Source organism: Equus przewalskii, chromosome 3 (assembly GCF_037783145.1).
Source record: "Equus przewalskii isolate Varuska chromosome 3, EquPr2, whole genome shotgun sequence".
Lineage (NCBI taxonomy): Eukaryota > Metazoa > Chordata > Mammalia > Perissodactyla > Equidae > Equus > Equus przewalskii.
The window spans coordinates 107,454,656-108,031,371 of record NC_091833.1 but is presented as its reverse complement, the minus strand read 5'-3'; the positions used below and the strand labels follow the sequence as shown (position 1 = coordinate 108,031,371).

The 576,716-nt window shown below is 41.3% G+C and overlaps 5 protein-coding genes, 5 long non-coding RNA genes, 1 other non-coding gene and 1 pseudogene across 50 annotated transcripts; 6 read left to right on the top strand and 6 right to left on the bottom strand.

The window, feature by feature from the left end:
• Positions 1–23,029: 23,029 nt before the first annotated feature.
• On the bottom strand, positions 23,030–41,867 carry LOC139082372 (uncharacterized). The gene is made up of 3 exons (XR_011538298.1): positions 41,731–41,867; positions 26,381–26,496; positions 23,030–26,273 (listed from the first exon to the last, which is right to left on the bottom strand). It is a non-coding gene; the product is annotated as an uncharacterized lncRNA (long non-coding RNA).
• Positions 41,868–44,106: 2,239 nt separating this feature from the next.
• Positions 44,107–144,885, top strand: C1QTNF7 (C1q and TNF related 7). Of its 4 annotated transcripts, none has more exons than XM_008522634.2 (3): positions 44,107–44,264; positions 137,895–138,140; positions 143,899–144,885. In XM_008522634.2, exons 2-3 carry the CDS (start codon positions 137,903–137,905, stop codon positions 144,528–144,530), a joined length of 870 nt encoding a protein of 289 aa, XP_008520856.1. In that variant the 5' UTR covers positions 44,107–44,264; positions 137,895–137,902; the 3' UTR covers positions 144,531–144,885. The 4 variants fall into 4 exon arrangements, with proteins under 4 accessions (XP_008520856.1, XP_008520837.1, XP_008520867.1 ...); XM_008522615.2 differs by having other exon boundaries at positions 44,117–44,588; XM_008522645.2 differs by lacking the exon at positions 44,107–44,264 and adding an exon at positions 76,729–76,979.
• Positions 144,886–168,801: 23,916 nt separating this feature from the next.
• Positions 168,802–284,840, top strand: CC2D2A (coiled-coil and C2 domain containing 2A). Of its 32 annotated transcripts, XM_070613183.1 has the most exons (41): positions 168,943–169,134; positions 169,797–169,896; positions 172,171–172,309; positions 174,528–174,587; positions 176,665–176,745; positions 178,706–178,835; positions 196,827–196,915; positions 197,246–197,347; positions 202,965–203,066; positions 204,089–204,265; positions 205,650–205,812; positions 209,658–209,794; positions 210,683–210,814; positions 218,667–218,876; positions 219,846–219,952; positions 223,372–223,512; positions 226,592–226,748; positions 227,573–227,811; positions 230,426–230,603; positions 242,495–242,651; positions 246,553–246,700; positions 248,606–248,744; positions 250,662–250,865; positions 252,403–252,495; positions 253,391–253,482; positions 254,432–254,446; positions 256,875–257,042; positions 260,200–260,305; positions 260,504–260,613; positions 261,874–261,970; positions 262,441–262,539; positions 265,757–265,933; positions 268,167–268,187; positions 268,688–268,891; positions 273,266–273,355; positions 275,097–275,210; positions 276,750–276,884; positions 279,582–279,704; positions 281,224–281,282; positions 283,086–283,263; positions 284,521–284,840. In XM_070613183.1, exons 4-41 carry the CDS (start codon positions 174,549–174,551, stop codon positions 284,707–284,709), a joined length of 4,902 nt encoding a protein of 1,633 aa, XP_070469284.1. In that variant the 5' UTR covers positions 168,943–169,134; positions 169,797–169,896; positions 172,171–172,309; positions 174,528–174,548; the 3' UTR covers positions 284,710–284,840. The 32 variants fall into 32 exon arrangements, with proteins under 32 accessions (XP_008520893.2, XP_070469294.1, XP_070469299.1 ...); XM_008522671.2 differs by lacking the exon at positions 172,171–172,309 and having other exon boundaries at positions 168,802–169,134; XM_070613199.1 differs by lacking the exon at positions 218,667–218,876.
• Positions 194,397–195,916, bottom strand: LOC103552568 (uncharacterized). Its single transcript, XR_545277.2, has 2 exons — positions 195,804–195,916; positions 194,397–194,599 (listed from the first exon to the last, which is right to left on the bottom strand). It is a non-coding gene; the product is annotated as an uncharacterized lncRNA (long non-coding RNA).
• A 3,211-nt stretch (positions 284,841–288,051) lies between the features above and the next one.
• On the bottom strand, positions 288,052–331,647 carry FBXL5 (F-box and leucine rich repeat protein 5). Of its 2 annotated transcripts, XM_070613217.1 has the most exons (12): positions 330,821–331,269; positions 324,666–324,756; positions 323,154–323,369; positions 320,939–321,034; positions 318,958–319,144; positions 316,681–316,863; positions 314,536–314,661; positions 311,685–311,833; positions 310,979–311,061; positions 309,352–310,071; positions 295,460–295,608; positions 288,052–288,840 (listed from the first exon to the last, which is right to left on the bottom strand). In XM_070613217.1, the coding sequence occupies exons 2-12, from the start codon at positions 324,666–324,668 to the stop codon at positions 288,764–288,766; spliced, it is 1,989 nt and encodes a 662-aa protein (XP_070469318.1). In that variant the 5' UTR covers positions 324,669–324,756; positions 330,821–331,269; the 3' UTR covers positions 288,052–288,763. The 2 variants fall into 2 exon arrangements, with proteins under 2 accessions (XP_070469318.1, XP_070469317.1); XM_070613216.1 differs by lacking the exons at positions 324,666–324,756; positions 330,821–331,269 and adding an exon at positions 331,428–331,647.
• Positions 331,648–333,826: 2,179 nt separating this feature from the next.
• On the bottom strand, positions 333,827–358,645 carry LOC103542443 (uncharacterized). The gene is made up of 4 exons (XR_011538297.1): positions 358,475–358,645; positions 347,738–347,874; positions 343,882–344,160; positions 333,827–335,641 (listed from the first exon to the last, which is right to left on the bottom strand). It is a non-coding gene; the product is annotated as an uncharacterized lncRNA (long non-coding RNA).
• Positions 358,646–360,968: 2,323 nt separating this feature from the next.
• On the bottom strand, positions 360,969–366,365 carry LOC139082371 (uncharacterized). Of its 3 annotated transcripts, XR_011538295.1 has the most exons (6): positions 366,100–366,365; positions 365,871–365,967; positions 364,218–364,333; positions 363,539–363,618; positions 363,036–363,258; positions 360,969–362,028 (listed from the first exon to the last, which is right to left on the bottom strand). It is a non-coding gene; the product is annotated as an uncharacterized lncRNA (long non-coding RNA). The 3 variants fall into 3 exon arrangements; XR_011538294.1 differs by lacking the exon at positions 365,871–365,967; XR_011538296.1 differs by lacking the exon at positions 365,871–365,967 and having other exon boundaries at positions 366,024–366,304.
• Positions 366,366–366,412: 47 nt separating this feature from the next.
• LOC103565757 (uncharacterized) lies at positions 366,413–376,094 on the top strand. The gene is made up of 2 exons (XR_011538293.1): positions 366,413–366,562; positions 373,289–376,094. It is a non-coding gene; the product is annotated as an uncharacterized protein (transcript).
• Positions 376,095–381,301: 5,207 nt separating this feature from the next.
• Positions 381,302–407,511, top strand: BST1 (bone marrow stromal cell antigen 1). Of its 3 annotated transcripts, XM_008541909.2 has the most exons (10): positions 381,501–381,853; positions 383,315–383,441; positions 385,402–385,537; positions 388,104–388,186; positions 391,113–391,189; positions 391,510–391,602; positions 394,250–394,336; positions 396,720–396,779; positions 397,592–397,650; positions 405,969–407,511. In XM_008541909.2, the coding sequence occupies exons 1-10, from the start codon at positions 381,501–381,503 to the stop codon at positions 406,043–406,045; spliced, it is 1,152 nt and encodes a 383-aa protein (XP_008540131.1). In that variant the 3' UTR covers positions 406,046–407,511. The 3 variants fall into 3 exon arrangements, with proteins under 3 accessions (XP_008540132.1, XP_008540131.1, XP_070469283.1); XM_008541910.2 differs by lacking the exon at positions 397,592–397,650 and having other exon boundaries at positions 381,302–381,853; XM_070613182.1 differs by lacking the exons at positions 381,501–381,853; positions 397,592–397,650 and adding an exon at positions 381,936–382,340.
• A 39,307-nt stretch (positions 407,512–446,818) lies between these two features.
• CD38 (CD38 molecule) lies at positions 446,819–497,469 on the top strand. The gene is made up of 8 exons (XM_008541911.2): positions 446,819–447,600; positions 481,448–481,577; positions 483,232–483,367; positions 485,111–485,196; positions 488,405–488,478; positions 489,997–490,089; positions 490,427–490,513; positions 493,516–497,469. The coding sequence occupies exons 1-8, from the start codon at positions 447,341–447,343 to the stop codon at positions 493,577–493,579; spliced, it is 930 nt and encodes a 309-aa protein (XP_008540133.2). The 5' UTR covers positions 446,819–447,340; the 3' UTR covers positions 493,580–497,469.
• Positions 497,470–506,484: 9,015 nt separating this feature from the next.
• Positions 506,485–507,805, bottom strand: LOC103565760 (hypoxanthine-guanine phosphoribosyltransferase pseudogene; annotated as a pseudogene).
• A 13,732-nt stretch (positions 507,806–521,537) lies between these two features.
• Positions 521,538–568,849, top strand: LOC139082368 (uncharacterized). The gene is made up of 3 exons (XR_011538290.1): positions 521,538–521,648; positions 567,602–567,659; positions 567,774–568,849. It is a non-coding gene; the product is annotated as an uncharacterized lncRNA (long non-coding RNA).
• The last annotated feature ends 7,867 nt before the right edge of the window (positions 568,850–576,716 follow it).

Below are 576,716 nucleotides of genomic sequence, written 5' to 3'. Positions count from 1 at the left end.
TGGGTAAAATGCCTAAAACTTCAAATAAGACTATTTTGCAGGTACTTTGTACACTTCCTTAGTTCTAGCCCCCAACTTGCTCTTCAGTGCTAGATGCATGTTCCTGTTTGCGCGTCACAAAGGCAACACAAGCTCAACAAATCCAAAGCTGAACTCATCTGCTTTCTTCCTCAAGCTTGTCTTTTCTCTGTTTACTCTTTTGCTATTAATATGGATCTCTCCTTTCTGGGAAGCCTCAGTGTCCACAATCGCAGAGGTCCTGGGTGCTCAGCTTTAAGGGAGCTTATCAAAGCATTTCCTTCAACAACGTAGCTCTCCTGCGTAAAAGGATTTGTTACTTCCTGCCAAGAGAATGAAATTTCTCTTTTATAATAGTTAATATTCCTTAAGAGCTTACTCAGAGGCAGGTACTCTTCTGAGCACTCTACATCTATTATTTCATGATCCTGACAAGAACCCCATGAGATAAGTACAAGTGTTATCTCCATTTTACAGGTGAAAAAGCTGGGGTATGGATTGTACAGGTACGCTGCCCAAGGTCTTCCAGCAAGTAAGCAGCAGAGCTGGGATTTGAACCCAGGTAGTCTGACTCCAAAGAACGAGCTATTAACTGTTATGCTGCCTCAATCTTGATAAATCTAAGTTATTTGGACAGTAATCTGCTTAAAAGTCTTGAATGACTCTGTATGTCCTGAAGAAAATAAGAAGAGAATCTCCTGGACAGAGGTTTAGGACTCTCTTGACCTTGTGCCAAATTTTCTTCCCCATTTAGCTTCCTTTACTCCCTCCATGAATGTCACACTTTCGATGACAAGGATTACTATTTATCATTCCTCCAATGTACTCTGATCTTTCTGCCTTCATGCTTTTATGCATACAGTCCCTTCCACCTAGAATGTTTGCTCCTGTAATATGGAGGTTCTAGTCCTATCCAACGATATGGACAACACATCATAACGTAACTAGAAGAAGAGCCCAACACGAGAGTCAGAGGTCGTAATGTTTATTTAGTGGCAAAGGACATAGAAAGTTTTCTGCAGGGGGAAAAATTCTTAAAGCGGGAGGCATCACAGCACATTCCCAGTTGGAGGGACAGCATCCCACTCCCCGACATGGATATTAATGAGCACAGGATTCAAGGTTCTGCCCTTCTCATTGGGTGCTGGTAGGAGGGACAAGAGTCAAAACCCTCCCGTCCCTCCTGACTGTTACGGGAACCCTGGAAGTATGCCTGCCTGGTAAGAAATGCAAAAGTGCAAAGTAACTCCTATGTATCTCTGACTGTCTGTAAAACTGGTTAGTTACAGGTCAAGTCCTCCCTATTTTTAGGTAGTTGAATAACAGTACGACCCAGGCATCCCTGAACCCTGCTTTCTCAGCCACCATCTTCACTGTCCTTCCATCTGAGTGGTGACCGCTCTGAATTTGTTTGGAGGCCCATGACCCCATATCCAGTTCCCCACAACATATTTTAAAGATAATCTTAACCGCACTTGATCTTCCAACAGGACTTTATTTCTCCAAAGACTCCAAGTTGTAAACTTGGAATCAGATGAGCGTTCTCCCTCATTTGAACTCCAAAATAATTCTGCTTGATAATATACCCATATTTCATATGTGGGGTGGGCAGCCATTTCCTGAGTGCTTAACAAAACACGGTACTGAGAAAAATTTCAAATGCACTATCTCACATAAACCTCATGTCAATCCTAAGAGTGTGAAATTATATCTTTGCTTCACAAATGAGCAAACAGAGACTTGAGGAAGGCAAAAGAACACACTTAAGTGCACACAGGCAGTAAATGGAAAAGCCAGGAATTCTATCCATTACATTAAACAACAATATTTACGTGACTATTAGGACCTAGGTACAGTTCTAGAATACTGAGAATACAATGAGGGCAAGATCAAGCAAGCTTTATGCTATGGTGGAGGAAAGAGATGTCAATCAAATAATCATAAAACCCAATGTGTAGTTGGAAACTGTGATGAGTGAAGAAAGGGGAGCAGGACTGTGGAAAGTACATTTGAACCTTGCCTAGTCTGGGAGGTGAGAAAAGGCTCTTTCTCTAAGGATGAGTTGCTTCTGCTGCAATTTGAACAATTATTTGGGGTGAACTGAGAAAAGAACAGAAAGGGTAGTAGTGACAACAGAAGTGTACAGTGTTGAGAGGTATTTAGGAGACAAAATCATTCTATTTGCTGAGTGGAAATAGGACTGTCAAGGATGACCCTAGATTTGTGACTGATCTGGAAAGACTGCTGTCATTCATTGAAAGCAAAACAGTGGAAGGGGCTTAGGTCAGAAAGCAGAAGGTGAAATCATGAGTTCGGCTTTGGACACAGTGAGTGTAAGATGCTTTTGAACCATCCTAGAGGAGAGGTTGAGTGGAGAGTTAGAAGGGAGACCTTGCCTGATAAACATGTGTGAGTCACCAACATGCAGATGATGAAATTGAAGCCATGTAGATAATAAAGTTGTTTAAGGAGAGACTAAGGAAATGATCTAAGGAATTGATCTATGATGGAGTTTAAAGAGCTCCAATTTGTAAGGGACAGGAAGAGGAGAATAAGCCTGCAAAGAATATCCAAAACAAGGAATATATTGTATCATTAAAAACAAAAGGAAGAGATTGGTTCAAGAATGTGGAATTCTTCTGATGTCAAGTAAGATCATAATTGAAAAATATCCTTTGGATTTAGCCGCTTAGAGGCCATTGGTGACTTTTAGCAAGAGTTCTTCTGGTGAGTAATGATGGCCCAAGCCATACTAAAGTGGCTGACCAGGAAATTGAAATGGTGATTATAGACAACTGGTTTGAGAAGTCTGCCTGAGAGGGAAGGTTATCAATAGGACTGTAGTTGGAGGGGATGGTCAACAACAGTGGCCATGAGCCTGATCACTTCACTGTTTCACCTCCCTGTCTTAGAGTAGTGACAGCATTCTATTTTGTGTTAGATGATTTTTTCTTCCGTTTTCAGCTACTCAATAATAAACTGAATCCTTCACTATTTTGATTAACCAACCAATTTGGTTTAGGCCATAGTCTGACACCTAGTAGAACCCCAATTATTATTTTTTAAAAGAGAGGCAGAAGAAAGGAAAGAAGGAAGAAAAGAAGAAAGAAGAAAAGGAAGACAGGAAGAACAGGAGGGAGGGAGAAGGAAAGATTTAAGAGCTATGCACACACGAATCTCTTTATTCTGGAGGGTGAGGAAATGGTGAGACAGTCAATTGTCAAAAAGAAGCATCTAGGGGCCGGTCCAGTGGTGTAGTGGTTGAGTTCACGCTCTCAGCTTCAGCAGCCTGGGGTTTGCCAGATCCCGGGCACAGACCTACACACCACTCATCAAGCCATGCTGTGGCAGCATCCCACATACAAAACAGAGGAGGATTGGAGTGAATGTCAGCTCAGCGACAATCTTCCTCAAGCAACAGGAGGAAGATTGGCAACAGATGTTAGCCCAGGGCCAGTCCTCCTGTCACTCCCCCTCAAAAAAAGAAAGAAAGAAAAAAGAAACTTCTAGACAACTAATGGCATAAAATGTCTAAATCACACTCTCTTCACCATGGGTTCCTCTCCCCAGTGAGAGAAAAAAAAATATTTTGGGAAAAAAATACCCCAAACTAATGTTTTTATGGCTATTTTTGTGATTATACTATATAAAGTAAATTTTGAAAAAACAATTTGGAGTGGACCAGCATTTTAAAAATTACTTAAGGCATTCAGAAAGAATTTTGCATTGAAGCCAAGTTCTTGAAAAGGTGCTAAGGCAATTTATGTCCATTACTGAGACACACCACTGTCATAAGGGTCCTGGAGGGCTTGGATTCTGCATGGAATGACACTCCTCTGCTCCCTCAGGCTTTCTGCTGAGCACTTGTTTCCAGATCCCTGTTGAGTAACAAATCAGCATCTGTGTGTGGGGGAAGCTGGCTCACCCTGAAAGATCTTACTCGAGTGTGCTCGCCTGCTTTTGAACACTCGCATCCTTTATTTTATCGTTTCAAGAAATATGAGTCTTTGCACACAAACAATAACACACGGCAGCCAAGTTTCATATTGTTGGCTCTGTCACTGAACCCAAACATCATACCTTTGTTTATGCAGAGCTTATAAAATCTCCACACATTACTGTGTTGACTTAGCTAAAAACATAAATTTTATTCCTTGTATTTCAACAATGTTTAAATCAGAAAAACATTGTCCAGAGGACAGAATTATATTCACTGTTTGGCCAGGTGATTTGGAGTCAATTAAAATCGTCTTAGAATGTTTGCCTAACTTCTGGAGAAGGAAAATTAGTCAGCTCTATTGTCCCAACAACTTTGTAAGAACTGGTGAGCTCAGGGAAAATTGAGGAAACTGATTTGCTAAGTTGTCAATATTTGGCTGGTCATTTATCCATTGTCTGAGAAAAATACAGTGCGAATTATCTATCCAATTGTTTTTGCTTTAAGCCATGTGGTATGCAATATAGAGACAGTCCATTTAGTGAGAGAATTAGGGAAGAACTAACCAGCTCACCTTAACAAGAGCCTGTGAATTTAACAATCCACCTCTAACTAATTATCCAACTTTTGATTCTCAAACTGCTCTTGATTTTATCGTTAGTTTACCCCTTGTCTTTTCTCTTATTCTCTTCTCTTTTCATATGTTTAAACCTCCTCAGATGTAACAATGGAAACCTCTTCTGTCCTGACCTTCATTTTGACCTTTAAAAATTCCTACTAAATCAACAACTTACAGTGGATTCTTGGCTCAACTTCCAGACATGCTAAGCAAATACCAGAGCCCACCAGCCCAGCCCAGGAACATCTACCTCCCCCTTCACATTGTAGGCCTGGGTCGCTTCAAACTGGAAAAGGGGGCCAAACAGAAACAATCTGAGGAAAAGAGCCAAAAGCTCCATGAAGATCAACAATAGGTGTGACCTCAGGCCCCATCTATCCAATCCACCTTCTGCAGATGAGCAAAAGGGGTCTGCCAAGACGGGAGGTGAAGCAACCTCACGCGGTGGCTGAGATGATACCCTGAGCATGCTCCTGGCTCCCCAACGAACCTCAGCATCTCCAGATTCACAGAGACAGCACCTCTGAGGGAGTGGTCAGTCACCCCATCATGGAACTGGTTTTCCTGAGCCATGGAGCTGCACTTGGCAGAGGGGCATGATCTGTCTCTTCTCCTTCATCTGTATGCCAGCATTGCTTGGAAAAGGAAAGGCCACATGAGAAGGGCTGCCTCCAGCACATACAAAAGCTGAGTATATGATTCTGCTCTGTACTCAGACAGGGAATTTCTCTGAGGTCCCTGAAGCTTCGAATTGATTGAATTCCCTCCCTAGGAGAAATGTACTGGAGGGAGCAAGCCCTCTACTGGAGTAAATGACCCTTCCCACCAGCATTTCTGAAAACCCTACCAATTCTGTGATTACCCTTTCCTTCTAGAGTGACTATTGTCAAATAAATGTATAAGTTCAAGTCAAATACCATTAACTATGATGCTCTTACATGAAATTTAAAAGCCAAAAATTCAACTTTTTAATGATAAGGAATGCTAACATACTCTGTGTGATATGGACACACTGCAAAAACAGAAGGGTCCCCCCAACCCAAAATTTGGTTCAGATATTGAGACTGATGATGTCACACACAAACCAAGATGGTTTGAAAAGGTTTGTTACTTACATAATGAGATTTTCCAAGGAAAGCAGAGCAAGTCTCCCAAGCCGGTCTGAGAATGGTTCGAGAGAGCAAGGAAAGGAGGCTGGCTTAAGGGTTTTATTGTGGTTAGGAGGTGGGGCTAGGTGAGGATTTCAGAGGTTTGTAGTTTGAATCTCCCACCAGCTCCACCAGAGGGACCACCCTGGCTTTCTTATAGGCTTGCCCAGATGTGGGGCAGAAGGGGAAAAAAGGAGGGATGAGGCTTAAAAGCAGTCAACAGTCAAATATCAACAATGCTTTCAGCCTATTGCACTGAAGCAGGTTCTGTGCTAAGGACTTTATGTGTTGTCTCATTGGACTCTCTCCTCACTGTGTGAAGCAGCAGGCTAGCTGCATTTCACAGATGAAGAAGTCAATGTCCAGAGAGGGGCGTGTGCTTCCCAAGGCTAAACAGGTAGATAGTGCAGAGATAGGACTCTGACCTCTATGTGTCTACTGACAAAGCCCATGCCTTGACTCTGAATTTGACCAGACAGCCAGGGCAGCCTAATCCAGCCCAACAACAGGCAGGGTGATGAAAGTCACAGTTGGACAGCCCCAATGCCATCAATTTATGCCTTTGTCAATATACACACTATGTGTGGAAATCATGTTTTCAGTAATGAACTTGGTGGGACAAGGTCCAGTGCTTGGGCAGAGAGATCACATGACAAAGCAGAAAGACCTCAGACATTAAAATCAGAGATGATCTTGGATTGAACCCTACCTTCCTCACTTCGGGGAGATGAGGAAACTTAATTACTCCTTCTGAACCTTAATGTCCTTATCCAAGAAATGAAGGCAATAATACTTACCTTGAAAGGTCTTTATAAGGATTTTTTTTTTTTTTAAGATTTTATTTTTTTTTCCTTTTTCTCTCCAAAGCCCCCTAGTACATAGTTGTATACTCTTTGTTGTGGGTCCTTCTAGTTGTGGTATGTGGGATGCTGCCTCAGCGTGGTTTGATGAGCAGTGCTATGTCCGCGCCCACGATTCAAACCAACGAAACACTGGGCCGCCTGCAGCGGAGCGCGCAAACTTAACCACTCGGCCACGGGGCCAGCCCCTCTTTATAAGGATTTTAAGAAATGTCAAGTACCTAGTAAATAATGCCTAATAGATACTCATTGAAGTAGCTATCATTATTCTTATTTCTAGATACCTAAAATGGATTACTTTTAATGTAGCTTGCTAATTAGCATATAGAGCAATTTCAGAATCTAGAAGTTTCCATCGTCTTTTTCCTGTGGCCTTTGTTGAAATGAAACTTGAAAGTAGACTGCATGCTGCGTATGCCTACACACCCATTTTAGCATTTTCTATTTCCAGATTAATGTTTACTGGCAAAATACTAGAAAAATGGCATCAGGTAGGCACAAAAGGATACAGATAAGCTCTCTAAGAGCTTTTAGCGAGTTGTGATTTATGCTCCTGTTGCTAAGAGGACCTTCAAAACTGTCTTTTCTAATGTAAAATAACCTTAATCTGTCCTAATTCAATTATGGAAGGAAATCAGGAATGGTTTTTTAGTTTCAAATGATTTCTTCTCCCTCTCATTTAAAAACAATTCCTCGAGACAGATTTTATGAGGCTGCCCCAATCTAATTTAAAAAGAGAATGTTGCATTTTTCATTAATTTCATGTAAAATGCAGTCAGATAGAAGTCTCATGGAGAAACTTAATGTCAGTGTACAAAAATGAAGTTGGCGCATGAGGTGTGGGTCCACTTTGGCAGCCTCATCTCCATTTCCTTACAGCTTGTGCCTGTTTACAACACGCATCAATTTAGTTGGATTTCCTGAGATGAAAACTGTAAAATAGTGAGGATAAAATGACTCAGAGAGCTACTCTGGCTGGGTTAGATAGCCTGGATGAGAAGCAGGATACACAACTCACTCATCCTGGGAACACGGGTGAGTTCTTACTCCTCTCTGAACCTCCGTAGCACTATCTGTAAAATGGGAATGATATTCTTTCATGCCTACGGATGCTGTGTGGATTAAGAGAAATACAGAGAGAAAGGTGTCTACCCAATTGCCTAGCACATAATAGGTGTTTTCAGATATATCTCTTTCAATTGCAATTGACAGAAATCTAATTCAAACCATGTTAATAAAAGGTGGAGTTGATTTTGTATGGCCCTCATAACCAAGCTTCTGTCCAAGGGTGGATTCTGTGGATGGCTTCAAGCCAGGCTTGGCTGATGAAGTCAGTGCTCAAGGGAGGAGGCCAAAGCTGTGCCTTCTCTCCATCTCTCAGCTCTACTTGCCTCTGCTTGACTTCATTCCCACGTAGGTTTTCTTCACATGATTGATAAGTTGGCCACACAGAGCCTTGGACCGCCAACTTACTAATGCTAGTGGAAGGAGGCCTTGTCTTTCATAGTGCCCATAGTGAAGCACAGTAAAGACCCTGATTGGCCCTGCTTGGCTCATATTTCCATCTCTGAACCAAACATTGTGGCCAGAGGAAGATGGTACTCTAATTGGTCTGCACGAAACAGAATAGCATCTCTGAGTAGACAGCCGGGTACCCAGATCACAGAGTGGGGAAAAGTGATTTTGAAAAGGAAGAGATACTTTACCTGAAAAGGAGAATGAATGTATAACAGGCTAAAACTATAGGACACAATCTCCTTCCCTAAATAGGTGAATGAAGCCACTAATTGAGAATGTTTCCCTTCACCCTCTCTACTCCCTAGGCACTTCAAACCCCATCTGGCAGAGTGAGTTAAAGCAAATGCAAGGGGAATGAGCCAATACCCACAGAGCAAACATAACATCCAGTACAAGATTTGCTGGTAGATTGTCTTGCAATTTTCTAAGCAGCTAAATACAATTTCTTCAGTGAATTGGGTAAATAGAAGAGCAGGTTGCATTTAGCCAGAGAAATAATAGGATGTTTTTTTTCCCCTCAATATTTGAAAAGTAGTGACATGTAATAGTCTTGGCCCACAAGCTTATGGAAATTCATGTAACAGTTTCCTTCCTCTCATAAGCAATTTCCTTCCTGACAGGCTTAAGTGGATGAGTGATTGCATCCCTGCTGTCTTCTTGAGGATCTGACTTAAAAGTGTCTTGGAACCAGTACAGCAATCTTAGAATGCTGTCTGCTCAGATCGATTGTAAAGATTTAAATTCAGTCATTGATGCAAACCCTTACAAAAAAAGTAAGTCTCCTTAACCTACAATTCAGACCATGGGTAAAAGTATAATTGTAGGTAAGTGGACAAATGGATTATCAAATTTATTACGACTAACATTCAAGAAGTTATGCAGCCAATTGGGAAAGCAAAGTGACTCTTTGAGCCCCAAGACAAGTAAGTGGCCGGGTCTTCCCTGGCGGATAATAGCTGACAATGCTAATGGAAAAAAACATCCATGGGAATGATGAGTAGTGTTCCAGAGAACTTGGTTAGCACTCAACTTTTTACAGCAGGTCTGGGATGAAAATGAAGATTGAACCACACCCTCTGGGGGCCACCGGAGCGTGTCACCCAGAAGCACATACATATGTGTGCTGTGTAAAAAGGGGACACTATGCCAACAGGAGTGATCACGCATCCCATGACCTGGGATGCATGTGCAGATGGAGCCTATGATCACTCCCTCAATATGAAAAGTCAGAACAGGAAGGAGGGAGCATGTCTTATGTTGTCCATAGCTTTGTCATTGATGACAAGTCATAGATTAATTTTTTCATGATGCTTTTGTGCCCCGGCAGCTCTTTGGCGTGAGTCTAACCTTACTGAAATGAAAAAACGGGTCTCAGGAAATCAGCCCAGGCTGTCAGCTATGACTGATGGCTTAGAAAAGATTTTGTATTATCCAGGTTACCATCGTAATTGAATAAAAAGCAAGAGACAGAGATGGCGTCATTTGGGGCCCTGAATTCCCTTCAGCGAGTAAGAGCCAAACAACAGATAGAGCCAAATATGTTTAAAGATCTCAAGATAATTTAAATACATAAAACAACATAACAGTAATGATTCAGTGCCTTGAAAAAGTTCTTGTACCTGGTAGGTAGTCTGTGAATTTTCGTTACATAAATGAGGGAGTATCGGTCTCTTTGCTTTGATATCATACAGTGTCCCAGAATCACAAACTGGTTTCAGATTTAAACTAATTGGCCTCTAACAACCTCCTTATGGAGTACCAAAAGGGTCTATGAAATCCTTTCCTCTTGAGACTTGAGGAATCTGAGATATGAAGAAGCTAAGTGATTTGAAGACAACATTCAATAAATCCTGGATGAGGTTGACAGAAAACATATCTCACACTTCCTCCTTCCCCTCCAGAGAACATTCCCGTTCTCTCACTGTTTCCATCAGCTTGTAGCATGAAGACAGTCCGTGGTACAACAATGCTAGTAATAACCTTGATTTTCAAAGTGACCTGGAGCAGACCCAACTCTTGGTTCATTTAGGGATGGTGCCGAGAGAAGTTTTCTTCCTCCTTTCTCATAAAGCTAAATTTCTCCCTATGCCATCTTTGGAGATTGTTCCAGCCCTGATAAAAGTTCCTACTAAATTGGCAACCTAAAGTAGATTCCTGGCTTAGCCAGATACTCTGGGCAAATGCCAGAGTCCACTACCTTAGCCCAGGAAACAGTCACTTTCTCCTCCATACCCTGGATCGGGAGTTGTCCCAACCTGGAGAATGGGACCAAACAAAGACAACCAAGGGAAAGAGCCAGGAGCTCCAAAAAGATCAGCAATAGGTATGACCTCAGCCACCATCTGCCCAACCTACCTTCTGCAGAGGAGCAAAAGTGGTCTGCAGAGAGAAGTGAAGCCACCTCCCCCTGAGTGTGCCGGCTCACCAAAGGCCTGAGGCGCATCCAGGTTCACAGAGAGCACTTCTGGGAAGGAGTGGTCACTCCATCATGGGGATGGCTTTCTTGTGCTGCATCCTTTTTGAAGTTAAACAAGTCACTGTCCCTCATCTGTATTTGAGACAGATTGGACATCCAGATTAAGTGAAAGATGCCAATCTATGATTTAAAAAGGAAGCACTAAGTGTGTTTAACTCTTGAAAGAAATAACTCGGTAAAGAAAAGAAGTCAGGAGGTGAGGGAGTCTTCTTTATTGTTATAGCAACACTGTACTAATTGCCTTTTGAGTAATTTTCTTTATTACGGCTAGCACAATGGTTGAGCATTTGGTTTCATGCTAATAATTATTCCATCTTAGAAATTTAAGAAACTCTAGACAAAATAGACGTTTTCAAAATCCCTTGGTTCAAATACATAATAGGTGCAAGAGCTTTGGCAAATGAATTCAGAATCTGGAATTCTTCACCTGAAATGTGGTCTTTCAGATTTCCTAGGTTTATTTGAGGATTTAATGAAATCAGGTTCGTATAGGGCCAAACACAGAGATGCACTCCTGATAACACTCCCAGCTGCTGTGTGACGAAACCAAGTCAGCCCCTCTCTGGACCCTATTTTCCTTCTTCGTAATGAGAGGAGGAAGTTGGGCGACCTCTGAGATTTCTGTGGGCTGTGCTATCCTTCGATTCTCCCCAGAGAAGCTGTATCCCTTGGCGAGGTCCTTGGCACTTTCTGTTCCTTCCCGGTTCTATTCTTGTCACTAAATATATGAAATATGGCAGTAGTTTTCTAATGCCTGTGGCCATGGTGTTACCTCTTTTGTCTAAAAGGCACAGGAAGGGACAACGCTGGCATCTCTTCTTCACCACATGCCCACACAGGAACTCCAGCTCAAACTGGGAGAAAGGCTCTTGGACTTCAGCCTCCACTTCAGCGAATCTTTAGTCCAAGAGCACTTGGGGATAAGGAAGAAACTATATTGCTATCAAACCAAGTGCAGAAAGCCACCCACTCAGTATTTCATTTATATTTCATGATAAGCATTTACTCTCCATAGACTGTCTGAGACCATAGACAAGAACTGTGCAACTTTGAGAAAATTACCTAAACTCTCTGTGCTTCAGTACCTGCATCTGTAAAATAGGCATTATGAGAGAACTTGCCTCATAGGGTTGTTGTCAAGATTAAAAACATTATAGATGGAAAATTCTTCCAACAGTACCTGACATACGGTAAACATGCTCACTGCTGTGTTTGCTATACCTTTTTGCTTTTGTTGTTCTGTGCCACAGTCTTTGTTTTTGACTAGCCATTGGCTATAAAATGGCCCACACTCTTAAAGAACTTGCAGCCTCACAAGACAGACAGACTTATGCGTGGCTTACGTCCATATGAGATCAGTCTGCTGGTCAGTTCTAGAGTTCTCACCGTGTACCCAGCACTCTGCTGGGTGCTCGGGACACAAAGATGGACATGCCATGGTCCGTGACTATGTGGAGTCCGGGGAGTCATGGAGAGGCCCATGTGGAGTTGGGCCACCTTGATTTGAATCTAAAGTACCAGTGGCTAACTAGATGTGTGACCTTGAGCAAGTTCCTTAATCTCTGCAACCTTCCACTGCCTCATCTACAGGATGAAGAGGTCAATGACACTGCCCTTGAGCTTTGAATGAGATACTGTGTGTGAAGCCCTGGCACAGGACACAGCCCAAGTACCCCCAAGCAGCTTCTGCTGAGTACTCACAGCAAAGGGTGGGAAATGCCATGAAGGCGGTAGACCCTAGGTGCCGTGGAAGCACAGAGGAGAGACACCCAACTCAGACAGAGATGGGAGGAGGTTCCAGTGAGGCTTTCTGGAGGAGGGGATTCTTGGGGTGACTGTTGAAGGACAAACAAGGGCTGACTAGATATGATGTTGGAGAAGTTTCCAAGTCGAGAGATAATGAGATCCAGAAAACATAATACAGACAAAGTCGTCTGTAGAGTTTTCTCACCATGTGGGTACCTGCAGGATAAAACAACTCTCCTGACTAGTTCAGGTCACAGAAGGTTGAATTTTGAAGTTTAAAAACTTGATCTTGAGGTAATTGTCCACGAGGGACCAGTCTAGCTCCAACTGTACAGCCAAATCCCCTAGATTTGTTTATGACCCTGAAACTTAGTTTGGAGGATGGAAGGTCCATCCCTGGAATGTCATCATCCCTTGCTGCCTGCATTCGATGTGAAATCTGACACGGAATAGACTAGCTTGGCAAAGCTAGTTTTGAGCAGTTCAAAGTTGAGCTAGACCATATCCCTCCGTGCTGTTCCTCAGAAAAACAAAATTAGCACAGCTAGGACACACAGCATGAAGAAGGTCAGCACATCCTCCACCTAAGAAATTAGCAGAGTTGAAACTTCTGGCAGCCTCTCCCCAGGCCCAGGAGAATCATACAGACAGACTACAATGCTGAAAGCAATTACATTTTGCAGACATTCACTGCAGGGGGAAAGGCTGCTGTTCAACGTGTCTAGGACACCTTTAAAAACAGAAAATAAGTTTTCTGCAATAACCGACCCTGGAAAACAAAGTTGTCCCCAAACTTCTGGCCCCTGCAGCTTTAAACCAGAAGTCATATATGGGAAAGGTATTTGGGGATGTCACTGGAGATACAAACCTGTGATCTTCAGGGGATTACTCAAGAAAACATGGAGAGGAAGAGGAAAAGAATGATCAATGTAGGGATGTTCTTCTGCTGCCCTTTCTCAGCTTTAAGGATGCCTCTGTTTAGATAAAAAGATATTGTGAGTTGCATCCAATAAGAGTTTTATTTTATTTATCTGTTTGTTTGTTTGAGCACTGATCTGTACATCCTCTCACTGGTTTCTTGGTAAATTCAGCTGCAGAGTATGAGGTGGCCCAGGAAAGCCCAAAGGTGGCAGCTGCTTTCCTTGGAAGTAATTCTATATGGATAAAAACCATTGGTCTCTATCACATTGGAATTTAGAGAGAAAACATAAGGATGTGCACAGTTTCTACCCAAAGGTGTTTCTCTACCATGATGGATTTTGCTGACTTCTCATCCTCCACCTAATTTTAAATGTTGCTGGTACCCCAGACTTGGTCCTGGACACTCTTTTCTACTTTCTTTCCCTTCTTTCCCCAGGTGAAATCATTCATCTCCATGGCTTTAACAAATCTATGCTTTTTACTTCCATATTAGTCAGCAAGGGTTGGGATATGCTGCAATAACACATAATCCCCCAAACCTCAGAGGCTTAAAACAAGAAAGGCTTATTCATTTTTCACACAAAGTGTACTGGGGGTCTGGATGACTCTCTGAGTTGGCTATCCTCCATGTAATGGTTCAACATTTTTCCTCTGTGTCAGATAAGCTTCCATGATTGCTAGGGCAGGAGAAAATTGAGTGGTTGACTCTCACCCAAGCAATTACTTGATTTACCTGAAAGTAACACTGCACTTCCACTCGCATTTGACCTTCCAAATCACAGCACATGGTCTTACATCATGCCTGCCTTTCCATTCTCACCTCGTGCCGCTCACCCTTCTATCACTTCTGTCCCAACAGACTCTGAAGGTCTCCAAAAAGGGCTGCATCCTCCCAAAGACTTCCCAAAGTGTGGTTGACTATTGCTGAAATTGTCCCCCAGTGATTCACACCTCCCTGTTCTCACTTCCTCAGTCTCCTGTCACACTGACTTTGAGCTTGGCCCCGTGATTTGCTTTGGCCACAAGACACTACAAAATGTGATATATGAAGATACTTGCTCATTAGGGTTTTCTCTCTTGCTGCTCTTTGGAACCCTGAGACTATCATGTGGAGAAGCCCTAACTAGCCTACTAGAAGAAGAGACACCACTGCAACAGAGATGAGGCATCCCATTTCAGGACCTTTAGACCAAACATCCTGCCAACGACTAGACATATGGATGGAGCCACTCTAGACCCTCCAGCCCCAGCCAAGATGCCAGCTGAGAATAGAGATCAGCTAAGCCAACCCCGATCAGAAAACTACCCAGCTGACCCAAAGAATTGTGAGAAATAACGCATTTGTTGTTTACACTGGTTTGTTAAAGATAACCAACACAGGAGCACTATTCTGTTAAGAAGGTTCTTTCTCTTAGGTTTTTACCACACTGGTTCACTTATTGTCCTTCAGGCCTCGGGTAAAATGGCAACATTTTTAGATTCTAATCATAGTTACAGATTGATTTATACAAAATCATCAGCAATTATACTTGATTTATAGGCTTCTGATTGGCTAGGATCATCACATGGTTTTTGTTAAACTCTTTCTGTTGGTCTAGGCAACAATATTATATCCACTGCATGGTTCGCCTACATTCTCTTTATGTAGTTAAGCCACTGTCATTCCTACATTTTTTCCTTAAAGCTTCTCATTTTGTCCCCCTATCTGCCATGTCAACAAATCTTCCTAAGACAGTTAATTTAATTTAATAAATGTTCCTAAGTATCTACTACATAATGGTCTAGGCACAGAGCATTTATAGATGAGTAAAGCACAGTTCCTACACTTGACATTTACAGTAATGGAGCAAACAAGAAGTGAATAAAGGGGCCAGCCCAGTGGCACAGCAGTTAAATTCACACGTTCCACTTCAGTGGCACAGTGATCATTGGGTCAGATCCCAGGTATGGACCTACACACTGTTTGTCAAGCCATGCTGTGGCAGGCATCCCACATATAAAGTAGAGGAAGATGGGCACGGATGTTAGCTCAGCGCCAGTTTTCCTCAGCAAAAGGAGGAGAATTGGCATCAGATGCTAGCTCAGGGCCAATCTTCCTCAAAAAAATAAAAAGAGAATAAAGAGAATGCAGAAAGCAGGATGCTTGTATCGGCAGAAATACGAGAAGGGGCAGAGCTAGCACAGAGATAGGAGAGGCTGTCTGGGGTGAGGAAATGGGAGGAGAAGCAGCATCCATTGAATGGAGGTTATTCTTGGAGCTGCATTTTAAAGGATGAAAGATAAAGCAGAGAGAGGGTATTCCAGGCTTGAAAAATGACCATGATTAAATTAAAGCAGGAAACAACCCAGAGTGGTGAGAACAAGAGTAGGGGTATCCTATAGGTAGCTGTGTGTTACTAGAAGGTAAAGTGCGTGGGCTAACTGAGCAGGCTGGGGCCAGATGACAGAAGACATTGCGTGCCATCTCAAGTAATATGGATGCTTCCAATGACCTCTTCCACCTCCCATTATCACATGAGTTATTGGCCAGGAAATGGTGAGTCATCTGTATCTCACACATCTCCACTCTGACATGAAGGTTTTCCATCTGGCTTTAGGACAACAATTTCCTCCTTCACGAATCTGTTTTTTCTCTTTCTCTTCCACCCCAACACCTCCTCCTTCCCATCGGCATATCCCCCATACACACTGTTTCTCCTGTCATTATTAGCTTCATGACTAATTCTCCCCTTCCTCTTCTGTCTTATATCATCCTATATCACAAATGGGATGACTCGCAGAGGAGAGAAGAAATTCCAGGCAGAGTCCAAGGTGTGACTGAAGGTGAGAACCAGCTGACTTAGGGGCAGGATGGAGATCAGAGGGAGAGGAGATCCCAATAGGGATTTATTTCTTGGGCTGGAGTCAAACATTCATGTTTGAGGGGCAGTGGGTGTTTGGGGAGCAGTTACTAGAAGAGGAAGGTTGTGGTCAAATGGTGGTAGACCTTGAATAACAGGCTGGGAAGTTTAGATTTCTCACCTGAAGGCAACAGGGAGCTTCTGAAGTCTCTCACTGGATGATCCTGTGTTATACCGGGTGGAGGGGAGAGGAGTCAGACACCGCACTGGCACAAATTGCATGACACCAGAATCACACTGGTTACCAGAACAAGCATGAGATGAAGGGACCAAGAAAAAAACGAAGAGTGACCATGCTAGGATTCCATGTCAACTATCATGTGTTGTATGTCAAATAATGCGATAAGCTCTTTACATATGTTCTCTTGTTTAATGACATTAACTCTCATAATAACCATGCAAGTTAGCTACTTTTACCACCATTTAATGGATTAGAGATTTAGAGATTTAATGAATTGGGCAAGGTTACACAATTGGTAAGGGATGGACCTGAGGTTCAAGTGCATACTTATCCTATGGAGCTTGGAATTCTCATAGGAGAAGCCCTTCAAGCCCCTTAACAGGAGGGCCTGGGCCTTAGGGGCTCCTCACAGCCCTAATTTAGATGGGCTCTTCCTCTTCTATCTGTTCAAATAGAAAAATATGCTTGTTTAGCCTCCCATCTGCAACGTCACGTCAAAATAAATTTTATTTTCCCCCTCCCCTTCTTTTGAATTCCAACCTCTATCTCTGTCATTAGTTTTCAATTTTAAATTGACTGCAGAGGCCTCCTTTGCCAAGCCTCCTCTCTCATTTTGCACTTCATTATTATGATTTACTGGCTGGGACCTCCCTGCTGATGGTGAGAGAAGAGGTGACCTGTCTTCTTGAAGGAGTCCGTTAAAATTCAGTTACTGAGCCAAATGCAGTTATGTCCCTCCCACGACACTCTCTCTCCTTCACACCTGCAACCACTTTCTCATCCTGTCTGATAGTGTTTGTCCTTCAGGTGTCCTCTGTCCTCCCTTCCATCCATCTCAATCTAGTCTAGGGATCTCTAGCATGACTTTCTCCACCTCACACTGGACAGCTCTCTTACTTTGCTCTACTGCCCTGAATCTTTCAATCACTTTCTGGCCATAAATGCCCAAACCTTCCACTTCTCTCAAGCCCAGCAGTAGCTATTTTCTCTCACACCTGGATCTTTACCATTTCTTACCAGTTTCCCCTTGTGACTATTAATACTTCTGTCACTCAGTGAGATTGACAGAATAATGGCTCCCAAAGATACCCACAACCTAATCCCCAATACCTGTGAATATGTTCCCTTACATGGTAAAAGGGACTTTGAAGCTGTGATTAAATTAAGGATCTTGAGATAGGAAGGTTATCCTGGATTTTCTGAGTGGGCCTAATGTAATCACAAGGGTCCCTACAAATGGAAGAGAGAGTGATGCAGTGTGAGAAGGACTCCAAATGTTGCTGCTGGCTTTGAAGATGGAGAAAATGAGCCATAGGCTGAAGAAGGCAGACATCCTCCAGAAGCTAGAAAAGGAAAGGAAATGGGTTCCCCCCTAGGGCTTCCAGAATGGAATGCAGGTCTGCTGACACCTCGATTTTAGCCCAGTGAGCCCTGTGTTGGACTCTTAGCCTATAGAACTGTAGAATAACAAATTTTTGTTGTTTAAGCCACTAAGTTTGTGGTAATTTGTCACAGCAGCTATAGAAAACTAACACATCACCTCAATAAATCTTTTCAGAAGTACAAACAGGGAGCCTAGATTAACCAAGATTACTTCAGAAAGGTCTTCTCTGATTAATGGAAGGTGATCAGAAAACCCTTTTTGCTGGAAGCCTTTCAAGAGATATTCCTGAAATACTGTTTCTCCACCTCCGTGAGCTGAGTGTACTTTATATTCTTGCTACTCAGTATGGTCCATGGGCCAGCAGACTTAGCCGTACCCGGGAGTGTACTAGGAAATGAAAAATGACAAGGGGCCTACTGACTCAGAATCTGCATTTTAATAAGATCTGCAGATGATTCGAATGCACATTAAAGTTTGAGATGTCCTGCTCTCCACAATTAAAAATTACACTAAAATAATTACATTGACTGCTTTCTTGCAGTCAGTCAGCATCTGTTTACACAGGTTGCAGAATTCCTTGAGTCGAAAGATGGACAGCCACTTAAACATCATCTCATCTGGTGGCTTTCAAACATGTTCACTGGAAAAACTTAATTTTAAAAGAAATTCTCTCAGAAGCCTATGCTATAAAAGGGATAACTGTAGAGCTCCTCACTTCAGGGAAGAGTATGAGGGCCCCAGAACCCTACCTGCCCCATCCCTCTACCCCCAGCCCCAGAGTTACCTCTGAGGAATCTCTTTGAAATCTTAAGGGGTTCACCTCACACACTTTGAAAAACACAGACTTTAAGCTAAATCGCTCTTGATATGTGTGGGAAAACTGAGACTTGGAGAGAAGAAGAGACTTACCCAGGGTCATAGGCACAATTACGAAGTTGCAAAGGTGGACCCAGAAGGCCTCGAAGCTTCTCAACATGATAGATTTGTTAATAATCACATCGGCTTTTGCACAATCACATGAATGTTGTCTCTTTAAAGAAAGTCTCTCTAGGTGGCTGAACATTCCTATTGAGGAATGATCCTGCTTTCCCTCCAAACTGACTTAGAATTCTTCTGTGGCTACCTTCTTTACAGTTCCACTGTTTCTGCCAGCTCTGCTCATTAACAGAAGAGCTTGAGACTCAGCAGGGGGAAAAACACTTTCATCTTTGGAAATAATTAAAATCAGTCACAGCTAAATCTTGTGAATCCGTAAGTGATTATTTGGGGCCACAGACTCCACTCTTTCACATATCAAGTATGACCAGGGTCTGGAAACCAATTGATGTGTGATGAATACACTCACAGGAAGGAGGCAGGCTTTATTGAGCATGTCTGTCATGGTTTCCTAGGATGTGTTTAGATACTTTGTCCCATTTGATCTTGACAGCAACCCAATGAGGGAGGGTCTATTTCCATCACAGTTATGATGATAAACTCCATTTCAGAGAGGAAGAAACTGAGGCCAAAGGTCACAGGTGAATAAAGGATGGGGATAGATTTTCCTGGCTCCAAAGACGGAATTCTTTCTATTAAACCTTACTTCTCTGGTAGGTTTGTTGGAAAACAAATAAGTCTATTGTCTCAAAGAAGTAGAAAGCCTTAGGTCTTCTGAAGACCCTTTATTAAGTGCAGATGCTTCTCCCTGTTGTGCTTACCTATTATCAATAAGTTTTTCCATGTCTGCCTCCCCAGCTCTGGGAGAATTTCTGCATCCTCAAGGCTTAGCACAGTAATCAGCAGTACTCAGTAAAGGTTGACTGAATACTACTACTACTACTAATAATAATAATAGCTAATTGTTATTGCAAGTTCACTATAGGCCAGGCACTGTTCTTAGTCTCCTGCTTTATAAAATAATGGATAGATGAATGGATGGATAGACAGTTGGGTAGATAAGATGGATGGACGGATGGATGGGCGGAGGGGCGGATGGAAGGATGGGTGGTTGGGTGAATGAGACGGATGAATGAATCATTAGGTGGATGGATGGATGGAATTGGAATGAATGGATGGATGGACAGATGAATTGTCAAAGTTATTTGGATGGATGGTGGGATGCTCAGATAGGGAAAAATATATCTTAACATCTAGATTTTTCACCAAAATATTGAATCTGGTTGCAATTTCCCTCCTTTATGTAACTGCAAACACAATCAGTAGAGTACAGAAGCTAGAAATGCTGTTTGAATGGTCTTGATTGAACTATTCTGGGAATTAAGGAGTTCTTGCCCAGAAAATGCTTTAACCATACAGTTAGGAAGAAATATCATGAAGAAACAACAGAATTGCTGGAATCTCTCACCGTATATGCATGTCTCTCTTTTAGGGCTTTTTAAAGTGTTTTGTGTTTTGTGTTTTTTGTGAAGAAGATTGGCTCTGAGCTAACATCTGTTACTAATCCTCCTCTTTTTGCTTGAGGAAGATTGTCGCTGAGCTAACACGTGTGTCAAGCTTCCTCTGTTTTACGTGGGATGCTGCCACAGTGTGGCCTGATGAGCAGTGCTAGGTCCATGCCCAGGATCCGAACCTGCAAACCCCAGGCTGCTGAAGCAGAGTGAACAAACCCAACCACTATGCCACTGGGCCAGCCCCTAGTTTTTTTAAGTTCAACTTTGCGGGGTTTTTTTTAAAGCTTATTATTTAGCTAATTCTTCCTCACAATAACTCTAAGAAAATAGATTATGATCATAGTATTTTATTCATCCCTTGATTTCTACTATGAAGTACAGAATATGAAATATATTGTTTCAATAAATACCAAATAAATGAATGAATGAATCACCTTGATTACTATCAGAACACAGCTGAACATTAAGAGTTTTGAAATTTGTCATTCTTTCAACAAATGATAATAAAAGTCTGCTATCCCCAAGGCCCTGTCTTGGTCACCTTGAGGGATGCAAGGTGAATGCAATACTTTCAAGGCAGACCTAATTTCACCATGGCTACGTATGGGGAAACTGAGAAATCAGTTCACTGAGTGAATAGGTACATTCATGCAACAAATATCTACCGACCACCAACAACATGCCAATGAGTTATGGCTACTTTATGACGAGCCTGGAACATCACGCTAAGGATTTTGAACATCATGCCAAGGACCATGTGTAGTCATTGAAGGGCTTTGCATAACCTGCTGAAATGAGAGCTGAGCTGCAAAAAGAAAAGGAAGAGAATGTGCTGCTATCAAATTGAAAAGTAGCTAAACATCTTCTCCCATAAATGCTTAGCTATGTTTGTCTCTGTTGAGTTCTGTTTTCTTTTTTAAACCTCAAAGACAAAAACTTTGTAGAGTATATGCATGGTAATTGAGAACATGAACTCCCAGGTCAGACAGACCTGATTTTGAATTCTGGCTGTGCCTCTTGTTAAGAGTGTGATCTTGCAAGTAAGACTCTCTATGGGCCCCACTAACCACATCTGCACAATGGGAGAAATAATTACCACTTGTACAAAATTACGGTGAGAATTAAATGAAGTAATAAATGTAAGCACTTAGCTCTATGCATGGCATAGAGTAATTGTTCAATGAATACCAGACAACCAGAGCCCAGTAGACATTGGGGTGGATGGGGCCGGCCAATTATTGGGCACTACTAGATGTTTAAGCATGTGTTTATTCAATGAGTTCATTAAGCTTCCACTGGGTACCAGGCACTATTCTAAGGGTTAGTGCCACAGCAGTGAAGGAAACGGAGCAGGAACAAAAGTCCTTACCTTCAGAGAGCTTCCATTCTAGTGACACTGCTTAACCCTCATAATGTGACTCGGTTTCCTCATTTGTAAGATAATAATAAGAGCTGAACTTCCCTCACGGGATTGTAAAGGAGATTCAATTATTAAATATGAAGTGCTTCAAACAGCAGCTGACACAGAGTGGGGGCTATGTAAGGACTTGCTGTTAAAATAATAGTTATTATTATTATTATTGTAGGGATTATTAACTGCCTTTTGCACCTTGGCAGCAGCTACAGAGCTAATTGTAGGGATTGTTATCCATCTCTTACAAAGAGGTTGAGTAGGTTTATTAAAATCACACAATTAGTAAAAGCAGAGCTAGAATTTAAACACAGTCTGTCTCCAAAATCGACACTCTTACTCGCTACAAGCACTCCCCAGCTCCCTCTCCAACCACTCTTGAGAAAAATTTATTTTATATACACTGACTAGTATAAACAATCATATTACATGCTTCCTTTCCCAGAGTCATTTAAGCTCTTAATAAATGGTTTTTCATGATTTTGCTGTGATGAATGAGAGAATTAGCCGTGCTTTTGGAATTTCTACTCCCAGGTTGACCTGAGGAGCCTTGTTTATAGACCAGGCAGGGCCGACAACGCTATATCCTGTAAAACAAGGGAAAAAGGCCTTATAAGATGGGGCAGCTTGCTTTGATTACCCATTTTGGACCGTGGAAGCCCATACAGCAGTGATTTTTATTAAGTGTCTTAATACAAACCAGTGAGACAACTTTGGAATTCTAAAGTGCAGGAAGGGATGGTTTTTACTGAAAAGTCATTTTTAAAAGTCTGTAAATTTGTTGTTCTTTCTTTCTTCCAGTAATGAATATTCTATACCTTTTCCCTAAGGACAATTTGAAATCCTCTTTAATCCACAGATTAACACCTAGGTTGGAAATTACATTCTCTCTCCGACAAAAGGGACAAATAAGACATAGATCAATATTGTGTGTGGCAGAGTTTCTCAAAGAACTAAGTTTGAAGTTAAAGCTGAAAACTTCAGGGGGAAAATATGCAAAGTATACAAGAGGAAAGTTGAAAGATAAAGAAGAAAAATATGGATTAATAAAATCTATGCCAGGGCAGGAAATCAACCTAGACATATTTTATTTAAGCCTTTGACTTTGTGTTTGGGTTGAATTCCAACAGCTTTGAACTTTTTCAAAAACATCCAAAAATATTTCTTCCAGAAGGAGGAAACTTTGTGTGAACACAGGAATTCAGTGAGATCTGTTAATTATTTTAGCTCCTGAAGTCCTTTAAAGTGTCTAGATTCTTCTGGTGAATGGAGACTCTTCTGCTGCTTAGAGTGTGCCTGAAAAGCTTAATAAACTGTAGGCTGCCTGACCATATCTGAATCCTTCTGAATTAGAAGTCCAGGTGCAGGGGAGGAGGTTGAGGAGGAGCTTGTCTTCTCAACAAGACCATGGGTGACTCTGAGGCAGGCCAGGATGCTCTATTTCAATCTTTCCTCACTGGTCTAGTGGCCTATTTTGTGGATGAGAAAACTGAGAACCAGAGAAGGGAAGTAACTCACCCTTGAATTTTTACTTTTTTTATTATGGTAAAATACACATGAAATTTACTATTTTAACCATTTCTAAGGTTGTAGTTCGGTGGCATTAAGTACATTCACGCTGTGCGACCTGCACCACCATCCATCTCCAGAACTTTTTCATCATCCCCAACTGAAACGTCATATCCATTCAACACTAACTCCCCATTCTGCCTCCCCCAGCCCCAGGGAACCATTATTCTACTATCTGTCTCTATGAATTTGACTATTCTGAGTACCTCGTATAAGTGGAATCATACAATATTTATCCTTTTGTGTCTAGCTTCTTTCACTTAGCATGATATCTTCAAGATTCATCCACGTTGTAGATTGTATCCAAATTTCACTCCTTTTTAAAGCTGAATAACATTCCACTGTATGTATATACAACATTTTGTTTATCCAGTCATCCATCGATGGACATTGAATTTTGATTTTTAACAATCTTGGATCAAGTACATGACATTTCACTTAGAAATCTTTATTCTCCCATCCCCATCATAGGGTTGCCAGATTTAACAAATAAAAATATAGAATGCCCCATTGAATTTCAGGTAAAAGTAAAAATACATTTTTAGTATAAGTAGGCCCTGTGCAATATTTGAGACATACTTAAACTAAAAGATTATTCATTTGTTATCTGAAATTCAAATTTAACTGTGTGTCTTGTATTTTATCTGGCAGCCCTATCATCTACATTCTGTAAAACCATAAGTAAAGAGACTCCTGTTTATGTGGAAACTTGAATTGCCAGAATTCTTGTTTTTGAAGCTTATCTTAATCAAGATTAATGTAAACTAACAAAAATCACAGTATAAGCAAGTAACATTAGTACATTCCTTGTCTGGTACAAAAGCTTTGTCTGACACACTGCACCTCCTCCTCGGTCCTGCAACTGCCATCTCCATTTTCTAGATAAGCAAACTGAGGCTTGCACAGGGGGGTTCCTAAATTGATACAGGTGGTAAAAACCAGAGGTTTGACTTAAATCCAAGGCTCCCAGATGTCAAATCCAGTCTTTTTTTTTATTTTTTCACTCCAAGGATGGAAATATGATAGACTGTAGGGGAACTGGTACCCTCATTCAATGATAGAGGGGATGCAGAATGATACATCTTCTAGAGAGGGGAACTTGGTAATATCTGAAAAAACAATCCTAGCATAAAGCATTTATCCATCAACCCAGCAATCCCAAATTTAGGAATTTACTCCAAACATATACTTCCAAGAGTATGAAATACATATGCATGTCATTACTTATTGCTTTATTTATAATTAAAAATATTAGAAACTACTTAAATGTCCAATATAGGATCTTGGTTGAATAAAATATAATATATACATATAATGGAGTACTATGCAGCTGAAAAAAAGAATGAGGAGGAGCTCTAAGAATTGATATGGAGAGAATTCCAGAAAATAGTGTTAAATGATGAAAGCAACACGTAAAAAGCCTGTCTTTTTGTATAAAAAAGAAGAGGAAGTAAGAAACAAACATATATCTGATTATCTTTAAAAAAAGAAATGCAGGAAGGATAAGCAGAAAATACTCAAGTCGGGGGAGGGTGAACAGGGTAGAAGGAATGCAGGAGTGAGAGACATTTCTCCAATGCATAGATTTGACTTTCAGAAGCAAGTTCACGTTCTACATATTTTTAAAATAATCTTAAATCAACAATAATGGGTCAGAAAAAAGAAAACCTAAAACAGAAAACAAACTAAAATAAGCAAACCCAAATGTGTTTAAAATGAATACGAAAACCATACTGATGGGGACTGATCCCAATAACCGTGACGCAGTATGTCACTGTGTACCTTTAGTCTTGAGTGGCGTTGAGGACTGGGGACAACTAAATTCCTCATGGCAGGTTTGCTTTTCCCAGTGGTGTGGGTGAAGCAATTTTAAAACTACTTTGGTTATCTAACAGGACTGAGCAAATGAGTAATGTGTCATTGATGTTGTTGGGATCCAGGGTTCAAACTGAGGAAGAAGGGAAATTTAAACATGGAACCGGGGAGGCAAGAACAAGCACCCAGGTTGGAGTCAGAGGTTTCCATCAGTGCACACTCACGATTCCCAAAATGTATGTCCATATGCATCTATATGTGCAAATGTATGCATATATATGTATGTCAGTGGCATGTTAACGACAGCCCACTGGCTCATGAGATCTCATTTTTAAATTCCTGTGAGCCCATTGTTAACACAACCATTATTAAAATTAAATTCTATCAACTTAAAATTAAATTATATTAAAAATAAAGGTAATAAACATGCAAAACTCATTACATCTTCGTCGTTTCGCTGCATTTTACTATTATCTATGCTCTTGGTGTTTAGTTATACTTATTGCACCTGTCCCCAACTCCACACTCCATGTTCGGTGACATCACACTGATAGCTTAGAATTGGCTGCAGGGGGAGTATTTACGCCATGAAAATCAGTAAATGCTACAAAGCAAGGTCTTGTTTGCTTGTTTGTGGATCTGGTTGTAAACATGTACCAGGATACATTGTGTGTACATATATATGTAAGTGTGCTACATTTTTTAGTTCTATTCTTATGATGGCAACTTTAAAAATACACATCTAAGAATTGGTGGAATATGGTCTTTGTTCACTTCCCCTTTAGGATATGCCTCTGACCTTTGGAACATCCATTCTGGGAGAGCAGAACCTTGTTTATTTTGTGCATCCTTGTGTCTAGTGTCTAGGACAGAGACTGCTACCAGGTGGGTAGTTGGTAAGTATTTGCCAAATGAGTAAAGAGACAAATACATGATTAATATTTCTTATTTAAAAGTTCAAAGGGGTCCCTAATTTATCATAGTTATGTCAGGATGAACCTACCAAAGAATCGCAAGTTTCTGGCCAAATTTGAGTTTAATAGACTGCTCTCTGCAATAGTGAAAATAGAATGCCACATGAATTCATGGACTTCCACATACACGCTGGTGTCTCCCAACCTCCCTCTCCGCCACTGCGGAGAAGACTAAGGTACAAGGGCTGTCATGGTCACTGCCAAGTCCCCAGCTCCTAGAACAGTACCTGCCATGTAGTTGTCCCTTGATTAATGAAAATGGGATTTCTTCTGGCAGTTCTTTTGAGAAAACGAACTTGAGCTTCTCCCCCTTTCGGATCAGCAGCCCACTCCTCTCATGTTACAGGCACAGCCATCGTCCTTGATCAACATCCACGTGACTTCAGATAAGTGGAGGGAAGTTATTCTTAGGGAAAAAAATTGAGAACACAAGTATTCAAATTCAGTGAATAATACTTTTGAAATCAAAGACATTATTGACTGAAAGCAAATATAGGCCAAAGGGCAAATCACCTTGGAGAGCCAGCCAGGTCAGGCAACACAGGAGGCCCACCCTGTGATGATATGGTCCACGGTCTGCACAGGAATTCAGACTTCAGCCTTCTCTGGACTTGGGCTCCAATGCAAACCTGTACAAATGTGAATAGTTAGCCATTCATGGGGGATCCCTCTCTGCTTGAGGATAGCTCTGACTTCTGGGTTTTTTTCTCGCTGTTTTCTTTACAAAACTTTCAAAATCTCATATCCTCCCCCAAGAGTCTGAGGACCTCGTCCACTGCCTGAACCCTGAACTGCCTCCCATTTGAGAGGCGCCCCGGAGGCCATGCTCCCTAACTCTGCCATCGCACTGGGAGAGGAGTTTAGGGCATAGAAAAGGGAAGAACATGGCGAAGGTCCCATGGTAGGCAGCCTCATGACCCTGTGGCAGGACCACAGGCACAGGAGAAGCAGTCCTAGAATTGCCTTTTTCGCTGTTCCTTAACACAACCAGCCAAGCCCCTGACTCTTCTGTCCCACAGGAGTGTGCTCCGGGAATGAAAAAGCTTATTTAACAAACACCCCTGAGCACTTACCCTGTGTCAGGCACTGTTCTAAGGGTGTTACCGGTATTGACTCATTTTATTCTCCCAACTGCCCTATGAATTAGCCACTAAGTATGCTCACCAATATTCTCAGCTGTCTACCTTCCAGGCATTTCCTGAACCCCTGTGGTCGCACAAGGTCATGGGACAGGTTCTGACTAACGAGTTGTAAGCAAAAGCGATGCATGCACCTTCCAGGCTGAACGCATTTGATGGCCAAACCCCCTCAGAGCCCTCTTTTCCCTCTTTTCACTGCCACGGTGCCAACTGCTCCATCAAGAAGCAGTTTCTCACACATTTTATTGTTGCCTCAACCCTACAATACAGTCTTGATTTCGGTGATAAAGATACTGAGGTTCAGAGAGATCAAGCATGTTTCTCAAGGTCACATAGATAACTAGAGGTCCAGTTTTTTCTTTTCTTAACTTTATAAAAACAAGTTAGGTAATTATAACAATGAGCTTTTCACAAGGCAGAGCAGAGCCCCCAGCCAAGCCACCGTGAAGATGGAGTGTCAGAGAGATATAAATCTCTGCTGTTGTAAACCACTGAGATCTGGGGGTTGTTTGTTACAGCGGCATACCCTGGCCTCTCCTGACCCATTCTATGAGGCAGTCTTCCTATTGTCCTCCTTTTGAGGATGAGGAAACTGAAGCCCAGTGGTATGAAGTGGCTTGCCCAAAGTCACACAGCTAGCAAGCAGTGGAGTTACTATTTGAACACAGACAGTTTGAGAGGGAATTCTTCTCACTGTTCTTTCAGTTGGTTTATCTCTCAGCAGGTGATGCCTCCTACTGCCCAGACATCCAGACAGAGCTCGGGGCTGCTGGCTGTGAGGACCACGAAGGGAGTGTGTTCTTTTTAGGGCTGCCATAACTGGGTGACTTAAAACAACAAACATTTATTCTCTCACAGTTCTGGAGACCAGAAGTCTGAGACCAAGGTGTCAGCAGGACCATGCTCCCTCTTAAGGTTCTAGGGGAGAATCTGTTCCTTGCCTCTTCAAACTTCTGGTGGCTCCAGGTAACCCTTGGCTCATAGCCACATCACTCCAATCTCTGCCTCCATCATCACATGGTCTCCTCTTGTTCTCTATATATCTCTTCTCTGTGTGTCTTTTATAAGAACACTTGTTATTGGAGTTAAGGCCCACGTGGATAATCCAGTTTGATCTCCTTATCTCAAGATCCTTGACTTAAGATCCTTACATTTGCAAAGTGCCTATTTCCAAAAAAAAAGTCACATTCTGAGGTTCTGGCTGGACATGAATTTTGGGGGGATGCTATTCAAGCCAGTACAGAAGGAGAATATCAGACACCTATTCAGGACACTGCCTCTACTACCTTCCCCAGGCCTGAGTGGACACTGACACCAATAAAGGCTTAAATCCAAAAGAGTTTAGAAAATTGTGTCAAAGCTGGAGAAAGTTGGAGATCAGAATCTGGGGCGCTGAATGGAGGGGTAGGAGAAAGAGTCAGGAGTTGAACTCTTGGCCTGGTTAAGCCACTCCACTCTTTGAAACCATAGAGGTAATGAGCTTTCACTGCTTAAGCCTCAGTCCCCTGGGATTCCTTCTCATCTTGGGCAAAATTCTGCAGCAATGGTCATCCACTCAATGTCATAGGTTTGTCTCCTTTTCCCACTTAAAGGAAAGAGCTGGGCTCCAGCTGGCTGTCTTCCAATATCCCCAGGAAGAGCAGACATGAGCTCTTACCTTATGACTGGGGAGCTTGTAACTATTTGGTGCTAGAGATTGGGATAGGAAACTAGTGTCCTCAAAAACTTGGCCTGCATATGTCTTGTTTGGCCAGACTCTCCAGTTCTCCAGAGTAGCCTTGACTCTCCACTGTCCTGTGAACAGCCAGCTCACTTACTTGTCTTCATTTTCCTAGCCCCCAAAAGCATTAGAGTTTGAGTTCTCCAGGTTATGTGAAACTAAATGTACCTCACCACCAAGAGAATTATTTTCTTTCTGAAAATCCTTGCCTGGTCCACATTAAGTATTTGTAATCCTCCTCCTAACATAACTGAACTCATTCTTAAGCACTAATAAACTTAGCTTTGTTATGCATTTTCCAGTTCCCATCCTCCGTTCCAACTCCACCCTCTCCTTCCCGCCCTGAGTCACCTTAAAATGACTCCAACACTGAAGGGCTCCATGCCCCAAGAGTTTCTCTCTAATTGTTATGTTTCTCCACTCACCACAGGAGGAAAGATCTAAGAAGAGTTTCTGTTACCCTAGATCCCAGTGATTTTTGCAACCTGTTGGTACGCACCTATAGCATAGCAAGATGGCTACTGTAGAGGAAAAGGGACTGTTCCTAAGAGCAGACAGATTGGGCTCTGCATTTGGCTTGTTGAGAAAGCTTGCATAGAGAAACAGGAAGTCTTAGCTCCTCCATGCCTTCATATCTAAACGGAGATAACAGTACTCTACTTGTAAAATTTAGATAAGATAATGGAAGTGAAATCACTTGTTACGCTGTAAAAACTAAACAATACACAAGATTACTGCTATTTTTCAATCTGGGCACTTCCGATTTCCTCTTACATGAAGTGATTCTTCTCTCCACATTCAGAAGTGCCAACCAACCCTTGGTTTCCTCAGTCTGCAAAAGCTGTTGATGAGCCCATTGGAAGGCAGATGTGGATAATCTGAGACATAACTTCAAAGGGGAGACACTAGCACCATGGTCATTGTGGTCCTGGTGTGATTCCAGGAGAAGTGCTTCCTTCCTGCCCATCGCCCCCAGCAACTGCTTTCAGGTTCCCTCCACAGAAGGATTATAACTTGATCCCCAATTTGGCTATTTCTGTCAATGATAATCATCTCCATCATCTGTAACTATTGAAACCTGCTGAATCTCCACCACCACCCACCCTTGGAATAGGAAAAAGCATTAGGCACATCACCAATAGATATGACCAAGTAAATAAGAAGGATGAAATATGGGAATCCATATGTATGAATCCTGTCACAAATTTTTTCCCTCTATTTTACAACACTATGGAGAGATACAGATTAAAAATAATAATAAAAATTTATTAATGCCTCCAGTGTGCCAAGATTCCCCTTAACCCCTGTGTATCAGTGTTCTCCAGAGAATCAGAGCCAAAGGAGATACATACATGTGTGTGTATTTATATATATGTAGATATATATGAAAGTATATATTTTTTCTCTATATATTTCTCTATACACATATATATGCATAATTTTTTTTTTAAGGAATTGGCTCACGTGATTAGGGAATGCCAAATCCAACATCTGTAGGGCAGGCTGGCAACATGGAAATTCTGTCGGAATTTCTACGTTACAATCTGGAGCAAAATTTCTTTTTCTCTAGAAAACCTTAGTTTTTCCTCTGAAGGCCTTCAACTGATTGGATGAGGGCCACCTATATTATCAAAGCTAGTCTCCCTTACTTAAAAGTCAACTGAGTAGATGTTAATCTTATCTACAAAATCCCTTTCCAGCAGCATCTAGACTGGTATTTGAACAAACAACTGGCACCATAGCCTCGCCAAGTTGAGACACAAGATTAACCATCATCCCCTGTGAGAAAGGCTGTAGAGGCCCATCAGTATGGGGAAACTGAAGTTCCCGGACATTAGATAATTTATCCATGGCCATACCACTAATGAAGAGGGAGGCAGAAGTTGACCCTACATGAAGGCCGCCCAAAGCCCTTGCTCTCTCCATTTCAGCACATTACACTCTGGAGAGACAACTGAATTTGTAAAATAGGCAAACTACAACAATGATCCTAGGAAAAAGACTGTCAGGAAAAAAAAAAACACATGGCTATCTAAATAGTAAGAATTCATTTATTTCGTAAATGGCATAATGTTGGCAGAAAAAAGATTTTGACCAACTTTACTGTAATGCGTATGTTCTTTAGGGTGTTGCTTCCCAATTTAATCTCCAGACCAGCAGCATTGACACCACCTTCAGAGCTTGCTGGAAATGCAGAATCTCAGGCTCCATGCAAGACTTACTTAATCTGAAGGGTCATTTTATCAAGAGCTTCAGGTATATTTGTTTTCTATTTCTACATAACAAATTACCACAAACTTAGTGACTGAAAACAACACTCATTTATTAGCTCACAGTTCTGTAGGTCAGAAGTTAGGGAGGGGTGAGCTGGAGGCAAATTTCATACTCAGATTACTATGAGCCCAAAATCAAGGTATTGGCCAGGCCACTCTTATCTGAGGGTCCTGAGGAAGAATTTGCTTCAAGCTCATTCAGATTTCGGCAGAATTCGTTTCCTTGTGGTTGTCTGACTGAGATCCTTGCTTCTTTGCTAGCTGTGAGCTGGGGTCCTCTCTATCTCTAGAGGCCACCAGCATTCACAGTGCTTCTCACATGGCCTCTTCCAAATTCAGAGCAGCAACAACATGTTGAATCCTTCACTTCCTTGGAACCTAACATTCAGTGTTGCCACCAAACAGCCAGAGGAAGCTCTGCTTTAAAGGGCCCATGTGATCAGACAAGGCCCATCAAGATCATCTCCCTCTCTTAAGGTCAACGGCGCCATACTATGAAACACAATCATCAAAGTGATCTCTCACCACGTTCACAGGTTCCAGGGATTAAGGTGTATGACATGTTTTTTTCCAACATCACCAAGCTCTTCTCCAATTCTCAGCAAACACTGACCAGGTGTCCCACAAATTTAACTCAATTCTGACACTGTCTACCTGGAGATCGCGTCAGATCCCACAGGTTAAAAGCTCAGCCTTACGAAACTGCACCTCCACCCTTTAGATCCCAATCATAAGTCCACTTTGTCACCTGTGCTTCTGACCAACTGGCTATAGATCGGAGATCCCTAAGACCTCCTCCTCCTCGGGTTCAATTAATTTGCTAGAGCAGCTCATAGAACTCAGAGAAATATTTTCTTCACTAGATTACTGGTTTATTAGGAAAGGTTATAACTCAAGAACAGCCAGATGAAAGAGATGCATAGGGTAAGTTATGCAGAACGGGGCACAGAGCTCCCATGCCCTTTCCAGGCATGCTACCCACTGTGTTCGTCAACCAGGAAGCTCTCCAAACCTCATTCTTTCGAGTTTTATGGAGGCTTCATTATACAGGAATGATTGATTAAGTCATTGGCCATTGGAGATTGATGCAACCTTCAGTCCCTCTCCTCTCCTGGGAGGTCAGGGGGTGGGACTGAGAGTTCCAACCCTCCAATCACATGATTGGTTCCCCTAACAACCAGGTCCCATCATTAGATGCTTTCCAAAAGTCACCTCATTAACATAAACTCAGATGTATTTGAAAGGGGTTTGTTACGAATATCAAGACACTTTTATCATTCCTGTCACTTAGGAAATTCCAAAGGTTTTAGAAGCTCTGTGCCAGTAACCGGGATGAAGACCAAATATTTATGTCTTATTGTAACTTACAATTATCACAGAGTGGGACATCTTTGGGAGGCTGGGAGGTCATCTTTGAATTCTGCCTACCACACCAGTTATTTCTATGCACAACATTACAGCTTGAGAAGCACTCTTTTAGACTGTTCAAAGTTGTGATTCACACTGTCAGTTCTTAAAATGTATGGCACAAGAGACCGTCACAATTTGGTTAACAAATACAGCTTATTCTAGATTGCACTTGCATTATTTCATTTAATTCTTCAAACAGCTTGTGTCTGGTAACAGATACTTCCCTTCTGAGGATCAAGAAGCTGAGACTCAGAGAGCCTCAGGGTTCTGCCAGGTTATACAACGAGAGCACAGACCCTCTGGTATTTGAACCTCAACTTCTGCTTAAAGGTCAAGCATGCTTCCTCCCTCTCTCCTTCCTCCAAATCATACTCCCATACATTTAGAGAGGCTAGGTTTTTTATTATTAGAAAAGCAACTCTGTTATTAACCTCATTTTTGCTGAAGCACAAACGACTGATAGAAGGACTAATCAGTTCAGTATTTAGTGAGTGACTTGCTAGTGTGTGACAGGCTTGTCCATTGGTGAACAAGACAGACTATAATCCCTGTCTTCACTGGAGTGGGATATTAACAATTAGCAGACAGGGCATTCCAGGAGCTAACAGCTCAGGGTGATAGTGAGGGGTTCTAACCTGGTCTAGGAGGCTCAGAAAATCCTTCCAGAGTGACTTGCAACTTGTGGGAGTCAATTCAAATAGAAAGCACTCAAATAGCATTTTTAAGGAGCTATTTTTGGATCAGGGGCCTTTCCTCTGAAATCATTCAAACCACACCCTGGGGTTATGTAGGCATACTGCTGAATCTGCGTGTAAGGTAAAGAACACTTACCTTGAAAGAAAGTTCAGGATCTAGAGAACACGGGTTCTCAACCTGGCATCAGCAGCTGTCATTGGGAATATCATGTACTAGCTCTGAGCCTCAGTTTTTGAGAAACCTTGGCTGGTAAAATAACTCTATGATCCTTCTGTTTGAGGATCGCTCTAGAGGCAGGAGTGAGGTGTAAAGAGGAGCTTACAAAAGAAGGTGTGAAATACCTGGAAACTAATTCTTGGAAATCATCCCAGCCCTGGTGGCCCCAGGCTCTGTTCTCAGTCCACGGGGCTGGGTGAAGAGCTGGATCTAAGTCAGTGAGCAAAAGCCAGGAAAGCTGGTAGCATCAGAGTGGGCCAAGAACAGGTGGCCTGGAGGAACTCTGTTGTTGACAACTTTCTACGAGGTCCCAACTCAGGCCTGGAGGGCAGCTGAGCTCAGTAATGGTGTGGATCTCTTCCAACTATAGGACTTGAGTCCTGCTGAAAACACTGAACCAGATCCCTCAGCACCCACCATCAGCCACTTTCTCCTTTGACATTTTAATAGCTCAAATGGAAAACTCTTGGGGACACAGTTTCTAAAGCATAGTGAGTCATGTCATCAAGTTAAATGATGCCACCTGCACACTTTGTTTCTTCTGCATGGCTTTTGAGGTCTGTTTTTTTACGAAGAGTCTGAACAGCTGGCCACTAGATGCCAGTCTCCATCTCTTGAGTTGTGTTGGCAGCTTATATTTGGGATAATTTAATGACCAATCCTCACTTAAGTTGGTATATAGTTACTTCCAAGCTGGACTTGTATTATTACATGGCATTTAAATCCAGGACTATGGAAAGCTTAATGAAAAGCAGGTAAAGGTGGGTCAGGAAAATAGTCCCAAGGATAGAGTGGCTGGAGCAGACAAAAGAAATATTACTTTAGAACCTTGTGCCTAGATAAGTAAATATATGAAAATAAATATATAAAAATGAGACCAGCTTATGTGTAACAATTCAAAACAAGTACCAAATCACAGTACAGTTCAAGACTTTCTAACATTTATCAGACATTTATCTATGGTGCAATGAACTGAAGACAACACAAGCCATGTTTGAACATTAATAGTCAAAATTTTTTTGCCTTACTACTGTAGCATTCAGTTTTCTGAAGAGGATACGCAAGCTGAAGGCAAGAGTCAGAATTCTCAAGATAATTTCAGAAATTAACTTCAATATTTTTTTCTTTTTTAAATCAAATTTAGGTAAAATTCACATGCAATAAAATGCAACCATGTTATGTGTATAATTCAATGAGTTGTGACAACAGTCTACCATTGTAACCACCACCACGGTCAAGATATAGAATGTTGCATTACTTCCCCAAATTTCCCTGGATCCCTTACCTGCAGCCCCTTTGCTTTCAGGCCCACTCCCACCCAGGTCCATGCAAACACTGATCTGCTTTGTCACTATAGATTGATTTTCCTGTTCTAGAATTTCTCATAAATGGAATCACTGAGTGTACTCTTTTTCATATCTGGTTTCTTTGGCTCAGCATAGTGTTTTTGCGATTTATCCATGTTGTTTCATACATCAGCCCTTCATTCTTTTTGGACTGTTTCCGGTTCTACTGCTAAATAGTGTTCTATGGTATGGATAGACTTCAAATTGTTTATCCACTCACTTACAGATGGATATTTTGTTTCTAGTTTTTGGCTATCATGAACTAGGGTACTATGAACGTTTTTGTATTAACTTCTTGTAGATATATTCTTTCATTTATCTTGAGTAAATAACCTAGAAATGGAATTGCTTGGTTTCATGCTAAGGGTATAGCTAACTTTATACGAAGATTCCACCCACTTCTCTGAAGTGTCTGTATGTTTTAATCTCCCACCAGCACTGTACAAGAGTTCTAGCTGCTCCACATACTTGTCAACTCCTGACACTGGCAGTCTTTGACATTTTAGCCATAATAGGGATGTGTAGTGTTACCTCATTATGTTTTTAATTTTCATTTCCCTGGTGACATGAGCATTTAAGACACTTTTTAAGGTCACAAAAGAGGATATCTGGACTCATGTACAGAGAGAGAAGACTAATGGGTAGTTACCATATATTTCAGTGTACCTAGGAGAGTCGTGGTTTACACCTAGTGTCCTAGTATAATTATCAATAGTGTCCCTGTACTAGTCAGTTGAGGCTGCCATAATGAAATACTATGGACTGTCTGTCTTTAACTACAGGAACTTATTTCTAACAGCTCTGGAAACTAAGAAGTCCAAGATCAAGATGATGGCCAACTCAGTTCCCCAAGGAAGCCTCTCTTCCCGGCTGGCACACGGCTGCCTTCTCTCTGTGTTCTCACATGGTGGAAAGAGAGGGAGAAGAAGCAAGCTCTCTGGTGTCTCTTCTTATAAGGGCACTAATCCCACCAACAGGGTCCTACCCTCCTGACCTCATCTAAACCTAATTACATCCTAAAGGCCCCGTCTCCAAATACCATCACAACTGGGTCAGAGTTTCAACACATGAATTCGAGAGAAGCAGATACTCCACAGCAGCCCTGTAATTTGGGTTAAGTTTTGCTGTTGAGCATGTCATGTAGCCTTTTCCACCATTTCCTCACAAAACCTTCAGTAAATCTACAATTCTCACCGATACATTTGAAGTTATACTTGTGATTGTAAGTTAGGTACCAAGAGAAGAAGTTACCCAATCAGACCCCATCACATTCATGCTAAAATTACTTTAAACTTTGATAATGTTAAAAAGTATAAGTACTATATTCTTCATATTATTGAACTATTTATTAGCTTTCTTCCAGTCTGGTATTTTGGTTTGAAAAATGAAGTTTATGCCATAAAGCACACTGCAAAATTTAAAGAACCACTATCATCAATGAAAATATATTTTTTCAAGTTCTAGCCAATTCTAAAATAAATTTGAAGATTTATCCTCTAACATTTTATTTTGACCTTTGGTGAATTTAAAGAATCACCCTCCACAATCAGGTGCAAGTTTACCCACAAAGGCAAACCAAAAGTTGAGCCCAGGATTCTGTCCATCCCGGAAACCAAATCCAAGCAAAAATGTTTTCCTGACTTTCTTGCCATTTTCCTCTTTCATTCTGGCAATAAACTACCATCATGTAATAATGTCAATTTCACATAGTCTATGTCTTTCCTGTTAGAATTCACAATATGACAACATCCTGTCCCAAGGATTATACCTGGTAGCACTTCATGACTGTTTAAAAATGTATGAAAGCATGCACGAATACCTTATATTTCCTTCATAATTCTGAACACATTTTCACAACATAAGCTTTCAAATGGTTTTACCCTTATGTGGTTTCATTTAACAATTTTTTAGTATGTACATAAACACAAGATATTATGTGAGACACCATGGATAATAGAAAGTCACAAAGAAGCTTAGGACATAATCTCAGTCTTTGAGAAACTTAATCTTTAGTATGAAAAAAAGGCACTCACATAAAGAACTATGACATAAAGCAGAAAGTGATAAGTACTCTGTGAGTGAGATAAATGACCACAGCTTGAAAGCATTGAGTGTCTTGTAGGCAGGGCTTTGCTGTGCCAAGAGAACTATGCACATAAGAATAAGAAGCCAAGTGGGGAATAAAGTAATGCTTAATAGCTTTGAAAGTGCCCATTCATACCACGCCCTGGCCAGGGAGAAGAAAAACTGATCTTTTCTGATGTTTAGTGCTGAGGCACAAGGTTTCTAGATTTGAATTCAAAGTGAGCTTTGCTACTCCCCATCTCCCACTCCCAAATCCAAAAGCCACTTACTTAATCAACTCTATGAACCAACAGTCTAAAATAGAGTGAAAGAGTGATGGATCCACCTGCCTCTTGAGGAGATGGCTTCCGTGTTGCTATACAGAAACAGGAAATTGAAAATCACACATCTCACCTGGCACAGGAAGTGAAAAGATAGACAAGAGAATTGTCCTTGCCAAGCCCTGATGAGACAAGTCATTCCATGGTCTACCACAGAATCAGAAAAGAGCTCAGCTGGAAAAGCCCCAGGCTTTCAACGCTATGTCTCCACCCAGTAGTGAACTGTGGCCAGTAAATTTGTCTTGAACCAAGTAAATTATAACTCCTTCTGCATTACAGAGGAACTAGACAAGAAAAGAAAGATTACAGAAAGAAAAAGCAGAAGTATTATCTCTTTCTCTTCAGTGAGCTGAAGATGAGATGTGAGCAGAGGGAAAGAAATGCTCTCCTTCTCCCCACAAGTGTCATTACCTTAGAACAGCCTCTTCCTGAATGTGCTTTGCACAATATTTGTACTATAATGTGTGCCTCAAAATAAGCATTCTTTAAATCAAGCATTTCTTTGGAAAACATTTAATATTTTAACCCCTCGTGGAAGATTGATTGTACCCATGGTACAGATTTTTTGCACCTTCTTGTATCCATGTCTTTTGGTAAACTCTCAACACTGACCCTGGGCTCAAGCATGCAGCTTACTTTAGCCAATGGGTCAATAGCAAATGATGCAAGCAAAAACTTGAAAAGTATTTGCATATTTCCCCTTCTTCTCTTGGACTCTTACAATTGCCTGAGGACGTATCCAGACTATCCTTCTGGAGAATGAGACACATGGAGCAGAGTCAGTTGTCACAGTCAAGGACATCCCAGATCAGTCAACAGCCAGCGGACTACAAGACATATGAGTAAGTATCTGCCAAGACCAGGAGAACTGCCTAGTCAAGTACAACCAAGATCAGTGGAACTGCCCAGTCAATCCACAGATTCATGAGGAATAATAAATGGTTGCTGTTTCAAGCCACTAAGCTTTGTGGGGGTTTTTAACATAGAAATAACCAAATGATATACCTTTCTTGGAGATTGCTATGGACTGAATTGTGTCACCCCAGAATTCATATGTTAAAGCCCTAACCCCTAATGTGATGTTATTTGGAGTTGGGGTCTTTGGGAGATAATTAGGTCATGCGAGTGAGAGCCTCAAGATGGATTAGTGCACTATAAGAAGAGGAAAAGAGACCACAACTTTTTCACTGCTTGCCATGTGAGGACACAGTGAGCAAGCAGCCATCTAAAAGTCAGGAAAAGAGCCCTTACCAGAACTTGATCACACTGGCACCCTGATCTCAGACTTCCAGCCTCCAGAACTGTGAGAAAATAAATGTCTACTGTTTCACCACCTAATGGCATTTTGTTATGGCAGCCCGAGCAGACTAAGACAGAGATTCCAATAAATAATTAGTATCATCCAAACTTACTTTACCATTATATCCTTTCCCACAGAACATTTCAGAATGTGATTCCATAGACAACAGTCCAGGGAGACACTGGGATACATAAATTGTAATAATATAAGTGCCCCAGGATGCTGTATTTTAGAGATATAACAAAGACAGGACAATCAGGATTTGACGATGGAATGTTCGGGGGAAGTAGAAGAGAGAGTAAAAGCAATGACATATGTTTAAAATCCTAAGAACCTGAGACGATTGTGGTATTAATGACAAAATTAGGCAACTTAGGAAGAGTGGATTTGAGAGAAAATAGTTTTTCTTGAGAGATATTTATTCTGAAGGGAATATACTATCTCCAGGAAGTAAGATCCAGCAGGCATTAGAAAAACAAGAATAATGCCATGGGAGACATGGAATTGGTTCTGTAGATTGTAAATGGTGAATGACCAACACACGAAAAAAGATCCTTCAGAAGGAAGGGAGTCAAGGGCTGAGTGACACATCTCTAAATGTTGTGATATAGATGGGCCATAAATACATACAGAGGCCAAGAGTGGGAAAAGGCTTTCTCAAGGCCAATAGCAGAGCTGAGACTGTAACTCAAATCATTGATTTCTTGGTAACCTTACGACAGTGCTCAGGAGTCATTTAGCCACTAACTGGATACAGGTATTGGTTCACTGGAAGGCAACTAACCAAGGTGGTAAACTAATTGAAATCGTGTTGCATGAAGAGCAGTGGAAAGAGCCACAATTGTTGAACTTTGAAAAAAGGAAGATGAAGTTGAGGGGAGGGGGAAGGCTCAGGGTTGTCCTTGGATATTGTAAAGGCTTTTACGTGCGGAAGAGGGAGCAGGAATATTCAGTTACTTAGAGAATTCTTCTCTGCCTTGTGAAGCTGTGGTTCCTGTCCCAGGGAGCCATCAAGCAGAAGGGCAGTAGCCTTCCACCAAGACTATGCAGATGGATCATGAATAGAATGAGAGAGTGAATTAGAACTCTCTTAAGGCTCTTTCCAAATCTATGATCCTGCAATCTACAGATAAATTGTTTTCTTTCTGGTTTTGACCATTTACAATAAGTTGATCTGCTACCCCGTATCACCAAGAAAATAAAAAGGGGCCTTCAGATTTGCACACTCTGACTAAAATCCATGGAAGGTGAGCCGGAGACTGCAAACTCAAAGAAATGGCTTCTGCCCCTTCTGTGTCTCTGATATCCAACTGTGATGAGCACACAGTAGGCATCTGTATTCCATCTGACAATTTGGAGGAGTCAGTGCCTTCGGAGCAGCTTCACCTTGAAGCTGGGCTTAAATTCTTTCCTGCCAGTCTCAATAAAGAACATTTACTTTGATTCCAATCTCCAAACCTTAATAATATCTTCCAAAAGGAAGATGAAGTTTCCCATCAGGTTCATTTCCACTTTGGCCTCTTCCTCGATGTCTCCACGTGTTTGATAGAACTCAGCAAAGGCTTCATTATAAAATCCAGATGAAGCCACCTCAGTTTCAGGATATAATTTGAAACTTGGCTGCTTCACGCACACAAAGGAGAAGAAATAAAGTCAACTATACGAACACAAAGCTTAATATGTGAAAAATGTTCAAACTGTATAATTACATTCAGATAAGAAAGTGCTTGTCTTCCAAGAATAACAACCTGCTGCCTCTAAGATTTTAGAGTGTCTTTCAGAAGTAATCTGTACTCTTCTCAAATGCAATGGATGCTAAGGAAAATATATGATGTAAGCATATTCTCTTCAGTTGTCATGGAGATTGAGTTTAACCAGCATTGAAGAGTACAGGTACTGGAACCAGACTAGCTTTGCTGTTTACTGGCTGTGTGATCTTAAGCTAGTCATTTAACCTCTCTGTGCTTTAGGTTCCCCATCTAGAAAATGAGGATAATGTTAGTATCTATTTCACAGGATTGTTGAAAAGACAAAATGAGTTAGTATATTTACAGAGCACATAAAACAGCGTCTCGTACATAGTTAATGCTCAACAAATGTTTGTAAGTTCTGGTGCTATTGCTTTAAAATGGAAGAACAAAAAAGGGTCTGATTCTTTTAAAAGTTTGTGGAATGAAGGAAGCCACAGTTCTAGTGGGAAGTACTCAAAATACCTGAGATAGAAACAAAATATATGAACTGTACCTCTGTTTTGAGCAGTTCAGAGCCAGTAAGAAAAACACATGGCCTGAGTGGAGAGGAACTTTCAGCCCTCGACTAGCATTTATGAGATATTTGCCCCATTTCTACTGAGGAACAGCCCAGAACAGTCAATGTCAGGACCATGGCCTTGTTCTGTACACAAAGTAACACAGATGTTTGGGTAATGGAGTTTATACTAGTTAAATGCTAAGGAGAGTACTTAACTTGCAACTTGGAGTTTATAACTTCTTTTATCCCCCACTTTGAAGATTGCTTGTGAAATCTGACAGTAACCCACTGGACAATTTTCTTAATAAATGCATGTATTTTTCAAGACAGGGAATAAATTTTGTTTTCAACATTTCTTTCTGTAACTAATCTTCCCCTGGTTTCCAATTTACTTAGCCCATTTGCACACAATTTATAAACTTTAAATTTATAGAAGTATTTACAACTGGCATTTAGCTGGCTAAGTTTTGCAAGAGGAAGAAAGTGGGAAATTATGATTAATATAAAAATAACTATCATTTGTCGACCACTTATTTTTCTGTCAGGCTCTGTTCTGTATTTTTTTTACATATATTATCTCATGCAATCTTGCAAGAATCTTTCAAGGTAGTTATCTGTATTAGAGTAATTAACTCTAGCTGACACTGATGAATAAACCCCAAAACTCAGTGGGGGAACACCCTATAGGTTCGTGTATTATTCAGCAATGTCTGATGCAGGTCATATGGCTCTCCTGGGCAGCAGTCCTCTAAGGGGTGCCTCCAGGTTTGGGGTTCCTTCTATTATGGGGCTCCAGCACCTCTGAGTCTTTTGCTTCCTGCTGCATGGATGAGGGAGAGAGAAAGAACATGGAGTAGGTACACCAGTTCCTAACTGCTTCAGACCAAAATTAACCCTATCTTATTCCTGCTCACATCCCCTTGGCCAGAAGTCAGTCACATGGTCAACTGAACTGCAAAAGAGGCTGGGAAATAGTGAGGAATATATAAACATCATATTCAGTACATATTTAGATGTTAGTAAACACAGAAAGTATCTGCCATAGTTTACTCTCCTGATCACCAAATACCTATTTCCTTCCTTCTTTCCAAATGCAGAGCACACTTACCCCTCCCCAAAGGAAACAACCTCCAATTCCATCTGGTCGCTGCAACCAGATCAAAGTCCAGGACTTCTGGGTTATGTGAAGTTCTTGTCTGGATATGCCATCTCTTGATCCAGCGACCTGTGAACTAAAAGGAAAACAATCTGTGAACCAAAAGGACAAGTTCTCTCTCTCTCTTTCTCTCTCTCTCTCTCTATCACACACACAACATAAATAATGTAACAGCAATAGGGTAACTATCATAAAAATTCCTGTCCAGAAAAGGAAAGAACGGGAGACACAGAGCAGCCATGGATACCACGTCTGGGCAGGCATCTGTAGTAAAGGCCCTCTGCCTTGTGGGTGGAGGAGGTCCTGGGAATGGCCCTGGCTCTCTCTCTGGGCAACTCCCTCGTCCATTTTTCTCTATGACCAACAATTCTTCTTTCTGACAGGCTCCCTTGTGCACTTCTGAGGTGTGTGCTGAAGAGCGAGCCCTCCACGTAGCCAACAGTTCACCTCCTGCTAGAGGAAGAAATTGTTTTCAGTCTTAAAAGACATTTTTAGTACAGACTTACAGTTATTTTAGCAGTCTGAGTCCCTCAAAAAATTGGTAGGCTCCTGCAAGCCATCAATTTTATGTACTGTCTCTCTATTCCCTTTTATTTGGTTGTAATTTAGCCATTTCTTTCCTGGGCTCATCTCATTCTCGAAACACCTTGCCAAACCCAGTCAACAGTGGCCAACACACACAACTAATGTTTTTCCCCATCTTCTTCTTTTAGAGCTAAAAGGTTACTTGGCACATATGACCTTCCAAGTTGTCATAGGTGTCAGTTCCACCTAAGGTTTTGCCACTGCAAAACCAGACTCTTCACCTTTCTAGCCTCTGGTCTCAGTTTCCCTGCCACTCACCTCCTGACTGTGTAGGCCAATGTCACCAAGGTTAGATTTTTGTCAGAGCAGCATCCCCATTACCAATTTTGATATTAGGAGAAGTAACACTAGCTGCCGTGATAAATCGTAGTGACTCATACATGGGTCTTGCTAAGTACCTGATATACAAAGTGACATGCTTAATTAATATTTGGTGAATAAATATAATTTATACATATATGCAAATAGGTTGTTTTAACATATTTGTATTTAATCTTTCATAATTAAGGAAATCAACACTTAAAAAAATTAAGTAACACATCCAAGGCACATGACTGGAATGTGGTGGATCCAGGTGTACGACACTATACGTGTTTGTGCCTCCAGATGTTTCCCCAGTAGAAGCAAGAGCAAAAATAGATTCCAGCTTTTTCTCTGCTTTCATAGCAAAGAAAATCTGAAACCTGACCATTTCCCTGTAGTTTTAGATCTCCTCTCTGTTTACACAATTTCAATCAGAGGTATTATCCTCTATCCATAGCATAATAGTCACTTTAGGTGACTCAAAAAACATAGTGGAAAACCATCTATAGTTTTTGAAATAAGTATGTTACAGTTTTTGAATGAGGTTTTGTCCTGAAACTTGTTTGCAGAAGTTTACACAGTGAGCATACTTAATAGATTGTGCCTGTGTCAACATTTCTGTTCTCCACCAAATGGTTTATTTATTTAACAAATGTTTTCTAGACTCATTTAGGGGATTTTATTATATCATAGCTATTCATTAAATCTGGCAAAGGCACGCGTTATTCTATGTTTGCTCTCTGTACAAGCTTTGACATATTAACCTTCCCTGATGGGAACAATTATGCAAACTAAAATTGTCAAAACTGTGGACGGCTCTGAACCTATGCCATACATTTTTCATTCAGGAAGTATTTCTTAAGCCCTTAGTATCTATCAGGTAGTGAGAAAGACCTGCTTTAAGATATACTACAAATATTGTTTAAATCACCATTTTCAGTTGACCACACTTTAAGTTGATTGTAATTTGAAGTCACAAATGCTTGTGTGCGGTGTGTGTGTGTGTGTGTGTGTGTATGAGATTAATGGAAGTTGGGGAAGGGTGGCAAAAATAGTAAAATGGGTATCTTGGACTCCCGACTAAATGTCAGAAGATTTATTCAGCTACATGGACAGACTGCAAAATGAGGATCCTTCCTAGAGATGAGATTACGATTCATGTACAGGATGAAGGCTAAAATAAGACCAATGCAAACAACATCATTTTAGATATTTCCCCTTTTTGAAAACGCAATGTACACTAATTTAAACTTTCAAACAGATGAGTTAGGGAAAGAATTGCACAGAAACAACCGTGTTGGCAAAACTGATGTTTAAACACAATTTCACTAGTTTCATTGTTCCATAAGTTGGGACATAAACTTTTCTATGTGCTTTTTTGCTCCCAGTGAAGTGATGCCATTTGGTCTCAAGGCATTGCTTGAGAAGGCAAAGCAACTTGAAGGAAACCAGAAAGAAGAGCAATGGATAAGAGAGAAATAGAACTGTTTAGATACCTGAAACCTTTGCTTCTCTTTCGCCTCTGTCTGGGGTTTGCAGAAAAACGTCGCCCACTCCTACGTGTTCCTAACGAGAGTATATATTAAGCTCTTTGAAATGTGAGTATTATGGGAAGGATCGCAGTTGCTTTAAATTATAGAAGTTGGCAAGTGCCTGGGAGGAGCGGGAGGCTGTTTAAACTGAGAAAGACAGTTGCAAAACTTCGTACGACAGCATGAGCTCCAAGCTTCAAACGCATTCTCAGGCTCAGACGAGCACTTCATTTTTCATCAAGCTATTTTTTGTATTGTTTTGAAGCAGCTTTGAATAATAAACATATTTCTGCTTTAAATTTTTTAATGGCTTCTAAATTTATGGGACAACCAAAGCAAGAAAGCCTCATTTGGGGAGGCAAAGTTTGATAACAGCAATGCCTAGAAAAGGTAAGCTACCATTTTCACTGCATTTTTCTATTTTTCCCTCCGGTTTGGCCTTCATCAAAAATATTTACTGGAAGAACTTAAGACAGCTACTTGTAAAGAAATGGGGAACTTGTAGAAAGTACGTCAACAAACGATAAATCAGAAGTTGGAAATGATAAATTCAGCGGTAGTGCTTTCTCCTACTTTCTATTCCGCCTGATGCACAAAGCTCTGTGAAATATCTTTGACTATATGAAAAATGCCATTTCTCTTAGGAAATGTGTGCGGGTCTTCAGCATCTCCAATCTGATGTGCCCAGCATTCACTAGTGAAGCAACGGGTTAATTTATTGCCAAGGACAGAGTATCTATGTTTTCTTATCCCGTTAAATGCAACTCAACTTCCTGAGCAATGATCTTTCTATTAACTGAGAAATCTTTCCCACAGAAGAGTTTAATATCATTCCAAAAATTCTCATAAATGTGGTTACTATGACTTCTTATAAGTTTGTTTTGCAGAATATGTTTTTAAAAGTTAAATAACCCATTTGACTTTCCTTTGTAACCACAGGAGAGGATGTTACGGTTATTATGTCCTGGGGAAAAAAGTTCAACTCCAAGTTTGTTAATTCAAGTTGCAGTTGACTGACCATGCTGTTATCTGAATAGGGTGGCTTTGCTTTCTTGACTGTGCCTCAGAGACAGGTAGGGAGCAGAGAGACTAAGATATTCCTTGTTTTTCTATGCCTTGGTCATACGAGAAGTATTTTGTGGTTTTAGGTGGAGGGACACGTAAATGGTGATGTGTTGTTCCTATTTCCCAGAGAAAGTCTCTGTTATCAGTGTTCCCATCTTTCTGAGGCAGAATTCCAGGTGCAAAAAGCTAGATATCTGCTGAGATCTGCAAATTCTTCCGGCTGACTGCGATTTTAGCAGAGTCCCACTTTCATTCCTCCGTGCACACATATGAACTCATAGGCAGAGGTTAAAAAGCCCTGTGGGTTTGACGGAGCTTGAGTGGTTTAGGATATCTAGGCGACCTCGGTCTGTAAACCCTAGATGGGTTTCTGTCTGGTACAGAAACACTAGCAAACATGCTCAATAGGCCTGGGTGAGAATGTGAGGCACTGCCCTAGGGACGCTGTGCTTGGGCTGCAAAGGGCTCTACCTGCCTTGCTATACCAGCTGTTACTCTGTTTCTGGGACATTTTTTCCTTCTGTGTCAAACTGTAATTACCTAAGGTGAATTATAGCGGTTTCCCTTGCCTTTTGCCATCTCAGTGAAAGGAAAGACGTTAAGATCAGAGGAAGGACAATTATGATAGAAAAGGGAGCTAGTAGCTCAATCAGCTCATTGCCAGGTGGTCAAAAGAAACTGTTCGCTCCTTCTCCATCCATCCTCATTAGTGGAGGAGGAAGTGAGGGACTCGTGCGTGTCTGCCAATTCATTGCCCTTCTTCCCATAGCTTCTCTGCGCGTTTCGTCTTGCCACTTCTATCCACACCCGCCATACAACATCCAGAGAGGGAGAGGTGGGTTGGATAGACAAGAGTATTACCATCTCCTCCTTCTCGTCCTCTCGGCCATTCCCAGACCAGTTGGGGAAACCCCCACCCTATTTGGAGGGGGTCTCCAGGACCCCACCCCATGACTTCATTGCAGGCAGCTGGAGAGCTGGGATGGCCGGTGGTTGCATGGCGCCTGAGTGCACTCTGGGGATGGGTGGAGCCGAGAAATGCGCAGTGTGGCATGACGTGACTGCTCGGGAGTGGAGCTTGGACTTCCCATCGCTAGCTCCCATGGAGGCTGGCGGCATTTCTGGAAGCCAGACCCGCCAGGCCCCACCTCTGGGCCCGAGAAGGCCCCAGAGAGGACAAAAACAAAAGGGCAATTAGGGTTGCTAATTAAGCCCCGAGCCAGCTGACTCATCCGCAGCGCGGCCACTGGGCCACTGGGGGACTTTGTAATGAAACCTGGACTGCGCCCTGGAAAGGACAGGTCAAGATTGTCCCAAAAAGGACACTGACGAGAAGCCCAATGTGACCTAATCGCACCTCCTCACCTCAGAGAGGCTGGGCTGGGAGAGAGGCAACATCTGCAGGGGGGGAGCGGGGGGCGGACAGAGGGAGGAGAGTGTTAACTAATGAACTGCCAGGAAGTGCGGCTTCGGGCTTGAACCAGGCTTAGCCCAGGGTGCCGGCTACAGTAGCACACCCCACGTCTGTGTACCAGGACCTGAAAAGGCCCAGGAGTAAACCCCCCAAGGGGCTAGGAAAGAGACACCACTGTAATTCACTGATCCTTAATGGAATGTCCACTCTGCCAGAAACCAAGGCTCTTTGAACAGGGCCTTTGACAAAGACACAAACATTAACAAAGTAGAAAGTACGTGCAGAATGCAAAGAGAGGTGTTGCAAATTGGCCTGCTGAAATCAAAGAAAGTGCCCCACGGGGTTACACTTGAACTAGACCTTGAAAGAGGAATGAGGTGTCATGAGTGAGGTAAGCGGGCAAGAGCATCCAGGCAGAGGCCAGCAAGCAAAGACACTAAGGGGAAAGATCACGGCTGCTCCCGTGAACAAAAGAGCATGGGATGGCGAGGCTCCATTCCCAAAGCGCATCCCAAGGAATATGAGTCTCATGGAGTATTAATAAGAGAATAACCAAAGATACTGCCTGGTTAGACAAATTTGGGCATGTGGAAAGCTGTGCACCACAGTGGACCAGGTGGACCAGACTCAGGTTCTGGGGTCACAAAGGTCTGACTTCACATCCCAGCTCTACCCCTTAACCGCTGTGCAAACTTGGACCCATTCAAGTATCAGTTTCTTCATTTAACTGAGAGTAATAATTATATCTATTCTTATAGGGACATTTTGAGGATTAAATTAGAGTTTTCATGTAAAGGGCCTACTATCAAAGTGTCGGCGTATAAGAGCTCAATGGATGTTAGCTATTTGTATTCTGTATTAAATCCTGGTTTCTCTACCACAGGACTTCTCACATGTTTTAGTTTCCTAACATGTCCTCTGTCTCTCCATGAGTGGGTCAGTAGAATTTAATGTTTTCCAAACTCATTAGAACATGGAACCGTTTTTTTCCAAGGAGGATCACACAGACATGGAATGCAGAATGCATGCTGGAAAATGGTGAGGTTGAGTTGGCCTGGTGATTTGAGGCCACGTGGGCTTTGAGTGCATGAAGTTTCCCAAAATTTAACTGAAATTTATCCATCTCCATCACCTGTGTCACCAATTGATTTCCGTACTCCTATGAAATGGAAGCCCAACAACTGGGATTCTCATACCTAAATAAATTGACTTTTTCTTTTTTTAACTATTGTCAACTTTTAGAAGGAAGAGAAAAGTGACAGTAAAGCAAATTCTTGTCCGTAATTTCACACCTGAAATGTCAGCGTTTGCCTGTGGTTTGAGAGCCTCCTGTATGGAGGGCAAAGCAAAGGACACAAGCTAGAATAAAACATGGTCTTACCCTACAAAGAGTTATCAATCCGATGAGGAAAATAAAATGTGTCTTCCAATACCTGAAATGCAAAATTAGATTTACAAGAAAGAATATAAGACAGGCTCTAAGAGAATGGGAGTTCAGAGAAAAGGAGACCACAGGTCCCCGGAATAATCAGAGTAATACGTAACATTCTTTGATGTTTACCACGTACAAGGAACTGTGCTAAGTACTTTACAATATGACTAACCCATAAGTACTTTTTAAGGCTACCAGGTGGGTGTTGACTTGCCCATTTCACAGATGAGAACGCTGAGCCCTAGAGAAATTCGGTAACCTGCCTGAAGTCTTCCAGGAAGTAAGGGGCAGAATACGGTCTCCCGCTCAGGTCATCCTGAACCGTGTCCCCCACCTGGGGAAGACTCTTTGGAGGAGGTGTGGAATTTGGCCTTGAAGGGTGGATAAAGATTGGTGGGAGGGACATTCCAGGCAGAGTAAAGAACATTAGCAAAAGCATGAAAAAGAACAGTGTGGGGCGTAACAGGAAAGCCGGACTGGCAGAACGAAATCCATGCATGGAGGGAAATGAACTCAAAAGGCTTGATTGAGGGAAAAAAAAAAGACTTGGTTGGAATCAGATCATAGAAAGCCTTGAATGCCAAACCACAAAGTTCGGATTTTTTTAATGAAGTAGTCATTAAAAGTTCGTAAACAAGAAAGTAACTCCCTGGCGGTTTATTAGAACAATGATTTAAGATAATTAATCAGTGTATAGGAGGGACAGAGGCTAAAACTCCAGTTGAGAACAGATATTTGTCCGGGCGAGACGTAGAGCAGCAGTTGTCCACACAGCGGTGAAGGGCTGGGGATGCACGTTGGACGTCATTTCCTAAACCTGTTACAGCGAGGCCTTGACCGTCATAGTGGTCTTTCAGAATAACAACCCCGAGACCTCAAGAAATCCAGATTCTACTTGGGCATCATATTTACCCCTGTAAAATGGAAGGAGGAGCTAGCTGACCTCTGAGAGCCCTCCCAGCTCTCAAACTCCATGAAGATAAAACTCTTAAGCACTTTTATGGAAATCATTAACTATACAGTTCTCTATTCGATCACTAGTTTCCAGATTTCTCATACCAAGCAGATTTCATACCAAGCAGGCCTATTTCCAAAAGAACTCTAGGGTCTACAAAAGTTTTATGAGTTTGTAGCTATGGCAATTACGTAATGGTGGTATGGGCATGCAATGATTGGCAGAGGGTATATTTTAATAGATCCCTTCAGGGGAAACTCTTATCCATCCTCCTGGCTGGCTGCCTTTTGCAAAATTCAGCTGTCTAGCTCTTGTGAATGATAACTTTGACTGCAGCTCACTCCACCGCAGGATCTTGCAGTGCTTTTGAACGATAGTTATTCATGTAGGTGTCCTATAAGCTCCTCCAGCTCCCACATAGGTGGTAAGCTTCTAGAGAGGAGGAATTAATTCATCTTTGGATTCTCCAATGCCTTCCAACTATAGTAAGACTGAACAATCTACAAACACAGGTCTGCAAGAGATGTCACATTTCTTTATTTTCTTTAATTCATCTTGAATCTAATTCCAAGAGTCCATGCCTATAAGAATGTTAGTTTCAGAAAGTATCAGGTTCCTACCCCCACCACCTCCAGTACCAGGGAGGTCGTCCTGCACACCAATTATGCCCACTCTTATAAATCATCTGTCCCTTTTGTGTCTGTGGATTCTGCTTTCAAACCATGCTTGGGAACTGGGAATCACTGTCAGGGCCAGGAACCTAGTGTCTGAGCAATCTTAGCCAGCCCTCCCCTCTGGACACACAGAGTGATCATTTCCATTTCTCACAGATGCGTGGATCCCTGACCCCCAGTCTCTCCAGGTTCGGGGAAACCTCCCGTCAGAGGTCCTTCTTTCCCTCCTCTCCCAGTGTATATTCTTGGGCTTGGACTTGCAGAAAAGAAAAGCAGGGTCATTTTCAAGAAACTTCTGCTTCCTGCTCTGCCTGCCCAACCTTTAAACAAGGAAATCCAATTCACTGGGCAACACTCTTAGAATAAGTTGAGGGTGGAGGACATGCAAATAAGTATTTCCCTAAGTTATTCTGTCACACACCCAATAGGTATTCAATAATTGTCAGTGAAATGTGTGCCCCAATAACCAGTAAAATGGCTGTCCCACAGCTGCTTGGTTGAAGGTATTATTATGATCAGCTTAATGGAGTCTTTTTATTAAGCACCGTGTGCCAGTACTTCATATGTGCCATCTCCGTGTCCCCATTTTTCAGATGCAGACAGGTGAGTTGTTTACGTAATATCCTACAAGCACTAAGAGATGGAGCAGATGTTTCATCACTGTATACACTACCCACTGTATACACTGCCCACCTGCTAGTCACTTAGTAGCCGCCTCAGTTACCAGATCAACTGTCATGATATCACAGTGCTTGTGTTCAGATACCTTTATTTTACTTAATAATGGCCCCAAAGCACAAGAGTAGTGATGCTGGAAATTCGAATATGCCAAAGAGAAGCCATAAAATGCTTCCTTTAAGTGAAGGGTGAAAGTTCTAGACTTAATAAGGAAAGAAAAAAAATTGTATGCTGGGGTTGACAAGATCTACAATAACTTTAGTTACAATATATTGTTATAATTGTTCTATTTTATTATTAGTTGTTATTGTTAATCTCCTACTGTGCCTAATTTATAAATTAACCTTCTTCATAGGTAGATATGTCTTGGATAAAAGATAGTACATTCAGTCATGCACTACATAATGATGATTTGGTCAATGATGGACCACATTCACAATGGTGCTCCCATAAGATTAGTACCATGTAGCCTGGGTGTGTAGTGGGCTATACCATCTAGGTTTGTGTAAGTGCACTGTATCATGTTCGCACAATGACAAAATCACCTAATGATGCATTTCTTAGAATGTAAGCCCATAGGTAAGCGACACATGACTGCATAGGGTTGGGTACCATCTGAGGTTTCAGGCATCCCCTGGTGGTCTCAGAATGTATCTCCTGTGGAGAAAGGGGGACTGCTATAGTGTGACTCTGCTTGATACAGCCATAATCCCACAGAACGGTTTATCATTCCATCTCATCATTCACCTGCCAGGCCGCAGGGAGGGAGACATAGTCCTTTTTGAAAGATGAGAGCAAGGTGAAGTGACTTGTCCAAGGCCACAGAGCTAGAAGAGAGCTCAAACTCCAACACACTTTGTCTGTCTGCCTCCAAGTCGAGGAGAGGGAGTTAATTCTATTTCGTAAAAGTCTAATTATAGAACAGTATTAAATATGTGAACTTTTAGGCCCTTCTTGTGCTACCAATAACAGAAAACAATGACCGATGTAGTTCCCTTAAAACGCGTCCCACCAGATGTACTCCAACAGCATCTGAGAGCTGTCATCAAAACATTAGTTAGTGGCCTTGCCAATTGCTAACATCCCCAAAGCAGCTTATTCTCTTGAATTGGTAACTAAATTTTTTCAGTTTCTTTCTTGCACCATTAATTTTTTTAGAAAAGACTTTTTATGAAGTAATTTTCATCCCATTCCACTCTAAAATCTAATTTGACATAAACAGAATCTTATTTAAGGAATACTTTGAATTTATCAGAATTACCAATCCATTTTATCACAGGTGCTCGCATCAGTTTCTCAGATCATTAGCATCTTCTCTTTTCTTTCACAGTAAAGACCACATTCCTTGGCATGATTTTAGGGGGACTGTGAAAATCTGTTTCTTGACCACCCTCCTTGTCCACCTTCATCCCTACTGTTCTCCATATAGGAGATACCCACGTATACGCATGGTATATCAAACACCACAGACACAGTGGCTTGAACAAGAGAAATTACCTTCCTCAGTTCTGAGGCTAGAAGTCCAAGACCAAGGTGTTAGGTTTGATTTCTTCCAAGGCCTCTCTCCTTGGCTTGCAATTGGTCACCTTCTCACTGTGTCCTCACGTCGTCTTTCCCCTGTGCAGGGCACCACTGGTATTTCTTTGTGTGTCCAAATTTCCTCTTCTTATCAAGACACCGGCCAGATTGGATTAGAGTCTACACTCAGGGCCTCATTTTAACTTCATCACCTCTTTAAAGTCCTTGTCTCCAAATACAGTCACCTTCTGAGGTGCTTCAAAATATAAATTTTGGGGGGACAGCATTCAGCCCAGAACAACCCAATACCCATGCACAGTGAACTCTTCACAATTTCTCGGGCATCCGTCTTCTCTACAAGATGTAAGTCTAAAGAATTGAGTCCATTCCCCTGCCTTTGTGGGAATTATGTTGAACCATATAAAACTGCTGACCTTCAACCATTTATTGCCAACAAAAAAAATGGCAATTTTATATGATTCGAAAATAATCTGGAGGCTTAACAAAAACTCTCATTTTTTGAAGACAATTTCTGTGCCAGGCCCTTAAAATATCACAGAAGTTGTTGCTCCTCCTCCTGTTTGTCCCTGTGACTGAGATGGAATGATATCCAAGCAGACTTTTAGAATTTATCTACATTACAAATTTCACCCTCAGCTTCAATGCCAGCAGCAGCACAAAGCTCATAGTTAATAAGGCAGCTCCTTCCATGAAAACACCACTGGTCACCAGAATGCTCTTCTTTATTATATCAGAATATGGTCGTTTTTAATGTCTCTCAATTGGTCCTTGTTCTGCTTTTAGAAGTAGCAAGGAGAAGGCCACCTCTTTCCTCTGGTGTTTTAAATACTTAAAGGCTGTCACTGTCTGCCTTTTCAATCCTCTCCTGGGTCTCCCTGCATTTACAGGGAGCAATTCCCATTGGACGCCATGTGGTTCACTGAGGGTATACATGCCCCACCTGAAGGGACATCCAGACTGAACACCAAGTTCCAGATGAGTTTCACGTTTAGTGTTAGCTCCATGTCAACTTCCCGGTATGGATAGTGACTACTTGGAGCCTTGTATTGAGAAAGAATCGGAACCCAATCTAGGGTCAGCAGGAAAGAACGTAGAGTTCAATGGGTTCTATCTAGATGAGAATCAGACACTTTCCAGAGATGTTCTAACTACCGCTCTGGATATTGTCTGACAGTCTAGAGTACAGGAGAACTGTCACTCTCTCTTGTTTAAGTACTCTAGTTTCCTTAATGCTGAGTTTGCATCAGCTTTGCTAGTAAGCCCGTTTCATAAAAAGACTAAGACATTCAGATTATTTTTTTAACTTAGTTGTAGCAAAGCCTATTTTCACCCATGTTATGATGCTGTTTTTTTTCATAGCTAACTAAAAAGAATGAAGAATCTGGAATTATGATCTCTTTGTGTGCCAGTTTCAGCCCTAACTTTTCCTGGTTGTGTGATTGTGGGCAAGTTATTTGAACTCTCTGAGCCTCTGTTTGTTCATCATTGAAAATGGGAATAATATGTACCTACTCCAGTGGACCTATTGGCAGTATTAAATGAGATATTATATAAGAAAAAGTCTGCAAGCTAGAAGGTGAAATACAAATGCTAATTACTGTGAGGAGCCTGATAGTTTTGGCTAGCTGGCTAATCTTGCCCTAGACTTGTTTGTTCCGGGGATTTCTTTTTACTGGACATTGACATCTACTAGGGGATTAAAAATAAAAGACCAAGCAAGAGAAATGAGCACACACTAGTTACTTAGTGAATGGACTTTCATGTAAATGTAAACACGTCAAGGGAAAGAATTTCAGTCAAGATGAAAGTATTTCCACGACGCTGTCAAAGCAGAGCGATGAGCAAAATCCAGACTGGCTCTCCCTGGCTTGTTTTGATCCTTCAAGGCCTCGGATGTTTGGTTTGGGATGATTTATGCTTGCCATTGGCTCACACAATTCTATCTTGCTGTCCTAATGCTTTTGTCTGCCAGGGAAATTATACCCATTTCTCAGGGACATTTTACCAGCAAATATCTAGGCAATTCTCTAAATCAGGGGCTACAACCCGAAATCTAGGGACCAAGCAGGAAATGTGCGTGAGGGGTAAACATGTGGCAGAGACCCTGGAGGCCTAGGACTGCATGCTCCACCAGAAGTGGGCGGTCACCATCCCAGGGGCAATGGGGCCCGACAGTGTCAGATCTTTAGATTTTTCAAGACAATCCATACATCCGGATTTTTATGTGAAATGTTCCTATTTTGAAAACACTTGCTGGAGCCAGCCCTGATGGCCTAGTCATTAAAGTTCTGCACATTCTTCTTCGGTGGCCCAAGTTTGGTTCCCTGGCACAGAACCACACCACTCATCTGTTAGTAGCCATGCTGTGGCAGTGGCTCACAAAGAAGAACTAGAAGGACCTACAACGAGAATATACAACTATGTACTGGGGCTCTGGGGAGGGGAAAAAAAAGGCAGGAAGATTGGCAACAGATGTTAGCTCAGGGCCAATCTTTCCCAGCAAAAAAAAAAAACAAAAACACTTGCTGTGTTTTTGACCTATAGAAATGGCAATTTCATATGGTTCAACTCAATATAATCTAGAGACATGAAAACAGTTCCCATTTTCTTGCTGTATAGGAAATCTCAAGAGCTCTTGCCCTTCAAAAAATTCCCAAGGGTCAGCCCCAGTGGCCTAGTGGTTAAGTTCGGAGCGCTTGGCTTTGGGACCCCAGGTTCAGTTCTGGATGTGGACCTACACCACTCTGTTAGTGGCCATGCTGTGCTCGTGGCCCACATACTAAAAAATAGAGGAAGATTGGCACAGATGTTAGCTCAGGGTGAATCTCCCTCAGCAAAAAAAAAAAAAAAAAAAAAAATCCTAAACAAATATGCACACACACACACTATAATAGCAACAGCTAACAGAGCACACTCTCTATGCAGAAGGTTCACCAGTAGACAGACCCTAATAACACCCCATCAGGTTGGTACTATGTTTATCCCTATTTTATAAATAAGACCTAAAGCCTCTCTATCAGTTAGTTGTGACACATATGCACATGACTATATAAGCCCTTTGCCAAGAGAGCGATTGTCCTTATGTCTCTTGGATTGGAGGAAGAAATTTAAAATGTATGTTACTGCCCACTCCCTCAGAGGTGGGCAAGTTGGAGTGAACAGCGGTTCTTCTGGATACTTATGGTAACTTTCTATCTCCATACGCCTCGTCTTAGTCCACTCGGGCTGCCATAACAGAATAACACTACGGACTGGGTGCCTTAAACAACGAAAATTTATTTTCTCATGTTTCTGAAGGCTGGAAGTCCAAGATCAGAGTGCCAGCAGTGTTGGTTTCTGGTGAAAACCCTCTTCCCAGCTTACAGATGGCCATCTCCTAGCTGTGTCCTCACGTGGCAGAGAGAGAGCGAGCTGGTGTCTCTTCCTCTTCTTATAAGGACACCAGTCCTATCAGATAGAGCCTCACTCTTATGACCTCAGTTAACCTTCATTACCTCCTTAAAGGTCCTCTCTCCAAATACAGTCACATTGGGGGCCGGGGCTTCAACATATGAATGGGGTTGGGGAATAGACGATTAAGTCCGCAAGAGGCCACCCTCCTGTGGAGAAGCAACCTCTCCTGCCTGTTTCCCTTTTCCAATCGTCACACTTAGTCCTCTTCCCACCTGGCCCGCTTCATTCAGCCATTTCTCTCTTTTTACCCAATTCTTTGTGCCACAAGGTTCTTTCATTCCACACAATTGCTCTTTTTTCACTTTCAGTCTCCCCATTCTTCTCTTCTACATTCCCCTGTTTCTCTCTTTCTCTGCTTTCTCTGCCCTTCTTTTCATTCCAATCTTCACCTTCTCCCAGGTCCTTTTCTCTCTTTATTTTCTTCTCACCCTCTTCTCCACACCTCCCCCTCAAGTCTAAATTCTTTGTTTATTTGTTTGTATTTACGTTTTATACCCTGCAGTATATATGCCCCCCCCCCCCCCGCCCATAACCAGAGTGCCTAGCACAGTGACTGGTGCATGATAGAAACCCCGTGAATGTCAGCGGGCCCCTTCTACACAGGATTCGAGGCAAGTTCAAAGAAACGTGCAAAATGAAGCAGTTTCAGTGGAAATAAAAAATCAAAGCCATGAGATGGAGGAGGAACAAAACAAGTAAACCACAAGGCCTAGTCTGGTTATTGTGATGAAGCGTGAAATCTCACTTCTTGGCAGCAAAGCCCAGAGTCTTTCCAGACTTATAGTGACCCGTGTTCTCTCTGGGTGCTCAGGGTGAAGGGTACAGGAGGGGAAATGAATCCCCAGGGCCTGCCTCCAACAACTGGATTTCCCCATATGTCAGCTTTCTTTTCAGTGTTCCATTGCTCTCTCACTGGCTATCCAGTGCTGCATTGTGTGAAAATCTCACTCACATCCTATTTAGAATATTGTTCTGTGTAGTAAAGAATTCAAATCTTATAATTAAGGCAATTTGTAGTTGAAGTTATTGCTGGGACGTCGCTAAAGGAAATCTGCCATCCTTGATTAATCGGGAAGCTGATTGAGTGCAGGTTCAAGTGACAGCTGGGCGCTTTATGGAAGAAAAGTATCAGATAAGGAAAGGAGGAGGAAAGGCTTTCTGAATCCTCTTCTCCTTTCCCCTAAAGATACTCACTCTCTTCATCTCTCCTTACACTGCTCTCTGTCCTCTTTCCTATCACCATCACCTTCCCTCTGAGGCCCACAAGGAGACTCGTATCTCCATCTCGGGCCACTACCTCTCAGTGAAAACCTAGTCCTTTATTTCCAATGCCTTCTCCTGAACACAGAAATCTAACCAACAGCACAAATTTTCGATTTTGTTGTGGACCCGGCCATTCTCCCAGAACACACTTGATAACTGGTCAGTGCCTAAGACAATTACCATTAGATTAGACTCTGGACGCCACATGTCAACAAGGCCATTGTCAAGCTGAACTGGGGGTAGCTTGGGTGACCAGAAGATGAGAACTATTAAAACTAAAGCACACAAAGAAAGATTGCAGGGTCCTACCCTGGAGAAGGGCAAGCTGATGGGAGATGCGAGACTGATTTCAGGTATTTGAATATCTCACTCAAGTAGGACTTCTGAAGCAATTCTTTAAGATTTGGCATCTAGTACTTAGAATTCTAATCCAGAGAGGATTTGCTTTGAGTTAAAATCACAGCTCTGTCATTTTCTAGGCTCGTGTCCTTGGACAATAACTCTCTCCATCTCCATTTCCTTGCTGTTAAAAAAAAAAAGCTAATATATCAAACTCATTAAGGTTATTGTGAGGATGTAATATGGTGCTCAATCAAGCATAGCTAGGATTACTATCCCTGGTACTCTACTGGAATGCGATAGAAAAGAAAATGTTAGCTATATAGGGTTGTTAAGTTGTTTGGATCATAAACCATAAGATCTTCTTCTTTTTCTTCCCTCCTTCCTTCATTTCTCTTTCCCCAAACCATCCAGCTGTAGTTTGAACCTGCATTTAGTAAGCTTTCTGATTAACCAAGAGTGGCAGATTTCCTCCAGTAACACCATAGCAACAACTCCAACTATAAATTGCCTTAATTACAATGCTTTCATCCTTTGCTATACAAAACCACATTCTAAACAGAATTTGAGTGAGATCCTGAAGAGATTCAGAAGTATTTGGCATGTGAGAGAAACACAGCTTTGCGATATTATATAAATAAAGGAGAAAGGGAGTTTTAGCTGTGGTTCTCAACGTTAGCTGTACCTTAATAGTCAATGAGGGAGCTTTGAAAAATCCCAAAGCCCGGGCTACACCCCAGACCATTACATCAGAATCTCTTGGGATGGAATCCAGGCGTAAATAATCTTTTAAAGCCTCCAGGTGATTCTAATGTGCAGCCAAGATTGAGAACCGCTGGTTTAAGGAAAGTGGTGGCCAATGGGGTGGAAAGCCACAGAGTTGACAAGGCTGTATTCTGTATGCGTGGTGTGAGTGCATCAATAACTTTCTAGACTCTAGAGAGACCTTCCAGGAGAGCTGGGAAACAGAAATCAGGTTGTGAAAGGAAGGAGTGAGTAGCTAGAAAGAGTCTACAGCAAGTATGGCTTAATCTTTCAACAAACCTAGTGGAACCTGGAAGGAAAGAGTGAGGAAGACACTTGAGGAGTTGACAAAAGCAAAATAATTCCTTTTCAGAACATCATTTATTTTTAGAAGATGGGAGACCTAAATATATTTGAACCAAAGATGAGCCTACCATATCTTGCATGCTTGCAATTTAAATTTTGGAAAATAGCAAAAAAAAAATGTTTGCATTGATCCAGTAGATTTCATCTTGATGATTTCAGATTTATCACAGGATCTTGACCAAATATGCCCTCTGCTTTAGGCCTCACTACTCATTTCATTTTGATTGCCATTTGCTAAATTTCCTGCAGTTTGTCAAATATGTCAGTTGATTAACTCTCTTAATCCTCACAAAATCCTGTAAAGTGGCTGTCTCCCATTTTACAGACAAGGAAATTGTTCAGACAAAATCAGGATTCAAACCTGGGTCTATATGACCCCAAAGCCTACAGTCTCTTCACCTGCCACTGTGCCTCCAGATAAAGCAAAAGTTCAATCCTCAGAGAGCCGTCTGCCTCCATCGAAACTTGCAAAATGACCAAAACTATGCCCTGAAAGGTAATGTCCCAGCTCCAAGGGCTCTGAAAGAAAAAGTGAAAATGTATCAGAGGTTACAGTTCCTACTTTGGGTTGCCGAGGGGCTTAAGCAAGGTACAAAGCATTTTAGAAAAGGGTGGGCATGAGGTCTTTGCCATCCTTGACACAGATGCCTAGGAAGGTAGTGGAGGAGCAGCCAGACCTGGGTGTGCCCACGACTGACACTAATCTGAAAATGCAGCATCCTGAGCTGCATGACAGGTGTGGTGGGGTTCGAACAGGAATGGCCACTCTCAACACTGTTCCCCTCCACCATCTGCCCACTCGTTCCTCCCTCCCTAGGCACGGAGTCCTTGCTGACTTCTGACTGCCAAATCAGCCAACATGTGCCAGCTCATTTGGCCATCATCTCTCACCAAATCTGAATCTCCAGTCTTTGATTACCCCTAAAAACTGATTAGTGTCTATTTGCGAGCAATATCTTCCTCCTAGTACATCCAGGTATATGTGGTCCAGAGGGCTGCTTTCATTTCTGGAATATTAGCTTAGAGGAGAATGAAATCCAATAAAAAAAAAAAAAGTATAGCATTAGTTCCAAATAGTTGCATAATGTGTGTCAAAGAGAGATTTTCATTTGGGCTGCCATCTGTAGATATTATCGTTAGCTATCCCTTGTACTCAGAGGGGGGAGTGAGCAAAACATTGCTTTCCCTTCCAATCAAAAGGCCTGGAGATTGCTGATGCAATGTCTACATGAAAGAGCCAGTGACATTTTGAGTTGCCTTTTAAAAAAAAATTTTAGTATTGTATTTTAAAAGACAGTGGCCAACAAGGTCATTCCAGGACAAGTTTTAGATTCTTTGAGAAACAAGTCGGATAAGACCATAACAGAGACTGTTTAGTTTGGACAGACAAATTGCCAACATACCCACAAAAGGGAGGATCGGCTGAGCATTTTTCTTTTGGCTCTGATTTTCAGATTTTCTTCAAAAGCTAGTCTAACAAAAATGTGAGAGAAACCATGTGATACACCCATAAAATACAAAGACCTCAAACAGAACTTGTCTCTCAGACCAAATCGGTGCATGGAGTTTGTGGTGATTTGGGCAAGATTCCTATCTATGATGTCCCTAGTTGATTATGAATGTCATTAGAAGAAAAGAAAGGTGGGGCATTTGCCGACTGCCTGCTGCGTGTCTGGCATGTGTCCTGCACCCTAATTAGGTGCTGGACTAACATGATCTCATCCAGATCTCCCAATTAGCCCTTGAGGTTGGTGTTATTCCCATTTACCAAGAAAGAAAAAGAAGCTGAAGAAGATGAAAGAACTGAACATGGCAAGTATATGGGCAAGATAGGAGTTGGAGAATGAGATTGAAACTATTTGTCCAAAATATGTTTGAATCAATGAATGAATTAATCTTAGAAGGTAATAAAAGAAATATATTATACAGTGAATCTATAGGTCCTGTATCCATTCCAAGCCTTGAAAATTGGAAGCTGATGTTTCGTGTGTCTAAAGCTTCAGTCAAGGTGCGTCCCAATATTCGTGGATCTCCATGAAGAAGCACCACCCACCTCCTTCTCCACCGCTGTTTTGTAGCAGCCTGGTCATGTGCATTTAATCCTCATCAAAACCCTCCTTCCAGCTAGAGACAATGAGGCTCAGAAGTCTCAAACTTCAAAGGAGAGAAGTTTGGACAGGGTCTTGAAGGGATGAGAGGACCCACATATCCAGTGGAGAACAGGGAAAAAGAGACTTTCATATGGAGTCCTTGGTGAAGACCAAGTAGCCCTGCTTGATCAGAGAAGAATGTTCTGGAAAGAAAGTAGTGACATAAAAGTTAGATAAAGGTTCAAACTGGTGAAGGACTTAGAATACAGCACAGGTAATTTTGACTTTATTCTAAAGGAACCAGGAACTCATCAAAGGCTTTTGAGAGAGGAAGACATGTGGGGAGCAGAGTTTTAGAAGGTTAAGCTGGCCATGGAGTGGGGGAGGGACTGGAAGTGGGGAGACCAGATGGGGACTTTCATCAGAAGAATTCTATGACACTCAAGGCTATGGCTGTTTGGAGGCTCTGCGTGCCATTTGGGCTCTGCTATATTCCTTTCAGTCGAAGCAGGCATCTTCAGGCTGTTTGTGCTCTGCCTAATGGGCTCACGTGGAATGATCTAAACCCAGTGTCCTTTGACATAGAAATGTCATCCTAACAATGAGTGAATTCTAGGAACTCTTCCAGCAAAGAATACCCACTAAAGAAGGAGGCCCCACACTACGTGAGTGTTGACCTTACAAAGCAGGACCTTAGGAAGAGTGTTCACCTGAGGAGAAAGCCACTGGGGCAAAAAATGTGCTTGCCTATTAAAGAATTCTTCCCAATGCTGTAGGACACCAATTTAAATTATAGGACCCAAAGCAGAAATGTCAGAATGTGAAGGGCTCCCTTGAACGTTGTTAATACTCAAAGAACGATTTTCCATAGAGGCATCACCTCACCTCACCCCTGCTCAGGTACACACACTGTATCACTGGACTCTTGCTTTTATCGAAGCAATCTCCAGAGATCAATGCATGAGGAATATCCTAGCCAGGATTTGCTTTTGTGGGGGTAACAGGTCCATGCTGTTACGGGTTGTAAAAATTCAAGAAGACTGGGAGAAGAGACTAAAGAACTAGGACTGAATCTCAGTTCACTTAGCCATTTGATATTGGGCAAATTCATTCACTGCAGAGTAGTAACAAAAACATGAAGACCAGATGAAGTAATTTAGATGACGGCATCATACTCAAAGTAAGGAACTGACACAGCAGTGAGCAGAGTCATAGATCAATGTCTACAGGGCCGGGAAGGAGACGCAAATAACACAGTGGGTTGGGTCAAGACCTGAGAAATTAGAGCCTGCATGCCCTACCCAAAGATGGTACCAGCTACACAGCCCCACTCAATTTATCTCCTAATTTTTAAATAATAGCGACTAACTCAGATCATTTGTTAAACTCCAAACAGAGCAGTGGACCAAATTTGGCTGCCAGTTTGCAAACATGGACTGGTAGCTTGAAGCTGTTATGCTCGAACCCCAGTTCTGCCACTTGCTAGTTGTGTTTAAACAAGGTCCACACCTTCTCTAAAGCTTACTTTCCTCATCAAAGAAATGTGGTCACAGGACAACTGCAGAGATCAGTGGTAGAGGTTCACTGAGATCCAGTGCCCAGGGCCTCACCAATCAGAAGGAGGCTTGAGCAGGAGAAGGAAGTCCCCCTGCTGTGACAACATTAACCCTTTGGTTGCTGGTCTGCATGGAGGTCTGGTGGGTGGGAGATTGGCCCAACAGCTTTGACCAAAGCTCTTCATCCCGTTCTCAGTTCTCCATAGGGTTCAATAAATGACAACAGCTGTTTTTTAGGGCTCAGTTAAGGTTTGTCTCTTGTATCTGCACCTCACCATCTAGAATGGTTTTCATGCCACTTGAAACTGTGCTCTGTGTTAAGGTGGATAAATATGATAAAGACACAGGCCCTGACTCTTAGAGGATATATGACGTTCAAGTGACTCATCACAGGACAGGGCAATGTGGTTGGACATGGGCTGGTCCCTGAAGCCTGCAGAATCTTCACTGCTTGGGTTTGGCCTCCTCCATCAGGCGTCTGGCAGGAGTAACAGCAATGGTCCAGTCGACAGAAAATGCCTTCAGGGATCTCCCCTTGGACAGTCAGCCATCCTCTGACTAGCCAGGACTTTGGGATTGGGGCGGGTGACAGGCACTTGGAAATAGGGTTTTATGGGCAAAAGTAATCCATTAGTGCTTTAAAAACACATACAGTCAATTCCTGCTATTCACATAGATATAGTCTTTATAAAGTCATTCCAAAGACTAAATTAGCAAACACTGAACCATTGCTCCTAGGAGAAATACAAGCTTAGGGTCCTGCAAGCCTCTGGTCACAGCATTTTCGGTAATTATCAACATATAACCTTGCTTTACATGTGTTTCTGTTTAAAGACACTTCACTTAGTGCATATTGGTGATTCATTAACACCGAACTCATGGCCAACAGCACTATAACTCATGCCTGAACGAAGCCTATCTAACACACATATTTTCTCCATCAGGCACATCACAGTCTTTTTGCTCTTGGAAACACTAGACAGCACTTCTATGCTTGGGGATCATTTTAAACAGCAAAATCACCAACAAAAACCAAAAAGCGCAAAAAACATGGCACTAAACAGACTGCGAAAAGGATCTTTGTTTACAGTATGAGAGCTGAAAGAAGAAAGCACAGTGTGACCTTGTTTGACCTCAGCTGGGAACGTACATGCACATCTGGCGACTCCAATTTTTCACTGCTCTGTGCATGTCTAGAAATGACCATGATAGCATCATGAGTATTGATTTTGGGGTTACAGATAAATTTCCACAACTAGGTGAGTTCACAAATACAGAATCTGTGAATAATGAATCTTGACTGTACCTAGAAGTCATTCACACACTTTTATATCAGACGTAACATTTGCACTTAAACTCAGCCTGGCAGGGCTCCGGTCAAGTGAGATCAGCTCGATTTATATTTAAGACCTATACGCCCAGAGGATACCATGGTTGTCAAAAGAAAATAAAATATTCCTTCCCAGTTTGGTTTTTTTCTTTGAAAAAACGTATGCCCCAAATGGAATTATTCCTGAAACATTTTTCCAAGAGATTACATCAGCCACTTGCATATTTTAGCATTAAATTGATAGAAAATCTTCTTCCTGTTAGGGTAGACTCTCTTTCTGGAACTTTTGCTAATTGATCCTAATTCTGTCCTTGGGAACTACACAGAATAAGGTCAGCCCTCCTTCCACGTGAGGTCTCTCAAATATTTGAAGACACTACCAGTTCCTTCTTCCAAGATGGCAATTTCCCACCTTTGACGTCCCCAGGTCCTCATAATTTCCCCAATTTCACCATCTTTGTCTCTTTCTTGGAACACATTCTAATCTGTCAGAAATTAACTACCATCTCCTGCTTAGGCTCTAGAATAAAACAGGTAGCCTTAAACCCTGCTGGTAAGACAATTAATTTGTACAACTTTACTGAGGAGTAATTTGGCAATATATATGAAACTCTTTAAAATAAGCATATCCTTCCATGTCTTAAAATTTATTCTAAGGAAAGAATCATGGGAATGTGCTTAAATTTAGTCATGAGGATGTTTATTACAGGATTTTTTATTATTCCAACATACGGAAACAATCTAGATATTCTAAACATCCAAAAATAGACTAACGTTAAAGAAATTACGGCACATTCGTACAACCATTAAATACTATGTAGCCATTAAAATGACAGTGTGAACAAATCTACAGTGATTTACATAAGGATTCATATAACTGCAATAGAAAAGAAAACTATATAAGAGTGGGTATAATCTGATTACATTTTTATTAAAACATCTGTTTATTTAAAAATAGAGAAAAACATTCCCAAGAGATAAACGGTAGCTGTCTAAGGTTGATTCAATTTAAAGTGTTTCTCTTCTTCTTTACTTTTTCTACAATAAGCTATTACATTCACAATAAGGGAAAACAATTCTGTTCAGTGTTTAAAAAAATCAAAATTAGGGGCCAGCCCCGTGGCATTGTGGTCAGGTTCAGCACACTCACTTTGGTGGCCCAGGTTTGTGGGTTCAGATCCCAAGTGCGAACCTGCACCACGTCAGCCATGCTGTGGTGGCAGTGACCCACATACAAAATAGAGGAAGTTTGCCACAGATATTAGCTCAGGCCTAGTCTTCCTCAGCAAAAAAAAAAAAAAAAAAAAAAAATTAGAATTAAAACAACTTCTTGGTAGTTTCCTATTGCTTGCAGAAAAGAGTCCAAACACCCTGGCTTGGGTCACAAGCCTTTTTATGATCTTACCTCTTAGGTCTCATCTCCTAACAGGTCTCCTGAGCTCTTTCCACATCGGTCATAATGAACTAAATAAAATTCCCCCAATTTGTATCACTGATTTCCGCCTCACATTTTCTGCTTGAGATATCCTCTAGGTTTAGAAACTGGTTTGGGGAGATTGTCCAAAATTACCCAACTAATAAAATGGCAAAACCAGTCCAAGCAGTCTGTCTCTAAAGTCCATGCTATCTCCCCAAGACCAGAATGAAAATCCGGGATGATCAATGTGATATTTTTCTACGTATCTTTGTACCATATTTAATCTAAGCATAGGCAAGTTAGTCCATTACACTGTTTACAACATTATCTGGGGGAGAAGAAAACCCTGAGATACAGTCTTTTCCACTGACATATATAAAGAGGGCCAAAATGATTCCAAAAATGTATTTTTCCCTTTTGAAGGAATGGTCCAGGGTTTTTGGAGTAATATTTTAAGCAGACATTAAAGCCCAGTTTGCAAACACATGCCCTGTGTAGTCAGCTGGTGCTGATATAGTCTACTCTGACTTCTTCATTTCTTTCCTTATAAGAATTTAATATTGAATTTCAAAACTCAAATGGCATAAATAAATTCCAGATGTCTTCCCAAATCCTTAAATCTCACATTAGGATAAAGAGAGACATTGCTATTTATGGGTAGATGGTTACATTTTAATTTGCTGAAAGGATCTCAGAGCAATTCTTCAGCCTTTCTTCCATGAAGAAAACACATGAACTCCTCAGAGTGTCATAAGGAGCTGAGTCCTCAAGATTCACTGCCCGGCTCTTTGACATGTGCTCTGCTTTATTTCTCCTCTCAAGGGATAAAATAGCATCTTCATGAATGCAGAGGCCAGAGGCCAGGCTGCCTCGATTACAATCCAACTGAATGACTTTGGGCAAGTCACTTAATCTCTCTGGTCCTCGGTCTTCTCATCTGTAAAACAAGGATAATTATAGTACCTACCTCATAGCACTGTTGTGTAGACTAATGAGTTCATAATGAGTTAAAGTGTTAGCACAGTGCAGGCCACACAGTGAAATGTTTGCACTCATTATTGCCTAAGAGGTATGTGTATCAAGAGCTGATTTAGGAGGTCCTCAATGGCTAGGAAATTCCTTTCCTTTCTTTCCGTCCAGATAAACAGGGCTAAGTCTCCTGAAACTTAGATCAAGACTCATCCTGTGAGTGACTAACAAGCCAACTTCAGATCCCAGACCCCTCCCCACAGACTGGACCAGCCAGGACGTCCCCTATCTGAGCAGCCATTGCTGATCCTTGTCCCTGAGCCATGCCATTCCACTAATTGTGTGTCCAGGATAACTCTGCTTATGAAAATATAAAAGCTCTGCCCTCAGAGGACGGTACATGCAGTTTCACGTCTCCAATTAACTAAAGGAGATCATATCTGTAAAACACCAAAGTGTCATAATGAGTCTCAAAAAATGAAAGTTTTCTTCCTTTTTCCCCCCCACCCCTATTAATGATCGGTACCTATGTTTGCAAGAAACACTCAATTATAACCATGAAAGATTGTCATTGCCAACCTTTGACAGAGAATTTACAGTCCGCATATCCTTCAGCATCTCAGTTTCACACCTCTAGACCATGCATCAGTGCCAGATGGCAACAGGACAAACTTGGCTATTTCACACGTGACATAGCTTGTCACCTCTCAATAGCAATGAAAGCTTGCAGAAGATTTTATTGTTTACAGATCCCTTTCACGTGCATCATCTTACTTACTGTCTATATCAACTCTATAAATAGACATCATCATCATCATCATCATCATCATCATCATGATTTAGCAGTGTGGAAAACTAAATCCTAAAACATGCAGCTATAACTGACTCAATGAGAATGTGAACCTGGGTTCTCTGCCTTGAAATTTTGTGCTTTTTGCTACCAAATTTCACTGCTGAAGTTATAGGATTAAAGAATGCAAACCTTATAAGAAGCCTCATTAATTCTTTGCCTGCAACGCTTCTGTTGGATTTTCTTTTTTATTTTAAGCTTTGATTTTTCTGTTTTCTCTGCTGTTGCCATGGCTGGCAAGATTGAGCTCAGCACAGTCATTGAGCAACATTGGAGCTGTTTCTGTAGGCTACAATGATTGTGTGTTTGATGGTTGGTTTAAAAAAAAAAAAAGACATGTTTAGTTGGTATTTTATTTCAAGCAGAATTTTGTTAGATTGTAGCCAAATAATGCCTCATCTAGAAAGAAAACTGGACTATTCCAGAAAGTTTGTTCAAAAAGAAGCCAAATATTTTGAAACAATGAATTATTATACACAAATCTGAAAGTATTCCATATTGAGAATAGAACGGAAATGTGGAGTAGAGCTGTGTCAGTTAGGGAATGTGTTTGACTTCATGGAACAGAAACTCAACTTTTGGCCTAGCCGAAAAGGGATTTATGTTTCTCATCTAAAAAGTTAATTTGGAGACATGCCGTCAAGTGTTGGTAGGATGGCTTCACAATATCGTGAGACCAGGGTGCCTTCTGTCTTTCTGCTCTTCCATCTTGGTATGTGGCTCTCTTTATCATTATCACAAGGTGTCTACTCCTCCTCAGTGTCATGGCCGCACTCTGGGTGAGTGGCAAAATACAAAGAACAAAATCTAGACAGGTGACACCAGCTATCTTTCCCCTTCAGGAAGTTTCCCAGCAACCCCTTCCATCAAACTCTTCTTACATATCATTGTCCCTACCGGATGGATCACATGGCCACAGGGAGTCTGGGAAGCTGGGTATTTGCCCAGTCCCATTGCCTCCCTAAACAATTGAGCCCTCTGTTAGTAAGAAAGAAGGGCCATGTGCATATTGCAAAGCAACTAACAGAGTCACTACGAGAACTACCATTCATTGAGGGCCTGCAATGTGTTAGGCACAATCTAAGACAATGCTAAGAAAGAGAGGACACTAGGCCTGCATTAGACATAAAGAAAGTGATATCCAGGGAGATGTAAAGTGTGAAATGACATCCACTTTTCTCAGAAGATCACTATGTCGCTTTTTCTCATGTAATAATGCCTGGCACAGAATAGACACTCAAAAATGGTTTCAAATGTTTCCCTTCTCTTTATCCTGTCTCTCAAATGAAATTAGAGATGCAACACCAGTCTTCACTTGGAATGTCTTTATATTTGCATTGCCTAATTAATCTTGTTATGATCCAACTATGGCTACTGTTCTGGGCAGCGTATCCATATCCCCCAATGCCTGGCAAGCATAGCACCATTGACTTTATTAGATCATGTCAAATCTTGCCTGCTTGCTATGTTCCTGGTTTGGTTTGGTTTTTATCAGCCTCTTCATAGTGCTTGGCACTTAGTAGGAACTCAATGATATGTGTTGAATGAATGAATCTGAACCTCACCATTTACTGGCTGTGTGATTGTGGGCAAGTTTCATAACCTTCCATGGCAAGAATAAAATAAATGTGTGTTGTTAAAAGCCACTGAAATTTGGGAGTTGTTTATTATGCTGTACATTACAGCTGCAAGAGCTGATCACTACAGTCTGTCACCACATAGTGGGAGAGGGAAATTAACGGAAAAGAAATACTCCCTGGATAATGCCAAAAATATTTACTATAGAATGGTATCCATGCTGTAACAAGACACATTGTTTCTCTAGCATTTGTTAAAATTAAAGACAATCCTGAATTTTAATAAGCTCACGTATAATGAATATAAAAAAGGGCACACAAACTTCTCCAAGCATACTCTAAGGGTTTTAGAGCATGTATAGAATGCCACCATGGAAAAGAAATGTTTTCTGGGCAACCATCATTCTGTTGAATCAGTGGGCAAGCACACTGAATGCCAACAATAAAAGAAAATACCCATAATGCTTATCTCACGGACACAGCTGCATTAAAAACATGTTGGATTTGAGTTATGGGAAACAATTAAACAACCTCTTTGTACAGAGAGTAGAATGGGCAAAGAGTCTCTCCTTTGTGAGGAAAAATTGCATCTCGATTGTCAGTGCAAACCAAAGCTGGAGTAAATTTGGAAATCTGATGTACGATCTCCTGGAGCTTTATCCTGACAAAAATGTAAATACACACCAGGGTAGAATGAAGTTTTCCATCTTGCTTTACACACTCATGTATCTGACTTCCCTCCATGAAACACCCAGTGAAACAGGAATATTGGAAGCAATAAGCAGATGTCTGGTACCTTATGTAAGTCCATACATAGGATGCAAGCCACGACTTAGTGTTTTTTTCAAGGCAGTTGTTAGACAGCAAATGGTAGCTCTCAAGAGGTTTCTTTTTTTCAGGCAGCACAAAAAATTGGAAATGTATTTGTGTACCTTAGAATCAAACGGACCTTGATTTGAATCCGAGGTCTGCTATCTAATAAATGTGCAACATTAGGCATACTACTTACCACCATTGAGTTTTTTCCTTATCTGTAAAGTGGAAATAATACTTAAGTTGAACCAAGTGAAATTGCCATATTTGTAGTCAAAATAAGTCAAATATTGGCAATTTCATATGGTTTAACCTACATCTGTTTCACAGAACTGAGTCCAGAATAGGAGAATAAATCCAGGTATGTCTGCTAGTCAGAACTCTCTTGCTACACATGACAGGCACTCAACTCAAGCTAGCTTAAGAAAAAAGGGAATGCATTAGCTCATGTAATCAGTCAGTCTAGGAATGGTGTTAGCATCATGCATGGCAGGATCTAGGGCCTCAAATGATGCTCTGGATCCTCTCTCTCACTTTCTCTTTCTCTGCTGCCTCACTTCCTTCTGTGTCTGTTGACTTTGTCATGCAATGGACAGGAGGGCCAATGATAGTCTTCATTAGAAGCAAAAGGGACTTCTCTTTCCCAAAGTCTGTCTTTTTGGGTTACATGCTCACCCCTCAAGTACCCACCATTTGCAGATATGTCATATGGCCTACTATGCTTGGCTCAGCCTGGTTGACTTTCTCGCCTCAGGGGAGGCAGCAGGAGTGAAGGGAACTAAACATGATAGACCAGTTAGAACCACATAAGATAGGGAAGGAGTTACCCAAAGAATGTCGGGGTGCTAGGCAGGCGGAAAAAAAGGTGTTCACTATAGCATGTACAACACTTAAACACAGATCCTGCCACACAAAAGATGGCTAAAATTAGCTGAAGAGTTTCCTACACAATACTCAAAGGACATGAGAAATAAGATTTACTGTTTCACCCAAGGATAAGGTGAAGAGTTTTTCTCAATCTGCCCAGGACCTTCCTGATGTTGGTACTGTAAGTCTCATGCCCTGCAAAACTCCTCAGTCCCAGGCAAATCATCTTGGTTTGTCTGGACTATCCTGATTTTGAAATGAAAAGCCCCACATCTGGGGAATCTCTTCAGACCCAGGCAAACCAGGACAGCTGTTCACCCTACCCAAAGATGGCACTTATAAGTGTACATCTTAGCTGCAGTTGAGGTCTTGTTAAGTCAGTTTATTAGTTACTGCATCAATAGAAAAGTGATGTGATATGGTATAGCCAAAACTCTATAGAGTCCCATAGAAAAAATGCATAGACCACGTCTGTTTCATGTTGAGTTACAGGATCTGTCCCTCGGCTTTGCCTTTCCCTCTACTTTCTTTGTTTTTGTTTCACTGTCTTTCTTTCTCTCTTTTTATCTTTCCCCCCCTTCTCTCCTCCTCTCCCTCCCTCCCTCCCTTCCTTCCTTGCTTCCTTCCTTCCTTCTGATCTTCCTTCCTTCTCTCTCTTATTTTCTTCTTTCTCTTTCACTTTTTGTTTGGCAACATATTTACCTTTCAAATAACATGTGACTTAGACTGTGTTTGCAATCTTCAAAGGAGCTGGTATGTGTTGTTCGACTAAAATAAGCCAGCCTCAGTAAATGCATGTATCCTGGATAATCCACCAAGTAAAAGAAAACTTAGCTGTTGATTAGAACAAGAAGTGTAGGTGCTATCGCTGTGGGTTTGCTGAGACAGCATGGTCATGATGCTAAGCATGAAGAATGAAAAAAGGGAGGGGAAGAAAAGCAAAAAATATGGTGATGATTGTGAAATGAGAACATTGGATATTGGAAGGGCTTGAGATTGAGTTCTTTGGAGGGACATTGTGGTTTAACTGTTTACATAAGGGTTGCATTTACTAATAAGGGAAATTCCTGAGATTTAGGATCTCTTTCTTCTTTTGAATCAATATTATCATTAATTAAGCAATGTAAACCAGGAAATCCTTCTTGGGTACAAGCTATGCTTTGAAGCCAGGCCTGCATTTGAATGTTTTCAATCAAATCTTAAAATAAAATTAGAAAGAAAGCAATTTCTAGTCTTCAAAGGAGAGCTATCATTGGGGAAAACAGAGTCTTCTGAATTATACTTTTAAGAGTGATGTGAATTTTGTTTTCCATTATTAAAGTGCTAAAGTTCTAAAGAATTAACTCCACCTTGGAGGTAAATCCAAATGCTGTCTCATGACAAAGTTTCCATCCACAAGTCAGGGTCATATACTTGGGACTTCCACTACATTTGAGTTTTCCAAAGATCAGCATTCACATCATTTCCACAATTTTTGTCATTACATAGTACCACCTGTGCCATTTATTTACCTAGTATATTCCTAGAAATTGACTTTTTAAATTAGATAAACTAAGCTGATGCAGCCAATGCAGCTTATTAATGCTCATGCATAGCAGTGTCTAGAGGACTCATGCTGACGCTCAGACCCTAATGTTTTTTAAACCTTTGTAGGAAGAAAAGTATTGTCACCCACAAGAAAAGCAGTATACTATGGTGGCATTGAGGAAAGGCTTGGTTCTTATCTTGATTCTACCTTTTGATGGCCTTGAGATTTTGAATAAGTGACTTCAATTTTCTACCCATATGGTTGTGAGGATTAATTAAAACAATGCTTAGAAAGAATCAATGAATGGTGCTAGCCCATAACAAATGTTAGCCAGGATTCTCTTCTTAGTCCATTAGTAGAGAGAGGGAAGATTTGCATAGTCCTGTAGGGCAGACAGTTCATTTATTCTGTGAAAGCTAAATAAATGGGGGATGTAATGCCACAATCACCTTCTGAACTATGTGATTTCAGGATATTACCTTACCTTAGGGGAAATAAAGTTAAAAAAAAAAAAGTTAAATTGAGACAGAGAGCATCTCTGCAGACTGCAGAACTTTCAGAACTATGTCTTACTGGGAAGGGACAAAGGAAAGGACATGTCCTAGTGTTTGTTTCTAAACTGGCTTCCCCCAGACCAAATTTTTATCACTGTGGCAAGTCAGAGGTAAAAATCAGAATGGAAAAAGGATATGTTTTACCAAGATTTTGTGAGTCCTTCTGCAGGCTAGGTTGATTAAGGGCCCAAGTGAGAAAACACCACCCAAAGTTAGGAAGAGACTAGTCTCCCCTTGCTCTGCAGAAAAGCCAACATAATTTTGCTATCACAAGGATTTTAATTGATTTTTAACATTCTATTCTCTGATTATTTTTGGTATATTATAAAGCTATTTTTAGTGTATTTTTTTTTATCTGGCAACCATATTGAACATACGTTATTTTTAATAGCCTTTTAAAATTTGCTTGCATTGTTTAGGTATACAATTGTGCTATCTGTCAATAACTCTAACTTTGCTTCCTCCAATCTAATTCCTATTCCTCTTATTTTTTGTTTCCTGTCTTATCACATGTAAATTATTTTACCATCATTTAGGATTAAATATTTTAAATGATTAAAATAGTATTACATTTTTGATCCACCAGGTTAAGGATGACTTTGAGAATGTAACAACTAAAAGCTCAACAAATACGTAAAAGTCTGTTGCAGTAATTTATATGCAATGTGACAAAGACAATAGATAAAAACAGGAAAAATATCAATGAGCAATATTTTAATTAAATGAATGAACATAATAGAATGTAAGTAACAAAACTTGACTGCAAGGTTTCAAATGGGAGATAACACCAGGAAATTATCAATCATATCAGTCAGAATTGAGTTAGGAAAATGAAAATCACTCTAGGAACGGATTTAAGATGAGGAATCAAAGCCTTAAATAACCGTTGAAAGAAATATGGAGAACCTATACGTGGGATCAAATTGCATTGAACTACACAACAGGCAAATGAAGCCACGCAAAAACTGGTGAATGTGTGCTGTAATCTACTTAATACTATTGTGCCGATGTCAGTTTTTAGTTTTGATATCATATTACAGTGATATAAGATGTCACCATTGAGGGAAGCTGGCTTTTTGTTTCATTTGGGGTGTTTTTTGCAACTTCCTGTGAGTATATAATTATTTCTAAGTAAAAAAGTTTTTTTTTAAAGGGGGCTATGGAACCAACAGTTGGAGAAAACTCACACTGTTTTGCTGGAAACTTAGAAGTGCAGGCTTGCTGGGAAGTCACACTAGAGTTTGTGATTCCAGGATCTCACCCTGAAGCTCCTGCAATTCTTGCATCACTTGACTGCCCTCATTCTGACTGCAATTGCCACTAAAGAATGTCCTGTCATTCTTTTCTGCCCTTCACATCCCTGTGAGTGCCATTGGTTGACTCTAACAGGGGACCCTGACTACGAGGGGCTCTGGGAAATGTAGTTCCAGGCTTCCAATCCCTGACCTATAAGAGAGAGAGTAGAAAGGTCAAGGGACAATGCTGAGCTATAAACATATATCCCAGCTCACTGATATTTGACAGATACTATCAATTTATAACCTAGCCTGTGAAAAAGGGATTGGAAGAAGGAAATTAATCAAAATTTTTAGTTTATACATAAGAAAAATTTACAAATAATTCAATTTCCCAGCATAGTTCTTTCATCTAATATTCTAGCTATCTTCGCCCAAAAGAATTTATAATAGGCAAATTTTCTTAGGATTTTTCCAGTTTATAAAACAATTCCACATGAACTCATTGGCCAGCCAAACAATGCTAAGAAATAGATAATAATGAAAACATTTAATACTTCTCTAGCATTTTCATGTATATTATCACATTTACTTGCAACCCACCAACAAGATTGTGTTCCTTATAGTTCTCCAAACACAACACGTTGTCTTTCCATGTCTTTGCATGTGTGGTTCCTTTAGCTGAGAATGTCTTTCCCTGGTAAGAATTCCTCCTGGCAGGCCCTCAACCTCCATACATCTTGTTCCATCAGAGTCTTGCTTCATCTCTTTCCTGAAAGAGACTGAGGCTGATGGGATGTGAACAGACAGCCCCATGGCCAAGCTGTGCTGCCCTTGCAGGAGTCCAGGGGTTGACCAGCAGGCCAGCAGATGTGACCCAAGATCTGTTCCTCAGCTGCCTCTACTTATTCCAGGAACTTCATCCTTGATTAGCCAAATCTAGTACTCTTATGGAAAATAGAAAGAAGAATAAATTCAGTGGTAAACAGGGGACTTAATAAAGAGACCCCTGAGACTGAGCTCGTGGGCATATGTTTGCCAGTCACACTACCGCAAATGAGTCTTGGGGCTCCTTTCTGCTACTATTTATTTTCCCTGATTCACCTTTTTCCTCTCCCCACTTCCTTCCCTGTAGGTTCTCATGTTAGTGGTCTAATGGCTGGAGGTACGTCAGTGGTCAAAACATCCCTGCCCTCAAGGAGCTTAAAAACCAATGAGGAAGGCAAACATCATGCCAATGATCTTAGAAATATGTAAATACTGTAACAGCTACTACAGCTATGAAACAGCATTTATGAAGTTTTACAGAAGAAAAATATGTATGAAGGGCTGGTAGAGTATAGGATAAGAGAGAGCAATGGAGAGCGAGGGCACGTGGGGCAAAGAAGCTTCACTGAGGAAGGAACATGAGTTAAATTTGAACTGGTGAGGGGGGCTTAACGTTAAGAGTCTAGGAGGAAAGCAGGGAGAGGACGTGGTGAGCTGACTCTCCACAGCTGTCAGCCTAAACTCAGTGGGGACCCAGAGGGAAACCACAGAGCTTCCCTCTAATCCTTTTCCCTTCTCATAATGCTCTGGGTAACAACGTCCTGATGCAAGGCAACCGAGCTGAGAATTAGCAGGAAGGAAACGTCGAGGTTCATGGCTCAGAATCTAGGACAGAGGGAGAGGAAGAGGCAGACTGTGTCATGGAAAGAGCATGGTTCTGGTTATCACAGTTTATATTTAGACACTGCCACTTATTAGCTTTGGGAACTTGGAAAAGTCAATAGCAACCTCTCAAAGTTGTTATGAAGATTTAATGAGAAAAGGAACAAGTAGGGCTTTATACCCAGTAAGTACTCAGTAAACATTAGCTCTCTTTTCTCATTTTTCCGGGTTTGCCATGGACTGAATCGTGTCCCCCCAAAATCCATATGTTGAATCCCTAACATATAGGGGCCCCGTGACTGTATCTGGATATGTTGTCTTTAGCAGGTAATTAAGGTTAAATGAGGTCATAAGGGTGGTGCCCTGATCCAATAGGACCGTGGTCTTGTCAGGAGAGGAAGAGAGAAAGGGAGAGCTCTCTCCCTCTCTTCACCATGTGGAGACACAGCCAGGGGCGTCCGTCTACAAGTCAAGGAAAGGGCTGTCACTAGGATTCTAGTGACCATGCTGGCCCTCTGATCTCAGACTTTTACTCTCAAGAACTGTGAAAAAATATTTCTGTTGTTTAAGCTACTAATCTTTGATATTTTGTTATGGCAGCCCTAGCAGCCTAAGACAAGGCTCAACTAGAAAGTTGCTCTTACAGATGAGAGAGTACAAATCTTAACTGCAAGGACATTTAAACAATGACTTTATGAAAGGACAAAGGAAGTGAGTGGAATAATCAAACACAAGCTGGATTTGGGGCTTAAGTGTTTTCAAAAGTGAGGCTGATCTCAATTCCCTCGGTAGTGGGTTGTGACTACTTCCAGGATAAAGACAGCCTCATCTGTGTCAGAATGCTACAGATGCTTTTCTATGTGGTTGAGCAAAATGTTTTCTCCTTTTTTTCTTTCTGACTGTTTCATGAGAAACGGAAGGAGACTTAAACTCTAAGAAAGAAAACTAGTAGTGGTCAGCATGGGGAGATGAGCGCCAGGAGATGAGATAACAAGGGAAGAAAGGGGAAATGGGGAAAAAAGGCCAAGATCCCTGGCACTAAGGGGTCTGAGCTGATGCCACAGATGAAAAAAAGAAGTGGTAGTGGTATCATCCATCAACAATGTTTCCTGTGGAAATGCTGTGCTGGATGCTGGAAGATACTACTTTACAATGTCAAAGCCTGCAAATGTGGGTAAGCCCTCTCTCAATGAAGACTTCATTTGGTCCTCACCACAGCAAAAGGAGCATGACACAGCATGACATGGATTATATCCCCAGGAGGAAACTGTGGTTTGGAATGTTTAAATGGGATTCCCTTAGCTGGTAGATATTAGAGGCAGAGGCCAAGCTCTCTGGTTCCAGACCTGGTGTCCTTTCTATGGCAAATGTCAAAACATTCTCTACCTTTTCATCTGATCTTGACCTGGTCTTCCAAGGTCAAAAGTTTTCTCCAGGTCCCATCCCTTCCCTGACCAATATTCTCCTTCTCCCTCAAAAGTCACTGGATGGCTTCTTCCAGCACAGAAAACAATATCAAATGGAATATGAGAATGGAAAGGAGAAGAGAAGCATGTAAATTGGGCTGTGTTGACAAAATTACATCATATGGTTTACTTGCTTTGATCCTTGATGAAGCTCATTCACAGAGATCACCATACTGTATGACCAAGCAAGGATGGCAATTATGATTCTCCTTTTGCAGCTGTGAGACTTAGAAATATTAAGAATCTCATCCAGTGACATGTAGCCTAAACACCAAGAACCAGATCTCAAATCTTTGTGTCAATCTTCACCTCCCTGTAGGGAACAGACAGCCAGGAGGATATTTGGTTCCAATTCTTGCACTAACCAGCTATGTGATTCTGGTCAAGGCTTGTAAGCTCTGGGCTTCATTTCCTTCCATTGTAAACTGGAGAGGCTGAACTGCATGGCCTCTAAGAACATTCTCTAAAGTGGCTGGTAAGAAAGCAATCACAACATGCTTTGAAAACCAGTCAAAGGTGCCCTGATTTCCCCCGGCAAGAAAAATGAGAAGACATTCAACTTGAATTTCACGCTTCTAAAACAAATATTGTGCAGACTCTTTGCGCTGTTTCCTGAATACAATTCAGAGAGCGCGCCAACAGATAGAGGAGGATATTTATTTTTGTTCGTGTGGTCAACAAATACTTTTTTCAGGCTTAATCAAACCATTAGGAAGTCTGTGTAGGCCAGGGCGTCATTGCACGTCATGGGTCTTGCGTGCTCCCTCTCTCCCAGCCACTGCTCAAGGCCTGGGAGAATGTTTTTGAAACGAATCAGGAAATTACTTATCAATCTGAAGCCCCAAAGAGTTATGAGCACTCCTTGCTGCCAAAGGGAGGGGGATTTCAAGTGAAAGCTTCACATCTGTGCGCAGTAGGGTTCTAAGACTCCAGCTGTTGGAAAGTCTTGCGAGCAATGTAAGTAAACAGTCCTCTCTCCCTATCGAAGTAAACTTCTTCAGGCTTTTTTTCTCCCAGAGATGAGTCTTTTGGCTCAGGTTGGTGTTACTCTTTCCCTGTTCTTCTATGAGGTGTGGGGGTGTTTACTGACTGGGGCTTACTCAATGAAACATCTCCTCTGGGGGATGAACACAAGAGAGAAAGCGAAAGTCAGTGGTCAGAATCGGCTTTGCCTGGGAAGGGTTAGTTTTGAAAACAGTCCTGGACTTGGCGATTACGCTCTTTAATAGCTATAGATCCATATTCAAGAGGAGCCTGAGGCCAACATGGACATTGTGGGGGTAAACAGAAGGGGCTCCGTAGCCTCACTCTGAAAAACAGAATTGTCATGTAGTCTGCACCTATGTGATTCAAGTTTAAGGTGTTTCTTTCATTTTGATATAATGTAGGATTTTAGTAGAGGAAAAAGAAAACATTAAAGCTAATACTGTTCTGTGGAGATTTCCTTGCAGTAGTATAAATCTTGTGCTTATTTTATTTTTGGTTAAGAGTGCTGATTCATTTACTGTTTATTTTATTAAGCAAACGTGTTTGTCACTCCACGTGGCTGTGCGGGGATAAAGCATTCATTGCGATATAAGAATGTAAACCTCTAGACTGTGTTGGCAAAACTATGGGTTTGTATTAACAGTAACTATAGGAATGGATTGCATAATTTCATAAATAATGCATTGTACTGGAGTATGTTTCTTTTACAGGTATTTTAAATCAGATTGTGGTTAAGGACTAGGAAGTAATTGCAGAGATATAGATAGGAATACAGGAAATAGTTTTGTTTCAATCACCCTTTGTTCTGCGAGACACTGCAGCTTCCCCAGGAACTCGAGTGTCCTTTTCCAGGGTCCCTCATCAAGAGCCCTACGGCTGCAGGGAACTTGTGTCCCGAGATCTCACACTCTGCCCCATCTTCAAACTACGCATCTCCCAATATGTCCTGATTCCTGACTCGAATAAGGAGCCTTGCGTCCCCAGCCTGCGTTGAGTTCTCCAGACTCCCTGGAAAGCTCCCAAATCACAATAATAATTGCCCTTAACTCTAGTTGATATCTAGTTGATATCTAGTTGATATCTAGTTCCTTTCTTCTCTTTGAATAATTTTGCTTCACACTTTGATGTCCTGTGACGATAAAACTGGTCTTGTTCCTAATATTTTAGTAATTGTCAGCACGTGTGTAAGGTGGCTTAGAGGGTCAGGAGGCTCCAGGTAGAAAGAGATTTCAGTTACTGGGAATTTATAACAGGCTGTTTCCTATGTAGCCCTCCATTAAGTAACTCATCTCTACCTTTTGTATGGGGTGATCTCTAACCTTTCACGTTTACTTAATAAATATACTGGCATACCTCCTTTTATTGCGCTTTGTTCTAGTGCAGATATTTTACAAGACCCTCCACCAACAAAAAGATCATGACCTGCTGAAGGCTCAAATGATGGTTAGCATTTTTTAGCAATAAATATTCTTTAACTAAAGTATGTAGATTTTTTTAGACATAATGCTCTTGCACACTTAATAGACTGCAATATAGTATACAGTATTACAGTATAGTATAAACATAACTTTTACATGCACTGGGAAACCAAACAATTCGTTTGACTCGCTTTATTGTGCCATTCGCTTTATTGCGGTGGTCTGGAACCAAATCTGCAATATCTCCAAGGTATGCCTGTATATTGTATTCCTAATGTGCTGAAAGCAATAAAAACAAAATGTAAGACAATGCTCCCCTTCTAGTATAAATATGTTTGTAGTTTATGCACCCAAGAGAGTTTTCATTTTCGTGGACAATAACAGCGTCTGGGCGGTGGCAGTTGGACATGTGTGGTGCAATGGATCATAAAACAGAGGGATACACGTTTGGAATGTGAAAGGAAATTATTCAAATATTGGAAGACATTTACTGAGCATTTGCCATGTGCTTGGCCCTCTGCTTGCCATGCCTCATGTGGTCTTCGGAGCAGGCGGCTCACTGGTTAGGAGAAGTGGCTCTGCAACCAGAGCACCTGGATCCACAACCCAGTTGGCCTCCGTGAGATCCACAGTTGGTTACTTAACTCCTCTGGGCCTCAGTTTGCTTACTATGAAATAAAGGAAAAAACAGCAGGGTTCATGTAAAGATTGAGAGTTAATGTAGGTAAAGTGTTGTTTTTGTCTCTCATATAGGAGAAATTGAGGCTAGAGATAACTAAGGAACTTGCCTACAGCCACACAGGCGATGGGATTTGCAAGCAAATGATCTGGCTTTATCATAGTGGAGAAAGGCCACATTTTCAACCGCCGCCTCCTTCCCTTGTTGTTCCGTCTTTCACATGCATTCCTTTATCCAGCTCTCACAATGGCCTTCTAGGTAAAAGTTATTGACCATTGACCATGCAGATTTCAGACAAGGAATCTGAAGCTCAATGATGTGAAGTAACTCCCCCAAAGTCACACACGCAGAAATCAGCAGGGCTGGGAGCTAATCAGAGGTTATCTAGTTCCAAGGTCTGCGCTTTGTTCAGAACCCCACACTCTTGAACGGTTGGGCCTATACTGCCCCCTGCAGAAAAGAGGGAGGTAGCAAAGGACGCTAAGCTCATCATCAATTAGGTCCTCACTCTGTCTGGCCCAGGGCCTCATTAATTAAAGCAGGTACCTGGAACCCTTTGTTAGTAATTCTCCAGAGGGTTTGAATGTGCATCAAAGTTTGATAGTCACTCTTTTCAGCATGTCCTGTTATCTTGGAAAAAGTGTAGGTTGCTGTGTCCCACCTGAAGTAGGTAAAAAGTTCGGTTAAGGACAAAAGATCGGAAATTTTCTCCCATTCAAATTTTTGGATTACCCTGTGGTCAGAATCAACACTATTTCAGAGTTATTTACTGTCTTGTTTATATCCCAGCGCTTTCTTCATCTTTTGGCACATGTCACTTTCTAAGCCTGTGACCATCTGAACTTTTTGTCATCAACCCCTTTGATTGCATCAGGCTTCGATGATCAGCAGATGAGTAGATTTCTTTCCCTTTGTAGACTTTTTGTTATAAATCAGTACAACTCAGTGGAATTCATCACCACAGTAGAATAAAGTGAGCTATCATATCTGTAATATGAGACATTCCCTCAGTAAACTTTACACAGAAAAACCAGCAACATAAAGCATGGACTGTGTTGAATAAAACATAGTCAGATTGATTTCTCTGAAGACTACTGCAACATAGATAGATATAAGCCAACAGGGGCATGCCAAAACATGTACTGGGAACTCGAGATGCCTCAGAAAGAGGTCACGGAGGGTGTGGTGGAACAGGAACCACTAAACTTTGGAAATAATTTCTTGTGGTGGCAAGTGTCAGGATTTGAGGTGAAATATTTCTGGCTTTGAATTCTGGCTTCACCACTTTCTCTCTGTAAGATTTAAAGCATGTCACTTACCTCTCAAGCGTATGCAACAGACATAAATAACTCTGCGTAGCACCTAGAGTAATAAGTGCCCAACACACGGGAGTTCGTTTCCTCCTTAACTGTGGTCCATCCAATCCACAAATATTTATTGAGCACCTACTATGAGCCAAGCATTATTCCAGATATGGCAGCAAACAAGAGCCGTAGTCTTGCTTTCATACCTTAGAGAGGAAACAATAGAATCATGACCAGAATGTATCTTTGGAGACTGATAAGTGCTACAAAGAAAATAAAATGTGGTAATGAGATAGAGTGCACAGCAGGCACAGGAAGAGGATACTTCTTTAGCTAAGGTGGTCAGGGATCGCCTCATCGAGGAATTGTCATTTAGCACAGACTTGAATCAAAAGAAAAACACAAAAGCCGTGGTTAAGCCACTGACTAACCACGTAACACCAGATGAGTCATAGAAACTTTAGGCCTCGTTTTCATCACCCGTAAACTGCAGAGCTGGAGGAAGTCTATGGGGCTTCTTTTAGCCCAAAAAGTCTTTTCTGTCATTTTCTTTCCTTGTCTTAGTATCATATGCCATCAGTAATTGTATGAAAAGAAGAAAAAAAAAATCTCTGAGTCAAACTATACTACATTCATTCCATTTTCTGGGATTTTTTTTTTTTTCAAAATATTCTTCCTCATCAAAGATAAGTTAGTTGGTCCTAAGTGAATGAAGATTAATTAAAGATTCGTTTTAAAAAGTTCAAATCATCACAATTCCTAGGGATTACATTGTTGGAGAAGACAAGAACCACTGCATGGCAGATTTTTAGGGATGAATTGTGCAGCTTCACAATGACTTCATGTGTGGCTTCGAGTCTGAAATCCTACATATATTAGTGGAGCCAACGTGCAAAGCTGCCAGAAATCAGTCGAGCCAACACTCTATCAGCCAAGAGTCCTGTGTACAGCTTTAAAAAAAACAATCCAAGGTCTGAAATGTTTCCTTTCTTAAAATGGTGCGGCAGATCTCACTTGGGTCTGAGACCGCGCCTATTCAATGTGAAGGTCGCAACGCAGATAGCTTATACCAGAGGAGTCTTTGTCTTTCAATCAGCCAAATACTTGTGGCCAGAATATTCTTGGCTGTAACAATCCAGATGATTGTCTCATTACTCCATTTTGCCTTTATCACCATAGTGTAAACCTCAGTTATGGATCTATAATCTAGGAGGAGAATTTTGCATGCACAGCAACATAAAATGCACGCGTCAATGTTTTTGATTTTCAAATGCTGAGATTTTTTTGCTTAATTTATAAAAATGCTGTATCTCCAAATTGCAAACATGTTTTTAAAAATTGTTTTGGAAGCAAGGTCCAAAGACACAATCCAAGAAGTAAAAGATAAGAGCAAAGAGGATGAGATAAGGACCTTGGAGTTAATTAGCTGGTAGTAGAGAGAGTTGGGGGGCAATTCAGTAATGTTCCCTGGGGCTCTAAAGCTGTTTCACCCAGAGAATGGTGGTGAGCTGCTGTCCAGTGGGGAGAGTAGGGGAGGACAAGGGAACTGCTACTGTGAGCTTACTTTTATGCAAATTATATTCCCAGCATTTTACATACATGAGCTACTCACCATGACCCTAGTGTAGTGTGGCTACTACTCTGCTTATTTTTACAGATGAGGAACTGAGGCTCAGTGCAGTTAAGTAACAAGGAAGTTCGCCAGCTAGGAAGTGGCAGAACTAGAACTTGAACCCAGGACTGCCCTATTCCACAACCCACTAACGTTCCGCTCTACCACTCTGCCTTAGAAGGATAATGAGGTTTTTTTCCCACATGCAACACACATCCTATTTAAGTAAAAAGAGAATTTACTGCGAGTTTTTAAATGTCAAAATGACCTCCTGAGGGAAGAGGCTGAGGAATTGTCTTCTTTGGAGGTCTATTAAAACCAGATCGGTTATCATATACATGTGGTGTGTCATGAGTAGGGTCCTTCCCCAAGGTGAAAAGATAGACAAAATGATTCCTCAAAGTCTTCTCTAGTTTTTCCAACCAAAGGCCAAGTCTACATCTAAGCAAGGCAAAATGGTGGTGACGTGTCGAATCCAGCCGTCCTACTGTCCCTCCCTGACTCCATGCCGGTCACTTTGGCTGAACTGATCTCCAGACTTTCTGGAAGAAACATAGTCACTCAGATCACAGGCTCTGCTGGCCATTTTCCCACAACCAGGGAGGGGACACAAATCTGTTCCAGTTTGTGCCCAACCAGATGAACATTGTACCAATGAATCTATTGCCTAATTTGATGGCTGTACTTCCAATGTTTCAGAACTATAAATCTGGACCAAAATGGCTTAAAAATGGAACACTGTTAGAAAATAAGAATGTCTTTAAAAATTCTAGCTATCTTGTGTATAAGTTAGGATTGTATTTGCCTGTGAGTATCGGAAAGCCCAGTTCCTTTCACACGTAAGGGGTTTATTTTTCTCGTATAACAAGAAACCCAGAGGTAAGTGACCCGAAGGTAGTGCAGCAATTCAAAGATGTCACCAGGAAACCAGGCTGCCTCTATCTTCCTGCTTCACCAGCGTTAGCAAGTGGCTTTCATTCCTGCCATGGAAAAACAACTGCTGTACCTCCAGGTGTTGAGTTCATATTCCAGGCAGGAAGGTAAAAGCCTTCTCCTTGTCAAACTTTGCCTTTTTATTTGAGAAGAGAAATTCTTCTGGGACTTTCCTTGTGCATCTTATTGGCCAAACTAGCTGCAAGGGAATTTGGAAGTTTGTGTATTCTGCTTTCCAATCTTTAATACAGAAAAAGGCAAGGGAGAAGTGCATTGGGATGAGTGTTGAGTGAGTCAAACTACAGTACTTGTCAAAATATGCCATAAATTCCTATTTCTGAAAGCAATAAATTTGGAATTTGATACATTACATAAATAAGACTACATTACATAAACATTTTCTAGCTGCATCTATTCTAATACTTAATTGTGAATATGATAATAGTTCTAAACCAAGACATAAGGGATAGGTAGAGAGAGGATTCTACCTGAAGTAGCACAGAGTAATGGAAAGAAGTGCTCTGGATGTCAGATCAAGGTCTGAATTCCAGCTCTATAACTAAATAGATGTGGGATGTCTCTGGATCTCAATCTCTTTATTTTTAAAATAGGAGTAATAATAGTTACCCATAGAATTGCTTTAGACTTAAATTAAATACCACATAAAGAGTCTGACACATAACGGGCATTCGAGGAAGAGTAGTTCTCATCTCTCTCGCTTTGCACCTTTTATTCAGCAAGTGCGTAAACCTTCATGAAACCCAACTCAGCCAAGAGCTGACAGTTGAAGAATCAACTCTTTGATTGCAAGAAATTAGGACAAATCCACTGAATGGTGTGTAGCCTTTCTCTATCAATGCATGCCAAGATTCTTTCATTTTGGGCTTCATCACATTATCTTAGCAAACCAGACAAAAATGTCTAAGCGATTTTGTTTTCCAAACTGCGCCGTACTCTTCAAAGTGCCATCTGGTTGTGACTTGTTACAAAACAGAGTCAACAGAGCCATTTGGTGACATTTTAAAAAGTGACTTCAATGTTTGTTACCAAGGAATATAATTCCTAGAATTTGTGCAATTTGTTCTGTGTTGTTGAGATGTGAAATAAAGCCTTCACAGAGACTTTCAGCTGTTTCAACACATTATCCTCATCTTAACCCATGAAGCCAGGTTTTGAATTGGGTTTCTTTCCATTTAAATTATCTTCCCATGTCACTCCCACTTTTCCAGTCAAAGACAGATGCTTAAAGCTTATCACCTGATAGTCGCCATTGCAAAATTAAAAAGAGAAATCGAAACAAACAGAAAGAGTCTGCAGATTCACAGAGTCAAAATCTATCCATCAGCCAAAATCTCATTTTCACATTATGGTAAGGTGAAAAAATGATAGAATGCAATTCAAAGCCATGGTTCTTGTGCCTGTATGAATTCTGTGATCTTTAGCAAACCATTTAACCTTATTCTCTCAATCCTTACCTGGAAAAAGGAATGAACATACATGCCCCTTCCATCTCACCTTGTAAATATGGAGATCATTGAGATAGCATACTATTTTGGTATTTCCCATCTCTAGTAGTACAATCTGCACCATGTTGTGGGACATAATAAATCCCATAACCTTTTCAGACTTCCATCTGACTTCTCTCTTTGTTTTTATAGCCAAACTTTCTTGACAAGAGGGCATTGCTCTTCCTTCACTCTGTCCTCCATATCCTGAGTCTGAATTCAGCCAGTTCTTCTTGGTTTCTAACCAATTCTAGCTGTTTAGACTAAATATCTAGCTCTCTGCAGGTTGCCACATTTTTCTGGCCTGAATGCAGCCAAACTCATATCATATTCAATGAATATATTTATTTATTTATTAGACCAGGAGCGATCCAAACAGACAAAAATCCCTGCCTTCCTGGAGATTATGTTTCATTCCTCTGGCCTCAGCTCACCAGCCTGGGCATACTGATAAAGACACCCAAAGGTCAACAATCTAATGTCATGCTCTCTCCTCTCACTGAGCTCCTTCTCCCAAGTGTTTCTAGGCTGTGCCCACATGTGCTTATGAATTCTTATGCAACAGTCATTGTGCAAATTGTAGTCCAAATCATAGTCCACTCTGTAAATCATGGACCTTAATGGTGTCCATCTTGAGAATGGTAACATTTATATGAAGGATACAATCTTCTGTTTTCCCCAAAGTTGATCATCTTCGTGCAACCAGAGAGTTGCTAAGTTCTAGGCAGAGAGGAAGAGAAAGCCACCTCCCTACCTTAAGTCACCTGGCCCCAAAGTAGTTGTGCTGATACCCAGAGCTTTAAGTCTTTACTGGAAATATCTTCTTGAAAAGTTTTCCTGGAAACATTCCTTTCAGCATCTGACATTAATAACTCTCTCCATAAAGCCTCGAAACCAGTCATTGGGCAGGGAACAGAAACGATTTATATTCTCCACTCTATCCCCTTCCCCATTCACATACTTGTGCACAGACATTTCTCCTGCCTCTCACTCTTAATGGTCAGTCTCCAGTTTCTAATTGGCCTGAAGTGGAACACTCTGGAACCCAATGAAATCTGGAAAATCTATCTAAAGTTTTGACCTTTCTAACTGGTGTAGTTTGGAAATACTCCTTACTACCGCCTCCTGAGCACAGGATGGCCAGGCACAGCTGAATGCTTTCGGGTAGCAGTTGCTGAAGCATACCTGGAAAGAGCTGATTTGCTTTCTTCATCCCTTTTTGGTCTACAAGATGCCTTTATCCTAGAAAGCCCATTTTCCTTGGAAGAACAGAGATGCATGGTGGTTAGAGGTGGGTCAAGGGAGCCAAGTCAAGGTTATTTCAGGATAGAAGAGACTTGAACATTTGTACAGGTTAAGAGCAATCAGCCCATGGTGGACATTGAAGATACCAGAGAATCAGAGAAAGTGACTGAGCCAGGTAATCTACGAGAGGCAAGAGGTGGAGCAAAACAACCACCCAGGGCGAGGGCTTGGTCTTGAACAAGCCTGGGTCCTGACTCACACCTGTGTCGGTTGAGACAGGCAGGACGCAAGTGACGATGGATGGGAATGTGGATAAATTAAGGATAGTAGGGAAACTGAGGGAATCATGATGCTGCTCTCTGTTTTTCTCTAGGAGGTTAGAACTGGGATCGTTGCTTAAGATAAGGACAGTAAGCTCACAAAATGTGTGCTGCAAGCACCCAGCTCAGTTCTTGTTACAGAGTAAGCACTAGAAAAAAATTCTATTCACTTCTTTCTCCCTTGCAGACTGAAATTTTAGCAAATGTTTCTCTCTAAAAGACCTCATATAAAAATAGCCACATGACACCACCCATATATTTTGTGTTTTAAGAGAAACATATGAGCCTTCCTGAAACTTTTATTTTAAACCTTGAACTATAATGAGCCCTCTAAACTCATCTCAGTTTTGAAAATAATTTGGCCAAAGTGCAGACTGTCAGAGAAGCCCTCTGACCACATATATTCTCTTTTCGTGACCCACAAGCATGGAGAATGTTCTGGAACCTTGCCAGCAAAGAGGTGTGTGCAGGAAGAAAACTGAACTCTTAGAGCTTTTGATTTCAGTGTTGTAAAAATTGTTCCAGACATGACAAATGAGAGGGAGATAATCTAAAACATGGACCATTTGCATGTGTGGCCTTTGAAGATTTTAATAGGCCTCAGCTTTCCTGGGCCAAATCAGGTTCTTAGCTCCCACATGTTTCAGATTTAGATTGTCTTCCTTTATTTGAAATCATAAGGGTCAGTTTGGGGAAGTTTCATGCTCAGGCTGAGGGCAGCTGGCAGACACATCACAGCAGGTAGTGGCCTCTGGGGGGAGCTCAGATTTCTCCCTCCCCCTGTCCTACTACCTCTCATCCGTGCCATGATGGAGAGAAGATGAATATGGACAGAGCACGCCCAGATTCAGCCAAGGTTTTGGGGCTCCTATGAGGAGCATTATCTTGTGAGAACAAGGAGTAAGAGTTTGGGATTTCTTGAACGCTAGTTTTCTCAATCTCTCCCTCTCTCTGCCTCATCTGTTAAATAAGTAAGGCTGGTCTCTTTGGCTTGTCTTTTAGGACTGCTGGTTACAAGAATTCCGCACAAGACCAGTACAGTCACAGGGAGCCAGGATTAAGTATCTTCAAAGTGTCTGGCACTATTCTAGGCACATGGGACAGAGGTGTGATCAAAACAGACCAACTCTTTCCTGCCAGGCCCTCACAGTCCAGTTGAGAGGTAGACAGTCAAAGACAACAAAAGATGTGTGTGTGTCAGGAGGTGAAGAGGACCACGAAGAAGGAAGTGGGGTAGCAGGGGGGCAAGTGTGCTGATTAGACAGTGCGTCAGAGAAGGCTGGAGCCACGGAGAGCCAACATTTGAGCAGACGCTTGAAGGTAGAGAGGAATGAGCCGCACCAGCATCTGGGAGAAGAGGGTTCTGGGCTGAGGAGTAACAAGCAGGAGAGAAGGCAGGATTGATGGTGCTTGGCTTGTTCCAGAAACAGGAGGATGCCAGGTCGCTGGAATGAAGTGCATGAGGCAGAGCCATGAAGTCAGAAGGGAGTGGGATCAAGGGCATCTGAGGCCCAGCAAAGGCAAAGGCTCGGAGCTTTCTCCTGAGGGAGCTGGGAGGCAATTGCAGAGTTTTCAGCTGGAGAGTGACTGACAGTTTCTGACCGAAATTCTTAGAGACCATTCTGACTGTTCAGAAAACGGACTGTGGGGAGGCGAGGCTAGGTGGATTGCATCATCTCTACCCTTGCTCTTAGTAGGCTCACCAGTCCCATTATTGTTTCAATGACAACAGTAGGCTCACTACATCAAGAATTTACAGGCCAAAATAAAATAGACATACGTAAAAAGCGTGACGACAACCCACCTTACAGCTTATGTTCTACGTTCCACCGCTCGGCTTGAGGACAGACAAACCCCACCGCAGCACAGTAACAAAATGTAATTAATTGACTTAGGACATTTCTATTTGTGGCGTTTTATTTCACCAGCCAGAAAGCTCAAATACCAGACGGTTGTGTTCAAAACCAGACCTGGAAGCCAAAGGAAAAAGCTGTCTGTTTGTCCTTGTTTTCCCTGGACCCTCCTTTCCTGGCAATCAGAACGATATTCCCCAGAGAGCACAAACGATGTCGTTGACCTAGTCTAGCTCACTAGTGTCCTGGGGTCCTACTAGGGCCTTTGTGACCAAAGCTCCAGCTGTAACAAGATGTTCCTACGTCTGGCCTGTCCATTGTGCACAGCACTCTTTCAGGGGCTGTGTGGAGGGGAGCTCACGCAGAAACCAGACTACTGAAGACTTAGATATGGGAAGGCCTGAGTCCCAATCGCATATTGTTTATCCACATTAGCAGCTTTCATTTAATTATTTCATCAACAACAAATACATGTTCCTAATATGCACCGGACACTGTTCTAGATGCTCAGGACTCAGTGACCAGAAGCACAAACAAAAATGTCTGCCCTCTTGGACAATGCTTACATTTCATGGGAGAAGACAGATGATACAAAAATGAGTAAGTGAAATAGAGAGTATGTTAGGTAATGATGCAGGTAATTGAGAAAATAAAGCAAGGAAGGCAGTGTGGAATGGTTGAATTTGTAATTTTAAGAAGAGTAGTTAAGCGAGCCTTCACTGGGAGAGAGAAATTTGAGTATAAACCTGGAAGAGGAGAAGGAGCAAGAGAATGATATAGACAGAGGTGTGGATGTCAGTGTAGGTGCAGGCGAGTTGGAGAGATGATAGAGATAGAGATACAGATGTAAGTAGATGTAGGTGTAAGTGTAGGTTTAGGGGTAAATATAGGTGATAGAGAGGTAGGTATAGATGATAGAGATATAAGTACAGATGATTAAGATTCTAATTCCAGTTAGAGCATGAGGAGTTATTTCCCCACAAGAAAGTTCCTGTGACACCAACTTTAATTCTTATCCTCATTTTTCTGCATCAAAAAACCTGATGCCTAAAGGAATTAAATTGATAAAGTAAGATTTGAAGCCAGGTCTGACTCCAAATCTCGTGCTCTTTCTGTTGCAACAAGGACCTCATAAACACAGCAGGCGTGGAGGGAGACAAGGAGACAGGGAAGGAGAGAGGGAGGGAAAGAAGCACTCATGAGTATCTAGCTCCTTAACCTGGATTTACTTTACGCAGGAGTTAACCAGCTATTCTAGAATATTCCTTTAGCCTTGGATTGAGTGAGCAATTTGAATGGCTTTGATAGAGAAAGTTTTAGCCAGCACAAAAAGAACTGAAAATTTTAGAAACGTGCCATAGAGACCACACTGAGTTTGTGTGCTTCTATTGAAATCCCTAACCTCTCCACTCCCCCAGACAAGGAGAAACTTGTCTCCATTTTTTGCCAGGAGATCGAGATGGCATGTTCATCCCATCCGTGGTCCACACCTGTGTATAGCTGGAGGCGCTTACCTCACATCACCTCATTTGCTCCTCACCACAGCCCTAGAGTGGCTACAGCCTTCATCTCAGCCCCATGGTACAGACAAGGACCAAGCAGCAGAGCCTGCATGGGAACCACACCTTCTCACGCCAAGCGAAGTGCTCCTTCAGCTCCATCAGAGGCATCTGTCCAGGAGAGCAGCCGCCCCATAAGCCCTGAGTTACGTCCATGTCCGGCCGGCCCCCAGCTCAGCCTCTCCCGGAGGCCCAGTTGCAACCCCCTTCTACGTGTGCGGAGTGATGCCATGAGGCTCCCAGGTCCCGCAGGGGGAGAAGAGTCTGTAATAAACGAGGTGTTTGAACCAGGAATTCTTGTGAGTTGGGCTTTGCCTCTCTGTGGGCCTATTTCCTTTCTCCATTTCCTAGCAGTAAACAGCAATAATTACCATATAAAAGAAGCACCAACAGGGTTTTCAAGAGGGATTTTAGTGAAATGAAAGTGTAGGGGTGAGAGGAACCAGAACAACAGGCAAATGCCAAAGCCTGGGGGTTTGCTATCCTTCAACAAGGAAGTAATCATAGCAATTGCAATAAAATCGCAGAAATAGACTGTGAGCTTGCCTCGGAGATGCAGCCCTTCTAACTGAAAACAACAACGAGCATCCAAACTCCTCCCTTAGGATCCATTCTACAGGCCCCTCCCATGTGGTCAGAACCCACAGGGCCTGGGCTGCTAAAGCTCCAAGCAAGGGAGGGAGGGAGGGAGGGAGCAGCCCCTCCAGGGGCTAAAACACATTCTAGACCAGGAGTTTCCGACCCTGGCCTTTCTCAGAATCACCTGGGAGCAGGGTAAGATGCAGACTCCAGGCCCTACACATAAAGATCCTGATTCTGAACATGTTGGGTGGACCTGGGCCTCTGGGGTTTTATGAGAGCCCCCTGGAAATTCTGCGGACTAGATAGATTGGAGAACCACCACTTTAGGTAACTTCCCTGATGTGTGACCTGGGGCAAGGGAGGTCACTTCTCTGAGCCTGTTTCCTCCACTTTAAAGTGAGACACACTCACCTATTCCACAGGGTGGTTCTGACCACTGGAGGACATGAGAGCACTAGCAACAAAGTAGGGCTATTCACAGTCAATACATGTCTGTTCAGGGCCTACTATGTGCCAGGTCCTGTCCAGGACATGGGGGACACTGCAGTGACCAGGACAGAAACTCTGTACCCACCTGGACCTTCCAAAAATAAACCAGTTACCATTCCCTACATCAGATGATGACAGCACTTAGGGAAAAAATAGAGCGGGGTGAGGGGTGGGCAGAGCCAAGGTGGGGAGGGCTCCATTTCATTCAGGGGATGAGAAAGGGCACATGGATATGTGATATTTGAGCAGGGCCCTGAAGGAGGTGAGGGAGCAAGCCTGTGAAGGTCTGACATATAAGCATTCCAGGAAGAGGGAAAGTCCTGTGCAAAGGTCCTGGGGTTGGAGTGTGTTTGGAACATTTGAGGAAAGTAAGATAGTCCGGGTGGGGCAGGGGAACAAGAGATAATGACAAGAGCTGAGGTCAGAAAGAAACCCAAGGACAGATCTTGGAGGGCCTCACCAGCCTGTATAGTGTAGAGTGGGCTCTCCAGAAACAGCAGCTGAATGGATGCAAAATTAAAGACAGGCTAAATGCAGATCAGTAAGGAAATACCTAGATACATCATCTGCACTCAAACTACAGACCCCTGGGCAGGGAGAGACATTCACCAAATGTTGTTGAGTGAAAAAAGCATGTAGCAGAAAATAGATATGTCTGGATCCCATATTTTTTTAAAAATTTTTTTCTCAACATATGTACGTTTGTGTAGTATAAAAAAAAGTGTGGAGGCTGGCCTTGTGGCCAAGTGGTTCAAGTTCTGTGCACGCCTCTTTGGCAGCCGGGTTTGGGGCTCAGATCCCAGGTGTGGATCTACTCCACTCATCAGCCATACTGTGGAGGTATCCTTCATACGAAATAGAGAAAGATTGGCACGGACGTTAGCTCAGGGTGAATCTTCCTCAAGCCAAAAAAAAGAGGAAGATTGGCAAAAATGTTAGCTCAAGGCTAATCTTCTTCAAGACAAAAAAGAGAAGATTGGTAACAGATGTTAGCTCAGGGCAAGTCTTCCTCACCAAAAACAAAAAAGTGTGGAAGGATGTGCACACAGGACAGTTAGTGGAAATCTTTGAGGACTAGGATTCAAAGGAGGAGATTTATGGAGAGATACTCTCATATTTTACTTTATATACTTCTAAATCGTTTTAATTATTTTACAAGTATATTTATTTTAAGATTCTCAAAAAATACAAAATATGTGTTGGATCCAAATTGAATTGAAATCTACTTTTCACATTTCGGGGATCACAGGTGAGACCTTGAGGAGTCTCTCGGGTCATGAACCACAAGACCTGGCTCTGGCACTTTCTTACCCAGGCACCCAAAAGTGCCTTAGGTAAGGACCCTACACCCAAAGGGATTCTAATCAATAACAATTTGAACACCTCATTTGTTTCCCAAAAGGATGAGTAGGACTGTCTCAAAAAGTAGCTGCAGAATTTTAATTTATGGAGGTGCCTGACTGATGACACAGAGAAGCTAAGACATTGAAAGATTTTTGTTACTTGCATTCTGCGAGAGGAGGAGGCACACCATGACACTCAGGACCACATGGGGAAGCACCTGGTTTGGTCAGAAGGCAGAGGGAGAGAGAGAAAACCTAGGCCAGAAACTTTATTGGTGTGTTCCACAAGAAAGACTAGGTAGAACAGAGTAAACAGTTAAGATTGGCTAGTTTGAATCATCCTGGCAGGTTTCGGGGCACTTGGACTGTCCCTAGTTGTCTGGTACCTGGCCCCGGGGTGATTTAAGGCAGGGGAAATATTGGCTTGATAAAGGGGATGACTGGGGATCTGGGCTCTGGACTGGACTTTGCATGAGAAGGTCATGCTCCCAGGCGAGGCCTTTGTCATCTCTAAGTATTGGCTAGCCCTGAGAAGGATAGTCTCTTCCTGATCAGTGAGGCCAGAGTAACAAGAATACAGAGAATAAGATAATATGGTGAAGACAATTGGCCCCGTGATGAATGAATGTCAAATAGACAGATTCAGAATCTAAGAAAACACAGTTGGAACAGTGACTCAACTAAAAGGGGCCAGTGTCCTGGGTCATAACTCAGGCATTCTCTGCCAAGAGGCAGGATGGGCTGGGGATTAAGGGGGAGAAAGTAGAGGGCTGCAGGGCCAAGACCAGGGGACCAAGAGCAGGGCAAACAATCCAAATGACACTGAAAGAACAGCAGGAAATCAGAGGGCCTACCATGTTCTGAGCAAATGCAGAGTGTCCTAAATGTATGTCTCCGACAACCCTTTGAAACAGGTGTTCTTATCACCATTTTACAGTCGAGAAAACCGAGACTCAGAGAGGTTAAGTATCCTACCCAAAGTCATCCAGCCAGTAAATGGTGGACGTAAGACTTTAAACCTAGTCTGTATGACTCCAAATTTAAAGCCTGATTCCTCATAAATTTGGGCTTCAACCTAGGAAGATGCTGATCTCTAAAGAGATTGATTCTGGTGAGTGGGAGGAATGAATCACGCTCCAAACAATGATCGTTCCGGGTCAGGGCATAGCTGCCAAGCAAGTAAATTAGTGCAACTGAGTCTTTCCCAAGGATCTCAGGGCAGCTGTCATTCCAAGCCTGGCCAGGAAGCAGGAGTGGACGAGGGCTGCAGCCTGAGGGCACCCAGATGTGAAGACTTGGCCACTTATACTGCATCCTGGGCCCCATTAGTCCAGATTCCCACCAGGTTGACCTGAGCCAGCCTCTGTCAGGTTTGGCAACGAGACTGGAGAGGGCCTGGCTGTAGATGGGGGAGGAGAGCAGTGCCTCCAAATGGGAGGGTCAAGGGGCAGACAGGGACTGACACAGAGGATCATGAAAAGCATTTAGTAGCAGGAGAGGCCCCACCCAGAAGTCAAGTGAATTAGCCCACTTGCACTCTGAATTTTCTGCGAGCTTCCCATATTAATCATGATCTGGGGGGAGTGGAGCAGATCTCATATATTTCACCAATATTTATTGAGCACCAACCATGTACGTGACACAGTGTAGCATACTTTGGTTTTCCCAAAAGCAAACCGTGAGACAAAGACTTGGGGGCGGTTCACTTGTGTGCATAAAACAAAGAGTGGGGAAAGTGAGACAGAAAAAGGGTAAGAAAAAAAAAGGAGTGAGCGGATTGACACTATGGGCAGCTGTGGCCTCATCCCTCTGGGGACCCTGAGGAGCCACGTAGAACACACATCAGAGTGGCCTCATCAAAGGTGGGGAGGTTGAGGTATTCATCCACCAACCATGTCCCTCCTGGGGTGAGGGTCAGCCCTGGGGCTTCCCATCTCCAGCTTCCTGGCAGCCTACACTCTGGCTGAACAGGCTTCTGTAGCTCCAGCGAAGGCCCCCCTAGTCAAGGAAGCAAATGGCCATGGGCAACTCAGGGAGCAGCTGTCGTGTGGATGGGGACTTCTGCAGCTGCAAGTGGGCTCTGAGGTGGGTCAGGGGCCATGGAGCAGGGTAACAACAGTTTCTGGTCCCAGACAGCCCTCACAGACTCTGTGCTTCCACACTGAAGTACCTGCAGTTACCTGGCACACTTGCAATGCAACCAGGCCCATGCTCAGGACTCCGCCACCTGATTGGGAACCCCCTAATTATACTTCAGGGCTGAACTCAGGCATCTCTTTCTCCAAAGGGACTGTTGTGACCATTCATCCTTAGGCAACAGCTATAAGTATCTTAGAAGCACCATAGATAGTCGTTAAGCACACACGCTCCAACTCACAATGGGCTTGAAGACATTAAGTCACGGCCCTTGTCTTCAAGGGACTCACAGTCTGCAGAACGAGAAGACCTCAACACCATCTGGGCTGTGAACACTCCCAAGAGTGTTAAAGGCGTCACTTAGAAACATGCTTTCAGAGAAATGAAAACAAGCAGCATTCTTTGGAATCAGCTTGACTCTAGATCCTAAATTAGTCATAAGACACCTAACAGGCCACCTAAAAAAGCCCTACCCACAGCCAGGGAATTGTATTAGCAAACCACATGGAAATCTCCCACTTGATGCTCACAACTACATGGTTCTACTTCCAAGAATCCCCAAATAATCCAAACTGTTTTTGAAGTTGCCAGAGCACAACTTCAGAACTTCCTTCTCTGGAGGGATAGACTCCCTCCACGCTCACTTCCCATGCCATGCAGAGCCCATCCTCAACCAGACCAACACAGGGGCACTCCCACAAATCTGGACTTTCTTGCTTTTTTCTTTACCTTGGTTACTATCATTAACCTACTTACTCATTCATTTATTCATTCACTCAGCCAATACTTCCTTGAGTGCCAGTCATGGATCAGATGGTGTACGTGGTTCCAGCAATGCAAATATGAATGAAATATGGCTCTGCATAAAAAGGAGATTATAGGCCCTAGAGAGGATAGCAATTTTATTCTTCTACACCCAGCTGGGAATTTTTAGACACTTGTGGTTATCAAGATTTGCTAGAATCCATTTACCAAACACTAACAGCAAAGCCAATCATATTAGACTCATACTTCACAACTATCATTGGTCTCTCATCAGTGTCCAAGCTCCTTTGCTTGACATCTGAGCATCTTCATGAGACTCAAGCCTTGTCCTCCAATAGTGAGCCTCACAGATTCTGTGCTCCCAGTACTTCTGTTCTGTGACCTTCTTTGCCCACGCTCAGGTCTCCTCTGAGTGCGCAACCCCTACTCAAACTTCAGGGTGGAGCTCAGGCATCACTTTCTCCAAAAGGTCCTTTGTGACCATCTATCCTGAGGCAGCAGTTTGCTTCCAGCTTCTATGAGTATCTCCAGAGATGCTATAGATGGTGGTTAAACACATGCACTCAAGTCACACTGCCTGCAGTGGCCATTCCAACTCTGCCGCTCTGTGGCCTGGGCCGGTCTCTTCACATCTCTAAGCCTCAGTTCCCTTCCCTCTAGAATGGGGATAATTATAGTGATTTATGTAGAATTGTTGTGTGAATTAAATGAGATGGCACATGTAAAGACTTAGCCCGGTGCTTAAGCACATAGTAAGCACTCAAATGCTGGCTATCGTAATCTCAGAATACATATGACAGTTGATTTTAATTGTTACCTTAATTTGACTATACCTCCTCACAATATGTCTTGCATAAGTATAAGTAACCACATATGTGTTAAGTACATGAATGAATCATCTGAAATGCCACTTGCAAAATTTGCAAGGTGCTTTCAAGCTATTACGTACTGAGTGCCCACTTGGGGCCAGGCACTGCTCCAGAGGCTCATTTGCTCTTCCCAATATTCTTGTGGGATTAAAAAGTCTACTGCTATTATCATACTTTTACAAGTGAGAAAATAAACTCAGAAAATTTATGCAATTTTTCCAGGGCCACATCATTAAAGAATGGCAAGGCAGGGATTTAAGGCTGGATTGTTTGGTTCTGGGGAAGACATGACACTGTGCGGCTGTTAGGCATGCTGGATTTTAGGGAAACAAGACTGGAGCTAAGACATCCTTAATTGTCTAAGGGCCCAGTGGTAATTCAAAGACGCGTGGTTTCATTCTGACGAATCATCTAGGATTGTACACTCATTTTTTAATTGTCAAGAGGAGGAATAACTTGATTGAAAAAGAGAAAACACTATAGACTGTAAATTGCAAGCAGACCTGAAGGCGGCAGCTCCCATGGCTTTTGAGGGATAGATGATTGGTGTAGCCCATCAGAAATCAGCCAAGTTTGCTCAAAGGTAGTAAATGATGTTGTCAACAGAAGTAAATTTAATGCAAAAGAAGATATATGAAAAGAAGCAGAGAAAAACAGAAGAGGGTTAGTCTCCATTGTTTTGTTTCCTGGTGAACACAGGAAATCTAAAACTCTTTGCAACAAGAAAAGTTAACTTTGCAGATTCTACAGAATTTCCCCTCCAACATTCAAGGACGCCACTGAAGCTAATCAGTGTCCTGGACGGGTGTTGAATGGTCTGGTCTGAATCCAGCCAGTCCTCCCAACATCCTTAATGTCCAGGCTTCCTAATGTTTAATACAGAGATTGTTGGCTTTTCTTGTTCTGTATTAGTCAAAGAGGCTAGGTAATGCAGGAATAACAAGTAAATCCCAAATCTTGGCTTAAACAAAAAAGATTTATGTATTGCTTATTGTTATTACTATTGCTACATATTGTTGCTACAATATTGTTATTGCCACCTGTTCAGCCTAGGGCAACAGAGTAGGCACTTGGGGACTTGGCCAACTTTACCCTCTTGCCATACCACCATCGTAGCATGAGCCTTCATAGTTCACCGTGGAAAAGGAAGAAAGCATGAATGTGATTCATGTTACTTCCACTCACATTTTGCTGGCCAAGCAATTCATCTGGCCATGCCTAGCTTTAAGAGGTGAGGAAGGGGGGCATCTCAGAAGAGGATAGAACCGGAAAGATTGACGGGCATCGGTGCTATGTATCTCACACAGGATAAGTCAGAATATCCCTAAAAATATCTATCTCCACATTGCATACCAGCCAGGGGAAGGGAGTGGCAAATAAATGAGGAGGAACCAGGAAGACATACCATGTTTGTTGCTTAGGAGCAGTGTCTGGTTGGGAGAGCCTGTTTGAGGTGAAAAGGAATGAATAAGGCTAGGGAGGGAGAAGCTGGGAGTCCTAACTGTAAGTGCTTCATGAGCCACACTCAACCCCTGAAGACCAAAGCCTGAGGGAGACATTTCAGCAGGGCCCACTGAGTAGGAGGGCAGAGACCACACCTGATCTGGAGCCCAGATAACCGCACCCCCGCCCCCGTCCCCTCTGCACTACTGTTGGTCAAACAGCTGGATATACCTATTTTATTTGAGCAACACCTAAGCAGAAACCAGATGGTGAGGGCCCCAGCATGGGTACTGTTAGAGTGGGAAAATAGGAATAAAAAACAAATGCTGACAGCACATTAAAAAAAAAATACATCAAAAATGATCTATTCCCGGGGCTGGCCCCGTGGCCGAGTGGTTAAGTTCGCGCGCTCCGCTGCAGGCGGCCCAGTGTTTCATTAGTTCGAATCCTGGGCGCGGACATGGCACTGCTCATCAGACCACGCTGAGGCAGCGTCCCACATGCCACAACTAGAAGAACCCACAGCAAAGAATACACAACTATGTACCGGGGGGCTTTGGGGAGAAAAAGGAAAAAATAAAATCTTTAAAAAAAAAAAAAAAAACAGATCTATTCCCAAGAACAAAGAGATTAGTTATCTTCAGTCTTAAATGAATTGACAAAATAGCTTTTCAGAAAAGAAAATTCTAAGAAGAAATAGAAGTAATCAAAAAGAAATAAGAAGAAAACCAGTCGAAAAGTGAGCTGGCAGAGCTCAGGAAATAAATGGAAGATAAAAATAAAGCAATTATAGAGATAAAAGTCAACTTAGAAGCAATAGAAAATAGACAAATACTGTTGAAAGCACAGGCCAAGCTTAAAAAATCGCAGGAAATGAAATAGAAAGGAGAATGAGATAAAAATGATTACAGACAAGACAATATGAACTGAAGAACAAGTGAGGCTGACATACAGAAATTAAAGTCTGAACAGAAAAAAAAAGGAACAGGAAAAAACTTAAATTCAAAAAAATTTCTTGAGGTAAAGAAAGCTAAGTGTGTCTAGATTTAAAGGACATATTGTACCCCAGGGAAAATAAGCAAAATCGGCAACGTCAGGATATGTGCTGTCGTGAGGATGCTGAAACTGAAGGGGAAACGTCCTGTCTGCGTTTTGCAGAGAACACAAATCACAGATTCCTCTCAGTCTCACTACAACAGTCAACACTAGAAAACACCAGAACAACATCAACCAAGTTCTAAGGGGGAAGAAGTTGACCGAGGGGTTTTCTTCTCAGCCAAATTGTGCTGTGCCTATAAAAGAAACAGGCAAACATTCTTAAACATGCAAGAATTCAAGGACCATAGTAACAAATTCCTTCTTGAAAAGTATTCGATGATGAAATCCAGCTTAGCAAGACATGAACCCAAATTAAACACCCAGCCATGGAGAAGCCACCATAAAAGGACAGCAGTAAGCGTTGGATCCGTTTAAACATAGAACTGAGGCTGGGCAACAGTGGGAACGAGTTGACAGAACAGAATATAAATGTTATAATTCCAGGCAATCCAAAAATAATAATGTAATGAACAAAAATTGGGAGGCTGGGGGTGGAAGGGAAGAGGAAGTACATAAAATCCTCTTTCACAGTAGAAAGTAAACACACAGCAAATAAAGTTGAAACATACAGAGTTTTTACAAAGCAAAACAATGCCAAACTCTGTATTTTTTTCATAGTTGTTTTTTAATCTTAGACATATCTTTTAGGAATTAATATCGCTTGTTATGAACAAATATTTATCTGAAGTTCAACGATTCCTTCAGTTTGATGCTAGTTTCTTTTTCCCCTGGTAAATTCAAGCAGACTTATGATTACAATTTAGATAAAAATAGCATGCATCGTAGGAATCTATTTCTGTAAAATTATATCTACCGAGGCTTCTGGCTAAATATGTGCTTAGAGACAAGCTTGGGATGATGTTCATCAATGTTGGCAAAATGGTTTCTGAGAGGTGGAAGTTTTGTTTTGCCTTGCTTTTATTCTTGCTCTTTTCTGAAATTCTTTGAAACTTTTATAAGAAGTCTCGCCAAAGGAAGCACTCTTCTGCAGATAGTATCGCCTACCGACCCAGTCCCTGAGCTCCACGCTTCCCCAAAACCCTACACCAGACTAACCGCCCCCTCCCTCAGGGGGAATGTGCCTGGCCAGCACAGCTCTTCCTTACTGTTGCAAGGAACATGTTTAGCTCTGTGTTTCTCATTTCAAACACTGAGCGTTGGCCTCATCCTGTCTCATCTTCTTACATGAGTAATGTATTCATTTCCTGTGGCTGCTCTAACAAATTACCACAAACTTGGTGCTTCAAACTACAGAAGTTTATTCTCTCACAATTCCGGAGGACAGAAGTCCAAAATCAAGGTTTTGGCATGGTTTAGTTCCTCTTGAAGGCTCTGAGAGATAATCCAATCCATGCCTCTCTCCTAGCTTCTGGTGGCTGCCAGCAATCCGTGGGGTTCCTAGACTTTTAGACACATCCCTCCAGTCTCTGCCTCCATCTTCACGTGGTCTTCTTCTCTGCATCTTCTCCCTTTCTCTTCTCTTCTAAGGATATGTTGGCTTTTGGGCCCACCCTAATCCACAACGATCTCATCTCAAGATCCTTCACTTAATTATGTCTGTAAAAACCTTTTGTCCAAATCAGGTCACGTTCACAAGTTTTAGGTGGACTTATCTTTTAGGGGCCACCATTCAAGCCACTATGAATGCTTTCTGAATGGTATAAATACCAAAACTCTGTGCTGCTGCTTCTATATGGCTCATGGAAGCAGTAAGCAGCCCTCTAGATGAGGGTTTCACACAATACCTAGGGGCCAAGGGTCCCCAAATAATACAAGTTTTAGAACCGGAATGATCCAAGTGCAAGTTCTTTTTGTCCACTGACTTAGCTATATGAGTGTGGGAAAATGATGTAACTTTTCTGAGTCTTGATTTTCACCAGAAAGATCATCTCTAGTCTGCAAATTCATGGTGAAGATTAAATGAGGATTAGAGACAATGTTTATAAAGTGCTTCATAAAGTGCCTAGAATATAGTAGGTGCTTATTAAGCTAGTATATTATAAATTACACTTTAGAGGGATTATGCCAGGAGGACCCACCTTCCATTTCACCATTTCAAGAGAGAGTGGCTCAGACTCACAGGTATTTGCACGAATCTGTGACTAGGATCACTTAGTGTTCTCTGATCTCAGATGTGCACTTGCGACTTTAAAGTGGCATAGTCAGAACAAGCCTGCCTGGGGTAGGGGTGCCATTGCATCCTTAATGGGAACCAAACAGTCTGAGAGAGAAAGGAAGCCCAATCATCTTTGCACCAAAGCCTTTGCACAGCTCACCTCTCAGCTAAAGGAAGTCTATGGAGCACTACAGAGATCATTCTTATGTGATGTGGCATTTAATAGCACATCCCTATAGCATCAAGATCATGAGCCCTAATCCACAACACACAAGTCTTCCAAAGTTGGATTCAGTAATTGCTTCAATTTTAATACACATTGAAATATTTGGAATTTTAATGATTTGCATAATATTCCATGGAATTACTAATGGAGTCAATTCCTACTTTTCCTAAGTGATAAATGTATCAGTTAGGAATGCTCTGGCTGCAGTCAACAGAATACCTGAGTAACAGTAGCTTAAACTAGTAGAGGTTTTTATTTCTTGACATAACAAAAAGTCAGGGGGTCGTGGCATTGGTTCAGGTGCTCACTGAAGCCATTAGAGACTTGGGCTGCTTCTCTCTCCCTGCTATTTCATCCTTAACATGTTATCTTTCATCCTTATGCTTATCGTTGAATGATAGCAAGATGGCTCTGCTCTTGAGACACCACCTCTGTGTTAGTCACGGGCAGAGGAGGAGGTGGGGATGTACCAGTTGTCCTTTCATGTGCAGAGTATGGATCCAGGCTCTGGGGGAACAGGGCAAATAAGATAGAGGGTATTCTTGCCCTCGGGGAGTGGTAGGCAGACATCGACCAAGGGAATAAATGCGGTGGGAATTTCAAATTTCATATAGCTAAGTCAGTGGACAAAAAGAACTTGCACTTGGATCATTCCGGTTCTAAAACTTGTATCTGTGTCCTTTCATCAGGAAAGCAAAAGCCTTCCAGAATTCTCCATACAGAGTTTGCTTATACCTGACTGGCTAGAATCGTGTCACAAGGCTCCCAATCCCACCTGCAAAGGAAGCTGGGATATTGCCACCCAACAAAATTGGAACTCTGATAGCAAAGGTAGAGGAGGAATAGATATTAATTTACTAACAGTATCTGCCACAAAAAGAAACCTGGAAAGTTCAGAGAACCTTGTTCATTCCTCCTAGCCAACACCTGTTGAAGAGTTATCACTCTCCCTGCTGAATGTTGACCATCTGGATAATTTTGGTTTAGGAACAGATTTGAGCAGAATGATCTTTAAAGATGAAATCCAGATCATGGGCTGTCCTGCTTCCTTCAAGATCTTCCCAGTGAATGTCAAATAAAATTGACCTTGGAGACCAAGCGTGATCTAGTCCCTGTCCGGACCCCCAGGCGTCTCCAACACCCTAGCCCTGGCTCTCTCCCTGTCTCGTCTCCTTCCTGCTGTCCCGAGAACAACCCAGCTTATTCCTGCTTTGATGTCCTTACAGTGGCTACTCCTCTGCAGGGACCTCTCGTCCCCCCGAATTCACTGATCACAGCTGTGCATCATTTAGATCTCTACTCAAATGTTGCCTCCTCTGAGAAACTCCTCTGATTTCCTCCCCAAGATTTGCCATCCTCCTAACTGCTTTCTAGTCCTCCCAGCACTTACTGCTATTTGAAATTCCCACCGCATTTATTCCCTTGGTCGATGTCTGCCTACCACTCCCCGAGGGCAAGAATACCCTCTATCTTATTTGCCCTGTTCCCCCAGAGCCTGGATCCATACTCTGCACATCATAGGTTCTCGATAGGCTGTTGTTGAATGAGTGAGGGTATGGATAAGAGTTAAAAACCCAGACTTCAAACATCCAAGCAGAACCAGCAACGGGGACACAAACTCAGGTTAGCACACTAAGGGTAGAAACACACGGAGGGCCCCTGACAGTGCTATGTGTTCAAGAGGACATGGGGAAGATGAACAACATGTGCTGGCTGCCCTCCAAGGAGCATACAGTCCACTACATGCAGGCACACACAGTACAGGGGACTCTGCAAAGGGAAATAAAAGAAAAGGAGGCTGTGGGCCAAGTAAGACAGCTGCCAGCTTCAAATTTCCGAGTTGGAGAATGGTGAACCAAGATTTCACTAGCAGGATGCATATTGCAATGTTACTGGCAAAAGCAAAAATTAAAAACAACCAGACCATCCAACAACAGGGAATTAGCTAAGACAATTTTAGTACATCCACACAACATAATTTTAAAATTATATTGCAGAATTATATTTAATTATATGTAAATATGAGTAAATATAGAGTAAAATGACAATAAGATTCCCAAAAAAAAAAGTAATGCATAGAATAGTGTAATTTAAAAAAAGATCAACAGAGAGAGAATATGTGTCTTTCCAGAAGTAGATCCCAAAATGATAATAGGATTATTTCTGGGTGGTCTGATTACAGCTGATTTCTATTTTCTTCCTTTTGTTTATCCATATAGTCTAATTTTTCTATGATTAATATATTAATTGTGTAATCTTTTTTCATTTTGAAAGAACTGAATTAGGATTCATGTTTTAAATCACATCTCAACAGTATGATGTAAAGACTAGATATCAGAGGGTCTTTCCTTGGAGCAGGAGAGCAGGCTGCTGTTAAATACTATTCCAGGCACATGCGAATGTTTAAAAGGCTCAGCTGGGTGTGAGGACGAGAGTGCCAGGAGGGCGGCACCAGTGGTACAGCCATGCTGTGGCCTAGGCAGCCATTAACTTGAGGGCTAATAGCACCTTATGGAGCTGGGAAAAAGCCACCACAGCTGAAACGCCGCTTACAGTTGTATCTTGTGCCAAACTCACCTTATCTTCAGAATGTTCAAATTAGGTATTACTCTCCCATTTTACAGATGAGACTTGTGAAGTTCAGGGAGGTTCAGTAAATTGTCCGATATCCTCCAGAGAGTAAAAGTTAGACCAAGTCTACATGACTCTAAAGACCTTGCTTGTTCCCTGCATCACAGCTGAGCAGGCAAGTTTCTACCTTTATAGGCCAGCCACGTCCTCACCTTCATCATTCCACAAGAGCAGCTCCTTCTTTATGTATGTATCTATCTCTATCTATCAATTATCTATCTATCTATCTATCTATCTATATTATCCATCTTTTTAGTATTAAACTCCAGACTTCTCAAATTTCACCAGATTTTCCACTAACGCTCTTTGGCTTTTCCAGGACCCAACCCAGGATACCAACTTGCTTTTAGAGTTTTATTTGATTTTGCCTCAGAACATCAGCCTCAAGCCCAAACAAGTGGAAGACAACCAAAGGGCAGTTAATCCAGCGAATATCAAACATTTCTTGTTGTTGTTCTTCGGGAACCATTGGTTTGAATAAAATCTTATCAGAGGCAAAATCAAATAAAACTCTAAAAGCAAGTTGGTATCCTGGGTTGGGTCCTGGAAAAGCCAAAGAGCGTTAGTGGAGAATCTGGTGAAATTTGAGAAGTCTGGAGTTTAATACTAAAAAGATAGATAATATAGATAGATAGATAGATAGATAGATAGATAGATAGATAGATAGATAGATAATTGATAGATAGAGATGGATACATACATAAAGAAGGAGCTGCTCTCGTGGAATGATGAAGGTGAGGACGTGGCTGGCCTATAAAGGTAGAAACTTGCCTGCTCAGTCACCAACACCTCCCTCTGTCTCAGGCCTAAAGAGAGCTCAAGGTTCCCCTAGGGACCATTTTGGATGCCTTTGAGCTGATCTAATCAGCTTGCCTTATAGATGAGGAAAATAAAGCCGGACAATCAAAGCAACTTGCCCAAGAGCACTCAACTGGACATTGGTAGAGTGGACTAGGAGCCCAGTGTTACCGACTGAATGTTCATGTTTCCCCCACATCCCTATGTTGAAGCCCTAACCCTTAATGTGACGGCATTTGGAGGTAGAACCTCTGGGAGGTAGTTAGGTTTAGATGAAGTCATGAGGGTAGGGTCCCTGTGATGGGATTAGTGTCCCTATAAGAAGTGGAAGAGAGACCAGAGCTCTCTCTTGCCATCATGTGAGGAAATAACAAGAAGGCAACCATCTGTAAGTCAGGAAGAAGGTCCTCGCCAGGAATCATATTGTCTGGCACCTTGATTTTGGACCTCCAAGCCTCCAAAACTGTAAGAAATAAAATGTGTGTTGTTTAAGCCCCCAAGACTATGGTATTTTGTCATAGCAGCTGAAGCTGACTAAGACACTCAGTCTCCCCCAGGCCAGTGCTCCTTCTAGTACGTCAGTTGGGGTCCAAGGACACGTGGAATTTTCAGATCAATTTTCAATTCCACTTCTGCTCAGAAACATTTCTAACTGAAATGTGCCACTCTCTAAAATTGTTTGATTTTCCAAAACCAAGAAAAGGCAAACTCATTTTATCAAACATCTATGTTCCTGAAAGGCTGTATACAAGTGAAACATTATTGACATAAACAATGCAAATTTGCTATTGTTTTAATTCTGCTGGGCATCACTGCATCACTGGAGTGATGGTGCTCAGCGCCAGGTCCCACATTCAAAAGGTCTGGGGAGCTTGTTAAAAATCCAAGATTCTGGGCAAACCTAGGAGATTCTAAGTCATCAAAACTTGAGAATGGATCCCTGATACCTGTGTTGGTTTAGTGCTCCCCATTTACAGCGGTTTCCTCAGGGAAGACAAACTGGGAAATGAGGGATGGATGTGGAAGGAAGCCGCTTTCACTACACATGCTTTTTAACATATGAATTTTTCAAGCACCATTGTGTACTGCTTATTTAAAACTAAACTAAACTTAAAAATTCCCCATGCACAGCCATGGTAGGGAACTACGAATCTAGTGGAACACTATAGGGTCCCTTAAAAATGGAGCGTTACACAGAATCCATTTGGGGGTCTCGGGGCAGCCTGGTTAGTGACAGTACTGCATGAGATAACGAGCTGTGGAGTCCTACGGTCCAGGGTCTGAGCCTGCCTCTGCCTCAACTAGCGTCACTTTTCTGAGTATCTCGTCTGCAAAATCCATAAAATAGGACCTAGCTAAGAGCTTGTGAGGATGAATGAAGACAGTAAACACAAGGCACTCAGCACAGAGCTTGGCACAGAGTGAGCCCTCAATGCGTGAGAGCTGTTCTTCCTCTTTTTTCTCTCCATAGCCCCCGCGCTGGAATGGAGGTTATTGATATGATCAGAACTGAATAATTTTGGAAAGCAAACCTCTTCTTTGTTTCCTGAAATCAAATCAGTCGGCTTAAAGCAAGAAAGTGTGTGTGCTAAAGCAGTCCCCACATACCCTGCAAAGTGCTGATAGCCAAGATGTCTCTTCCCAGTTTTCTTGCATCAGTACCAATCTAGGTAATCAGCGCTCCTTAGGGCATTTTTATTTGGAGTTGTAAACATGTGCATTCATAATTTTCTGGGAGATCCTCCATGCTATTTTGAAGCTTTGGCTTATTGGTCCACATATTTTTAAACTAATTTTTTCCTTTGATATCTAAATAACTATGTTACTAAATATTTGGAAAATGGAGAGAAGAAAAAAACAATTCAGAAGTCCACCACCTTAACACAATGGATGTTAGTATTTTGTTATATTTCCTGCTAGACTGTTAATGTGTGAATTATAACCATTATAAACATTGTATCCACACTGAATACAATTTCATCTTCTGATTTTTCTCTTAACAGTATATTGCAAATATTTTCCCTATTATGGAAAAGTCATTATAATCATACCTTCAACTAGGTGCATAATATTCCACCACAATATATTTAACAATTCCCCTATTATCTAACATTTCCATCTATTCCAATTTTTTTGCTGTTTTTAGTGTTGCAATGAATATCTTTGTATGTAGATATGTTTGTTGAATTAAGAACTATTTCTTTAGGCTAAATTCACCCAAACGGCAAGTCTTCTGTTTTTCAAATACAGAATTACATTAGAGAACAGTATTACCCTAGCTAGATAAACTTAGAAAACTCACAACCATTTCATGTGAACGTGCTTGCTCTCTGGTTTTCAGAATTACCAGGGGAATAGCTTCTGCAAAGCAGAAACAAGGCAGCCTGTGATCTGCCAGAAACAAACAGAATTGCAAAAAGTTCAAAGGGCAACATTTGATTTGGCTGCTACAGCTTCAACATCAATTTTGAATTACAACCAGGAGACAAAACAGCGTTTTGAGAAGCATCAGTGCCTGTCATCCAAATTGCATCCCTTTTGCCACATGTGAACAGGAAGAAAAAGAAACTGCCATTGGCCCCCACTGAAAGAAACTCTCTGTGGTGATGAACATGTATACTAACTAAAATAATCCTTTGATACCAGTTGACAACGGTCTAGTGAGTTTCTATCAGCACCTTACAGCAACAATTCATTCATTTCCCATTGTTCCAGGAAGACAGTACATTCATTTCAATAAGAAATCGTTTATATTATTAGCAATGTATGTTTATTAAGCACTTACCATGTGCCAATGTCCTAATAAGTACCCTAAACATATGCTAACTTTCATCCCATTTTACAGAAGGTGCACTGAGGCATGGAGAGAGTGTCATTCTCTCAAGATCACATAGTTAGTAGATGGTAGAGTTTGGCTTCAAACCCAGGCATGCTGGCTTCAGAAAAGCCTTGTCCGCAGTCTCATTGCTGCCTGGGGCTCAGGCAGGATCTCCTGGTTTCACCTGCATTAGTTTCCCTTTGCTGCTATAACAAATACCGCAAACTTAGCAACTTGAAACAACACAGTTATTGTCCTACAGTTCTGGAGGTCAGTCTAAATGGGTTCACAGAGCTGTGTTCCTTCTAGAGGCTCTGGAGGAGAAGCAGTTCCCTTGCCTTTTCCATCTTCTAGATGCTGCCTACATTTCTCACCTGATGATCCCCTCCTCTATCCTCAAAGCTATCAGATAGCATCTTTTCTATCTGATTCTGTTTCCCTCTGCTTCCATCTCACCTTGCCTTTTCTCTATAACTCCAACTCTCCTGCCTCCTTATTGAAAGGACCCTTGAGATTACTTCAGGGGACCAAACTGGATAATCCAGGGTAATCTCTCTCTCTCAAGATTCCTAACTTAATCACATTTGCAAAGCCCCTCTGCCATGTAAAGTAACATATTCACAAGTGCTAGGGGTCAGGACGTGGACATCTCTGGGTGACTGTTACTCAGTTTACCACATCTGGGAAGTAAATAAAGATAAAAGACAACGCGAAAAGTCACAAGTGTACTTGCAGAGCTACTTTTCAGGAGATGATATGAGAGAAAAACTCTTAGATTTAGCATTCCAGCAATCCCAACAGAACCAGCACTAGGAGACAGAGAGAGCACAAAAAAAAACACATTATCAACCCCTCTCGGTTTTCAAGCACCTAATATGATCCACATGCTTCACTTACCTTAATTCATCATCACAACCCAGACAGGGAGCATCCTTGTCCCCAAAACAGAGATCAGAAAACAGAGGCTCAGATTAGTTATGTAATTCTCCAGAGGTCACACGGCTAGCATCACTGGTGGGCATCAGGCCTGTGATTAAGACCCAGGTGAGCTGACCCCAAAGCTCCGGTCCTGTCCACCCTGCCCAGACAACTGATGCCAAAATTGAGCAAGATGAACAGCACCAGCACTGGGGATTTACAATAACAGGAGGCAGCCCTCTGCATACGACTCCTCCATCTCCAGCCCCGTCACAGCATTTTATCACTAATTTACTTATTTATTTGTTTGTCTAAGTGTTTAATATCTATCTCTCCAGAAAGGTAAGGATCTTGTCTGTTGCTGACTACCATCACCCCAGCTCCGAGAACAGGCCAGGCACATAGTAGACACTAAATAAATGTTTGTGGAATAAATGAATCATGCTCCTTTGACCCGGAGAGAACCAATGTGAGCAATCTCCACCCCTTACAACATGGATGGGATGCTAAAAATTAACCAACACCCCAACAAGACTTCTCAACAGCCAAAATAAGCAATTCCAAGTCCAAGTTAACACACTATCTCTTTGGAAAACCCCTTGAGAATTAATCCAGAGCCTGTGTTCTCTTTTTGAAACTTGATTTCTAACCAATTGTTGAGCTCTTTATTGCTCTACTTACTGCTAAAAGGGATATGCTTCAGTTATAGTTACAATTAAAGTGGAAGATTATCCATGTAAAATACAGATTCCAAGGGAGACAGGTAACTGCACCCTTCTGTCGATATCATAGAATTCAAGAGACCCATCAGGAAGTCACAGCCTCTGTAGATGGAGACAGGGATTCAGAGACACTGATTCGTTACATTTCTCATGTTGCCAAGTTGCAAAGCCCCAACCCTAACATTCACGTGCTCCCCATTCAGCCCTTTTCAAGAATGATCATCTCAGTGTTCAGGTCCCATCTTCTGAGACACACAGAACTAGACAGAATGACCTGGACTCAGAGAGACAGTATTCTTTCATGCATACAGGACATTGTCATTATGACAATGTGCATTTAAGTATTTTTAAATTTTGACTCTGCATGTAAGTGCAATGACTGTTGCCTTTTTGATTCGCACTTTGACCTCAAATATACATCACTGGTGGCAACTGTTCATTTCTTTTTTTTTTTTTTTTTTTTTTTGAGGAAGATTAGCCCTGAGCTAACTACTGCCGGTCCTCCTCTTTTTTCTGAGGAAGCCTGGGCCTGAGCTAACATCCGTGCTCATCTTCCTCTACTTTGTATGTGGGATGCCTACCACAGCATGGTGTGCCAAGCGGTGCCATGTCCACAACAGGGATCTGAACCAGCGAATCCCGGGCCGCCAGGAAGCTGAACATGCGCACTTAACCACTGCGCCACCAGGCTGGCCCCTGTTCATTTCTTATCTATTTCCTCTCTCTCCTAGCATACTTTAAACTTCTTCACAGCACATAAGTGGCTTAATCATCTTTAATTTCTAACCTTAGTGATTGAAATCTGCCCAATGAATGAATAAATGTGTCAAATAAATAAATGTCTTTAATTGTAAAACTAGTGCATAATCATTAAGAATTTCAGAAATAGAGAAAGATAGAAAGGAACAAAAATTGTTCAATGATTCTAAAAGAAAAACGAGAAACTTTGTTATATTTATCTCTGGTTTTTGTTTTGTTAATGTACGGTGCTTTTTCTTTCTTTTTATTTTTCTTCTTACAAAATCATATGCACACGTTTCTGTGTTCGGACTTTTTCACTAAACGTTATAACATAAACATTGCCCCATGCCATCTCATACTCCTGAAGCTTGATTGAAACTAAAGAATGTTCTAACGTGGCTCTTAAGGGCACAAACAAATTTTATGCCACTGGACACATTATTAGCCTCAACTCTGGTGTGATCCACAGAGAACTCCGCCTGCATCCCAACTATTATAAATCAGTTCCCTGCCTCTTCTAGAAAATCTGTTTGTTTTTCCTCCAGTACCTTTTACAATATGTGACCTAAACAGAGATGCCTCCATTTCTTCTCAGCGTGATAAGCAGCAACAGCCATCTAAATCTCTCCCTAAAACCATTCAATCAGAGTCTTTTGGCAAAACATGGTGTTGGGCATTCTGGTTTTAGTACTGTTCTATTGGCTTTTTTTTCTATTAAAATAAATGTTTTCATAAACTCACAAAATGTGTTAGTCATAACCATCACAGAGTTCCAGTTGATGATTAAAAAACAAACTAGGTTTGGGAAAAAATTCAAGATGCCTTCCATACTCCAAATTCGTTCCCAGTTAATAGAGAACAGGGTCCAATGCCTTGAAACCAAACATATTTTTGTGAAACCAAACATCATAAAACACGAGTGAGCGTACCCTTACATCACTTGGGGCACTAAGATTAATAGCTACGCTGAAAGCATTTGCTTTACACTTGCTCAACTGTACAAATACATCTTTTCACAGAACAAATCCAAAACCTTTGCCAGTCCCACATGTCTAAAATCTAAGACTCTTTGTTGTCAAATTCCTCAATGAGAAGGTGTAGAAGAGGAGAATTTGGGACTTTGACCAAATGTTTAAATCTGGCACCAGGAAGAGAAGGAGCTAAAATTTACATTAAAGAACCAAAAAAGAAAAAAAGAGAGAGAGGGGGAAGAGAAAATATACTGAGATAAATATCCACAAATAATCTCTTATATAATCAACGTTTTCTTTCTTTGAGAAAAAGGACATTCTTTTCATTTATACAGGATTTGTCCATTAGGTGGGTAGAGTGAGTCTGTTTCATTTTTATGTAGCATTTGTTGACTTTTTTTAAACCAAAAGGAAAATGCTTATTGCATCTCACAGAAAACTTGGAAAACACAATAGAAATGAAAGTAAAAAATACAAATCACCCATAACCCTCTCTACCAGCCTGGACAGCTAGCCAGTAGAGGCACCAGCTCTTACCACAACATCCAAATCCGCCTCGATTGGGTAGACTCAGCCCTCCGCCCCAATGTATCCTGGTGTCTCTGACAGCTCTTCTTCCATCTGAGGGAGCAGGGGCTAACTATGGGAAGCTGATTTCTGCAGTGTGTTAGATCTTACGTTGACATTACATTCATCCTAAGATAGGAGCTGTGGCCCCAACACACCGCATCTGAGTCTCATGACTTCAAAGTTCTTCCTTTTACATTGAAGTCAGAGGCTTCAGTAGAAAGAGAGTTAAGCTGACATTTGGCCTACTCTGCCCTCGTGCTCAGCTATTGCACTGTTTCGTCTTAGCTTCATTTCTCTATATGAAAGAATGTCCAGCAAGAACCCAAGTAATGGTAGATTTTTTTATTTGCTTCAGATCTTTTAAAGAAATGAAAAATTACAGTTTAGCTAAAGCTCCATTTTGATCCTTTCCTTGCTCCTCAGTTAACCATCCAGGCTGAAGCTAGTATATTTCACTCCCATGCATTATTTTTTATCGAGACGAAACTTCACTAACATACAATTCACCATCTTAAAATAAACAATTCGGTGACATTTTGCACATTAACAATGTTGTACAGCCACCACTTGTATCAAGTTCCAAAACATTTTCATCACCCCAAAAGAAAAAACCCTGTACCCATGAAGCAGTCACTGCCCGTTCCTCACTCCCACCTCCACCCTTGGCAACCACCAATCTGCTTTCTGTCTCTATGGATTTACCTATTCTGGATGTTTCATACAAATGGGTTCCTACAATAAGTGGCCTTTCATGTCTGGCTTCCTTCACTTAGAATAATGCTTTTGAGGTTCATCCATGTTGTAACAGCTATCAGTACTCCGTTCCTTTTTATGGCTGACCAATAATTCGTTGTATGTCTATACTGTCTGATTAAGCTCAGTTGAGTTCCATGCACACCAGGTTGCTGCCTGCTGCATTGTGCCGGGATTTCTAATTCGGTGATGATCTAAGGACGCTGCTCCCCTAATGCACAAGCCAGGTGGGAGGTGCAGGCAGGAAGTGTAGCTGGATGCTCTGGCACACGGTCTTTGCCAACAACAAACCTGGATTTGAGCCACAGCTCTAGCACTTCAGTAACATGAGTGTGTAAAGGTAATTGGCCTCTTTATGCCTTTGTTTTCTCACCTGTAAAACCAGGGTGAAATAGTAACCACCTCATATGGGGGTGCTGAGCATAGCACACAAGATGATGCACATAAAACTTTGTCTAATGACTGACACACAGTAAGTGACAAATTCAACAAATTTTTTAAATGTTTTTCAAGCACCTACTATGTGGCAAGCATTATTTTAGTGGTAGGGATACAGCAGCAAGCAAAACAATACACAATAGAGAGCCCACAGTCCAAAGAGGAAGCAGGCGAGATAAAGTGGAGTTTGCCGCCGGTTTAGTAATAGGGTGGGGTAGTATGCGAGCAGAGAGAAGGTGCACCGGAGTTAGCTGGTGTGGATGAGTGCAGAAGGGGCTTCCCACAGGACACTACGTGTGATCCATCAGGACTTAAACAAAAATATGTTCAAAATCTCTCCGTTTCTCTCTTTATCTCCTGCCACCAGAGTGACCAATCAAGATCATCTTTTGCTGGCTTGGCTACACCAGACTTCCAAATGATTACCCATCTCTACTCCCCACCCCTCTCTAATTCATTCTCCACATAGAAACCAGAGAATCCTTTTAAGCATAATAGATTATGGTTCTCCCTGCTTGATGGCTCCCATTGCTCTTAAGATAAAATCCAAAGTCTTCAATCCCTGAAATGATTTGACCTCGCCTATTTCTCTCACATCCTCTGTTGTAGACCAGACCACCTTGTCTATAAGGTCCAATCCACTGTTCTTTCATTTTCTAGAATTCCTGAAACCCTCTCCTGCCCCAGGCCCGTCACACATGCTGTTCTCCCTTCCTAGAGGGCTCCTCTCCTGTCTTCACCTGGCTGAGTCATCCTCAAGAATCCCCTTAAATGTCCCTTCCTTAGAGGGGCCTTCCCTGACCCCACGAACTAAAGTAGGTCCCCCATTTTAATCTCTATCAGCGATCTCTCTTCTTTTTCTTTGTAGCAGTTGCTGTCTTCAGTGTATGTTGTTACTTACTGAAAAGTAGTAAATATAGCAGTTAAAAGTCTATAATTGTGTGGTCTGAAGCAAGCTACTCACCTCTTGTGCCTCAGTTTTTCGATGTATAAAATGAAAATAATAATAATATTAACTATCTTCTATGGTTGGAAGAAGATGAAGCGGGTCGATGTGTGTGAAGCCCTCGGCAGATTGCTGAGCCCGGAGCAGCACTCAGTGAAGGTCCTGACTGCTGTCCAGCTCCCTTACCCACAGCAGACTCAGAGGCCTCATCAAGTCTGCTCATCAGTGTGAACCAAAGCCTGGGCACAGAGGTGAAGATTAATGAGGATTGTTTTTTAATGAGTATGGAGTTGAACTAGGTGGAGAAAAAGAGAGAAACATGCAAAATCATGGCGCTCCAAGAGAATGAAGTGTGTATGAGGACTAGAATGGGCTTGCCTAACTCTGGACCTCAGCATGTGGCCAGTGGCCAGTACAGAGGGATGCTGAATAAATGTCAGTGGAATGAATAAACTGCCTGGAACTGGTAGAGTTAGTTAGCTTTCAGCTGGAACTAAAAAAGTGGTAAGTTTTAGAGAGACTGAAGGGCAAAGGAAGGCCAGACTACAGCAAATGACCAGGGTAAAGGTCACCTGTAGGTCTGGGTCAGTACAGAGTCTTGAGGGGAGGGCTAGGAGGCCTCACACCTTGGGTGTGGAAGAGTTAGAAATGGATTCTACCTCCCTGGTCACATGACTCCTCCCTAGTCATGTGATTCTGCTCTCTGAGCATGGGCCCCTGGAAAGCTCTTTAAGACTGGATGGAAGAGGAGCCCCGAGCGCTAAGGGCCTCTGGTACCGTTGAGCCCCAGCCATTACAGGGGGCGACTATTCTGTCCCAACACACAACCGTCTCTGGTGTCCTGCCAAAGATGTCTACCAGGAGACAATGAGATAACTTTAAGCCAGGCAATGTGTGTCATCACCTATATCCAGTCTGCCAAGGCAGGTGGAGCACTTACTGTGTGCCTGGCAGGGTACTAACTCTGTGAAATCACACATGACCAGGACTTAACCCCTTGGCTGAGGTTGGGTAGGGAATTTGGAGCCACCCAACCAAGAGACAGTACAATTGTCAATACTGCTGTGGAACAAACTTCCATGTTCTCTCCACAAAACACAACAGCAGTGGAGGTCAGCTTCGCTGACCTTTAAAGTTGCTTCCAAATCGGAGATTCTGCACCTCTGTCTGTGTCCAGGGACTAACAGTGCCTGATTGTTAAGGAGCTTACATTCCCCTGGATTTTGTTTTCATACAGAGATGAGGCAGTGTAAATTCACACAGCCTTTTGGAAAGCAGTTTGGCAGCTTGTACCCAGAGAGACATAAAACATTCAAATCTTTTGACCCAGTAATTCTATTTCTGGGAATCTATCCTAAAGAAATAATCCTAAATAGAGACAAAGGCTTATGCACAAAAATTTTCAATGTAATCTCATTTATAATAAAAAAAGAATGGAAACAGCTTAATTGTCCAATAATAGGGAGAAGAAGATTAAATAAATTATGGTAGAACAACTTGATGGATATTGTTTGGCCATTAATGGTTCCAAAGAATAATAGAGGAGAAATGCTTGTGATATAATATTAGGTTAAAGAAAAAGAAAGCTCATGGTCCAGCAATCCCACTTCTGGGTATATATCCAAAGGAAATGAAAACAGTATATCAAAGAGATATCTGCATACGCATGTTTATTATATTTACAATAGTCAACATATGAAAGCAACCTACATGTCCATCAATGATTGAATGAATAGAGAAGATGTGGTATATATAATGGAACATTATTTAGCCATGAGAAAGGCGGAAATTGTACCATTTGCAACAACATGAATGGACCTTAAGGACATTGTACTAAGTAAGATAAATCAGACAGAGAAAAACAAATACTGAATGATATCGTTCGTACATGAAATCTAAAAAAGCCAAACTCATAAAAACAGAGAGTAGAATGGTCATTACCAGGGGCTGGAGGGTGGGGGAAATGGGGAGATGTTGTTTAAGGGTACAAACTTGCAACTAGTAGTAAATAAGTCCTGGAGATTGAATACGCAGTACAGTGAATATAGACAACAATATTGTGTTATAATCAGCAAACTTGCTAAGAGACTAGATCTTAACTATTCCCACCATAAAAAAGAAATGATAATTATGTGATGTGAGAAGGTGCTATCACTATGGTGGCAATCATATTGCAATATACAAATGTATCAAATCAACACGTTGTACACCTTAAATTTACACAATGTTATGTGTCAAATATATTTCAATTTTTAAAAGAGAGAGAAAGAAAAAGCAAACAGCAATAGTAGATGGGTAATATATATCTTTGAACAAAAGATCTATGCACTCAGACACACCCACACACAGCACAAAAAAAAAAAAAATTAAAATGGAAACAGTGGTTACCTGAGAGATAGAACTATAAGATTATTTAACTTTTATTTTTCTACTTTTCCTCTTGTACAAATTCTTTAAATCTAAATAAAATATGAATAATTCTATGTGACAATTATACTCAGCCTATAGAGCATAGAAAAAAATTTTGAGGTAAAAAAGAACAAATATATTTCGATGAAAAAATTTGTAGACTATGAGTAGGAAAAAATATTAGAAGGAAATTACACACACACACACACACCCTGCCAAAAAAACAAAGAAAAAAAGAAACAAACCAAACCTGCTACTGGTTGTATTAGAATCCTGGTCAGTGCTTGTGTGGTTTTCTCACCCCCCCTTGCCCAAGGGTGTGATCCACCATAGCCTTTCACTCTCGCCTCCCTCCAACCCTTCTGGACATGGCAGTCCAAGAGATCTTTTTCAAAATGTATGTACGGTCTTGTCGCTCCAGAGCTTACCCTTCCCTTGCTTCTTATTGACTTTCAGATAAAGTCCAAGATCCACAACAGACTTTCACCTCCCCTACAGTCGGCCTCTCCCCAGCCTTCGCCCTCAACTCTCAGCATCTCTCCTCACATTCTTCCACTCCAGCCTCCTCACCAGCTTTCTCTCACTTTCCCCAAGGCATTCTGTTCTCTCTCAGCACCAGGTTTTTACTCAAGCTGTTAGCTCTGCTGGAAACCACACCCTCACACTTATTTTCCAGGATGCCTCTCAGTCATCCTTCAAGTCTCAAGAAGTCATTTCCTCAGAGAGAGTTTCTCTAACCATGTAGATGAAATTATTCTGAAAACACAGATCTAGAGCCCAGAAGGAATGCCACCAAAAACACGCATTTCCTAGACCCAGCAAGAAGGTAAATTTTAAACCTTATTTTTTAAAAAACGAAAAGAAAAAAGGATGTCTCTGACTTAGAGTTGTTTCTCTCTCAACCAACAGAAACCAATGTTTCTTGAGTAGCACAAATGTCAGCCAATGAGATGCATCACTTTATGAATCTTCACAACAATCTTACTTGGTTTGAGCATTTTTAAATTTTTGATTTATGGAAGAGAAACCCTATGGTTCTGAGAGGTCATGCAAATTGCCCAAAGTCACATGGCTGGGCAATAATGACTTTGACCCTCAAAGCCAGCTGTCTTACTCTGCCAGCTGACACAAAGAAATGTCAGCGGGAAGGGAGAAGATGTAGAGACTCCTGCTAATTTAGATTGTGGTAACATTCCACTACTTTTGTCTTTTTTTGCTAAAATTGCTATGTTCAGCTTTCTTCCCAGGCACACTGTGAGTCACTCTTGGATTTCCCAGCTCTCTCTCCGCTGGGATGGAGTCGGCAAGAATGTTGTTTTGACTGGAAGGGGATGTGTGTGCAAGAGGTACCACCTGCTGTTAAATCTTTGCCTTTGTCGGGTCCATTGTAGCTCTTGACTCTGAACTTGGCTCATGTCCACCCATCCCCTCCCCAGAGTGCCTCACATCTTTTCAACAAGAAGCAAAGCAGAGAACAAGAGTCTTCCATTATCTGGGTAAACGTTTAGAAACACCAGACAGTTTGAATAGACCTGAGATGCCTGAAAAGAAGTGGGCTTATGGGTTTTCAATAAATGTAAGCTATGAGTATTATTATTATTATTACTGCTTTTATGCCTAAATCTGTCACACAGACACTCTCAAAATCCTCAGGATAGAGAGGTTTGCATCACTGAATGGCCATGTTGCCTTTGGCATCCCTGCAACCAAGGATGGGCCTCTGAAGGGATTTCAGGTGCAAACAGGCTGAGCTCAGAGAGCACGGGACAGAGGATGCATCCATCAGTTCCTCAAAGAACAGAAGCCAAAGCTGCAGAAGTCAGGACAGTGGCGACAGTGACAGCACTAGTAACCCAGCTGACGTTTGTTGAGCACCTGCTGTGTGCTAGGCAACATGTGACTCGTTTTCTATGGGTTATTGCAATTAACCTTTACAACAAACATAGGAGCTGAGCACTATCACTGTCCTCATTTTAAACTAAGGGTTTGGTTTTAGAGACAGACAAATTTGACTTTGAATGTCAAATCTATCATTTAATAGTTGCGTGATCTTGGCAAATTCTCTCACTGGGGATCCTCAGTTTCCACATCTGTGATAAGAAGATAATATCTACTTTACTAAGTGGTCAGAACTCACTGTGGCTAGCATATAAGAGGTGCTTAATAAATGGATGCTATTATTTGCTGCCTTCAAATTAGGAGTCCCGATAAACGGTGTTCACTATTAGCTCCTTGAAGAACTTTCTCTGGGCTGCCAGCTGCACCCCTTCAGATAGGACCCTTGTGCTGGCCCACTGGCTAATGTCCTGGGAGACCAGATTTGTGCATCTCAGTGACCACACCTGCCCAGCAGAGAAAGAGTAGTCCTATGTAGCCACCTGGAAGGGAGACCAGATGTTTTTGGCCTCCAAGGCGCTCTGGGAATCCAAGAGCAAGATGGGTCTCACCATTCCAACCAATGCTATCCCACGTACTAGCCAATAATCCCTCTTCCCATTCATATCTTCTATGATGTTCTCTTGTATTTTCCCCCTGGCCAGGTTCTGCCAAATGGATGCCTTTGAGCTAATTCGTTATTATTCTTAACAACTTGGAGGCTATTGTTACCTGGCTGCCAGGAGCTTCCTATTTCTTCTCCTAGCAAGATGAGGAGACTGAGTTCCCCGGGAGAACTGCTCCCAGGACAAAGGACATCCCCCAAATGTGCCGTTCTGAGACCACAGTTAACTTGCTGACCTCAGAGGCCCCCCTCCTTCCTCTTTGCTTTGTCTCACGTCAGCCCACCGGGTAAAATCCCCGCAGGATTTCTTCACTCCTCATGTCCACTCCACAGTCTAGCCAGACATTTTAGGAGAAGCAATTATTGTGAAAAATCTTAGAACATTCTGCTTGAAACCAAACTCTTCACACCTTTGTTCCAACAATTACCACCTATGTGACTTGGGGCAACTTTCTTACCCTCCTAAAAAAAAAAAGTTTATATAGATATGCAATGGGAATAATAATATTCATTCAGCAGTTACTTGTCGAGAGCCGCTTATGATCCATGCACCGCTCTAGTAACTAACAAGTCCTTGCTCCTCATCCTCATGGAGCTCAGGACGCGGCACACCCACCTCCTGCAACTGTTAGGAAGATAAAATAAATATTAGGTGCTGGGACAGTGCGTTAAACACCAGTGAGCTCTCTTCTTTGTTATCAACATTAGTATGATTTTCATCATTATTGTGAATGTTTTTATGCTTTTAGAATCCAGTTCAAAATTCAAATACTCAAAATGTTTTCAAATCAGACATCTAGCTTTAATCAACACTTTAACATGGAAACTACCCATGAATAAGGTCTAAGTTCAATTAATATTTATTTATTCCTCAAGTGCTTGAAAAATACTAGATATTCAACACACGTTTGTTTACCGTGTATTCTTTGTCACTGTTGATTTATTTTTTTATTTGGGTCTTAAAATTACAGAGTGAATTTAATTATTGGAATACTTTTAAATTGAAGCGTGATATTATTCATTAATTTAGCCAATATTCATTTATCAAATGCCCATTGTTTGGGTTCACTTTAGCAGCAGACTAGAGGTTGGACTTGAAGGCAAAAGACTGCAAGAATGGAGAGAGTAGTTATGAGGATGTCGCAAGAGATCAGGTGAGAGACATCGAGGCCTAAACTGAGTGGTTGCTGTAGGAAAGCTGGAGAGTTATTTGCTTGGCTGTTGATACACACCCATCAGTGGTTGCCTCCAGAACCCAATCAGCATTGGAGACTACTTTTCTTGCTCTTATTTTGGCATCTAATTAGAATTAGTCATTAAATCAACCAGCACATATTGAGCATTTGCAGATTCTGGGCCTTGGTTACATGTAGATGACGCAAAAATGAATGAGACAGGGTTCTTGCCCCAGAGGAGCTCATTGGAAGGTATACATTCTTCTTCCTGAGTCTGTATCAGGTGTAACTCATGTACAGACTGCAAAGCCCTTAAAAGTAGAGGTTGGCTTCCCTACATTTATTGGAGGCCCCGGTAAACAGTACTCCTATTCCCTGCCACAGCTTTATGCAAATTGAGAAATAAAACAAAGGATTGTTGGCATTCATATTGTGGAAATAAATGAAGACCAACCAAATGAGAACAAGAAAAGGCTATTGATTCAGGGTTTGCTGTAGCAAGGGAGTCAGCCACCATCCCTTGCATTTCGGCAGAGGTTCAAAGGTAGGCACCCAGGAGTAAGAAAGCTTTATTGTGAAAAGGAGGGAAGGTTTCAAGTAGGTCTTGATTGGAGGCAGCTGTGTTAGGAAAGCTGGAGGAGGGCACGCTATTTGATTGGTCAGAGTGCATATTTGGATTTCTTGGTTGCCCCTAAGTCAGAAGTGGGGACAAAAATTAGGGAGGCTGTCAGTTATTAATCAAGTCCGGCTATTTGGGGCCAATTGTTATAGGGGTTATTGTTTGGATTCCTGGATTGTTACTATAGATAGCAGTCTTACTTCCTACAAGTCTAACTTCTAGCAGGTTGGCTCCCTGGGCTGATTATGGTAGTTTCCTGGGTAGGTTGGTTTCCTGGATAGGTTGCTTCAGGTTGTAGGTCAAAGTCTGTTGTAAATATGGTCTGGCCATTGTCTGTTGGAATATTCAGTCTCTCACTATGCAAAAGATCAAACCTTGGAACTAACCTCACCCTGTATACAAAAATGAAAAGGGATCACAGACCTAAACGTAAAGCCTAAAACTATAAAATTTCTAGTGAGAAATATTTGTGACCTCGGGTTTGGCAAAGATTTCTTAGATAGGAGACAAAAACACTAACTATAAAGGAAAAATGTACTAAATGGGACTTGATGAAAATTAAATGCTTCTCTTCAAAACATGTGATTAATAAAATAAAAAGTCAAATCACATACTGGAGAATATTTGCAAAACAAACATCTGATATATATCTAGAAGACATAAATTCTTAACAACCAGAAATAAGCAGGTAAATAACCCAAAATGAACACAGGGTTTGAACTGATTCTTCAACAAATAAAATATGTGGATGGCAAATAAGCACATGAAGAGATGCTCAACATCCTTAGGGCAATGCAAATTAAAACCACAACACAATGGCAACACCAATTAGAATGGCTAAAATTTGAAAGTAAAATTAACAATACCAAGTGCTGGTGAGGATGTGGAGCAGCTAGAACTTGCATACATTGCTTCTGAAAATGCAAAACGGCATAGCCTCTTTGGAAAAGAGTTGGCATTTCCTACGAGGTTAAATATACACTTAGCACATCTGCCAGCAATCCCTCTCCTATTTACCCAAAAGAAATGGAAACAGATGTCCACACAAAGATCCGTGCATCAATGTTTATTGGAGCTTTAATTCAGAACAGCCAAAAACTGGAGACCAAATGATGTCCATCAGTCAGTACATGGAAAAATAAAGTGGAGTACTGTGTACAACGGAATATTGCTCAGTAATGAAAGGAATATGAATGGTCCTCAAAAGCATTATGCTCAGTGAAAGACCAACTCAAAAGTTCGCATATTGTATGATTCCATTTATATGACATTCTAGAAAATGGAAAATTATGGGGACAGAAAAATTATATGGTCAGTGTTGCCAGTGGCTGGAGTAGGGGAGAGTTTTGACTACGAAGGGGCATGAGGAGACATTTGGGAGGGAATGGAAATGCTCGGTGTCTCTATTCTGTGATGGTTACACAACTATATACAGTGGTCAAAACTCATCTAACTGAACACATAAAAAGGGTGAATTTTACTCCTTGTAAATTACACCTTTAAAAATATATATATTGCTCCAGTGTGATGGCAAAGGGGCTTCATAACCCAGACTCCCTGAAATTGGGCAGACTTTCATCCCCAGTCAACCGAGCTGAATATGTCCAGTTGTTCTTCTCAATGTTCCAAATTCATCCACCCCAGCTTCCCTTGGGTAGAATAAACAAAGGAGTAGTGTGCTTAGGAGAATGCCTCCTCCTGAAGACCAAAGGAGCAGGGAAAAGGCATTCTCGTCTAGCATTATTCCTGGTCCATCCAATGCTAAACTTCCAAATAGCACACTGAAGTTTCCCATTCTCGTTGCTGCTAAATGTCATGAAGACAGACTCCTGAGCCGAAATTAAAAATAGTCCTTGGATTTTACCCTCACGGATAAGGTGACCACTTGGGAAGGGGAGAGTCTGAAGTCTTGCTCTACACCTTACCAGCACTGCCAACCCGTCCCTACCCTCCTGGGAAAGTCATAGCAGCTACCTCACAGGCTCGTGGCAAAGAATAAACAAGAAATCCATATAAAGTACTTCGGACACTGCCTTGCCATAATAAACTCTTGCCATAACAAACTCTTGTCATAACTATTTTTTATTTTCCATCATTCAAACATATGGCATCTCAGAAACAACCTAAGTGTCCATCGATGGACGAATGGATAAAGAGAATGTGGTGTACATATATGTACAGATATATATACAATGCGATATTATTCAGCTATAAAAAAGAAGGAAATCCTGCCATTTGTAACAACATGTATGGATTTTGAGGGCATTAGGCTAGGTAAAATAAATCAGACAGAGAAAGACAACGTATGATCTCACTTATATGTAGATTCTAAAAAAACCAAGAACAAAAAACAAACTCATAGATACAGAGATCAGATTAGTGATTGCCAGCAATGGGGAATTGGGGGTGGGCGAAATGGATGAAGTTGATCAAAAGGTACAAATTTCCAGTTATAAAATAAATAAACCCTGTAGATATAATGTACAGCATGGTGACTGTGGTTAATAATATTATATTGTATACTTGAAAGTTCCTAAGAGAGTAAATCTTTAAAGATCTCATCGCTAGGAAAAGAAACAATTTGTAACTATGTGTGGTGCTGGATGTTAACTAAACTTACTGTGGTGATCATTTCACTATATATATATATATATATATATATATATATATATATAGAATCATTTTGTTGAATATCTGAAACTAATATAATGTTATATGTCAATTATATCTCAATTTTTTTAAAAAAAGAACATACACAAAAACAAAGATATAGTGTCTCTCTTATGCCAAGCAGTTTTCAGGAAAGTGTGCAAATTGAAGTCAGCACAGTCCAGAGGCATGGAGGTGGTGAAGCAAACACAGCAGATGTTTTGCTGCTATGGTCTGTCGTCCTGGTTGTCGCTCTGTGCAGGTTCCCTCTTTGCCTCTCTTTTCTGTCTGTACTCCAGTGGGGATGGAGGCAGCCATGCCCAGCCTTGCTGAGATCTGCTCCAGGGCTGACAGGCTCCATCCTGTGCCTGTCGACTCTTAAGCTCCCAAGCCATTTCATATCATCCTGTTAGCCTCCGCTTTCCAAGATTCTAGGATTACTTAACATTTTAAAGACAGCACCAGTTCTCTGGTGTTTCCTAAACAATCGTAGGATGGTATGACAGGTTTGTTAGTCAAAGCCAGAAAGTGGAACACCTGGCACCAGCACCGCCCATTCTTGACGTGTTGTGGAACTGCAGACCAGCTCCGCACGGTCTTCTTTCAGAGAACACACAGACCCACAGACAGGCACATAATGAGCCTGGGTCTTCTCGGAATTTCTGTAACAAGTCATCGGAGAGCTCCCCTTGCATTCTGAAAATCCCACTGAAGAATCTTGACAGCCTCATAAAATTACATTTCAAAACTTTTAGTACACAATATAGCAATCTGTGGCTAAAGTGCTTTTAAGACATTTTTGACTTATCTAAAATATGCTTATTTTTGGTTAAAAGGCCTCAAGGGCAAATGGAGCTGCATGTTGTCAATCACTCTCTTATTTTTTTATCCAAGATGATAAAAATTTCTCGGTTTTCCCAAAATAGTTTTGGAATAAATGATACAACGTGAGGAATTTGCTTCAAAACATACAAAATGCAGGGGTGGGGGGAAAGGGAGGATGAGTGAATGGGGTGTCCATGAAACAGTATTCCCCTTGGGTAACCATTGAGCTGCATGGTAGGGACACGGGAACTCATTGTCCATTTGATCTCTACTCTTGTATATGTTTGAAATTTTGTGATTTTTTTTTTTGCTGAGGAAGATTGGCCCTGAGCTAACATCTGTTGCCAATCTTCCTCTATTTTATGTGAGTCGCCACCACAGCATGGCTTGACGAGCAGTGCTAGGTCTGTGCCCAGGCTCCGAATATGCAAATCCCCAGGCCGCTGAAGCAGAGTGTACAAATTTAACAATTAAGCCATGGGCTGGCCCCTGAAATTCTGCAATTTTTAGAAAATTCCTTATGATTTAAAATTCCAGAAGTGCTGTTTTGGACATAGGTGTGAGGATCAAGTATTATGATCTGGGATAATACTATATTGTCAACTCTCAATTGTCCACAATAATGGGTATTTGTGCATATGAGAAATACTGCAGATTCTCCTCCATGTGAAATTAGGAATCAGGTCTTGGTGAGAGAGTCTTAGAAATAATACAGGGGACCTGAGTTCTGATTCTAGCATCGTATATAAAAGTGACCTTTGGGCAAGTCACTTCTCCTTATGGAATCCATTTTCTCATCCACAAAATGGGGAAAGCAGGCTGATGCCCTCTGAGGCTGCTTCCTTCCCTAACGACATGAAATTGCCACTGGAGCATGAGCTCCGTGCACATCTGGACCCTGTCACCCCCTTTGAACTCCTTATCTCCAGGACCTGGGGCAGTACTTGGCACATGGTAGGGATCGATGGCATTTGTTCATTAGTGAGTGGGTGAATTGCCTTTTTTTAAATATGCAAACTACTTTTCTCACAAGAATTCATATCTTTTCCTACAATGAAAGCAGATTCACTTCAGAAACCAGATTGAGTCTCTTGTTGAACTCACCTTGAAAAGCTAGGAAAGTGGTGACAGACATCACTTCCATTTATATCATCCTCATTATTGTAACCAAAAGGGAGTTGAGGGAGAGTTGACAGTTTGACCCCTAAAACCCTGCCCACAGCCCTTCAGGGCTCCTACCACCCCCAGGATAAATACCAGAACCTTCCATGGCCAGCAGATCCCTGCCTGGTCCACACACATCCTCCTTCTAGGCACATGCACTGCTTTGCTCCTTTCAATGCCCTTCTTTCAAAATCATCGTCTTCTACCTCAGGGCCTTTGCACAGGGCACTTTGCCTATTCCTGTTTCATATTTCAGGTCAGATGTCATTTCTTTAGGCAAGCCCTCCCTGACCCATAGTCTCAACTAGGTTGCCCTTTACATTTCCTTCAGAACACTCTCCAGACTTTACTGAATTTATCAAATGTTCTTATCTGTCCTTAATATGATATAAATAAGAAACAACTTCATTTTTCTCTCGTCACTTCTTCTAGTCAGATTCTGTTGGCTCTTTCTTCCCTGCCCTTTCATGACATCTCAGGCAAATTCCTTAGCTTTCTGATCACTTTCAGTTACACGAACAATCTCATTAGTCAATTGTGACTCATTTTCAGATATTAAAAAATCAAAACTTCAATTTCACATCCAAAACAAAGCTTGTTTCCTTTCCATGGCTTCAGCTCAGGATATGCTATGCTTTTCCACTCCTCCCCCATCTCCTACCCCTCCTTCCACTTTGGGTGTGTCTAGAGTCAGATCAGAGGGTAGAAGAATTAGAAAAACATGGCCAAAGTAATTTTACTTAACAGACGCTGCTTGCCTGATTCTCTCCTGGCACACACAGGTGTACCCCAGGTCTTCAAATGCTGGCTCTCTCTGGTTGAACACATTCCCAGGGTCGTCAGAGGCTTTCTGAGGGGCCTCCACACTGTACAGTTCCCTGATGTATGCGGTTCACTCCTTGGCTGATGCCTTGCGTTGCTTCCATACCAGCCTCAACTTCTGTACTCAGAGATGTATACTCAACTGCTTCTTACTGGCTTCCTTACTCTAGGAGGATTCCTTCCGGGTTCAAGAGGTGCCATCTAGATGGCCAATCCCAGCTGCCATCCTCAGTACCACCTGCCTCTTAGGAAACTCATATGTCCTTGTCTCTCCAATAGCTACCTCTTCACTGCTCTCTCTTCCCCAGACAGTCTTCTGTCTTGAGAATTCTCTAGTTTCTATGAGCACGTAAGATATCAAACTCCAGGGGTGAAATCAAGCTCCTCCATGACTTGTTTATCACATTTCTCTGATCCCACGCTGAAAGGCTTTCAGTTTCAGCTCAGTTAACATCCAACTAGAGAACAAGATAAACAGCTTCTTTCTTGCAGACACCTCTAATACTATCAGTGATCTCTTAGGGTCCTTGCCACTTGGCTTGCCATTCCTACTAGTCATTCCTCCCTTCCTTCCCTCATAGCGAGGGAAGGGTGAGAGCTTCAGCACTCCCTTATCAGCTAATAGCTCTCTATCTTGATGGTTCTCTTCAACCGTTAATCCTTTTTGAACTTCTGGTTTTCTCTCATGTGACTTGAAAGTGAACAATGGTCAGTGTCCGATCCAGCTGGTTTTTAGAAAATATTAAATGGATGTGTGGGCACTGATTGCCCATTATTCTCTAATGGGTCCCAACTGAAGCTCCAAGATGATGGGAGGTTTCAATTAACATCCTGTTAAACATGGATCCATTATTATTTGATGAATATCTGTCTTCCCCACTGGACTTTTCCTCTATAAGAGCTCTATATTTGCCCTTCATTGATATAAGATCAAGCATTCAGCATCTAGCATATAGTAATAGCTCAATAAATATGTGATGACACAATGAATAAAAGAACAGGATGAAAGCAGGAGAAAACCAGATTTGTATCACTAAAATTGTTTTGGAAGGACTAACAAATGGGACATCATTTCAGCAAGAATAGATAAGGCAAAGATTCCCAAAGCCTGGCTACCCATCAGAATTACTCATAGAGCTTTTGAAAAATATAAATGCCTAGACCTAATCCACTGGTATGCTGATTCAATAGACCTAGTTGAGAATCAGTGAGCTAAGATGCATGAGAGAGGTCCAAGCAATGTGCTAGGAGAGTTTGAAGGAAGATAAGGCTACACCTGGTTGAGAGCATCAGGGAGACTTTCTGGAGAAACCGATGCATATAGAGGCCAAATGTGAACATACGAAGAAAGAGGTATGGGAAGGACCTGGCTAGCAGGGAGTTGCAAGCCAGAGGAGATGATATACGGAAGACACTGAGGCCAGAAAGAGGAGATTAGATTCCTGACAGAACCCAGGGCAATGGGGAAGAGGAGGAGGAGTCAGCTACGCATTCCACCTGTCTGCAAGCTGTTTGGATGCAGGAACCTGCTCTTGTAAAGTTAGCAACACCCTAGGGAGGTGCATGATACAGTGGTTAGGTGGGCCACTTGTGGATCGGACTGCCTAAATTCCTCGTCTCTAAAAGGAGGATGATAAAATTGCTCACCATGGAGGTTATGGAGAGGATTAAAGGAGGTAATGATGTAAGATAATAACTTAGCACATAAGTGCTCATTATATATCGGCTAGAATCTTCATTTGTAAATAATTCTACTACCTAGCAAAATGGCTTATATATATTACCAGCAGTGTGCTGTCAGCTTAGACCCCCTAGAAGAGCCAATTCTGCACATACCCTCCCAACTTTGCATTCATCAAAGGCGAGGTTGGTGGCTTGAAATTGGCCACAATGGGAGTATTTACACCAAGGAAATTGACAAAGCTACAAATCCAAACCTTTTTTTGAGAGCTGATTTACTAGCACATTGTTGGATGCTCTGTGAATATTGATTGGATTGGTCTAGATTGAACTGAATTCATTTGAAAAGTGAGTTAAGGCTACAGGGAAACAAAAGCACAAGCTGAGAGGAAAACATTACCTTTCTTGGAAAGACAGAATAAGACCTTGGGCTTGGGGTGAGTGGCAGGTAAAAATGGAATTGGATTTTTTACTCTAAGCTAATTCTCCTTTCAGAATATTTTTTCTACGACCATTTTTCATCACTGTCTCTAAAATAAGTGTGAAAATAACTGAATGAAATAGGCACTAACAAGCTTTAGTAACAGCTGAGGTATGAATGCTCAAGGAAACACTTTGAAAGGTTTGTTCTCTCTGTGAAGAAGAATAAATCCAGAAAGAAATAGATTATAATAAGTTATCTGAGATGAAAAAGAACACAGAAAAAAATCAAGTATTGCAGGACAGAAAAAATACCACGGTACCTTAATAATACAAGAAACCTTATCATCAAACATTAAAGGGAAATTAAGGAGGTTGTGAATGACACAGAAAAAGCAAATATGATACCCATAAATTGTATCAACGCTTGGCCAAGTTAAGGCAGAAAAAATAAGTATACCTCTATCTCTTTTGGAGGTCAGCAAACTCCATTTCTAAGCTCATTGACAGAGATTGTGCTATTCCAAGGAAGAGAATGAGAAAAGCCCATTAAGAAGAAGTTATCACTTGTATATAAATAAATGAACATATCCAAAGGCTGTCACACCTGAAATTAAGCTTGTAAGGACTGGGATTCTAGTTCAGCCTTTTCAAAGACTTCAACATGGAGCATGGGGAGATTCCTTTAAGTCAAATGGTCAAGGCTGTCTCACACATGACAGAGGGTTGCTCTGTGATGTTACCTTAGGAGTGAACTAACGAAAGCATTGAGCCTCAGTGACCCGCCTTGTGGGTTCAAGTTCAAATACAGTCATGCCATTTTTTTCTCTCAATTACTGGTTAGGATCTCATTTGCTTCTATTAGCAGGAAGACTACTCAAGATCTAAATCCTCCCCTTTATGAATGATCTAAGAATTCTAGGGGCTTGCTTGGTTCAAAAGGGGTCTTTCCTACTTTCAACCCAGGTAGAAAGTGAAAAGCAAAACCTTGGATTGTCCACTCTCCCCGTTGCTTTAGCTGCCACTAAATGGTGACACTGTTGAACAATAGTTGTACACAGTCCAGGAGATGCTTGCCCATTTGTATAGGAAGTCCTGGCTTGGCCAGTGTTGCCCCCTTACTAAGCTTCAAAACAATGACCCTTTTAATTCACCATCATGTGTCCAACCACTGCCCCCCAAAGGATATCTGCTGTGACATAAAGACTGAAAGCAGACAAACTCATCCTCATTCATAAAGTGTACCAAAACCAGTCATCCCAAAATCCTTTAGGCCTTTTGGCCCAGACTCTCACTTACCTCCTGGACAATTCCATTCTGTGGTCTACAGTGTCCTCTCTTCACAGCAGGCTTTGGACCAGGCCAGCCCTGTAGTCCATAACTAAGTTCCCTAAATTTTCATCATGGAGAGAAGGAGCTGGATCCTTGGTTCCTTCCTTCCCACAAGGCCCTGGATGCTTTAAGCAAATAATCTCAATTGCTCTATAGTCAAGGGTCCCTGGAGGAAAACCTTCACCAAGCCACTACCAAGTGCCTCATTTTATGTACAGCCCTGAAAGAGTCACTTGAGTGACTTCTCTCAATAGCAACAAAATATCTCCTTCGAGGTAACTTGTATCTCCACCTGCACACAAGTGTAGAAATGTATAAAAGTGGTTGATGTCATTTTTTTAAATTTCATCTCATCAGGCATAAGCACTTTGTTAGAGAATATTAAGAACTATGCGAAAACCTAGAAATAACCAAGGATTACCATTTTATTTCAAGGATCAGAAAACAAACCCAGAGACTCTATCTGATTAAGATCCTACTTTAATTTAGCAAAAAACTGTGCCTTGCTTCTATGCTCAAGGCATTGTCTGTGCTACCCTATGATGACATTTCGGTTTTGTTGGCCAACAAATTCAAAAGATCATTTCCTCCAGATGGGAGGGTGGATAGCTAAGGGAAGCTAAAGCTTATCGGAATGGGGACCCACCAATTTTCTTGGTCAAATTTGTGATCAGGGTCCACTTCCCTAACTTTGGAAATATTTCTTCCACTTAGCACTCTCAATTGCTTGAGAAGAATGGTGGGGAAAGCAAGATAAAAGCATGATTTCCATAAATGACATCATGAATTATATATTGCTGTTGCTAAGGAGATATAAGTCATGCATATCAGAAGGAAACAAAGAAATTGATTGCATCAAGGATGAGTCGTCACAAGGTTTGGAGAACCATTCTGCCTCTTGAATTGTTATGATCAGATCTCTACAGCAACAAAGATGTATTAGTCTACTAAAAATACCCAATCATTTATCCATTCAGCAGAGAACAAAGAAAACATCAGTGCAGTACTCAGAACCCTCCTTCGTCTGGCAGCACGTAGGATGAGGGGCCATTTTCCAGATATACTTACCAATGGGGACATCTTTTTTGTTATTCCATGAGACACCACCCAATGTCCAGAATCTGAAGATTCTACCTTAAAAATTCTCAAATAGGAAATGATTCCTTTCTCTAAGTTAACAACTAATTTCCATTCAGTGAGTAATTTCTTTCCCAAAACATCCACTCAGTGGAAAACAAATGAAGAGGGGAAAAATTAAGTAAACAAATCTGAAAAAGAGGGCACGACACACAGAGATGGAGGTGCCTCTCAACTTAACAAAGAAAGCAGGCACTTAAGGTTTATCTCAAACAAAACTGTGATTTTGACCGGCCCCTGATTGAGCCTCACCCGATGAATGACTTCCAGGGCCTCTGGCTCTTTGGGACTAAAGGAGAAAATTATTTTTAGCACAACTATTTGGAAACCTCTGAGAACTTGGATCGGTTTTTCTGTCTGGTACCAAAGCAAGTTTTTCGCTGAGCTCTCATGAAAGATCCTCAGTCTCTTGTGGATTTAGAATCCTGGAGCAACCCACCAACCCAGAGCAAGGTATGGTGTTTACTCTTTTTTTAGCACTTTGGCAAATGTAGATGCAATGGCCCGTTTCATTACGGGAGCTTCTGAGTTTGTTAAACAGACAGCTCTGTAAGAAGAATCCATGAAACTGAAGATCTGGGTTCAAATCTCTGATCTGACGCTCGCTTTGTGGCCATAGACAAGTTACCTAGCTTCTCTGGACATTGGTTCCCTGTCCAACCTGCCACAAAAGGGTCTTTAGGAGGATGATATGGACTTAACATTGCTCTGTAGACTATAAAATGTTCGACAAACGTCAGTATTTGTTACTGTTATGCCATCATAGCACTTTACATAAAGCAGCCAAAGCTTTATATGTTGGTAAAAACAAATATCGATGAATAAACATTTTTCTCTGTTCAACCTTTGATGGGCCTCTACTGCAGGCTCAGTCTTTGTCCTAAATGTTGTGGACACAGTTGATATTTTGGTGGAGAAAAAGCGAGTAAACAGCTACAACACAATACGGGTGTGTTGTCTTGCAGGGTGAGTAGTGATAGAAGGGAAGATATTTCATGGCCAACAGGAGAAGCAGTTCTGAGGAGGATAATTGGAGCCCCAGAGGCAGAGCCGAGGAAGCATAAAACAGAAGGAATGGGATGTGAACACCTAAGGTCCCCATCCTGTCTTGCTCACGGTGCCACTCCCAGTGCAGTTAGAGAAGGACAAAGCCAGCTATTGCGAAATCTCCTCCTCTGCAGGCCAAGGATTTGTCTCGTTTTGGCTGCCCTGGTTACCTATCCTCTTCCTAATGATTTCCAGGCAAAACACATATTCAACTTGAATTAATAATCAAGCCCAGCCCTTTGTAATGAAGTAATGTTACAGTTTCCCTTACATGACGTATGGGAAAACTCAAGAACTCACTTCAGATTCTGCCTGTGCCATTTCTATGGCTGTGTGAACTTGAGCCATCAGAGTCTCAATTTTCTTATTTGTAAAGTGAGGATAATAGCACCTACTTCATAAAAGTGGTGTGGGGATTAAGTAAAGACATCTTTAAAACACTTAGCACAGTAATAAGAATACTGGCATGCTCCCTCCATCCCAATTCATTTTTTATTTTCTTATTTAACTTTTCTTATTGTGATAAAACATACTTAACATAAAATTTACCATTTTTAAGTATACAGTTGTGTGACATTTGTACATTCACGTTGTTGTACACCCATCACACCACCATCCATCTCCAGAACTTTTTCACCTTCCCCAATGAAACTCTACATACATTAAACACCACATCCTCATTCTTTCCCCCCACTAGCCCCTGACAACCACCACTCTATTTTCTGTCTCTAAAATTTTGACTGTTCTGGATATATCATATTGTAGAATCATACAGTATTTGTCCTTTTGTGACTGGCTGACTTCACTTGGCACAGAGTCTTTAAGATTCATCCACGTTGCAGTATGTGTCAAAATTTCCTCCCTTTTTAAGGTTGAATAATATTCTATTGTATGTATATGCCATATTTTGTTTACCCATTCATCTGTTGATGGACACTTGGGTTGATTCCACCTTTTGGCACCTGTGAGTGATGCTGCTAGGAACATAAGTGTACAAAAATCTGATTGAGTCCATGCCTTTACCTCTTTTGAGTATATACTCAGAAGTGGAATTGCTGGATCATATGGTAGTTCTATATTAAATTTTTTGAGGAATCATCATACTGTTTTTCACAGCAGCTACATCATTTTACATTTCTACTAACTATATTTTTAATTTTTTACACCTTTATTGAGATATAATTGACACATAGCATTGTGTAAGTTTAAGATGTACAATGTGAAACTTTGATACACATATGTATTGCAAAATGATAACCACAGTAAGATTGGTTAACACGTCCACCACCTCACGTAACTGTCTTTTTTGTGTGCATAGTGAGAACATTTAAGATCAGGTTTCGAGTATTTGATATAGCATTGTTAATTATAGACACCATGCTGTACATTAGATCCCCAAAATTTATTCATCTTATAACTGGTCATTTATATCCTTTGACCAACATCTCCCCATTGCCCCCACCCTCCAGCCTCTGGTAACTGCCATTCTACTCTATCGCTATGAGTTAAGCATTTTAGATTCCACGTATGAGTGAGATTTGTCTTTCTCTGTCTGACTTATTTCACTTAGCATAGTGCCCTCAGGGTTCATCTATGTTGTCACCAATGGCAGAATTTCTTTCCTTTTTATGGTGGAATAATATTCCACTGTATATATATATGTGTATATATATATATATATATATATATATATATATATATATATACCGCATTTTCTTCATTCATTCGTCTGTCAATGGACACTTGGATTGCTTCCATGTCTTTGCTATTGTGCATAATGTTGCAATGAGCACAGGAGTGCAGGTGTCTCCTTGAGGTAACGATTTTCTTTCCTTTGGATGTATATTCAGAAGTGGGATTGCTGGATCATATAATAGTCCTATTTTTAATTCCTTGAGGGAACCCCCTACTGTTTTCCATAGCCACTGTATAAATTTACGTTGCCACCAACAGTGCACGGGGTTCCCTTTTCTCCACACCCTCACCAACACTGGTTATTTCTTGTCTTTTTGATAATAGCCATTCCAGTAGGTGTGAGGTGGTATCTCATTGTGGTTTTGACTTGCATTTCCCTGACAATTAGTGATGCTGAGCACCTTTTCATATACCTGATGGTCATTTGTATGTCTTCTTTGGAAAATGTCTGTTCAGATCTTTATATATTTTGGATATTGACCCCTTATCAGATATACAGTTTGTAAATATTTTCTCCCATTTCATAAGTTACCTTTTCATTTTGTTGATTGTTTTCTTTGCTGTGTAGAAGCTTTTTAGTTTGATGTAGTCCCACTTGTTTACTTTGCTTTTGTTGTTTGCGCTTTTGTGTTGTATCCAAAAAGTTGTTGCCAAGACCAATGTCAAGGAGTATTTTCCCTATGTTTTCTTCTAGAGATTTAATGGTTCCAGCTCTTACACTTAAGTCTTTAATCCATTTCGTGTTTTATTTTTTGAGTGGTATAAGATGGGGCTCCAATCTAATTCTTTTACCTGCGAATATACAGTTTTCCCAACACCATTTACTGAAGAGACTATCCTTTACCCACTGAGAATTTTTAGCTCCCTTGTCAAATATTAGTTGACCATATATGAAGGGGTTTATTTTACTTTGAAAATAAAGAAAAAACATGCTATTTACAAAGAAATCTTGATGTGTGGACATATTTTCTAGAAGTTCATTCTTTGTACTGAATTATTCAGTATTTTTCCAAGTGTTTTCCACGGCTAGTTTAGCAAAAATAAATGTTCTGTGATTAAAAAAAATTATGAAACAGTATATAATACACTCGTGCCTTACAGACTCAAAATATACCTTAACATGAAGGCTCTGAAATCTACTGTATCACAAAGTAAATTTTGTAATAAGTGTTTTAAAAACTAAAAACCTATTACTTTGTAATCCTTAGAGAAGAATTGGCTAGATGGCCATTTACAATTAACATCCAGGACCAATCTGTGCAAGATTAACAGTATGTCCAGAGCTTTGATTTTCTGACTCTAAAGGAGCACGACGGTGGAAAAAATGCCTTTTAGCACACGTTCTGCATAAATTTGCACAATTCCATGCAATCCTTCAAAGTGTTTTGTATGGGGAGTGACTGCTAATGTGTAAGAGGTTTCTTTTTGTAGTTTTGAAAATGTTCTAAAATTAGATTATGGTGTACACTGAGTTGTATATTTTAAAATGGCCAATTTTATGCTGCATAAATTAAATCTCAATAAAGCTGTGAAAAAATATCTTAATGTTTATAAAACCATGACCCATATAGTTCCATCCCAGCCAAAATAACCAAATTCATTGCAAACCAGGGGCAAGGGGTGAGGCACGAATTATTCAATATGAGGTGTTGAAAATATAAAGTTGAATCTCTATCTCACACTTTTTATCAAAATTAAATTCTAATGGGTCAAATTTCTAGTGTGAAAAAATGAAACAATGAAAGAACTGAAAGAAAAGTGGGATGATCCCTTTTATTATCTTGAAGAGAGGAAGGCCTTTTAAAACAATAAATTGAACCTCAAAAAATGTTTTCATGATAAAGATATTTTTTAAATACACAAAGGGAAAAAACCGAAAAAAAGCTATATGTTGCTCATTTCATAAAACATGTGCAGAGAACATATATGTGCGTGTGTGTGTATGTATATATCTCCATATGTATATATGGGTATTCATTGAAGTATTGTTTATAATAGCACAAGAATGAAATATCCCAAACATCCACGAATAAGAGACTGGTTAAATACAACTCATTTGTACAATAGATACTCTATAGCCACTAAAAAAGAATGAGGCAGCTCCATATGTACTGATATGGAAAGATCACCAAAGTGAAAAAGCAAGGTGCAGAAAGCTGCATACAGCATGCTAACATGGGGAAGGAGTATACACAAGAAACTAGCACCAGCAGTTGCCTCTAGAGTGGGAAACTGGATGTCTAGAAGACTGGGAGGAAAGAGAGAAGGTTTACTTTTTATTGCATACTCTGTTTATTTAACTTTATGAATGTGCATGTTCTCTCTGTACAAAAAATATTTAAAATATTTTAAATACTCTAGACTATGCAAAATGAAAACAACTCAAGTCTTTTATTTGTATTTCCCAAACACTCCAACAGGGACCCATAGACTTCAGGAAGATTTCTTTAAATCCTCTCTTTCCTCTTTCTCTTATAATCTTCTCATATTCCATAATTTCTCTCTAGTTTTTTTTTTCCCCAAAACCACACTTCCCCCCACCAAAATCTACTCCTCAGCTCCCAGCCTGAGTTTTTTGTGGCAGACACTGTTCTAGGTGGTGGGAGACATCAATGCCTAAGACAAAGATCTCTGCCTTCATGGAGCTCACAATCTATCACATGGAGACATGCAATATAAAGAAAGCATAATAGAGATAAGAACAATATAGTGAGTTAGAGGGTGATGAGTACCACGGAAAGCAGGAAAAAACAGAGCAGAATGAGGGAGGGTCAGGAGGTAGAAGAAGGTGGATCGCAATGTTAAATCAGGTGGTAAGAGTTGGCTTCAGTGAGAGGGTGCCATTTGAGCAAAGTCTTAAAGAAGGAGATGAGGGAGTGAGACATGCAGACATTTTGGGGAACAGAATTCTAGACAGAGGGAAGAGACAGTGTGAAGGCCCTAAGCCAGAGCATTCCTAGTGTCTTTGAGGAACAACAAGAAACCCAGTGCGACCAGGGCTGAGAAAGTAGGAAGGAGAGTAGTGAAAGATGAAGTCAAGGAAGTAAGGAGGGTGGGTGCCCAATCAATAGGGCCTTGTAGACCCTGCAGCACGAGGCTTTTGATTTTTAAGTGAAATGGAGAACCACTACAGGGAGATGCCACAGTAGTTTCCCATTATAATCCACACTCTTTTATCATTCTGATAAACTGAGTCCCAAGACTTTCTTGGGCACTCACTACCATGCCATCATTGTGCATCAGCCACCACAACATATTGTTCCTCAATTCTGATGAGGGTCGTTAATGGAAAATCATTCTGAATGCCCTTCAGAAAATTCTACCTGGGGATACTTCCAGCGTTTAGACTACTGTACAAACGATATCCTTATGCCTTTGTCAATGAAATGCAAACAATTTGTTCAGTGAATGCATCTGTTTCAGTTGCTTTAATTTATTCCTTCTTTGAGCACCTTTTTGCCTGACTTGTGAAAATATTAATATCCTTTCTTTCAAGAAAATCTTTAAAATTTCTGCTTCCTTTATCCACCATCACCTGGATCCTTAGCACACACTCCTTCACGGACTGATCCCCGACTATTGGCATGTTTGTGTTTCCGGCATCTCCATCACGGTGTCTGAGACGTCACTGCCCAAAGCTCCTTGTCTCCAGATAATTTCAAGCCCCTCCTAGAACCAGCTCCTGCATCTCATCCCACGTCTAGTTAAAAGTCTTCTTATGAGTGTCTTCTGTGAACATGGTCTCCTCTTTCAAATCCCTTCTCAAAGCCTCCTCTAATCAGGGAGAACAACCAGCAATTTAATCACGACATCTTGTTTAACTGTGGCGGGGGGGATGGATGGAATGTGCTTCCCATTTCCTTTCATCTGAGGTGCTTTGGAAAGGCTGATATCTTTGTCAGATCTGGTGGGCTTTTCAGACAGGGCCTTAATCCCCATTGAGCAATAGGATCAGTAACATTGAGCTTGTGTTGCATTACAAGTCAAGCAGATAGAGCATGGCAAAAACGATCTCCTTGATTTTTTTAGGGGGCATGAGGGGCACTGGTAACATGAAGATTTGGTCAAAGACATAGAGCCTAGATTTGGATAAGTTGCTTCAGTTTTTTACCAACAAGATTTCTAGGAATCAGACTTATTTCAAAGCACAAGTGCATGCTGTGTTTTTCTCAGTTCGTCATTCCTGTGCTCTGGCAAATTTCTGCATCTAATTCCAAGATGCTGCAATTTCCCCATGGGTACCGTAAAAGTGGTACAGTGTGCCTGGTTAGTTTTCTATTGTGATTGTCAAAAAAAAAAAAAAAAAAACAAAGGAACTCCATCTGATTGCTTTTCTCGCATTTTATGATTATTTCCTTTGGGTGAGTATATGCCAGGCATATAACATTAAGCATTGTACAGATTTCTTCTTAAAGCATAGGTCCAACTCTCCAAAAACTACTCATTTACACCACCCCAGAACCATGTGTATACCTTCTCCCATCCAAGAAACTGCTAATCCTAAGGACAATTTAGCCTAGAAAATAAGGTGTCCCCAGCCTACATTGCCCATCCCTCAGCTTACATGCCAAATGCCGCGCTAATAAATTATCCATCATTCTCAGCTGCCAGGCTTTGTGGAGAGAAAACCCAAGTCCTGTTAGATGAAGAGACCTGTTGTCTGCTTCACTCGGAGCACCTGGCACCATGCACAGTTTAATTTCACTCAGCCCTTTAATTGAGCCCCAGTGCTAACCGCTTAATGGGACACCACAGCATTATATCCTGCAGATTTTAAATTAAAGTTTGAGACCACCACCCCTCAGGACATGCACAGTACTCCAATTAACACTAATTGGCATTACACATGATTATCAAGTGAAAAACATGGCTTTCCTGAAAATGGCACTTCCTTTCTCATGCTTTAAAAAGCCCATAAATTCTGAGAAAATGACGATGGATGCATGCAAAGATTAAATATAAGGATGTCTAGCAAGATGCTTATATTGGCAAAAAACTGGAAACAAATGTGTCTATCGGGGAATTGTGTACACAAAGGATAATAGAGACAAATGCAACTATTTTTTTAATGTTATGAATAATTTTTGACATGGGAAGATGTTCATGCTACATTGTGAAGTGAAAAAAGTTAAAGAATTGCAGGAATGATATGATATCACTTTTCTCCATAGCGTAGAGAAAAAGGCCAGAAGGATGTATATATCAAAATGTAGAGAGTAATTATCTCCAAGAGGTGAGAATAACATGATGTTTATCTTATCATTTGATCACTAATTTTCTACAAAAAAACGCATTCTTTGGCAAAAAGAAAATGTTGTTTTCAAAGTCCGTCATTGATTCCTGCAGGAAAAAAATGTAATAAAGGGATTTATTTTGAAATTTTTTTAATCAACCCTTCATCTCCACCAACTTTTGTGTGGGACACTGAGAACTCTCTATCAATGATGTGTTAATAGTTTCCAATGGAATTATGAGCATAAACAGGGTTTTTATACATGCATGGAAAGGTGAGCACTGGAGTGAATTATTGCAAATGCCCATTCTTGTGTTCCATTATGCCAAAGCCCCCACCTGAAAGGGTGCATTTATGTCCGTGTGTTTCTCTTCCAGAGCCAAAGATGTTTGTCTTGCTCTATGTTACAAGTTTTGCCATTTGTGCAAGTGGACAACCTCGGGGTAGTCAATTCAAAGGAGACAGCTACTCCCCAAGATATATCTGTAGCATTCCTGGCTTACCTGGACCTCCAGGCCCCCCTGGAGCAAACGGTTCTCCCGGGCCCCATGGTCGGATCGGCCTTCCGGGACGAGATGGTAGAGACGGCAGGAAAGGAGAGAAAGGTGAAAAGGGGGCTGCAGGTAATGAACTATGAAGTTCCATAAAACACCCCTCTTTCGCCCCTACCTGAAAACTCCCTTTCTTTTTTGCTTTTTCTAATGAGAATTACTCCTTAAATCCCTTCTCTACTTCACCTTCATCGATCATAACCATTTATTGCCACCCTTACTATGCTTCAGAATCTGCTCTGAATTCTTTATCTGCCTTCTTATTTCACTGTAATGGCAACTCTCTCAGGTGGACAGTGTCACGTGATATGGATGAGGACACAGAACAATAGCATGGTTCAATGAATTACTGAAGGTGGACGTGCACTGCTTGTGATGGGCAGTGCCGAATCCAAGCGTCTGCTGCCCAGGCCCACTGGGGTCTTCCAGCTGCAGGAGATGGCTGGATGTGCTAGGGCATGGACGGACAGACAGACAGATGGACAGGAGGGGAGATGGACAAATGAAGTAGAGGCAGAAATTAGGAGCCAAAAGCATAAGTGCCATCCTGCTCTGCACTAATATCCTGAGCAAAGATACATAAAGAGCTTATAGATTTTATTTTCCACAGATGAAATTACTACAGTACTGTAAAGTCGACCTTTCCTAGCTCATCTCTTTCCCACCTGTCCTGTGGCAACTCAAGAGTAGATTTCTTACAGCTCTTCACAGCAACGCAATTGTTCCCTAATCCTTCAGTAATTTTCACTTTTTTTCCCACAAATAAATTGGCCCAGGAAGCTTGCCAGATTCTGCAATCCTTCAGAGTAAACTCAATTGAAATTCTAGAGAGGCTGTGTTAACACTAAAAGAGGAAGGGATTTGGAATCAATCTCTGAAAACAAGTTTCTGAGTGTAAAAGTTGGCACAAAGGATGGGAAGAAAAAAATCAATGGATCTTAGAAATATGTCTTTATCTAGTTATTGCTCCTGCTTTACTGATGTTATGTGAAACAGTATCATAATATATATTCAAATTATTGGATAATAATTTATTTCTGAGTCTGTTGTGCAGAAAATATTTGGCATATCAGTAGCTATCAATCTATGAATGCTGTTCAACATTATATAAAGAATCTTTAGGTAAATGTTCAACGTCAGGTAAAGAACCTTTAATTTGGAGCCCAAATCTTATCTTTCAAAGGCTTCTATATGGTAACACCAGTGAACACAACTTACTGCTGTGTTATGATCATAAATATCCTTGAAGTCCTGTAATGACACCAGCACTATAGTTAGATGTTACTGGTCCTTTCAGTTTACTGTGTCCAGAAGCAATAATTTAGTGGTTACACAAACATGCATCGGAGTCAGACTCAGGCTCAAATCTTGGTTCCTTCAATTACTCAGTATCCTTGGGCAAATAGCCTCTTTGAGGCTCAGTTTCCTCATTTGTCAAAAGTGTGATTGTGAAGATTAAGGACAATAATACATGTAAAACATTCAATAGAATAACTGCCACGTGGTAAGAATTCAGCAAATATTAGCTATTATTTCTTATTACATTGTAATCTGAAAACAATGACTCATAACTCAGGTAGTTCCAGTGCTACCTAAAGATATGGGTAGGGAGGCCAGCCTGGTGGTGTAGAGGTTAAGTTCACGCGCTCCACTTCAGCGGCCCAGGGTTCACAGGTTCCAATCCCAGACGTGGACCTACACATTGCCTCTCGAGCCATGCTGTGGTGGCATCCCACATGCAAAATAGAGGAAGATTAGCACAGATGTTAGCTCAGGGACAATCTTTCTCGCCAAAAAAAAAAAGATGTGGATATGCATTGAGATTAAATCAAATGTTCATAATTGCTACAAATTTAACCATATTTAAGGCCAGATATATTCCCCGTATTCATCAATCCATTCATTCTTCTGTCTACCCATGCAGTATTCATTCAACAAGCTTTTTGTGCACTGTGGGATGGCCATCCTGTGCACTTTAGGACATTTAGTAGCATCCCACTAGACACTAGTGGCACCCCCACCCATTGTGACAACCAAAAATGCCTCCAGACATTGCCAACTCTCCCTTGGTGGACAGTGCAAAATTGCCCGTGGTTGAGAAAACTGTTTTAGACACAGAGAATGCGAACATGAATAAGACATTGCCCTTGCCTTGATAAGCAAGCATTTGGGTGTGGAGGACTAATAGGGAAATATATAATTATAATGTCATCATCATCGTAATAATAATAACCACTTATTAAGAACCTACTTTGTGTCAGGAATTTTACCTTTAGTAGTTCACATCCACCATAACCCTCTTAGCAATAATTATAATCAGCAATAATAATAATGTTACAAACGGAAAAATTGAGATTCAAAAATAAAATGACTTTCCCAAACTAAGATTATTTCAATCCAGTTTATACATATACACACATAAGGATATATAACAGTTAAGAAAAGTAAGAATGCCTTTGTGATCAATGAAGAGGAGCGCACTTCATTTACAAACATTAAGAACAGAGTCCTGGGGCTTTGAGGATAAGCTTTTAATGGGGCTGGAACTGGACACATGATGGCTGGGAGCTTCTGTTCCCTGTTTCCACCTTAGTGACACCACAAATGTCTTCTCATGCGCACTACATCCACTCCAACCAAGTGCAGGCAAAATCGAGTATATTTTTCGTCCAACTTCCCTACCCTAAATTACAAATACAGAGTTTATTATACTGGATTGTAAATTTTTTAGTAAAAATATCTGTCTCCCTCACTGGTCTATAGCAATTACTGTTGTGGCAATTTATTAACATTTAATTTAATCTTAATGCACATCCATACAAATATCTTCAAGAAACGCTAGAAGAACCTCATGAAACAGATCACGCGCTCTAGGTTATTATATAGCTTTCACTATTCATAAACTTAGTTATGACTCATATTTGCAGATCACAATGTTATAAGTAAAACAGCTAACTTGAGGGTGGGGCAGGTGTCATTCGTGTCCATGTTCCACCCAGCCCTTAACACAGTGCCTGGCATACAGTGGATGGTCAATCAATATTAGATGCTTTAGATTTATGCATACGTGTTCATACCCATAAATCCATGGATGGATAGATGGATGGATGGATGGATGGACGGATGGATGGATGGATGGATGGATAGAAGAAAGAAAAGGCATTGAAGAAGAAATCTTTCTAAGCCTATTTCATGGAGAACTAAGAAAAAATTCCTTCTCTCCAAGCATCAGCATCTAAGCATAGCCTAACTCTTACTCCATAATTCTCTTCTCTACCCAAGCATACGTCTGGCTGAATAGGGAGAGGGAGAATGATTTTCCCTTCTTTCCATTCTTCACTAATTGTTCCTTAACATGGGGGTAAATCTTTCATGCAAACAGGAAGAATTACTGTAAATTATTACAGCTAGTCCCTGATTATCTAACTCCCAGCAGTTTGGAATATTCAATAACTATAGAAAATCCAAATCTTGAGATTATAAAGATCTTTTCATGACTAGCATTGTGAACTTGCATCTCAGTATTTATAGTTTTGTCTCAAAGAATTCTCAAGAGGATGAGACCTCAAGCAATCTATTCCAACACCTCCAGTTCAGGGACTGGGAAACTAAAGTCAGAGATGAAGCTCCTTCAGATTCACCTAACTAAACCATCGCTGAACTAGGATTTTATCCCTGGTCTGCTGAGTCGCTGTTTACTGCTTTTCCTACTAGGTTGGGAGTGGATTTAAATCCAACTTCTTCATATTACAAATGGAGCATTTGAAACACAGACAAGAAGTGACTTACACAAAGTCATAGAGGCAGGAGGATTTGAGTACATAGTGAATTTTAATGGTCAAAATTGTTACTGATGCCAAAATGTCTTTTTTATTGATGCATCAAAGGTCACTGGTGAAGACAGCAAAAGTTAAGCTCCTATTGAAGATAAAATAACAGTTTAGAAGTTGTAGTCCTTGATTAAAAAGTTAAGCGAACAGTAAAATAGTATTCCTATTCCATTTTCACCAAAAAGAAACAAACATTGAAAGATCAGACTATTATGGCCTTATTTCAAGAAATAAATACCAGAGTGTATTCTGGCTGGGACCAGTAGAATTTCAATTTAACAAGAGCCATCTAAAGCTAGAGGACGGTCCTGTGATCAGTAATAACGCTGATCCTCGTCACCAAAAAAGGGTTGCATTCATCATTAGCATCTTCTGTGCCTCATAACTCGTTAAACTACCTCTTTCAAAAATTATTAAAACAAAATACTTGACGTTTTAAGGGTAAAGCTTAAATTCTCCTCAAATTTACATTATCCAGAGCACTTCATTGCTAAATTTGCCAAACAACTGAAAAAATGATCAAACTGATACATTGATGTGTGTGTAATATTCAAGTAAATTATATTAAAGCACTATCAAGACGAAAAGGCTTAGCTTGATAAAAAAATCTTGAGAACAAATACGTAGTTAAGAGTGAAAGTGCACAATATATCAGAAATACATTTTCCGTGACTACAAAAAGTGCGTTACAAATTACCAATATTTGGATACTTTTTTAGGAAGTATCATTATGCAAGCACTATTTATGGAATGGATTCAGCCCTAAAATTGAATGACATTTTTAATGTTATTAGGTCATTGTTATCACATCTATGGTTTAAACATTACATGGATGTTGCTTATCACTTTCGACCCATAATCACAATTTCTCTGCATTTAGCCTATGGTTGATCTGTAGATACAATGATTTAGACAAATGGAAAATATTTCTTTATGGTGATTCTGAATTTGTTGAAATCCTTTCACAGCTATTATGTCTTTTCTCTGTGTAAGGAGACCCAGAGAAATTAAGAGACTTGGCTAAAATGATACAACCATTTAGCTGCAGAGCCAAACAGAATTTAGGATTCTTGATCCAGCCCCAAAGGTAAGAGGCATTTTGATGAAGAGGAGGCATCATTAGGTTAAGACTTGGATTCCAGTCCTAGCCTTGCTACAGAAGCAAGTTTCTTCACCTGTCCAGGACTCGGTATTCTCCTCCAAAAACGAGCCACTGCACAGTAGTGGCAGTCACTGTCATTTGGTTATTGTAGCATATCAAGCCCTCACTATGTGCCAGGTGCATTTACCATTTACACTTTAGCCACTGCCCTGGGAGATTTCAGGCTCCAGAATCAGGCAAGCATAAGTTCAGATCCTAGCTCCATCACTCGCCAGCTCTCTTTCCTTAAGCAAACTAACTTCTCCATGGCTCAGTTTCCTTATCTACAATGGAAGTAATAATAATTTCTAGTTCGTAAACTTGTTGCAAGACTTAAAGAAGATAAAGCATGTAAATAAAGCAATGTCCCTGATACATAACAAATGTTCAATAAATATGAGCTAATCTAATTTTGATTAATTCTTTTATTATTAATACTAATGGAAGTACAATGTGGAATGAGACTACATAGCCTCTAAGGATTTGTCTGGATCTGTCTGCACTCATGACCCCATTCTGGGAAACAGTATCATCATTGACTTCCTCCTATAGTGATGAGCGTCTGTATGTGAGTAATTTAGTGGTAGATGATCCATCCTCAAAATGACAGTTAATTATTTGAAATTAGTCAGGATTGAATGACATCTTACATACGGAAAAAGTTTCCTGAAATTCTGACGAAAATTTTCTATTTCCATTATAGTGCATCAGTGATTTTTTTAAAAAATTCATTATTTAGTAGTATACTGTTGAAAGTTGACTGAAAAGACAAATTTAGGGTGTGCTTAGACTATGTGGGCATGCTGTTTGTGACTCTATTTAGAGGAACTATTAATCAAACTATAAACTCTTTTTAAAGGTTTGAGAGGTAAGACTGGACCACTGGGCCTTGCTGGAGAGAAAGGGGACCAAGGAGAGACTGGGAAGAAAGGTCCCATGGGACCAGAGGGAGAAAAAGGAGAAATAGGTCCAGTTGGGCCTCCTGGACCAAAGGGAGACAGAGGAGAGCAAGGGGACCCAGGGCTGCCTGGAGTTTGTAAATGTGGAAGCATCGTGCTCAAATCTGCCTTTTCTGTTGGCATCACAACCAGCTACCCAGAAGAAAGGCTACCAATTATCTTTAACAAGGTCCTCTTCAATGAGGGAGAGCACTACAACCCTGCAACAGGGAAGTTCATCTGTGCTTTCCCAGGGATCTATTACTTTTCTTATGATATCACATTGGCAAATAAGCATCTGGCAATTGGGTTGGTACATAATGGGCAGTACCGGATAAAGACCTTCGACGCCAACACAGGGAACCATGATGTGGCTTCGGGGTCCACAGTCATCTATCTACAGCCAGAAGACGAGGTCTGGCTGGAGATCTTCTTCACTGACCAGAACGGCCTCTTCTCAGACCCAGGTTGGGCAGACAGCTTGTTCTCTGGATTTCTTCTGTACGTTGACACAGATTATCTAGATTCCATATCAGAAGACGATGAGCTGTGATCAGGACTGTTGACCTGAATGTTTCAAGATCCTTGAGGCAGACACTTTGATTTAATCTGGGGCCCTGGAATTTAGAATAAGCAGAAGTGAGATCCAAAGAGATTCCCACTCAGATTCCAGAGCATTTACAAACAGTTCTAGCAGAATCTATTAAAACAAGATGAACCACCAAATAGTTGAAACCACATCAAAATGAATTATATAAAACAATAACCCCAGATATGAATTCTCTTCAATGCGATGTTCATAAATATTTAACAAATTAAAGACAATGTTAACAAATTTCCTATTAAATTCCCTGAGTGGTAAAACCAGCTGGCAATGATATTTGTCTCATTAAATCTTCAAAAAATTACATTTTTTCTCGTTATTTAAGAGAATCATAAAGTCCCAGACAAAGTCTTTGATAATTCTCAAAAGGCTATAGTAAGCCAAAAACCAAAGGTAAGAGATGCTGAGTAATTTCGAGCAAGCTAGAGTGAAGTGATATTTTTTAATGTTTTATTATTCATTCCTTCATACTTGTATATATTCACTCAACAACTCTTTACTGAGCCTGTATGAACCAGACACTATGATGCTGGGTCAGATTTAATGAGTTAAGACAAAATCCCTACTTTCACACAGGCTAGTGTGTGATGAGCATATACCACAATGCAGTATGATAAGCGCCATGGCAAAAAGATTGACTCAATGCTGGAGGTACATAGGACCTGCTATTCCTGGGGGTCGGGGCCAGTGAAGGTTTTACACAGTGGGGAACACTAGGCATGCTAAAGTGTGTGTGTCTAAGTAGCTGGGAAAGATGCAAAGGAAACAAGGAATTCGCCAGCTGCATTTTCCCCATCCCATCCTCAAAACACCATCTGTATTTGCCATCAGGAAGGGGGGAAAAGCTGAGAGATAGAGGAGGCCTGGGATGGGTGTTGGAAATGGAGAGAAACAAGTTGCTGAGACCAGCCAGTAGCTTATTCTCCTAAATCCTTTATCATGATAGTTTCCCAGGACAGATATTCGTCCTCTTAGTTTTCTCACAAATAGGAACACTGCTTGACATTGTGTCTCACGGATTTCCTACGTATTTAGTCAAAATAAAGCAAAGCATAAGTCTACTGATTTACAAGTGAGCTGATAGGAGGAATGAACAGGAGGAGAAGGGAGACAGCCCAAATGCCTGAGCAAAGAGCTGTCCCTCCAAGACTCACCCCTCTCTTTGTCCCACTTCTCTTAGTGTCAGCATCTTGCTCCCCCTGAACTGTAATTCCTCAGGTAATCTCATCCATAATTCTTTTGTCTGCCCCTCCCTTGGCTAATAGTAATAGTATTCCCTGATTCTCTCACTTTGGTATCTTCTAATCCTCCTTTTCATGCATTCCTCTCTCTGCTCATTCACTTAAGAAATATTTCTTAAGGCCTCCTATGTGTGAATCACTATACTGGATTCTGTGAAGGTGGGTGAACACTAAGATGAATATGGCATAGCCTCTGCCATCAAATTTCTAAGGATACAAGAAAGGAAATGACATGCACACACACACACACAAAATACCTATAATTCTGGAAATGAGCATGCTAAAATATGCTAAGTGTTAAAGTGCAGATAGAGACAAAATGCTGTGAAAGGAATGCTGATGTGGAAATGCTTATGCCCAAATTAGGAGATGAGAGAGGAGAGCTAGGGAAGTCTTCTCTGCCTCCTGGGCCTTAAGCGATAAATGGGACTTGAAGAGGCCCGAGTCGGGGAAAGGGCACTTCAGACGGAGGTAATAATGAGGATAAAGCATGAAGGTGAGAACGGAGACCCAGAAAAGGAATCCATGGGCCATATTTAGAAGAGCCTCAAATACCAGCCTGGGTATTAGGAACTTTATTCATAGGAAGGTGTGGAGCCCCTGTGTCTTGCTGAGCTGGGTGCTGCCATGATCAGAGGTGAAATTCACAATAATCAAGCAGCTCTGTGTAAGGCAATGCTTGCTTCTCCCATCTTGCAGACTATCTTGCTTCCATCATCTTTCTCTGCCTGCCATGCTTTGTCCTCTTGTTGCTCTCATTCTGAGTCGAGATGTAGGTCTGTGAGACCAAGGGCAATGAAGATGAAATAAAGAAGAGAAACCAAAGGTGGTTTGAGATAGTCACCTGCCTCTAGATAACAGCTGAACCTGGAATTCCAGGCTATGAAGCTTAATAAACAGCCAACAGAAGAAGCCAACCTGAGGAACATCAAAATACGGGCCCTTTGAAGACAGTAGGATTTGCTGGAGAAACTGGAAATGGAGAAGTTATTGCAGATGGTCATGACCCACAAGATTGTCATATAATTTAAATTTTCTTCTGATCATCATCCATTAATGTATTCTCTTTCTTTTTTGGACATTGTTTACTTACTTATCTTTCAAATGTTTCTTTCATTACAAAGCCTATTTTGAGCAGCCTTTTTAAACAGAAGTTTCCTTAGCTGGTTCTAGGTCCGGAGATGAATTTTAATTTGAAATAAGTGGTGGGATGGAGATGAGGATCAGAGAACTAAAGTGGGAAAGGAAAAGCTATTTTGGTATTAAAATGATAAACTCTTAAGCAAATGCAGGTGTCTTTTATTCCTAAAAGAAAATAACAGACACAATTTATGCACCATGGTGGATATCTGTGTAAAGGAAGTAGAAGAACGATTTTGGTTTAAAAGATTGTAAGTCTCATTCCAGTCATTCTTTGGAAGGGCTGACTTGTAATGAATATGTATTAAGAAATATTTACTGACTGTATACCATCTTGTTCCAGAAGGATTTAAAACCACTTACAAAGATAGACAAAATACAGAAAGAACACATTAGTAAGAAACAAGTATGAAGAAAAGGACACACACAAAAAAAAAAACAAATAAAAACAGAGACTGAGGTTAATACAAAACTGTGTGTACGTGACCTTGCGTGTACCTGTGTCACACACTTATAGAACACGTGTGTTTCATTTCACCTGTGCATGCAAAAGGGCACTCCCAGCTCATTCATCATTGTGAGTGATGTTGTTTGTGGTGAAAAAAAGATTCCATAAGCTCTGAATATGCTTTTTCTGTGCCACTCTGTGAAAAAGATCAGGGACATAAATACATTTTAGATGTTAGCTACTTGTTGTTTTATGCCTTCCTCTCTCTCACCTCCTGTAGCTCCACTTTCAGTAAATGGCATCACTACCCACTCTGTTACCAAAGCCAAAACTTAAGGTACATTCTAGATGTCTTCCTTCCCTTCCTCACTGAACTTTTCTTGAACTCTTATGGTTGTAGCCCCTCCATGTACATCTCTGAGTCATTGCACCTTTCCATTCCTAATGCCAAGGTTCCACTCCTATACTCATCATCACTTCTCTGGAAGAGTTAAAAAAACTTTAACTGACTCTTTCCTCCAGCCACAACCTTCCAACCCGTTCTCCACACTGAGTTGGATCTATCTTTCTAAAGTAGAAATGTGGTCATTTCACTCCACAGCTTCAAGCCAAGCAGTGGCCCTCCAATCCTTACAATATAAAGGGTGTTTTGAACTTCTTTGGGTTTTTGCTATCTGGAATGCATTGCATATCTCTTTTCTGGTATTCATACCCAACTTCCTTCTGAAAGACCTCTCTCTTTTACATACTAAGTCATTGAGTTTCTGAGTGGAAGTGACTCTCGCAGTTTATAAATCTTGGGCCTGATCAATCAGACCATCGCATTCCACTCACCAAAATAATTGGTTTATGTAACTCAAGCAGAGTCAATGAGACTTTGCTGGGATTTCTCTAGAAGAGAATCTCATTTTGTCCCATTGGACTCAAGCCTGTGAGCCTCTAACAGCCATCTCACCATCACAAAGCAGAATACCATTTGAGAATGGAGCAACAAGCAAATGAAATAGAGAAACAGAGATTAAGGGAGAAAAATAGGTCTTGGAGTCATCCTTTGAACCCTGAGCTAGATAGACATGCTTATAGGCAGCTCTTGCTTTGGACTTTTCAGTTATGGTAGCCATTAAATGCCATTTTTATTTAAGCCCTTTTGATGTGGATATTCGATCACTTGCAAAAGGTGTTATCTTATCTAATATTAATGCAAACACCCTTTAGCAAGGCACATTAAGCCCCTTGAGATCTAGCCTCTGCTTTCTTTTATAGTCACATCTCAAAAAGTCGCCATATGCAACCTATAATCCAAGCAATTGCAAGATACCTACCAACATCCAGTTCTAGGATGCCTTGCTGTTACATGCCTGAGAAGTTTGCACACGCTGTTTCAGTTGCTCATAAAGCCATTGCTGACCTTGTCTGCCTGGCTAGCTCATCTTTCAAGACTCAGCTCAAAAGTTACTAGCTTTTCTCTAATTTTCCTCTTCCCTTATGCCCCAGGGGAATCATAGATGACCCCACATGTCTTCCTTACCATCTGGGAACTAGTGCATAGTCATGGTAGCAGTCGTGAACACTTACTGAGCACTGGTTCAACTGCTTTGTGTGTATTATCTCAGTTGGTCCTCACAACAATTATTCTGCCCATTTTCAGAAGAGGAAACTGAGAGACAGAGAGGTTAATAAATGTGTTAAGTCAATAATTACAGGCACAGTAGACCCAGACAATCTGGCATCAGAGTCTATTCTCTTAATCATCATCCTGGGTTCTTAATTCACATGCTTCACAATAGTTTCATCGTTGTTCTGCTCATGTATTTCTCCATTTGTGTATCTATCCTATTCATCTTTATATTCCAGGACTGAATATAACGCCCATTTTAATAGGTACTCAATAAAGAATGTGATGAATTCATCAGTGACAACTTCTTTTCACCCACAATTTTTACATGTGGAGAGAGAGAGAGAGATAACAACAAAAAGACCATATGACCATCCTGTACATCAGTCAAGACTCTTTAGATTATAACTGCTAGAATCAAACTCAAGCTGGCTCAAGAAAAATGAAACTCACTGAAATAACATAAAATTATAGAGCCAGATCTCAGTATGCATTCTTTATCACCAGTATGTTATATCTCCCCATCTCACAGATCAGCTCTTCCCAGTGTGCATTCTTGCCTTTGTGGCAAAGATAGCCACCAAGAGCTCCAGCTTTGCATTTTTCAGCCTCCACAGGAAAAAATACATATATTTCTCTTTCTCAATAGTCCCAGCAAAAGACCTAGGGATGACAGCCTTTTGGCTCTGAGTGGTCCTGCTTGACTCATGAGCCTAACCCTCAATCAATGATTGGCCAAGGAGGTGTGGTGTTCCCAATAGCCATGCCTACATCACATGTCCACCCTTAAAGCTAGAGACAGTATCAGCCCCACCTAAATCACATGAACTGAGGGTGAGTAAGAAGTCATTTCCCAAAGGAGGATAAAGGTGCCAGGCCTGAAAAACAAAAGCTTGGTTGATGGGCGGTCAAAAGCAATAGGTGATCTCTGTAGGTTCTTTCCATATAAAATCAAAACCACATTTATTTTGTCTCCATGATGCAAAATAATCATGTTGTTTGAATGGTTTTTCTCTGAGATAACCTAATTTTTGATAATATTTGGTCAGACTTGACTAAATGTTTTGTACTATATGAAGCTAGCATCTTTGATGATCTCATGCTACAGGCTGCATTGTGCTAGCTCCCAGTCAACACTTTTAATGAAAGAATGTATTCTTCTCAACTGATCTTCTTCCCTCCAGCCTTCTGATTTTTGACATCAATACCCACGAAAATGTAACAATCTATGGAATTATCTTTGATAATTATAAAAAGAGGGGAAAAAGCATCCTTAGAGATTTGTGCCTTTGCGGAATCAAAAAAGGGCCAGTAAATCCAATTCATCCCTCAGACAACATAACGACAGCCTTGAAATGGGCGTTGAAAAGCAATCCTAAGCCATCAACTACATTGCTGTCCTCATGCTTTATTTCTTGTTTCTTGAGAGATCATCAACCAGTGCAAATGATACCAGCAGCCACCATTCATTTACTCTGTGCCTCCTTAGTGCCAGCACCAGTAGTAATGGCACCATGCTGGGTCCTTTTAGTATGTACCTTATTGTATCCTCAGAAAAAGCAGTGCCTCTCCCATCCCCCCCAACTCCAGAAGGAGCATTGGTATGGACATATCAGAAGTGCTAGGATGTTGCATAAGTATGGCAAGGGAAGAGGTCACAGTTGGGGCCACATACCAAGGTCTGTATGGGTTCTGCTCTCTTGGCAATGGGCCAGAGTCAAAGCAGGAAGCAGCAGGGCTCACTCAAAAGAATTTCACTATACAGAGTTGAAGGAAGAACCGCATTCAGAGGTGCAAGTGGGGTTAAAAGAACCAAGTAGGGGTGTTGAGATATCCAAGGAGCAGCAACAGCAGGAACCCCTCACTACTCTAAGACCTGAAGGGGAGAGGGAGGAATAGTGGTTGCTGAGCGCAGTGGGGAGCTGGAGGCTTGGAAGAGGGACCATCCACCAGGAGCCATGCCTGGAGAAGAGCCCGGCCACCACCAGAACCATGCAGAAGCAGGGACAAAGCCAAGGCAATAGATTCTCTGACCACGCTCTCCTTATTTCCTCCAGTCTTCTCTCTGTACCTCCTACTCTGTACCTCCTGGTCAAACCCGATGACTCCAGGGACCAAGGGAGTCCGGGTGAGGCAGGGCACAGAGGTGGGCTTCCCAGGCAAAGAGCAGTTCAGAGAAGGACAGAAAATGGAGGGGCAGCCAGCAGGGGGTAGGGGTAAGTGGAAATTAGACAGCATAGAGCCCCCTCTTCAGTCCGTTCCCTCTCTAGACTCTAAAACTACGTGCAGCTGGTGCAATAAAACTGGTGCCACATCCTGAGAAGTACAGAAGGAACACCTTCCAGGGCTGCATAGGGCGGCCTGTAATTTACGCACAAGGAGCCCTCAGGTCTCAGAATGGTCCAGTTTCACTTACCAGAAAATTCCGCAGGAGTTTGCGACCAAGGCCTTGCAGTAACAAATAGAAGGTTTTTTCCAGTGTCCCCTCTGTAAGTCTCCCTCCTAAACTTGCAACAGCCTCAGGCAGCCGGTAGGCAGTAGGGATTCAAGATTCCAGCCAAATAACTTTCCAGCTCATCAGGAGTTAAATGTCTCTCTTATCCCATTAGAGATGAGAAAACTGAGGCTCAGAGCCATTGAACAGTTTGCCCATAGTCAAGCCTTAACAAACGTAGGATTCGAACTCCTGCCTCCCTGCCGCCAATGTCCATGCTTTGTCCAGCACACCTACACCTGCATTCCCCTGCCTCTCAAGACCACTTCCTCAAGACATGGTTTCACAGACAGCCCAGTGCACTGTAGGGGAAAGACCCATTTCTCAATCCTCTTCCTCTGATGCTGGTAAACATCATTTCCCTCCTACTTTAGCTGAATGCTAAGCCAGTCACCATCAGGACCAGCTCATGCACGATCAAAAGATTCAGTGTGGCTAGACCAGGTGGCTTTGCAAACCCTAAGGAGTCAAAACTGCATCAAAGTCCCTTCTCTGCACAAGGAACAAAGCCTCTCCCTAAAGGACAGGTGCCAGGGCTATGGGTCTGGTTTAGTTCTGCCAAGGAGAACCCAGTCAGTCTTCTAGTATCATCACTAAATCACCATGCTTAGAAAAATCAGGCAATCTGAATTCTTCTCAGTTTTCCTCATAAGACAGCTCCTATAGTAAACACACACACACACACACACACACACACACACGTTCTTGTCAGGATTAATCCTAACAGAAGCCAAGAACAAGCAGGACCACACTTTCCACAGGCCTCCTGTGCCCCTAAATGTGGTTTATAGATCAAGTCTAAGATGTGCCAAATACATTGGGTAACTGAAGAGTCCTCTGGAGAAGAAAATTTGAAGAAAAAACAAACCATAAAATGTGTCATGGGGACTGTTTAAACGCTGTACCCGGGTGTGTAAGAGACACATTGACACTCCTTTGCTTTTTGCTTTACACCAGAGTTTCTCAACCTCAGCCATATGGACATTTGGGGCCAGATTATTCTTTGTTGTGTGGGTCTGTGCTTTGCTTCGTAGGATGTGTCCCAGCACTACTGGCGTCTACTCAGTAGGTGTCAGCACCACCTCCCCTCCACTCACGACAATCAACAGCACCTCCAGATAGGGCCAAATGTCCCCTGGACCAAAACTGCTCCCAGCTGAGAACTTCTGTACAGTCTGGTCATGGGGACAGGTCTACTCAGTCCCTACAATCTACCTGTTTGCCAACAAACGTTTTCCAACAGATCTTTTTTTTTACAGACATCATCATATGGCTGGCCACCATTTCATGTGAGGTATTTGTTCCCTTCTGAGAACCCTTAGCTGAACAGTACCCTGTCCTGGAAGAAGCAGCAGGAAACTATGCCTTCATCTCAATTCCCTCTTACTACAAACAAACTGTTTCTTTTTTTTGTCTTGTCTAAGATACAAAATTCACAGCGTCTCCAATTTCTAAGAATGTATTCCAGTGTAATAATTAATAATGTGTACAAAAGTTTAATTACAGAAAGAGCCTTGCAGCAAAGTTTGTAATATGGAAAAATGGGAAATAACCTAAGAGTCTCACAATAGAATACTGGTTAAATGAGCCGTGGTACATTCACCCACTAAAATGTCATTAAAAGCGATGAAGACGGAAATGTATTGGCACCATCGGATGTTCATGAAATATTAACAGCACAAACTAGGTTACAAAATATTTTCAGTAATTATCCCATTTTTAAAGTGTGTTTGCATAAGTTCATAGAAAATCTCTGGATAAAAATAAGTTATTAATAGGGATTTTTAAATTTCTACCCTTTTGATCTTTATTTTCTTCTTTTATAATAAACATATTTTACTTATTTTACATAAAAATTCTTTATATAAGCTCTTGGATAATCAGGGTAGTTACTCATTATTATGCTCCCAAAGGATTGCAGAGAAAAAAGTCTAAGGAGAGAGGACAAAACCTCTAAAACTGTAGGTTGAATTATGAATCAACATCATCCTCAAAGTTTTCTGGTGGCATACCTGGATGTCTCTTCCAGAGGATTCTTTAAAGCAAGAATAAAACAAAATAGTCTTGGGTAATTATCCCATCCAAACTTGAACAAGGAAGGAAATGAGTCCTGAATTGACATCATTTTATTGAGTTTTTATTAGTCCAGAACTATAAACCCAATGGGTTAGCCACAGTATGAAGTCACTCAGAACCAACACATTTGTCGGATGGCAAAGGTGTTTATGAGCAACAATGTGCAGAAAACTGAGTTCACGGCTTCACCCCTGTGCCATCAGGGAGGTGGCAGAATTTATTGAAGTCAAGCCTTGACCAATCTAGTCAGAATTCCAAGAAACGATCTGAAAGCACTGCAAGTAGAAAAATCATAAACTCTAAGGAGTCACATAGATGTTCTTGCATTACAAAAGTGCTATCTTTTACAAGGTTGCTTGTGAAACGCTTCCTTGGCTGAAACAAACAGGAAAAAGCAAAGTCTCTGTGATCTATGCCTACCACAGCTTCAGAGAACAGCCTCGGCCCTGCAGTGCGTTCCCGTTATCATCGACATTACTCTGCAACAATGATAGGGAGTTGCAAGAATTTTCTACAGAAAACACCTAGGCCTGACTATACTCAGAACTAAAATTAAAGCACAGTGGCCTGAGGGTCTTCCAGGTGGTCAAACTATCGTCTGGTAATAATTGGGTGGTTGTAGATGAGATGGTCAGGACCCAGGATACATATGCATGGATACATCAAGATACACATAGACGAGAAGTTCTTACCCACTTGACTCCCCCTTAGGAATAAAATTCAGATTAAATTCAGGATGTCCAATCAAATTTGAATTTCAGGTAGCACATCAAATAATTGTTTAGTATAAGAATGTCCCAAATATTTAACTGCCACCTTATATTCTTATTTGCTAAAGCTGACAACACTACTCCCTTAGAATTCACCTGCAAACGTATTAATATGAATCCAAATGACCTTCAGAAGGGCTGTGCATATAATTTCTCATATAAGAAGAAGCCAGCTTTTCCTATGAGAAGGGATTCTTAGCTTCCCAAAAGAGTTTCAAAGAGCAAATTTAACTGAATCGGAAAGACATAAGAAAAGCTGGGTGGAAAGTCAGCAGATGTAAGATCTCGTCCCAGCAATTCCAATAACTAGCCTTGTGTAACTTTTGGACAAGTCACCTAAACCCAGTAAGTTGGTTTCCACATTAGACCCATGGTGGAAAATAATGTGGCTGCATTTCTTTCTCTGAATTCATACCAGACATTGCTAATCCATCTCAGCATTCCTTCTCACTGTGCCCAGGGACAGCCTCAGAATTCCTCTCAACAAAGTCTCCAGGTGGACACCATCCATTTACAAGGGTCCACCCTTGAGATGAAATCTGCTTGTTCTAAATGAGCCTTAGGTTTCCCTTCCAGCTCTAATAAAAGTTTGCAATCCTTTGTATTCCAATTCAACTCTAAAAGGCATGATGTACCTAATTTCACACCCTCAATTAAAAGTCAAATGTACCAACTGTCATCTGAAGTCGAGTTTTTTCAAATTCAGAGCAGGATTAATGGGTACCAGGAGTTCTGCTTTGACTAACTTGGAGCTGGATGGCTCCGTCATCAAGGACCTCAATGGAGGACATGGCAGGTCCTGTCTCCCACGCCCAGTGGTGACCTTGATTCCACTCCTCTTCATGTTTCTACTTCTTTCTGCATCAATGGGCTTCTCATACTACCCACTGGCTTATTCACTTTCTGTATTTTTTCTACCTCACGGATTCTTATTTCTCATAATTTCAACCTCTCTTGTCCTCTCATAGCCCAGCACTAGTTCATAACATGTTTTGCTTCAGCTCTAATTTCTCCATTTCTGCCTGATGCGCTCTTCATTTCCCAATTTAAATTCCCAGTGAGGCTCTCACCACTTAGCTGGCCCTGTTGGCCAAGGGACCAGTCTGAGCATTGGCTGCTAGCTGATCAGTGCCCACCATTGTTCCAGTCAGCCATGACTGTAAAGACAAGGTATAAAATACGGTTGCCTGGGCAAAGCCCATCAGCAGAAAGTGTTAGTGAGCTAGGATTTTTTCTTTTCAAAAAGGTGTGATGGGCAGGCACGGTGATGTTCCTAACTTCACAGGGGCCTTTCAAGTTCCAAATGAGACCATGTATGTGAAAACTATTTTAGCTGGTTTCCCCAAAAGCAGATCCTAATTCAAGGAGCTGAGTGTAAGTAATTTATTTGGGAGATGCAGGAAACACCAATAGGGTGGCGAGGAAGTGATCAAGCACAGAGAAGCCAACAAATAAGTGTGTGTTACTAAGCAAACTGCCACAGTAGCTGACTGAAGCTTCTCTCAAAGGGAAGCTAGAGGAAATGGGATAAAACACATGCCCCAGAATGAGCTCACCCCAAAGTTAGGAAGCTGGAGCATTTAAAGACAAACTCTCAGGAGTCACTGATGAAGAACTACTCCCAGGGATGTTATTTTTCCAGCATTTTGGGTGTGTGCTGGTGCTCCAGCACATTGGCTTTTCAAGGTTCTTAAAAAATGCCTCAGGTGCAGAGATGCAGATAAGACAGTTGGAAATCTACTAGAACACCCCGAATTGGCTACAGTCCAAGGAATATGGGGTAGGCACTGACATCACCTGCCACAACACTTCATCAACTCTCAAACAAATGTCAGTTCCATGAGAGTGAGGAAACAAGTGTCTGGCCCATAGCAGATGCTCGATAAATATTGGTGGGATAAATGTGTGAATGGATGAATAAATGAATGAAAGAATGAATGAATGAATGATAAAAAGTTCTAATTAAGTGAATGCAATTATTATCATTGGGGCAATTATCATGAATCCTTCACAGTTGTTTTCTCCTTATGCTAGTGAAGAGATAATATTGAAATCAGCTCAACACAAAGTGGACATAAGGGAAGCCATATTGTAGAAAAGAAACCATATCGTAAATTTGAATGACCTCTAACTAACCCAGACATGCTCTGTAGATTTTATAGCCCCTCCCAGATGCTATAAGTTAATAACTTTGTTCTTTTGAGTTCCTTAGGAATGTGATGACCCCCAGGCTGAGAGTCTATGCTGATAGCCATCATCAATGACAACTGAAAGTCTCTTCTCCAGTCTCTGATGCATATCCAGTAAAACAAAAGACTATCAGGAACTAAGACCACATGTCTTCCCCCACCCAGAGATCAGATGGAGGCCCCACTGGGATTAGGTCTATTTTTCAGGGACAGTTAAAATTTGGGTTGTCCATACTTCTTATCTTTCTTGTCCAAAACTTAGTTATAAGATGTGCCATTAGATCTTGTTCCAAAACTGTTGAGCAAAGTACAAAATTATAATAATGCAAAATGTCATCCTGAAGCCAAGAACAAGAGAATATTTCCAAATGACTGATAACAGTTTCATTCCTCTAACCCAGACCTAAGCCCCAATTGAGCAGGAAGTAGCTAGATTGGTTGTCACCCCAAATCCCTCAAGAATAAGGAATGACCAAAGAATAGGGAGATTGAAACCAGCAAACAGTTAGCTATTGGTGATTAAGTAGCTAGGAACAAAAGGTTTTTTTCCTTTTTGCAAGTACTGATTATAGCTTTTAGCTGTTTAACCCTCCCGTTGTTAACTCTGCTGTTTAGGCAATATGCTATCTGAGTCCCACTAGGTTCCTATACATCTCCCTGGAGCCTGGGTCACCATGCTAATGAGTGTGTGGGTATTTTTCAGGAATTAGAACCCCTTTTACCCTTCAGGCCGGTTGAGACCACCAACCCATCAACTGGGCTCATGGATATGTCTGATAAGCTACATTTTGACATCAAGAGGCTAAAAACTCCACCCTCAGATCATGCTGATGTTGTCATTTTGTGAACATGCATCCTGTGAAGAGACGTGAAGTCTGACTATGCTTGTACAGATCATCAATTACCTCACCTCTCCTTACTTCCAATTTTCTATCTCCACATTTCAGACCACCTTTCTCCCCTACCCCATAAATATCCCTGAGTCCCTATTTTTGGGTAAGCGGATTTGAGACTCATTCCCTTGCTTCCTCACATGGCTGCCTTGTGATTAAAACCCTTTCTCTGCTGCAATCTTGTCACCTCAGTGTTTGGCTTTCTGGACAGCAGGCAAAAACGAACCTGGTACAGTAACAATATGATGAGAGAGGAGCAAATGGGAGCAAACATGACAAAGGACCACCAGCTAGTCCCCAAAAAGGCCTGGGTTTTAATACCAACTCTTTCGTACCACTACCACGACTTGGGCAAAGTAGAAGAAACATCTTTCTTGTACATACCCTTCAAGTTATATTTTAATGACTCCTTTTCTACTGCTTGTCCTTTATACCCATTTTAGTTTGATTTCAGCTGTATAAAATGATGATGAATGGAGGAGGGCTATATTTGTCTTCTTCCCCCAGTCCTGTGTCCCCAAGGACAATCCTGAGCCCTACTCTTGCTTAAACCCCACCTCAACCATGTCACAAACAAGTCTGCAGTAATAAGTGTTGTGAGGGGGCAATATGAACCCACCTCCATTGACAGGATTTCAGAGGGGCTTCCATTCAATCCCCCTCCTCTCCTGTGACAGTGCTAAGCCAATCAAGAAATATACTCAGAGGTCACAAATGGACCAAAAGACTGGTTTTCCTCCTGGTAGCATGAAATCAGAGAATAAAACTTGGATTTAAGGCTGAAACAAATTTCCCAATAGTTGTCTTTAGGTCTAGACCTTGGGGAGCGCTCACCCTGCAGATCAGAAATTTCTCCATTCAGCCTCAGAGAGGATAGAGGTCTGCCTCATCCCAAGTCAAGTACATAGAACCCAAGATCGGCCACATCTGCAAGTTGCCCTTTACACACAGCCCCCTCCCAAGAGTGACACAAAGGCCAATGGGTTCTAGACTCTTGCCATTTCACCAGTCAGAGATATTACCCCTCCTCCCTCCCTCCTTTGGAAGGAATCACTGAAAGGTAGATATGAGTCATTGGCAATTTCAAGGCAACAAAAGAGAAGAAGTCCCTATTTTCCATGGTGGCAGGAGCTCAGGGAGAGGAAAAAAATGATACCGTTCCCATCCCACATCTATGAAAGAAGAGCTGATATGAAAATCTATTTTCCCTTTAATCCTCAGTGACTGGACAGGAGCAAGCCAACCACTGGATATTCAGAGGGACCTGCTCTACAGAAGAATCACTTCCAATTACTCTTTTTTCTTTTCATGCAGACACCAATGCACTTATGTCTGTGAAGAAACCATAAATCTAGGTCTATACCTTCTGTTCTTTCCATCTCTCACACTAGGGTTGTTAGTAAACTCTGCAGTGAGTGTTTAGCAAAAGGAGTTTAGGGATGTCAAGACTGAGGCTCTAATATGTCAAAAAAAAAAAAAAAAACTTTCTTTGGGAATGTTTCTCCCTTCCCAAAACAAGGTAAGAAAATAGTCATTTTGCTTTTGCTTCAAGGTTTACTTCGACGGCAGGAAAATGGAATGCGGCCAGTTTACTTTTTGAGGTACTTCCCTCTAGTGGCCATCCGTGGTAACTACTCTACTAGAGAACAACTTTTCTAAGAAAATCCAAATGTGAGATTGGAGAGGCTTGGAGATCATCTATCTCTGCCCACTCATGTTGCTAAAGAGAAAACAGAGATCCATAAGAGATGAGGGACTTGTCAGTAGTTGCTAAGATGGGACTGGAGCCAATGTCTTCTGTCTTTTGTTTGGTTCATCTCTTCCCATTGCCTAGCACACATTTAAAAGCTACTCTTTCATATATTATACTGCAGTTAATAAACAAATAAAGGAACAGTGACAACACTCCAGTTCCAGACAATCGTATTTATTGCAAACCTGATTGGATAAGCGTGCATAGAGGTTCCAAACCCTACTAGATGGTAGACAGATAGAAGGTGAGGATTTCTTCTTAATCATCTTTGAATCTCTAGTGCTTTCCACCATACCTGCCACATGGCAAATACTTAATAAATGTCACATAGATGGATGAATAGGTGCAGAGATAAATTTTAATTTGAAATTAGACGTCAACTAAAACCAAAAGCCACTTGCCTTGTTTTCTGATTAGCAAATGACAGATCTAAGATTTGAGGTCAGCAGTTGTCTTACACTAAAAGCCACCACTCCTAACCACTTGCCCTAGGGACCTCTACTACTAATGACAGCCATCCTAAGTTTCACAGAAACAGCCTTTCTGAATCAACGCAGCTGATTCAAGAGGAGATTGTGTTTTTCAGACTCTCAGTCCTAAGTTTTGCCCTAAAATAATGACCCCGTGAATACTTTCGTTCATGTGCTGGTTTGTTCCTTCAATCATTCAACATATATTTATTGAGCGTCTACTACATGCCAGGAATTTCCCTGAGTAATGAGGAACCAGTGAGAAAGACAAATTGATATGTCAACGCTATGCTAGTGTAAGTACTGAGAGGATAAAGAAGAAAGGCTTGTTAATGATGATGGATCTTTCTCCAATGTTAGTGGAGATGTGAATTAGGAGACAGCTCTGAGGGTTTCAATCATGGGTATCTTGAAGAAGGTATGAGTAAACCTCAGGCTCATTTGGTAAAATAACCCAGGTTGGTAGTGAAGGAGAGAGTCTTCATACTGTCAGTGGCAGAACTTACCCATTCCCCCCAGTTGTTATTCCTGGAATTTGAGGATTTTAGCAGTCTCCATTGAGACCATCCTTCTGGTTCCTGAAATTATTATTCTCCTCCTTACCCTCTGTCCAAAGCATGGGCATAAACCCCTCTGTCATTCCCCACAGCACAGACGAGACTATGTCAGAACAATTATAAGATTTTACTAAAGTCTCGGAGAAAAGAGAGGAATTATAACAGAGTTGCTAAAAGCTGGCAAGTAGATATAATGGCCCTTGGGTCCCACAGGCTCTGGTCCATTCTCATGCATTTGGCCAGGCTCCAGCAGGATTGCTTCCCTGTCTAGCCCCGGTTAGACAGCAAATGGCAATGTCCATCTTTCCCTACTATCCGAGGAAACTGCTCAAGTATGTCAAAGCCCCTCGGAGTCCAAGCTCAAGAGAGCAGACTGGTGCATAGTGGCAAGTGTCCTTTTGCCCTCTGGTCCAAATCCCATCTCTCAAATACTGAGAACACAGGCAGCTACCAATTTACAGATGGCTTTTACTCCAGATATCTTTTTGCTAGACAGTTCTTTGGAATCTGCCATGTAATTCCAAAAACATCAACCGTGATAGAATTCAGAGGCAAGTCCAAGAAAGCTCTATTTATACCCTGGTCCATCCCATAGTTTCCCAATTTGTCAGAAATCAGGAAGTGAGTATAGATGCTCGTGAGTACTCTTTATACCAATATGTCATCCATACCAATGTAAGGATCCAAATCCACCCCGCCCCAGGTCCCCAAGATTTCTGCCTACAGGGAACTATGGCTGCAGACAACAAAGACATGAAAATTCTTGACCTAGAATCAGTAGAGAGGTCATTCCTAAATCGAGTCTAGCCAACTGCCCCTGTTTCCCAAGTATCTGTAGCATTCAGTGCATTTGAAGGAAATGCAGTATAATTTGTGTCATCACAGGACATGAGAAAATAATAGATGGATCAGAGTGCCCAGTGAAGCAGAACACAATATTTTTCTATCAAGAGATATTGTCAGCTGCTCCTCTGTCTAGTGAGCCCAGAAAGTCTCCTTGGATAGGATCTGGTTTCAATGAAGGGATATTTGAGCAACTCTTCTTGATTATGCAAATGTAAGACAAGGGGACACCTATGGCCCTGGGAAATGGGGACATAACAGGATTTTCTGTGCCGTGATTGATGCTTCCCTTTTCAAATGCCCCTGCTTTGTCCTTGACATCACTGTATAAATTTGCAAAATAGCCAAGGAAACTCCTGGGGAAAAAAGGGATTGAGACTGGCCTCTTTCCTGCTGAATTTCAACAGCATTAAAACCCCTCTGATAAAGTTGCATGGTCCTAATTGAGTCGATCAGCCAGGATGGACACTTGGCACCATGGAGGGGAGTACAACATGAGGAGACGGGGGTTGTAGACTCTGAACTGGTGGCTGTGGTCCAAATCAGAACTTAGATCACGGAGGGCAGGAGGAGGGAATGTGGCCACTGGTTTAGGCATAGCTTATCACTGAGATCTAAAACCTCTCCAGATGCTGGCAACAGTGGTAGATGATATTGGTGTAAACCATGTCAGAGAAGCCAGGGTTTATCTACCCCGGTACTATTGATATTTTGGGACAGATAATTTTTTTATTGTGAGGAGGTGGGAGAAGCCCTGTCCTGTGCATTGTGGGTTATTTAGCAGCATCCCCTGGCCTCTAACTACTAGATGCCAGTAGTATATCCCTCCAAGATATGACAAGCAAAAATGTCCCCAGACTTTGCCAATGTCCCCTGGGAGGGCAAAACCAACTCTGGTTGAGAAGCACTGGTATAAACTGAAAAGTGTAACCCTGGAATCTCAAATGTGAGGAATCTGGTACGAATATTGAGACTATCAGACACATCAATGTAGCTGAGGGCAAAAATGCTCAGCCTTCTTCGAAGCCTTTTCCTGCCGCAACCAGCTAGACTCCTCTGTTCTCTCCCCATTGGCATGGGCACACAGGACTACCATGTGAACTGAGTAAGACTCTCAAGGTTTATGAACAACTCTTAGTGTAAATGAGGCTTCAAGGGGGAGACACTGGATGTCCTGCTAATAAAGGCAGATCTTTATTATCGAATTGAAATAAATTTTCAAGTGACTAAGAAAATGAAAGCATTATGATGATATTTGTACCCTAAGCTGGTGAAGCAGGTCATACCAATGAGATGCACTCAAGGGAAGTGGCTGGAGAGAAGAGAATGTAAAATTGTAAGATCACCTTTCCAACAAGAAAAATATGAGAATTCACTGCCCACACTAGAGCAGCAGTTTTCTCTGATAGGTAAGCGTCTCCAGTTATTTCAAATTATGACATGAGTCTGTAAATAAAAGGAACTTACAGCGTTTTATTCTCAATAGCTCAGACAGCTCTCTTAGGAAGCGGGAACATTTTGAAATGAAGCAAATGAGAAGAAAGTCATTGCGACTCAAAACAGGTTGGAAATCATAGCCCTGGAGGAAGAAAATTAAATGCTTTAATATCTCTAAAATAAAAATGGGCCACACAACCGATATATCTGAGTCAATAGTGGTTCTCTCCATTTACTATAGAAACACGAGGTTCAAATTTGCTGGAGTTCAAGTTATATTTCAGGGGGAGATGTATATAATTCAGTAAGTTGGAAAATATAAATTAAACGTTGAAGAGCGTGGTTTTATAAAATTGATGATTCAAAGGTGATTCTTCAGCTTCCAAGCTGAGCCTTATTTTAGTGATGTGTTTTCCCTTGTGGTATGTTTTTCTTTCATGGAGAATAAATCAACTATAATCAAAAGTATTATAAAACTCTGAGAACTGAGTAAGAATAACACATTCATCTAAAGTGGAAACTGTGTTCCACATGTTCAGGTGTGAAAAGCATATTGCAGCCGTTTATTGACCTAAACAATGCATCATTGCAGCGTCCCTTCAAAGACAATATAGCATGGCAGTCTCACCTCAGGTTCTATGATTTCTCCATGCTTATTCCAGTGTCCTATTCTCTTGAGGAGGTTTCAAGTGCATCACACTTTAATGGCATTACCCTTGAAGGCATTGAATGCATTTGCCTATTTTTTTTTCCTTAGGTACACATGTAAAAATTATACACTTCAGAGTCCCATGTAAAAAAAAACAATGACCATATTTCATCCATTCATTCATCTATTTATTCATTTATTTAAAGATATGACTGCTACAGTTATTATTGCTGTGTAACCAATAACCCCAAAGTGCAGTGGCTTAAAACAATCATTTTATTATGCACATGGATTCTGTGAGTCAGGAATTTGAACAGAGCACAGCTGGTTGACTAATCTCTACTCCACAATATCTGGAGAAAATTTGAACCCTGGGAGGTGACTCAAGGTCTAGGGGCTGGAACATCCAAAGGCTTGTTCATGCACGTGCCTGGAGCCTTGGCTGCAACTGCCAAACAGAGCATGTACACACAGCCTTTCCCTGTGGCCTGCCTCCCTCACACAGTGTGGTGGCCTCAGAATAGTTGAACTTCTTATACGGCAGCTCATGACTCTAAGCACAAAAGTTCTAGAAAGCAACATAGAAACCACATCATCTTTTGTGACTCAGTCTCAGAAATCAGCCAGCAAGTCAGCATCACTTCCACCATACTCTGTTGGTCAATGTGGGGTCCACTCAGATACAAGGGGAAGGGAACTAGGCCCCCCTTCTTGATGGGAAGAGTGCCAAAGAATTTGTAGGTTTTGTTTTAAAACCACCGCAGGAGCACACTGAGACAGAACACAGGATTTTTTATTATGAGGAATAATGAAAAGGATATAACTATAGGCATGTCAGAGTTTAAAAATAATAAGGAATACTTCGAAAAATCTTATGACAATCAATTTAAAAACAAAGAAAAAGGACCATTTTCTAAAAATATATAACATGCTGAAACTGAAAAAGAAATGTAAAATCCAAATAGACTGATTAGCATTAAAGAAATTAAATCAGTGGTCAAAAATTGAGCTACTACTACACCCCGCCACACACACATAAACACGTATACACCTTTCTTCAAAGAAGACATACAACAAGCCAGTAAACTCAATGAATTACAGCGTTCAACACCACTGCTCATAAGGAAATGCAAATTAAAACCACAGTGAGACACCACTTCATACCTACTAGAATGACTATCATCAAAAAATGGGCAATAAGTGTTAGAGACGACGTGCAGGAATTGGAACGCTTGTACATGACTGACGGAATACAAAATGGTGCAGCCACTGTGGGAAACATTCTGGCAGTTCCTCAAGAAGTAAACAGAGAATCACTGTATGACCCCAAAATTCCACTCCTAGGTATTTACCTAAAAGAATTGAAAACAGAGACTCAAATGGATACTTGTAAGTGACTGTTCATAGCAGCATTAGTCACACTAGCCAAAAGGCGGAAACAACCCATGTCCGTCAGCAGATGACAGATAAGCAAAATGTGGAATATCTATACAATGGAGTATTAGCCTTAAAAAGGAATGAGGTACTGACACAAGCTACAACATGAATGAAACTTGAAAACATTATGCTAAGTGAATTAAGCCAAACACAAAAGGACAAATTTTGTATGATTCTGCTTATACAAAATAACTAGAACAGGCAAATTTATAGAGATGAAAGTGGGTTAGAGGTTACTAGGGACTGGGCTTGGTCACCAGAGGGAGGAATGTAGAGTTATGCTTAATGGGTACAAGAGTTTCTATCTGGGATGATTAAAAAGTTTTGGAAATTGATAATGGTAATGGTTGCACAACATTGTGAATATAACTAATGCCACTGAAGTGTACATTTAAAAATGGCTCAAATATATATTTTAAAGTTGCTAACAGAGTAGATTTTAAAAGTTCTCATCACAAGAAAAAGAAATTTGTAACTATGCGAGGTAATGGATCTTAACTAAACTTGTGGTAATCATTTTGCAATATATACATATATCAAATCATTATGTTGTATACCTAAAACAAATACAATGTTATATGTCAATTATATCTGAATAAAATGGAAAAATGGCTAAACTAATAAATTTTGTTATATATGTTTTACCACAGTAAAAAAAACTCTCCAGACTCAAAAGATTTTATAGACAAGTTCACAGAACAGATAATGTGTGCACGCATGTGTGTATGTGTGTGAGAGAGAGAGGTGAGAGAGAGAAACAGAGATAGAGACAGAGGGAGAGAGACAGAGAGAAGGACAGAGAGAGAGATTAATCTGCTTTTTTTGAGATGAGAATATCCTTTATACTAAAATAATACAAGAATAATGCAAGAAAGGAAAAACAGCTTCAGTTATGAACATAAAGGCAAAAACATCTGAATATTAGTAATTAAATCCAAAAACTAATTTTTCAAATATCTTGACCAAGGTTCGTGTATCCCAGCAATGCAAGAAAAGTTTGACATTAAGAAGTCTGTTAAGGGGCCAGCCCCATGGCCTAGTGGATAAGTTCAGTGCACTCCACTTCAGCGGCCCAGATTTGGTTCCCAGGCATGGACCTACACCATTCGTTGGCAGCCATGCTGTGGCAGTGACCCACATACAAAATAGAGGAAGATTGGCACAGATGTTAGCTAAGAGTGAATCTTCGTCAGAAAAAAAAAATTGCTAATGTGATTCACCACATTAAAAGATGAAAGAAGAAAAACATATTTGATTACCTCAAAAGATTTAAAAAAATAAGCTTGTGAAGTGTGATTCAACACCTGTTAGTGATTAAAAACTCTTGAGCCAGCCAGGAACACTTAACCTAAAAGAAGGAAATTTTTGCATTTTGATTTGAAACAAATCTGCTAGATTCATTTATTTTGCTTGCATAAAAATTTTTACAAGAAATGATGTTTCTGAATTATGTTTTTGAATAATTTCAGAATGTTATGAGGAAATATATAACTCTTATGAACTGGTTCAGTTTAGTTAAATATTAAAAGATAAGGGAGGTCATAATCAGAAAGTTAATTAGCACAAGAGTGGTGAACAAATCCTACCTCTTAGGATAGTTGACCACTTCAAGTAGATAGTCTCTTACAGTAAACACCTGCTATGGACTCACATGTTGAAACTCTAATGCTCAATATGCCTGTATTTGGAGACAGGGAGTTTAGGAGGTAATTAAGGTTAAATGAGGTCCTACGGGTTGAGCCCTAATCCAGTAGGATTGGTGGCCCTATTGGAAGAAGAAAAGAGAGAAAGAGCGTTATCTCTCTACCCATCCCAATGCACCAAGGAAAGACCATGTGAGGACCCAGCAAGAAGGCAGTCATCTACAAGCCAGGAAGAGAGCTCCCACCAGAAACCAAATGGACTGGCACCTTGATTTTGGATTTCCAAGCTTGCAGAACTGTGAGAAAATAAATCTCTATTGTTGAAACCTCTCAGTCTATGGTATTTTGTTAAAGCAGCCTGAGCTAAGACAACATCCACATTTTTTTCATTAGTAAACCTTACTGCACTTGCTGTGTGCCAAGATTTGACCAATATTAACTGAATAAATCTCATAACAACCTTCTAAAGTAGTTACTATTATTATTAACCTCATTTTATGGATGAGGAAATGGAAGTCCAGAGAAGTTAAGTTGACCAAGATCCTCAATTTTAAGATTCAGCATTCAGCTTCTTTGTCTCTTCTCCCCTCCTGGGACTCCACTAGATGCGGCGGACCCCTCAATTTCTCCTCCATGTCTTTCATACACTCTTTCCTATTTTCCATCTCTCTGAGCCACATTTTAATTTTTTAAATCTCTCTTTCCCATTATTAATTCTCTTTCTAGCTCTCTCATCAGTGGATTAACACTTCCTTTGCTTTAAAAAAAATCAGGACTTTATTATTAATTTCTAAAAGTTCTAGCTGATTCTTTTTCACATTTGCCTGATCTTTTCGTAGTATCTCACTCTTCTTTCATATTTTCAAAGCCTCCTTTTCAGTTCTCTTATGATCTTTGTTTTTGTATATTCTCCATTTGATCATTGTGTTATCAGAAGTTCTTGAGGATGCAGTAGTGCTCTCTGGTTGTCTGTAGACTCTTGATTGTTTCCTCCTGTGTTGTCTAACTTTGGATTGTGAGCTCATCTTCCCTGAGGTTTATCTGTGTCCACCCTGAAATGACTACTTGAAAGTGTGTCCCTCCAGAAAAGTTTTGTATCTTTCTTTTGTGCTCTTGCCCAGCACCCCACAGGGATCCAGTAGCCTGAGACCACTTTTTAAAATTTGTCACTTAGGGGGTTCCTAAAAGGTATTGGTAACATAAATAAGATCATTAAACAGCATAGTGCAAGCCAATGGTTATGAATCCTCTGGAGAATATTTTTCCCACCATGGGCAGAGCACACACTGACACAGACAAGTTGTCTTGTTGTCTCCTTGTGCCACATTAGATAATAAATAGTCTCTTTCAATCTAAGAACTGGTTCTTCCACTTCTGAGAGTTTTTCTTATATTACTACTTTGATAAATTCTACCTTTTCATTTTCTTGGTTCTCTCTTTCTGTAACTACAAGTGTGGAATTTCTTAACCTGAGATCCTCTCATTTTCTCTATGATACTTTTCTGTAAGGGTGATACGCTAGTTTTTTCATTGGAGGACCTGGAAAAGTCAATATCTGCGATCTGTTCTTTGTGACCATTCAGTTTCTCCAGAAAACAATTTTCCATGTTTTCCAATTTGATGCTGGTGGAGGTGGGACAGGGGGAAGGTATATGTTTATTGCCTCAGTTCTGTGGGAAGGAGTGTGCCCTGCCCACCTCTCCATTTCTTATCCGGTTTCCAGCCCTGAGACTCATCCATCCTCTGCCAAACCTGGGAACTTGAGACCAGTGTCTCTGGTTCAACTTCCATAGAGAAGAAAGGTGGCTTCTTGGACTGTAGATGGTGTTCTCTCAGTGTCTTCACATCATCTTCCCTCTGTGTGTGTCTGCCTCTATGCCCAAATCCCCCTTTTTATAAAGACACAGTCATATAGGATCAAAGCCCACCCTAATGACCTTATTTTAACTTGATTGCCTCTGTAATGACCCCATCTCCAAATGAGGTGACATTCTGAGGTAAGACTCCAACGTTTCTTCTTTGGAGGGACACAATTCAACCACCACCAAGCCTAATTCTGAGCTCTCTGGAGTTCTGCAGAGTGGACAAGCTCATTTTCTCATTCTTATGGCTACCTGGCCCCCACCACCACCACACACACACATACACATACACAGAGACCCAAATAAACACACACACGTATGCTTGGAGTGTGGCTTTCTTTGGTCTGTTCATTCCATTACTCATTATCTGCTTTGCCTCTTCTCCCACTTCCTTTGCTTTTTTGAGCCATAACATTTATATCCTCTTTCAGTAATTTTACAGGGATTAAAGAATAAGAGAGATTAGTCTGTACATTCAATCTTCCACATTTAACCAGAAAACTCTCCAGAGACACATTCGCCAGCGCGGCAAGCCCCTCCAGGGAGCCTTTGCCGCAGACGAGTTAGACACCCTCACCCTGCAATGGCGACCTTTTAAGATTTAACCACCCACCTCTGAGCATCACCTGTCTTCTACCACAAATGCCCAGTCACGCTGATGATACGAGGGAGGTTATTTTAAACCTTGACCTAATTTCTGCCCAGCTCCCGGGGCTGATTTCTCTTCGTCCTTCTCTTGTAGGCTGTGCTCCCCTGCTCACCCTGCATGTTTGTTGTGTTTAACTGCTGGAAGTAACCTGTCACTTTAAAAGAAAAAAAAGCGACTGAGTGACCTTCCTTAGGAACGGGTTGCTAAGCGGGTGTTTTTGCTTGGAGACGTGGCTGCAGCGTCCAGGGCACAGCCGAGGGGCCGCCCCAGCATTCAGCCTTCCCTTTGGGCTCTTTTAGAAGATTCAGCAATGCAACCCATCTCTTTCCACTTTCCACTCGTCCCAGAAAGCAGAATCGGCCAAGCGCCTTGGTAAAGTTCCTTAAGGTAAATCAGTTCTTCCCGGGAGCAGGGCTGCTGCAAGGGTGCCCTGCTTTCAGTTACCCGGCTTGGAGCTCAGTCTCTCCCCTGGGTACCCCGAACAGATTTAATGAATTGTAAATGTAGGCGTTCTCATCGTTACTATTAATATTTTAGTTTCTGGAATTGAAACGTAGAGCGTTACTAGGGCTGCTTTGATTTGAGCTACTGCCTGGTGTCTGGTTTGCAGGAAATGTCAGTTCAGCTCATCACAGCCCCTGCGAGGGATTCCTCCCAGATGGCCGGTCCCTCTGCTTCCTGCCTGGGACCTCCATGCCATCCTGTTCCATCCGGCCTCCCGGAAACCTTTGCTGCGTGTTGCAGTTCTGGGCCTTTCCATTCCAATTTGTTTGAGGGGTGAGGTACTAATTACTTCCCTCTTCCTGGCATCAGACAGAGAAGTAGCCATGACAGACACAGGGCTGCAGATTGCTGCTCTCTCCAAAAGACCTCAAGATAATCTGCAGCCGGAGATTTAAATTGATTATTTCCCTTCACTGCAAAGAGGTGCTATGAAAAGCTAATAAAATCCAATGGGAAATACACATCTATAATTGGATTTTCATATCACCTTTTCTGCAAATAAATTCAGCATGAGAATGAAATCTCTCTCAATATCTCTCTCCTAGAGCTTATTAAAAGCGTCGCTCATTCAAACATTTATGGAGCATCCACAGAGCACCAGGCAATGTGCTGAAGTCGAGAACATGCAAGAGTGAATTAGACCAGGTCAGAAGCTCCGAGTTTCCTGGCAAGACAGACCTATAAACAGTTCATAACAGTACAGTGAGCTGAGTGCCACAGGAGGTTTATCACAGGGTCTAAAGTGCTGAGAGCACAGCGGACTCCCCCCAGCCGGGGTGAGGGGGGTGCTGGGAGCACTCGGTTCATCATGGGTGTGCACTGGGCATGTATCACATAGCACAGCTCAAATATGGGATTTAAATGTGCTCTTCAAGGGCGATATGTGTTATATCAAGTTGATTAAATGATTCTATAAAGCTATAGGTCCCTAACCTTAAACGACAGGAAGCTATGGCTGGAATAACTTGTAGAATTAGGTAATAAATTTTAAAAAGGGGTGTGTGTGTGACCCCTGCCCAGGGTTCCAGGCTCCAGCTCTGCCAGTCTGGACAGAAAAAGCTAAGCACTGTACACAGGGAGAAATGCCGATGGGTGTGAGGGCAGGGGAAGGCTTCAGAAGCACCGTAAATAGAAACGGAAAGAAAACTGCCCACAGCCCAGCTGGGGCTAGGGAGAGAGGGCATACTGGTTATTGCAGCCAGAGGGTCGAACTTGGGAACCAAAGATAGTAAAGGGGGGCTTGACTGTCACCTAAGGTCTTTCTTATGCCTCCCGTACTATCCCCTAAGGTCTTTCCCTCCCTTCTCCTTTCTTCTACTTTTCCTCTCTACCACCACCTTGTCTTAATAATAACACCAGTGTTGAAAGCCTCGTCCAAGCCAGGCATTCTACTACGCAAATTTTATCATTTAACCCTTGTAAAATGATTACCCATTGAGGTGGGAATTATGATGGCAGGTTTACAGACATAGAAATGTGTCTCAGGGAGTTGAAGGCATTGCTCCAAGATCACACAGCTGATAAACAGAGCTGGATTTGGAACCCAGGTCCATATAATTTTTTACAAATTATAAATTTTCTATAAACCCATGTTTTCACTGTTCTGGAGTAGGACACATATACTGCATTGGTTTTTAAGCAGGCAAGGTTGAGATGCAGTGCATACAATGGTGCCCTTTTCAGACACCTTCATTCCTTTTCCCCTGCATCCTGTAGAATTTGTCACAGGGTCCTCTGGATAGGACTCTGATCTTCTGATGACCCTCAGAGATAGTCCATTTGTTTGGATGAAGGTGTCACTACTTTCATTGAAAAATATCTTTGGTTTCTGCACTGAGACAAATAAATCATTGACCTAAAATAGCCAAAGCCTGTTATCACTGGGGTGATGCTCCACTTCAGTTCAATCGTCACTATTTCCAGAAGAGTGGGCTAGCATAGAATGGTAACTGATAGCATTGCGAAAGCAAGAATAGGTGGCGAGGCAGAGAGGTAGAGTGGCAGGGAGGAAGACTCTGGAATCACAGAGTCCTGGGGTCAAATTCTGAATGTAACACTGAATATCTATAACCTTGGGCAAATCCTGTAACCTGTCAGAGGTTAAACTCAGAAGAAACCTGGGTTTCCTCCTACGTAAATTCAGGCCTATAGCACTAAGCTAGAAGAGTCATTGTGAGGCCTTGTGATCGCATATATCTAGAGAGAGCACAAAATAAGTCTGCAGTAAGTCATGGCTCTTATTTTGATGTTGTCAGTAGAAATATATTATAAGTGTTCAATGCAAGTGGGGATGAAAAGCTGCATATTAAAGTTGGGCAATATTAATTTATCTTTTCTAAGGAACAGTGTTCATAAAAAAATTAACTTTATTGTCACTTGATTTCCTTAGAAACTCACTCAAAAGTAATGATCAGGAAAGGATGGGAAGAAAAAAATCAACCCCACCATATTTTTCATTTTCTACTTCTATTTCTTTCACATAGAATGTATTTTTTTAATTTATTGAGAAAGAATTTTTTTTAGTCACTAAAATATATCACAGTTCTTTTTTTCCAGTTCATAATTACCAGAGCTGTTTATTACAGAGCTTTCATGTCCTGTGGCATTTCATTTTTATTATCTGCCCCTCCTTCTCTCTGGATTACTTCCTCACTCTTTTATTTTCCTAGCAGCTTTCATCATTTCCCTTCCTCTGTTTTTTGTGTCCCATGAGGCGGTCTGGATGGGAGGCAATAGAATTTGAGATGTTTTATTTCCCTTTAACGTGCTAATAGGGTCAATGAAAGCTTGAACCCCTCAGAAAAGCTGCTTAAATGACTGAGTCCCACTTAGGATTCGGATTCCACAGATATGAGGAAGGGCGTACAATTTGTCAGCCCTGATGTTTGTCCCCATGTTTTCTCATTTAATGCTTTGCAGCAGCCCAAAGAGGACAATGAAGCTTTGAAGAGCTCCAGAATGTGGTCATGGAGACACAGTCAGTATATAGTGATTTAGTCCTCCATTCAGCAAATATTTATTGAGCGTCTGCTGGGTGCCAATGTCCTAGGCTCTGGAGGTAAACAGTGAATGAATGTCCTGCTGTCCGGAAGCTTATGTTTCAATGTGAATGGGCAGACAATAACAAAAAAATACATATGTTGACTAGTGATGAGTACTATGGAAAAAGAAATCACTATAAGGTGGTTAGGGAGTTCCAGGAGGTTATCATTATATTGTGAGTTTTCAGGGAAGACCTCTCTGATAAAATGAAATTTGAGCAGAACTGAATTCTGAAGGAATTGAAAGAGAGAGAGCAATGCAGATATCTCGGGAAAGAGAGTTCTAGGCAGAGGGAACAGCAAGTGCAAAGGCCCTGAGGCAAGAGAATTCAAGTGCAGATCGTGTAGGGCCTTATAGGCTATTGAAAGGATTTGGGATTTTACTCTGTTGAGAAAGGGAAGTCATTGGAGGATTGTGAGTGGAGTGATGACACAATCTCACTTAAATTTTAAACAATTCGCTCTCAGTTCAATGTAGAGAATAGATTGTAGGTAAGCAAGGTGGGAAGCAGAGAAGATAGGAGGTTCTTGCACTAGGTCATGTGAGAGACGATGGTGCTTGAGCAGAGTGATAACAGTGGAGGTGCTTGGATTTGCAATATAATTTGAAGGCAAAGCTGGCAGGATTTCTGATGGATTGGATGTGGTGTGTCCTATTAGAGTCAGAAAGGAGTCAAGAATGGCTCTAAGATTTCTGGCCTGAGCAAAACGGAGTTCTGTTTATTGCAACAAGGAAGATTGCAGGACAAGCAGATTCAGGGGTGATGAGGAGGAGCTTTGTTTGGCGCATGTTAGGCCAAGTGAAGGCATCCATCAAGCACTTGAATGATTGAGCCTGGAGTTCTGGGGAGATGTGTGGGCCTAGGACCCCCTACATTTGGGGAGTGTCAGTGAGTGGATAGTATTTAAAGCCAAGAGACAGGAGGAAACGGCCAGGGGGACAAGTTGGTCAAGGCTGGGCCCCAGGCGCCCCCACATATAGTGGTTGGGAGATGAGGAGAAACCAGCCCAGGAGTTTGAGAAGGAGCAGCCAGTGCGTAGGAGGAAAACCAGAAGAACGTGTCCCAGAAGCCAAGTGAAGGAAATATTTCAATAAAAAGAAAGTAATGGTGGGGGGGGGGGGCTGGCACCATGGCCGAGTGGTTACGTTCGCGCTCCACTGCAGGCGGCCCAGTGTTTCGTTGGTTCGAATCCTGGGCACAGACATGGCACTGCTCATCAAACCACACTGAGGTAGCGTCCCACATGCCACAACTAGAAGGACCCACAACAAAGAATATACAACTATGTACTGGGGGGCTTTGGGGAGAAAAAGGAAAAAAATTTAAAAATCTTAAAAAAAAGAAAGTAATGGGTCAGTTTCACTAATAAATGCATCTTACATGTTAAATAAGATGAGGACTGAGGATTGATCACTTAGATGTGGTGACACAGGGATCACTGGGGACCTTGTCAAGAGCAGGTTCATGGAGTGCTGGGCCCAGAACACTGATTCAGAAAGAGAGGGTTTGAGGAGTTTTCCTGTAGAGGGTTGAAAAGTTGAGCCATAGCTGGAAAGAGAGGTGAAGTCCAGAGAGAGCTTTTTTAAGGAAAGGACCGATTACAGCACTTTGTAAACTGATGAGCATGAGCCAACAGAGCAGCAGGAAATAATTATCCAGATGAAAGGGAGAAGTTGTCTGGATCAAGGTCCTAGAGGAGGGGAGGGTATGGGACCTGCACCCATGCAGAGGCCCTGGCCCAGATGGGAGCAGGGATGGGTCGCGCTAGCAAGTGGAAGCAGAGGAGGTGACACAACTCAGGGAGGTTAGACAGGGGGTGTGGAAGCCCACTCTGGTCTCATCTCCTTGCTCATGAAATGAGAACCAAGGTCAAGGGTAAAGGGTGAAGAGCGGTGGGAAGGTAGAAGTTTGAGGAGAGACGAGAAGATGTGAATAGTCCTTCAGGGACTGGATTCCCTCCAAGGGCAGAACTTTTCCCAGCTCCCACCTGCAACACAGTAAAACCAGGCTCATTGCCAGGCCCATGGGGACAGAGGGTCTGGCACCCTTCTTTTTCCTCTAGTGCTCATTTCCACCAATCCTGGTTCTGCAAGAATGTACTCCTTGTGTGTGGAGTCCACTCTGCTCAAACACCTCACTCACCATCAAGAGCGGCTTCATATTTATCAATGGCCAGAAAGATGTCTCAATGATTTCAGAAGAACTGACTTCTTGTTTGTTCTTTGCCGGTCAGGGAGCAGTCATCACAGCCAAAATGAATCCCCAGGAAGAAAAAGTGAAAATAATTACCGAGGTAAGTGTTTGCTCAGATGTCTCCAAAGGGATGTGTGTGTGTGTGTGTGTGTGTACTACACTCATGTCACATGTGTTTGTGAGTGAGGAAGTTAGGCCGGCAACAAGCATTTATTGCACACCTACTGCATGCAGAAGGGGTGGTGATGGAGGAGGAAATGCAGCCCTGCAGACACTCCAAGGTATCCCTCTGCTTGGATGCTCTGAGGCTGCTTTGTGACCCTGTCGTGAGTTCCGACACACAGCAGTTCTAAGTAACACCTGCTACTGGGTCCAGCTCTGCCTGAAGCACATTGATTTCTAAAGAAATTCAGAATGAAGGTAACAACTGTAGGTTGTGACTGATAATAAAATTCGCTCTCACGGAGTCCTACAGTTTCCAACTCATTGTGTGCAAAACATCATGAAACACTGTCTGGACCAGAGAAGGGAGGCTGTCGCCAACTTGGAGACCACAGACCTCAAACAGAGGAGAAAGTATTCCTCTGGATCCTTGCTTCTCTCTTGGCTCAGGGGCTCACTAACTTGAGACCACAGAGGCAAAAATGGAAACCATACGCTGCTTTCAATAGGGCACTTCAAAAAGCCTGAAGGACCACATTAGCCAGATAAAACCATGCAGATAAGCTTTAAGCAAGACATCAAGTACTGACAAGCCACGTAAATCTACATTTGTTTATTCATTCATGCAACAAATATGTATCCTTCCTCCGCTCCCTGGAGATATGACAGTGAAACAACTCTGTGCCCTCAGGGAGTTTACATTCTACCTAATTTGAAGTCCTGCTGGACAGTTTTCCATTGATGGAGGATCAAAACAATACTGGACAGCCAAAGACGACCAAGATTTCTCACAAGCCCATCACAAGCCAAAAAGAACTTACTTGAATTAAGAACCGCACTTGTGCACCTCACTCTTGCCATCATCTTTAATCCAAGTTGGTGAATTCCTGAGCTAAGAACACTGCCCACGCAATGGGCCTTGAATCAGGAGGCCCTAGTGAGGACAGGGCTTATGCTTAGAGCAGGAGGCAGACAGACCAGGTCCTGCAGATGGAGGAACAGCTCAGGCTATGCCTGTTCCCTGGTTGGGGCCTCCATTCTCTCCTCTGTAGCTGAAGTCCATGTCATCCCTAATCCCAACGGCCAAGGGCACTGACGTACAGTTGGAGCCTTGCCCAGTGACCTGCATGATGTTTCTTTGAAATCTTAAATCATTAAAATCCACGCTTTGTGTTCCAAGTTTATTTCAGCATAAGAAAAAAAAATCCCAATTTTAGAAAAAACTTTCTAATAAATTCGGTGTACCAAGGAGAGGTTGTGGGTTTATCTTGCAACCTCTTTTACATGCAGAGGTGCTTGTGCCCCAATTTGTAAAACTCTAAGAGCAGAAAAGTTTGAAGCTTGAACATTTTAGAGCATTCGGCTTTAACATTTTATGACTAAGACTTTAGAGAGGGTCATGTGGAAAAAGAAAACCAAGTTTGCACTGTTAAAGGATTTCTCCCTTTTCAAAAAGATCTGCTATTATCTCATTTAAATTGAAACTTCTGCGATGATTTAACATATATCCCCATTTCTCTCTACCTGAGAGTAAGGGGAGCAGGGAAGCCCAAACCTGGAAACCCTTTCTATGGTTCTGATGTCGTCCTGTGCCGGGTTTCCTGTCTGGGCCAGAACGTCTGTCCTGGCAGGTTTGCTGTTCATGGCCTTCATTAGATTGTGACTTTTGAGGGCAGGGAGTATCTCTGTGCCCCCAGGGCCTGGGACATAGTAAGCGCTCAGTAAGAGTTCTGTGCAGAGTGAGGATCTCAGACAATGGAAGCTCCCCTGTCCATCACCTCATTTACAATGTTTTGATTTGAAACAACTTTTCATGAACATGTCCATTTTGAGAAGAGCAGATCTCATCAACGGTCCCTTCACTCACACTCAACGTTAGTGGGTGGAGGCCTGAGGTCAAGATGCTGATGTTAATTTTAATACCTAAAAATGACACCCCTCTTCCTCTCTTAACATTCTTTCCCAAATTACACACTTACCAAGTGATGACTCTTCCATTTGCATTTTGAACAAAGGAATTCGTTGAAAATGACGAGGATGCAGATGTGGGAAGACAGAAGACCTCCAGAGTTCAAAGACGAAAAAGAAAGAAACAGGTAGGGAGTAACAAGAAACACGTGCATGTTTCTTGGGCTGTTTCTGTGTATTGGGCGGTTGATTAACAACCTGCCTGCAACCCACATCCTCCTCTGGGTACCAATATTTTCCCTTCTCTGGAAGAGGCAGGATGCAGAGGGATGGTCTGGGTGTAGGACCCTGTGTGGGGTCTCATGGATGACCCTCACAAGAAGCTGTGGTCAGTGCTTGGAGCATTTTTCCTCTAAGGTTTTTTCCTATCTCCTGAGAGAGAAGGCTAGAGATGACAGAAGCAGTCCTTTTAGTGTTGTCATCAAAGGCCATAAACTAAGACAGCCGATAGATGGCAGTGCAGGATTACAAACCTTGGGGAACTTCCCCCTTTCTCCAACTCCAAGCCCAAATTCCACTTCAGTCTAAGCCCGAGGCCAACTCCGTCTCCCGAGCCTGCTGGCACTCCCTCCCCAGCTCTGCTCCCTACAGGGGTTGCCCTCCTCAGCTCGGAGTATCCCGTGCCAGACCACCCTTCTCAAGGTAAATGAATTCCCGTGTAAGGAGTTATTGTCCTCTGAGGGGGGAGGCAGGGAAGATCTTGTGGAGGGGCGATTTGCTTGGAATAATTCAGATGCCAACAGGGGAGGCAGAGGGGGGAGCGCCATTTTGAGCCAGCAGCCACGTGATGGAGCTGCCTGGAAAGAGATGGCCGTGGAGGCGGGGAAGTGGGGAAGTGGGGAGGGCACCAGGAGAGCCCAAGTCAGGGAAGAAATCCCCCTCTCAGCTCCCACCTTGCCCAGCACGCTCCCGTTGAGACAAGCTGGGCAGAGGAGCTGCCTTCTGCTTCTAGGATGGAGCCGCCCCTGGGAGGGCCCACGGGGAGGGAGGCGCTGCCTGACCACGTGGCCTGTCCCTCCAGCCACTCAGGGTGTTTAACACCTTCTTGCAGGGTCAGCTAGGGCTTCTGCAACCAGGGCCAGGGGGCCCACCAAGACAGCAGAGGATCCAATGCAAATGAAAAGCTTTCAAGTCCTTAGCTCGAAGACCACGGGCACAGTGAGCAGTGGTGAGCTGGGCTAGAGGTGTGGAGCTTGGACTGAACAGGAGAAAGGGGCAGGGATGCAGAGGAAAATATAATACAAGCATTGCAGTTCCTAGGCATCACCTTGTTAACGCAACCCACACAGGAGCCCTGATCGCAGACAAAGGAGCAGTCACTGGGGTGTGGCAAGAAATCCAGAGGCGGCACTTCAGAATAACATGGGAATTTTTTTTTTTTTAATTAGATGCCTCAGGTCTACCCCAGGCTATTTATTTAAATCAGAATCTCTGTGCTTTGCACAATGCCTGGTACCTAGCAACACTTCCGGGAATGGGCCACCTTTATTTTCCTTTTACAGATGACAAAGCAAAGCACAGGAAGTTAAGGAACTGGCCCAGAGTGCCACAGTAACTGAGTCTGGAGGCAGGCCTTTGTCTGGCCCCAAGGGCCATCACTCACCTGTGGCTTCCACCAGGGTTTCTCACCCGCCACCCCTCCTCTGAGAGTTTGGGAAGGAACCGGAGGCTATTTATTCTTGGGGACCCCCAAAGGTGGACGCAGTATTTGCCCAGAATTATCCAGAGACACATTAGCAGCTGTTTCCAAATGATTTGGAGTTTGGAACTAATGGGCTGATTGTGACTTTGCTGCTTCCCTTTTCCTTCAAATTTCTGCAGAACTGTACACATTATACCTAGAAAAAGTGAAAATATTCATTTTATTTGAGGGTGCCTCGGTCATTTCCTGAGAAATCTCCTAGAGAAACTCTGGGTTGGTCCACTTCCCAGGGGGTGACCACAGTGACTCAGGTGACAGGGAGCAAAATTCTCTGGATTTAATCGGATTAAAGCCTTGTCCCTTCGCTAAGTGACCCACCTCATCCTAAGAAAAGAACTGAGTCAACCACAGCCCCATGAGTCACAACTCTGACCATCTGCCCATAGCTGCCGACTGCTGGCCCCGACGAAATGGTGTCTGAAAAGTCCCATCTTGGCGACCAGAAGGAGCCTGGGCACGAAGATCCCAACGCTGACGCTCGCCCCCTGAGCATGCCAACCCGACGGGGCCCGAGGAGTAAGTGTCTCTCAGTTCAGTTGACCCAGGATTTATTAACCGCCTACTGTGATCAGCATAAAGCAATATGGGGGTTTTTACCGGTATTATTTTTCATATACGCCACTGCCCTCCACCACACTTCACCCCAACTCTGTGGCTAATTTTCTAGGTTAGCATCTGTCTGGGAGACGGAACATATAGCTCCAGGACATATTTATATAACCACATAAGCTTGGAAGTGTTAATTGAAATAGAAATGGTGCAGATAATCAAATATATAAAAATTCAAAGGAAGGTGACAGAGTTAGGAAGGCCTGTGTGTCAGTGAAGTGGGACTTGACTCAGATGTTGGAAGACGTGAGGGAGTTTCTGAGGCGCTCGGCTACCTTGCCCCTTGAGGACCTCTGCACTTATCACACACACACACACACACACACACATACACACACACACTCTACCTTCTCTCCTCCAAGAACCTTGGCCTGTATTTACAGCATTTGCTCTTCCCCAGTACAGTGAACATCATTAATTATCTGCTCCTGGTGTGGAAAATGATTACCCCTCACTTGTTGCTTTTCATGAAAAGTGGATTAGACAAGTCGAGAAGTATGTTACACTTTCCAATCGGTACCTAATTATGACACAATTGTTGCCCTATTTCCTTGTAGCAGAGCTGGGGAATAAAGTAACTGTTGGAATTTAGAGGGCTTTAGAAGCAAGCTCATCTGAGGTCCAACCCTGAGAAAATGCAGTTCCCATCGAAGAACAGTGATACATCAGAGCTGTTACAAGTTAGTGAAACAGAACCAAGCTTTATTCCATACAGTTGCCACTTATTCATTTTTGAAGATTATAACTTATCTTAGCTCAGGCTACCTTAACAAAATACCATAGACTGGGTGGCTCAAATAACAGACATTTATTTCTCACCTTTCTGGAGGCTGGAAGTCCAAGATCAGGGCGCCAGCAGTGTCAGTTTCCAGTGAGACCTCTCTTCCTGGCTTGTAGGCAGCCACCACCTCTCAGTACGTTCACATGGCCTTTTCTTGGGCAGGAGGGTGGGGGAGTCCATCAAATTCTCTGGTGTCTCTTCTTAAAAGGACACTAATCCAATTGTATCAGGGCCCCACCATATGACTTCATTTAACCTTAATTACCTCCTTACAGTCTCTATCTCCAAATACCACCACATTGAGGATTAGGGCTTCAACATATGAATTTTGCAGGGGCACACTACTGAACATTTAGGTAGTTATTTTAAAATCAAGGCAAAAATGTCAGAGTGGGTAATCAGAAATAAAGGCTCTGTGGCGTAATGAAAAGTGGATTCTTTCCTTATTTCTAAAATGGGGAAAATACTGTACACTACCACCATGGGGGTGCCTGAGGATCCAATCAAAAAAGGATGAGGAAGTATTTTAAATATTTTATTATTTATTTTATTTATTTATTTTATTATTTATTAGATAAATGCACAGTAATTAAGGTGTTTGAGAGTGAGATAAGAGTTTTAATCTATGCACTAGTCCAAATATAAAAAATAAAAAAGCACAGTTTCTGATTGGAGAAGAGGAGAACAATACAAAGCTAAGATTTGCCTGCTTGAGCAAAGTCTTGACCAGCCGGCATCTGGGCAGCCCTGGAGCACTGAAAGCTGTTGCTGATTGGGGCGCACTCGTGGGCCAAGATGTAGAGAAAACATCCCTAGGAGGGAGGTGGAGATGCCTGGTGGATAAGAAGCCTGTGTGGCCAGATATCAGCCCCAAATGAGAGGTGAAGACCAGCAGAAAGTCAGCCACATGTTCAAGAGAGCAGAACAGGTTTTGTTAATTACAGTAGCTCCCCCCCCCCACCCTTATCCACGGGGAATATGTTCCGAGATCCCCAGTAGATGCCTGAAACTGAGGATAGTACTGAACCCTATATATACCATGTTTGTCCCTATCCCTTCATACCTATGATAAAGTTTAATTTATAAATTAGGCACAGTAAGAGATTAAAAATAACTAATAATAAAATAGAACGATTATAACAATATACTGTAATAAAAGTTACCATAGATCTTAGTAACCTTCCGCATATGATTTTATTTCTTCCCTTATTATTACGTCGAGAACTTTCACCTTTTCACTTAAAGGAAGCACTTTATGGCTTCTCTTTGGCATATCTGAACTGCCAGCATCACTACTCTTGCACTTTGGGGCTATTATTAAGTAAAATAAGGGTTACTTGAACACAAGCATTGTGACACATAACAGTCAATCTGATAATGAAATGGCTGCTAAGTAACTAAAGGGTGTGTAGTGTTTACAGCATGAATCCCCTGAACAAAAGGATGATTCACGTCCAGGGTGGGACAGAGCAGGACAGAGCGAGATTCCATCTCACTACTCAGAACCACACACAATTTAAAACATGTGAATTGTTTATTTCTGGAATTTTTCATTTAATATTTTCAGACCACAATTGACTGCAGGTAACTGAAACTATGGAATGCAAAACCATGGATAAGGGGGGCTAATGTGTGTCAATGCACATTATAACAAGAGACAGGCAAGTATAAGGAATGAAGAGGGCTGTGAGAATAACAGCATGGAGTATGGACCTGAGATAGGCGGAGCAGGGGGCACAGGGGTCTATAGAGAAACTCAGCCTGATGGGTGTGCAGGAGTCTGTGGCAGAGTGTCGGGGAAAGAGGGTATCAGACAGAGGGCTTAGAAACACACAAATGTGTGTAGAAAACACCTACTACATCCAGGGCAAGGTGGAAGCAGCCATGTGTTTTATGACCTTGCCTGAGAAATCACACACCACTGCCATTTGGTAGAAGCATGTCACTAAGTCCAGCCCACATTCAAGGGGAGGGAAATTAGGCTCCACCTTGTAAAGGCTGGTGTGTCAAAGAAATTTATGAACATAGTTTTAAACCACTACATGCATCCTTCTTTAAAACTCTTTATGTCACTTTTCTACTCAGGAATCTGTAATAAGCATCACGTAAGTCCACTCTTTTATTTGCTCTGGGTCCTGAGACCCTATGCAATCTGGTCACTTCCGATTGTATTTCCATTCTCCTGCAATCTGCCTCCACTCTGGTTGACTGCTTACTGGCCTCTGAATGCCTGCTGACCACCTGAGCATTCAGAGACTTCAGTGCCCACCCAAGGGAAGCTCTCCACCCATCTGTTTATTAAGCTTGTGGCTGAAAGGCAATAGTGTTGTAGCAGTTAATATCATGGTCTTTGGCATCAGACAAGTGTGAGGACCAGTCTCTACCTGTTACTTCCTTACTCACTTGGGAAAGTTCCTCCACCTCCCTAAACTTCAGTTTCTTTATTTGCAAAATAGGGGCAAGAATATAATGCCCTAGAACTTCCAACAGAGTTTATATTTCAGTGAGGGGATGAGAGGGAAAAAGAAAAAACAAATGAAATAAACATGATAAATATACAGCATGGCAGTTAGTGAGAAGAGCTATGGAGAAAGATAAAGAAGAAGCTGGACAGGACCGCAGTGGAAGTGAGAGGAAGGGTGGCTATTTTATAAAAGGTCATCAGGGGGAGGCTTCTCCAATAAGACAATGTTAGAGCAGAGGCCTGAAGGAAACAAGAGATCCCTGAGGAAAATAGCCTTAAAGCAAGAGTGTGCTGGGTCTGTTTAAGAAACAGCAAGGAGGCCAGAGTGGTTGACAGAGTGAGCAAGGAGGAAGGAGAAGGAAATAAAATCAGAAGGGAGGAGAGAATTGTACTCAGCCTTGTGGGCCCTTAGACTTTCAATCCAAGCAAAATGAGAGCCATGGGAGTGTTCGAGCAGATAAATGATATAGTCAGACTTCAGGCTGAAGGCTGCTGTGCTAAGAGTTGACTCTGAGAGGAGCAAGGACAGAAGCAGCACAGAGACCGGGTAGAGGGCAACGCAACAATTCAGGTGGGAGACGGTGGGGACTGGGACCAGGGTGGTGGTGGATGGGATGGAAAGAACTGGTGGGAATCTGGGTATCTGGAAGGTAGAGACAACAGGGTTTATTGCTGATTGAGCAGGAGTTGTGAAAGTGGGAAGGATGACTCGGCTTTTTGATTTGAGCCACCTGGGAAAATGGAGTTGCTATTTATGGAAAGGAAAGATGGCAGAAAGAATAGGTTTAGGGATAGAAATCAGGAAAAAGACATGCAAAGTTTGAGATGCCTTTTGGATATCCAAGCGGGGATCTGAAAGTCAGAGGAGAGGCGGAGGCTGGAGAAGCCTTGGCTGACCTTCTGTGTAAAATAGTGCCTTCCCACCCCATCAACTACTAAGTCCTCTCCCCTGGACCTGTTTTCCTTTAGAGCACGCATGATCTCCTGGCATGCTCCAGGTAGCTGTTTGTCGACTGTCTGCTCCACTAGAATGGAAGCTCCCTGAGAGCAGGACTTTGTCTTCTCCATTCACTGCTCAACCTTAACCCCAGTGCCTAGAGCAGTGCTTGGTCTTGGTAGGGGCTCAATAAACATTTATTGGACAACTCTGCCTGGGCATAACAGCACATGCTTCACACAGGGCCCTGCCCTCTCAGCTTCGATAGCCCTGTGGTAGAATCAGCTGATTAAAGAGGTTACAGTGAAGCTGGATGGGCCAAAGGATAAGAGATTATGTTCCACACTGTCCCCCACGTCATTGCTCTGCTAGGCTGTGAGAACATGGACTGGGGGAACATGGTGTACAGTGAGTTCAAGCAGGCTGGCTGCTTTTTGGAGAAAGGAATTTTCATCACTCAGGCACATTTTCTCCTCTACCCCTTTTATTATTTTCTTTCCAGTGAAACAGGAAACACAATTTTTATTCCTCTGCTAACAACTCTCCAGCCCCTCTATTAAGGCTTTATGGGTATGTTTACCAAAATAGCTTTTGATATTCTCAAAATAAATGAAATGTCACCAAGGCAAGGGCCAAGTCCTAATGATCCAAACTAATACCTTCAGGGGCCTCTATTTTTCATTGTGAAAGTTCAAACATGCACAGAAGTAGATAACATCCAGTGAACCTCGTCCATGCATCACCAGATTCAAGGATTCAAGATTTTGCCACATTCGTTTCAAGTATCCTTTTTCTTTTTCTCCTTTTTGTCTTTGCCAGAATATGTATATTTTTATTTTTAATTGTGGTAAAAAAACAAACACGTGCATAAAATTTTCCATCTTAAACATTTTTAAACGTACAGTTCCGTAGAGTTAACTATATTCACATTGTTGTGCAACAGATCTCCAGAACTATTTCATCTTGCAAAACTGAAACTCTGTCCCCATTAAATAATAACTCCCCATTTCCCCCTCCCCCGCCCCCTGACAACCACCATCCTACTTTCTGTTTCCATGAATTTGACTACTTTAGATACCTCATATAAGTTGAATCAAACAGTATTTGTCTTTTTGTGAGTGGTTAATTTCACTTAGCACACTGTCTCCAAGGTTTATCCATATTGTAGCATGTGACAGGATTTCCTTCCTTTTTAAGGCAGAATAATATAATATTCCAGTGTGTGTGTGTGTGTGTGTGTGTGTGTGTGTATGTCACATTTTGCTTATCCATTCATCCCTCAGTGGGCACTTGGGTTGCTTTTATCTCTTGGCTGTTGTGTGTAATGCTGGTATGAATATGGATGTACAAACATCTCTTCAAGATCCTGCTTTCAATTCTTTAGGGTATATACCAAGAAGTGAGATTGCTGGATTGTATGGTACTTCCATTTTTAACTTTTTGAGTAATCACCATACTTTTTTCCGTACTGGCTGCACTACTTTACATTCTCACCAACAATGCTGTCAACGAAAATAATCCATAACCAATCTATAAATGAAAATTTGGGAGAGTTTATTCTGAGCTGAAATCTGAGGACCATGGCCCAGGGCCTTTCTTCCCGAAGGAAGAAAGGGCACCGAAGAAGTGGAGTGCACAGAGTGGTTATATACTCCCAAACAGGATGTTTCACATAGGATTGAAATGTCCCTTTTACAATAGTCACGAGACTGCTCTTTCGGCACAGCGATTGACGGAAACAGCAGGTAGGTCTGCTGTCTCAGTGAACACAGCAGGGTGGCAGGTCTGTTGTCTCAAGCTGGGTGGTCACAGGAAAGCACAGCAATCAGTTCCTAGCCTAAGGAAAGATGCTTAATCCTTAAGGAAATGCCAATGTGGGGGGAAGTTGCACCTTTATCTCAAGGGCCTTTGTTCTTGCCATAGGAAATGTTTTAAAGCAGATATACAATGCCTGCTCAATGGCCATGTCAGGCCCTTTTGGAAAAAACAAAGTCAGGCCGAATTAGGTTTACACCAAATGGCTTCCTCATATGCTCCAATATATCCTATTTCTTGCCATTTCTGTTTTGTCAATGCACAAGGGTCCCAGTTTCTCCACATCCTTGCCAACACTTATTTTCTCTTGTCATTTTTTTTAATAGTAGCCATCCTGATGAGTGTGAGGTGACACCTCAGTGTGGTTTTGATTTGCAGGGCTCGAATGATTAGTGATGTCAAGCACCTCTTCATATGCTTGTTGACCATTTGTATATCATGTTTGGAGAAATGTCTATCCCTTACTCATTTTTTAATCCAGTTACCTGTTTCATATTTGCTATTGAGTTGTAGTTCTTTATATATTCTGGATAATAACCCTTTTATCAGATATGTGATTTGCAAATATTTTCTCCAAAGTTTGCCTTTTTACTCTGTTGATTGTGTCCTTTTGATGCATAAAACTTTTTAAGATTGATGTAGTCCCATTTGTCTATTTTCGCTTTCGTTGCCTTTGCCTTTGGTGTCATAGCCAAGAAGTCACTGCCAAATTCAATGTCATAAAGCTTTCTCCTATGTTTTCTTCTAGGAGTTTTGTAATTTCAGCTCTTATATTTAGGTCTTTAATCCATTTTGAGTTCATTTTTGTATATGATATAAGTTAAGAGTTCAACTTCCTTTGCATGTGGCTATCTAGTTTCCCAATACCATTTGTTGAAGAGACCATCCTTTTCCCAGTGAGTGGTCTTCACATCCTTGTTGAGATTACTTGACCATATATGTGAGAGTTTATTTCTGTATTCTCTATTCTATTCCATTGTTCTATATATCTGTCTTTATGCCAGTACCACAATTTTCATTACTGCTACATTTTTTATTGTAATGTGTTTTGAAATCAGAAAATGTGAGACCTACAACTTTGTTCTTTTTCAAAACTGTTTTGGCTATTTCAGTATTTCTAGATATTCCACATGAATTTTAGGATGAATTTTCCTATTTCTACAAATAACGCCATTGGGATTTTGATAGGGATTGCATTGAATCTGTAGATTCTTTGGGTAGTATTGACATTTTAATGAGATCAAGTTTTCCAATCCATGACCATGGGATATCTTTCCATTTATTTGTGTCTTCTTTCATTTCTTTCAGCAGTATTTTCTAGTTTGCAGTGTACAACTCTTTCACCTTCTGGTTAAGTTCATTCCTAAGCATTTTATTATTTTTCATGCTATTGTAAATGGAAATGTTTTCTGAATTTCCTTTTTGGATTTTTCATTGTTTGTGCATAGAAACGCAACGGATTTTTGCATGTTGGTTTTGTGTCCTGCAACTTTGCTGAATTTGCTTACTAGTTCTAGCAAGTTTTTTGGTGGAATCTTTAGAGTTTTCTATATGTAAGATCATGCCATATGCAAATAGAGATAATTTCACTTCTTCATTTCCATTCTGGATGCCTTTTACATCTTTTTCTTGCTGTCTTAGTTCATTCAGGTTGCTATAACAGAATATCATAGAGTGGGAGGCTTATAAACAACAGAAATTTATTTCTCATGGTTCTGGAGATTGAAAGTCCAAGACCATTATTTGCCCAAGATATTAAGAGAAATAAACACTTCAAGTCAGCAAACATTCCTTGAAACCTATAGAAACTCTGAAATCAGACTCACTACTGTTTGTTACTACTTTCAGCCATAGGACCTTAGGGAATGACCTAATCTTCCTAAGCCGCAGAAACCTCATTTGTAAAATGTGGATCATAAAAGTCTCTGCTTCATGCAGCTGTTATGACAATAAAACCTTAACCCTGGTCTTTGAAGCTAATGGCTTATAGTTGCCCACAGAAGAGACAATGGCAATGCTACAACCAGCATTATGGACAGTGGCTCCCAGGGCCCCCAGAAGCCATAGAGCCAGCTTAGAGCATAGAGCAACTTAGGGTCTTCACAAGATTGTTGGTCTGGCTGTGCCTCTTTTATTTCTCAAGACAATGACACTCATGTAGATCACCCACCTTACTCTCCCCACCTAGAAAAATCTCTCTCTATTTGGGGCTTTGGTTTATTTATCTGTCTTAGCCTAGCTACCTACCTTTCAGAAATCAGTACACATATCACCCCTTTTGGAAAGTTTGTCCTATGCCCAGTGTGTGTATACCCCAGGGCTGAGTAGACCTTTTCTAGCTTCATCGGCCCTGTGTCCATGTGAGTGTCTGAAGTCATCTTTTTATTGGTACACAGCCTCCCCTCTCCACTAAACTAGACATCCTTGAGGGTAAAGCTGACTTTCAGCTCTGCGCAGCACAGCACTGGCTCACAGACAGCACTCAGCGATGCTTACTGGGTGAACAGATGTCTCAAGCTGGCCTCTGCTTTTTACTCAAGGCCGTGCTCTGGCTTAGGTATGCTCACTTACCGCCCCACCACCATGCCCACCATATCCTTCCAACCAGATCTGTTTACCTGGATCCAGATGTTTGATTCCTTCCTGCCTTCCTATTTACCAAACCACTCATGTGTCCAGCCTGCCCCCTGGTGTTACCGACCCAGCTCCTCACCTTGAACCTGTGACCTTCTCTACACTGAAGCATTCTTACAGAGCTCCAAGTATTGTCAAGGTCAGACTGTATTCAGATACTCAGATACCAGCATCTCTGATTATATGGCCTCCTCCACTCACCAGGCACACACCCAGAGGTGCCACCTCCCTAGTTAACAGCAGCACAAATCCATGCAGTGACAGCTGTGGCTTCTAATTTGCTATCCAAATATATGTATGGTCATGACATTCCAAATAAAGCATGCATCTCGCTGAACAGGCACTGGTTCCAAATCAAATAAACATCTAATAAAAAGGCACACAGATTCCTCCATGACTCCAACTTGCACCATCTCCTAAGGGAGTAACTATCTAATGTTAAGTAGTTTCTTGTGAATGTAAATTTCTTCATTACTGACATCTGTTTTCCATTCATTTGTGTTAGTTTCTCTGATTAAAGCATCATTTCAGAGCCAATTTCTCAGTATTGGTTGAAAAGAAAGTTCAGAATCTGGTGAAATTTGATGCAAATGAAAGCAAACAGATCATTTATTTTAGGCATCCTTTTTAAAAGTCATCAAGACCTGGGGAGACTAACCCAGGAAACACATGCTAAAGGTACAGAATGAGACACGGAGGAGAACTTCCCAGAGGAGCTGGCTCCTGGGAGTTACCTTGGAGCCCAGCAGCTGGAGAAGAGAAAGAACATTCTAGTCAGAGGACACATAACGGGACAGTGTAGGAAATGTCAAAAAGTTCAACACTGGAGTTCACTACCTCACACAGTACCGGGAGGACTAAAGAAAGCACTAAAACAGGAATAAATAGTACTTTGTATTCTACAAATTTTTTATTTTCTTGATATTATGATGTTTGACATCTTAAGAAAAAACCTTTCTGGCCGGGGAGAGACTCTCCCTACTGGGCTAGCCGGTTCTTAGACACAGCAAAGGGCCCAGCCTGCAGCACGCCTTTGATAAGCAAACGAACCAGTCCAGGGCCCTGCCTGTTTTAGAATATTTTCATCACCCGAAAAAGTTCCTGTATGCCTATCTGCAGTTAATCTCCACTTTCACTCCCAGCCCTAGACAAATACTGACTTGTTTTATATCCCTATACATATGCCTTTTCTAGACATTTCATGTAAATAGAGTCATACAGTACGTAGTGTTTTGTGTCTGGCTTCTTTCACTTAGCATAATGTTTTTTGAAATTCATAAATGTTGTAGCATGTATCCACATTCTGTTCCTTTTTTATTGCTGAATTATACTCCATTGTATGGATATACCATAGTTTATATATTCACTCACCTGTTGATCCACATTTGCATTATTTCCAGTTTGGTGCTTTTATGAATAATGCTGCTGTGAACATTGGCAAAATGTCTTTGTGTAGATATATGCTTTCATGTCTCTTGAGAAATAGTAGAATCTCTGGATCATACGATAAATTTATATTTAACTTTATAAGAAACTGCCAATCTGTCTTACAAAGTGGCTGTATCATTTTACTTTCCCACCAACAGTTTATGAGAGTTCCAGTTTCTCCATATCCTTGCCAACATTTGGTATTGTCTTTAATTACAGCCTTTATACTGTGTGTATAGTGGTATTTCACTGTGCTTTTAATTTGTATTTCCCTTGTGATTAATAATATTGAGTATTTTTTCATATGCTTAGACATTTGTAAGTCTTCTTGGTAAAATTTCTATTTAAATTTTTACTCATTGACTGGATTCTTTGCCTTACTATGGAGTTGTAAGAGTTCTCTATATATTCTGGACATAAGTACTCTATCAGATATATAATTTGCAAATATTTTCTCCAAGTAAATGTCTTGTCTTTTCATTTTCTTAATGATGTCTTTTGATGTACAAAAGTTTTTAATTTTGAAGAAGTCGAATTTATCACTTTTTTTCTATTATGGGTTGTGCTTTTAGGATTGTATCTAAAAATTCTTTGCCCAACCCAAGGTCATGAAAATGTTCTCCTATATTTTCTTCTAGAAGTTTTATGCTTTTAGCTCTTACATTTAGTTAAGTCTATGATCTATTTTGAGACAATTCAAATTTTACTCAGCTGAAATTGAGCTTCTGATCTCCTTCTCCCAACCCCTACTTGTTTCTCCTACATCTTCCCGTCTCACTAAATGGACATCTCATTTTTTTCTACTGCTTGGGTCAAAAAACTTGGAGTCATCCCTAATTCCTGTCTTTCCATTGGCCCACATCCAACCTATCAATAAGTCCTGTTTGCTCTACCTTCAGAATAGATCTAAAATGTGACCATTTCTCACTGCTTCCACTACTACCATTCTCATCCAAGCCACCTTCAGTGCTCATGTAGAGTATTGCAACAGCCTCCAACCTGATGTCCTTGCTTCCATTCTCACCCTCATTCTCAACCCAGCAGCCAGAGTGGTCTTATAAAAATAAAGTCATGTCACCCTCCGTTCAAATCCTCCAGTGGCTCTCGCTTGACCCAGAGTTAAATCCACATTCTATAGGATGACTTACACAGTTTGTCTCCCCCTTATCTCTATGACCTGATATCCTAGTATTACCTCTCCCACCCCTTCTGTTCCCTCTTTCTGCTCTGGTCTCACATCAGCCATGGCCCTATCTCAGAGTATTTGCCCCAGATATTACTTGTAACTAAAATGCTCATCCTGCAGCTATCCGTGTGGCTTGATCCCTCATTTGCTTCACCTGCTCCAGTGTCACCTGGAAGCCCTTCCTTGGCCACTCTACTTAAAACTACAATACACCCCTCCCTCCTGGCCCTCCTTACCTGCCTCCTGCTTTATTTGTCTCCATACCACCTATCACCATCTGACACACTCAATACCCTATTCATTTGTGGTCCGTCCTCCTTGCCAGAAAACAGCTCAGTGAAGCTGGGGATGTTTGTTTTGTTCACTGTTATATCCCTACTGCCTTGTTCACATAATAGGTGCTCAGTAAATATTTGTAGGTTGAGTGCTTGAAAAGTGGAGAAGAGAGTCTCTAATCCAGCATTTCCAAAACCAGGTTCCATAGAATAATAGTATCCTGTCAGAGACTAACTCCCACAAAAAATATTCCAACTTCAGAAGCTTTACATATTGTTTCCCCTCTTGGGAGTTCACGAATTTTGTTCTGAGACCACTCACAGTTAGCCTGGCATCTCTCACACAGTTCCTGGCCCTCCCAAAAGCTGTTTACATTTTTTTCCACTCTGCCCATGCAATGTAAAAGGTTCAACCCTAGGCAAATTTTCATGTCAAAATATATCTATGATGTTCCCTGCCACCTTTCAGAGTCTCAGTCCTGTATGAAGTCCCTTTGCCCTATTCCCCAACCTTGGTGATGCTGAAGCACAAGGAGAAAAGGCAGGGCTGACCAGGTCCAGTCCTGCCCAGGCCGATGATCTCTATCTCAGTCAGCTCTAGTTGCTATAATACAATACCACAGACTGATGGCTTAAACCACATTTATTTCTCACAGTTCTGGAGGCTGGAAGTCCAAGATCAGGGTGCAAAATAACTCAGTTCCTGGTGAGAGCCCTCCTCCTGGCTAGTGGATGGCCATCTTCTCACTGTGTCCTCACATGGTGGACAGAGAGAGAGACAGCTCTGGTCTCTCTTCCTCTTCTTATAAGGACACTAATCCCATCATGGGGGCCCCACCTTCATGACCTCATCTAAACATAGTTACCTCCCAAAGGCCCCACCTCCAAATGCCATCACATTGGGGGTTAGGGCTTCAATACAGGAATTATGGGCGGACAAAAACGTTCAGCCCATAACAACCCCCAAGCCTGGGGGTGTGTTGAAGCACAAAGCAGGAAGGGGCAGCAGGCAGAGCCAGAATCCCGAGGTCCAAGCACCACTGAGTCAGAAGGAGACATATGTGCCAGAATAAGGCTCTTGAGTTTTCAGTTAATATAAAATAAAAATGTTAATGAGACTATGAAAGAAACAACCAGAAAGGAAGAAAGTGACTGAAGAAGTGCCTCCAGACCCCTCAGCAAATGTGAACCATCAGCAAGGCTGGGGCTCAAAACCCAGGGCACAGCCCGCTGTCCTCTGCCTGTTTTGACTTTCATTTTCTTTAGTAAAATTTTCACAACTGATACTGGTCTATTTTATAAAAATTAGAAAATCAGGAGAAGGAACTAGAAGAAAATAATCACCCTCCTTCTTACACCCTAGTGACAACCACTGTAACCTTTGGGCCCTTTCTCCATCCTGGTTTTTCCTGCCTGACACCCAAGGAAGTCATGGGTTCCCAAAGGGCTGACTGCAGCTGAAAGGATATCCCTGTTCTTACATCCACATGAAGTCAGTTAGAAGTTGGTGACAGTCCACCTGATTGTCCAATTCCTTCCATTGTTCCTCTCAAGCCTTTAGGACATTGCCTCTGCTCTGCTCCATTTTTTTTCTCCTGAAGTCAAGCTGGTTTCTGTCCTATGCTCTCCCTACCCAGCCCCCAACTCCATATTTATATTCTATCCCTGGAATTTTACAACAGGGGGATCGCTGATTATGATGGGGAGAGGAGAGGCAGGAGTGAAAAGCAGCTCAGGGCAGTGTTCTCTCAACTCTTGTCCACAGTCCCTGCGAGAATTATGCCTATATGCAAGTTACCATAAAGATTTTTCAATCATACTTTTAAATATTTACAAAAGATTTCATTTAGGGCATATTGTAAATATTAATGTTTTAAAATAAAACTCTTAAAGTTATTCAAAAAAGTCTAATGGCCCAGTGATTTGATGACCACCGTCATCTATTTAAAAAATAATCAACAAGCTTTCCCTGAACAGCTGGAAATTTTACGCCCTTCTCTTTTCTTCTTAAACTCCTTCATTCCACTTCCCCCACAGAATTTTAAATAATATATTCCTATGCTTGAAAATCTTTCGTTGCTCACCATAGTAACAGATTGAATTTTTGTTTGAGCTATTATTATAATTATCAGTAGAGCATAACTGACGAAAACATAAAGGCGCAGTAAAATTTGGTAAATATTTATTAATCACAAAAAGCAAAGTAAATAAATAAATAAAAACTTTCAGAAGCATATTCTTTAATAGAGTAGGAAGACGGAAGAGGGATCTTGTAATTAATCTTGTTAATTAATCTTATAATTAAACAAGAATCGTGATCATGCTCACCTTTTCTACAATCCATGTGAATTCAGATAATACCAATTCAAATCCAAACCAAAAGACCCCATTTCTAATTTTGTGTCAAGAACTTGAAAAGCCCTTGTGAACCCAGGGATACATAAAGAGCCCTGGTCTAGGCCATGAGAGTCACAGAACACTGGCCTAGCAAGCAGTATGGGAATTTCTGAAAAAATAAGGGGAAGAGGGGCGGAATTCCAGACAGCAGAGGAAGAGCTTAGAAACCCATTTCTCCATAAAAACAACGAGATCACATCAATTTGGGGACAGAAGAAAAGAGGATTAGAAAATTATTTCAAAATGCAATGCATATTTCATTAGAAGGTGCTTGTGTTTTCTGAGGGGTCAGGTGTAATGGAAGTGGTTAAAAGAGAAGGGGAAGGTGTCTGCCATTTTATTATGCCTGTAAGGAGAGAGAATGCAGTCCAGTGAGTATGGGTGATAGGAAAAAGGAGACAGAGCACAGAGATGATGTGGAAGCCATTTGCAAATATGAGGCTGATGAAGCCTAGGGATTAATGGGTTTGCTGGGAAGCCAGGCAACAGGATCCCTGCTGCCTCCAATGGAAAGCATCATTTTCTCAAGGAAATCCATATTTCACACTAACTGACATTATGTGTATATGTCAATGGAATGTCTTGAAATTCTCTCATTATCCATAAGTTCTTGCATGCCCCCAAATCAAATCTTTAGTAATTTTAAAAATTATTTTCATCCCACTCTTTGCAGTTGATGCCAGAGAAACTTTGTTCATGCCTAGTTTTCTTAGCTATGTCAAAGAGCCTCTTCATGTAAATGTGAAATCACACCCTTTCTCATGCTTGCAAATCAGTTCTTATCCACAGGGTGGGAAAAATAGAGACAGTCTGGGATCACATAGCTGATTAGTAATGTAGTGGAGTAACTGACAATAAATTGGGGAAACATTGTCTTCTGAGCGTGGTCTTTAGTATTTCTCACTGTTTAAAGAAACTGTTTGCCATGTTCCACCAAGAAAAACATGAAAGTGCCTAATCCCTATTTGTTATTACGTCAAAGGGAGTGACTCAGTACACATGGCTTCCCGTGTATAATATTATCTTTAACAAATAGCTGTCGTCGTCATTGATTTCACCCAAATGAGGATTACATTTATTTTGTTTGAAATACCTCTTTAAGTGTAATATCCCTCACACCCTCGTGGTTCCGTTACACATTTTCCTTCACAGATTTAGTGCTACAAAGTGCCAGGTACAGAAGTCACCAACACAGTCCTTGCCCTCAAACTGGTTACCTTCCAGCTGCAAAAATGACACCTCACCAACTAGTGGTACAGGTCAGAATGTGGGAATCTTTATACTCTCTAAATGTCTCTCATTAGCATGGACTTGTTAAAAAATCAGGCAAGAACTACTTTTTACCATTTCAAAATTTTTCAACATTTTTAAGATTAATACTAAAGAAGCCACTTCAGCTTCTTTATTCAGAAGAGACTATGTTTAAATAAAATATCGTGTCTCTCTTTTACGGAATAATTTATAAAATTATTCAAGTGAACTATGGATAGGTAGTATCTGTTTTAAGTAAACTTGAGAAAAAGAAGGAGGGGGAGTAAATAAACAAGATGCTTTTTCATGTTCAAAGACATTTATTGTCAACTTTAAAAGAGCTGTTTTGGTGGGGGGCAGAAGCAAGGTGGAAGGTCAGCCAGAGAACAGGCTTGGCAAGCACCAGGAGGTCCAGTCTAGAACACTCCTTCCTCTGCCCAGGTCCACACACACTTAGTGACGCTTACCATGTACCTTCCCTATGTGACTGGCACCAAGGAACCCTGGGGGAGGAAACAGGTAGTCATCAGATAACCACACAAACATATAAATTCAATGTGATAACCACACAACCGTAAATTCAACTGTGACAAATGTGATCCAGGAAAAGTCTTGGGCCTCTGAGTATACTTAACAGGGATATGATCTTCTGTGGTTGCATGACCTTTAAAATGGAAAATAATGACTTATGTTTTTCAAAAGTGGGTTTGAAAAAGAATGCCAAAGGCCATTTCATTGAGCTGATCGATATTCTCTTAAAGAACTTGAACCTCAGCCCACACATGCAAGACTATAATCTGTACTATGATTATTTCATGCCTCCATACAGGCATGAGTAAGTGGCATGGTTGGAGCCTGCTATAAGTAGGATTTTATATCTTTCTAACACATCAAAGGAAGAAAGCACAGCTTAAGAAATCGAGTGGCCAAGCTGCAGAAGTAAGCGTTGAAGCCCGTGACTGTTGTTTTCTTTTGCATAAAGCAGCTGCTGAGGGAAGCTGCAAACTTGTTGCTAACAGAGGCTTTTGCCTGCCATTTCTTCATTCTCTTCTCTCCGCCACTTTTCCCTCTACCTTCTAAACAAATGTCGTCTTCTCTTTTGCTTTCACTTGTTAGCCTTCCTCCCTTAACAGTGCTGCTGGCTACAAGTGCCAGAACCCTCCTCTTTCTGCATTCTCTCCCTCGGGAAAGGCTTTGTCAAAACGGCAGCATTTGCCCAGGTAGAAATGCTTCCTAAGTCTTTATCTTCAGGCCTGGACCCTTTCCCAGGGTGCGGCGTGCTGGACAAGCACACACTCCATATCCTGCCAGCACCTCAGACTCATCCTATATCCAAACAAATTCACTTCAGTATCTCCCAGTCTGGCTTTCTCTCCTCATTTCTCTTTCTCTCTCAGCAGCCTCCAACCCCTAATCATCTCAGTGAAAACCTCAGACACCTTCACCTTCTGTTTCTTTCTCTAAACCAGGGGTCTTCCAACTTGGGCGTGTGTTTAAATCATCCATCTCTGCACTCCATCTCCAGATTCTGGTTCAGTAGATCTGGGGCATGGCCTGAGAATTTGCATGTCTAACAAGCACCCAGAAGATGCTGCTGCTGTGAGAACGCTGCTCTACCCCTCCCTATTGTCACCGGGTCCTATTGTCTTTTCTTCTTGAGGCCACTTCTCAATTACTCCCACTGACTCCTTCCCCTTAGTATCTCACCAAGACATCCTAGCTGAGGTCCTTGGTGTCTCACCACCCCAGGTGCATCTTCAGAAAATGCTGCTGACATTCATGTCCTCCTCTTTCCACATTCCTCAAGACTTCCCCCTGCATGGAGAATATTTTCCAGACTCCTTAATGTGACATCAGAGGCTCCTCATAACTTGACCCCACGCTCCTTCTGTGATCTTATCTCCTACTTCATCCCAGTAGAGCCCCTCTGCTCCACATATGATAATATTCTGTTTCTCAAACACTTTGTTTTATTTCCACCTCTTTCATAATGGTTTAGATCATTTGGGAATGACAGAACTGGGACCAAATCCCAAGAATCCCACATCCTAGGTGTGTGATCGTAGAACCAGTCACATATCACGGAGGGCCTCAGAGTCTTTATCTTCAAAATACCTAGTGAGACAAACACCCATGTCCTCCTAACAGGAATGGCATAAGATTGATGAGAAAATGCATTCAACACATCTATCACAGTGCCCAGCACAAAGTAGCTGCACAACATTTCATGGTATTTACGTATATACTTAATAATATGTTCAAAATATACATTGTCTCCATGATATAGCCTAGGGCACAGGCCTGGGCCTGTAGAAAAAGTTTCTCTGATTCAAGTTATCAGTGCTGTTGAAAGTTGAACTCCAAACTCGTTAGCCATCCATTCCCCTGACAGGCCTGTTTCTCAAATCAGCAAATGCGAGGTCTTCTTCTCAGGGCTAATTGAATTGGTAAGTGTGTCTGTGCCTTGAGGAGCCAAGCGTCATTCGTTTCATTCTTAGTTAAGTGGATGTGACAGTCCTGGCAGGACGAAGGAGTTCACCATCAGCCTCAAAGAAGCCAAGACATGTACTTATTACGTCAAGTGGACAATTGTCAGCGCTATCTCATGTTTGTTTATGTAAAGTTCTAAATTTGCAACACAAAATTACGTTCTCTTGTTATTTTTTAATCTAACCTTCCCTTTGGAAGAAAAGAATGTGTTTTAAAGTAATTTTCCCGTATTTTTTTTAGGCTTACCTCCAATTCCTTCAGCTTCCAGAACAGGCTTTGCAGAATTTTCCATGAGGGAACGCATGAGGGAGAAATTGCAAGCTGCAAGGGTGAGAGAAACCGCAGGAATACGTGCTCAGTGCTGATTGCAGCACTTCAGGTCTCATCTCACTGGCTCTGTTTGCTCAAAACTGCCTGGATTTGAATACCGCTAAATTTGTTTTTCATGCTTACAATGTTAATGTAGTATTTAACACTGACACAGATGAAAATTATCCTAAAGAAGAATTTAATGTCATCCTTCTAAACCATTTCACCTGCTCTTCACTCTTAAAGTACAGCATGTATTTTGTACCGATTATTTTCCACCAAGATGGTGACTGAGGTTTTCACAGCATTACTGACATTGTGTGGCAGTAATTTTCTGTCTGATCTTTTAGTCCAAAGCAGAAAGTGCGTTGCTACAGGAAATTCCCACCCCTCGGCCCAGGCGCTTACGAAGCCCCAGTGAGAAAGAACTGGAGACTGAGTTTGGTACAGAGGTGAGAAATGGTCCATCCCTACTTTGTGATCAAAGACTGAAGCAGAATATAAAATTTCCGGCAAAAGTTTCTAGACCAGAGCTATGCACAGAGGAGGTGTTAGCAGCATTTAGCTTATTAATAATTATAATAGCTACTATTTGTAGAGTACTACTCAGTGCTAGGCATTTTGCCAAGTCTTTTCCCATGTTATCAGATGTCATTATTCCAATACCCCCATGGGGTGGTACCATTGTTTTCATTCACATTTGACAGATGAGAAAACCAAGGACTAGAGCAACTGCAAAGCCATCCCCAGGTCAGGGACCATGTACGTGGAGGAGGTGCGATTTGACCCCAGCTCCATCTCACTGCCGGTCTGTCTCACGGGTCAGCATTGCTGGAACCCTGGATGTTGCTGGGTAGCAGAGAGAGAGATAAGAGTGTGGTAGGAAAGTATAGAGGGATGGTAAGGGGCCTTGAATGTCACACTAAGGAGCCTCATGCTTTTCTACAAGCCATGGAAAGCTATTGATGTTGAGATGGGGGGTGATGTGAATGCACTGGGGTGGTTTGTGGTTCAATCTGCGGTGCTGCTGGGGCATCTCAATGTGTGCTCCTCCAGAGATGCATATAGAGGAAGGAACCAGGCCTGGAGAAACAGATTTAGGAAGCATGTCTACTGTGGTGAGTTCTGAAGTTTTGGGAGTGCCTTTGTTTCCCGAGGGAAAGAAAACTGAATGAGGAGAGTCTTGGCACTTGGGGAAAAATTCATAATAAAGGCTCAGGAGGCAGAGAGGAAGCCAGTAAAAGAAAGGCTTGTCCAGGCTGTAGATGAAGGACAAGCATGGAAGAAAGTAGAGGAAGGAACGGAAAGAACAACAGAGCAAATGGCTCAAGGAAGTGTTTGCAAGTCTAATCCAGTTGCTTGCTGTTGCTGATGATGATGGTTTGGTGGTTCTTCACCATTGAGACAAAGAAGCACGGGCTTTAGGGATATTTCTGTAGCACAACCACTGATGTCTTAGATGATGCCTTTTCTTTCTCTATAATGAGATGTTATAAAATTGTACCTATATTCATCCCACACAAGCCAAAGATTGCTGATTACAAGGAAAGTAGCAGCCATGCTCACGTGTTGTGGTCCATGGTTCTTTAGTAGGAACACTCAGTCCAGTGAAATGGCTTTATGACAATTTGCTACTCATTCTACTGAGGAGACATTTCTTTTTCTTTAATTTCAATTTATTTTCTTCCTTGTAAGAGCCATAATTTTAAAATATTGGGGGAAAAAAAAACTTCTAAAATCCCATCAGCTTGACACAAACACTTCGGTGATTTTGGTAAGTGTGTGAATCTCAGCGTCTGGTGAAGTGGGCTAAGTGATAGGAGGGTCTGGTCCCTTGTATCTGGGCTCATCTACTCCTTCTGATTGATAATCATTTCACAAAATCATGGCAGTTCTCACTTGTCCATGGCCTGTGAATAAATATGATATCCCAAATGAAGCTGGAACTTTTAGAAGTAAAAATGTACTCTCTTGGCCTACAGGGTATTTATTTCTCCTGTGAGCAGGACCTTGACTTAGATGTCTATTGTATTCCATGCCCCCTAAGAGCCATTCTGTGGATTTGAGACACACGTCAACTGCTTTGTCTTTAGATCTGCTCTCAGGTTCCTAATGGAACATCTCACTCATACCACATTTCTTCATGCATAGACCTCAACTTGAAGGAATATCTAAAAAGTGGTCCATTTATATCCTATGGAGCAAAGAGTGTACCACACGAGGAACCCAAATGCTGAACCTCAGCTTCTGAGCATTAAATGCTGGCAACCTCACTCGCTAGCTGTGCAACCTCAGACACGTAACTACTCTCTGGACCCCACTTCCCACCGCTGCAAAAGAGGGATGCTACAAGAACCTAATTCCTGCTATTGTTTTGAGGATTAAATGAGTTAATGCCAGCATCTGGCATATGATTAGCCCTTTCTATGTAAGTATTAGCTAACTTAGAGACTGTAGAGTCAGAGGGAAAAGGAGAAACCAGTGGGGGATACTTTGGTCAGTAATCCAAATTCACCACCACAAATCTGTGCTAACTCTCTTTTGCATTTCTTTTCATTTTATACCCAGAGGACTTGTGATAAGAGAACAAAGCCAAACACAAATCTCCAAGAACACAAAAACATTGAAGTGGAAATAGCACAGAATATTTGCATACTTGGCCTCCACTAGATATGACCAAAATTTCCCTATTTGTGGGCCTGGCTCACTGTCCCACGTTACCCAAGATCTGATCATTTGACCCACTCTACCTGTTGCCCAGCCAGCATCTATGGGAGGCTCCTTCCTGGCTGGTGTCTAATGGGCTCTGAACACACAGAGAGGACAGTAACAAAGCACCCTTGAGGAGCCCAGTGGGGATGACAGACATATTAACAGACAGTGGAGGTACAGGGAGGTTCAGTTCTGTGGTGGGTGCCATTAGGAGCCTATAGAAAGGTCACCTAACTCCAACCTGGGAGTCAGGTTATGTAAAATTTGAGTTATCTTGGCTTTAGCAATGATTTTCTTGGCTATGACTCCAAAAGCACAAGCGGCAAGAGAGTAAGTAAATACACTGAATTTCATCAAAAGTACAAACTTTTCTGCTTCAAAGGAGACCACCAAGAAAGCAAAAAGACAACACAGAGAATGGGAGAAATTATTTGTAAATCATATATCTTAATTAGTATCAGGACTAATATCAAGAATATATAAAAATCTGAAGTGTCTGCAAGACAATCCAGATTAGGATGTCTTTTAGGGAATTAAAAATATTGATTAGTAGTTTAGAAGAGAAATCAAGGCTAGAACTAGCATATTTTGTAATTATGCTATAGTAAAAGTAACGAGACTTGAGATTGTCTAGCTCCAGTTAGAAGAGGGCCACAGAGCCTTCTTGGAGGATACAAAAAATCCACAGCTGAGAAAGAATTCCCAGCTGGATGCACACACATATCGTGATAGGCACTCAGTATTTGATTGCTAATTGAAATTGAATGTAATTATTACTTTAAGGTTATAAAAATGTGTTACAGATAATAGTTCTTTAAAATTTAATTCTGCACACTCAATCATTTTAAGTATATGTAATGGCCTTAAATGTACTAATATAACTTACCTTTAAATGTTTTTAGATTTTGATAAAACTTAAATTACAAGCTTTTCGATCAAGTCCGTAAATATTATAATAAAACCATCAATATTACAATAAGACACACTAATGAAATCATATTTTCTGAACTTAATATCTTCTCTGGCAAGCAAGTATAGAAAAAGACGGGAAGAAACAAAAAGAATAAAATACTAATTTCCACATACACATATTTTGCCACATGGAATTTAACCTGTTTATTTTCTAAACTACTAGTGTTAGACTTTCTTTCTGGTCTTGTGTTTTATTATTATCATCTTCACAGGTCTCTAAAACCCAAGGCTTGCCTAAACAGAGCCAAGCTTCCTTCTTTTCTCATCGGTTGACTTCTTGCTTGTTTTCCATGTTTTCAAACACATCAGTCTCTCTCATGGGCTATAGGAGATGGGGATTCTGAGGCAGACAGGAGAAAAATAGCATCACCAGTGTATGAGAAAGGCTCAGCCTTGTTTTATGAGGAGACCAGACTTGGTAGAATCTTAGAAAGCCTTCCTGATCAAACGCTGGAATCCGATCTTCAGTCTACTCGAATTTATTGAATTCTTTATCATTACACTAAGTAATACTCATCTGCTTCTTTCCTCATCCTCAAAAACAACATTTAAAATTCTGGAATTTACCAAGACAAATAATAACTCCTTACTTTGCATTGCACTGTGGAATTTATTTAGTAGTACAGCTTCAACTTTTGTATAATTGAGTTAGTACATAATTATTTAACCTTAATACTGCAAAGTGAGAAAATGGAGGAAAAGCATAGAATTTTACATAAATTGGAATTGTATGGATTCTCTTGATATTATGATAGATTACACCCAACTGATACCCTCATTTTCGTTCTGGCCATTGCTTGACATCTAGCTGCATACAAGTGAAATTTTATGGCACTTATCTTAACTGTTCCAAGCATCTCTAGCTTTCATCGTGGGGGATCTCTCTGAGTAAAGACCTGTGCAGACCCACTCAGCCATTCTGAGACTTAAACAAAATTGAAGGACCAGGGGTCTGGGTCCACCTCGCCCACTTGGAGGACAGAAGCCATTAGACAAACATCCCCCTGTCCTAGGCAGGCAGTTCTGAGAAGCATTTTACATGACTCCTCAGAGGGGCCCCAGCAGGATGAAACTCTGGTCGCACCCAGTAGTAGCCAGCTCAGTAAAGTTCTCTTGAGTTGACTTTCTCTCCTGTTTTATTCTCCCCAGTCCCCAACTCCTGTTCTTTGGTATCACTTCTCAAAATAAGCCACAGGCACCAAAAAACCCTTGCCTCAGGCTCCAGTTTCTGGCAAGCTAAAATAAAACATTTATAGTCATATTCAAGCTAGGGAGACAAAAGATTGAAGTGTAAGAAGAAAACTAATAATGTGACAATAATAGCTACCATTATAGAGCCATAACTATGGGTATATTTTAGGTGCATTACTCTGATGCTCAAAACAGGTGATCTAAACTCTAAGTGATAGAGTTGGGATTCAAAGCCAGATGGTCAGACTTCAGAGCCTGTGGTTTTCATTACTAAGCTCTACAGAATAGTGCCCAATATGACTCAGACAATAAGATTCTGGAAAAGAGAGCTTATTTTAGGGTGGAGTAGTCTAAGAAAAGAAGTAGTTTTCATGGTCTTGAAAAACAGGTGGGACTTGGGAAGAATATGTTGAAGATCTCCACGCAGGTACACTACATTCCATTCACGATAATGAAAATTATTCCATGCTGTGAAATAAGTCTGAGTCCAGATAATAATGAAACGGTTTCCATCATTGGTAGGACAAGTTCATACCTTTCTATTACAAATATCTAGATGTACTACTGGGACGGCTTAGAATTGCTCAAAAGGAAGACCGCATCTGGATTGTGCTAGGAGATGAAGTAGCTAGGTTCCAGAAGGGGTGTATTAGAATGAGAGATGAGGACAAGGTGGGACCAGCACCTGGTGGATTCTCTATCAGAGGAGAGAGGGGACACCCATAATGAAAATTAGCACGTCAAGGCAGTATAGGCAGAAGACTCAGCTTCCACTGGGGACAGCAGGTCCAGAGGCTAGTGAGAAGGACAGGCCCTGTGCCCTGGAGAGGGTATGTTGGACTTACTTACAATCAGACATGATCAATGCTTTTTTTCAAAGACTGTTTGGAAACGGTCCTCTGGGACCTGGATAATCTATTGATCTGTAGGATGAAATAACATTTTTCATTTTACGATTTACTGAGTATAACATTGTATATTTGTTTAGTCTTGAGAGAGACACAGCTGAGTAAGAAAACATTCAGAAATTTTAAACTTCAAATATATTTGACATTTGTAATCATTTCATTCCTTACAAATGGCGAGATCCATCAATGGTCAGAAAATAAGCCTTTTGAGGATTAACACTTGTTTTAGAACATCCCTAGTTTCTTGATTTCAACGGTGTACCTATCATTTTCCCCACTCATATAGCCAGGTGGAAAGATACAAACGACTCAACAAGAAGATGACTCCCAAAGTTATTCAAGAGTAAAGTTTCGTGATTCTGTACGAAAAATCAAGTCTAAAACCCCGGTGAGAAATCCTGTCTTTTTAAATCATGCTTTTTTTAAAATCGCACATGATTTAAGTCGGTTTTTTGTTGGTTTGTTTGTGTTATTCAAAAATATCCAATGAGAGAAGACCATATACACATAACCTGAGTCCTATTACCATGGAGTATGCAAGAAAAAAGTAAGAGAAATGATTTCCACTTTTAAAATCCTAGGGGCTGGCCAGGTCGCACAGCGGTTATGTTCACATGTTTCACTTTGGAGGCCCGGAGTTCGCCGGTTCAGATCCCAGGTGCGGACATGGCACCGCTTGGCAAGCCATGCTGTAGTAGGCGTCCCACATATAAAGTAGAGGAAGATGGGCACGTATATTAGCCCAGGGCCAGTCTTCCTCAGCAAAAAGAGAAGAATTGCCACAGATGTTAGCTCAGGGCTAATCTTCCTCAAAAAAAAATAAAAAATAAACTTAAAAAATCCTAGAATCCAGCAGGAGAGATTAGAATACTGCCTGATTTGGGGAAAGGAGATGCAGGAAGGGCAGGAAATGTTAGTGATAAGACGATATGTTCAGCTCTGAAGTTGAACCAGCTTTCATTATGGGAAAAAAGAGGGATAGTAACTCAAGACGAACCAAAACAAAAAAAAAAGGTCTTTTTGAAAAAAGGTCTTAACAAATTTCTATTGCTCATAATTAAACAAAACTATTTCAGCATTGGCCCATAAAAAGGTAAATCCACTTTTTAGCATTCTAATCATCTTTTCTAGAGTTTTTACTGCTATGAATAATATAAGCTCGTTGGAATGTAAATAATTGCTGGTTTATAAAAAAGTAACTCATTAAAGTTACTTATTAAAGGAGGCCACCAACTGCCTGTTGCACATGTTAAAGTTCAGGACCAGTATTCCCGTAGCTTCAACAAAGGGGATACACAGGATCCTAGAATGTGCCTGCTGCCATCAGCATCGAGCCAGCTGTCGGTGAACTGTGCAGCACTCATTTCAGTTTATGTCATCTGAAAGTCTATCGCTCACTCTTCTCCTTAGGTTCCGCCTGGCTTCCCTTCTGCAGAAGAAGCCTATAACTTCTTTACATTCAACTTTGATCCTGAACCAGAGGAATCAGAGGAAAAACCGAAAGCAAAAAATAGAGATGGAGCTAATCAAGAGGAGGGGGAGGGAGAGGAAGAAGAAGCACCTGTGCCCGAAGGAATAGACAAAACGGTATTACCATTATGATGGTAATGAAGAGAGGGGTGATGAAGTTAATGACGATGAGGACAATGATGATGACAATGACGATGATGATGATGACATCCTAGCCAGGAAGAAAGTGACTGAGGACAAACCTGCCACCACCACCTGAAACAGCTCATCCATGTTTAGCTGAAAGCAATAGGTGTCCTAGGTTCACTTTCCTCTCTGTAGCCTTTGATGTCGCTCCACAATTTGGGTAGTAAGGGCCTTGATTAAATCTGTCCGTCTTTCTCTTGTGGGGGAAAAAAAAGCAGAACAATGTGGTTTGCAGATTTTTCTTGCTACACTGCACACAATGATTAGTATTCATTTCATATGGAAAATGTTTGCCTCTCCAAGGCAAATGAAACCTTGCTCTCTCTCTCCCCACAAGCTTACAGGCAAGCAGCTTTCTGTATCCCAGACCACATCCAAGCTATAACTCAGATTCCGTAATTGTGGGTGGTACGTGTGAGATAAAAGAAAATACACCATTAAAAAAATGGGAAAAGAACTGGAATACATCTCTCTCCAAAGAAGACATACAAATGGCCAATAAGTAAATGAAAAGATGCTTAACATCACTAATCATTAGGGAAATGCAAATCAAAACCACAATGAGATACCAGTTTACACAAACTAGAATGGCTGTTAAAACACACACACAGAAAATAACAAGTGCTGGTAAAGATACGGAGAAACTAGACCCCTGTGCAATGCCAATAGCAATGGAAAGTGGTGCAGCTGCTGTAAAAAACAGTCTAGTGGTTCCTCCAAAATTTAAACATAGAACTACCATATGATCCGCCAATCCCACTTCTGGGTGTGTATCCAAAACAACTGAAAGGAGGCACTCAAACAGATACTTGTCCAACTCATGTTGATAGACGCATTACTCACAATAGCCAAAAGGTGGAAGGAATCATCTGTCCACAAACAGGTGAATGGACAAAGGTATGGACATACACACAACAGAATATTATCCAGCATCAGAAAGAAATTAAATTATGACAGACGCTACAACATGGATGAAATTTTCCAAATTCTTTCAATAAAGGTCGAAAAATAAGCATCCTCCAAGGAGGCCAGAATTGTTGAAATTTCAATTGTTTTGCTTAGCACATCTCTTCTGACTTGAGCCCATTGCAATTCTGACATTTTCCAAGTATGTGGAATAGTGAAAAACAAGGAAAATCCACTTGTAAAGTATGAAAGGTATGCAGTTTTATGCCTTCATTTAAAAAGAGACAAACAAAAGGAAAAGGTAACTTTATTGTAGGATATGATGTTTGAAGAGTTTAATATTGTTATTTTTCTTAGTAAACTAATAATCTTAGCATGATTTTTTCTGTTATTTTTTAATGTAATGCAGGATGAGGAAGAGTTGCTGGATGATAAAGATGCCGTGGATTTCCTATTGGGCTTGGATCGTGGGGCGGAAGATATTGTGGCTGTCAGACCTGCAGATTATGAAAGTGTCCACATTCGGCTGCAGAAGGAAAAAGAACTCCTGTTCATACCTAGCAGGAGGACAGGTGCTTGCTCTTTTTATCTTCCTGCTCAGTAGGGCGTTCATTTTCCTTCTAATGAAATATGGCTGGTGTCTAAGGATGCCCGATTTCCATAACCGATCCCAATTTGTAATCTGATTTAATAATCAAGAAATATCTTCAGATAAAAAAAATATAGAACACAGAAAAATATCCATTCAACAAACACTTATTGATAGAATAAGTGAAGAAATATCAGGATGCTGTGGTGGTCCCTTCATCAAATCAATGACCAGTTCTGGAGGCAGAGAGTATGTGAAACTCTGAGATTCAGGCTGTGAAAAGGAAAAACTCTCTGTTTCGTCCTCCACTCACACTCAACAGGTCTAGAACACGTCCATGACCAGATGTGGGGTTTTTTTCCCACACCAACCAATTCTCCAACACCAACTGGGTGTGCTACAATTCAATTCTGACCTATCTACCAGGGGTTAGTGCAGAACCCACAAATGAAGGGCTCAGTCCCACAAGACTGCCCTCTACGTCAGATGCCAATTCCAAGTCGTGGGTCCCCAGGTTACCCACACTACTATTCGACTTTGCTATAAATCAGAGGTTCCCATGACTCCCTCTTCAGTTTCAATAATTTGTTATAACATTGCATAGAACTCAGGGAAACACTTATATTTCCTGGTTTATTATATAATTTAGGACACAACAGAGGACACAGATGAAGAGATACATAAGGCAAGGTATGTGGGAAGGGGTACAGAGCTTCCATGCCCTCTCCAGGCGTGCCACCCTTCCAGCACCTCCACATGTTCACCAACTAGGAAGCTCTCCAAACCCCTTCAGTTAGGGTTTTTATGGAGGCTTCATTAGTAGGTCTGGTTAATTAAATCATTGCCACTGGTGATTAATTCAATCTCCAGTCCCTCTCCTCTCCCAGTAGTAGGGGTGGGGGAGGGGGTGGCTGAAAGTCCCACCCTTTACTCCCATGTTGGTTCCCTGCCTACCAGCACCCATCCTGAGACTACTCAGGAGACCCAGCCACCACTTATCTCATCAGCACGAGAGTTGTGCCAGGAGGCGGGCTGGTGGAGGGGAAGTGGCCAGGGCCCTGGAGCCAGCACCATTTGGTTCACTCCGGGTGACTGCTCCTTGCTTCCCTTCTGCTCTGGGTTTCCCTCTGCTCTTTTTTCCCCCTGGTATTTCCTTTCCTCCCGAGAGTGCCTGAGGGAGCTCCCCAGTTCTAATAGTGCACACTTAAAATGGCTGGGCAGCCTGAGTCCTGCAGGAGCCCCTCGGGCTGGGAGGGGTCTGCCCTTACTTTACTTGGAAGTTGGATCTGTTTTCATTTCTCATGTTCCAATTAAATGCTGAGCCCAGGATAAATTATTGTTTCATTTTGATAGGTCATTTTGAATCATGTCTTTGCAAAGTATTGGAATTTGTTGGACATCCCAAGTTTCCTTTTAGAGTAGGTTGCTGGCAAAAGTGTGCAAAGGTTATAACTTTGCCCTAACAATAGTAATAATAATAGTGAATGCATTCTGTGCACTTACTCCACCAGGAGCTTCTTTAAGCACTTGTTGTGTATTAACTAACGTGGCCCTGCACCAGGGTTGGAGAGGTGTTCTTTTCCATGCCCATTTTACAGATGAAGAAGTAGAAGCACAGAGGAGTCAGGGGACTGGCCCAAGACCATGAAGCTAGTCAAGTGAGGGGGCAGGTTTCTGACCTAGGTGGGCTGCTCCAGAGGCCACACACCTGGCACAACACATCCTGATGCTTCTTGGCGGTACGGAGAAATGCATTTGCAGCAGCCTCGGCCAAGGAGCAGCTTTGTCACCTGTATTTTTGCTCAGAGGACTCACGTTAGGCCTCTCCCTGGAGTCCACCTGGGTTGCAGATGGAGGTCAGATGCCTGAGGGCTGGCTCAGACAGGTTGGAAATTAAGCGTTGGTAGGGGCCTGGAAGAGGCTGAGGGAAACTTGGTTGCACTGCGCCTGCTCTGAGCAGGGAATCAGAGTGTGACCCATCTTCCATCCTGCTCTGATCAAGAAGGAAGGGCCCTGTGAGGAGCTGACCCCATGGCCAAGCAAACAGGAGTTGGGGAGTCACACAGACCCAGCTCCTCCTTCATGAGGAATGACCTTGAGCGAGTTCCTCTATTCTCAGGTGCCTCACCTGAAGACAGGAGGAATGAAACTGTCCTATAAGATGAGCCTGGGCATTTATTTTGATTTGGAGCATTGAGGAAATAATATGAGAGAAGCACCTATGTTGCAACCAGCACATAGCAGGGGATCAAAAAGAACAACTTCTGTGACTGTCGCTGCTGCTCTTGTTACTGTTTAGAGAGTGGCTTCCACAGTAGAGTGCATGCACCCCAGGCATGTAGAAAGAAAACATCACAACTGCTACTGACATTTGTTTTCAGTCTCATCCTTTCCTAATGTAATTTCATACGTACAATACTGCATACACAATAAGTAAAAATCCATATATTGAGGGAGTGCCCAAAAATGTTCTGATGAAATTTAAAGACCGCTGGATTAGGGCTGGACTAATGACCAGACATGTGAGTGGAGGGGAGGGGAACAGAAATAGGATCAAAACTATAGTTGCCCCGTTTTGGCCAAGGACTTGGAGATAGGTTTTTCTGGGAATACTGGCAATAGTTGTTTTTGGTAGATGCATGGGAGATGCAGAGTGTCCAAATGGCTGCACACAGGAAAGTCAGCAGATGCTGGAATCTGGTGTGCTTTAGAGTGAGGTAATTATGAAACTAAAACAGTCTCGGCCTTTAATCGTTAATCATCCTGACCCTCACAGGTCAGCATCCACCGACCCCCCCACCCTCTCCTCCCACGTGCTCTGCCACAGCAGGCCTAGTGGTCCTTTTGGAACTGAAAGTCTGCTCTGGGCACTCCCAGGGGCAGAGCCCTCAGTGGCCCCACCCGCCTGAACAGAACCCAAGCTCCTGTGTGGCCTGCAAGGCTCCTTGCTCTCCCTCTTGCCCTTCGCTCCCTCATCTCCAGCACTGCCCCTGCTCACTACACCACAGTGTTCTGGATGTTTCTCTGCTTCCCACACACGCCTACTCCTTACTGCATGCTATTCCCTTGGGCAGATACACTTACTTATCCCATCAGCGGCTCCTCTCTCCTCAACCTTCAGGCCCCAGAGCAGATGCTTTACCCCAGGAGAAACACCTTTCTTCACAGCCCTATCTCAGGTTTATCCCCTGCCGCCCTCGGTTACTCTCTTCTGTGGATTTTCCTCAGCGCACTTGTCACTCTCTGAAAGGATCTTGTTCAGACTTTTATTTCCCGCTGCTGCCTGATGTTCCCATGACTCCTAAGTGCCTGGCACGGAGAGGCTCCCAGAAAGATTTGTTCTATGAATGAATCAGAGTGCGGGCATAAAGAGGTCCTGCCCAAGGTTACTCAAATAAGCTTTTTAAATTAAAAAGCCTTTCCTCATACTTCAGCTCCCGTAGTTCTCCCAAGAACCCAGTGAAGTAGATGTTATCATCGCGTTTGTCAGGAAAGAGTTCCAAGAAGTGCCTGGCCCAACTCATTCTGCTAATGAGCAATCCAGCTGCCCTGGGGTTAGGCTGTCTCAGTCCCCAGAGTATACCACACTGATGAGTCCGGTATTGCATTATTTAGGTGTCATCCTTGAATACGTGATTTTACAACATGATACTGCAAGTAAACACATCCATCTTTTCCTTGGCTCTGCTTCTAGAAATTGATTTGGAAAGTGTGCAGTTTCTAAGAATATAAATGAAATCTCCGGTGGTTGTTTTAATTCACCAAATTGCAGTTTGAAATGTTTAGGTTGGCATTAATGCTGCTTGTATTTATTTATGAACTATCCAGTGCCTACGTATAAAAAGCTTCCTGAGAACGTGCAGCCCAGATTCCTGGAAGACGAAGGCCTTTACATCGGGGCAAGACTGGAGGTGCCGCGCACCAATCAGAACATCATGGAGAACAGACTGCTGATGCAGGAGCCTGTAAGCGCACAGCCCCTGCTCCCAAGTGGAGCCCCGGAGCAACTCAGAGAGGTTATTTTTCCTGACGGGGCAGTCACGGCACCATTGAACTCATTTCCTCTTGAGGGTGTCTACAGATAGTGGTTCATTGTCTTTTTTTCATTTGTGTCTCAGTACGCTTAATGATCCTCAAATAACACAACCTCTCCACTGCTCAAAATCCATCTTCTGCTGGCTGGATTCAGGCTTCTACTGCCAAATCCAATGTTGGAAGCCTTTTCCCATTCACAGAAATGTGTAATTGTCCAAAGATAAAATGTCCTCAATTGTTTTTCTCCTGGTTTTTTGTTTTCTGTTTTTTAGGAAGATTAGCCCTGAGCTAACATCCACCACCAATCCTCCTCTTTTTGCTGAGGAAGATTGGCCCTGAGCTAACATCTGTGCCCATCTTCCTCTATTTATATGTGGGACACCTGCCACAGCATGGCTTGATAAGCAGTGCATAGGTCCGCACCCAGGATCCGGACCAGTGAACCCCTGGCTGCCAAAGCAGAGCATGTGAACTTAACTGCTACACCACCGGGCCAGCCCCTGGGCGGGGGGGGGGGGGTTCCCTTACGTTTTTAATGAATAGAAAATAAATTTTTTCTTAGGCACTTACTTAGGCTTTTTCTTAAGTTTTTTTCTGGGGGTGGGCGGTAAGGACTATATCTTAAATTAATTGTGGGGGGCATTAGTGGTGACTCAATTTCTGATGGATACAGAGACTAAAAGATTTATGGGGCAGAGGAGAAGGTGCATGAAAAGTGTACGTTGACACAGAATTTCCCTGCAAATGCTGTTTATTTTATAAACTATTTTCTGTCCGATTAGAAGGAAATGTTGTCCTTCCCTCTGCTTGATCCGCAGGGGAGAAGGTGGTTCGGAGATGATGGCAGAATCCTGGCACTGCCAAACCCCATCAAGCCCTTTCCTTCAAGACCACTAGTGTTGTCACAAGAGCAAGACATCAAGGCAGAACTTGAAACATTGTATAAAAAGGTAAGCCCCCCATTGTTTTCCCCCTGAGGAAGATTCGCCCTGAGCTAACCTCTGTGCCAATCTTCCTCTGTTTTGTATGTGGGTTGCCACCACAGCATGGCCACTGGTGAGTGGTGTAGGTCTGTGCCTGGGAACCAAACCTGGGCGGCTACGGTGGAGTACACTGAACTTAACCAGCAGGTCATGAGGCCAGCCTCAGGAACTGCCTCCCATTTTTTTTTTTTTTTTGGAGGAAGATTAGCCCTGAGCTAACATCCACTGTCAATCCTCCTCTTTTTGCTGAGGAAGGTTGGCCCCTGAGCTAACATCTGTGCCCATCTTCCTCTACTTTATATGTGGGACGCCTACCACAGCATGGCCTGATAAGTGGTGAGTAGATTCGCACCTGGAATCTGAACCAGCAAACCCCAGGCCACTGAAGCGGAACGCACAAACTTAACCACTGTGCCACCAGGCCAGCCCCACCCCCCATTTTTAATACTTGAATTTGCTTAAAAGTGCTTTCCTTTTTGGATAGCTTGGGGTACTGAGTTTGTAACATTCTACTTTGATTTGGTTTTTTTTTAAATTCACTATCTTACGCATAAAGAACAAACAGCAAGTATACTGTATAAGAGCGAGTCTGCTGCGCTCACCTGAGCCCTTCTTAAACGAGGACTGAGTTCCCAGGTAGGAGTGGCTCAGTCAGCACCTTTGTTCGCACCCCCAGGTCAGCTGCCCTTAGTTTCCTTCTTTTCTCTCTATCCTCTCACATATGCTGCAGGATTATTTCCTGCTCGTTGTCTCTTTATTATATACCTGGAGATTTTCCATCCTTGCAAATCCCTTTTACTGTGTTTTCCTAAGCTCTGGTACCACACTGCCTGACTGGAGTCCTGGCTCTACCGCTCATTGGGCAAACCTGGCCCTCCATCTCTTGGTGCCACAATTTCTTCATCTGTAAAACGGGCTTAATGATAGTATCCACTTCCTAGGACTGTGATGCAGATTGGTTGAGATAATACATATAAGTGCTTAGAACAGAGCTCAGGAAGTGCTGGCTACTCTTAGCCAGAGTTGCCAGCCTTTGTGTTTAATTATATTGCTCTTGCTTTCCTGAAGTGCTGAGCAAGGAGCACCTTCTTCGGAAACCCATGTAACTTTATATCTGTAACATTTCAACACAGATAGAGTGAAATAGAACATGCGGATATAATGATCATTCTAGAAAACAGGATGATGAGCAGAAAAGACACAGGTGCAAGTCAGAAAATCAGAGCAGAGTCAGGATGTCTTACTAACTAGTTTGTGGCTTTGGGCAGGTCCCATTACCTTTCTGGACCTGTTTCCTTAATTGAAAAATGGGAATAATAATAATCTTCTCCACCTCATAGGATCATTGTGAATATTAAGATGATGTATGGTATGCCCTTTTTTTAAATTGTGAGTTTCTATAAAATATTGTTATTACAGACAAGCATGACTGAGTGTCTACATTGTGCAGAAATGTGATCCTGGAAGTAGAGTTACAAAAAAGCATAAACCTAAGTCCCACTTCCTGAGGAATTTATCATCTATTTGCTTATACGACAAAGATACATGACATAATTAATGATCAAGACAGTGTCAAGTTATGCATGTATCTAATAATCCATCAGTCCATCTCTTCATCCATCTATCCATTTCAGCATGAAACACTGATATAATGAAGCACTAAATTATGGGTTAAAATTAGAAAATAGAAGAGTAATTACTATGGAGAGTAGGTTATTGAGGGAGCCAATTAATCTCATCTCTCCCTTTAGAAGTTCTGAACTAACTGAGAAATGCACAGGAATTAGAGAGAGATGCAGATACCAGCTGCACTAAAGGGGAAACTGGATGGCAGAATGCCACTGGAACCCAAGACCGGATGGGCTTCCTGCTCCATCTCCCGTGAAGTATGTTCCCCGTCTAGACAGAGATGGGCAGCTACAGAACTGCCCGGTGAGTTCCTCACACATAGTGCTGAGGAGAACACACAGGGCCAGTGAGCAGGCTCTCCAGGAGAAAGCTAAGAAGGGACAGCCAGAGGCCACCTGGTACCAGCAGGGAACCTGGACCGATGGATTTTGTGCTCCAGCTGACTCTGCAATCAGCCACATTCTTTCTTCTCTCCTGGGAATGAACCAGTAGGGATGCGAGATTAGAGAGAGAGGCCCAGAGAGTGTCTTCCCAGTACTTTTGAGAGGAGCAGAAATAGGAAAGTAGAGAGAATAGTTTCGCTAAGAGGGGCTGGTGGTCCAGCATCACAGCGCAGAAGGAGATAGAGAAAGGAGAAATCCAAGGGGCTGAAGTCTTCCAAGGTCATTCCTTAGAGGGTCAGGCTCTGAGCGTAGCAAAGCCTGAAGAATGTATTACAGTGCATCAGAAAAACGCAGCCGGCCCAGTGGAGGAGTGGGTAAGTTCCTCCGCTCCACTTCGGCAGCCCAGGGTTTCGCGGGTTCAGATCCTGGGCGCGGACATGGCACTGCTCGTCAGGCCATGCTGAGGCAGCATCCCACATAGCACAACCAGAGAACCTAGAACTGAAGTATACAACTATGTACTAGGGGCCTTTGGGGAGAAGAATAAAAAATTTTAAAAAAGAAAACAAAGCAGCAGAAGGATTTAAATTTGAGGGAGGAGCTATTGTACCTTTTCTCTGTTTCTCCACAGCAGGTTACCTGTTAAGTTTCCTGTTGACATGGATACCTCAGTCTTTTTTTTAAACATGGTTGTGGAACATTTCAGTGATTCAAAACACAGCGCATTTCTTCCAGAATTAATATTTTTATAATTTTATTTATTTACTTTTACCTTTTTATTTACTTTTATTCAGGTTGGTCTGATGCCAAAACCCATGTTTTCCCCTCTGTTCTATGTAATAGGCTTGCCTTTAAGAAACAATTTTAAATGCCAATGGCCTATGTTTTCAGTCTTATGTCTAAACATACCTTCCCTCTAGGACTTTTCACATGATGCAGGAGCAGAGAAATAAATAGGCAGCGATTGTTTATTCATAGGTTGTTAGTCCATCTTCTTTCTCCCTCCCCCACTACCCTGAGAGAGACTCAAGGGCAAGGAGTTTTATTCTTCTTCTAAACCTAGCACTTAGCAGGAAGCCTGGCACATAGTGACACCTCAATGAAAGTGTGAATTGAATATCGTTAAAATGATTTAGCTGAGCTCAATGTATCTAAAAGAAATTTCTGCTTTTCTACTCTCCTCGGCTATCTCTCTTGCAGAACAGTAGCTTTCCTAGGACCCGGCTTAATCCTATCATTCACGATTAAGGATTCAGGATGATGAAAACCAAGTCAGCATTCTAGATGAGGAGTTGGCAATTCCTTGGGTCCTTAATGGGGTTTTGATGAATTTATGCCTCAGAGCTCTCAGGTCTGATGCTAACCCAGCTGGATTGACCAAACCCATCCCCCATTAGAGTCAAGCCCGGTTGTCCTTTGGTTAGAAATACTAGACTGTCAACTCAAATGATGGATTGTATGTCCTCCCATTAGATGATTTAAGAGTTTTATTTGGAAGAGAGTTGGTATTCAGCCTTACTTTTTTGAACATCTTCCTTAATTACAGAGGAAAAAAGTAGTTTTTAGAAGTGAAATATTCTGCTCTTCCTAAATTGAGATCCTTTTTTAGAAACTATTAAAAACAGAGAAATGCAAAAAGAGATTGTGCGAAGAACAAAGTTAAACCTGAAATGAGAAAGATGAATGCAATTTAATACATCTTAAGAAGGAACTAATCTAAAAATAAAATATAAAAATGCCAAATGGGACATTGCAGGTAAAACATAAACAATATAAATGTAGTCTGCCTAATCACGATAGCGAAGTGGGGTTGGGGTTGTTGAAAGGAGCCCAGACAGCCTCCTTTCCCCTGCCTCCCATCCTCCCTCCGTCCCTCCTTCCTTCCCCCTCCCATCTTCCCGCCCTCCCTTCCTTCCCCCTTTCTTCCTTCCTTTCCTCCTACCTTCCTTCTTTTCTTTTTTAGTCTTTTCATCCTTAACTGAAAGTCTACTATACTCTTAGTTGTGCTGAACTCTGGGAATACAGAGGTAGTAACATTCAAACTTGGCCTTTGAGAGACTTTGTGCCTAGTGTGGGGAGAGGGGAATGTCAACAAGTGTTAAAGACATGGATTAGCATTCCCAGGAGGCATATATGTAGGAGCCTCCTCTTTTTCAAAACTGCACACCAATCTGAGAAATTTATCATGATTCCAACCTCCTTGTTAATTACTACTTGATAAAATGATCACTTTCCCCTTCCACTATTCTCATCAATTTTTCACAGAAGCATCGGTCACCTACTATGTTATAAGCACTGCATGAGTCAGCACTCTTTGGGTTGTAAATGACAGAAATCCAAGGCAAACTAGCTTAAGCAAAGAGAGAACTTGGTAGCTCACAAAACTGGGAAAGATATGGAGATAAATCGTAAAACCGAAGGAGGGGCTTTAAGAACCAGGGCCTCAGGGGCTGGGAACAAGGACTTGTTCCTGGGGACAAGGGCTGGGAGCTGGTCTCTCTCCACCTCTCTTTTCTCTGGTCCTCTTGAATGTTGACTGGCCTTAGTCTCTCTTACTGCAGGCGAGCCAGAATTCTCTGTGTTAGGGGACGCGACCCTTGATAAGTTTAGCAACCCCAGAGGAAAGGGGTCACATTTTCCATCAAAGTTCACATTATTAATACCAAGGACAAACTGGTCAATTGTAAGTTGGACATATGCTCACCTACCTCAGGTCCTGGAGACATGCCTACAAGATGGAAAATGAGAAAGCTTCCCAGGGAAGACCAGAACAGCAGCTATAGAATCTACTACAGACTCTGGGCTGGATTCAGGCTCTGTTGCTATTACTTTCCCAGGGCAAATACAGAAACCTGTATTTAATCCCAACAATAATTATTCTTTTTCTGTACAACTTTTGAGTTTTTTTCTCCATTGGCATGCATCTCTGTACATGCTAAGAACATCAGCAGATAATCCAGACACATCACCTCTGATAGTTTTGGTTTTCGGTTTCAATTGAAGACTGAAAAACCAAATCAATTTCAAAACTGAAATCATATACCCTATAAATATTATTTATTCTTAGGGGAAATTGTTGCTACTGTTTTTGTAATAGTTCTCAGTGTATAACAAAGGAAAGCAGATATAACAAAAACAAGGAATTAAGGCTCTTTTTCCCTAATAGGAAGAGAGTTTGGGTCTTTTAAGCAGTCTAGCCCAATGACTACCAGGAGTCTTTTTTTTACTTGGTTGAGCTGAGCTTAAGCAGAGATCCCCAGCAACCATTTGACCATGGGTTAATGCAGATTTGAGGAAGGAGACACAAAGAACAGGTGACCTAGGTAACATTACAAGTAAATAGAACCGTGCTACCAATGTTACTTACTCAGACCAAGAAGAGTACAAGATGGAACCTGAGAGCCACACCCTAAGCGATGTCATAACCCTGGAAGCCCCTGGTAAGAGGAAAGGCAAGGCAAGAACCAGCAGGAGCAAAGCCATTAGAGAAGAATTTTCCACTAAGTCTGCAGATTGACATTAGTTGTACATGTCTTTGTGAGATGGAAATTTCTTAATTAATCCAGTTAGCCTGGGTGATCATAAGACAAATAGAGGCCACATGCGGATTAAAAACTGCTTATAGGGAGGAAGGTTATAATTGAATACTTTTACCCAAATGAAAGGGGGAAGAAATGGGCCTCCATCATTTTAGTCTGAAGTATAAGGATATTAATGATCAGAACTAGGACTTTCATAATGCACAAAATATCAATGGCATATGATCCCTGTTGGGGTGGTCTTTCCTCCCTATAAATCCAAATGGAGATTCAATTCAGCATATTTCGGAAGGTACTAAGATATAGTCAATCCATTCCTGTTCAACCCTACCATATTTGTAAACCCATCCCAGTTTTACAAGGACTTTTTTAAAAACAAAATTCTGTAGGTCTTCTCATCAAAGACAGACTGAAGGTTATTTATAGGAGAAAATTTATTTTATTTAAAAAAATGTAGGATACACTGTATTGGAGTCCTACAGGAAATCACAAATCCTAAATATATATTAATAGTCTACTAATCTGGGGGAAAAAGTATGAAATTGAATGCCTAAAAAGAAAGAACTCATATATTCTTATTTGTGAATACCAGTACAAAGCAGACAACACAACACAATGACACATTTACTAGTAAATGAAGACTCATATGTATATGTTTTGCTGTAAATGCAAATATTGGTGCTATTTCAATGACTACAGTAACCGAAAAGCAGATCACACTGTATAACAAATGTGAATACATTTCTGTACATATATACATGCATACGTGTATTCACACTCTCCCACGCACACACACAATCTGGACCTCCTTTCTCTGTTGTTAGTCTGATAAGGGAGAATGTTAGAATTTTATAATCTAGGATTCTACCTCTGGAATTCCCTCCTCTGCATTTCCATCCCTCCCTCTGCACATCCCAAGCTTTATCCCTTCCACCTTATGTTATAAAGATCAGATCCCTGTTTTCCCCTCTAAATCTATTGCTGCTTGAAGACTGGCCCCACTGCATTGTAGACGCCCATTCAACTCTGTGGAATAAATGAGGTGACATATGTGAAGTGCTTTATATAATGCCTCGTGATCTACAAAATGCCAACTGGATCTTTTTCCTCAGCCTCCCATTTCTACAGATGAAGAAATAGAAGCACAGACATGTGTAGTGACTTGCCTAAGTTTCCAGAGCAAGCTAGAGAGAGAGCCAGAGTTAGGATCCAAGACTTCTGGCCCCAGTTCAGCATCTTTACATGATAACATGTAGAAGAATTAAATGAAGAGATTACTGAACACGTCATCCACAATTTATGAAAGATAGAAGCTTCAATTCTGACTAGAGTATCTTCAGCTTCCATTTAACTTCATACCTTGTAAATAATACATTTTTGCCACATAATCTTTTATTATCATTTTTCAGATAATATAAATAGCTTCCAAAAGCTCCCCTCTGCAAGAAGGGAGGATTGATGGAGTGATGGGTCTCAAAGCCCACATCCTGACTACAGTCCGTGACTATAATGAAAATGAAGACACAAAATCAAAAAGGTCTCCTCTCCACCTTGGAGCTCCCCAACTGCAAACGCTAGATTCCCATAAGATCAATGTAGAATATCTTGAAGATTTTGTGGAATGAAAACAGAGAGATTTATCTGATACACTGTACACCCAAGTGATCCAGGAAAGTCCCAACAGAAAAGTCCATTCCTGTTTTCTATACACCCAGCTGCTCCACCTCCCTCTTCCTCTGTTAGTTTGCAGACTGACTTCCTTCCTCCCAGGAAAACTAGGCGCCAGCGGGAAGCTTGGTTCAGCAAAAATGAGTCTCTGGCTGTTGTCTAGAAAATAAAACTTTCTCCACATAGAGAGCGTATTTGTGATCCATATAATGATCAGTTTGGACTAGAATCGATGCTTCTCTCATTAAAAGGATTTCAACATCACCAGCTACAAAACTCAAGATTTCAAGAAACAGGATAACTTACATGACAAAGATTGGAACTACGACTTGGGAGAGAGAAAATTTAAAAGACATAGGAAAGCAACATGGAAATGATGTCTTTTCTCCCTCCTTGTCCTTCATTTTACTCTTCAAGAATTCAGGAAAGAGCAGACCCCTCAAAGCTCCAGGAAACAGGGAGTAGAACATCCTTCTCCTGGCTTGCCCGGGCAGGAGGCATTCTGCATCTGAATGTTTGACTGTTTTCCTGTTGCGCATGAGATCATTATCTAGTAAGTGCTCTGACCGTGTTCCCCACACACTCTGCTCTCTTTGGCAGGCAGTAAAGTATGTCCACAGAAGTCAGCATATGATCGGATCTGGAGACCCTCCCGGAAATTTCCAACTGGACATTGATATTTCAGGGTTAATCTTTACTCATCACCCTTGTTTTAGCCGGGAGCATGTTTTGGCAGCCAAGTTGGCCCAATTATATGACCAGTACCTTGCAAGACGGCAGAGAAACAAGGCAAAATTTCTTACTGATAAGGTACACCCTTCTGTGCTTATCGTTGACAGGGTTGGTTCTTCTGACGAGCCCAAACCACAAAAATACCTTCAGCAGCCAGTGTTCATGTGCCTCTTTCACACGTTCCCTCTGTCTAGGATGTGTGATATGTTGTCTTACCTAGAGGCAAGAGGAAGGCTATGAAGATGTACATTTAACATGTGCAAATTCAATGGCACACACTTGGCTTAAAGAGAAAGATCTGTGCAGACAGTGCAAGTGATTTCACCACCAGGAGTGGGTATTAGATGGAAGATACGTGGCTGTGTCTTGCTTATGTGATCTCAGATGCTGAGACCATTCATGGCTTGAGACTCTCTCTGTCCTTAGAGACATTCTCATTTTTATATGTAATTTCCTATAACATGGTACCTAAACACAAGTCAGTTGTTTCAATTAATGCTCAAAGAAATGGCTATTTGTTCTGGATTTATTTCCAATGTGATTCTATCCTGTAGAATTTTCACAACTAATTTTGACTATTGGCAATTTTAGTCTCATGCCGACTAAAACCTTACTGCCCAAATAAGAGATAATGCCACAATACCTCCTTTTATGAGTCTATAATTTTATGACCTCTTCATACCACAAGAATATCATTGTATATCCAGGACCCAGTAAGATCTGCTTTTAGTCTTCAAAGAAAATTTGTTTCTGAGGCACACACGTAAAAGCAACATTTGTCATAAGCAGCTCGATTATCTGGGCCACAGAACAAGGATAGAAATAAACCATTCTTTACTATTCCTTTTATTTTATTTTTAAGAATAGAAGAAATAGCTGTCTGTCAAAGTTCACTCTGGTGAAAGTGTGGAGACAGCTAGATGCTTGAATGTTCATTCACAGGTTGCTGGCATCATTTTGCCCTGGAGAAGTGGGTGGGTCCAGGTAACTAACCTGCAGTAGGGACAAGAGTTTCTAACTCAAAACTTGTATCCATATCTTTTTAAGCTTCAAGCTCTAAGAAACGCTGTTCAGATGAGCCTTAATCCAGCAAAAACTCCTAAGTCTCTTGATACAACCCGAAGAGCCATCAATGAATATAAATCTGAAATTCGGTGAGTAAAGTCTGTAACTGTAACTACTGCTCTTTTTTTTTTGTCCTGTTAGATATGTTGTTGAGAGTTTATTTTCTCAGTTTTTCTGAATGCACCGAACCCCATGAAATTAAGCCAAATGAAATAATGAGACATGTCCATCATTTAACACCAAATTTGAAGTCCAATAAAAGAATGAGGATGTGGGGATAGGGTAACTCTCAGATTCTGTTGGTGTGAACAAATGCCAAAGCCACCACTGTAGAGATCAGCTTGGCCAATAGATGAGCAAAGTGTTGCAAATACCCGTAAGCTGGGCCCCGGCAATTCGGCTTCAGATATGTGTACTCTAAGGGGCTACCTGCACATGTGCACATGGAGACGTGGGCAAGGATTTCACGGCACCATGCGTAAAAGAAACTAGAAATAAACCCCTACCAGAATGGACACATCTGGTATAGTCTTACGCTGAATGTCTATACCACAGTTAAAATGACTGAATTAGACCTGTATGTATCAATATGGATAAAACAATGTTGAATGAAAAAAATTCAGGTGTAAGAGGATACTCGCTGTGTGAACAGTTCATGAAACCTAAAGAATACTTGGAACAATGCTCATTTGTTCTAGGAACACACATATGTGGTACATGCGGACGGAAAGGACACATGCAAGTTTCTTCCTCCAGAGATGGAGGGAAGGGAATGGAATGGGGGACATCTTCAAATCTAACTATAACATTTTATCAGAAAGAAAAACAAAACCCTGAGTAAACGTGACAAAATATTAACAAGCATCATATTATTTATTATATGTACTTTTCTATCTCTTGGAATTTTTCATAATTAAAATTCAAAAATTAAAACCCTGATCATTGCCAAACAATAAGGAAATAATTAACATAGAATGTGAACACCTTCTAGAGTCCCATCTCTCAGGGAAAATCATGGGTAAAACTTTTTGCTAGTTCTTCCATATGTATATAAACATTTGTGTGTGTGTGTGTATAAACTCATACATACATACACAGATGTGTTTATGTGTATATACTTTATTTCTTTAAGGAATTACATTACACTGACCATCTTGCAACTTGCTTTTTTATGTAAAATGCATCTTAGACCTTTTCCTATCACAGCACCTCTGGGTCTATATCATTGTTTAAAGGCTGACATGATATAGGTCTTACATCCCCTATTGATAGGCATTTGTATTATTCTTATTTTTTACTATTTACACTATACTCTAACTAACATTCCTATATGTATGTATTTGTGTACTTGTGTGAGTATTTCCACAGAATAAATTCTTAGAATAGGAATTAAAAAGTCAAAAAGTTTAAATGATTTCTTTTCTTTTTCTTTTCTTTTTGCAATCTAGCCTTGAGTTATAAATTCTTCCAGCAAAGTGGAAATTAGTGATGTTTATATACCATAGTTATAAAAGTATGAAGAGTATGTTTTAAAATGAAAATTCTTATTTATGTTAAAAGAAAAATACATTGCAGCCTCCTTATGAAAGTAATTTTTGTTTTAGCATATGTTGGGTAAGAAAAAGTGACAAAAAGCTGTTCTGAATGCAATGATAGTTTTAAATGAAATTGTATTTATTAGTCAGTATTTGAAAAATGGTAGCAGAACCGTGTGTGGGACCTACAGACAGTGGACCCAGTGGACCCATGGATAGCAGACTCATGCAATCATTCTGTGGCCCCAGAAGATAAAAACCTCCAAGACTCAGCATTTCTGATCCAGTGAAAGAGTGGCCCTTAATCCTTTACTGATTTTTCTCTAGACAGTAAAACAAATTCTAAGCAGATGATCTGTTCCTGGATGTATCATCAAGTGGACCCATTCCCTTAAGCCCCCTGGGGGCTGCTGATCAGCTGCTCTCAAGCCCCCACCCCAGGCATCCATTGAGTCCTTATTGGCATAGCTAACCTCAGCCAGCACCATGCTAAGCGTTTTCCATCTTATTTTCCATCCATAGCATCATGACCCCGTTGCTTGTCCTCTGAACTGGAACCTGGCTATATAAGAAAGGAAACATGGATGTTCATGCAATATAGGGAAACACTGTTTTAACCCTCTCAACTGGATCTTTACCCTCAGACATGCTCAATCTTGAAGAAATGAAAATCCCATGACCCCAGATCCCCATCCAACTACCACTTATCTCTGTATTTCTCTTCACAGCCAAACTTCTGGAAAACATTTATCATTCATGTTGTCTCCACTCCCTCACCTCCCATTCACTCTGCAACCCATCCTGTCTCACTCCTGTACCCACCTTACCTCTGAAGCTGATCTTGCCACAGTCCCTGGGGCCCTCTGTATTGCTAAGTGGAATGGAACCTCCCAGCCCCTCAGGGTACATGGCCTCTTGGCAGTACTGATACCTGTTGAGACATTCTCTTCCCTTCGGCTCCATACACCACCATCTCCTGGATGTCCTTGCCCCTCCAGCCACCTGTCCTTCCCACCATCCTTTGCCTAATCTTCCTCCTCTGCCCAGCTTCTAAATGTTCAGAGTACCTCATGAGTTTTTCCTTTTTTAACCTTTTATTAATCTGCATTTTTCTCCTGAGATGAATCCAGTCCTGTGGTTCCCAAGGCACTCTCTTAGGCAAATCTCATGTTCTATTTTATAGTTATTTATCTATGTTTCTGTGTCCTTAGCTAAACTGTAAACTGCCTGAAAACAGAGACAACTCCTCGCTCCTAGACATTTCTAAGTCCCCTGGAATGACACCTGGTAGTTGCTCAAAAAACAATTGTTTAATTAACTAATCAACTAATTAATTCATGGCATAATAGAGTACATTGGGGTCTGGATTTGGCTGCTATTCATACTAGATAATTCCCAAACACCTTAAATAATGGAAATAAGAATGAAAGCATTTTCAAAGGATGCCTCTTCAAATCAGGCCAAAAATATTGTTAATCTAGGTAGCACTGAAAACTCACCAAGACGTGTGGTGACATTACTTCATCTCCTAAATGTAGAATTTGTGATTCATGTTAACACAGAGAGACTTTAATATATTTGGTGTTAAATAGGACAGCAACATACTTCCCTATATTTACAATAACTTCGTCCATGAAAACTGCATTTACTGGGCCCCTTATTTTCATAACTTCCAAGGTGGCTGTTTGTTTAAGGATGCATAGTATTAATAAGAATTTTTAAAGATAATTTAGTTTAACTGATGTCAGATTCATCTAGAGAAAACAAAATCAAATAAACCTCTCAAAACAGATTGACATCCTATTGTCTTCAAATTTGCTTTTGTATTTTTGGTTTTCTAGTACTTGTTTAGAAATATTGTAGCTATCAAATTAAATATACTATCACTATAACATTATTAGTTTCCTTTTTTATTTGCAAACAAACACGCCTAAATAACTTTTTAATATATACTCGTGTATTATATCTCGTAGGCAAACAAGAAAACTGCGTGACATTGAACAAGAAAAAGATCGAACATTGCTTAAGACCATCATAAAAGTCTGGAAAGAGATGAAATCCCTTCGAGAGTTCCAGAGGTTTACGAATACGCCTTTGAAACTTGTTTTGAGAAAGTAGGCTTTTTTCAAAAATTGTTTTATTGGGTTATATCATATGGAGGAAAAAATGTATAAAACATAGACATAGCTTACAAAATAATTACAAAAAAAGTTACAAATGAATAACCATATAACCATTCCCCAGGTTAAGAAAGAAAACATTACCAGTACCTGGGCAGGCCCCATGTTCCTATCCCCAAATACGTCCCCCTTCACCCCAGAAGTAACCATTTTCTGGACTTTTATGATTAGTGTTTCTTGCTTTTATTTATAGTTTTGCCATCTTTGTGTAATCCCTAAGAATGTACAGTTTAATATTGCCTGTATTTGATGCTTACATAAGTGAAAGTATATTGTTTGTATTCTTTAGTGAATGCACGTGTTTTTTTTCCTTCAATACTGTGTTTGTGAGATCATCTGCTTTATGGCTCATAGATGTAGTTTATTTTATTTGCTTTAGAATACTTCATTATATGAATATAACAAAATTTGTCCACTTTATTGTTGATGGACATTCAAATTGATTCCATTTTTCAACTGTTATACAGCACTTCCACAGACTTTTTGGACATGTCTTTAGGGTACATGTGCCTAAGCTTTCCAGAAATATACCTGGAAGTGAAATTGTCAAGTCTTTGGGGATGCACTTCTCCAAATACTTATTTGCTGATTCCAAACGCCCTCCCAGAATGCCTGTGCCCATCTGTATTTTGACCAGTGTTCCTGTTGGTCCATAGGACCCAGAGCACACATGTCACCCGGTGTTGTTACGCATTAGCATTTTGCCATCCGATGGCATGTTCTAATTTATATTTCCCATACATGAATTGGCTGTTTTGATTTCCTCTTTTACGAAGTGTCTGTTCGAGCCTTTTGTGATTTTTGAACTGGATTGTTCAGCTTTGTAACCTTTTCATAATTTGTAGGTTGGGCATATATCCTGGACACGAGCGCTTCGTGGATGATGTGCATTGCAGATATCTTCTCCCCCTCTGTAGTTGTCTTTTTACTCTCTCTTTGCTGCTTTTCAATGAATAGAAATTCTTAATTTTAAAGAGAGAGAATATGTTAGTCTTTTCTTTTATGATCGATGCTTTTCGTATGCTGCTTAAGAAATCCTTCCCCTGATTCGTGTGGATTTTCTACTTTATTGTCTCCTATAACCATTATAGTTTTATCTTTCACATTCATCTTCAATACATTTGGATTGATCTTTCTGTATGGTGAAGAGAAAGTATGCTTTGATCACCTTTACGCTGCCTAATTCACTAGACTTTGACACACGATTGAGAGTAGAGTCTACCACAACAAAAACACGCTCTGCATATTAGTCCAAGAGAGTCTCTGCTGCTGGTTTTGGTCCCTTCCTGATTGTTTCTTCTGAATAAGTGTTGTGCCAGCACTTCTACATGAAAAGTGACAAATTTTGGCAATTATCTAATCTTTTGCTTTGAAAACACCCACATCTTAGCCAAAGATAGTTGCAAACTGTTATTTTCTTGGGCTGTCATTATCATAAGACTAAGAAAACATTCTACAGTTTTCAGGACAAATAGGAAACTGTGTGCTCCGTGAGAGCAGGGACCTTATCGCCTTTAGACGTCTGGTCCCCAACAGAGCACCTGCCACTCAGTATCTGCTCAGTTAATGTTAGTTGATGGAAAACAAATTCAAACAGTCTGTCCCACAGAAATCGTGATGTCGCCCAGGAATTCCAGGGTTTCTGCTTCCGCATTTCATCTCCTAGCCTACTTCCCCCACCCAGAAGCAGAACATAAATATTCACCATATTGTTTTCTCCTTCTTACCTTCTTAAGTTTAGGATAAACTAAAATTTATAGGAAATTTACCCTTAAGCTCACCTCAAGGTTGCAAACTTCCTTTTTATGACACTAAACACCTCTTCTCTCCCATAAGTAGCTGTCCTCTAAATTCTTTTGGAGTGCCCTTTTCTCACATTCTTCATTCATGTAGCCACCTTATGATACAGTACAATTTTTTTCCTGCAAAATAGTCAAGTTCCAACCAGCTTATTCATGCTTGTGCATAACAATGAGAAAAGCAAATGCTTTTCAGTATATCAGAGATGGAACATTATTTTTCAGCCAAATTTCCCCAATATTTATAAATTTCAGGTACAACCGTGTATCAAAAGTGATTTCTTCGTAGTATCCTAGAGTCTCTTAGGGGACTGTTAATTGCTAAATCACCAGCTCACACATGTACATAAACAAACATTTGTCAGCTCAAGGCATGTGACTAAGTTTATCCAAAAGGGACAAGGAACTTGAGGAGAGTTGAACCTGCAAGCCAGCCACACTGATCACATTAGGAGATTAATGCAGGATGAGTTGCAACAACTCCCAAGTGCTGAGCTGGGTGGGATGTGTTGGGTACGCCTGTTTACCAGCTCCCTCCTGGAGAGTCATACTGTCCATTAACATATAAATGGCTCTGCAAAGACTAGCAACAAGGAAACTCACATCTATTTAATCTCAGGTTGATTTGGCCACAGCACCTTTTTTTGTAGGACATCTCATAGAACCAATGTTCTACAGAACACACGGTGGGAAACACTCCTCTGAGTTGAGCCAAACTCCTGATGGAGTGTTGCAGAATCATCAGAGAAAAACCCAAATTATCAATCCAAAGTCAAAAAAAGTGGTTTTAGGGACTGAGTAGCAACAAATGAAGTGGTTCCTCAGAGACTTGAAGAATTGATAAGATAACTGAAATGAAACTTCTACCACTATCAGTTGAGAATTTAGGGGCACTGTGTCAGTACACCATATGGATTATTTAACTCAGAGCAGCATTGTTGCTTAATAGTAAATAGATTGGGCTCATATTCCAGGTCTTCCTCTCACCAACTGTGTGTTCTTGGACCAGTTACTTAACCTCTCTCTGCCTCAGTCTCCTAGAGTATAAAATGCTGATGATAATAGTATCTGCCTCACAAGGTTGTGAGCTAACATGTGCAAAGCTTTTAGAAGAGAACCTGCAACCCGGCAAGCCTGATACAGGTATTTGCTGTTATTATTACTCTAGTACTTAATTCCAAGAAATAATCAAGGTACTGTAAATTATTTTAAAGGGAAAAAGTGGACCAGAAAGCAGACGAAGAAGCATATGAAGCAGAAGTTCAAGCTGAAATAAGTGAACTATTGGAAGAGCACAGGGAAGAGTATGAACAGAGGATGGATGAATACAGAAGTGCCCATCAGCAGTGGAAAGCCTGGAAGAAAGCCCAAGTATGTAAACAGTCGCTCAGCCTTGAGCAGGGCTGAGCTTGGGGCACCCCTTGAGACAGGAGGAGGCAAACTGGGGTCTCCTGCAGGCTCTGCTCTGTTTCCCTCCCTGCCCTCTTGCTAGGGGGCAAAAGGATGAGCAAATGATTCATCAATGCACTTGTGTAAAAGGCCACCCAGCTAGCTGATACCAGAGCCAGGTTTTCCATTGACAGGGCCCTGGTATCACTCTGTGGCTATTTGAGTGAACGAACAAGGAACAACACAATAATTGCTCATGTATGGGTCAAACACTATGCTAAGAATTTTACATGCATTGTCCCATTGAACATAGGGTATTGATGCTTTCAGGTTTCCCTCAGGAAATTATATAACTTTGTACACATGACCCAGCAAAACTGAAGCCAAGGCCAGTAAGTAAGAGAGTAGGGTCTGCTGCAATGCCAGTTGTGCTCACAAGACTTACTTTAATTTCAAGATATGTCCTCGGCCTTTAGAACTGATGTTAATGATTACATTAACCAGTAGTGCTAATGATTACACGAATAGCTAGCTTTTTTCAGCTCTTTCTGGGGCCAGGCACTATGATAAGTGCTTTACAGGCATCGCCTCATTTCAACAGCCCTGGGAGGAATTTCCTATGATTGTCCCCATTTTGTAGATGAGAAAACTGGGGCACGGAGAGGTCAAGCGGCTTAGTTACCTGCCTGAGTGCATACAGCTGGTTGCGTGGAGCTGGGTTGACATCCAGGTCTATCTGACTCTGAAGACTGTGCTCTTAAACTCCCAAATTCCTGTTTGATAGAAGGTTGTCTCTTACCCAACAGAGGACCAAGAAGAAGAAAAAGAAACAAGGAGTCGAAGAACATCCTGATGACGAGATGGAGGAACCATATCCTGGGGAGGACCCTGTAAAACCTGTCCCTCCAGAGCCCACCAATCAGGCAGTAATAGAGCAAGAGGTGAGAGAGAGAGCAGCCCAGAGCAGGAGGAGGCCTGGGGAGCCCATGCTGGTCCCGGAGCTGAGCCTGGCGGGGAGCGTGACGCCCAATGACCAGTGTCCCAGGTGAGCAAACACTCAGACCATCAATGAGGTTGACATGTGATGCACACACACTTAGATGTACACATGTGCACACACACTTGCACACTGGAGCGTATGTCTCCTGACCAACATGGTATGATCAGGAAAATCATAAATATGTATTAGACTGAATGGTTTGAAATTGCAGATATTTGTCTGTATTTTGGTGATTTCATGTGGTTCACCCACCTAATGCATCCCATTGGCCACTCAGGAGCCCATTACTTGAAGCTGCCCGTAGGAGGCACTCTTCCCAGTGGCTGTCTACGTGGCCTTTGAGTTGGAGCCTTTATCTGTAACCTCAGTGTGTCTTTTCCATCTACTGGTAGCGCATCCCCCGCTCCCTGGCATAGAAACCTAGGTCTTTCATTGGCCCTTGACTGCAGGAGCCCCTTAGGCCAACTTCTCTCTTTGAAGGCCTTGTAGAGCGTTGCACAGGAATTGTAAATATTCCCATACCTATTTACGTCAGGCCATCTGAAGCACACCCTCCAGATTTGATAAAACACATTTCTCATCATTCATACATCAGACCTAAAAGAAACAATCAGAAGCATCACTTTATGTATATAAATCTATACATATAATATTCATAAATACACATGTTCATTCTCTTTTTAAAAATTATAATACAAATATTTTTTAAATTTCCCACTTATTTCTTTCTTAGATCTTATAGAGATAGTTCTCAAAGGGTAGCCCCAGGACCAGCAGCATCAGCATCACCTGGAGAACTTGTTTAAAATGCAAATTCTCAGGTCCTACCTGAGACCTGCTGAATCAGAAACTCTGGGTCAGGGCTCAGAAAACTGTTTCACAAAGTTTCCAGGTGATTCTGATGAATGTTATAGCATATTGTAATCTATTAAAGGGAATCTATTGAAATAACTGATATCACCAGATCCAAGGTTTAATTCTCCAGTAAACAGAAGACCTATAGTGAACACAGGGACTATCTTAGGCTGGAATCTTCAATATTCCAAAATAGAAAGTGAGAATTTAATCCAGTCAGTCATCCTGAGAGATAATTAGGATGCAGGGATGAATTAGGATGTTATAAGACTTCCTACAACCTCCTTAGTTTCAAACTTCTGTTAACGTGCTAATAATTTATTTTTAAATTGTAACTTCTTGTGCATTTTCATGTGTTCTCTCAACTTCATAGCATTCAGAGGCTATACATAAATAAACTATTCCCCAGCACTAAATTAGCTATTTTCAGGCCACAAATACCATACCACATAATTCTGTAATGAACATTTAAAATATGTGATTACATAGCATGTTTTTAAAGGGAAACTTTGGCCTTGATTTGACAGTGTTTTATGGCAAATCCTGTTTCAACTGAGAATGTATATCTCAGTCTTAAGCTTCTGAGTTTTCACTGGGATTTGGGACTATATCCAGGTTACCCCAAGCCAATGATACAATCGACCTGCTTCATCAGGCCCTCAGGTAAGGGGTGTTTTAGGTGTGTCTGTAGCATGAGGTTACTGAGAATAAGCCTTAAAACAACTCTGAGTGGGGTCTTTGGGTGTCTTGGATACTTCTCGAAATTTGGTGTTAAATGTCCCTTATAGAAAAAAACTGTTCAGGTCATTCAAGCAATTTCATGTCTGGGGTGGGCCTAAATTACAGAGATGTAAAAAGTTAAAACTACCACCCAATTTAATGGGTGCAGATTTCTAGTTGGGATGAAAAAAACATCCTGCAGGAGGATAGCGGTGATGGCTGCGCAACACTGTGAGTGTACTTAATGCCACTAAATTGTACACTTAAAAATAGTTAAAAGGATAAGTGTTATGTTATGTATATCTAACCACAACTTAAAAGAAAATTACCAACCATAAATCCTGAGTGTATTCTGGATTTTTATACTCTAATGTTTTCCTTTCCTTAACAAGCTTGAATTGCGATTGACTTAACCAATAACTGGTGTTTCAGGTGGGTGTCCACAAATAAATGCAATAAAATTAAAGACCACTCTTTGGAGGTTTTGATTTTTGTTTTACTTCCTAGCTATAAGAATGATATGCTTGCCAGGACACCTTTTATTGAGATTCAAATGACCTTTAAAAATAAAGCATATTTCTTAATCTGCTGCATTCAGGGAGCAGTCACTCACCACTGAAAAGTGTTAAGAAAAAGCTTTGATCTTGGAGAAGCAGAGTTGACCTAACTGCTACAATATGCTGTTATATTTTTAGGATAAAATGTACTACCCAAATATAAGTCACCGCTATCCCTTAGGGTTTGAATTTACTCCATTTAACAAATAATATATTTCTGTATACTTAAAACTCTGGGATGCAAACATAAGGCTTGTTTGAAAAAAATTAAGGAAACTATAGAACAACACTTGGACCACGGCTCTCAAATTCCCTGTGGCATTTTCCGTGCCTCTTATTCCTTATCACAGTGAATTATTATATTAAGCTCTGTAAGACCTGCTACTATTTGGGTTCAGTGAGGGCTACAGTGACTGGCAGAGTCGCCTCCAATGCATCTCATTCTGTTCAGTGCCTGGTGGTCAAACACTCCCGTTACCCTTAGCAAAGTCATACTAATCCCAGATGCGAACGGTCTCCCTTTGCAGGGTGGAGGTTTTGCGAAGGGAGGATGTCAAGAGGCGCTCGGTGTATTTGAAGGTGCTCTTCAATGACAAGGAAGTGTCCAGGACCAACAGTCGGCCACTCGGGGCTGACTTCCGAGTTCACTTTGGACAGATTTTCAATCTGCAGATAGTCAACTGGCCAGAGAGTTTAACACTGCAGGTACGCATTTTAATTATAGTCACTGTCACAAGAATCTTTGGGTCATCGTAGGTGCAAGATGGTTTTAAATTATCCGTTGGCTACAATGGTGTCTTGATAGATCCTCAAGGGGAACAGAAGGTGAGGCTCCTCCTGGGCATGTCTGTTCTTATGGTCTTGGCAGGAGATCTGTAACCCCACTCACCTTCTGACAATGTTGGCAGAGTAACTGGCCATAGTGCTCAAGATTCTACCTTGAGACAGGGTCAGGGGATGAGCTGGGTAGGGGATGAGGGAGGAAGGTCTCTGGTTCATTCACTGAAGGAATATTCCACTATCACCCTCTACTAGGACCCTAGCCTAATAAACCAGAGAAATCAGTTAACCACAGTGGTTATGATGGAGGGTGGTACAGGTGTTGGGATCCCTCCCTAAAATAAATAAATCTCCCCACCAGCCTAATTCCCATGATTAGCAATATATTTATTTGTGTTTTAGTTTCCTAGGGCTGCCATAACTAAGCACCACAACTTTGGTGGCTTAAAACAACAGACATTTATTCTCTCCCAATTCTGGAGACCCTGAAGTCTGAAATCAAGGTGTGGGCAGGGCCATGCTCTCTCCAAGTCTCTATAGGAGAATCCTTCCTTGCCTTTTCCAGATTCTGGTGGCTCTTGGAGCTCCTTGGCCTTTGGTACCATAACTCCAGTCTCTGTCTCCATTTTCACATGGCTTTCTCTGTGTCTCTGTGTGTCTCCTTTTTTGTCTCTTACAAGGATACTCTCCTTGGATTTAGGGCCCACCCTAATCCAGTATGAGCTCATCTCAACCTTATACTAATCACATCTATAAAGACCCTATTTCCAAATAAGGTCACATTCTGTGGTTCCAGGTGGACAGCAATTTTTAGAGGACACTATTCAAACCACTACAGTGTCTTAGCCTTGCTATTTTTATGGTGAATCTTCTCTTCTGCCAACAGAATTCTCTTTTATGATCCTAACAGGCCTGTTACCCATGGCTGCAAACATGTGGTACACATCCTTTGTTTGCCATCCACCACCCATGAAGAATCACTAGTCCTCATCCACCACTTACGCAGAAATTTCTCATTCCCATTGACCACCCTTGCCAAAAATGATAATTGATTATGCCATTTTTTTCCCCACTGAGCCCAGATATAACTTCAGAATCTTTCTCAACACAGTACTCTAGGCAGCCACTACCTATTAGTTGTAACTGATGTTAAGTCTGCAGGTACCATTACAATTGTATAATTATTAAAATATTTAAATACTTCCGTACTGAATGGTAAATAGCTGCCACCCTGGCCACATAGACCCCATTTCCAAGATCATCTGGACCTTCCCACAATGGACCAGTTAAAGGGTCTGTCTGAACGAGGCTAATGCTTCCAGGACCCTGTTCCCATGTATGGCTGACGTATCTTCTGATTGGTTAGCATTTGGCCGTGTGTATTGTTCAACATGTTGAATATCAACACCTGCCTAGACCTCAGTAATTAAAAACCGTCTAAAACTGGTAGAGGAAGCTTGAGAGAGCTAAGATAGGGAGTTCTTTTGACAATGAGAAGGAAGCACAGTAGAAATGCCTGGGATGAGATTAGGGATGCTAAGAAATGGGATGGGGACTCTGAAAGGGTCAGGTGGGCACCGAAGGTCAACCACCTTGGATTGGATTTTCCCAGAGACTGACAGCTTTGTCCAACACCTTTTCATTTGTGACCTGGGGATGGTGAGGGCAGAGGGTGATCCTCATTTACAAAGAACCAAGTTCAAGACTCTCCTTTGTCATACTGATAACAGCATTGATATCTATCCACACAATTCAAAAATGTTTTTCTTGTAATTTTAGAACTTGGCTTAGTCCAGTCACTCAAACAATTCTTTGAAACCCCATCTAATTTTTAAGAAAATGTCTATATATACTAAAACCTGAAAAAAATAGAACTTGTTTTGTTGCTAAACTTACACTTAATAAGGGTGAGGAGAACGCAAGAACATTTATTAAGTAAAGGATGGTGTTAGAAAGAGGATTGGATTTGGAGGTTTGGTGAAAACCTGAGTCTTCCTTAAACCTAAAAATTCCCTCTCTGAATATCATCCATGGGAAAATAATCTCTATATTTCTAATCTTCCCCCCTTGGTTTACAACTCTTTACGGATACAGAGAATTAAATGGGGGTGACTTTGCCTGAAGGTGAGAGTGGAGAGTCACCCAGCTCTGCACTGGGAAGGTGAGCTGGTGATCTCCAGGTGGATGGCCAGTGGGCATACCCAGTCCTGACACCCCTGCTCTCAGGAACTCAGGTCACACTGACTCTCCATCCAGTATCCTCTGGTGCCCCTGCTGAGCCTGACTGCCTGGACCAGCAGAAGACTCCTCTTCCTCTGTCCTCTTAGCAAAGTGATGTCTGAGGGGGCTCTGGGATCCTGCTGTCTGGCTTTCATCTCATTGCCACTCCCCGTGAGATGCACCATTATTTGCGCCACTTAACTACAACGCACCACGGATCAAATGACACAGCTTATTTCAGATATGTTGAAATTAGAAAATCTAGCATTCTCTATACCACGGACAGCTCATTAAGAGAGGTCTTTCTTTCCAGGGATGCCTTGCAGCGAGGATCCTGGTGGGAGTGCCCCTCTGTTTGGATGGTTATGGGCTTTGGAAATTTAAAATCTGAATGCCTTGAGGGAAGAGCTGCACTCTGCTAGTTCTGAAGCCCCCTGTCTTCACTGCTTCCTACATGAATCCTTCAGTCCTAGCCCTAAACACATGAGCTTAAGCTACAGTTTAAAAAAAGACACTGCACACAGAAAATTGTCTCAATTAAGAATAAAACCTGATGGAGAAAGTAAATAAACACAAAACCCAGAAGCCAGCTTGATGCTTTGCTGTCACCTGCCTTTAATAATGAGGGTTTGCTGGGGGCCCCTATATGAGTCTCTCTCATTCTACATCCACAGAACAGCGAAGATTTTGGTTATTCAGAGTGTGCCCCCTCGTTGGAGGGGGCATCCTTAACTCGTCCTCCCCATTCCTCTCCTGCAGAGGAAAAGCTGATATAAAGAAGACCAAGATTAATGTGAGAAGACCAGATAGAGAGCTAGAGCAAAGAGAGAGAGACAGCAACAGAGGATGATATGGCAGGAAGGAGAGGGAGCCCTGGAAGGGGAGACCCCACTGAAGAGTCTGGAAGATGGGAGAGAAGGCCCCCCCCCCACCCCTCCCTAAGAGCTGAATCATGTAATCTTCTTTTTAAAATTACAAATTAAAGGAGTCTTGGCTAAGTTCTTAAGCTATCTAGAGATTTGATAACTGATCAAATCACATATCATAATGGCTTAACAGCATAATTTTTATGATTGAGTAGTGGTTACAGATGAAATTAATTTAGGGAATATTGTATTTCAACTCTTGAGGAATAGTACTATGCCTTTTGGAAATTTTCCATATAATTGCAAGTTTTTAGTTAGAGAGTTTCAAGAATTACTGCCAATTGTAAGACAGGGTAAGAAAAATCGCCTTAAATGCATCTGTTTGAGCCAGTGCTATCAAATTCTGAACTTTAGAGCCTAATGTATTTCAGAAAAAGTTCTGAGATTCTCAAAACTATAATGCATCACTTGGTGAATCAACAGGCAAGCCATGAATGTTTGTCGTTTGATTGTTAAGAGCCAGCTTAGTGTTTGATACTGAACCAGGAGTGTGGTGGAGAATTAGAAGTCCTGTATAAAAAGAGGTGCACATGGAGCTTTAAATCCAGCCGGGAGAAAAGAGAGAGAGCTACAAAGGAACAGCACTCAGCAGTGTGCAGATGTAAAGGACCATTGCAGAGAATAGCGTCGATTGTGATGTTTGGTTCCTTGTGAACCGTAAGGCTCAGTGCTTCCTGGGCAGGCTTGAGATAAGCATGCCAAGGCGGTCCTACCAGCAGAAGATAATTCCAGAGGCTGGCACAAAAAGCGTACAGTGAGGGGCCTGGCAGTGGAAATGGGAGGAAGGGATTATTTAGAGCAACACTACAGCCTTGAAAGAAGGAATTGACAGGACTTCATGACAGTTTGACTTGAAAGAATAAAAAGAAGTAGAATCAAATTTGGTCCCAAGGCAAGCGTGAGATTGGACTTCAGGTGACAGAGGAGTTGGAGCAGGGCCAGAGTCCTTCCAGAACAGTCTTGAAAATCTTGACTTCTGAGGTCTTTCCAAAATAAATGCTTGGCCTTTCACAAAAGTGAAATTTAATTTAGAAGTAAAAAAGCTTTGTGATGATAATCTTCATTTCTTTGTTTATCACTCACATCTATATGTCACCCCACTTTCATCTGCTTGACTCCCCAAAACTAACATCTGTAGTCTAATACAGCTGGGTGGCTTCTACATTTCTTGCCATTATTATTTTTCCATATGAATCAGTCCTGTTGAGCTTTTATATTGCTGGTATGTGGATTGAGATCGGGAAATTTTCCCTTTGCCTAGTTGGCGATTACTTGAGTTTCTCTTCCCAGGGCCTCCCCTGATCTCTCTGGCTTATTGCTGCGTAGTGCTATGGGAGTAGGAAAAACAATCCTATTTGGAGAAGTGTCCTTGTTAACCCTTGAGTAGCACACTTGTGTGGTTGTTTTTGGTCCTTTGTGGACATACGTCCAAAGCTGATATTTTTTCACACATATCTTACTTATCTACTCACGTAATCGGATTACAGTGAGTCAGATGGTTGAAAGCCAACCCTAGCTGGTAGGCAAGGGGAGTAGATACTAGGGAACCCTGCAGTGTGCAGAGCAGAGGAGCTAGGTGGCTGAGAGCAGGTGGGAAGGGTGCTGTAAGGACAATGGATTGCACAGGGCGACGTGATGACAGATGTAGTCATCTACATGTAAGAAGCTGAGGGTGTGGACTGGACAGGGTCCTGGGAAAATCTCTAGGAAATAACATTTATTAAGTGACTACTGCAGAACCATGTTCTTTACATATGCTATCTCATATAATCCTACAGAAAACCATGGGTACTATTGCTCTCCCAATTTTAAAGATGGGAAAACTAAGTTTCAGAGGTATTGAGTAACTTCATAACACAAAGCAAGTCAAGTGGCAAAGCAGAATTCAAACCCAGGTCTGTTTGACTGTAAATTTCACATTCATTTCGCCATATTAATTGGGTATAATGGTAAAGAAGAGCAAAGTCCAAAGTTTGACATATCTCTGCACTCTGAGGACTAGTTACTGTGGGAGAAATCTTAGAAAACAACATAGGCATCACTAGGTACTGAGTTGTGTTGATATTTAATAATATCTAGTATAAGATAACAGTTATTAAACAATTACAGTGTGCCAGGCACCAGTTTTTGTGTATGAACTCATTTAATCTTCACAACAGTCCTCTGGCAGCTGTATGATTATCCCCATTATACTGAAATGTGGAGAAGTTCAGTGACTGGCCTGAGGTCACACAGCCAGCAAGTGGCAGAGCCAGAGCCCAGACCCCAGAACCTGTTCTCTTATCCATCTCATTATACTGCCCCCCTTCCCCCAGTAGTTTGTACATTCAGGCCAACAAGTGTTTTATTGCAGGTACACATTTTGCAAGGCACTGTAAGAAACAGGAAGAAGAATTAGATGTGGTGCCTGACACAGCAATTAGACTGCAGGGGGGAAATGACATGAGGACCGGGTGACTGAGATCCAATGGGACAGGGGAGGGAAAATGAAGGTAACAGAGAAGGCTCCTCTCTCAGAGGTCTGGCAGAGAAGGGAAGGAGAGAAAGGGGTCCGGGTTTTGAAGAGGGATTGTGGTTTACTCTGGGGTGTGGTTGATTTGAGGATGTTTGTCAGCCGTGAAAGAAGCAGCCAGTGCAGAAAAGATTGATAACTTTGAAAATAAAAAGGAATGTGGTGGGGGGAGAGGAGACGGACTGGACCCCACGGGATACTGGGAGGGGTAGGATCAAGACATGATAGGCAGGTCCTTTGAGGCAGGAGTGATGAAACAGAGGAGGAGGTGGCGGAGGGCAGGGCTGTGAGGGGTTCACACCAGGTGCCCTCCACTTTTTAAATGGAGGAAGGGAGTCTGAGGGCACAAGAGTAGGAAAGGTTTGATTCAACACTGAGAGAAATGGGGACACCAACCAAGAGATGACTAACAGGCTGTGAGCAGCGTCACAGGCAGCCGAGAAACAAGGCCGCCACTTGTACTGGATCCAGCACTACCAAGTGCAAGAGGTGACACTGCGTTTTGTTTTGTTTTTTAATCAGAGAAACAGGATCTAAAACCATGCAATGTAAACTTTACTTCATGATGGAATATTATTTTTTATCTATCTTAATGTCCCTACATTTCTAAGGTCCATCTTACCTTCACAATTCTAAATATTGTCAGCAGGCAAATTTGCCCTGGGTTGTTGTTAAAACAAACAACATTCCAAATGCAAGGAAGTCATAATAATTCTGTAAATAGTCCCAATTTGGTAGCAGTTGATCTAATCGCTATTCTGAATTCACTGCTGCCTTGCTTTATTTACACAACAGAGGAATTTTTGAACAGTTGAACATAAATCAAATTATATTTCCTGTCATGATTCTCCATTAACATTCCACCTTCAAACACAAACACTCATTTTGCTTAGAGCAGTGCTTCTCAAGTGGAGGTAACTTTGCCCCCCAGGCGATATCTGGCAATGTCTGGAGACATTGTTGATTGTCACAACCGGTAGGAAGCTACTGGCATCTCTAGTGGGTCACGGCCCGGGATGTTGCTCCACCCTGCGATGCAGAGGACGACTCGTCACAACAAAGAATCGTCCAGCCCAAAATGTCAATAGTGCTGAGGTTGAGAACTCCTGTCTTAGAAAGAAAACAAATTAATTATATGGAAGGCCATTTGCAAATACCTATTTAAAGCCGAAAGTTCCTGTTTTCTGATTTTTAAAAATAGCATTTTATCCTAGCATTAAATAGAACTGCTGCTACCTTTAAGGAGAAGGGTGAAAAGTTTGGAAAATTTTTGAATGTTTTTTGGCTTTGTCAGATGGAATCCATTTTTTCCTTATTAGAAAAAGTAGAGAATTATCTTCTGAGACAGTAGTCCCAATATGCAAACCCTCCATTCCCCTAGAGTTCATAACTGCCTTTGTCCCACAGACTCAGCACCAAGAGTCCCCATTCGGTTCCTCTCGTGACACTAGACAGGAATGTGGCTCCAGAGACTGGGAAAAAGGACCCCTCCACTGACATCCACCAGAAATGCCCTTAATGCAATTACTGCATGTTTATGGGTCGTCACTAAGAATGGTGACCAATACAGGGCACACCCACAAGGAATAAAAACTAAAACAAACTCAGAAGCAACTCTTGTGGTCCTTCCACAATAAAATATTTGGTGAACTATTAAAGTCTAACAGCGATGTTTTTACAAAGCCACTGGAGTCATATAACATAGAAACTTTGTCCTGTACAGCTGAATAAACAAACACTTGATGGTTCTATAACGGAAGAAGATGTAGGGTATCTGAAAAATATTTGGATTTGTTCTTATGTTTAGATATGTTTCACACCCTGAGTTAGCTGCACTGGGTACCAGTTTGAGTGCTTTGGAATTCTGTAGTCATAGGAGGAGTGAAGACAGAAACAAGCAAGGTCAGGAAAGGTTTAAAGAAATACTAAATCCTGCATTTATGTCACCTTCTGAAGCATTTTACCATCATAAATGGTATTTTCTGACTATTGGTATGCTTTCTGTTCCCTTAACTTAAAGTAATGTCAGGATTTTATTCACTCCTGCTATTTTTTAAAGCATTTAAGCCTTAATATCGTTCTTTTTTCGCCATCTTATTTTTGGGTACCCAGAAATATAGATGGTTTAATTACAAATATGGAATACGCTGTAAAATTCCTATAAATCATCAGTAGCTTAATGTCTTCCTTGAAAAAAGTTAGGGAGTCCTGAAAAGATAGATCTTATAAGTTTAATAAAAAAAAGAAATTCTTGGGCCCAGCCCCAAGGCCGAGTGGTTAAAGTTCTGCATGCTCTGCTCAGCAGCCTAGGTTCACAGGTTCAGATCCCCACTGCAGACCTACTCCAGTCACCAACCACACTGTGGCGGTGTCCCACGTACAAAAAAAAAAAATAGAGGAAGATTTGCACAGATGTTAGCTCAGGGCCAATCTTCCTCAAGCAAAAAAGAAAAAAGAAAGAAAGAAATTCTTATTTCATAAAGTTTACTAAAATCAGTTGACCAACAAGATTTAATGAGCTATTTGGGAAATGTAGTCATGTTTATAAAAGAGCTTTGTAAACTGCAAAGTACTTTAAAAATGCGTGTGTTTATTGTCAATTGTTTGCCCAGAGGAAGAATAAGTATTTATTGAGCTCAGATTGAAGAGAAGAGACCTTTCATCCATCTCAGCTAAGCTTCACCACTGCCTTCCTGCTGGGCTTTGGGTTACATCCTCATTTTATAATGAGAGCAAAAAGGCAGAAAAAGTCATGCCCAAGGTCACACAGCAAGTAAGCAGCTATGTCAGATTTTCAGACTCAAATCTGTTGGACCAGCAGGCTGTCCTGTCCTGTTAACCACACTGCCCTCTGCAGGCTGTGAGAGGAAGGACAGTCAAGTGGGGAGTAAAATAAGACAGAGGAAAAAATTTGAGAGCCAGGGGTCTGCCCCGTGGCCAAGTGGTTAAGTTCCTGCGCTCTGCTTCAGCAGCCCAGGGTTTTGCCAGTTTGGATCCCGGGTGCGGACATGGCACCACTCATCAGGCCATGCTGAGGTGGCATCCCACATGCCACAACTAGAAGGACCCACAACTAAAAATATACAACTATGTACCTAGGGTAGGTGCTTTGGGGAGAAAAAGAAAAAATAAAATCTGAAAAGAAAAATCTGACAGCCATACTACACCCAAGTCTATCAGCTGTTCAGAGAAGAGAAAAATATGTTCCACAGATTTATCATCTAATGCCTTACTTCTAAGAGTTAACATGCTCCCTTCTAAATACATTAATTTCCAGATGGCAGGTACTGGTCATTCAATGGGAAATCAGGCAAGATCCTTACCCTCAGGAATCTCACCATCCAGTGAGACAAACGATGCATAAACAAAGGAATTTCAATAGAATGGATAAGTGTTCCTATATGGAACCACAGGAGGTACAGCAGTGGCACATAAGTGGGTATTGGTAGGCCTGTGGCAGCTTCGGGGATGCATGACTCACTCGGTGCCCAGTGCAGCATGGGCACCTTACATGAGTTAAAGCACCTGGGCTGGAGTGAACAGTGCACCATTGCCTTGCAGAGAGAGCAACCCCTTGGGAGTTCTAGGCAACCGAGAAGTCTGAGACAGGAAGTGCTCGGTGGTCTTTTGATCACAATTGCATATGCTCAGGTGGTCCTTTAAGCTGTGATTACAACCATTGTTTTTGCAGTGCTTCCAATTTTTGTTGTTCTTTCATTCAGATTTTAAATTCTTTTTCAATCATTATTTCTCACCAAATTGTCTAAACTAATTATATTTTATGGATCATGGTTATGGCTTTAAAAGGATTTTTAATTCATTTAATCACTTTTCTGATTTCCCCTGGCCCATGAGGAAGACATAGCAAAAATTGGATGGGTTTTGAAGTGAAACACTGTGGATTCAATTCTCAGCATTGCGACTCATCACGTGGGTGATTGGGGGAAGTTTCTTCTCCTCTTTGAGCTTCAACTCCATCATCTAGAATTGTTTGGTCTGTTATCTTGCTTAATCTTCACTACAAACCATCCCTCACCAAACCAGTATCATTAGACAAGATAACAGACCTAAAGCCACTAGAGGGTTTCATGTAAGGGGATGTCTCACTGAACTAAAATTTTGGCAAAAAATAAAAAATCTAAAAAGGGAAAGAAAACCCACCATTTTCTCACACTGAAACTTCATGCCCATAAGTCCACAATTTAAAAGGTCAAACCAAGGTCTCCTATGCAATAGACAGCAATCTGCTACATGCTCTGTAAACTGTAAGATTATAAAACTCTAGGCTCTTACGAGAGTTTGGGGTGGGCAATAAATGGCGATCCTTTTTCCATTACAGTTCTGAACCAATAAAAATATAGAGAAAAAGTGTAAAAAGTATAAAAAGAGAGGGGTCAACTATAAATTAATGGAAGCTTGAGGGACATATCGATCAATTGCAATGTATAGAATACATTTGGATCCTGATTCAAAGTATTACAGTCATTTTTTGAGACTTTTTAAAAGGAAATTTGAAACTTACTGATATTTGACATTATTAAGGAATTACTGTGATAATAGTACTATAATTACGCTTTTTTATATCTTTATCTTTTAAAGATACATATTGAAATATTTACAGATGAAATGATGCTTAGGTGCAAGATATTGTGGAGAGGGGAAGGGTTGAGAGTATAGATGAAACCAGACTGACCATAACTTAATGGTAGTTGAAGCTAGGTGATGGGTCCATGGTATATTCTTCTTCTAGGATTATTAATGTTTGAAATTTTTCATAAAAGATTTTTTAATATAGATCAAAATATCACCTTTTGACTGATAAAGATGAATTTGGAGAGTGAGGCTTCAGTATGCCCCTCCTGGGCTTCTTGCTGAGCCCCTGAATTAGGCAGACTTGGCCACTGAGCACAGACAAGCCCTGAATGATCACAGGTTTCCCAATGCACCCAGCCTGTTAGAATAGCTCACGGTGATATTAATTCAGTCTGGGGCGCAGAGTTCAGTTCCTATGCAGATTTTGCCTTTGTCTTTGCCCAGTAGCCCTTCCAACTTCAGTCAGCCATCTTGCAAATGTGAACTGGTGGATACCAGGGAGATGAGGCCGGGACGGCAGCCCGGCACAAATTCATCCTCACTCTCGGAAAAGAATTTATATCATATGCCCTGTAAGGGAGGGTGGGTAGAGAGGATCTATAATGTCATCTTTGTATGAGTCTTGTGCATTCAAGTGGTAAGTGGAAAATATTAATCAGGGGGGACTCTGTTGCATAAGAAGAAAAATATGAAGATTTAATTAGCAGAAATAGAGTGAATAAAATCAGCATTGTAGAGAAATGTGTAACAGCCAGAGAGACCTCATGGAGAGAAAGAATAAAACGCAGAAAAGAAGCCAGCAGTGCTCTGGAATATTTTGTCATCTACTTACTACAAAAGTGAAATGATCCAAAAATTCAGGGGAAAACTTGATCAAATGGAGCATACTGTCCTACTGAGGCTGGATTTTATATTCGTAATCTAAGATTGCAGGGGGTCCTTCACCTCATGGTGATTGCATGATAATGAGACACACCACAGTAGTTAGTATCAGAATTGCAGGTGGTCTAGTTGACTCCATCTTGGGAGAAGGTCTGAGAAGTTGCTGGGTAGGGTTTCAATAGCTAACAAATAAAAGGAGGTCTTGAAAGGAAGAATTTGAGAGATTTACTAAATAGTAGATTTGAATCTGATACTCTAGAGTATTCTAGGTATGGTGCTTCCCTTCTTGACCTTGAGGTTGGCGCAGATAATAAACTGTATAGTGGTATGTCCATATTATCTCAACCATTTCACCTGCTGGCGTTTCTCTCTGAAATAACCTGAACCACGAAAAGGAGGAATCCCATTCTCCAGGTAAGCTGTGTATTTACCTGAAATGGAAACAACTGTAGTAGCCTGCTACTCCGATTAACCTCTCTATCCCAGCAGATTAGGTTAAGCAAGAGGACAGGGTGTTAACAATTTAGCCACAAATAGAGTGTAATCTAGTCTCCATGGGGACTATAGTAACACGACTCAACTTTGCACTCTGAGATGGGCCCTCTGGGCTGGAACAGTGACTAGCACAGATAAATGGACTAATTATCTGTTTTTATTTGGCTGTTTCTCTTCCTCAATTTCAGGTATATGAAACAGTGGGACACAGTGGGACAACCTTGCTAGCAGAAGTGTTTCTGCCTATTCCTGAAACTACTGTTGTCACTGGAAGGGCTCCCCTTGAAGAAGTAGAGTTTAGCAGTAACCAGCATGTGACACTGGACCACGAGGGAGTTGGAAGTGGTATGGAAAGCTAATTATCCTCAATGGTTCATAGTTTCACTGTCAGATTTAAACGTATCTTTTTTTTCACTTCTCAGACAGCCAGATAATTATAAAATTGCTATCAGAAATTCAAATTAAAATAATAATGACATATAATTTTTTGCAAAGTCATTTTTTGTATACCACTGATGGCCAGTAAATTCATATAACTATGCAAGTATAAAGTAGTTTGGCTGTATAAATTAATGACTTTTAGGATATCTTTGATGCTTTAATTCTACTTCTAGGAATCTTTCCTAAGAAAATAATTTAAAATTAGGATAAAGTTTGTGGATAAAAAAATGTACATCATGCTATTATTTCTAAGGCTGAAAAGTTTGAGATAATTACAATAGGGAGATTATTAATCAATATTCTCTCTCTTCTCCTTCCACAATTCTTTTTTTAAACTTTTGTTATTGCAGTAACATTGGTTTATAACACTACATAAATTTCAGGTGTACATCATTATATTTTGATTCCTGTGTAAATTACATCATGTTCACCATCAAGACTAATTACAATCCATCACCACACACATGTGCCTAATCACCTCTGCCTCTATGTGTTTGTTTGTTGTTGTTTATCTTCTATTTATGAGTGAGATCATACAGTATTTGACTTTCTCCTTCTGACTTATTTCACTTAGCATAATACTCTCAAGATCCATCCATATTGTCACAAATGGCCAGATTTCATCTTTTTTTATTGCTGAGTAGTATTCAATTGTATGTATATATACCACATCGTCTTTATCCATTCATCCCTTGATGGGCAACTTGTTTCCAAGTCTTGGCCATTGTGAATAATGCTGCAATGAGCATAGGGGTGCGTATATCTTTAAGCATCCATGTTTTCATGTTCTTTAGATAAATATGCAGCAGTGGAATAGCTGGACTGTATGGTAGTTCTAGTCTTAATTTTTTGAGGACTCTCCATACTGTTTTCCATAGTGGCTGCACCAGTTTGCACTCCCAACAGCAGTATATGGGAGTTCCCTTTTCTCCACATCCTCTCCAACACTTATTGTTTCCTGTCTTCTTAATTATAGCCATTCTGACGAAAGTGAGGTGATATCTCATTGTAGTTTTGATTTGCATTTCCCTGATAAGTAGTGATGTTGAACATCTTTTCGTGTGCCAGTTGGCTGTCTGTGTATCTTCTTTGGAGAAATGTCTGTTCGGATCTTTTGCCTTGTTTTTAATTAGGTTGTTAGTTTTTTTTGTTGTTGAGATATATAAGTTCTTTATATATTTTAGAAATTAACCTCTTATCAGATATATAGTTTGCAAATATCTTCTCCCAATTCTTAGGTTGTCTTTTCGTTTTGCTGACACTTTCCTTTGTTGTGCAGAAGCTTTTTAGTTTGATGCAGTCCCATTTGTTTATTTTTTCTACTGTTTTCCTTGCCCATTCAGACATGGTACTGGAAAATATGCTGCTAAGACCGATGTTGAAGAGTGTACTGCCTGTGCTCTCTTCTAGAAGTTTCATGGTTTCAGGTCTTACATTCAAGTCTTTAATTCATTTTGAGTTAATTTTTATCTATGGTGTAAGATAATGGTATACTTTCATTCTTTTGCATGTGGCTGTCCAGTTTTCCCAAAACCATTTATTGAAGAGACTTTCCTTTCTCTATTGTATGTTGTTGGCTCCCTTGTTGAAAACTACCTGTCCATAGATGTGTGGTTTCTTTTCTGGGCTCTCAATTCTGTTCCATTGATCTGTGTCTCTGTTTTTGTGCCAGTATCATGCTGTTTTGGTTACTACAGCTTTATAGTATATTTTGAAATCAGGGATTTCCTTCTACAATTCTGATTAAATATATGATGGACCTTCTCACTATGTTCACCATATTTTTTAACCTCTCTTTAATATAATTGATATATTTTTCTTTCACTGCTACATTCTGTGTAATTTCTTTAAATCTGTCTTCCAAGTCATAAATTCACTCTTTGGCTGTGTCTAATCTTTGACATTCATCATTGCATTTCTCATTTCAGTTATTGTGTTTTTCACCTCTAGAAATTCTATTTAGTTCTTTTCCAATCAATCTAGTCAGGTCTGATAACTTTTTGTCCTTTTCTCAGACTTAATCATTTCTTTTATTCATTCATTACTTCATTTATTTTTTAAATGTATTAAAAATATTTTTTTACTATTCTGTTTCTGATCATTCCAATACCTATCTACTTGTTGGTCTGATTCTGTTTCTTCTTGCTCATGATGGCTTGTTTCCTCATTTGTCTGGTGACTTTTTATCGTGAGCTCACATCTGAAAATTTATCTTCAAGAATTCTTTGAGGCTCAAATCCAATCACCAGTCTAAACCTCTGGAGACCTAGGCTTTAGTTCCAGCTCTGGTACTGACAAGCTGTGTGACCCTACTAAACATGTAACCTCTTTGAATATCACCTTCCTCATTTATAAAATGGATCTAATAATACCTCCTTTCATGTCTGATAGGGTTATTTTGAAGATCAAGATGGTATGTTCAATATGAAGGAAAGATCTTTGAAAAACACAAAGATGCTATTACAGTGTAATAGTGGTATTGTTTTGTGCTAATAATATTAGCCAGAACCTCGGAGTGTGAAGTTGCTATATTTAGTGCTTGAAAATCTTTCTTCCTTTAGTTGATTAAACACACTGCCCTGAGATGTTTTACCACTAATTTCCAATTAGTGAGGCTTTACTGTCACCACAATAGCTTAGCTTTAGCAAACGTTTGTTGAGTGGTCACTATTTGCCAGGCACTGTCTGAGTGCTGTGAAGTATGACCTCACTCAACTCGCTATTCCTCACTCCGGGCACACTCCCACCTGAGGGTGCCTGCACTTTTGTTCCTTCTACCAAGAATGCTCTTTCCCAAGATATCTCCAGGTCTCACTTCCTTACTTTCTTCATGCCTTTATTCAAAAGTCCTTTCTCGGGGCCAGCCCGGTGGCACAGCAGTTAAGTGCACATGTTCCACTTTGGCGGCCTGGGGTTCGCCGGTTCAGATCCCAGATGCGGACTTGGCACCACTTGGCACGCCATGCTGTGGTGTGTCCCACATATAAAGTGGAGGAGGATGGGCACAGATGTTAGCTCAGGGCCGGTCTTCCTCAGAAACAAGAGGAGGATTGGCAGCAGTTAGCTCAGTTAGCTCAGGGCTAAGCTTCCTCAAAAAAAAAAAGGAAAAGTCCTCTCTCATGGAGCCTCCCCTGGCCACTCCATCACAAAGTTCAACCCCTCCACACCCCCCAAAACACTCATTTTCTATATACCTTCCCTAATTTATGTTTCTCCTTCGCACTTATCACTCTCTAACCTACCATGCATGTTTTCTTATTTATCTTATTTACTGTCTGTCTCCCCTACCCAAATATAAACTTCATGAGAACGCAGATTCCTATCAGTTTTGTTTCTTTACTGCTATCTATCTTCAGTGACTAGAATAGTGACTGGTATGAAGGAGAAGCTCAAATAACATCTATTGAATGAATGAATAAATGAATGAATGTCTTCACAATAATTCTTTGAAGGAGGTACTATGATTATCCCTATTTTATACATTAAGAAACTAAGGCTCAGAGAATTTAAGTAATTTGTCCACAGTCACACAGCTGTTAAGTGGCAGAGCCAGAATATGCACACAGATGGTCCCAGAGTGCAGCATTCATTATCATGTCTATACTCTGCTGTCAGAGATAGAGTCAAGTAGCCGATTCTGAGCATCATAGCCAGAAGAAGTTCAGTGATGTTGATTGAAATTATGTGTTCCATCCCCGCCACCCCCACCTACTCTGTTCCATTTGTCTACTGTCTGCTTTCTTACCAGGACTGGGCTCTCTCCCTCTTTCTAAACAATATCTTGTTTAATCTGGTGTTTCCCTAGGAGTGCCCTTCTCCTTTGAAGCTGATGGCAGTAATCAACTGACCCTAATGACCTCGGGAAAAGTGTCCAACAGTGTGTCATGGGCTATTGGAGAAAATGGGATACCTTTAATTCCTCCATTATCGCAGCAGAACATTGGATTTAGGAGGTAATGTGTGCTAGAACAAGTTGATGAGCAATGTCAGTGTTAATTATAACCCGTGGCCAGTGGCTAAGTTCACATGTTCTGCTTCAGTGGTCCGGGGTTTTACCGGTTTGGAGCCTGGGCGCTAACACGGCACCACTCATCAAGCCGTGCTGAGGCAGCGTCCCACATTGCACAACTAGAGGCACTCACAACTAGAATATACAGCTATGTATGGGGACTTTGGGGAGAAGAAGAAGAAGAAAAAGACAAAGATTGGCAACAGATGTTAGCTGAGGTACCAATCTTTAAAAAAAAACACCTTTCCAAATATTAAAAAAATTATACATTAATATATAAAGTTATATATTAATTAATATAAAAATAATATAATTATATTATATAATTGATCATATATTAGTATATTGATTATATTAATATTTAACATAATTATATTGATTAATTGATTCGATTAATGATATACAATGGGGAGAAAAGCTTACAAATTTCATTCTTTCCTTTTATTGTCAGGTGCCAGTATTTTCAGGGGTTTTTATCATTCTTAAGGTAAAAATTAAAATATTAATAGCCTAAAAAATATTTGGTATTTATCAGTGTTAAGGTACAGCACAAGCACTTTACCTTATTTAATGGTCACAGTGACTCTGCAAAGTATTCTTTTCCGTGTTTCACAGGTGGGGGAGTACATAGCTCATAGTTGTATATATTTAGCCCTCAGTAAAGGTTCGTTGCTAATGATGACTGGTGTAGAACCTTCTGGTTATATGAAAGTCCCTGTTCTCATCCTCTTCCTTGATGGCTAGGTCCTTGGGTTCCTATTCACAACAGAAGAAAGGGACTCTAAGCCTCACCAGTTTCCCCCATGTGGTGCTCTCTCTTTGTGATTGTGCCTCTCCAGGCAGTCTGGACTGTGCAAGCATCCAGACTAAGAAAGACGAGGAAGAAGGACCTGGCTACCCACTTCTGAAAAAAATTGGCCATGAAAACCCTACAAATAGCAGGGGAGCATTGTCTGACATAGCACCAAAAGATGAAAGGATGGCACAAAAAGACTGGGCAGGTTGCACTCTGCTCTACACAGAGTCACTAGGAGTCAGAGTTAACTCGATGGCACTAACAACAAAATATTCCATCATGTGTGTATACACATATACCACATTTTCTTTATCCATTCATCCACTGATGGACACTTAGGCTGTTTCCATGTCTTGGCTATTGTAAATAATGCTGCAATAAACATGGGAGTGCAGATATCTCTTCAGGATAGTGATTTTGTTTCCTTTGGATATATATACTGGATCATATGGTAGTTCTATTTTTAATTTTTTGAGGAATCTCCATACTGTTTTCCATAGTGTTTGCACCAATCTGCATTCCCACCAACAGTGTACAAGGGTTCCCTTTTCTTCACATCCTTGCTAACACTTGTTATCTCTTGTCTTTTTGATGATAGCCATTACAAAAGGTGTGAGGTGATATCTCATTGTGGTTTTGATTTACATTTCCCTGATGATTAGTGATGTTAAGCCCTTTTTCATGTAGCTGTTGTCCATTTGTATGTCTTTTTTGGAAAAACGTCTATTCAGATTCTTTGCCCATTTTTCATCAGATTATTTGTTTTATTGCTATTGAGTTGTATGGGTTCCTTATAGATTTTGGATATTAATCCCTTATCAGATGTGTGGTTTCAAATATTTTCTCCTACCATTCATACTTCTTTATTATCCTTATAACATTTAATAGTAATCATGAAGTAAAGAAAAATGGCAAAAGTCCTTCCTTATGATCAGATTTTCTCTCATAGATAATAACAGCCTCCTTAAGCAACGCCGTCCCTGAGATTTTGTGGTCATGAGGCAAACTCCTCTGTGATAAAGTTGGTCTCATGGAATCAACTTTTTTTTGCAGTGCTTTGAAGAGAGCAGATGCCATCTCATCTATTGGCACTTCGGGACTGACAGACATGAAAAAGTTGGCCAAGTGGGCAGCAGAGTCCAAGCTTGACCCAAATGATCCCAACAATGCCCCTTTGATGCAGCTAATCTTGGTAAAGTGGCAGGAGAAATGTGCACACACACTATTTCTCAACTTGGTGTGACAATAATAGAAATGGCTCCTCCCTTTACACACATTTTCTTTACACTATATTCTCCTACACGATAGTGTTTAAGAACATGAATGCTGGGTTGAATAGCACATTTAAATTCCAGCTTTGCACCTACCTGGCTGTGTGATCAAGGCAAGCACTCATGCTTCCCAGCCCTGTGATGCCCTCATAGTTTTGTCATGAGGAAGTGAGCTGCTGCATATCAACACTTAGCTGGGTACACAATCAGTATACAGTAAATATTAGCTCTTGTTGTTGTTGTTACTCTTATCTCTAACCTCTGTAAAACCCTTAAAGAAAGGTTTTATTTTGCCCCTTAAATAGAGAGGAAACTGAGTTCAGACACTCAGAGTTACTAGCTCAAGGTCAAGCAGCTAGTAAGGACTCGGATCCAAGTTGGTCTGATTTCAGAGCACATCCTCATTCCATTACACCTTGAAGGACTGACAGGGCATTTTAAGAATTGGTGGTTTTGTTTGTTTTCTCCTTTGATGATTAATTAGATTATATTAGGTTTCACTTAAGCATTTATGAGATAAATTGCTTGTATCTATCATAACATTCAAAAACTTCTTTAGCGACTTTCTAAATAAAATGGAACATTAGTCAGTAAATGGTTTTTCTTGGTATCAAATACAATTGCTTTTACTCCCAAGTTCATAATTCTCACAAAAACATAATATACAAGTACATGATCTGGAAAGTGACCATAGCAACACATTCTATGGTCATGTTTATTAGTATGAGTTCATTAGTAGAGTAAGTATAACCAGGATGAAAATTTTCATTTCTCTCCTGGTCTTTCTAAGTCCCAAAGTGAGCTTTGGTTTATTCTGAATTTTGTCTTTATAGACTCTCCTTCCAACATGATACTTCTTAGTGTGGATAAGAGAAATATCAGAAAGAATAGACCATATTACTTAAAGTGTATTCCATTCCATGTACAGTTTTCAAATTTCAATTACTATCTTTAAATCAGCAATAATATAGTACACATGTCACCTTCATGTTTTTCTTTTTAAATATTTGTCTTCCCATAAAAGGACAAAACACAGGGATTGCCTTCCTGACTTGTCTCTTGTTATGAACCAGGATTTTTGCAACAAGATCAACTTTCCCATCACAAAGCCCCAGCAAATCTCTGCTCCCTGGCTTTCTGTCTGCCCAGCAGGGAGCTACACCTAGCAAGCACCCAGCAAGCAGACACCTGGGCAGAGTGCAGCCCACACCTGCTCAGCCTCTCAGTGGCACTGAAGGCATCCTTTCTGTGACATTGTACAGGGGCACTGGGGGTTTGCCCGGATCCATCTCTGGCTCACTTTTCTCAATGACTAAGGCCATGAGGTACTGTTCAGAGACAAAAGAGCATGGCCGTGGAGCCAAGTGGAGCTGATCAGCTGACCCTGAGGCCTTTATCTACATATGCGCATAAAAATAGTAAAAAGTTATATTTGAAAATATTCTTCAAATATATATATATTTGATTTCATATACACTGTGTATATGAGTAATCTTATTTGCAGTAGGCACCTACTAATACACTGATATAAATCTCTCATTTTTCAGTCTGTATATTTTCATAACATCCATTAGGGGAGAAGGCATACCAAAAATGAACCTCATAATTTTTATTTCTTTGTAAAAATGATTTGTGGTACTTTTTATAGCTACTAAATGAATATAATAGGATCTTCCTCATTATTATGATATTTTAATGTATTTTGTCTTAAAATGAAATGCAGGATGTTTCAAGTCTTTCAGCCTAAAACTGTTAAACTTCCATTCCATTCCAGTGCTAGGTTTCTTTGGAGGAAATCTGTCCATCATCTAGAGTTTTGCATTTTCTGTTTTTCATAGGTTGCAACCAGTGGTGAGTCCTATGTCCCTGATTTCTTTCGACTGGAACAGCTACAACAGGAATTTAACTTTGTTTCAGATGAGGAATTAAATAGATCCAAACGATTCAGGCTTCTTCGTCTTAGAAGCCAAGAGGTGCCAGAATTCCGAAATTATAAGCAAATTCCAGTATATGACCGAGAAATTATGGAAAAGGTATTCCAGGTAAGAAGTTGCTATAGAGGAGTTAACAGAATAATAAATATTTGCTGTGCCTTTTGCTACTATTGCGTATGTATTTTGTTTTTCTTGTTAGGTTCCTAGTAGCATATTGGTTTCTCTTTTACAGCACTTAACATAACCTTTCCATTATTTTTCTTAAATTCAATGTTTAAATAATCTCTTTGCCTCGATATAATGACATATAAACTAAGAAAAATTAAATTGTAGGGTTGAAAAATATTTCAAGTGTTAATATGGCAAATTACCCTGCCTTAGTCAGGAATTCAATGCCTCTTCAATTCAGTACTACAGGGCAAACTGGATGGAATTGGGGCAGCCTTGGGTGGGCGGGGCAGGAAGGAAGCAGGGGACTATGGGTGGGGGTGGGGGTGCATCCTGGGCAGGGGCAGCAGGATACACAAAGGCTCGAGGGAGGAGGAATTAATATGCTTGTGTAGGTGGGGCAGGCCAGCAAAAGCCAGACAGATGGGTTTGTGTTTGATGAGGTAAATGGAGAGCCGTGAGAAATTAATACCAGCATGATTTTTCATGCAGAAACTATTCTTGGAGTATATTTTTAGTTACTTGGTTTTTCTTTGTATTAGTTTGGACTTGTGATTGTAAGTGATAAAAACCCAATTTGAACTACCTCAGGCACCAAGGGGAGTTTATTGGATGATGAAATCCCACAATAGGGTTAAATATCTAAGACGTGTGAGTGGCAGGAATTCATCTGTGCCTCAAGGACACTGGATCCGGGGCCTGAATTCTCCATCCTGTCTGGGCTTCCCTTGGTATGGTGGCTTCATCTTCCCCCATTTTGGACAGATTTCTCTACTTGGCTGCATGGTCACCATCATCATCCAAGTTCACATCTAGTAGCCTTAGCCAGGAGAGAGAGATGTGTCCTCTTGTCCCAAGTTTAAAAATTTGGGGAACAGCTCTTGAGTCATCCAGCCTGGGTTATGGGCCACCCTGGGCATTCAGCTGTGATCAGAGAAGCACTGAAGGAGAAAACGCAGCTCCCCGAAGCCCACATGGAATTTTATTGATAGAAAAAGAGAGGAAAGTGCAGTGAGTGGCCTAAGCAGAGAAAACCAAAAATACCCACTACTCTCCTCTAAGTAGGTGATCTAAGTCAGCTGCAGCCAGATGCTAAATTTTTGTAATTGCTTTACTTAACATAGAAAAGGCAAAAATTAATCAGAGGCTTTGGCTAAGTTGCTTGGTTGAATGTAGCATCTTGAACTATAGCAACTCTCTCTGTTGTCTCTGTGGCCTCTATTTCTTCCTGCATGAACATTTTAGCTTATAATTATTCTATGTATTTCTCTTCTACTTATAAGGTAGTTCAATCAACTGACTCTGAATCCTGGATACTGTATCAAAGGTCAGTTCTGAACCAAAAGTTGAGAAAAGTGGAAGAAACATTTAGAACCATAATTTACGACTTAAGCAACATGTGATAAATAATTCTCTAATCTCAAGAGGAATGTGAGACAGTATATAAAATCATAAAATTATTCCTTTTTAACTTTAGGATTATGAGAAACGATTACGAGACAGAAATGTAATTGAAACCAAGGACCACATTGATACCCATAGGGCCATAGTAGCCAAGTACCTCCAGCAGGTAAGGAAAATCATTTTAAACAGTCCTCATGAGGGAAAAATAGCCAGCATCCTAAGACTGGGGAAGGAGGGTCTCTATTTTTTTAAGTACCTATGCGATACTTAAAAGTCACTTAACCCCTATAGACTTATTTTCTCATAATCACAGACATGAAATTACCAGCTATCTTCATCATTTGAACATATGAAAACACTAGGATGTATCTCAGTTTACTATCAGTGGTTATCTTACATGAGGTATGATTACAAGGGACTCAGTTTCTAAGTCCTGATTTTTCTAATATTTGAATGTTTGCATCATATCATCTTTGCAATAAAAAAGTTTTATAAATCACATACTAACCACCCTTATTCACCAAAAAGTTGAAATACCTTTTTGTTCTCCCTCCCTCCCTTCCTTCCTTCAATAAATTTCACTTGTAAGAAATGCTACAGTGACTACAGCACATTTTTCCATCCAGTTGATCTGCCCTGTGGCTCATGTATAAAAAAACGATTTATGACATTTAAGAGGTCTTCTATTTAAAGAATAATTAACCAGTAAATCAGTGTGAATAGGGGAAGAACTTAAGAATCAGTTATGAAATGTGTGTTCTTAGAGACTGGTCCCATGTTTTATAATTGTTAATTCATTCCTTCAGCAAAATTTTACTATCTTATGCGACAGGAACTTTTCCAGGTCCAGAGAATACAGCTGTGAAAAAAAAAAAAAAAAACAGAAAACCCTCTGCCTTTAGGGAGCTTACACAAGTGAGGAAAGCCGGATGATTTACAGTAGGAAGAGATCAGTGCTGTGGGGCAAAATAAGGAGGACTGAGCTGAGGTGACATTAGGGCGGTGAACTGTGAAGTTCTTAGAACAAGAACATTTTAAATAAAACTTATTTCTTTCCCCAGGTTAGAGAATCGGTGATAAATCGTTTCCTAATTGCAAAACACCATTTTCTTCTTGCTGATTTGATAGTAGAAGAAGAAGTTCCCAACATCAGGTAAAAACAAACCTTTTGCTATTTCTTATAAAAATTATTTTTACTGTATCATATTAAAATTTTCATGTAAATACAAGATTTTTATCATTGTATGGTATGCATTTGGGTCCTAATAATGCTGGAAACAGGTAAAACCTGATTGTCGCCTAATGATTACATTAGTTGAGGGGTTTCTGTTAGAACAAGTCACAGGAGATCCTCTCCATCACAGTCCATAGATCCCACTCTTTCCAGGTCAACTCCACCAGCCTCTGCCATTTTCTCATTCCAGTCAAACTAATTTCCCTCCTGCACATACTTCTGCTTTCATCATCTCCCAATGCCAACTTTCCCTTACTCTTCCTTCACTGGACAGTGGGGGTGGCTGAGGACTAGTGCACTCAGGTTCTGGGTGGCAAGGGGAGGCCTGGTTCCTGCAGCACGGCTGGGAGGCAGAGAGATTCTGTGTGTCTGATGAGGGGTAAGGGCAGCGGGGAAAATGGGTATTTACAGAGAAGTTGGGAATTGACTGTATTTGCTTGATTGTCTCCCTGTCATTTAGAATAATCCTCAAATTGTCTCAACTTGGATGCATAACTTGGATGCATAAAAGATGAAAGATAACTTTCTATATTGGTGGTCTTGTGTAGTCCATTAACTTCTGTGATTAAATCTCTTGATCTCCTAAAAAAGGTTATTTCCTGTGCATGTACTTCCCCTTCACCACCAAGTTGGGAAGGAGACCAAAAACTGTGCTACCCTCTTTCTTTGGCTTTGCCATGTACAGAAAGGAGGCTGTGCCCACATAAATTCATGCAAACTCTCTTTCTTTATTCCAGGCCCAGAATCCAGTCACTGAATGTTTTGTTCAGTCATGAAAATTATACTTAAAATAGATGACGATTTTTCATGCTGTTTTTCCATTTCTTTTCTTTCTTTTTCTTTTTTCTGCTTTACTTTCTGCATTAAGTTCTGAAGGCTCAGGGTATGTTCTTTCTTCTTTTAATTTTGGTTCATTCTTACCTTTAAACTAAGATGTTTCTGTATTTAATGGTCCCAGCCACCAAGATGCTCCTATGCTGGTTGCTTTGAGGGCAGCAAAGTCTCATGAGGAGAGCCACCTCTGGGGGAGGGAGGGGGTACTGACAAAGGAAGGGATGTGCCATGTTAGGACGCCTAGCAAAGGTGTCTCTCTGAGGTCCCAAAGTTGGGGTTAGGTAGGTGTCCTAGAAGAATGATTTAGAAGATGGGCTGTAATTTGTGATGATATGAATGGACCTTTGCATTGTGTTAAGTGAAATAAGTCAGAGAGAAAGACAAATGTTGTATGATCTCACTTACATGTGGAACCTAAAAGAGCTGAACTCATAAAAACAGAGAGTAGAATGGTGGCTACCAGCGGCTGGGGGGGTGGGGGAATTGGGGAGAAGTTATTTAAGGGTACAAACTTTCAGTTAGTAGATAAGTAAGCCCACAGCATAGTGAAGACAGTCAACAATTCTGTATTATAAACTTCAAAGTTACTAAGATACAATTAAGATACTAGGTCTTAATTGTTCTCACAACAAAAAAGAAATGATAATCACGTGATGTGATGGAGGTATTAGCTAATGTCAAGGGGGTAATATTACAATAGATAAATATATCAAACCAACATGTTGTACACCTTAAACTTACACAATGTTGTACATTAATTGCATCTCAATAAAAATAAACTTTAAAATAATAAAATGCAGATAATAAATCACATACACAGAAAAAGAGATTTGCAAAAATATAAAACAATGTCACTTTTCTGACACTGTTTTTTGTTTGGGACAAGATAGTTATTTTTCATATTTTACTTTGTGTTAAAATATAATGGGCTTATTTTTGTTTTAAATTAGTTAATAAATATATGTAAATATTAAAAAAGGAAAAAAAGAAGAAGCTGGACTGTGAAGTCAGAGTGATCTGAGTTTTTGAATGCCAGCTCCCCTCCTACTTAGGAGCCTTCAGCAAATCATACCACCTCTCAGAGCTTCTAGTTTCTTCATATGAAAAATGGGGTAAATATTATACCTGTAAGGATTAGAAATATTATATGTAAGCTACCTAGCACTCTGTTTGATTCACAGAAGGTGCTGGTAAATAGCAGCTATTCTGCTCTGTGGGACAGAAGACCCTGGAGAACAAACAGGAGCAACAGCTCCTGGAAGCCCCTTGGGGGCTGTCATCTCCCAGCTGGCATTTGCCTCTTGGAAAGAGGGCTCCAGTCAAGGAGGCTGCTTGGCCAGCTCCAATACTTGCAGGGAAGCAGAGAAGTGTGAGCATTGCAGCCTGGGGCCAGCTCCGCACAGCTGGCTTTGTTCTGTGCTGTTTGGCATAGTCGGTAATGTCAGCTTCCAGATACAAAGTCATATCTGTGTTTCTGTTTAGTCTCTGGGCCAGAATTAAATAGTTTGCTCCACGGCCCTATCTCCTGTGATTCACTGACCATGTTGCTTTCATCTTCCCAGAAGTGTTTCTTGGATATCATCTCAGTGAGAGGTAGAGAGATATGAGAGAAGGTGCCTCCCCACCCCCCGACTCCCCGCCTTCCTCCTATCCCCACCTCCTCCTCCTCCTCCAGCATAATCTCTGGCATCATAATCATTGTCAGCATCCCAACTATTACCATTTTAGGGCATCTGCTAATGCTAGACCGGTGCCAGGTGCTTTGCATACACCTCCTCACTTAATCCTCTCAACAATCCTAAGAGGTAGGTATTATTATCCCCATTTTACAGATGATGAAACAGAGACTTAAAGAGGTGAAATAATTTGCCCAAAGTCAAAGAGCGGAGCCAGGATTCAGACCCAGTTTTGTCTAACTCCAGGGAGCGAGGTGTCCCAGGAAGTGCCCCCAGAAGGCTGTAAACATCAACTGTCACATAAATGGAGCAGGCTAACAAGGGCTCAAGGGGCTTAGGAGAGGGGGCGCCCCTTCAGCTGCTGTGGCTGGGCCTCTAGAGAAGAGGACAGACTGGCCTTGAAGGGTGGGTAAAACTGCAGCCGAGTGGGCAAACGAGGAGGAAGGTGGAGGGAGACATTCTACATGCAGGACTGGCACAAGCAAAGGCAGAGTGGGAAAGCTGGTGCACGTCTGAGGCACTGGGAGTGAGCAAGGGCAGAGAGCGAGGCAGGAGGTGCAGGGAGGGGCCAAAACACGCTTCTCTTGCTCTGATCAGTAGCAGCTAAAATAAATGTTAATAATCTATGCAGTAGGATCTCCCCCATCTTGGGAGAAGGTCTTGACAATTTCCACCCTTCTTAAAAAGACAGAGTTTTTCAGAGGCCAGTGAGGGACCTTGGGGCAAAGTTTGGGAAACTGTCCCATGACTTTCCAGATCTTTCTTTCCCTTAGAGTCCTAACTCTGTTCTACAATTATTAGCATTTTGGGCCTGAGGCTTTTCAAGCTGGCAGAACAAAAGCGACCACTGAGGCCAAGGAGAAAAGGTCGGAAGAAGGTGACAGCTCAAAACCTGTCTGATGGAGACATAAAGCTGCTGGTGAACATTATCCGGGCTTATGACATTCCGGTGAGGAAGCCAATCACAAGGTGAGAGCCCTCCATACAGCCTGGGATGGAACGTGCAGGACCCCAGCCAAGTCGATCGCTTCTTTATGCATGTCTACTCTCACTTATAACATAGTCATTGTTCTGTGGGGGCCGAGGGGGTTCTTGCTGAAGTCAAGGCCCTGTTGGTTGCAAGTAACAGAAACAACTCGATCAATTTAGGCTAAGGTGGGGATTTATTGGGAATATCTCAGAACTCAAGGACAAGCGGTACTGCTGAACTACATGGTAGACTGTAAAGATTAAGATGGTTTCTTCTGAGGCCCCATTGTCTCTCTTGCTTGCTTCCCTCCATGAGTTTGCTTCATTCTTCTCCATCAGATGGAGGTGATCCCTCCTGTCAGGGTACCACACACCAAGCGTCAGCTTCCAAAGATCCGAACTTGGGTAAGGTGTTGATCCAGTCTAATTACCTATAGGCAGGGAGCAGGATCACCAGGACCATCCTGAAGGTGGGGAAGTGGGTGACAGCTGAGCAGCTACCCAAAAGGTATATGTCTTAGGTTCTGAAACGTGCTAAGAGCATAAAAATGTGACTTCCCTTTTATCTGCTTAGAGAAAGGAGTTATGTCTACCACATTTCCGTACACTGGGGGCAGTGGGGATCCCTTAACCATAGGTAAGGTGAGCCTGAGTTTCTTATACCCTTAGAGAACAGAGGTAGAAGGACCAAGAATTAAAACTTCTTTTTGTGGGTGCCCTTGCCAGCATCACGAGGGAAGCTGTCATTTATTGTACATTCACCATGTCCCAGGCACTATGCTAGGCACTTTCATACGTATTATTTCACTTACTTCTCATTACTATTACTATCTCCATTTTACAAAGGGGAAAATGGAAGTAAAGGAGTTACGTGGCTTGCCCAGGGTCATCCAGCACTGTCTGATGCACAGTAGAGCACCATTCTAGCCTTTGGCATCTTCTTTCCTCTCTGGCTTCTTCCCTTTAAATTTATCCCTCACCCCTCACCCCCCATTTTGCCCTATTTTTTTACTGACTGATTCTTTCATCCATGATAGAACATCTGATTATCACCAAATATTCCCAATGTTTTGTTGCATGTAAATGTCCACTTAAGCCCTAGAATCTGTGTCACAACATTGCTTCCTAGAGCCATGGCTCGAACCTTTCACCTTGATTGCACCAAAGTTCAACTGTGTGGTGAAAAGCTGTTTTTTTGTGTGTGTGTGTGAGGAAGATAGATCATCGCTGAGCTAACATCTGTTCCAATCTTCCTCTATTTTATGTGGGATGCCACCACAAAATGTCTTGATGAGCGGTGCCAGGTCTGCACCCAGGATCTGAACCTGCAAACCCTGGGCTGCTGAAGCAGAGTGCATAAACTTAACCACTACGCTACTGGGCTGGCCCCCTGAAAAGCTGTTTTTTTAAAGAATATCTAGGTGTTTCTCTTATTTTTGGTCTCTGTGGAGTTTTTGGGTTTTTTTTTTATAACAATTTTATTGCAGTAACATTGGATTATAACATTATATAGCTTTCAGAAGTACATTGTAATATATTTCAAATTCTGTGTAGATTATATCATGTTCGCCACTCAAAAACTAATTATAATCCATCACCTCACACGTGAGCCTAATCACTCCTTTTGCCCTCCTCCCTTCTCCCTCCCCCTATGGTAACCACCAAACCAATCTCCGTTGCTATGTGTTTGTTTCTGTGGAGTCTTTTTTTAAGTGTTAAGCCAGTTCATTCAAATAATTACAAGGAAACACAGTCAATCTTATGTATTATACATTTCAGTGTAGACTCATCAAGACAGCTCAGATATCAACTCTGGCATTAAGCCTGCCCTAATCTCAGCCCTCTCCCCTTGCAACTAAACTGAATAGGCTTTTTCAACTCCCTTACTGTACTCTTATTGCCCATACCCATCCTTCTAGTCTGACATGTATCCCACTGTATTAGGATTATTTGTTTACACGTTTGCTGTCTATTCTAGTCTGAGCTGAAGTATCTCATTTGTCTTTGCAGCCCCAGAGTCTAACACAGGGCCTGAAGTATATAGTAGGTACTTAACAAATGTTTGTGTAATGATGTAATTGAGGGTGGACCAAAGAGAAAAAGGTTTTCTCTGGCAGCTGCTGTGTTCAATGTTCCACTTTTACTGTCTCATACTTTGTCTGAAACCTTTATCTGTAAAAAGGTAAGACGGTCTGGTAGAAAGAGACAATTTGTACTTTGCCCCATCATGAACGTGAAACACATAGTAAACCATAAAGTTCAAAACAAATATGCAAGTGGGTTATTAGGATGAGGGGAAGGTATCTTGGAGAGGCTCTTGGAGAGGACCTTCATTTCTTCGTTGAAGAATGGCAGCTCATGGGCCTGGCCCCATGGCCAAATGGTTAAAGTTCTGCGTGCTCTGCTACTGTGGCCTGGGTTCGTGGGTTTGGATCTCGGGTGCGGACATACTCCACTCACTAGCTATACTGTGGTGGTCTCCCACATACAAAATAGAGGAAGACTGGCACAGATGTTAGCTCAGGGCTAATCTTCCTCAAGCAAAAAAAAAAAGGAGGAGGATTGGCAATGGGTATTAGCTCAGCGTGAATCTTCCTTGGCAAAAAGAAAAGGAATAGTACCTCAAAAGAAAAAGAGGATAAGATCCATAGATATTAACTCAAGCTAAGAATCCCCAGTCTCCCTTTCCTAGCAAGGCTTGGCAGGCCCAGAGAGAGATGTCTTACCTGGGTACGTAGCTCAAGGTTGCTGGAGAGTGCAGGTTCAAAGGAAATACAGTGGGAGAGGGCCAGAGTTGGATGGAGACAGGGCAGGCTGGTCAGGAAGCTCAGGATTCTGCTACCTGAAAGGGATGAGGCTCCCATTTATGGGGCAAAAGGAGGGTCTCCACTCAGGCACTCCCTGGGAGAGGAGAAGAAAGAGGACTCTCCTCTGTTCAAACCAGACATGCAGGCCTAGGGATAGGTGTTCAGGAGGCTCGTGTAATCACTAGGTGACTGGAGAGGACCAGAGCATACTAAAAGACTTTTGAAGCAGCAATGCGCTTAGAGTATCTGTCCTCCACCACCAGGACCATACATCTTTGGAGAAACCATCTGCTCGGTATGTAATGAGACTTTCCCTGTCATTTATTTCTTTCATACATTTTCCCTCCCAGCAAATTCCAGCAGCCACCGAGATCTTCAAGGACTTTCAGCGAAAAGCAAGCTGCTTCTCCAACCACACACAGTCCAACCCACAGTGCTGACTACCCCCTCAGCCAGGTGAAATACCCAAATGCTGGATCTCCATTTAGAAGCTTGCCCTTACGTTTTTAAGAATTGCCTAGAAACTTCATAGTCTGTTTTCTGCCTCATTTTCTTTGGAAACATACTCTTTAATAAACACAATCTATCTCTACTAAGAGAAAAATAATTCAGCTAACTGTTAATGGGCTTTTAAAATTTGCTCTTGATTTTAAGGTTTTAGTACGTCCTTTTGTAGAAGTTTCTTTTCAACGAACTATTTGCCATACAACTACGGCTGATGGGCCAAACCCTAGCTGGAATGAAGAACTTGAACTTCCATTCAGGTAAGCCTATTTCCCTCTTTAAAGAACTACAGGATATTTTGAAGAAATGTGAGAGAAACGGAGGCTCAAAGGAAAATGGCTAATGGAGTCCTGACACCAAGTATCACGTTTTTCCTCTTGTACCACAATTGGCTGCAACAAAGAATAAAATTGGAAAATGTCCAGCTTTTGAAACTCCAGTTCATTGTTGGGACATCCCACTCCTCCCCAGGCTTTAGCTACGTATAGCCCAAAGCTTCCCATTCCCTTAACCTGACGGCTCCTACAATGCTTTTTCTTTCTTCCTTGTCTCCCCAACTCTAGAAGCTTGACGTAAATTTGAAACTCTCTAATTCTCATAAATTTTGCTTTCTCCCTCACTGGAAATACATAGACATTTTAAAATTTTGATTAAATGATTTTAGATATTTAAGACTCATTATTTCAGATCTTGAAACAACCTTAGAAATTATCTAGTCCAACGCTCTACTTTTATAGAAAAGAAACTAAAACCCAAAGATGGAAGGTGACTTGCTTAAGGCCAAATAGTAAATTAGAGACAGAGCAAGGATTAGAACTAGTTAAGTAAGAAGAGACAGACAGATACCACTGTTCTATATGGTACAAACAAAAAGAATGAGAAAACATAAAGGCAAATGCTCAACAAAATACATGCAGTAGCCCAGTTGCAAGCCAAGCCATAGAGTGGCCTGCTTGGGCCAGGGCTGGCTGGACTCAGAGTGGCTGATGTTACAGAAGATGAACCTCACCCCTGCATTGTTACTCATCTATGGGGAAAGTGAGTGGTAGGCAGGGGCCATTCAACCAGCCATATAACAATAGGAGGTTTATGACTGGGGAATGCTCTGCTGGAGAAGCACCTTCTAGAACCCAGTTGCTTATGAAGTCCACAAAGGAGCACCAGTGTCAGCTGGAGACTGTGTAGGTAGCCCGGCCCCTGAGCCAGCTCAGCCCTAGCCAGCTCCCCATGGGGGTGGGGGAGATGATGTGAGACTCACCAGGACACCCCAGCAGATGGGGTTTATCTCTCTGAATGGAGCCTCTAGTCTAGTGCCCTCTCCATTTAAGCGCAGGTATTATGTGTTATGTAGGTAGGTATTATATTATTTCTGTACAAGATAAACCCTTGGATTGAAAGCACTGCTTTTAATCCACATATTTATGCTCATATTTGGTATTTTTCAAATTTTGACATTTGAGTGCTCATTATTTTTACTTTGCCCATTTTCATGGTCCCTGGTCACATGTGCCCATTTGCAGGGCCCCTAATGGAAATTACAGCACGACCAGTTTGCAGTCAGTGAAAGACGACGTGTTTATTAACATTTTTGACGAAGTACTATATGATGTCTTAGAGGTAAGTTCACAGTTTTAAGGAAGACGTCTATATTCATTTTCATATCCTCTACCCACTATAAGTCCCTAACACGTTTTCCATCTGTCTTGTGTTTGAAATGTTGGAAACTTGACATGCATAAACAAGGAAAAGAAGGGCGGAAGAGAACTAGCTTTTTTATTTTCAAATTAGCGTATGCTATGTTCTAGGAATTGTACTCAGTGCTTCACATACACTGTCTTATTTAATTCTAGAATAACCCTATGGGGTAGATTGTTAAATCTCCAATTTATTGATGAGGAAACTGAGGTTCAGAGAGGTTAAGTGACTTTGCTAGGGTCACAAAACCATTAAGTGTCTGAACCAGAAGGTGACAGGTCTAACGTAGTCCACGTGCTTTCAGCTAAAATCCTGCTGTTTTCCTGCTGCCAAACTAATTAAATAAGCGTCTGGAGTTCTTAAACAATTATTACTTCCCACCCCTCCTTTAGGATGACCGTGAAAGAGCAAGTGGAATCCACACACGTATTGAGAGACACTGGTTGGGATGTGTGAAAATTCCTTTTAGTACGATATATTTCCAAGCAAAGGTAAGCATCCAAAGTCAGAATTCCATGGGAATAGGGAACTGCTCTATCCATTTTTTCTGTTAAAGCTTTTTTCATGGATACATATCCTTACCACTGAGAGAACCTATGTGCAAAGTCACCCTTGGAAAGATAAAAACCACGACATAAAGGCATTGACTTTCTGTCATATTGTCATGACTTATTAAACATCTGTCTTCTGTAGAATTAGTAGTTAATGTACGACTGTTCCAATCTCAGAATTTTTAAAACATTTAAATAGAAGTGAAGAATAAGGTAGAACAAAGTGGAAACTTGTCAAAATGACAAAAGTGGAGTGGATAGCTCCCTAAAAGTAACTTGAAGAAAACAATCAGGACAGGTGATGGCCCATTTAATCAAGTGCATCTCACCAGTGTTTCCAGATTCCTCACTATTTCAAACACGAAAAATGGTCAGTAGAGACTCTGTTCAACTAAGACACCCTTCTTCCAGAACATAACTATTTTGCTTAAGAGGATCCATTAGGTTAACAACTCTTGAATGACTTAGTGGCTCTAATCTGGGACAGTTAAAGATTCTGAAATGGCTTTAAGATCCCAGTATTAAATCCATGACAACAGGAGGCTTTGAACCACAGTCCTGTAGCTAAGCTCACACAGCTACAGAGGCTACGGTTTAATGCCACATGCAGTGACCACACTGAGCGAATGCTGTGTGGGACAGTCTCAAGCAAGACCAGGACCAAAACTCAAGTCTGAGAGGCTTGGATTGGTTGGATCAAGGATCATTTGGAATTGCAATCCTCCCTAGGCAAAAGGAACAGTCTATAGATGACACTGCAGTGATGTGCTTGTCCAAAAAATTTACATTTTCCTCTTTGAATAGATTTTTAATGAAAAAATTCTTTAAAAGCACATCATTTTGCAAATGAAACTGTCCATGTTATTTGGCACTGCTGAATTTCATATTTGGAAGGGTACACAGAATTAATTATTCTACACCCCTTCTTGATCAATGAATCTCCTTTACTACATCCCAGTAATGTCCATTCCTCCTTAGAAGGCATATTCACTGAGAGTTTAAGTTTTGCTTGAGTGCTCCTAGAAACAGGGACCTCACTACCCAATGAGATAGTTTATTTTCTTTCTAATAGTTCTGTCATATCGCGCTTCCTTGAACTGTGCCATAATCCATGTGCTTCCCTGTAACTCCCATTCCTAGGTCCTGGTTTGGAGCTACACATAATAAGGAGAATCTTGATTCAGTAATAATAATAGGAATAACCATATTTATCAGGCACATAAAATATACCTTTAATAGCTAGTTTATAATTAACCCTCACAACAACCCAATAGGCATTATTATCCCCATTTTATAGATGAAGAAGCATAAGCCTAGAAAGGTGAAGTAACTACTCAAATCCCAAAGGTTACAACAGAGTGAGGATTCAACTTTTACCAACTTCCAACAGGCTTACATTGCTTATCCCTGGGGAAGGAGATTAGTAAAAGAAGAGAGGACTTTTCAACTTTCTGGTTTATACATTTCAATATTGCTTTTGAGAATGGTTTTATTACATTTGTCATTTAAAAAGTTTTGTCTGACTCTAAAAGCTCATGCTCTTAAATATACCCACGGGGACATTTAGCAATGTCTGGAGGTATTTTTGGTTGTCACAAGTAGTGGGAGTACAGCTGGCATCCAGTGTGTTGAGTCCAGGGATGCTGCCAACAGCCTACGGTGCACAGGACAGCCCCTACCACAAAGAATTACCTGCCCCCGTATATCAATAGTGCCCAGGCTGAGAAACTCTGTTTAGAATACTTACACTTAAAATATTTGGAGTCAGTGCCCATTCCCTCATTTGTTGTCTCTCTATTTTACAGACCAAATGTGCTCAGTTATTTCCACTGTACTTCACATGGCATGGTTTTTATATCCTTTTCTCCCTGTACCCTCTCATCTGACTGGGTACAGACTTTGGGGGGAACTCCACCAATGTAAGGAGGAAAATAAACAACAGCTTACTTAATTCCTCCGTAGAAGGCATATTCACTGAAAGTTTAAGTTGTTTTCCTCTATTTCTCCTGAGACATAAATGCCACTAAAGACTGAAATAAAAATAATAGATTTTCTGTAAGTCTGTGAATTTCAAATTCCAGACCTGAATTGTTTTGTACTACCAGTCTTTAATAAATTTACTGTTGCTTTGACTATACAAAAGTAAAAACTTCTCCCTTTTTGAATCTCTACAGAAGTTAGGTCATTTTTACATAAGTGGCTTATAATCCATTCAGCCCACATTATTGAGCACCTGCTGTGTATAAAAAACTCTGCTATATATTGGAAAAGGCTGATACAAAAGGGAGGTGAAATTCCGATTCTATTCATAGAGAGCAATTATCTAGAAGAAAATGATAAATATGCACACAACTATTAAGTCTGTGCCAATGTAGGAAGTAAAAGAAAGAAACTATAGTCATGCACCACATAATGACAATGACGATGTTTCAGTCAGTGACCCATATACGACAGTGGCCCCATGAGATTAGTACCATATAGCCTAGGTGTGTAGTAGGCTATACCATCTATGTTTGTGTAAGTAGATTCTACCATGTTCCTATGATGATGAAATCGTCTATGACACATTTCTCAGAACGTGTCTCTGTCATTAAGCGACACATGACTATATATGTGAGGCTGATGGAGATAACAAAATAATTCATGAAGGAGGTAACATCTGATCTGAGCCTTGAAAAATTGTTAAAATTCTGAAAGATGGAGACGGGAAGCTGGGGCATTCCAAAAAAGGGGAATGGCTGTCAGCCAACACTTATTGAGTACTTACCACATGCCAGGCATTTTCCTTGGTGTTTTACATCTATTAATTCATTCAGCACACATAACAACCCTACAAAGTAGGGACTATTATTGTCTCCTTTTTAGAAATGTACACGCTGAGGCACTTGGAGTTTAATCCAGGATTTGAACCCAGGCAACCTAGGGTTAGTATCAACTAGTACACACTCTGCTAAACCAAGAAAAGAAGGCAGGGAAATAGAGAGCCCTTTCTGTGAGAGCTTAGGGAGACAAGCTTAGAAAGAAGGGGTGGGCCTTGAACACCAGTCTGACCAGTCTTTACTGAATTCATCAGATAGACGATGAGGAGTTGACACTTGCCTTTGAACATCTGTTGGAAAACCACCAGGATGTTTACCAAGCTGTATTTCCTTCACAGATTGATGGGACATTTAAAATAGATACTCCCCCAGTTCTTCTGGGCTACAGTAAGGAGCGAAGTGTGGTTGCTGAGCGGGGTTTTGACCCTGTCCGAAGCCTAAGCGAAGGCTCCTACATCACCCTGTTCATCACCATGGAGCCTCAGCTGGTTCCTGGGGAGTCTGTTCGAGAAAAGGTAACTCTGCTTACACTTTGGAATCGCATATCTGATGTTAACGAAACGTGGAAAATGCTTACTAGGCTAGGCTTTTATAAACTCGGCCTGTACAGCACAAGCACAGGTTTCCTTACTTCGGTGTCCACTTATTGGACAGTGTCTTTTGGTTTGGACAGAATGAAGGTGAGAGAACAGCCTTGTGGATTTGTACTTCCTGTGAGCCAATAATTAGGTCAATCAGTATCTTAAACTCTTAGGCAGAGCAAACAAATATAAACATGCTCCTCTCTTAGAATCTTCTCAGTGGAAGAAATGAACATGGCAAACCAGAAAAGCAGATTGCCCTTTTATCTTGACATTGATTGGCAAGGATGCTTAAATACATTTCCATGTCTGACCTCACATCCCTGGTTGTGCTTTGCATTGAATCAATTCATAGGATCATTAGGCCACATGACCTTCAGGTGTCACCTCAATTCATTTTAGTGCGTTCAGACAGAAACAAATAAGTGTATGCACAAGTACTCTAATTCTGAATAGCTCTGGAAAAAAGAGTCTCCAGGACTTCCATTTGTTAGTAACTGTTTCCTGACCTTCAGTGTTGGGAGATGCTTTCTTAATGTAACATACTTATGCAGCACTGATGCATACTGCCCTCATTGGTTTTGGGAGAAGGTACAGATCATGAAATGATTATTATAAACTAACACAGTAATAACAACAACCACTACCACCAACATGTATTGGGTTCTTACTCTGTCCTCAGCACTATGTCAAACATTTGACATATGTTCTCTCCTTTAAGACTCACAGCTGTCTTGTACGGGGGGGTCCCCAATTGAGAGACAAGGAAAATGAAGCCCAAGTATCCAGGTTCACCAAGGCAGTAAATGGCAGAGCTAACAATTAACTGTCTGTGTGATTTGAAATCATATGTATTCAACAAATGTTTACGGAGCATCTTCTGTATGACAGGCATTTTTTAGGTACTGCGGACACAGCAGCCTAGAAAAGCAAATAAAAATTCTGTGGAGTTATATTCATGTGTAAGCCCAAGTTGTTAGCTACTTAACTATGCTGCATAGATTGTTATTATGCTGACTCTTTAGTTTATCCATTCTAATTAAGACTCAGATGGAGATGAAAAAATGAGCACATTCTTCTGTTTCTTTTTCAGTTTTACAATTTGGTTCACAGAGAAAAATACTGTCACTATTTCCCCTTTGCAAATGTTACTGGAAAAACAAATCGACTGAAATTCAAATTAATCTTACAGGCTAGCCTTTGTCACTAAAGCTGTGACAAGTATGTTCTCTAGAAAACATGTTAGAATATATCTATTTCAGTTATATATGCATATTCCTAGGGAAATATATGCATTTCCCTAGAAAGGGGAAAATATATCCTGAATATTTTTCTTCCTGTGTACTTGTTATACTTCCTGTATAAACTCTTAACAAGAGAAAGCCACAAGCATGTTTAGACAGCAAAATACTCCCAGACAAAAGATGGTTTTGCTATTTCTATGTATTCTTAACAAAAGAAAAAGCGCTCCATCTTGAGGTGAGCTTCAAAACATGTGAAAGCTGTCTGTGACTGTGGCTGAAAGGCTGACAGCCAGAGACAATTTGCACCTGGCATGCTTCAGGGGCTGTGACCTCCAGAGCTCTGAAACATAGCCCCCAAGTCCTGCAGTGTTCCTCACCTAAAGCCAGATAACTAGGCTGTCGGCTGCTGCCTTTGGTGGCATTTCACTGCCCCATTGTGGCTGTACGAAGCATTTCTCTTAGACCTCTAAAAGGAGGGCACAGGAAGCCCCTCTGGAGTGCAGATGGCTTGCCGCTATTTGGTCAAGAAGGCATGTGCCCAGATGGAACCCTGACGTCCTAAACACACAGGGGCAGAAAACGCCACTCAGTGATTCCCTTGCAGATTATTCAGGAAAGAGAAGTCCTCACCCTAAAATAATAGAGACCACAACCTGGAATTGTTTTTCCACTTACAGCAACTTCCAGGATTATCAGATTAGAGTCTTCCCTCCACCATTACCCCATATGGAACCATTTCCTATGATTTTTAAAAGGTATTTATTCATGGATTGTCTAAAAACTCAGTAGCAACTCCTGAAACTCTTATTTTAACATCTCCTACTTTACATTATCTTGGTAAAAACAAGTTTTTAAAAACAGATTATTTCTGTAATAAAGTCTTCCTCTCATTTCTCTTCTCTTTTCTTTCTTGCCTCTGATAGACGAGTGACATGCTTAAAAAGGTACCAAGAATTTTGTTTTATCATTCATCAGTCAATAGTTATTAGGCTTTAACTAGCTGCTTTTGTCCATTTAACCTGAGTTGCTTAAGCTCTGCATTTGAGATGTTATATTTCTGAGCCCCTCTCCCCTCTAAAACCAACATCAAAATAATATAAAACTCTATTGCCTGGTCTCATCACTCAGAACTAGTACATCATAGTTTAATTTTTATAGGCTGTATTATTAATTCAACAGTTTCCATATGGCTGCTTGCCTGTTGAATACTTTCATTCAATCCTATGGAATATATTTTAAGTATTTAATGAATCCATCGAATTTTTAGATTCGAAATATAGTTAAATAAAGCTGCAGGGACACAAGGCCATGACAATTTTGTAAGGCGTCAATTGCACTTCCTAAAGCACATATTTAGTGCACGTTGACTGTGGGATCTGAGCAAGCTCTACTGTCTCTCTTGTAATCACACATAAATTCCATGGAGTCTTTTTTTTTTTTGAAGTTTGATTCTCAGGAAGATGAGAAGTTACTTCAAGCCACCGAGAAGTTTCAAGCTGAATGTGCCTTAAAGTTTCCAAATCGTCAGTGCCTTACAACAGTGATTGACATAAGTGGGAAAACTGTCTTTATTACTCGTTATCTCAAGCCTTTAAACCCCCCTCAGGAGCTCCTGAATGGCTACCCCAATAACCCACAGGCAACAGCAGTAAGTATTTCATAGCCAATCAGGGCTGGTGCTAAAAAGGTGTTAAAATTTCAATATATTGCCATTTTAATTACTATATTTCATAGTACTTAAGATAGCAACCATATCAAGATCATTAGAGATTAAAGTAATGATTAAAACTTTTTTAGTGCCATGAGGCTTACGTTCTTTAGAAAAGTCTGAAGGTACCAAAGAGGATAATAATCCTTAGTTCCTTCTTTCAGTGAACAATTACTGAGTGCTTATTGTGTCTCTGGCACTCTATCGGGTGCCGGAAAGTTAACATTTTGAAGATGCTCTACACCTTCACAACGTCTAACATAAATGTGTTGTCATTATGTGTTCTCATAACTTTGCTAGGATTTGAACCTAGGCCTCTGACTTCAGAACTCATGCACTTTCTACTATACCAAGATAACTATTCAGCATTATACTTAATGCTATAAGCATCATTGAATTAAAATTAGGCAGAAGTTATTTCCAAGATTTAAGTACATATAGCATTTAGGCCATCACCACAAAGCACATCCCTTACTGGGCTATTAAATATACATGCACCATTCACTGGCTGCAAAGCACCACACCCATCACCACCTCACATGAACAGAAGCCGTATGGTTAAGCATGCTATTCTTAAGTGAATGCTGTAACCCATAACTGTCTTTGGAGAGTGGATAGTATAGGGACTAATTACTGCTAATAGGTCATTAATATAGAAATTTAAGAGCAGGCTAATGATATATCTATTTGCAAATACAGATATATTAAAAAAACTGTGTTCCACATTTCATTTACTTTTTTATTAATTGATTTTTATTGAAAACCATAATAGAGACTTCTCTGTAGTACAGTAGATATACAGAAAACTTACCCCATTAGAGAACACTTAAGAGTGATGAGTAAAATATTCTAAACATTTTTAAAATCATGGCAGAAATAGAAAGAGACCAGAAACAACAAGAGAGTAAGATTCCATAAGGGTGAGGGTTTGAAACAGTGTTGGCTCTGAGGTCGTATGGTAATTCCTGATGCCTACAGCTGGGTTTCAATGGGCCACAAGGCTGTTGGCAACAGGAGTGAACGCGTGGTGCCAGAGCAGCCTGGAAGGCTGAATTAGAGACTCGGCTACAGAGTAGGGAGTCTTGAAGGATAATATCATCAGTGGGTAAACTAGGAAATACCCACCCTACAGCAGGAATCCTGCCTGTCTCAGCCTTGACTCTGGATAGAAGGGAAAAAAAAGAAAAGTCTCTCCTGAGAATTCCTAATCAGTAAGCTGTATTTACTCACATTTGGGACTGGAATTTACACTACCTGTATGACCCCAAAAAAATTCAACAGAAAATTTAATTGAAAGTCTTCCCTGTTGGCAATGCCTCCCAGATCCCTGTCAGAAGCAAACACAAATCCTGCTAGAAGAATGCCCTTTAAACTCAGTCTTAAAAAAATTCCACAAAAAAAGGGGCTGGCCCTGTGGCCAAGTGGTGAAGCTCACGCACTCTGCTTCAGCGGCCCAGGGTTTCACTGGTTCGGATCCTGGGCGCAGACATGGCACCGCTCATCAAGCCACGCTGAGGCAGCATCCCACGTAGCAGAAGCAGAAGGACCTGCAACTAGAATATACAACTATGTACTGGGGGCTTTGGGGAGAAGAAGAAGAAGAAAAAGAAAAAGACTGGCAACCGATGTTAGCTCAGGTGCCAATCTTTAAAAAAAAAAAAAAAATTCCACAAAAAAAGTTCCAAGCAACGTGAATATATAAAAGATCATCAGTGAAGAAGGTAAGAGTTAGCAGGAACAACACTTCAGAATCGGGTCTTAAAGATTCAGAATATAAAATAGATATGTTTACTAAGTTCAGAAATCTAGGGAATTGAAGGTATAACAAAAAGAACAGTAGACTATCAGAATCAACAGGAAGACTATATGGAACTTGTAGAAATAAAGGACTGAATAGTTAAAATTATAAATTAAACAGTTTAAACAAAACATTAAATACAGTTAAATACAGAACTAAGTCACAGACAGTTAAATACAGAGAAAACTAGTGAACTGGAATACACATGCAAAGAAATTACTTGGGATATAGTATAGCACAGAGACAGGAAAAAATGGAAGATTTAAAGGAATGGTTAAGAGACACAGAGGATGGAGGGAGGAGGACCAAATTGTGTATAAATGGAGAAAAGCAATATTCAAAGAAATAGAGCTGAGAATTTTGATGAAAGACAACAGTCTTTGATTATGAAGCCCAATGAATCCTAAGCAAGACGAATAAAAAGAAATTAAAATCTAAGCATATCATAGGGAACTATAAAGACAAAGATGATCTTAAAAGCAGTGAGAGACAAAACACAGATTATCTGCAGAACAATGATTAGACAATAGACTCTTTAGCTGCACAAATGAAGGCTAGAAAAGGGATAATATCTTCAAAAGGCAGAAAGAAAAGAGCTGTCAACTAGTAATTTCTATCCAGTGAAACTTTCTTTCACACAAACATTGGGAGAATTTACAACCAAAAGATCCTCACTTAAGGAATTTCTAATAAATACACTTCAAAGAGAAGAAAGACTCTCAAAAAAGAAAATCCTAGATGCAACACATAACACTAGCAAGGTACAGAAAACGGGAAATGTGTGAGTAAATCTGAACAAGCGTTGTCTTCATAGCAATAATAATGGCCATATGGGTGAAAAATCAGGACAGGACAAAATTCCTGGAAAAAAAAATGCATATATGTCAGGACAGGATTGATGAGAGTACTTTAATGCCCTTGTATTTACCAAGATGAGGGCAAAGATATTTTTTAACTTTAAAGTTAAATATTCACATCGAAATTCCTACATTAACCACTTAAAAGAATTTTTAAAAGTGAACATAACTTCCATTCTAGTAGAAGAAAAAACAATGAAATGAGGTGAAGAGAGTGGAGAGCGAAAAAAAAGAAACAGAAAAAGAGTGAAAAATAAAAAGCACAGAATAAGGTAGTAAAAATAGCCTAAATATTTACCAATAATCACAAGCAAAGCAAAGAGATTAAACTTTTCAGTTAAAAGACAAAGACTGTCAAACTAGATTTTTAAAAGTGGAACTTGACAAGCTAATTCTAATATTTATATGGCAGTGCCAAGGGCCAAAGATAGGCAAGGCAATCCTGAAGAATAAGAACTCAGTGGGAAGATGTGCCATCCCAAACACCCAGACAAATTATAAGACCCTAGTAATTAAGGTAAAATGGTGTTGACACACGAATAACAAAGAGAAAAATGGAAGAGAAGAAAAAGTCCAGAATAGATCCACTCAAGTAAACCCAATCTATGACAAAGCTGGCACTGGAGATCAGTAAAGAAAAAGATCAGCTAGCACATAAATGGTACTGGGACCACTGGTTTTTCATAGGGAAAAAATAAAAATAGATTCCAACTTCACACCATTCAACTGCAGATAGACTGAAGACTTAAATATGAAAGGCATTTTTATCTTTATGACCTGAGATAGGAAGAATTTCTTAAACAAGATAGAAAAAAAGCACAGGCTATAAAGATAAAGGACGATAAATGTCACCACAGTAAAACTGAGAACTTGGTTTTATCGAAAGACATCACAAACTTGGTTTTATCGAAAGACATCACAAAGGAAACGAAAAGACAAGCTACAAATCAGGAGAGGATGTTTACAACATATATAATAGACAAAGGAATAGTAACTAGAATATATTAAAAACACCTATAAATCAACAAGAAACTGCGTGAAATACTTAAAATAGAAATTCACAGAAGTGAAAACAGGAAAGGCCAATAAGTATACAAAAAGATGTTCAACCTCATTAAAAATTACAGAAATAGGAGTTATAACTACAATGATGCCCTAATCTTGGTTTCTAAATACTGTTACCTTCTAAAAGGAACTAGGGCTTCTTGGAGAAATGGCTGCTTTCAAGACTGGACTATACAAAATGATCCTTGTTATACCAGAAAGTAAGGAAGTGCAAAAAAAGAAAAAAAAAAACTGTTGTTATACCGTAAAGTAAGGAAGTGCAAAAAAAGAAAAAAAAAACAAACTGTTCTTATACCGGAAAGTAAGGAAGCGCAAAAAAAAAAAAAACATGATGAGGACATTTCAAAGAGACTCAGAGCCAGTTTCTTCATCTGTAAAAGATGGATATAACAATGACCTTCCTTCTCGGATGTTTGGAGATGAGTAAATGAGATAATATTAACACAACATTCAGTTAGCACTTGGTGAGCATCAGTTTCATTTTGTACATATAAATGTTTGTGATATATGAAACTTTCTTGCAAGAAATGAGGTAGAGGATCCAGCTCTCTATTTTATTGAAAATTATTTTTTAAGCTAATTTTGTTTAAACAGGAACTGGTGGCTCGATATGTTTCATTGATTCCTTTCTTGCCTGACACTGTTTCATTTGCTGGCATCTGTGACCTATGGAGCACATCTGATGTAAGTGGTTCTCTCTCACAGATTTACTAGTTCGAGCTGACTTCATTGAATATTAGCTAAATGGCTTGCATCATTTTAAACTGCAACATTCATTAGTTGTTATAAAAATCGACTTGGCCATCTGTTTAGCAAGAGCTAAATTCTGAAGTATTTTTTTTTCTGGTTCAATCTGCCCAAAGTTGAGAATTTTAAAAAAATATATTTGCACAAAGAATTTTTTAAAAAAACGTCAGATGTCTTAATGCTGATTTACCTTCCTAGTATTAACAGTACCCTAGTTTTGTTCATAAAAAATCAAAATTACGTTCTATATTACATTTGGAAATTGTATATTCCTTAATTTGTGAACTTCTTAAGGCATGCCATGTCATCATTCATTCAGTATGTATTTCTTGGTCACTTATCACATATCAGAAACTGTACTAAGTTCTAGTTATGAGTCAAATAAACATGGCCTCTGCCCTCACAGAAGTTACAATCTATGTATGTTACCTAAACTTCCAAATGGATTTTTGGTAGTATGAAACAAACATATACTATCATTGGTATTCATTCTGTTTCTGGATCTCGTGTTGTACTGTGTTTGCATAAAACTGAACTATGTTATACAACTCCCTTTGAAGGACAGCTCTAAACTGAAGAACACTTTAAATTTTTCATTCCCCAATGAAACAGTAAAATGCCTCTAATGGTGACAATTTTAGAGATAAAATTTCCACAACCTGGAGACATCTATAAGAATATATACAAAGAACAGAATAGTTCATGTGCTCTAGAGCCAGACTGGCTTTACCACTTCCTAGGTATTAAATGGGAAGATCAGAGTCCCTCCCTCAAAGGTTTGTTCTAGGATTAAATGACTTAATGCATACCATGTGCTTAAAACAGTGTGGGTGGGGAGGGATGTGAATAGACAGAGCCCAGAGGATTTTTAGGGCAGTAAAAATACCGTATGATACTATAATGATGGATACATGTCACTATACCTTCGTCGAAACTCATAGAATGTACAACACCAAGAGTGAACCCTAATGTAATGATTATGATGTGTCAGTGTAGGTTTATCAATTGTAACAAATGTACCAGATGTTGATAATGGGCGAGGCTGTAAATGTGTGGGGGCAGAGAGTAATATGGGAAATCCTGTGCCTTCTTCCCAACTTTGCTTTGAACCTAAAACTACTCTAAAAACTAGTGTTTTTTTAAAAAGTGTTTAGCACATCGTGAGCTATCAAATATAAATTCAAAAGGAAAAGTAAAACTTTGAAATCTCTCTCCCCTACCCCAATCGTAGTGTTAATTGATTCTAGAAATCCATGTCATAAGAGAAAACACCATTTTCACTAAAAGAGATCTTTTTAATGAATTATCAACACAGTATCAAAATTTGGGAAAATATTTTTAAAAAACATCTTATAGGGGGTCAGCCCCATAGCCTAATAGGTAAGTTTGGTGCGCTCTGTTTTGGCAGCCCAGGTTCAGCTCCCAGGAGTGGACCTACACCACTTGTCAGTGGCCATGCTGTGGCGGCAACCCACATACAAAATAGAGGAAGATTGGCACAGATGTTAGCTCAGGGTGACTCTTCCTCAGCACAAAAAATAAAAATAAAAAAATAAATGTTAAAATACATCTTATACTTTAAGGGACTAATTTTAACAATGACTTTTTAAAATTCTGTATAGTCAATCCAGAATGAAGAGTCAATCAAAGCAACATGATTTTTTTTTCTTTTTCTCAGCAATTTCTTGATCTCCTGGCAGGAGATGAAGAAGAGCACGCAGTATTACTATGTAATTATTTTCTCTCCCTGGGTAAAAAGGCCTGGCTCATGATGGGCAATGCTATTCCTGAGGTAAGACCACGTAGGCCCGCTCTAACGGAGCAGTGTACCTGTCTAAAATGGTTGTGTTATGTTCCAGATCATGGACAGGACTTATTTTCATAACGATCCTTCGAGTAGCTAGGAAAGTGGCCCAGAGATTCCACAATAGGCAGAGAGAACCAGTAATAAGACATGAAATGGTTTTCTGTGGTACTCAGACCCTATGCAATGCTTCAAAACCCAGACCCCCACCGAGCTGTGTCCTTTCAGTATGAGCCCCTCCTACCCATGTTACCAAGAACTCTGATTCCCTTTAGTGATCTAGTGTTGTTCATGCTCAGGAGTGACAGGGATCCAAAAAAGTGTGGCAAGGTTAGGGATCTCCTCTCACGCCAGCTGCTGCTAAGGGCCTTTGCCACTAACCCAGCAGGCACAGGGGAATAAGGCAAATAACCACAGCAGCAAAGAAAAGAATGTTAGCAGCGATATTTTGATATTATCACTGTTATTTTTATTAGACTGGAGACTTAGAGACAATTAGAACCTGCTTCCCCAGCCCACCACAAATATCCTCCAAATAAATTTTGGGCACGTTGGGTAATTTGGGGTACAAGTTTAGAAAATTCACTTAGATTAAAGCAGCTTATCCAAAGAATGTTTCAAAAAGAGGACACAAGGCTCTAGGAATCCTCAGGAATTCAATAGCACAGGGTGCTGCTAGGCAGGTAATTTCATATCTGAATCCTAATTCATTCTCCATCACTGTCTTCCAGACAGCCTGGTACAAGGAAAAGAACACTGGGCTAGGAAGTCACAAGGCCTGGGTTCAAGGCTCTGCCCACTCCTCATGAGCTGTGTGACTCTAAGCAAGTCACTTCACAACTCTGAGCTTTATAATGAAACTGAGATAATAATTTTTGCCCTGCCTTCCCCAGAAGGCTATTGTGACCATCAAATGAAATCATACATGAGCAATAAATGAATAAATGCTCATTGTAAAAAAAGAATCCAATAATACATAAGTATTCCAAGTAAAAAGTCATGTGCCTCTTCAGGTTCCAACCCCCAAACCCACCTCCTCCTCAGGTGTATTCACTGGTAACAATTTGGTATGTATCCTTTCAAATCATCTTCTACGTATTTACATAGTTATAAATGCATATCAAATGTTACTGTATTAGAAATGGAAGTAGTATTCAGCCATAATCAGCCTTCTAAATACTTAAACGGTAATCTTACTGACTATAAAAAGACAATGCAGTGACTACTTATTTCCATTAATAATAGTTCTTCAGCCAATCTTAAGAAATATTGGTTCAGTAACATGATTACTATCCCTATTTGGTCACTACACTGCACTAGTAGCAGATGCAAGAATTTTGCAAAAACAAACATTTGATTTTGTATCTTAAATGCAGCACAACCCAGAACTTCAAACTAATTTTCACCATTAGCCATGGATTTTACAAATTAGGGGACCAACTAAAATAATGAATTATCTGTGCAAACTACACTTGATCTTAATTGCATAATTAGTTGGAAACTGTTTTAATGGCTATTTTCCTTCAGGGTCCAACTGCCTATGTGCTAACTCGGGAGCAAAGTCACTATTTAATATGGAATCCCTGCAGTGGACATTTTTATGGACAATTTGATACATTCTGTCCCTTAAAAAGTGTGGGCTGTTTAATAGGTCCTGATAATGTAAGTATTACCATCTCCTCTTAAATATGGTTGGTTGAGTGTTGCTTTTTTTAAAATTTACCTAGTGATTTAAATAATATTTTATGTATCAAAAAAAATTTATATAAACATATACAATTAAAAAGAAATGTAGTGTTAAGCACAGTGGCAGTACTGTCCTAAATAAAACACTTCATTGAATTAGTCACCTGACCTGTGGAGAAGCAGAATGAGGTTAAAGAAAGAATACAGGATTTAGATTCAGAGAACCTGAGTTCTCTTAAAACAATTTCTTGATTTGGATTCCAAGTATTGAGGCCTCCTACCTCACTGGCTGCCACTTCTCTGTATCCTTTGCTGTTTTTTCCTTATTTCTCTGAATTTGAAAAATCAGAGATCTTCAAAGTTCAAGTTCATCAAACCTCTTTTCTATGTATACTTCATCTCTAAGAACATATATATATGCTGATGATCCCCAAATTTACGTCTCCAGCTCACCTAGCTCCTAGAACTTCAGACTCAAATATCCAACAACCTCCTCAACATCTTCTTATAGATGTCAGATAGACATCTCAAATTTAACATACCCAATTCGAACTCCTGATTTCCTTTTGCAGTCTTTCAAATCTCAATAAATGGCAACTCCCTCAGTCCAGTTACTTAGGTCAAAATCTTTGGAGTCCTCTTTGATTCCTTTCTCTCTTTCTCCCACATCCAATCCATCAGCAAATCCCAATGGCTCTACCTTCACAGTATATGCAGAATCCAACCACAGCCCCCCACTTTCACCACTACCATTTTGGTCCACACTACTGTCGCTGTCACCTGGATTTTTCAAAATAGCCTCCTAACTGGAGACTTCTCTACTTGCCCCTACTCCCTTCTGTCTAGTCTCAAAACAGCAAAGAATATTCCTGTTAAAATGGAATGCAAATTATGTCACTCCTCTGCTTAAAATACCCTAATGGCTTCCTAGCTCACTCTAGAGTCATAGCCTAAATCTTTGATGGTCCACAAGGCCTTCTATAACATGACAGCACCCTGCCCCCCTATCCTCCAGAGATCTCCTCTCTTACTTGCTCACTCCTCTAAAGCCACTAGGTCTTCCTTGCTGTTCCTCAAACACATCAAGCACACTTTGCATTTGCTGTTTCCTCTGCATAGATGACTCCTCCCCTTACTGGATATCTTCACAGATTTCTCCCTCACTTCTTGCATTTCTGATCAAATGTCATCATTCCAGTGAGCACTTCCCTGCCCACACTGAAATTTCATCTCTTCCCACAGAGTTTTCTCCACAGCTCTTGTATTGTTAGCTACTGCCACAATAAAGATAGTAAAAACTCATCCCCAAACTAAATGGCTTCAAACATCTATTCTCATGGTTCTGTAGGTCAGCTGGGAAGGCTCTGCTGATCTAGGCTGAGAAAGCTCTGCTTCATGTGTGTTTATTCTAGGACTCAGGGCAATGACAATGACAGAGGCACAAGAGGGCAGCCAGGAACACACAAAGCCTCTTATGCTTAGAATCAGAAGTCACACACTGACACTTCTGTCCCATTCTACTGGCCAAAAGTCAAGGAGCAGGGAAATACACGTCTGCCCTTTTACTCAGAGGAAGTGCAAAGTAACATAGCAAAGGATTTGGGTATGGGAAGGGTTAAAGAATAGGAACCAATGATACAATCTACTGCCTCACGTAGCATTATCTGATACCCCATGTATTTACTTATTTGTTTGTGCTATCTCACTAGCTACTGCATGAGGGTTGGGACTCTGTTCATTCACTACTTTACCCCCAGTGACTAGAACTGAGCCTGAAGATAGCAGGTACTTGATAAATACGTTGAATGGACAAATTTGCCACTCATTCACACGGTCATTCAGTATACCTACTATATGACAGGAGCTATGCTAGATGCTAAAGATACAATGGTGAAATAAGACACATGGCGAATGTCCTTAAGGCAACAATCTAGTGAAGGGACAGGTGAATAGACAAGTAATTATAAAAAATGATAAATACTAATAATAGTAATAAAATAGCTAACAATTATTGAGCACTTACTATGTACCAGGCATTGTTCTAAGAGGTACAGATGAATTAACAATTCAATCTGCTCAACAACCTGATGAGGTGGATACTATTATCTACTCTATAGAGGAGGAAACTGAGGCGCACAGAAGTTAAATAAATCGTCCAAGGTCACAGTTAGTAAATGTTGGAGCCAGAATTCAAATGCAAGTGGTCTGCTTCCAGATCCAACATGCTACACTGCCTCAACAAGACAGGTGCTATCTCAGACATTACAGAGTGCTGTGGAAGCAAAGGTGGACACCTAACACAATTGGAGGCTTGGAAGAGCAGAGTTAGAAAAGGCTAGCCTGAGAAAGGAGTGGCCTTGTCTGGTTTCTCCTAAAAGATTTTGACTTTCTTATCATCAGGAACTGTCTTATTTCATCAACCTACAATTAATAGTACAGTGCACCTCAACTTCAGATTTAAAAGGGGTGAAAAAATGGCCAATGACAAGTATATGATGTCACTGATTATAAAATGCATACTGGCTTTACAAATCGAAATATGACAAAAAATGTGCATCCTGCATGTCCTCTTGCTGTCTCTGCTTACTCTTTCTATACATACAGGCACACACTCACACAGACACATGTATATATCTGCTTACCATATATGCTAATGTAGTCCTGTCTTTTTAGATTTGGTTTAATATTCAACGACATGATTCCCCACTGAGGATAAATTTTGACATCACCAAGCCCAAGCTATGGAAATCTTTCTTCTCAAGAAGCCTTCCATATCCTGGCCTTTCCAGTGTCCAGGTATAATTCTCTTACTAACAATTAAGCATAGACAAAGAAAGTGAGGAATCTGAAATCATCATACTGGGTAGGCAGATATTTTTTGATGCTTAATTCTACTTCTAGATATTTAGTCTAGAATAATATTTGTTTTTCAAGCTTAGTTAAGCCCAACTCACAATAAGAAATTACCATGATATCATGAACCAGTGTACACATACGTGAAAGAAAAGTTTTGATGTAAGGAGTCCCATAACACAAAAAGTACCACAAAATATAATCCATTTAATTTTTTAAATAGTGGTCTCGATTCACTAAGTTAATTTCATTACTGCTGTTAAAACGTGAAATCAAACTGCAGGGCATGATCCACTAGGGGCTCATGAAATTAATTTAGAAGGTCCTGCCCAGTAGTAGGTTGTAAGTAGTAAGCATGAGAATTGTTTATTAAAACTTTTGTTTGATTAGCTTAGTTGATTAGTTTAATTTGATTTTGTTTGTGTATAGTGGGTGTGCAATATAAAATGTACTTTTTACCGTGATCCAAACCTTTCCCAAAAAAGATCTAAAAAACACCCCATAGAAATTCTCCCATGTGTACAAAGTGACATATACAAGACTTTTCATAGGAACACTGTTTCCAATAGCCTAAGAATTGGAAAGACATAAGGGATAAATTCTGTTATATAACAGAATATTTCATAGTAGTTACACAAGTGAATCAACATTAATGAATCTTAGTAAGCACTCTAGAAACATGTGTTTGCTATTATCTCTAAATACAGTGTTACAGAAGAAAAAGCAAGTTGTATATTCACAGTATAAAACTATTACATAAAGTTTAGAGGGGCCAGCCCCATGGCCGAGTGGTTAAGTTCGCGTGCTCCACTTCAGCAGCCCAAGCTTTTGCCAGTTCGGATCCTGGGCGCAGATGTGGCACTGCTCATCAAGCCATGCTGAGGCAGCATCCCACATGCCACAACTAGAAGGAACCACAACTAAAAATACACAACTATGTACCAGGGGGCTTTGGGGGAGGAAAAGGAAAAAAATAAAATCTTTAAAGTTTAGAAAACACGCAAAACAATATAATATAGTTTAGGGGTACATATATCTGTAATAAAATCATAAACACATTTTATTAATTTGCCTATCTCCACTGACTGTAATGTAAACTTCATGAGGGCAGGGATTTGTATTTATGACTATATCCCCATCACCTGTAAAAGTGCCTGGCACACAGTAGGTATTCAACATATGTTGAATCAAAGAATGCTGAAAAACAAATTCAGGTCATGGTTATTTCTGTGATGAGAGAGAAGGGAAATGAAATTGAGAAAGAACTACACAGCCCTATAATTTTTTCTGTGATACTTCACTTAAGGTGGATCACAGGTACACTAGTATCCATTATATTATCCTCTATAACTGAATGAATCTGAGATTTCATAATTTTTTTTAAAAAGATTTAGAACAGTATGTATAGCTATTCAAATTAAGTGTGATTTCTAGGATTTCTTAACTATTTTCTCTTTTATAGCCAGAAGAGCTAATCTACCAGCGCACAGACAAAGCGGCTGCAGCTGAGCTACAAGACAGGTCACATGACACCCTAAATCCCCAAGTCATCTGTCACTAGCAGTGCAACACCAAACTACATGACTCTCAGCCCAGATGAATGTGAAATAATTTGGGCAATTAAACTTTAATTCACGTTTATAGATACCAAGTACAGATGAGATGTGATCACTAAATCCCATGGCTCAAAAGGAGGCTTTAGCATCAGCATGGTGTGGTTCTAACAGAAGTGAACTCCAGCAATGATAGGTAGTTCTCCAAAAACTCTATGTTGGGTTAGAGCTCAACATCTGTGATAGGTCTTGTTCAGACACATCATAATCCTCAGCTTAAATACGCCTCTTTTGTCCAATTAGCGGCTTACTGAACTTCAGCTCGTTTATAAACCTTTAGGAGAAGGCTGGTAAGAGCCTATTTTAGTCCCTATAATCCTTATAACTCTGTAAAACAGAATTTATTCTTCCGGTTTCACAAATGTGGAAACTGAGGCTCAGCAAGATCCACACACTTGTAAAGTGTTAGAGGGGGCTTCCGAGCCCAGCCAGATCTTTCTGATTTCAAAGCCTGCGTGCCCTTTACTGTATCAAGCTGTGTGAAGAACAGCATGTCAAATTACACCAGAATAAATGTGACCTTTTTTTAAGGTATTATTACTCGAAAACATCAATTTACTCAATTTCAATTTTCAAATAAAGCCTTGAGATCTCCACCTAGAACAACTGATTCCCCCAAAATTCCCTTTTGTTTCTTCTAATAGTTTCAGGATACTATTAGATTCATGTCATTTATTTCTCCAACATTGAGGAAGTGCAAGGGAATTCATCCAGACTTTCTCACTCAGACCACCTTGAAACCCAAAACAAATGTAAGTGTTATATGCCAAAAGAGAAGCAGATCCTACAGCTATTGAGCAATGCGAAGCTGGCTGGGTCCCTAAATCCGTTTGGTTAAGGATGCACAAGAAGCTTCATTTAGAATGAGCAAGGTGTCAAGTCAAATCCCAACTCCCCTGCCATTGTCAAATCACTTATCCTACCTCAAACTGTCCCCTCATAAATAAAATCAAAATATCCCCTACCTCACAGGGTTACTGTTAGGATTAAATAAAAATGTACAGCACTTAGCACAATACCTGGCAAATAAAGGCTCAAGAGATGGTAGCTATTTTCCCTTATTCTGTGTTTAAGTTTCACATCCTATGGATCCAATCCCTATCATATTAACTATGAAGCAGGATATCAAAAGTTAAGTTGCAATGATGATGGATACTTTAAAGGCAGTTTTAAGGCAATTTAAAAAAACAATCCTCATGAATAGAAGTCACAGGGGAAAGAATCAATGTTCGGTATTAATAGCCCTACAAACATCTGAAGCTTTCAACATAAACCCACCCCTTACGCCTGGGTCTAGTTTATCTGCCTGTCTATACGTTACCAATGAACAAAGTGATAAAACATTTCATGACATTAAAAAAGTCTTTTGCCAAATGTATTGAATTTGACTATCCCTCAGTTATTCAGTGCTTCCTTAAAATTTTGAGTTACATTTCAAGTATTTTATGGCCCTTAGGATATCATATCATTTCTGCTTACTATTGCCCACACCAACCATATGCAATTCTCAAGGGCAAGGATCACTTGTATTAATTTTTGAATCCTCAGAGATTAGCTCATAGTGGGTACTAACTATGCCTAGTGAATGACAAGTCCACCAACAAAAATGTGGTTATGTAAGCACCTGAATCCCCACTGTATACAAACTGTATTTTTGTTTACAAGGGAAAAGTCAAATCAGCAAAAAATGGAGTTTATTTTTTATGAATAGGATTGAAAAAATACTAAAAGAAAAAATCATGGACTGGAGGCCACGCCATCTGACTCGGTGGAATAGGTACTGTACCTCCACACTACGCCACTTCTTGCCTCTGTTAGAAAGAAGTCAAGGAGAAGACGTAGAAGATGACCACAGAGCAGAACTGCTGAAACAGCTGGGAGACTACAGGGTAAGTACAAATGGCTCTAAATTGAGCTTGTGAATTTCGTTTCAAAATGGAAATTGCTCAGTAATGGGTTTTTGGAATCAAAATACCTACGTTCTCCCCGAAGTACACAGATGAAGTAGCATAGACTAAAAATGTGATTAAAAGTTCAAATCTCAGTCATTAAGCTATCGTTAAATAGCAAAATGCCTCTAGAAAATGTAAATATTTTTTATAAGAGGATCCTATGGAAAATACTTTTATGAAATACATTGCAAGTATTAAATGAAAACATCTGGCTAAATCCTTTTACACTCAACTGTGCATAAAGGTGAAAGCAACCACTCTCAGATTTTTTAAAAGGATACAATTTTATACTAATTGCTTTTCATTGCTAAGAAAAATTCTCATTAATATATGACGTATCTTCTCTACTGCCTGTGGGTAGTGCTGTGCATTGACATCCTACAGCTGAATAATAAAACCTAGAAAGCAGTCTCAAACTAAGACAGTAAGCCTTGTTGGCTAAACAGTGTGAAGATTCACTGAATAAAATTTATCCTTTAATTAATCCCGGTTTTCAGCCAGGATGTTTTCAATTCAAGTAACATAAAACTTAGTTCAAACAGGCCTAAGCAATAAAAAGAATTTATTGGCTTACGTAGCTATCAGAGCTGTACTACTTTTCTGCAAATCTTCCCACTCTGCCCTCCTCCAATGGCATCCAGTGGATGTGATGGCATCATCCTCAGGCTGACTTTCTAGCGGGAACAAATGGCTGGAACAGATCCAGGCAGGGCTCACATGTGCACACATATTGTCCAAAGCAGGAGAGCATCCGTGCGCCATTATTCCTAAAGTTTCCTGAGACTCACTTTAATCACACAACCATCCCTGTAGATCAATCACTGTGGCCAGCAGGATAGAATGCATTGATTAGCTTAATCTAGGTCCCTGGAATTACATGGGTTACAAGGCAAACTAGGGACTATCAGGAAGAGCTTGGAAGGAAACATTGGAGGGTGGCTGGGTGACTAGCAGGTGGTTTACACGTGAAGTCAGTATGCTGGCAACTAAAACAAAAAAGACATTTAGCTCCTCTCCATTTTCTGTATTGCTAAAATATAGCTTAATAGAAAAACAGAACTAAATAAATGACTGAGATCCAGAAGGAAAACCTATTAAGAATATTGAGTTGTGTACATTTACGAGAAAAAATATATAGTGACATCTTCAAGCTTCACTAATGACTACAAATCATGGTTCTTTCTTTTCCTTCAGTTCTCTGGATTTCCCCTTCACATGCCCTATTCTGAACTGAAGCCTTTAATTGAAGCTGTGTATAGCACTGGAGTACATAATATTGATGTTCCTAACGTTGAATTTGCTTTAGCTGTATATATCCACCCATATCCCAAAAATGTTCTGTCTGTTTGGATCTATGTTGCCTCCCTTATACGCAATAGGTAGCTCTTTCACTGTATACTTTTTATATCGTGTAAAAACTATAAGTAGGATATGAGAATATTTTTAAGTGATATTCATCACGTCAGAAAGAAAATATTGGCAAATAATGGAATAAAATTATCATTATTTTCAAACCGTGAAAAATAAGTGTTTTTATTAGTAGTCTGCCTTGTCTTTGCTACTCTGACCCTTAATTCAGCTGACACTAGCCACAGTTCCCACTTACACTATGAGCTTCATACCTTGATGCTTGTCTACTTGCTCACCTTCTACTTGGAAGGCCTTTCTTCGTTGCTGGTCCAGCAGAACCGCAATCATACTTTTAAGACCCAATAAAACAACACAACTTTTCTGAGGGAAGGAGAAAGAACTTTGTAATATAAAATTTTTATTTTTAATGTTGAATACCTCATAATACCTTATCCTACAGAAATACTGAACAAGCATGCACATGTACATACATGCATACATATACACACACATACACCCACTGAAGCAATCAAGTATTTTAGAAAAAAAGGAATATATTTAAATATTCATCAAAAGGGAAGTAGTTTAAAAAATTAAGACATTGTTATGGACTGAATGTTTGTGTCCCCTAAAAATTCCTATCTTGAAACCCTAATCCCCTACGTAATGGTATGGAGATGAGGCCTTTGGGAGGTAATTAGGTCTTGAGAGTGGAGCCCTCATCATGGCATTGGTGCCCTTATCCCTTTAAGAAGAGACAAGAGAAAGCCTGCTTCCTCTGTCTAGAACATGCGGGGATACAGTGAGAAGATGGCTGTCTGCAAACCAGAAAGAGAGTCTCACCAGAAACCAGATCTGCCAGCACCTTGACCCTGGACTTCTCAGCCTCCAAAACTGTGAAAACTAAATGTTTGCTGTTTAAACCACATAGTCTATGGTATTCTGTTACAGCAGCCCAAACTGACTAAGACAGACACATTCAAATAATGCTATACTAAGCAATTAAAAAGGACTAAATGTATGGTGCTGACATAGAAAGATGTATACAAAATAGAAATATGTAAACAGGGTTTCTCAACAGCAACACTACTGACATCTTGGGGCAAGTAATTATGTGTTGTGGAGGACTGTCCTGTGCATTGTAGGATGTTTAGCAGCATCACTGGCCTCTACCTACTAAATGCCAATTGCATCCTTCCCCTGTGTCAAGTTGTGACAACCAAAAATGTTTCCAGACACTGTCTAATGTCCTCTACAGGATTAACTGCCTCCAGTTGAGAACCGCTGACGTAGCTGGAATACGATCTCACTTAAAAAAAAAGAGGAAGCAAATTAAGGAGAAACTTCACCTTTTCTTTATTCCCTTATGCCTTCCTCTGTCAAGTTATATTACAATTATGTTTTTACATGCCTCTGATACCTCTGCTGTGAATTCCAAGGAAGGGTTCAAGGACTGAGCCATAACAGTCATTACCAATGTAACAATAGAGAGGTAGGATAGCATAGTGCTTAAGAGTATCAACTCTAGAGAAATCTAGTTCTGCAACTTACTAGCTGAGTAATCCATGGACAAGTTACTTAACCTCTCTGTTACTTAACTTCCCCCATATATAAGATTGGGATGATCACATTACCTATCATCACATTGTTGTAATGATTAAACATCAGTATATGTAAAACACTTAGAAGACTGCCCCACACTGAGCACCTGATGTCTGTCAAGCACGATAAGGCATTTTACATAACTGTTGCCTTTTATTCCGAGAATGAACAGTTTCCATCATTCATGAAATTAATCACAAAACCCAAGATAAATTTAAATCAAGTATAGGGTTTCATTATTTATTAATTATCCCCTTAATAATGAAACAGCAAAAATGTATAAAAATTAAATGCAGATTATGCTATATGGGAGAAAGATACGGGGGGATAGTCGAAAAACAGTGAGTTTCCACATGACAATGTGCTGACGTATTGAAGTCCGTTTGGTTCAAGAGTGCCAAGTTCTAGGTAATGGTTTCTAACATCGACCAGCAAAGGACAAAGCAAAAGGGAGACACCACAATTACCTGGAACCCATGGGGAAATTAGCTGCTCAAATTAATTAACATTTAAGCCAAGTCCTAAAACATCACTTAATCATTTTTTCCATAGGTATTATCAAAATTTTTCCCCAAATAACATTATACTGTTTTCTGATTACATGGGGAATAAACCCAAGTCCTCCTTTGATGACTCTAGGCCATGGTTACAGATGAGTAATTTCACCATGCAGCTCATGTAAATACAGATAGGATGAAGTATGGGGTTGGATGGGAATCACTCCAGAAGAATTCTTGTAGTTTGTTTTCTTAATAGTCCCTGATGTTAACTTCTCAAATAAATGTTATTAAACACTTAGGGAAATAAAAATATAATAACCACAAAACAGTCAACCTTACAAAATAAAACTTCTGACCCTGTAACTGCTAAGGTTAGATTTCCTTTTAAGTTCTCTAAGGGAATCAAGAAATTGTTTTTTACTTTGAGCTTAGGCCAGACTTGTAAAGGAGGAGGCTAGGTACAGTGGTGCCACAAAAGACATGCCTACTTAGGATAAGACATACAAACTCAAAAGCTAAGACTGTCTGCTTATACAGCTGCCCTATCCAATATGCAAGAAACTTGTCGGGTTCCATCTTTTATTCTGCAAATGTTAGCAATGGAATCAAAATGGACCTTTAGAGGAAGCTGAAATTTCAGTCATTAGATATCCTCCCTTTAGAGCTAATCTACCCTTGGAGTGTTTAATTCAAATGTTAGCAAAATTTAAAAGCATGAGTGAATTCTCCTTATTTATATTCCCATCAAATGATTCTTCCCTCTTCTTTAGACAACTCTATCTAAAATAAAGTTTTCTCTTAGCCTGAACTGAAATCTGTCTACCCGTAGGTTATCTCTCCTACTCTCCCTATCCTCCAATAAAACAAACAAAAGAATACCTGGGGCCACAAATCACAAGATTGCAAGAATAATTCCTCTTCCACAGCCTTGCATGTATTTCTAAAAATAACTGGCATGCTGCAACTATTCTCCTGATGACATAAATTATATATGGCATTACATAAAACTGACTCACTATGTGCCTTTCTGAATGGTAGGTCTTCACTCTCTTTTCACACCTCAGTAAAGATAAGCTTAGAAATTCAAATTTTGACTCTTGTAGAATTAATTTCAAAAGACAATTCAGCTCAACAAAATTAGGTATCTGTCTAAAACTGTTTGTCAGGGTCATGATTTCATGGGAGCTCAAAAGACCAAATATTTAGTCCTATTTTACACTAAAGTAAACCTGCATTGAGATTTATAATAAAAGCAAAACACAAAATTACCTGGTAAAGTCCTGAAAGCAGATTTTATTTATACATTTCTTCAAATCATTATGGAATTTTTAAAAATCCCTCCCAAATTTGACAGTTTAGTGAGTGACAGGAACCCGGGGTCTTTGAAGAAAGCAAGTACAAATATATTGGTGCTTTGCTCGCTCACTGAGCTAACACCAAGAAGCCAATTTATTCTATAATCTTAAAGAATTTTAAATGTGAGTATGTTTGAATTGGCCCTCTGAGAACTGTTCAAATAAAGGAAACATTACAGAAAAGAGATTTGTTTCCAAAATGTGCAGTCTTTGAAAATAAAACTTCAGAAATGTATGTTTGAAAAGATTTGCAAAGCTTAGTACAGTGTTTAGATATAAAGAGAACCAATAATCCCCACTGACTTTAAAACTCAAAATAATCTAAAAAATACTTTAAATGGCATGGCATTAAGTAACATTCTTTTCAAAGCATTCAATTTAAAAGAAATCTGATGAAACTGTTCTCACCCTTATGAAAAGACCTAATCTCTTTCTAAAATAAAAATGAGTTGCAAGAGAAACAACACTGTACAATTCACTGGTAAATTAAGATTTCTGAGGCTGTAAGAAATGGGGCCAAAACAAGTCACTCTCTAAAAGGACGGTTAACACAGAACATGTGCTATAAGTAAAGTGCATGAAAGGAAGCCTGCTCAGCTAAATGAAGTGGACAAAGGTCAGAAGTCAAGGTCATTCGCCAGAGCGGCAGCAGGCTCGAAAACCACACTGCAAATTCTGGCATCCGCTGGCAGTATCAGCATGAGGACCTGTATAAAAACAGAAAAGTGTGAAAGAAGGAATTTCTTAGAGATCACATAAAAATAGTCTTGCTTATGAAAGAGCTAAAACATTGATTTTTTTTTTTACTAGCAGTACATTTATAACACAGAAGTAAAATCTCACGAGTGTATAAAAAATTATTCAGACACAAAAATTGCCAGTAGCAGCTTGACTTAACTAATATATCCTTCATGATCCAAAAGCTAAATGAAAGAAGGAAAAGAAATAATTTCTTGGCAACAATCTTACAAAATAAAACTCTTAAGAATAGATGGAGATCACCCACAGAAGCAAGACTGCCACGCTAATTTAACAACAGATTTCTTATACTCTAAACATCCTTCCTAAAAATATAATTAAGTAACAAGAGCCCTACCTGTAACAGATCAGCTAAAGAATCCAGTATTGAGCAATTATAATAAACATTATATTCAAACTTAAAAAAAATAAACTATATAGACATAGACTTAACATGTTCATCATAGTTTTATTTAACATCTGTAGTCAAAATAAATCATACGGTAGGGTTAAGTGAAATTATGTTCCAGAATTAAGTATATAATGAGTGATTAACTAAATAAACATATCTAAGACATAATAAAAATTGTGATTCAATTACAAAGAGTGATAAAACTTTGAGGAATAACTGAAATTTTATCCCAGTCACATTATGCTACCCAGCACTAGATAAAAGATCCATTAGGGAACGTAGCTGAGAATCAGAAAATGTCAAAGAAGAGATATCATGGCACATATTCAAATGTTAAGTACTCTGAATAAATCACAGTTTTCATAAAGGCAGGCAAATGTGGAAAAGGACGTTTTAACCATACGGAAGCCTTTCAGTATGTCCGCACCATGAACAAATAAAGAGCAGTTAATTAGTTCTGTACTCATCAATTAGAACCAAAATACTTGGAATTGTGCTATGTAAGGATCATACAAAAAGTACAGGAAATGTAACTTTATTAAAGACTATGTCAAATGGGTTATAATTGAAAAATTATAGTACTCTCGATTGATATCTAATTTAACTCAGGAACGTATTTTAAATTAGCTATGTTTTGTTTTTTAAAGTAGCAATTCATTGCAAAAGAAGGCAATTATGCTAATACCAACATAACAAAATAACTACTTGCAACTGAACATACAGAACACACTTATTTCCTGGAATTTAACTTTTGCTTGTATTCCCAAAATGGCATATACAAAATACAAAGGGCAAATTTCTTAAGATATACAATCAGTGAAGTATAATGTTTATATATTTCACAATGGAAATGATAATGTATCTTTAAGTAAGAAACTAATGAACTTTACAAGCATATATGGAACTGCAATAGCTTATGATTCATTTCATTTCAAATTGTTATGTTTGCCTTTAAACTGATGTGATGCGTGGCATATAGGGAGCGGGTATGGAAATGGGCAATGGTATGTGAAAGAAAATTGGCCACATATATAACTGCTGATGTCAATGATACATGAAGATTTATAATACTGCTCTATGTTTATACATTTAAAATTTTCCATGATAAAAAGTTGAAAATTATTTTAAATATAAAATTGAATTACAAGCCAATTTTTTATTTATTCAAAATCAGAATCTGTTCTATTTTTACAGTGAAAAGTTGAATGTGTCATATATTTAAAATTCACAAAGTAGCACTTTTGTTAAGATCATTTTCCCTTAAAATAAGACACAAGGTTAATCATTTTAACCAAAGTCAAAATAAAATTTCTTAGTACATATTATCAGATATTTATTAAAAATGCCCTAATTAGGAATCCTATGGTTTGAAACTCTTCTCCTACTGTCAACTTTTGACCAGGTTTTCCCTTTGAATACATTTTCAGCTTTTGCTGTATGCACTACCCAACCCTCCACATCACCCCTTCTTAGCTTGTCTTTCCTCACCCCTTACACACTGGTTACTGCTTTGCCTGCCAATCACCTAGTGCCTTTCTTCAAACACCCAAACCCCTGCCTCACTACCATTGCCCTGTCCCCGCAACAGGGACTGTGATGAAATGCTTGAACTAGCAGTTTTTGCAAAAAAGTATCTAATTATCATTTTCTCAGTATGTAATTCCACTCCAAATTTTTTAAAAGGAAGAATTAAGACAAAAGAGACATGGAGACTTGTGTCTCTGTGTGTGTGTGTGTGTGTGTGCATGTGAGGAAGATTGGTCCTGAGCTAACACCTATTGCCAATCTTCCTCTTTTTGCTTGAGGAAGAGTGGCCCTGGGCTAACATCTGTGCCCATCTTCCTCTATTTTGTATGCGGGTCACCACCACAGCATGGCTTGATGAGTGGTATAGGTCTGCACCCAAGATCCAAACCTGCAAACCTGGGCTGCCGAAGTAGAGTACATCAAACCTTAACCACTACACTGCCTGGCCGGTCCCAAGACATGGAAACTTTTATACCATTTTCCAAACTAAAACTCCCTAAAATACTTCAAAATGTCTATATTCCTATTTTTAAAAAGGACATAAAGGTAAGGAGGAAACTTTATACTTAATTCAACAGTGGCCTAGGAAAAAATCATAAGTAATGGCTGAAAGCAATGAAAGTGAAGTATGCTGCTGGTTAAAGGGAGAAAATAAAAGGGAGCCTCAAAAGAGCCAATGTGATCAAGAAAACTATTCTAGAGATTCTCATTGTTCCAAATGCCACAAAGCTTTTCACCATCCTCCACAAAAGACAGGAGTCCACCATCCTTAGTCTCCACCCTGGTCACTTGGGTCACTCTCTGCTCTCAAAGTCTAAGAGACAGTGATAGGGATAAGAGGAAGAAAAATGTAGGGTGCCCTCTGTAGAAAGTAACCCAATCCTGCTGTCAGCACCTCTTTATTCATCACAAAACAAAGTTCTTGCTCACATGATATAAAATATGCCCCCCTAAGCATGCTGTAGAATATCTGAGTTTCAATAGGATCCTAAGTGTATACTGTAAAGAGAGAGAGTAATATATCAGTGTTTTCAAATCTGAAAGTAGGATCTATCTACAGAAGTCCGTGGGTACTTAAACAATAACTGTAATACTAAACATCTCAAAACTAAAGTCCTATCATAAGGTCGAGGACAGAGCAGATGTCTGATCCTAATAATCTATGAAAGTGATGTCATCATGAAGAGATTTTATTCTGTTGAAAGTGTGGTCAAAGCAAAAGTGAAGAAAACCACTGTTTTTAACTTAGGTCAGTCTCTTATTGTAGAAACAGGGAAGAATAGCAATTTCCAAAGCATGGAAATCATAAGCAGTGTTAACAGTAAAACCCTTCAGCATCACAGAAGGATTGTTCAGAAAAGGGAATAAATGGACAACAGAAAATGTGAGGCAGCATTAGAAAGAAACATGACTAAGTTATGGTGCCAAGTATCTCAAGTAGAAGTTGTGCTTCCATAGACGCTGACAATTCAAAAGGAAGTTCCCTTTAAACATGTGACTTATCAACAAATGTCTATCTCGATACAGGATAGAAAACTCAAATGCTTATAATGTATGAGGGCTAAGTTACATTAAATAATAATAAAGAAAACAGGAAATTAAAACTTGCATAATCATTAAATAAAATCTTTAAATACATGGTAAAGAATAAATTTTGTAAGAAAGCATCTTTTAAATATTAGATAAAAGAGCTATAATATTAGCAATAGTTATTTTCCCAAATTTTTATTATTGAATAATTTCTTTTTCCTGGATTTTAAGCATATTATGCTGTATATCTGCACACTTACCTTCACTTACCTTTAATTCCTCTTTAACTTAAATTAGAAACATAAGAGAGCAAATCATCTGAGACTGTGTCACCTCCAGAGCTATGAGCTAATCTATCTTAATTCATAAATTATACATATATTGAAACACAAATCAGTACAGAATTTTTATTTGCTATCATTGTTCAAATGTTCTTCAGAGCTCTAAAACTATGCAATTCCATGTAACACTTCTTAAATGACAAAGAATTTTTAAATGGTATGGCTAAGAAGCCTTCCTTTATATTTAAATCTTAACTTTATTAATCAAACAACAAATTTAAATGTCATGAAGAATTATTCAGAAGAATCAAAAGTGGCATTTTCTATCAGTGCTTAGTACAGTGTCTTGCTCACAGTAGATACTGTTTGAATACCTGATTACTAACCTATCTTCTCCAAAATATCTGCCAGTGCTTAGGAAATGGATCATTCTGCTTTACTTATCACTTATTATTTAGTTAATAAATATTATTTATCAGCATTGATTTCTTTTAGTTGGTAACCTGGTAGTTAATTATGTAAACTTTCTTTTGACAAAATACATTTTTAGTTAAACGTTACTCTCAAATATTTCAAATAATTTTCACCTAAATATGCCCCCTTTTATTCTAAGACCATGTATAAAACATATTAACTACTTTCAGAAATAATAAAAAGGGGCCCCCTTATCAGTCACAAAATATTTACTGTACAAGTTGAGTTGTAGTGAAAGATACTGGATCAATCGTATCATCTTGAAAAACTGGATACAAGGCAATTTTATTCTAACACTTTCTAGGTTGCCCATATGTCCTTCTAAGGAAAAGATCATATTAGAGCACTGCTAAGAGCAACTGGCTGGAACTCTGGAACACAATTTAATATGACAAGTCACCCTATAAACTTTAAATGATTTCCATTTCCCCCAAATCATGCTTTAAGAAGCTGTAAAAGGAGACTTAATATTGGATTATACAAGCACTGTCAATTTCCTTTCAAATCTTTCAAAGTCAGACATCTTCATTAAAATTCATTTATTGAAAATTTTACCACTCATTTATCAAAAAAAATCTTACGTTCAAAACAAAAGAAATGTAGCAGCTCCTTTGGAACATTTTAATATTTATATATTCAAAACCAGTTAAGATGAAAGAAATTTTGACATCCTAACAAAGTGCAAAAGATTTTAAGTATTTCACTTTATCCCATTATCTAAATTATTTCAAGAAGTTTAAAAATTTACACACAAAAAACAAGTAGGCAGATCATAAAAATTAACTGAAACCCAGTCTCCCCCACACCATAACATCTACACACCCAAAAGGAAATATAATAAATCAGGTTGTGAGATTTATTTCCACAAGCATAACCTTTGCTGACATCAACGTGGACCATTCAAGGCAACATACAAATAAGATGTTTTTCTTATTAAAAAATAGCTTACTGATTACTTTTCATAACACATCCTATAAGCCTTACGAACTACAACACTGAACCTACAATGACATAACTATATATGAAAAAACAAAAAAACAAAATCTCCCTTCTCAAACTCACTGAATCCACAAAAGAAGTGCTTCATTGCAGCAATCATACTTTGCTTTTGTATATTTAGCCAAATGCAACTAAAATGACATTCATTTTCACCATTCTTTGATTACACACTGAAGACAACAGAGAGCAAACAAATGCTCCAACTTAGTGTTGCTATTTCAAGAACAGTGGGGGTCATCTTCCGCACCTCATCTTCTGCACCAACCTGATTCCAGAAGTAAGAGAGTTGTGATCTTCTGTCTATTCATATATATTTTAAGGAAAATCTAGTCTCCCAGAAATAGCAGATTTGCTAACTTCTCTGCCTACTAGTATGTCATTAAAGAGACCATTCCTCTAGTCTTCCTGACTCCTGTCAATTGTTCAGCCTAAGAGAAATTCAGCTGATCTTCCTGACATCTGAAGATGAACTGGGCTCTCAATGACAACAGTATGGTGTAAAAAGACAGACGCATAGCAGAATCTTAACCATATAAATATTCTTCCAATTATAAATACAAAAGGTTGATCTGCTTACTAATAATTGAGGAACAGCTTTTTAGGCTTGTGGGAACTTCAGTCCCTACCAGTGACTATCAAATGCCCAAAAGGACATTGAATGTACTTTGAAAAAGCATGTTCAACAGGCGCTTTGCAGGGTACGGATAAGTTTAAAAAAAAACACATCAAGAGATGTTTATCTGACGATTGTTAAAAGTAGGTTCAGGAATCATCTCAAAAATACTATAGGAATTTTAGTCATGTCTAAAGTATCTCAGCCTCTTCCTCAATATCACACATACCCACCTCCTCAATCTTCCATGAGATTTATTTAGTACCAGACCCAAAATCTCAGGGGAGTCCACATTACCAAAGTCCTCCTTTTTCTACTGCATTTTATAAAGTTGTTCTATAAGAAAACTGAGGTTATCATCCCTAAGAAATTGGTGTATCTAAAACGTCAATACCTCAAAATTGTTAATGAGTGCTACATCACTCTAGAAGAATTTCCCAAAATTTATGATAATTTTAGTATTCCCACAACAACTTGCCATTCCAAATGATTAAACCATTATGTATCTCAAAAATTTGGCAGAACGGATATCTGAAATATCTATCTGCAAAAAAACCCTTTCTTTTACAGAAGGTAATTAATGAAAATATGTGATTTTTAAATGTTATCAAATGTAAAGGACTAAATCTGAAAGTAAAAAAGTTTGCCAATTAGGTATCTGGAAAACTAAATAGAAACCCTAAGAATTACCAGAACTGTTAAAACTTTTTAAATCGATTCCTTAAAACTATCTCATTGTCGAAAGGCATTACCGTTAATGTTGTCACAGTAGTAAAAGTATTCATCATTTAGAGAAGGACATGCTGAAACCAAATCCTGCAGACCTGCGCCAGTTACAGTAAGACAACCAGAGAGATTAAGGTGCTCCAAATAAGGCAGCCCTCCTCCCAGAGTCAAAACCCTGTAAGAGAAGCAATTCAACAATTAGAATATATTAATTTATGAAAATTTATGCATTCCTATGGCCCACTGGACCATTATTAATAGACTTTTTAATTCAGTAATGAGAAAATTTAAGAATTTCTATAAAACATGATAACAAACCTCATCCTTAGGCAGAAATACATTTAACCGAGAAAAACTTCCTACCTTTTTCCTAAAGACATTCAATAAACAAGTCTATGAAATTTTTCTTTATAAGAACATTACAGTAACTCAGTTCTTAGAGGAATGAAATACTGAATCCTGGAATTGTAATCTTCATTCTCCTACTAGATAGGAGATAATAAAAATTAAAATTTTTATTATTAAAATAATTAAAAATTATCAAGAAAATTACTGACCAGTTTGGCAGTTCCTCAGAGAGTTAGAGAGTTAGCATATGACCCAACAATTCCTCTCCTAGGAGTATACCCAAGAGACTTGAAAACATTTGTTCACACAAAAACTTACAAATGAATGTCCATAGCAGCATTATCCATAATAGCCAAAAAGTGAAAACAACCCAAATGTCCATTAATTAATGAATGGATAAACAAACATCATGTAGCCATAAAGCACTCATATAGGCTACTTCATGGAAGAACCTTGAAAACATTACGCTAAGTGAAAAACCCAGACACAAAAGGCCACATATTGTATGATTCCATCTATATGAAATGTCCATGATAGGCAGAATAGGCACAGAGACAGAAAGTAGATTAGTGGCTGCCAAGGGAAAAGGAGAATAAGGAGTGACTGCTAGTAAGTACAGGGTTTCTTTTTGGTATGACGAAAACGTTTCTGAATTAGATAGTGGTGACAGTTGCCAAGCTTGTACATATACTAAAACCACTGATTTGTACACTTTAAAAAGAAGAATTTAAAGGTATGTGAATTACATTTCAATAAAAATGGAAACCTAATGGCATACTCTATAAGAATGAAAACAACATTTATATAAATAGGATAAAATGAGAAGTCAGCTAAAATGACAATGGCAGAGTTGAAAAATATCAAGAACAAAATTGAGAATGTCAATTTTCTGTACAATGATGTTTAAAGCACTATTACAAGAGCAAAAATAGAGAAAACTGAAAGTCTGTCTTGAAAGGGATATCAAGAAATTAACAATCCAATAAATTTACTAAAAACAACATGATTGAGGCTTGGCCCAGTGGCGCAGTGGTTAAATTCACATGTTCCACTTCAGCAGCCCAGGGTTCACCAGTTCAGATCCTGGGTGCAGACCTATGCACTTGTCAACCCATGCTGTAGTAGGCGTCCCACATATAAAGTAGAGGAAGATGGGCATGGAGGTTAGCTCAGGGCCAGTATTCCTCAGCAAAAAAGAGGAGGATTGGGCAGCAGATGTTAGCTCAAGGCTAATCTTCCTCAAAAAAAAATTAACTAATTAATTTTAAAAAAAATAACGATTATACAGGTACATGGAAATTAGGAAATAAAGTTAAGCGAAAGTATATAAACTATTAATTGAGGTTAGAAAAAACTATGGAACTATTTATATATTCAGTGAGAGATACTGAATGGCAAAGATTAGGAAGGTACATTTTAAAGTTCTATAACTGCATGTTTAAAAGAGGAAACTGATCTATTAAAAACAGCTTATCAAGACCCCAAACCCCATGAGAGATTTAAATGCATACTTCCCCTTACATTTGCACTGAAAAGAACTGATTTTTTTTTTTTAATCATACATTTCCCTGCTCCATCCTTACAGACTTTAAATTAATGGCAGTGGCAGTTTGGAACCTCAATGGCATGACTGGGCCACAAGAGTTAAACAATGCAGTCTTGAAAGGAACACAATACAGAGTTTAAAGTTTACTCATTCTCTTTTTCCTATAAATAGTTCATAATAAAAAATAAAACAGCTTTTAAAAAGTGATCTAGCAGATGTCAGAAAGTATCTCAATGCAGAGACTGCTTCATATTCTAAAACTTAAAAATTTTCAGCACATTGTAGACAGATTGCATGGAATATAAACCTTATATCACAAGTATAGTTGGGTAAACCATTTGTGTAGTCACTGGCCTCACTGAGCTTAGTGGGCAAGCAAACAAGTGAAAAGTAAATAAGTAATTATAATACCATATGATGAATGCTCTCCTGGGAACATACAGAGGCCTTGTAGGGGTCTGAAAAGGTTTCCCATAAGAAGTGACACAAACTGTGATAGAAACAAACAGAAGTTAGCCAATAAATGTATGTTACAGACAGAGAGAGCAAATACAAATGTCTAAAGACAAGAGAAATACGGTATCTTGGAGGAAGAGAAAATAGCTGAGTACAGTTAGAGAAAGGGTGGCTGTGTGTGTGTGTGTGTGTGTGTGTGTGTGTGTGTGTGTGTGTTACGTTTATCTGTTTGTTGTCTTTTTTGATAGAGGCAAGGATATGACGAAGTAAAAAGTAAGAGATTTAAGGAAGGTAACAAGATATAAACTACAGAGGTAAGCAAGGGCCAAGAATTTGGACTTTAACCAAAGGACAGCAGGACTCACTGAAAGGTTTAGATAGAAAAATAACAAGAGGTAATAAGAAGTCTTTTCTAGAAAGATCATTCTAGTCTACTTTCATCACCAATGCCCAAGTATATCAGGCACAGGCCTAAAAGTAAAATCCAAGATGAATAAAATACAGGTTCTGCTCTCAACTAGGGAAAAAAACTTTAAACAACGTATTGACAATGCATGCAATAACAAAAATATATATTATAAAAATGTATACAAGTTATGGACATAGTACAGACCAGGGAGTGATTCAACAGCAGCAATCTTTAAAGGAATAGAACAAAATCCAGAGTTCAACAATGTATAACTGACATTATCTGTAACCCAATCAAAAGCTACTAGACATTCAGGGGCCGGTCCAGTGGTGTAGGGGTTAAGTTCTCACGTTCCACTTTGGCAGCCTGGGATTTGCCAGTTCCGATCCCTGGCACGGATCTACACACCGCTTATCAAGCCATGCTGTAGCAGGCATCCCACATACAAAACAGAGGAAGATGGGCATGAATGTCAGTTCAGGGCCAATTTTCCTCAGCAAAAACAGGAGGATAGGTGGCAGATGTTAGCTCAGGGCCAATCTTCCTCAAAAAACAAAAAGCTACTAGACATTCAAAAAATCAGGAAAAAAAATAAAATCAGTAGAAACAAACCAATACATGATAAAGATGATAGAATTAGTAGACAATGAATTTAAAACTGCTTTTATGTTTTAAATATGCTCAAGGATTTAAAAGAAAATATGAAGATAAGAGAAACAAAAAAACATAAATTTTAATATTTTTTCTATGTCTTTATACACTTATGTATATTATTATATATTTATAAATGTGTGTGTGTGTGTGTGTGTGTGTGTGTATATATGGGGGAAGCACAAGCACCCCAGATGGAACGTCTAGAGTTGAAAACTGCAATATCTGAAATAAAAAAACACACTGAAAGAGATTAGCAGTGATGAGACATTGTAGAAATGTTAGTGAACTTGAAGACACAATTAGCCAAAATGAAGCATCAAGAGAAAACTGAATAAAAACAATAAGAAAAAAAAGCCTTGGTGTTATGGGTTAGATTGTGTCCCCTCCACCAAAAAGACATATTGAAGTCCTAACGCCTAGTATCTACAAATGTGACTCTAGATAGAAAGAGTCTTTGCAGATTTAATCATGTTAAGATCAGGTCATTAGCATGGGTGGTGTCCTTATAAGAAGAGGGAAATCTGGATACACACAAAAACACAGAGAATGCCATGTGAAGATACATAGACACAAAAGAAATATGAACATGCAATGATGGAGGCTGAGATTAGAGTTATGTAATCTAGGTAACAACTAAGAAAATAACCTGAGAAAATACAAAGAATGGAGAAAAATGAGGAATCAAATGATACACTACAAAAAGAAAAGAATGAAAAGAAGAGAAAGTGATAGAGAAAACAAGGAACAAAAATGTAAGATTTAAGGGAAAAAAAAGCTAAACACCGTAAGTAAATCCTTCCTTATCAGTAATTACTTTAAATGTAAATTAAATCAAATGATCATCTCAAGAGATGCAGAGAAAGCATTCTACAAGATTCAGCACCCATTTATGATAATAACTCTGAATAAAATGGGAATAGAAGGGAAGTAGCTCAACATGATAAAGATCTCATAGGAGAAGACCACAGCTAACATCATATCCAATGGTGAAAAACTGAAACCTATCCCGCTAAGAGGAACAAGGCAAGGACATCAGCTTTCACGACTTTTGTTCAACATAGTATTGGAAACTCTGGCCAGAGCAACTAGGCAAGAAAAAGAAGTAAAAGGGATCCAAACTTGAAAGGAAGAAGTATCACCATTTGTGGATGACATGATTCTACATATAGAAAACCCTAAAGAATCCACAAAAAAACTATTAGAAATAATCAACGAATACAGGTAAGCTGCAGGTTATAAAACAAACCTACAAAAATCAGTCATGCTTCTGTACATTAACAATGAAACAGCAGAGAGAGAGATTAAGAATACAATCCCATTTACAACTGCAACAAAAACAATAAAACATCTAGGAATAAATTTAACCAAGGAGGTGAAAGACTTGTACACTAAAAACTATAAAAGATTATTGAAATAAATCAGAGAAGACACAAAGAAATGGAAAGATAGTCCATGCTCATGGATTGGAAGAACTGACATAGTTAAAATATCCATACTACCTAAAGCAATCTACATATTTAACGCAATCTCTATCAGAGTCCTAATGACATTTTTCATGGAAATAGAACAAAGAATCCTAAAATTTATATGGAACAACAAAAGACCCCAAATAGCCAAAGCAATCCTGGGGAAAACACAACAAAGCTGAAGGCATCAATCACATGCTCTGATTTCAAAGTATTCTACAAAACTAGTAATCAAAACAGCATGGTACTAGCAGAAAAAGACACACAGATCAATGGAACAGAACTGAGAGCCTAGAAATAAACCCACATATTTAACAGCTAATTTTCAACAAAGAAGCTAAGAACATACAATGGAGAAAGGAAAGTCTCTTGAATAAATAGTGTTAGAAAAAACAAACAGACACATGCAAAAGAATGAAGTATATCACAATCTTACACCATACACAAAAATTAACTCAAAGTGGATTAAACACTTGAATGTGACACTTCAAACCATAAAACTCCTAAAAGAAAACACAGGCAGTACTCTCTTTGACATCAGTCTTAGTAATTATCTTTTTTAATATGCCTCCTCAAGCAAGGGAAACAAAAGAAAAAATAAACAAATGGGATTATATCAAGCTAAAAAGCTTCTGCATAGCAAAAGAAACCATCAACAAAACAAAAAGAGAATTGGGAAAAGATATTTGTAAATCATGTATCCAATAAGGGGCTGACATCCAAAATATATAAAGAACTCATACAACTCATCAACAGAAAAAAAACAATTAAAAAATGGGCAGAGGATCTGAATAGACATTTTTTCAAAGAAGATATACAGATGGCCAATAGGGACATGAAAAGATGTTCAGCATCACTAATTATTAGGGAAATGCACATCAAAACCACCATGAGAGACAACCTCATGCCTGTCAGAATGGCTATTATTAAAAAGACAAAAGATTACTAAATTTTATTAAAATTACTACTATTATTAAAAAGACAAAAAATAAGTGTTGGAGAGGATGTGGAGAAAAGGAAACCCTCATACACTGCTGGAGGGAATGTAAACAGGTGCAGCTACCACGGAAAACAGTATGGAAATTCCTCAAAAAGTTAAAAACAGAACTATCATATGATCCAGCTATTCCACTTCTGGGTATTTATCCAAAGAACATGAAAACACTAATTCAAAAAGATATATGCACCCCTATGTTCACTGAAGCATTATTCACAACAGCCAACACTTGGAAACAACCTAAGCACCCATCAATGGATGAATGGATAAAGACATGGTACACACACACACACACACACACACACACACACACACACACAAAACGGAATACTACTCAGCCATAAAAAAGATGAAATTTTGTCATTTGCAACACCATGGGTGGACCTTGAGGGTACTATGCTAAGCAAAATATTTCAGATGGAGAAAGCCAAATACCATAAGATTTCACTCATGTGGGAAATAAAACAACAAAAAACAAGCACATAGATACAGAGACTAGACTGGTGGCTACTGGGGTAACGAGGATGGTGGGAGGGTGAAAGGGGTAAAGGGGCTCATTTGTACAGTAATGGACGGCAACTAGACTTTTTGGCAGTAGTCTATACAGAAGCTGAAATATAACAATGTACACATGAAATTTTATATAATGTTATAAACCAATGTTACCTCAATAAAAAAATTTTTTTAAGGTAAATCGACTAAATTATTCTATTAAAAGGCAGAGATTAGCATACTAGATTTAAAAAATGGCTCATCTATACACCATCTATAAAAGACCTCACTTTAGATGCAAAGACATAAAGAGGTTAAAAGTAAAAGGATGAGAAAAGATACTCCATGCAAAAAGTAAACAAAAGAGAGCCAGAGTGACTACACTATTGTCAAACAAAAGAGACTTCAAATCAAAAAAAGGTTACAAGAGACAAAGGATAATATATATTGTAAAAGGTTCACTCCACCAAGAAGACAAAACAATTATAAACATATACACACCTAACAACACAGCCCCAAATATATGAAACAAAAATTGACAGAATTGAAGGGAAAAACAAACTTCAACAAAAATTGTTGGAGAATTCACTATGCCATTTTCAATAATAGATAGGACATGGACCGAAGATCAATAGGGAAATAGAAAACTTGAACAATGGTATAAAGAAATGAGACCTAAGAGACACATACAGAACACTCTACCTGACAACAGCAGAATACATGCATTCTTCTCACATGCACATGGAACACTCTCCAAAATAGACATTGTTATGCCACAAAACAAGTCCTAATAAATTTTAAAAAGACTGAACTCATAAAAGTATATTTTCTGATCACAATGGAATGAAATTATAAATCAGTACCAGAAAAAACCCTGGAAATCCATTACTATGTGGAAGTTAAACAATACACTCTTAAACAACCATTGAGTCAAAGAAGAAATCACAAAGGAAACTGATATGAATGAAAACAAAAACCCAACATACCAAAGCTGGGATGCAACAAAAGGAGGGCCAAGAGTGAAATCTACAGTTGTAAATACAACATTAAAAAAGAAGATCTTAAATCAATAAAATAACTAAACATCTTAAAGAATTAGAACAAGAAGAGCAAACTAAACTCAAAGCACAAGGAAAGAAAGAATAAAGACTAGAGCAGAGATTTTAAAAAACAGAGAATACAAAAACAATAGAGAAAAATCAACAAAACCAAAAGTTGATTCTTTGAAAAGATCAACAAAATTGACTTTTAGTTCCACTGACTAAGAAAAAAAAGACAGAAGACAAATTAAAAGTCAGAAATGAAAGTTGGGACATTACTAACAATTTTACAGGAATACAAAGGATTATAAGATAGTACTATGACAATGGTATGCCAAACTAATTGTATAACCTGGATGAAATGGACAAATTTCCCAGAAACACAAAAAGTACCAAAACTCACTCAAGAAGAAATGGAAAATCTGAATAGATCTTTAACAAGTAAGGGGATTGAGTTAGTAATCAAAAACCTCCCAACTAAGAAGCCAAAGTCAGATGGCCTCACTGGTGAATTCTTCTAGACATTTAAAGAAAAATTAATAACAATCCATCTCAAACTATTCCAAAATACTGAAGAGGAGGAAGACTTCCTACTCATTCATGAGTCTAGTATTACCCTGATCCCAAAGCCAGACAAAGGCACAACAAGAAAACTACAGGCCAAATAGCGCTTATAAATATAAATGCAAAAACGCTCAACAAAAATTAGCAAATTGAATTCAGAAGATTAGAAGGATTATACACAATGATCAAGATCAAGTGGGTTTTATCCCAGGAATGCAAGGCTGATTCAACATATGAAAATCAACTTAATACACCACACTAATAGAATGAAGGAAAAAAACACATGATCATCTCAACTGATGCAGAAAAAGCATTTGACAAAATCAAACACCCTTACATGATAAGAACAGGAAACCAGGAATAAAAAAGAACTTCCTCAACATGATAAAGGGCACATATGGAAAACCCACAGCTAACATAATCAGTGGTGAAAGACAGTTTCTCCCCTAAAATAAGGAACAAGATAAGGATGCCTACTATAGACACTGCTATTTAACATAGCACTGGAAGTTCTAGCCAGAGCAACTAGACTGAAAAATAAGTAGTATCCAAATCAGAAAGAAAGAAAGAAAATTATCTTTGATTTTACAAGACATGATCTTACATGTACAAAACTAAAGAATTCACAAAAAAACCTGTTAGAGCTAATAAACAAATTCAGCAAAGCAGCAAGATACAAAGCCAACATGTAAAAATCAATTTTATTTCTATATACTAGCAATGAACAACCTGAAAAGGAAATTAAGAAAACAATTCCATTTACAATAACATCAAAAACACTAAAATACTTAAGAATAAATTTAACCAACAAAGAAAAAGACTTGTACATAGAAAACTACAAAACATGGCTGAAAGAAATTAAAGAAGAAATTAAAACAGGGACTCAAACACACACTTGCATGCCAAAGTTCACAGCAGCATTTTCACAACAGCTAAAAAAGTAGAAACAACCCAAGTGTCCATCAATGACGACATCAATGATGAATAGTTAAACAAAATGTGGTGTATAAATACAGTAGATTATTCAACTATAAAACTAAATGAAGTTCTGATACATGCTACAACATGGATGGAACCTTGAAAATACTACGCTAAGTGAAATAAGCAAGACATAAAAGGAGAAGTGTTGTATGATTCTACTTACTTGAAATATCTATGATATATAAATGACCCAAATACATAGAGACAGAAAGTAAAATAGAAACTACCAGAGGCTGGGAGGGATGGGAGGATAAGGAGTTTTTGCTTGATGGTTACAGTTTCTGTTTCGAGTGACGAAAAAGGTTTGTACGTGGATAGTGGTGAAAGTTACATAATACAGTGAATGTACTTAATCCTGCTGAATTGTACATTCAAGAATGTTTAAAATGGTAACAGTTACGGTATGTATATTTTACTATTAATTTTTTAAAAATGCATACAAATATTAAATAAATGAGGTACTAGCCAACAGTAGAGATAAAATAGATCCTAAAAAGTATTTAATAAATCCATAAAAAGTCAGGAAAAGACAAAACATGAAGAAAGAAAAGATGAAACAAGCGGAAAACAAACAGCAAAATAATAGGCATAAATCTAATCACATCAATATTATATTAAATGTGAATGGCCTAAACAGGTCAATTAAATGACAGAGAATGTTTGACTGGATAAAAAAAAAGTAAAACCTAACAATATACGCTATCTGCAACAGATTAAAAGAGTAGTTGCCTTGGGTTCAAAGAGAGAATCAGTGGTGTGTACCAAAACAATAATGGCAATGTGAGGGGGCCAAAGAAGGTTGAGAATTTAGGTAAGAGTCTATTTTTAATCAACAATAGACAATATTTATTTCATTCCAATGAAAACCTGAAAATGTTGCATTAAGACTACACACATGACACTATATCTGTTCCCTATGGCTTCAATCTAGTATAAAATCTTGATTTTCAAGCTATATTTTTATAGTCAATCCTCTTTTAACAAGCTGGTCATAACCAACTTGCCAAAACTCATGCTACCCATCCCTGAATAAAATATAATGACTAATGCAGAAGGATATGCTGAACCTTCCCAATTAGCACTTCCGTTCCCATAAACTGAGTTTTACGTACGCATGAGTTATATTTGTTCTCAACCCTATTGACAGTTGTACTTATTATTTTAACTGGTTAACTGAAAAACTTTTTAAACTAACATAATAAATGCAAAAGTTGTTTCTAAAAATTAAATTTGTATTTTCTATTTCCTTCAGTGCACACAAAATGCACTCTCTAACTTCATGCCAATCTCTACTCAAAAAATGTTTCCTTCAAAGCTTTTTCTACCCCTCAAATATGAAGGAACATTCTTTGTATTCTCTATCCCGTAACCTAACTTTACTTCAGAACATTCAGTCTGATACTATATGTTTATTGTCTATTTCTGCTATAAGATTATAAACTCTATGAAAGCAGGAATCTGTCTTATATACTGTGGATCCCTAGTAATTAGAACAGGGCAAGTCATACAGGAGATGCTCAATAAATATCTAAATGATTGAGAAAGATTCCTTCAAGATAACATAATTAAAAAGAGACCATTTGCACTCAGATTGCAGACTTTTTCGATTAGCTAACAGTCCAAATAATATCAGATAAGTTAGTTCCTGTGTGTCCCCCATCCACAAAACGAATTCTTCCCTAAATTCAAACTCAAACTATTTTTTTAAGGATATCTCATATGCAAACTCCTCACCACTACTTGTGAAAACCATAAGGAAGACATGTAACTTTTCACTCCCAACAGAATCAAATTATCCATTTAGTTACTTCCAAAGTTAACAGTATCAGAATTTAATAATAAGCCAAAATTATACTTTGAAATAACAACCGAAAAATCACCTTCATGTTTTTCTTCAAATTTTACTTAGGAAATTAACTCTCTGCCTTGGAGGGAAGTGGGGATGGAAACTCTTTGGTATTTAAATAAAGCCTTAAAATTCTAATTTTAGATGAAGTATCCCCCTTCCAGCATTTTCCAAACCTTACACAGGAAGTTTCTAAACCCTTTTTCACTAAAAGCAAATAGAAGACACTTCTTAATTAGATTCATCAAAATTTTGACTCCCCTTGAAATCAATTTTTAATTATATAGAACTTTTAATAAGTTCTGGCTTATTTAAAAATATCCTGACAAAACTAAGAAAGACAGGGAAATTGTCACCCAAACGGACATCACTGCAGCTCTGAAATATTACCAAGAGTTATATGTGCTACTTCATTCTTTGAACAAACAATAAAACTGGTCGTGTTGAAAATGCAACTGGATAAGCTACAAATAAGTTTTAATAAGGTATAATGGTAATGAAAAAGATAATGGTACTGGAAAGTGAATTATTAGGTTTTAAACTGAACCAAAACTTTCTTTTACTTTAGAACCAAATTACATTCAAAAACAACTAAAACTGTATCAGGTAAGAATAAATATATAAAAATATAATAAAATTTTAAAAAGGAATAAAACTCAGAATATGAGTGTCCTTTGCTTTCTATTGTTTTAACTATAATACATGCACCTGAATTTGAATAAAAAGAAAATTAATGAAATGATGCACAGCAGCTAAACCACAGTAATAGTAGTTACCTTAGGGGAAAAGGGCTTTAGTTACTGTACATGACTTTTGAAAGATTTCTGTAATAATCTTGTATTAAGTATTTTTTATAATGGTAGGGAGTATTAGGTTCTGTGCTGGATGAATTTTTCATTATAATGTATCTGACACCCATTACTAAACAGATGTCGTAATATTCAAATCTATTACAGGACAAAAGAGAAAACATGTAATCAATTTCCAAAGGCTCATATCAAAGATAATCAAACGATTACTGCACAGCAGCTACCACTTGTTGAAAACCTACTGTGTCATCTATTCATCCTATGTAAGCCTCAGGTTAAGTCTTTTCTCCAACATTGTGCATAGAAACCCTCATGTGGGTTCTATAAAACATATAGTAGAATCTGGCTGTTAAGAAGATCTACCTCTCTGGGCTAATAAATGTTTCACTTCCACCCTTCCTTTGCTCTAGGAAAAAAGAGAACAATTTAATCTGCTAAAGATCATGCTTACGGAAAAAGAGAAAGTAAAATGTAGAACTCCTCCCGCGTATTCTCTTTATGACTTAAGAAGGCAATACAAGATAAGTAGATCACCGTTAAAGATCAAAAATTCTAAACTCTGGCTACTCAATTCCAATACTGCTCAGCAGTGCTTTGCCCTTTGTAAAAGTTAAAGGCTGTGTAACGGCACTAAATTAGTTCTACAGACATTCTACGTTTTCCAAGATCCCCAATATAAAACCATAACTCACTTTAAGGCAAAAAAAGAAAAAAAAATTCTAAGTATGAAAGAATAAAAAGAAATATAATTCTGTACCCCTTAAAGATTTTCTTAAACCAAATTTTTCTAGTATTAATGCCAATAAATTAGGATAGAATTATTTTCTTTCCAAAAGCCTTTACAAAGATTCCTTTAGGCTAACTTTCCTGTAGATTTAAATTAGGACTTTATTTATCAAAGTTTTCATTGCAAATAACATTTTAGGAAATCACTGAATCACGTGGGGTACCTTTGAAATATATACACTTTTTCTTTTTTAAAGGACTCAGCTTCTTAAAGAAAGAACAATGTAGAGGGCTACTCAAAAAATACTAGTTTGGGGGGCTGGTCCCACAGCATAGTGGTTAAGTCCAGCACATTCCACTTTGGCAGCCCAGTGTTCATGGGTTCGGATTCCCAGTGCAGACCTACACCACTCATCAAGCCACACTGCGGCAGCGACCCACATACAAAATAGAGGAAGACTGGCACAGATGTAAGCTCAGGGCCAATCTTCCTCAAGCAAAAAACAAAAAAGAGGAAGATTGGCAAAGAACGTTAGCTCAGAGAAAATCTTCCTCACAAAAAAAAAAAGATACTATTTCTCTACTTGGCATTCACACTTTCCATCAATATATCATCAACCTATTTTATATTTTATAGCCTTATCTCCCACTATTGCTCAATACATATCCTTCACTACAACCAAGGTGGAATGCCAAGTCTCCTCTGAACATTCCCCACTGAGTTCAACTTAATCTGCTAAAGATCATACTTATAAGAAAAGAGGGAGTATTAGGCTTTGTGCTGGATGAATTTTCATTGTTTAACATGTCTGACACCCTATTATTAAAAAACCCTAGTAAAATTCAAATCTATCACAGGGTAAAAGAGAAAACATGTCATCAATTTCCAAAGGCTCATATCAAAGATAAGGAATTACTGCACATTATTAATGCTGAGAAGAGCCATAACAACAAATAACAACAAAATAACCTAACAGCAGCTAAAACAGTGGTTTACTGTGCACTCAAGTGATGCCCACTGCTTGGAATGGTATCTCCTCCCAATGCCACCTGTCAAAATCCTTTGTCTTTGTTCAAGGCTTAACTCAGTGCCATCTCTTCCTTAAGTTTTCTGATCGTTTACTGCAATCAGATGAGAGGTCTCTCTCTCCTTTGATTCCCCACAAAATCTTTATTCAATATCCCTTAAAGAAAGTACACAAATGACACACAGCAACATAATATGGTACACACATTTTCTTCTCTGTTACAAGTCCCTGAGAGTAAAAAGTGTATCTTATTTATCTTTACTAAATACTACTTATCTTTACTAAATTTACTAAATTTATCCACTAAAGCACCTAAGAAAATGTGTAAGCATTTGCTAAATATTCGTGAAACTTTAAATTTATGTTCTCCCATATCTCACAAAGGATATAACCTGACTGAAATGAAATGTCATGCTGAAGTTAAATGTTCCAACACTTCGTCAAGTCTTTTAGTTAAATAAATCAGCTGAGAGGAATAACTTAGATTCAAAATTTTATATTCCATTTGAGAATGAGAACACGTTCATTTCCTAGTACTCTGCAACTAACTACTTACCTGAGACCATGGTCTGTGATCTGATAACATCCAGACAAACTGAGAAACAAAAGGACTCGACCAGTCTCTTGATCAGATTTTTCACTCCCAGAGTAAACTTTTTCCCTAAGCAGTCTAGTCCTTAATGCTTTTTTACACAATGCAGAAGACTCTGGGAGTGCCGACATAGTTCTTAGAGCTGTTCCTGTACAACAAAATGAATGACCGCAATATGCAAAGGCTGGAGAAGCACAATGCTGTTGCCAACAGACACTAGTCCTTAGTCCAACAATATCCTTACTGTAACAGGCAGAGGAGGAACAATTAAAGTTGGATGCTGTTTCCATTACACAAAGATTTTCAACATTTCTATGTCTCCATTCTACAGCATCTTCAATATCAGCCAAATCTTCAGCATCTAACATCCACACATAAGGAGAAGTGAAATTTTCAGAAGAAACAGGCTTAGTCCAGGGATGTTCATTATCTATTTCTTCTCCTATGTCCTTATTAGTTAAATGGTGCAAACAAGCATACTGCTTGGTGGACTGCATGGTAGTGTCTTTATTTTTCCATGTAGTCGAAGTAATTTTGCTTGTAGAAGTTTTCAAAAGGCCACTCTGATGAGATGTCAGAATTCCAAGAGCTCTAGAAATCTTCTCTAGAGCCACATCTGTGATTTTTTCACATCCAGACAGATCAAGATGCCGAAGACTCTGGCAGCAACCAAGCCAAGACCAACTATAATTAAGAGGCAACAAGACTATTAGTGGATACCGTTAAATTTTTCAAAAGCATCTGACTATATATAAGTAGACGGAAAATAGAAGAAACATTTTAAATTTAATATAATCAAACATTTATTGAATATCTATCGTCAGGCACTATTTTAGACGCTAGGGATACAAAAAGAAAATAAGAGTAATTAGGAACTAAGAGTATTGCTGACCTAACAGAAGGGTAGGAGAGGAGGAGGTTATGGAAGGGACAGACTTAATTTATTATCCCGAAAAGTAACCAGTAAAGGCTGTATACACATGAAAGAAAGAGAATAACGACTAATTAATGGAGGAAGATCCAGAAGAAATAAGCTCTAGGAATTGGTAGAGAATTAGCCTTAGCCAGAGAAGAGTACACCTCTCCCTCTGAAAGAAGAAGAGAGGTGCTGATATAAATGCTAGGGTAGGAAAGAGGAGGGTGAGAAAGAATAAGAAGGAAAGTGGTGGCTTCCAAGGAAATAAAATCTGTAAAGACTGTAGCTTGAAGTAAGTGCCACAATTTCGGAATAACTATGAAGAATGTAAGAGAAAGCCTTGCCAAATAGCATTTGGAGCCCAAGTGGAACTGAAAACTTCTTAAAAACATAGTGCCAATCTGTATGTTGCACAGCAAGGCTCAAAGGCCTAGACACAATAGAGGATTATAAAGATGACAGGATGATAGACTGAAGTTTTGGATCAGCTGGGATCTATAGACAAGAGGCAAAGAACTGGAGGATGCTATCAGGTGATAGCCATACATGACTCACATCTGATAGTAAAAAATAATAGTATGATTAAACTACAATTACACAAATGAGAAACTACAAAACAATTCTACTGTTTCATAGTTAGAAATCATTGTATTTAAATATTCAAAAATAACTAACCTGTCAAATGCAGAATCTGAAATGTCAGTTTGGGTAAGATCCAGATGCTCCAGGTTAGGACAAAGCTCTAAAATCTGCCTAACCTAAGGAAGAGAAAAAGATCACTGTGAAGATCTGTAGACTTTTAGCTAGATTAAAAGAGAGATAACTTTTAGTAAATAATATTATTATATTGTCAATAAATAATATAATCAAATGATTCTCAAATCTTTGTGCATGTAAAAATCATTTCAATTCTGCATTAAAAATATATATTCTGGGCTCAAAGCCTGGAGAATCTATTTTAGTAACTGTGAGATTAAACTCCTGTTTACATTTTTAAGGAATATCCAAAAAGATTCTCATGTGGGATGTCAAAAAACAGTGATTTAATCTTACTTGCCCATCTTACCATGTCTTATATATCATAAAGAATCATATAAAACTGGGCTTCTTCACTTAATATCTGTGAAACTGAATAAACTGTTTAACCTCTCCTAGTCTCTGTTTTCTTTTCTATAATGCATGACAAAGATATCTATGTACAAAGATTACTGTGAGAACTGAAATGAAATAATATGAAAGTTAGCAGTGTATGCCTACCCATGGGAAGGCACTCTCATGGGTAAATATAGTTTTTTTTTTCATTAATTAAATTCAGGCATAGGCAAACCGAACTGAGATCATTGCTACTTTTTCTTAATACCCAAACTAGTGCTATACATACCATTTTGCTGGAAACTGCAGAGCTGTATGCTAATACTAAAGTTTTTACAGAAGTACCAACATAAGGTAGAACATTATGAATTAAGCCATGGAGTAAACGTTTTTCCATTTGTGCAATGCTGATAGCAATCGATTCCTCTGCAGACTCTTCTGTAAAATGAATTCAAAAGTCTAAGAACTTGATACACTAATTAGGCTACTCAAGGAATCACCAAATCATTAAATATGAAATACTTTTTGCTACCCTCAAACTCCCTTTTGTATGCAAAGCAAGTTAAATGGACAAGGTCTTACTCTCCAGGACTTAATATTTAACAATCTTACATCAACTAAAAAGAGACAAAAGAAAAAGAAAAGGTTTACAGTGAGAATGAAGGGAAGATTTTTCCATATGCTTCAAGGTTGAAGGTGATTTTTATATCAAGGTAGGGAGCAGAGGGAAAGAAAAAATAACTCCAGTTTCAGGCACTTAAAAAGTTTTGGAAATGAACTCTGAATACTTTAAGAATAGTAGAAGTTCCTCAAGAGAATACAGAATATCAAAAGAAAAATGAGTCATAATAAAGTACCATTTGTTATTTTACTGAAATAAAAGGTACAGAGAGCTAGAAGAGTTTTAAAACAATTAAGTTAGCCTGGTCATAATGAAATAAAAAAGAAAAGTACCTTAGAATTTTTAAGAACTTAAAAATGAGTATGGCTTTTGCTTTCTGCTTAATAACTTCTGGAGATCTTGGACGTTTACGATAGGATGCACTACTATAACAATGAACACAAAAGAAACTACAAACTCCAATTTGATATAAGGAAAAAAACTAACTACACTAAAAAGAACGAATTAATAATTTTATCACCTGTCTCAGAATCCTATTATTATTATGTTTACCTAAAGACCTAACTTGAATGTCTCTAAACATAGAACAGTTTAACAGAATAAGTTAAGGAAGTCTCATTTAAAATAAAACTGAATGAAGCTGACAAGAGGAATCTAAGTAGAAAGAATAATTCTGAATTTGTGGCTAATGGATCCATATTTACAGCTATTACCCTAAATTCCTTTTAACCAGTCACTTTAGCCAGTCATAAAATATAGGAATGAAAATGACTTCTAGTGAACCCTATTTATTCTACTGTTTTATTCCCAAATGATTCTTTTGTTTCTGTGGCCCTCCCTATTCAAATGGGTATTGTTTACTGTGAAATCCTAAACAAAAATTAAACATCCTATGACAAACAAAAACTTCTCTGCAAGACTAGCAAAGACAGCTAAACTGAAAAAGCAATAATAAGATGGTAGATCCAAAGTTTATTCTTGGATCCACTAAACAACTCGACAGACATATTACCTTAGCAAGGCTCACTCACTATAGCCTTACCTTTCCCTTTAAATATGAAGGAAAACAACGGCCTTCTCTTTGGCTATCTTCAAGTGTTGAGACAAATACACTAAGTTTGATAAAGCTTTTAAAATGCAACATGGGTTTTATGAACTAATTTCCTAGAATAAATAAATCAAGTCTTCCCTGGGGAACAGCTGAGTAAAGACCACACCTCCTTGAGGTCTTTGCTCAAGTTTCTCAGGGGACCTTCACTAATCACTCTATTTAAAACTATAACTTGTTTCCTCTCTTCCCAGCACTATTTCTCTTCATTATTCTTCTCCACAGCACGGACACTATCCACTACAGCACATATTTTGCCTGTGTTTATCATCTGTCTCCACTCTCTAAAGTTTAATCTAAACAAGGCCAAGGATTGTTTTTCCATTTTATTCACTAGTAACCTCAGGTCCAGGAAGAGCCTGCCACAGGGTAAGCACATCCCCAAATCTAACTGGAATAGACCTCCTCTTCCTTATAGAGCACCTTCCAACCGTTCAAAACTATACCAAAATGCAGTACCTTCGTTTCCTAAAAATAAACTTGCTGCTGAAAGAATAATCTTTATATTTATAGCCCTTACTTTCTACATGTTAAGTTCTTTTGCCAGATCAGCTTACTACTTTTTAAGTGGGCAACTTATAAATAAAAATTCCCTCAGGATCAGTTTTACCAAGTAGAAGAATGTCTTATCCATTAATTGTTTACTACTTCATCAACTTTTAGTAATAATTTTCTCAGACAGAATTTATGTCTCCTTCCTCCATATTCCCAAATAGCATCTTCCTGCACCTCAACCATAGCATTTTTCATTATGTACTCTGAATTAAGAATCATGTATTCTAAATTCTCCCCCATTTCTGACTTCTTTAAGGGTAGGAATAAAGTCTTATTCACCTCTGAATTCTATATTGCCTAATGAATGGCTACAGTAGTTTTATAATCCCTTACCATTTACAAAGAATATATATTACTTCTTAATTCTACAACAACCACGTGAGGCATGTGGTATGACTGTTTACAAATGAATAAACAGATTCAACAGCTTCATGCTCCTTCCACTGGGCCACAGATGACTGAATAAATACTGCTGAACTGATCAAATGAAATGGTTTTAAATCAATGAAATGGTCACTATATCAAATGATCAAATGAAATGGTCACTATAGTGCAAAACACTATGGTGAATGTACATTATTTCAATAAGAAAACAGCCATCATTTTCTGATTTTTTAAAGTATTTAAATATAAGAACATATGGGAAACAACCCTATAGACATTTAAATTTACTTCAAAGAGAATAAATTTTAAATTTGATTATTCCCTCAAATTTTAAAAAGTAGTAGGCTTAAAAACATGGGAGTTTCTTTAGAAAATACAAAATACGTAAATCTTAACACTTAAGTACTAATTATTAAATATAACATTAATTATAAAGCACCATGTAATAATTTAATTCCAAACACAGCTTACCAGATTCATCTATATCGGCATCTTCATCCCACTCCTGAAAAGCACGACTTTCATCTTTTCTATTTTTTACCCATTCCTCATCAGGTTCAGTATCAAGTTCAGTTGCAGGACCACTATACCAGTCACCTACTCAACAAATAAACAAGGGGAATGAAATAAAATTAGATGGCTATCATTATTTAAAAATACCCTATTTATAATAAAAATCTCTACACACAGAAAGTATTTGAGCCCTAGGCAATGGGGCAGCTATTGTTAGAAATACTCAACTGCGATTAAAAAAAATTACACTTAAGCAAAGAATTCAATTTCAGACATACTAAAAAGAACTATGAAAAATAATTATCAACAGTCTTATGTGCAATTTTAGAAATCACTGAAAACAACTTAACCTTTTTCCCCTCCTGTGGCTTCACATTGGCTCCAGCAACAACACCCCCACTATGACGATAGCTAACAAACAAAAGGAAGCAAGACTTTCTGCCCAGTAGTGAATTAGTCAGCAATTCATAAGCAGGTGGGAACAGAAGTCAAAGGAAAAGATTAAAGGAAAGCTAAATCATAAATTTAAAGATCCTAGAGAATATACTGCAATTAAATTACATGATTGTGAAGTGAGAGACAATGCAAAACTAATTTACTGAACTACTAACATTACATCTAAATTAGGGTTTCTCAATCTTGACACTACTGATATTCTGGGCTGAGTAATTCTCTGTTGTGGGGATCGGTCCGGTGCATTGTAGGGTGTTGAGCAGCAACTCTGGCCTCTACCCACTGGATGCAAGTATAACCCAAGATAGGACAAACAAAAATGTCTCCACAGACATATCAAAATGTCCCCTGGAGGGGGGTAACATCAATTCCGATTGAGAACCTCTGGAAACAAATACTATAAATAAAAAAATAAAAAACATTTCTATTGGAACTTTTTGTTTAAGCATATTAAAAACAGGAAAAAAAGAAGTATATTTAAGATCTGGTTTAACTTCACAGAAGTCTAGCATACCATTATCACATTTGATCTTTATATCAAACACTACCTAATCATGTAATTCCTAATAATTAATTCTTTATAACTAAAAATATAGCTAAAGTATTTTACAAATCCGTATTTGCCTTATTTGACATTCCACTTATCATAATTCTACAACTAATAGAAAAGTTATTCCACAGAATAATAATAATCCTAATCATTTGGATCATGTAAGTCTACCCAAAAGCCCATACAGCTTGACTCAAAAGTATTAAATATTTAACAATAATTTATTTTAAAAGTGCTATATATTAATGTAAAAAATAAAACATAAAATCAGACAATTTACTTATTTGAGAAATATATATATTTGTCAAAGTGACAAATTACAGAAAACTAAAAAACAATTAATGTGAATTTTGTGGTTAATACTTACCCAGAAATTGTTTTAATTCAGTGACAGAAAAATATGCCATATTAGTTGCATTTATCCCATGACTGCATTATATGCTCATGAAAAGAAAATTTTCTTTAATTGTTCACATTAAAAGTAACTTACTACAATGAAATTAATTAATATGAAATTGTAATTTACAGAATGAGGCATTACTAATCACACACAAAAAAATAACACTAAAGACAAAACAAGATTCAGTTATTTTGAGCCTCTATCAAAAAGAAGCCATAAAGGTGCCTCACCTTTAAATTTTATAGAATTTATTTTGCATTTTTTAAATAATCTAATTATTTAAAGTTGTTCTGACAACCTATTAGTTTTATTTTTAACTTTCTGTTGTGGAAAATTTCCAAACATAGTCAAAAGTAGGAAGAAGTAGCATTAAAAAGTAGCATAATCAATACCTATGTACTCGTTACCCATCTTCAACAACTATCAACATTTTGCGAATTATTTTGCATTCCCTCCCCAACTATGGTTTCCTAATTATTGTAAAGAAAACTGCACACAGCACATAATTCACTTATGAATACTTCAGCACTGCTAGCTTTTCAAAAATGAATACAAAGAACACATAATCTAACTATGAAATCTACTTTTTGGTCAACCTCTCAGAGTTTTCCTCCCTGGCCTTGCTCATTAATGTCTGAGTATTCACCTAAAAAAACTAGATTGAAATATTTAAAACAAACTAAAAGTCCCATTTACCTACCTCTGGCCCAATGAACAGGGTAAAGATGTTTCCAAAGCGATCCAGTTTTTGCCAGTTGAGACCATTTAGTGCTTACTTGACTGCATCGACATAATTCTTGAGGATTAAGATAACTGAAAATTGACAGCATTACCTCAGGAGGAAGATGGATTATACTTGTGGATTGCTCTGACACTTCCACTTCTGAAATAAAGAAGAAAAACTTTAACATTAAAGACTATAAGAGCAAATGCAATAAGAAATTACAATCACATTTCTATAAATAAAATCCAGTGCCTAAAGTCCACTCTTTCCTGCTTGCAAGACGTGAAAAGGAAATAACATGGATTAGAGGTAACATGGGGATGTTAAACTTGTTAAGGGTTAAACTATCACGGCCTAAATCACATTTCATCGGTGGGAGCTACAATAACAAACACAGAATTGACTTCCTCTTACAAGGGCGTCACAGAAAAAAATACTCACTTTGTAGCATAAGAAGCATCATTTGAAAAGGGAACCCAACAGGTTATACTGCTTTAAATCCACAAGTGTAGAGTCTGTCAGATTATGAGATCTCCAAGGCATTTTTAATGACATATGCAAATCTCACATTTTCCATTCATGTATTATGACTCCTGTTAGTATCTTCCTTGTGCTCCCTCTTTGATTTTCACATTTCATATAAGAAGTCTGTGAAATCTGACTTCTTTAATTTATAGGCGCCCTAACTTACTTATACTTTTTATGAGCCAACTGACAGTATAATGTAAATACTTTTAATGCTGGTAAACATTTATTAGGAATTTTTGTCAGCAACTACTGTAGAAAGTAGTCACTGGATGTCCAATTTCCTGTAATGTACTACTTCAGTGACAATTTTATGAAAGAAAATGGTAAATGAGGTGTACAATAAAGAATATAAAATGTAAAAGGTGGGGCTGGCCGGCAGTGTAGCAGTTAAGTTCACATGCTCTGCTTTGGTGGACCAGGGGTCACAGGTTCAGATTCTGGGTGCAGACCTACATACTGCTCATCAAGCCATGCATCCCACATACAAAAGAGAGGAAGACTGGCACAGATGTTAGCTCAGCAACGATCTCCCTCAAGCAAAAAGAGGAGGACTGGCAAGGGAGATGTTAGCTCAGGGACAATCTTCCTCACCAAGAGAAAAAAAAAAGATTTATCATTAAAGTACTATGAAGAATTTGAGTACTTTGTATGTCTGTTGTCTCCACAAAGCAACTTAAATATAGAAATGCTACGATCAAATTACTTTAACCTAACCCTTTTTAAATGGCAAATATTTGAAACATACTACAGCTGTAATTTGCTCTGAAGGAGTGGGAAAACGAAATGTAATAAGTGTGATGCTTTTAAATCCCATGTTATAATTACAATTAAAACAGACAAAACAGGTCTTAGCTTGGTGTCTAAGACACAAGCTGCATTTCAGAGTGAAGCACACAAGCTTTATGGGTTTAATTATAGTTTAACCTATAAAGACATTTCTGTTTCAACATGCACCTCACCTACTTTGTTAAAAAAAATAAGAGAAAAGGACCAATTTCAAAGAATTTTAAGCTATTTTAATAGGAAAGTCATTGCTACTGAGTATCTAAAAGCAGCAAAAGAATTTTTGCTAGCCTAAGGATGCCAATTTTCTTTAACGATGTTTTAAAATGCAAAGGTATTGAAGATAAGAATAAAAATGAGGAAGTAGTCTATTAAGAAAAAAAGGAGATATTTTATCTACATTTCTCGTTTGTTTTCAAAGTAACTGTATGTATAAAAACTATGCCTCTCATACTCACTCCCCTGTGTATTACTGGATATACGCTAAGAGAATGACACATGGGAAAGGATGGAGATAAAACTATAAGCATAACTGATTTTGAAAATTGATGAAAAAATAAGGATAAAAGCAAGCACTACGGGCAATGGAGCTCAGACAGTTGGATGATACTGCAAAAGTGCTCTGCATATGGTAGTTTTCAATAATTTTGATTGACCAAAATAATAACTGCAATGATTATCATTATCAATATCATTATTATTATGTATATAAATTCCTTTAAACAGCACTATATTGCATGTGTCTCAAGTTTACAAAATGTTAAACCATCCTAAACAAGACCAAATTCTAAGATAGAAACTACTGACTTCAACTAAATTTATACTTCAAAATACATGGCTTAAATTATTCCTCAAACAAAATCTAAAGTTCATATCAACAAGAAGCAAATGGCTTTGGAAATGACTAATAAATCGTTCACTATCTAAACATATGAATCTCACCTTTATCTGACTTTTCATCCACAGAATATTTAAAAAACTTCTGTCGCTCTTCAGCTTGATTCCATATACTAAGACCTCTAAGAAGTTCTGCAGTATCCTTCTGAGAACAGTGTTGTGCAATCACTTTCTTCTTAATATCCTTAAGCTCTTCATAGGTAAAATATTCCATTAACATGGGCTGAAAAACCTAAATTAAACAAAATATTCATAAGGAAGATGCTTAATTTTATTTTACATCTTTTAAATTATTAATGGCTCAAGTGTAGTATTATGACTACATATTACAAAGAGATAAAAATTTTAGTTACCACCAACTTAGTTTATCCAAAAATTATAGAGAAGAATATCACAAAAAAGATCCTTCTCTCTATGACTTCTCCGGCTAGTAAGTCAATCTCTGAACAATTTAAAAGCATCATAACCTGAAGCTCTTCCGGTACAGAGCTTGTTAAACTCTCTTAAATCACTCTCCTATAGACATTCAGGTCACTTAACTGCCTCTGCTACCACAGTAACTGACTCTACCCAAACAGGGTCTCTAAATCATATGAGAATGGCACCCAGTGTACCAGAACCATAAAAGTCAGAGCTCTCCTGAGACTATTCAATATTATCTATGAGATTTCTTCTTCGAAATAGATCTTCGGTCTCAACCTCCAATTTATAGAATTAGAATCTTGAGAAGTGGAGCCAGGGGCCAGCCCCATGGCCAAGTGGCTAAGTTCGCACGCTCCACTTCAGCAGCCCAGGATTTCACTGGTTCAGATCCTGGATGCCAACATCAAGCCATGCTGAGGCAGCTTACCACATGCCACAACTAGAAGGACCCAGAGCTAAAACTATACAACTATGTACTGGGGGGCTGTGGGGAGAAAAAGGAAAAAAACAAAATCTTTAAAAAAAAAAAGAAGTGGACCCAAGGCCTTTTTTGCCTTTTTTTTCTTTTTTGGCTCCACAGATAATTCTGATGTGCATCAAAGGTTAAGAAACACTGCTGGGGCTGGCCCCGTGGCCGAGTGGTTAAGTTCGCGCGCTCCGCTGCAGGCGGCCCAGTGTTTCGTTGGTTCGAATCCTGGGCGCGGACATGGCACTGCTCATCAAACCACGCTGAGGCAGCGTCCCACATGCCACAACTAGAAGGACCCACAACGAAGAATATACAACTATGTACCAGGGGGGCTTTGGGGAGAAAAAGGAAAAAATAAAATCTTAAAAAAAAAAAAAAAAAAAGAAACACTGCTCTAGTAACTCAGTAGTTTCAATGATGGCTGCGTATTACAAGGACTTGGGGAGGCTTTAAAACATACCCATGTGAATATCTCCTACCTGATTTAATTGGTGAGGAAAGGACTTAAAGGTAGGTTGTTTTTTTTAAAATACCAATCTGATTATAAGGTGAAGCCATAGTTAAGAATCACTATAATAACTGATTTACAGCTGAAAAATAATCCAGTCTCTTACCAAATATTTTCTCTATTCCTTACCCTGATATTCAGCCCATTTTAGAGAAAGAAGAGAATGGGAAAACGTTTTGCTCATCCATTCTGTGGTATCCTAAAACATGTGTACTAGGCATAAGACAGAAAAGTTTAACACCACTATTTAATTATTAAAATCTGCCACTAAAAAAAATAGTACTAAAAATTCTTTAAACTTATGAAAATAGAAAACATTAATTTGTTTAAAGACAAATTAAGGGTTCTGAAAAGACATTAGGGTGGCATAAAAAGTTATTAACATTCAATACAGTTCCATCTACATAATAAGAAAATAAATATTTGCCAAGTAAATGAATTAAATCATTCATTCAATGATAAGCAACCACCTCTCTGAGAGAACAGAATTAATGCTTTTTCTCCTTGGGTTATTCTTCATTTCCTAAAATGAACTCAAGGCTTATCTTCCTGTGTATTATTTTGAAGAATCAGAGGCAAAATAACATTTTTTAAATTTTATAAATCAAAATCACAATTATGCTTACCTCCTCTTCCTCTTTCATGTGAGGAAGAAAATCTCTTGTAAAAGCCTCCAACCTCTCTTTCAGCTGTTTCGCATAATTTAACTGTTCATATTCATTCTGGAAACCAAAAAAATTGTATTCTATAAAAGTTTTGCTTATTTATTTTGTAACTGATCCTAGGAAGACAGTTTAAAATGCAACATTAAAACCTCAGGAAAAAAACAGACTGACGAATAGAAAGTGGTCTGTGCACTTTTCTAAGTAAAAAAGATGTCCTTAAGACATCTTTTAAGGGAACCTTGAATTCCTAGTAATGTGATGTCATATTTCTTTTCAAAAATGTCATAAAAAGTCTAAAAATAGCAAGTACTTACTCAAAACTTCTGCTGATTTCTAATGTATATATTCATCATTTCTGTGTGTCCATTTTCTTATAGATCTCCCAACAGTCCACAAGAGCCTACTGGACTATCTTATTACAGAATCCCTTTAAGGTCATGCAGTGTATCCTCCACTAAACAATTCAGAATACCTGTTACACCACACTACAGAGGACCATACGCATTTCTAAAGACAAGGAGCTCACTACATCTTGAAGTAAATCATTCTAATTCTGGGTTAAAAAGTTCTCCCTCATGTGAACTAAGATCACATCTCCCTGTACCTTATCATTTCTGTATCAGCCCTCCCAACTTAAAACATGTGGAAAATTTACAAAATAATGAAACTTAAAATATGTTGGAATATTTTACCCCTGCTGAGTGCTCTCTACTGTCCCCCTTTTGGAACTAATTTATTCAACTGCTTCCCAATATTCTACCCAATATCCTATTCACTTAGGATTTCACACATTTTCCCTAAGCATACCCAAGTGGCTTCTATTTCCAGTTACAAACTAATAATAATCAAATTTGCTTTTCCAAACCAAATTATTCTTCTGACCTTGAAACCCACCAAGGCCTCCTCCTACTAATAAATGCCTACCTGGATTGCCAGAGCAGTTCAAACCCAACCTGCAAATAATGGGTCTTCTTATTCTCCAAGCCTTTTCCATATTCCCTGGAAAGTCAGGCTCAATTCTCATTCTCATTTCCTTTCTCTTTCTCCTTTCCTCCTCGCTTTATATGCAAGTACCACATTCTATCAATTTTATGTCCTCCATAATTCTTAAGTCTGTCCCCTCCCCTGTATCTCCACTAGTCATTACTTTAGTTCAGAAGTTAATCATTTTATTGAATAGGCAGTACATTCAAAGAGTACAAGAGTGTTCAATAAAAAGCAAATCTGCCTTCCATCACTACCCAGAACCCTACCCCTACCCAACCTCCCACCTCCCCACCAAGTAGCTACTGTGTATTCTTCCAGAGACTATTAGAATATTTTATTTTTAAAGGTCTTCCTGCTCGAGTCTTTTCTTTCCCTTCAATCCATCCTCTTCCCTGCTGCAGAACAGTCTTTCTAGAACACAAATCTAGAACTGAAAGGTGCATGGTGGTTTGACAGAATTGCTTGCAACTTAAGTCTATGCTTCACCAACTTAATCCAGAAGGTGGACAAGTGAAAATCAAATTTCAAATACCCCATAATCAGAAAGTAAAAGTTTTATGGTAATTAAAATTTCAACTTACAAAAAACAATTTTAAGATTTAGGGAGTAGCATTCATTATAAAATTTTATATACAGTAATACATAGGTAACTGATAAAGATTCTCATCAAACCTGAGTCAGGCTTCACTGAGCCCTCTTCTCAACTAGGCCCTGACCTTGAGCTCTGTGGTTGGCCCACTTAGCCCAGTTTTAGCAAAAATCACCCTGAGTCAGCTTATTGAAAATCCTCCCACCCTTGACACCTGATCATCCTCGATATCTATCCACCCTCAATATCTTATCACCCTGGTCTGCCTTCAGCAAAAATCCTCTTGAGTCAGCTTAGCAAGATCCTCCCTAGCCTTGATGTTTCCTCTTAGTAATTTTCCTGACCCCCATAGCCTGCTCCTTGGGTATAAATCCCTACTTGTCCTTGTTGTATTCAGAGTTCATCCTAATCTCTCTTCCCTAGTGCAAAAACCCACCGCAGTAATCCCTTGAATAAAGTCTTCCTTATTGTCTTTAACAAGCGTCAGAATAATTTATTTGTTTAACATAACATCATTTACTATAAAATGCTAACAAGTTTTGCCAATGACATACCAGAAGATGACAGAAGTTATGATAAACACCCATTTTTGCAACTCACCTTAACATTCTTCAGTCCTTTTTCAAAGAGGCTAAGCATCTCAGAGAGTTTATTGTCAGAATGTACATTATAAATAGTCTGGCTGCGTTGCTGAAGCAAACCAATAATGTATTCATTTTCAATTTGCTCATGCATTTTGAACTCCTTAAAAGTAGCATAGAGAGACTGCAGAAGAGCACGGAAATCACTGTTGTTGGAAAAGTTGGTTTTAGAAAGCTGAATAAAAATTTAAAAAGAAAGGCATAATAAATACATGTAAATACGCACCAATAAGAAATACTCAAATGCATCCCCATTTAGTTTTGTAAACAGCAAAACACCTCCCTTACACTTAAAGTACAAATAAAGGAAATTCATAAACAAGTTATAATAGTATAACAAAAAGTGCACTGGGCCAGGAAGATGTTGGTTTACATTCTGAAGGGCTTAGCGATATAGAAAAATGATCATGCACCAACAAATCAGTTTCCTTAAATAAAAGGGATAAGACCAGATTCCCTCCAAATCTAAAATTGTATTACTCTATACATATAGATACTCCATAAAGTTATATGTAAACACTGAAATAGTTGTGTTAGGATAATGTACGTGGTTTTTTCTTTCTTCTAAATGTCTTTATGCTACTGTACTACTTTTACAATGTAAAAAATTCAAAAATATTCTATTACAGTTTGTTTAAACTTTAACAGCAAGATGAATCTGCTTTGTTCACAAAATAATTATAAAATATTGAGCTATTAGAACATTATTAAATAACTTTAGGGGAACTGTTTTTTTCTTTTTTTTAAGAAAACTGGGATAAACACTTAGCTTATTTAAGAAATCATGCACTTTTCTGGGGCGGAGGCATTGCAATAGTATAATGTGAAAATCTAGTCTATCAGGGATAAAAAAGTAAATGCACTTGAAGGAAGGAAACCAATCGATGAAAATATAAAGGAATATATACACTGCCATTTTAATCCTACTATTCAACAAGAGAAAATGACTAATCTCATGTAATTTTAATATTTACATTTAATGGTAAACTAAAATTCTCGTGTTTAAAGGATACATATTATCAAGAAACTTGATTCAAGTTAAAGTTCAAACTAATATTCAAACCTTCCATTACCTCCACTGCCATATTAAACCTAGTTTTAGTATATCAATTCCAGTTTCAAAATTCATTTTAAAAAGAAAAATCCGATTTTAGGTTAAAAACAGTAAATGGAGGAGAAGCTACTAACATCATACTTCCTAGACTTGCTTTGTAAAGTCTGATCTAGTATTCCTAAAATAGAGCCGAGCAGTGTCTAAGCTGTCTTGATTGCCTGTTCTCAACAGGAATAGGGGGCTCATGACAAAGCATCAGGAAAGATGACAAACAAATTACTATGCAAAACTATTTCACCACACATAACAGAATTAACTAAGTATCTTCTGTAAAGGCAATATGGATTAGGTATTAAGGGTCATTTATAGAAAACCAGACCTAGAGTCAGATTCTCTAGGATCAGATTCCAGTACTACCATTTATTTAACTGTGTAATCCTGGGTAAATTCCTTTTCTCCCTCCAAGTCTTAGTTTCTTCTTGGTGTTGAATGAGAATAATAATAACACCTGTGAGATTAAATGGTTGCTGTGAGATTAAAAAGTAGTGCTTAACAAACATTAGCTATTACCATTTTGAAAACTAATCATTTATTTTTATAAATTCATGCATTTTTTTACTCTATTCACATATTTAATGAGCAGCTATTAAGAGCCAGGCACTGTTTCTGGTACTTGGGATACATCAGTAAACAAGACACCTCTGCCTTTACAGAGGTTACATTCTAGTGAAGGAAAATAAGACAATGCACAGTAACAACAAAAAATAAGTACATTACCTAGAATAGGGGTTTGCAACTTTTTCTATAAAGGGCCAGACAGCAAATATTTTAAGTTTTGGGGCATACTGTATAGAGCTGCCATTTAATTCAACTGATTGTAGCACAAAAGTAGTCATACAAATGAACATGGCTGTATTCCAATGAAACTTTATTTACAGACAATGAAATTTGAATTTCAGGTAATTTTCACATATCATAAAATATTATTCTCTTGATTTTTCCCAACTATTTAAAAATGTAAAAACCATTCTTAGCTCCTGAGCCATACAGGCAAGACAGATTTAGTTAAACCAATGTTATAGATTTCATCCTAAGACATGTCACGCAAGATAACAAAATTCACTGGTGGCTAATCTCAGCAAATACTATCATGTGTCATCTTATTTAAAAATAAAAATGAGTCTTAGTAGAAATAAGAGGTAAATCAAAAAAATAGCATTAATAATGGTTGTAAAAATTTTTAAAAACCAAAGCATAGCAAAAAAGTAGACAATGCCCTCACAGGAGTTAAGAAAATAACATGTTAAAAGAAATTTTGCACACATTCTCACTGAACTATTAGAAAACTTTTCAGATTTAATAACAAACTAAGGTAAAGACCAGGTTCACGCTACAGATTGAGAAACCAAAGTAGATATATAAAAGAACTCAACAATATACACAGACTCAATCCAGCATAGTAGTTAAAAGTGCAGACTCTGGAGCCAGACTGTTTAGGTGTGACTCCATCTCTACCAGCAGGTCACTCAACTGCCCTGTACCTCAGTTTCTTCATCTGTAAAATATGACTAATAATATTAACTACATCATAGGGTTCTTATGATGATTTTTAATAAGTTAATATATTTAAAGAACACAGAATATAACATATTTAAGCCCTACTTAGGCTTTTCCATTATTTCTATATTTAGCCCAAAAAAACTATCATTACAAGTCTTTACACTACCCAAGTCCGTGTTTCTCCATTTGCAAAGGGCAATTATTTTTAACCTGGTACCTAAAGTCAGTAAATTCAGCACTTAAAAGAACAACCAGAGCATATACAATTTAACTTTTTAAAAATCTGTTTATATGAATTATTTTTTAAAATTTTGTTTGCCTCTGCAAAGTTACTCAAACACACAGACTTGATAGAGAAAAAAATAAACCTAGACACAAATAATATCTGGGACATACTGAGACCTATAATGTACTAGGTACTATACTAATTATTTTTAGATATTACTTAATTCTTAACAATCCTAGGAAGGACATATTATAATTCCCATTTTACAGGTGAAAAACCTGAGGCTCAGAGAAAATAAAAATCCACACAACTAGTAGACAACAAAACAGAGAACAAGTCTCTATGACTCTAAAACCTATGTACTTTCCACAAGATACAATGTTAGTTCCAAGCATAAAACTATCTTTCCAGATCCAACACAGTAAACTGTCAGGAAGAAGGCTTGCTCTAAAGCAACAGTTCTCACCAGGGGTTGATTTTGCTCCCCAGGAACTAATGGGCAAGGCCTGGAGACATTTTTGGTTGTCACCACTGCAAAAGCACTGCCAACACCTGGTGGGGAAAAGCCAGGGATCCAGCTAAACGTCCTACAATGCACGGGACAGGCCCCATAACAAAAAATCATCTGGCCCAAAATGTCAATAGTGCTGTGGTTGAGAAATGCTGCTCTAAACAAGTGTTCTCCAAACATGATTAACCATGACCTTTAATATGAAATTTAACCAGTTATTTAACCAGAAATATAACCACTGCACACACCACAAACACTTCAAACAAATTTCAGGAAACAATATTTCCCTCTCTAACCTGTGATGTACTCTAATATTTACTTTTCCATTCATTTTTTTAATGCTGTTTCTGGTCCACAAAATTGATTACATAACCCACTAAAGGGTGACAGGACACACTTTGAAAAAACACTTCTACAGTAGGATATAAAGGTTCCTAAGTGACCTATAAACTTGTATACTCTAATGTCTGGCAAATTCAATAAGGAACCTATGTAGAACAGGATACACATAATCAACGAATAGTAACAACCAGTAACATGGTATTTCCCATATTTTAAAAGAATTCATAACTGACTTTCTTTCTCACACACTCTACAATCTAAAATCTTACAACCTGGCCTCAGACTGATTCGAAAAATCGTGTGTCATTTAAAGACCAGAGGTTAAGTTCAAAAACAGACATGAAAAATAGCATAACAAAAACCCAAACACTATTATCCCAAATAACTTTTTACTTTTTATCTACTTGGCCAGTCAACACTTTCATTTAATCAAGGGTGATTTATACTCAATGAAGAAACCTTATTAACTATCTGGTCAAACTAACTTTACAGAAAGAAAAAACTATCATCCACAGGTCAAACGTTTTGCATAAAATCATATAGCTAGTAATAAGTAGCAGAACCAGTAAGGTAATGCAAAAAACATGGGCTTCAGAAGGGGGAAAAACCCTAAAATTAACATTCAGGCTCCCCTAATTGCTAGTTGAGTGAGTTGGGTAAGTTACTTCACCATGAAGTCTGCTTCCTCATCTTTAAATGAGGGATAACACTTGTCTCACAGGGCTTTTGTGAGGATTAAAAGAAACAATGTAAGCATGTAGTAAGAACTCACTAAATTCACTTTTCCTTCCTCTCCTAGTTCTCAACTCAATCTTCTCTCCAATAAATCAGCCTTTCCAACGCCAGTCAGTTTTTACAGGTATGAACAGAAATAGAAAAATAAGGAGAACTAAATGAATTCTTCATAAAACTGTATTCATTCAATTTTTTTAAAATAATCTATTCGAATTTTTCTGAGATTATTTCCTTTCTAGGGCTTTGATCATAAAAAATCCTTCTTTTATAAAATCATAAAGTGAATAGCACTTTTAATACACTGATTTGAAAAACTTGGGCACTCCATAAAGCTTCCATCATTTGAATTTTTTATAACTGGCTTATGTACAAGTCCAGGAATCTCTGTACTATGCACATCCTTACAACCACCACCACTCACTCAGTTCTCAGAAATCCGTTCTAAGAGACTATAAGACCATTCCTGACACTTCAATACAGAGCTGACCATCTACCTCCCTTGGCTCCCACTATATAGTATTTGGATTTTCATCCTAGCACAAATGCTAGACTGTAAACTCCTTAAGAATAGGAACCACATCTCACATCGCCAACTCAAGGTACTACAAACTCCACGCTCACTGGCAGAACTGTTAAATTTTGAGGATTAGAGGAACAACTGAAGAACTGGAGTAAACTGGAAAAGGATGTCACCTGATGCCAATGTTCACTAAAATCATCCCAATTTGGAAGATCAGTGGATTAGCAAAAAGATTTCGTCAAAGACTGTTACCAAAAAAATTTTTCAGAAACTACTCCAGTTTCACATAAAGAAAATTAAACTAAGAATCATGACCCTGATTTGAGTTTCCATCTGGATCTATCACTGTTTATGTGAACTTGGTGTAGCTAATCTACGCCTACAGGTCTCCAGCTATAAAACAGATACCCCTGCCTTTACGTACATCAAAGGACTGTTGTCTGGAAAACAGTGAAAAACCTTTCCATAAAAACCTTTTATAAATGTAAGAGGAAATTCATGAACAAAGTATTAACTAGGTATTATACAGCAATATTTAAAATGGCACACAACTTCAAGAGGAAGATGGGCATGGATGTGAGCTCTGGGCAAGTCTTCCCCAGCAAAAAGAGGAGGATTGGCAGCAGATGTTAGCTCAAAGGGCTAATCTTCCTCAAAATAAATAAATAAATAAATAAATAAATAAAATGGCACATAACTTCAGAATAAATTATTCTAAGTAAACTAGTCTAAGAATATAAATGACTGAGCTAATGCTAGTAAATAAATGGATGCTTCTAAAATATGGTGTACTTGAAAAGTTTGATATTGGAAATAAAACTGACTTCTTCATAATTACTGGGCATTCAGAGTCAACATTTAGAATACAGTGAACTAACCGGCTCTGTATCTTTTTAGTTTGAGTATAAAAACTAGTCTTCATTCTGTAAAGTTTTACGGTACGCTGTTTGGGTTGGATACCCTGGTCTATACAATCAAAAGATGGTGAAGGCAAAGCTTGAGATAACAAATAAATAAAAATAACTAGTCCTTTAAAACTACTCATTCATCATAAAATACTTATTTTTCCACTCTAGCTCCCAAAGGACGTCCTATGAGAGATTTCCATTAGCTATTAGCATCAAGAAGAAATCTGGATGTAGAACTTCTATGCAGGTTTTTTTCCCCTAAATCACCTTGGTCTCTGATTCACAGTTCAGAAAATTGGACTTTTAATCTTCTTCTTGATGAACATAAACAACAATCTCATTAACTACATCTAATTAAATCAGAATTAGTGATCATTTTGACTTATGCTATGTCAAATAGAAAATGTTTTCTTAGTTCTTGCAAGAGGGAACATTTAACTACTGAAAAGAATCTTATTAACTCAGGTATTGTTTTTAAAAACAGCAATGTATTTCCAAAATCTGTTCTAATGTTCTCAATCACCAGGTAAAGACATAAAATTAGTGACTGACCTCTTCAAAACTTTAAAATAAGGCTGGTTAGTCTAGTACATAACTAAAGTTGTGATTCTTAACTATTGGGGAGAGTCACACATTATTCAGAAATCTGATGAAAGCCACAAACCCCCTAGGAAAACGTACACCTGCACAAAAATTTCCATAACAATTTCAGGTAACCCAGAGACTACCGTTCCCCGGTCTACACTGCAGGGAAGACGTCAGACTCCATTAGTCCTCACTAACTTTCCCTTTTCGATTTGGAGAAAGGAAAAAACCTCTTCATTTTTTTCTTTCATGCAATTAAAGGATACTGTCAGAATAACAGTTGGAAAGCCAGAGGAGGTCAAAACACTACAATAAGCTAACGCAAAAATTCCGGGTTAAACAGCTTAACTAACATTCGTTATGCTTCTCCTGGGTAAGTGGTTCTCACCCTTGGCTGCACACTGGACTCACCCCGGGAGCTTTAAATTATACTTGATGCCTGGGTCCCACCATCAGAGATCCGGATTTTAGTGATTTGAACATCAGGATTCTAACAGCTCTCAAGGTGATTCTAGAGAGCAAAGGTTGAGAACCACTGTCCTAGACTGTCCTGGTCTTTAAAGCTACATCTGAATCAGGCACTTTTAAATTTTCAAAATGGAAGGAGAGAAAGGATGACTGTGGGTGCGTTTTAAATCGTTGGTTTTGAGCGTGGCCTAGCAGTGAACACACTGTGCACCCTCCCACCACCTCACTGGGCTGCGAGAACTTTCTCTCTCAACAGTGGTTCTGCTTAATGCTATGTCAATTCTGAAAATTCATAAAAGTTGATTTCTATGCTTAAACAATAGTTGTTTAAAGGTCTTTTATTTGGTTTATTTCTACACAAAACACAGTTGCCTGAAGCTTCCAGGATATCCACATGTGGACTTTTCCCAACATAATACATCGACAAAAATTTGGAATCTTAATATTACTTTAAAATCATTAGCAAAAGGCTCTCAACTATTTCCACAAAAGTGCTTTTTCAGCTTAGGCTGCACCAATTCAGAGTCCGAAAAGGTTCTCACTGTTTAACTTTTTCCGAGGCCCCTCTTATTCGAGGCCACGTAAAGAATTCCAACAGAGAATAGCTGTCTTATAACAAAATCTACATCGAGTAAATGCTCGGGACAATCAAAGTTGCGAAGAAAGAGAGAACCACAAATGAAGAGTGAGAGTTCTCCAGTTCCCAAGCCGAGTAACCTGGGTTTTCTTCCAAATCGAAGCAGTGAAAAGCTGGGGCACGAAACGAGCCGGGGGTAGTTGGGAGCAGCGGCCCGATGGGCCAGGCATTGAGCCAGAGGTTCAGAAGGATGGAAGGGGTCTGCAGAGACTCGGGGAGCCCCCAAACAGGCCGGGGGCGGTGGTGATGGGAGGCGGGGGACAACCGCAGAAACGGCCTGCCCCAGGCGGAAGGGAAACCCCCGCAGGTGGCAGACCCGGGGTCCCCGAGGTCGGTGGGGAGCGGAGGGGGGCCTCTCCCGAAGGAGGCAGGGGCGGGAGGCCCGGCGCGGCCGCGGGGAGCCGGCCCCGAGGGCGGGGGGCGGCCAGGCCCTCGGCCAGGAGGACGCAGCCGGGCAAGGGCCGCGCCGCGAGCCCCGAGGGCACATCTGAGGCGCCAGCCGGGCGGGGACCGGGCTCCCCGGGAAGACGCGGGGCAGCGAGCGCCGCGCTGACAGCTGCGCAGGCGGCAATTCGCGCGGCGCGGCCCCGGGGGCTGCGGGCGCGGCGCAGGCCAGGCCGCCAGGGACCCGGCCCGCTCTCCTCTCCGCCTGCGCTGCCCAGAGCAAGAGGCCCCGCACGCCGTTACCTTGTCGCAGTAGAGCCCCACCAGCTGCTTCATCCGCCAGTGTGGGGCGGTGAAGACGTCCACTTCTTCAGGGAAGGGCGCCATCGCCGCTGCCTCAGCCTCCGCCTCAGCAGCCGCGGCCGCCGCCTCTCCATAGACACCCTCGCCGCGGGGCAGAGGCGGCGCGCCCCCCTGCGCATGCGCCCGCCCCGTCGGCGCGCGCGCCCGGGCTGCCCGACCGGCCGGGAGGCGGGGGCGCGCGGGCCGCCGCCATGCGGTCCCCGTGGCCCACGTGACTGGGCGCGCGGCGGAGGCTCGCGCTTCCACCTCCCGCCTTCGCTCTTCATTCCTTGACCTTTTCGCCTGCCGCAAAAAGAAGCCAAGTCTTTTCACTGTTCCCCAACGTAAAACACACTGTCTGAGGGGAGGGGTGTCGCTTTAGGGGCGCTCTCAGCGCTTCTTCGGTTGCCGCTACGCCCACCAGGCCTTGAGGCCGTGACAGACCAGCACAATGGCCGCGGCCCGGGCCCTCCGGAGTCGCCCTTTGCCTCCCTGCTCCTCGCGGCTACTGCATTCGACCTCCACGCCCGCTGGGCAAAGGCCCCAAGGACTGAATGAACCATGACTGGTGGCTCCAAGATCTTGCGACCCACAGGAAAATCGGTGACGCGTGACAGGGCAGGACACGGGCGGCCTCGGCCGGCCGTTCAGGGGCAGGGCGGAGATCACGCATCTCCCGGGCGGGTAGGAGGAATTCTGGAGACTCCAAGGAGGGAAGAAGTCCCTGGGTATCAAGGAGGTGGGCATGCACCTCAAGCACGGGGATGCCACGTCAGGGATGTCTGAAGAGCGGTGTTGGGGGGGGCGGGGCACGCGAAGGTTAAGTGCCGGAAAGAACTTTGGTACACATCCCTCCATTTTAAGCCGAGGCTCAAAGAGAAAGAAGGAAACTAACAAGGTCAATGCCCAGAGAAAAGTCAGCCTGTCTCTGCCCCACAGATCACCTGGTCCCTGCCCCGGCTTGTCCAGGAGACCTAGGGAGACCCTCTTATGGACTCTGCTCACCCTGAACAAACCTTCGCTGATTGGCTAGAGGACTAATGGACACGGAGAGAAATAACCCCGGGAGGGGTTATGTTATTTGCTTAATGACGATAAACTCCAGGAGGGCAAGAACCAGATATGTTCCGTTACGCCCTATATCCCTGTTACTCTTTAACAGTTCCATGACAACATAGGGGTTTGATAAATATTGAGTAAATGATAGAGTAGAAGGAAGTGAAAAAGAACCTTGCAGTAGAGTTTATTTCTAATCTTACTATGTGCCATTTATTGACAAGCCCCGTGACCAGTGGTTAAAAGCACAGACTCTGGGGATGAAGTTAGATTCCTGGTTTTGCCAGATATACTTGTTCTACCTTGAGCAAGATGCTTGACTTCTCTGTGCCTGTTTCCTCGTATGTAAAATGTAAAAAGATGTAATGCTTCTATGGACCAAATGCTTGGGTTCCCCTCAAATTTATATGTTGAAGCCCTACCTCCCCCCATGTGATGTTATTAGGAGGTGGGCCTTTGGGAGGTAACTAGGATTAGATGAGGTCATGAAGGTAATGCCCTCATGATGAATTAGTGCCCTTATGAGAGTCACTAGAGAGCTTGCTTACCTTCTCTGTTCTGCCATGTGAGGCTGTAAGAAGAAATCTGCGTTCCGCAACCCTGAAGAGGGCCCTCACCATGCTGGTGCCCTGATCTGGGACTTCCAGCGTCCGGGATTGTGAGAAATAAATTTCAGTTGTTTATAAGCCACCCAGTCTATGATATATTATTATAGCAGTCTGAGCTGACTAAGACAAATACCTACCTCATAGGTTTGTTATGAGGATTAAGAAAGTTCATATATTTGAACTGCTTATAATAGTACCTGGCACATAGTAAGTACTGTCTGTAAGCTATTATTATTAAATAAAACAACTCTGTGAGATAGTGCTGTGGGAAACTAAGTCTTGGAAACATTCTGGTAATTGCCTAGGGTCCCACAAGTTAGTAAGTGAGTAATCTGGCTGTATGAGTCTAGGTCCCACGATACCCTCCCAGGCACTGTGTTAGTTGTGTAGGATATAAGAGATGATGGTTTGTACACAGTCTGCCCTAAAGAAACAGGAATAACACTTAAGAAATTGAATATAGTTAAGATCCTTAAGCTCTCCCTCTCTCTCATCCTCTCCTCCTTTCTCCTCTCTTTTTATACCCTGCTCTTTTGCTAGGGCTTTGCCTCTATATTTTTTAATATCCCCCAGAAGACATTTCCTTATTTCCCCTTTGTTTCTTTACTTCATTCTAGTCTTTGACTCTAAGTGTCCTGGAATGTGGAATCAGACCTCGCCTGAACCAGTTATGTAGAAAGAGATGAGCTCCATAAGAACATGCATTTTGTTTTATTCTCAGTCTTAGAACAATGCTTGTCATACAATTAGTACTCAATATTTGTTGAATAAAGAAAGGAATGAGGGAAGTGCGTGGCATTCTGTAAAATTTCCCCATTTTAACTAACTTTTAATGCACCATGTTTTATTTCCCAATACCTGTTTGTGTCTGTGTTGTTCACTAGTGTAACCCTAGAACCAGACACATTAAATAGGTGTTTAACAACAAAAAAGTCCATCCACACACAGAGTTTCAGTGTAACCCAGAATTTGAAGCTGTGTACTCAGCTTAACAGTAATAACAGCCACTTTGGACTCCGACCATTTCAGGGGATGCGTTTAAGATGACAAAATGAAAGAAATAAAGTAATAAAAAATAAGTCCTGTGGGTCATTCTTCCCTTTGAAAGAAGCTGTTGACATTAGCTCCATATGCTGAGTAATATAGCAATTAATCACCTGATATATCCAGATAAATAATTGATTTACATTAAACTTTAACCCCAGAAAGAAGACACTGATCAATGTGGTATCATTATTGTAGGTTTTTGCAACTACAGCAGATCAGGAACTGTCAGTAAGGCCAAGGTTGTTGGTTTAATCACCTCTCTATGATTTCTTCTGGTGTATGACAGCAAAGCAATTCTAACAGAACATCTAGCTAATGGCCACCACAAGAAGACTGGATACAGGCATATGAGCAGAGAAGTGAAAATCCATGTTGTATGGTGGCTTGTGGATTGGTGGTTCCTTCTTCTCTGCTCTCATTCTCTCTGAAAAACTGCATGCTATAGGGAAAAACAAAAGATGCCAAACCATTTCCCTGGTGACCTAAAAATATGATGACTCTAGGCCTCTTCTCTTCAAAACTAGGTATTTTCCAACCCTAGTTTTGCGGGCCACAGAAAGGGTTACTGGTCAGGGAAAGTCAATTCTAAGGCATTCAATTCTGTTTATTTGAGTATGTGACACAGCACTTCCCCATTAGGGGGTTAGTTGTGAAAACAAGCAATGAAAGAATGTTGCTATTGCAAACCAGTTGGAATCCCAGGCCTAACTCAGTACCAGAGTTGAACCTCATTGTTAGTCAAAATAGCTAATCAACAACTGCGGCACCAGGGTAGGTTGATTTAGGAGCATAGCTCTTAGGAGGGATGATGGCATTATTAAAAGAAAAGATGGAGACTGAGTTGAAATGCAATGCCAGATGCTACAGGTTTTTGCTTTTGTTTCATTTTCCTTTAGGATACTTTATATGCAAATGGACTGCAGTTTGCCCCAAACCCTTACTTTCTTTTTTTAAATTTAAATAGTGAAGATACAATAAAGCTTTTCACACCATGACTAAAAAAATTGGCAACAACTAATGGAATGGAAGCATCTTTGAGGGTAGAGACAGTGTCTTTAATGACATTGGGGAAATGAGTATGGTAGAATATTAATTGAAAAAAGCAGAATCAAAATTGTATATACAGTATAATCCATCCCAAGTTTACAAAAATGCGTAAAAGAATTGGAAATGAATGATGCAAAATCTTAACATCTGACTTGATTCCAAGATGGCGCCGTGAGTAGTCCTCTTTGTCTCTCGCCCTTCGAGTCTACAATTATTTGGACACTTATCGCTTGACAAAGGATATCCAGACAGCATCTCAGGACGTCTGAGACACCCACGCGACTATACATCGGAAGGCGGACGGACTTTCCTCCGGGAGGATGTGGAAATAGGTGAAAACTCTCCGACCCCGACGGGCAGCCTAGTACCCGCAAGCGGCTTTCTTCCAACGGACGCCCCCAGAGGATCCACACACATCTAGGGCAGGAGCGAGAACACAACAGAGGAGCGACGGTGGAAACAGGTGACCAGAACCCTACTTAAACCCCCTGCAATTACTCCTAAACGCAGAGGGAAACTTTGGAGTTGCACACCTGAGCCCGCGGGGAGAGTCTCTCCCCGCCATTGGCGGGGAGACCCAGCCTGGTGCTCGGGGCGCCCGGAGGGTCCCAGAGAGACGCCCGCCCCGGGGGACTAGGGATTGCCGGAGATCTCGGAGAGGACCGGGGCGGGGGAACTTTCAAAGGCGGGTCCGGCGACCCGGAGGGGAAGCGCCGGAGCTCCCCCAGGCAGCAGACAAAACTCTCTGTCTGCCATTAGCAGAGGGGCCACGCCCAGCATTCAGGGCTCCCGGCAGAGGCTCGGACAGAAGCCCAGAGGGCGGGGCGTCCCCCAGCTGCTGTTGCCCGCCCCGTGGGACTAGGGATTGCGGGAGATCTCGGAGAGGACCGGGGCGGGGGAACTTTCAAAGGCGGGTCCGGCGACCCGGAGGGGAAGCGCCGGAGCTCCGCCAGGCAGCAGACAAAACTCTCTGTCTGCCGGTAGCAGAGGGGCCACGCTGAGCATTCAGAGCTCCCGGCAGAGGCCCGGAGAGAAGCCCAGAGGACGGGGCGACCCCCAGCTGCCGTTGCCCACCCGGTGAGGCTAGGGATTGCCGGAGATCTCGGAGAGGACTGGGGCTGGAGAGAGTTCCAGAGACCCAGCTTAGTAGCCTAGGGGGAAACCCTACAGGCTCACAGAAGCCTTAGGGAAAGCCTCTGCACAGCACCAGTAGAAGGCACCCAGCCGCCAGCCACAAGGCTGGAAGACCCCAGGGCAAAAGCAGCATAGCTAGGTGTACTAACCACAGACTGTAGAAGATGCCAATAGCTCTCCTGCGACCCATAGAGGACAAGTGAGATTTGGTGGGTGCCGACAGCAACGGAGCGACAAATATAAGTGATCCCACCCCTGGCCGCTGGAAAAGCCCATAACACCGTTGCAGACCCCAAGGAGAGAGCGCATCTAGGTGGGCAACAACAGTAGGCCCCTGCAGCCTGAAGCCCCCCGTGACGGCCCCCACGGCAGAGGAGGGAATCCAAAGGGCCACTGTGGCTACGAAGAGGGGCCCAGGCCCAGTTAGCAACTACGGACAGGGTTCCTGGTTGGTGAAGTATAAACAGCTGCTCCCCCCACCGCAGCAGCTGAAACAAGTGAAAGGAGCAACTAAACTCTATCTCCATGCGGAGGCACAAATCAACATCATCAAGCAATATGAAAAAATACATTAAATCTCCAGAACAGAAAGAAAGTAACAAATACACAGAAAACAATCCCAAAGAAAATGAGATATATAACCTAAATGATGATGACTTCAAAACAGCCATCATCAAAATACTCACTGAGTTAAGAGAGAATTCTGACCGACAACTCAACGAGTTCAGGAGCTATGTCACAAAAGAGTTTGATACGATAAAGAAGAACCAAACAGAAATATTGGAAATGAAGAACACAATAGAGGAGATTAAGAAAAATCTAGATGCTCTGAACAGTAGGGCCGATAATATGGAGGAAAGAATTAGCAATTTGGAAGATGGCAATATAGAATTGTTGCAGGCAGAGGAGGAGAGAGAAGCAAGACTTAAAAGAAATGAAGAAACTCTCCGAGAATTATCAGACACAATTAGGAGATGCAACGTAAGGATTATAGGTATACCAGAGGGAGAAGAGAAGGAGAAAGGGGCAGAAAACCTATTCAAAGAAATAATGGCTGAGAACTTCCCAAATCTGGTGAGGGAGATGGATCTTCAGGTGACAGAAGCCAATAGATCTCCAAACTTTATCAATGCAAGAAGACCAACTCCACGGCATATAGTAGTGAAGCTAGCAAAAGTCAACGACAAGGAGAAAATATTAAGGACAGCCAGGCAAAAGAAACTAACCTACAAAGGAACCCCCATCAGGCTATCAGCAGATTTCTCAGCAGAAACTTTACAGGCTAGAAGAGAGTGGAATGATATATTCAAAAATCTGAAGGACAAAAACCTACAGCCGAGAATTCTCTACCCAGCGAAAATATCCTTCAAATACGATGGAGAAATAAAAACTTTCCCAGATAAACAAAAATTAAGGGAGTTCATTGCCACAAAACCTCCTCTTCAGGAAATCCTCAGGAAAACCCTCATTCCTGAAAAATCAAAAGAAGGAAAGGGGCTACAAAACCAAGAGCAGAGGAGATAAGTAGAAGGACAACAACAGAGAGTAGCAGCTCTACATCAGAACAGATTAAACCATGGGACGAGAAACAAAGGAAACTGAAGAAAACCGGAAAACAAGACACAAAATGGTAGTGGTAGGCCCCCACGTCTCAATAATCACTCTAAATGTAAATGGATTGAACTCCCCAATCAAAAGACACAGAGTGGCAGGATGGATCAAAGAACAAGATCCAACAATATGCTGCCTCCAGGAAACACACCTCAGCCCCAAAGACAAACACAGACTCAGAGTGAAGGGATGGAGAACAATACTCCAAGCTAATAATGAACAAAAGAAAGCAGGTGTCGCTATACTAATATCAGACAAGGTAGATTTCAAAGCAAAACAGATAAAGAAAAACAAAGAGGGACAGTATATAATGATAAAAGGGACTCTCCACCAAGAAGACATAACACTTATAAATATATACGCACCCAACACAGGAGCACCAAAATTTGTAAAGCAACTCTTAATAGAACTAAAAGAAGACATCAACAACAATACAATAATAGTAGGGGACCTCAACACACCATTAACACCAATGGACAGAACATCCAGACAGAAAATCAACAAGGAAATAATAGAATTAAATGAAAAATTAGACCAGATGGACTTAATAGATATATATAGAACACTTCATCCAAAAACAGCAGGTTACACATTCTTCTCAAGTGCACATGGAACATTCTCAAGGATTGACCATATTTTGGGAACCAAAGCAAACATCAATAAATACAAGAGAGTTGAAATAATATCAAGCATCTTTTCTGATCATAACGCTATTAAACTAGAAATCAACTACAAGAAAAAAGCAGAGAAAGGTGCAAAAATGTGGAGACTAAACAACACGCTTCTCAACAAACAATGGATCATTGAAGAAATTAAAGAAGAAATCAAATATTATCTGGAGACAAATGAAAATGAGAACACGACATACCAAATCATTTGGGATGCAGCAAAAGCAGTCCTAAGAGGGAAATTCATCGCAATACAGGCTCACCTCACTAAACAAGAAAAAGCTCACTTAAGCAACCTCAAACGACACCTAACAGAACTAGAAAAAGAAGAACAAACAAGGCCCAGAGTCAGTAGAAGGAGGGAAATAATAAAAATAAGAGCAGAAATAAACGATATTGAAACAAAAAAGACAATAGAAAGGATCAATGAAACAAAGAGTTGGTTCTTCGAAAGAATTAACAAAATTGACAAACCCCTAGCCAGACTCACCAAGAAAAGAAGAGAGAAATCGCAAATTAATAAAATCAGGAATGACAGAGGAGAAATCACAACAGATACCAATGAAATACAAGAGATCATAAGAGAATACTATGAAAAACTATATGCCAACAAATTGAACAACCTGGAAGAAATGGACAAATTCCTAGACTCCTACAATCTCCCCAAACTGAATCAGGAAGAAATGGAGAATCTGAATAGACCAATCACAAGTAAGGAAATAGAAACGGTAATCAAAAACCTCCCCAAAAATAAGAGTCCAGGACCAGACGGCTTCTCTGGAGAATTCTACCAAACATTCAAAGAAGACTTAATACCTATTCTCCTCAAACTGTTCCAGAAAATTGAGAAAGATGGAGAACTCCCTAACACATTCTATGAAGCCAACATCACTCTGATCCCCAAACCTGACAAGGACAACACAAAGAAGGAGAACTACAGGCCGATATCACTGATGAACATAGATGCAAAAATCCTCAACAAAATTTTGGCTAACCGATTACAGCAATACATCAAAAAGATTATACACCATGATCAAGTGGGATTTATACCAGGGACACAGGGATGGTTCAACATCCGCAAGTCAATCAACGTGATACACTACATCAACAAAATGAAAACCAAAAACCACATGATCATCTCAATAGATGCAGAGAAAGCATTCGACAAGATCCAACACCCATTTATGATAAAAACCCTCAGTAAAATGGGTATAGAAGGAAAGTACCTCAACATAATAAAGGCCATATATGATAGACCCACAGCCAACATCATACTCAATGGACAAAAGCTGAAAGCCATCCCTCTGAGGACAGGAACAAGACAAGGGTGCCCACTTTCACCACTCCTATTCAACATAGTTCTGGAGGTGCTGGCCAGAGCAATTCGGCAGGAAAAAGAAATAAAAGGAATCCAAATAGGTAACGAAGAAGTAAAACTCTCGTTGTTTGCAGACGACATGATCTTATACATAGAAAACCCCAAAGAATCCACAGAAAAACTATTAGAAATAATCAACAACTACAGCAAAGTAGCAGGGTATAAAATTAACGTGCATAAATCAGTAGCATTTCTATACACTAACAATAAACTAACAGAAAAAGAACTCAAGAACTCTATCCCATTCACAATCGCAACGAAAAGAATAAAATACCTTGGGATAAACTTAACCAAGGAAGTGAAGGATCTATACAATGAAAACTACAAGACTCTCTTGAAAGAAATAGGCGATGACATAAAGAGATGGAAAGACATCCCTTGCACATGGATTGGAAGAATAAACATAGTTAAAATGTCCATACTACCTAAAGCAATATACAGATTCAATGCTATCCCAATCAGAATCCCAAGAACATTCTTCACAGAAATTGAACAAACAATCCTAAAATTCATATGGGGCAACAAAAGACCGCGAATTGCTAAAGCAATCCTGAGCAAGAAAAACAAAGCCGGCGGAATCACAATCCCCGATTTCAAAACATACTACAAAGCTACAGTGATCAAAACAGCATGGTACTGGTACAAAAACAGGTCCACAGATCAATGGAACAGAATTGAAAGCCCAGAGATAAAACCACACATCTATGGACAGCTAATCTTCGACAAAGGAGCAGAGGGCCTACAATGGAGAAAAGAAAGTCTCTTCAACAAATGGTGCTGGGAAAACTGGACAGCCACATGCAAAAGATTGAAAATTGACCATTCTTTTTCACCACACACCAAAATAAACTCAAAATGGATCAAAGACCTAAAGATTAGGCCTGAGACAATAAGTCTTTTGGAAGAGAATATAGGCAGTACACTCTTTGACATCAGTTTCAAAAGAATCTTTTCGGACACTGTAACTCCTCAGTTGAGGGAAACAATAGAAAGAATAAACAAATGGGACTTCATCAGACTAAAGAGCTTCTTCAAGGCAAGGGAAAACAGGATTGAAACAAAAAAACAGCTCACTAATTGGGAAAAAATATTTACAAGCCACTTATCCGACAAAGGGTTAATCTCCATAATATACAAAGAACTCACACTGCTTAACAACAAAAAAACAAACAACCCGATCAAAAAATGGGCAGAGGACATGAACAGACATTTCTCAAAAGAAGATATGAATATGGCCAATAGACACATGAAAAGATGTTCATCATCGCTAATCATCAGGGAAATGCAAATCAAAACTACACTAAGATATCACCTTACCCCCGTTAGATTGGCAAAAACATCCAAAACCAAGAACGACAAATGTTGGAGAGGTTGTGGAGAAAGAGGAACCCTCATACACTGTTGGTGGGAATGCAAACTGGTACAGCCACTATGGAAAACAGTATGGAGATTTCTCAAAAAGTTAAAAATAGAAATACCCTATGACCCAGCCATCCCATTACTGGGTATCTATCCTAAGAACCTGATATCAGATATCTCAAGAGTCCGTTGCACCCCTATGTTCATCGCAGCATTATTTACAATAGCCAAGACGTGGAACCAGCCTACATGCCCAGAAACTGATGATTGGATAAAGAAGATGTGGTATATATACACAATGGAATACTACTCAGCCATAAAAAAAGACGAAATTGGCCCATTCACAACAATGTGGATGGACCTCGAGGGCATGATGTTAAGCGAAATAAGTCAGTCAGAGAAAGACGAACTCTATATGACTCCACTCATAGGTGGAAATTAGCATATTGATAAGGAGATCTGATCGGTGGTTACCAGGGAAAAGGGGGGGTGGGGGGAGGGTACGGAGGGGGAAGTGGTGTACCCACAACATGACTAACAAAAATGTACAACTGAAATCTCACAAGGTTGTAATCTATCATAACATTAATAAAAAAAAAAAGAAAATTAAAAAAAAAAAAAATCTTAACATCTCTGAGTGATAAGAATTATAGGTGATTCCTTCCCTCTGTCGTATTTTTCTATTCTTTCCAATGTTTTAAATGAGCATATTTTACTTTTAATATCAGAAATGCAGAAATGAATATGTTACAATCTAATGAAAACTATATTTTACAGATACATTTAAAAGGGGTTAAAAGGACATATATCAAAATGTTGACAATGGCTTTTGGTGGTGGGATTGTGGCTAATTTGGGGGAGGGAAGAAGCTACTGTTTTCCCAAAATTTTAACAAAAATTTTCCCAAAATTTTGTAGTTGAAAAACAAAAATTTTTCTTTTTAAGATTTCAGTTTAATTAACAGCAACCACCATTAGATCCATAATGTCGGAGCTATATCCAGGCTCTTGGAGGCCCATCCTACCTGAAAGACATATAGAGAGAGTCCTAGGATGCTTCCTCTACCTGTTTCTGCAGACCTATGCCTTCATCTCCCGCCAAATGGTCCCATCCTTCTGACATGGGACTTTCCCAATTTGTCACTAGGAAGCCATTCCAGTGAGTTCTAGCTGGGTTCTACTCCTTAGACCACCAAGCCCCTGTGACACTTCCTGCTTGACACACACACAGGGCCCTCTTCACCTTGGCTAGCCCTCCCTAGCCAGCCAAGGTTGCTGCCAGCTCTTTTAAGAGTCCGCATAGTTGCTCAAAAGTTGAGGGCTATCTGCCACATTGGGCATTTCCCTGTTCAGTGGCCCTTTGTGCTTACAATGAGTCTTAGTATCCATTCCCAGAACACATGCTTCCCATTCTTGACAAAAAGAATAGGGCATGATTGGAATACAGGTGCTACTTACTATGCCTTTTTTCAAGGTGTGGAGCTCTCTCCCCTAGAAGCAGCTCATCAATACTCATCAAAAAGAAATGCTTGGACATATACAAAGGCATAGGATAACAGAAGAGCTGAGGGCCGGCCCGCTGGCGCAGCGGCTAAGTTCGAACATTCCGCTTCTCGGCGGCCCAGGGTTTGCCAGTTGGGATTCCAGCTGTGGACATAGCACCGCTTGGCAAAAGTCATGCTGTAGTAGGCGTCCCACATATAAAGTAGAGCATGGATGTTAGCTCAGGGCCAGTCTTCCTCAGCAAAAAGAGGAGGATTGGCAGTAGTTAGCTCAGGGCTAATCTTCCTCCAAAAAAAAAACCCAGCCAATACAGAAGAGCTGAGAAGAGGAAGAGGTGTAAGAGAAAAAGGGACAGATGGGACAGAAATAAGAAGAGGAGGAAAAGAAGAGTAGGGGAAGGAGTAAAGGAAAGGAAAAAAGACATATTTGGAAGTGGAGAGAAGAAAACAGTAATTAAAATGTATTGAGGTCTGACTGTGTACCAGCCACTGTAAATGCTTTACATGAATCATCATGTATAATCTTCACAACTACCATATGTGGAAGGTTCTACTATTCTTCACACTTGACAGAAAAAAAAACAACGTTTAGAGTATTGACTTGTCCAAGGTCATACAGCTAGTTAGTGGAAAATCAGGGATATAAATCTATGTCTTTCTCATCCTAGAATGTGTACTTAACCTTACACTGAAAAACAATTCTCTGTCATTAGTTTATGTCAACCAGCTAAATGCCTAATATGTGCTATTAACCTCTGAACTGAAGACAAAGGTGACTAAGAAGAATGTGGACTACACCACAAACTACATAAGTTTCCAAATATAGAGTAATCCAATTCCTTAGATTACCTTTCGAAGACAAGTAGTTTAGATAATGCTAAGGTCATAGTTTGCTTCATTACAAATATGGAGATCTAATGTGTATAGTAGTCGATACTGTTTCTCTGCAAAAATTCCAGACAGATAAGAGCCTCCCGTTTCCTAAACATACGTGTGTATCACTTACCTTGTTCTTAATAAATATGGCCAAGTCAACACCAACTCCTTGACTTCCCATCCAAGGCTCTATTATAGGCTGACTTGCAAGGAGCAGGATGGTACAGTGTGTATAGACTGAGGGAAGGCGGTTAGTCTCATGGACAACTTGACTCTACTGTTTGAAACATGTAGAAAGGGAAAGTACCACAAGTTTCTGGAATGGAAAGGAACCATAAGCTTCCTGTAAATTGTCGGGTTTACATTCACTGTAATGATGAAATCTGGCAGGCGATTGCTTAATCACTGCCTACAGAGAGGGGGAAAAAAGAGTATTTAGGGAAGTATCAGTTCTGTTTCCTTCCTCCCTCCCCCTGACATTTTTTTCAAAAACTCATAAACCCAAAACACCCATAAAGCAACATAAGGCATTACATAAGGCAACTCCCAGAAAATTTTAAAATGCCGAGAGCTATGCAGGCAGAAAGAAACAGGAATGTCATATATACCTCTAATTCCCATTAACTAATAGCTGAGTTTTTTGGAACAATCTAGCTAATACATAAAACAGAGACCTGAGTTTTAATTCCACCTCTGCCACTACCTACCTACCCACAGGACCTTGTAAAAATCACTTGTGCATTCTGGGACTTCAGTTTCCTCATCTGTGCAGACCTGTGAAGATGAAGTCTGGGATGCTTTTGAGACTGATAAGGGGTGATAAATAATTAATACATATTAATTAATCTACAACATATGTAAAAAGGACTCTCCCAGGCAAGTGCTTACCTATTATGGGAAATCAGTCACCAACCAACTCAGATAAGTCTAAGAGTTAGTTGACCTTTAACCAATCATTATTTTCTTTATGTAACTAATTTAACCGTGATTCATTCCATTCACCTTTCCTAAAATGTCTCTACCAAAGTGATTATTTGGACTACTACAGATCTTTTGCCTTATGTGCAGGATTGTAATAAAACATTGACATATGCTTGTAACTGAACTGTTTGAAAAGTATTTTTAACAGTAGAGAGACAGCAAAGCAAAGTGGGTAGAAGTATGGACCATCCTCATCAGTAAAATGGGATAGTGAGTCTCTACTTTACAGGATGTCCTGAGAATTACATGTTGTATGGAAGTTAGTAGAAAGCCTGGAATAAGGAGCACTAAATATTAGCTATTACTTTTACCTGGAAAATGAGGAGATTAGACAAGATGGTCTTTTGGTCTCCTCAAGTTCTCACTTTCTGGGACCCTAGAAAGAACACTTTGAAAGCTGTTTCTTTAGGTTAATTCTACAAATTAATTTAACTGGAGAAGGGAGGGACTCAGAGTTAGATTTGGCTACGTGACAGAAAACACAAAATAACAGTGGCTGAAATAAGATAGAGGTTTTTTCTTTTTCTCGTGGTACTAGTTATCTATTGCTGCATAACAAATTACCCCAAAACTTAGTGGCTTAAAACAACGTTTAATGTTTCATAGTTTCTGCGGATCAAGAATTCTGGCAAAAGAAAGAAGAACAAAGCTGGAGGTATCATGCTTCCTGATTTCAAGCTATGCTGCAAAGCTATAGTAATCAAAACAGTATATGATACTGGCACAAAAACAGACACATAGATCAATGGAACAGAATAGAGCCCAGAAATAAATCCATGCCTATATGGTTAATTAATCTACCACAAAGGAGGCAAGAATATACAATGGGGAAAAGACAGTCTTTTCAATAAATGGTGTTGGGCAAACTGGACAATCACATGCAAAAGAATGAAATTGAACCACTTTCTTACACCATATACAAAAATAAACTCAAAATGCATAAAAGACTTAAATGCAAGACCTGAAACCATAAAACTTCTAGAAAAAACAAAGGCAGTAAACTCTTTGACATCGCTTTTAGAATATTTTTTTGGACTGGTTGCCTCAGGCAAAGGCAAAAAAGCAAAAATAAATAAATGGGACTGCATCAAACTAAAAACCTTTTGCACAGTGAAAGAAATCATCAACAAAACAAAAAGGCAACATACTGAATGGAAGAATATATTTGCAAATTATATATCCAGTAAGGAGTTAATATCCAAAATATATAAAGAACTCATACAACTCAATACCAAAAAAATAAATAATCCAATCAAAAAATGGGCAGAGGACCAGAATAGACATTTTTCCAAAGAAGACATACAGATGGCCAACAAGTGTATGAAAAGGTGCTCAACATCACTAACCATCAGGGAAGTGTAAAACAAAACCGCAATGAGATATTACCTCACACCTGTCAGAATGGCTATTATCCAAAAGAAAACAAGTAAGTGTTGGGGAGAATGTGGAGAAAAGGAAATCCTGTGCACTGTTGGTGGAAAATTAGTGCAACCACTATGGAAAACAGTATAGAGGTTTCTCAAAAACTTAAAAATAAAACTACCATACAATCCAGCAACACCACTTCTGCGTATTTATCCGAGGAAAAAAACCACTAATTTGAAAGAATATATGCACCCCTATGTTCATTGCAGCATTATTTGCAATAGCCAAGATATGGAAGCAACCTAAGTGTCCATAGGGAGATGAAAGGCTAAAGAAGATGTGGTGTATATACATTAAAAAGCCGTTAAAAAATTTAAATCCTCCCATTTGCAACAACATGGATGGATCTAGAGGGTATTATGCTAAGTGAAATAAGCCAGAGAAACAAGAATATCATATGATTTCACTTATATGTAGAATCTTAAAAAAAAAAAAATGAACAAAACAAAACAGAAACAGACTCATTGATACAGGGGAAAAATTGGTGGTTGCCACAGGGGAGGGGCATGGCAAGACGGGCAAAATAGGTGACAGGGATAAGAGGTACGAACTTGCAGTCATAAATTAGTCATGGGGATGTAATGTACAGCATAGAGAATATAGTCAACAATATTGTAAAAACTTTGTATGACAGGTAGTAACTAGTCTTATCAGGATGATCATTTTGTAACGTAAATAAGTGTTGAATCACTATGTTGTACACCTGAAACTAATATAATATTGTATATCAACTATACTTCAATGAGAAAAAAAAGAATTCCAGAGTGGCTTAGCTGAGTCATTATAGCTCAGGTTCTATTTTTTTTTTTTTTTTTAAGGAAGATTAGCCCTGAGCTAACATCTGTTGCCAATCCTCCTCTTTTTGCTGAGGAAGACTGGCCCTGAGCTAACATCTGTGCCCATCTTCCTGTACTTTATATGTGGGATGCCCACCACTGCATGACTTGCCAAGTGGTGCCATGTCCACACCCAGGATCTGAACGAGCAAAGCAGAGCTCACGAACTTAACTGCTGCACCACCGGGCTGGCCCTCAAGTTCTTTGATGTGGTTGCATTCAAGCTGGCAGGCTAGCCTCATAAAATAAAACAGTAAGTCATATTAACCTAGTCTGCAGGGTAAAAAAATGAATAAATTAGAGATGGTTGTGAAATATTTACCAAACGTAAATGTCCAATCTGAGTCAGCTTTATGGTGGGTGAAATAAAAGGAATGCTGTTATTCATGAAGAATTACAGATTTACATGTGTTTAATCTTTCAGTCTCTAACTGAACATTCCTGAGAAATGATATCACTCCTTTTACATACAGCATAAGACTTCTGTGATCTTCCTCTCCAAATGTAAGGGTGAATTAAGCACTGATGATAGCCATCAGCTATGAAAGACTAAATACCACGCACTACATTACCTCACAACATTGTCAAGTAGGTCCTGTCAACCCAATTTTACAGGTGAGGGAACCAAAGCTCAGAGAGCACAAGTTGGATCTGAAGCCACGTCTCTAGTTTTCACTGCACTGCAATGCTTTTTCCTTCTACTACAGCTATCACACTTTACTTTCTGTTCAACACAAGTCTTACCATGTAGCCTTGCTGGGAGCTTCATCAGTGGAAAGGGGTGCAGAGTGGGAAGTAATGTACAGCAGAACAGGAGGCAGGGTACACACTGCTTCAAGGTTCTTAGCTAAGTGCTTGGTCTCAGCTAAATGATAGAAAATCTGAAATAATAATTAAGAGGTAATAAAGTGCATAGTACTGCCAATGCAAGTGCAATAAGACTTCAACCAGAGAGGTCAGATGCCAAGGCTATCTGAACTAGCCCCATCCCTTGGTATTCCTCAAAATATGGTCCTGGGGGAAACTGACTGGAATCACAACAGGTCCTTTTAAAGATTGATTTTTGAGACTCAACCTTGGAAATTTGACTCAGTACATTTGGGGCAAAGTCTCAGACTCTATATATGATTCTTATGAGACTAAAGTTTGAGAAATACTATTCCAGTTACCAACTATGCTTCCATAATTAAAATTGTTTTTCAAACTTGATAAAGTGATTATAGAATTCATGGAACTCATGGTATCATTTGCAAAACACAATGACATGATATGCTAAATGTAGTAGCTAAATTTGAAAGACAGGTTACTATACAAGTAGCATAGGCTTTGGAAATAAACAGACCTGAGCTCAAATCTCTCCTCTGCTGCTTAGTAACTATGCAACTGTGGGCAAGTTCCTAAACATCTTTGAGCCTTAGTTTCCACTGCTGAAAAATATTGATTATAATACCCTGATGGTATTATAACCATAACAACCTGATGGCTTGTTGTGAAGATTGAAGATAATATATGTATAATGCCTGGCACATGGTAGCCATAAATGATAGGTATTTTTATTATTAAACCTCTAACACTGCATGAAATAGGAAACTATATCTTAATAAACTCTAGTACTAAGAGACATTAGGGGCCACAGGTTTCAAATGATTCGAGCCATTATAGTGGTTCACCGTTTCAGCTTTGGAATCAGATTGTCTGGGTTGAAATCCCAGCTGGTCTACTTTCTCACTGACCACCAGCAGAGTAAAGCAGAACTTCTTTTGCTTTCTGGGAAGGAGGCTTTTGTTAATATTAAGTCACAATTCTGCTCACAATTCCGGTAAATAAACTGTGAAATAGAAATAAGACTACCTATCTGACAGGATTGTGTGAGGATTAAATGAGATTACACAGGTGAAGAGTTTATGACAGTGTCTGGCACATGATCAAAGTGATTTAAAAAAGAAAAACCTGCTCATTTCTATTATTATTCAACAAACACTTACTGTGTGACTACCATGTGCCAGATTCAGTATGTCCAAAAGTGAACTCACCATTTTATCTGTTCTCTGAGTTTGCCAAGCCTTCTGTATTCTAATCTCACTGACTTTTATTGCTGTTCATCTAGTTACTCTACCTAGAATAATGATAGCAAACAAACTTGAGCACAAGGCACTATTCTAAGGATGTTTTTCGCAGAATGACGATTATAATTCCTACTTTACAGATGAAAAAACTGAGATGGAGAGGACACGTAATTTGCCCACGGGTATCCTGTTAATAGCAGAGCCAACATTCAAATTTGGGCAGTTTAGCCCCAGAACCTGTATCTTTTAATGTACAGGATAGTGCCTCTGGAGATTTTGGAGTTATTTTAAAAGCTTTCACTCTGAATCACTTCCATATCTAATAAGACACATCATCCTCTTAAACATCTCTAATCTAGCCCCTCTTCTCCACTCACACTGATATGGATCTCTTCTGGGCCCTACTTTTCTTCTGCTTCAACTACTGGTCTCCATGATTTTAGCTGCTTTTCATTCAATCTTTCTGCCAACAACTATTCGGAAATGTTTCTAAAACATAGATCTGACAAATGACTCTTCCTTAGTTAAAAACATTTAATGGTGTCCCAATTTCTACAGAATAGGACCCAAATACCCCTATGTGTCATTCAATGAGGCACCTAGTGCAGTACCTTACTTACAATATTGAATGCACTGCATTTTATTTTCATTAATAGGAATATGTTTTTTCCCCACTAAAGTGCGCCCTTTTTGAAAGTAGGGACACTGTTTTGTTCATCTTTATATAGCCTTATATCCCCAGGCCACAACAGCTCACAGGTACAAATGAAGTCACAATATCATAACTATGTGCATCTTAACGATTCATTGACCCACCAGCAAGTACAGAACCTGTAGTTTCACCAAAACTTCCCCTCCACTGCAGCACTATTCACAATAACTAAGACTTGAAAGCAACCCAAGTGCCCATCAACAGATGAATGGATAAAGAAGATGTGGTATATATTCACAGTGGAATACTACTCCCCCATAAAAAAAGATGAAATCTTGCCATTCGCAACAACATGGATGGACTTTGAGGATATTATGCTAAGCGAAAGACAAATATGGTATGATCTCATCCATATGTGGAAGATAAACTAACAAACAAACACATAAATACAAAGAACAGATTGGTGGTTACCAGAGGTGGAGGGGGAGGGGTGGGATGTGTATGAAAGGGGTAAGGGAGCACAAGTGTATGGTGACAGATGGTAATTAGTCTTTTGTGGTGAAATCGATACAGTCTATACAGAAGTCGAAATATAATGAGGTACACCTGAAATTTATATGTTCTAAATCAATGTTACATCATTTAAAACAAAAACAAAAACAAAAAAACTTCCCCACTATTACTACAAAGCAATTCTGAATCCCCAGGGATGTTTCTCACATGCTCAGGAACAAATTCACTCCCATTATAGCTATGCTGCTACCCCAGAGAACAAGTGAGCCACTGTGTCTCTTCCATTCTTCCTCTGGGCCTTGAATTCTCAAGTAGTCATCATGAGCTTGGGTGCCAAGGCAGCAAAGAATGGCTTTCTTCTTTGTGACATACTGTTAAAGAGGTCCCACAGGACAGTTGCTTCAGCCTCCTGTGTTTAGTGAAGTAGCTTTCAATTGTACTCATTTAGAGCCCTCTGGCTCCCGGGCATCATATATGCTATCAGGGGTCTGAGACAGGGCAAATTTGAGTACAGCCATACTGTCATATTCAGAATCCCTCCTTCACTCCAACAATGGTTTTAGTATTGGTCTAACTCACTTCTTTTTCCCTTAGGATGATCTGCCTTGCATAAGTTACCTCCGCAAATTCTGTAAAACTTTTATAGAGCCAGCCTACCAGTATGCCAGACGTATGCAAAATTATCTGAATCCCAGAGTACTCACAGGGAATGCTCAAGCTATACACTCCAAGCTGTACATCTCACCCCTTCCCAACTTGTCTCACGCCCCTCACCAACTCTATGCCTAGCGTGGAGCTTTGTGCATACTAGAGCCTCAATCAATGTTTTTAACATGTAACAAAAAATAAAATCCTATGCCACTTGAGCAGAGCTAAAGTTTATCTGAGGAAAGTAACACAAACTTAGGATGAAACTACCCGGCCCTCAGTCCAAAACTACACAGAAATCCTGACATTTAAGGAAAACAAAACAAAACCAAACCCAAAAACCAAAACCAAAACCATGGGCTCTCAGCTGAGAAGGATTTAGCTGTTGCTAGGACTCTGATGACTACAGTATACCTGCATCTATGTTCTCCAAAGGAGCCCTCCAAAGGAATCTGGGTCACAAGTGAACTGTTCAAGACCACATGCCACACCCTTGGGCTGAAGCAAGAGGAAGTTGATTCACTTTCCTTGTGACCAGTTGAAGACAGAATTGCCTCAAGTCCCTATTGCCACACTCTTTTTAAAAACAGACCATTTTGTTATTGTATTCATATAATGCAAATCTCTTGGGCTGATTTGACTTTTCAGTTTTTGTTTTTTTATTTTTTATTTTTTCAGGAAGATCAGCCCTGAGCTAACATCTGCCAATCCTCCTCTTTTTGCTGAAGAAGACTAGCCCTGAGCTAACATCTGTGCCCATCTTTCTCTACTTTTTTATATGCGGGATGCCTGTCACCATGGCATGATGAGCGGTGCCACGTCCGCACCCGGGATCTGGACCAGCCAACCACAGGCTGCCAAGGCGGAACGTGCGCACTTAACCGCTGTGCCACCAGGCCAGTCCCATCTTTTCAGTTTTTAAATGTATGAGATATTTGTTGTTTTGATGAAACTGCCAGCCTGTTAGGCAATGTGGTATTAACAGAGATAATTTATTCCAATCGCTAACTAGATTAGAGTTTTAAACAACGGTAGTGTTTTCAGTTCACTGGTATTAAGCTTCATTTAAAAAGAACTTACTAGATGTTGAATACTGTCTAGTTTAAATATGAACATAATAAAACATTAGTACTATTACAAATTGCAACTATTAATTATGAAAACCTCATCCCACTCTTAATGGTTTGAATCCTGGTATAGTGCAAGTGGCATTTAAATACATGTCATAGTTTCTAGGTTCTGTTCTTTGGCTCTTTCACTAAACAACCAGATGATCATGGGCAAGCTCTTTAACCTTTATGGCAACCCATGAGAAAACATGTAAAAGTGCCTAGCATAACACTTGGCATATTTTATAGGTATTCAATATTTGTTAAAATTGAAGTTTTAACACATATTAAACAACTTATATGCTTTATGAGTTACATACTAAGTAGCAGTACCCGTCTATTTGACATGCAGATCTGGAAAGACTCATTACATTCAAATGAGACAAAGCAAAGTTTTATTCTGCATCTAAATGAGAATCAAATGGCACAGTATGGTGCTTTTTTAAACAATAGTCACAAGCTAACTGAGTATTGAAACCAGCAAATCTTTTTAATAGAAAATGCCCAAGCAACTTACTCAAAGTCTGAGCAAGGACTGTGTCTACTGCCGCATATACTGTGATCAACTGTGGCCACTGTTATGAGAAACAATTAATGAACAGGATGGGATAAATAAAACATGAATTGGCTGGGATATTTTTATTGCTGTCTTCTCATTTGATTTCCTGGTGTAAGATGGTCAGTTTAACAATCACCTTAATGGAAGAGCTAATAATTGTACAATTAAATGTTTGGCTAACATAATTCAATTGGTTGTGACAAATGTGTGAAGGAACGTCATCTGCTACTGACAGAAAGTATCAAGATTTTCAGTTACAAATGTTCAGTCCATTTGTCAGAAAACATCCAGTGTGATATTTTTGAATTTATAACTTGTAACACTTCAATTAAACTGATACAAATTGCACTTACATCAAATTTTTTAGAATAAAAGGAATAAAGAATGATGAAGTACAACAGTGTTCAAGTTCAACTGCTGGATCTGGGATGTAGAATATGGAGAAAAATATTTATTTTAAACAGCAAATTTTGACTTCATTCAAGCTACATTCCAAAAAGAATAACAGAAGTACAAAATATTATAATGAAGATAATTTAATATGTGGGTTTATCAAATTGTCAATAACATTCTTAAAATAAAAGCTTAAAATCTTCAAAATTAAAAAGTTACTTGGAAACAACACGCTGAACCTACTGATAAAGAAAGAGAAAAAAAATACATTAAAGTTCTCAGTCTAATTTCTTCATCATTTCACCATTGTTAGCGATAAAACTTTACTATCATCCTTAAAGCATATTGTGAGACAGAAGAAAAAACAACTCACACAGTTTCTTACAGCATGTATAGATATGGTGTGTATTAACCTTAAATCTCAGCTAATTAATTAAAAACTATGCAGAGTGACAGCACAGTAGCTCATTTATTTTTTACTGCTGCAGAACATTTAGAAGCAATACTTATCACAAGTCTGCAGAGATTTCAAAATCCAATTTGATGAGAACAAGCTGAATAACACTTTTAGTTTGTTGGATATATGTAGCAAGATCAGTTAGTACAGGATATGTTATGTTGTTTAAATACAACTTCACACAAAACTAAATTAGATATATTTATAGTAGATAATATATTGCTGGGTAATATAAACTTTAAAAAATGTGTTATCATGGGAAATTGCAAACATACACAAGAACAGAGACAATGGTATAATAAACACCCCCATGTATCCAATATCTGGCTTCAATAATTATCAACTAACACACAATATAACAAAACTCTTTCATCCAAAGACATTCTGCTGCTTTCACTGAGGTATTGAAAAACACAGTGAAAGTTATTTTTACTAAATATTCAATACTACTTGGTCAACTATTTTTTCCTAGTTGAAAAGCAATTAATATTTGGCAAACATTTCCAAAGACAATATCTAATAATATCACATATTTAACTATTATTTTCAGCATTTCTGATGAACTATCTTTACAACAACGGGTGTTTATACAACACTCAAATATATCCAAGGGTCCCAAAAGGCATTACTGTCATGGCAGTATTCACCCTAGCTATTACATGCTCCCTTAATTTTCACCACATATGGAAGGGAACATTTTCAAGACATTTTGAAAGAAATAAAATTAAAGATATTGTTAACATCTCACTTTCCTGACACAAACTTTGTAAAAGCTTTATGGAGGTATAACTGACATACAATGAACTACACATATTTAAAATGTATGATTTGATGTTTCAACAAAGGCATAAACACAAGAAACTATCACCTGAATCAAGACAATGAATATCTCTACTATGCCCAAGTTTCCTGGGGCCATTGGTAAGCCCTTTCTCTTGCTTTCCCCAGCCCCACCTCTGCCTCTCTCCCCTAGGCAATTACTAATCTTCCTGTCTCTATGACTTATATCCCATTTTCTAAAATTTTATATAAATGGAGTCACTTGGAATATATCTTTTGTCTGGCTTCTTTCACTCAGCATAATTATCTTTGAAATTCATCCATGTTGTAGTTATGTATCAACAGTTCATTCCTCTTAATTGCTAAGTACTATTCCATTGTATGTGTTCTATTGTATGCCAATTTATCTAGTCACTTGTTGATGAACACTTTAGTTATTTCCAATTTTGGTTGTTACAAAATAGAACTACTATGAACATTTTGTAAAAGTTTTTGTATGGACAAATATTTCCTTTTCTCTTGAGTAATTATGAGTAGAATGGCTAGATCATATGGTAGATGTGTTTAATTTTACAAGAAACTGCCAAAGTATTTTCAAAGTGATTGTACCATTTTACATTCTTTATCCCTGGTTATATTCTTTGTTCTAAAATTTTCCTTGTCTTATAACAATAGTCACTCCAGCTTTCCTTTGACTGCTATTACCATCATATTTCATTTTCTATCCTTTTATTTTTAATCTATTTATGTTTTATAAGCAGCATATAATTGGGTCTTGCTTTTTTATCCAATCCAACAATCTCTGCATTGTAACTGGGATATACAGCCACTGGTCCTCAAGAGGTAGTTTTGCCCCCCAAGAAGCATTTGATGATAACGTCTGGAGATATTTTTGGTCTTTTTTTTTTTTTAATAACCTTTTAAAAATGTAAAAGCCAATCTTAGATTGCAGGCAGTAAAATAACAGGTTGCAGACCATAGTTTGCTGGCCTCTAGTGTATTTCCACCTGCTTGAAAGAACTGACTTGAACATTTCTCGTATTACAGTTCTGCTAATGATGAATTTTCAGCTTTTGTCTGAAAAAGTATTTTGCCTTTTTTTGAAAGATCTTTTCTCTGAGCATAGAATTTTAGACTGACAGAGTTCTTTCTAGTAACTGTGTTGGTCTAATTTCTCAGTTGAATTGTTTTCTAAAAGAAATCTAATGTTATTCTCAATTTGTAACATTGTATCCAAATTACTTGGTGTAGTTCTTTTCAAGCTTCTTGTGCTTGGAGTCCATTGATCTAAGATCTGTGGGTCTATGGTTTCCATCAAATTTAAAAACTTCTTAGCTATTTCTTCAAATTAATTCTTCAAATTTCTTCCTCTACTCCTTAGTCTCCTGTTACAGGCCTAGTAAACTGCTTCAAGTTGTGCACAGGTCACTGGTGGCTTTTTTTTCTGTGCTTGATTTTGGATATTTCCATTGATGTCTTCAAACTCATGAATCTTTCATTCTGCAGTGTCAAATCTGCCATTACTTCCATCCAGTGTTTTATATTTCATACATTATAGTTTTCATCTCTAGAGGTTTGGTGTCTATCTTCCATGTCTCTAAACTTTCTGAACATATGGAATAGGTATTTCTGCAAATTCTAACATCTGTTTCAGTTTCAACTGATTTGTCTCCTCATTATGAGTCCTATTTTCCTACTTATTTGCATCTGTGGTAATTTTTGATTGGATGCCAGACATTGGAAATTTTACCTTTCTGGGTACTGGACATTTTTGTATTCCTATAAATCTTTGTTCAGGGAGTTACTTGGAAACAATTTGACGCTTTCAGGTGTTGCTTTAAATACAAGGCAAGACAGAACAGTGCTCGGCATCGGGCTAATTATTCCCCACAAGTGAGGCAAGACCCTTCTATGTACTCTACCCAATGCTCTGTGAAGTGACGTTTTTCCAATCTGTCCTGTGGGAACAGCCATTATTCTTAGCCCACTCTGAGCTGGACTCTATTACCTATATACTTTTGGGTGGTCCTTTTCTTGGCCTCAGGTAATTTCTTCACCTGCATGCACTGATCAGTACTCACCTGAAAACTGAAAGGAGATTCTTCACCAATTATTCTAGAGTTCTCTTTAGTGCAGCAATCTCTTCACTAGCACTCTGTGCTGGAAACGGTAGCTGCCTTGGTTTCATCAGACTCTCAGCCCCGCCTCATCAAATCAGGGATCCCACCAGGTTCTCCCTGTGTTCTCCCCTCCCTGTGCTGTGACTGGAAACTGTCTCAAGGTAGTTAGCTGGAGCAATCATAGAACTCACTTTGTTTGTTTCCTCTTGCTCAGGGTTCACGCCCTTTATTGCCTCTTCTTTGTTGCCTGATGTCCATTATCTTTAAAAACATTGTTTCCTATATTTTGTCTATTTTTCACTATCTGTCCTGTCTCAAACTTTTAACCATTACATCCCAGGAATAAAACATTTGATACATTCAAGAAAACTATCTGGACAGATTCATTTGCTTTCCAAAACTCTGAATCAAAAATTGAGTTATACTTGGTAACTAAAGAATACAAAATATTAAAGCTTACTTTTCATAAACACTAAAGAATGATTATGAGACATACATTTATCATTCTTTTGGATGAAATATGTGGGGGACCAGAATTGGCCACCTCAAAATGTGTCTCTTTGGCCTGATTATTTTTAAGATCGCTTGATTATTTTAAGAACAAAAGACTCTAAAAGAAACTTTGACCTTCCCCTTAACTGCCTAAAAGAATTTAAGATAAAAGGCCTCTCCCCAGGACAGGCCATTACCATAGATAACTCTGGGTATCATAGACTGTGAGGGTCCTGGCTAAGCCCATTCTTATCTACCAAACATTTGCTTTTCCATTTCCATGTGAATTGCCTTTCTCCCCTTTGAAGGCCCAAACTACTACCCTCAACATCCTCCTTTGTCTTTAGCTGAAGATGATATTTAAGCTGTCAGCCTTGGCCATTTTGGTGAGTTACTCGGCTTTCCTGGGTTTCTCCCATGTACATGTTATGTTTGATTTTCTCCTGTTAATCTGTCTCATGTCAATTTAATTTTTAGACCAGCCAGAAGTATCTAGAGAGAGTAGAGGAATTCTCTTTCTCTCCTACAAATACCACTGCTCATTGCAAAGTAGAATTAATGTAGTACTACTTATTAGTATTTTCTTTTTGAGGAAGATTAGACCTGAGCTAACATCTGCTGCCAATCCTCCTCTTTTTGCTGAGGAAGACTGGCCCTGAGCTAACATCTGTGCCCATCTTCCTCTACTTCATATGGGGGATGCCTGCCACAGCATGGCTTGACAAACGGTGCATAGGTCTGCACCCAGGATCTGAACCAGCAAACCCTGGGCAGCAGAAGCAGAAAGTGCGAACTTAATCACTGCGCCACTGGCCCGGCCCCTACTTATTAGTATTTTTAATACTTAATCCAATTACAAACAAAGGAATTGGGGCCAGCCCTGTGGCCGAGTGGTTAAGGTCACACGCTCCGCTTTGGCAGCCCAGGGTTTTGCTGGTTTGGATCCTGGGTGCGGACATGGCACAGTTCATCAAGCTATGCTGAGGCGGCATCCCACATGCCACAACTAGAAGGACCCACAACTAAAAATGTACAACTATGTACCGGAGGGCTTTGGGGAGAAAAAGGAAAAATAAAATCTTTTTAAAAAAGGGAAAAAAACAGGGTTAATAGAGTATTAGATCTGTGAGAATCGCCCTTGTGTATCCCAGAATGGAATGAACTTATAAATAGACAGCACACTAATCACATTAAGTAAAATGTTCCCAAGTGTTTTTATGTGTGTGTGAGGAAGATTGGCCCTGAGCTAACATCTGTTGCCAATGCTTTTGCTTGAGGAAGATTGTTGCTAGCTAACATCTGCACCAGTCTTCTTCTACTTTATGTGGGATGCCACCACAGCATGGCTTGATGAGTCGTGCTAGATCTGGGCCCGGGATCGGAACCTGTGAACCCTGGGCCGATGAAACCAGAGCACGCAAACTTAGTCACTAGGCCACCAGGCCAGCCACAAAACGTTCCCAAATTTTTATTTGTGTTATGTTTTGGGATTATTTCTCTATGTTGTATTTAAATATTAGGGAAATTTATGTGATCATAACTTTGTTTTTCTTACAAAGTAAAGGTATCATTTCATAAAACTTTTATTTCAGTCATAAAACCTTCCTTTCTCCCTAGAAGCTAATTCATTTCTCCTATGTTAGAAAATGATCAAGGTAATGGCTTTTAATGATAAATTAATTTGTCACATACCTACAATCATCGTTTTTGCAAATTCCCGTCAGTTCACTGGAAGTCACTGAAAAAGAAAGCAGTGAACCTGCCACTACAGACTACTTTTACACAATAAACAGATGAAGCAACTCTAAGATACTTCCCAGCCCAGTGAAGTGGAACCATGCTTGTAAAAGATTTTTTCGCATCACTGATTTCACAGCATCTGTTCAGTTATGTAAGCTGAAGAGGAATGTAACTTCCTCAAGTTTTCACTTCCTATATTTTGTTACATAATTTTCTTCAAATTAATATTAATTTAAGTTTATAAGTAGAAACTAAAATGAGAAACTAAGCATACCAGAATAAAACAAAACGAGGTAAACAAATACCACAAATAAAACTTATTTAGGGCCAAATAACCAACTGCTATTGTAGCCAATAAAGATTTGCTTGCATTCTTCCTATCTGGGATTTACCAGGCTTCAGGCTTAGGTCCCATCTAAGCCCCTCTCTGACTATTTCTTAGCTATTACACTGGCAGTGCAAAGAACAGAACAACTCAAGGGAGTTGAAAGTTTACCATGTACTATGTCTTACCCTCTCAGTCACAAAACCTCTAGTTGGACAGGCAGAAACGCTATGCTGACCTCCTCTAACAGACTTTTTTCTGATGCACAAATACCTTCAGCTAAAGGTAAATACAACTGAGGCAAAATTTTAAAAGTAGTGGAAGGTAGAAAAGAGCCCTACTTCTATTAAATTAGCTGTTTGGCCTTTGGCAAATATTTAACTCTCTGGGCCTTAGTTTCCCCATCTGTAAAAACAGGGAGGTTAGAGGTGATAAGCCAACAGAGGAACAGAGCTTATGGAAATTATATCATTGCTTTATAATTTTTAGTTCATATATATGAGGGCACTTTCAAAAATATTATTGAAGCCTTTCACTTCCTGATATGAATGCAATAGAATATAAACCACCACATAAATATTTCTGCCTCCCTCCCTGAAAAAAAGTCAAACTTTAATCTAGTTAATCATCTACACTTAACTATCAGTTACAGGAAATATACATGATAGAATAGGTTGAGTGACAGTATGAGGATGAAATCAGCCAAATCCAGAATATGGGAATTTCAACTGCACAGATGACCCAATCTTTACAACAAATAAATGCCAAAGAAAAAAAGGAGAGGAGAGCCTATTATATATTAAATAAAGAGACATAAGAAATATCAATCAAATGAAATGTATGGACATAGTTTAGATTCTAATTCAAAGAAACAAGTGTAAAAAATCATCTTTTTGAGAAAATTAGAAAAATTCGAACACTGGATATTAGATGAAATACTACGATAGCCAAGATTTGCTTTAAAATAATTCTCGCTGAGAGTGGGGTGGAGTGATGAAGTATGTTTATGTGGTGGGGGCAAGGGGGCGGGAGTTGGGGGGTGAAAGCAATAGAAACAAAATTGGCCAAATATTGATAATGGTTGAAACTAGGAGTTGGGTTGTTGGGTTCATTTTACTATCCTCAACTTTGAAATTTTCATAATAGTAAGAAAAGTATGACTTTCAAATCTATTAACTTATGTACATGTTACCTGACATATCACTAGTCCTTGTTGAAGAAACGGAATTCTCTGAGCAAGTACAAAAGGACAAAAAATATAGTCATTAAAGGCACAATTATCTAACAAGTGATGCATTCTTTACCTATTAAGAAAATAAACCACTGAAACTTTAAAATTAATACCCTCAATCAGCTTCAACAATTATCAGTTCATGGCCCATCTTTTTTCATCTAAAACCCCATCCAAGATACCCCAAAAGCCCTGGTCCTATATTAGAAATGGCTTTTTAAAAAGGCTCTAATGAGCCTTGAGACTTTGATTTTTATTGAGTTGCCTTGAAAGGAATTTTGTTTGAGTCTCTGGAGCAACAATCATTTCCTATGCTTAAATACACTTAGTCAGCTCTACTCCCCACATTTGACAGGTTCAAAATCATGCACGTAATGACTGAAAAATAATTATACGTATCATTTAAAACAAAAAATTTTCAATTATTGTCAGATATCAAGATTTATTATAAAACCATAATAATTAAGACAATGTGATGTTTGTCTAGAGGTAGACAAAAATCCATAGTTACAACAGAATAGAGCCCAGAAAGAAAACCTCATGGTATGCAGACTTGATGGATGACAGAGCTGCCATTGTTGATCAGCTGGGGAAAAAAAAGAGTATTCAAAAAATAGGCTGGGACAACTGTTATTAATATGGGAAAATGAAATTATTCATCTACCTCAAACCAAACATTAAAAAAAATCAACTCCAGGTAGATTAAGGATTTAAATGTAAAACATTCAGAAAAAAATATGAGTCTACCTTCTTTCACTATAGCGGCTTGGAAGAACTGCTTAAATAGACATAAAAGAGGACAGGCCATTAAAGGATAAATCTTACTTTCATTAAAGTTAACTCCTACCCATCAGTAAGAAAAAAACAAATAGCACAACTGAAAAGCAGACAAAGATATAATAGTCATTTTATTGATATAGAAACAAGAAACATATAGTTATTTAACTCTCAGTTATCAGGAAAATGCAACTAAAACGACCAGATTCCACTCCTCTCCAACCAGACTGGAAAAAGTCAAGTCTTACAGTATCAGGTTTGCGCAAGGATGTAGAACAAGATTTCTCATACACTGCCAGTAGGATTGTAAATTGACCCAACCACTTTAGAAAAATATCAGCAATACTAATTAAGTTGAACATGTGCATAATTCTACCATCTAGCAATTCTAACTGTTATTAGTTTGATAGGGCTGCCATAACAAAAATACTGTAGACTTGGTCACTTAAACAACAGAAATTTATTTTCTGTTTTGGAGGCCAGAAGTCCAGGAGCAAGGTGTGGGCAGGCTTGGTTTCTTCTGAGGCCCCTCCACTTGGCTTACAGATGTCCTCTTGCAGACATCCTCACACAGCCTTCCCTCTTTGCATGTACACGTGCAGTGTGTCTCTGTATATCCTAATTTCCTCTTCTTATAAAGACACCAGTCAGATTGGATTACTGCTTCCCCTATAGGCCTCATTTTAACTTAATTACTTCTTTAAAGGCCCTATCTCCAAACGCAGTCACATTCTGAGGTATTGTGAGTTATGGACTCAACATATGAATTTTGAGGAAACACAATTCAGTCCATAAAACTACCTCTAGGCATATTAGCCAGAGAAACTTTTGCACACATCTGAAAATGCTGATAACAGTTGAGCTGACAATAGTAAACAGATAATGGATAACTCTAGTGTGCTGTATTTCTAAAACAAAATACTATATACTAGTGAAAAAGAATGAACTATGGCTACATGCATAAATTTGGATTACTCTTAGAAACTGTTAAATGGAAAAAAATTAGTTACAAAAGTATACATGCAATATAACTCCATTTATATGAAGGTAAAAAAGGCAAAGATACATTGCATATTTTTGGGATACATCTAGGTAGCCTTATAATAAAGTAAACTCTAAAGAAAAGCAAGGTAATGAGTAACAATGAGTAACAAAATTCAGGATAGTGGTTTCCTGTAGGAAGGAAGGAGGGGGAATACATTCAGAAAGTGACAAGGGAGACTTAAATAGCTATCTTAAACATTCTATTTCTTAATTAGATGTAGGCTACATGTGTTCATTTTATTATTCTTTTGTGGTATAATAAAAAACATATTTGATCTTTGTCCCTGATTCCTGGTACAGAGCTCCTTAACCCTTGGAATTTCCTGAGTGATAGGAGTGTCTTTTGTTATTCAAGAGTCCCTTTCAACCATACCCGAGTTTATGCTAATTAAGTGACTCCTGCTGGGTTGGGAGCCCTAGATAGCTTCAGGATGGAAGCTGGTCACCATAAAAACTAGGCAGGTGACTATAGGGCTGAAACTTTCAGGCTCATCCCCTGAATTCCAGGGAGGGGAGAAGGACTAGAGATTGAGTTCAATCAAATAGCCAATGATTTAACCAATCATGCCTACTCAGTGAAATCCCATAAAAAACCCTGAAACAAACAGGCTCAGGAAGGTTTCAGGTTGATGAAGACATCAATGTACTGGATAACATATCCAGACAGGCCATGGATGCTCCGCACTCCCTGCTCCTCATATTTTGCCATATCTATCTCTTCCTCTTCGATGTTCCTCAGTTGCATCCTTTATAATAAAACTTTAACAGTAAGTATAGCACTTCCCTGAGTTGTATCAGTCAGTCTAGAGAATTATCACACCAGAGGGGAATCCTGGAATTTCCAGTCTGGGTAGAAGTACAGGTAGCTTAGGGATGCCCAAAACCTCTGAAGAGGGGGGCAGTCTTGTGGGACTGAGCCCTCCTTGACCTATGGGTCTGCTCTAACTCTGGGTAGTTGAATTATAGGACACCCAGTTGGTGTCAGAGAACTGCTGTTGGAACTACATATCTTTAAATTGGGTGTGTGTTTGTGTACCATATCTCTTCTCTCACTATATATTATATATTCAATAAGGGAAAATTCAACTACTATGCATTTAAAATCAAAGAAACAAAAACTATGAAGTTGCACATACCTTTAACCATGCGGCAGTCATACCTAGAGGTCTTAAGTCTCGAAAGAGCCAGGATTGCCTATATTCTCATATTTGGAATTTTATCTTTCAGTATAAAAAGGAGGGCTTCATTAATTTTATATACAAAATATTATCAGTCTGGGCATTTTCCAGCATATTTCCCAAGAACTTATTTAGAATCTGGCATAATAAAAATCGAATTTCATTGTTATTTGCCTCAGTCCTGAAAAAAAAAAAGATCAAACTTATTCCCAGGTGGCATTATAATGACAACCACTTGATTTCCCCACATTCAGAATTCAAGACTTTAATAACGCATAAGGAAGAAACAATGCATGCAAAAAAGAGAGAAGTTATGATGATAATTTCATACAGAGGTATACTAAATATACATTTAATATAGTCTCAAAATAATCCTTATCTGAAACATTTGCCAAATAACAAGAATGCAATAATTTTTGGAGCAAAAAAATGGTCTTCAGCACTCATTTAAATATATTTACCTGAAACTGTTTCTTAAATTTTTTTAATTGAAGCCAGCATTATCTAAGAAATCAGCTTCTAGTCGTAATCGTATTTTATCCTATATAAAAAGATAATATTTATAAGGTCACTTTGATAGGACATAAATATGTGTGTGTGTATATATATATATTATAAATTTATTTATTTATATCACATATATATCTAGACCCCTAGCTGTTTTTTCTCTAAATTACACAAGTCCTTAATGCTTCAATCCAGTAATTTTCAATGATACACACACTCACTATGAATGCTAACAAAAATTGGCAAAACTTCCAAAGTACTTTCAAGAACAAAGTAAAATAATTAAAATAACTTGAAATGTCATTGTCTTCATCTTTCTTCCGTTTGACTAAACGAAGTAACAAACTGCTGCAAATTCTATTTCCCACTTTGCTGCAGGTTCATATTTACAGACCATCCTAGCATATTAAAAGCATGAACAAATGCCTCCTGAAAAAATGTTTTCTTGACATCCAGAAATACAAAACAAATCCTTCACAAACTACATTGATAAAAGTCTTTATCCCCAGCATTAACCTGACTCTCAAAAATATGAATTGCTCATCAAACTAAAATCTTTACTCTTTAATAACTGTTAATTGTCCATTCAGAAGAAGAAATAATTGAGGAAAATAGACTTGAGTAATCATTTACCTATGTCTCTCTTGTTTTTGAGTTACTTCTCTCATGGAGCAAGGCAAACCCATGGAGCAAGGCAACACAGATTTTGATCACAAAAGATTCTTTTGCTCTTCTACAAATCCTTGAATCTATTTAGAAAAATGTATCAAAGGTACTGTTCAATAAAAAGAAAAAAAACAAAAAACCCCACTGGTCTCAATTCAATACTGCCTTTTATAAGGCTTCCCTATCACATGCAATTTCTTTTTGATATGTATGTTATCATTCTAAGTCATATTCCCTAATTGTTCAAAATTTTACTTACAAATTTTGTCTATCAAAAAACATGCCCCCAATTATATTGTAGCCAGCCCTGGTGATCTAGTGGTTAAGACTCAGCACTCTCACCGCTTTGGCCAGGGTTCATTTCCCAGGCAGGGAACCACACCACCCATCTGTCCGTTGTCAGACTGTGGCAGCTGCATGTTGCTGTGATGCTGAAAGCTATGTCACCAGTATTTCAAACACCAGAAGGGTCACCCATGGTGAACAGGCTTCAGTGGAGCTTCCAGACTAAGACAGACTAGGAAGAAAGACCTGGCCACCCATTTCCAAGGAAACTGGACATGAAGACGCTATGAATAGCAGGGGAGCATTGCCTGATACAGCACCAGAAGGTGAGAGGATGGCTCAAAAAGACGGGACAGGGTTCAGCTTTGCTGTCCACAGGGTCACTAGGAGTCGGAATCCACTGGATCACACCAACAACAAAATTATATTCTAGTTCTTCCCAATCCCCCTCAAAAAGAAGCAATCTCTCTCATACTCTCCCATCTGCTGATGGGAGCATACAATGGACCACTCTACGAAGGGCAACTGTCAATATTTATCACATATGCAAATACATTTCCTCTTTGATCCAGCAATTCTCTGCAGAGACTCTGGCAGTTGCCTTTGCCAACGGAGGAAATGCCATGTATTCACTAAAGCACTGCTCCTAATATCTCAGAACTGGACATAACACGTGTCCATCCAGATGGTACTGGCTATAAATTGGAATATATCTGCAACATGGGCTATATGACAGCTTAAAAATAAAGACTGAGGAAGTTTAATTAAATAGGGATAAGGAGGACTATCTGGAATATATTGTTAAGTGAAAAAAGCCAAGTGCAGGACAATGCGGGGAGTACCGAAGGAGGAGCGCGCGCGAGAGGAGGTGCCCTCGCCCGTGTGCGCGCAGAAGGCTGGAAGGATAAGGTCCCGCGGCGACCCGGAGGCCCGGCGCCCACAGGCCCGGGAGCGGGCTTCCCAGCGCGCGGCTGTTGATGGAGCTGGGCTGAGCCACGCGAAAGAAACATTTATTCACCCAAAAACAGTTTAAGGGGGTCAGGGGCCCAAGCAAAGTGTTTTCAAAAACCTGCCTTTGTGTAAACCTGCAAGTAAAAACAGTAGTGGCCCGAGGCTGGCGAAGTGGCGGGACCTCGTAGAGCGGAAATGAAAACTTGTACGCCTGACTGCGGTCTATTTCGTAAATCATAGAATCAAAGGCAATAAACATATCTGCCTTAAACAGCTGGTTTGTAACAGAGAGGCACTTACTTACATTGACTTATTTTGTTAATAATTAAGTGTTTTGCGAAACTCATGATAGGGCAGGAATATAAATATAGATATTTAATGTACCTTAAGCCTATTTAATCAGATGCAGATTTATGTTGAAAATCAGTGAACTGTTATCCGAGACACAAGACTCCTATGGTTATTAAACACAATTATTTCCCTAAAAAAGTAAACAAAGTAAAATGACAGCAAGGGTCAAAGCTCTCACTCTCTTACACACACTGTCAGCTGCCACCCGGTGCGCCCGCGGGTGGACCGGACCCGGGCCGTGGGTGCGGCTCAGCGCCCTCACCAGCTTCGCCTGGTTCTGGTGCGGCTGCTGCGCCAGCTGAAAGGCCTCCTTAATCGGCAGCAGCCTCTTCTCCACCTCCATGGCGCCGGGACCCCGCGGGCACGAGCCCCGTCCGCGTGCGGCCGCCGCAGCCGGACCCACCACCGGCCGAGTCTCCACAGAACCGCCTCAGCCTCCTATCAGCCGGCCGCTGGACGCCCAGGGCGCGGTTACCGCCCCAGCGTTCAAAAATCTCCCGCGGGTGAAGGAAACACCGCGAGACGGCCGTGGGAGAGTCTGGGAGCAAAGTGGAACCCGCGCCGGTTTCGCGCATGCGCAGAGGGCCGAGCCAGCCCTTTTCCGGTGAAAAGTGGGATTTGCGTGGGTGCTGAGATTAGGCCGGAAGTGGTTTGGGTAGGGAATGTGGGGCGAGCTGGACCGCTGCTCGACCGGCTAGACGCGAGGCTCGTGCGCTGGGCTGGAGGTGAGAAGGAAAACAGGCAATCTCTAATGAAAGTGAACCAGAGTCCGCTAAAGGGAGACATTCCGGGGTTCGTTCAGGGGACGCACATTGTGGTTTTGCTCAGGGGACGCATTGAGGTCTCTTGGGGGAAGGGGGCAACAATCTGGATCTGAAGGGAGATATTCTGGGGTCAGCTGAAAGGGTCAGGCTGAAGTTCTTAAAAGGCCTAGTTGGGTACCGAGAGGACTGGAGGGAACACTCAGGAATCTCCTGGGAAGAGAGTTACATTCTAATCTACCTAAAGCTCCTGTCTGGAAGTTCCTACTCTTAAGGCTTGGTGTACTAATGTGTGCATAACGACAGAACGGGAAACAAAGGGGAGTACAAGAGATGGAAGGTAACTTTAAGTTATTGGTTATGAGACAGATTGGCAGTGCTATTAGGAAGGAATCAAGCGTTATACATCCTTTTGAAAAATTGAATATTGTAGACAGACAAAAGGTAGAAATAAAACTATAACAAATGCATGTGTACTCCCCACTCAACTGGAGACATAAATTATTATGTAAGTAATTGAAGTCCTTTGTCTGCATCACCCTATCCCATTCTGTTCCCTCTTGCCCAGGGTAACCACTGTCCCAAACACCTTTATGTTTTAATTTTTAATTACATATATAGTGCTGTCTTGCATAATTTTAACACTCAGTGACATATAAGTCCTTTTGCAGCTTTCTTTTACTTAATGCTTTTTAAGATTTGTCAGTGATATGTAACTCTAGTTTATTCATTGTAACAGCTGCAGAGGTATTCCTTTATATGAGTATATCACTATTTATCTGTTTTCTTGTTTTGAATTCCCAGCATCGAACACATTTTAAGTACTTAAATATTAGTTGAATGGATAAATGCTGCAGCATTTGAGCTAAATCATAAAAAACGAATAGGATTTCAAACGACTTGAGGCAAGAAGAGAATTCCAGGCAAAGGGAATACTAGTCAGAACAAAAGCAGAAGTGTGAAAGTGCATGAGATATTTCAAGAACTCACAGTCTTAGAGCTTAATGTGTAGAACTGTATGGAGATATGTGATGCAGGAGAAACCTAGAAAGATAGATTGAGGCTTAGATTTAAAGGATATTATCCCGAGGAGATTACACTAGCTCAGAGCCATTAGAGGTTTTTGAATTATAAGGAAATTGATCAGAGCTGTATTTTTACAAGATAATATTCATAGCACCATGGATATATGTCTAAGAAGTAAGAATTAGTGGCAGGGAATTAAAGACCACCTATCAAGGATCATAATGATAATGATCATTGCATTAAGCACTTAAGACAATTGTGCAGACTTGCTTAAAATCCTGAAACATTTTCCTAGTCCAGTCATCATACCACTTTCCTAGACAACCATTGCAAACCTTCTGTCAAACTTGCAACATTTTCTACTGCTCCCTCCCATTTCGCTGATACGCTGCATCCTATTTCAATTAGAAAAGGACTTCTCCATGCTTTCATCCCCACATCTGCCAGGTCACACACTACCTCTACTGTTACTGTAGGTGAATCGTCTGATTTAGGAAAGAGAGTAAACCCTTAAAGAATGCTTTTTGAATGCAACAGTCTGAAGCATAGCCTATTGCAAACTCCCAAGGAAGATTGGATTGAAAGGGGAATAGTAAAAATATAAAAGAACGAAATGATTAAAAGCCAATTGTTTTTATCTAAAAGAATAAATGATAACCCATACATATGGTAATATAAATGAGATATTAGTTTTTTTATGTGAGTTTCTTATTTTTAGGTAGATTTAGGTGTTAAGCTTTATAAGCTAAATCTAAATATAGTTTACATTTATGTTTTTATGGGACCATTGTTTCTACTGCTTACCATTATAAGCAGTTTCTTTTGAAATAGGATATGTTTGATGATCCTGTTTTAAAGAATGTTTTCCTTGCCTTTGTCTTACATATTACCAAATTGTCCAAATATAGTTTGGTAATTTATTTTTCGTTGACTGATAAAAATAGAAGGTATGTTGAACAGTTTACTACAGGTGTCATTCATTCTCTCATTTATTCTTTCAGATACCTTTATTGAGTACCTACATATGACAAACACTATTCTAGGAACAAGTAGATAAAAAGATTCATTGGTGGAAAATCACTAATCTGAAACCATATCACATGACTATATTAATGCACCTTGATATGTAAGAAACTTTCAACTGGAAGTATTTGGTCACCTTAATTGGAATTCTCTCCTAAAGGATGACTAAGCTAGATGCACAACTGACTAAGGAACATTATTGCTCTGAAATGTGGTTATGTATCCCAACAGTCAACCGCAGTGCACACATCTTTAGCATCAGGACACAGATTTATGGATCTCTGAAGTTTGGTCCAGGAGGGATGTGTCCCAGCAGAACCCATCTGGTTTATGGAATCACACTGGTGTTCTTGCTCATGTTATATGTGTATGCTCTGATTTACATGGAGTTCTAGATGAGAATATCTCTGTTTATATTAAAGTTCCAAAACTTAGACCAAAAACTTCAAATTTGAATTTATTCCCCCAAACTCCTGCAACTTCCCATTAAGGCACCTTTCAGAGACATAGGTAAAGAAAAGAGAGGACAAACAAGATTTTGGAGCATGTTTTGTTTAGCATCGTTTTTATTTAGCTGTATGAGGTAAATATCCGTAAAATATCTGGAGAGAGGTGACATACAGCATAAAGTTCTAGTGGTTTGAGATTTCTTTGGGGGGAGGAGGAGTATTAAAAACAAGTGAGCATCCTTATTGGAACTTCTAACTATGAGAAGAAGAGGGTCGATAATTGTTCACATTCACCTATTAAGGGCAGCTGTATATATGAGTCAGATTGCTTCAAGCCTCCTGTGATTTGCCCTCCAGTTGTCTTGAAGCAGTAAGAGAGCTAGACGCAGGTGCTTTTCGAACAGTTTAGTTCTGGTTTATTATATTGATTATGTACATCATGCTCTGACATCCAAGAGGCATCTGCCATAAACTTTTTAGTACTGCTAATCTACCTTGGCAGACAGGACCTAAGACCTCCATAGAAAAGCCTTTTGCCTCTTTCAGACCAAGATAAAATATTTGGAACGTGTCATCTTTCAAGGAAACAGCTAACCAAAATTAAGTCAAAGGCATTTACCAGGACCCAAATTCTCTTTGAGGCACACCTTTTTAAGTATAACCAGGTACCATATACAGTAGCTCTCTAGCTACTTGGCAATAACGAATTTATAATAACTAAGCAAGTTGATATTTTCAAGGCCATCCTAAGGCAACCAATATCTAATATTGCCACCACCCTAATAAATAAACCCTGACCTCTGCCCCTATTTGTAGGTCTTCTGGATGACACCAACTGTTTATTTTACTATAAATAGAAAACTATGCCAACAGAGTGCTAGCCTGGAGACAAGGTGATACATTTTGCTCTATTACGTGTTACAACTTTATTCTACTCCCTTTAGCAACAGCTCTTTTCTCAGATGGCTTCTGCTACCACCTTCCCAGCACCCTCCTGAAGCTGCATTCCAACATCGTTCTAGGATGCCCCTTAACGCTTTCAGTCTCATATAAAAGTTTAGCTCTTAAATTCAGGATTTAACATTTGTCCAGTGCTATGCTGACCAAATCGGAGAGTCTTCTCTTGACAGCTGTCCACATCACTCTTTCTCACCGAATTAAACCAAATCATGTGACCCATCTCAGCAGCCACCTTCACCCCTGCCTGTACCATCAGGTGTATGCCCTCTTCAGTTCTGACTTGATTTTGTTTTCTAACAATTTGTATCAGAGAGACCAACAAGGTAACTGAGTAGCAGTCTAGGTCATCACAACCGTGAGATCCTAGAGCAGTCCCTTTGGCATTGTTTGAAGTCTGTCAGTATGAATGAGTTACCTTAACAAAAGTTGGCACCATTGCAGAAAAAAAAATGGACAATTATACTTTGTCTGTATAGCGTAATCTGTGCCCACAATTTTGGCATGCTCCAGCAACAAAAAGATACATAACCTTTGCTGGGGTCCTCATTAAAAATGCACTGTACATACAACCTGGCAGTCAGGCTCCTTAGTCTTTACCCAAAGGAGTTGAAAACTTACCAAACTTGCACAAAAAACTGCAACCGATGTTTAAAGCAGCTTTGTTCATAATTGCCAGACTTTGGAAGCAACCAAGATGTCTTTCTTTAGGTGAATTGCTAAGTAAACTGTGTTATATCCGGACAATGGAATATTGTTCAGTGCTAAAAAGAAATGAACTATCAAGCCATGAGAATACATGGAGGAACCTTAAATGCATATTACTAAGTGAAAGAAGCCAATCTGAAAAGGCTACACACTGAATGATTCCAACTATATGACATCCTAGAAAAAGCAAAACTGTGGAGACAGTCAAAAAAAAACAGTGATTGCCCAGGATTGGGGCAGAGTGAGGGAGGGATGAACAGGTGGAGCGCAGGATTTTTAGGGCAGTGAAAATACTCTGTATGATACCATAATGGTGGATGCATGTTATTATACATTTGTCAAAACCCATAGAATGTGCAACACCAAGAGTGAACTCTCGTGTAAATTACGGACTTTGGGTCATTATGATGTGTCAGTGTGGGTTTATCAACTGTAACAAATGTACCACTCTGGTGGGGGATGTTGATAATGGGGAAGACTATGCATATATGGGGGCAGGGAGTATATGAGAAATCTCTACCTTCTACTCAGTTTTGCTGTGAACCTAAAATTGCTCTTAGAAGAATAAAATCTATTAATTTTTTTAAATGCATTGTACATGACATACTGTAACTCCCCTTCAAGTTTACTGTTGTTAAGAATAAAGTCCCTGTAGATATAATTAAGGAAGTCTCACAGAAGAATATCACCAGGGCTATAACTGTCTCCCTCCTGGCAACATCTTTTTGTTTCAAGGTTACCATCCCTATGATGCTTTATTATTAAAAGATCAGGCACCCACATAAATACAATGGCAACAGGCTGATGAACATTGATGGCATTCAGATCATTTGTAGCACGTTTTTGAGTGCTGCCTGGTATTCCTGAAACTTATACTTTGCTGTGTATTGTACCATACTCTGTTTCACTCATAGGTGAAGGATGGGTGATATCTAGAATGAAAAATACTTAGTTTCGGGGCTGGCCCCGTGGCCGAGTGGTTAAGTTTGCGCGCTCCGCTGCAGGCGGCCCAGTGTTTCGTTGGTTCGAATCCTGGGCGCGGACATGGCACTGCTCATCAGACCACGCTGAGGCAGCGTCCCACATGCCACAACTAGAAGAACCCACAACGAAGAATACACAACTATGTACCGGGGGGGCTTTGGGGAGAAAAAGGAAAAAATAAAATCTTTAAAAAAAAAAAAATACTTAGTTTGTCTCTAAAACTGGGGGATTCCAATCTTTCTCTCAAGTGATAGGGGGAATCTATTCACCGGGCAAGTAATAAAAGTAATCTCAACATACGCGTGTTTCAGCTTTAACACTATGACTTCCTAGAGGAACTCATGGCATGCAAAATTTATACTAAAAAATAACAGACCTTATGGGGAAAGTAGGATTAGGGCCAAACTATGCTACTTTGTAACAAGGCAATAACAAAATAAAAATGATTTTAAATATACCAGGAATTTGTTTTAATCAGGTATGATAAGATACACAGACACAGAAATGGCCATCATGAAGTAGAAAGTTTTTATACTCACAGATCCCTAGAAACAGGAGGCAGAGCATGCCATTCCTCGTGGGGGGTGGGGGTGGGTTTGGGGCACCAGGATTGGTCAGGAGGCAGAGGGAGTGGAAGGGGGACTGCAGAAAAGCCTGTATTATAGTTTTTTACGGAGGGAATGGGTGAGGCAGGGTAAGCAGGTTTGGGATTGGCTTCTTGAATAATTTCAGCAGGCTCTAAGGCATGAGGGCTGTCCCTAGTTGCCTGGTACCTGGCCCTGGGGTGAGCAGAGCAGGAGAATATTGGTGGAGTATAAGAGCCTGATGAGGGTGGGTAGTACTGGTAGTGTGGGCTCTGAATTGGTTAGTTTGCACATGAAAGTTGTGTACCTAGGTTGAGCTGTTTGCTCTCCCTAGGAATTAACTAACCCTGGGAGGATCAGTCCCTCCCTGATTAGTGAGAACCCAGATGCCAGAGCACCAAGAATACAGAAAATAAGAAAATATTGTTAATGCAAACAATCCTAATAGAAATATTAACGCTAAGACATTGAATTTGTAATAAAAAACACTATAGTAAATATGACTTTACCCCTCCCCCCAACAAGTGACATAAGTTGATGGAAAGGCATGTAAGGAAATGCTGTGTTACAGTGATAAGACCCAAATACGCTAAGATCAAAGAGAGCAGTGCAGTAAGTAGTTCCAAGATGGACAAGGCCAAATTTTACTAAGAGGAAGTCTATATGGTGAATGAGCTACTCCTCCATGACTTGCTGTATTCAATTTTGTCAACGTACTTTGCAACTCCTGACGCCAACTTCCAGGTTTTACTGACATCATTTTTCCTATTTACCAATCTTGGCTGAGGTGCTTTGCCTTACGGAAATAGCCCTAACCCTATATAGCACAGTGATGAGAAGAGCTCCAGGCTTTTTCCTTAAGCACCCATGACCTTGGATATCCAAAGGTCTCCATAGCTGGCAGTAATATTGCTCTGTATTGTGATGTGTTAATGTCATGTCTCTGGTTTTATTCCCAGGTCAAGGATGCATTCCAAGAAAGTTCTAAAAATATTACCAGCTCCAACCTGTTAGTTCACCTAGCCATGGAAAATTTCATTGGATCCTCACTAGATCAGACCATAACTGGCACTTTTAAAAACTCTTCCCATCAAAAAGTATCAGGAATGAAAATCTAAGATATATACCTGCTACTTCAAGACAGTTCTTGTACCAGCCAACAGTCTAGCAGATAAGCTAGTTTCTTTGATCATCAAGCAGACATACTCAAGCTACCAGCACAACAGAGGAAAATGTCTCTATATCAATGTTTTTCATATTAGGTATGACACAGTGGTAGGTCATGAAATCAATTCTGTGAGTCACAATGAACATTTTTTTAAAAAGAAATAAAATATATCAGGATGCTTTGCATGAATCCTTTGCCAGAATTGTGCACATTGCAAGGACTACTAAGGTCAGTTTCAGTATGTGAAAAGATAGTTCATGTAGGGGATATGATGAATAGAATGTATATTGGCCAAGAAATGGTTTTTCAATCATTTGTCCACTGGTATCTTGTTTGGTTTTCATAATAACAATGTTGATGTGCAGTCTAATTTATGTTGCCATGACCTGCAACTAGAAGTGAAGTCTGATGTTCAACCAAGATGCAGTTACAAACTACATTTTTTGGAAAGATGTTATCTAGGCTATAGATATATGTATATATTTGAGTTAGTGGCAATTACAACATTTTAATCAAAATTACTTTTAAAATGGATCATTTCGTTTTTAAAAGAAAAAGGATTAATGAAGTGAAATATGCAGAAGCATGTTCAAGTTCAACTGTTGGATCTGGCAGTGTGAATAGTGACAGTATTGAGAAAAATATTGACTCTAATCTGCAAACTTCAACTTTGTTTGAGCCACATTTCAAAAAGAAAAAAGTAAGTGCAAGACGTTATAATGAAGATTATTTAAAATATGGTTTTATCAAATGTGAAAAACCCTTTGAAAAGGACAGACCTCAGTGTGTTATTTGTAATAATATTCTTGCAAATGAAAGCTTAAAACCTTCAAAATTAAAAAGGCATTTAGAAACTCAGCATGCTGAACTTATTGATAAGCCTCTTGAATATTTTCAAAGAAAGAAAAAAGATGTAAAGTTATCAACACAATTTCTTAGTTCTACTACTGTTAGCGAAAAAGCCTTATTGTCATCATATTTAGTTGCGTATCGTGTGGCAAAAGAGAAAATGGCTCACACAGCTGCTGAAAAAATTATTCTTCCAGCATGTTTGGATATGGTGCGTACAATTTTTGATGATAAATCAGCTGATAAATTAAAAACTATACCTAGTGATAACACAATATCTCTTCGAATTTGTACTATTGCAGAACATTTAGAAACAATGCTTATTACTCGCTTACAGTCTGGTGTAGATTTTGCGATCCAGCTTGATGAAAGCACTGATATTGGAAGCTGCATGACACTTTTAGTTTATGTCAGATATGTATGGCAAGATGATTTTATGGAGGATTTTTTGTGTTGTTTAAATTTAACCTCACACCTAAGTGGATTAAATATTTTTACAGAATTAGAAAAGTGCATTGTTGGTCAATATAAATTAAACTGGAAAAACTGCAAAGGAATTACAAGTGATGGAACAGCAAACATAACTGGAAAACATAGCAGAGTAGTTAAAAAATTGCTAGAAGTTACTAATAATGGAGCTGTGTGGAATCATTGTTTTATACATCGTGAAGCGTTAGCATCCAGGGAAATTCCACAGAATCTCATGGAAGTATTGAAAAATGCAGTAAAAGTTGTTAATTTTATTAAAGGAAGCTCACTAAATAGCCGACTTCTTGAAATATTTTGTTCAGAGATTGGAACTAACCATGCCCACTTACTGTATCATACCAAAGTTCGTTGGTTGTCTCATGGGAAGATACTAAGCAGGGTTTATGAATTCAGGAATGAAATTCACATTTTTCTCATTGAAAAAAAATCTCATTTGGCAAGTATTTTTGAAGATGATATTTGGGTAACAAAATTGGCATATTTAACTGATATTTTTGGTATTCTGAATGAACTGAGTTTAAAACTACAGGGGAAAAGCAGTGATATATTTGAACATGTCGAACGTATCCAAGGATTCCGAAAGACATTATTGTTATGGGAAGCAAGGCTTAAAAGCAATCATCCTAGCTACTACATGTTTCCAAGATTTTTGCAACATATTGAAGAGAATATTATTAATGAAAACATTTTGAAAGAAATAAAGTTAGAGATCTTGTTGCATCTCACTTCTCTATCCCAAACTTTTAATCATTTCTTTCCAGAAGAGAAATTTGAAACATTAAGGGGAAACTGTTGGGTAAAAGATCCATTTGCTTTTCGAAACCCAGAATCAATAGTTGAGTTAAACTTGGTGCCTGAAGAAGAGAATGAGTTATTGCAGCTTAGTTCTTCATATACATTGAAGAATGATTATGAAACACTAAGTTTATCGGCGTTTTGGATTAAGATAAAGGAAGACTTTCCTTTGCTAAGTAGAAAGAGTGTCCTGCTATTATTACCATTCACAACAACTAGTTTGTGTGAACTAGGGTTTTCAGTCTTAACCAAGTTAAAAACAAAGGAAAGAAATGGATTGAATGGAACAGCAGATATGCGGGTAGCATTGTCCTCCTGTGTTCCAGACTGGAATGAACTTATAAACAGGCAGGCACACCCATCACATTAAATAATTCTTACCTGATTTTTGTTTTTGTGTTTCTTATTTTGTGATGTTTTTCTATGTCATGTTTAAATGTAAATAAAACATTGTAATGTGATAATTTTGGTATGTTCTTATTTTTGTTATCTTTAAACATTAATAAAATCATAATGTATTTTTGTGTCCATTGAGCTAAAATTTAGTGAACTTCTATTAGAGGGCAGGAGCTGTTGTAGAGACATTTGGGATACAAAATGAAGAAAAAGATTATTCTCTAGTGGAGCTTATGTTCTGGCAAAGAGAGAGAGACAGTATACATAATAAATAAGCTTTATAATATTTAGAAGATAATAAGTGCTATAGAAAGAGTCATAAGAAAGGAGGTTAGAGATCTATTTGGGGATCAAATCATAAAGGGTCCTGTGACCATTATAGGGCCACTGGGTTTTTGTCAGTGAAATGGAGAGCAATTGAAGGGTTATGAAGAGGAGAGATGTGATCTGAACCAGGTTTTAAAAGACTGCTATTTTGAGAATAGATTGAATTAAATGTTAACTTCCCTAAAGAAGTCTTTCCTAACCACCTTAGTTGGTACATCCTCCATTGTTCTTCCTTTTCTCTCTTTGTACTATATAATTTAAAATATTTTTTATTTATTTGATTACTAGTTCTGTCAATCTGATGCCCTGGAATGAATGCTCCCTAGGAGCAGAGGTCATGTCCATCTTGCATGATACACAGTAAGGGGGTATTTCATATATATTTGATGAGGAACAAATGGACCAATGATATATCTGTAACTTGAGGTCATATTCTCAGGAATAATTATTAAGTGTGTAGCAAATTTCTTTGCCTTTTTTTATATTTTAAAATCTGATTTTGTCAGATAATCTCTATAAGCATCCAAAAATGGCATTGATGTTACTTCTCATATTGTTGCTGAAAACTGAATGACTTAGATTGCTTAGTATATCTTCAAACTAATTTCAACTTCTGCCTCTCTACATATTCCGTGATTTCATGGGGCGATGTTTCTTTTGGCATGGTCTTTGTCTAAAATCATATAGGTTAGCAATTCCTTTCCATCAGCCACACTTAGCATTATTGTAATACTTGATTTTTCAGATTTTCTATTCTATTAAAGGTAATAGATTTTCCCTTTTTTGGTGCTTGGAATAAAGTGTTGGAAGACAATTCTGCATGAATAGCTCCCATTTCTGCACTGTCTGGATCCTCTGAATGAAAATATTAGCATCCAAGTTAAGAATACTTGTATAAGGAGACATTCCAGGATAGTGAAGCTAGACACATCTTCCCTAGAGACACCCCAGGGAAGTAAAGATAAAGCCCTCTCCATCTTCTCTCCAGAGACATTTGCTTGTATTCCAGGAATAATGAGTAATCTCTCTGCAGGGGAGGATGGGAAGATGTACCAGCAGCCCCACAAAACCCTAGAGTCTCCTGGGGTGCAACCCACTGGATGCAGAGGTAACACCTGGCTCATATCAATATGCTGTGGGAATTGGGGCCTGGGGAACTGACACACAGTGCTTATCTGGCTGCTTTCTTTTTTTGCTATGAGTAATAAACTGTGTCTGACGCAGAGATCTTGTGTCTTTCTGTCAGTATATGTCACTTCTGCAAAATCCCTCTTACCATGTAAGGCAACATTCACAGGTCCCAGGGTTTAGGACTTGGGCATCTTTGGAGGGGGATTATTATTCAGCCTAACACAGTCCACCCCCTGGTCCTCAAAGACTCACGTCCATCCCACATGAGAAATTCATTCATTCCAAGGTCCCCCAAAGTCTCAGCCCTTTACAGCATCAACTCCAAAATCTCGTCTAAGTCTATCAGCTCAGAAGTCCCAAATCTCACATCTAAATCATCTAAATTTGTATGGGTCAAAATCTTTCTGTCAACCTGTGAACCTAGACAGCAAGCTCTCTGCTCTGAAAATACAGTGGTGGGACAGACATAGGGTAACAGTGACAGCCATTCCCACTCAAAAAGGGAGAAAATGAAAGGCAAAAAGGAGTCACGAGCCAATCACTTTCAAAGTCCACCTGGGTAAACTCCACTACGTTTCAAAGTTTGGGAGTAACTCTTATGTGGCTTCTGCCTTTGCCCTCTGGACCCATGACTCCACTCTGGAACTGTGCCTCCACCCTTGGAGAGCGGCACATGTCTGCCACTGAGTACTTTTTATCAGCCTGTTTTCTGCCTATAGAATTTTGGGAGTCTGACAGCCTTCTTTTATTTTGTCCGCTGTCCTTTTTAGTCCAACTTGACAAAGTTTCGATTGGTATAACATTCTTAAAAACTTTGTGGGTCACAGGGACTCACTCTGCTAGAAAAGAGGCTACTCTCTAGATTTTTCCTGAATAATCTCATCTCTTTTTAGCTTCTGCTGAGATAGCTGACCGTACTCATGCATCACACACTCCTCAAAGAACCCTCTGTGCTTGAATGCTCTACCATTTTGTACTTTCCAAGCACTAGCAAAAGGCTATCCACACTTAAAAGTGCTTAAGATGACAAATTTTATGTATATTTTACCACAATTCTAAAATTTTTTTTAAATTAAAAAAGTCCGACCACATCATTGGCTTTCTTTCGAGAGCATGCTTTCCTGACAGTGGGTCTCTTAGCTTTAGCATCTTCTGCAATCTGGATAGGCTGAGAAATTCCCAAATCATCAAATTCTGGTTTCTTTTTGTAGCAGTTCTCTCATTTTATCTCTTTCACATTTTACTGAAAGCAACAAGACGAACCCAGGTCACACCTTCAATACTTTGCTTGGAAATTTCAACTAAATATCCATGGTTATTGCTTACAAGTTCTATTTTCTATTTAATTATAGGACAATTCATCTAAGCTTTCTACCTTTATGCATATCCCCCTTTCCTCCAGTTTCCAAAAATACGTTCTTTATTTCCTTCTGAATCCTCACCAGCATTGCTTTTAACATCTGTTTTTCTACAAACAGTTTGCTTATGATTTAGGTATTCTTTAAGATTGTGTAGGTTTTCCTTACCATGCTCTTCACTGCCTTCTGAGACCTCACCAGCAGTCTTTAACACCCATATTTCTACTAACAGTCTGTTCAAAGCAATCTAGGCATTTTCTATCACGTTCTTCAAAATTCCTCCAGCCTCTATCCATTACCCAACTCCAAACGACTTCCATATTTTTAGTATTTGTTACAGTAGAGTTGCCATATTTTGGAGCCAAAAAACTTCTTTCTTCAATGACTGAACTCACTTCACCTTTTCCACAATCTCACCTCTTCTTTGAGGTACCCTCCTGCAGATCCTGGCCAAGATTAGCAAAGAGTAATAATCTTGTTCCTGGTTCCAAGCTCAGTCTTGCAACTGAAAAAAAAGGAAGGCAGAAAGGAGGATGCTTCCAGATACCAAAATCTATATTAGTTTCCTATTGCTGCTGTAACAAATTACCAGAAACTTAGTGGCTTAAAACGACACCTAATTTATTATCTTTTGGAAATCAGAAGTCTAATGACAGTCACACTGGACTAAAGTCAAAGTGTTAGCATGGCTTGTTCCTTTTGGAGACTCCAGGGAAGAATCTGTCTCCTTACCTTTCCAAGCTTCTAGCAGCGTCTGCCTGCATTCCCTGTCTTATGGCCCCTTCCTGAATCTTCAAAGCCAGCAACGTAGCACCTTCAAATATTTCTTTGCTTCTATCATCACATTGTTTTCTCTGTGTCACTGATCTGTTTCCCTGATCTAGCTGTTTCCCTTTTATAAGGACCCTCATGATTACATTGGACCCATCCAGACAGTCCATTATAATCTGTCCATCTGAAGATCCTTAACTTAATCACATTTACATAGTCTCTCCTACTATGCAACGGAACATATTCACAGGTTCCAGGGAACTAGGATATGGACATCTTTGTGGGGCTTTTACTCAGCCTTCCATAACAGAAAGTAAACACAAGGAATAAATACCGTGATGGTAACTATTCAAAACAAACATTGAGAGGACACTATGAAACACACTCTTCTAAGATCTTTAAATGCATGACCTTTCTTCAGCCTCTAGCAACCAAGAATTCCAACCAACAAAAGAGACAAAGATTTCAATAAGGAAGTTCAAGAAGTATTGAAAGCTCTTAATGTTCAAGAGATCAAAATTCAAATTAGTATTGTGTTCAAGGTCTTTAAGATATGACCTAACTTTGCTGTCAAGTCTCAACCTCCACCCTCTTCACCAGTCAAACTAAATTTTTTATCTTTTTCAAGAGAAGCTCCATGCTTTTCCATTATTCTTCCTTTGCTCAGGCAATTGGTTCCATCTGAAATCTCTTTTCCCCTAACTCTATACGTCAGCATCCTATTCCTTCTTCTAGAACTACATATAATGGGAATAATAAAGTATGTATTCTTTTAGGTCTAGCTTCTTTCATTCAGTATATATATATATTATATTGTGTATATAATATATATTATATTTTTCAGTATATCAGTACTTTGTTCCTTTGTATTGCCAAGTAGTAGTCCATGGTATGACTATATGACAATTTGATTATTTATTCTTGTTGGACATTTACATTGTTTAGGGGCTATAATGAATTAAGCTGCTATGAGCATTTCATGTATAAATCTTTGGGTAGACATATTTCTATTTTTTCTTTGGTAAATACCTGGTGTGAAAATGTTCTTTGGTGTGGTATCTGCTCAACCATTTTGCTGTCTCAATCTGAGCTTGCTGCTCTTTGACTTGCTTTGAAGTTGTCATACTGGTTGCCTCCTTCCTGTCTCTCCTGAGTTGATGCCCAGTTTCCTGGATTCTCTGTCTTCCTCTTTCTTGTTTTATGGAGCCTATCTCCAATAGCTTCTTGAGAATATGCCATAGCGACTAAATTACTGCAAAAATTGAGGACCTGGCCCTGTAAGTGGAATTCTGTTAATCCTAGCTCTCTAAACTAATTGTCTCTAGGATTTGGGATCCATCAGGAAGTGAGATTGTGACCTCCAAGAAGTTGCTTAATTTCCCTGAGTTTTCTTATCCGTAAAATAAGGATGATAAACTTAACTCAGAGGGATGTTGTGAAAAGTAAACGAAAATTATGCTTTTAGAGTGCCTGGCACATAATAACAGCTCAGTAAATATTAGTGTTTGAGGTTATGATTTCCTGAAAAACAAGTTGGTTAACTTCCCTGAGTTTCCTCATCTGTAAAATGGAGATGAGAAACTTAGCTCAGGGGGATGTTGTGAAAAGTAAATGAAAATTATGCTTTTAGAGTGTGTGGCACATAGTAATAGTTCAATAAATATTAGGTTTTGTGGTTCTTATTTCCTGAAAACAAAGCAAGCCTACTCATCAGTGGCCGTTGAGGAAGAGGGCGTCTGTCGACGTTCTCATAGTTTGGGGGAAGAAACATCCTCCTTCCGATGACTGAACTCTCCTCATCTATTCTCCAACCTTGCTTCTTCTTTGGGGCTCCCTCCTCCTGGACTGTGGCCAAGATGAGCCAAGAGCAATATCTTGTCCTCCGTGATGTTCCAACTCAGTCCAGGAACTGAAGCGGAAAGGGGCAGAAAGCGAGCGAGGGTGGTGTCAGGGCGACAGTCGTGCCCACTGTCAGCTGGGCGCAGCCACTTTAGTGCGAGGAGAAGCAGCGAGTCCAGGAGGCCCTCCGAAGTCCCCGCGATGTCTGCCCGGGGGTGCAAACCTTCGCGGCTGCTGCTGCCCGCGCTCCTGCTGCTGCTGCTGTGGCTGCCGCGGCTGGCTGTGGACGCCGCGGGCGCTGCCGGCGCGCGGTGGAACGGAGAGGGGACCAGCCCGAACCTGCAGAGCATCTTCCTCGGCCGCTGCAACGACTACAGGCCGCTGCTGAGCCCCGAAGAGCAGTGAGCGCGGCCGGGGAGCCTGGGGGCGGGGAGGAGGAGGGGACTGAGAGAGAGAGAAGGAGAAGTAAAGGCGGGGGAGAAAAAGACAAGGGGAGGGGCAAATGGGCAATCTAGAGGGGAGGAGGGCGTGGGGAGGAGGAAATGGGGTCTGAAGGTCAGGGGCGTGGGGGAAAGTAGAGGGTCTTAAAAAGAGGGGTGTGGGTGGGGGGAAGGTGGGGGTTCTAAAGGTCAGGGGAGCCGAGTGTGGAGGGTGGCGAGTTTAGAAGTTGGGGAGGCATGGGGTGGGGAACCTACGGGCGAGAGAGGCGCTGTGTGGGGTCTGGAGGTGAGGGGTGTGCTTGTGTGTGTGCATATAAATGAAGGAAGGATAGGAGTGGTCTAGAGGTGACGATTAGGTAGAGATAGGTTTGGATGACAACCAGCATATGCTTAGCCGGCACCATCAAAGCCAGGCATATGGTCTCCAGCTGGAATTCCATGAGTCCAGGTATTTTGGGAATTCAAATTTCAGATCTTCTAATCTAGAGGACTTTTTAAGTTTGAGTTTTTCTTGCCAGCACTGGCTTCTTACAATTTTTTGTTCCTTCTTTGTACCCACTTTTTCTGTTTTCATAGAGTCCCCTTCTTGTGCTAGTTTTTTTTTTTTAAGATTGGCACCTGCGCTAACATCTGTTGCCAATCTTTCTTTCTTCTTCTCCCGAAAACCCCCCGCCCCGCCCCCTCATACATAGTTGTATATATTCTAGTTGTGAGTGCCTCTGCTTGTGCTATGTGGGACGCACCTCAGCATGGCCTGACTACCGGTGCCATGTCTGCCCCAGGATCTGAACCTGGGCTGTGGAGGTGGAGCGCAGGAACTTAACCACTCGTCCATGGGGCTGGCCCTGCCCGTTGTTTCTATTGTGACATATTTAAGGCAAATAAAAAAGAGCAGAAAATAAGATAAGGAACACCCATGTTACCCAGCACCCAACATGGAAAATAAAAAGTTACAAATGCAAGGGGAAATGTTTTGGGAAAGCTGGAATGTTCTTCAACACTCGTAGCTGGCAGTGGAAGTCATACTCTGCCTTGGCAGGAGGTGGAACAGCCTTTCTCAACACTTGGCGCTCAGTCCTGGTTTTACAAGGTCCGGCACGTCCGCCTGACCTCACTGGCTCCCAACCCCACAATGGACCACATCTTTAAATGAAGAGGCCCCTGAAGCTGGGAGCCTGTGTGGTTTATTGGAACTGTCACCTATCTCAGTGCCTTTTCTGCTCTCTCTGTGAGCCTGGGACAAAACTGTCTTCCTTGGCTCTACAAAATTTGTGTAGCGCCTTCTGAGAGACACTTCCACTGTCAGATTTCTAAATCCATCACCTAAGTTATATTTTTGATATATGACATAAGGGCTTGTAAAACTCTTGGAGTGCTTTAATAGAAATCTATCATATTGTAATTTCTGTTTCTTTTGCACAGGAACAAGAACTGCACAGCCATCTGGGAAGCCTTTAAACTGGTGCTGGATAAGGATCCCTGCTCCGTGCTTCCCTCGGACTATGACCTTTTTATCAGCCTCTCCAGGCACTCTCTTCCCAGAGACAAGGTAAAACCTGGCTGTCTGTCTCCAGAGATAGACAGTGCACGGGCCAGGTGTGACATGAGCTGCCCTCAGCGACCCTGCAGTGTCACTGAAACAACAAACAACAAACTCACGATGTGCATGCACAGCTCTGTGGTGGGAAGGTGGCTCTGTTTTCAACAGTGACCCTGGGCCTCCTGCCTGTTGTGGGCAGAAGGAACCTTCCTAAGTCAGTGCAGGAATCACAAGGACATCAGGACCTTTTCACTGGGCCTCTGTCCCTAGCCAATTCTGAATAACCTCCGTCCTGACTGGCCCCAAAGGACTGAACCTTGAGTAATTCAGAAAACCCTCAACCTCAGCATCCTCCCAGAAAACCAATCCCTCCTTTTAACAGGCCTTAGGATTTTATCTATTTGGTACCAGTTTCTTTAAGAAAACCACGTCTGTGTTCTGTCTGCACTCAAAGTTCTAAGAAAATGAAAATAAATGAGAAAATCTGTATAAAATGCTTGCTTAGAACAATACCTTGAGTTTAAAGAAAATTTGATACCATTTTTATTTCTCTGACATAATTCTTTTTTTCTCCGGTTTTATTGAGATATAATTGACATACAGCACTATATAAGTTTAAGGTGTACAGCATAATGATTTGATTTATATATATTGTGAAATGATTACCACAATAACTTCAGTTAACATCCATCATCTCATATAGGTACAAAAAAAGAAAAAGAAAACAAAAGTTTTTCCTTGTGATGAGAACTCTCAGGATTCACTCTCTTAACACCTTTCCTGTATCTTGTACAGCGGTGTTAGCTATAGTCATCGTGTTGTATATTACCTCCCTAGTACTTATTTATCTTATAACGGGAAGTTTGTACCTTTTGACCACTTCCTCTAATTTTCCCTCCTCCTACCCCCGCCTCTGCTAACCACAAGTCTGATCTCTTTTTCTACCAGGTTGGTTTGTTTGTTGTTTCCTTTTTATATTCCGCATATGAGTGAGATCACACAGTATTTGTCTCCCTGACATCATAATTCCTAACCTGATTTTTTCACTGTAAAATCAGGGAATATTGACCCTAACAAATAATCTTAACATTGATGTTTTCATTTTTAAAATCAAGTAAATGAAGCCGGGAGGTTCAGAGATATAACAGACTGAAAGCATGATTTTTAAGTATATGTTGCATTTGGAATCTTGCTGCCTCCCTATCAGTAAAACGGGGAGCCAGAAATTTTGTTCTCCTCTCTCATAGATTTTGGTGCTGGTTGGTGAACTCAGTAAATATTTACTGAGCTCCTTCCATGTGCCAGGCATCATGCAGGGGTTGAGGAGGCAGCAGGGAGCAAAACAGCACTGCCCTCAGGGAGCACCCAGTCTAGACATGGACTGACTGGACTCCCAAGGATCTGAGGAGATAATGGGCAAGCGGGATATTGTTATTTGCATTATTGTGATGTGAAAACTCTATAACTTTATAGTGGAAACTCTGACATATAATATAAAAGTAATGCACTTTTGAGGCACTTTACACTTCAGGAAGTACTTTCTGTGATCACATAGCATCCTAACCACAGCTGTGGAAGAAGAGAAAGAGCTCATGCACCCCATTTTTCCGATGTGGAAACTGAGGCACAAGGAAATTACACGCCTTGGTCAAGATCACGTCTAGTGTATGACAGAGTCAGGATTCGAACCCAGGTCCCTTGATCTTTTTTTAAATCCAGGAATATATATTCAATATTGTATTACTAGGAAAATACTTCATTAGCATTTGCATGATGCCCTTGGAATAAAGGGAAGAGAGGTGGTAGCACTCTGAATGGGTAAATAAAGACAAAGAGAAAGAATGTTCAGTTGTCGTGAGGCAAGCCAGAGTTCAATGAGAAATGGACGGCTGACTTAATGATATTGGACCTGAAAAAAATCTGTTTTGCTTTTATTTTACATTTTAATTTTGTATTTGTTTTTCCTTAGTCTCTGTTCTGGGAAAATAACCACCTCCTTGTCACCAGCTATGCAGACAACACCCGTCGCTTTACACCTCTGTGTGATGTCCTGTACGGCAGGGTTGGAGATTTCTTGAGCTGGTGTCGACAGGAAAATGCCTCCGGTAAGACTCCTGCACAAATCACAAGAAAAGTAAGAATTCCTTTACTATGCATTTGCCATTTGTGCTAAATGCTTTCATATACATTTACCTCATTTGATCCCCCTCGATCCTCTGAGGTAGGTGGTAATAATACTAATTAAAAATAAGAATAATAGATAGAGAGCACTTAGCTTTGCTGGGTACTTTCTAAGCACTTTATAAATATTAACTGATTTAATCTCTGCAACAGCTCTGTGGAATAGGTCCTATCCTAATTCCTATTTGGACAGTTGTGAAAACTGAGGCACAGCAAGGTTAAGAAATTTGCTCAGGGTTGCACAGCTAATAAGCAGCAGAGTTGGACAGTCTGACTCCAGAGCTCATGCTCCCACCCTGCACAAGTCTGCCTCTCTATCCTCATTTTCCAGAAGGGGGAAACTGAGGCTTAGGGAGATTAATGACTTGAGGAAGTAGGGCTAGGGTTCAACCCTCTTCTGCCGGATTCTGAAACTTGTGCTCTTAAATGTCACTCCTGGCAGCCAGGAGATATTTCTGGATTAAAGTCACTGTGAAAGTTAAAGTCACAAGGGCTGCCCTGATGGCAGTGAAAACTCTCTTCACTCATCCAGCTCCCACACTAGAAACTGCTGATACAGTGGTTCCGGCTCAGGGAGCTTGTAGCCTGTCAGAGCCTGTGCCCTGATGCAGGAGGAACTGGGAGCTAAGGAGTGGCAGAGTGAGACACCACCCCAGACCAGGGCATCAGGGAAGCTTGCAGCGGCTCTTGACTCACGAGGATCTTTAAGGAGGAGCAGGAGGAAGGCCCACCAGGAAAGGAGGTGGGGGGACGTGTTCCCTCCGTGAAGGCTAGACATTGTTCCTCCCTGGGTATCGGAGTCACTCTATGAGTTTACCTAAGCTCAGTTCTGTTTATTCTCCTCCCTTCATTCGTCTATCCAACTAAATTCATAGAGTGCCTACTGTGTGTCAGGCCCTCCTCTTCTACGCACTGAGAACATAGCAGAGGATAAAACAGGAAAATCATACCCCATCCTTACATTATGGAGGGAGGGGATAAACAGGCAAGTAACATATATATAGTCTGCCATAAAATAAGGGGTACAGAGACAAACCAAACAGGCAAAGAGGAAAGGAGGTGCCGCAGAGGTGAGGAGGGGAGAGGAAAGTGTTGCAGTTTTAATCGGTGTCCAAGGAAAGCCTCACTGAGAAGTGATATTTGAGCAAAGGCATGAAGGAGATGGGGAAGAGCAAAGTGCAAAGAGGGAACAGCAAGTGCAAAGATCCTGAGTGGAAGTGTGTCTGGCATATTTAAGGAACAGCAAGGAGAACAGTAAGTAAAGATAAATGTAGTAGGCTATGAGGCTAGAGGAATAAATGAGGGCCAGACAGCACAGGACATTGTGAGGACTCTGGCTTTCACTGTGAGTGAGATTGGAAGCATTGCAAGGTACAGGTCAAATGGCCATGGCCATTCTTCCAGTGGACAGTGACCAGGAAGCCTCGGTTTGATTATCCTGTGGAGAATGGAGGAGAATGAGGGAGGATGTGATGGAAAGACTATGAAGAGAGAGAGTGTGGTGTAATACAAAATAAATGTTTGGTCTTTGTCCCCTGGTTCCTGGCACGCAGCTGCTAATACCTTTGGACTCTGAGGAGTGAGGAGAGTGTCTTTAGTGTGGTAATGAGATGACTGGTGGTTGGGGGCCCCTAGATAGCTTCAGGATGAGGGCTGGTCACCAGAAAGACCAAGGTATGATTAAAGAGTTGGAACTTTCAGCCCCATCCCCTGTCGTCGGGGAAAGGGAGAGGGGCTGGAGATTGAGTTAATCACCAATAGTCAATGATTTAGTAAATCATGCCTACACAATGAAATCTCCATAAAAACCCCTAAATGATAGGGTTCCAGGGCTTCCAAGATGGTGACACCTCGAGGTGCTGGGAGGGTGGTGCACCCAGAAGGGCATGGGAGCTCCACACGTGTCCCTTCAGGAAGGACACATTTTGCCCTGTTTGGTTCTCCCTGGGATGATTTGTCAATTAGAACTTTCTCCTTTTTTATAGAGTAAATGGGGAACAAATCCCATTATATATCTGCTGAATTTTGCAGATATAAAATTTAAAATTTTAAAAATTTAATATATTTTAACATTTTATATATTTTAAATGTTATAATTTTTTTTTCTGGGTTAGGACTATCACTTTTCTTAGGCTACTTTTTTGTATTCACTTCCAAGACCAGAATTAATTGGAGAAGGTGCTTCTCCCAATAGAGCAAAGAATTTTTTTATTACTTTAGTAGAGCTCCAGTCGAGAAATAACCCAGCTGCTTAGGCCTCCACCTTCCTCATATTTGTGACGAGTAGAATGACAAATGTCTTCCTATCATGGGCTGGGTGGTCACTCACCAGGCTCCTTGTGGACTGGGTGGGTAGAGCTGTGAATGTCAAATTCCTGCATGTTGTGCAGAATGCAGGCTAAATATATTTTGGGGAGCTGGCAAATATTTTAAGTTAATTCTTCCCTGATATAAACTTTGAAATGAAACGTTTGTCTCTTTTCCCCTTAGGACTCGATTACCAATCCTGCCCTACGGCAGAAGATTGTGAAAACAATCCTGTGGATTCTTACTGGAAAAGGGCATCCATCCAGGTAATCCTGGGATGGACAGGTTGAGGTTGAGGATGAAGATTCGTTGAAAATCTCATGAGTTTATGTTGAACAAGAGTCATGCTATTAATATAATAAAACTGCTGTCTCCGATTTGATTATGTCACATTGCTTGAAGGGCGGCAGTGTTTGCATCTGTTCTGCTGGGTGGCTGAGCAGATGTGGGACCCACGAACATGGGGCAAAGGGGTTCAGAGATTGGGCCGTCAGGTAGTTACTTAACTTATCTGAGCCTTTGGAACACTCTGATTCATTCTCTCCGCTCCATAAAGGTGTGAGAATTTAAGGAGCTAAAATACTTAGTATAGTGCCTGGCAGAGAAACATTCAGCTAATGTTAGCTATAGATGAGGACATGAATAGTTATTATTATTACTATTATGTCGTGGTGGTTATTAATATTTCACAATCAATGTGATTTTGGTTGCTGTGTAAAATGAGGCAATCCCTGCTTTGTGGGAGACCCCAGGACATCTGGGATTGAGACGTGGGGGTCAGGAATGTCCATAAGACTGATAATAATGGGAGAGGAGGTGATAAGAGACTGAGAATAAACTGGAGCTCTAGAAATGGTCCCCTTAAGGCAGGTCCGTTCCTCAGAGAATATTGTCACCAGAGTAAATGACAGTTACCAGTAGCTATACAGTACCAGTGACTGCAGCTTAACATTTTATGTCACCAGGGTTAGACCAAAGATTGGAAATAAAGAGGGTTAAGTCCTTAGCTGAGTGCCTGGCAAAGAGCTGTTGACTATTAAAAGTTAGCTATATCAACTGGGAGTGGACTTCAGGTCCGTCCACCCACTGCCACCACCCCCCTTTCAGGGCTATTAGTGTCTCTTTTGGTCCCATTTTCTCATCTGGATCGCCAGGTGTCCACTGGGCCCATTGTTAACCGAGCTGAGATGGATTGGGTCGGATCCTCCACCATGGTTGCAGTTGGGAGCTAAGCAGAGGGCCCGCTCCAGGCAGAAGACATTCCATCCATTCCCGTGCTCTCCTGCCAGCTCCAGTGGGAGTGCTTTATTTGCGCCCACTACCCACAGGTTCCATTTTGAGCGCAGGCTCCAGTCAGTTGGCAGTGGGCTGCCCGAGCCCCTCATTGAGGACTGGGAGGCTGCAGATGCATCATCACCTGAGGGTGGATCATAACAGCAAGCCAGGGGTGATGTCAACCTTATACATAAGGGAACCGTATATCCTACCCAGCGGATCCGCACAGTGTGTGCTCCAAACCACCATCTTCTACTTCCTCCAGGTCTATAATGGGAATATAATCATCGTGCCCACATTTCATGAGCCCTTAGAATATGCTGGGTAGTCTGGGCATGAGGAGAGGTGGTTTAGCATAGCGATGAGGAGAGGGTCTGAACCGGAGCAGAGAAGTATTCAGTAAAAGTTAATAATTATTATTTTAAATGATTTGATTCTCGCAACAATCCTATGAAGTAGAGACTCTTATTACCTTTGTTTTACAGATGGGAAAAATGAGGGAGAACAGATCAAGAACTTAAGTCTTAAGTTTAACTTAAGCTTACAGAGCAAATAAGGAGGATAGGGACCAGGGGGCAGGATTTGAGACCAGGCAGTCTGGTTCCAGAGAGCAAATTTTCAACCACTACATCACACAGCCTCATTGTATCTGTACGCATTTTTTTAAATTAATTTTATTTCTTATCATCAATGTAATAGCTGCTTATGATAGAAAATGACAAATTATGGAAAGCATAGATGAAAAAATTAATCATCCACATTCCTGCCACCTAAAGGCAGTCTCTTTAGCCTAGTGGTCATCAGCATCTGAGGATTTAAGCATGGCTGTTAGCGCTGTTTGGAAGCAATCTGACACCCGGGTGGCGTGAAGTGCATTGTTTTGCTGCAGCTGGTGCTGGCATCACTTTGCCAGAGAATGAGAGTGGCCCCAGACACGTATCTCATTCTAGCATAAGCATTCTATGAGGGAAATTAAATGTTCTAGTAGTAATTGAACTGGAGATTTGGGAACTTCTCTGTGCCTATCTCTCCCTTGGGAATTTCAGGCGTTGACTTTTGCCCATTTCTTTTTAACATAGTAGAGCTCATGCTCCATCCATCTAATCTTGCATTTTGCTTTGAATGTAAGTACTTCCTATGCTATAGCAAATCTTTTGTAGACTTTTATTAATGGACGGCTAATATTTCAGACATGTAAGTACCATGGGTTGCTTTCCATTCCCTTGTTGCTGACTGTTTGAGATTGGTTACAAGCAACGCTGCAGTACACATCTTTGCGCACAGTGCTTGTGGTGGTCCTTTGTGCTGTTTACCAAATATTTCTGTTTCATCTTCTGAGCATGTGGTTTGCACTACTCTGCCTCTTGAAGTTACTTATGTGTGACTTGCACTGGCCAATGAGATGTGAGTGGGAGTGACTGTGCGACTTCTGGTTGGAAGCCTCTAAGAACTGGTCTGTGATTTGCCATTTTTCCCTTCTTCCCCCTGACAGTCAGCCACTTTGCAGATGTGGAGACTTCATCAGCTTGGGTCCCAGAGCAAGGACAATGGACCTGTGATAAACATGTAATATGAGCATGAAATAGTCTTTGTTGTTTAAAGCCATGGTGATTTTGAGGTTGTTTGTAATGGCAGCATAGTTTAGTCTATTCCAGCTGATGCAATGCTGGAATCTATTTCACATTATTTTCTTAGAGTAGATTCCCAGACATGGAATTACTGAGTCTATGAGTTTTTGCCATTTCAAAGTAGTCTGCTTTCCAAGATACACTAGTTGCATCCCTACCAGCCACATGAAATACCAAATTTATCACATTCTTGACAAGATGAGAACTGTTAATTGAAAAAAAATATCGCTCATTTCATAGCTGAAAAATGATGTCTTAGTTTACTCAAAATAGTTTCTTCTTCTTGCAGTATTCAAAGGATAGTTCTGGGGTGATCCATGTCATGCTGAATGGTTCAGAGCCAACAGGAGCCTATCCTATTAAAGGGTAAGAACGCCAGCACCAACAAAAACAACAAAGATGCCAAAATGTTTATTTAGTTCCTTTGAGCGGAAGCTTAAAAGAATCCTCCTAATCTCCAATCTAATGCTTGTCTGGAAGTTCTAGTAGAGCAAAACAGGTCAATGACCTGGAGATAAGAGCCAAGTCTATACATTTATGCTATTAACAGCTGATGAATCCATGAATGAAATGTGACTGAAAAATAAAGGCTAAAAACCAAATTTAATATGTAAATCAATTAACAATGAAATAGAAAAGTATCATATTCCCTTAGGACTTTAAGAAATGTCTTTCCTGTTTCTCAGTTTTTTTGCAGATTTTGAAATCCCTTACTTCCAGAAGGATAAAATCACACGAATTGAGATCTGGGTTATGCATGAAATCGGGGGACCCAATGTGTAAGTTATGGTGCTATTGATGATGGTAATTGTGCAAACATGCTTTTCTTGGATGTGATATCATCAAGTCTGTTTTACATTTTCATTTTTGGGGAAACAGCAGCCTTCTTTGTTTCTAATGTAGTGGGTAGAGAAAGGCAAAAGCTTGACTTTCTGGAAATGCCACTAGCCAGTCCTGAGCCCACAGAGAAAACCTCCTTTGTCCAGATAACTCCTCCCAGCCAAGGAAAATCATGTTCCTTTCTGAGTGGCCTGGGCAGCATTGGATAGGAGACTTTCTTACGCATTTGTGTGGGTCAACACCACTTTCTCTGTCTGGTTGTCTGAAGCCCAAAAACCCTCGCCAGGAGTTATCAGAATTGACCCAAGGACTATGTAATGAAGACTTTATTGTCAGAGAAAAACCTCTTCCACAACTGTGTCTCAAATTGGCCAAGAAAACTTGTAAGATCCATATTTTGTGGGAAACCACTCAAGTTTGTATAAACGCAAGCCCGAACACATCCTTCTCATCAGTGAAGGGCACTGGTGGCAAAGCAGAAGATAAAAAACTTAAACCCAGTTTGTTCAGAGACAAGCCAGTGAGGCCAAGCCAGTTAAAGCTGTGCAGCCATGATGGCGCTTCAGAGGCAAGCTGGGGCCTTGTTCTTCAGAGCATTGATGGTACATAGAGGAAAGTGTTGCCAACGCCAGTGAGTGGATGTGTTATTGAAAGTATATTCTGGGAGAATCTTAGCAAATTCCCCGTTTCAGGCCCCCAGGACCCTCTAAGACTTACCATACAATGAATGATATTTTTTTCCTGTTTCTTGGGCAATCGATTAAATTTGCAAATGACCTATTACATAGTTATACCAGGATCTGCATTCCTCTTCCCAGAAGACAAATTATACTTTCCGTTGCATGAAGAACAATGCATATAGCTTTTCTTAGTCCTGGGAGAAGTCACTCTTTGTCTAGAAATTATGCTTGCTTGTTGTTTTGATGTATCTATCAGAGAAAGCTTGTCCTTTGAACCGACTTTAATAAGATACGGAGACTGCAGTTGAAGGTCCTCTCAGGCTTCATTTCCGCTGCAGGAGAGGTGATAACGGAGTCAGAACACCTGCTCAAACATTTATGCCATAGGGTGGAGTCGCTGGCCATGAGCTAAGAAAGTGGGAATCCTGAACTGCTCAGATTTTAGGAAAAAAAATCAGAGGCAGGGAGCTAAAAACAACACAGCTAACAGCTGATTGTGTTTAGCACTGCTTTGGCTGTGTTTATTTAAAAAAATAGTAAAATAACCCATCGACTAAGCTCTGTGTCTAGGTGTCCTGAAACCTCCAGATCATTGCTTACTAAAAAATTCTGCGTCATGAACTTGGCCCAGAGAAGGACATCATCCCAGATTTTGGCACGGTTCTAAAACATGATGTCATTCAACACCTTGCCCTCTTCGTTCCTGTAACGCCCCAAATTCCACTTCTTCTGTGAAAACTTCCTCCAATGGCTCATTTCCTCCTAGTATGCTCCCTCTCTATTAATTTTATAGCAGGGAGGCTGTTTACCTTCTCATTCCACATACACTGAGGCAGGGCCCTGCCTGCGATGTGAATACCATGCCGACTAACCCCAGCTGGCAGTGCTGTAGCCACCTCTGTCTGTTGTTATAAATCCCTCTGCTTAATTGTGACCATTGGGAAGGTAAGAACTCCTGTTGATGACAGTGTGGGGAAATAGACATCTCACACTCTGTTGGAGTGGTCAGCATGGGTTCAGTTTGGCAGGGCTACTCAAGAGCCTTAAAATTCGTTCAAAACCTTGGTGCCAGAAAATCTACTTTCAAGAATTTATGCTAAGGAAATGAATAATTAAGGATATGTATGAAAATGAAGGTTTAACGAAGTTCACTGTAGCGTCAGTGATGTTGAAATATAGGAATAAATCTTGATCTTTAACAGGAGGGGGCTGGTCTTATGAATCATGTCCTGATTATGTAAGTGAGACCAAGCAGGAATTAAAAATAAAGGCAGAGGGGTATATATGTATATACACAGACATGAGCAAACGCAGAATACAAAATGCATTGGACAGCAGAATCTCGTTGTTATATTTTAAAAGTCTCGTGGGAATACATATATTTAAAAAGTCTAAAATGATACACACCAAAATGTTAGCAGCAGTTATCTCTAGTGATGTGAGATTTGGGGTAATTTTTTTTCCTTTTCCTTATTTGCGTTTTCTAATACTTTTTTATTTGTATGTTTTTGTCGCCATTTAAAGCTGAACTGAATACACGCTAGGTTGAGCAAGTTGGCAGTCAGCATTGCGCCAGCTGGGACGGGGGGCACTTAGCGGAGGGGTGTTGACTGGTGGGGCTGTGATGCTCCCTGTGGCGCACTGCGCATGCGCCGGCACAGGCGCTCCCAGTGCGAGTCCTCAAACTTTGAGCTCGGTATGGCGGGTTCCGAGCGCTGCGTGCTGGGGCGGTGCGGGTCTATCGCAAGCAGCGCTTTTGCGTTCAGAGACTTTCCCAAATGCTTTTCCAGAGGGGGGAATATCCAAGGAGAACATGGTCAAAAGAAGTTTTAATTAGCCCAGAAACAACTTCCTCTTTCCTCTTCTCCTTTTGTTTAATTTTTATCTTTTTGTTTTTATGTTTTAGGGAATCTTGTGGAGAAGGCAGTGTGAAAGTCCTGGAAGAGAGACTGGAGGAGATGGGTTTTCAGTACAGCTGTATAAATGATTACGTGTAGGTGGCAGATTATAATCGGTGCATATCTTCAAAGGTGGAGCGGTGATCGTGGAGCCTAGGGGGCTGTTGAAAGGGTTTTGGGGCCATCAGTTCTAAAGGCCCCGGGACTGTGCCTTTTGGGTTGTCTCTGGGTGTGGGGAATGGGAGTGCCTTCTGGCCAGGGTTCTGCCCGGCCCCTCCTCCACTTCTGTCCAGAGTCCTGTTTAATGACACTGAAAGGACAGACAGAGTAGCCGTTTATCATTGGTGCTTGTCCAGTTTCCCCCTCACTTGCTTACACATGGTGAGTAAGCTGAGAACAGGGGCTGTGGTCCTGGCATCTTTGGATGATACGCTGCAGTGGGATCCTTTCCCAGGGCAGGTGCTCAGCTACTTCCAGGCAGATACATCCTCACTGCAGACCAATAGGAAAATAGTAATAGCTACCATTTATTGAGCTGATCATGGGCCAGACACTTTATATACGTATAATGAGATATCGTTTGAGGGCGTTTCTGATTCTTGGAAATGTAGTAAGTTTGGCTCAAACCCTGGGACAGTTGAAAGCCCTGGATGGGGAATTTCTCACCTTGCTGCTTGCTTCCTGCTTCTCTGTGCGTCAGCACCTAAGTCTGTGGGCCTGTTTCATTCCTGAGGCCAGAGTCCAAAATTGCGAGGACTTAGTGGCTTTCCTGAACATTTGTGGGTATGGCAGGTATGCAAATTACATCTGCGGTTTTGTCCAGTGCCCATGACCATCTGGCTGGCTCTGCTGCCCTCTGTCTTCTGAATAGCTCTGTGGGCCAGATAATCCTCCCATCCGAGCCAAGCCCCTTGGAAGTGTGGGTCTCCCTGTACGCATGCCTCCCCGAAAGAATGGGCCCCTCAAAGCTGTTGTCTTTTCCCACAGCTTAAAGCTGTACCGTTTTACTCATCTCTTATTGCTAATGCTCTCAGGAAATTCAAAAGTCAGGTCTTATTAATACCCTCTTTTAAAAACAAAACAAAGAAAATACTCTTGTGGAAATAGAACCTATGTACAGAAAAATGCACAAACCATAAGTGTGCAGTTGGATGATTTTCACAAGTTCAACATATACCTGAACCAGCACCCAGATCAAGAAACAGAACATAACCTGCACCCCAGAGTCTCCTTTGCGCCAGAGCCCCTGGTCTCCTTCCCTGCCCACAGCTGTCCTCAGGGTCTCAGCCTGCTTCTACTCACTCCAGTGTTGTCCCCACCTAAGCTGGCCTTCAGTGATGTTCCCTTGCGAGCCCGACTCAGCTCCCCCAGCCCCGTTTCTTTACTGCGCATGGACTCTTTCTGTGTTAAGGTGGGCGTTTGTATTGCTTCTGGGAACACAGAGGAGATAACAGAAGGCTTAACGTGGGATTGTGACGAAGGTTAACAAATCAAACTCCAAGCCAGATGTAAATGAGAACCTCCTGCCTCTCAAAATTCAGATGACATTGGCCTCTGTCCTGCATCAGTCGAAAGTTCTCCCCAGGGTTCTTGCAAATTTTGGCTACATCTTGTCTTTTCACAGCCTCTCTTGCCTCTTGCTTGTTTTCTGCTTAGCATTGTATTGAACTAGACTCTAAAACTCAATGCGTTTTGGGGGAGCATAACACAACAATAACAAACTACTCCCATAAAAAATGTCTGCGTAGTGTGGACTTTACCGAAAAGTAAACAAGTCCTAGGGAAGGGTCACATAGCATACCACAGAGGAACAGTGTACCTGCTGTTCTTCCAATGTCCTCTCCAGTCACCTTGCCACGAGGGATCCTCTGTAGGCCTGGCTCCCACCCAAAGCCCAGTGTCCATCGGTCCCTGGCTCCTCTCTTGACTGTGCCTTTTCCTACCCCCCTGGCTGCCCTGGAGCTCCACATCTTCTCCCTCTATCGTGAGGAACAATTTAGCTTTCTTTACTGAAGCCTGGGTACCAGCCATCACTGTGTGCTTTGAGTCCAACCTTTTGCCCAAAGTACGTATCAAGAGGTTTTTCCGAGGAAAATCGTGCATCTATACAGAACTGGTTACACACTTGGGCTCTAGAGTAAGCCCACAAGGCTCAAGTTCAGCTCCTCCACTCCTACTGTGAGGACTTGCGCAAGGTCCTCTGGACAGCTTTCTCACCTGTAATTGGAGATGACAGTAGTACTTGCTCCATTGGGCTGTTGTGAAGATTAAATGATATAATCTATGTAAAATACATAATCAGGTTTCTTGGTACATAGTAAGTGCTCAGTAAATGTTGGCTAATATTTTTAAAAAGAAACCGTGTGTTCTTCGAGGTCAGAGACTTCGTATCCCCAAGTACCTTGCAGGCACATGATACATGTTTGATGAGTGAATGTCATTTAAATAATCTCTTAAATATTTCTTTTCATTTTATAGACCAGTGAAGCTCTTAAAGTGCGTGGACCACAGCACTCATCCTGACTGTGCCTTAAATTCGTAAGTAAATATCTTAACCCAACCTCCTTGCTTCCCCAAGATAACCAGTCCTTACTATTTGCAGAACACTGATGAATTGCAATATGATTCTGCCCTCGCCCCCTAAAACACCGGGCTGCAGAGGAAGGTTTGTACCTCTGCACTGCACTCCTCTCAGTTTCCTTGAGCTACCAGGTTGGTGCAGATTTGATGAACATCTACCCAGGTGAGCTGAACTCCTGCCCTGATGCGGCCCTCTGCTCCAGCTGCACTTGCTTCCACAGGAATTCTAGGAGTAGGGTGGCAGGAGGACCTTTTAAAATTTATTTCTTAATCCTTGTATATTTTAAAATCGTATTAGATTTTTTGAGAAGGTAATACATACCTTCATTATGCAATGAAATTCAAAGATATAAAAGGGTAGAAAAAGTGAATAAACTTTCTTTCTCTATTCCTAGTCACCCAGTACCCTTACCCAGAGGCAACCACTATTTCTGGTTTGTTGTGTATCCTTCTAGAATATTCTGTGCCTGCAACAACACACACAGAGGCATATTTCTCTTTTCTATTCTATACATAGGATTCTACAACTGGCTTTTTTCACATAATAGTGTGTCTTGGTACTGTTCCCTATCTATAGATAAAGCTGCCTCATTCTTTTTAACAGCTCTGTGGTATTCTGTTGTATGCACGTATCATGATTTTTTTTAACCCATTACCCATCGGTGGACATGTAGATTGTTTCCAATATTTAGCTATCATCAACAAGGAATATGAGGATTTCTTTTTCCCTCCACTCCCATATCCTCAAAGTAATTTCTTTTAACATTTAGGTCCATCTCCTCCAGTATGTCCTCAATGCACAAACTTATACATGTTACCAGACACAGATGTAAGTTTGTTCATTTATTTGTTCTTGGTTTGGTCTTGTTTTCATTTATTTATTTGCCTTTGTTTTTGTACAAAAAGCACTCATACTAGACATATTGTTCTGCCATGGGCTTTTTTCACTTAGCGGCATAAGGGCATCATCCGTTTAAGTCTGTTCATACTTTCTGACCCAGTCTTTGAGTGGCCACAGAGTATTCTGTAGGATGGCCTCTCCATCATTTGTTTAGCCATTTTCCAGTCATAGGCTGACTCCGTTGTAGGTTGTAGTGTAGTTGTTTTGTTATTATAAACTATGCTGAAGTATAATCATGGATTATATACCTTGAGTTCTTGTGCAAGTATTTGTGTAGGACAGATAACCAGAAATGGAGTTGCTGGGTCAAAGGATGTGGATAGTTTCAATTTTGATGTTTCAAAAAAGCTGCACCAGCGTACACTCCCACCAACATAGTGGTGGGTGCACTTTTCTCCCCTCCTTTGCCCACACTGGGTATTATTTATATCTGTATCTGTGTCTGAATCTGTATCTGTACCTGTACTTGTACCTATATATATGTCTAATTTTAATCAGTTTTGTGGGTAAAACATGATGATTTATTGTTATTTGGATTTGTGTCGGCAGGAAGATTTCTGAAGCTGCTGCCTGAGTCCTCTTCCCTTTCTTTCCTATCTGCTAACATCATATGCATCCTTGAGGACCCAACTCCAAATGTCCCTTCCTCTGTAAGGCTTTCCTGATTCTTCAGGTGGATATTAGAACCCCCTTCTCTGCTCTCCAAGGACTTTGTGCCCAACTTGACTATAGCACTTCCCTCTTTCTAGCCATGTTTTAGTTCATTCCACATGTCTGTCTCCCTCACTCGATTTGGCGATTGCATCAACTTCCTCTTTGTGTTCCTCATCACAGTTGCACATAGTAAGTGCTCCATAAATGTCGGTAGGATCTAGTCTTCCATCTGCAAGGGGAAGAGAACTAATCAGGGCTGGACATCAACTCTGTGCCAGGTTGTGCTGTGTGAATTACAGAGCACATTTTGTGCATCCTTATAACTAGTCCATTAGATAGACAGAGAGACAGAGAAAGAGACAGGGACTGCTCGTCATGCCCACATAGCTCTTCTTCCTTTCTTCATTTAGTAATAGAACCCTTGATTTTAGTTGGGCTGATGGCTATCAATAATAATGTGTGTGCTTCCTAGCCTTCCGTCTCACTGTGGCTGAGTGATGTGTGCAATTTTTGGATTAAGCCTTTGAAAGGAAAGAATATGCATTCCCCTTCCCCTTTCCTGCTGGCTGGGGTATGAATCCAGAAGGTGTGGTGCTGAGCCATCTTCAACAGGGCGTGGCAGAGCGACACAGCAGAGGGAGGCTGGGTGCTCCCATACCGTATCAGCCTGGACAGTTACTGAGAGAGAAATAAACATCTGTCTTGTCTAAGCCACTGGGATTTGGGGTCGTTTTAACAGCAACCAAACCTGTATCTGAACCAATGTGGAAGGTTCCGTTATCCTCATTTCAGAAGTGAAGAAACTCTGGTGAGAGAAGCTAAGGTAGGACTCACCCAAGACCACCCAGCTAGTGAGTGGGTCTGAAGCGAGTCTGTGAGGTTCAGAATTTACTCTGGCAACTGTTATGCTCTTTTGACTGGAAGTTGGGACAACAGATCCACCATCACCTGCATGTGTACTCGGGGCTAACATCCCGGGGGTGGGTGATGGATTTAAGTTCTCTCCCACGCTCTGCTGTCCATTCCCTGTGAATTTGGCTTGCATTTTTTTGAGTTCTCTCACGGGAGATGAAGACCTGTGGACCTGGGTCTTCACTTTCCTCACCTGAAAATGAAATCCATCCTCCTCTCCCTGCCGCTCTAAGACCTTCAAGGTTCCTACCACCACGTCCAATTCCAGCCTGTCCTCCCAGGGTCTTCATACTCTTTCTCAACACACCGCCCACTGCTCCTCACCGGGAACTTTCATTTCAGGCTAGCTTTGATCCACTTTCCTAAAGACCCCCGTGCTTTCCTGCCCACAAGCCTGTGGACACTGACCCTTTGGTGGTAGTCAAAGCACTGCAGGTGGAGACAGATGGCCTGAATTTGGCAGTTTTCTCATCTACAAAACTAAAAATAATGGGAACTGTCTTACAGGTTAGTTGTGAAGATTGAATAAAACCAAGTGTGTATAAGTGCCCAACCCTCTTTCTAGACAGTGCAGGAGGAGGGCTTTCCAGAGCCTGGGCTGAGCACAGGGTTGGGTTCCTATAGCTCATGTAGAGAGCACATCAGCTGAAATTCTTAAATGCAAGCATCGCACACCAGCTCCAGGTAGTTCAGTAGAAATGGGATGTGTTAAAGGGTTTGAGGTTGCTCACAGTATCTTCCTGGGAGAGCCAGAGAAGCAGGACTGGAGGCCACACCAAAGTGTCACCCAGAACTGTCCCAGGACAGACCCCGCTGCAGCCTGTCTGGGTACAGACACCTCAGGGAGTGCCTGTGATACTCGCACCTGGATGATGCTTCTGGAATCTCTACCACTGCTGCCTTGGAAAGCTGGTGCCTTGGGCACTCTCATGGCTAGAATGGACCCTATATGGCAACTGCTGTTTTAATCCATTGTGCTCACCAGGGCAGATCTCGTTGGCAGAGTTTTGGTCATGTGTTTGTGCTCTAACTGTGAGGAAGTCTGGGAAAGTGAGTCCCTGCTTTAAATCCAGTCCCATGGCTTTAAATCTCATCTCGATGCTGGTGACTCCAAAATGAATCTCTCTAGTCCAGGCCCTCACTGAACACCACACTTATATACTCAACAGTGTACTCAGTATTTCCCCTTGGATGTCTAATAGATATTTCAAACTCAACACATCCAGAACTGAACTCCTGAACTTACCTGCTGTGGTAGGTTGAGTCATGGCATCCAAAGATATCCAGGTCCTAATTCCTGGAACCAGTGAATTTTACCTCATATTGCAAAAGGGACTTTGCAGATGTTATTAAGTTAAGGATCTTGAGATGAGATTGTACTGGATTTTCCAGGCAGGCCCTAAATGAAATTGTAAGAGTCCTTGTAAAGGGGAGGCAGAGGAGATTTGACAGAGAAGAGGAGGAGAAGATGACATGATAATGGAAGCAGAAATTGGAGTGATGCTCGAAGGTAGAGAAAGGGCACGGAAACAGATTCTCCCCTCAGGAGATGTTCCAGAAAGAACCAGCCCCACTGACACCTTGACGTTAGCCCAGTGAAACTGGTTTCCAACTTCTGACCTCCAGGACTGTAAGAAAATGAATTTGTGTTGTTTTAAGTCACTAAATGTATTACAGGAAACTAATACACCCCTAAACTTGGTCTACCCATAGTCTTCTCTGTCTCAATTGATGGGTGGGGGTAACATTCACCTGTCCCCAAATCCCCAAACGCCCCTTCCCGAAATCTTGAAGCATCCTTGACTCCTCCCCTTCTCTCACCCTTCACCAGAAAATCCTATTGGTTTGACCTACCAAATTGGTGGAAGATTCAGTCGTCTACTGTGTCTAGCCTGGTCTGAGCCACTCTCATCGCTCACCTGGATTATGGCCATAGGCCCAAAAGAGTCTCCCTGCTTTCACCTTGACCCGTTCCCCCCACGGTGCCTTTGAAACTCAGCTACTAGAGTTAGCTTTTGATTTCTATTGTTTATTAGGGAAATTTTCCAACATATACAAAGTGTAGAGAATAGTCCTTTAAAATTTTAGTCATGTCACTCAACTGCTCAAAACACTGCCGTTGCTCCCACGTCACTCAGAGTAAGAACCAGACAGCCTGCCCTGGCCCCACTTCTCTCCACTTTCTTCTGTTACTCCCCTTCCCTCACTGAGCCTCAGCCACGGTGACCTCCTGGAATGTGCCAGGCACATTCTCACCTCAGGGCCTTTGCCCTCGCTGCTGCTGTTCCCTCTGCCTGGAAGCCCCTCCCCCATGTGGCTGACTCCCTCACCTACAGTAAGTATTTGTTCCCATCTCACCTCCATGATGTCCCCTTGACCTCAGTATTTAAAATTATAGCCTGGGCCATAAATTCCGGCTCTGGGAAACCCCTTATGTTGCTCTATTTTTCTTTTTTATAGTGTTTACCATCTTCTGACTTATTTGCTTATTAAGTTGATTTTTTTATTTCCCGTCTCTCACTTGTTAGAACATGAGCTCCATGGGGACAGGGGCTTTCACCTAATTTGTTCACTGATGGTTGTCTCCCAGGAACCTAAAACAGCCTGCAGCTTGGTAGGCACTTAGGAATGAATGAGTGAATGAATGAATGAATGAACGAAAGATTGTTTCTACCATGGGTAGGAATAGATTTGAGACAAAGAGTGTTCAAAGACGCTGGGCAACTGAAAGGAGTGGCATGTGTCCTACAAGAGGTGGAGTGGTGTCCAGCAGCAGCATATGTATAAGGTCCAGATTTTGATTGCAAGAAGCAGAAACCAACTGTGGCTCACTTAGGTGGAAAAGGGGGACCAAGGTTGTTGGGAAGATTTGATAGAATAGACAACTCGGTGAGCCAGGGACCTCATAAGGCCTGGCGGGGTGGATGTGTGTAGTGTTACAGTGTGACATAGATCTTTATGGTTTTACTCCTTGTCTCCTTAACAAGACTGTAAACTTTATACAGATACAGATCCTGTAAAATTCCTTTCTCTAAAACCCATTGCACCCTACACTGCCATTCCTGAAATAGGTAAGTGGTGCCACACTGGCGCCAGTGCCTTGGTTTACCTCCCCTGCTGCAGGATGTGGAAGGTGAATGAGGGTGGCTCTCCTCACCTGTCCTCAGGTGTTTCTGAGCACTTCGGATGTGTCAGACTTTCAGCCTGGCGTTCTGGAGTCATCATCTCATTTTGTCCAATCACATTCCTAGAAGGTGGGCAGTTTGATCCTCATCAGTGATGCTGAGGTTCAGAGAAGTTCAGCAGTCACTCAGGGTTGGCTAGAGCCAGAAACAGAAGCCAGGTTTGTCTGTGTGTAAAGTCCTTGTTTTTCCCACCGAACCACACCGCCTCAGTGTGCCGCTGGGGTTTGCAGTACAGCAGCTAAGGAAGGGGTTATAGTTCCTGACCTGCTCTTCTTTCTTTGTTTGGGCATTCTTTCAGGGATTGTTGAATTGATTTATTTATGACGGTTCTTTCCCAGTTCCTTTGACGTCAAGAATAAAATCCTTTTTCACTCTTTGCCAAGTTTTTCTCCTCTTTTATTGCTGTGAAAGGAATTTTACTAAACTCTTTTTAAAACAACCTAGCAAAGAATATTGATAGATAATTTATGAAAGAGGAACCACCAATGGCAAATATGGAAAATTATTTCATCATTTAATAACAGTGAAATGCAAATTGAATAAGGTGCAATTTCCACCTTGACTTCATTGACACATCTTAACAAAAAATAGCATAAAAATATTTTAAAGATGTTATTCAATGCTTGATGGAGTTGTGAATTGGTAAAATGCTTTGGGAGAACAATTTGACAATATCTTTCAAGAATTATAGAAGTGTCCTTAATCCTTGACCCAACTCAGACCTTAGGGTATTTCTGGTACCTTATTCTAAAGAAATTATTCAAAATGTGGACACAGCCTATATGCTCAAAGATGTTCACCAAAGCATTCTTTATAATACTCAATCAGAAATGCAAACATTGGGAGCTGGGCCTAAATATCCAATGGCGAGTGAATGGTTACATCAAAGGGTTACATTTACTGGATGGAATAGAATGTAGCCATTAAAAACAATGGTAGATGTTATATGCCAATTATGTCTCCATAAAGCGGGGGTGGGGGGGTGGGGAACTTGATGGATAATCATACAGCAATATGGAAAAATTCTCATGAACAATTAAATTGAAAAAATATGTAGAAAACAACTTTATATGTTTATAGGTTATAATATTGGCTAAAAATTCAGTAGACTGATAATCTACAGGATTGGTGAGGATATGAGAAAACAGACATACCTTACTGAAATAAGGACTCACTATTTTGGTCAGGGTCAAGGGAAGACATCAGATCTCTCATCTTGGCCCAAATTCTCTGTCCAAAATGTGTGTCATCGTTGTGTCCAGTTCCTCCTCCCCAACCATCCCCTACCCCCACAGCTACTCAGGTCCTAAGCCACAGAAGTGGGAATACCAAATTCTACTTGCTTAGGAATAGTGGGGTAAAGGACTGTTAATCTGCAAAGGTTTAGAATAGAATAAACAGCTCATATCATTATTATTAATACTTTTGTGGTAAGTTTAGGAGCAATCTGTATTGTTTGGTATTTAATTTATTTGCAACATTTTAGAGAATTTAGCATATAACAATAGCTGTTGGAATAGCCCTGTGATTCCAATATGGTAATTATTAAATAACTGATTTTAGACTTGGGATTTTTAGTTGAAAGTTATAAGAGAATTTTACTAAGTTTTTAATCATTGGAATGTTTAAGAGAATTAAAATTAAATTTTATACATTTATTAGATTTATTAGAATCAAGTATTTGAGAAGGTTTTGCTCATCTAAAGTCATTTAAAGTATTAAAGTATTTTTAAAAGAACGTAATATTTTTAAACTTAAGTTTAAAATAATTTAACCTGAAGTAATTTGAGTTTAAAATATTTAAGGGAATTTGAATAAATGTGAAGCCTCCTTAAAAATTATCAGAACTCACCAGGTTTTTAAATAGAACAATATGATTCATAAATTAAATAGAAAAGTATGTGGGAAAATCAGGCTTTTGAATTTATGTCTTTAATAGTTAGAACTAATTTTTTTAAAAGATTGGCACCTGAGCTAACATGTGTTGCCAATCTGTTTTTCCTTCTTCTTCTCCCCCAAGCCCCCCAGTACATAGTTATATATTCTAGTTGTTAGAACTAATTTTTAAAACCAAAGTAACTGCAAATAGTGTTTTTTTCTGTGCATAAAAGCTGCCCTCAAGCACAACCTGACACCGACATGAAAAGCTTGAGCTAAATTGTGACAAATCAATGCATAGAAGGTGGGCCCAGACATTCAAAGCAAAGGAAAACAAAACTGTGTTTCTATTTGTGCATGATAATGGGTATGAATGATAGAAAGAGGTCTGAGAGATGAACTCCAAATTGCTAACAGAGGTTACTTCCAGGGAACGGGAGTGAGAACCGGAAAAGGATGAAGGGAGACTCATTATTACTCTGTTTAGTTCTGTATTATTTTATTTAAACAAATGAAAATGTATCCTTGTATTAATTCATTAATTATTTAAAGGTGAAAAAAGAAAATCATCAATTTTGAATGAATCAAGTCTGGGACGTGAACTGAATCAGAAGTGCAGTGGTAGAACATGTCCAGCAGGAGGAGCCCTAGTACAGATTTGCGGGCTGCTGGCGATTCCTTTAGCAAAAAAGAGGGGAACTGCTGAGCAAATGGAGTGAGGATGTTTCAAGGACCCCGGCCAGAGTCGAGAGCCAAGGGATACATTTCCAAACCAACATCAGATTGTTTCCTAATTTAAAAAATTTCTCTTTTAATTGGTTTCAAAGAATTCAGTAATTTCGGTTTTTAAAAATCCAGTGGTCAGACCCTATTGGTTATGACCAGAGTCCGTGTTTTGGCCAGGTCCTGTCTTGATGTCTTTATGTCAGGACAGGTTTTCCTCACCAGTTAAACTCTGATGGTGAAATGTCCGTCAATGGAGAACTTGGCTGACTTTATGGTACATCCACACAAGACGAATTCATCCTTGAGGAAGAATGAAATAACTTGATATGTACCATATGGAAGGATGTCCAAAAAATGGTGTTAGGTGAAAAAAGCAAGTTGCAGATTCCATTTGTTCTTAGATAAAAAGATATGTGAATGTGTGTGTGTGTGTGTGTGTGTGTGTGTGTGCATGCATACGTGTGTGTGTGTATCTCATTCCTGGAAGGACAACTCAAACTACCAAGATTGATTCTCTATGAAAAGTGGGAATGAGGGGCTGGCCAGTGGTGCAGCGGCTTCGCTGGTTTGGATCCCGGGTGCAGACATGGCACTGCTTGGCACGCCATGCTGTGGTAGGCGTCCCACATATAAAGTAGAGGAAGATGGGCACAGATGTTAGCTCAGGGCCCATCTTCCTCAGGAAAAAGAGGAGGATTGGCAGCAGATGTTAGCTCAGGGCTAATCTTCCTCAAAACAAAAAAGTGGGAATGGGGAGACTAAGGGAATTTTACTTTGCATTTTATAACTTTCTGTACTAGTTCCATTTTTCTGCAGTGTGCGTTTATATTTTTGAAAGGAGGTGCCATACACTAACACTGACATTTTCTCTATTTCCTTTTTAATTTGCAGGGCAGCAGCATCTACTCGAAGAGAAGTCCCAGCCCTTTATGCAGAACAAAGTGCCGGCCTTATCGTTCTTCTCTTAGTGGCTTTGGCTTCAGTTGCTGGAGAGTAACTAGAGACTCAGCTCTGCTGCCCTAGCGAGCCCCAGCGCTGACACCTGCCCTCACACACTCATCCCTCTTGTTCTGTGTGCACCAAGCAATTCCATTGTCTAAAGAAGCTTCCCACTGGGAAGACAATGTCCTGAAATGGGTTTTTAATGATACACATGCTCAGGATTTCAGAAATAAGACATTAGTTCTATTTTACAGGTTAAAACTGCTGCATTAGAATTAAAGCACATTATTATTTTCTTATTTTCATAATGGTACAAAGCATTGAAACCCAGATTGTTTGTTATACAATCAAACATTTTTAGAAAATTCTATAGAACTGTATTTTATATATTTTCTAAGTTTTTCTATATACCCAGCAGGGCACACTGCATGCTTGTTGATAGCTTATGATATACGTACATTATATAAATGTATGCCTATATATTTGGTAGGCAAAGATTGATGTATAAAGATGTTCATGGGGCCAGCCTGGTGGCGCAGTGGTTAAGTTTGCACATTCTGCTTCGGTGGCCCCGGGTTTGCTGGTTCGGATCCTGGGTGCGGACATGGCACTGCTTGGCAAAAGCCATGCTGTGGCAGGCGTCCCGTGTATAAAGTGGAGGAAAATGGGCACGGAGGTTAGCTCAGGGCCAGTCTTCCTGAGCAAAAAGAGAGGATTGGCAGCAGATGTTAGCTCAGGGCTAATCTTCCTCAAAAAAATAAATAATAAAAATAAATAAATAAATTTTAAAAAAAGATGTTCATTTAATCGTTATTTATAACGCAGGGAGGAACCCAAAATGTCTAATAATAGGAACTGTTTAAATATGGTTTGGTGTATGTATTCCATCTGCAGGATGGAATATCATTCAAATAGTAAAAGTCATGTTTACCAATCCAAATGTCCTTCAGCTGATGAAGGGATGAACTAATTGTGCTACATCTATATGGTGGAATACTACTCAGCAATAAAAAGTAACCAGCTATTGGCATTGTGCTAAGTGGAAGAAGCTAGATCAAAAGATTACATACTGTATGATCCTATTTACATGACATTCTGGAAAAGGCAAAACTATAGGAATGGAGAACAGATCAGTGATTGCCAGAGGTTAAGACTAGACGGAGGGCTAAGTAAAAAGGAACTGTGTGGGGGGAATTTGGGGGAAGTGACGAAACTGTTCCATGTCATGAATCTACGTATTTGTCAACACTCACGGAACTGAACATCAACAGGAGCAAATTTCACTGTGTGTAAATGAAATGTTTTCCAAGAAAGTTTAATCACAAAGGAAAATATCAACAATAAGTGCAAGAGATGGGATATAAAACTGTTTATCATATGATCCAATTGTCTAAATATGATACAAATGTAATATATATGTGTGTTTGTATGATATACATGTTGTGAATGAATGAAAGGAAAGGCAATAAATCAAAAGAAAGATCAATTATCACTGGATAGTGGTCTTATCAGTGATTTCTATTTTTGACTTTTGACTCAGTATTTTCCAAATTTTCTCTCATGAGTATGCATTACTTTTATAATCAGATGAAAGAAATACACACCCACATACGCACACGCACATATCATATATATGTGGTAATTTGACCCAAAAAAGAACATTTCCAGAAGAGAAAGACAAAACCAAAAGCTTGTCCCAGACACTTCTCTTTTCTCCTTACTCCTTTTCTTACCCAAAGCAAGTGTGGGTGGTTCAGACTCGAACATTCTGATGCCCAAGCAGCCAGCAAGTGGGGCGGGGGAGCTCTTTGACTTCCCGTAGGGTCTGTGAATCTCTGCAGAGGAAAAGAGAATTGCCCATCAGCGTGGAGCCATTGCTCAGATGTGCAGCTCTGTGTGCAGAGCTCTTTCTTCCTCACCCCACTGCCCTTCGTCTCCAGGAGAGGCCCTCCTGACAGTACCCCTACTCGATTTTTGTGGACACTGCCCAAATATTCACTGTAAAGCTGGGAAAATGCACAGCTTGATGATCAGTGTGTATAACATGTATTTACAATTCAAACTCATGGATGTCTAGAGGTCATCTCAAACGCTGCCCTGGGCGGGGCTTGGTCTCTCACTGGGAATGATGCAAAGGCCTCCTAACCAGCTCCCTGTGCCTTCTGTCTTTCTCTCCTGGTTCTTCCTCATCCCTCACCATTACATCTCTCTTGTGGGGTCTGCATGCTCATCAACTCCATCCCATGGTGCTCATCCCGGGGTTCTCTCCTCTGGCAGGAGAGGCCTGCATCTTTGACCATTTTCATCAGTCCCCTTCATCATCATCACCGTCACATCATCATACCATCATCATGACCATAGCTAGTATTTATTGAGTTCTTACCGTGAACCAGCATGTTATAAATGTTTAATAAATGATTTAATTATATACTTATCATTACTATCTTCATTTTGCAGAGGAGAAAACTGAGGCTTGACGAGGTTAAGTCGCTTCTTCAGGGTCACACAGCTAGTAAATGGAAGGCAGGTTTTACAATCAGGTGCACTGACTGTGGAGTTGGGGTGCTTTGGCATCTGCTGTACTAAATAAGGCCCCACGAATAAGAATCCTTCAGTTCTGTTCCAGAACCATCTGTACTCACTTCCTCCTTCCTCTTTCCATTTTCTCAACCTTAGATTTCCAACTCTGCTATCCACATACTATTTATGTTTTTGCTTCTCCCTTGCACTTGGACATAAGAAATAATCTCTCTTGTCCCCAGACTGGACTTTTCTCTTGTCTACACTTGTATTTTTCTTCCTTGCCTCAGCACACTTAAGGACACCTGCCAGGGTAACATGCTTTCCATCTCACCTTCCAAGGGCTGACATTGTCATACCCCAACTCGAACCACCTGACTACTGCAGGTGGAAATTAGATTTATGGTTATATGGACAACTGGAATCCTTGCAGGTGTGCAGATGAGTATAGGCATTACCAGTCTCAAGATTTATCTTTTGGTAGCTGAGGCCCCATAGGTCTTTGGAGAAGCCTAGTATGGATGGCTGAATCTTGGGACGTTTTTTCTTTTTATATGTTGGACATGTGTAACCTTTGGCATGCAATATCAGGTTATGGATGTCTTACCTTGCTTCAAAGGATACATTTGTCCAGGGTTTATATAAGAAGAGAGAGAAAGAAAGAAAGAAAGAAAAAGGAAGGAAGGAAGGAAAGAAAGAGAAAGGATGAGAAGAAAGACCTTCTCTGTGCTGTTTCACAATCCTCTCCCAGTTCACTCACTATAACAGTCATATCCCATGACAAACAGTAGGGCATTATAAGGAGAGGCAGGATGAGCAAGCTTGCCAAAGCAACTTTGTTCTCAATTCAGCCTTGGAGTTTTATCATTTCTTCTTCTTTGTGTAGGTTCCAGCATGATACCCCTCCCATGAGCTCTAATAGGTTTCCAGATGGATCCAGACCTTACTGGATATCTTGTTGTTGAGAATATCACTTGAGTTCCCACCTCTTCCTGCCACGTCTAGCAACAGTGTATTATACAAGGATCCAAACAACATAAGTCCTACCAGTCAACCAGAGGAAAGGGAAGCAGAGCAGCTTTAAAGGCGTATGGTCTGTGCAGGAGAGCAGGGACCCATGATCAGAAGAGCCCAGCTTGGTCTAATGCTCTTCTGTCTCTGTCTTTAAATTCTTCATTTTTGAACAAGGAGTGCAGCATTTTCATTTTTCACTGGGCCCTGCCAATTATGTAGCTGGTCCTGCGTGGAAGTAAAGCGTTCCAAGACAAAGAGGGTTTTATTTTGTCCTAGATGGCCCTGTTTCACATATAAGAAACAGGATGTTGTGGGGCTCTAACTGTGCCCAATCTTGGAGAACAATGCAGACTTAACTAACCACAGACCTCTAGTGCTTAACTGGAGCTGAAACACCCCTCCTGGCTCCTCTTGAGCACATTCATATTCCTGGGGAATTTCTTACCTTCTAAGTCCCACTTTCCTGAGAAAGAAGTTAGCAGTGTGCTTTCCCAGTCTCCCTTAAAGTCAAGACGCAGACACCTGAGCTAAACTTCACTAGTCAGGTGTGCATGCAGGAGACTTCCCTTCAGAGAGAGAGGTGAAGATGGAGATGCAGTGGAGGATTTAGCCTGGCCACAAGAGAAAAGGCAGTGGTGGCAGGGACCTGGCGGCAGCATGGGTGGTGCAGGCTGAGGCTACTGTGCCCAGCGGTGGGCTCAGGGTCTCTGCTGGGTGGTGGGACACTGTAATCTGGGCATGGTTCCAGGTTGCACAGTCTTGAAGCTTCACTCCCTGGCACTCCTGGAACTTCTATGAGTGCTTTCCGCTTCAACTGGCTGGAGTGGATTCTGTTGTTTGTGACTGAGAGTCCTGACTGATAAACTTCCAGTTCTAATGGCAGCCCTCCCCAGCCAAAGGCGAAGGGAAGAGATGGCTTGGCTCAGCCATGTCTGCACATTTTGGTAGTCATGGGGTTTTTCACTGATAATTGGCAGCATCCATATGTGAAATGGTAGCTTTTGCCAGTGTGGACAGAGCCAGATGGACCGGCAATCCCTGGGCTTTTCAACTTCTGAGGGGTGGCTCCCCTTTGCTGTGTACCTTTAAACTGTTTTTCTTGGGGTTTTTTTTTGAGATTGGCACCTGAGCTAACATCTTTTGCCAATCTTTCTTCTCCCTAAAGCCCCAAGTACGTGGTTGCATATTCTCATTGTGGGTCCTTCTGGTTGTGCTATGTGGGATGCCACCTCAGCATGGCCTGATGAGCGGTGCCATGTCCGCCCCCACGATCTGAACTGGCAAAACCCTGGGCCGCTGAAGCAGAGCCCGTGAACTTAACCACTCGGCCAGCGGACAAGCCCCTGCTGTGCACCTTCTTTCTGACCTGCAATGTAGACAGCAGTGCTGAATGTGAATCACTTTGCACTTCAGCTGTTAGTGGTTTGAGCCACCACCTCTTATATAAATCCCACCAGTCCCCCTGCCGCTACTCCCCCAAAAGGGGACTGTCTTAGTCCAGTCAGGCTGCTGTAACAAAACACCACAGAGTGGGTAGCTTACAGAAAACAGAAACTTATTTCTCACAGTTCCGGAGGCTGAGAAGTCCAAGATCAAGGCACCAGCATGGTTGTGTTCTTCTGAGGACCCTCTTCCTGGTTCATAAGTTGTCACCTCTTGCTGTGTCCTCGCATGGTCAAAGGGGTGAGGGATCTCTCCAGACCCACTTTTATGAGGCACTAATCCCATTCATGAGGGCTCCCCCTTCATGGCTTAAGCACCTCCCAAACGCCCCACCTACCAGTACTTTCACATCAGCCATTAGGATTTCAACATATGAATTTTGAGCGGGGGACCCAAACGTTCAGACCATAGCAGGCACTGATGCCCCAACCAACTCAGAACCCTTCACAGCTGGTCAATCCTCCAGTCTTAGAGGATTCAACCAAACTCTACAAAATTGTCTGGCTGTCCTTGTGGACTCAGAATGCTCTAACTTTCCGCTCTGCTCCTACGTCTTAACCAGTTATCGCCTGCCCATCACTGGGATCTCAGGTCAACTCTCTTCCCTCCAGGAAGCTTTCCCTGACCACCACTCCCAGTCTAGGTCAAGTTTGAAGTTCTTTTCCTTATTTCAGTTTGTAATTATACATTTCTTAATGTGAATATTGATTAATAGCTATATCCACTCACTGAAAACAAGGCCAGAGACCAGGAGCGGCATTAAAAATATGTAACTATCATTGTGGCACAGGCCTGATCAGTCAGAGCAGATGCTCAATGGCCAAATCAGGAACGCCACTAGCCCTAACGACTGGTCAGCCATGTGTGGGTACCAACAGGAGTGGGACTGACTCTGCTCATTATTGTATCTTCAGCCCCTGGGCCAGTATTTGGCACATAAAAGATGCTTAATAAATATCTGGTAAATAAATGATGGTTCCCTGTGGTTGACCCTTTTCTTCAGATCCTAGATTTGTTCCACAACTTTCTTGGACTCAACGTGTTGGACCTTCTGAGACTTTCTAGCATGGCCTTACCCAGGACATGGACACCAGTTAGCCTTGCTCCCTGAGGCTACTTGTCACACCTTCCAGCTTCCATGCCCAGCAGACACCCAGGCACCTGGTGAAACTGTGGATTCCTCCCTTGAAGCCAGGACACTCTGGGGACCAGGGTATGACACTGCCTACACAGGGAGCAGGCAGGGTTAGGAACAAGGTCAAGCTCAGAATGGGTTAGGTAAACAGACTTCAGAAGAAAGACTGTAGAGGAATGAAATCCAAGAACGCCTGGCACGTGATGGAATTTTCATTGGTGTGGCCACTGGTATGCATTGTAAGAGTGGGGTCAGCTTCTTAGAGAAGCTGTAGCCAGCTGGGCACCATCAAACCAAGTAGCTTGCCATAACCCAGATGTGCCTGCTTTCTCACTCTTTGGGGTGTTGAACATGCTGTTCTCTCTGAATTGAATTCCCTTCTTGCTCGGCCATCCATTTGGCAGACTTCTGGGCCCGCCTTAAGCATCATCTGCTCACCGAATGCTGCTGGCACCTTCCTCACCAGGGCCTTGATTGTTGTTGGCTCCTTTCTTCTCCAGGCCCCTGTGAATTCCTCTAACATGGTCCATGTTAGGACACTGTCTTGTCATTTGGGTCGTTTCCTGACTTCACCCTGGGACTATGGCTTCTCTGCAGACTTGCCCATCTTTGCATGCCTGACCTAGCCGTGCCTGGATAAAGTGGACATTCCACATGTGGTTTTATTGAAAGAAGAAAACAGAGGGTGGGTGATTCTTTAATTTTCTTTTAAACTAGGTTTTGTTGGAGGAGTTCAGGGATGGTACGAGAGAAGATTAGAGGCATCGTGTGTCACTCTTTTCTGTATTTATGATATACTTCAAAAAAAACACTTGAAATGCGTGGAATATTACTAGTGTGGGCGAGGGGAGCAGGGAGGGAGGATGACAAGTGGCATAGACCTTGGGGCACCTAGGAAGGAAGAGAAAGGCCCCAGTGACTTCAGTTTTCAGTTTGTCTCAGGGCCAGGCGGCTCCTCAGTCTAATCCCACAGAAGCCTCAGCCAAGGACATCTCTAAGGCCAGGCTTGGAGGACACAGTGTCCACCGCCTTTGGGTTGCTGGGTTACCAGTCGACTGACACAGCCACTCACAGCAAACTGGCCTGTGACTCAATTAGATTCCACCATATTGAGTTCTGTGGAAAAGAAAATGCCTTATTTTTTAAAAAAGAAAAAATACTTTTTTCTGAATGTAACGGCCATAACACCTGAAAATATTTAAACACTTGAAAATATTTAAACAACACAGAAAAATTAGGATGGCAATAAATATCCTCTGTCATACTACATGCAAAGTGGCAGACTTTTCTCTACGTATATTCATATGTGTATTCATATTTTTACACAGGAGGCTAGGTTTAACATCAGGACTGCAACTGAGAGCAGAATCGTTAAGCTGTAGGTTCTAGGCTTTTTCCACGTTAAAATGCTGATTTCAAACACATAGCTGCCTCCTAACTTGTCCCGCTGCTTCCCCTCCATGTCCCCCTCCAGCCTGACTTCCGCAGTGCTGCCCGAGCGGCCATCCTAAACTGGGGGCCTGTCGCATCACCCCCAATTCGAAATCATCAATGGTTCCCCACAGTCTGCAAAATAGAACCTATGGTTTAAATTTAGCATTCAAGATCTTTCCATTTGCCCCCAAGCTGCCTTCCTAGCCCCATGTCCCTCGAAACCCTTCATGCTCTCCACGTGCTTCTCTCAGTTCCCCATTCTCAACATAAGCCTCCAAATATGGTCCCTTTGCTCACCTCCTTCTTGAAGCCTCATTTTGTTCCAGTTTTAGACACTGGCCCAAATCCTCCCTTTATCACTTGCTAGCTGTGTGGCCCTGGGCAGATCACATATGTCTCTGAGTCACGTCACTTCATTTGTACGTGGGGATTATAAATACTCATAATGAAATGAGTTCACTGCAGGAAGAACCCAGAGCAGCGCCAGGCCTATGGTGAGTGCTGTGTGTTAGTCGCTAGTATTGCTGTTATTACTCCCTACTAGAATTGTTTGATAATTATCTAAACACTATCTGCTAATATACTAAATTTTTGATAATTGTCTAAACACTAACTTCTAGGCCAGGAGATCAGTGTGCAGTCGGCCCTGTGTTAAGTGCTTTCGTACATGTCCCCTTTTAATCCTCACCCGATCCCATGAGATCAGTTCTGTTATTATCCCTTTTTACAGAGAAGAAAATGTACACATAGAGAGCTTTCATGACACGGCCGAGATCACAACACTTTGGCACCTCCGAGAGCTCCTCCGGGTCTGGGTGGTGAGGGTGGCAGCCAGCCTCAGTAGGAGCAGCAACGCACAAGCCCCGTGTGCTCCTGAACTGACATATCTAGCACCAACAGCTTGCCTGTCACTCAGTGGGTACTTAATGCCTATCTGCTGAGTGAGTAAATAAATGATAGGAATTTGACCACAGGAGAAATGCTCATGGAAGGCCCCACACAGAGCACAAAAGAGAGATCTGAGCGGGCATGTGGGAGAACTGAGTCCCGGTCTTTCCTGTGCTGTTCTGGTTCCCCAAAGTAGCCACCCCAAAAGTTGATCCTTTTCTCTCTAGCACAACACACTTGGCAACACGGGACTTTAGGAACCTGAAGAGGAAATGGTGGAAACCACAATGGTGAAGAGACTGAGAGCTCAGCAAGTCTAAAGACGGAAGTGCCTTTGACACTCACAGAGAGGAGACCAAAGTCTCCAGGGGCTCTGACGGGAACTGACTCGATTATAAGCCCACCTGGCTCAATTTGGTCCATGTCAGTAACCACAAAAAGCTTCAGAGGCAACAGGATAAAACAGCCCAATTTGATCAGGAATTTCACACCTTTGAGGAATGGTATAACGATGTCTATGAGCCCTTCCTTGCTAAGGTATCCGAAGTGCCTGGTACATATATTAATGTAGTGGAGGAACGTTCACAAAGTTTGGAGAATGAGGAGATGTAAACAGGCAGGACCTAGATTCTGAGGCATCTGATGATGCTGGTAAGCAAAAAGTAGAAAAGTAATGAGAAAAAAAAATCCTAAAAACACTCCCGAATATTGGCTGATTTAAAATATAGGGGCTGGCTCTGTGGCTGAGTGGTTAAGTTCACGCGCTCCGCTGCAGTCGGCCCAGTGTTTTGTTGGTTCGAGTCCTGGGCGTGGACATGGCACTGCTCATCAAACCACGCTGAGGCAGCGTCCCACACGCCACAACTAGAAGGACCCACAATGAAGAATATACAACTATGCACTGGGGGGCTTTGGGGAGAAAAAGGAAAAAAATAAAACATTAAAATATGTATTGTAAGGCACAGGACTTTGATCAAAAAGCATGGCGACCCTCTTCTGATGGTCTTCAAAGACATGAAGTGGGAGTGATCACGTCTTGGCTGCCTGGTAGTTGCATGCCTGAAATTCGCCTTGAACACAATTGTTACAGATTGAATTGTGTCCCTCCCAAATTCATTTTTGTTGCAGCAGGCCCAGCAAACCAATTCGACAATGGATATTCTTCAAAAGTAAGGTGTGGAGGCGGACGTGCTGAAGTGAAAATGAGCTTTCTTGATTCCTCCTTCCGTGAGATAGCAGAAGCTGAGGTTTGCCGAGGGCATAGAGTGTCACCTTGAAGAGCATGTATGGCCCCACTCCACATGGGACAGTCCAAGGTAGAGCTGAACCAGCCCTGAGGCTTATTCTTCCAACTATTCTTTCTGAAATTCCTCAGAGCAGGGAAGTGGAACTCTTGAAAATGAATCTTCATCGAAGAGTTTGCAGCTGCTGGAACTTAATTAACAAGCTTTTGAAATGCAGAGCTCAGCTCCATCCTTCCCAGGAGACTTTTGGCACCAAGGAAAAGGGCAAACTGAAACACTGGACTGCCCAACGGGGCACAACTTTTGTTGACGCTGGGAAGGTGCCTTTTTAAGACCTCGTGAGGGTTCCGAATATCCCATTAATAACCAATGAAGCAGGTGGTACCTGAACTATGCTAATTTCAACACAATTAGTCATTACTTCTAATCTCATGTTTTTGTGTTTTCTTGGTAAAGTCTATCTTAAAATATGTTTCGGTTATAAGAAATGCGTATGCATTAAATCACTCTACTTAGCATTTTAGGAGTATACTTTTTTATCCCCGCCAAAAGATGTAGAATGCACCATGTTATCTAAAGCATATTTATTCATTGTTACATGACTTTTATGACTTGGTTTTTTTCCAAAGTACTGTTGTCATGTAGTTATTAAAGGGTAGCTGTCAAAATTACCCAAATTCTGCATAAAATGACTCTTTTATTTGACAAAAATGCCTGTTGAAAAGCCAGTCCAAGTGCATGTGTTTCTGCCCTGTGCAGAAGTAGAAGGGGTTTAACTTGGCTTGTCCCAGTGCACCTGCATGATTTTGCTGTAGAAGTGTGACAATGGGAACTCTAAGATGGTGTTCATAAAATTTTACTCTTTGGGAATAGCCGGCACATAGTTAAAGGCTCTCAGAAGAACACATTAAACTCCTTTGGATTCTGTGTGACACCGTGGTCGGTACAGAATTATAATCAGAATGAAGTTCTTGTTCACCACTGTTGTTATTAATAGAATTCAGGGAGATGGAGGGAGGAAGGAGGCATGGAGGCAGAGAGAAAGAGACAGAGAGAGAGAAACTCTCTCTTCATCCTCACTGACTGATATAAACTGGTAATTGCTCTCTATTTTGATGTGTGATGGAGACACAGGATGTTTTGGGATTGCAAAGTGGGGGATCTAACCTAGTCAAGCATCAGGGAAAGAAGGCTCTTCAGAGGAAGTGGCCCCTAAGTGCAGACCCAAAAGTTAAGGGCTCTTCCGCCAGATGAGAGGCGGGAGCATGAGGGGGCAGGTTGGAAGTATTCCCAGGCAGGGAGACTAATATGTACAAAGATTTATGTTCTCAACTACAGAGTTTGTCTTAAATGTTTGCACTTTGTTTATGTAACAAATTTATACTATCCAGCCAATAGTTACTGATTATTTGGTTAGGAGTCCTGGGAGAGGTGATGACTGTTGGATGTGTCATATCCAAGGACTGAATTTGGCCCTGCTGCTGCCTGCTCCTCCAACAGAGCTGCCACACAAGGCTGCTACAGACAAGCACAAGCACAGGTAGAAAATCAGCTGTCGTTATTCAACCGCTAGATTGGCAGGCTTCCCACTAGGGGCCCACCCTGTCTAAGCTGAGGTTGTAGCCCAAGAGGACATCACACTCGTCACCTTGCCCAGAAGTGAATGTGGTCCAAGAATTCCTTGCTCTTAGCAATCACATTAGGAGCTCTTCTTTCCTGAAAGGGCATGATAGGGAGATGGGAGGTGGAAAAGGGAGAGCCCAGGCAGACGAATAGGGAGAAGTTTTGAAACATGTTGTCCACACCCTCCATGACCTTCACGAAAAACCACAGTCAGATTCACAATAGGTGAGATGCAGAAACAATCCAAGAGCCCATCGACTGATGATTGGATAAAGATATATATATATATATATACACACACACAATGGAATACCACTCAGCCAGGAAAAAAGACAAAATCATTCCATTTGCAACAACATGGATGGACCTGCGGGGAATTATGCTTAGCGAAATAAGCCAGACTGAGAAAGACAAACACAAGATGATTTCACTCGTATGTGGAATATAAGCAAACACATGGACAAAGGAAACAGTTCAATGGTTACCAGGGGAAGGGGGATGGGGGTGGGCACAGGGGGTGAAGGGGAGCACTTATGTGGTGACAGGCAAGAAATAATGTACAACTGAAATTTCACAATGATGTAAACTATTATGAACTCAAGTAAAAAAAAATCACAGTGAGAGGAGCTGGGAAATTCTCAACCTTTGAAGGAGCTTACAATGCAGTGTGTGTGTGCACGTACACGTGTGTAGCCATAACTAACCACATTACTGACAGTAAGTGTCAACGGCCCATAGCAGGGGCCAAATTTGGCCTGTGAAAATGAACAAAGGAAACCTAAGTCAAATGGAGTCCAGAAGTCCTGAAGGAGGGCTCTCAGGCATACACCCCTCACCACAGCTTACAGACCCCAGCAGGAGGAAGAAAGATTTCCTTCTGACTCAGCAACAAGCTGCCCACCACCTGCAGCCAGTGAAAAGCTGCCACAGCCCTCCTCAGTTTTCTCCTGAAACCTAATAAAAGTTAAACTCCCCTTTGTCTCCTTGGACTTGCCTATGATTCACCATGGTTTGCTTGTGTCAGACTGCAGTTCCTCTGCTTTTCCCAGATAAACTCATTTTGGCTAGCTAAAGACCTTGTCATTTCATTTTTTAAGGTCAACAGGTCCATCACTTTCTTTTGTACAACCCAAAAGCCACAAGGGGGTTTTACATTTTTAAATAGTTGAAAAAAAGCAAAAGAAGAACAGTATTTCATGACGTGTGGAAATTACTTGAGGTTCAAATTTCCAGTGTCCATAAATAAAGTTGTGTGTGTGTGTGAGGAAGACTGGCCCTGAGCTAACATCTGTGCCCATCTTCCTCTGTTTTATGTGGGATGACGCCATAGCATGGCTTGATAAGCGGTGCTAGGTCTGTACCCTGGATCCGAACCTGCAAACTCCGGGTCACCAAAGCAGAGTGCGTAAACTTAACTACTATGCCACCAGCCTGGCCCCTACAAATAAAGTTTTATTGGAACCCGGCCACACTCATTTGACTACAACAGCGGAGTTGAGTAGTTGTGACAAAGATTATACGGCCAGCAAAGCTGAAAGTACTTATTATCCGGCCCTTCAGAGATAATGTTCGCTCACCTATGACCTAAAAGTTTCAGAAATTCAGTAGCCCCCATCCCAGTTGGTACACTGGGAGAATCATGGGCAATCTGGTTGGTGCACAATGGGTCCACTCTCTACTTCCTTCACCAACACATGATACAAACAAATAATGTTCCCTTTTCTTCTACCATCCTCAGCTCTGTGGTCACAGCTATCACAAGCCTGTGACAAGCTGTGAGAGACAGTTTCTCAGGGAGAAGGGGGAGGAAGTCTTTTTTCCCAAGGCAACCAGAGTTTTATCCTGCAGGCAGCATAGAACATACTTCAGTCCCCGCACCTGAGACGGGAGGGTGTCGGGATGTTTATCTAGCCGTCAGGCATGGGTTGTAGGGCTGCTCCCATGAGGATATCTGGCCTACTCTGTAGTGGCAACTGGCATTGGAAGCAGCGATGGGATGGTGATGGCAGCAGTGGGACACCACTCGCCCTTTGGTCCCCGAGCCTGTGCTCGTGGCACCTGCACAAATATTAACTCTCTGGCCTGAGATCTGTGACAGAAATGGCCAATACTCAGGCAGTAAATGCTGTTAGTGAATTGTTACAAATCGAAAGTGTACGCATGGACATCACAGCAAAGCATGTCAGGGAGTTACCGGAGTTTTTCAGAGTTTAGGACCTCTGGTTTTGAAAACTGCTGCAACATTCAGGAGCTAAGAGCCACAGGATTAGAAATAAAACTAAATGTGAAGATTTGCTGCAATGGACAGAAAAGAAATGACACGTTCATATGAAGTTTTGGATGAACAGTTATTGACAAGGAACAGTTTTAAAAGTAATTTTTCCTTGTAATACAAGGTAGGTGAAAGGACGAATAAAGAAGCATTTTGAATTATATATAAATCATGCAGCCATTTCCGGTTTGTTGTACGACCTCCGCAAGTCACAGAAAATATCAGAGGAAACAGCAAAATGCCATCGCATAAATTTACATTTAAAACCAAGGTCAGGCTTACACAGAACTGACTTGTATGAAGAGTTAAATCTTTTCAGAGCAATTGTTCCGCACATCAGGAGTTCTAGATGTACTAAAATTTATATTATGAGATAATTTGTCCTATTTATTCCAATGCTGTCAAAGCCTAGAAAATAAATTTCAGCTCCAGTAACAGTTATATCAGCAGAAAATCTTTCTCAAAACTGAAAATTATCAAAAAGTATTTGTAATCTTGATTTGCCAAGTGACTGATAAGCTTCAATTATATTTATTGAAAACGAAGTTGCTAAAAGTATGAATTTTGATGACCTAACAGATGAATTCGCAAGAAGGTGAATCAGAAAAATCTTATGATCAATCAAGACAGCACATTAATAAAGTACCATTATTTCTTGTATTATATAAAATTATATACTATATATAATATATATTTTATAAAATTATATACTATATATACTATTAGTATATAAAATTATATACTATATATATTATATAAAGTTATATACTATACATAAAATTATATACTATAAAATTATATACTATATACAGGATAAAATTATATACTATATAAAATTATATACTATACATAAAATTATATACTATAAAATTATATACTATATACAGTATAAAATTATATACTATATAAAATTATATACTATATATACATAAAATATATAAAATCTTGACATCAAAATATTATATTTTTGTAGTTTGTAAATTTATGTTATTATTTGTCACATTTTATAAGTAATAGAATATTTTTAAAAGAAAATGGTATGTATTTTGGTAATTTTAGCTGCACTTTTTTTCCTGCTTTTTGAACGTTTTGCACTGGGCCCCACAAATTATGTAGCTGGCCTTTCCTCTGGAACCATGGTTTCTTCTGGGTCATATGGCTGAAACGTCAGTCAGATCCAGGGCTTCTCTGCAGAGCCCTGAATGGGGGCAGAAGATGCCATCCCAAAATATGCCACCCCAAAATATGCCACTTTGGCATACTGATTATTTTGAATTAAAGTTACCTGAGAAATAGTTGGTGCAGGAGGGACACTCTGACCCTTTTTTGTGTCCCTGAAAGTAGGCGATAACTCTCCCATGGGAAAGGTACCCTCCCTGTACCAGGAGGGTAGAAAGCATCCTTATCACCAGAAATAGGGAATTTAGGGCCAAGAAGTCTGTATAAACAAATTTTGTTACTTCTCCACTAATTCACTACCCCAAGCCCAAACCCCTTTGTCTTGTCAATTCTTCATAAATTTACTGTTTCTTTGTCCAAAAGGTATAAAAGCTTCCTGCTTTGGTCTCTTCTTTTAGTCGCATAATTTTATGGGGCTCCCGTACATATGAAATAAAATTTGTTTTTTTCCTGTTAATCTTATATCAATTTAATTATTAGGCCAGTGGAAGAACCTAGAAGAGCAGAAGGGAAATTTTTTCTACCCTATAGCCCTCTCTTGTTCTTGGAGACGTTCAAAATCAAAAGCCTTCTAGGTTACACAATTCATGTATCAGAGCCATGTTCCCAAGTATGGCTTGTGCTCTCTACAGAATCCAATGAAAGCTTCCAAGGGCCATGCTTCTTTCACAGCAGCAGGAGGTGCAGTATGTTCTTTATTTTGGAGGTGATGTCCTGGCATGCCCCAGACCACTGACTCACTCTAACTTCACTCCTATGTCTTTGTAGGGTTTATCCCCACATTCTAGCCTGCATGTGTTTTACCAGGGCATCTAGAAGACTTGCCACTTCATGACTACTAGTTTTAACAAAGGTTATATCATCAAGAAAAAGGGTCAGACTGATGTTATGCAGAATGTTTACATAATCAAGGTCTTTTTAGACTACACAGGGACAGACAGCAATGGAGCTAATCTAGGCCTTAGGCAAGATGGTGAGTCACCTGCATGTCCCAGGTGAATGTGAACTCCTTCTGACCCTTCTTTCCAAAGAAGATTGAAAATAAGGCATTTGAAGCATACCCAGTACCAAAGGCTGTGATGATTTTCTGTAATAAAGATACCACCATCTGGCACTGCAACTAAAACTTGGGGTTATCACTTGGTTACATTTATAACAGCTCACTGTCCTCTGACATCATCCATCTAGTGGGTGGTTTTTGCAGATGCTACATCGATTTAAATGAGGATATAAGGAATCACCACCCTTCTTTTTTTCTTTTCCAGTCTTTGAGGGTGATTCTAAGCTCTTGCATTGTACCTGGGATGTGATACTGCTTCTGGAATGGGGGTCAGTTTTAGAGACTTCCACCTGGTCTTTGCTACTACAACAGCTCTTACTCCACAGGTCAAGGAACCAACGTGAGAGGGGGCTAGGAAGTGAACACAGGATGGGTCCCTGGACGCTGGGACGCACTGCAATAAACTTAGGCCAGGAGTCCATTTGTCATCTGGCCTCAGTAAGTCCTTATTTAACTGAAGGGGGCCATGATCGTGTTTTGGGTCTTACGGTTGTGAAAGCTCGGACTCTGTATTCAACAGCCATCGAAAGCTCTGAGTACTTCCGTTCCTCCAACGTGTAGTAACTCAGATAAATGGCCATAGGTCCCTTTCGGGAACGGTTTGGGGAATCACTATTTTATTTGCTTTCTGCGGCATTACAGAACACTTCCTCCCACTTAAATGATTGGATCTGGATCTGAGATTTCAGTTACAGGACTGGGAACTGGATGAAGGACGGCGACCTCCTATTGTAGCAGCTGACATCAGCCCTTGGATCACTTGCTCTTCATCACTTTTGATTGGAAAGGCCGAGTAACTTCCTCATTGATTGCCCACCTGTCTTGCTCTGAAGAACTGTGGGATCTCTTAGCCTATATCTCAGATTCCTGCCTATCAGGCCCCCGTTTCCCATGTAGATTGCCATTATGGCAATCATGTCTGCCTTGCCTGTGTTACTTAGGTGCTGCCTTCCAGCCTCTATTATTCTGGGATCCCTTTTTTTTCTTTTGGCACTAGGAAGCACAGTCCCATAGGAACATCACTACCATCATCCCTGGCCAACAGAACGTAGCCACTTCGGAGCTTCTCCATGAGGCCAGTACCCCCATCACTAGCACATTCTTTACTACTTTAATGAAAAGCATCTTCTGGGCCCTCCTGGGGGACATAGTTAGCTGGCTGTTATCACATTCTTTCCAGCATGCCTATCTCTCTGAGCTTTTACCCCCTTTCTGACTAGTCTGCCAAAGTGCAGTAATAAATACATCTTGCCTCACTTGTCTCAGGGAATCTTTTTTTCAGGTTTCAATGAACCATTCCAACAGTTTTATTAGGACTGGCTCTGAGTGTCCTTGCCTGGTTGTTAAATTCTGAGTTGTGAGAGAGTGCCCCCTTATCAATACATTTTTCTTACTCAGCCTTAAATGATCGGTACCAGCATCCCCAGTCCAGTACTATTCTCAGGGATGTTTTTCCAGTCCTTGGCATACATATTAGGCAGATCCTGTCATTCTTTTGGTTAAAAATTTTGTTCCTAAACAGGGGAAAGTATTTCTGCATGTGCACGGTGCTAATACTTGAGCCTGGTTATTGACCTGGAAGCAACAAAGGGAGGCAGGTCCTGAAGAGGGCAAGCATCATCTTGCAGGGTGAGGTCTGTGCAGGCAAAGGGAGCCGCTATCCTCCAGCAACAGGGAGAAAGCCAGTCCTACCAACTCTGGGTGTTCAAGGTTTTTAATCACATATACAAAGGTGTCCCCATCACGAGTCTCAGGGTCCTACTCCTTCCCTAGAAGGGAAGGATACCGCCAGAGTTGTGCATTCAGACTTCTTGTCACTCTGCTCTGCTCACAATGAACCTGCTGGGTGTGTATGATGTTCAGCACAGTCTGCCTTGTGGCTGCAGGAGGTGAAGTTCTCCTTACATGCACCGTAGAGGTCTTCTAGCTTCACACAATGCCCAAGTTGACAGCCAGCTGACCTGATTCTGCCATAGTCTTCCCTTAGCACTTTGATAGTAGAGGAAAGCAACAACCAGCTCCACATTCCTTACAATTACCATTTAACCCACGTCTCTCAGTTGCTCAGATAGTGTGTAACTCAATGCATCTTCCCTTTAGCCCATCAGACCCACCCCCCATGTGAGGGTCTTAGTAATTGTAATGTCACAGCACGCCAGGGGAGGGAAGAATTGAGACCAGGGAGGGAAGAAGCCAATACCGGGAGGTTTACTAGAGAAATTTTCACTGAGGGCAACTAGAACTTAATCCTGCAGGGAGCTTTGGACTGACAGCGAAGAACATTCCTCAAGTCACCTCACCAGAGGCACGTGTGAGCTGAAGTCTTTACCTTTCATTCCGGTCAGTCATTGGTTGAGGGCTACTCCCAAGAAGGACGTTAATCCCTGGGCACTTTCAGGCTGCCCTACGTGTGGGCAGAGCAGGTGTTGGAGGTCAGAGGAGGCTCCCGGTCAGAGAGGTACGGGTGCTTGCCATCGGAAGTTGGGCAGGTGAGCCCAGAAATGGTAATTGCCAAGGGAATAAGCATCAGGCACCAGTATTTTCTGCTATGGTCCAGTTTTTTGTCACTTGATTTAAATACTTCCCAGTTAGAGACTGGATTTCATTCAGTTCTTTTACTTTATTCTGGGCTTCTTTCTGGAATCTTTTCAATTTTGCCTCTACCTCAAAATTCCTTCTTGCTACAGTTCTGCCTAAATTCATGGCAGACTTCCTACTCTATCACTCTCCTGGTCACTTTCTTAATTTTCCGAAGCAAAGAATGTCTTTGAAAATGCTTTCTTAAATTAAAACATGAGAGCTTCCCTTTTCATCACTACACCAAACCAAAAATGTAGGAGATGTGGCATTCACTAGCAAATGATAGTAAAGAATATTACGCAACCCATTCCTACCCATCAGGTGGAAGAGTTTAGTATGCGTCTCTGTTCAGAACCAGAGAGATGTTCATTAATTATTTGTAAAGGAGAGCAGGAGGAATAAGATACAGATCTTAAACTCAAGGAATTACCATCCAGAGCTGTGCTGTCCGGTATGGTAGCCCGAGCCACTTGTGGCCACTGAGCATCTGATATGTGACTAGTCCCAACTGAGATGTGCTGTAAGTATAAAATACTGTATGTCAAAAACTTAGTACAAAGGAAAAAGAATGTAAAATATCACATAAAGTTTTATATTTATTATATGTTGAAATGATATTTTGGATAGGTTGAACTAGGTAAAACATATTATTAAAATTAATTGCATTTGTTTCTCTTTGCTTTTAAAAAAATATGGCTACTAGAAAAATTTAAAGTTATCTCCATGGCTCACATTATATTTCTTTTGGGTGGTGCTGACCTAAAAAGAATCATCATTTGGTTCAACAAGAATTATAATGTGAGTCAAAAGTCCAGAGATTCGAGCTCTCAGGACAGTTAAGCTGTTTCTGAATTCTTGAGGAGTGAGTGATTAAACAATGAAGTCGCTGTGCGTTTCTCATCAATTTACTTGTCACAGGAAATTAATTCATTTGCCAGTTAGGGTAAGTCACGTAATCTCACTGAGTCTGTTTCCTAATTTGAAGAGAATAAATTCCAGTATTAAAGCTTGGTGACGTGTTGACAACTGTTTAAGCTGGATGAAAAGGCACAGGGGGCTTCATTCTTGGTCTCTCTACTTTTGTGTGTTTGAAAAACTAATGAAAAACTAAAAAGAAGCAAACACCCCCCCACACACACACAACCAAAACCAAACACCAAAACCAAATAAAACGACAACAAAAAACTCCAGCTGAGTAGTAACTATGGTCCTAAGATCCCCAGTTATATTGCTATAAAAAGTCCAGTCCTATATCCTCTTCAAGGTCTTGTGAAAGAGCAGAGATGACTCAACAGTTTTACTAACAATGATGGAGTATTTGCTGTGTGCCTGGAACAGTTTGAAATGTTTTCCATGCATTCCCTCATTTCAGCCTCACAATGCAATTTATAAGTTAATAACAGCACACCCCCATTTTCAGGTGAGAAAACTCAGGGGCTTACGGCAGGAAGATAACTTACCAAGATGCCATGTCTAGGAATTTGGAGCCGGGACTCAAACCCAGAGAAGTGACTCTAGAACATGGACCCTTAACCACTATGCTGGACCATCCACATAGCTATTATTTGCCAGAACCATCATCATCATTGTTGTCGTCGTCGTCATCTTCTATATGCAAGGTCTAATTGATGTGTCTCCTCTAATTACAAAGAATTAAGAAATACATTAAGTGAAAGTACCTTTGCCCAATTTCATTCTGGTCTGAAGATAATTGGTCTGTAACTGTTCTGAATGTGGTGAATATTTTTCCAGACTTTTTTCTATTCACAGACTGCTTATATTTGAGCTTTTACTGGGTGCCAGGCAGAGTTCTAAGTATTTTACATGTATTAACTCATGTCATCCCCACAACATATGTTGATTCCAGGGTGAAAGTCAGAGAATTTCATAAGTGACCTGTCACTGTGAATCCTGCCGACGAGCTCCCTTGTACTGGGGCTCGAGTGCTGCACTGCAGCCCTGGTTGACTCCTACTTGGTGGGGGCTCACAGGGGTAGGGGGCAGAGAGAACAGTCCCAGCATCCTGCAGCCCCTCTCAGAGCACCTGGAAACCAAGCAGCCCTGTGTCCTCAGCCTCGCCTCCCTGATTTCAAGAGCTTCCTTCCCAGAAGTGAGACTGGCTTAAACTAGGCGAATAAATCATCTGTGAAACCACATGACTTGTTTCCTTGTGTCAACCCTGGCCAGAGACTGGGAGAAGCATCTGACCAGTGAGGAAGACTCTCTCCTTCACCTCACTCTAGTTGAGATCCTCTAAACCCATGAAATCCTGACCTTGGCTCTGTCCTTGAGCCGTCTAGTCCAGTTTTTGCAAAGATTCTTGCTAAAGTAGAATCCTGCTGGGTCAGTTTAGTGAAAATCCCCTACCTTTGATAGATGACCAAGGCCCTTATCCCCCCTCCCCCTGGCCTGTGAAGGGGAGCAGAATATGTCACCCCAAAATATGCCTCTTTGGCATATAGATTACTTTGAGTGGATCATTTCTGAGACATAGCAGACACAGGAGAAGTGCTGAAAACTGAGGATTAGCTACCCTTTTTAAAGGGAAATTTACATTTATAAAGGAAATCTCCATGTGTAAGGGTGTCTCCCTCTCAGCACCAGGAAGAGAAGGATGACAGGTATACCTTTGGTTTAAAAGAAAAATAATAAAAAATAATTTTTGAAAAATGGAGTTTAATACTGCCAGAAATATTTACTATTTGTCTTTACTGAAATCAAATAATAAGATATTCAAAAGGATTTTGCTGTTTTTTAAAGAGCTCTGTGGTCAGAAGTTGGCCTATTGGAAGATGATATTCGGAGCCTGACAGGGGCTATTTTTTAAAGGCCTCTCTGTTCTGTTTGATCCTGTTCCTCCCATGGGAGCTTCTTGGATGACTGAAACCCCCATCTCAAACTCCTGCCTGACTCTACGCTTTGTCAACTCTGTCCAGCTCCTTCCTGTTGGCACAGTTTTGCTGAGGATAATCTAGAACTTCCTTGGCCTCTTCGGGAAACTTCAGATCCTCCCAAAGTGGCTGCTCTGAGACAAATTCCTTCTTGTTGCTTTTGCTCCTCCTCCTCGAGCCGCCTTCTGTCTTCCCATTCTGCTCCGTTTGATTCGTGTTCCTTCAAGCTCCTACCTCCTCCATCCTTCTGTCCACCCCTTCCAGACTTTTTTTTCTTCCCACTCCAGCCTGTAGGGGAGCAAAATTTGCCACCCCCAAATGTGTCTCTTTGGCATGAAGATTATCTTAGGCTGATTATTTAAAGAAACAGAAGATTTAAGAAATTTTTCTTTTTACCTCCCTTTAACTGCCTAAAAGAATCTAGATAGAGGGCCTGTTCCAGGAAGCGAGCTGTCCTCAGAGATAACTGCAGAGAGTGTGAGCTGGGGGAAATTAGCAAGGCCTGTTTGATCAAAGTCCTCTCTGTATCCCGTTGTCTCCACAGGGCAGGCCAAACATTTATTTCCCAGACGTTTGCTCTTGCTATCTCCCCGTAAATTGTCTTCCTCCACTTTGAGGTTCCAGATCTCCAACTGCTTCTCCACAGCTCAGGATGGCATTCAAGCCTCAATTGCCTGACTGCCTGTGGGTCTCATTCTTATGAGGCCCCTGTACGTACATAATTAAATTTTTCTTTCCTGTTAATCTGTCTTGTGTCAATTTGGTTCTTAGACCAGCCAAAGAACCTAGAATGGTAGAAAGAAAATTTTTCCTCCCCTACCAGCCCCCCAACTACCACAGTCACTTGAACTTTAGGCCCCCATTCTCTTTTGGGGGCTCTCCAGGGACATGGGACTCCCAAAAGCAACTACTTGAGGCTGAAAAGGAAAAGGGATCTATTTTTGGAAACTAGAAAAATGAAAAATATTAAAAGTTGATAAAATTAATTCATATATCAGGACCCACAAAACGGAGGCCATGTCATAAATCTAAACCTAAGTCAGCCTGCACTTGTGGGAAATGCCTACCTGCCAAGGAAACCTAACATGAGCCAACCACAGTCCTCGAACTCAGCTTCAGCTAGCTCAGCTTACCCTAGAAAATAGGAGCTGCTTGCCTCATAAGGACATCCCCCACCTCCTTGCCAATCATGTCCTCTTCTAACACTTTATTAAACTTTATTAAACTTGCTTTTGCTCAAAATCCCTCAGGAAGAGTGCTCTACTGTTTGGGAGGCACTGTGGTCCCCTGCTCCATGCATTGTTTTCCCTTGAATAAAGGACATCAAACTCTTTACTAAATTGTATCATTTTTGTCATTTGACAAAGTCTTCTCTACAAATTTTAGTAAAAAGTTTTGACCATCTGAGCAGGCAACCTTAACATATTCCATCTGTCAGAAACACAATTTGGATCCAACTGTTCTTTTGTAAACTAGTGAGTTTTGTATTAGCATACCTGGCTAGATCTCTGCATCTGTCTGTATGTGTATGTACTTCTATATAAGTATGTTACGGGTGTGTGGTATTTTTCTACCTCTGGGTGTATCGCTGGTTCTTTAATGGTTTGTTTTCCAGATTTAAGGGAACATTTCTCTCTTTTCTCTTAAGCTATCTATAGTTTACTTTAACTTGGTAAATTACTCCTTTGTAAACAGAAGCAAGAAGTAGAAAAGTGGTTGCCAGGGGCTGGGGGTGGGGCTGGGGGACTAGGAAGAGGTTGGTCAAGGGGTACAAACTTTCAGTTATAGGATTAATAAAGTCTGAGGATCTAATGTATAACATGATGACTATAGTTGATTACATTGTATTGTATAACTGAAATTTGCTAAGAGAGTAGATCTTAAATGTTCTCACTGGGGAAAAAAAGGTAACTATGTAGGGTGATGGATGTGTTAACTGACTCAAGGGTGGGAATCCTTTTACGATGTATATATATATATATATATATATATATATATATATATCAAATCATCTCATTGTACACTTTAAATATCTTACAATTTGTCAATTATATCTCAATAAAGCTGAAAAAAATCACAAGACAATCTTTCAATGGAGAAGACAGTGGCTTAAATCCGTATAGTATACTTCGCCCTTGTTTACTGTGTTTTTCTTGGTAACCTCATGATACCAAGCAAGCGCTCAGTGTGCTCGCCACAAGATAAAAGGCCAAGCAGGCGACAGTAGAGAAAGAACTTTAATAAGCGATAAGCTAGCAGATTGGAAGACGGTGGACTATCATCCTAAAAAAACCCCGTCTTAAAAGGAACTGATTTGGAAATGACTTATACAAGGCAAACAAGGTTGGGGAGGGGACTCAGAAACGTCAGGTGGTGGATGACCTCAGAATGTTGGACCACTCTCGGCAGTAGATCTGCTGAATGAAACATTCCTGAGGAATCTTAGAAAACCTCAGTTTCTTCCTTACCAGGAGCAGAAGGAGCAGTTTGGCCAGAGGGCATAAATTTTCTGCCAGCAAATTGTTCTTTCTACCAGTTGCAGATTAGCCCATGCACTTCTAAGCGTTTTTCCAAAGCATATTGTGAGAATAAGATGGGAAGGGGAGCATGTGGCCTTGGGGGCTGAAATTCCAAGAGTCCTCTGCACAGGGGCGACTGTTTTTCGTATTTCTTCACGAGCCGCATGTGCAAATTGAGGGGGTTCTACGTGTTGCATGTGGTAGATCTTTAGTCCGTGATGTGTGAAGCTTACAACTGGTCATTTTAGCTTCTCAGTGCTCCTGCGTGATGCCTAGCCAGGGGGAGGGCTGTCAACAAGCTACTCTGTTATCAGCGGTCCTCCCCTGTTCTGACTGGCAACTTAGACACTTTGGATACTTTGTTTCCCACGTTAACCTTCTGGGTACAGGCACAGTTGCATCCTAATCTAGGGAAACTTTGACTCCTTCTCCCTTGGTTTCATTCCCATAACTAGCCTCCCCACCTCCCCTTTCCTTGTTAAGATGGTATTTAATCCTGAATTCTGAGCCACCTCAGAGCATTACTCCTCTTTCCCTGGGTATCTCCCACGCATACATGAGGTATACATGTCAATAAACCTCTGTTTTTTCTGTCTTGACCTCGGCCAAGAACTCAGAAGGGTGGAGGGAAAATGATTTTTCCTCCCATACTCCTCCCTTTTAGCAAGAACCCTACCAATTCGGTTTAGCCAGAGTCCCCCCTTAACCTTGATGTCTCCTGTTAGTAATTTTCCACTCACTGACCTCCGCCCTGTTCTTTGGCTATAAATCCCCACTTGTCCATGTTCTATTGGGATTGGAGCCCAGTTTTAGGTGGTTTCTCTTTCCCCAGTTGCAGTATTTCCCGAATAAAATTTGCCATCGCACTGTAACTTCTGTCCAGTTCTAACACCAATAACATTTGGAAGTACTCTCTTTCCTTCTCCCGAAGGTCCACTAACGGTCTCCTTTTTCTCCTGAATTTACTCATTTAACTCCTCTTATTTCCCACTGTGATGCTTCCCCTCACTCATTCAGCAAATATATTGCATTCAGAAGAAGAAAATCAATTTTTCAAAACAAAGGTCAGCTGGCCCAGGAAGGGGGGGATACTGGGCAGATTCACGAATATACGTACATGATACTCACTAGCTCCTTAGTCATGTTGTGCTTATGTCCTTGTCTCTCTTTTTTCATCACAACTCATAAACTCCAGCATTTCTTATTTTTCACATGTCATACTAGTTCCTCTCTTCAAAACAATTCATGGAAATGGGGGAACTGGCTTGTGTAAGACCAGACGGTGAATTGCTGCCAGTTTATAAATATGCTAAGGAGCTTTCGTTTTGTCCTTAGAACAATGGGAAAGTATTGAAGATTGAAAAACTTTAAAAAGGGAGATGTATGACCACATTTGTGCCTCAATCACTAATTCATTCAACAAACATTGTTGCGTGTCTATAGGTTCCAAGTACCCTTCTAAGTGTGGGAATTACTTCAGTGAACAGACAAAAGTCCAAGCCTTCTTGGAGGGCACATTCTAGTAGGTGGGGAAATAAACAATAAGTAGCTTGTATAAAGAAGTAAATTGTCTTTTAGAAAGTGATGCATGCTATGGAGAAAAATATAGCAGGGAAGGGATACAGAAAGTGTTGAGCTAGGGGCTATGATTTAAAAAAAATCTGGGGGCTGGCCCCGTGGCCGAGTGGTTAAGTTCGCGTGCTTTGCTTCGGTGGCAGCCCAGGGTTTCGCCGGTTCGAATCCTGGGCACAGACATGGCACCGCTCATCAGGCCATGCTGAGGCAGTGTCCCACATGCCACAACTGGAAGAACCCACAACTGAAAATACACAACTAGCGGCCGGCCCGGTGGCGCAGTGGTTAAGTTCGCACGTTCCGTTTCTCAGCAGCCTGGGGCTCGCTGGTTCGGATCCCAGGTGAGGACATGGCACCACTTGGCACGCCATGCTGTGGTAGGCGTCCCACGTATAAAGTAGAGGAAGATGGGCATGATGTTAGCTCAGGACCAGGCTTCCTCAGCAAAAAAGAGGAGGACTGGCAGTAGTTAGCTCAGGGCTAACCTTCCTCAAAAAAAAAAAATAAATAAATAAAATTAAAAAATTAAAAAATAAAAATACACAACTATGTACCGGTGGGCTTTGGGGTGAAAAAGGAAAAATAAAATCTTAAAATAAATAAATAAGGTTTGTTGTTTTAAAATAAGTAAATAAGTAAATAAAATAAAATAGGGAGGTCTGGAAAGGATTCACTGCGATGACACTGGGACAAAGATTTGAAGGAGTGGAGGGATCAAGCTAAGTTGACATCTGTGGAAAGAACATTTCAGGCAGAAGGAGCAGCAGAAGCAAAGGCCCTGTGGTGACCACACGTCTGAACTATTTGCGGAATAGAAAGGAGGCCAGGATGGCAGAATCATTGTGAGGGAAGGGAATAGTTCAGATCAGGTTTGGGTCTTGCAGGCCATTTCACAAACTCTTCTCTGGATGAGATGGAAAGCCACTAGAGGGCCATTGGAAAAAGCCTTCTGGCGACAGCATATTGATGCTCCCAAACTCTGGCTGAGCATGTAAATCAAATATAAATCAATAAGGAGGTAAAATACTATCACGTTAGAGTTTCACCTGGCAATGGATCACCCTCCAGCTCTATGTCTTTGATATAATGTTGTACTCAAAATACATCCCATTGTATTCTTCTTCTAAAATGTCAGACTGTCTCTGGGGTTCATATAAGTCTGGGCTGATGGCATCGGGCTTCTGGAAGTACATTTGTGGGAGGGAATGTCATATATCAAAGGAGTTCTGGGAAGTGGAGAAGAATCATACAGTCACCATCATACTGTAGTGGAGATTGGACTTATGTGTGTGTGCACTTGCGTGCACATGTGCAGAGACCAAACATCCTGGTTGGCTTGTGACAGTACCAATTGGTGTCCTTTGTCCTGGTGTAATTATTATAAGATCCTTCTCTGTTAGGGAGAGCTGTAGGGAGGGAGAGTACTGTGAGACACAGAGCCACGAATAGCATTGTGGTGGGAACCAGCTAGCAAAGAATGACCTAGCCAAAGATTCCCAGTGAATGTGGTCACCAAAGGCAATGATGGGACAAAATCAAATTGCTTTGCCAGCAGGACCAGTCTATATGGCTTAGGGTCCTAGCAGGATACGGATGATACACTCACACCAGGATAATTTGAAGGAAGTTTAACAAAAGACCATTTACAAAGGTACTAATAGTGTACAGGAATGCACCAAGGCCTGACAAGACAAGCGATTGAGGTGGCTATGGGAATCTGGAAGGAAAGAGTCCCACGGAAAGGCCACCTGGAGAGGAACAGTGACCTTATGTTCATGAACCCAACAGGCATGAGGCACCCTGCAAGGAGGGAGCCAGCTGGGAAAATGCTATGACCTGAATCTTTGCACACCCCTCAGTTCATATGTTGAAATCCTAACCCCCAAAGAAGATGGTATCAGGACATGGGGCCTTTGGGAGGTGATTAAGTCATGCAGATGGAGCCTCGTGACTGAGATTAATGCCTTTTAAAGAGACCCCACAGAGATCCCTTACCCCTTCTATGAGGTGAGGACACAGCCAGAAGGTGCCAGCTACGAAGCAGGGAGAGGGCCTTCACCAAAAGATGACTGCTGTTGCCTTGATTTTGGACTTTCCAGCCTCCAGAACTGTGAGAAAGAAATTTCTGTTGTTTATAAGCTGCCCATCTGTGGTATTTTGTTATAGCAGCCCAAATGGACTAAGACTGGAAATAAATAACCAAGCCTCTCTCGCCTTCCTCACTCTGAGAGAGCCTGTTGGGGCAGGATCCAGGGCAGAGAGCTCAATGGAGAAGAGTGGAGAATATGGAGGGCCAAATGGGAGATGTCCAGCCCACAGCCTATATGTCACCAGCAGGGATTGAGCAGGACAGGAAGGTCCTGATAGAAGCCACAGGGCTGTGGGCAGCCTTTGTGAGCAGAGAGGAAATATTCTCTGGGAGCACCTGCAGAAACAAAGAGAGGGAGACTCTCTGAAAGCAGCTGATGATCTTCCAAACAAGCGGAGGCTTCAAAAAACACTGAGATAGAGGTTGTTGGGGTTACTGTGACCTCATTGTGCACCTTGGCCTAAAGGGACCCAGGGAAATGGGTGTGTTTAGCTTGGGAACATTTCTGAATTTCCAAATAGTCTTCTCATAGGCATGCAAATATCTATGACGCCTCCGGTCTAAGGGTCATATAATAAGTACTTGCACTTCCTGTTGGCTGGCTCTGTTCTCAGGGCCCCTGGGGCAGCCACAGAAGGGCCAAAGCCAAGAGGAAGGAAGTTGTCATCAGCTCTGTGTGGTTTCTGAATCATTTGAGGAAACAAGGGAAGGCACAAGTCATCCTCTAGTTGACTTGATAAGCATGCCTGATGGGAAGTGAAAGACATGCTGTCCCCAATAGTCCATTTTTGTAACGTAAGTACTTATTTTTGTTTTAGATTGTATTTGATGATTTTTACGTTATTTTTGAAAAGCCAATATATACACATGGCTCAAAAATAAAAACAATATGAAAAGCCTCACTCTCGTCTCTGTCATCTTTTCTGTCCCCTAATCTTCACTCTGATAACTACATTTTTCTTTGTGGAAATTCAAGCACATATGAATAAATATTGTTACTCCCTATCTTTTCTTACACGAAAGGGAGCATTCAATACACAATACTTTGTATCTTGCTTTTTTCTGCTTACTACTATATCCTAGAGCTTACTCTGTATCAACACATAGAGAGATTCCTCACTTTTTTTTTTTTTAACAGCTACATGATATTCCATGGGAGGGATGTTCCACAATTTATTTAACCTATCCCCTGTTGGGAACATCATTTGCTTGGTTTGCACTCATTTTCCCTTATAAACAATGTTGCAGTGAGTAATCTGGTATATCCATCATTTCTTATGTGTGCAGAATATTTGTAGGATAAATTCCTAGAAACGAGGTCAATGGGTGAAAAACTAAATGCTTTTGTAATATTGATGTATCCATATATTGAGTTTCCCTGGATCTCTATAGTCTAGTGATGAATTGAACAACCACGTATTATTTCCAGCTGAAAAGCTCCAAAGAGGAAAGTAAACGCTGAGTCCAGATAGAAGCTTCAGTCAATGTAGAGTATTGGTTCCCACTAAAGATGACTGCCTTGGAGTGTGTGTGTCCCTGAGTGCATGTTCCATGTTCAAATTGAGAGTCCAATTTGAAAGACATCTAGCCATCTGGTTATTACCACAGATAAACACCCCACCCTACTTCCAAAGAAACCAGTTTCTTAATTATTTCAAAGACTTCAGCTTTTAATTCCGGTGGTCCAAAGGTTTCAGGGAACAAAGGTAAGGCAGTCTGAGAGCTCTAGATTCCTCTAGCAGAGCAAGTACTGTGCCAAGTGATAGATGCTTTGAGGTTCCAAATCCAATGTCTACAAACTTCTCTCATTCCTGGCAGCAGAAGCATAAGCTTCACAATGACATCATAAAATAGACCTTTATTTTGAAAATAACCGTGGACTTTGAAAAAAAAAAAGTAAAACCAAACAAAACACACCATTAATACCAACAACAACAACTGAGCAAACATGAAAAAACTACTTTTCAGTGTTTTTGCTAATACACAGCAGGGTGGGTTGGGGGAAGCTTTGCTCATAAAAGAAAAACACTAGAAGACCTGGCCTTTTACATGGTTGTGAAAACAGACTGTGCAGTGAAACTTAGCTGTGAAAGACTCTCAGAAGAAGAACAGGTTTAACCCTATGCAACATCCTGCTAGCTGAGAGGTTTTCTTTCTAATCTCCAACATTTTTGTTTTAGCCATTTTAGTTTGTGGCTACAGGTTTGTGCCACAAGACAGGGCTGGGGTTTGAAAAAGACATGTCAAACTTATATTTTGCAGTGCAACCCACATCCAGGAAGTGACATTCAACCATTTTCTTAATCTAAGAGGAGATGTGATAAGAAAGTGTTGGACAGGTTAAGAAAGACTGGGAAACACTTTGACTTAGAAGAAGTTACCTACCACCTGGCCTTTTGAAGATGGTGCCCTGAATGGAAAGTGAATCTTTTTAGGATGAGTCAGGCCATCGCCATGAAGTTGCGTTATTGTAGCATCCTGCAGGTGTGTTAGGCTGTAGAGAGCTGTTACTCCTGCTAGCGGCTTTGGAGGGTGAGGTCTGGAGTGATTTTCACAGTTTTTCTGTGAGCTGTATGGTTGTGCGGTGGCCGGCCAGGTCTCTTTCCATGACGTTCAGTCTTGAGAGTATCTTTCTGGGCCCAGGGTCAAACACCTGTTCCACTATGCCTTTGTCTTGTGACCTTGGCTGAACAAGACGGCGCTCCTCCTGCCTGTAAGTGCAGGAGCACACACCTCCAGGACTGTTGCAAACTGGTCCTTCTGTTAAAGAAAGTCTCTCCACCTCAACCCCACGCTGTCTTCACCACTCCTTCCCATTAATATTACAGAGAATCATTTACAGGGAATTCATTAGAGAGTAAATGTTTAATTAAAAAAATCTAGTAACAGCATTTTGATTAATAGTGTTTAATATCAATTAATGAAGTTTTACTATGTATTAAGTATTTGGTGACAATACCTATGTATTCCCATAATGAAACAGAACAAAACGGTTCCCACCTGAGCCATGTGCTCATCACAACTTGTAGGCTGGTGCCCTCTTCCCTGTGGGTGGCATCATGGAGCCCTAGCCTGCGCAGCTCAGTGCCTCTTGTAGAGTATTGTGGCTAAGAGTCAATACCTGGGATTAGGTGGATGGGAATTGAATCCCATATCCATCACATGGTACCTGTATTTCTTCACTTAATTTATTTGACCTCTCTGCCACGGTCAGCGTTCTTACTTATGTACAACAGAGCCATCTCCCAATCTTGCATTACGGAGTATTTGGAAGCTCCAGAATCTCTGGGAGGGTGAAGGAATTAGGAAAGAGTCAGTAGCATCCAAATTATACCATTGCTCCAGTGGAGAGCCTCCTGCCCAGATCTATGGACAAAAGAACTGAAGTATGCACCGTAGATGTTCAGCCCAAGATCCAATCAATAGTATTTCCACCAATGCTGCCTCTGAAAATTTGGTGTCCACAATGCTGTTTCCAAATCTGTGAAATGGGTATAGTAGTAGTGCCTACCTCATGGGTTTATTTTTAAACCTCTACTTCCTTTTCTCCTCCTCTTTTTTTTTCCTTCTCTTTCCTTCTTCCTCCTCTCTTTGCTCCTCTTTCCCTCCTTCTCCTCCTAAGAGTGATAAGAAGCAGCATATGAATAGTTCTTATGGAAACAACTTTCCCTGTTTCTGGGGCCAGGAGGAGTTATGGGGTACAGAGCCAGAAAGCCACCATTTTGTTGGATGGTAGCATAAACTAATAAATGCTAAATACACCATGTTCCCTTTTCTCTTTTTTTCCCTCTAGTATTTCCCCAGTGGAATGAAATATAAAATGAATTGTCTTCATATCAGATCCAGAGAAATGGGAGGGAGCTGCACTAGAGAATGTAAACTCTATGGGGCAGGGACTTTAAAAAAATCTTTATTGAGATACAATTCACATATCATAAAATTCATCCTTTTAAAGTATACAATTCAACGGTTTTCAGTATATTCACAGTTTTGCAAACATCACACAATCTAAGTTTAGAACATATAATTCACCAAAAAAGAAACACCATCCCCACTGGCTGTCACTCCCCATTCCTCCCACATGTAGCCCTAGGCCACCACTAATCTACTTTCTGTCTCTATAGATTTGCTTATTCTGGACATTTCATAGAAATGGAATCATGCAATATATGATCTTGTGTGACTAGCTTCCTTCACTTAGCGTAATGTTTTTAAGGATCATCCGCGTTCTAGCATGTGTCAGGACTTCATTCCTTTTTATGGCTGAGTAATATTCCATCTTTAAGTATACCACATGTTGTTTATCCATTCATCAACAAATAGCATTTGGGTTGTTTCCACTTTTTGGTTATTATGATAATGCTGCTATGAACATTCATGCACATTTTTTGTTTGAATGTATGTTTTCATATATCTTAGGTAGATAGATAGGATTGAAATTTCTGGTTGTGTACTAACTCTGTTTAACATTTTGAGGAACTGCCAAACTGTTTTCCAAAGTGGCTGAGGGCAGTGATTTTCATCTGTTTTATTCACTGCTTATACAGTGCTGGCCATGGTAAACTCACCATAAGCATTTATTAAACAAATTGAAAAGATGAATTAATAGTTGTGTGGTGAAGACATGATATTTCCTTATACAGTATGTGTAAAACATTAACATGCGTAAAATATTTTTTGTTTGGACATTAAATATGGCATACAATTTTTTAAATTTTTTCATTCCTTTTTTTTTCCACTGGTAATTGGTGCCTATTAAAAATGAGATTTTGAGGGGCTGGCCCCGTGGCCGAGTGGTTACGTTCGCGTGCTCGGCTGCAGGCGGCCCAGTGTTTCGTCGGTTCGAATCCTGGGCGCGGACATGGCACTGCTCGTCAGACCACTCTGAGGCAGCGTCCCACATGCCACAGCTAGAGGAACCCACAACGAAGAATACACAACTATGTACCGGGGGGCTTTGGGGAGAAAAAGGAAAAAATAAAATCTTTAAAGAAAAAAAAATGCATTCTAAAAAAAAAAAATGAGATTTTGAAATTGCACTCTTCCTTGTGTAATTCTGAGAAAGAGGTCTTTTTGTGGTTTCTGGTGTGCCACCCTCTCACTGTAAAGGGAAAAACAACTAACTCAGGGTGAAATTTAAGTGAGATAACACTGCACATGATAATACATGAATAGAATAAGACAGGTCCACATTCAAGTGCTAAAAAAGAAGGCAGTAGTTTCCTTACAATTACCTTCTAGTCAGATCATAGTTTGGCAGATGACAAACCAAGCTTTAGGACCGTACATAAAAGATGAGAAAATAATTTCTGACTGAGGCCCTGAGTGAACTTCTAATTCGAGTTCATTCACCGTTCCCTCACGCCTGCCACTACACTTCTGCCGATGAGCTTGTATCGTGCTGTGCACAACAATCAATTACCCTTAGTTCATAAGAACCCCTTCTCCAGAGTAGACCATAGACCTGTGCAGGGCAGACACCTTGTTCTGAAGGTCTTTGTATTCCTGGAATCTAGTCCACAGCCGGTGCACAGCACAGACTGTGTGCACAGTTCTGAAGCGTGTACATGAATGAATGAGTGAACTTTTGTGACAATATTTTGATGCTTAATATTTTGTGGCTGGTTTTAAGAACTTAGTTCTAAACTATGCATTTAGATATGCGTGTGTATGTATACAACTATATATATGTTGTATGTATAAGTACAAATGTCGTTTTCTCTAGCTATTGAGATTATGGATGGTTTTTATCCTACTTGTAATTTTTATATTTTCAAATTATTTTGCAAAAGACACGTACCATGCTTTTGATCAGGAAAAAACAATGTGACAAATGCAATTTTAAAAAAGAAAAACATTTCTAGGTTCTTGATGATGTTCTTGATAATTAATGTAACTTGGAGAGCTGAGCTATTTTCTTTTCTGCACGAGTTTTGATGATTATAGCTTTAGAATATGTTTTAATTCCCAGTTTCTCTTGATTTTTGTCATTTTTTTCCAACGTCAAGACATAATATTTTCATTCAAATTCCAGAAATTTTTAAGAAAATCATAAGGGATGTGCCCAGGAGATTTTTTATGATGTTACCATAGCATAGCTAAAGATTAGAAGCATTTGAAATCAGGACAATGATCAAATAAACTATAGTATGACAATACTATGGCAGATTATGCATTATTAGAAATGTTATTTATGAAGAATATTTAAAGGCAGGTAAAATATCTATCATATCATGTTAAGTTCAAATTCTATGATATAAATTCTGGGAAAATCATATATATTACACAAAATTATTAACATTAATCATATTTATTTCTGAGTGATGAAGCTATGAGTAATTTTATTTTATTTGTACTCTTCTGAATTTTCAAAATTATATATGAGCACAAACTCATTATAACTTGAAAAAATTATTTGTAGAGTTGTTACTTTGCAAGGAGGCATATTGTTTTAAAACATAAATTTGAACTTTGCTTTGATTACCAATTACCTAGTTAAATAAGCAGAATTTTAAAATGTATCAGTATGAAAAAAAATTTAGTCTCAGCAAACAAAACAAAATAACCAAAATGTCCTTCAGTAAGTGAACGGATAAACGGTGGTACATTCAGACAATGCAATATTATTCAGAGCTAAAAAGAAACAAGCTATCAAGCGATGAAAAGATGTGGAGGAAACTTAAATGCATATTGCTAAGTGAAAGAAGGCAATCTGAAAAGGTCACATACTGTGTGATTCTAACTGTATGACATTCTGGAAAAGGCAAAACCATGGAGACAGGAAAAAGATCAGTGGTTGCCAGAGTTAGGAGGAAAGGAGTAATGATTAGAGGGAACAAAAAGGATATTTAGGGCAGTGAAATGATTCTGTATAATTCTATAATGGCGGAAATACGTTATTATACATTTGTCAAACACCAAGGGTGAACTCTAATATAAACTATGGGCTTTGGGTGATAATTATGCGTCAGTGTAGTTTCATTGATTGTAACAGATGTACCGCTTTGGTCAGGATGTTGATAGCAGGCGAGGCTATGCAAGTGTGGGGCATGTGGGCATGTGGGAACTCTATAATTTCCGCTCAATTTTGCTGTGAACCTAAAACTGCTCTAAAAACTTTTTTATTTTTTTTTTTAAGAAAAGCAAAATAGAAAATCAGCGAATGATATTCAGTACCTTTACTTTCAATGAATTCTATTTGGGGCTCTCTTTTGAGCTTCCTGTTTGCTCGTTTTTAGCCTGTTCTAAAGAATGGTAGGTTGAGAAAACATCGCTCAGCTGCTTCTTAGATATTCAAGAATGCCTTCCTCCTCCCAGCTGAGATGTTTGACCTTTAGCCTCTTCATGTTGGAATATGACAATGGAAAGCTCAGTGTCCCAGGGAATCAAGTAAACATCTCATAAGAAAATCTGTTGAGAAAATTTTGGCATGAATTTCGGGGCATTCTGGGTGGTTTGAAATGCACATATGGAATGGCTAATACATAAATTTTGCCCAAGTCGCTGTGAGTGGGCTAAATTTGACATCAGTGAGTGTGTTTCTCTGTTGTTTTTGAATTCAGCATCCATTCACCCTTCTGGTGATGATATCCTGGTTTTCCTCAAGAGAACTTTCCCTGCTCCACTCTCAGCCCGTGTGGGGCTCCACCCCTTAGTTCAGGCAGCAGGAGACGCAGACCTAATCTAATCAGAGCACACCAGTCCCTGACCACGGTGATTGGTTCAGAGCTAACAGCAAGGATTTTCTTAAGTGACTGGACTGAGCTGGTGGGGGGGTGGAGTGTGTTTGCTCAGCTGAGAGGTAGCATGGCGCAGAAGAGCATGCTGTCTGGAGCCCATTGCTTGGGCTTAAACCCAGTTCCCCAGTTCTGCCACCTACTAGCTAGGTGACCTTGGGTAAGACACTCATCCTTTCGAGGTCTTCCCCTGTAAAATGGCGCCAAGAATACTCCCTACCTCTGGGGTTGTAATGGAGATTGAACGAGTTAATATTTGTAAAGCCTGGTAAAGTGTTTGTCTCCTCAACATTTTCACTTGGGAATATAATGGCATCTCAAATTTAACATGCCCCGAACAAACTCTCCTTTCATAGGCTTCCTTAACTCAGTTAATATCTCCATCCTTCCAGTTGCTCAAGTCGAAATCCTTGGAGTTGTCTTTGATCTGTCTCTTTCTCTCTTTATTCCATAAACAAATTCTGCCAGTTCTATCTTCAAAATATATCAAGAACTCAGCCACATCTGCTGATGCCAACCCCGTTTAAGCTCCCACCATCTCTTGCCTGGATCAGAGCACCATAGCCTCCTAAGTGGGCACCCTGCTTCTGCCCTTGCCCCACTTCAGTTTATTCTTGACAAGCAACCAAAGCGAGCCTAAGAAAACAAAGCAGAAAATGTCACTCTTCTGCGCTCTGAGTGCCATCCATCCCCCCGCCCCCAGCACACATGCCTTCACATCTCCGTCCTCTTCTACTTCTTTCCTCCTTGCTCTTTCTGTACCAGGCACCTCTTACTTGACCTTTGCTGTTCTTTGAACACACCAGGCTTGCTTCTGCCTTAGGTCCTTTGCTCTTTTCTTCCCTCTACCTAGAACCCTGTTTCCCCAGATGTTGTGTGGCTATCTCACCTTCTTCAGATCCCTACTCAAATGCCACCTTCTCAGTAAGACCTTCCTTGGAGCCTCTATCCAAACTTGCAACCCTCCCTCCAGGCTTTATCTCATTTCCTACTTATTTTGTTTCTTAGCCCTCGTTACCACTTCACCTATGCCGTGGTTTACTTATTTATTTTGTCAATGATATGTTGGCCCCCTATTACAACATAAGCTCTATAAGGACTGCATTCTTTTAACTGCTGTATACCCAGGACCTAAAACAGTTCCTGGAACACAGCAGGTGTTCAGTAAATATTTAATGCACGAATGAATGAATAAATGAATGACAGAAGAAAAGATTTGCTTTAAGGATGATATTCATCAACAAACAGTTTGCAGTGCCTCCTAGGGACCAGGAACTTGGTAGTCATGGGGCTCACACCTGAGAAAAAGACTGTTTTGGTGTCCATTTACAATCTAGTGTGGGGCAAAGGAGGAGGAGGAAACTGTCTAAAAAAAAAAAAGCAAAATCAGGAAGTATAGGGTGCGTATGAGAACCCATGATAGGAATGAGAAAGCTCGTGAAGAATGTCCCAGATGTGGGGTGTTTAGGCGGTCACCTGAAAGTTCAGGAAGAGTTTCTTAACTGTTTGTCACATTTAACAGAAGGAGAAACTAAAAGCTCAAGTGCTCCTAAGTCACTACTGATTCATAATCAGAAAATAAGACAAAGCAAATATGAAACCATAACTTTGTGGGTGTGGGTGTCAATTGGTACAACTCCCTTGGCTGGAAATATCCTGCAAGTTTTTGTGTATGTGTGTGAGGGAGATTGGCCCTGGGCTACCATCTGTGCCCATCTTCCTCTATTTTGTATGTGGGATGCTGCCACAGCATGGCTTGATGAGTGGTGCATAGGTCTGCACCTGGGATCCGAAACTGCGAACCCCAGATGACCAAAGCAGAGTGTGTAACTTAATCACTATGCCACTGGGCCAGCCCCCATCTTGCAGACTTTTAAACGTTTGTGCCCTTTGTCCCAGGAAGTCGACTTTTAGAAGTGTATGTACTTGGACATGTGAAAAAAATATGCTGAATATTTATTCCAATATTTAATGTAGTAACAAAGGGGTGGGAAACCGAAGTGCCCATCGAACTGGGTCTAGTTAAAGAAACCATGGTACACTATCCACTGGAATACTGGGGCTCATTTAAAAGAATCAAGTAGGGCAACATGTGCTGATAGGGAACGTGTTCATTCTCTCTGGGGACAGACAGAAGGCCAGTAGGGCTGGAGTGCCTTGGGGGCTGGGGACAGAGGTGCCCGTGGAGTCTGGAGGAGTAGAGGGGCTCAGGTGCTTGCCTGCTGTGTCTACAGCAAGTGCAAGGATGAGGTAATCAGAGTTGCATTCCAAAAGTTACATCTTTATGGAGAGAGGCTTAAAAGAAAGCCACCACCCTGGCTGTGGTGGAGACAATGGGTGCCGGAGGTTGAGGAGAGTGGATTTGGAGAGAATGGTTGGGAAGCTCTTTCTAGGTGAGTAAGAAGGTGGCCTTTCTTTTGGACAAAGCTGGTGGTAGTGAAGATGAAGAAAGTGGATAGCTAATGGATAATTTTTGGGTTGAAGGAACCAACTTCGAGTTGGATGTATGGGATGAAGGAGAGCAAAAAGTCAAAGAAGACCTTCTCTAGCTTGAGCAACTGGGGTGTGTGTGTGTGTGTGTGTGTGTGTGTGTGTGTGGATTCTCTTTACTGAAATTGGAAAGACCAGAAGAGGAACCGTTTTGAAGAAGGAAGATGAACAAGTCAGTTTTGGATGGAGTAACCTGCAAGCTAGTGGAGATTTCCTCTCCTCTGTCAACACTTTGGCCCCATCAGGATCTCCCTGCCATGGGCTTTCTTAGTTTTTCACTGCCTCGCACCTTCCTTTTGCCCTCACTTCAGTTTCTGCAGGACTTAGGTGCCATGGCCCATTATTAAAATCCTGTCTGCTTAAACTTTCAACTTCTTTGCCTTTCTCTTACTGCCTGCACTTACCCGGTGTTACGGGTTGAATGGTGTCCCAATCCCCCCAAAAAATCATATGTTGAAATCCTAACCCCCAGAACCTCAGAAAGTGACTGGATTTGGAGTAAGGGCCTTTCAAGAGGTAATTCAGTTAAAATGAGGTCATTAGGGTGGGCTCTAATACGACTGGTGTCCTTATGAGAAGAGGAAACTTGGACACAGACGTTCGGACATACAAAGGAAAGACCATGTGAGCACACAGCAAGGAAGCAGCCATCTACAAGCCAAGGAGAGGGGCGTCAGAGGACACGGACCCCACTGACACCTTGATCTCAGATTTCCAGCCTCGGGAACTGTGAGACAATAAATTTCTGTTTAAGTCATGACAGACTTTGTGGCTTTGATACGGCAGCCCCAGTAAACTAATACATTAGCCAACCCCAACCCCATCAAATCCAGCTCTGTGCCTACTTTCACCCTTTCTTCTAAGCAGTGGGGAGTGGCTGGACAAAAAATTTAAAAAATACATCCACACTGACTGGTCTTTCTTTAAATTTCTGACCACTTAATGACACCCTGAGAACGACTCTCATTTCCCCAGTCTCCTCCAGCCCCACCCATCCCCCACCCAGTCATAGAAGATGACTTCCCATTTCACTGAGAAGCAATCAGAAGAGAATGCCCACATGTCACTGTCAGCAAGTGCGCTCCCCTTCCAGTCCCTGAAGCCATGTTCTCCACCTTCCTTCCGTGAGGGCGCAGAGCTCCTGCCCACGGCCCCCTGCGTCTGGGACTCCTTTCCTGACACCTGAGCTTTTCCCTCCCACAACTTCCCCCTCTCTTTCCTCCTTATTGGTTGTTACTTGTCTGCTGGGTTGTCTGTCACCCTACAAACATAGTGTTGCAGGTCTCTTCTCAGAACAAAATGCTCTGTCCTTGCTCCAGGAATAGAAGATAGGAATAGTGTCTTCTATTCCTTTACACAGAACTCTTCCCCTTAAATCATCTGACTTATGACACACTCTCTTCTCACATACTCTCTTAAACCTACTCTCCTTGGGCTTTGTCCCCAACATTCCTCTAAAAGAGCTCCTGTCAACAGCACCAGTAGCTCCCAGGGGCCCTTTCTTTTGTCTCAGGGGTCACTCCTCCCAGTCCTCTTTGCTGGAGCTCGTCTCACCTTTCTGATCTCCACTACAGGGACGCCCCATGGTTGAGACTCTGGGACTCTTGTCTTCTGTTTCTGCACTCACTCTCTACATGATCTTATTTGCCCTCCTGGCTTTAAAAACTATCAATATGCTAGGGCTGCCCAGTGGCGTAGCGGTTAAGTTTGTGTGCTCTGCTTCAGTGGCCCAAAGTTTCCCAGTTTGAATCCTGGGAACGGAGCTACACACCACTCATCAAGCAATGTTGTGGCAGCATCTCATATACAAAAAAGACGAAGATTGGCAACAGATGTTAGCTCAGGGCCAATCTTCCTCACCAAAAACAAACAAACAAACAAACAAAAAACTATCGATATGCTAAAGCTTTCCATAATCATGTCTCCAGCACTGAACCCTTGCCTGAATTCCAGATGTTGATACCCAATTGGCTACTTGATGTCTCCTCCTGGAGGTCTAAAAGACATCTCAAACTTAACACCGCCAAAACCAAATTCTTGTTTCACACCTTTTCCCCAAAACCAAATCTACTTTAGCCTGATTTTCCTATTGCTCTAAACGGCAACGTTGTCCTTCCTTCGGTCAGTTACTCACACCAAAAATCCTGGAGTCATCTTTGACTACTCTTTTTCTCACAAACTGCACATCAAATTCATCCTCAAATCTTGCTTCTACCTTCCCACCACATCCAGGATCCAAGTAGGTTTTCCTTTGCCGCCTTTGTTACTACTCTCTCAGTCAAAGTCATCCAGTCTCCACTGCAGTGGCCGCTCTCCATCTTTCCATCCTTACTCTCCCACAGTTTATTCTCAATGCAGAAGCTGAATTGAACCCTTAAAAAGTCATGCCAGATCAAGTCACTCAGTGACCTTGAATGGGTTAAAACTAAAATTCACAGTCCAAAAGTCCTTGTCCTGTCCTACAGGCCACAGGTGACCTGGCCTCCTGCTCCCCTCTGAACTTCTCTCCTATTCTGCCTCTCTCAACCTTGCATTCCGGCTCCCATGGCCTCCTTGACGCTCCTGGAACAGGCCAACAGCATTTCTGCCTCAGAGTATTTGCATTTGCTATTCCCTCTGTCTGGAAAACTTCTGCCCCAGGGAGTCCTGTGGTTCGATCTTCCACTTTCCTTAGGCATCTGCTGAAATGTCACAGATGCTCCTCGTGCTAAGGAAACTTGAGAGAGGAGAGGCAGGAGATGTCTGGGAAAAGCCACTCAGTTATTTACTGAACCACCACTTACAGTGTTTACTTCCTGCCAGACACTGTTCCAAGCACCTCCCACCGATTGGAAAATTGCATCCCCTCCATAGCCTCACAGAGCAGGCAGTAATAGCTAACTTTTACTGAGTGCTTACTACAGTCAGGCATTGTGCTAAACACGTTGTAAATATGAACTCACTTAATCCTCATAATAACCCTGTAAAATAGGTACTGCTATTATCTATGCTTTACATTTGAAACACAGAGAGGTCAAGTAACTTGCTCTATGGTCACCCAGCCAGTGTATGGTGGAGCTGGGTTTGAACCCAGAGCTTAACCACTGAAGCCACTTGAGAGAAGCGGTGAGGCTTAAGTGGAGCCTTTAAAGGGGGCTGCACAGGCATTTCCCAGCGCTAAAAGGAGAAGCAGAGCATTCTTTCCCAGGCGTGAGGCATTGCTATTACGGAAACACAGAGGCAGGCAGGCAGCCTTCAGACTTTCCAGGAAGCAGATGAGGCTAAAGTGTGAGGTGCAAGGTCGATAAAGGGAGCTGGCCCCGGAGCAGCAGGATAAACTGTTATTCGGGCATCTGCAGAGTAAGGTTCAGGTGGCTGTTTCTCCCCGGAGACGGCGAGTCCCAGTTGTCTGCTCAGAAGTCTAGAAGTGAGCGCTGTGGTAGTTGTTGTAAGTCCTTTGAATCCTTATTGGTCCAACCGCCAGGGAACTTTGAAGGAGGGGGTGGGGTGGGAAAGGAAGCCGAGAAAAGGCAAGCGAAAGATAGAGGGGAGGTGCAGTTTCAGAGCCGGCTAGCACTCTCCAACTTTCCTGCCCAGCCGCTGCCGGCCTCTCCTCCAGCTTCGCCTGGCCAAGCCCGCGTGAGACCCCCATGGCCAACCACAGATTCAGCCCCGTGTCCGAGGGGGAACAACCCTGCTGCGACATCTCCAGGAAAGCCCAGATCTGTCTCTGCGTGGTTCTCTCTCTCCTGGTCTTGGTGATCATCGCAGTGGTGACTGCAATCCTGATGTGGCCCCGGTCGCCGCCCAACCACAAGGAGTGGCAGGGGTCGGGCACCACTGCCCATTTTGGCGATATCGTGCTGGGCAGATGCTACACCTACACTCAGATCGTGCGGCCGGAGTTGAGGTGAGTGGGCGTCTGCGGCGCACGGCCGGACACCGCGCGCGGGCGTTGCTGAGCGCGCCTGGGCACGGCTGGCACGGCTGGCACGGCTGGGCGCCGCGCGCGGAGCAGCCGGCCGCATTGCCCGAAGCCGGGCATCTCCTGCTCCGGGTCAGCTGAGCGCCCGCTGGGCAGTGCTGAGGAGGAGTCTCGGGCTGGCGATGTTGCGCGCCACTCGCCAGAGCGGCCGGCGTTGGCGCCGAGCGGGCCGCGCAGAGAGCGCTGCTGGTGGCCCGGCCCGCTCAGCTGGTGAACGCTCTGCCGAGCTGCCCGCCTTCTGGGCAAGCCGCCCTGAGCCCGACCCGACGCACAGTCACCCGCGGGCGCGGGGCGGGAGGCGGAGGAGCTCGCTGGCTGGCTTGCTTCTCCGGGGTTTCCCTCGCCGGCTCCGACTGGGAAATGCACCGGCCGGTTACCGACGACACATGGGTAAATGGCTTGAGGAGCCTGTGGTGGGGGATGGCGTCAGAAGGGCCAGACCACGAAATGCATTTCCTTCATTCATATAAAACAGTACCGATTCTTGCCCGCCGTGAAGTGAATGTGACTAGAGAACTCATTAATAACGCAAAACAAAACAAGAACCATTTTAAAATTGAGATGTAATTTATATGGTCAGGTGCATCAGCTCGAGGATTCTGTATAGACCCTGGAAACACCCCCAAGTCAGTCCATGGAACCTTTCCAGAAGGTTCTTTGTGCCCCCTGCCAGCTAGCTACTAACTTCTCCCCAAGGGGAACTGCTTTCCTGACTTGCATTCCCTGGGTTTGGTTTCACCTAGAGTACTCTTTGTGTGTGTGTGTGTGTGTGTGTGTGTGTGAGGAAGATTGATCCTGTGCTAACATCTGTTGCCAGTCTACTTTTTTTTTCTCCCCAAAGCCCCCCAGTACATAGTTGTATATTCGAGTTGTGAGTGCCTCTAGTTGTGCGTGTGGGATGCCTCAGCATGGCCTGATGAGCGATGCCATGTCTGCGCCTAGGATCCCAACCAGCGAAACCCTAGGCCTGGGAAGCGGAGTTGTGGGAACCCAACTACTGGGTGACAGGGCGGCCCCAGTCTTCCTCTTTTTGCTAGAGGGAGATTATGGCTGAGCTAACTTCTGTGTACATCTTCCTCTACTTTATGTGGGATGCTGCCACAGCGTGGCTTGGCAAGCGGTGCTAGGTCCGTGCCAGGATCCGAACGTGCGCCCAAGTACTCATTTTTGAGGTTGTATATAAAGTAGAACAAGCTGGGAAGTACAAAGTTACTTCTCAGGCTGCCCAAGGCAGGTGGCCGAGCGCGAGTTTATGCCCTGCGCTGGAGTTTGCACAAGTCCGTCTCTGTGAAACCCGCAATCTCGGCTCCCCGCTCGCGCTCCGCGGTTCGCTTCCAATGCAGGTGGGGGAGGGCTTACCTGCGAATGAGTCTAAAGATTACTATGCGCAGGGAAGTGTTTTGTTTACAGATAATTAAATACTTAATTGAGGAGAAATTAAGAAATACTAGGAGAAACTAGAAGGTGAGGTGTTCTTTCAAGTTACACTTGGTATCGATTAAATCAAGTGAAACAATCTGAAATGGTAATGATAAAAAGAGATATTTTTATTTTCACCTTAATTTAACAGTTCAAAAATTTTTGTTGTTCAATCGTCTTTGGTGAGTTCCCACTGTTGGTTAGATTAGCACGTACCTGTAGCAAGCGAGATGTGCCGTAGAAACCAAGAGGCTTTGCGATGTTTATTAGGATGCGTGTTCAGTATTAAACACATATGTGTGTATACAAATGTATAAATACGTATATTCAATATATATATGTGTGTATGTGTATACATTCAAAAAATATTAACAGGGGATATCTTCTGTTAATATTTTTTGAAAATCCTTCCAGATATTTCACAATGAGTGTACACACACACACACACACTCTTTATGTAAATGGGTGAGTAATAATATGGTACTTACTATGTTCCAAGCACTTAAAAAAGTACCAAATCATTTAGTCCTTTAATGGATGCATGAGGCTGTCACTATTGCCATCTTCATTTTACACATGAGCAAACTGAAGTCGAGAGTTTGAGTAAATTTCCAAAAATTTGGCTCCAGAGCCTGAACTCTTAGCCACTACACACTATTGCCTGTGTATGTTCTCTAGGTAGGCAGTGACCATATAACTTAGTGACCATATCTGGAGACTTCGTGTGTATGTGTGTGAGGAAGACTGGCCCTGAGCTAACATCTGGGCCAATCTTCCTGTGTTTTATATGGGATGCCACCACAGCTGGCTTGATGAGTGGTGCTAGTTCTGCACCCAGGATATAAACCTATGAGCCCCTGGCCACCAAAGCAGAGCCCGAGAACTTAACCACTATGGCACTGGGCCGGCCCCTATCTGGAGACTTTTTGAAAAGAAAGAAGATGCTATTAATAATTATGCTGAGTCGGTAAGGTTAAACCGGAAGATATGGTCACTTTATCTTTGGGTGTTTTAATAGCATGAACTCTGGAGTCACTCTGCTTAGTTTATGTCTTGATGCTGTCACATTGTAACTTTGGGAAAGTTGCTTTCTTTGTGCTGCAGTGTTCTCAACTATAAAATGGAATGATAGTACCTATCATTAAGTAGTATCTACTTAACAATGGTACCTAACAGGAGGAAATTATGAGGATTAAGAGGAATAATCCTAATATATAGTAATTGCTCAAAGTGTTAACCATTTGAAATGCAATATCACAGACATCTTTCAACAATAATAAATATAGATCAAGGCCAAAATCAAAACGGATGCCTGGTATCAGATTTATTTAAATCACAATCCAATAAATCAGTCCTCCAATGATGGAATTTATGTTGTTTCTAATTTTTTACTATTTATTCTTTTTTTAACTTAAACTTGGTCCTGGAGATCTTTCAATGTCAGTACATATAAATTTACTTCATTGTTTCTAACAGCTCACAGTATTCTATAGGGTAGATGTGACCATTTCCTATTGACAGAAAATTATTTTGTTTTCAATTTTCAGTCCCATTCATTCATTCAGCAAATATTTGCTGACCGTCTACTATATTCCAGGCAGCGATCTAGCTACTGAAGATACAGGGACAATGACAAAGTCCCCACTCTCATGAAGCTTTCGTCCCAGTTGGAAGAAGCATGCTGCCATGGATGTCTTTGTACATGTATTTCTGTGGACACACAAGGGTGTTTCTCTAGGATAGATTTCTAGTGGTGGAATTGCTGGATTAAAGGGAGAATTATGCATATTTTATATTTTGATAAGTATTTCCAAATTTCCTCCAAAGCAACTGTACCATTTTATACTCCCATTACCATCTATCAGAAACCATGCTTTCCCACATGCTGTTCATTGTGGAATAGTATCAACTCTTTTTATTTATGAGAAAAATGACATTTATGTCATTGATTATCATCTATGTCAAATGATTATCAGTGAGTCTTAGCATGTTGAAGACATTTATTGGTCATTTATATTTTTTCCTGTGAATTTCCTCTTGAGATCCTTGCTAATTTCTACTGAATTGCTTGTTTCTTCCTTTAAATGGGAGTTCTTTATATGCTGTAGATTATATATATGGTGTTTTCTTTCTGTCTGTCTGTTTTCCTTGTAACCCTTCCAATTTCTGTGTCCTCCTCCCCAGACTTTAACTTCAAGGTCATGACTCTTGGATCAATAGTTTCCTTCTTCTGTGTCTGTTGTTGAAAGTCTGGCATGCTGTTCCCCTTGTAGTCATACCCTTTTAACATCAGCAGTCTTTTCCCTGATGGATTCTGAAGTCATCCCTGTGACCCGCTTCTCACGTCCATCCCTCACTACATCACTCTCTCTGGCCTTGGTCTTCTAGATCGGGCCCAAGCAGCAATTTATGTCAATTATTCAACCTAGTATTTCTACTTTGATATAGTTCTTACCTTTGTAGGTCTTTATTAAAACTATGTATTAACATATAAAAATGTGATATGTGATGCCACATGAAACAAAACCACTATAAAAAATTACACATATAATAATTATAACTATGTAAAAGTGAATGTAAGGGGAAAAAGATGGTAAAACCTGGGTGGCACTGCGGGACTAACGATGGAAGTATTGTAGGTTCTTTCCTTTTTATTCTTCAGTTTCAAATAATCTATGATTGGTATTTTGCTTATCTATTACTATATAATAAACAACCCCAAAACTTAGTGGTTTAAAATATAAATAATTTTATTATTTCACGTGACTGTGGATTGATTGGGCTTAGCTCGGCAGTTCTGCTGCTGCTTGTGATGTTGGCTGGGGCTGAAGACATCTGGCCACTCAACTAAGCTGGGATGTCCAAAGAGATGGGGCATCATTCCTACAAAGGGCACTGTGGAGGAGTCAGCTGAAAGGCTGGTGTCACCTGGGAGGCTGGAAAGGCTGGGTCTCTCTCTCCATGATGTCTCAGAGCCCTGAAATCTCACCTGAGAACATGTTTTATGGGCAGCACTCAGAATGTGATCACGGCCTTGAGGCCATTTTGTACTTTGATATTCTTTTACCAGGAAAGACAGGGAATGACAAATAGTTTTATTTTCAAACCCAGCAAATCCTGACTTGGGAATATTTTCTCTTGATTCTGCTTAAAAATAAACAATTCCTTTTTAGTTAATTTCTCTCTGTACCTTATCGTATACAGCTAAAAGAAATGAGTTGGCACTTTCAGCATTCTGCCTGGAAATCTCCTTCACCAAATTCCTAAGTTCATTAGGTATGTTTCTGTTAGCTCCATTACTGCAGGTGACAGTGTTGCCAAACTGTCCGCCACTTCGTAACATGAGTCACCTTTTTCCTAGCCTCCAATAGCAATTTCCTCCGTGTCCATCCAGCCTTCACAGACAGTCTCCTTAAGGCATTTCGTACTTTTGCTTACCTCCCAGTCCCCAATCTAGTGCCACATTGTAGTAATCAGGTTCTCTAGAGAAAGAAAGCAAGAAAGAGAGAGAGGAGATTGATTTTAAGGAACGGGCTCATGTGATTCTGGAGGCTGACAAGCCTAAAATCTGCAGGGTAGCCAGGCACTGGAGACCCAGGGAAGGAAGGGTTGATGTTGCAACTTGAGTCTGAAGACAGTCTGATTGCCGGAGTCCTGCTCCAGCCGAGTCCAGGTTCCTGAGGGAGGGACGGAGTCGGCGCAGTAAAGGAAGAGACGTGAGACTTGAGTCGGTGCAACCAAGTCTGTCTTTTCTGTGCACAAGTGTCGTTTTTTTATCTTTCAGGATTAGTACCGAAATAGCTCTACAAATATTCTCAGAGAGATAAGGAAGTACAAAGCGAGCACAAGAATTTTTATTAGCATTCCATTCTATAGAGCATAAGGTTAATGATCATCTTTTCCACAATTAACTACTATTTATTGTCTCTAAACTACAGGAGATAGGTAGCTTAACATCTGTTGTAGTAGAACAAGTTTAAATTTAACTTCTAAACTTTAAAGGGTATAGAAATGACTTCCTCTACTATTTTGGGACGAATATATATTGACGTCAGGGATGAGGTCTATTTGAATCTTCTATTCTTCATGTAGAGATTTGTGGCTTCAGAAACAAAGGTAATTAATGGTAAAGTTAGATCAAAGGCAGAGAGAAGGTCCAGACATCCGGACAGGACAGCATTCTGTCTGTTCACTTCCGGGGAGCTACCCCTGCCCCCATCGATCATCTAGTCATTGTTCAGATGGTTAACGGGAACAAAAAGCAACTCCCGGGTAGCTTATCCCCAGGACTATGTGCGTTCTCAGCAGGTAGTTAAACATCTTTATGTTCCCGCACCCCTTAGAGGGTGAAAGCATTCCTTTGTCTTTCAGGAGGTAGGACTATTTGTCCCTTGAGCACACTGCCCGGAGAAAATATCATTTTGCTAGTAAGGCATCAGGCTGAAAAGCTAAGTTAAATTATATATCTTCAAGAATAAAAAGCAGGAACAAGTATAGTCATAACCTTGATAGAAAGCATACATACATTTCAGAAAATATCAGGGGTGACGGCCGGCCATTCATCACTGAGGGGCGTCCCTGCGCCCCTCGGCCCTTCTCAGCCCGGACCCTGTCAGACGGCTGTACAGGCATTGGTAACACAGCTCCAGGCATCTGATGGCAGAATTCCCTTTTCCTCTGGAGAGGTCAGTCTTTTTCTTAAGGCCTTCAGGTGATTGAATGAGGCCCATCCATATGAGGGAGGGTCATCTGCTTTACTCAAAGTCCATCCATTTAAATGCGACGTCCAGACACGTTTGACCAAATATCTGGGTACCATGGCCTAGCCAAGTTGCCACAGAAAATGAACCGTCATACACATGTTAGGTTTTTGTTATGCAGCACCTCACTTCCGGGTGCCACGTTCTGTTTCAGTTATCTATTGCTGCATCGTAAACTACTCTAAAGTCACTTTAAGTCTTTAAGTCACTGTGGTGACTTAAAACAACAACCCTTCTATTATGTGCCATGATTCTGTGGATTGCCTGGGATCGGCTGGATGGTTGGCTTCATGTGTTGCCAGCTGGGGCTGCAGTCATCTGGGAGATTGACTTGGCTGGAACATCCAAAAAGTCATACTTACGTGATAGAGCCGTGGCACCTGGGCTCAGCTGGGATGGCCGAGCCTCTGTTTCTCTCTGTATCATCTCAGGGCTTCTCCTCCTTGTGGCCTGTCCACATGATCTCTCCATGGTGCAGCTCCATTTCTTCCAAGTTCTTAAACTCAAAAGTGGAGCCTGGCAGGCCTTCTTAAAGCTTTAGACCCATAACTGACACAGTATCACTTCCACCACATTCTATTGATTAAAATAGTCATGAGTTTGGCCCAGAATCCAGAGGAGAGAAAACAAACTCCACCTCTTGATGGGAGGAGTAACAAAAATTTTGTGGATGGCTTTAACCCTTCATGTATCTTTATGTTAATTTTTAATTTTCATCTTCTCCTTGCATTTTTTGTTGTTCTGTTACATCTATTGTATTTCTACTTCATTAACTTTTGTTAACTAGTTTTAAAAATTATAAAAATCTAAAATACGTCTCCTGGAATATAAGCTCGTTGAGTCTCTAGGGACTTTTCTGCATATGTGTGTGAGGAAGATTAACCCTGAGCTAACATCTGCTGGCATCCTCCTCTTTTTGCCAAGGAAGATTGGCCCTGAGCTAACATCTGTGGCCATCTTCCTCTATTTTATATGTGGGACGCCGCCACAGTGTGGCTTGATAAGCGATGCACAGGTCTTCAACAGGGATCCAAACTCATGAACCCTGGGCTGCTGCCGAAACAGAGCATGCAAACTTAACCACTAGGCCACCAGCCCAGTCCCAAGTCCAGGGACTTTTCGTTGATGACATATCTTAAGGACCTAAAATAGTGCCTGGAATATAATAAACAAAAATACTTAGTTGAATTAAATGAATGGTATGAAAGTCAGTATATTACAAATAATAGAAACAAACAAAGCCATAATAAATATACCTCCCCAACAAACTTTTCAGTACCATCACTCTCAAATCCATCAATTTCTCTTTTGGGTATATAGATTGCTAATTTTTCTTTTGCATAAGAGCTTCTTGGTATTTCTTTGTAGGTCATAGGATTTTTTATCTTCTTCACCTATTCTTTTTTCTTGGTTTTCCTTTTCCAAAGTATCTCATGCCCACAGAACTCACTTTCTGCCAGTCTTTTAGTGGGTAGGCACTGTTGAAACTTGTCGCTGGTTATCAAGCTGGGCTTTTATTGAATTAAACCAGGATTATTAAATACAGGACATTCCAGGACAGATTATATCTGGTTCTCTTGTGTCAAAGTTAACACACAGGAGCTACCTCTGACCAAGATGGCCTTGGGCATATGAGACCCAAGACACGTGGCCAAGATTCACCTAAGTGTTAGAGAATTGTTAGCACTGTTGACTTAGGGATATTTGTACTGTGGCAGAGTGTCAAGTGTCCAGGCAACAGTCAGGACCCAGGGAATGTGCGTGAGTGGAGCAAAGCCTGCAGGAGGGAGTGGACAACCAGCACCCAGAATAGCACGGGCTTCTAAGGAGGCACCTAGATGCTGTGGCTTCAGTTCCATGAATCTTCTCACCCTGGGGAGAACCAGTGCTTCCCTGTGAACTGCAGGCATCAGGGATAGCTGCTGGCTGTCTAGGGATGGAAGCAGGCATTTCTCTGACAGCTCTCCTCATCCCTGCCCCAAGACAAGCTGGGGTCTTCCCTTGAGGGGAAGGACTCTTTGATTCACCTCTGCATCCCCTGTTATCCAGCACATTGCTCATCACATTATAGTCTCTTAATAGATACTTGCTAAATTCAACTCACTTAAGTCCACTCATGCTGATTGAAACGTAAACATTCATAGAGAGAGACTTAATCAGAGAAAATTCTTCATCTGTCTTAGCCTATCTTCTAATGGTCTCTTCTGTGCCCACTTTCTGGTTCCTTTATCTTTATTTCACAATTCATTTTTTCTTCTCCTTCCCCTTCAAAATTTCTAGCAAGATTTCTCAGGGGTTGATTTTTCATTTTCGCTTCCCCATGCCTTCCATTTTAATGACTTTAGCATTTTATTAACTTCTACTCAGTAAAATGTATTAGTAGAAAATGTATAAAAGAGCAAATTCATACAAACACTGAGTAAAGACTTACTGTGTGCCTGGTGCTGGGGCTAGACCTGGGGGATTAGAGAGGAAGAAAAGGCAGGGCCTGCTCTGTAGGGTCCTATAGAGGAGGTGGGGGAAGACCAGGGTGGAAACCAAGCACTGAGGGTGGTGTGATCTGCAAATAGGTTTGTACACACATGAGAGGAGCCCAGGGGAGGGAGGGGTTGTTAGCCTTTTGCTAGAACCCGCAGAGGTGTGTAACATGCACTCAGGTCCCTATCAAACAAGAACATATGGGAATTGCTATGAGTCAAGTGCCAGCACATTGCCACAGAGATTCGGAAATGAGCATCACCCACCTGCTGGGGTAGAGTTAGGAAGGACTTTATGAAAGAAGCAACATTTGGGGTCTTCTTTCTACTATATAATTTTAACAAAAGGGTGTTCTGAAGGGTGTGTGCTACTCTATTGAATGAAGCCCCGGAGACAGACATGATGCTGCTGCTGGAGGAAGATTGACCAACTGAGGGACGTAACTCGTTAAAGATTGTAGGACTTTGGGGAGGATCTCACAGGCAAGAGGGTCTGGACCTCATGTTGGCCTGTGCACAACCCTGACTTCTTCAGCACACAGGAGGGTATGAGGGTGAACATATTTGCACAGGACAGAATTCTGGCATCTTTTCCCTTTAGGCTGATGGAATGACCACCTGCTCAATGTCTGTATCCTGGTTAGACCATGAGCTTCATTCGAGCATTGTATGGCCTCACATTCACCTGTGTGCTCTCAATGCTTAGGACCATGATTATCAGGCTTCCTTCACCCCTCCTTTCATTCTGGGGTTCTAAAAAAGAGAACAGTGGCCAGAGGGTCTTAGATGTACCAGACTGAATGTGGAAAGTGAACTAGAGAAAGTGAAACAGGGCTGTAGGGCTTGGGGCGTGGGTGCTTTTGTGTTCACAAATGGGGAAGTCAGACTCTAGAGATGAGTTATCTGTAGAAGGAAGGGTGGAGCGAATACATATGCAAATAAACTGAATTTGGAGCCTGTGGGGCTTGGGGTGCAACCAGGACATCTGGGAGAATGTAGCTCTGGGAACAGAATCTTCTAGAAGGAAAGGCTCGTTGGAAGCCCTGGTTGCACATCAGACAACCAAGCGAGAGAAGGCAGAGATGAGAGGAGAGGGAGAAGGGGAGATGTTACTTCTGTGCTCTTTGGCCTAGTATTTTGCTTCAGATGCTCTTTCTAGAAAGATCAGTGGTGTTCACCGCCAATGTCCCACCCACGCTCCTTGTTCTGGTATCATCATTAACAGCTGAAGGAGGTGGTGGTGTTTGGCCTGGAGAAAACTTTTCTTCTTAATACAATGAACACTCAGGGCTTTTTTGCCTTCTCCTGGCCTCTTCAGTGGGAAAACCCTTGGAAAACAGCTGCCAAAAGTTCGTCTAGAAATTTTGAAAGGAGAAAGGTTGGGAGTCATGTTTATGGCTTGTCTACAACGTACTAGGAACTTTATATGGTTGGTTCTTTTAAAACTTTATCAGAATCCTGTCGGGAGAGACTCAGGACACACATCATATGGATGGGGAAATGGAATCTGAGAGAGGTTAAATAGTTGGGCGATATCTTAGTTAGTCAGGGCTGGCTGGGTATTTGTGGGGCTCCGTGCAAAGTGAAAACGTGACACTCGCTGCTCAGAAAGCAGGAGAAAGCTTTTCCTTTCTTCTACGGTCTTTCTTACCACCTCCCAGGTGGTTTTTACTTGCTCTTTAATGTTGATTCCCCTTGGACACAGGGGCACTTGCATGGAGAGGGTAGACCCTCACAGGTGCCTGGGCAGCACCTGCAACTTGCCACGCAGAGAAGGTCCACCTGACCCTGACCCTCCTGCACTCAGGCTCCTGCTGGGGGCGAAGGGTGGCCGTGGTCATTAGGTGGCTGAGGAGCTGCCCCAGGGAGGTAGAGAAGAAGCAGGAGGCGTGAACCAAGGCTTCAAGCCCCTGGTGCATGCTCCAGTGTCCCATTAGGCTTCTCTCGCAAAACACAAAAGCAAAGACAAAATTATTAAGAATTTCCAACTGCAGAGCATTGAACTCCAAGTGCAGGGCTTTCTGGGCCCAGGGCCCTGTGTGACTGCATCGGTCATATGCCCGTGAAGCCAGGCTAGCAGTTAGTACTTGGCAGGGTGGGGATTGCAACTCATCTCTTTCTATCCTTGGAATCATCAGATCCCTTAGACCAATGGGAAAACTGAGGCATGGAGTGATTTTTCCCGAGGTCCAGACCTGGTAAGAGGTAGAGCTGGTTTTTGAACTGACTGCACAGCTTGGAGCCACCACATCACATGACTTCCAAAAGAGTGTGGTCTAAGCAAGTCTTAGGGCCTTGAGCACCCCATTCAAACTATATTAGCATTTCTGTAGTCTCCAGATGGAGGCATCTGGTACTTCTTCTGTCTGTCTCAAAGGTGAGTCATGAGGCTGCAGTGTGAGGTCACTGGTCTCCTCCTTTTAGGAAGGCAAGGTCCTAGAGCTCAGCGCTCTCTCTTTGTGCTTCAGGAAATGGTGTGAATCTCTGCGGGTGAAGCAGCAGAATGCCATGCCCTGCCCTGGTTGCTAGGACATGTTCTTTGTGGTTTATTTCACCTCTTGGACCTTTACCTCTTAGAGCTGAGTCTGGAAGGATGTAGTGCATACCCTGCATCCCGAGTCCCATGCCTGTGGAAGGCATTGCTGATTGATCACTGCCTATTGGGTGAGCCTGGGTCCATTCTCACAATCCTCTACCCAGCATGCCACATAGATGCTATCAATTGGTTAGAGTTGTTCTGAGAGATGACATTTATTTGTTATTCTGCATCAGAATCATTGCTTGTCAGCCTACGTAGGTAAGTGTAAAATATTATTTGTCCCACCTGGGGATAGTCCATCATCATTCCATCCACTTGCAGTTCTGGGTGCTTAAGTTCGAGAATGACTAACAAATGAGAGTGGGTCCAGAAGTAGGGGGCTGCAGGAGGAGAAGCTGGATGAGGGAGTTCAAGGGCTTGGGGCTGATGGCTTAGAGAGATCTGATGGGAGACAGTGTAGGTGACCAGGTGTCCTCCACCAGTTGAAGAAGTCTTGCTGCAAGGAGATCAGGTGTGTGTTGTGTAGCTCTACAAGGCAGAATCAGAGCCTCAAACAGCAAAAAGTCAAGAATCACAGCTCATCACAATTCGAATTCATTTGTCAGAGTAGCAGTTTCAAAGAGTTAAGAGCATGACTTTCATAACATGCAAAATCAACATATGTCAAAGATTTACTCATTTATGAGGGAACTAGTAAAACGATAAAGTCAGTTCAAAGAACATGCGGAGGACTGTGCATTTATAAGTATTTAAAAAGGAATGTTAGAATTAGGTTGATGGGTTAGTTATAAAACTGGTTAATGTGAGGCTGGCCTGGTGGTGCAGCAGTTAAGTTCACACATTCCGCTTCAGCGGCCCGGGGTTCGCCGGTTCGGATCCCTGGTGTGGACAAGGCACCTCTTGGCAAAAGCCATGCTGTGGTAGGCGTCCCACATATAAAGTGGAGGAGGATGGGCACAGATATTGGCTCATAGCCAGTCTTCCTCAGAAAAAAGAGGAGGATTGGCAGCAGTGAGCACAGGGCTAATCTTCCTCAAAAAAAAAAAAAAAAAAAAAACTGGTTAATGATCTACAAGGCAGTAAAAAGCCATAAGCTTTGGGAGTATCTTTTCTATCAGACAGAAATTATTTGCATCTCTAACAGACAAGATCCATAAGTTACCCTCTCATTTCATAAGCTTTGATAGTGAATAGCAAAGACAAAGAAGAAGACATTCTGCTAGATAATGAAATAATTCTTGGGTGAACTTGTCCAGCTATGTCCCAATATGACAGTGACAGGACATGCTGCCCACCATTTTGCTTTATTTGCAAGTTTTAAATAATTTTGTAAAACGTTGATTCTGTAAGTTTTTATCCAGCTTCTATTATGTCCCACAAACTATTCTAGATCCTGGGGATATATCGCAGCAAATAAAACGGCTAAGTTCTTGCTCACGTGGAACTTATATTTTTGGGGTGGGGGTGGGGGGATTGGCATAGACGATCAAGCAGGCAGATACATAGTGTGGCAGATGGTGGAAGGTGCTAAAAAGAGTGCTGGGGGGGAGTGTTTAGAGTTTTAAGTATGATAATAAAATAAGGAAGGCTTCACTGAAAGCTGACATTTTAGCAAAGACCTGAAGAAAGAGGGAGAGCAAAACATAGAAATGTGTGGGGAAGAACATTCCAGGCAAAGGAAGAGATGTTCAAACAACAGCAGGGAAGCCCGGAGGATCAGATCTGTTTGTTACGGAAATTTTCAAGCATATGTAAAACTACGGAAAATGATAATCAACCCCATTTACCTATTACCCAGCCTTAGTAATTACCAACGTCTGCTATCCTTATTTCATCCGTCTCCTTACTTTTTTTCCCTAAAGTACTTTAAAGCAAATTCCAGACTTCATATCATTTGGTCTGTAAATACTTCAGTTTGTATCTCCAGCAAAAAAAAGCGAAAAACATAACTCTAATATCATTACCATGCCAAACAAAATTAAGAATAATTCTTTAATATTATCTAATATCCATCCTGTGTTCAATTTCCCATGATTTTCTTAGAAATGTGGCTTTATAATTGATTTGTTCAAATAAAGATTCACACGTTGCATTTGGCTCTCTTACGTGTCTTTCATTTCATAACCCTTTTCCCTCCCGCGTTTTTAAATGGTTATTAATTGGTTGAAGAGACCGAGCAATTTGTCTTGTAGAATTTCCCACCTGCTGGATTTGGCTCCTGGTTTGATTTAACCTGCTCCTCTATTCCCTGAACTCCCTGCAAGCTGAGGGCTAGGTTAGAGTCACATGAGGTTTGGGGGTGGGCAGAAATGCTTTAAAGAGTGGGCAGTGTAAGTCCTTGGGCACCACATCGGGAGACACGTTATGCCACGTTGTCTGACATTTAGGGAGACAAACAGGACTGAGTATTATCTACCTGATTCGTTCATTAGAAAGTTCCACAACAACTTTTCATTTAATTAGTTTGGCAGCACTTGATGATTGTTGCCAAGATCAATTATTTCTGTAGGGGCTATAAAATGGATATTTTCTAATTCTAAGATTCCCTCCGCACTTGTTTACTCTAATTCTTCTAAACAGAAGGCTTTCTCTCATTCACCATTTAGTTGCCCTGAAATAGAGTCAATGCGAGAAAAGCAGGACCGGTGCTTGATTCTTTTCCTTTATTTATCAGTTTACAGAATAATAAATCGGTGAATGCCCTGTCAACCTCTAGAGATGACCAATGAGTTTCTTTTTAAAATATCATTAAGAACTCTTCGGGGCTGGCCCCGTGGCCGAGTGGTTAAGTTTGCGCGCTCCGCTGCAGGTGGCCCAGTGTTTCGTTGGTTCGAATCCTGGGCGCGGACATGGCACTGCTCATCAAACCACGCTGAGGCAGCGTCCCATATGCCACAACTAGAAGGACCCACAATGAAGAATATAGAGCTATGTACTAGGGGGCTTTGGGGAGAAAAAGGAAAAAAATAAAATCTTTAAAAAAAAATTATTAAGAACTCTTGGATTTTTATGTGTTTAATGTGTATCAATTCTTTATGTCACCATTCTATTTATTGTTTAAATTGTTCCATCTTTGGCCTTTAAGTCGGCTCTGTGACATGTTGACATGACCCTACTTGTTTCTGAGAGCTTCTTTTCTTTTTGTCACAATATGTTCCAGGCTCGTCTTGTAAATGCCCTCCCCTAGAACTGGGATTGGCCATTTCTACAAGGAATCCTGCTTATTCTTAGTGGAAACAAAATTTAGAGACTATATAAGAGTGTCATACTTTTTTGGCTGTTTTAGTAGACAGTGCTATAAAATGTATCCTTTTAAGGGAAGAGACAAATAAGAGTTAGTATTGATAATTCCAATTCAGTAAAGGGCACAAAGTTTTTATTTAATATTTTTTATTTTATGTTTGTATTTCTTTTCTCTGACACTGAAAATCTTGGTTCCTAATGACATTAATATAATTATGTGTTTGCTGTCATATATATATAATTATATATATAAGCATATTATTATTATTAGTAACAAAATGTCTAAATGTCTGTATGGTTCTTTTAGTCCTTAGGATATAGGATACATCCCACTAGTGACATATAGAACATGTGCCATTGTCTGACACCTTATTAAAGGGATCACTCTGGCTGCCATGTTAAGAAGAGACGGTAGTGGGACAAGGACAGAAGCATGGAACCCATTTAGAGGTTCTTGTAGTAGTTCAGATGAGAGACGATCTTGACTGGGGTAGTGATGGGTCGTGGTGAAAAGTGGATGGATTCTGGATACGTTTTGAAAGTAGATCCCATATGATTTGCTCTAGACTTGTATACGGGATATGAGAGAAAAAGAGGAAACAACTGACTCCAAGTTTGTGGGCTGAGTTACTGGAAAAATGGATTGCCGTTTATCAAAAAGGGGAAGACTACTGTGAAGCAAATTGAGAAAGGAATCAGCAGTTTGGTTTTGTCTGTATTAGTTTTGCAACGTCCATTGTCAGCTACGTGGAGATGTTGAATAAGAGGTTGGTTCATATGAGTCGGAAGTACTAGGGAGAACTCTGGGCTGGAGATATAAATGTGAAAGGCGACGACAGGTTGTAGAAATTCAAGGGAAGCTGTTTCAGAAGGAGGAAGTGTACTCAACTCGTTCAAATGATTCCAACTGGTCAGGTAAGATGAAAACTGAAAATTCACCAATGGACTGATGACTTTGACAAGACCAGTTTTGGAGGCCTGGTAGTCATGACATCCTGTGTGAAATGGAGTCAAGAAAAAAACGGGAAGAGAGGAATTGAAGACTGCGTACATAGACAGCTCTTGCAAGGGGTTTTGCTGGAAAGGAGAGCAGAAGTGGGGTAGTGTCTGGATGGATAAGGAGGGGCTCAAGATGGAAGAAATTGGGCTTATTTGAGGGGCAGCTTCTTTAAAGTGAAAGTTGTTTAAGTAAAGAATGCTTCTAGATTTCTGCAGTTTCCTATGGTCTTTCCAATCGGCCCACCAATATCAAATTCAACAACATTTCTTAAGCGACTCACCTATGGTCATTTTTACCAAGACATTCAACTTAGTTTTCTTAGAAAAAAGTGTTTTTTCTTTTTCAACTTACCTAATTTATTTATGAACAATTTAATTAAATTATATATTAAAGCCAAAACAACGAGCATAAACATATTATGAATAGGTAAATCAACAACCAAGTGAGTAAAAATGAAAGTTCTTAGATGTACTAGAGAGTAGCTTGTTAATTGAGTAGAAGGCAGGCAATTGGCTAGAGAGAATGGATAGTGTCGGTTAACACAGTGACTCAGTTAAATAGGAGCCAGTTAAGAAGTGGCTCAGACATTTTTTTCTTGCTGTTAAAGGAACCCTTTAGAAACAGATCAGGTCAGAAAACTACCAAGACAAAGTTTTCTTTAAATGAAGGATGGTAGAAAGAATGGATGAGAGATGCTGAGAATGAAGCAGGAAACTGAATGATAGATGAAATCAACATCTGCTTTTCTCTGTCTCTGTGTGTGTGTGTGTGTGTGTGTGTGTGTGGTGTGTGTGTGTGTGTGTGTGTGTGTGTGTGTGTGTGTGTGTGTGTCTCTGTGTGTGTGTGTGTGTGTGGGTGTGTGTGTGTGTGTGTGGTGTGTGTGTGTGTGTGTGGTGTGTGTGTGTGTGTGTGTGTGTGTGGTGTGTGTGTGTGTGTGTGTGTGTGTGTGTCTCTATGTGTGTGTGTGTGTGTGTGTGTGTGTGTGTGTGTGGTGTGTGTGTGTGTGTGTGTGTGTGTGTGTGTGTGTGTGTGGTGTGTGTGTGTGTGTGTGTGTGTGTTTCAAAGACAAAGGGCTTGAAAGGGGAGAAGTGGTTATGTTCACGGACTTTGGTAGTTGATCTGAGCGGGGAGTAGGGATCATCTTTTTCAACATAATATCACCAGTGAATATCTCCTCTGGAAGAAGGGGTGTTGAGAATCTTGTTCTTGAAGACAGCAAAGTGAAGACTGAGATCAGAAATTTGAAGAATAAATGGAGCAAGAGAATAACATTCTTTTTCCTTCCAACGACTCATTTTTTTTTCTAATTATAAAAGTAAAACATGACCATTATAAAGCATTTGGAAAAAATGCAAAAGTATAGAAGAGAATACAAAATCACTTTACCCTCAAAGTGAAATTCTCAATAGTGGGGAATGCCACAATTGAAAAAAGTAAGGAGACTCACAGAAGGAAGCTGCATGCCTGCTGAAGTGGATGGCCTCAGCATGAGTAGTTTGATAGACACAGTTCACATTTCTTCTATAATCTGACCTTTGAGAAAATCGCTAAGCTCCATTTTCCACTTCCTCCTAGAATGGGTCAGTCAGGATGCATCCACATGGTAGAAAGTTATCTGTACCTTTGTCTTTGGATGCTTCAAAGCAGTTAGTAAAGCTTGATTTGAAGACACGTAAGAGATTCCTTCAAGGCATATTTTTACTTGGTCATGATCCATATTTGCCTTGATATTGTTCAAATGTTTCTTGTCTTTTATGATGACTATCAAGCAAATGTTATAAAGTCATTTCTGTCTTTGGCACCTCATAGTTTCAATATTGTGAAATTCATAATAAAATGGCTTCCTTCATTACCTTGGTTCCTAGGAATAAGAGTTTATGAATTAACTTATCTAGAGCAGTGTCAGAGTTGGGACTAACTCATTCTCCTTGGGAATTCTTCAAGAGCAAAGAAAGACTGAAAACATGAAATTGAAACAGGGAGAGATTTAAAACTACAAGGAATGTTTGAGACTTAGATCAAAGACCTTGCATCACAGTTTAGAGACCTACTTTCATGTTTTAATACTTCTGGGTAAATTTTTTTCAAAGGTACTTTTGAACCCCAAAATGTGAACATATCAATTTACAACCGAGGACTGTAATTTTTGTGTTAGCCGAGTCTAGTTTTCTTTATTCTTCCCATAAGGGGGACCTCCTTTCCTTCTTCAATATTCCTTATTTCCTAGTCAAGATCTCCTCTTAATTTTTTCTTTTTAAAAATTAAACATATTAAATTATGAAAATGTTAAGCACACTGAAATGTCTGTGGAAAAATATTACAAATATACATTTACTCATCATGCAGAGTTAACAGACAATAAAACTTTGGTCATATGTGCTTCAGATCTTTCTTCTAGCTTTTTGTGTGTGTGTGTGTGTGTGTGTGAGGAAGATTCACCCTGAGCCAACATCCATGCCAATATTCCTCCACTTTGTATGTGGGATGGCTCCACAGCATGGCTGACAAGTGGTGAATGTTCACACCCGGGATCCGAACCTGCGAACCTGGGCCACCAAAGTGGAGCATGCAGAACCTTAACCACTTGGGCACGGAGCAGGCCCCCTCTTTTTTTCCAGTTTTTAAAGAAATAATATGTTGCAGATAAAATCAAAATACCTCTCCCCCAATTTCCTTTTCTTCTTCCTCAGAGCAAATACTGCTACTTGTTTCACCTGTATCTTTCTAGAAATGTTCGCTGAATATATAAGCATATATTCATATATTCTTTTTTGCCCACCTATTCTCTCTTCTGTCTCTCTTTTTTTCACTTAACAATGTATCTTGATTATCAGTGTAGTTCTGTCTCATTCTAATAGTTACATTGTATTCAATTTTATGGATTTACCGTATTCTAGACTTGTATTGATGGACATTTAGGCTGTTTTAAACCTTTTGGAACATATTACAAACAATACTGCAATAAAATCCTTGTGTGTGTAAGATAGAATCCTAGGAGAGGAATCGCTACATGAAAGGTATGCCATTTTTAATTTCGAAAACATAGCCAAATTTCTCTTTATGAGGCAATGCTCTTCTTGAGGCAACGAGGTTCTTTTTCCCCATAGCTTCACTGCACAGGGTGTTTTCAAACTTTCTGATTTTTATCACTCTGATAAGGGAGGGTGTTACTGCAGTTTAATTTTAATTTGTGTTTACTTTTCATTTTTGTCCTGTAGGATAAACTTTGATTTTTCCAGATAAAGATATATTGTGGTGATTTTAATTACATTATTTCAGAGATTTATCCCTGTTGATAGATGAGCTCTAGTTCTTTAATTTTATCTGCTCTATAGTATCCTGTTGAATGACCATACCCCACACTTATCAACCTGTTCCCTTATTCTCAGTTTTTGCTGGCAAAAACAATGCTAACACATACCTGTCTACTTGTGCATGTGATTTTTTTCTGAGTGTTTAGCTAGCGGTAGAATCACAAAGTCATAGGGGGCCATTGTCACCTTTACTGGGTGTATTAGTTTGCCAGGACTGAATTACTACAGACTGGGCGGCTTGAACAATAGAAGTTTACGGTCTCACAGTTCTGGAGGCCAGAAGTCTGAAATGAAGGTGTAAGAAAGGTTGATCATTTCCGAGAGCTATGAGGAAGAATTTGTTCCAGGCTTCTCTCCTAGCTTCTGGAAGCCTCAGGCATTCCTTGTTTGGTAGATCAAGTTCTCCCAATGTCTTCACATCATCTTCCTTCTGTGCACGTCTGTCTCAGTGTCCAAATTTCCCCCTTTTATAAAAACCCAGGTTATATGAGCTTAGGGCCCACCCTTATCCTCATCTGAACTTGATCATCTTCAAAGACCTTATCTCCAGATAAGCCCGCCTTCTGAGCTCCTGGAGGTTAGGACTGCAACACCTGTTGCGGTACACAATTCTTTCCATCACACTGGGTGGACTGATTAAGATGCTTTTGGCTGCAGCCAAAGTGGTTTCAACTGAGAGTGGTTTAAAACAAGAGATTTTTATAGACACATGTAACAAGACATCCAGAAGTGGGGTGGTCCTAGGGTTGGCTCAGCAGCTCGGTGGTGGCCCAGGATCTTTCCTTTCACTCCTCTGTCTCCCTGGGGTGGCTTTCATCCTTAAGCTTCTTGTCACAAGATGGCTGCTGAGATCTAGGCATTACATCCTTAGAGAATGATACCCAGGAACAGAGAGCAGGAGGATGGGCAAGAGTGCCCTCGTTGCAAGTCCCTCTTTACCAGGGAATAACATCTTTTCCAGAAGTCCTCCCTCAACTGTCTCTGTGCTTCCCCTAGAATATCACTAGCCAGAATTGAGCCACATATGACACCCCAAACTAAAAAGGAGGCTTGCAAAGTGAGTATTTGATATTTTCAATCACTATGAAAGAGATTAGCTTTACCAATAGGGAAGAAGGACGAGGAAAATCTATTCGCGTACGGAACTAACAGTGTCTGCTTCATTACACGTGGCCAAACTGGTCTCCAAATTTGTGGTATCAATTTACTTCCCCAGAAGTAGAGTGAAGGTCCTTGTTGCCGAACATCCTCACCACCAGCTGGAATTGTCAAACTTGAACAGTTTTGCCCATCTCTTTGTAGCTTTAATTTTCATTTCCCTAATTACTAATACAATTGATCATCTTTTTATGTATTTATTGGTCATTCTGGTTTCTTCTGTGAAATGCCTATTTTTGTCTTTTGCCTGTCTTTACATATTCAGGATTCTAATTTTTGTCTGTTACATGGATCGCAAATATGTTCTCCCAATTTGTGGCTTGACTCTTGACTTTATTGGGTCTCTCGTCTTACTGAAGATTTTAACGTAATCATATTTACCTTTTCTTTTACGGATGTGCTTTTTGTATCTTATTTAAGAACTTGGTTTTTTTGCCAGAGGTCACAAAAAAGGTCATGTATATTCCAAAAATATTAAACTTTTCTTTTAGTTGTTAACTGTTTTATTTATTTGGAATTTATTTTTGTGTGTGGTGTAAGGTAGGAACATAATTTCCTTTTTTCCCACAGATGGATAGTCAGTTGTGTGAGTACTATTTGTTAAATAATCCATCCATGCCGAGGCTTTATAATGCCACTTCCGTTGCATATCACATTTGATAGTTTGTTTCTGGGGTCTCTAACACCCTCTTCTATGGTCCTATCATCCCTATACCACTGCTACACTGTTTAAATTGCTAATGTCCTGATGTCCAGTAGGGTGTGTCTGCTTTCTGTTTCTGGAGATTACTTTACCTTTCTTGGAAGTTCATATAAATGGAATCATATACTATGTAGTCTTTTGTGTCTGGCTTCTTTTCTGGCTTTGGCCTAATGTTTTTGAAATTCATCCATGTTGTTGTATGTATTAATAATTCAGTCCTTTTTATTGCTTAATCCTAGTCCATTGTGTGTATAAACTACGATTTGTTCATCCATTCACCCCTTGCTGGACATTTGGCTTGTATTCACTTTGTGGTTATTTTGAATAAAGCTGCTATGAACGTTAGTGTACAAATTATTGTGAGGACATATGCTTTTGTTTCTCTTGTGTAAATACCCAGAAGTGAAATAGCTGAGCCATATGGTCTAGCTGTTTAAGGAACTCCTAAATGGTTTTACAAGGTAATTGTATAGCTTTACATGTCCGTCATCAGTGTATGAAGATTCTGCTTGTTCCACATCCTTGCTGACACTTGATATTGTCAGACTTTAAAATTGTAGCCATTCTAATGGGTTTGTAGTGGTGTTTTTAATTTGCATTTCCTTCATGACTAATGATGTTGGTTATTGTTTCGTGGGCTTATTGAAGTATGTATTTAAATCTTTTGCCAATCTTAAAAAATCAGGTTTTTGTTCTTATTTTTGAGTTATAGGATGTTAATGTATTCTGAATAAAGTTCTTTGTCAGATGTGTGCTGAAAATATTTTCTTTCATTTTGTGAATTGCCTTTTCATCTTCTTTAATGGAGTCTTTTAAAGAACAAAGTCTTTTTGTCTTGATAAGGTTTAATTTGTTTGTTTTTTCTTATATAGCTTGTGTTTTAGGTCTCTGATCCATTTCTAGTTAATTTTTATGTATAGTGTGAAGGGTCGACTTCATTTTTTTTCGTATATGAAAACCTATTTGCTGTAGCATCGTTTATTGAAAGAACTTTCCTTTCCCAATGAATTGCTTTGACACCTTTGCTGACCATCAATTAACTGTATGCCTTAGTCTGTTCAGGCTTCTATAACAGAATACTGTAGACTGGGTGGCTTATAAACAACAGAAATTTATTTTTCACAGTCCTGGTGACTGGGAAGTGCAAGATAAAGACACCAGCAGATTTGGGGGCTGGTGAGAACCTGCTTCCTAGTTCACAGACAGCCATGTTCTTGCTGTGTTGTCACACGGGGAAGGGAGGAGGGCGCTCTGTGGGGTCTCCTTTGTAAGGGCACTAATCCCATCCATGAGGGCTACGTCTTCATGACCTAATCACACCCCAAAGGCTCCATCTCCTAATATATCACATTGAGGAGTAGGTTTCAACAGGTGAGCTTTGGAGGGACACAAATATTCAATCTATAGCGCCCTATAAATATGAGTTTCTTTCTGAACACTATTCTATTCTTTTGATCTATATTCTTTCACCACTACCACATTGTCTAGGTCTCTGAAGCTCTTTAGCAAGTTTTGAAGTCAAATAATCTAAGTCCTCCAGCTTTTTTCTCCTTTTAATTGCTTTGGCTAGGTTTTTTTGTATTTTCACATACATTTTAGAATCAACTTGTCAATCTTTTAAACAAAGCATGTTGAAATTTTTTTTTTTTCCCAAAGATTGGCACCTGGGCTAACAACTGTTGCCAATCTTTTTTTTTTTTTTCTGCTTTATCTCCCCAGACCTCCCCGCCGTACACAGTTGTATATCTTAGTTGCACGTCCTTCTAGTTGTGGGAGGTGGGACGCTGCCTCAACGTGGCCTGACGAGCGGTGCCATGTTTGCGCCCAGGATCCGAACCCTGGGCCGCCGCAGCGGAGTGTGCGAACTTAACCACTCAGCCATGGAGCCAGCCCCGCATGTTGAAATTTTGATTTGTGATCTATTAAATCTATAGATACATCTTAGTGATACTTACCATCTTAATATTGAGCCTTCCAACCCATGAATATGGTATACCTATTTCTTGAGGTATTTTCAAATTTCTCTCAGCAATGTTTTGTTTTCAGATATAAGTCTTGCATACTTTTTGTTAAATTTATGGCTCAATATTTCCTATTTTCGTATTCCTATGGTTTTATTGCTATATTATCAAGTCGGATATATATGTATAATTTTTTTAATTAAAAAAAGTGTTTTCTAATTGTTCGTTGCTAGCGTACAGGAATGTTTTGAAGTTTTGAATGTTGATATTCTATCCACAAGTTTTAGACAGAAATAAGCTTGATGTGTTTTTGAGAAATGGAAAGAAGGAAAGTTTGGCACATGGGAGGTAAAAGGCAGAGGAGAACAATTTGAGGTCAGAGGTAGCCAGGGATCATGTGGTCACCAAGTTATAAGCATCTAAATTTTTTCTTACACGTAGTTCCAAAAATATCTAACATTACACAAGAGCAGATCCCAATGTGGTATATTCCCTTAGCAACCACACAATTCTCTTTATTGTTATTTCTTATTTAATAACTATAATTTCCTATGGACTGAAAAATTTGGAGGGTGGGGGCTGAGCGTGTCTTGTTAACCGCTGTGTCCTTAGAGTATACCTAATACTCTGCCTGGGACATACGAGCGCTCTGTATTTATTGAATGAAAGAATGGAATTATAAATACGTAAAGTTATATTTTATTAATATAAATACATGTTAATATTTATAACATTTAGATATTATAATAATGATAAATGGGTTTTAGTGAGTACAAGAATTTGAAGTAAGGGGTTACAAGTGACTATCACAGAATGATTCAAATCTCAACATTAGATTTCTTTTGCTAATTTGTTTTGCTTTATAGTTTCAGAAAAATTTTCATGCCAACAGATAATTAGTAAGGAACTGGTTTGCTTAATATTCTAGGAGACATGCTCAGGCTTGAAATGAGGATGAAAGGTGAGGACACAGGAGAATAAATTCAGCGATATTGCTTTCTTAATTTATAAGATATATAATATATTTAGATATAGGCAGTATTTGCCAAGATCTTCCCCAAAATAAATTCACAAAATAAATTATATGGCATAAAAGCAGAAAAACAACAACAACAACAAAAACCTAGGAATCAATAACATAAAGATGGGTCCCTCCCTTTGCATTGGAAATTAAAATAGCTCTTGACATGACTTCCTTGGTGATAATTCTAATGGTCCATTCTCAGTCTTCATCTTCCTTGACCACTCAGGAGCATCTGACACAGCTGATCACTTCCTCTTGTTTAATACGCTTTCTTCACTTGGCTTCCAGCGTAACCCATTCCTCTGCTTGTTGTCCTACATCCGTGGTGGCACCTTTCCAGTCTTTGCTGGTTTCTTCTCCCATCTTCTTATTTTGGAGTGTCCCAAGGCTCAATCCACGGTCATCTTCTCTTTTTTGTCTTTTCGATGCTGATATCATAGAGTCTCGTGGCTTTATTTCTCCTGAATTTCAGATTCATATATCTATTTGTTTATTCCATAGCTTCCTTTGCATGTTTAATAGACATTTTAAACTCAATATGTCCAAAACCAAACTGATCAATGTCACCTACACCCAGAGTCTTCTCTATCCCAGTTAATTGCAATGCCATCCTTCCAGGGTCTCAGGCCCCAGACTTTGGAATTATCATTGACTCCTTATGTCTCTAACAACACATCCAATCTTTTAGGGAATTTACAATGAATCCAGAATCTATCGCTTCTTAGCATCTCCACTGCCACCACCCTGGTCCAAACGGCCCTTGGCACTTGCCCAGATTACTGGTTTGCCTGTCTCTGCCCTTTTTCCTCATTTAGACTATATTCAACAAAGCAGCCAGAGAAATCCTTTGAAACTTAAGTAATATCATGTACCCCCTGTGCTCATAATCCTCTATGGCTCCTCAGTTCACCATGAGTAGGAGCCAAATTCCTTACAATGGTTTATGAAGCCCTGCCCAGTCTGACATCATTATCTTTCTGACCTCATTGCTGTCTACTCACTACCTTGCTCCTTCTGCTCCAGCCACACTGGCTTCTTTTCTGTTTCTGGAACATATCAGACATTAGAGCCCTTGTGATGGTTGTTCCTTCTGCATAGAATGCGGTTCCCTCAGATATCTGTATAACGAAGTGCCTTGCTTCCTTCAGTTCTTCACTCAGATGTCATCTACTGTCCACTCTGTTTAATGATGAACACTGCCACCTCCTCCACCATCATGCCTGACACCCTTATCCTGCTCCATTTTTCCCTTTTTTCCATAGAACTTATAAATTTTTAGGATACTCTGTAACTTACTTATTCATTATGTTTATGGTCAGTCTTGCTCTGGTAGGAGGTAAACCCCCAGGAGGACAGGGACCTGAGTTGGTTTTGTTCACTGGTGTATCCTACATGCTCATAAATATGCCTAGCACATGGTTGATGCTCAATACATCTGGATGAACGAAGTAATGACTCTGAGCTTTCCTTTGGCGTGATGATTCTTCAGACTTAAAGATCCTATTTCGAAAATCCTGCTTGCCTCAGTGAACCTCACCAATCGCTTGCTTCCCCCACAAGATGGCAGTCTTCACCTTCAAAACAGGCACCAGGAGCATCAAATTAGAGGCTTAAGACCTGAGTTAACCTGCGTGTTTTCTTTGGGTCAAGACAACCCGCCCTGCAGGACTTGATGGCAGGAAAACTCATGGAATGAGTGTAGTTGCCCCTCAAGATCTAAGCGCTTTTAGGGATGAGGATTTAGGGTGTGAGAGCTTTGCCTGGGGAGCAACACATTATGAAGGTCATGTTGCTTTATTAATGGGGACTTTGAAATATAATTATTTGTGGGAAGGGTGTGGACTTAGAGAGAAGTGATAGCACAGAGTTATGAAGCCCAAAGTAGGCTGACAACATACAAAATGGATTTAACCACCAAATATATCTGGTTTTTCACCTTAGCATAAGACTTTAACCCTTTCTGCCCCATCCCTTCTCACCCCCTCACTTCATCCCCTCCCCTGGGAGTAACTGTGTCCTATTCTGGTCTTCAACTTCTCATGGGATCTAGGGAAACAACAACCCCTCGTGAGGTCTTAGGTCCCTGTTTCTGTTAGGAACATCCTCATTCTGGGGATAGGGCCAAGATTTTAAATTTCCTCTGGGAGGCAGCATTGTTTAGTAGAAAGAGTGAAGTTTGGTATGTAAGGCAGGTCTGTCATTCACTAAATTTTCTGGCTTCTGGCAAGCTACTAAACTCTGAGTGTCAGCAGCTCTCAAACGAGGATAATGATAGTACCCTCCCCACAGGGCTGGAGTGAGGAGTAAACAGGATAAGTTAAAGGGAAGCATTTAGCACAGGGCTGGCATGTGCTGAGCTCTCTGTGGTGTTCACACCCTCTTCTTTCTTCCCTCTCGTGAAGCCTCCTGCTTTCAGGCACCTGGAGACAACCTACCTGGGTAGGTCAGAGGTAGGGAGAAGGGGTGAGAAGTAAACAAGAGGAATGACTTGTGAGGGACAGGGTGAGTGATGGCCTGTCTGGGGTCTGCTGGAAGAAGCAGAGTGGTAGGAAGGGGGAGGACATACCATTGACCTTGCATCCTGACATTTGTGCCCTGCCTGCACTCCACCAAGCCTCCAGGTCATCCACTGAGGAGGCAAGCAGGAAACTATCAGACTAAGACTCTAGCTCAATATGAAAACGTTCTTATTAACAAATCAAGTCTTTCAGAAGCTGCTCCTGGAGCTTTTGCCAAGCATGAACCCTGGTTGAGGCAGGCTGGTTTTAACAGGCCTTTTGATTCTTTAATATCTCATTCAAGATTGACAGTTACTGTCAGTGCCACCCAACCCAAGACCACCAGGAACACACTGTGGTTGAACAAGATGGGTTTATTGCTCTTTACAAGAAGGGTGAGTGCTCATCATAGGGACCCACAGGGGCAGGGGAGGGTTCAGTCCAAGGATGTTAGAAAGGCCTCATAGGATTTGGACCTGTTTTAGGAGATTTGGGGAAAGGTTCAATGAGACTGGCTTTGCCTGGATGCTGCCAGGAAGCAGAGGGGTTGGGGTGATTCCATGATAGGGCATCTGAATAGATCTTATCTATCCGGCTGGAAGAAGGAAGCAAAGCTGAAGCTCTAATTGGTAAAGAAGCAGAAGTCACTCGTATTAGCTGTCATAAAAGGATGTTTGGTCATTTTTTTTGTGGTTTGGACATTGTTTTTGTCTGTTCACATCCTGGTCCATCTTGGTCACTCAGTGGCCTTATTGGAGATGTTTATTCCTGGGATTCTGTTCAACCAAGGCCTCACTGTGAGTGCCAGGCCGGCTCTCCAGTGTCAGGGGCTGCGTGTCTCTTTTTCATCAACATCTCCACAAACAACCTTGTGTGCTCTAGGTCCCAGGGAAGAAGGAGCTCAAGCAGCTGGCTTGGGTGGCTTTTCTCAATTTGGGAAGAGGAATGATCCTGAGGGAAAGAAAGGAAGGAGGTGAGCTGTTCTAACCTCCTTGTCAACTGGACCTCCAGGTAGACGGACTAATGATATTAGCTAGCATGAATGATCAAGCTATCTCTTGAATGCCCTCAGCAGGATGTCTTTGGTTAAAGGATTACTTATGGAAAATGAATTCAGAATCTGTGCGGCATGAGTCCCTGGAGAGTCATGTAAGCTGTAGAGCTCTTTGGGAGATAAAATGGAGATGTCGCTTCACTTCAATCCTTCTGGCTGTGTGAGGAACCCTACAAAACCTCACATAGTAACCTTATCTACTATCCTGGGCTGGAAAGCACATGTCCCATGCAGAAAGGCAGGCAGCACCCGGGGAGCTCTGCAGGGTGTGCTGTCCTGTCCTTCCTCTGTGGGAGCCTCTCTGTGACCTGTCTCCTTGACTTTATTCATGAAGTTAAATTCTAGGTACAATCTGTGACTAGTGAGAGTGTGATCTGACAACGCAATCTTGCTCAAGGATGCAAGGAAGTCTTTAAAGTGGAGGAAAATCTCCACTGGAAGAGGTCTGCACCACGCCCCCCAATATTTCACATCGTCAGGCTTTGAAAGAAGCATCCGGGGCACCAGCACTAAATCTTCCTGGTTACGTGGTGTTGTCTTTAACTGGATGAAGGATGAGTAAAGATGCCTTGTAGCCAAGAGACGTGGGGGAGGGCACAAAAACCCCAGGTGGCAACCAAGGCATTTGGGCCTGAGCTGTTCCCATGTTCTAAGACCTTCCAAGGTTCTCAGATGTTTGGTCTAATTCTCAAGCAACTAAAACAGAAAATGAATATTTTGCTATGACCCCCATTCTAATATATGCTTATTATAGAAAAATTCAAAATATAAGGAAGAGAAGATCACAGAGCAACACTTGTACTCCTAGAAATCAGATATAACCATATTTGAAGATGGTTTGATTACTGTGGTTTTATTTTTTCAGTTTTCAACAATTTTTTGTCATTATACTATATCTTCAATTAAAAAAAATTTAACACCCCTTTTTAAAATTACTTGGATAATACATGAATCCATTTTTATTGTAAACCAACAATATAGAAAAATATGGGGTGAAAGTGGAAATTCCCCTTTATTCCTCTTCCCAGAGACAATCCTGTTACCAGTGTGTTATGCATCCTTCTATTTTCTTTAAGTTGAGCTCTACTTTTTTCACTAAAGTAAAATAAACATGCCCCAGGCTATTTATAAACACAGTGTTCAAGGGCTGCTTTATATTCCATGGAGCGGAGGCGCCCTATGAGCTGTCCCCTTTTGTTGGCTACACCTCTCTAATCACCTGGAACCCAAAGGAAGCAAAGGTGGGAGGTGATCAAATAGAAACCCACAGTGGTTCTAAATAGAGATTTTGTGCGTCACAGCAACTGGGAGAGCAAACAGGGAAACCTCACTTTCAAAATGAGGATACTGAATCACATTTAATCAAGGTTGTTTTGTTTTGTTTCAAGCCTATTTCTATCCTCTATAGTTGAAAATTAGAAAAGCTTCTACTATTTATTGTGTTTTCAAGTTTTAGTGCCTTGGGCAAGTCGCCAGCGCTCTAACGGTAATTAATTTTGCTCTTCTCTGCCCCCGCATCGTGATATGAGTGCCTTCAGGACAGAAATGGCACGTGTTTATCTTTGAGCTCTGTGCCTGTGGGGAGGCTCACAGTGGCCCTAGGTGAGTCTCTGCAGATTGAAAGGATGGTGGAGGAAGCATCCAGGTGTCCGCGATGGGTGAATGGATAAAGCAAATGTGGTGTTTAATCACAACGGAATGTTATTCAGCCCTACAAAGGAGAGAAATTCTGACACGTGCTATGGCATGGACGAACTGTGAGGACGTGGTGCTCAGTGAACTAAACCAGTCACCAAAAGACAAGCACTGGGTGATTCCACTCTGTGAGGTACCTCCAGAAGTCAAGGTCACTGAGACAGAAAGCAGAAGGGCAGTTTCCGGGGCTGGGAGGAGGCGGCAGTGGGAAGCTTTGGGAAAACTCCGGGTTCTGCTCTTTCTACTTTCTGCATTCCGATTTGGTTTGTCTGGAGCAGGCTCTGCGTCTTTCTGGAGCTCTCCAGGTGATCCTTGGGTGTGGCCAGAGCAGAGAACCACGGGACCAGACGACGTGCAACAGCCCTCCTGGTGGAGGGGGCCACTGCAGAGGGGCCATGGGCACAGACTGAGCTCTGGGGGACAGCAATGGCCATGTCACAGTCCCTTATCCCAAGCAGCAGGTCCCTCTGGAAGTATCATAGCTGAAGCCCCTAATTTTGGAACAGAGGAGCCATTGGAAAAAAAGAAATATTGAACTTCCAGAAATGGCTCTTCCTCGTTCCATGGTGCTTCTTCAGTCAGAGAGATCCGCTTCCATCTCTGCTGGACACGGGAATTCCTGAGGCCCCCTGTCTCCTTTAAAGCAGCCAACTTACTCAAGACAGCTTGTGCTTGGCTGCCACTTGAACTGGAGAAACTGTGCTCCACCCCAGGGGACAAAAATGAAGATGGTGGACTTCTGCAGATCATGAAATTAAGGGCTCACCTTTTAGAGCCACACTTGCGAACTTGAGGCCCATTCTGTGATGACATATACGATTGAGTAAAGCAGACATCTCTGTACACTGCAGTCTGATTTCTCTACATAGCTATGTCTATATATCAATAAAAATATATTATTTATTATATAATATAAATTTACAAAAAATATATATATCAATAAAAATGCTGACTTGCACCTCCAGCATGAGATGTTTACTTCTTTTTTCTTTGCTTTTTTTTGCTGAGGAAGATTTGCCCTGAGCTAACATCTGTTCCTATCTTCCTCTGTTTTGTATGTGGGTCGCCACCAGCCTTGTGGCTGATGAATGGTGTAAGTCTGCGCCCAGGATCTGAATCCGGGAACCCTGGCCGCTGGGTGGAGCACGCCGAACTCAACCATGAGGCCACGGGGCCGGCCCCTTTACTTTTGATTTTAAGGTTGAAAAGTAGTTTCACGAAGCGTGCCCCCAGACTTCTCACTGCCTCTCTCCTTATTGTCTTATTTGTGGGGCACGTCGGAGGCGCTGATCTCTGAAACAGAGAGAGGGAAGAGAGTTGAGTTATAAACTCCTCCAACGTCTGTTTCAACTCTCGAGTTCTCTAACTCTGCCCCCTCTAAACAAGAGGCTGTTAGATTTTTAATCTGGGATTTCCTGAACTCTTAAAGTAACGTTTCTTGAACTGGAGTCTATATTGCTAAGAAGCATAAAAATAATTTTGGAGGCTTGTGAGTTCTGTTTGAGACTCTTTCGCGTTTTTGGTGATTAAATAAGAATATGCTGTGACAGCGTCTGGTGTTTGGTGGGTACTCAGCGTATGTTAATTTGTCTTTTCTGCCAGATCTTTGGTTGTGGGACATTCTCTTATTCTTCCATCTCAGGCAGACGGCTCTCCTCCAGCCCTTGTCCCCCTCGAGTCCTGCATATGCTGCTAAGGACAGAGATAGAAGAATTTTATAGGGAGCTGGAATCTGGAACAGGAAACGTCTGAGAAGGCCCCTGCCTTAAATAAATGCAATTAAACATGATCCCCTGAATGAAAAACGAAATAGCCACGCAGCACCTTTTCTCTAAACATCCCATCACGGTGCCCCAGAAATTTTGACTGACATCGAAGTTCATAATGTAATAACTTTTTTTCCTTAAATATATACTATATGGAGAAAGCCAGGCTGATGATGGTTTCCTGGCACAGCCTTTGAAGACAGCGCAGTTGAAACATCCTGTGCTGATGGGGGAAGTGGAAGGGCGTCCGTGGAGACAGCCCTCCTGAGAGCCAGGCGCATGTCACAGGTTACCTCATTTCATCCTCGCAAACCTCCCAGGAGTGAAGTGTTATCGTCTCCTGTTTATAGATGAGGAAACTGAGGCTGGAGCAGTTACTAGGCTGCCTCATAGGCGATGATGCTGTGGTAGTGTGGTGGGAACCTGACCTGCAGGCTCACACGGACACGGATCCAGTCCTGGCTTTACCACTCACTAATTGTGTGACCTCAGGCAAGTTACTTAATGCACAGTCTTAAAGTTTCCTCCTTGCTGGACAATGGTGGTATCTATCTGTGGCACAGCCTGCAGGCTGACCCCTTCTCTAGAATTAAAACTACGATTTTAGATGTGTAATGGCCATCAAAATTGAAGACTGCATTTCTCACCTTCCGTTGCAGCTAGGTATGGACATGTGACTACATTTTAGCAAATGAGAGAAGAGCAAGAACGTCTTCTAGTACCTGTCCTTAAAAGGCAGGTGACACATGTCCATTGCTGCTGCTGCCTTTTCCTCCTCTTTCTTTTTCTTCTTTCTCTTCCTCTTTTTCCCCCCTAATCTTTCCTGCTGGCTGGAATGTAGTCATGATGGCTGGAATTGGAGCAGCCATTTTGGCCTGGGTAGATGGGTCTCTGACATGTGGAATGTCATACCAGCCCCAGATCCTAGCCTCTAGATTGATATATGAGCTAGAAATAAAATTCTATCTTAAGTCCCTGAAATTTTAAGTCTTATTAACTCAAATCAAATCCTGATACACTTGCTCACAGAAGTGTTATAAGATTAAATGAGATATGCATGTGAAGCATACATTAAGCCCTCAGTAAAAGCTACCTGTTATTGTTTTTACTGCAGCCCACCCAGATATTAGGTGACCGGTCTGGAATTTTGTCCTGTGGCTGTTTTACATCAAAGCTATTATATTTTCTAGGCTGGTTCTTCCTAGGTCCATCCAAAACTGAGAGCAAGGAGAAGCTCATATTGCATGTGGACAAGGAGATAAGCAGGGCGTTAACCCCCAGCCTGTGTTTGTGCCCTAGATCTGACCCCACGCAGCTGTGTGTTCTCACCGCCCAGGCGTGGCACATACTGAACGTCCTTCGGGACTTTGTGAGGATGAGCTGGATTGCTGGGTTAGTGCACGAGGCGTGGGACACGCCCACTTCTGCTGGCTGGGCATGACTGCTCACAGCCAGGAAGGTCTGGGCCAGGGGCACAGGAAGAAAGGAAGGACTTATAACACCGGTATTGATTGAGCCCTTGTGCTGTGCTGGGCACTGTTCTGAAAGAATTTAATGTGTGTTTTATTTAATCCCAGGACATCTGTGTTAGGTAGATACTTGACAGATGAGGAAACAGAGGTAGAGAGAGGTTGAGTGACTTTCCTAAGGACACACAGTATAACGGGCAGAGCCAGCATTCAGACAGGCAGCCTAACTCAAGGATCTCCCTCCCTGCCCTAAACAGAAGGGCTGTCTCCTGTTTCCTGCCCCCAAAAGAGCAGGGAGGCTTCTGCAGAAGGGCTGCTGCCTCACCAATATTCTCTGAGTCCTTGGCTTACTGGGGGGAAGCCAGTCTGTGTCAGGAAGGCAGAAGACACTCTGGGATGGCCTGCTTTGTGTGTGCTCTGCAGAGGGAAAGCAGGCTCAGAAAGGAATCGAAAACTAGGGGTCTCGTCTTTACTTCCCCCAGGTCAAGCTGCCTGACCTGGTACTGGACCTCGGGTCCCCACTGCAAAGGCTGGAGTTTACCCTCTTGATGATGACCGAGCTCTCCCAGTGGAAACCCACTTCTTTGCCCTGAAGGAATGATGGGCTTATGTGCACTGTTAGCATTAACACACAAAGAAAGTCGCAACTGCTGTTTTCTCTATGACCTCTTCTCTCTCCCCTCCATTGTTCTTCCACGCCTGCCTGCTTTCTCACTGCCAAGGGCTGTTTGGAGGGGACGTGGAGTTGAAATTTCTATTTCAGAGACTTTTCTCCTTCTTTGAGGCCAGCTCAGAGTTTTCCAGAGTGATTTTTCAAAAATGAAAATCAGGGGCCATCCCAGTGGCCTAGTGGTTCAGTTTGGCATGCTCTGCTTTGGCAGCCCAAGTTCGGTTCCCAGGCGTGGACCTACACCACTCTTCAGCAGCCATGCTGTGGCAGCAACCCACATATAAAATAGAGGAGGATTGGCAATAGAGTTTAACTCAGGGCCAATCTTCCTCAGCAAAAAAAAAAAAGAAAAAAGAAATAAAAAATCAGCCAAGGCCACTTCCATGCTTTGAACCATCCTATGGCTTCCCACTGCTATTAGAGTAAAATTTGAAATCATTTTCTTCGTCTGAAAGGCCTAAGTGAGCTGCCTCTCGATTATTTTTCTGACGTGATTTCTCACCACTCCCCTTGTTCCTTTACACTGCAGTCATGCTGTGCTTCTCTCAGTTTCCCCCAATCGGCAAGTTCTTTCCTGCCTCAGGGCCTTTGCACTGCAACACCCTCATCTGGATTCACTCCTTCTCAGCATTTAGTCTCAGCTTAAATGACCTCGCAGGGAGACCTCCCCTGATTGGCCTCCCTAAAGTGTCATGGCCTCAGTATTCTCCTGGTGGCCCTCTCCAGTGATTTCTTGTATACGCATGGTCATCTGTGCTTATTTTGTTCACTCATTTGATTGTTCTTGCACTGCCTGTCTCCCTAACCAGAGTGAGGACCATGAGGGCAGGGACCTTGTAGGGCAGGGAGGGGAACGCTCATGGCATAACAATGTTGCGAGATCAGCCGGGATGATGTGTGTGGACTACTTGGCACCCAGTAAATGCTTCCCACATGAGATTTTTTGGGTAATTATGCCCCCAAAATATGTTTGGAATCTGATTATTCATGTTTTATTTTATTTTCCATGTTCTATTTCACAGAGATAAAGACTGTCAAAAGATACAGGAGGCGTTCCTGAAGTCCTTTCTTTCCAAGGACCCTTGCGACGCCACAGAACAAGACTATCAACCGCTCATAGAGCTGGCAAATCAGACCATACCTTGCAACAAGGTAACTGGAGCAAGTTTTCGATTTTAAAGCTGAGGATAAAAGCCAGAGAGAAGAGGTCACAGGACCAAATTTTGACCAGGATGAGGGAAGAGGAAAATCTGGACATTAGAGTGTAGGTGTGGTTGGCACGGATGGCGTTTGTGGGGCTACTTGGGGACCATGATATCATCTGGACTTAGGACCTCTGGGCAAGGGAGGAAAGAGCAAGAAGTGGGGACACAGTAAGAGGAAAGGAGACTCAGCCAAAAATCAGGCAAAACAGACCCAACACGAAACCCAACCCAGCCCAAACAAAAGTCACCCAGCCTTATATAGCTACAAAATTCTCCCCTGCCTTCTACTAATAATAGTAATAACAATGCCAATGTGCCCTTGCGGAATGCCCTCTTTGCTTCAGAAGGACTCTCTTAAGCCTTATCCTGTTAGGTCCTCACAGTCATCCTGTGGAATAGGCAGGGCCGGTGTCGCGTCCCCATTTCACAGAGAGAAAACTGAGGCTTGGTGAATTTAGGTCACCAGGGATTGCTGGAGTTTCATGGTCTTGAAAGTGACCAGTTGAAAGGTCAATGGCACAAGATTTGGAGCCAGAGAGACCTAGTTTTAATACATTGGTGATGCTGGAAAAGGTCAGTAATGTGCTGCATCTTTTCTAAGGTCAGTGTTTAAGGTGAAAACTTAATGTGCCCCAAATCCTCTTTGTGAAGCCCTTAAGCTGTTGGCGGATTACAGCCTCTGGTCGCATCGTCAGAGCTGGAGTTACTATGGAGCTCCTGCTGGGCGCACCAAGCACAAGGCTCTTCACAGAGGAGCTGCTTGGTAAATAAACACCCAGGTGACCCTTGTTGAATAAGTGACATGCCACAGACATGGGACTCAGCCGTTCATTTGCTGCATCTCGTTTACTCTCCTCAGCATCCCAGGAGTTCCTTACAATTGTTGTCTTTCCCATTTTACAGATGGGGAGAGTGAGGCTTAGTGATGCTTTGGTTGCCCAAGGTCAGACAGCTAGTAAGTGGTGATGCTGGGCTTCATCAGGGGGTGGACTCCAGGGCCTGTGCTTCAGACCACGCCCTCCACCACCTCCTCCTAAAAATGCGTAGATCCACGGAGCAGAAGATTGTTCTGAAATTTGACTTTCTGTGCCTTTACAAAGGGACCTTGAAAAAAACCTCACCACATTTGTTCTTTCCTTTTCTTTTTTTTTTTTTGTGGGGATGGGGGCGATTTGAGGAAAGAAACAGGGGTTGGGGCTCTTTAAGAACCAATGAGCGCTTCTCCCAGAAATATCATGGAGACAAAATGGTTTTGCAGAGAGCTTTAGGAAGGTTGGAATTTCTTAACGCCTTCTCCAGATGTGTTCCACTTGTATGTTTATTATAAGATTTTGATCAATGGCTTTCAAACTTTTTTTTACTGCAATGCAGAATAATAAACTCATTTTACACTGTGACCTAGAAGACACAGACACACACACACATGCGTGCGCGCACGTTTTCCGTCACACACAGAAAGCCCTGATGCACTCGACAACATTTACCCTTCCTAGAGATTTTTCTCTATTTTCTATGTTGTTCTTTCATTTTAAAAAATGTAGGTTTGTTCTTTTGACTTGCTAAATTGATCTCAGTAACAGATTGTGTTTATTCTTCCTTAGACAGTCTTTTGGAGCAAAACAAAGGAGTTGGCGCATCAGTACACGCGGGTGCAGCAGGCGTTGTTCACCCTGGAGAACACGCTGCTGGGTTACATTGCTGACGATCTCAGCTGGTGTGGAGACTCAGGCTCTTCTGGTGAGGATCTGGGCTGTTCGGGATTGCCCCAGCAATTCACCCTTTCTGTCCCATCCCTCTCCCACTGCCTGCGCCCAGCACGCTAACACACCCTCATTTCTGGCTGGACTGTTGTAAGGTTCTCGCTGCTTCCTCCTTACTCCTTTGGGTCAGCCTCCATCTGGCCACCACAGTGGGATTGTTTCTGCCTCTTACCTAAAACCTAAACAGCTCTCTTTCGCCTCTAGGATGAAGTCCAAATTTCTTACCATGGCCTGGCCTCTGTCTTTCATCTGCCTTGTCTTCCATCATCCTCGTCCTCCCCTCCTCCCTTCTGCCCTGGCTGTGCTGATCTAAGCCCATTAGGCTTTCTCACAACTCTGTGCCTTTGCATGTCTTCTCTCTGCATGGAGCACCTTTCTCTCTCTTGTCTGTCTGAAGACTCCTATTCATCCTTCAAACCCAAGTTCAACATCAACCTTCGCTAACAGTGCTGCACCCCCAGCCCAGTTGATCTTTCCCGGATGTATTTGACTATACTAGATCATGTGGTCTCTGAAGGCAGGGCCTCTATCTGATTCATCTCTCTATCCCCAGGAACTAACACTCAATGGATGTTCATACAGTCCAATGCAATGGATAAAGAAAATGTGATATATATACATATATATACATACGTACAATGGAATATTATTCAGCTTTAAAAAAGAAGGAAATCCTGTCATATATGACAACATGGATGAAATTGGAGGGCATTATGCTAAGTGAAATAAGCCAGACAGAAAAAGACAAATACTGTGTAGTATCACTTATATGCGAAATCTAAAAAGAAGAAGTCAAACTCAAAGAAACAGAGTAGAAAAGTGGTCGCCCAGGGCTGGGGGCTGGGGAACACAGGAGGAGGATGGTCAAACTTTCAGTTGTAAGATGAATAAGATCTGAGGATCTAATGTATGACATGGTGACTGTAGTTGATAATACTGTATTGTATAATTGAAATTTGCTAAGAGAGTACTACTTAAATATTCTTACCAAAAAAAACAAACAAAAAAGAAAGAATAAAAAAGAATGTGAGGTGAGGTGATGGATGTGTTACTTGATGACTGGGGATCTTTTCACAATGTGTGCACATATCAAATTATTACATTGTACACTTTAAATATCTTACCATTTTATTTCTCAATTATACCTTAATAAAAACCTAAGAAGAAGAAATGTTTGTGCATTCAGGCAGATATCCTTGGGAGAAGTAACATGAGAACTGTGCGTTCACGCGCTGTGCCTGCTGTACCTCACCGATGGCTGAGCCTGTCTGGACAGGGAGAGTGTGGAACGACTCTGAGGCCATCTGAGCCTGAGGGCGTGGGGACTAAGGGTTGGGGGAGAAGCTGTCAACAGGAGAGGAGGACGGGTTGGCCAGGGTAGCCCCTGAGGGCCCAGTTTTCTCTCTAGTTCTTCCTGGATGTGGGGATCATGTTGGGGGCTCGTCTCTGTCGGATGAGCTTTGCTGCAGTTTCCCAGAATGATGACTCAAAGCGGGCACTGTGTTCCTGTCTGGGATTTGGAGGGTCAGGCAAGGACTTGGAAGCAATCCAGGGGGCACTTAGTTAAACTGGGTGGAGATGTGTCCATTCTCCAGCCTCCATCTTGCCAGCAATGCCATTGGAAAGTGGCTCCACTGTAATCCAACAGCCGGGGAGAGCAGAGCTTAATTATACCCTTTCTTTCCTACTTTAATTATTTTCCATAAATTATGTCTTTTAGAAATAAACTATCAATCTTGTCCAACCCGGAGGGACAACTGTAGCAGCAACCCTGTTTCTGTGTTCTGGAACACGGTTTCCAAAAGGGTAAGTACTAAAGGTGAAATTCTAGAATTTTGGAGACCAAAGAAATTAAGAGGTCATCCAGTCAGTGGTGGGTTTTACTTCTTTTTGGATCACACTTCCTTTTAGGGACAAAAGTTTGAGATTCTTTCCTGCGAAAAATGTTCATAAGCGCATGCCAGAAGATTTTCATGTAGAATTTAGGACATTCTTGGAGGGTCCATGGGCTCCAGTTAAACAATTCTTGCTCTCTGGCTTTGGCTGCAGGAAGCTCGGGCTTGGTTTAATCCTCTGATCCAGGTATGGCCAATCTTAGATTCCTGGAACAGTGTTAATAATCTATGTTTATAGACCACTTCCTGTGTGCCGGGCACAGTCCTCAGGTCTTTTAATCTCACAAGAATGCTATGAAGTAGGTACCGTGAGTTTCACACTCAGTTTATAGATGACAAAGTGGAGCCACAGGTAAATAAGCAGCCTATGAAATGATGAAGTTAGTAAGCAGCAGATCTGGGAGTTTATCCCAAATTGTCTGAGTGCAGATCCAGAATCTGGGCTGGGGAATTCATATCCTTCCTCTCTCTCTTCTCTCTGTCTACTTATGACTTGACTCCAAGCTGCCTTTGTGTACATTTATTTTTCTTATAAGTTGCTTCTTCGCAAGTGGGCTATGAAAAAAAGGGAAAGAAAGGGAGGGAGAAGGAAATGAAGGAAAGAAAAAGAGGGAGAAACTAAAACTATACTACTTTTAATTCTCCAAAATTAAATTTAGACATCTGAAGAGCTGGGCTAATGGAAACTCACATTTGTTAAGTGCATATTTATGACAAGTTCTGGGCAGGGGCCTTACATGTGTCAACCCATTTAGTGCTCACAATAGGTGGTGTGGGAAGGTACACATCCCCATGGTTCAGGTGAAGAAACTAAGATTCAGAGGTTAAATGACTTGTCCAAGGTCAATGGGCTAGTAAGTAGCAGAGCTTAGAGGCTGACCCACCTTAAGGAGTGTGGTAGAGACAGGGAAATAGCCTGGCGTTTGAAGTAAGAAAACCATTACCCTTGGGCAGATTCTTTAGTCATTCTGACCATTAGATTCCTCATTTGTCAAGTGGGGATAAAAACAGCGCCTGTCCCAGGGCCGGTCTGGTGGCGCAGTGGTTAAGTGCGCACTTTCCGCTTTGGCGGCCTGGGGTTCTCTGGTTCGGATCCCGGGTGCGGACATGGCACTGCTTGGCAAGCCATGCTGTGGTAGGCATCCCACATATAAAGCAGAGGAAGATGGGCATGGCTATTAGCTCAGGGACAGCCTTCCTCAGCAAAAAGAGGAGGATTGGCAGCAGATGTTAGCTCAGGGCTAATCATCCTCAAAAAACAACAGCAAAAAACAGTGTCTGTCCCATACGGTTACTGCAATGTTTAAACAAGATACCACTATCCCATGAACTCACTCAGAAGGCATTCCTTTCATAAATTCTTGTTTAGTTCCTACTACGTGCGGTGAAAAATCGGAGGCACTGTAGAGTTTGTTGTTGGTGGGTGGTTGTTTCCTTCTGCTGAGAAACGTATTTATTTGATCACTCTATGATATGTTCTGGGGCAGTGCTATTGCTAAAAACTTTTAAAGCCAAGTCGTATGTTATGTGTCAAGCGCTTCCTAGTGTTCCCCGCACTGCCCTTGGAGCTGGAGCACAGCGGGGAAGGTGGTGGAAGGCGCCCCACATTGTGAGCTGCCCTGGGACCACCCTTGTCTTGGCCAAATGCTCATTCATGTATGTAGAAATCCGTCTTTTATCAGACTCGATCCTTTCTTTTTTTCACAATAAAGGCAGCACTGCTTGGGCTTTGAATCCCCGTCTCACTTCCTAGCTTCCTAGTGACATGACCTTGGGGCAAATTGACCCCATACTTACCTCGTGGGGGCTCTTGACAGTTATGTGTTTCAGCGTCAGCGCTTGGCACCCTGTAAGCACCCTGTTGAGTTAGCCCTGGAGATTGATAGTAACTGGGCCTCTGTCCTCTGCTCATCACACCCTGTGGAAAGAGAAAAGCCATACTGGATTTTCACAGTTCAGTTTCAAATTGTTCAGTGGTGTTTTATCACCTGCAGAATAGAGGCCAGAGTCCTTGGCAAAGCATTTACGGCCCTCCATGAACTAACTTATCTACCCAACTCAGCATCCACTGAAGTTTCTCCCCAAACACGACTGTTCTCTCAAACTCCAGGCCTTTCTGTTCGCAGCTGCCTCAGCCTTTACCAGGTCAATCCTGTTCATGCTTCAGGACTTGGCTTTTGTTGCCTCTCTTACATGTTTTCTATTCTTTCCTAATCTCCATCTCAGAGTATTTGGACTTCTTTCTTCCTCTTTCCTGCCTTTCCTCCTTCTCTCTTTTCCTTCCACAGATTTTCCCTGGGCGCCCACTCTGTGCCATACACTAGCTATGAGGCTCCAGGGCTGTAGTGACAAGCAGGACAGCCAGGCTCATGGCTCTCAAAGAGCTCGCAGTGCCAGCAGCTAACCCCATGTTGAACTCATCATCACAATGAGATACATGATGGATAATGTGAAAAGGGGGCCTGCTCTGGTCCCAGGGGCCTGGGTGGGCCTCCTGGAGGAAACATGTAGATTTCTTTGTTTCGTCCATTTTGTTTTTTTCCCATTGCCTAGCAAAGATTCCCGCTGAATGTTTCTCGCATGAAGAAATAAAATTCCTTGCTCAATAATACTCATTCATTCATTCATTCCTCATTTCTCTTTGTGCCTGTGCAGGCCTGGGTGTCACCTTCTCTCCTGAGTTTCCCCTTTCCTGATGTTCCCCATTTCCCTGAGCCCTGAATCGTCCACCCTGCTCCCGCTCAGTGAAATGTGCAGTGTCCACAGTGCGTGGCACCAAAAAGGGCTTTCATCTTCCTCCACCAGTGACGCTCCTCTCACTCACCTGGACTTCCCACTTCTGAGCCACCACTTAAGCAACCCCGCGAACAATGCCATTGAGCTTCATTGTTCTAACACAGATGGGAGCAACTGCTGCTGGAACACTCAAGCGAAGCACAACCCTTGCAGTAGCTTGGGATGAAGAATACATAGACCTGGCACTACTGAGCTCGAGCCATCCAGGCTCTTCCCTCCTTGCTTTGCTAGCGCTGACAGCTGTTTTGGAGGGAACTGCTGGGGTGTGGCCATTAAGTTTGCATGCTGAGGAAGGGTGGGCTTTATTTTTTTTTTTTTTTAAGTTTGCAGAAGATGCCTGTGGTGTGGTCCATGTGGTGCTCAACGGGTCCCTCAATGAGGCCTTTGATAGAAGAAGGTACTCATTTCTTTGCATCCTATTTGCAAGGGTTAGCACAGCCTCCTATTGGATATTTCATTCCTAGAAGAATATGCTTTTCATGGTTAAGGTCAGTACTGAAGATTTGGGCTAAAGAAGGTAAAATTTTTGAATTCTATGGAGAGATTTGTCTTTCTAAGTCAGTGCTTTCGTCTGGTTTCTCCTTTGTGTAAAATCCTCTAAATCTCCTAATGGTTCCTGCACTGTGTCCAGCTCCTCCTCTTGACTTTTCGAGCCTGGTGTAATTTTCTCAGCTCCCTCTCCCATTACACTCCATCCTGCCCCTTTCCCACCTTTGCCCATCCTCTTCCCCCATAGGACCTGCTCCGTTCCTCCTTCTGCCTGTCTAAATCCTCACCATCCATGAAGATCTGGCCTGACTCCTCTCTCCTCCATGAAGGGTGTGAATCCCAATTCAGCAATAAAACTGGTGTTGGGAATGTCAGGGGCTGTGTTGGGCTCTTGGCCTTCCTTGTCTCTTTGAACGCACTGTCAGCAATTTGTTGCAGTGGTTAAAAGCAGGGATTCCAGAGGTTACAACGTATTACCCGTGTGACCTTAAGCAGGGCACCTAACCTCTGTGAGCCCCTGTAGTGTGTACCTGAGGAGGGGATGGCGATATGAAGATTAACTGAGATAATGCATGAAAAATGCTGAGCTCTGTCCCTGACAACAGAGAAGGTGCTCGATGAGTATCAGCTATTATTCTCTCATTGAATCCACACCCCTGAACCTGGCCACACCAATGCCTTCCTCCTCTGACTGCATTCTGTACTTAGAGTTTTTACCCCATTGATTACCTTTTCCGTCTTTGTTCTCTAATCTTTACCTGGATTGAGGAGGGAGTATATATTAATGTGCTCCCAGCACCTTAGGTACCTCAAATTAATTCTGTTTCTCTCCTGTTTTGATATTTAACTCCACAAAGAGGCATTTGTCCTCTTGTCTTCTTCTGACCCTAACCATGTGGGCTTTTTGGTTAATATTCCAGAATTTTATAATCTGATATTAGGGATCCAAGTACTTGCAACAGGAGCGGCAGCTGTCAGAGACTCATGGGGAGCGTTCAGGACTGGGGTTCAGGCAGAACACCAGGGTCTTTCAAAGCAGTGCTTCTCAACCCTCCCTGAGATGTGGGTTGCCTGGGGACAGTTCAGCTGCACCTTCTGATTCAGTAGGTGGTGTTGGGCTGAGAGTCGTAGTTTTAACTAGCTCCCAGGTGATGCTCATTAAGTTGGTGTACGGTCCACTCTTGGAACAGCAAGTACTTAAAGAATGAACGTCAATGCACAGATTAGGAATCTCATGCTGAGAATCCTATTCATTGAGGGTCATGTTGAATGCATAAAGGTGGCTGTTGCTATTGCAAACCATGGGTCAAGTCCAAAGGGTAGGTTCTAACCAAGGGTGCCCTGCCTGCAGGCTTTTCACAGGGGCTCTGGGTGCCTGAACAATTTAATCTGGGATTCACAGTGTTCTTTGTCTCTCATATCTTAGCACTTTTGGACGTGTGGAAATCCATAATTTGCATCCAAAGAAGGTTCGTACACTACAGGCCTGGGTGATGCATGACATTGGAGGAGTTCGCAGGTATATGTTACTGCTTTGTACCCATATAGTCTCAGGGTTATTTTAGGAATCAGTCCACGAAAGAATCCACAGTCACAAGAACACACTGAGAAAAGACTGGCTCAGGAAATGAATGGGGCCTTACTCTACATTCAGCCCATCCCACAGCCTCTTAATTTTATCTCTGTAGTAGGTATCTACCTAGTTCACACCTTCGACCTGTGAGCTCTTAGAAGCCACCTCGCTTCACCTTTTTATCCCAGGGCCTTGCCCAGAGCCTGCTACCTAGAAGAAACTAAGAGACTCAAGAAAAGTTTGTGCGATCTTGTTATTTGGCACTTTCTTCTTTCTTTCCTAGTGACTCATGTTCGAGTTCCTCCATACGTGATCTGAAATCAATTATAAGTGAAAGGAATATTACATTTACCTGCCAGAATAACTACAGGTAATTGATTTCTTCTTGAAGAAGAAATGGTGTCTCGCCATCTGCAGGCATTTCCCCTTGGGCTTTGATGATGATCTTGGATGGTGACCTATGGTGACCTCAGTTCCTCCTACAGCCTAGCCCAGAAGGTGTTTTCAGCCAGTGGCCTTCAATTCACCTCCTTTCTCCTCTCTTCCCCTGAGCCCCCCAGCAGTGATATGCCTCTGAAGCTGACCTAGGCTTTGAGGGCGTATTTCCTGGTTTCCCATGACCTAGGGCTTACAGGCCTGCTAGCTTTCAGGAGAAGACGCACATTTTGCCGAATGCAAATGATTTGTAAAATCCTGTGACTTGACATAATTTTGCACGTGAAGTTTCTTTAGTTTGACCTCAGTGTAGATACCTAACACTTGGTAAATTGCCAAATGGCAGTTTACCAAGCTTTATCTTTCTTTAATTAAAAAATATAAAATCTTTTAAAAAAATTACCAGTAATATAGGTTTATTGGAGAAAAGCTTAAAATTACAGATAGGTATTTATTTTTAAAGTCACCTGCAACTCTGTTATCAAGACTGGGACCTCCTCACTCACTTTTAAGTATTTGTGACCAGTACTTAATATAGGTATGGGTTCCTTGCTAGAAGCACCTTTGAAGATTTTCCCATATATGATAGCTTACAAAAAGACTGATACAGAGAAGAAATTTTCTCAAAGAATGTAGAAGTGGAAATGCTAGAATACTTTTCCCTTCTTCTTGTCACTACCCTCTCCCACCAACCATATCAGAAAGGCAGAAGGACAGATTCAAGGAACGTTCACTGAGACCTTTTGTCTCCCAAGTGACCTGACCTGACAAGAATTCCCCATCAGTCAGCTGGCTCTAGAAAATAACATGAGCCTTCTACAGCAGTTAGATGGGAAAACAGACAGAACAAAGGAACAGCTATAAAAACAAACATGGCCGACATCTGACCCGTCTAAGTTATTCAAAGGTATTTTGCATTGGGAACATAGAATACTAAAACCTGGGAGGAGGTTGGGGGATGTAGATGAGTCTTGTCTCCAACACTCTTTTATCTTTTTTTTTATATTAACCATTCTCCTTTCTTTCATTAATGGCCTACTGCAGGCTCCAGGTAAGCTCACTCATTCTCTGTCTGGGAATAATATATAACATAACCTTCCATCTGGCCTTGTACAGTGGCCCACAGAGGAAGGAAGTGATTTGTAAGCCAACACCTGTCATTCAGAGCATCAGTTCATGTGACCTTAAACTTGGGGCTCATGTTTGAAACCACTGTTCGTTTTCTCCAACCACGGGGTTGTAATATATTCAGCATGGCTCTTTGAATCACCTGCCCCGCAGGGCCCCTTGTATCTAAGAGTTCTGTGGCTTTGCGATCCAGCTGCTTGTTTCTAGGGGAACCCAAAGTGGATGTCATGGATATAGACATAGACTGTCGTATAAGTCACTCTATCCCAAACATACCTTCCAATTGTAGCAAACTTTTGTCTTCCTGTTTTGGTGTGATTGTTTAAAGAGCAAACAGGAATGTAATTACATTTGTATAGATTAGACCTCCTACTGATTTCACTATTATCCCTTAATAAATCCCACCGCTCAGAGGCAAACATTGTTAACATTTGGCTGTATATTCTTCAAGTCTTTTCCTTTTTTTCCCATATATACACTAGAAGTCCTAATAAAATACATACAGAATTTCTTAACATGTTTTAACTAATGGAGTGAAAAGAAGGTAACAATATTTTTTTGGATTATCATAAAAATATCAAATGGTCAGCATGCTTTTTCTGGTTAGTTCCCTCTAATGGCATATTAAAAACAATCAACTAACGGGCACATTTCTCCCTCTACGTTACTTTAAAATACACTCTGTCTCTATCCATCCAACATATGAAAAGTGTGTCTATTTTATTGAGACATTGAATATGAATGTTTACCTCCTTATGGAGAAAGCTCATCTGAATAGCATAATTGTTACTTCTTTTCCAAAACTGAATTCCCAATAAGTTAGAAACTAATAAAGAAGCATATTCTATTCTCTTCACTTAATATAAAGCAAAGGTGACTTCAAAAATCCTAAATAATCTTAGAAGGATTCTTTTCCATAGGAAGAGGATATCCATCCCCCCCCCCCAAGAATGTATTCATGTCGGGGATCCTAGGTTACTGTATTGGTGAGGATGGAGTGACTCTAAACTTAGAGTCACTGTGCCCAACTGGTCATGATGGTTGGCTAGAGATGAGCCTGAGATGGCCCATCCCAGAAGCCCAGGGATGCTGGTAGCTGCATCTAAAGATCTCTCTCTTTCTTGACTTACAGTTAGCAAAATCAGATTCAGTTCCAGTTTAATGAACCACTTTCCCCATTATCCACTCCCCTCCTCCAAGTGCCAGACACTCCAGTTGGACCCTGTCACTTTGTTGTCTTATATTTATGACAAATGAGAGTCATTCACCTGCTAGATATTTATCTTGGATTAGTTCTGTGCAAAGGAAGTGTTATTCTCCAGCTGATGGCTTCCAGCCTTTGCCCAGAGTCTATAGCCTCTGTGCCACCTCTGATGCTTTGAGCCAACACCCCTCAAGGAGCTTTTGAAGAGAAGAAAGCAAATCATCAATGGAAAATATGGGGGTCCCTCATCTCGGGTTGCTCCTTCTGCTGTTTTTGATCATCAGCTGACATTCATAGCACATATCTGTGACATACAAGAGCCAGACATTTGTTTTCATCTCCACATATTATCATCAAGCATGCCTTCTCAGTATTTATTTCTATGGCTTTACAAGTGAAATGAAATTAAATTGGACCAGACTTTAAGTCATTCCATCTTGCACTTGACCTTTCTCCGTGTTGACACTGTAAGAGAGAAGCTTGCATGGGTGCTAAGTGTTCCATGCGTACTTTTGTTGCTAACGAAGGGGCTACTTTCATTGGTGAATTGAACCATAGATGTATTGAACTTCCTCTTGATCTATTCTTTTGCTTTCTTTCCATAGGCCTGTCAGGTTTCTTCAGTGTGTGAAAAATCCTGAGCATCCATCTTGCACATCTGGGATATGAGCCAATCGCATGGTTGTTTCAGATCTTTGAGCCCTTGCAGTCTACATCAACGTGCATGACTCAGTAGACACTCTGGTGGAGAACAAAGGACTTGAAGGGATCCTCTGTCATAGCGTCAACACCAGAGATGGAAGCCTTTTCCCCTAAAGTCCTAAAAGGACTCAAGTTACCGGAATAGTTTTTATTTTGATAGCTTAAAAATCAAGAAAAAAATTAATTTTATAAAATTAGAATGAAATTTTTGTATTAATTTATTTCATTTTAACTTTCATATGATGCTTTTATGTTGTTTGTATGTTGATAACATTCTTTCTGTTGAAAAATGACCACATCAAACCTCTCTTATTGGTAGAGGCAAGGGAAGAAAGGTAAATGCTCAAGCTGTTCAGAAAATGTTACATTTCCAATTGAATGACCTTGTGTTGATATATTTTTGTACCCTTCCTATGGAGAGTTAAATTATAAATGCTGTGGTTATGGGTCATTTGGGAAAAGTATTCTGTAGGATATAAGCTACCCCTCTACTTGGTGCTTTATTTCCAATCCTTCCAACAGCCCTATAAAGTTGATATTATTACCTCGCATTTGTTAGATGAGAAAATGGAAGCTCAGAGAGGTTACATAATTTGCCTAAAGTCAAGGTAGAGGCTGAATTTGAACTCAGCTCTGTCTGACTCCAAAGTAGCTGTGCTCTCTCTTTCAAGATATTTTTGGTATTTCTCAATACCAAACTGACAGTGCCTTATGTTCTCTTCTAATAAATGCATGTTGGATTAAATTGAATACTGTAGAATCTGGAATGTGATTTTTCTGGATGGCTTCAGATGCATGTTTTCCCTCCTCTTCCTCCTCCTTGTGTTCATTGTCTCACACATGTAGTGGGCAGTTAAAATAGATTTGTTCCTGGTACTGCAGTTTATGTTTTGCCCTTTTTTCTTGATCAGTCTTGCTTGGGGATTATCACTTTTATTACTTTTTCAGGAACCTAATCTTTAGCTTTGTTGATTTTTTCTTTCTATTTAATTGGTTTTCACTCTTCTCTTTATTATTAGAGATATAGAAATTCCTTCTAATTTCTTTGGGTTTCTTTATTGAGCTTCTTGAGATGGAAGCTTAGAGCATTGATTTTTCAGCCTGTTTTCTTTCCTTATACATACATTTCAGTACTACAAATTTTCCTCTGAGTGCTGCTTTAGCTGCAGCTCTTAAATTATGATGTCTCTTTCATTATCATTCAGTTAAAAATACTTTCTAATTTCATTGCTATTTAGAAAGATGTTGCTAAATTTTTAAACATCTGGAGATTTTCTATTGTTTTTTTAAAAAACATAGATGCGTTAAATGAGGAATTAAAAAACTAATTTGATACTCCTTTGGGGAACCCACTTTGTTTGTCAAAAACATCATAAATTTTGGAGTCAGGCATTTCTGGATTTGTATTTTGGCATCACTCTGTGATCCTGAACAAAACACCTAACCTCTCTGAACTTAAGCTTCCTTGCCACTCAAATAAGGGTTATGAACTTACCCCTGTTAAAGTAGGGTGAGAAGTAAAGAAGATGACAAAAGCTGACAGTCTGGCGCAGTGCCTTGTATGGAAGCAAGCACTCAACCAAGGTTGGCTCCTTTTCTGCCTGCCCCTGGTTGACAATCTAGTTCTCTTCAGGAGCCCTTGCACCTAAAGCCCCTTGTGGTCAGTCCAGGGATTGTTTACTAGCCCCTTCTGAACATCTCATGGGAATATGGTCTTGGCTGAACATTAGGATTGGTGCTTGGGGCCAGTTCAGACTTGCCACAAATTTCAATTAACTCTACCTGCAGAATGTCTTCAGAAATAAGGTTCTACTAATCCACTGGGTGATCTGGCTGTTTTTCGTTCCAGACTCTGCTTTATTATTGGGCTTGCTTGCTGATTTCTGGACTTTCTAATATACTTTCCTTGTTCACCAGGATACCCCTTGGAGTGGCTGCCTGTGCCAGAAAAATTTTGTTCTTTACGTCCACTTCCAAAGACGAAGCAGAGTAGAAATTAATTTGTAAGATGCTTCCCCCAAGAAGACTCATTTGAGTGTTCAAGTTCAAAGTTGGTGGAGACCTAAGAGGTGGCTGGTCCTAAGGTTTTCACACTGTGCCACAGAGGGCCTCAGGGAGTCCTGGAGATGGCTAGGGGCTGGGTGCTCTTTTCTCCCTGTACCACCTCTGTATCCTCACTACCATGATGCCCCTCTCTCTCTAGTTCCAACTCTGTACCTTTGCCATTGACCATGCAGCTATCTCTAGCCATGAGGACTTTCTGGCCTACTGATATAAATAGATCTTCCATATCGCTCTTCTTCTAAGTGATGTCTCTACTGAATGACTGATAGCTCATAAACTGCATGCTTTATTCACAACCCTGCTACTCCCTGTGTCCCACTGCATTATTATTTGTTCTTGAAAATCCTCTTACCAGCCGAACTTGCATCCACCATCATACTAACTCAAAGGCTGCGGGAATGACCCAGGCCCTAATTTCCATTTTCTAATTCCCTAAGACTATTTTTTTCCTGTAATGGTTCCTGACGTTATAATGTTTGAGGCACACTTTTAAATACAGTTCTGAAATTTTAGACTGAATACTTTAAAGGATACACACACACACACACACACATATGTATGTGTTGGTGTGTACAATATATGTATATACTTTCGTAATTCAAAAACCATTTGTCTCAATCCACAGTAATTCCTCATTCAATGGATTCTCCTTTAGCCCTGCATCACTGTGTTGACTTGTTTAGTGTCTTTTATGTACCTGGTAGACAAAGCCAGGTGTATATCAAATATTTTGGCATAACACATTCTTGTTTTGGCTTTGGCTTTGGCTTGACAGCTTTCTGTGCCTTTAGCTCTCATTGGAAACAAGCTCAGCCCATGTCTGCACACTCCCTGATAGATGGATGCAGCAAGAGTAGCGTCGACTTACTTCTTGGCATCCCACTGCTCTTTAAAACAATTCCTAAGACTGTGACTTGCGTTTCTTGGGTAGAATCTGTACTGCATAGAAGGAGACTCTGTTTTGTTTGTTTGTTTGTTTGTTTGTTTTGAGGAAGATTAGCCCTGGGCTAACTACTGCCAGTCCTCCTCTTTTTGCTGAGGAAGCCTGGCCCTGAGCTAACATTGTGCCCATCTTCCTCTACTTTATATGTGGGATACCTACCACAGCATGGCGTACCAAGCGGTGCCATGTCCGCACCTGGGATCTGAACCAGCGAACCCCGGGCCGCCGAGAAGCGGAACGTGCAAACTTAACCGCTGCGCCACCGAGCCGGCCCCGAGACTCTGTTTTTGTGCATTTTTAAAAGGCGAGTAGTTATATGCACTAGATAAATGTTATGTATGGCAAATTAAAGTTGTATAAAGTAAAATGTGAAAGTAAACCTAGAGTATGATATAACTTTAAAAGACGTTTTATAAATGCAATGTTAACTCAGACATTTGCCACAGTTTTTTAAAAATAAGCAATTAATCTATACTACTAAGAATCATCATTTTAATGTGTGTGTATATATGCATATATATATATTTTTTTAACAATCCATCAGGGACTCAGTACCTGGGTGCCACCCCAAGAGGCAGTGGTTAGCTGGCTCTCAGCGCACGCACACAAAGCACAGAAGGCTTTGAACTGGTCCCTGATAGAGCATTTATCCTTGAACTTGACTCACATAGGTGCACATTGCCATTCTCATCCTCTGATCGATGTGCAAGTGGCACAAGCTAGTGAAAACCATGGAATTAAGAGACAGTTTATTAACTGGGCAAGTTCCTGAACGTTTGTGAATCTCCAATTTGGAATGTATTGTTAACAGACAAATGAATTATACAAACAATAAAAGAATAATAAAGGACTTTGTGGAATTACTCTTTTAAAAACACTTGTCTCTGCAAATTCTGCATGACCTCACTTATATGTGGAATCTAAAAAAGTTGGACTCATAGCAAGAGCGAGTAGAATGGTGGTGACCAGTGGCTGGGGTTGGAAGTGGGGAAGATGCTGGTCAAAGGGTGCAAATTTTCAGTTAAAAGATGGCTAAGTTCCGGAGACCTCATGTACAGAGTGGTGACTATAGTTAATAATACTGTATTGTATGCTTGGAATTTGCTAAGAGAGTAGATCTCAAGGGATCTCACCACGTGCACAAAAGGTCACTATGTGAAGTGATGGATATGTTAAGTTGCTTAATTGTGATAATCACTTCACAATGTATACGTATACCAAAACATCACATCGTGCACCTTAAATATGTATTTATTTGTCAGTCATACCTCAAAAAAGCTGGGAAAAAAACCCGAAAACAGTTATCTCTGGGGTGAAAGGAAGAATTAAATAAGTTGATGATGGACTGCCAAAGGCAACAGGTCTTCTCATTTATCCCCACCCCAAGATCAAGGGAGTTGGGCAGGTAACGAGAGGACAGATCGTCATGCTGGGTGTGTCATGTGGGTGAGGGAGGTGGGAATAGATGCCCAGGAGAGGTCAAACTTATAGTCTGTTGAAGCCCTGAAAGTGCTCACTCCCTCCTCTTTATCCTTAGAGACATCAGAGAAGCAACAGTGCTGTTTGCTCTTCAGCAAGAACCTCAGATTTGAGAATCACATGAGGACACACCCTTGTTCTCTATTAACAAAACTCATCTTGAGGGGCTGGCCCCATGGCTGAGTGGTTAAGTTCGTGCGCTCCACTTTGGCGGCCCAGGGTTTTGCTGGTTCGGATCCTGTGTGTGGACATGGCAGCGCTCGTCAAGCCATGTTGAGGCAGCGTCCCACATAGCACAACCAGAGGGACCTACAACTAGAATACATAACTATGTGCTGGGGGGCTTTGGGCAGAAGAAGAAGAAAAAAAGATTGGCAACAGTTGTTAGCTCAGGTGCCAATCCTTAGGGGGAAAAAAAGAAAAGAAAAAAAAAAGAGCTACATTGCAAAAAAAAAAAAGTAAAGAAAATTCATCTTGAGACCTTCCAGGAGTCTATGTAATAACACAGTGAAATGTGTAATTCTTAATAATGTATATAAACGTGAAACAACGTTTAAAGGCTTGACACACAAAGCAGACCTGTAGAGGAGAGAAAACTAACATGTGTTGTACTGGGCACATCACATATTATATCAGCAAGAATACAACTCTGGCTGGAAATAAATTTTCCAGAGAATATCAGATGCTCATAGGTTCTCCAGGAGGGCAAGAAAATAGTTTGGAAACCACTTAATCAAGAGCACATCCAAAATCACTCCACAGACTGGTCAGGTAGACAAGTCGTTCTTGCCCTAAGGACACTCAGCTGTCACTATGTCACCACCAGACGTGGCCACTGATGTTTCTGGGAATAGAAATAAACACAGCGGATGGCGCATGGTAGATAGCATATGGAGTGTGGTGCCTGCCTCCTTGGTTTACCAATCTCAGATTCACAGTCGCATAGATCCGTTTGATGTACGGGGCCTAATACATGTAAAATGCCAGAACAGAGCTCAGTTTCTCTACTTGTAAAATGGGGGTGATGGTAGTGCCTACCTCTTTCACTTGTTTCGAGACATACAATTCTTAGAACAGTGTTTAACACATAGAGCTCTATAACGTTGGCTTTTTACGTTAAAAAAAAATGTTGGAACCCATTTTTATTCTGGAGGAAATTCCTTGATAAGCCTCGTTGGTTTAGAAGCTGAGACCCTGAGATTCTGGGAGCGATGGAGAAGAGGTTGGGGAATGGCCCTCTTGCCAACCAGCAGGGTCAGCCACACTCTCACAAGCTTTGGCTTGTCCTAGATGGTTAGTATCTGCCCACCTGAGAGGACTGGGCCAGGTGTGCTCCGAAAGCCTTCACTAATGGGGCCGGCCCGATGGCGCAGCGGTTAAGTGTGCACATTCCGATTCCTGGCAGCCCGGGGTTCACTGGTTCGTATCCTGGGTGCAGACATGGCACAGTTTGGCAAAAGCCATACTGTGGTAGGCGTCCCATGTATAAAGTAGAGGAAGATGGGCATGGATGTTAGCTCAGGGCCAGTCTTCCTCAGCAAAAAGAGGAAGATTGGCAGTAGTTAGCTGAGGGCTAATCTTCCTCAAAAAAAACCCAAAAAAACAAAACGAAAGCCTTCATTAAGAGCTGGCTCCCATCCTGAGCTGGATGTTGACAAACAGTGTCAATAGGACCCTCTCCCCCTGCCAAATCTAAGAATTTCACATTTGTAATTTTCATTCGTTAAGCTCACCAAGAGTTCAACAACCTCCCCTGGCATTGACCAGGGGCCCACTACTCTGGTGACAGTAAAGGTGCGCAGCTCTCCTTGGTAGAATGAGATCAGAAGACAAAATGTCCTGGAAGTACAAGTTCCCTCCCAGTATAATGAGCAAATGGAAAGAACATTGCAAAAGGGTAAGACTGAGAAGAAATGGGGTAGCTAACCCACGCCTTCGGTGCAAGAACAAATCTCCCTTTGTGAATGATACTTAGCAACCAGTCCAGTTTCCACAGACTTGTCCTCCAGGGACGTTCCCTGAACGGGTAGAATAATCAGTTCCAAGTTGACTGCTGGAGGGAGAAAAGCCCCTTCGGGAGCCACTAAGTCTCAGTCCCTCTTAGTTGCTCAGTCTTATGACTTAACCTGGCACTGGGCCATAGAAGTCACAAGCTGCTCCCGGCACAGCTTCCTTGGACTGGCGATGGGGGAGGAAGGAAGCACTGTGGGGTCGCGTTAGGTCCTTCCTACCGTCAGCATTCTAGAACATGGGGATAAGTCATTGACTCCGGGCTGTCAGATGGGATCATTTTAAAGACCTGTTGTTTTTTTGTGTTACCTGTGATCATTAACACATCAAATGCTTTCACAGTAAAAGTAACAAAATAGACATTTCTGTAATAACTTATTGCAGAAGCGTGACAGAATCATGGGGGAATGTTACGGGTGCAGAGCAATGACTCAACATCTTCCCTTGACTAGTGAAGAAACTGAGTCCTCCTGGGAGTCGTAGAGGGTGGGTGTTGAGTTGTAGGCAGTAGCTTAGGAACCAAGGTTTTCCTTACTCGATGGCTCCCTTTTATACGACAAAGCCTAAGAAACCTCAACTGAGAGTGGTGAAGATTGCTGACTGTTGTGTAATATCTTTTTCTGGTAATAAATAGTATTCTCCACCCCCCCCCCATTTTTAATTAGGAATGTGGTTTCCTGGCCACGGAATATATTCCCATCTCAGCAGCGGGCTCTGGCCCATGGGAGGTGAGTGGACATGATCAATGCAATTGCCTGGTCATCGTAAAGACAAGACACTTGCCTGGGATTTCCCTTTTTTCCCCTTTCCTTTGCTGAAAAACACTGAAACTCCAGCAGCAGCCTTAGACCTAGAGCTGGAAGCCCCAGGTAGAGGATGGCAAATCTGAATGGTGATAGAGCAGGGACTTCTCCTTCCCTTCCCCCATCCTGATCCACTTTCACCCAGAATCTCAGTGCCATGATGGCAAGCTTTGGTCTGTTTTGTCCATTGCTTCATCCTCAACCCCGGGCACACAGTAGAAACTCAAAAGTATTTGCTTTCAGAGCTCTTGTCTCTAGGACACTATTGGATTCTTGCCTCAGCATCTCAGTTCCTTCTTCCAGACTTGGCTTTGCTGGCTGCTTCAGCCTCACGATTAAATAATTGATTTACTATTTACTCATTCAGTCACCAATATTAGTTGATCCTTTTCTTCGTGCTAGGTGCCAGTGATAGAATATTGATAGAAACAGACATAGGCTACCTTTGGGGAGCTTATGGCCTATCTCTGTGGATTCAAGCGGGGATCTCTTTCCTGCAGCTCGGACCTGGCCAAAGGCATTCCCTTATCCTTCTTGGCAGCAGCCCACTGTGTTTGCTGGGAAACGAGTCTTTCAGGAGGGCTGGGAATGAGATGGGTGAGACTGGCCAGGACATAGACGGGCGCCATGAGCACAAAGCACACTGCTGGATGGCAGGAGGTGGATGACAAAATCTTCCAAAAGGGGAGGTTGATAGTTTTCCTTTAAAATGGTTTTATTAACCAAGTTACTGTTTCTTCAATGTAAGCAATACAGATAATAAAAAATAAAAATAAAATCATTGATGATCTTACCACCCAGGGGTAATCACTGCTAACATCTTGTGTATATATTGTACACTTTTCGTGGTAACCACGTATTTCATATAAATCAGACATGTACCTCCTAAGAAACAGTTTTTTCACATTTTAGAATTTCTGAAACCAGGATGTATCTTAGAATGAATGTATTTAGAAAGCAATATGTCATGGTTTAATTGGCAGTGTCTTTCTTCTTAATGATGAATAAATTAGTTGATCTTATAATTGATGACATCTTAGATCTAATGAAATAGATATACATTTAGAGAAATGGGATCATGCCATATTACCTTACAGCGACCTGAAAATTTCAATTACTATGTTATGAACATTATCCTACGTCAATAAATAGGGTTCTTGGGCTGGCCCCGTGGCCAAGTGATTGGCTTCGCATGCTCCGCTGCAGGCAGCCCAGTGTTTCGTTGGTTCGAATCCTGGGCACGGACATGGCACCGCTCATCAAACCACACTGAGGCAGCGTCCCACATGCCACAACTAGAAGGACCCACAACAAAGAATATACAACTACGTACTGGGGGGCTTTGGGGAGAAAAAGGAAAAAATAAAACTTAAAAAAAAGTTTTTAAAAAAAATAAATAAATAGGGTTCTACATTGTCATTTTTAATTTGTGAAGAATATTCCACCACATGGTTATATCGTAACTTACTTATCCATTCCTTATTTTGACATATTTATTTTATTTCTATGTTTTGAAAAGAGCCATAGTGGTGCCTGCCTGGTGGTGTAGTGGTTAAATTCGCATGCTCTGCTTTGGTGGCCCAGGGTTTGTGGGTTTGGATCCCAGGCACGGACCTATGCACCGCTCATCAAGCCATCCTGTGGTGGCATCCCACATACAAAATAGAGGAAGACGGGCACAGATGTTAGCTCAATGACAATATTCCTCAAGGAAAAGAGGAAGGCTGGCAACAGATATTAGCTCAAGGCCAATCTTCCTCAGAGAAAAAAAAATATGCCATAGCGGAGGAGGCAGTATGTAGTTGGGGAGGCTATCCATGTTTAGGGGCAAGAGTTATATGGGACTTTCTGTACCTTCTGCTCAGTTTTGGTGTGAACTTAAAACTGCTCCTTTTAAAAAGTCTATTAAAGAGAAATTATAAAAAAAAAACCATTATGAACAATGCAAGTCGCATGGTGTCAGGCCCAAATTCAAGCAGTAGAGAAATACCTCCTGATCGGGGAACTGCAAATTCCCATTGCAAAGGAATGTGCATCAGGATCAGGAGGAATTTGTGGCTATTGTTTTGCCATTGACCACACTTGGGAAGGTATTAAACAGGGCAGAGATATGATCAGATTTGCAACATGGAAAGATCACCCTGGTGACTTTATAGAGAATGAATTGGAAAGTAGCTTCGCTGGACGTCGAAAGACTGTCAAGAAGCTATGGCCACAATCCTAGGGGGCAGTGGGAGTCTGAAGAAGGATGAGTGACTAAGAATCTGAGAAGGAGCAGCCGGAGCCGTAGAAGGAAAGCCAATTAGAAAAGAAGAGAGGAGGGGAAAGGTTGGAAGATGACTGAAATGTCAGAAGATGGAAATAAAAATAACCTTGGACAGAAAAGAAGCCCTTGTATTTGGCAACAAGGAGGTTGAGGCAAACTTTCTGGAACATTCTGAGGGCTAGAGGGGCTAGAGGGGCTTGGGGAATTTATGGGAGGTTTAATGAAGTAAAGGACTTCAGAATGCTCTAAATCTACTCAAAGACGCCTGAGAGATGCCAGGCTGCTGGTGCTTCCCCTCGACGGAGGAGGGGTTGACTGCAAACCCCTCAGAGCGCCTTGTGCACTTCAGTGTGCTGGTGACAAGGACGGACTCGGCAAATGGAGCCCACTGGAGGTGTGGGAATCCGCAGAAAGGCCACGTCTCACCCAGGGAGCCGTTTTTGAATAAGAAATTACCCCTGTCTATCTTCGAGCACTGAGAAGAAGGTGACTAACATCAGTGGTGACAATCCGGGGAGCTCGTGGCCCTGTCTGTCTGCAGGCCACTCCGGCACCACCTTCTGCCTTCGCCTCCCTCCACCCCAGCCTTCTGGCTTCCCCAGCGCTTGCTCTTGCCATCGCCCCTCAGCACACGCTGTTCTCTGCCTGGCACACTGTCCGGCAGCAATATTTAATGGTTGAGTAAGGCTGCGGGCGAGACACTGGGCTTGATTCCCGCTGAGCCTCTTGTGAGTTGTGTGACCTCAGCCAACGTTCCCTGGGCCTCGGCGTCCGTAAGCATAAAATGATAAGGCCTGGCTTGCTATAATTCAGTGATTCAATAAACGGCCGCCGTTATTATTATTGTCGTTGTTATTTTCTAGAGCTTGTTCGGCCTTGCAGACTCCCTATTTGAGACAGGAAGGGGGAGAGTGAGAACAAAGTGCCGCTAGGGGGCAGCACGGAGCCTTCTGGGAACGCAGACTCAGGACCACACTGGGAGTGTTCTGGCTCATTCACCCTTGGCTGGAAGCTTCTCGTGCTTCAGTTTCCTGGTCTATAAACTGGGGTTAATAATAATAACTGCTTTGTTGGGTTGCTGGGAGGCTAAGAATTAGTAAAGATTAGATTTATCTTCCAATGACAGAAACCCCGTAATAACAGTGGGTTAAATCTGAAGATTTTATTTCCCTCTCAGGTAAAAGCCCAGAGGGCAGTGGCCTGGGGCTGGTCGGATGGCTCTGCTCTGTAAGGTCCTCAGAGACCTGACCTCTTTCCTCTTCACTACAAGGCCATGCTCTCGTTTTCGTGATCCAGGGTGGCTCTCCAGCCCATCGAATCTGTGCTCCAAGCAGCAGGAGGAAGGAAAAAGGACGACAAAGAGCCAAAGAGTAAATCTGCAGTGTCTCTTGAGAAAGTTTCCAGAAAGCCGCCCTAGGACACTTCTGATGACACCCCCCTGGGCAGAACTTACTCACGGGACTTCACCCGCCAGAAAGAAGGCCGGAAAATGAGGGCTTTATTCTGTCCAGCTGTGAACAAGCTAAAAGTGCTACTTCTTTAGCTGAAGGCAAGATTGGGTATTGGAGAGACAGCCAGCTGGTTGTGGCACTTATGTGCCATTTAGTCCTTGGCACATATAAGTGAGCAACAGATGTCTGTTATCGTCATTATTATTATCCTATGACATATGCTTTGCTTCTATGAGGACAAGTGTGGTTTCCTCAGTAGAAAGACACAGCTCCAAGGTTCCTGGGACTCCGCGGTTCTGGTCCTTGGAGGCCAAGAGCAATCCTTGTGACTGTGAGGCTGGATGTGTTCTTCAAGATATCCCGCCAAAGTCTTCACCCAGGTGTTTTAAATTACATGACATTGTTATTTCTATAAATTGGGACATATACTCTTTGGAATGTTTAGGGCGAAAATGGCTACGGTCTTCATTTCAAATAGAGTCTAGGGCTGGCCCGGTGGCCAAGTGGTTAAGTTCACGCGCTCTGCTTCGGTGGCCCAGGGTTTTGCAGGTTCGGATCCTGGGTGCGGACATGGCACCACTCATCAGGCCATGCTGAGAGAGCATCCCACATAGCACAATCAGAGGACCTACAACTGGAATATACAACCAGGCACTGGGGGGCTTTGGGGAGAAGACGGGAAAAAAAATGAAAAAAGAAGATTGGCAACAGATGTTAACTCAGGTGCCAATCTTTAAGAAAAAAATAACAATAAAATAGAGTCTAGTCTTTGAATTGAATAGAAAGATTGTTGTGTAGTTTAAAAAATACCTGAGAGAAATATATTTTATCTGAATAAGTTATGGATACAAGAAAAAGTATTGGTAGAATTAGATGGAAAGCCGCATAAAAGATAAAGTGTTTGAATATGTAGGTATTAACATGGGGTTTTCCTCTTGAGTTAATTTAACTCAAGTAAGACATTAAATCATGAGATGTCACCAAATTGGGCAGGTGCATGTATGTTTTGAATCAGAAACTTCAAAGCGAATATGACGCTTCAGAGCCAGGTGAAGAGCGCTTTCCACGTCCATTCTGTCCGGCAGAGTCAGGCGAGGCGGAGATGAGAGAGTCACTGAGGGCGCAAAATTTCAGGAAGCATCCCTCTCAGGGTCCTGGAAGAACCATGGGGGCCTCATTCACCTCACCCTAGTCCTGGCCCTGCCGTTTTTTGGTTGACTTTTTATGAAGACAATCTTTACTTTAAGGATTTTGCATTGAAAATTCAAAATGTGTAAAGGTTGTGGAATATACTGCTTAATATTTGAAGGAACCATGGAAGAAGACTCACCAGAAATAATCTGAACAAATGGGACAATTCGGTTAATGCTATTGAAACACCGCTAAAATACTTCCAGGAAACATGGTTTATGCAATAAAATAAAACCACTTGGATCCTGTCAGATAAGAAAATTGACTTCTTACTTTTCAAAGTGGGAATAATTAACAATATTCAATTACCTCTATTCTTTTCATGAATTCACAACTACATAAAAATTAATATAGATATTAATAATATAATATATCTTCCCTAAATGTTTCTTATAGGGTTGTTTTGTTTTGTTTTTTAAGAGGTTTTTCATTCACAAGTTAAACAACGATCCATCCAAAGTATCTGACGGCCTATTGGCTCAGAGCAAACAACGAGTTCAGGATGGCAGCAACTGCTATTTCTAACATACGAAACAGATAAAATTCTCAGAAGGTGCGTTGCAAAAAGCTCTACTCCGCAAAACTGGAACATTGACAATTTTCCTGGTGATGTCAGTGGTACTCCAGATGTCCCCAAATCCTGCTACTCAACTTGAACTCTCATTTTAGGCTTTGTATTTTGCTTTTCCAGTTTTGCTAATGAGACAAACATGAGTGATATCCTTGATGTATTAGTTATAGTCAAGGGCACATCCTATAACAAATTGGTCTGGAATTTCAAATCCAACACAATCTGTCCTACATCCAATAGTTCAGTGGGGGGATCTCTTTCACAGCAAACTTCCAATGCTGACCATCTTTGGATTATACTGCTTGACTAAGGAAAGCAAGATTTGCATTATTTTGCTGATGTCAATTATATCTTTAGTAATCAAGACATTCTTTCCAGTTAAAGTTGCAAAATCATCTCCATAAATTACGTTTATGGTCCCAATTGAATGGTCATTAAGGTAGCTCTTCAGTCTGATAAAATCTGCAGTCATGGGATGGATATATCACTATTTCTGTTCAGGGCTTTGGTGTAATCCAGCAAGTCAGCAGAGAATTTACAGCCCCCCACCCCCACCCCAGGGCATGCACAGGGCTGCCATGTGATAGCCTCCCATCTTCATAGAATTTCAAGAGTAAGCCACTTTGTCCTGTCCACAATTAGTCCATGAAAAATAAATACTCTTTCTAAAATATCAGTGTAATGATTAGACATACAAAATACATCTAGGTCATAATCTGGTTGAGCGTCACTAATCATGATGCAGGACCGTGGGCCGCCATGATGGAACTGGCTAAGGAGGAGGAGCACAAAAGATTGTTGTTACCTAGCTGTTTGAAATTCTCATGTTGTTAACATGGGTTGGATGACCAGGCCATCTCACAGCAGCCCGTGTAACCCCTTAACTGGACTGGTTTAGTAGAAAGGGCACTGGACTTGAACACAGGGTGGCCATTTTGTCTTGGTTTGCCTTGGACTGTCCCAATATTAGCACTGAAAGTCCCTCACCCTCACAACCGCCTCAGTCACAGGCAAGTGCAACAATTGGTCATCCTAACTTGGTCACAGACTCCCAAGTCTGCCGTTAACTAGTTGTGTGACCTTGAGCATGTTGCTTCGTTTCTCAAAATTTGTTTCCTCAGGGGTAAAATAGAGGGAGGGGCACCTCTCTTCCAGGCCTGCTGTGAAGACTCAGGAGGAAAACCGTGCCTCATCCTTGCTTCTGGCATCAAGGCGCTGCTCACTCCAGGGACTCAGTGTAGTGGTCTGTGTCTCGGTGAGAGGGGATCCTCCACCCCACGCTGCCCTGGCTCACTTGCATATCTAAAGTGGTTGTGACTCAGATATTTGTAACCCAGGGACTCTTTTCTCTATTTAATAAGAGAAAATTCTGAGCCTTTGTAGTTTGAGATATTGCCCAACCTGAGGTCCGACATCTGATTACACTGACAAATGTATTTTGTGTTTCGTTACGAGGCTGTAGTATATCTTTGAGTTTTTAATGTATTCAATGTCACATCAGGGGAATTTTTAAGAAAAGTCATTGCTGTTTAAATCCATTTGTAGGAAACCATGTTTTTGAGTTACAACATGAATGTCACCTGATTTTCAAGAAAGAAGAAGCAAGGCCAAGTTTCAAACCTGAGCAAGGGAACTGGGCTTCCCTATTTTCTAAGTCATTAATATTTAAAGGAGCCATAGAAAAAGAATCACTGAAGTAATCTGAACAAAAGGGAAAATTCAGTTAATGCTATTGAAACACTATGAAAATAATTCCAGGCTTTATGACCCAAGCTTATCCCAGACACATAACCTGAGAGCTGGTTCCTGCCTCTGCTGGAAATATTGGGCATTGATTTGAAGGCAACTGGTCAGTTTTCCTGCGTGCTCCATTTTTTATTTACTTTCTTTGCTGAAGACTAATGGCTTTTAATGTATGTCTTTTTAATGTAATGTCTTTGCTGGCTTTGTCAGCAAAGACAAGTGAATAAAAATTCAGAAAGAAGAGGATAATTGTTGCTGGGTGGGTGAACCAAGTGGATGGGCTTTGGGTATAACATTCTGGAAAGTTAAAAATGCCAAACAAAAGCAAGCTCTTCCCTAACTGTTTCTTCAAATTCAAGAAGCTCACTCATTTCACATTTTCAGATTACAAAAGTTCAGAGTATCTTAAATTTGGTGTGTTTGTTTTATGTGTTCTTTTTTTCCCTGAAGTCCTGTTACTTATTGATGACATATTTAAAAATTAATGGCCACTTACAGTAGAGGAAATTTGTTATTCTAAATTCTGATATGCCACTGCTTCCCAATTTTATCTGTTAATAAAAGCTTGATGGTGAGTAAAGCCCATCATCTCCACATAAAAAGAAAAAGAAAGCAAAACAAAACATAAGGTAGCTTGTCAAAGAAAAAAATATAGTGGGCAGTAATCAGATTTAGGGGAGACATATGTTGAAGCCAGGAATTGGTATCAGGTTTAGAGCTCACAAGAACAACTTTTACTTAGTCCTGCTCTGTCTCCTGGGTGGTGCTGTGTGACATGGATCAAATCCAGTCACTTATTTGTAGTTTAAACTCCTTCCCTTGAAGATGACTCTCCCTGACCTGTAAGCTCTCTGAGCAAGATGCTTACAGACAGCACACTCCCCCAAAGTCTTCACTGGGTGACTTAGGAATCTCTTTACTGGCAAATGGAAATGTTACCTTTGAAAACTTAGTGGGTAATGCAAGATTTCCCTATTCAGATAACCTGAGGAATAAAACAGTAAAAAGCACCTGGTGAAGAAATGACACAAAGTGCGTTCTCAAAAATCGTTAGTTCTCTTCGCTTCTCCCTCCCGGTTCAGCCACTCCTCACTTGCTACTTCTCATGGTGAAACCACTGGAGGGATTGTTTCTTTGCATGTAGTCCTACACAGGGCCTTGAAGGATAACCAAGTCAATGGTAATAATAAAATTGCAACAACAAGAACAGCAAGGGGCGGGCCCCGCGGCCGAGAGGTTAAGTCCGCGCACTCTGCTTCGGCAGCCCAGGGTCTCGCAGTTTGGATCCTGGGCGTGGACGTGGCACCGCTCCTCAGGCCATGCTGAGGCGGCGTCCCACATAGCCCAACCAGAACGACCTACAACTAGAATACACAACTGTGTACTGGGGGTCTTTGGGGAGAAGAAGAAGAAGAAAAAAAAGATTGGCAACAGATGTTAGCTCAGGTGCCAATCTTAAAAAAAAATTAAAAAGAACAGTAGCAAGAGCAGCCCTGTGCTGACCACTCCTGTTCCTTTTTTTTGAAGAAGATTAGCCCTGAGCTAACATCTGTTGCCAATCCTCCTCTTTTTGCTGAGGAAGACTGGCCCTGAGCTAACATCTGTGCGCATCTTCCTCTACTTTATAGATGAGACGCCTGCTACAGCATGGCTCGCCAAGTGGTGCGTAGGTCTGCACCCAGGATCCAAACTGGTGAACTTCGGGCTGCTGAAGCAGAATGTGGGGACTTAACCACTGCACCACAGGGCTGGCCCCTGACCACTCTTGATATGCTCATTATCTCCTTCATCTTCACCACACTCTTGTGAGGTGGCTGCTATTATAATTCCTTTTAAAAACGGAACACGGGAGGAACAAAGCTTGGAAAGACTAAATGATGTGCCCAAGGACACCAACGTGAACTGGTGGAGCTTGGCTTTGAACCCAGAGAGTCAGACTCCAGAGCCTAAATCTTAGTCTTTTTTGAGTTGATAAGGAAGGTCTCAACAAATGCACACAGAAGTGGTCAACCATGTGGCACTTTACGGTTGCCAATAGCTTTTACATGCATGGTATCTTCTGGGTCTCAGACGCCCTCTGTGACTAGAATGAATGCTCCCATTTTATGGATGGAAACATCCACTTTATGGACGAGGCCCAGAGAGGTAGAAAGACCTGTCCAAAGTCGCACAGTAAACAAAGTCTGGGTCTTAAACATGAGTCTTCTGATGCTTAGTCAAGGGAGATTCTTCCGCGGAAATGATGCGAGCTCCAGATGCTCACCTGTAAAGTGAGGGCAGTACCTGGGCACCTGACAGCTACAACACTTACGTCCCTGAACAGTGTAGGCACTAAAAGTAAAAAGTCCTATGAGTCAATGCAAGCTTTCAGAAGATCACATTCAGTTGGCGTTTGAAGTTCTGAGAGTTGAAGACTATGCAGGAGGAGAAGGTGCAACTCTGTCCTGAGAGGGAGAAAGAGAGAGAAAAGCCCCGAGTGAGGCTCTGTAGAGGTCAGGGTGGTTGCAGGCGCAGATGTCCAGAGAGGAAGAGAAAACCAGGGTGGGGCGTTCGGGCAGGAAATGGTGTGGAACTAGGTTCAGATCCCAGCTCTGGCATTTACCGAAGACCTCAAGGGCACGGGTGCGTCATTTCCTGTCTCACACATGTAAAATGGGCTGAGTGATGCCGCCCACTTCATAGGGATGTTGAGGGTGTTAAATGCCTGGTGTACTGACTGCGCTTAGTGCAGTGCCCGGGGTAGGGTTAGAGGCAATAAATATTATTATTATTATTATTATTAGGGGAGATTAGGAAACATTACATGAGGTTAAAGAAGTGTTATGGTGGTCTCTAGTGTGGTTTTAATGTCATCCATGCTTCCTAGTCATGTTTTCCAGGGACAAATTGGATTCATGGGAAAACATTCTACCTGAGTCCTAGAGCAGGCAAGTCACATGACCTTTCCGAGCCTCAGTTTTCTCTTGTATAAAATGGGAATCACATCGCACATACTTCATGGACGGGGTATGAGATCCAATGAGACGGTGCAGGAGAAAATGCTGGGAAAAGCATGGGACAAAGGTGGATTCCTGGTGTGGTGGTGATGAAGACAATATTATAATTTTTCAGTCATCATCTTGGAATTTAGGGCAAAAATAGAATTTATAATAGCCTGACTCTATCTAAACTGCCCTTCTAGAAGTTGAGTATATGTAAAAGAAAGCTATGGGAAATATTCAAGGTGAGTAAAATACCAGAATACTTAGCAAATAGTCAGTGTGAACACTGAAATATAAGAATGGCCAGCAGAGGGAGGCAGACAATCACGTTGGTTTAAGAGCCCATTTTCCTACCTGTGCAGAGTGGACTTGACATTTTCTCTGTGTGCAGACCGTACAGCGTCCATGTGCTGGCTGTGGCTCTTGTTCTATAGGCTCTTGGAATTCAGTGGGTTAGACATATGAACAGTAAGTCTGATCTGAGCGTCCGCTGTTTAAATGAAATGGTCATCTCAGACCCCACATTTCAACTGCCCTTCCTTACTAATTCCTGCCCTGGGGTCTCCCCAGTGTCTGCCTCCTCCAGTCCCTCCCAGAACATCTTCAGGTCTTCACAGAGCCCAGTACTTCTCGCTGACCCCTCTCTCAAACCCACATCCACGCCCACAGAAAATCCCATGGGCTCAATCTCCAGAATATGTCCAGAATGTGACCACATCTCAACACCCTGGTCAAGCCCCTAATTTCCTCAGATACTTGCAAAAGCCTCCTTTTCTGGGTTCCTGCTTCAGCCCCTTCTGGTATATTCTCTCCAGAGCAGTCAGAATGGTGCTTTTGAAACACAAAGCAAATTATGTCACTCCCCAGATCAGTGCTGTCCAGTGGCTCCTCATTGCCCTCAGAGCAGAAGCCACAACTGCAGGGTTCTCTGCCTCCCCCATCCCAAGCGTCCCTGCCTTCGTCTTCTCCTTCTCGCCTTTGTTCACCAGCTCTGGCCACACTGGCCTCCTTGCTGCTCAGCATTCCCCACTCAGGGCCTTGTGCTGCCTATTCTCTCTGCCTGGAGCTCTTCCCAGATACCTGCATGGTGGGGTCTCTCTCCTCCTCATGTCTCGGCTTAAATGTCTCCCCTTCTGTGAAGTCTTCCTTGACCACCCCCTATACGTGGTACCCCTCCATGTTTCTTATAGCCCTCTGCTCCTTCTCTGCATTATTTTCCCCTATGTTTATTTACTTGTTTATTTTTTGGTGAGGAAGATTGGCTGTGAGCTAACATCTCTGCCAATCTTCCTCCATTTTTGTATGTGGGATGCTGCCACAGCATGGCTTGATGAGTGGTGTGTAGGTCTGCTCCCAGGATCCAAACCAATGAACTCTGGGCTGCCGAAGCAGAGCGCACAAACTTAACCACTATGCCTCCAGACCGGCCCCTCCACATTTATTAATTTAAATCTTTCCTGGTGCTTCCTAGGTGCTGGATAGTTTCTAAAGCACTTCCAAAATATCTCACTTAATTCTCACAAAAGTCCCTGTGAGGTGGGTCTTATTATTATTTCCATTTTATAGATAAGGAAACTAAGGTACAGAATGTAACTTGACCAGAAAGTTCCAGAGTTAGTGCAGGCTGCAGCCTGGCTGTACACTGCCCCCACTGACTCTACCCAGGCTGCCTCCCGTTGCACTGAGCACCATGTGACACGGTGTTTAAGTATATGCTTACCTATTTTCTGTCTTCCCCCACTGGAATGTAAGCTCTAAGAGGGCAGTTTCCTTTGTCTATTTTATCCATTGCTGTATTCTTAGAAAAGTGCCAGCGTAAACTATGTGTTCAGTAAATATTTGTTGAAGGAACGATTGTACTTAGCATGAATAAACTATATAATGAATAGTTATAAAGTCCATGAGCGCTGGGACTATCTGTCTTGTTTGTTGCTAAAACCCCAACACTTAGAAGAGCAGTTAGGGAAGCCAGCCTGGTGGCCAAGTGGTTAAGTTCACGTGCTCTGCTTCAGCGGCCCAGTGTTTCGCCCATTCAAATCCTGGGCATGGACATGGCACTGCTCGTCAGGCCATGCTGAGGCGGCGTCCCACATAGCACAGCCAGAGGCACTCACAACTGAAAATACACAACTATGTACCGGGGGGGCTTTGGGAGAAAAAGGAAAAATAAAATCTTTAAAAAAAAAAAAAAAGGAAGGATTAAAAAAAAAAAGAAAAGCAGTTGGCCTAGAACTGGCACTCAATAGGTATTCTCAAATGAACCAATGAGTAGGTTCTGGTTTCCTTATCAGTAAATGAACCAGATGGGCTTTCAGGGGTCAGTGCTCTTCCTTCATGCTTTCTTTTATTTAACAAACGTTCAGGAAGAGAGTCACTGATGATTTAAGACGTGGAAGACATGTATAGTGCCTGGTCTATCAGTTCTCAATAAATCATCACTGAATGAGTCTGTGATCACAGGAATGGTTTTGGAAGAGCATTCTGAATGGTTGTGTGGACTGTGCTGTGGATTGGGAGAGACAAAAGCAGGGCATGGAGGGAACCGATGAGGGTGCCACCATCAGATCCAAGCAAGAGGCAGTCAGGGCAGAAAGATGTGAGAGAGATTTGCAGGAGTTACCGGCTGGTCTGAGCACAGGGAATCGGCTATGCCGCAGACTGAGGTACAGAGTGAAGAGAAGCTACCCTGGGGGAGAGGAGGAGGAGAGTGGATTTGGGTGTGATGGGTGTGAACCGTGATGAAACATCCATTTAGAGAGGTTCATTAAGGGAGGGGAAATTGGGATCAGAGCTGGGGAGAAGAACTGTAAGGAAGCAAGAATAGATGAGATCATCAGAGGACAGAGTGAAGAGAGAACACAGCTAGAAACAGAGGGACGCCCAGTTCTAGGAAATGGAGGAGGCAGGACAGGAGAGACAGTCAGAGAGGTACAAGGTGAGCCAGAGAGGGCAGTGCTGTGGAAATCAAAGGTGAAGCTATTTCCATGAAGAGAGGGGGAGGCCCAGTGCCAAGATCCGCCAAAAGAGCAAGGAGAACGAGCTCTGAAAAAGAAGCCATTGATAAACCTCAGCTGGGTAGAGCTGTGCTGCTGGGTGCCAAGTGGGAAGGGGTTAAGGAGGCACGAGATGGCGACTTCCTTTGCTCTTGCTGGCTGTGACTTTGGGCAGCTTGCCTGTTCCCTGGGCTTCAGCTTTTTCATCTATGCCTCCATCCAACAGTTATGAAAACTAGACAAGATGAAGCAAGTAAACTACTTAGCACATAGTAAGTTTTCATTAAATGGAAACTGCAATCAGTGACAAGTAATACAATAAAAAACGAAGGAGGTGAGTTTGGAACTGAAGAGAGTTATCTCAAACCTCGAGGAGTAGGTGGATCAAGGAAAGGCTTCTTTGAAATGTCAGCGGGCTTTGCTCTCAGTCACTCCTGATCTGAGGCAGAGATTCTGTAGTGACAAAGAATCAAAGATGCCAGGGGCCAGCCCAGTGGTGTATTGGTTAGGTTCGTGCACTCCATACTTCGGCGGCCTGGGGTTCTTGGGTTTGGATCACAGGTGCAGACCTACACACTGTGCATCAAGCCATGCTGTGGCAGGGTCCCAAATATAACATAGAGGAAGACTGGCACAGATGTTAGCTCAGGGACAATCTTCCTCAAGCAAAAAGAGGAGGATTGGTAACAGTTGTTAGCCCAGGGCCAATCTTCCTCACCAAAAAAAAAGGAATCACAGAGGCCAGATGGAGGGAGCAGTCGGTGTCCTGCAGGAGGTTGGGAGGGGTAGGTCCCAGGGAGGAGAAGGAACACTGCTTCCTCACAAAGACAGGACCAAAGGGCAGAGCAGAGGGGAGTGACAGCAAGTGACGAGATTGATTAAAAAGAGCAGGAAAGTGCTAAAACAGCATGGGTGGGAACTATGCTACTCCAGCAACTGAGCTATATGGCTTTCTTGGAATTGATTTAGGCCTGGTACTGGATGCAGGGCCCTTGAAAGGTCGCTTTCCACTCTCAAAGCATAGATTGGGCCCAACTCTGGAGTTCAGAGATGAATTAGGTTGAGTCTTCACCTCAAAGAGCTTACAGTCCAGAGTGGGGAGCAGGACAAATAAAATGACTCATTCGTTCATTCATTCATTCCTTCATTCATCATTCAACAAGCTTTATTAAGCATCCATTATTTACCAGTCACATCGCTAAGGCCCACCCAAGGTCCCTCAGCCCTCGGTCCACACCTCCAGGACACGGTTTATTGTAACGGTCTGTTTATATGTCTGTTTCCTCTACCATCTCTAAGCTTTTAGAAGACAAGACTTTGTGGGTTTCATTACTTTAACTCCAATGACATAGCGCTTATTGGTGGAAACTTAAATATAACATATTAAAAACACAAAATTAAGTCACAAAGGATGAAATAAAGCAGATCCTAAAATCAACACAAACAGCAGCAAATTAACCCAACTGTATGCCATATTAATAAAAACCACCAAGACACAAGGAATTAATTCAAGTCTTGTTTGAACCTAATACCCTGACTGAGCTATATTCCAAGGGCAAAAATAACCACAAGCAAAGCTTGAACTTTAATGAATAGGTCTGTATTGACATATTGCATGTTTTGTAGGTTAGATAGAATGAGTCCATAGAATGCACCTATAAAATGGGAGAAGGTGAGGACAACACTGTGGTGTTCGATTTGAATTGGCGGGATCACTACCAAGTCATACATATTTGCAGATGCAAAATCATTTAGCTAAGTTGCTATTTTGCCATATTGATTTTAATTCCTCTGATGTCCTAATTCAACAACATTTGTTGAATGCTCACTATATTCCAGACACGGTACCGAGCACTTGACATGAAATATTTCATTTGATTCTCACAGCTACACTGTGTGATATATAAATTGTTACGAGAAATGTGAGAAACTTGCCTGAGGTAAAGGCAGGGCCAGGTTTGGCAACCCCAGACTTGTGCTTGCAATCACAGGGATAAATAAGGCAAATCAATATAAAACCTTTTGACCCCATGATAAAACACTGTATTCATTTGTGATGCGAACTTGATCTGACTGCTGAAATAAGTTTTATGGGAGAACAAAAGATTCTTGGGAATCACCTAATCCATCAATAAAAATATCTTTGTGTTCATTTGGCACGGAGCATATTCCAAGTTGCCTGGGAGGCAAGAACTCGGGGTTTTAGACCTAGCTCTGCCAATCCCTCCTGCACAAGGTCTGCATGGCCTTGTGCAAGTACACTAGGCCTCTCTGGGTCTCTGTTCCCTCTTTTCTAAATTGAAGGAGCTGGAGGACACAGGAGTCACAGACTCAAATGTCTGCAGGGGTCAACAGGTGACACAAATCAGTAAGATGGCCTGATAATCTGTGTTCTGTTTATGGTGGCAGTGACCCCTTACCTTCAGCCCAGTGTTGCCAGGCAGGTGTGCAGGCCTGAGGTCACCTGATCTTCCAACTCCTCAAGAAAAGCCAGGAATCCAGACTCATGTGACATTTTCCAAATCTTAAATTGGTAATAATAATAAAAAAGATTGTTTGAGGAGAAAAACAAAAACAAAGCCGTACCTTATACCAGTATGTGGCCCTCAGGCCAACACCTGTGACTTGCCATCAGATGAACTCTAAAGTCCATTCAAGGATTCTTTGTAGAAAATGAAATGGTCCCTTTGGGCGTGGAGCAGACATTCCATGCCCTAAAATGTGATGCTCAAAGCTGATTATCTGGTTCATCTTCCCAGAGTTTTTCAAGGTTACAATGGGATAGTGGACAAGGTTACACTGGGAAAGGAATCCTGGTACTTCTTTGGGCCTTTTTACCTATAGAAAGAGGAGGCTAGAAGTCTCTGGGGAAGGGGGAAATGAAGCTAATGTCCACTGAGCACAGTTACATGTCAGCGACTTGTCATGAGTCATGCCATTTGTATTAGTTGGGATTCCCCAGAGAAACAGAACCAATAGGATGTGTATGTGTTCACCTGTCAACATATACATAGAGAGAGAGACAGAGAGAGAGAGATTTTAAGGAATTGGGGGGCCGGCCCGGTGGCGCAGCAGTTAAGTGTGCACGTTCGGCTTTGGCAGCCGGGGTTTTGCTGGTTTGGATCCTGGGTGTGGACGTGGCACCCCTTGGCACACCATGCTGTGGCAGGTGTCCCACATATAAAGTAGAGGAAGATGGGCATGGATGTTAGCTCAGGGCCAGCCTTCCTCAGCAAAAAGAGGAGGATTGGCAGCAGTTAGCTCAGGGCTAATCTTCCTAAATAAATAAATAAATAAATAAAAAGGAATTGGCTTATGTGATTGTGAAGGCTGGCAAGTCTAAAACCTGCAGGGTGGGCCAGCAGGCTGGAGACCCAGCAGAGCTAGTGCAGTTCCAGTCTGAAGGTCGACTGCTGGCGGAAGTCCTTCTTGCTCAGGGGAGATCAATCTTTGTTCTATTCAAGCTTTCAACTGATTGGATGAGGCCCATCCCCATCACGGAGGGCAATCTACTCAAAGTGCACTGATTTAAATGTTAATCTTATTTACAAAAAATACCCTCTTAGAAACATCCAGAATAATGTTTTACCAAATATCTGGACACTATGGCCCAGGCAAGTTGGCAAATGAAATTTACTATCATACTGTTTCATCCTCACCATGATCCAGTGAAGTAGATTACTATCCTCATTTTACAGATGAGGGAAATGAATCTCTGAGAAGTAAAATGACATACAAAACACAGGGGAAGGGCTGGCATCAAACCCAAGTCTTTACCCGGTTCTGATATTTTATGATTCTAGATATTAATGCTACTATTTGATAAAGGTAAGACCCAAGTTTGTGATGTGTTCCAGGATCGAGGGAGCTGACTGCAGAACCCAGCGCTCCAATCCAGACACCCAGGGAGCACTCCACAAGGGGATATTGTCATTCAAGTTGCCTTTACGCGGACGCATCAGGGGTGCTCCTTCCTTGGGTCAGGCAAGACAGTGGCCTAATGGACCAGGGAATCATTTTCCTGCACCTGCGCCTTTCCAAGGTCTGCTACATTCTCTCCATCACATATTTGCTGGGCGTTTTCTGCATGCCAGGTCTCGTGCTTGGGGGCTGTGGATACAGAGGTGTGTGGGACACATCCTTGGCATCAAGCTGCTGTGGGTCCAGTCGGAGAGTAAGGCATATGCAGTGCCGTGAATGGAGACCTGTGGGGAACTAGAGTAGACAACCTGGACTCTGGTCCCTCCGACTCTGGGGTCCTGGCCTCTCCTTGGATTTTATATCCTTGGAGCCTGGCACACAGCTTAGCATGTAGTAGGTGTTCAATAAATGCTCACTGAATACCTGCATGGATAAGCAAGTAAATGGAAATTATTTATCTTCATGTCTCTACCCTTTACTACATGGTCCTCTTAAGAGCAGGGACAGTAGCTATAAATGTGGGCTCACAACTTGGACTATCTGACTTTAAAGTCCAGCCACCCCTCTTACTGGCCGTGGCATAAGATCTCTCCAAGGCTCAGTGTCTTCAACTGTGAATCAGTGCTAATAATAGTTCTCAACATGGGGGGCCGGCCCCGTGGCCGAGTGGTTGAGTTTGCACACTCTGCTTCAGGGGCCCACAGTTTTTTTTTTTTTTTTTTTTTTTAAATTTTTTTTTTTTTTTAAAGATTTTATTTTTTCCTTTTCTCCCCAAAGCCCCCCGGTACATAGTTGTGTATTCTTCGTTGTGGGTTCTTCTAGTTGTGGCATTTGGGACGCTGCCTCAGCGTGGTCTGATGAGCAGTGCCATGTCCGCGCCCAGGATTCGAACTGACGAAACACTGGGCCGCCTGCAGCGGAGCGTGCGAACTTAACCACTCGGCCACGGGGCCAGCCCCTCAGGGGCCCACAGTTTTGCCAGTTCGGATCCCGGGTGTGGACCTAGCACCGCTCATCAAGCCATGCTGAGGCAGCATCCCACATAGGAGAGCCAGAAGGACCTACAACTAGAATATGCAACTATGTATGGGGGGGGACTTTGGGGAGAAGAAGAAAAAAAAAAAGATTGGTAACAGATGTTAGCTCAGGGTCAATCTTTAACAACAAAATAGTACTTAGCATGGAGTCACTGTGAGAACCAAAGGAGAGAATGAAATGAAAGTGCTCAGCAGAGTACCCAGGGCAGAGTAAACACTCCATACAGAGTAACTATTTTATTGCCACAGTCATTATTCATTTCTGTCGTTCTGGCGCAAAGCAGGACTCAGTAAGTAATTGTGGGTGACAGATGGCTGAATACATTAATTTATCTGGGGCTTTTGGGGGAAGAGGGACAGGCAGACTCTCCCTTTCTTTTCTTCTCTGGATTGTTTCATCTGAGCTCACTGTTGTGTCCACCTCAAAGGCCTTGCTAACCATTGACACCTTGGAGAGCAAGGCAGTGGAATATGGAGGTTTGGTGCAATGAGGATGCAGACCCAGTGAACTTCCAGGGATCCTTTTCCTTGTTAATTTTTACCTAGTCCCTAAATTAGTCACGTCTCAGGATGAATCAAGAATGGATGAGGAATTAGGGCGATCTTCAAGCTTGAAGGGAAAGAGAGCAGCGCAGCCTTCTTCCCTCCTACGCAGGCACTCACTACCTCATTAGATATCTACCTGAAGCACATTTCATTAAGAGATCAGCCAATTTGGTCCTACTTGGAAAAGGCCAACTCTCTATAACTACTTCCCAGCCCTGCAGTGGGACCATCAGGACCCTTCTGGGCCGCTGGCTTCCCTCGATTTTCCACACACTATCTCTTAGGTAGTAGGAATATTTCCAACCCTTAAGGAGAATGTGGCTGATGCGTGAGGTATCTCTGCATGGAGACAGATAAGTGGAGATTGCTTTGAGGAAGGCTCTGCGATAGGGTGGAGAAAAATGCTACGTGGCCTTGGGCAAGTCACTTCAATTCTTTAGGCTTGAATTTTTTCATCTCTATAATGAGGAAGCTGGACAAGATGATTGTTAAGATCATTCTTGCTCTAAAATTCTATGATCCTTAAACCGTGAGTCAATAACTTGCCCACCAGCAAATATGTCTGGGAAAGAATGCTGTTTAGGGAGATTAGTCCAGCACTAGCTTGTAGGATAGACTGGGGAATCTAGTAGACCCTGTAAAAGAGAAACCCATGTAGATGCTCATTAGAATCAAGGAAGGTGACCTCTCCTTGTGTTCACAATCAAAGGGACCAAAGTACCCAGTGCCTCTCCTTTCCCACCACACACCACCTGAGACACAGCTAGCTTCCAGCGATTCCTAATGATGATTCCCAACCTCCCTAATAAGCGTGGCCTAACCTAAGCAATTCTCTAATGAATACTCTATGATTTCCTTGAAAGTGATGAACATTGCTGGTTTCTTAAGTCCTTGCTATACTTTTGTTTGTTCCAAGACCAGAGAAAGTTGGGATATTGCTTAGAGGGATCAATTCTCCTGGCTTCTCACTTTCCATTTCCTTAGTTACACCACGTTCAATTAGATCAGGTGGTGCCACTCTGGGTGTGATTCGGTGTGGAATCACCATAATGGCCAGACTCATCATCTGGAAGGCATCAACTTATTTTTACATCTCACTGTTTATCTTGGCTTGGCAAAAATTTATTAGCAACTGGAAACGTTTGCATAAAAATACCCACATTTCAATTAACCTTCAGGTATCCTTGTTTGAATTCAGTAAAAAGTTTTTGCCAGAAAGACATAATAAAATATATTTATTTGAGCCAAGAATAAAAGTAAAACAAATATGTTTTGTGGGAAGGAATAATATTCTAAAATGTTTGCCTACATTTTGTCCTTTTAGCCTGAGAGTGACAATATACTGAATTTTCTTTCTGAATTGAAGAGCAAATATAGTCAGTTAAGAATGTACTTTGAGGGGCTGGCCCCGTGGCCGAGCGGTTAAGTTCGCATGCTCCGCTGCAGGCGGCCCGGTGTTTCGTTGGTTCGAATCCTGGGCGCAGACATGGCACTGCTCATCAAACCACGCTGAGGTGGCATCCCACATGCCACAACTAGAAGGACCCACAACGAAGAATATACAACTATGTACTGGGGGGCTTTGGGGAGAAAAAGGAAAAACATAAAATCTTTAAAAAAAAAGAATGTATTTTGAATAAACATTGAATAAACATTTGTATTTGAATAAACATTTGAAAAAAATTAATGGATATAATATTTGGATGACAGATTGGGGATTGGACTGATAAAGAATACCAGTTCTTTTCAGGGTTGGTTCCAAACTCTCAAATGTGGGCTCTGTTTTTCTTGATGTCAATGGTGTCTTTGTCCAAGACTCAATGCTGGGAAAACTTTATATTCCTTTTGTAACGTAATCTGAGGTCAGCGGGAAGTACCTAAGAGTTCCCTTTTCTCAGCTTCAAAATGCAAATGATTCAGAAAACACTCAGGCTGTTTATTTCAGTAAAAGAGAATTAATGACAACTCTGCATATCCCACATCCTGAAATTCAAGACTTGCTCTTCAACTTCTGTTGGATTGACACATTTTATTTTGGTAAGTCTTGGGCTTTTCAGAGAGTGGAAGAAGAATTTAGGGTTACAAGTAATATAAAAATTATAACAATTTTTTTTTTTTTTGAGGAAGATTAGCCTTGAGCTAACTGCTGCCAATCCTCCTCTTTTTGCTGAGGAAGCATGGCCCTGAGCTAACATCAGTGCCCATCCTCCTCTACTTTATATGTGGGACGCCTACCACAGCATGGCGTGCCAAGCGGTGCCCTGTCCGCACCCAGGATCCGAACCGGCAAACCCCGGGCCGCTCAGAAGCAAAACGTAAGAACTTACCCTCTGCGCCACTGGGCCGGCCACAATATAACAAATGTTTATTAAAATGCTCGATAAAATGAAAATTTAGTTATCTAAGGTTGACATATAAAATAGTGTTTATAACTTTGTATCTAATTACAAAACAAAATTTGGGAAATATCATAAAAAAAAGAAAATAAAAATCACTTCTAATTCCATCACCCAAAGATAATTGCCATTTTCATATTTTTGGTGTAATGGCAAACTTAATGCCTAACAAAAAGAAGGTACTCAAAAAGTATTAGTTCATTGACTATGTCCTCAAGTCTTTATTATTATGAATTGTATGTATTTATTATCTTTTTAATGGCAAGCAGAGCATGTGAACTGTTTTGCAATCTGTTTGTTAACATATACCTCAAAATAACAAGACAAAATGAGTTTTCTGTTTAAAAACAGTGCCCTTGGAAGTACTTCCATGACTGAAGCTGATAGATGATCCCCTTTGAACCAGCTGAAGGTGTCTGTGTGTTGTAGGTCAGGTTCTCTGGGTAATAGGCTCTGAGAAGGAGATTTGAGAGCAGGAAGTTTATTGAGGTGCTCTTGGGATCAACACTTCAGAAGGGGAGACAAAAGAGAAAAGAAAAGAACCTGTTTGGGCAAATGGAGAAAGGATGATGCTATGCAGTTTCAGCAAAGAGCTCAGCTGGTCCCAAAGGGAGCTGGGATGGCCCTCGGGTGGTCTTTCCTTGAGGCAAGGGTGGGAGCCAGTGACCAGTCAATAGCTGTAGGTTGTCCTGACTTTGTGTGAGCTCGATCTCCTAGCCAAGAGCAATTCTGGAGGGGACTCAGCTGAGAGCCATTAGCTGCCACCACTCCCAGCAGCTTGGGGAATGAGTAAGGAGTGCCTGGGGGCTGCAGAGCATCTGAGCAGCCCACGGCAGCATCCACTGTGCTTTGCCATGTACACCAGGAGTGCTGTGGCTCCACCTTATTTTTTATTTCTTTGGACCTTCTATTCATAAATACCCTCAGGATTCTGTCAATATATCCCAGCAAGTGGGTTGTGAATTGGTTAGTACTTTCTTTCCCTTCAAATTATCTTCTATTTGTTACTGTAGCCCAAATGCTACTGGCTCATTCTTTTGAATATCTTTTATGAACCTGATTTTTGTAAGTTGTTTCACTCCCAGTTTGCTAAAGAAAGGCAATCACATTGGGCTCAAAGAAACAGAAAAATGAGACACAACTCTAAAGGAATATGAATGGCTGACTATAATGGCCAAAAATCTAGATCCCAATGGCATTCTGAGAAAGAACTTCTAGAAATCATTCTAGATTATAAAGCACCATTGGCACAATGTGCATGGCCCTCCAGTCACTCTATTTGCTTTAAATGGATCGTCATAATTTAAACAGATAAAGGTGAGAACCTGTGTCCATTTTACCACCAGTGGCTAAGATGAATGCTTTTGGGTCCACTCATCCAAAGGCTGCTTGGCTGTAAAGATTACCAAGCATTTGTTTTCCACTGTCCTCTTCAGATACGGATGTTGGCTTCCTAAATATTAAATAAAAGTATGTTCAGGGAAAAATATTAAATTTAACGGGAATTCAGTGGGATGAGAAGGTACAAAGAGGGCTTTATGGTCTGGAAAACTATAGGAATGATTGAGCAGGACTGAGAAGACAAAGACCTACACCAAGTTGACAGACGTCCCCTTCAGCCCCGACCCAAGCAGAGTTAGAGGATTGAAGTGCTCATCTTCCAACAGTAAGACACACACACTCCCATCAGTTAGGCAATCCCAGATCTACAGCAAATCATGATTTCCAGAAACCTGGAGAAAATTCTAGTTTCCCCTTGGAGTGTACTCTGGAAACTACCCAGGCTTCCTTTACACACATTTTTATTCCGTAATTTCATTTTCGCTCTAGGATATTAACAATCATTTATGAAAATTACTAATTAGTCACACTAGCAAGAAATTCCATTTGACATTCTTGGTTTTCTCAATGCTAAATATTGTGAGTTGTCACTTAGCAACAAATTGGAACAACTCTTTGATAACACTAATGGGAAGAATCAATATTTCCTGGGTGTTTCCCTGGATATTTAGGACTAAAAGATCCCAAAGGCTGTGTCACACCTCAGCAACTGATTCTAAGTGCACATTTGGAGGGCCCTCACAGCACCAAGTGGAATGTACGTTTGACAGATTTCCAGTTAATTTGATTGAGCTAGCCAACACAGAAATGTGATTTTTGGAGCAAGTGATCAGACATAGTGTTTACCAATTACAAGTGTGATATTTTATTCTTCATTTGCCTTAACTCTTTGTCTATTTCTCGAGCACTTAAAGCCCCAAAACATGTTTATTAGAGGAAATTCAGAAATTTTAGAGAAGCACAAGAAGAAATAACATCCACAGTTTCACCACCCAAGAACTATAGTTTGGTATATTTCCTTCTGCTTATTTTTCTTTTTTAGAATAAAGAAAAAAAAATAAACTTATTTTCTTCTTTAGAAACTAGGTACCCACCTCAAACAATTTTGAAAAGTCCAGAAATAGATAACAAGGAAAATAAAACTCACCATAAACTTACTCCTGTTGATCCTTAGTAATTTTTCCATGAATTTGTTTTATTGGTTTCAAATAATTGAGGTCACACCATAGACATAATTTTCTGGCTTGATTTTTCCCTTCAGTTTTTATTTTTATCAGATTTCATAGATACACATAGTTAGAATCAAAATGTTTTGAAAGACGTAAAAATCAGTCTCTTGACTTCACCAACTTCCCTTTCCTCTTTTCCAGAAGCAAATTTCTTCAGCTCTTTTACTGTCTCTTACAATGGATGGTGTTTTGGATTTGATGAATTGGGGTATATATCAAGAAAATCTTAAAGAGTTAATGGTCTTGACTAAGATATTTACTGTAGTGTTATTTCCATTGAAAACTTTGAAACACAACCATAGATCAAACAGTTAGAGCATGAGACCCTCCATTGGAATATGTGGTTATGTGACCATAAAAATGAGCTTTAGGAAGATTTCCTAATAATTTGGAAAATTCTTATGTTGCCATGTTAAGAGATATAAAGTGGGCTAGAGACTTCTGGTGAAAGATGATGGATAGAAGACACGTATTTACTTTTGCTGACTTCCCAAACTACACCAAATTCTTATTTTTTGTTTGTTTGTTTTTTGGGGGGAAGATTAGCCCTGAGCTAACTACTGCCAATCCTCCTCATTTTTTTTGCTGAGGAAGACTGGCCCTGAGCCAACGTCCATGCCCATCTTCCTCCACTTTATATGTGGGATGCCTACCACATGATGGTGTGCCAAGCAGTGCCATGTCCACACCCGGGATTCGAGCTGGCGAACCCTGGGCCTCCAAGAAGTGGAACGTGCAAACTTAACCGCTGCGCCACTGGACCGGCCCTAATTTTTCCTTGTAAATCAAAGAAAATGATGTACATGGTATTAGTTTCTTAGAGCTGCCATAACGAGGGTCAGCCCAGTGGTGCAGTGGTTAAGTTCACGAGTTCCACTTTGGCAGCCCGGGGTTCGCCTGTTTGGATCCCAGGTGCGACATGGCACCACTTGGCAAGCCATGCTGTGGTAGGCATCCCTCATATAAAGTAGAGGAAGATGGGCACAGATGTTAGCTCAGGGCCAGTCTTCCTCAGCAAAAAAAGAGGAGGATTGGCAGTAGATGTTAGCTCAGGGCTAATCTTCCTCAAAAAAAAAGAAAAAACCACACACACAAACACAAAAACAAAGCAAAAAAACCCAAACAAACAAAAAAGAACTGCCATAACAGATAACCATAAACTAGTTGGCTCAAAACAACAGAAATCTGTTCTCTCACAGTTCTGCAGGGTAGAAGTCCAAGATCAAGGTGTCCGCGGGGCCGTACTCCCTCTGAGACTCTGGGTAGAACCCTTCCTTGCCTCTTCTAGCTTCTGGGGGTACTCCAGCTTCTAGCTGTTGATCCTTGGCATTCCTTGGCTTACAGCTTCAGCACTCTAATCTCTGCCTCTGTCATCACATAATGTTTTCCTCTTCTCATAAGCCCATCTTATACACTGCACAAATCTCATTTTTTCAAGTTGTGTCAAAATTTAAGAAAATCCAACTCAAAAATCTCAGCTTCCCGGACAGAAAATGAGCCTGTAGCGCTTCAGTATCTTAAAAATGATTCACGCTGTATTGAAAAGTTCACTGTTGATTTTCTTTAAACAGAAACTTCCATTTCATTAAAATATGATTAGATTTGCATAGGTTTTTTTACATACAACTTTTAAAAGACTAGTTCTATTGTGAAAAGTAAGGCTTACCTATAATAAATCTAATGAATATATTTCAAAATACAGTCAGGAAGCACATTCTGTTTTGCTGACTTCTAAGAAATTATGAGTTGAAATCTGTCTGATCAAGTAATTAGAGAGCAAAGTGAGTCAGTATATAATTGAGAGCTGAAATGTTTGGTACCATCTAAACATGCTCATCCTTTGAAGCCTATCATTCTATAATTACAATCTTGAAATTCAAGTTCTTTATGGAGCGAGAATGAAGTGTGAGGAGGAAGAATAAGAATTTCATCAATGACGGGGAGCCTAGACTTGTATTCTAACTTCAGCTCTGCTATTCAGTCTTTTTGTGACTTTGGGTAAGATAATGAAGTCATCGGAGCTTCAGTTTTCTCAAAATTTAGTGGCTTAGAACAATAATCTTTTTATTGTGCACAATTCTCTGGGCTGAGGATCTGAGCAGAGTCCAGCTGCAACAGCTCATGCCTGCCCCCATGCGGTCTCAGCTGGAGGGGCTCTCCTGGGACTGGAGGATTCAAGATGGCCTCACTCACTTTGGGGCCCACCCAGTGGCACAGCAGTTAAGTTTGCACGTTCCTCTTGGGTGGTCCAGGGTTAGCTGGTTCGGATCCTTGGTGCGGACATGGCACTGCTCAGAAAGCTATGCTATGGCAGGCATCCCACGTATAGAGTAGAGGAAGATGGGCACGGATGTTAGCTCAGGGCCAGTCTTCCCCAGCAAAAGGAGGACGATTGGCAGCAGATGTTAGCTCAGGGCTAATCTTTACCAAAAAACAAGATGGCCTCGCTCACATTGTCTGGTGCCTTGGCTGGAGACACTTGAATGGCTGGGGACTGGCTGGGATGACTGGGTCTCACTTTTCTTGTGGTGTTGGCTGAAATCACTTACGTGTTTGGAAATTAGATTCTCCTCCACGTGGTCTCTTCTGTCCACATGGATAGCCTGGACTTCTTTCCATGATTGGCTGGATTACCTCTGAGTAAAAGAAGAATCTATGCAGCTCCTTAGGGTCTAGGCCCAGAAATCCCAGGACATCACATTGGCTGTATTCTGTGCATCGAACCAAGTCCCAAGGCTAGCCCTGATTTCAGGGATGGGGAAACTGACCCCTCTCCTGACTGGAGGAGGGGCATAGTGATCATCCTTGCAGACGATCCACCACAAAAACCAATCAGGAAAGTCAGCCTTTGCCACACTTCTCTACCAACTTGTCTTCTCTCAGTGTTAGTAGAAGTTAAAGATTGAAGAGGACTCAAAGCCTATTTGGGGAGAGGAGAGGGTCTTTAAGGGAGAGAAAGGGGATAGTAAAAGAAAAAGGAATGAAATGGAACTAAAAAATCATCGGACAGACTTGTACACATTTAAACCTGGGACTGCAAACTCAGAGCCACAGCTGCCTCTCACCAATCCTGTATTCGTTGCAGAAAGCGTTAATCAACCACCAAACTTCCTAACGCAGTCCATTCGTGTCCCTAGGAGACCATCACCAATTTAATAGCTTGAAAAAGAGAAGAAACTTATCTACTCCCCTGGCTGGACCTCTGCGGGGCAGGGATGTGACTATTTTGAATACACTCCGCAGGTGGATCCTGACATATGCTGCCCTCTCCTGGTTACTCCCTTAGCGTGGAATAGCAAAGTACCCTTAATAGAGTAGTTTCCTAATAGGATTGTATTTGGTTCTCACAACTCAGCTGAAAAATGAGGAAACTGAAACTCAAAGAAGTTGAACAATTTGCCCAAATTCCACAGTGGGATAGTGGTGGCCCCAGTGAATCTCTTTCTACTGCCTGTAAAGCTTAACACCATCTTAAACTCTCAGAATCATAGACCCTGGAAGCTGAAGTGATGGCATCAGGTCCAAGCCCTTTGTTTTACAGATAAGGAAACGGCCCAGAAAGTTAAGGTCTTTCAATGGTCAACTCCAATAGAACAAGTTGGCCTCAGGGCTAGAGCTCAGGGTTCCTAATTCCTAGGGAATTGCCCCTTAGCTCAATTTCAGCAGAGTTAATCAATGCAACTTGGCTGCCTTCAAACTTTTGGCTCATCCATTTGGCCGATCTCTTGTTATGAAATCAAGTAGAGAAGAAGGTAGTTTCTCACAGATTCTGACCCACAGAACTGAAGCAACTCTTGTACCTTAATTTTGCCATAAGGGCTGTGGAACATTTAAATAAATCTTCAGGTTTTTCTACTGCTTTATCAGATTTTGTTATTGCCCTTGATTTAATATTTTAATAGGAGGCATTTCAAGCAGTGTCCTGAAGCATTTTATTGAGTGGGATATTCTAAAAAGCTGATGTGTTGTTTACGGATAAACCTAACCTCACTACCTTTTTGAATTTATCTAATAGACACACAACCTCTCAATAGAGAGATTTCCAGAGCTGGAAATTGTGACTTACGGACAAGGAGACAAGTCAGGCGTTGTCGATTTTTTTTTTTTTTTTTTTTTTTTAGCAAGATTAGCCCTGAGCTAACATCTGCTGCCAATCCTCCTCTTTTTGCTGAGGAAGACTGGGCCTGAGCTAACATCCGTGCCCATCTCCCTCCACTCTACACTTGGGACGCCTACCACAGCATGGCTTGTCAAGCAGTGCCGTGTCCGAACCCGGGATCTGAACTAGTGAACCCTGGGCCACCAAAGCAGAACGTGCCCACTTAACCACTGTGCCACCGGCCGGCCCCTTCCTTGGCGTCTGACACATTTGACCACTGCATCCTCAGTAATACCCTTCTTCACTTGTCTCCCGGGGGACAATACTCTCTTGCTTGATGTCCTACCTTATTGCCTACTCCTTCTTTGTCTGCTTTGCTGCTTCCTACTTTTCACCCAGATCTACTTGTGCTGGAGGCCTGGCTCTCAGTCCTTAGATTCCATCTACTCCCTTGCTTGCCTCTAATCTCATGGTCCACTAGTCAAAACAATTTAGAAAGATCAACATAGAAAAGCCTTGTTTCTTCTCTGCCCCCTCCCGGTCACCATTTTTATTAGTCTGGTTTATTTAGATATTTGTGGGCACTCAATGCTCATGGAACTGCTGCTAGTACTAATATCTTCCTTGTAAGCTTACGCTGTGTCCTCCTATTCATAGTGTTTTATATGGCAGTTTTTAAATGTGATAGAAAACTGCCAAATTATCCACATATTGTAACAAACAACCTTTCAATTATGAAAAAATTACATTTCCCTTTTCTAGGATGTAGATCTTTTTTAATGCAAGAAAATGATTTATAAGAAAGTTGAGGAGCGAAACTATGAGGAGCGAATGCCCGATCTTTAACTCACATCATTTGGGGGTGAGCTCCATGGGAGATTTGTTTGTAGTGTGCTTGTATACGTGGTCAGCACCCTCAATGAGATGTTTGGACCCCTCAGTCCTTGGTTTCATGCTCCATGGTACGGTATCAGGAGTCCATGGGAAGGTAACCCATTATTGCCCAAAAACATTTGTCTTCTGCTGGAAGGGAACATGAAACCTTGGTCTCAGGACAGAATAGGCAGCATGTGGTTTAGGGCATGGATTTCGCAGGTGGCAGACTCAGATTTAAGTCTTAGCTGCTCTGTTCTCTTGGGCATATTTGGCCACTCAGAGCCTATTTCATCTGCAAAGTGGGGATGAAAATGCCTGTCTCATATAGTTGTTGATGGATTGAACGAGAAAACTTATGTAAGGTGCCCGGCTTGGTGCTGTTACAGTATATGTCTTCCATAAGTAACAGCAATTTAAACCATTTCAACATGGCTTCTACCATTTGGGTGCCCCTATATTCTATCAGGCTTTCTTCTCTGGATCCAAACCATCTAAATGTACCTGGTAGAATAAAAGAAGTACAGACCAACTGAGATGGATTGGGCTTTTGTCAGATGCAAGGAATTCAAGAGTGTTCTCCTAGGCTATCCTGCGTGAGCAATGTAGCAAGGAAGGGAGCGTTAGACCCATAGAATCGTTCCTCCAAATCCTCTTGGCTGGTGTTGCATGAAGGAAAGTGGAAATGAGGCCAGGAATTTAAGAAAAAAAAGATCTGCAAGTTGGAAAAGGATTTCAGGGTATTATCTGATCTAGTTCCTTGCCTTTAGGTAAGCAGGATATTCGTTAACTCCTTTTTACAAATAAGGCATCTGTGGTCCACTTGGCCGAATGACTTGGCCTTGTAGTGGTGAAGACACTGCAAAGGAGATAAAACTCAGGTTTCTGTGAATCCTCAAAGCAGCAGATCCATTGTCACAAATTCAGATGCCTATAGGGGTGGATGGTATGAGCGTGTGAAGCAGGCGGTGGGGACTGGGGCAAAATGTGGGCAGCAATACTCAGTTCTAGGAGATTCATGCCCTGTGGCCTGTGGTGTTTCTAGATCTTCAAGGATTTTTAGAAAAGCAAGGAAGGAAGGGCATTTAGATTTTTATGTAAAAATTTTAGAATGTTGGTGACTAATTCACATGTTAAAAATACCGTGTAGGACTCCGAAACCCACAAGGCAGCTGGCCCCCTTTTGTTACCTTTGTACTAGCTGGCCTCCCTGCAGAGAAGGCTGTTCTGGTCTCTCACTAGACTCAGGTTTCAATGCACGCATGTGTTGGTAGCTTTAGTCTTCTTTTCTTCTTCTTATTTTGTGTGTATGCGTGTGTGTGTGTGTGTTTGGGGAAGGGGAGTGACTTTTTATTGCAACATAACACACAGACAGAAAGTACACAAATCATAAATATACACTTTGATGAGTTTTCCCAAGATGAACACACCCATGGAACAAGCCCTCAGGTCAAGAAACAACATTGTAACCACCCCAGAGGCTTCCCACATGCCCTTTCCATTAACTACCCGCCAAGGAGAGCCACATCCTGTCCTCCTACACCACTGGGTAGTTTTACCTCTTTTTGAACTTCATATAAATGCAGTCACAGAACATGTGCTCTTTTGTGTTTGGCTTCATGAGCTCAGCATTGTATTTGTGAAATTCATCCCTGTTGCTTTACGTTGTATAATTTTCTCATGCTTATTACTGTATGGTGTTTTATTATGGGAAGATACCATAATTTATTTACATATTCTACTCTTGATGAGCTGTTGGGGAATTTCCAGTTTTTGGTTATTAGGGATAATGCTACATTCTCGTCCATGCCTCTTGGGGGACCTATGTACACCTTTCTGTTGGGTATATATTTAAGGAGTGGATTGCTGAGTCATAGGTTATGCATACGTTGCTAGCATTAGGAGTTGCTACCAACAAAGGTTTCCAAAGTGGTTGTCACGATATGCTTTCCCAGTGCGTGAGTTCCGGGTGCTCCAGGTCCTTGCCCACGCTTGGCATTGTTTATCTTTTCCGTTGTAGTCTTTCCCGGGGGTGTGAGGAGATATTGCATTGTAGTTTTAGATCTGTTTTTCCTTTAAATTGGTGCAAGATGGCTCGTATTGCTAGTGGTACCACTACAACTTCATCTATTTAATACTTAAGGAATCAATTTATTGTAAATCCTCAAATGGTTCCCCACTGCTTTTAGGATAGACCTAAAACTCTATGAATTTTCTCGCACCATCCCCCTCAGGTGCCTTCATTCAAGTCACATTGAGCATCTGGCCTTCCTGCTTTCTTCCCAGGGTTTTCCTCTTTCATGCTCTTACCCAGATTTGGTCCTCCCGTGTGCTGCTCTCTCTGCCTGGAACTGCATTTTCTGACATCACCACCTGACTGACATGTATTCAGCCCTCAGGACTCAGCCCAAATGTTGCCTCTTCCAGGAAGCCTCTCCTGACCTTCATGACTTAGCTGCTTATACTGTGCCAAAATGGTCAATTTGCTTATTAAAATCCATCAGATCTTCAAGGGTAATTTATGTGGTTATCGTAGCTTATGAACAGCAAATGTTTCTTGAATGAATGAATGAACAAATGAGTGCATGAATGTGGGAGATTGGAAATGGGACTAAGCAGAGATTTGACTGTGGTATTTTTGAAGAGGGATTTTTAACCACAATGACAATAAAAATAATGATGATAAGGTCCTGTCTCTCCTTTTGCTCGACTGGCTTAACCAAAGGGTTGGTTCTGGAAAGCATAACAATACATTCTTCATTCAGTTAAATTCCAGTGTTGAAAGGATATTGAAAGATGATCCAGTTTTATGCAAAAATGAATTTCTTTAATCATAGCAGTTACTCAGTAGGCCACGGGAAAGTGATTAAAGCAGATGATTCATTATTAGGTTCAGGGAGAAGTTGTTTCAACCCCGCCCTGAAGGCCTGGTAGGTGGAAGGGTTTGATGTCCTTCCAGCTATCTTCAGGCTCAAACATGGTCAATACAAGTTTGATCACTTAGTATTTCCCTCCGGATTTCCTAAATAGGGAGGCTCTTATAATCCAAGAATCTTCTGTGGGACAATGGGCCACCAATGAGTCATCTGATTCATCTTTAAATGACATAGCACTGCGATTCTTATTGAACAGTAATACATTGATTGGCTTCAGACTTAAAGGTATTGGTGGATGAGTCTATCAACCAGACTTATGGAACACTGCCCTGAAGCAGTTACCAAGGTATGTTGGTGAAATCGGGCTAAAATAGAAAGAAGAAATCTTGAACCCATAACCCAGATGGGGCTGCCAGATTATTTCTCCAACTTCAATCAGGATTCATTGAGAGAAAATCACCTGCTAGCAATACTCATTTGCTACAGTTGTTTTAAAAACACAATCGTATTTTAAAATTATTTTCTTACTCTAAAAAGTAACAGGATGGAGAATTCAGTGCAAAACTCCATAACAGGAGGGACTGTGTCTACTTCATCTCTGCATGCCCAAGGCTTGGTCAGGTGCCTGGGTCTAAGGGACGTCCAACAATCATTTGATTGAAAAGGCATTTATATCCCATACTTTGTCTCTGACAGCAGATTTTGTTTCTGTTATGCAACTCTGAAGCACAACTTGCACTTTTTTACATTCATAAAGAATGAGTTGCATTAGCATACAATGTAAATTTGACAGAGACATTTTTAGGGAAAATAGAGAAAATGTTCACCTTACAGAGAATGTAGCACGTCATCCTCCAATTCCCCATCAAGCATGTACTTCCAGTCTCTCTCTTTCTCCCTTTTTTTTGGCTTTAGACACTGATTCTGTCTCTTCAGAAGTAGAGCTTCTCTTGGGGCTGGCCTGGTGGCACAGTGGTTAAGTGTGCACATTCCCCTCCCATGGCCCGGGGTTCGCTGGTTCGAATCCCGGGTGCAGACATGGCACTGCTTGGCAAGCCATGCTGTGGCAGGCATCCCACATATAAAGTAGAGAAAGATGGGCACAGATGTTAGCTCGGGGCCAGTCTTCCTCAGGCAAAAGAGGACAATTGGCAGCAGATGTTAGCTCAGGGCTAATCTTCCTCCAAAAAAAAAAAAAAAGAATTCAAATTCAGAATTAAGTCAATTTAGAAACAAATACTAATTGATAAATGATAAAATTAAAAAATAGAAAATGGTAGTATTTGGGATTTGGAAAATGACAAGATCAAGTTGGACTTCCTGTTATTGGTGTTGCTAAAAACAGAAAGTGTAGTATTGCGTAAGGGCTAATGTTTTGTGTCAGCTTGGTTAGGCCATGGTACCCAGATAGTTGGTCAAATATTATTTTAGATGTTGCTGTGAATGTATCTGAAAAGATATGATTAACATTTAAGTCAGTGGACTTTGAGTAAAGCAGATGACCCTCCCTAATATGGGTGGGCCTCATCCAATCAGTTGAAGGCCTTAAGAGAACAAGGATTGACCTCCCCCAAGCAAGAAGAAATTCTGTCAGCAGACTGCCTTTGGACTCAAACTGCAACTCTTCCTTGGGTCTCTAGACTGCTAGCCTACGCTGAAGATTTCGGATCTGAGCCTCCACAACCATGTGAGCCAATTCCTTAAAATTAATCAATCTCTCTCTCTCTCTCTTCCTTTATTTATATATATATATAAATAACCTATGGTTCTGGTTCTCTGCAGAAGCATGAGTGAAACATAGTGTTACCAGCATTTTAAATATGCGGCAAAAGTTAAGTGACATTCCCTAAACCACCGTATTTAGTGAGCAGCAGGGCAAGGACACACCTGTGATTCCAAGTCTGTCCGCAATACCATGTGGCTTTTGCAATTACAGAAGAAAAAGAAGACAAACACATTTTCAAACTTCAGCGATGGCCTAAGAAAAAAAGCCATAATGACAGCAGTCAAGAGATAAAAAGATAAAAAGGATGTGAAACCCATGTGGCCAAAGAAGGACTTGGCACTTGAATGTCACTTTTCAGAAAGTCCCTAACAGCACGTGTGCAAGCACGTGCATACGTGCACACATACACACTCACAGAGCCCAGGTGTAGGATCAGTTACTTGTATTTATTCTCAAATGCTTGTGCCCTGAAAATACCACTGAAACAACTGGTTGATCGGTTCATCCGAGTTAACTGCCACCTTTGACAGAGTCTTAATAGAGTGTCAGAGTGGGGAGGGCAAAGTCAGGATATTTAGATATTTATGGGGTTGTGGGGCAGGTTTAAGGTAAGTCTTTCAATGCAGGGGCTTGATTAGGACTGGCTAAGGATCGTGACGTAATTGTTTATCACTGGTGGGCACAGCAGGGCAGTGATTCCCGGGGAAAGTTTCGAAGAGTCTTGAGGAATAAACAGTGATTTGATGCTATAAATGGGAATATTGAGCAGTCTGATGTTGGCTTAAATCAGTTTGATCTCAGGAAATTCCTGACACAAACAATAATCCACTTGCAACTTTTAGTCTTCTCCCGTTGGTTTCCTGGAATAGTAAAGTCAGGTTGCTAAAGACAGAGATGGCACAATTTGTTTTTGCCCCTCAGCAGCTTCGAAGGGTGACTCGGCAGTTTTTCACATACATAAAGAACTCACTGCATTGCTGCTGCTGGGGCTCAGGGCAGGCTGCCCCAAGATGTGCCACAGTGGCGTGCTGATTATTTTGAATTGAAGTTACTTGAGAAACAGCTGGTGCAAGCAGCATACTTTGACCCTCCTCTCTCTCCCTGAATGCAGGAAACAACTCTCCCCTGTGAAGGTGCCCTCCTTGCACCAGAGGGTGGAGAGATATCCTTAGCTCCAAAGACAGCGGCTTCAGGGCCCCCAGGCTCTGTACACAACCTCTGCTTAGATTCTTTACTAGTTAAGCATTCAAAGCCCAATCTTCTTTGTCTTGTCAATTCCTCACAAATTTATTGTTTCTTTGTCTAAGAAGTATAAAAGCTGTTTGTTTTAGTCATTTCTTCAGGTCTGCTCCCGTATGTGCAAGTTATTTTGTTTTCTCCTGTTATTCTGTCTTGTGTCAATTTGATTATTAGAACAGCCAAAAGAACTCAAGAGAGGTGGGGAGGAGTTTCCCTCTCCCTATCACTGTACAATGTTGATTTTACTGGGAGTTTTTTTAAGGGATAATAGAGAAAAAGGTTTGCCTTGCAAAGGCATGTTGATGAAGACAGTGATACTAAAGTCACGTCAAGGTAGACAGCATGGAGGCATAGATAGGTTTAGTTGTCATAATCAGCTCTTGGTTACAAGTGGCAGAAAACACAACTCAGACGGGGTTTTCAGAAAAAAGATTCTGTTGGCTCACGATACTGCAAAAATCCAAGTCCAGGCATGGGTAGAACCAGGGGTCACATGATTACATCATTTATTATGGACATATGACTAGAGAAAGATCTTGTATCTGCCTCCATTTCTCAACTCTGCTGTCCTCTATGTTGGCCCCATTCTCAAGGCAACTCTCCCTACTCATGAGGAATGTGGAAAATGAGGGTGGGGTGTTATTTTAGAGGGATCAAGAATGTCTCTAGGAAGACGTGAGTTAAATCAGCCGTGTGAATATCTCGGGCAGGCCTTTTTGGCAGAGGGAAAAGTAGTGATCAAAGACCTCCAAGTTAGCAATGCGTTTAGGATATGTGAAAACTATAAGAAGCCCAGCGTGATTAGAATGGAGTGAGCAAAGCAGAGAAATGAGTTAGAGATGTCAAAAATTAGAAATGAGTCCAGAGAGAGGCAGGGGTCAGATTATACAGGCACTAACAAGCCGTGGAGAAGAGCTGGGATTTTGTTCCACACGTGACAGGAAGAATTGGCGGGTATTGGGCAGGGGAATGACAGGTCTGTTTTATATTTTCTATAGCTCTCTCTGGCCACTAGGTGGAGAGTTACCTGTAGAGGATGGAAGAAAGACGCCCAGAGAGGAGACAAGGTGGGAGGTGACGGTGGTTTGACAGTAGAACCAGCAAGACGTGCTAAGGGGTCAGAGGTGAGGCAGAAAGGAAATACAGGAGTCAAGGATGGGTTCTAGGTTTATGCCCCGAATAAATGAGAAATGTGAGTGCCATTACAAAGGTGGGGGCACCTGAGGAAGGAACAGTTAAGAATCAAGAGTTCTGGACATGGTTACTTGAAATGCCTACCAGACATGCATGCAATATGTCTGATAGGAACTTGGACGTACGAGTCTGAACATAGAGGAAAGATTGGTCTTGGGGTACTTTGGGAAGCAGGAATGTAGATGAAAAGAGCAGGGTTCTAAGGACCGATCCCTGGGGCACCCCAACATATAGAGGCTGGAAAAAGGACGCGAAACCGGGAAAGGCAACTGAGAAGTGACCTATAAGGTAAAGCAAACCAGGAATGTGACGCTCTATAGCTATGTAAAGGGAGTATTTCCAGAAGGACAGGTGATCAGTGTGTCAGAAGGTCCTGAGAGCTTGAGTAAGATGAGCTCTGAGGGTTGACAAATAGAAATGAATACATAACAATTCAGATCTTCAAAACACACTTATGGGCCAGCCTGGTGCTGCAGTGGTTAAGTTCACACGTTCTGCTTCTCTGCGGCCCGGGGTTCACCGGTTCGGATCCCAGGTGCGGACATGGCACCCCTTGGCAAAAAGCCATGCTGTGGTAGGCGTCCCACATATAAAACAGAGGAAGATGGGCATGGATGTTAGCTCAGGGCCAATCTTCATCAGTAAAAAGAGGAAGATTGGCAGTAGTTAGCTCAGGGCTAATCTTCCTCAAAACAAAACAAAACAAAACTAACAAAAAAACCCCACACATTTTCTGTGACCTGCTGGCATTGTGCTCTGGAGTCCCCATTCCTGCTGGTGATGGTAAAAGAGGGGGCTAGCAAGACAATTAAAGTTTGCTTCCTCTTTTTTGGATTTTAATTATTGTCTTTGGGTTTAACTTGATTTCTTTGGGGGTAAGTAGTAAGTTCAAAGAGAAAACAGCCCGTCAGGGTTATTTTCTCCCTCCTCAAGGGGTTTCTTTACCACCTCATTCTCAAAAAGGTGTCTGCGGGCAGAAGGACGTGTGTGGAGCAGGGGTGGGGCCACTAGTCCTTGTCTTTGCTGGTGTGTGTGGCTCCTGCAGGCTGGTTCTCTGGTCCTGGCTCTGTTCCTGAGCTCTTAGCCCTGGGATTTCCCTCCTTGTCACCATCCCAGGCCTCTTCTGGGCCGCAAGTTCTCTCAGTGCCTTTGAACCTCCTTTTTAGGATGGGAAGCACAGGAACTCTGGATGGCTTTCACTGCTCTCATCAAGTCCCTTGATCATGGCCACCCGAATGTGAGTGCCATCCTCAATGAAGGCTTTCTCTCAGGGTCTTGCTATTTGCCTGACTGATGACAGGAGAAGCAAGAATGAAGCCCCCTTACATTATTTCCAAACCAATTCAGATGTTTCTATTGTCCTTCACTCCCCTCAATCCTCACAGGCTTTGATCTTGATGGAGGTATCCATGACACTTGCTTCTGACCCTTTGTCCTGTTCTTGTTATACTTCCTCTTCCTGTGTCAAGGTATGTCACTTACATCACATCTGGGGTCTTCCCTCTGGCCTGTGGTATGACTCTGTGGTCCTAGATGGCCAGACTTGGTTCTTGATAAGTAAAAGGGAACTTTTCCAAGATAGGGAAGCCCTTCTCTCTTGTGAAAAAGCCTAGTATTTAACTCAACTATCTGCCTAGGAACTCTAGAAAGTCAACTTTGAGAGTCAAGGCTAAGAAATGATTTCTAATACTGCTAATCCCAAAGCAGAGAAACCCATCGATCCAGGATGGTATGGAACCACAGGGCAATCTGCTCTCAAAGGAATGAAAAATACAATGATTTAATCAGGCACACTGTTTTAACAACATTTCCCCTTCTGTCTGTCCCCTTACAACGGCCCTTGGCGTAGTCTCATGAATTGCATTGCTCTTACTTCTCGTGTTCCTTTCAGTCACATCTGAGCAGTTGCCTCTCATTCCAAACTTCTCCTGGTGCCCACTCTCATTCTGCCACTCAAAGAATCCTTGTGCAGCCAGAGGAGACCTCAACACTTGCATTATGCTGCTGCCATGGCCAGACAGACATTGTTAGGCAGTCCTGAATTCAAATTTTGTTTTAGCCATCCTGCTACATGTGATCAAGTATAAATTACCTATGATTTCTGAGCCTTAGTTTTATCTTAATTGTAAAATAGGCATAATAATACTGATCTCAAAGGATTATTGTGAATACTGAAAATAAGAATATTAACACATCTAAGGAACTGGATATGGAGTTGACACTTCAAAAAATACAAATGATGAAGAAGCAATTACTTAGAATAGAATTCAAATTTCTCATCATTGCCTATAAGGTCCCTTGTGGTCTGGCCCTAAGCACTCTCTGCCTCTAATGGGTCTTTTCCTCTAACTAACCAGCTCTCCAATGCCAAGCGGGTGTCCTACAGCTCAGTTCAGTTCAGACACTAGCTTCCTGGAGTTAGCTTCAGACTCCACAGGCTTAAAGGCTCAGTCCCATGCAATTGTCCCCACTTCAGATGCCAGTCACAAGTATCAGGTCCCCAGATTACCCACATTCTGTCCAACTTGTCTATAAAGTTGAGGGTTCCCACAACCCCCCATCAGCTTTGATAGTTTGCTTCTAGGACTCACAGAACTGAGGAAAAAGCTCTGCTTACAATTACAGTTTGTTATAAAGGATAAAAGTGAACAGCCACATGAAGCGGTACCACGTGAAGGGGGAGGGCCAAAAGGATCCTGAGCACAGGAGCTTCTGTCCCGTGGAGTTGGGGTGTGCCATCCTCCTGGCACATGGATGTATTTGCCAACACAGAAGCTCTCTGAACCCTGTTCTTTAGGGGTTTTTATGGAGGTTTCGTTACGTAGGCATGCTTGATCAGGTCATTGGCCATTAGTGATTGAACTCAATCTCCCATCCCTGGAGGTCAGGGGATGGTGCTGAGTGTTCCAACCTTCGAATCAAGGGTTGGTTCCTCTGACAACCAGCCCCGATCCTGAAGTTATCTAGGGACCCTCTGAGAGTTATCTTATTAGCATAAACTCAGGTATGGTTGAAAGGGGCTTGTTCTCAATAACAAAAGATGTTCCTATCACCACTATCATTCAGGAAATTCCAAAGGTTTTTGGAGCTCTATGCCAGGATCTGGGGACAAGGACCAAAAACTTTTTTAAGATTATTATTACACCACAGGCTACCCCCTGGTCTTTGGCCACATATCCCTTGCAGCAAAATGATCGCCCCTGTCAGAACATTTATGTTTGGTGTAGCATTTATAGAAGAGATGTAGCAATAGCACCAACACACATATGCCTAACATATTTGGAGAAGCCAGCGTGGGGTGATGTTACCACCCAAGGTGGGTCGTCTTGATGAGGATTATTTTAGGCTGGTTACTGTTAAAAACTGCAGACAGGAAGGAGGCTCTGAGGAGTGGAATTTGCTTGCCCTTTGATGAGAGACATTTGCATTTGTAAAGGAAATCTCCATCTGTAAATGTGTCTCCCTCTCTGTACCAGGAAGAAGGGGGGGATGACCTTATCTGTAGAAACTCTTAATCAATGCCAAAGGCAGGGACTTAAATCTGCATCTTGCTTACTGTACTTGTGTGGTAATCTCCCATGATCGACTCCCCCTCCACCCCCAACATCCTCCTTTGTCTTTAGCTAAAAATAATATCTAAGGTGGTGGCTTCAGTCATTTACTTAATCCGGTTTGATTCTTATCTAAAAGTTATAGGACCACCCAATAACCAGACCCCACCTGCACTGATACCATTTTAACAACTTTTTAACATATTCTTTCCTTTGTCTTGTAAAAAGATAACTCACATACCTATGCCTTAAATTAGCCCTACCCTCAACCCATGTTTGCAGCAGCTCTTCCTGCCCATGGGTCCTGTCCCCATGATATTCCACACTATTTTCTAAATAAAAGAGCACTACTGCTAGACCTTGAGAGTCCAAGAAATCTTTCTTTTGACTCCTTGGATCACTGACCCCGCATCAGTCTGACTGCCGCATCAGTCTCCTGCCAATAATCGCGAGGCAAGGAGGTTGGAGAGAAAGGGTTTTCTTATAGCTTCCTAGCAAGGGAGAAGATGGCTGACTAATGTCCAAAAGAAACATCTACCAGAACAAAGCCTACAGGTCAGTTATATAGGGAGCTGGTCTCTGGGTGGGGCAGATATCTGGTCCCGATAATCTCCTGTTTTACTGGATATGCATCAGAGACTGGAGCAATGCCTCATACCCTGATTTAGTTAAAGATAATAAGAGGAAAATCTTTAATATGTATAGTAAATATTATTGAGTAGTGCCAACAGAGACAGATTTAAAGAAACAACTAATTTGTCCCATAAAGCCATTACATACATTTTCATATTCTTGCACTAATCTGGTTACTCTTCACCCCCATTGTTCTACTGCTATCTGTGCCTTTTGAGAAGCTTGTGCAGAACAATTTAGCATAGAAATCAGCTAATGGTTAGAGGTGATTCAGTTCTTCCTCAGGCCAATCATTTTCCATAGAGATTACATGCTGAAGAGATTTTAACTCAATCTTACGATACATTTGATCATAATAGCAGTATAATCACAAGACTTAACATGAGGTGTTGAATCTTAACAACACCAGTATTATACCATATTGCAGTGTGGTCAAGGTACAGTTCAGCTTTATTACAGGACAGATCAGTAAGAATTACACAGGGATTTCGTTTGTCTTGACAACAGAATCTACCCTTGCCCATAAGCCAGACATTACTCAGGACAGGCGTTGTTACAGTTGGCCACGGCTCAGTTATTTCTGGGTTCCAGGTTAACTGGGGACAAAGCCAATCACCCCGCCTCATCTCACAGGCTTGTACTAGACTGGTTTCCATTGTGTATTATTATACAGCAGGGCCACTTCCCTCCTGTGGGAAGGACAAATGGAATGGTCTTCAGAATAGTTTATAGCCCTACTAACTATATGGCAGGAAGTGTTTTATTTTGACCTGTTCTAGGGGTGAGGGCTGTCAGAATACATCAATGTCAATTCCAAGTGCTCCTGGAGAACTTCTATAAACCTGGAGGCCATAAGATCCCCATAGGTTTACCCCATGACCCTCAGCAGCTAAAATGGAGGACCATGGCCTCATGGCCATTTCAGCCTCCATTTGTATTAAAATAGTCAAGAGGCTCTGTTGGGTCAGGGTACAGGCTTTCCCAAGGCTGGGTTCTCACATTAATCCAGCTTTATTTGCTGATTCTGCCTCACCCACTTTGCTAAAGCCTCATTACCTTTCCATGCTGACTCTCGTCCTTTGCTTTCCTCCTGAAAAAGAAGTTCCTTTAATCTGCTTATCCTGGTTAACAAATATTTTTCCTCTGAATGCTGCTCCTCATGAAAAGCAAATTCAGCTTATCCCAGGATGCTTAGACTGGCACCTATCTCTCTTAAGGCCCTTTTCTGTCTTGTGGACCAATGCTATTTAGTCTACCATGCACATTGGTGCCATTAGGTACTAATGGCCTGAGTGCATTTAGGATACATATTTTGCACACAAAAATGTTGGGTCCTGCATACTAGGGTTAGATGAGTGGTCATCCCACATAGCTGTAATTTACTTTGCATGTGCTGTATAGACTCCTGCTGCCTTCCTCATTTCAGGCCAGGGCCATTCACTCTGGGGAGCTCGGATCTATCACGTGCCCCCTCTGCCACTGCTGTAATTCCATCAGAGACCCATTGTTTTATTCTGCTTAATAGATTTCCATCCATAAAAACAAGGGTGATCTTGGGGCAGGCCCAGTGGTGTAGTGGTTAAGTTCTCGCACTCCACTTTGGCGGCCTGGGGTTCGGATCCCAGTGATCTGAACTGCACACTGCTTATGAAGCCATGCTGTGGCAGCATCCCACATACAAAATAGAGGAAGCTTGGCACAGATCTTAGCTCAGTGACAATCTTCCTCAAGTAAAAAGAGGAAGATTGACAACAGATGTTAGCTCAGGGACAATCTTCCTCACCAAAACAAACCCAAAGCCAAAACAAAACAAAGGGTAGTATGAGTTTGCACAGAGCACACTATGGCATATTGGATAAACTGGTACTGTATTTTGTCCATTATAACCAGAGATCTTTCTAAGCATTCAATCACCAAAGTTTACAGCTATATCACATGGTCGGAAGTCCCAGAAGGAGGCAATTATTGGAAATTCCTTCCCAAATGATATCCTTTGTAGTAGATGTGGTCTAAAAAATAGGAGTCAAAAGATTCTGGCATACTATTAGAGTTTCATTTAGTCATTAACAGCTGGTCCAGTTCATCATCATATTGTATGACCAGAACGTCTCCCCGAGTGATCTCACTCAGATTTGCACGCTGCCATTTGACCTTGTCAGGTTCCCAGAGCAGGAGGAGTGTTGACAAACATAGCTTCGCCCTTCCAAGCATCTGGTACAACTGTGCTAAGAGATAATATTATTCTCTTGCTCTCAGCCTCTCTCGAGGCAGTAATATGATGTTGGATTTCCCTGATTGCATAACTCACTTATTCATTCCTTTACCCTCAGCTACTATTTCTCCTCTATCCATTTGTCATTTATTTTTACCCCAACTTTTCCACCTTTGGAAGGGACGTTAGGTTTGACCACTGTGCGGGTCCAGATTGCTGGCAGCATTACTAGTCCAGCAAGTGCCTCCTTCGCAGTCCACTCTCGCTCACATAGGGTAGGGTTACAGAGGGACAGAATTAGAGGGCTATCTTGATCACTAGGCTACACCACAGCATTTACTGTCAACTCGAACTTTCCCAAATGGGGTGGAGGCATAATCCACCCTATCAGGTCCTTAGGAATTCTTTTTTTTTTTTAGGAAGATTAGCTGTGAGAAGATTAGCCATCTGCCACCAATCCTCCTCTTTTTGCTGAGGAAGACTGGTCCTGAGCTAACATTCATGCCTGTCTTCCTCTACTGTATATGTGGGATGCGTGCCGCAGGATAGCCTGACAAGCGGTGTGTAGGTCTGCACCCGGGATCCGAACTTGCGAAACCCGGGCCACCAAGGCGGAAAGTGTGAACTTAACTCATGCACCATCGGGTGGCCCCAGGAATTCCGACATAAAGGTTTAAAGGTATGGTTACAGTTTCCTGCTTAGGAATCATCTTTGCTTCTAGTACCCGCAGTTGGATCCCTGGCCTAGGGACCTCTGCATCAGGCAGGAAAAAAGAACGTTGAGGCAACATGGGGAAGAACTGTATAGTCGCACCAGCATCCTCCTCTACCCCTTGTCCCATGTTCCCCAGAAAATTGGGGAAACTATCCAGTGGCGACCTTTATCCCCATTGATGTTGAGTGTGAGCACACACTTACAAAGGTGTGCAAGCCAGCCCCTCATGTCTTTGTCTCCCTTTTTTAGACAGCAAATGCTTCAGAGAGCAAATGTTTCACCTGCCTGTTCCAATTCTCTGTTAAACCCCTATTCTGAGGATGATATGCAACACAGTATGTCTGTTTGGTATGATATCTCTTGGTCCACTGTTGGACGCTATGGACCATAAAGTGCATCCCTTGATCTGAAGAAATGTAACTCGGCCACCTAAATTGGTACAGCATATTCTGTTGCAACCCGTAATAGCATTTTGAGCATTTGCATCTACCCTTGGGTATGCAAAGCCCAGTCTGAAGCAAGTGTCTATTCCTGTCAGGACCCATCTACAGCCCCTCTGGGGCCACAGCATTGCTTCAGTGTATCCATCTGTCAGGTGTGAATGGAGTCTTTCCCCCGGGGAATTTTCCCCATAGCCATCTGCAGCCTCAGTCTCTTTCGTTGGTAGACAGTACAGTTCTTGTTGGCATTTTGTGCCTCAGAGGGTGTAAGAGGAATATGTCTAGATCTGGCCACTCTGCATTGCTGCTGCCCCCCCATGTCCACTCAGCTCATGGACCCACTTGGCCACTTCAAGGGAGTGTATCTAAAGGCCCACTTGGCAGTTCCAAATGCTTTATGAACCTGGAAGGGAGTTCTTCTGATGGGCATCAATACGTCTTACTTTAATGACCCCTTAAATTCCCAGAGTGATTTCCATAGGGCCGCATCCCATACGGGCATTCCTTTAATAGTTCAATTTTCCATTGCCCATTTACCCGACCATATGGCCAAGCCATTGGCTGCTGTCCATGAGTTGGTAAAAACCCAAACATAGGGGCTTTTACCATTGTTCAATTCTTTCATCACTGGTAAGAAAAGAGCATGAAAAGTCAGCCCATTGAACTGATTTATTCTTAACTTCTTCAATCAGAGTCTTTCCATCTGCTGGTCTTAATGTTGTGGCTTTCCAAACAGGATACTGTCCATTCCCCTTGGAAGTGCCATCCCATAAACCAAGCAGCTCTTTGTTGGTCAACTGAGTGCTGTTCACAGGGCACTGTCCATGTGGCAATCAGTTCCAGCAGCTCCTCAGGGGGTTCCAAAGTTGGTCCTAGGGGAAAGGAGACTACCCACCTGTGGATATAGTGGGGGCCTCCTCAATTTCCCTGGTAGCATGCTCCCATAGAAACCATTTCCATTTTATTATGGAACTCCTCTGGGCACTGCCTTTCTTATTAGAGTGTCTCTCTAACATCACCCAAGACATTATGGGTATCTCAGGCTTCTTGGTTATTTCGTGTCCTTCAGTCATTTACGCAGTCTCAAATGCCCAATAGCAAGCTAGTAATTGTCTCTCAAATGGTGTATACTAGGTGGCAGCATGTAGAAATTTTCTGGTCCAAAATTAAATAGCCACCACTGGGAGGCACACATAGGCTTTTGCCATAGGCTTCAGTCTGCGTGAGTATGAGTGGTAGACACTTCCAAAATCATACCTGAGTGGGGATCATAGGGCTCAAAGGTGCTGAGAGAGCTCATGCTTTTTGTAATTCAAACATGGCTTGCTTTTGTTCAGGTCCCCTCTCAAATACAGCCATCTTTCAGGGAGTCTTATACATAGGAACTAGCAATATTTCTAGATGTGGGCTATATTCTCCAAAATCCAAATAAACCAATCGACTTCTGGGCTTCTTGTTTGGTCCTAGGTGTTGGTAATAACAGCAGTTTATTTCTAGTCACTTGTGGAATATCACAAGTGGCTTCTGCCCAGGTTATTCCTAAGAATCTCACTGGTTGGGTGGGCCCTTGGATCTTCGCTGGGTGTATTAACCAGCCTTGGTTAGCTATGTAAATCACCACGGCATTCAAGTCAGTCCTAACTTGCTCTTAGGTTTCTGATATTATCATAATGTCACCAATATAGTGTTATTACACTTGGGACCTGATTCAAGTCCAACTCCCTTTTGATTAACTATGATAGTAAGCTGATGAATTCAGATAACCCAGGTCAGTAAAGTAGAAATTCAGATCCTTCCAACATAAGGGCGAACTGGGGTTGGCTCTTTTCTGAGACTGAAATAGAGAATAAAGCATTTGAAGGATCAATCACTGAGTTTTCTATGATCTGTTTTCACTCGCAACATTTCTTTTGTTTTCTTTTTGGTTTTTGTTTTATTTTGTGAGTGTGAGGAAGATTGGCCCCCAGCTAACATCTGTTGCCAATCTTCCTCTTTCTGCTTGAGGAAGACTGTTGTTGAGCTGACATCTGTGGGAATCTTCCTCCATTTTTTGTATGTAGGACACCACCACAGAGTGGCATGATGAGTGGTGCAAAGCTCCATGCCTGGGATCTGAACCTGTGAACCCCAGGCCGCCAATGTGGAGCGCACGAACTCAACCACTATGTTGCGGTGCCAGCCCCTCACAACACTTCTGACACCAAAAGTATAAGGCTTTTTCCCCCACACCAAACAATTCTCCAACTCTCTGGGCACCAATTGGGTGCCCTATAACTTAATTCAATTCTGACATTAACTACCCGGAGTTAGCACAGACCTCCCAGATTTAAAGGCTCAGTTTCACAAGACTGTCCTCACTTCAGATGCCAGTTGCAAGTATGAGGTTACTCACACTTCTATCCAACTTGGCTTCAAAGTTGACGGTTCCCACCCTCAGGTTCAAGTATTGGCTAGAATGATTCACAGAAGTCAAGAAAATGCTATACTTACCATTAGAGTTTATTATAAAGGATACAATGAGCAGCCAGATGAAGAGGTACCTAGAATGAGACCCAAAAGGGTCCCAAGTGCAGGAGCCTCTGTCCCGTGCAGCTGGAGTATGTTACCCTCCCAGAATATGGATGCGTTCAGTGACTTGGAAGCGCCCAAATCCCATTGTTTAGGGTTTTTATGGAGGTTTTATCATGTAGGCATGATTGGCCATTGGGGATTGAACTCAATCTCCAGTCCCTCTCTCCTCCCCAAGGTTGGGAGGTGCAGCTGAAAGTTCCAGGTTTCTAATCACACAGTTGGTTCCTCTGGCAGTGAGCCCCCATGCGGAAGCTATGGAGGGACCCTCCATGAGTCACTCCATTAGCATAGCTCAGGTATGATTGAAAGGGCTACTTATGAATAACAAAAGACACTCCTATCATCTCTGTCACTCAGGAAATTCCAAGGATTTTAAGAGCTCTGTGCCAGGAACCAAGGATAAATATTATATATATATATTTATTTATTATTATTATTATACCACAGCTTCTTTTCCTACCATCTCTCACTCCAGCCACACTGTCTAGTTGTTTGAACACACCAGGAACATTCTCCACCAGGGACTCTGCTCAAGCTTTTTCCTCTTCTCTTCTCTAGAAGTCCACATGGCGAGTTCCACTTCACTCTGGTCTCTGCTCAAAGGTCAACTTCTCAGGAGGCTATTCCAACTACTCGGGCTCTCTAGCCCCTCATTCTGCTTTGTCTGTCTTTGTAGAACTTATCACTGCCTGACGTTATTTTATTTACTTTATATTTGTTCATATCCCATCCCCATCCTCAAAAAGAATCTAAACTCCATGAAGGTAGAAACTTTGTTTTTTCCACTGTGACCCGACAGAATTTAGATCAGCCTCTGACACACAGTAGGAGTTCAACAAGCATTAGTTGAATGGAGGAATGACTGATTTCTCCTGGCTCTGAAAGATGGATGGTCTTTCAGTCAAATGTCCTGTCAGATGATTACTGGGATTGGGACAAGGTGCAACTTTCCAACCTTGCATTTCATGGTCATGAGGATGAGGATGAGGAGGTCTTTCCCGTTCTTTTCCTTTCTCTTTTGCCAGGGGAGGTACAGCTGCTTTTTTGTGTCACTCAGAAATGGGTCTTCCCCACTGCAGACTAGCCAACTGCCCAGAGCTCAGCAGGAAATTTCAACCTGAGCATTCCCTCCCACCCATTCCCCTGGCTTAAAGCCCCCTGTGGCTTAAATCAGGACCTAGAAAGAGGGGACACTTAATGCATGCTTGATAAGCATACAAATGGGAAAATAAGCAAATGAATGAATTTTACAAATGGAACATATGATTGGAAGATGCTGCAAAACCCAATAAGCAAGGATCTATCCATCTGCAGGATTTGCCAGAACAGGAGATTCAGGATCTGTTCTATCTTCAAATTCTCTATCAGCTCAGGCTTCTCCTCACCTCAAGTTTTATTGTGAATGTCTTCATACAAGAAAAATTGAAAGAATATAGAGTGAACTCATTGTATATAGAAATCTTCCACCAAGATTAAATGAGTTAACATTTTGTCATAAATACGTTATTTCTTTCTCTTTCTTTATTCTCTCTTTTTCTCTCTCCCTTCCTTCCCTTCATCTCTGCCTTCCCTTCTTCCCTTCCTTCTGTTATTTTTTTCAGAACTACTTGAAATTAAGCTGCAGACACTATGATACTTTACCCCTAAATATTCCAGCAAATATTTCCCAAGAATAATAACATTCTCCTACTAACCATGATTTCATTATCACACCTAAGAACATCAATAATTCTATAATCTAATCTATGGACTATAGAAATTTCTCCATTTGCCTCAAGAACGTTTTTTAAAGTTTTTTTTCCCTCTCTTTTTTTGAATCACGATCTAGTCAAGTATCACACATTGATTTTGGTTTTGACTCTTTCTTCTATTTTAATCCAAAGCAGCCCCTCCTGGATTTCTTATCCTTAGCATTGCTTTTTAAATAATCTAGTCCAGTTTTCTTCAAGAATGTGCTACATTCTTGGTTTGTCTGGTGTTTCCTCCTGGAGTCATTTAACTTGTTCCTTTAGCCTCTATATTTCCTGCAAACTTGTACAGATACTTGATTAGATTCACGTTGAAGACTTTTGCTCAGAATATTTATTATTAGTTTCCTATTGCTACAGTAACAAATTATTACAAATGTAGTGGCTTAAACCACACAAATTTATTATCTTACGGTTCTGGAGGTCAGAAGTCCTACATAGATTTCACTGGCTAAAATCAAGGTATTGGCAGGGCTGCGTTCCTTTCTGGAAGGTTGAGGTAAGAATCTGTTTCCTTGCCTTTTTCATTTTCTGGAGGCCACACACATTCCTTGGCTGTGGCCCCCTCCTCCACGTCAAAGCCAGCAACATGGCATCTCTCTGACCATTCTTCTGTAGTTATACCTCCCTCTGAAGGTTCTCCTCTTTTAAGGTGTCATGCGATTTGATTAGGACCCCCTGGATATTCAGGGTACTATCCCCATCTCAGATTTCTTAACTTAATCTGCAAAATTCCCTTTGCCATGTAGGATAGTATAGGCACAGATGTCAGGAATTAGAATATGGACATCTTTGGGGTGCCAGTATTCTGCCTACCACAACTTCATAGCTGATACTTTGTGTGTCATCATACAGAGAGTCCCATTAGGAAACTGTCCCTGCACTAGTGAAGCTGAGCCTCAGGGGTTTCAATGTGAACTGGAGAGGGAAGCAGGTAGAAAAGCTGTGTGCCTCAGAACTACCTGGGTGTCGAGGGAAAGGGATGAAAAATGTAGCTGCCAGAACCTCACCCCAGAGATCCTGATTCAGGAGCTCAGGGCTGGTGGCTACCATATGAGGTCCTCTTTCCTCGTCAGAAGTGGGTGAATCACACTCGCCCAAGCCTTAGGCCCAGCTCTGGAGGAAACAGATGAGAGATAACAGGTAGAAACTCATTTTCTTGATCTCCTTCTGAGGTCTGGCCTTTCAAGAATACCTAGTTGGTGGAGTCATTTTCCAATTTGTCTACAGTCACCAGCAAGAACGAACAAGCAGGGGACGGTCAAAATGGGTGAGCTTCCTCAGGGAAATGGTTACTGACAGATTTCCTTCTTCAGGGGCCAGCAGAATTATTCATCCAGGTCATCTACAAAAAAGGGGGTGATAAAGTCCCCTTGCAAATTTGTTTTGCAAAATTTAATATTTAAGTTATATGAATATATTTTATTAACTAATTTTTTAATTAAAAAGCAAATAGAGAGGGGCCAGCCCTGTGGCCTAGTGGTTAACTTTAGTGCGCTCCACTTTGGCAGCCTGGGTTGGGTTCCCAGGTGTGGACCTACACCACTTGTTGGTGGCCACATTGTGGCAGTGACCCACAAACAAAATACAAGAAGACTGGCCAAGATGTTAGCTCAGGGCGAATCTTCCTCAGCAGAAAAAACAAAAAAGGAAATAGAGAGCCAGCCCTGATGGTCTAGTGGTCTGTCAGTTGCCATGCTGTGGCAGTGGCTCACATAGAAGAACTAGAAAGACTTACAACTAGGAAATATAACCATGCAGTGGGGCTTTGGGGAGAAGGAACAAAAAAAGAGGAAGATTGGCAACAGATGTTAGCTCAGGGTGAATCTTTCCCTGCAAAAAAAAAAAAAAAAAAGGAAATAGAAAAATTGAAAAGATTCAAATGTGCATAAAGTAAACAGATAACCTCCCCCCCCCAGTACTCCTCCTCAGAAACAGTTACTGTTGCCAATTTCTCGTGTATTGTTCCAGAAATATATTATGTATATCCAAAATATTTATGTAGATATGTCTATATTTTTGTTATACAAGTGAGAGCACCTTGCACATCCACTGTTCCGTATTTTGCCTTTTTCCCTTGGACCCGATTTCATATCAGCATATAGGATCTAGTGCATTCCTTTTCACAAGTGCACACCTTGCATCGATGGCTGATTTATTTTGTCACTTTCCTACAACTGTCCTTTTAGGTTGTTTCTGGATTTTGCTACTACAACCCTCATGTAATGATGAATCTTGCATAAATGTCATTTCCTACACATCCGAGTCTATTTTAGGGCAAATATCTAGAAATGGGTTTACTGGGTTAAAGGATTTGTTCATGTATAAGTTTGATTAGACATTGTCAAATTGCTTTTCAAAGAGGTTATGGCAATTATCCTACCACCAACAGAATGTGGGAATGTCTGTTTCAAAATGTCCTTTTCTGTACACACTCTTGGGCAATTAGAATCTCAAATTGGAGTCTGTTTTAGAATACCTTGGTTGCCCAAAGCTCAGCTTTATGAGTGTGAGGGAAAGAGTGCCAGTCTAAAAATTAGAGTAACTAAGTCCTACTCTTGACTCTCTAATTCCATAAAAGGCCTTGGATAAGTTACTTCCCCTCTCTGGGACCCAAGGTTCTCATCTGATGACAAGATCTTTGAACTAGAAAAGTGCTGACTCCATGAACCCAAATCTGTGATTCCCATCTGGCAGGCCAACGGTCAGTCACCACAATGTACAAAAGCAGCTCAAGCAACAAGCTCTGATCAAGCCCATTAACAGCCAAGCTCTATGTGTTACGTACCCTTTGAGCTACCGCAGATAGAACAGGAGTATTCGCTTTTAAGAACGATAGCTAGCAAATCTCGAGGAAGTAGCAAACCACAAATGACAGCCCATCATCAGCTGTCTTGTTTGGTAGCATAGACTATACGGGCTGAGACTGCTCAGAGGGGGGAGGCCTGACACTTGGCACTTAATGTCATCAAAGGGTTCACAGAAATGTGCCATTTAGCTAAGATTTTAAAGATAAGTAGAAATTTACCAGGCAGCAGTGGTAGAAAGGAAGCTGAGAGCTGGTGGTGGTGTGAAAGCCCAATTAACATGTGAAACAGTGTGCTGGAGCATGGGGAAAGCCCCCACACCAAATGTGGTTGTGTCCTATCACTCGTTTGCACAATTGCTGAGAAATGAAAGTGAACTCCGAATCCCCACCACCTACATTCCTTCCACAGCATTTCCTGGCCCAGATGTAGCAACTCTGTTCTTTCAGTTTAGTCAGACCTTCAAATCACCTTTGACTCCTCCTGTTCACAGCTCATGTCCAATCCATCACCAAATCCTGTTGATTCTTCAACATACATCCAAAATCGAAGAGTTTCTCTCCACCTTTCCTGCTCCCACCTTGGTCCTTGGCCACCATCATCTCTTGACTGGATTGCTGTGAATACCTCTTATGTGGTATTTGGCTTCCACCCAGGGCTCCTTGTATACTGTTCTCAGCACAAGTGTAGAGCAATCCTGTTAAAATGAAAGTTGGACCATGTAACTCCTCCAATAGCCTCTGTAGGGGAGGAAGACGTTTCCTTCATCCACTCTGGGTCCTTCTGGCCGGACAACGAATTAAATTCACATGAGACAGAACAGCAGGAGAAAATTAAACAAAGCTTTATAACATGTATACATGGGAGAGACCCAGAAAAACTGAGAAACTCACCAAAACGGTGGAAGCTCTTACCTTAAATACTATCCTCAGCTAAAGACAAAGGAGGATGTTGGGGGTGGGGGGAGTCAGTTGTGGGAGATTACCAGAAAAGCACAGTAAAAAAGAGTAAAGCTATTGTGCAGATTTAAGCCCTTGCCTTCTGCATTGATAAGAATTTCTAGACATAAGGTCATCCCCACTTCTTCCTGGTTCAGAGAGGGAGACAACTTTACAGATAGAAATTTCCTTTACAAATGCAAATGTCTCTTTACAAAAGGTTAAATTCTACTTTTCAGAGTTACTCTCATGTCTGCAGTTTTTAAAAGTAACCAGCCCCAAATAATCCTCATGCCAAAGAGAGTATCTTGGGGTGGCCAATTCCAGCCCCCTACACCTCCCATGGCACCCAGAGTGCATGTCAGTCTTTATAATGACCTACAAGATCCTAAAAGGACATGACCTGCCCTACCCGCACCTCCACCCTCTGGACCTCACATCCCATCATGCTGTCCCCTTCACTCCCTCCCTCCCTTCCCTCCAGTCCCACTAGTTTCTTAGTTGCTCCAGTTACAGTCGAGCTTCAGAATCCTTGCACTGGCCATTTCCTCTTCCTGGGAAACTCTTTCCTAAGACAGCAGCAAGTTCATAGGCTCTCTGTCTTCTCAACGAAACCTCCCCTGAAAACCCTACTTATAATTGCAACCTCCTCCCACCTTCCCTACCCTCTCAGTCCCCCTTCTCATGCTCAGCTTTTTCTCACCACACTTGTTCTACCGTATAATTAAACTATTATTTTCTTACATTTGTTGCCTATTGCCTCTCTCCCCCTACCCCACTAGAATGTCAGCTCATGAGTGCAGGGATTTATGTTTGCTTGTTGCACTTGCCTTAACACAGTGCCTGGCTCAGAAGGACTCAACACACGTTTGTTGAATGAATGAATAAATAAATCATGGGATTGCTGCTGTGAAGACAAAATGGGCTGGATGGTCACCATTGAATGGATGTTTTCCCTGCCCTGTGGTTGACCTTTGCCCAGGAAACTACTATGTCCTTTTCTGACTCTCAGCTGATGTCAACCGATCCGTTATGGAGTAAAAGATGAAGAAAAGCAGAGGGGTTACAGAGCGTGGCTTCCCAGCTCTGTCACTGTTGTGGAAATCACCTTCCCTGGACCTTGGTTTTTTCATCTGCTAATTGGGGGCAATGAAACAAACCTCCCAGGAGAAAAGATGAAATGAGGTAACAATGTAAAATGCATTTTAGCAGGACGCATGCCATTTTATAAATACTCAAGAGATCGCAATTCATTACTGGTATTATATACCAGAGACATGTCTTTGCCCCAGAATCATCTTAAAGGAGGGCTCAGAGTCAGATGAAGTGCTCGGCCCTAAGGAAACTCATGGTGGAAGTGGGTGGGGTGGCCTGGCAGTCACACCTTGGGGACCTTGCCCATGACACCCTCCTCCCACTGTCTCTTCTTAGAACCAGCCGATTTCCCCAGGTTTCCATTTCCTCTTCTGTACAGTTGCCTCCCTGTGACAATGTTTCCCAGCAGAGTGGAAAAAGCCTGTTTGGGTCTCAGGGAAAAAAATTAAAAAGCTGGCTCAAGACCAAACTTGTAAGAAATGCCCTCCTGCTGGTGGCCCCCTTCCTCTCCCACCCCCCCTTCCCTCTTAGGAATCAAGGTAACTGTCTTTAACGGGAGGGGGCCGACAAAAGAAGTGGGATGGGCGAGCTGGGCGAGATGACAGCCAGGGCGGGGGTCAGGCTCCAGGAAGGCTGGGTGAGCCAGCGCAGGTGATGGAAGCGCGGCTGGAACTCCCGCCTCCTGCCTCCTCCTTGGCCCGCGGGGCTCTCTGGAGCAGGGGCCAGCCAGGTACCTGCCGAGGGCGGCGGCCGCGCTGATTGGCCCCGCGCACATCGGGCGACATCAGGCGGTGGGGCTGGAGCGGGCGCGGGAGGGGCAGGGCTGGTGGGTCTGGGGCGCCGCCCCTCGGCCCCGGTTCCGAACAGCCCAGGGGCAGTTTTCCTTGCCCAGGTGAGATGAGGCAAGCGTGTGAACAACCAAGGCTGCGGCTGCCAAGTGGGTGACTAAGTCTGTCCCGGGTGGGAGAGGGAAAGTAAATTTAAAAGGAATGATAAAAGTTTCCAGACCGAGAGATGGCCACCTCCAAAAAGAACTTCCCACCACTCCCTCTCCCCACACCTCCATAAAAAAGACAGTTTATTAACACATTGTGTTAAGTATTTTACATGCTTCCTGCTGGTTGGATTCTCACAACAACCCTAAGAAGTAGGGGTGCTATTTTTATTTATTTATTTATTTTTTGATGAGGAAGATTGGCCCCGAGCTAACGTCTGTTGCCAATCTTCCTAGTAGGGGCTATTTTTAATTCTCATTTTATAGATGAGAAAACTGAGGCCCAGAGAGGTTAAAGAACTGCCCACCCACTACAGCCAGTAAGCGGCAAAGTCAGGCTTCCGGTCCACAGCCCTTTGCTTCCAAAGGACTGAAATCACTATCCTGTACTTTTTAAAAAAAAATTCCGTTAATAAAGGCTCTTCTTTTTTTAATTGAAATATAATTGGCTTATAACATTATGTTTGTTTCAGGTATACATGATGATTCAGTATTTGTATATATTGTAAAATGATCACCACAATAAGGCTAGATAACATCCACCACTACAAATAGTTCCACATTTTTTTCTCTTGTGATGAGAACTTTTAAGAGGTACTCTCTTAAGCATCTTCTTATATATCCCAGATTTGCTTAGCGACTTGAAACCAATTTTCTCCATTGTACGTGGTAACAAGAAGCCCACACACACCTCAGACCACACTCTGCGTCCTTCGATTCAAACCTGCTTCTCTAGAATTCTTTACATCACTGAATCAGCAAGTCAGAAATTTAGGAAGGGGCCTCACTGCCCACTCCCTCCAGACTATTCTGAGGGCCGAGAGAGTGGGATCTCTAAAACACCATGGCAGCAGGCTCACCTTTCTTTACGCACTGGGGGCTTTCCTTGGCAGGTGTGTTGGGAGACCCTCCTGCCTCCTTTGCTCACTTGTCGCCCCCCTCCCCCACCGCCCCAGCCCAGACTCTAGCCCTGCTGGACAAGCCAGGACCATCCAGTCCTTACCGAGTCCCTTTGGGTGGGAAGTAACCCTGCCCTCTTGACTGCCAGGCACTGTGGTCTCAAAAATTTTGTCCTCAGGACCCCTTTACACTCTTGAAAATTATTGAGAAGCTCTAGAAGCTTTTGTTTCTGTGAGTTATGACTATCAATATTTACTGTATTAGAAATTAAAACTGAGAAAGTTTAAAACTGTTATTTAAAAAGAATAATAGACTCTTGACATGTTAACTGAAACATTTTTATGAAAAATAACTGTATTTTGGAAAATAATTAGAAGAGTGGCATTTTTCACATTTTTACAAATCTCTTTCGCGTCTGGCTTGGGGAAGCCAGCTGGTTCTGCTGACCGCTGCTGCGTTCACTCTGTCGTGAAACGCCTGCAGCCTCTGGAAACCGCCAGTGTCCACTCCCGAGGAAGTGACTGAAAAGCACATAGCATCTTACTGTATTAAGATAATAGTTTTGACTTTGTGAACCTCTGAAAGGATCTCAGGAACCTCCCAGAAGTCTCCAGATCACAGTGGAAACAGTGGGCTATTTTTAGAATTTTGGGCCTTGCTTTGCTTTGTCTTTGTCAGGGAGGAAGGGGGACAATCTGCCCCCTACCCTTCTAAGTTCTTCAGGTTGGTCTAAGAATGAAATTGACATGAGACAGATTAACAGGAGAAAATCAAATTAAATTTTGTACATATGGGGAATCCACATAAGCACTGAGAGATTCCAGAGACTGTCAAGCAAAATGAGGTGTGTATGCTATTCTGAGCTGAATAGAAGTGGGTAGGAGTTGGACTTCAAAAGGAAGGAAGACAATTCTTGGGAAGATGGAAAAGCCAATGCGTGGTAAATAAACATTTGCCATGCTATGCAGAGACAATGGGACACAGAGAGGACTTTGATCAAACTGGCCTTGCTAAATTTCTCTCTGTTGACCACACCTAGCTCATATTCTTTGTAGACGTGTCTGGTGATAGCTTTCTCCCTGGCATAGGTCCTTTATCCAGATGGTTTTAGGCAGTAAAAGCTCTTCTTGAGTCTTTTGTTTCTTAAAAATAATCAGCCTGAAATAATCCTCATGCTAAAGAGACACATTTTGGGGTGACAAATTCTGCTCCCCTTCAGAACCAAGATGGGTCCCTGCCCGTGGCAGGCGGAATAACATCACCCCTTCCCCAAGATGGCTGTGTCCTAATGTCTAGAACCTGTGAATATGTTGTCTTACGTGGCAAAGGGACTTTGTAGATGTGATTAAGGTTAAGAAGATGAAGTTGGGAGAGTATCCTGGATTGTCCAGATGAGCCCAATCTAATCACATGACCCCTTAAAAGGCAAGAATCCCTCCCAGCCGTGGTCAGAGGGAAATGTGACTGTGGAAGAGATGCACCGAGGCTGGCTTTAAAGATGGAGGAAGGGCATCATGAGCCAAGGAAGGTGAGCAGCCTCCAGATGAGGAAAAAGGCAAGGGAACAGGTTCTCCCCTGGGGCTTCCGGAAAGGAACGCAGCCCTCCTGAAGCCTTGTTTTAACCGGTGAGACCTGTTTTGGACCTCTGACCTCCAGAACTGTAAGAGAATACATTTGTCTTGTGTTTAGCTATTAAGTTTGTGATAAGTTGTTACAGCAGCCGCAGGAAGGTAACACCCTGCCTCATCCCCCTGAGGCCCAGCCTCTCTCTACCAGGTGAGGAGTGTGTGGGGCAAAGGGGCTTTGTCCACTAAGAGCTAGTGTCCACCCTCCTTCTAGACCTGTGGGACACCCAAGACCCAGAAGTCATTGCCCAAATGTCCCCAGCCCACTTCTCCACCTGCATGGGCCTGTTCTCGCAGGGTAGGCCATGCTGCTGGTGTGTGTGCCGCCAGGACAGGACTGCGATGCGCAGGCTGGGATGTTCACATGTGTGCACCTGAGGCTCCTCATGCCAAGGGGTGGGAGCTGTGGGTGAGAAGAGAGGGGACAGACTGAGGACCGAGGGCTGGGGGCTGGGCCCTGGGAGTGGAGCAGGAGCTGGATGGTGGTGGTGAAGCGGGGACAACTCCCTCCTGTCTTCATGCTTCTGTTCTCCAGCTTTGAGCTCTGAGGAGCCCAAGAACTCTACATTTCCTCCTGACCTTCTAAGCCATAGAAAAGCATACTTGTTAGAGGATGAATAGAACGTATTTTATTTAATAGTTTCCCAATTTGATCTATGATTTCTACATATTTAAACATATGGGACATGGGACCCCATGTGTACTCTTGCCTGGACTATGGAATTATTGGGGGGCAGTCCTAGTGTGTACTTCAGATTATTTTCCGAGCATCTACACATCCATACATGGATATAAACATGGTGCTTCCTCTCCCTCCCTCTCTCTCTGTCTCCCTCAAGGGGCAGAGGGGACAACTGTAGAAACAAGCAGAATTAGTCCATCATGGTTGAGCTGGCTTCCTGGGAACATGCTCCATCCCAGAACTCTTTCTGGAATACCGAATCTGTGTCAGGTGCTGTGCTCAGGCCTAGCGACACAGGAGAATAAAACACTATCCCCAGCCTAGACTTGTAGGATGGTAAGATTAGGAACCCCAGGAGTCAGTCCACAATTCAGTCAACTTTAATGAGCACCTGCTATGATCCAGGTATGGGCCTACAGAGGTGAAGGCGGCTTTTCTCTGCTCTTAAGGAATTTATAGCTATATAAACGCGTGCAGGAAGCTGTTGTGGGTACCATAACAGAGACAGAGGGCTTTCGGGAGATCTGAAGAGAGCCACTGTTCAACTTGCCTGGAGGGATCAAGACTCAACAGAGAAATTACGAAGAGTTTGAAACTATGTTTCTAAGATGAGTTGCCACCCATTAGAGTGGGCTCTCTCATCCACTTTTGGTGGGAGCATACACCGGGGTGCTTTTCATAGGTGGAGATTTGGCACAACCCACCAAAATGAAGGCTGCAAATATCCTTTGGCCCAGCAATCAATCTGATAGGAATTTAGCCTGTGGATTTCCTCGCAAAAGTTTGCCCAGATGCACGTGTAATGGTGTTCCCTGTCATTGTAACAGTGAAAGCATAGGAAACAACCAAAGCATGCATCCTCAGGGGCCAGTTCGATAGAGTCAGTTCCTCCTTCTGCTGGAGTGTGCAGTCGCCCATAAAGAGTGAGGCAGATTTGTACATGTTGCTGTGGAAAGACAACCAAGCTATATTATTAGGTGGGAAAAGCAAGATGCAAAACCCTGGAAATTATGATCCTATTTCTCTAAATGGTTTAATGAGAAGGAGAGGTTGATATGCTGGTCTGTGCATATAAATTAGGTGGGTGGGAATCCCAAGAAAATGTTCATAGTGGTTTCCTCTGGGGAAAGCCATGGGAAACAGAAAAATGCATTGTTATTATTTGTATCTTCTCTTCCTCTGGAATTGTCTAACCATGTGTTATGGGCTGAGTTGTGTCCCCTACAAATTTCATATGTTGACGTCTTAATCTTCCGCACCTCAAAATGTGACTGTATTTAGGGATAGGGTCTTTAAAGAGGTGATTAAGTGAAAATGGGGTCATATGGATGGGCCCTAATCCAACATGACTGTCTTCTTTGTAAGAAGAGATTTGGGTGGAGACGGACACAGGGGACACGGACACACGCAGGAGATGCGGGGAGAACACGGCCACCTACAAGCCAAGGAGAGAGGTCTCCGAAGAAACCAACCCTGCTGACACCTTGATCTCAGACTTCTAGCCTCCAGAACTGTGTGAAAATAATTTCTATTGTTCAACCTACGCAGTCTGTGGTACTTTGTGATGGCAGCCATAATAGACAGATACACCCCGGGAATGTATTACTTTTGATATATGTATAAATACATCCCAACAGGTAGTGGAGGTTTGTTTTTCATTATTGTTTTTGTTTTTTTTTTTGTTTTGACATCTCTGTATTAAAAAGAAAATCCTAGTAAGCGTTATGTTAAAAAATGAACTGGGGGAGCTGGCCTGGTGACATGGTGGTTAAGTTTGCATGCTCTGCTTCAGTAGTTCGGGGTTTGTGGGTTTGCTCATCAGGCCATGCTGTGGAGGTGTCCCATATACAAAACAGAGGAAGATTGGCACAGATGTTAGGTCTGTGACAATCTTCCTCAAGCAAAAAGAGAAAGATTGGCAACAGATTTCAGCTCAGGGCCAATCTTCCTCACCCCAAAAATAGAAAATTAAATTGGGCATGGTGGCCTGGTGTGGGCGGAGGGGAGGAGAGGAGGACAGCCGAGGGAGCAGAGTAAGGAAAAGCACAGAAGTTCAAGGTCCTGGGATGATGTCATGTGCTGGGCATGTGCAGGGGGTGGTAGTTGTGGGGAGAGTGTGTCTTAATGAGATCTGAGCCTGCAGAAGTTGTTCGAGGGCAGGACTTGTTGGCTTTTAGGTTCTGATGGGGAGTCTGGTCTTGATCCTGAAGCTAATGGGGAACCGTTGGAGGGTTGTATGCAAGGAGGCACACGGGCAGAGAATTGGGTGGAAAGACCACTGAAAGGGACAAGAGTGGTGGCAGATAGTAGACAGGAAGCTGTGGCTGAAGTTGTGGGAGGGTCACTGGAGAGCCTAAAACTGTGCAGGGCCATGGGCCACAACTCTGGAGCTGGACTGGCTGGTTTTGAATCCTGGCTCGGCCACTTAGTAGCTGTGTGACCTTAGGCCAGTTGTTTAACCTCTCTACAACCCAATTTCCTGGCTGCGGGCCAGGGATAGTGAGCGTGCCTACCTCATAGGTGCTGTGAGGGTAGCTGGGTTAGTGTGTGTCAGCGACTCATGCTGCCTGCTGTGGTAACACTGCCCCGTGTCTGGGATTGCTTTGTTTGCTCTTCACTTGACCTGGGGCTGGAGACCTGATATGTGGTATATGCCTACTCCACTCTTGTTGGGTGATGGAGAAGGCATGCCGTCTCAGGATGCTGGCTGATATTAGATTAGAGAAGGTAAGTGGCTGTCCTGAGGCCACAGGTCGGTTAGGAAGGCGATGGGCTGGAATGTGAACCCAGGTCTGTCTGGCTCCAAAACCTATACTCTTGACGTCTACACTGTGGGCCCTAGCCTGGGGCCTGGTACTTAGCAGGAGCTTCTGAGTGAGTTGACTGAAATTAAGGTTCACAGAGATTGGATGACTTGCCCATGGTCACACAGCTCCTAAGTAGCAGGTCTGGGAATAGAACTCAGCCCTCTAGCCCCACAACCAAATCTCAGTACACTAGAAAGTGGGGTGGTCTTACCGGTTATGAACCAAATCTGCTGTGCTGAAGAGGCGAAGTGAGTTCGAGATCAGTCACTCTGAAAGACTGCTGAGGTAGAAGCGCTGAGGCAAAGGTTTGCACAGCTCTGGGTCTCTCAACTCCAAAACTCCAACCAGGCAGGCCCTGGATTCTCACTGAGACAAGCTCTTTGTTAGGCAGTGCTGGTGAAAAACTGCTATGCGTGACATTTGGGAAAATAAAACAAAGCAACAAAAAGCAGGATAAACGCTCTCAGAGTTGGCGAAATTCTCCCGCAGGGAAATGTCTGTGGAGTACACTCTCCCTAAATGAGTGATGATAAGGTGTCGTATCTGGAAGTGTATCATAGAATCTACTAGTTGCAGCTTGACTCCGCTACTCTCTAAATTTTGCGGCATTTCGTTTCATTCCACCAGCATTACGGATGAGCAGTGCTTTAGGGAAAACTCAGCAACATGCCAGTTGCCACAAGTCACAAACCTGACCATGTTAGTTCAGTACAGACGTGAGATGAAGAAATTAGGCTTTGGCAGCCTGGTTTCTAATCCCAGCTCCATTATTTTCTATCCATCAATCTTTTGGCACTTAGCTTCTTTAAACCTTATTTGCCCCATCTGTAAAGGAGGATGGGGGAGTCACTAAAGACATCTGACTCTTAATTATACCAATAAAAATTAGGATCACTGTAACTTTCCAAAAAGCTAGAAAAAAATAAAACAAATGACTCAAACTATCAAAATAGGTATTATCTGGATACGAAAGCTCACGTATTCTTCTGACAGGTGAGAACATGCTTCAGGCCTTCACTAAGAGCGTAAGTATTCTTATCTTGGATGTTTGTTATATGACCTGCTGTGTCACCTCTGAAGTAACTTCACTTAAGAAAGCAGGGATGTATGTACTCTATTTTCAAATATATTTATTCAAAAGGATGCAAATTTCATAGGTCGGATCTTGTAAGATAATAGAATATATGTATATTGGTCTCTGCCCCCAGTCCCTGGCACAGAGCTCCCTGTGATTTCCTGAGTGATAAGAGCATTAGGAGCATCTTTTGGTCAAAATTTTGGCTTTTGACCCCAGTTCCTGATGCAGGGCTCCTAAATCCTTTGGAATTTCCTAGGTGATAGGAGTGTCTTTTGGTCTAATAAGGTAACTCTGGGTGGGCTCCTGGATGAGGGCTGGTCATCTGGAAAACCAAGCCATAATTAGGAGCTTCGAATTTTCAGCCCTAATCTCGTTCTCCAGAGAGGGGAGATGGGCTGGAAATGGAATTAATGATTGATCATGTCTACACGATGAAGCCTCCATGAAAGTCCCAAAAGTACAGGCTTTGGAGAGCTTCCAGGTTGGTGAACACATCCACATACTGGGAGGATGATGCCTCCCAGCTCCATGGGAACAGAAGCTCCTGCTGGGGACCTTCCCAGACTTCGCCCTACGTATTTCATTATCTGCGTGTTCATCCATATTCCTCTTCTTTTTTGTGTGTGTGTGGGGGGTTTTCAAACTGAGAGGCTTTTTTTTTCTCTTGAGGAAGAGTAGCCCTGAACTAACATCTGTGCCAATCCTCCTCTGTTTTGTATGTGGATTGCCACTACAGAATGGCTTGACTAGTGGTGTAGGTCTGCGCCTGGGATCTGAACCTATGAACACAGGCTGCTGAAGTGGAATGTGCCGGCCTCAATCACTACAGGACAGAGGCGGCCCCTCATCCATATTCTTTAACATATCCTTTAATAAACTGGTAAACATAAGTGTTTCCCTGAGTTCTGTGAGCTGCTCCAGCATATTAGTCACATCTGAGGAGGGGGTCGTGGGAACCTCCAGTTTGTAGCCAAGTGCGACAGAAGTTGTGAGTAACCAACCTGGAGACGTACTACTTGTGATTGGCATCTGAAGTGAGGGGCAGCCTAGGGGGCTGAGCCCTCAACCTGTGGGGTCTGATGCTGTCTCCAGGTGGATAGTGTCAGAACTGAGTTAAATTGTGGGACACCCAGTTGGTTTCGCCAAACTGCTTGGTGTGTGGAAAACCCACACTTCTGGCATCAGATGTGTTGTGAGTGTGGCAGTAGTGTGAGAATAAAGGAGACACACAGGAGGAAGAGTGGGGTCTTCCGACACAGATCTTGCTGCTCTTTGACCTGTGTTGTAGACACCTCAATTTCAGAAGGCTGTGGGATTTTATGGAGAGAATGTACATAGGCTTTGGATTCTGACAAACTTCACTGCAGAGCAGAGACACATGAGAAACCCTTACAAGTGTTAATTCTCTGTGTTTCAGGACCTGCCAAATTGTCAACGACTCACCTCTCTGCCCTAGGCCTTTCTTTGATTCTGTTAATCCCACAGAAACAGAAGCTTCAGGACATCCAAAGACTGAGAGCAGGCAAAGACCCTTTGTCCCGGTCTAAGACAAAGCTAAGCAATTTCCAAACATAGCCCAACCACTTCCAGCCTTCTGCCCAAGGTGGGTGTTTTAAAATGTGGGTTTCATTATTGTTCAGATACAGTGAGGCCCAAGGACACAGGAGATGACAGCCCTTGAAAAGATAGTTTGTTACTGACAATTCCCAAGAGGAAGGGGCACATCATGGCACACAGAGAAGCATCAGAGTCAGTCAGGAGGCAGAGAGAGGGGGAGAAAACATGGCAAGAGCCTGTACTGTGGTTTCTGTGGAAGCAACAAATGAGGCAGGGTAAGCAGGCTTAGAATTGGCTAGGCTGAATAATTTCAGCAGGCTCTGGGTGTAGGGGCTGTCCTGAGTTGTCTAGGACCTGGATCTGGGGTGATAAGGGCAGGGGAATATTGGCCTGGAGCATAACACCCTGTGAGAGCCCAGTAAAGGAGGTGTTTGGACTGTGGGCTTTGGATGGGTTGGTTTGCATGTGAAAGGAGCATTTGCACGGGGGTCCTTTACTATCTCTAGAAATTGGCTAGCCATGGGAATGGCAGTCTCTCTTGAGTCAGCAAGGCCCCATGATGACAAAGCATCAGAAAATATAGAAAGAAATGTGATTAATACAGTGGGGCAGTGGCCTTGGCTCTGTGATGGCCTCAGGGCGGTTGGTCTGCAATGCACAGCCAAACTCTGCTGCTTAGAGCAGGTGACCACCTCGAAGGAGTGAGATATCCTGAGTCATGTTATGTCCTCCTTGGACCAGAGTCCCAACTTTCCCACTTCATTTGCAGTACAGAACAGCAGGGTTGGGTGTTGTAGGGGAGGAAGACATTTCCTTTACCCACTCTACGTCCTTCGGGCTGGACAATGAATTAAATTCACATTAGACAGAATAACAGGAGAAAATTAAACAAAGCTTTATAACATGTATACGTAGGAGAGGCTAAGGCAAACTGAGCAACTCGCCAAATGGTGGAAGCTCTCCCCTTAAATACCATCCTCAACTAAAGACAAAGGAGGATGTTGGGGGTTGGGGGAGTCAGTTGTGGGAGATTACCAGAAAAGCACAGTAAAAAAGAGGAAGGTTATTATGCAGATTTAAATCCTTGCCTTCTGCATTGATAAGAGTTTCTAGAGATAAGGTCACCCCCCCTTCTTCCTGGTACAGAGAGGGAGACATCTTTACAGATAGAGATTTCCTTCACAAAGGTAAATGTCTCTTCACAAAGGGTTAAATTCTGCTTTTCAGAATTTCTCTCATGTCTGCAGTTTTTAAAAGTAACCAGCCCCAAATAATCCTCATGCCAAAGGGACCTATCTTGCAGTGGCCAATTCCAGTCTCCCCCAGTCCTGCCTTTGAAACTTTTAAGTTTTACAGTCCTTTGAAACTTTAAGAAGTTTCATAGTCCAGAAGCTGAGTGGTAGATTGTTTCATCTCACGGAACACATTTCTTAGCCCTGATAATAGATCAGTTCAGTTAAATCCATTTTAGAAGGCAGTGATGCAGGTGGGCTCTGAAAGTTGGGCGTATATTGTGGAAGCAAGCCATCAGGTATTTAATAGTATTTCTATGGAAATAAAAAGAAAAACAAGGTTAATTGTTGGAGCAAATTATAAACCAGTTCCTGAGCCCACGGGGCAGCCAGTCAAGATTTCTAGATGTCAGAGTTGAAGCATCTTTTGCAGCTTGAAATGTCTCTGATGATGTCATCAGGCATTCAGGTATCTTTCTGAGTGGCTTACAGCTTACACAGCAACAGACAGGAATCTCAAATTTATTTCAAGTTGTTCAGTTTTAGTTTGCAAGGCTTCAGGAAAAAGGGCAGGTTCAATTCTCAATGATTCCAAATGAAAATGAGTGAAAAGATCGAAAACAATACTTTGGGGATTTGTAGCCAGATATTTCAGACAGGAAGAATCCAGGATCCAGTCCAGTTTACAGGTAGGAAAAAACCCTCAAAGACAATGAGCAGAACTAGGATCTAATATCCAAAAATGTGTATTATAGTTTTTTACTGAAACATAATTTTTCTCTCTAAAATCACCTTCATTTTTACCAAAGATAGCCAAATTAAGACTAACTGGTTTGCACAATAAGTGTAGTTTCAATAAAACTTGATCCAATTATTTACATAAGTGCAGCAAGAATAGCAATTGATCATGCAGGCTCTTAAATCTGCTCTCCTGGAATTTTTTTATGAGGAATCTCAGATTGGACTTTAAAGGCCTCTTGAGGCCAGAAAAGCCAAGCCAAGGACTTGCCATCAGATTTTGCCTGCAATACCCACAGATTTGGGTGGGCTCCTCTCTTCTCCAGGTCCCCCCAAATATTTCGAGGTTCCTTGCACCTGCCAGATAAGCGAGCTTCCTTACTTAGCAGGTAAGAGTGCTGGAATCTCTGTAAACAATGTACCAGGCCAATATTTCCAAGCAGCTTTATTTCAGAAAGTCAACCCTATCCCTCAAATGCAGTACTGTCATATCTGAGTCTGTATGTTTCTCTCAGATATGACATTCCAGTCAAAGCCTTGGTAATATTACCAATGCTTCCAATTGTGTCCCGTTATAAGGGGAACAGATTCTTATTGAACTTATGCAAATAACTATATTGCCATGAAATAACCATACTCACTCACTCACTAAGTGTCCAAATTCTGGAGGGATAAGGTAGGGAGAAAAATGTCTCCAGTTCTGCTCACAAAGGTATAATTTCACCAAGTTGCTATAAGTCATAGTTAGCATAAGAGAAAAAGATTTCCTTAAACCTGAGAAAACAAAGCAAAATATCAAAAAATCAACAATATTTCAAACAGTCATAAAAAATTATAATCATCCTCATCAGTTAATACACTCCTGTATAATCGATTCTTGATCTTAATCTTCTGTTAGCAGATTTATGAGGTCACCAGTTTCTTCATTAGATTCCTGTAATTTCTTACCCAGTTCAGTTTTATAATCAGAAAGTTCATCAGAAACCTGCATTCCAGAGTAAAAGTGTGAGAATCCTTTCCATGAATCTCTCTGAAGATGAAACATATTTGCAAAAGCAAAAAGCATCAGAGTGAAACAATAAGTCTGCAAACAACAAGACTCAAAAATGGAAATTGACAAAGAAATTTGGTTAATTTTGTGACATACAACACCTTAAAATAATAACCAGAATTATGCTTGACAACCAGGACAGATCAGAATTTTAGGAATGTTATATAATTTTTTTAAAAACACTTATATCAATAACATTAACTCGTATAATACTGTAGGTCCCTTTGAAACAATGTTTGGTTATCCTTTTAACGATAGTGACAATTAACGATTTTTAGGAAAATCCAGAAGATTAAATAGCTGTGAGACTTTAACACCTGTGATTAAAGACTTGATAAACAGTACAGGAAACTTTGATAAAACAGAAAATCCCTACCCTTCTGCTAGACTGCTTAAAGAAAAAACTTTCCATAATCTCTTTACCAAGAGCAGACTGGAAGTTCAGGAAAATTCTCCTTCGAGAGAAAAGCAAATTTTCATTTCTGCACCAGCTTATTTTTTTAACATTAAAACTCATTTACTTTAATATTAGTCAACTTGACCAGCATCACCCTCAGGCTTAAGGTACTGGTTTTCTTCAGGCTGAATGCCATGATTTGCCCCATGGAATAGCCATGGGCAGCTCATGCTGTTCCCTCTGGTTGTAAGTCCCTCCCCATCTCCTCCACTCACTCCCCTCAAAGCCCAGCTGAAGTCCCAGCTTCTCCACATGGCCTTCTCCCGCCTTCCCGTTCACATTCTTCTCCCCAAGATTGAGATTCCATCAGCACTTGACCTTCAATCTGCTATATGGACTTAACTCTTTCACCAGTGAGTGTCTTATCTCCCTAATTACACGAGACATACCTTGAAGGCATTGACCAGCCTGTCTCTTGCATCCCTCCTCCAGCTTGGCCCAGTCTGAGCTCTGTCTCTTATTGAGCAAGTGGCTCTGGGCACATCCCTTCACATCACTATGCCTAATTCCTCTCCTATACACGTGGGGAACCACTGGAGGAGCTCTGAAGCTTCTCCTGCTCATGAACCCTAGGTGAGCAAATTCAGCTGGGCTGAGTCCACAAATAGGAAGTGGCCTGCAGGAACTGATTGGGTTTCCTGAGCACCTCTGTGGACCAGGAATTGTATCCAGCGCTTTGTACTTTCTCTAGTTGTCAGGACTCTAGGTCAGGGGGTGTTTACAGACGAAGAACACCAAACTTTGAATGGATTTGGTAACTTAATTGGCAATAATTGATTGAGAATAATTTCTTATTAATAACCAAATATTTATGTGTGAGGGACTGTGCTAGGGATTCAGAGAGATGAGTGAGGTAGATGTGGTCCCTGGCTTCATGGAGCTCATGGCCCAGCAGACAAGTGAGACATCCAATGATCATTCTGTTAACTCTCCTCCTCTCGGCACATTCTTGTATCATTGTGGTCCATGTATGAGGAACACCATCATCACTGCAGTTACGTCTGATTCAGCACCTTTTATGGATTGTCACCAGGTAAGTCTACATATACTACCTCAGTAACTCCTTCAAACTTTCTGAAGAAGGGGTATTATTATTGTTTGCTGATGTTCTGTAAATGCCTTGAACAATGTGTGGCACGCTGCAGGGAGCAATTAAATTTTAATTGAACGAATTTCCATTTTACAGATGAAGGTCATGGAGGTTTGCCCATACCAGTGGGAAATGTGGAGCTGGGACCCAAGGAGTGAGTGCATTTTGTTCCTCCATGTTGCTTCTCAAAAGAAATACCAGCTCTTTGCTGCCCCATTTACCCTCATCCTCTTCCCCAAATGACCACGTTTCTTGTTTTGTTTTTCAGCATCTTCTCAGCCAGCCACCGTGCATGTGACTTCCCTGGTTGATCCAGCCAACTGCAGGACCAAGATATTTCTAGTGCAAGATAGGAGAGATGAGTAATAGAGACCACAGCCCTTGGAAACCTTGATCAAGTAGAATAAGAACACCTTCCTCAGCTCTCTTTGCAAGTGGCCAAAGCTTAGTGGCTCTGGGAGAAAAATTCAACAGGAAAACCTACAGAAGTGCCTTGAGAAAGGACCACAGTAGCCTCTTCTAAGCCAAATTGAGTAAATAAAAATGAGTGCTATTAAAATATCCAATTAATCTAAACACAAATATTGTTGGTGTCCAGCCTCTCTCAGTCTAATCCAGCAACTCTCACCGAAGAGGCCTTCATTTAGCCTGATGTAGTTGGAAGTTTTGTTTTTACGTGTGTATCTGTAAAGGAAATCTTGAAGAATTCCTCACTGCAGACCATTATCTTGCTCGAGATGTCTGGAGCCCTGCTGGATGAGCTCATGTTTTAAACCTTAGCCTTCTCATGCAAGTTGCTGACCATGTTGCCTCCTACCTAAAACCCTTCTATGGTGCCTGTCATTAATGGGATGAAATAGCAACTCCTTAACCTGGAAGTGCTGGGTAGTCTCCATCTCTCTTTCCAGATCCACTTGCCACCTTTCTCCGCCCTTCTCTGACCTAGAATACTGACCTCACGGACTGACTCAGCTGGGCTCATTTGCCCTCTGGCTTCTGGTTGGGTTTGGCCATTGGGAGGCACCAGAAGGATATCAGAGAGCAAGAGGAGAAAGAAGCTAAGATTATTTATTCTCCAGTCTCCCACCCATGGATTCTTCTAACAAAGGCTCCAGCTCCAGTGGTGGTGGGATGGGGTCTCTAGTGTTAAAGCTACAGCCGCTGTTCTGTCTTGGGTTCTGGTAATTGTCTCTTCCTCTGCTCCTTCTGGCCTAGGGGAGGTGATGGCTCCTTGGCTAATTTGCTAGCCCAGGTGTCTTATCAGCCCTTCATGGTTTCCCTTAACCCTCCCACATCCTTGTAATAGTCCCTTCATTAAACTCTCTTCAGTCGCCCTGCATCTTACACATGTTTCCTGTCACTACGGTCACTCAAGTGCTGACAAATGAAGTTCTCTGCAGCCAGGCCACTGCTTCTCCTCCCCCATTCCAACCTCAGGCATGCATCCCAGAGATATCCCACTGCCTGGGGTTCTTTGCGGGAGCCTCCCTTCTCCTCACCTACACGCCTTTGCCCATGCTAACCCCTATCTAAAGCATCACCCTCTGAGGCATCATCTCGTCCTAGAAGGTTCTATCTGTCCCAAGCTAGGTTTAGGCTTCTGCGTGCTTTTGTTTCATTTGTTGCATTCTTATTAAACTCTTCATTTATCTTGTTTCTTAGGAATCTAATGACAGAATCTAATGACAGATGGCCTGGGTTCAAACTGTGATCCTACCTCAGTCTTCTCCTTTGAAAAACAAAAGTCCCTACCTCGTAGGACTGCAGTGTTGGTTAAGTGAGGTAATGAGTGCTGAAAGAATAACATAGTGCTGGACGTTTAGAAATGTTTGGTAACTGAGCTTTCAGTCTCTGTCTGCCTCTTGCTCTTGACCATGAGCTCCATGAAGAAAAGGACCTTTCTTACTCAACTTTCATCCCCATGAAATTGCTGTTTTGTGGGTCAAAAGAGACAGAATGTTGGTAATTTCATATGGTTCAGCCTAATGCACAGCATAGTGAACAAGCTTAAAAAGTACCAAGGGTACACGGATCTCTGTCTCATTCCCCCACTGCTTTCTCTCCCCAAAGGCAATGGCTGCTGCTAGGGGTTTGAGAAACACTTGTACACAATTTGAGAAATGGTTTATACACATATTAATTTATAAGTATATGGAAGCATAATACGTACAGTGGGTTTTTTAAACTTTTATTTCTTTAGCTACATCTCTTAGAAGTGCAGTTTAGTAACTGGTATAGAGTAGGTGCTCAATGGAAATGTATCTAAAGAAAGAAGAAATAAAAGACAATAGGAAGAAGGGAGAAGGAGGAAATCAAGACAGAGAGGGAGGGAGAGAGGAAGAAGGGGTGCTGGCCTAGAGGGAAGTGCAGGGGCAACAGAAGTCAAGAAAAGGACTCCTGCTCAGCTGGGGACGGAAAGAGTGGGGGGCAGGGAAGGAGCATGAGAGAGTGGTCCTACAGTGGGCCACATGCTCAGTGTGGGGGAGGGCGATCAAGGCAGGAAAGAGCACATGCAGTAGCAAAGACAGGAGGCTTGAGAGGGCACAGGGCACTCTGGAAGGCAAGGTGGTCGGGTTCTTCTGGGCAATGGCATCCAGTAAGGGGTGGAGGTGATGGAAAGCGGGGAGACTGGCAAGGCAGGCAGAGCCCAGGGCACCCCCTGTACTCTGTGCTAAATTTGGACTGTATTCTGAAGGTGGTGGAGAGCCACTAAGGGTTTTGAAGCAGGGGAATGAATGACCTGACCCAGATATGCTGCCCACCACCTCTTCCCATCCCCCAGCAGCCCTTGCCCCACAAACGACTCCACGCCAGCATCAGCTTTTCCTAGGTGGCACCATCCATCACCAGCTGTCATCTTCAACATTTGTCACGTCCCAGGTGACCACTGGAAAAGCGAACTTTGGAGTAAGACAGACCTAGGTTCTAGGTTATTTGGCATCCTGAAGCTTCATTTTCCTGTCCTGTAAAATGGGTACAAAGTACTGCACGTTCTTAGTGCTCCACCAACCTCTGCCGCTTTTCTTGGTCTTATCCTTACCCACTTCTGCACTTTGCTGTTCTGCCCCAGCACCTCCCCGACCCCCTCCTGTGCAATGCTCCTGGTGAATCAAAACAAGTCTAGTCATCCATGGGCCGGCCCTCCTGGCAGGCTCTGGAATGTGAAGGGCCTTAGGCTGTCCTTCATCTAAAGCTTGCGTAAGTTTCTTTTTATCTATCAAAGTGAAGAAATTTGCACTTAAGCTCTGGGCACAGCATCCTCAAACAGCAGCAGAGAGATAATTTGCTTCCTAGTTTGGGTTTGTTTTGTGCATCTGGCAGCATTCAGAGCTGATGGAAAAATGGGCAGCTCCAAGCTGCCTCTCAACTCTCCTTCATTTTAAGCCTCTTTGAAAGTTGATATTGGCTTGAGAATCAAGAAGCCTTCCTCGTATAACTCTTCTGAAAGAATCCAGCTCATAGGATGTCACTGGCTTTTCTAACTTAACTGGGAGGAGACATGGAATCAGCCTGACACTGGGTGGGGTGACATATCACCAGTCACCTCCTTATCTTACCGAAAATGTCAACTCCAAGCTCACATTCCAATGTCATAGCTGATCTTCCAAAAATTAGTTCCTTCTTTCATTGAGAAAGGAGTGTTCGTTCAGACCATATGAAATTGCTGTTTTGTGGGTCAAAAGAGACAGAATGTTGGCAATTTCATATGGTTCAGCCTAATGCACAGCATAGCGAACAAGCTTAAAAAGTACAAAGGGTACACGGATCTCTGTCTCATTCCCCCACTGCTTTCTCTCCCCAAAGGCAATGGCTGCTGCTAGGGGTTTGAGAAATACTTGTACACAATTTGAGAAATGGTTTATACACATGTTAATTTATAAGTATATGGAAGCATAATACGTACAGTGGGTTTTTTAAACTTTTATTTCTTTATCTACATCTCTTAGAAATCATTCCAACTCAGTCATTCGTGTTTTTCAACGAGTACCTATGGATTTGTCAGTTGTTTCCAGTGTTTTATTATTATAAACAATGCCATAATGAACATCCTCACACACATATCTTTCTTATGTGCCAAGTTCATGTAGCATAAATCTCTGGAAGGGAAATTATTAGGCTAAACAGCTTGTGATTTTAAATTTTGAGAGGTATTGATAAATTCCTCTCAAAATGCATTGTACTAATTTACATTTTCCTTAATAGTGTGTGTCTTCTTGTTCTGTAGTCTATACTTATAATATTGTCAATCTCATACCTTTCCCTCATGACTTGGAGATATTTTTTGGGCCCATCGCTCATATTCATTAACAAAGCTAAACCAAAGTGGCAATGCCAGAGTGCTCTCTATTGGTCTGTTGGCTCTCAGATCCATTCCCCGGCTTCTCCTGACCTGCTTTGTATTGGGTAGGGGCGGGGCAAGGGGATGCTGAAGCCAACTCATTTTTCGGACTCCCGTGCCCACTGGCTTCAGGTTAGGGTTGGCCAGTGGAGCAAAGGGAGGGAAGAAGCCAGGACATTCCCTCTCTCTGTTTCTGGTGGCATTTCTAGCAGCCACTGTGACTTCAGTTGCCCCGGGAGGTTCCTCCCTCCAGGATCCCAACTCCAGCCTGGTGCCCTGGCCCCAGCGCTCTGGCCACTCTAGCTGCCCCCTTGTCTCTCCAGCTCTAGGGCTGCTAAAGGAAGCTTCTGGCTGTTGGGCTGCCTCACCAGGCCTTGTATCTGCCATTTTAGCTTTTCCAATATCATTGTAACTGGTTTTCCGTCTTTAATCACCTCTGCTGGACTGTCTGCCTTAGCTTGGTGTGTTTGAGTCCTCTCTTCCGTCACCTTGCTGGACACTGACGTGTACACCTAGGGTTGACAAAAGTGAGGAGAAATAGCCACATTCCTATGCTGTTGGTGGGAATGGAAATTGTTCCAGAACTTTTTGGCAGGCAGTTTGGAAATATGTTCTAAGAGCTTTAAAAACAAGTATGCTCTTGCCCTGTCTTTTAGATGTACATGTTGAAATATAATGAATGAAATGATGTATTTCTGCGATTTGCTTCCAAATAATCCAGGGGAGAGATAACTGGAACCATATATAGATAAGCGAGATTTGTGACAAGTTGACAGTGGTTTAAGCAGGGGTGAGGGTATTTCCACATTCCTTACACTTGGCTCTTTACTGACCAATATTCAAATTTTTCAAAAATAAAAAATGTCTGTCAAAAGACCTTGCAGTCTACTTTATAGGAATTTATCCTAAAGGAAAAAAAATCGTAAATGTTAAAAAAGAAAGTTTATTTTTAAGGACGGTTTCTAATAGCATTGTTTATAATAACAAACAATTGGCAACAGTCTAATTTTCCAACAGTGGGAAGGTTTTACCTTAATTTACAATGTATCACACACTGCACACTATTTATGCTTAAACAGATGTAGAAACAAGTGTGTCGTCAAAGATGCCCATGAGGGGCCGGCTCTGTGGCCGGGTGGTTAAGTTCGCGCGCTCCACTGCGGCGGCCCAGGGTTTGGATCCTGGGCGCGGACATGACACCGCTCGTCAGGCCACGTTGAGGCAGCGTCCCACACCTCACAACCAGAAGGACCTGCAACTAAGATATACAACTGTGTACAGGGCAGGTTTGGGGAGATAAAGCAGGAAAAAAAAAGATGTTCATGATAATTTAAGCGAAAAAAGAATTTATAAAAGCATGTGACATTATAATCCAATTAGAAATCTTTTTACATGCATCTAAAAGAGGATGCATGGGATATACACCCACGTATGAGCAGTGTAGTCTCTCAATGGGTGGGCTGTATTCTTTCTTCCTTTTGTTTGTTTGCACAAATTGGTTTGTCGCCTGTTCTTGGTATCATATACATGTATTCCTTTTGAATTGTCAAAAATGAATGGCACATTCTTTCTCCCTCACTCCTTCTTTTCCTTCATTTAATGTCCCTTTTTAAATGGACTCTACCCTTGGTTGAAGGTGTGAGGTGAGGGAGGTGAGAGGGCGTCACACCTGAGCTTCTTTTTAGCAAATACCTGTTATCTGTTAACCTTTGCCACGTAGGGCTTAGGAGAAAATGGGTACAGGCTGAGACAGAGGGAGGAATGAGCACGGAGAGTGCTAAGGCAGATGGAGGCAGCCACAAACCTTCACACTTGACTGGTGCTGTGTTTACCCTGCTCAGGAGTGTTGGGGTAGGGGATGGGTGACAGGAAGGCACTGCCTGGCATGGGCCCCTTCTATGGCCCTGGCTGTCCTGGGCTTGCCCCCTCTGACATATTCTCTGTCTACTGGGCTATTGGTGCCTCCCTCCTGGAATCAGCCTCAGTTTTGCCACTTTGCATTCTATTCTTGACGCCTACCCTTCAGCACGTCAATGTTTCGTGTGATGCTCCTATTTCCAGTGATGCTCCCTTCTCAGCATCTGCTGTCCCAGCTGCTGACTCATTTTTTTGCCACCTGGTCTAATAATATGGATAAATAACCAAGCACTGAACTATGTGCCGGACATGCTATAAGGAGCTTCATAAACACGCTCTCACTGGATCCTCCTAGCACTCTGCAAAGATGATAACATCCCGCATGTTCTGCAGACAAGAAGCTGAACGAATCAAGGACGAAATGACTTGTCCAGGGAGCTCCCCAGGCACTAGGGGGCAGAAGTCAGTTTTAAGCACAGGTCGGGGCTGGCCTGGTGGTGAAGCAGTTACATTTGCATGTTCCGCTCCAGTGGCCCTTGCTTCACCGGTTTGGACCCCGGGTACGGACCTACAAACCGCTTGTCAAGCCATGCTATGGCAGGCATCCTACATACAAAGTAGAGGAAGACAGGCACGGATGTTAGCTCAGGGCCAGTCTTCCTCAGCAAAAAGAGGAAGATTGGCAGCAGATGTTAGCTTAGAGCTAATCTTCCTTAAAAAAATAAAAAATAAACCCAGGTCCCTGCTCTGTCTGCTACATGGTGCCTTGGTGTCTGTGTGCCTGCCTTGGAGCGTGGGCTCTGGAGAGAGGCTACCTGGGGAGATTCCAGGCTCTGCCCCTTATTAACTCTGATCCTGGCAAATGACAAACCTCTCCACACCCCCAGTTCCTTGTCTGTCAGTCAGTCTTGACAATAGGATTGTGGTGAGGATGAAATCAGATCATGTAGGGAAAGCCATTGAACAGGGCCCAGTAGAGTGGATTTCAACCTGGGCTGCCCACCGCAGTCACTCCCGGAGCTTGGAAAGTTCCTGAGCTGTCTACCCTGTAACTGATATCGTCGGTCTGGGAGCAGCCCGGGCATTGGGATGTTCTAAAGCACCCCAGGTGATTCTAACCTGTAGCCAGGGCTGGGAGTCACTGCCCCCAGCATGCAGGAAGCACCTAATAAATGACCATTTTGCCCGTCTGGCCCTCACACCTGCTTCTGCATCGGGCCCTGCCTGGTTCCCAGAGTCGGAGGGTTCCAGCCTCAGGCTCCCCCAACAACAATAGGGTCCATGCTGGAGTGCCCCATCTGGGTTCTGGGACTCCTGCTTTTGCCAAACCCCAGTTTGCCCTGGGGCTGCTGGGACTCAGCTTAGAGCAAACCCCACGCCCAGTTCCAGGAAAGACAGTTCCAGGGTACTTGCACTAGTGGAAGCGGGTGCAGAAAGAGGCCAGCACCTTTGGGTGTGGGGGGCCCTGGACACTCTGGAAACTCTCCTTTGGGAGGAACAGCTCCCACCTTGGCTGGTCTCAATGGAGGCCGACACTTGACTTTGGAAGGCGGTTCTGACAGCATGTAGTATGAAAGTGCCACCGCCGAGTCACATTGCATATGGCCTTCAGGTTCTAGAGTCAGTGCCTGTGTTCGTAAAAATTGACTTTAGTCAAAATTGTCTTTGTGGTCTTTCTTTAGTTGAATGCCAGAAAAAGTCTTTGATTTGCATTTAGAGCAGAATACAATGCAGAACTTTAAATAGGAGGAGCTGAGGGACAACTGAGAGCAGAAAACCCCATCTCACATGGGGGCGTGTTTGCCTGCACACCATACACTACTACCCCTGCAGAATTCGTACCTTCACACTTCTCTCTCTCCACCCCTGCCCCCCGCAGAGTGCGTACTGTTGTGTGAACCCAAGCAAATAGAGAATGTGCTACACCTTCCCCATAGTCCAGTTGTTCTCTACTGGGGGTGATTTTTGTCTCCAGGGCAACTTTAGCAACTTCTGAAGATGTTTTTGGTTGTCACAAGTGGCGGAAGGTTGCCACAGGCATCTAGGGAGAGAGGCCAGGGATGCTACTAACATCTACAATGCACAGGACAATCCCCACCACGAAAAATTATCAGCTCAACCTGTCAAAGGTGCCAAGGTTGACAAACCCTGCTATCTATTGAGCAGTTGCCATGGGCCAGGTTGGTACTAAATCCTGAGAGCAGAGGGAAAGCCACATGGGCTCACGCTTTGCTCACTGGGGCTCCAGCACCAGACGCCTGTTTCCTATCAGTGGCTCCACTGGGCAACTAGTTCTAAGAGCAGTCAAGGTGGGGGCCGTTATATCCTGGGGAAGGTCCCCAGAGCATCTAGCACCCCCAAACCTAAAGGTGCTGCCTCCTCGTGCAGGCTAGGCTGTAGGAGGGAGGGATAGAATCAGAGGCCCCCAGTGCTGCCAGGACTGCCAATCAACACTTGGCCCTTTTATTCTTATAATTGAGAGCACTTCCCCTGGGCCTCTGCACACATTTGCTTTGCCCAGGTCACCTCCTCTCCCTAAAGGTCTGAAGTTGGTTGTCACCTCTTCAGGGAATCCTTCTCTGATCTTGTGACCACTGCTCCTCTCTCCTCCAGCTACACCGGATGCTTTATGCTGATTGCATCACATACCCCACCCCCACCCTGCAGCATTGCTTGCCTCCCAAGGGAGCATTTACATTGGAGTTTCTTGGAAGTGCTGTAGGGGCCAAGTGCATGAGCCCTGGAGCCAGAAACCTCAGACATGACTCTCACTTCTGGTATTTACTGTCACTTTGGGCAGCTTCTCAGTCTCAGCTTCTTCGTGGAGATAAGGGTGGTGCTTCCTTGTGGGTGGGTTGTGAGGATGAAATGAGACCATACGCGTGCACAGAGTAGTGCCTGGCCTACGGTACGTGCTCAATAAAGACTGGCTATTATTGCTCCTCTTGTGGCCTCTAGCATCCAGCACACGGGAGGAGCTCAATAGCACTTTCGAAAGAATGAATGAAGATGAAT

Coding starts and splice junctions, on each gene's coding strand:
- C1QTNF7 (XM_008522615.2), top strand. Junction 138,141..143,898: donor AGGTGAAAAGGGGGCTGCAG/GTAATGAACTAT, acceptor CTCTTTTTAAAG/GTTTGAGAGGTAAGACTGGA.
- CC2D2A (XM_008522671.2), top strand. CDS start 174,549: ATGAATCCCCAGGAAGAAAAAGTGAAAATAATTACCGAG. Junction 223,513..226,591: donor TTGAAACTTGTTTTGAGAAA/GTAGGCTTTTTT, acceptor ATTATTTTAAAG/GGAAAAAGTGGACCAGAAAG. Junction 283,264..284,520: donor AACAGCTGGGAGACTACAGG/GTAAGTACAAAT, acceptor CTTTTCCTTCAG/TTCTCTGGATTTCCCCTTCA.
- FBXL5 (XM_070613216.1), bottom strand. CDS start 331,511: ATGGCGCCCTTCCCTGAAGAAGTGGACGTCTTCACCGCCCCACACTGG. Junction 311,062..311,684: donor CTGCAGTTTCCAGCAAAATG/GTATGTATAGCA, acceptor TCTCTTCCTTAG/GTTAGGCAGATTTTAGAGCT. Junction 288,841..295,459: donor CTACTGTGACAACATTAACG/GTAATGCCTTTC, acceptor GTTTTTATACAG/GTCCTCATGCTGATACTGCC.
- BST1 (XM_008541909.2), top strand. CDS start 381,501: ATGTTCCAACTCAGTCCAGGAACTGAAGCGGAAAGGGGCAGAAAGCGA. Junction 388,187..391,112: donor GGAAAAGGGCATCCATCCAG/GTAATCCTGGGA, acceptor TTCTTCTTGCAG/TATTCAAAGGATAGTTCTGG. Junction 397,651..405,968: donor ACATGTTACCAGACACAGAT/GTAAGTTTGTTC, acceptor TTTAATTTGCAG/GGCAGCAGCATCTACTCGAA.
- CD38 (XM_008541911.2), top strand. CDS start 447,341: ATGGCCAACCACAGATTCAGCCCCGTGTCCGAGGGGGAACAACCCTGC. Junction 447,601..481,447: donor ATCGTGCGGCCGGAGTTGAG/GTGAGTGGGCGT, acceptor TCTATTTCACAG/AGATAAAGACTGTCAAAAGA. Junction 481,578..483,231: donor AGACCATACCTTGCAACAAG/GTAACTGGAGCA, acceptor ATTCTTCCTTAG/ACAGTCTTTTGGAGCAAAAC.